The sequence below is a fragment of the Xenopus tropicalis genome, chromosome 1 (genome assembly GCF_000004195.4).
Source record: "Xenopus tropicalis strain Nigerian chromosome 1, UCB_Xtro_10.0, whole genome shotgun sequence".
Lineage (NCBI taxonomy): Eukaryota > Metazoa > Chordata > Amphibia > Anura > Pipidae > Xenopus > Xenopus tropicalis.
In genome coordinates this window covers 105,933,111-106,509,826 of record NC_030677.2, presented here as the reverse complement: position 1 = coordinate 106,509,826, position 576,716 = coordinate 105,933,111, and the positions used below count along the sequence as shown (strand labels likewise).

General features: G+C 38.6%; 8 protein-coding genes across 13 annotated transcripts in view; 5 read left to right on the top strand and 3 right to left on the bottom strand.

Moving 5' to 3' along the window:
* Positions 1-4,003, top strand: part of fkbp8 (FKBP prolyl isomerase 8) — a 21,538-nt gene extending 17,535 nt beyond the window's left edge. For both annotated transcript variants that reach the window (XM_012964313.3, NM_001127098.1), the window contains 2 exon segments: positions 719-850; positions 3,066-4,003. In XM_012964313.3, coding sequence (XP_012819767.1) covers positions 719-850; positions 3,066-3,152 — 219 coding nt within the window. In that variant the 3' untranslated portion in view covers positions 3,153-4,003.
* Positions 4,004-19,460: 15,457 nt separating this feature from the next.
* Positions 19,461-81,820, top strand: ell (elongation factor RNA polymerase II). Its single transcript, XM_002940208.5, has 12 exons — positions 19,461-19,729; positions 52,267-52,314; positions 57,098-57,219; positions 59,073-59,236; positions 66,208-66,461; positions 67,781-67,905; positions 68,269-68,368; positions 73,346-73,811; positions 79,345-79,411; positions 79,502-79,673; positions 80,420-80,464; positions 81,612-81,820. The coding sequence occupies exons 1-12, from the start codon at positions 19,529-19,531 to the stop codon at positions 81,726-81,728; spliced, it is 1,881 nt and encodes a 626-aa protein (XP_002940254.2). The 5' UTR covers positions 19,461-19,528; the 3' UTR covers positions 81,729-81,820.
* Positions 81,821-98,139: 16,319 nt separating this feature from the next.
* Positions 98,140-113,904, top strand: isyna1 (inositol-3-phosphate synthase 1). Its single transcript, NM_001126513.1, has 11 exons — positions 98,140-98,204; positions 100,426-100,545; positions 102,509-102,670; positions 103,044-103,173; positions 105,784-105,977; positions 106,699-106,848; positions 107,126-107,341; positions 108,162-108,326; positions 112,023-112,136; positions 112,744-112,961; positions 113,432-113,904. The coding sequence occupies exons 2-11, from the start codon at positions 100,432-100,434 to the stop codon at positions 113,661-113,663; spliced, it is 1,695 nt and encodes a 564-aa protein (NP_001119985.1). The 5' UTR covers positions 98,140-98,204; positions 100,426-100,431; the 3' UTR covers positions 113,664-113,904.
* Positions 113,905-119,255: 5,351 nt separating this feature from the next.
* ssbp4 (single stranded DNA binding protein 4) lies at positions 119,256-354,194 on the bottom strand. Of its 2 annotated transcripts, XM_012953833.3 has the most exons (19): positions 353,983-354,194; positions 308,184-308,256; positions 286,422-286,483; positions 277,061-277,145; positions 166,782-166,871; positions 144,472-144,555; positions 141,275-141,334; positions 140,980-141,046; positions 137,736-137,806; positions 137,360-137,427; positions 134,781-134,826; positions 134,383-134,418; positions 134,208-134,262; positions 132,768-132,838; positions 132,408-132,486; positions 130,043-130,071; positions 129,858-129,959; positions 127,744-127,852; positions 119,256-124,068 (listed from the first exon to the last, which is right to left on the bottom strand). In XM_012953833.3, exons 1-18 carry the CDS (start codon positions 354,036-354,038, stop codon positions 127,760-127,762), a joined length of 1,227 nt encoding a protein of 408 aa, XP_012809287.1. In that variant the 5' UTR covers positions 354,039-354,194; the 3' UTR covers positions 119,256-124,068; positions 127,744-127,759. The 2 variants fall into 2 exon arrangements, with proteins under 2 accessions (XP_012809287.1, XP_002940706.2); XM_002940660.4 differs by lacking the exon at positions 127,744-127,852 and having other exon boundaries at positions 353,983-354,038.
* Positions 354,195-464,251: 110,057 nt separating this feature from the next.
* Positions 464,252-485,673, bottom strand: LOC100489128 (kelch-like ECH-associated protein 1A). Of its 4 annotated transcripts, none has more exons than XM_031906075.1 (7): positions 485,500-485,673; positions 479,295-479,445; positions 473,742-474,470; positions 469,264-469,940; positions 468,434-468,639; positions 467,159-467,335; positions 464,252-464,546 (listed from the first exon to the last, which is right to left on the bottom strand). In XM_031906075.1, exons 3-7 carry the CDS (start codon positions 474,345-474,347, stop codon positions 464,383-464,385), a joined length of 1,830 nt encoding a protein of 609 aa, XP_031761935.1. In that variant the 5' UTR covers positions 474,348-474,470; positions 479,295-479,445; positions 485,500-485,673; the 3' UTR covers positions 464,252-464,382. The 4 variants fall into 4 exon arrangements, with proteins under 4 accessions (XP_031761935.1, XP_031761937.1, XP_031761938.1 ...); XM_031906077.1 differs by lacking the exon at positions 485,500-485,673 and adding an exon at positions 485,364-485,460; XM_031906078.1 differs by lacking the exon at positions 485,500-485,673 and adding an exon at positions 479,628-480,063.
* A 15,987-nt stretch (positions 485,674-501,660) lies between these two features.
* Positions 501,661-521,665, top strand: LOC101731250 (leucine-rich repeat-containing protein 25). The gene is made up of 3 exons (XM_018097147.2): positions 501,661-501,758; positions 516,711-517,609; positions 520,248-521,665. Exons 1-3 carry the CDS (start codon positions 501,750-501,752, stop codon positions 520,411-520,413), a joined length of 1,074 nt encoding a protein of 357 aa, XP_017952636.1. The 5' UTR covers positions 501,661-501,749; the 3' UTR covers positions 520,414-521,665.
* Positions 521,666-525,479: 3,814 nt separating this feature from the next.
* Positions 525,480-529,571, top strand: chchd10 (coiled-coil-helix-coiled-coil-helix domain containing 10). Its single transcript, XM_002940659.5, has 4 exons — positions 525,480-525,714; positions 526,156-526,375; positions 528,487-528,646; positions 529,410-529,571. Exons 1-4 carry the CDS (start codon positions 525,671-525,673, stop codon positions 529,427-529,429), a joined length of 444 nt encoding a protein of 147 aa, XP_002940705.2. The 5' UTR covers positions 525,480-525,670; the 3' UTR covers positions 529,430-529,571.
* Positions 529,572-573,624: 44,053 nt separating this feature from the next.
* Positions 573,625-576,716, bottom strand: part of gdf15 (growth differentiation factor 15) — a 5,997-nt gene continuing 2,905 nt past the window's right edge. Inside the window, exon 2 of the mRNA XM_018090945.2 lies at positions 573,625-576,716. This exon is cut by the window's right edge and continues 103 nt beyond it. Within this exon, the coding sequence (XP_017946434.1) occupies positions 576,002-576,716 (715 nt within the window). The 3' untranslated portion in view covers positions 573,625-576,001.

Here is a 576,716-nt window from a genome sequence, read left to right as displayed (position 1 = left end):
TTCATTCTTTCTACAATCCACAATTTAAGCACATAGACGTGCTGTTTTGTAAACTCTGTTATTCAGCCAATCTTTGCATTATTCCAATGTAATGTGTATGCATCAGAAAGGGGGACCTGCTGGCCATGCCCATGCTACACAAACGGTAAGCAGTGACCCCTAGGAAGTGCTGAATGGAAAGTGAAAGTCTTGCTTCTACAGGCAATATAGGTTTGACAGCTGAAATTTTCAAATACCCTTGTAACAGGTATTGATGTGTTCATAAAGAGAGAATTTGTGTTTCATGTTTAATTTGAAAATAACTTTTATTATTCAGCTTTTTATGTCTAGGTGACAGATACCCTTGAACAATAATAACAGCATGTATAGGGATTAATATGTAGAGGCCACAAGAATGCACAGCCAATATGTTTTACTCTCACTTTTGCTGTCTGAGAAAAAACACCTTAAATGTATACCCTACATGTAGATACACTATGCATTCCTTTTATAGAGTTGTCAAGAATTTTTATGTTATGACTCATGGCTGAAATATCCAGTCAAACAAAGGTATTAATCATAGCTAGTTTTTGGTACGTGAGCAGTGATATCCAGACTTCATGGGCTCTAGCCACCTATGCATTCCAACATTTGTTCAGACTACCCTTAACTCACAAGATTGTTTACAATATTATTAGTCAGCATGCAAGTTGGTTCACTGATTCTCTTCCTTTTCTAGACAATCCATGCTGAACTTTCCAGGCTAGTAAAAAAGCACACAGATCAGCGGAATGTAGAAAGTGCCATGTACAAGAAGATGCTGGGGAATCCAGGCAGCGCTTCCACAAAGCCTGCCTCCAAGTCTTCTTGGGTAATAGGCTAAACATGTATTTTGTTTTTATATCTCACCACTGTTTCTGCATTGTGTTGGAATTTTCCTTTATGTATTCCTGTTTCTACAATGGATTTCCAGTCAGTGCGTGCATGGTGGGTTATACTGTCTGGCTGACTGACAGGAATAGCTTGTCAGAGTGCACATAGGGCAGATCCCCAAAACTGAGAAATGGATACCTTTGCTGTTACGAGTGTTGTAACTTTGTGCTCTTTAGCTTACGGTCTGAAGTTACTATCATATTCACACTTGCACTATGGTCAATTTTACAAGGAACTAGTAAATGTGCCAGAAAGATTTGGAATGTGGGAGAAATTATTTTGGAGTGTATCTGGAGGAAACCAACACAAACATGGGGGAAAACTTATTTTCTGTTTACTTGCTATGAAATCAAACCTATGACCCCAAATCTGTCTGAGCTGTCTGCTGTATTAAAGGATATGTCAACCCCAAAAATAATTTTTTGCATAATAAAAGAAAACATAATTCTAAGCAACATTGCAGTATACATTCATTACATATTTGTAATGGTGTTTTAGTTATTTGTATATATAGCTGCTATTAGAAGCAGTGTCTGTCTGTTCTTTATATTCTCTGCCTTGGTGGCTCTGGCATTGGAAGCCAGCAGATTTTACAGACCTGCTTGCTGGAGGAGCCTGGCACTTGCCACATTGTTTAAAAAGTAACAACCAGTTTAGCAATTGCTGCTTTCTATAGCAATTACATTTACAAATAACTTTTAAAGCGCTAATAACTTTTAATAAATTGATTATGCTTTCTTTTATCAGGCATAAAATTATTTTTGGGGTTGACATGTCCTTTAATTTAGATTTGAGCGAGCGAGCACTCACAGAAATAGTAGAGGAGAAAAAATAATCAATTGATAATGTACAGACTGTAGTATTTGTTCTAGGGAGTGATTCCAGAGCTGTGGACTAGGCCTCCATCAGAAACTTTGGGGCCCCGTGAAAGTTATTTATATTCCCCCCCCCGCCCATCACTTCCTACACAAGCATGCAGTACCAACATTTTTTGGCCATGCCCCTTGTGTACTCATACTTTCGTGGAAAATCAGGGGGTCAAGTAAAGAGGGAACAGAGCAACAGATGGAGGACCAGGAACTAAAGGGAGTCCAATGGGACTGATAAGCAGCTGCAATATAGGTTCATGGCAAATGTCTTGTTCCCAAGACATTTGATCTCACTGTGGGGCCTGATAACCAGTCATTACATGACATATAATTCAGTAAATAGATTCCAAAAACACAGCTGCTGTTACACTATAATAGGTTGTTAATATAAACAATTCCATTAATTAATTTGCTTATTAACAGTTAGTTCATTGGGGGTCAGTGGAGCCCTAAGTTTAAACCCTGCCTATCAACCTGCCCCTAGCACACTGCTCTGCCTTCTCATTGCTTGATACCCATGTTACATAAGTTTCTTTGAAGTAACTTGAGATTTAGTGTAAGTAACCTATATTGAGTTAGTTAGTTTAGAGGCCAAGTAATCAAGCTCTGGGGGCCCAATAACTAGTTAGTTTATTAAATAGTTGGTATGCTAATAAATTAATCCCTACCCACCTACCTGCCCCTGGTCTGAATTGTCATTGCTTGATATGTAGGTTATGTAAGTTTCTTATGTAAAGTAGGTTTTGCATAAGTTATGTAAATTGTGTAAGTTTAGGGGCCTAGTGATCTTGCTGTGGGGCCAATAACTAGTTCGTCCACTGCTGAAAAGTTCATGAAGTAGGTAGCTGATATAATTCAGTAAACAGATTCTAATAAAAACAGCTGATGTTACTCGATAATAAGTAATTCATATAAATAGTTAATAAAACAATGTGCTAATAAGTTTATTGGGGGTCAGAGCAATTTACTTTAAGTTAAGTTTAAGCTTCTCTGCATTGCCATTGCTTCATACGCAAGTTACATCAGCTTCTATATAAGTTATGTTAAGTTTCTAGGCAAGACAGGGCAGTTTTCGTGGAAGTTACATAAATTGTTCACGTTTTACCATAACTCTATATGTAACTTACGCAGCTATTTCCAGTATGGATTGTAGAGACTAAAAATAAATATGCACCATTTTGATTTCTGTAATATATTTGGACTTGGTAGTCTTGGTGTGGTGATGTGGTCTGGGAATTCTTTAGATCATTACTGAAATGCCATTATCTTTTCTCTGTCTCGCAGTCAATCCCTTGGAAATGGCTTTTTGGGGCAACAGCTGTGGCAATAGGAGGCGTTGCCCTGTCTGTTGTAATAGCAGCTCGTAACTAAACCACCAACAAGGAATGTATGAGGACCGAAGCCATTACCTTCAGGAGGAAGGTCTAGCAACAGTGTCACCCATTCTCAAACAACCCTGGAGTGGAACCTTGTATGGAAACAGTGTTCAAGTGAGAAAAGAGAAAATATGCATAAACTGTACCTTTTTATATAGGTGAACTCCAATTTTGCTCACATAAATAAATGTAAAATTGTGCACCTGTTCAGGGAAATGTGTAATTTAAAAAAGGGGCGTTTTCATTTGGCATTGGTAACACTAAGAAATTCAATTCAAACCCTTAGAATAGAGTCAGTGGCACAATGGCGCTCTATCTGAGATAGATACATAGATATATATGTTAGGAGGTATATGTCCAGCAAGCTTTTGAAGCCAAAGACTGCAGAAACCTTTTCATTCCTGGCCTTTGAATTCCAGTGCAAGAGAGGGAGATTAAATGAATCTGGGTGACCTGTAACCACAGAAATAATTTGATGTCATGATGACACGGCACATAGATATTGTTGTTAAATGAAAGTACATATTACATGTGTGTAATACATGTGTATCTCACATATTTCTTGTGAGGTACTGATCAGTTATAATTATTTTAAGCAGAAACTTCTAGGACACATGTAAACATCTCAAAGTATGATATGGTATGTGTAACTATAGATGTATATATAATTCTAGAGAAAGGTAAAGTTTGGAGAGCTCTCTATCATGTACAGGGGGAAGGCATAGAGGACCAACTTTGTATTATGTCGTGTTAGAGCAGTACAACCAAGATCTGCTATACTAGTTGTTTAAGTTGTTGGTGTGTTTCACACTGTTTTTTCATTAAAAACTGGAACTTTCAGTTTAACTGGGCTACAGCTTTTTTTTTTTTCAAACTTGGTGGAATGCTCTACATTTCAGTGAGAAAAGTCATAGGAACACCTTATAGCCACAAGTATCTTGGTCCAAATGGAGGTGCAGGCAGCTGGGCAATTTAGTTATATTAAAGGCTTCTGAAATATTGTTTTGCAATCAACATTCACAATGTAGTTTAGATACCAGTTAGGTGAGTGCGATATCATGCTGGAAGATAGTTGGTTTAAGACAGAGTAGAAAGACAAAGATTAGAGATTAGTACAAAAACTACAGCAGCATACCATAACTGCATTACACCAGCCACATGTAATTGATAGTTGCTGGTGTGAACCTTTAGGCTAATGCTACACTATGGGGCTGATTTATTAATCCACTAATCCGAATCCTGAATGGGAAAAAATCGGATTGGAAACGAACATTTTGCGACTTTTTCGTATTTTTTGCGATTTTTTTCGTCACCGTTGCGACTTTTTCGTAGCCATTACGACTTGCGCGAATTGTCGCGACTTTTTCATAGCCATTATGACTTTCGTGAATTGTCGTGACTTTTGCATAGCCATTATGACTTTCGTGAATTGTCGCGACTTTTGCATAGCCATTACGACTTTCGCGAATTGTAGCTCGAAAAATTTGCAACAATTTGCGAAAAAGTCGCAAAATACCGATCATTACGAAAAAATGCATTCGGACGCTTTTCGGATGTTCGTGGATTAGTAAATGTGCCCCTATGCGTATGGCGTATATTTTCGGCTAGTCAAAAAACGATACGCTTAGGTGCAGGCACATGTAGCCGATATCCGCATAAAAACACTCGCATTTTTATGCAGATTTGCGGCTACATGTGCATGCACCCAAGTGTATTCCATTCATTCGGAGGCAGGCACAGGTAGGAGCATATGGCCCGTATGGCACGTATTTTCGGCAATCGTTTTTTGGCTTGCCGAAAATATACGCCATACGCGTGGTGTGGCATTAGCCTTAGACCAATAAATCTGATTATACTTCTGCTCCACCTCAACCCTTGTCTCGGTACATAAGATTCTTTAGAATTATGTAGCCTAGCTGGTAAATAATAGGTATCTGTAGTAAGCTGCACTTTTTCCAAATTAAAAAACCATTAGGCTAATATCACACACTGCATTTTTTCCCTGATGAGCCCATGTATGTAGACTGTGACTAGTATGCTATCCGCCTGTCACTGCTATAAATGGGGGTGATTTGGCCAAAAAAACCTGACCCATACTGTGCCCAGTGAGAGGTGAATACCCTTCCTGTCGCCGCCTGTGACAATAGCTATATGGGGAAATGCAATAAAAGGTGCAAAGTCTAATCACCTATAGCAACCAATCAACAGGAAGCATTTATTGGTCACCTGTTTAAAATTAAACTACTCACCAGTTGCTATAGGTTACTGCACCTGGGCAAACTCTGTGCCTTTTATTGCATGGGGGGGTTTGAGTTTTCAATTGGAGTTGTTTAAACATGCTGTGCATTCTCAATAGCTAAGTCACATTTATTGAAACAATGGCTAGTGACCTTTACAGATGCCACTAAGAGGACAAAGCATTCCTTTCTGTATTCACAGCATTATGTATGCTGGATAAGGGGGACTTCTTGCTTCCTTTGCTGAGGTGTTCTTGTGTGTAGATTTACAATAACAGCACCCCTAGTGGTTGTCAGTTTGGCTGAATCTATCGTTGTGACAAATTCCATTTGTATAAATGCAGATGTAGAAAGATTCTTTGCCCACAAGAAGCTGTCCCCTTGTTATTTCTATAAGTAAAAGAATATTACACATTCATACATAAAGATATCCTTTAAACACTAGCTAGGTGGGAATCCTTACCTATGAAGCGGCATATCACAAAATTCAAGGTTAATTTGTTAAAGTTTTATTAATAAATGTCTAATATAAAATGTACATTGATCTACGGATAAAAATAATTGTGTTTAATTTTATTGCTGAATAAATAGTCACCTTGTTTAACCTGCTTGTCAAGTGTTTTATGTTCATTCCTTTGAAACAGATTAAGGGGCATATTTATTAACATTGGAGACAAACTTCACCAGTGATGTTGCTTATAGCAACTAATCAGCATATTAGATTTGAACGGTCACCTACAAGTTAGAAAACAAAGGCAAAGATCTGATTGGTTGCCATGGGCAACATCACCAGTGATGTTTGTCTTTAATGTTAATAAGTACACCCCAGTGTGTATTTGTGGAGCAGTTCTTCTCTTTGCTCCTTAATGTCCCAGTTCCATTAATTTCTACCTATGAATTTATAAATGTATCCTGCTTTTATTTAGCACACTATAGGGTTGTGGATCGCTTGGCTACTGCAAAAGGGACAGTCAAAACCAGTGGGCCTGCCCTGTGCAAATGGCTTGCCTCTGCTATACTGATGGTAATTGTAGGTTACAGAATTTGTGCAGAATTTGCTCCACTACCCAAATCAACCAATCAAGATAGCTGTTTTTAAACATTAGACCAGGGGTCCCCAACCTTTCTTACCCATGAGCCACAGTCAAATATAAAAAGACTTGGGGAGCAACACAAGCATCATAAAAGTTAATGGAGGTGCCAAATAAGGGCTAAGATTGGCTATTAGGTAGCCTCTATGCACACTATCGGCTTACAGGGGGCTTTATTTGGTAGGAAATCTTGTTTTTATTCAACCAAAACTTGCCCCCCAGTCAGGAATTCAAAAAGAACCATCTGGTTTGGGGGCACTGAGAGCAACATCAAAGGGGTTGGAGAGCAACATGTTGCTCACAAGCCACTGGTTGGGGATCACTGCATTAGACCAATAAATGCTAGCTGCTAATTAATTGCTATGGGTTGCTAGAAATTTGCACCTATTATTACATTGTCATTTACATTACATTATTTTACTTCAAATAATGGCACAAGGGGCAGTTTGCACTGTTTGTGACAGCCTGCCAATGATGTAACTATGTTTAGTGGCGCTACTGTAAACCAGGTTTAAAGGGACGCTACTGAAAAACCACTTTATGCAGCAGTGTGTCTTTTAGATGCCTATTTCACTGGAAGAAAGGGGGTTAACCCATCTCTGTGCTTTTTTTTCTGTTCTTTTAACGTCTGCATTTTTAACACCTTGTACTTGTCAGGCAATAGTGAATAATTATTCTGATGCCTTATAAATAACCAACTTGGGAAGAAATGCAGGTCAGAGCCTTGTACTAAAATTGTGTGCATGCCGCTCATGTGATAATGATATAGGCATGAGCCTCCCTGCATGCTTGAATATATTGTTCCCATACTTTACAAGGCATGCTGCTGGAAAAAAAATTCCAGCATCATGTGACATTTGCCTTTCTTATGATAACTTAAAACAAATATGCAAAAAAAAATAATAAATCTTCATATTTATTAATGTTATTAGTTCACAATACTTTACATATGGTCACATTGCAGAGATGCCTGCAGGTTCTGGTCTACAACGTATTCATTAATAGAAACAACTATAGGAGTTTGAGAAAACCAACCCTTCCAGCCTTGGAATCAACAAATGTTTTTGAATGCTTATGTTTACCACAGAAAAGCCAGCAACAGTCAGCATCTTGATAAAAGCAAGCCTCTCTGCTGCAAAAAGTCATACTTAAATGGAGCAGATAATGAAAAATGTAAAAGGTGGATTAAGCATCAAGTATAATTTATAGTATGGAACAATAAGTAAAACATAAACTTGAACCCTAAATAAATAATATGTCAGAGCCCCCCTTGCTGTGGTTGAAGTCCAGGACCAAGGTGGAAGCCGAGTTTAGAAAATCCAGTATGTGGTTTTCAAGGTTTAAGAAGTCTCTTAGTTGAATTCAGGCAAAAGATTGTGGCAGGCGGCAATCAACATAGTAAGGAAAAAGCAGAGACTCAGGGACCAGTAGATCAAGCCAAAATAGTAATTTAAAAGTACCCAGGAACTTCACAGGGAAAGATCTATATTCAGGCATTGAACCCAGGTCTTTGGTATTTATTTGTTTTAGATTTTTGCGCTGAAGCTCAACACAATGACGTGAAATGGTGTCTTGTCGCTACTCACCGACATGGCATTGCACCCTAGGGAGCTGCCATCTTGGATCCAAAGCAGTGCACTCCTATAGTAGCAGGGGTCACAGCAGGTCTTAGGGGCTGACTCACAATATTCTGTGTATACAGGATATAAATGTCACAATATAAGGCTGATTAGTAATTAATACAGATAATTACTGCATGCCAGCTCAGAAACCAGTGCAACTGGCATCAAAATATATTAATCAGCCCTGTAGCATCAGCTTCTGTGACATGTAAACCTCATTTTCTGCTTGATAATTTGCAACAAGCCCTAAACTTAGCTTCTCAGCAGCTGCTCAGAGCACCCTGAGCATTAGATTGTCACTTTGAATCATTACTTTCAGAGATTCTGAAACTTTGGTTTAATAGTCAGTTAAGTATATAAAATATGGCATTTCTACTTATGTTTCTATATAAATATATAGATATTTAGATATGTGTAGGTTAGGAAAAATTGTTTTTTTAAAACAGTTGTTTAAATTGTGTTTTTATTATGTGAAAGACTTGTTACAATTTACAAACTTGCATAACTTGTATTGAAAAAAAAAGATAAGTGCATTAGAAGTCACCTTGGAGTTCAAAGACCATGTATAGGCAGACCTTGTGCTTTTATATGGTCATGGAACTCATATTTTACAACAGGTGGTATATATATATATATATATATATTTTTTTTTTTTTTACGAGTCATGAACAAAGTGACTTTGATAAGCACTGCTTATAGGGAAATATTTTATAGGTTTGAGTCTTGTTTATATATGGTACAAGTCCTCTATAATACATAAAAAAAATCTTGTTTGATAATAAAGTTTTTATATGGTAGGATCATGGTTATGGATGCAGACTATTTTATGTACACCTTATATCTGGAGGCTTTTTCAGTTCTGGGGTTTGAAAGCCTACACGGCACTGGTAGGTGTGTTTGTTGACTGGGGGGGGGCAGCTGAAGGCAGTGCTTACTTGCTACTTGGTAATTTTTGGTGATTTAAAGGTTTTCCTGTTCACATCTCGCCTGAGGTTGTAATTATTATAATGTAACTTTATCATCTTATTGGCACCTAATATGGGGGTGGGATGATAATACCTGTCTCTCTGGAGCCTTCAATTTGAGCAGCCCATACAATATCAGATGTGCTTGTTTGGCCTACCTAATGTGGGCGATATCAGGCTAATCTGATCGTTTAGGTTTTAGGCCCATGTTTTCTTTCTGTTTGGATTACATCTTTCCTCATTTTTAGATTTATCTAAGCTATATGTTATCTACGTTTGTATTGCACAGTGAAAATAGCTGAAATATCTGCTTTTCAATAGGTTATGGCTGTGGCCGTACAACTCCACTGTTGCTCTAATTGTCCTAGGACCATTAGGTTTGGTGTCTGGTTTTCCTTATTAGAGTTTCTGGTTCTAGACCCTGACTAGCAGCATGTATTACTCTGGTTTCCCTGTCTTAAACCCTTTGACTTGTATCTGTTTTCTACTACATATGTTTTCCAGGGATGGTCAACTAGTCTTCTTGATTTGTGCAAGAATCTAAGGGTATTGTTCTCCATTTGCTGAGAACCAGAGTTGTGGATTCAGTTTGTATTGGTTTGTTCTCTCTGACAGTGTCTGCACACATTTCTTTCTGGTTTAGACTAAGACAATAAGATGTTGCATCTATTATCTATGGGGGGCGATTTATCAATGCTCAAATTGGATTTTTTTGAAAACTCATGAAACTGAATTATGGTTTTAAAATCTCGAATGTTCGATATTTATTAAGCTCAAAAAATCCAATGTAAAACTTCAGCATCTAAAAGCTTGTGAGTTCATGTAGAAGTCATGAAGTTAAAATTGAAGTTAAAATTTTTTTTGTAAAATAGGAAACATTTGAGTTTGGTAAAATTTGGTAATTTTAGACATTACAATGCACAGAAATGTCTTATAGTCTTCGTTATTAGTTGTTTTTGCATGTAACCTTTTATGTTTAATATATACGCCCATTTATTGAACAGTGCTGTGGAATGCGTTGGCGCTCTGTAAATATATGAGAATAACAATATTAATATTGGCACCCACGTATCCATCAAAGATTATACAATTCTTTGGAAAAAATAGACTTTACAAACAGGCTTTGCATGACTTGTACAGGTCTGGACTGGGCTTCAAAATAGGCCCTGGGATTTCAAGGGCACAGAGGTCCAAATAACCCCCACCAGCCCAATAAATAGTTACTGTTTATGGAATCTTTCAGCTGCCCCTCTGGCATTTGCCAGAACCCGGCCTGGACCTGTAGTACAAAGTGGCACCCATGGGTAATTTATCACAGTCTAACACCTTACTTGCATGCTCATGAATCTGGCACCCACAGGGAACCCAGATAAAGCAATCAGAAAGACAGAGAATCTGAGAGGCTTTGCACAGTACTGTTCTACAATATATGAACAAGTACTTTAATATAGTTTTAAGGTCACTGGGTGCAAGCCAAACATGGAAATTGTTTCTTATTGTAAATGCTTATTCAGGTGATCAGACTGCATGGTTACTAAAAATACCCAATGCTGCATTTAGTGAGACTTTGCTTATGACAAGTTTACATATACAGGTGTGGGACCCGTTATTCAGAATCCTTGGGACCTGGGGTTTTCCGGATAAGGGATCTTTCTGTAATTTGGATCTCCTACCTAACGTTTGCTAAAAAAAAAATATTTAAACAGTAATTAAACCCACAAGGATTGTTTTGGCTCCAATAAGGATTAATTATACCTGGGATCAAGTACAAGGTACTGTTTTATTATTACAAAGAAAAAGGAAACCCTTTTTAAAAATGTGAAATACATTTGATTAAAATGGAGTCTATGGGAGATGGCCTTTCCATAATTCGGGTCTGTGGATAAGGGGTCCGATACCTGTACTATACATCAAAGACATCAAAGCTTTCATGTGGCAATCTCCCTTCTGTTGTTCCAAAAAGTAACCAATGCAGCAAATAAGTAGTCACCCCAAAACCCCTCTCCATTAGTTCTGACCTTTATGAGTTAGGGACCCCTAAAAAAGGCACAGACACTCGAAAACAAATGTAACAATGAAACATGTAAAAATCAATAAAAACAAAGGCACAGACAATATTCTCGTAGTACTTTAATAATTGTCATGCATTTCTTTATTATTAGCTTGTGACATTGTCACCCAATACAATAGGCATCTGGTTAATGATCTCTGAACTCCTTCCATTTTCCCATCATCCTATACTCAATAAATAGTTTTATTTTGCCAGTAATAACTGCAAAACTGTGAACACAAAAGCTGCCAGCCAGAAATACTTGAGCCCAAGTGATTCAGTGAAGGCAGGCCCAGTGCCATCCAAACAGATGGTAAATCTATGTAGTCATCGTCTTGATTTTAGAAAAGAAATTAATTGTGTTGTGTTGCCACTTTCCTTCTTAGTGATATCTTATATTTCCTTTCTGTTTAGAAAATTGTATTCCGGAATAATATATATTATTTATTATTATTTATATAGCGTAAGTAAAGTATATTTTGCTTGACACAATACAGAGGGTATGGAAAGTCTCAGTTATGAAGAAAGACTGGCCAAGTTAGGGTTGTTTACACTGGAGAAGAGGCGCTTAAGGGGTAATATGATAACTATGTATAAATATATAAGGGGATCATAGAATAATCTCTCTTATGCTTTATTTACCAGGAGGTAACTAACCCAAGGGCACCCATTCCAAGGGCACCCATTCCGAAGAAAGGAGGTTCCGTCTAAATATTCGGAAAGGGTTTTTACAGTGAGAGCTGTGAAGTTGTGGAATTCCCTCCCTGAACCAGTCGTACTGGCTGATACATTAGATAGCTTCAAGAAGGGGTTGGATGGCTTTTTAGCAAGTGAGGGAATACAGGGTTATGGAAGATAACTCTTAGTACAAGTTGATCCAGAGACTGGATTCTGACTTGGAGTCAGAAAGGAATTTTTCCCCTCTGTGCCAAACTGGAGAGGCTTCAGATGGGGTTTTTGCCTTCCTCTGGATCAACTAGAAGTTAGGCAGTTTATATCGGCATTAAGGTTGGATGTGTCTTTTATCAACCTAACTTACTATGTTACAAAACAATTTGGAATTATTTCCTAGGATGACAGGTTCCCTTTGTTAATTCATTAATTTTATGTTAATTTGATTAATTTTGATTTAATTTATGGTAGCTTGCAAAATGATTTAAAGTTTTTCTGTAGAAAAAAATAAACCAACCATGTTTAGGGGTGATTCTTTCCCCTCTGCCGCCCTCTACCTCCCTCACTACTCTGCACTTATCTTTTTAGTTCCAGGGAGGACCGCCTGGCTAATGCACTGCACATGCTCTGGTAACTTGTGGGGCGCTTCCGTCTAAGGCAAGGATGTCACTGACAATATCAGTGTTTGCTACCAAAATCTCCAGTGCAATTGTACCCTTAACTCAGTGATCCCCAACCAGTGGCTCGGGGGCAACATGTTGCTCACTAACCCCTTGGATGTTACTCTCAGTGCCCCCAAACCAGGTGCTTATTTTTGAATTCCTGACTTGGTGGCAAGGTGTGGTTGCATAAAAACCAGTTGTACTACCACACAGCCCCATTTAGGGTGCCAGTCCACATAGGAGCTACCAAATAGCCAATAACAGCCCTTATTTGGCACCCTCGTGAACATTTTTCATGCTTGTGTTGCTCCCCAACTCTTTTTACAGTTGAGTGTGGCTCACGGGGAAAAAAAGGTTGGTGATCCCTGCCTTACCTGTACCCTTAAAAAAGCCAGAATTACACTAGCATTGGCTAAACATTAAGCACTAGGGATACCAGGCAAATATTTAGAGATGGAGAGTACTCAACCTGTTCTACCAATAATCCAACCGCTAACGCTCTGCCTGAACCAATGCATAGTTAAAAGAGACATATTGTGTGAAAATCAAAAATGTGCCAGTGCATTATACTTTTTAAATATAGAAGGAATGTGCTGAGAAAAGGAGGTTTTGGGTTTAATTATTGAAAATTTCCCTCAAAACCCTACTAACCCATCCCATCTTTCCATTTCTTGTAGCTCCCAGCTTGTGCAGGGGAGCTGGCAGCACACTGCACTGTAGAATAGGAGCCAGCAGCTAGGCTGACCTGACAGGGAACTGAAGTTTTTATTTGCTTGTGTGACTGCAGGGCTGTGATTGGGTATCCTCCTCTTACTGTCCTTCTGGCAAGATTTGATAGGACATGCCCACTCCTCATCTGAAACATGGACAGGGACCAGGAAAGATCTGTAGGGATCTGCAATAAAGTGGTCTTTTTTTTTAAAGACAATGATAATTTTTAGCCCAAAATAAAACCAGCACCCTGTATTATTCATTATTGCCTACAAGACAGGAGAGGCTTTCAGTTATCCTATGTGTCTCCTTTAAATCATCCTGCAGCCATTATCTGCCCTACTGTGCAGGTTAACAATGGGCAGCACACCTGCTACAGGACTGGAAAGTGAGACAGTGAAAGTAAGGCAAATACTTTTTTGAATGAAACGATATGGACCAGTATTTCTTCAAGATGGATTTAGAATGTTTAAAAAGTAGGATATGTCGGAGGAGTCCTGCATAACTGACCAATCATTACAAGTATTGGATCTCTTATCTCGGAACCTATTATCCAGAAAGCTCCAAGTTATGGGAAGGTCATCTTCCATTCCATCACTCCATTTTAATCAAATAAGTCAGATTTTGAAAAAGATTTCCTTTTTTCTCTGTAATAATAAAACGGTATCTTGTGATCAAATTAACTTGAATACTTTAATACATAATTTCATTCATCATTATTGAAGGCAAAACAATCCTATTGGGCTTAATAAATGTTTTAACTATTTTTTAGTAGACCTAAAGGTAAAAGGTACGATGATCCAAACTACAGAAAGACCCCTTATCTGGAAAACCCCAGGTCCTGTGCATTCTGGATAACCAGGTCCCATTCGTGTACTGATTTTGGATAATGCATACACCTCAAAGTTTCCTGTTTTCCTACAGAATGTGCCCAATTAAGTGATCCTCTTAGATCAGAGCAGGGGTTTTGCCAACTGCTTTCTTGGCAAGGTCTCTGTGTATAGCAAGAACAGGGACTTGTGACCGGTGGAATGGATCAATAATATTTGACATAGCTCATCCTATATAAACTGTTTTTACAACCTTTACTGGGCAAATAACAAATGTTTTTTTTTATGCTGATTTGTTAACCCAGAGCACAATGCCATGGGGTATTTTTTTTTATAATACTGTGGTAACATATCTGGTGTATAGCTTGGGAATGTCATCTCTAGTTGGAATCTGGTCTGCTCAATGGGATTGTTTTCTGAAGGCTAAATACTAAAGCTGCTAATCTCTTCATCACAGGGATTTATCGGTTTTATTTTCCTCACATTGGAGCTTCACCTGAAAATGTTGGAGCTGACACAGTTTCGCTCCATGGTGACAGTGACTAATACTCTCATTAGGATAGATTGCAAAGAGCAATGCCTTGTATTTATTTATTTGTCTATGCTAGGGCTGGCATTAATATTAATACTGTGGCCTTAGTGCTGAGACACTAAGAATAAACACTATGATGCAAATAATTTGCCAATAGGTTATGTGCTGGCTATAAAAAAAAAAACAAGTGGCGAGCGCCTATAATATAGTTTATAAAAACATTAAAAAATATTTTATTCAATAAAACACTGCTCACCAGCGTAATTTTAGAAAAGCATATCAGGCAAGTAGCCTTTTCCCAGTGTGCAGGTAACAGTCTGTTCAATCAGGTTACATAGCAGGCGAACATTACTTAGCATACTTATCAGTGTACATCTTTGAGTCCTGCTATTGTAGCCAATATGTGAGCCATTCTCCTTCACTGAGCACCAGTATTTTTAAGCTTTTGCAGTCCTCCTGGTCTTTTCGGCTGAAGGAGTTTCAATTTTCTTTCGTATCCTCAGCAAACAGTGAAGGAAGGTGGGTCAGCTTGTTCCTGCTCCTTGGGAAAACCTGTGTGGCAGCTCCCAATTTGCCAATAGGCTATGTGCTGGCTATTCCTTTACCTCAGCGAACATAGAGCATTTAAGATGCTTTGTTGTGATTTAAACCTTTTGCATTTGACTTATTCAGTAAAACTATTATGTGCTCAGTAGCTCAGAAGCAGCACACAGGGTCTTCTGTTTGTGGACCAGCTTTGTTGAATACAAAGTTCTCAAATGCTCAAAATTTAAACCTTATCGTTACAATAAAAACTAAATTTTTTTTATTCCTGGCCACAAGGGGGAGGGTTATGACAAAACTATAGGTCAGAGGTTTTAAGACTTTTGATGCTACAATATTTGTTCTGCCCTTAAATATCTCATAATACAGTTACAAATGCAGCCTCCCGACTTTAGTTCCAGGAAAACAAACATTCATTCACCCCAAATCTGAACCTGAATGGCTTTAGGCTGCACCCCAAGTTTGTGAACCAGTGCTTGAAAGTGGTGGTAAAGGGGTGGTATTGTGTACTTTTTAGAGTGAATAACTAGTAGGGGAGAAGCAATGCATGGGATCCTGCATAAAAAGGGCAACATACACCTTTTTTTCAACACAAAAGTCACAAAATAAATAGAACGTATGCTGAAAATACACTATTTTGTAATAAAGAAATGCATATTCTTAAGTTTTTATTTTATTTAGCTTTCAGACTTACTAGCTTACAATTAAGTTAGGTTACACAGAAATATTAAACTCTGTATTTACAAACTCCTCCCTTTACTTTTTGTTGTGACTGTTTTGGCATACAAATAAGCAGCAGTCTATTATGCAGGGGTATTATCTGTGCACTGGGAATCTAATTATTTACCTTACAAGGATCAAACACAGAGAAGTTTCATTTTCCATCATAGTCAAAAAGTACGTTTGGTAAAACCCTATTTATCCCAAGGGGCAATACTTCCCCTTTAAGGGTGAGTCTCCATGACTCCCTTTAATAAAGTGAAATGTTCTGCTACAGCGAGCACATAATTAATTCTAAACCAGTTCTTTGGGTTGTGCAGCAAACTCCCAGACTTATTTTGGGTCTCCTAAGCATAAGGTTAAAAGTAATGCTATTTAGGAACTGTCCTATTTATAATTAACTTGGACACTGCCTTTGCCTCAGCACACAGCTAAATTGTTACTAATCAAAGCCTGTCAATAGTACTCACTACAGGCATTTAGTCCAAAGAATACAAGGCCCTAACAGTGGTGCATCTCTTGGCATCACTTTATATCTGAACCTATGTATTTGAGTCCCAGATTTGTAGGCACCCAGGGTAGTAACCATTCTGCCATGCTAAATAGAGCCTCTGGCTGCTTTGCTAAGTACCATACCATGTACCATCCTAGACTGAGCTATTAAAGGGGCTAGACATAACATTTCTAGACCTGAAGATTTGGATCCCTCCCCTTTTAAAGACCAAAGAACACCTGATATTCCTTCTAAGAAACACCGTCTAGGCATGCCTAACCAAGAGATCGCTACCTACTACCACCTGTGAACAATCCAAGCCCATAGGTATTGTTAACCATAAAGGGGATCTGCTAAATAAGGATAAACCCTAAAGTTAAACATTAAAGAAATACGGTCATTGAAAAAAAACATGTTTTACAAAATGCATCAGTTAATACAGCTTCTCCAGCAAAATCCTACATACATTTTTCAAAAGTGCAAACAGATTTTTTTTCTATTTAATTTTGATATTTCACATGGAGCTAGCCATGTGACCTGTGCTCTGATAAACTTCAGTCACTTTTTAATGCTGTGCTGCAAGTTGGCGTAATATCACCCCCTCCTTTCAGCAGAACAATGGGAGGGTAGCAACACTGCAGCTACCGTACACCTGTATTGCTAAATCAGCATAGCACTCAATAGTAAAAATCCAAGTCTGGCTTGGGACTCCTCCAGTTACATGGGAGTAGAAGAAACAATAGGTTACCTGAAAGCAGTTTTAATGTGTAATGCTGACTCCTTCCGAAAGCTCAGACTCAAGCACAATGCACTGAGATGGCTGTCTACATACCAATATTACAAAAAAAAACCCAAAACATTTGTTGGTTCAAGAATACAATTTTAAATGATAGAGTGAGTTATTTGCTATGTAAACAGTGTAATTTGGAAAAAAAACACTACACCATAAAATCATGACAGAATCCCTTTAAGAGCTGCCAACTTTTCTGGTGTGACGTGATGTTGAGGGTATAGGACAGTGATCCCCAACCAGTGGCTCGTGAGCAACATGTTGCTCTCCAACCCCTTGGATGTTGCTCCCAGTGGCCTCAAAGTAGGTGCTTATTTTTGAATTATTGGCTTGGGAGTAAGTTTTGGTTGAATAAAAACCAGATGTACTGCCAAACAGAACCTCTTGTAAGCTTCCAGTCCATATAGGGGCTTCCAAATAGCCAATAACAGCCCTTATTTGGCACCCCCAGGAACATGTATTATGCTTGTGTTGCTCCCCAAATCTTTTTACATTGGAATGGAGAGGCAGGCTTTGGACAGATGGAGGAAGGAGACTGGGGATGCCAGGGACAGATTTCTGTTTGGGTTTCAGAACTCAGGTATGAGTACAGGTATTTTTGAACTGGACTGCCTCAGGAAAAACCAGGCTATCCGGTTTAAAACCTGCTTTTCTAAAACTGGCCTTGACAATATTGTTTTTCCTTAAAAATAAAAGGTCCATCCACTTACTCATAGTTCTGTTTGAATATGTAGCACACTACAATTAAATCAGTGAGGTAAAAATACTTATACAGTACTAACTATGTGAAAAAATATCAGGGTTAAATGTAAAACAGATATGTTACATATTTTCTGATTTTCTGCCAATCATTCTATGTGAAAGTGATTTTTAATGAGTATTAGCATGAGTGTTATATTAGAAAAAGGAGGACACCGAACACTGCAATTAGTTTTTATTGGTATGTAATTTTATTGATAAATAATTGCAGAAAAGTTCTGTAGTATCAGATGTCCTCAAAGATATACAATTGAAATGGAACAAAAAGGGATATGCACAGTAGCACCCTTTTCCTGAATTTCTTTCTGCCAGGGTTGGACCGGGAAAAAAAAAAAAAATCTATAGGGCCCCAGCAGTTGTGGGCCCTGCAGGAACACCTGCTCCCCACTGCCCTCCCTCCCAGATTGTGGTGAAATATAAGGGACACACGTGAGCAGTCAGATGACCCCTGAGGGGTGTGGGGGCCCCTGGGGTTGCAGCCACGGTGAGCCTCGCACGCCACAGTCCAACCCTGCCCTCTGCATCACATGATATGGTTATGGAGTAACAACTGGGTGGAGGACAGGGCAAATGTAATTATTGTTGTTTCCCGACTGCAGTGGTATTTATCTTGAAACCAGATTATTTCAATAAAAAAAAAAAATAAAGGCCATTTAGAACAATTTTATTCCTGGACCAGGCTGTTCAAATTTGGACAGTTGTCTGAAGGTGAGCATATCCTTATATGAAGCATTTTGTAGTTAAAGCACAACTGTCATTGGCAATTATTCTCATATATGGTCAAAACAACTATTATGTATATAGAATTCACAAAGTAACAAATATCCTGTAAAAGATATACATAAATAATATACCCTTATTGTAAATATAAGGATGTCAAAGTCTCCTCGCCTATGCACTTAGCTTTCAGCCTCATGGCTTTATATGGTCATGGAATTCCTCACTGACATATAATTGCCTTACATTTTAGCTTTTTTTAACCTTAAGCGGATAAATTGGCACATTTTAGGCCAATCAGCACCCAGACACAACCCCAATCTAACAAAACCTCCTCTGCGGCCTACAAAGTCCACCGTCCCACCTAAATTGGGACCATCGAGCCCCCTAGTAACTAAAGCGGGCGAGCGTTCTAGTCCTTTCCGATAAATGTTCTTATAAAACGCACGAAACACGTTACCAAACGATTAGAAACGAAGAGCATTGAATAAGTGATTTACTATAGTCTGGGTGCTACTTCTCAAACATCACCATGTAAACTTCGATCTTCTGCATCGGCTTCCTTGTAAACTACAGCTGATTGTCTTCCGGCTGTCAGGCTTCACATGTATCGCTTGCCATAGCCACACCCATCTTGGAATTACAGCCATGTTAGCCAGCCCTTTTGTAAGTGGTTCAACCAATCAAACGCTTATGTTGCTCTAGGGGGTGTGGTCAGCAGCAGGGATTCGCTTACTCTTCTGTTATCTGCATAATACAACCCTCCCTTTTACAGCGTCTTTACTTTGATGGTTATAGCTCATCTGTTAGCCAATCAGCGTTCCGCTTACCCTGCTGAATAATGTAACAGTGCTTGGTGTAAAACTGACCAATCCGATGACCCCCATAGTTCCGTAGGCTGTTTTTACAATTTTATTGGCCGAAAAACATACAACGACATGTTCGAGAACCAATAGCACGGATATGTGAATAATGGAATGAATGGGAGGGACCTGGAGGTGGGGTGCTGGGCTAGCGGCGGCGGCGGCGGAGGGAATGGTGTTGTTAAGATGGCGGCTCTGCAGGAGGAACGGAGCTATGGGCTGTCCTGCGGGAGGGTCGGTGGTAGAGTGTCCGTCTTCCATGTCAAGCTCACCGATAGCGCACTGAGGGCCTTCGAGAGCTATCAAAACAGCCGGGTAAGATATGAAAAAGTGGGACCAATGTGGAGTTGAGTGAATTTCCTAGATGGCTTTTGCTTGGGCACTGTTACCAAATCACTTCTGTGGGGAGCCCAGTAACGTGCCACATTTAGGCCTTCATCTTGGTACCCGATAAGCCCCTCGTATTACACACAGCTAGCTTTGGGACCCTTGGGAACCCACATGTCACTTTGCTGCAGGAGTTTGGGGGGCACCATTATTTTGTCTAACATGCTGGACCTGTGATCACTATCAGTGAGCTTGTTCACAGCAGGCTCCATATATAGACTGGTACCCTGTGCCTTAGCTACGTGACTGCCTAGTGCTGGGGTTGGGAAACCTTAATATTACCTTGTATCCTGGACCCATGAACCTAGCTCACTATCTTTGTACTGCTGGGACTGGTGGACCCCATAATCCCAACTTGTTTTGCCAGGGCACTGCAAGAGTCTCACATGTTGTATCCTACCCAGCTAATTTCCATCCATTATTTCAGGGTATTTACTATGGGCACTGCTTTCTTAGCATTATATAGGCTTCTATGCTTGGGAGCATTACCCTAGTGTTATGTATCAGGTCACTGCTTGAATGAGGTACCCCCCTCCCCCATATATAGCTTTACAAGTTGTATTGTAGCCTGACCATCTTTGTCAATGGATGCTGCTAGATTTAGGGGACTGCCTCATAAAGCCTTATGTGCTGCACTGCAGACAGCTATTAGAACCAGTTATTTTAGCTGACTGTGGGCTCATCTGTATTTCAGGGGGGTCCTGTTAGTAGCATGTGTTACACTCCAGTCTACTGTCTGTACCCATTATCCCTGATCAGTTCATGACATGACATGACAGACATGGCTATTATTGTTTGTGATTATTTGAGGGTTCACATGGCGTGTATATATATATATATATATATATATATATATATATATATATATATATATATATATATATATATATATGTGTGTGTGTGTGTGCCTTTATTGCATCTGACCCATCCCTCTGCACCCATTATGGCACCTCCATATGCCTAGGCACTGCAGGAGCTGTGAAACAACCTCATAAAGCTTTATATGCTGCTTTTTAGCTAGCTTTCCACAGTCATTATTCCAGGATGTGGTATTTGGGTACTGGAGGAGTTTGCGGGCAACTTGTAGACTTTCTTGGTACTCTCCGTCCAGCTGCATGCACCCGTTTTATCAGCTTTATGTGTCTAGGCTTGTGATTTTATTAAGTGCTGTCAAATGAATTTACATGTTTTTTCTGAATGTCCTGTCTGTACTGCAAAGAGACAAGGCCTTAATTAGAGGGTCTCTATTATGTCCTAGACTGGGCACTTTTGGGTGTATCTTGTGAGGGGCTGCTGGGTGTATTTTACTGTGTGCTACAGGCTTTAGTTTACTCTATTTATGGTTACTCTGCTAAGTTGATATTTTGCAACTTTCATTGGATACACCTCCCCACCGGCAAAAGTAAGGTTTATTTAATGTGTAAGTTTCCACAGCTTAGTTTGTTTTTAGCAATGTCTTTATCGTGTTTTACAGTTTCTCCTCTAGGGTTTAAAAACTTTATTGAGCTTTATTGATTGGGGTTTGCACTTTTAACAGCATTTGAGATGTGTTGTGGGACTTTTAGTATTTATATAGTGCTTACATGAGCACTGTTAGTAAATATGGAGCTAGCTTCACCCTTGATAGTTTTCTCTGAAGAACTGGCACAGCAGGAGAGGTCTCAGGCTCATTAGCGTATTGAGAAGTTACTAGGCCCCGCAGCAAAATCCTTTTAGCTCCCCTCCCCACTGTCACACAAAACCTTTAGAAAGATGTGTTTTCCTCCCATATATTGAAATCATGCTTTAGACAGGAATTCTACCAGGCCTTCTGTACTCTTGAGGCCCAAGCAAATGCTATCTTATTGTTTTACCCCTGCCCTGACTGCTTTAGGACCGCTTTCAGCAGTTCTGGCAAACCTTTTACCAGCCTTCAAGATGGTGGTAAATTAAAGCTACCAGCATCTGCAAACACCCAAATGATATGAAGGAATTGTAGTAGCCAGCAATCATCTGCATTTTTTATGTATGAGATGCATGAGAGCTGATTGACACTATGTTTTAGAGACATCAGGTATTTGATTTCCTGCTCATGTAACTGCTGCAAACAGCAAACAAAGAAAGACTTGTATTTTATGCCTATGGCTCGTGTTTAGCAGCATTGATGGTGTTGCAAAGGGTTACTTACGCTAAAGTACATGATGCTCTTATATGGAAAAAGTTATTTGTAGTTTTGTAATGTGATAGATCTGAAGCTATACAGTGTTGTGCATATGGTTTATTGAAGCGCTTGGGTTATGATTTTATACTTCTCACATTCTTCAGTCTCAAAATAGTGCTCAGTTCTCTGACAAGGAAGTGAGAAATGCAAAGGCAATTAACATCTCGCAGTTTGCTGGTGAATAAGGACTAGTTGAACTGATAATCGCGCATGGTTTATTGGGGGGGGGGGGGTTGTACACGCTTGTTTCAATTTAGAGGCATCTTGTAGCTAAACAGTAGTAATAATTATTTTTTATATACAGGCTCGCTTGAAGTCAGGTATGTCTCAAATGCTTAATTTTCTAGTTAACCCTAAAAGTTAATTTTGGCAAACTGTAGTGTCCTACTTTAATTTGCAGTGTTTTGTAATCTGTCTGTTGTGCTGTTGCTTTTAGAACAAAGACCTTCTCAAGGATCATCAGTCTATTCCTGTGTCAGGGCACTTTCGTAACTAGGGGTTGGTCACTGACTGTCACTACAGCCTTATTGTCTGTTCTTAGGGAGGTAAGGAAAACAGCTTGTCATACAGAAGTGAGTTGATTAGTCAAGTCAGGAATTCTTCACTGGTCCTATAATCTCTGCCTATGTTGGTTGGTTGACCAATCTGAGCAATCATTGTCTGACCAGGCAGATCTGAGTTGCAGATTCAGCACCTTCAAACCAAATTGGTACCTTATTTGTCCATCTATGGACCAACCCCAGCAGCCAACCTGATAGGTATCTGGAAGAAAATCAACCAGATATCAATGGTGTAAGTTTAAAAAGCTTGTGGGCCACAACGGTGTGTTGATATGGTCCTTTCCTGACAGGGCCTGCATTGCCACCTTTTATGATCTGTTCATTGACCAGATGTTTATTTGGCCTCTTGTATTGTTTGCAAAATCGGGGAAAATATCAGCTTGATTGGCAACCTTGCCAGATGAGCAGATATTTACATTTATGCAGGCCTGAACTGCCGATCTGTCTAGAGGGGCTGCTGTTGGATGCCATAGACATTTCGCTATCTAGTGAACTGTTTGGGGTGCAGATGGGTTCTCTATAAACTTGAAATACCAGGTCCTATATCAAATCCCTGTCCAGACCTGCATGTATGGCCAGCTTTACTTGGGACTGATGACCGCTTCCTAAACTCAGCAGACCTTGCAGTGCTCTGGAAAAAAATGTTTATTGGAAGAAGAGTAGCTGTCATAATATTTGTTTTCACTCAGGCACTCTTCATAGACTAACCATGTCACCAGATTATTGACAAGAACGGCTGGTTTAGTTTCATTGTTCATCATGGAGACTGGACCAGAATGGCAGTCACAAACCTTTATTAATATATAGTTCTGCGCAAGCAAATCTCTTGCAAATGGCAGTTTTTATTGCTACCTGGCTAGTAACGGGCAAAACTGTCCCATTAAGCTTTCCTAAAAATTTGAGAAACGGCATAGTCTCAAGATACACTGAAGTCAGTGGGCTTTTTTTTTTTTTTTTTTGCAGCGAAAAAATTGCCAAAAAATTGCATGCAACATTATAACTGCAAAATCTATGTTCGTGGGGTTATTGCAGGGGGAAGAAAGGAGATTTGCATGTAAATTTCTGCCAGGTTGGGAAAAAAAATAAATATGCCTGAAAGCCTGATCCCACCATTATACCTTTATACACAAAAGCCAATAGGACTGCAAACCTTTGCAAATACAGTATCCAGTTCTGCAGGCTTCTGTAAATAGCAGAGCTGGAGATAATTCCCTTCCAGTGCTATGCAGTCTAAAAAAATTGAACCCTGATTAACCTAGCCCATGCATATGTGGCTGTTAAAAGTATATTAGAGTACACTGTTAGAAAATAGAATGGTGTCTATGGATAATGGCCTTCCCATAATTTGTAACTTTCTGGAAAATGGGTTTTCAGATAACTGATTTCATACCTGTAGTAGTAATAATAATTACACCTGTTGGAAAATATGAGGTTATTAGAAGTCATAGAACTCCTTGGTATTTTATAATATGCTTATATTTTACAATGGGGGTACATTATTCACTATATATTTGTGTGCTTCTCTTTTGATCTTGCTACGTGATGTCTAGCTCGTTGGTGGTTGGCAAAGTAGTGGAAATGCCCTTCTATATGCAACAATGGAATTTGCCTGACCTACAATTACACTGGCAGGGTCAAAGCAGTTATCCACTCTTGAACTATAATTGCCTGACCTGAGATTGCACTGACAGGGCAAGCCCAACTGCCTACAGAAGAATATTTTCCAGTGAGTTGCTACCTGCAAGCTTGAAATCGTGCAGGCAGTAAAAGGTGCCACATGCCATTACACTAAGGAACCGTTACCTGTTGGATTCACTTTAAACTTACATAAATGGAAGTGTGCGCAGATGATAATGGGCCATGTAGGCAGACTCTCTGTGCTTCTGTTGATGTCAGTGAAAATTGAACACTGACAGCTGCAGCTTGTAGCATTTCTCAAAACACCTTGGAAACCCAATATTAATACTATATTTATATTAACTTGTGCAGAGGTTGTTTAACAGGTTATTTTCAGAGGATATTGCAGTGGCTTACATGATAATTTGATGAGGTTAAAAGATGATATAAAACTAATGCACAGGTCCCTGTTTTTATCAAGCTTTAGGTTCAAACTTAATGCCAGTATTTACAGGAATCCAGCACCCTGCAAAATTGATTGGAGCCAGACCTTAATCTACTGCATGACCCCTTTCTTCCCACTGGCCCCATGTTCTTTTTGCACTTGTTTCCCTTGGTTAATACTATACAATGACCATTTGTACAAGACTGGTTTCCCCTTTTTGTGCCCTCCTTCATTGCAGGGGCAGAATCCTAAGAATCTTGCTTTCTATGAACCATAGCTCCTGTTTATATTGCTGTGGGGGAAGTCCTAGGACCTTCCTCAGGGGTCCCTCTTATTGCTTGTAGTAATTTTTTTCAATTTTAAAAATGCAGTCAGTAGTGTTTACAGTGTATTTGGTGTTGATTTGCTGCCTACAGGTCAGGATTTTAGGTCAGCAGAAGTAGAAGAAATGTTTTTTTGGTTCTTGAAGTGAAACATTTGAAAGGGTCAGTACTTCCTCAGACCAGGCTTAACTGATAACACTGATCCATGAATATTTTTTTCTGAAGGCTATTGCAAAGCACTCTGTTAATAGTGGTTCTGCTTCTTGCTATTAAAGTAGGAGAACAACATACCTCCAAATTATAGCATTTTCAACTTTTCTCCTGTTTGGAAAGGGCTGTATTTACTCGTTTCAGGCTGTCGAAAAAGCTTCTTTTTACTCTTAAAGAAAATATAAATTAAATACAATAATATAACAAAATCTTTCTTATATGGTATGGTGATTCTAGAATAATGCGTTTGTGTATTTTTGCACTTAGTTTCCTTTTAACCTACGAATGGGTTATTTTGTTTTCACCCTTGGTACATTTCCTCCCTTTCTCTAATACCTTATGTCCAAAGTTTAACCTTTTTCCCTTTCCTGGTTCTTCTTTTCTTAATTTACTGGGAGGGTTGAAGTGGTAAGGTGTAAAGTTAAAGTGCTTTTAATTTCTTTGTTCTTTATTCTGTAATTATACAAATGTCAAAAGCAATAAATATATATTAATTTTGTCCCTTATAGTTCCATATATTAGAATAGAATAGAATTTGTCAAAGATTTTTAAATCTTTTTTGTACTTACTGCCCCTCCCCTAGGCAATGAACAGAGATTGTGTTTAAGTGGCCCCAAAGGCATCCCAGGGGCCCAGGTCATAATAATCATGTGTCTCTTGTTGTCCTTGCAGCTGCAACACCTTAGCACCTCTTGCCGCCATCTTCTTCCATCTGGCAGTCCCCCAATGAGTACTGCAGTTCTATCGTTTTCTAGCTGCTTGTACTAACTAAAATACATTTTTTACACTAGCATATGCTTCATTTTTTGTCTGTGAAAAAAAATGATGTGCACTATTATCATAGTGTATCTATGCATGTTGGGCATCAAACTGGTAGCATTCTAATTATAATTTTTCTTTGTACCCTAGGACACACGGCAGATAAGATGCTTTAAAGTGTAAGTTTTTAGTTGATTTTAGAAATTCTGTGAAAGAACCCCCCCCATCCTTTATACTCCTGTTGTTTGGCCGGGGGGGCAAAAGATCAGTGATCATGGTTTTGGCTGCTGAGTTGATAGCCAGATCGACCTTGCTAAATGAACATGTATGAATGCTTAAGTCGTAATGTGTACTTTCCAAAGATATGTTTGTCAGGGGTCAAATTACTGTTGGGCCTTTTTGGCCTTGCAGTGTAAATATGTGTTTTGAAAGCTGACATTTGTACACCTGTGGGTTTTAGATTTATCATAAAAATAAAGCTTTAAGGTGCCCGATATCCCCCACCTACGGGGGCCAAACAATCGCAATATAACAACGGGTATAGGCAAAGTCAGTCCGGGGACCGCATCAACGAGCCGGTTTGGTCCCCAATCCGACTAGATTTTTTTAACCTGCCCGATCGATATCTGGCCGATTTCAGGCCAGATATCGGTCAGGCAGGCCCGTCGGTAGTGCCCATACACGGGGCGATTAGCTGCCAAATCACTCTAAGGGACCGATATCAGCAGCTAGAATTGGCCCGTGTATGGGGACCTTTACTTATTTGGTATTGGGATACGCTTTAAACAAAGTTAATGCATACAAACTGTGCTCTTACTTTCTACTTTGGATCTTTTCTTAGACAGCAGCCACATGGGGCTGATTCTCAGTCTGTGGATAAACGCAGGCTGAGAATCAGCTGATACACTTTTTACCGTATCTACACCAAAAGGCACAGTGTTAGCTTTTATGCAGACGCACAGAATGGATTTCGGTATAAAATTGCATGAGTATGTAGGCCAAGAATCGGCCCGTCTGGCATTAGACTCATTACATATAGGACAGATTTAAGGATTCTTTCTTGCCCATTATAGGATTTCACCTTTCCAACAATTTGGGGTCGACAGTTAGCACATCAGCTCTTTAGCTACAGAACCATGCTGTTGTAATATGTGCAGAATGTGACAATTGTTGCAGTATTTGCTGGCACAGTCTTTCACAGAGGCGTGTACCTCTCCCCATCTTCACTTCTAAGTGACCCAGCCTCTGGGATCTGCTCTTATTAGCATTAAACATATTTTTCAATAATTTCTACACTTCTGTTGCTTGAAACATGTTGCTACCATTGAATTCAAAATAAGTATATATATATATATATATATATATATATATATATATCAGATAACAGTATCAAAATCTGATATGTTGTCTTTGTACTATTTGCAATTAAATATAGGACTTAAATGACTTTCAAATCTTCCCATTCTTTTTATTTGCATTTTACGCAGTGTGAAAACTTTTTTGAAAACATGGTTGTAAAATACAGTGAAGTAAAAAGCAACATGTATAAGTAGCACTCATGAGTCTAAGGGTGAAGACGCACAGGGCGATTAGTCACAGCGTGGTTTGAAAAAGTTGTGTTGACTAATCCGCGCGTCGAGAAATTGCACATGGGAATGCCACTGCGATTAGTTGTTGCAATTACCTATTTTAAATGGCGCTAGCTAATGGCCGCATGTCCAGACCAGACTGTCGCAACTGCAAATCGCATTAAAAACAATATCAAATCGCATTCAGTAGCCACTTAAACTCAAATGGGCATTTGGCAAAATCTTTACTGAACAGACTTTTCTGCTTATACCTCACACTTTCCTCTTTTTGATTAAATAAAAATGTTATTTCCCTGGTAACATTTATGCAGATATGTCTGCAGTGCTTCTGGAAAGGCCATACTGCAACATGTCTTAACTGCTTTAATGTCCATGCTTCCAGCAAAAAGAGAATTGTGACATTTAGATCTTAAGCAATCAAGAATTCTGTTTAGGGATGACAGGACCGAGGAACTAATAATGTCATTTATTAGTGTTTTTTTTCTTTTTATGCCTTTTGATTAGCTTTTTGTTCAGCAGCTCTCGAGTTTGGAATTTCAGCAGCGATCTGGTTGCTAGGGTCTTGTTTGCCTTGAAACCAGGCAGTGGTTTTACTGAGATACTGAAATATGAATAAGAGACAGAATGAATAGACAGATAAGGAATACAACTTGGAGATTCAACATTCAACATTTGTCTCTGCTCCCTTTTTTACATTTAATGTATAGATAAACTACTCACCCAGGTACTCCTTTCAAATCATATTAACTGACCTATTGAGGTTGCATGTAGTGTAAGAGGAAACACACCTGGTTGCAACAAAGTGGCTGGTAACACTAGATCAACGCAGAAAGGTATAATAATTGAGGTGACAAAATGTTATGTACCCTCCTTTTACAGTCGGTAATAGAGACCCTGGGCCAGTGCTCCTGACTGCACTGGCTGACACACTAGACTAGGAGCACCACATCACTATTTTCTTCTGGATCTTCTCTGCGTTCTAGTCTGGTAACCCATGCTTGGTAGGGTGGAAAGCCGAACATAGAATCATGCGCTCATGTGCATCTGGCCTGGAGCTGCAAAAAGGATCAAGAAGCAGAAGTAGCAATTACAATCACTTAGGGATGCCTAACTTTTGGTACCCCTTGCTGATTTTATACCTTTCCTTCTCCTTTAAAGGAGAAGTAAGCCTTTTGTTTTGAGATCCCCTAAAATTATACTACACAACCCCCAGAATAACATACTTTTCTTTCTGCAAGCAGTTCAGCTGCTCTGTAACAAGAAGCTGAACTGCAGTGCTTTTATGGTCTTCCTTGTCTAACATAAAGCTCCACCTCATTTTGCTTTCTGAGCACTCCTCTCTCCCACTTTAAAGACCTCAAATCAGGCATGCACAGTAGGGACCTCTTTTGAGGTAATTATTATTATTAACATTTATAAAGCGCTAACATATTCTGCAGTGCTGTACAATAAGTGGGTTTCATGCATTGGACATACAGAGTAACATATAAAACAATCAATATACGATACAAGAGGTAAAGGGAGCCCTGCCCAAAAGAGCTTACAATATACAAGGAGAAAGGGTTGAGACACAAAGTGTGGGAATGGGCGTGAGAGGGTGGCACAGGTTATTGCTTTTAGCGGTACACTGAGGTTATGTTAAACTAGATTAGGGTAAGCTTCTCTAAATAAATAGTCATCATAGTCAGACAGAGGAGGAGTGCTCAGAAAGAAAAAGGGAGCGATGCGATTCTGGACAAGAAAGTCAGTAAAATATTCCGTTCAGCTGGTTGTAATAGAGAATCTAAATAAATCTGGATGTATGGAAAAAAGGTAATTGCACGAAGAGTAATTTTAGAGATTTCTTTAAAAAAAAAAAAAAGTTTCTTATTCTTTAATACTTTTTCCTAGTAACCATACCTGTTCTACTTTTCTTCTAGTTTTACTGCTGACGTGCTGTTTTTCAAACTACCCTTCCTTTGGGTGATCATCTGACATATCCCTGTCATTTTGATGCAAATAGATTACATTTTCTTCAGGAATTTTTTTCTTTTTGCATGTTTTATAGTTTGAAAGCCTTGATCACCTCACTTGTATTGCTCCTGGCATAGACTGTGCTTTGAACTAATTAATAGAACAGTTATGACCCTCAGTTTTGGCTCCTTGTTTGTAGGCTTTCAGTAAATGTCATTTTTAAAACGTAAATTAAAAAATCTTCATACATTATGTATGGAAGTATATGGCATATTTACGATGTAGGAAAAATCTTGTATGTGGATACATGAAGGTAATATAATAAATCTCACATTTTCTCTAATCTTACTGAAGAACAAACAGTTTTAAGGTCCCCATACATGGGCCGATTCTAGCTGCCGATATCAGTCCCTTAGACCGATTCGGCAGCTAATCGGCTCGTGTATTGGCACTACCGACAGGCCTGCATGGCCGATATCTGCCCTGAAATCAGCCAGATATCGATCGGGCAGGTTAAAAAAATCTTGTCTGATTGGGGACCGCATCGGCTCATTGGTGCGGTCCCTGGACCAACTTTGCCTATGTCCGTCATTATAATTCGCCTGGATTCTCCAGATATTGCCCACCCGTAGGTGGGGGATATCTGGAGAAGATCCGCTCGCTTGGCAACATTACCAAGCGAGCAGATCTGAAGGTGTATGGGCACCTTTAGACTGAATAGTATTGCTCTTCTGGTGCAATGTGTCTTTTATCCTTCATTCCTAGAGCAATTAGTAGTGTAATCTTTACATTGCTAGTTGCATTGATTTCCGTTTTTGGTGCTGGTGGCATATTGGATGAAAGATTATATGAAAGATGGATACTTCTCTTTGGGGCTTCTCTGTTGGGCTGTTGCCCAATCTGTTTTTTTTTCTTTTTAATAATTTTTATTTATTTAGTTTCCTATGCTATTTAAAAAAATAAAATAAATTAACACAAAAGAAGTGTAATAAATAAAATGCAAAGACCAGTATCTACTAAAAATAATAATAGTGGACCTAAGAAACATTTCAAAGAATCTTTATATCCTATTCCCTAATAACTATACATAAGGATTGGGGAGAACATGTACAGTGTAACCTCAATGTATTATTTTTCCTTTTTATGACATTTTACACCAATTTTTGTGGTCCCACCAATATCTAATACATAATGAATTTTCCCTTTTTTTCCACCATTTTTTTTGATGTTCCTAGAAAATGTAAAATTGGGGTTCTACTGTATTATAACTTAAAAGGCCTGCTGTATTGTATTTAACAATTGTATAGTGGAATCCCAGTTTAATACCAACCTCCAGCTTAAACAGGGACCAATTGCTGACCCAAAGTTGGGCTACTGGGATCTTATAAATTGAACTCAACTCAGTGCCCTCACTGCTACACAATGCTACACACTTTTGCTGAATCAAGAAGAACAAACACCCTCCTGATATTATATGCTGTAGATTTACCAGACATAACACCCCCCCCCCCCCCATCCAGTGTCATAGCCAATAGTTTGGCAAGTATTTTAGCATCAATCAACCTTCCTTAGGAAATAGGTAAAGTTTAGCCTCTGTAAATGCATTCTGAAAGACATTAAACAGTATTAGGAGATTTTCTTTTGGCTACAGATTTATACCATTTCATTAGCAGGTAAATTATTTTTAAACCTTAAAGTTTATTTTGTCCAAATATTTGTCTATCTGCTAGTCTGACTTGGTTACTATGCAACATTATATTTGTCACATACCTCTAACAAAATCTCCTCTATCTTGTCTTGGTGGGTTACCACTGTCCCTGCATTGTTAGTTACTCTGGATGTAATTGTTTTCTGGAATTCGAGCCTTGAGATAAATAACAGCTTACATATCTTTTTACCAGATTTGAATAATGGCTAAGGAAATAAAAAGTGCTTTGTCAGTTAGTGTTATAGTGAGTTCTAGAACTCTCTGGGCTTTGATCATGTCTAACAGGTTCACTTTGTATGGATTCCTCTATGCAGATTCTGAATTCAACATCTTCCTCTCCCCTATCTTTTTGAGCGACATTATAGCACTTCGGATGTATCAAAGGTAGTAATAAAAGATATACCACAAACATGTTTATAATATGACAGTGTCAACATTCCCATGCCAATAACTGTTATACCTTTCTAATTTCCTTTTGGCTACGCTCTCACCTAAAAACAATACAGGACTCCACCTTTTTCCTGAGGGCACAGAAATTTTAATCTAAGCAACAGAGGTGCATGATCTGAAAAAATTCTGGGAAGAATTTTCCACTAAAGAAGTCCGAGGAAGAAAGTCCTTGGAGGCTATGAGAGAAATCATTGGTAGACATTGTTTTATGAGAAGTAGAAAAGCAAGAAAATTGTCTAGTATCAGGTTTCCTCGATCTCCATATTTAATTGGTCATATTTTTTTTTACCCTTATCTGCGAAAATGCATAGTGTGCAATAGGCAGATTTATCAAAATGTGAGTTTACATAAAAACTCATCCATGTTGTATTCATTCCTATGGGATCTTTAGTAGCGTATTTATCATTGGATAACTTCCACCTATTGACTTTCATAATTGAATTATGGGGTCCACTTTAAAATGGGAAGTGACGTGCAGAGATTCCTGGAAGTTTGTGTGATCCTTGTTAGAGTTGTCACAGACATAAGCTAATAGTAGACAGCAGGGGGCTGGTAGAGCAGTGCTGGGCTGGGAAGAAAACCGCTCCACTCTTCCACTTTTGAGAGCAGAATGTTGAAAGCAAGAATTGATAATTAAGTACCATAGAAATGAATTGAATGTGGGTGAATTTTTATGTATTAAGCTTTTAAACTCCTATTTTTAATAAATTAGTGTTCTAACCTTTTTCCCAACTCAATCACTTATTTATCTTAATAATTCATTTTTTAGGTGCTGTCCTTGCAATAACACCATGCACATACTCAGATCAGCAATCATGCATGCACAATGGGAAACTGAACCACTGTTAAAGGCTACCATATGACACGCATGGTGCACCTATCACCTATCACCCCTATATTGTTTTCCTCACCAGAGGTGTGGGCTAATAGAGCCTGCACTTAGTTTGGGGGAAACAAAATGTAAAAAAAACCCCAAAAACTCCCCCTGCTAGAGCTGGTCTACCCGCACCGGGAGGGAGCCATGTTGGTTGGCACGCATGCACATAATAAGCAATCTCCCTGCTCGCTTACTATGTGCATTCCCCCTGACGTAGGAGCGGTGAATGGAAATCACCACCCTACGTCACACACGTGCATAATGAGCGTCTTGCAGCACTCTCTCATTATGCGCATGTGTGTGCCCCAACATGGCTGCCCGCACCGGGGGATCCCTCGGGTAGATCAGTGCTGGCATGAGGAATTTTTTTTTTTTTTTAACTATTGTGTCCCCTACTATCTCGAGTGCGGGCTACTAACCCACACCTGTAGCGGGGGAAACAATATAGGGGTGATAGGTGCCCTAAGCACTGTGAACAATTTGTTTCTGCTCCTAATCCCCGCAGAGTTTACATCAGTCCCTGCCCTACCTAGTGCAATGTACATGCTTACAGTCCCTAACATTTCATTAGACAGCATTATTTCCATACAGCAGTGCATCAAAATGTTTATCTTGATTCTACACTGCAGCATGTGGATTTTGCTATGGTACAGTTTTAAAAGCATGTAGTGCAAACTCTATGGCACTTATGGAATTTTGATCCTTTGCTGATTAGTGACAGTGAAAGCTCTGGGGTCCACTTTAAAATGGGAAGTGACGTGCAGAGATTCCTGGAAGTTTGTGTGATCCTTGTTAGAGTTGTCACAGACATAAGCTAATAGTAGACAGCAGGGGGCTGGTAGAGCAGTGCTGGGCTGGGAAGAAAACCGCTCCACTCCTCCACTTTTGAGAGCAGAATGTTGAAAGCAAGAATTTGTCGTGTATTTTTCTTTAATACCCGGGTCACCTAAATACAGTACCTATGTTTTTAGTGTATTACTGGGATTATTAACACATTTAATGATGGCAGTGCTATGGAGTAGTTGGTTCTGTAACTCACATATATAGATTATATGAAGAACTAGATAAAGGAAGTAAAAACAGCCCTGTGTTGAGGTGTACACTGTTTCACTGCACAGTATTGCAGGAGTTAAGTGGCCATAGTATTTTCCTTGGGACTGTACTAACTGCAGCTCGTTAAAATGTCAACCGTAGATACAATTTTGCATGCCCAGTCTTTTATGGAATTATGGGGGCCTTTTTCCAAAGAAGGTGTGCCTTGGTGCAAACAAATTTATAAATGCTTACTCAGGGATTGATACAATGAGTTAGCTGCTATAGGGAAAATCTTTCTTTGGTAGAGAAGTTGCCCTATTTTATATTTCAAAAGAGTAGGAAATAGAGAAGTACGTCTGTTTCAAAAATGTAATAGCATGCAAGCAAACCTGTTGAGTTACTTTATCAAAATAAGTTCTAGAGTGGCTTTAAGATTTATTTTACTTACAGTCAATAGAAATAATATTTACCAACAACAAAGATACTAGTGAAGTTTGTAAAATCACTTAAATTACTTGATAAACTTCTGACTGAGACCTTTTGATATGATAAGGATAATTGAAACTTGAACCCAATTTTAGTATGCCTTGACTGGATAATACATTTATAAATGGTGGGGTGCTTTCTAGTTAATCAATAAAAAGGGTCATTCTTTGATTAAGCATGAGCTTTGAAAGTTGCAGAAACCTCATGATCTTTATGATCCTCGGGATGTCTTGTGATTTTTATTTATAAGGTACTTAGGACACATGAGTATAAGTAGCCTTTTAGCTGAAAAGGTCAATAGATTTAGTAATTAGTTTAGGCCTCATGTAAGCTGGACCAGTATTTTATTGAAACCGCTAACAAAATTGTGACCTCTGTTCAAAACGTCTACAGTTGTAATTAATGACATGTCACTCACAAGCACCCCCTTATCTGTAACTTAGCTGATGTCAGGTTCTTGTGCTTGTGCTTTTTTTTTTTAAATGGTTGCAGTTAACATGCCAGATTGGGGGAAATGCAAACCACAATAGGCAGGACCAAAAGCTGTAGACATTAGATCTTTAAAGGAGAGGAAAGACTAATAAAGGGTTAATCTCAAGCTGCAGGCATACCTTCAGTTGTCTTAATAGTGCCCTTAAGTCTCCCCATACTTCACCTGTTCAGAAGATCAGAAGCCAAACAGGAAAAAAAAACCCTGAGTGTATAGAAGATTCCCATAATGCATCGCTCCTTCCAGACTTGGAGACTTGTTATTGTAGGCGGCGCACGCGCACACAGCAGGAGCGTCCGGTTGCCATGGCGATGCAGCGTTTGAGAACTTGCAGGTGGGGGGAGCGGGGGGGCAGGTGCAGCGAGCGGCGGAGAGGTTGTGGCAGGAGTGTGGATCCGCGGAGGCTTTGTGGCAGGAGCGGGGAGCGGAGGGGGGGGCTGGCTTGTGCTTTTCAGCCCATACAGACATGCTGGACAAGATGGCGGCGCCGTTCACTGAAACAAGTATGTAGCTTCTAGTATGTGTACCTCTGTAAATCTTTCTCTAGGCAAACCAGAAATAGAGCGTTTTTACACAGCAATAGTAGTACTATTTAATAGTGTGCTTAATAGGTTTTGACTTTCCTTCTCCTTTAAATCCCCGCCCCAAAATCTAAAATGATGGCTGCAGGTAGAAGCAAAGGGGCTAGGTTAAAGGGGTTGTTCACTTTTGAGTTACCTTTGAATATGATGTAGAGAGTGATATTCTGAAGCAATTTGCAATTGGTCTTCATTTTTTGTTTGTATTTTTTTTAGTTATTTCACTTTTTGTTCAGCAGCTCTTCAGTTTGGAGTTTCAGCATCTGGTTGCCAGGGTCCAAATTACCTTATTAACCAGGGACTGGTTTGAATGGAAGACTGATATATGAATAGGAGGGGACCGGAATAGAAAAATAAGTTATACAAAGTAAATATAAATAAAACTGTAGCCTCACAGAGCAATAGTTTTCTGGCTGAAAGCCGCTAAGAGTTGGAAGAATAAGGCAAATAGTTAAAAAATTACAAAAAATAAGTAATGAATACCAATTGAAAAGTTGCTTAGAATTAGCCATTCAATAACATACTAAAAGTTTTCTTAAAGGTGAACCACCCCTTGCCACACAGGGGTCCGAGTTTGGATTCTCGGGCTGTTGGTAATTATTTCCTTGGCTTTCATGGGTTTGCTCTAGGTACTTTGGTTTTCTTCCTCATTTTAAAACTTTACAGGAAAGTTATTGGATCCTGAAAACATTGTACATTGTTTGCGATAGGGACCTTAGATTGTAAGCTTTTTGGGGGCAGGATTTCAAGTTATGATGTATAATCTCTTTAAGCGCAGCTGAATGTGTCTGTGCTATATAATTAATAGATTAAGGCTGATGCCAGATGTGTATTAGGACCTGCCGCAATGCTTAAAAAAAAGAAATCTTCTACTTTTGCCTACACCCAGAAGCATTGAATCCACCCAGGTGCTGGCATGCGCAGCTGATATCCACTGATATTCCGCTGATATTTAAGCTTAGCAGCAGATTCTCACTAAATGGTTTTCTGCTTGCCGAGAATATGCTACATGTGACATCAGTTTCCTCTCAAGGCAACTTCGGCAAATTGCGCTGCCAGGTAAGCTATCCCACCAGCGATTTACATTCTAGCCGGTGGGATGGCATTTCGGGGAGATTAGTTGCTCGCAACAAGGAAGATTTGTTGTGCAGCGACTAATCTCCCCGTGTGTCACAGCCCTAATGCACCATGGGGCAAATTTTTTTGCAATAAAACTTAAGTGAGCATTTGTAGGCTGAAATCCACCTCGTACACAGTCATACACTTGCCGCTAAAGTAAATGACTTCCTGCGCAGTGTGTTTCATCTAATTGGTGCTTTATAATAAAATCCTGCTCTTCATATATCAGTTACTTGTGTAAATGAATATTTATTACCTTACCAGGATTAGATGCATTAAAAAAAATGGCAGAGAAGAAGGGAACTCTTTATTCTGTGAAATGAAGCCTATTAAATACTAGATTTAATTTTAAATCCTCAGCCATAGATTCTGATTTTGCAGCCAGTTGACCCAAAGTATAATGTTAGGTAAATATAAAATAATTAACTGGAGTTATATATTACTTTGTGGCGTTTTTTTTTTTTTTTTTGCATGGTTTTAACTTAATTTTTTTGATTTGTGTTTTATTTTTAAAAAAAAAGAGCAAAAGGAAGTGGTGATCTACCGAACTTTTTCTGTGAAAGTGTCTGAGCTGGAGCACTGTTTTTAGATGCCATCTCTTAGCAAGATATTTGTGTGTATTAGGGATGCACCGAGTTCAGGATTCGGCCTTTTTCAGCAGGATTCAGATATGGCCGAATTCATGCCTCTTGCCAAACCGAATCCTTAGTCATGTGAGTTTTTGTCACATAAACACAAAAGACATTTTCTCACCACGTGTGGTTCTCTTGATCCCTTGCTTATCAGTTACTGATTTGGTTTGGTATTCGGCTGCATCTTTCACAAAGGATTAGGGTTTCAGCCAAATCCTAAAATATTTTCTCGACCTACACCCGACCCTAACCCGCCTGCTTCCAACCCAGCCCGACCCGGCTTCCTTCCTCTATTTATAGACCCACGCCCGCCCTGCGTTGACATCACAAAAGAGGCGGGGCTTCTGGGTGGGCACCTATAAATAGAGAAGCCGGAAGAGAGCTGCCGGTAGTGTTAGGTTGTGGGAGGGGAGGGCGAGTGGAAGAGCTTGGCCCGAACCCGCAGGTGATGTGCTGCAGGTATCGGGCCGGCCTATTCCATGACCATAGACAGTGATACAACTTTGCTAAATTTGTAAGGGATGTGTATTAATCTATCTCACACACAAATATGGAAAAAATGAAACAACCCCCCCCCTCCCAGTTTGTAAAATAAGGATGTACTATTCATGTATGTTGTGTAACATATATTGTGTTGGCACACTTTTGCTTTAGATTGAAGTCTTTTAACAGTCTGTCATTTGTTTTTTCAGTCTAGGCCTTGAGCCAGATTTTCTAGGCAGAAATTGCACTGTTACATTGGCCTGACTCAGACATGCTGCTATTGAAAGCAACAAGGAAAGTATGTTAGAACATTTAATTCCCCCTCTTGATTTGTTGGTCGTGTTTAAAAAAAAAAAAAATTCCTGGAATATTTTGAAAAGCAGTGTGTAGTTCGGGGAAATAAGTCTTAGATTTGCTGTAACTTCTTGTTACTAGAAGTCCTGCTTGTGATGGGAAATGCTTTGCTAAGTTCTCATTATTCCATTCTTCTCACAATAGTCTGTCTTTAAGGGCTCTGGCACACAGGGAGATTAGTCGCCCGCGACAAAACTCCCTTGTCACGGGCGGCTAATCTCCCCGAGTTGCCATCACACGCAGCGGCGCGATTTCCCGAAATCGCGCCGCTGCGTGTGCCATCCCACCGGCGACTTACATGTTCGCCGGTGGGATGGCGGGTCATGGCAACTCGGGGAGATTAGTTGCCCGCGAACAGGGAGTTTTGTCGCGGGCGACTAATTTCCCCGTGTGCCAGAGCCCTTAAAGGCAAAAGGAATTCATCTATTGCTTTCTGAGAACATATACAGAATATATATTACAGGTATAGGACCCATTATCTGGAATGCTTGGGACTAAGGCTATTCCGGATAAGGGATCTTTATGTAATTTGGATTTCCATACCTTAAGTCTACTAAAAAATCAATAAAACGTTAATTAAACCCAATAGGATTGTTTAGCATCCAATAAGTATTACTTATATCTTAGTTGGGATCAATTACAAGGTAATGTTTTATCAATACAGACAAAAAGGAAATCCTTTTTAAAATTCTATATTATTTGATTAAAATGGAGTCTATGGGAGATGGGCTTTCCATAATTCAGAGCTTTCAGGATAATGGGTTTCCAGATAAGGGATCCCATACCTGTATAGAAATGAAAGTACAGGCATCGGACCCCTTATCCGGAAACCCATTATCCAGAAAGCTCCGAATTACAGAAAGCCTGTCTCCCATAGACTCCATTTTAACCAAATAATTCACAATTTTAAAACTATTAAAATAATAAAACAGTACCTTGTAATTGTTCCCAACTAAGATATAAATAATCCTTATTAGATGCAAAACAATCCTATTGGGGTTAATTAATGTTTTATTGATTTTTTTGTAGACTTTAGGTATGGAGATCCAAATTACAGAAAGACCCCTTATCCGGAATACCCTTGGTCCCGAGCATTCTGGATAACAGGTGTCCTATACCTGTACTAGGTTTTTGTAAAGAAAAAAAATAAATAAAAAAACTGTCTAGATGCTGGTAGCTGCAGTGTTTATGTAACTATTTGCAAGCTGTGGATGTCAAAATCCTCTTGATTGAGCGCTATGCGTGTTTGGCATTTAATAGTGGTGCCTGCTTGTCTTGTATACGAATTGGGCACTGAAAGTTAAGGGCAATTGGACAGCTGGTTTTTGCTCAGTGCTGCAGCAGTTCAAAGGCCCTTTGCTCCAAAGCCTTATGGGAATGCTTACTTCCTGTTCTGCAACTCTATTGCTGTCAGAGAGTAAGGGCTCTGGCACAAGGGGAGATTAGTCGCGGGCGACTAATCTCCCCGAAATGCCATCCCACCGGCAATTTACATTCGCGGAAGTTTCCTCTCAAGGCAACTTCCGGGATTTCACTGAAATCGCGCTGCCGCGTATGCCATCCCACCAGCGATTTACATTTTCGCAGGTGGGATGGCATTTCAGGGAGATTAGTCGCCCGTGAACAGGGAGATTTGTCGCGGGCGACTAATCTCCCCGTGTGCCAGAGCCCTAAATGTTATATTTTTATCTATCTCTGCAACAAACTAAGATAACATAACTAATTCATCATGAAACTACAGTTTTTGGTGTATTTCCTTTTATAGACACTGGTTGGAGCTTCCATATTTCTTGTATTATAATATATTCTGGCATTATTTACAGAGAAGTATATCTTTGTTTCTGTTTTGGATTCTCATTTCTTAAAGAGATACCGACACCTGAAATTAAACATGTTTTTTAATATATCATAACATAGCATGCAAAGACAATTTATAATTTTGTATTTGAGTATTTGCCCAATGCTTTTACATTACCTGTCTGATCCCCCATGTTCCCCTATGAGGGTGTGGCCATATTTGTGTCTCAGGAGTCTATTAGCATTAGAAGCTGTAACTGACAGGCTGAGAAGGGACAGTCAGGTTATCAAAACAGTCAGGTTTAGGAACTCCAAGTAATAATTACTTACAAATCAGCCCTATCCGTGAAAAATGATCAACATGACCTATAGGTAACGTTTTATGTACATTAATATTTTGAACAGTAAATTTTTAGTGTCAGTATCACTTTAACTAACCTATTGTGTTCAAATACTATCCCGACAGATATTTTTTTTGTTGTCAACGTTGCTTATAATACAGTAGTGAGAAAATAGCTACTTAAATCTATCACTGCTCCAAACCTTCCCCACTGCTGCCCGCAAAGTTTCCCCTGAGTTTAACCAAGTTATCAACAAAATGTTAATTTGATGTTACTATAAATGTTCATGGCCTGCGGTGTAGACATTGCCTCTCACACCATGTCTCCAGGCTACAAGAAAAAGGAGTATTTTGCACACAACCAAAATAGTTATTAGAGTGTTATGACCACAGTTGGATCACAAAACAGGCAATTTGGCAGCCAGTATAGGGATGATTGCAAGAACATTTACTGTACACAGTTGAAGTGTGCAGTAGTTACTCAATACATGTCCCGTAGGTCCTAGATGAGCCAGTGCCTCATTGACCCAAATAAAACCTCAATGACCTGTGACTGGAACTTTTTTTTTTAGTTTGTTGTTTTCTGTAGTTAATTTCAGAATTTCCAACAGTCGTGTTGTGTCAGATGGCAAATCTTTCATGTAGATTTTTCTACCAGATCCATTATATTTTAGCCCATGCAACTACATCCGACTTGTAGGATACATTTTGTCTGTCCAACACCATCGTTCAAAATCTCCCGTGGCTTTTAGACCTTAAACTTTGGTGTGTTACTTGAACACACCACCTGAGCTTAAGTGAATGTTATATATTATGTTATGTTATATATGTTATATAACATAACTTGAATATTATAGCTATATGCAGCGCTACACCTGCCATGAGGCGGCAGTATGTGGCAGGTTACCAAAGCAAAAAACCACGTCTGGTATCTTTTAAGAACCTTTCTGCACAAACTATACAACTCCTCTGTGGCCTGTTCCGAAAAAGTTAAGAGCCAGGGGGCAGGGCTGCTGCTTCCCCAGCAAGCACCTATGGTTATAATGATACTGTGTATTTGTATTATTTTATTTATATGGATGCGGTATATTACTGGTAGTCCTTTACCCCACTATTATATAATTTTATTGTTTTTAAATTATCTCTGTATTATTTTGTAATGATTAGCTTTTGCCCTTAGTTTGTGGTTTGGCTTGCACATGCTGTGAAAGGTAAAAATTGCTTTTCTTTTGGCACCTTCATCTAAAATGCAGTCATGGAATGTGCATTATATGCCAACAGCACTTTTCCATCTTCACTGATTGCAGAGATGATTGGTTGAAAGAGCTGTGGTATTTCTAGGCAATATCTAAATAATTTATTTTCTCTCCATATTTTCTTGCTATGTTCAGAAACTAAATCCATGTATTTTCCAGAGCTTGAACTACACTGTCGAAAGGATTTATGATGCTTTCTAAATTGCTCTAATGATGTTAGATGAATAGTTATGTTTGATTGCTGCAAAATTATTCAAGGCATTTTGAAACCATCCTTATTCCAGAATGACATATAAACATACATTAAATACCTAAAAAAGGCACAGATACATGATAACAACCCACAAATGTGTGTTGCCAGAGTGCATAAGTAAGCAAAAAATGAAATAAGGTTATAACAGCATTTTCTACTGCGTTTGAAGGGCTTAATAACCTGCACTTGTGTCAGTTATAGGTCAGTGGCACAAGGGCTGTTTTCCATGTGATCATTGCAGATATTAAAGGAAAAGTAACACTAAAATCGATTGATCAAGCCTAGCCTGACTCCTTCCTATACAGAAAGAAGGCTAGGCTCGATCAATCGATCGTTGCATAGTGGATGCAACTCCTTCCTTTGCCTTATCGCCGTAGTTCAATTGACAGGAAGCCAAGTTTTAGCAGGTATTTTCTATTAAAGCATTTAAAATTCTAAGTGGTTTGCAGGATAGGGCAGTTATTGGTGCAGGGTAGAATAGGTTTTTTACTTAAAAAAGTTAGTGTTGCATTTCCTTTAAAATCACCCAGAAATGCTATATATCATAATGCGCAGGCTGTAATGTAAAATCTGTATTACAGTTTCATTTCATTGGTTTGATAGACCTACTGTGCGATTCTGCACTGTTGGCCAGTTCTTCGTATTGGTTGAAGTAATCTTCAGCACTCCATCCGGACACACTAAGGGGTATATTTATCATGCTGTGTAAAAAGTGGAGTAAAGCATTACTGGTGGTGTTGCCCAGTGAAAAGAATCGCCAATTAACTTGCAGTAAAGTGTGACTAAAGTTTCTCATAGCACAAGTCACATGGCTGTGGCACACTGTGAAATGTATAAAATGGCTATCCCAATGTGAAATTTCAAAATAAAGTATAAAAAAAAAATATGGATTGCAATACAGGAAACAGCCCCTTGTAAAGAAACCAAGATGATAAATGGAAATTGTATGATCAAAAGCTTGGCCTTGAGTCATTTGTTTTCTCTAACAGGGTTGCTATCTACTACGTTACTATGAATTTACTGGAAGGTCTGTTTATCTATAGAAATCACAATTTGTTTTCATGCAGCTAACTAAAAAAGCTACCTGCTAGTAAGGATTTCTAGAAAAGTACAAATATTGCACATTTTGTTACATAACTCTAAGTATTTTTAAGATTAAATTCCAATTTAATTGACTTCTCTGTTTGTAGAAACCTCCATTGGCTAGGTTAATTAAAAGTAGTAGTATTTGACTCAAACATTGCCAATTTACATATTAAAGGATACCATTATCAGTTTATGATTTTAGTTTGACAAAGGGTAACCTTTCTTGATGCTTATGCCCAGAGCTCAGAATGCTGTTAAGTAAAGCAGGCAAATAGTGAGTCTGTATTATATTGTTTGTATGAGGCACTGCCCAAATGTGTCAGCTTGTTTTTCATCCTATATTTAGCACTGTAATCTTTCATGTTACATAATTCACTTATACATTTCAAAAATGTGTTCATCTTAGATAATTTTTTTTTATCCCTCTCAATATTCTAATTAAAGTGAAATGCGGCTTATAGTTAAAGGAAATCTAAAATTAATTTTGCTAAAAATGCTGTAATTTATTTGCTTACTGTCTCAACCCAAATGTTTAACCAGGGCTTGTGGAGTCCGAAAATAAATAATTTGACTCTTAACTCCTCCGTTTTATGGTAACTCTTGCGACTCTTCTGGTTTTTAATATACTAATGTATTTTCCATTTTGAAAGAACTAAACATACAAGGCACTTCATCACTGCCAAAGCTCATCAGCTTTAAAGCTATATGACGATGGTGTCTGCTTTAGGAACAAACCAAAGAACTACTGGCTAGGAAGCTAACGCACTAACCTTTTGGCCTTCCAAGTCTGTCACTGCCAACATGGATGAGGATACTGTTCAAGTTTGGGTCTAATCTATAACTAAGCCTATGTCATTGTGGCTTTTTCACACTAGTGAAACAACTATTCACTGGCTTTATCATGACTATTATCTGTGAAATAGGACATTGTTACTTTTACTTAGTGCTGAGTCAGATGGTAATAACAGTGATAACCTGGGGGTATTGTACATATAATTGCCACTACATTAATTTATATTTTTCATGAGGGTGGTTTATTGGGGGGGGTGTCACCCACAGGGGGCATGGTCTAAAAATGTTTTTCCTATGTGCACGGCCATTTTTCACGCTGAAAATCTGGTCACCTTAACTTGCATGCTCCATATGCTCTGAGCTAAGAAAATGAGAGTTATGTCATAGAAAATGATTCTGCGGGGCTGATTATTAAAGTGTGTCGCAGAAAGCGCTAGTTTCTGAGCTATCTTGTGATGGGAATCTCAATTAATTACTAACTAGCCTTGTATAATAAAATAAACCTTGGGCTTGTAAAAAAAAAAACAAAACATAATGTTCAACATTTCTATCCTATTCTTTATTAAGCTTTAATTAAAAAAAAACCATGAATATCCTGTTAATCATATGCTTATAGACAATGTTTAGTAATGTATTCAGTTATAATTGGTACTTAGTGATGTTATTTCTATCATATGTCTTATAATATCCTTATATTTAGTTCTTTACACACTATTTTGTTATTCTTTAAGTGAAGATTTCACAGATAGTTAACAATTAAAAGGGAACTCCACCCAAATACAACTTAAAAGAGGTTGTACACCTTTGAGGTTACTTTTAGTATGATGTAGAGAGTAATATTCCAAGACAGTTTGCAGCTGGCCTTCATTTTTTTAAAAATTATATCAATTTTTTGTTCCACAGCACTCTCTGTTGCTAGGGTTCAAATTATCTGAACAACCAGGGAGTGGCTGGAATGAGACTGAAATATGAATAGCAGAGGATCTGAATAAACAAATAAATAAACACTAAATAAATAATTAAAAATAAACAAATAAGTACATTTTTTAATATGCAAAAATATGCAAAAAAAATATGCAAAAAATAATTTTTAATGTAAACCTTTTCTGAGTGGCTTCTTCACAGGTGGGGGTGCATCATATATGCTTATTGGACTTTTATTCTGTGTAATACATCCACCAAATATATTCACGGTTGGCTGACAGTTCACAGAGGGGTGACCCAGGGACCAACTAACCACATTACATGGGAAGCACAAGTGTGAACTGCGACTATTTTAGCCATTGCTTTGCCACATGTTTTGGTTTGGTGACTGCATTGTTCACGCCTCAGAACCATACTGTAAGCACCTACATTGTTTACATGTTCACACCTCAGATTGTAGGAGCAGTGCCAGCATTGTCACGGTATGTACCTGCCCTATGCTTCCTGTGTATGCCATACTCTGCCTGCCCTATACTGCCTGTGTGTGCCATACTTTGCCTGCTCTCCCTGTGTGTGCCATACTCTGCCTGCCCTGTGCTGCCCGTAGGAAGTAAACCTGGCAGGGGTTTGATCTGGGAGCTGGTTAGCATTTGGAAATAGTCATTATATGGTCCCTAAGGTGTGTAAGTATGTGCTGCAGGTTGCTGTGCTATCCACAGGAGAGGCATTGATTTATGGGTGTGTCTTAATATGACATAATATAATTCTTTCACATATAAATGATGGGTGATATCCCTACTCCAACCATTTGCATTTTTTTAAGTATGGTCTTAAAAGCTTGCAATAACATGGCTGTGGTTTAAAAAGTGCGGTAGTCAAAACTAGCTTCCATTATTGGCCCTCCACCATGTAGGCCAGACAAATTCCAGCCCTCTGTACCACAGAAGTTGGACAGCACAGGTCTAAGGCATTGGATGACAGATGTTTCAATCCAAAGCAACAGACTGTAGTTTGATATCAAAATGAATGCAGTGACTGAGGCCTGTGCATGGGTTAGTACAGTTGACCAAACTGACCAGTCTTCTTTTTCATGGAAAATGTTAGATATTTGTTGTTAGAGGCAGTTAACAACATTCTCCCAAACACATGGGTTGCAGAGATGAATAGGTGTGGGACATAAGCACTAGAAATAATTTCTAACTAGAATTTCAGAAAAGGCCAAATATTTTCCCCAATTGCTGAAACCCATTAGGTGTTCAAATGCTGCTCATTCCCTGGTTGGGCAATTTTTTGTTCTGGTGTGATACAGAAATTTTTTTTCAGTATAATTTATAAAACAGCTAACACTCTGAGAATAACTTTTTTATATTTTTGGTGTTTGCGATTAATGGGAGCTTACAGAAACTACTGCTTTGAGTATCACCCTCCTCACCACTGAGGTCAAGCATCAGTGACTTTTTCTATCCTATCTCTTTCATTTTGCATACGTTAAAAATTGCACTGAAACAGTCTTGAAAAACCATGGGCAGAGTTGTCACAGCCGGTTTCTAAAGCTGGCCATCCATGTTAAAGGTTTTTCGGTATTGTACGACCAAGCTTATCATGAAACGATCATTTAAAAGTACGATTTGTCCATCAAAAAAATACCTGCTTGGTCCTGCTAACTAGTTATGTGCAGGCCGTAGCATTTGCAGGTCGCAACTGCCGACTTGCGACTTCTGGATTTTTTACCGCACCCAGGTCTTATAAGCCGGGTTGGGTAGGGTTATGGTTGGGAGTGGGCAGGTTTAGGTCAGGTGCAAGTCGAGTATTTCTCGGCCCCCACATCACTACTGCAAAGGAATGGACAAATTTCATTCTAGCGACTAAAATTTTGAAACTGGCCCGATCAATTTTTTGACCAATTTTGGATGAGAAATCACTAGTTGTGAGATCGCGTGGTGCCCACTAACCTTATAATAATTTGACAGATTTGTCAGATCACACTGAAATTGGTAGTTAGGGAGAGAAAAATCTTAATGTGAATGGCCACCTTAAAGGAAAACTATAACCCCAAAATGAATACTTAACCAACAGATAGTTTATATTATGTTAAGTGACCTATTAAAGAATCTCGCCAAACTGTAATATAAATATATATATATATATATATGTGTGTGTATATGTATATATATGTGTGTATATATGTATATATGTATATATATATATATATATATATATATATATATATATATATATATATATATATATATATATATATATATGTGTATATATATATATGTATATGTATATCTCAAACTCAACAGTAGAAAGCACTCACAGCTACAGCATCAATCAGGTCAGTGATTTATTTCAGCATACCATCTACGCGTTTCGATCACCACAGGATCGTCATCAGGATGATTATTTTTGTCAGCACCCAGCCTGTATCCACAGCCTTTCTCAAAGTGAACACAGTAATTACAAACCCACTCTTAAACCCAAGTTGGCGCCAAAATGTAGCTCATGACGTCACAACATGCTTATCCAATCACCACCCGCCAGCACTGTTTGCATGTACAACCAAAAATGTAAAAATAAAATACAAATAATACAGAAAACAATGTGAATAACCAAGTGGTTCGTGTGCATAAAATAAAACAGAAAAGAGGAGAAAGAAAGGACAGAAATCAACAGAGAGATGCGCAGAAGAAACCACTATCGCTGATCTGCACTTCACACACACTGTGTCAAATATGTTAGGGAAAAAGGACATAGATAAGCGGTGCCAGGGCCAGTACCCAATATACTGGACTGTGCAATGAGAGATCTTACCCTTTATGAACAATCGGGTGTAATTTACAAGGCTCCGTAGGGCTCCGTAAGTATAGAGGCGGGTTGTCATGGTGACCTGGACGCCAAGTCCGGCTTTTGCACCCGCGCTACTCGAGATTGTAGCCCTTGAATCTTTCAGAGCTCCCTGTGTAGATAGGAACCGAGGGACCATAAGAGTGTGTGCCTCACGACCTTACCACCTTAGTCTCGGCGGCTCTGCATAATGATCATGGTCCTGTGCGGGGATAGCTTCAACTGTGCAGGAGCGGTCTTGGATCAAGGACCCCAGTGACGTCAACATTCAGCATGGTGACTCACGCGGGTCCATTACTGTAAACCAGCGTCTCCCACAGTTGGCAGGCACATCGACTAGGCTATAGTAATGGACCTGCGTGAGTCACCATGCTGAATGTTGACGTCACTGGGGTCCTTGATCCAAGACCGCTCCTGCACAGTTGAAGCTATCCCCGCACAGGACCACGATCATTATGCAGAGCACTAACTGTGCTCTTCTTCAGGGAAAAAACCCTGAGGAAGAGCACAGTTAGTGCTCGAAACGTTGGATTTCTTTCCTTAAATAAAAAGCACAAAAATAAGACATCCTAGATCTGAATGAACCCATGGAGGTCTGGATTTGGAGTCACACTCCAAAAAAACACTACAGGCTGATACAACTTTCATGTAATGTCCTTAAAACAAGTCAAAATGAGGCTCAGTAGTGTGTGTGACCTCCATGTGCCTGTTTGACCTCCCTACAATGCCTGGGCATGCTCCTGATGAGGTGGCAGATGGTCTCCTGAGGGGTTTCCTCCCAGATCTGGACTAAAGGATCCACGTGGTGCAACGTGGCGTTGGTGGATGGAGCGAGACATGATGTCCCAGTTGTGCTCAATTGGATTCAGGTCTGGGGAACAGGCGGGCCGGTCCATAGCATCAATGCCTTTGTCTTGCAGGAACTGCTCCACACACTCCAGCCACATGAGGTCTAGCATTGTCTTGCATTAGGGGAAACCAGGGCCAACCGCACCAGCATATGGTCTCACAAGGGGTCTGAGGATCTCATCTCGGTACCTAATGGCAGTCGGGCTACCTCTGGCGAGCACATGGAGGGCTGTGTGGGCCCCCCAAAGAAATGCCCACACCATTACTGACCCACTGCCAAACCGGTCATGCTGGAGGATGTTGCAGGCAGCAGAACGTTCTCCACAGCGTCTCCAGACTCTGTCACTTCTGTCACATGTGCTCAGTGTGAACCTGCTTTCATCTGTGAAGAGCACAGGGCACCAGTGGCGAATTTGCCAATCATGGTGTTGGGCTGTAAGCACAACCCCCACCTGTGGACGTTGGCCCTCATACCACCCTCATGGAGTCTGTTTCTGACCGGTTGAGCAGACACATGCACATTTGTGGCCCGCTGGAGGTCATTTTGCAGGGCTCTGGCAGTGCTCCTCCTGTTCCTCCTTGCACACAGGCGGAGGTAGCGGTCCTGCTCCTGGGTTGTTGCCCTCCTACGGCCTCCTCCACATCTCCTGATCTACTGGCCTGTCTCCTGGTAGCGCCTCCATACTCTTGGAGTATGATAGACACAGCAAACCTTCTTGCCACAGATTTCATTGATGTGCCATCCTGGATGAGCTGCACTACCTGAGCCATTTGTGTGGGTTGTAGACTCGGTCTCATGCTACCTCTACAAGTGAAAGCACCGCCAGCATTCAAAAGTGACCAAAACATCAGCCAGAAAGCATAGGAACTGAGAAGTGGTCTGTAGTCACCACCTGCAGAACCACTCCTTTATTGGAGATGTCTTGCTAATTGCCTATAATTCCCACCTGTTGTGTATTCCATTTGCACTACAGCATGTGAAATTGATTGTTAATCAGTGTTGCTAAGTGGACAGTTTGATTTCACAGAAGTGTGATTGACTTGGAGTTACATTGTGTTGTTTAAGTGTTCCCTTTATTATTTTGAGCAGTGTATATATCTGTAAATATTGCCCTTTTACATCCTTTCCCTTGATTTACCATTTAGTGATGGGCTGTGTGCTCCCTCAGAAATCACATGACCAGAAATAATGGAACTGTAACTGTAAATAGTGTTGAAGCAAAAGGCAGAACTCTGTCCATTAATTGGCTGATATGACGTAGCATGTATGTGTGCCTTGGCCATACTACTAAAGTTTATTTAGATGAAGCAGGGTTTTACATATGAGCTTGTTTATGCAATATATGTTTATAGAGACCTACACTGTTTGGGGTATAGTTTTCCTTTAAGAATTGGCTAATGTTTACCACTGTTGGTTATGGCAGGGGCTTAAGTGCTCTAATATCTAAATAGATAAATGCTCAGGGGACAGGGTATGATCCTTGACCACTGCCATTTAAGGCAACATTTAGATGAGGTTTGTAACTTCCCTGCTTTTAAATTTTTATCTTACTCTAATTTGCACTGCCAAATGTTTTATGCTTGTTTTATTATTTTTAATATTGTTTATATTACTGCTTATTACCACAACACTCATGGTAAATAGCAACTGCAATTTATGTTCTAGCAGTTGAGCCAAGAAAGGAACGGGATGGATTATGCTCAGAATTCTGGGGTCCCTGAATAAAACAGGTTACCTGTTGCTGGTTATATACGTGTTAAGTGTTAAAAGGGTCGCTTTACCCTTTTTGTTTTTTTAATTAATTTGGCATTCATATAATTGGCAACTAATCATTTTAAGAGGTAAATGGATTGTTATTTTTATTTATTTTCATATTTGTTCTGCTGATTCTGTCCATGACATCACAAAAGATGTTTTTTCCATGTGTTTTAGCCACCAGAGGGTTACCCAAAACACCTCTGCTGCCTTAAAGGGGACCTGTCACCCTAAGAAATTATTCCAAATCCTTTTCTATCATGTTAGTTGAGCAAAACAAACTTTACTTACACCGTATAAACTATTTAAATCTTGCTGCCTTCAGTCTTGGAATTCATGATTACAGCAAGCAGGCCGGCGCCATTTTCTGTACACTGTTATTAAGGCAAGCTTTATATCACCCCAAAATCTAATGCATTTGCCATCTAGGTGATATCTAGGAAGTGCTGAATGGAAAGTTGAAGTAATTGTAGTTAAAAATCTGAGCTGTCAATCATATATTGCCTGCCCCACCTCTATGCCTGCGGCATAGAGGCGGGACAGGCAATATATGATTGACAGCTCAGATTTTTAAATACATTTATAACAGGTATGGTTGATTTCATTAAAAAATAATTTGGGTTTCATCTTTAATTTTTAAAAGACTTTTATTATACAGCTTTTTATCTGTGGGTGACAGGTCCCCTTTAAGTCCATTCTTATACTGAAAACGTGCACATTAGGGTTTTCTGGTCAAGCAGTGCTGCTATTTGTAGTTTAGGGGGTTTTCTAAGACTTGTCACAAAGTTTTTGTCTGATAACTAGATGTTTGTTATTGTTTTAGCCAGTGTGCCTGAACTAGGCATACCAAACTTGAAACTTTGTAGGTTTAAGTGGCCCTTGAGGGGAGTGGAGTCATCGGTTACAAAACTGCTGCAATCCATTTAAAGGATCCTGTTTTCATTAGCAGAGAAGTTGTATGTTTGGCAGCTTTCCCATATATTCTTAAATAAGATAATATAATAAAACAAATAAAAACAACCACATCATATGGATTTATATTATTTTGCATTTTAATGAATTTATTTACTCTGGGTTCATTCACATTTATCCCTGTTCCTGTGGAGCTTACAACTAAGGTCCCTGTCACATTCACACTCGCTATTTTGCTCAGAAATCCATTAAGCTGCCTGTACGTTTATAGTAAAATTCAGCTACTGCAAAGCATATGCTGAGACTAGTTTTGTTCTGACTGTGCATTTTTAGTTATTGCATGGTTCATAAACTGTTGACAGGTGTCTTTAAAGTAAAAAAGACCTAAAGATTTAATTTTACAAAACTGAGAAAGAAAAATATTAACTGGTGGCTTTACACTTGCCTAGAAAGTTTCAGTGAGTGACATTTTAAGGCAAGAAGTACTTTCAGGATGACTTTCTACACAGTTTCATTGAATCTTGTAAGACTTCCTTTAAGGGGGATTTCTCAGCAGGTGGCCTCTGGAGCAGATTCTGCCATTGACTGCACGTTAGTCATTTAGTGCCGGTTGTAGTGGAAATGGTGCATGGCTCAGCAGCGATTCTACCACTTCCTCCATATAAAGGAATTATTACAAGCATTGATAGAAGGCCTAGAATTCTGCTCACACATTCTGTCGTCAGAGTAAAATGTGTTTACATTTGCTTTAAAGCAATGTGTAATATTTTGTAAATGAATAAAGTCCTACTTTGCTGCTAGGGAAAGTATTGGCACTTGTTTTGCTTAAAAATCTATTACTATCTTTTTCGATCGTCATCTTTCTGTATGTCTATCTGGTGTCATCTGTCTCTTGCTCTCTGGTGCCATCTCTCTGTCTCTCGCTCTCAGTGTCATCTCTCTGTTTTGCTCTCTGGCGCTGTGTCTCTTACTCTGTTGATGAAAACTTAACTGAGCAATGCTAACCTAGGGTGAAGACACACAGAGCTACTTAGTAGCAGCTACTTGTCACGGCTACTAAATGCCAGAAGATACCCTGTCATAGACAATACTGAGAATTGCCTCCACTTGTAGAGACAATTATCAGTAAATGATCAGCATTATCTGCTACTAGTAGCTCTGTATATCTTCACCCTAAAGTAAGGGCTCTGGTACACGGGGAGATTAGTCGCCCGCGGCAAAACTCCCTGCTCGCGGGCGACTAATCTCCCCGAGTTGCCTTCCCTCTGCCATCCCACCGGCGAACATGTAAGTCGCCGGCGGGATGGCAGACACGGCGGGGCAATTTCAGGGAATCGCCGAAAAAGACTCGCGAGTCGACTTACATGTTCGCCGACTTACATGTTCGCCGGTGGGATGGCAGGGGTAGGCAACTCGGAGAGATTAGTCGCCTGCGAACAGGGAGTTAATCGCGGGCGACTAATCTCCCCCGTGTGCCAGAGCCCTAATACAAAGGAGGGTCCAGGCAAGGTTGGCTTTTTAAGGGAATATAATAGTTTTGAAAAAATGAGTTATGCTTTGGTTACAGTTAATGTCACCTGTAGTATATCAACACATCTGGAAAGGTGTGTTTTAGCTAACATAAGATTTAAAGTGCTCTGTTATTATTTCTTCACAGACTCATAACTATTTTTAATTTCAGATTTTAAAAAAAAATGGTTTTACTCCTTTATACATGTTTCATATTTTTAGAATTCAGTAAATGTACACACTTATATTGACACTGTTATTCTTTTCTTATTCCAGGCATCTCTGAATCTAAAGCCAGCCATCCGGTTTCAAGGCTCCCAAGGGGTAAGTGAGCATGTGAATGAATTCGTTTTTTTTCTCTAAGCTGTTAATAGTTTATACGCCCGCTTTCATCTTTTTGGTTCAGGCTGGAGTAATTTGTTAACCACAGTAATGGATTTGGGCATTGCACAGACTGTAGCTTCAATACTGAGTTTTATCGAATGGGTTAGGTTTTTCAGTTTAAATTGCACGACTGTACCTTTCAAAAGGCACATAACTGAGTTTACTTTAAACCAGGATGCACTCCTTCTAAATAAAGCAGATTTCTGCATGTAACCTACATTCTGTAGAGCAAATGCAGATTTTTCAGCCCAGTTTTTTTATGCAGGTGATATGGCTGGTGTTGTCCTTTAGCTATAATCGGCATCGCCTATTAAAAGGACATAGTTCTTTGTTTTAGCTGATACAAGTACATGTTTTTAGAACACATATTTGGTTCAAACTATTTTTATTTTAAAAATTAAAACTGTCATACTGAGCCATCACACCCTTCTTGCTATTGTAATGTTATTATAAACACAATAGCAGCCCTAATGGTCACCCTGCCAGTGAAACTATAGCTTCTTAATGCCTTGGCACACAAGGCTTCTGGCTTATTTTCACCACTCAGACTGCCTGCTATACACTTCAGTGGCAACTGCCTGTCATCACTGATCCAAAGTTCACTCCCTGGGACAAATGATGTGATCCATTTTTTATTTTATTATGTGAGAATTTGAGATGCTACCATGGCAACTGTATTCAAAGAAATGCAATGATGGATTGGATTTCAATTCTGTGCTATTTTTGCATGTTTTGACAATCTAATATGGCTTACCACGTAAGTCTTTGTATGCCAAGATTGCAGAAGGCTCTTTGACACATAAAGTGACATTTTTTTTTTCATGCCAACTAAAATATTTTTTTTAAAACTTGAATAAATTAATTTAATTTTCCCAGGTTTTCTGATTGCAATCAAACAATATTTGCATCTGTGTTAGATTGGCCTAGGCAGCTGATAAGCTTTAAGGAGGACCCAATACATGAATGATACAGTTTAGTCAGAAATCAGATTGTTCAGATTTTATAAAAACTCTATGTAAAGCTGTTAAATATATTCAAGTTAAAGTCATTAAAGGGGTGGTTCACCTGCGCACAGTGATGGTCAAGTGGGTTCTTGTTTACAAAACAATGTTGATGGGATGTATACTGGTAATCTAATTTATATAACTTTTAAAGACCAAACATGATGTAGTTTTTGTTTTCCTGTTCAGCTAAAAAAAAAAAAAAAAAAAAAAGAAAAAAAAAAAAAAAGAAGACTTACAATAGAATAGAATACAATACAATAGGCAAAATTATGTTCAGCACATGCCCTATTCATTGAACTTGTTTTGAACAAGAGATATACTGCCTGACACTGGTTGTCCAGAGGTTAATAGGAAGTTTGCAACATCTCCTTAATCACTTAGATTTCCTTCTCCTCCTGAAACCCACTCGGCCCCCTCCCTCAGGAATTTGCTTTGACTTCTGGCTTGTGGGCATGCTCAGATTGCTAAATATGCTCTCCAGTCTAGCAGCCAGTAAAGAGATGGCATTGCTGGTTCCCATAGAAACTCAGCTCTAGCTGTCATTTCTGCCTGTGTGAGCCTGTATTCTTGATGAAATGTATGTTGATTAAGGGTCTGTGTGTGTATGCTGTTTGCAGATTTAAATGTATTGAAATGGTTATGTATCAGAGGAAAAATGGCCACCCGGTGAAAGCTGCTATTTGCTTTAGGAAAATGTGATGGTGCTAGCAAGCAGAGGGGATTTATGCTGTACAAATGATGCCATTTGGATGTGGGAGACCTGCCCAACTGATATACATTGTAGGCAAATGTAGGCTTTACATATCCTTTAAGGCTAAAGTCTCGCACCGCTCCAAAATGCCTTTGTGGCCGGAGGAAAGTAATTTTGCTGCGTGGGACATTAGCCTATTAGCCTTAGAGCTGAGGTTTCCACACCTTTTTTCCCTCAAACCCAAATATGAGGTTCAACATTTAATCTCTGACTTTGCACCATTTCTTTCTGGAAATATCAATGGAGCTGTGAGGGGCAGGGCTATGCATGCAAGGTGGTGGGATAGGGATGGGCCATGGGAAGTCTGCCTTTATAGTACCTGTCCCTTTTCCATCTGCTATTTTATACAGTAGAACCCCCATTTTACCATTTTTAGGGTACCAGAAAAAATGGTTTAAAGATAAATAATATAATATTATAATGCAATAATAATACAGGGAAATCCGTTTTCCAGTATATATTAGTGGGACCACAGAAAACTGTAAAATGATGTAATATTAAGGTTTGTTTTTCCACTGTTCTCTTCTGATGCCTGTTTCTCTCTTTACTCCCTTTTTGTCACACTCAGGTTTCTCTTCTGCTCTTTTTCCTCTTTTTTGTTTCTGTCCAACTTTTTATCTGTTTTTTTATTCTATCAACTGTGTTTTCTTTCATTAAATTCACTTTCTATTCTGTGTCTGTCATTCCCATGCACTTTTTTTTTTGTTTTTTTTGTCTCAATTTTTATTTTTCCTTTTTTCTTTTTTTTGTTGTTTTCCTTGTTTTTTCTTTTATGCATGCATGCAAAATTCTATTCCCACCCTTCCCATTTGTTGCCCATGGTTACATAGTTACATATTCTCAGACATCTACCTATTTCTCTTGGTCTCTGCCTTCCCATACACATGTCTCTCTTCTTTAGGCTCTTGAATTTTCTATATGTTTTCCCCAACCTGATAGGCCCCCGGATTTCCCCTATATGGAATAAAAGGCACTAAGTTTGCCTAGGAGCAGAAACTCATAGCAACCAATAAGATGTTTGTTTGCTGATTGATTGCTATGAGCTACTGCTCCTGGGCAAACTTAGTACCATTTATTGCATAACCCAAAGGTTATTTTAAATACTTGTTGCTTTAGTACTGTTTGTAATAGTAATATCAAATATGGCTTTAAACTTCATGTAAGCCACATTTTAAATCAGTGCTTTAAGTGACCTCTTTGTGCTCTTTGTAGATGTGCTTGGATTACACATAAGGTGTGTTTCTGTCAGGGTTCACTGTGCCATCTGTATCAACATTAATATGTTTAGCCTGTGTATTCTGTGTGCAGCCGGTCACCCATCTGCTGTCTGTTTCACGCTGTTCTGTGTGCTACTCAGTGTGTTGTGCCGCTTAGCTTATGTGTTCTTAGTAAATAAAGTACATGGTTATGTACAAATGTAATAATGATGTATGGCTCCTATGTGTTCTGATTGCTGTTATACACAAACTGATGGCGTTGCACTGCACATGTGAGTGGTGTCAAATAAATTGGGTGCTGTGTGTTTATTTTTAAAGCATGCATTGGGACACTTTCCAAAAGGACCTTTTCACATGAATTTATAAGGGCATTGGCTAATGGCAGTAAGTAGTATAGTATGCCTTGCAAATGTTTTGTACAGTGAGGCTATGGGAGTGGATAGGAAAGGTCAGTACTTATGTTACCTGATAGCTAATTTGTATTATTGAAAATGTGTCTGATATAATATAAGCCTGCCGTAGTTAAATATACAGTCACCTGAATTGTTTCTGTGCTGTAGGTTTGAATGAGTAGCAGGTAAAACAATTCACACTCCTCTCCTCCTGCCACCCACTTCTTTGAAAACCTTATGTAGCATACACCTGGAGAAAAGGCTTAGGGAACTATTAATTTTGTTCCATTCCGCTGACTTATGGTTCCCTTTAAGTAACATTTAATTTACCCTTCCGAAGGAATGTACTGAATTTGCATGACTCAACATCTCTTCAGTACTGATAGAAACACATTTTATTCTTTCATTGCATTTTTTTCTCATGGCACGTGGGGTGTTTTCCACACTTCTCAAAAGTGGCTGAAATCACCCTGATACTTTCCAATGGCTTGATTTGGAAATGCCTTAAAGAACTGGCTTACTACAGCATCCTCTGGTCTTAGATATGCATACTGAGGGGTAATTTATCAACACTGGGCAGATATGCCTATGCGTAGTAACCCATGTTAACCAGTGTTGCATTTATTGTTCTAGATAAAGCTGGCTAAAAAAGCCAGTCACGATTGGCTGCTGTATTTAATTGCCCATGGGCAAATTTGCCCATTGTTAATATATGAGCCCCTTCATTTAAATGAGACCCATTCAAGTCCTCCTGGACATGGTCAAAATATCCCTTGTGCCATTATCTTAAAGTCTTTAACAGTAGGCTTTTAAATGCATATAACCCTTGTAGTGTATGTTGAATTATTGTGACACTTCTGTTTGTTATAAATTAATGTAAAGTGGTGCTTAACTTGCTGGTGCTATGTCCATCAAGCAATAATAAGTCACAAGATTTAGATTTTTAACAAACATGGAAAAAGCAAGCTCAAGGAACTTGACACTAATGTGTGCATGTAAAGAATAGCATGTTCTGTGCAAGCTGAAGCTGCGCAAAATCATTTTGTTTTAGTAACTAAAACAAACCTTAAAGACCTGAACAGGGAGTGATAAAGGGATGCGCACAAGTAAGTTAACCTTTGGAAAACACAGTGGTAAAGGATCAAACCAAGAAAATAACAAGGGAGCGTAAAGTGAAAAAAAAAAAAAAAAAACAGAATAAAGTGCTTTAAAGTGACATATGAACTTTGTGTTTAGTGGAATGCAGGAAGACTGTTTTAACTACATTACAGAGAGAAAGCTGTGTTTATGCCTGTACGAAGCTGCAGTCTTTGCTGTGCTTGCTGCTCTTTGATTCTTCACTTCTCTTCTTTATTACAGCAAATTACCATTCCCCAGCCTGAGTGCCCAACGGAAGTACGAACATTCACCTTCTATCTGTCAAATGTTGGCAGAGACAGTCCCCAGGGGAGCTTTGACTGTATCCAGCAGTACATTCAAAGGTGAGACATGCCCCTCTCCCCCCTCTGCCAGTGGCGTCATTTGTGTGTCATTTCTGTCGTAAACAGACTTACTGGCTTTCTTATTCGTCCTTATCTGTGAGGCTAGCATAATATGTCACTGCATGCAGCTATTTGCCATGGAATAAGGACAAAGCAAACAAAAGCAAGTGACACATTATCAATACAGGGTTCAACAGGCTTTTTTTCTTTTTTTAAATCCATGTCATCTCATCCCCATCTTCTTGATCTTGACCGTTTTCTTCTTTTAAGAAATGTAAAACATTTTTTAGCAAGCAATGATTCATTGCAACTATTGTAATTCATTTGTCATGGAGCTGAAATTAATCCGATCACACCAGCTTTGGTACGTTGGACACTGCTGCCAGGGTCCTATATTACGAAAGTTATACATTCCTGTTCTCATTTCTTTAGTTTTTTTTCGGTCATTTTTGTCACTTCTTTGTTATCTCTTTTTTTTGTTTTCTTCTCTAAGCTTGTGTGATTGAAGTGAATTTCTCTTATACCCCATGGCCTTTTTATTATGCACTATTCTGTATTTAACTGTCTATTAAACTCATGATTATAACTCTGGTCTCTTCTGCTATAATTGGTAGATGTTATAGTTAGTATTCAGATACCTCCCGTATTAGTGAGTATTTGGACGTTATCTATACTTGATGTATACCCCCTTCTGTTTAAAATGTGTTGATTATAAATACCATGTGGTTTTTAAATGAACTGAAGCAGGCCACATGTGCTTTCCCAACTCAGGTGCATGTTCAAGTTACACAATGTGGGACTGATCAGATATCCTAAAAGTCTGTAGGTGGTCTCTGTAAAGGCCCAAGCCAACTTATTCTTGTTTACTTTAATGCTTGTGATGGTTATACAATTTCCCTGGCTGCCCTATGCAACATATATTGTGCCACCATCCATCTGTTTCTGTTACCATCAGGTTTTGGCCTATTGCGTTGGCCTTCACCCATTACAAAGTATTAAAGATATCTATTTGTCACTTTGGAAATTCTACATTCAGTTAACTTTTATGACTTCTTGAACTGGTTAAATTAATAAATTTTACTGAATTTATTTTAGAATATGTGCACCATCCTTTATTATACCATGTATATATTATACTGTAAAGGCATTGTTATTGGAATCAGAGCACCTTCATTTTCTAAATATTTGCTTTTATACATGCTTAAGCTGCCATATATTTACCACAGTGGGCATTGGACAAATATGCAGGAAGGATTGTTTACATGGCAGTACTCTTAAAAAATCTTCCTTTCATCTTTCAAAGGGAGAATGAAGAGCCATACATAACCATATTTTATATTTCATTCAAACTCATAATTAAATGTTTGCCTGCAACTTTCTAGGTTTTTGCTGAAGGAAGACTCATTTTTTTCCTTTAAAGAATCTGTTGGTCTTTTTAATGCAGGGTAGGGATTAGTCGGCCATGGATATGCACAGAGGCCCTACTGGGGCCTTCATCACCCCCCTAGGAGCACTTTGCTTAAGTGGTGTTGCTAACAACTTGTTTACTTGGATCAGTACCTGAGAGTGTTCTAACCCCCCTGTGGCTTTTATACTTAACTTGTATTGGGACGTTATGTCCTTGTAAACATGGGAAAAGAAAGTCTTAGCCCACCTAATTGGCACCTTGCCTCAGGCCCTATGGTGTGTGATTTGTTTTTTTTCTGAGTTTGTTTATTTCATCTCTCTCTAGATCTGAGCTTTTTATCTCTTGCTTTGCTCAGGTTATTCTTGGTGCTTCAGCTTTTCATTGGGAACAAATGCTGCTTGTTTTTTTTTTCCCTCTTATGACAATGTTTTCTCCATTTTTGCAGCAATGGGAATGTCAAGCTGGACTGTTTGGGTAGCATCCAGGATAAAATCACTGTGTGTGCCACAGACGACTCCTATCAGAAGGCACGGCAGAGCATGGCGCAGGCTGAGGAGGAGAACAAGAGTAGGGGTGCCATTGTCATTAAAATGGGAAGCAGATATGGAGGTATAAATATTTTTTCCTGAGTGGCAGATTTTTACCCTTAACATGAATATTTGATTAAGTGATAAGCTTATAGATTTCAGTATACCAATAATTAGTTATGTGGGCCTTGTATATCACTTGAAACAAAAGGCACATTATGCTGTAATCATGGTTTATTTTCTCTCTTTTCTTACTGGGTTGGTTGGGATGGGGTGGGCTGTGTTGTGATATATATCAATCAATAGATACACCAGAAAACATTAAAGAAAAGTAGCATTAGTATATACAAAATGTAACAATCATTTTTTCCTGTGATACTCCTTTACTAAATTGTGTACATGTCTTCAGAAGAAGAAAAAATTTCGACGTAAAGGACAAGTTCTCCCTTTTCCAATTTGTAGTATAAGTACAAGATCAGTTATCCGGAAACCTGTTATTCAGAGAGCTCCGAATTACAGGAAGCCATCTCCCATATACCCCGTTTTAATCAATTCCTGTTTTAAAAAAATGACTTCCTTTTTGTCTGTAATCATAAAACAGTACCTTGTACTTTATCCCAACTAAGATATAATTATTCCTTTTTGGATGCAAAGCAAACTATTGGGTGTAATGTTTAAATGATTTTTAGTAGAGTTAAAGTACGGTGATCCAAATTAATGGAAAGACCCCTAATACCGAAAACCCCAGGCTCCAAGCATTCTGGATAATAGGTTCCATATCTGTGTAGTTAAACCCTAGTTAATTTGGAAATATAACCCTCACTTTTTGTGTAAATTAATGTCTAATTGCATTTTGCAGCTTGCAGGCACCATATTTTATCCACTGAAGATGTTGTCTTCATCAAAGAAACTTGTGCGCACATGTGCACACAAGTTTCTTGATTTGGTGATATGGCTTTATTGCTGAAAAATTTGTAAGAAGGCAAAGGCAGTTTATACCTATTACAGTAGTAAGCAAAAAAAAATAAATATGGAATATGGATTTTGTAAATCAAGAAATGCAATTTAAACATGAGATGCCATGCCTCGGGGGTAGCATGTTTAACTAAAATGAGGCCCTCAATTCATTGAGAGAAGAGGCTGCATCATGATTGTAGAAAGGATGGCATGTGGGGTGTTTTATTGCCGGGAGCTAGCTTTGACTGACAGAGCAGGTGGTGGCAGCTCTTGGGTTAACATCTCTTATCTATAAATCCATCAAGAGGTTTTTTGTTTTTTTTTATTATAATTACAAAGTTGATCCAATAAAACCTGAACAACAGTTTCTTTAAACTTAGTTTTCGTGATTGTTTCTCTTTTAAGAAGCAGTAGCTATTGCCATGTAGTAGGGTGAATGATGTCAGCTGAAGCCTCCAAAGCAGGGCTGGCTTTACAGTTTGAGAATTTTTGCTTTCAATGTATGACTTAAAATATCTGGCAAGGACTTTGTGTAAGCTTCAGTTTTAGTCAGGGAAAAAGACTTCACAAAAGCATCATCAATTTGCTATGCAAAGTGTTTAAGTATATATACCCAATATAAATAATGTGATAAATGATGTCAAAATGAATGCACACAGTGGAATTCTAAACTTTGCAGCTTAGGGAGTGTAAAAACAGCTTAGGTCCAAGGTTCATTTCCAGCCAGGGCAAGAAGTTTGTATGTTCTCTGTGTACTTACATGGGCTTCCTATCACGCTAAAAATAACCAGACTTTTGTATTTTTGGTTGGCTTAAAGCAGAATGAAAACACTAATTTTAAAAACAGTACATAATAAATATCAATTGGAAGTTGCTCAGAATGTAAGGCTAATGCCACACCGAAAAAACATACCATACGCCCCATTTGCTCCTACCTGTGCCTGCACCCGAATGAATGGAATACGCTTGGGTGCAGGCACATGTAGCCGAAATCCGCATAAAAACGCAAGACTTTGCATTTTCTCACATTTTTATGTGGATTTCGGCTACATGCGCCTGCGTTTTCCAGCTTGCTGAAAATATACGCAATACGCATGGTGTGGCATTAGCCTAATGTAGGGAAGGGTGCATTGTATATAAGTATAAATTGTGTAATTGTGTACGTGTGTGGTTTTGTCCCTAAGGAAGAGAACTGTTTGTGCTCGAAACTTTGGCTTTTTTGTAATAAAAACTTTTAGATATTTATTTATACATAGTTACAAAAATGCACACCCCTTGGCCCCTTGCCTCGCATGACTTAAAGATTGGACTTTTGTAAATAAATTGCTTGTTTTTTATATGGAATTGGAATGGTCTGCTTCATTTTTTTTCTCCTAACCTCCTCTCCTGAGCACAGCTCAAACAAAGCAGAACCTTTATCAAAGACAGTTCTGACTGTGTGAGCCTGTATTCTTGATGAAATGTATGCTGAATAAGGGCCTGTGTGTGTATATGCTGTTTGCAGATTTAATTGTAACTGATTATGTATCGGAGGGAAAATGGCCACCGGGTAAAAGCTGCTATTTGCTTTAGGAAAATGTGATGGTGATGGCAAGCGGAGTGGATATATGCAGTACAAATAATGCCATTTGGGTGTGGGAGACGTGCCCAACTGATATACATTTAAGGCAAATGTAGGCTTTACATGTCCTTTAATAAGCTGAACCATTCTGAGCTGTGGGAAATGAGCAACTTGATGAGATCACCATTACTTGAGCCATGATTCTAGGGCTTTGCTAGTCTGTTGAGCTGGTTGGTATTTTAGGAATATGAGCTCATCACAGAGCCATCCCTAGGAGTATATTCAAGCTGCATGCTTTCTGGGCATGCCAAATGACATCAGCACCCAGCAAGATTTGGCTCCCATCCTACATTTGTGCACAGAGTAGTAAGGAGCTGTGATATGCTATGCTGGCCTGATTGAGCAGGATAGGTTTCAGGACTGGCATTGGAATTATAATCAGAGAGTGCTAACCATTAAGTGGCAGAATGCTTTATAATAGTTGTTAGATTGCCTGCATTCATTTGTCTGTGGTATTTTCCACTGTATAAACCTTCAGGAGCATAGAAAAAGTAGCTGCTGCAGCTGGAAATAGATAGCAGTCAAACTTACCCTTTCCCCCTGAACAGTTCCCAGTTGTGCAGAAAGCACAGCGAGGCATTTAAAAAAAAAAATAAAAAAATTTCCACCGCCCCCCAGTATATTTAAATTGGTCGTTTGGGTTTGCAGTCTACTTTTGTTAGACTGGCAAAGATAGAAAACAAAGAGAACTTTTAGTGGTTTACAATTTAATGTGTATGAACGCAGCTCTAAAACATCCTATCTGTGTGTGTGATGATGGCATGCAGATGTAGTATATCAGGAACAGAAGGCAATTGGAGTTTAGAACATCAAATTAAATTCATATGTTATTGCTAAAGGTTTTAATCCTTGCACCAGCAATTAAAGGTCCTTATCACATATTATACTGTGGTCCATTTATCTGCATAATGTGTACAAATTATTCTTCCACCCAGTTTGTGCAGTGATCCCTTCATGTATTGTATCTGGTTGGTTGCAAATACATAATTTATTTTTGATACTAGCCCAGGTATTGGCATGCAGATAGGATGTTCAAAGATGACTTGAAAGAAATTATAAATCAACTCACAATATGATTTAGAGACCATGTTTGTGTACGGTATCTTGTAGGAATAAGTCCAAAGAAATGGAATAATCCTGAAGACATTGTACCACTCTCCTGAGTGGCTTTGTCAGCTGAACTAATAAGTGAATTGCCCAACATTTTAAACACTTAAGACTACTAAAATCACTACTATCAAATTGCACTCATTTTCTTGAATGTATTCAGGGAGGTGTTGGTTGAAACTCACCGAGGTGTGAAAGTATAATCCACTCACATTGGAACCATGAAACATATTTGGGCATGACTGGAGCTGTAAAATGTGCTGCTATAGGCTCCTTTCTGTTTAGAAATGATTCTACCAGCTTGCTATAACTAGCTTCTTTTACTCATCTTTCAAAGTACAGTATTTGTATTCTTGGACTAAAATATGTATATTGCTGTCGTCCTAGTGTCCTTTTTCCTGATGACACGAAGAGTTTAGTAGTCAGTGATAAGTTTGCTCAAGTGCAGGTGACTAATCGCCTGAAAATGCTTTCTCACCAGCTGTAATGTAAATTGCTAGTGTGACATACCAAGGCTGGTGGGATGGCATACGCGCCGCTTTGGTTTTCTGAAGTTGCCCAAAGTTTCCTTGTGAGAAAACTTCGGGAGACTTTGGAAACCCAAAGCGATGCGTACACCATCCCACTGGCGATATACTGCAGAATTTAAGAGTATACATAGTATTTAGGTTTTCCTTATCTTTGATGTGTATCTGATTTTAAAAATGCCAGTTTTTCTTTCTTTCCTTTGTGAACTTGATGATGTGATGAGTTCAGAAAAGGCTGTAACCTGGTTGTCATCTGGTTATCTGAACCAATAACATAGTGCTGCACCCCTGAAAGTATCCAAGGTTCTCCTATACTCCTGCTCTATGTACAAGTTAAGCAAAATATATCGGTGCATTAAGCAGGTGGTGTTTAGACATAGGTCCAGCAAAGGACAGACTTGTTCTGACATGATATTTGTTCCCCTGTTAAGGGCAGTATTTTGTTTCAATTGCCTCTAAAGTGCATGTGAATAGTGATGTACTGTCATACAATACCATTTGTCTCATAGGTTCTAGTTTTAGCTCCTGAACTTTGCTGACAAAGTCCACAGAGTTCTAAATGTTGTGAACCATGTTACAAACTAAAGGGGCTGAAGTTGGCACCAATGTTGTTTCTGTTATTTCATACACTATTCTGTGACGCACAATATTTGTCAGTGTTCGGGAGAGGGAGCTCCTGGTTCAGACAGCCATATTGTGGCACTTGCATGTGCATAACCAGCGTCCACAACTCAATGTGCATGTGTGTGATATAAGCTGGCGAGTCGCATCCACCATTCCTATGTCACACACATGCGCATAATGAGCAAGCGGGGAGTCTAGTTAATTATGCACTCTAAATAACATGGCTGCCCGCTCCGGGAGGAAGCTTAGGCTAATGCCAGATGAAGCGTAGGGCGAATATTTTCGGCAAGCGGAAAACCATTTGCTGAAAATACCACCCCACGCCTCCTAAATGTACCTGCACCCAAATGAATGGAATACGCTCAGGTGCAGGCACATGTATCCGAAATATGCATAAAAATGCGAGCCTTTCAAACTCTTGAGTTTTTATGCGTATTTCTGCTACATGTGCCTGCACCCGAGCGTATTCCATTCATTCGGATGCAGGCACAAGTAGGAGGCGTAGGGCGGAATTTTCGGCAAACGTTTTTCCGCTTGCAGAAAATATCCGCCCTACGCCTCGTCTGGCATTAGCCTAAAAACAAAGCAATAAACTGATGTTTCCCCCCACCACTGGTTGAGATGCAATTTTAGCGTGATAGGTGCCCCTTAACTTGTTAATCAAAAAACAATGTTTTGTGTTAACTAGCTACCACACAGCTAAACTGAAGAGACCACTGAAATAAGTGAAAAAGTTTGCTTTTGTTTTGTTTTTTTTATCCTTTTTTTAAAGATTATTGCTGCTAGATACTGTAAATCACGACCTGAATGAATCCAGACCCCCCCCCCCCCATACAATTAAAAATCTGCATATGATTAAACATAAGCCTTTTAAAGATTTTTTTCTTGATGTATATTTGAGACCTATGCTGAACATCAGTATATCATGGTCTGAAAATACAAGGAAATTACTGTTCTCCTGTGGTCTACACAGAACATTAAAGAGAGATACTGGGAACTATTCATAAAACATTTGTTTAGCCTTATGACAGAGCATAAAACAAACAGGTGATGAAAGCAGAATGTATGTATTATACAGTGTCGACTCGGAGCTATCATCTTTGCTACAAGACTGTTCCAGCATTATGGCAGGTGTTGAGTAAATCAGATGTGTTGTGAATAGCAAATTACCCTGGTTAAATATAAGCAAGAACGTGAATTTGTTGTCTCAAAGATTCATGTTATTTTTTTTTTTTTTTTTCATTAAATGAAATGTTCCTGTAAAGTAGAGCCACAAGCACTGCCTGCCATGTTCATATGTTTCTCAACCATACTTGATGCAAATGTTATCCCCAATATTGCTAGTTTTTTGCACCCAGTATGCCTGAAAGAAGTACTAAAGGCACTTATATAAGTTTGGTGAGGGCTCCCTCCTTACTGCCAAACTGCACCACTTTGACCCCCCAATACTTTCCTGTTTGCATTACCTGTTTAGAAAAAGCAGAGTAGCGCAGTGGTGGTGGTGGGCACCATTTTGCACTGTTTGATTTTCCCTTCCTAGCAATCTTGCCAGAAACATGCACAGTTGAAGCTTATTCAGACCTGCTTTCAACATTGCAAGCTTTTGGTTGGCAACCAAAAAAAGTGGTCAAATGATGCAAGACTGCACCCAACCATCCCTGCTGCTCTACTTTTGATTTTTGAACAGGCAAGGCACAGTAGCAATAATGGTGAGCTGTGTGGTGCAATTTTCTAGGGAGTTGGAGGCCTCTTTAGGTTGGAATAACTTATAAAAATTCTGTTTGTTCTCCTTTAAGGCATTTTGGTAGCTGTAGACTAGCAACATCTTGACGCACCAAGAGATTCCTGCTTGCCATGTGTACATTTAAAATGATTGACATGTTCCTTTATCTGGTACATATACCTTTTATTAGTACAGGTAAACTGCATAATTACAGTTCCTAATAAATGGCTTAACTTGGTTAAATATGGAAAGCGATTGCAGTTGCTCATATTAGCCCGGGGCAGCTTGATTCTTTTGTAATACTCCAGTATTGTTTATTGCTACTCCAATCTACTCTTTTCTTTCCCACTAAATGTTTAGTGCCCCTGTAATATACATTTACCCTGCTGCAGACATCCTTTAAAATATAATATGCATGTTGGAAAATGATTACTTAGACAGTAAAAGGACTTTGAAACCGCTCTGATCCTTGACGTTTATCCTTGCTCTTTTAGTCAAAAAGGTTCAGGTACGAAAACCTGCTCCCGGAGTCCCAGATGCTGTTCCCTCCCGGAAGCACCCCACTCCGGTCAACCTTGCAAGTGCCATAAAGAAAACCAGCACGGGGTTGTCTCTGCGACCCTTCAAAGACAGGGTGGTGCATTTACTGGCCCTAAAGCCCTACAAGAAACCTGAGCTTATCTTGCGGTTGCAGAAAGATGGGCTTTCTGTACAAGAAAAGGATTTGCTTGATGGCCTCCTGCAACAGGTTAGTGTAAGGAAATGAGCAAAGCTATCTATGTAGTCCAAAAGCTGTTTTGCTAGGTTTACTGCCTATGCTCTGCAAAATGTAACACAAAACCAAATCAAACAATTGGGATGCCACAAAACTAAACTTCTAGGTTTACAACCCCTTATATATTTACTATACAGTAAAACCTTAATTTTACATCCCCAAGAGATACTGACACCAGAAATCAAATCTTTTTGTTAACATTGTTTGCAAGCTATTTCTAATTTTGTCTCAAAATTATTTGCCTGATGCTTTTACATTACCTATCTGATCCCCCATGCTCCTCTGTGAGGGGGCTGCCATATTTGGCCAGTTGAGAAGGGGCAATCAGGTTGGCAAAACAAAAGCAGCCCTATCAGCAAACAAAATCAATCAGTAACTTTTTATATACATTAATATTTTGAAGAGTAATTTTTAAGTGTCATGATCATTTCCCCGATTTTACATTTGCCCAGGTTTTTCACCATTTTTTTTCTTGTCCCATAAAAAACTTTATATGGGGGTTCTGCTGTGTTCAAAATAGAGCAAAGCTTTAACACTTTTCCAGAGTTGCATAAAGCATATTCGTTTGCAGGTCTATTTTAAACTATTGAAACCTGACAAGCCATAAATAGCAAAGCCAAAGGAAGTGCCAAGGAAGTCTTATACATACAGCAAAATTTTAATATTCTTTCGGGTTTTTTTTTTTTGAGTGAATGTTAACATGTAATTCAGTGAGTATGTTAAAAGGAATTGTTTAAATAAAAAACAGCACTCCTACTGCCCAATTGATACACTCCAGTACCTCCATGTGCCTCTTAGTCTTCTGTTGCACACAATGATTTCACCCACCTATGAAGCCCACTGTTTATCTGCCATTGCCTGTATTTTGACTTGATTCCCATGGCTTTTTTTGTTAAGGATTCTTTGTCCTGGTCCCCTTATAGAATTTGGTGCCTTAGCAGATATGACTTAGGTTTGTGCTGTAGTATGTTCCCATTCACATAGTGAAACACATCTTTAACGAGATATGCGAGTCCTCAATGATTAAGTTCATCCATAAGTGTCTATACTGACACTAATGTTGCATGTACAACTGTGCTCATGCCCATACTCCTACCTCTTTGTCCACTAATCCTGACAGAATGTAACAGCCTAATTATTGCAGTCTAACAACTTGATGCAAGCTTTAGTGATAATTATTCGTACTAGATTTAATTGTTGAGGTTTCACCCTGTTATTCTATCTTTTTTGTGATGCTATGTATTTGGCTTTCTTCCCCTTTTTTCTATTTAATATCTATTCTGCTTATCTAGGTGGCAAATCTGAGTGCCAAAGACTGCACCTACACGTTAAAAGACTGTTTGTACAAGGAAGTACAGAAGGACTGGCCTGGCTACTCTGAAGGTGACCAGCAGCTCTTAAAAAGGATACTTGCTCGGTAATATGCCCCTACACAATTTTTATTCTATACAGATATGAATATATATTATTTAAATATGGAACTGTATTTTTGTTATTGCTTTTGTGTTCCTGTTGTGTTGATATAGGGAAACTAGTAACAATTTCTAATGGCAGTGACCTAGATTTTATTATGGCAGGCTTCTAAAAACTACTATACAGGTACTGTACAGGTACATTTCCATTCTTGCACCAGCCTTATTTCAATCTAGTTTTTTTTTGTGTACCTAATTGTCCTAGTTTAAAATCATTTAGACTTTTTAATGCAAATATTCACTTCCACATGCATTATTTTGTGGTCTAACCAGTTTCATTTAATACATGTGTTGTTGATGTCCTGCAGAAAGCTGTTACAACAGCAGAACCCAAGTACCCAGCCTGGAGACACTGCTCCTCTGAGCCCTCCAAAGGAAAATGTGAATTCTAACTCCCCTCTCCCTCAGGTATTTTATCTGCATAACTGTAATGCAGTCATTTTCTTAACAGTTACTGCATGACCTACATTATACATTTAAATGTGTTATTTAGTCTGGTTCTCTACACCTAAATAATTTTTTGTGCTATTTTATATGAGAGATGTTTTTAGTCTACACTTATGTAGAGAGCCTTGAATGCCATTTAACTACTAATTATCTTGTCAGGTAAAGTGTTTTCTGGCATATCTACAACAGGAGATAGAACAAAGTCAATGTGTATCTGTCTGTTAGTTCAGAGGAGGCAGATTTCAGGGCTAGAACTTTCTTGTTCATGCTAGCTTGCATTTATAGATACACGAGTCAGAGTGCCAAAGTGTTTAACTGTGCAAAAGCATTGCTTTCATACAACTTTTACAGCATCGCTGTCTATTGACAGACCACCAGGAATGCTCATATATCACTGATGAGGCCTGTAAACTTATTCCTGCTCAGAAGTGTGTGTGACAGAGGTGCAGAGAAGGAATGCATCATTCTAGTACACTGTATTACATTATACACTAAAAGCCAGGGTAATGGTAACGGTAACATAAAGGTGGCCATATACATTAAAATCTGCTCGTTGGGCAAGTTTGCCTAAGGTGGGTGATATTAGGTATATCAGATATAAGCTGCCGATTTTTTCTAAAGGACTCAAAACAGCAGCGCAAATCTGCAGGAGCCACCTTAAGCTCAGCACATTTTACAGCGAGAACAATGGGTAATGGTATTTCCAGAGGATTATTCAGTGAGAGGAATGGCATCCCTGGCACATGAGTAATAAGTAATAGCATCCAAAGCACATAATAAATTGAGATTGAGGGGTAATGGGATTGTATAGATAAGCACAAAATAAAATGAGAGCAATGGGTAATTGGTTGGAATGTCTAGCACATAATAAAGTGAATGCAAACAAATCTGGCATCTCCAGCATGTTATAAAGTGAGAGAAATGGGTAATGATACACTCAAATTATTGTGTGATTATACATTATACATTATACACTGTGTAAGTCAGTGAATCCTGACATATGCGTTATGACTGAGACTCGTGCATTGACTGCATTGATAAGGCAGCAGTAAATTGGTATTTGAATTTTCCACCTCCTTATTAATGTGTAAGTTGCCTTTGGCACCCATGCCTGCTGGTTAGAAAGTGCATGCATATAATATATGTGCATTATAATAAGTGCGTTATAATGTTGGCAGTTAGGGCAGCGTTAGGCCATACAGGAATGGGCATTGGTGCAGTTTGCCAAATTATCCGTATTATAGTTTTCAATTGTTTGTACTTATCTTCTAGATATTGACAAGATCTGTGGAATTTATATTCCTTCTAAAGAGCTTAGACAGCTTGCAGTTATTTCTATGCTTCCTGTTTGCTGGAAGCAGTCACCCTTTGTGTGCGTGTCTGAGAGGATGTTGCGAAATCCTCCTTGAGTCATCACAGGAAACTTTATCCTGCTCCCTCTGAATGAGGGTGTAATTGTGCAAACCATTTAAATGCCAAATGTGGCATGTATATAATACAACTGCTTGTAACTGATACAAAACCTATATTCCTGTTTGGGTTATATCCTACAGAGAAACATGAGCACCCATACCACCTTGTAGTATCCGCTGGTTGTACAGTAGCAAAATGGTTAAGGGCTCTGGCACACGGGGAGATTAGTCGCCCGCGAGCATATGCCATCCCACCAGCGATTTACATTTTCGCCGGTGGGATGGCAATCTGGGGAGATTAGTCGCCCGAGACACGGGGTACTGTCATGATTGTTATGGTATATTTATTTCTAAATTACACTGTTTACATAGCAGATAATTCACTCTACCATTAAATTTTTTAGGTGTAATATTGGTGTGTAGGCCGCCATATCAGTGCATTGTGCCTGATACTGAGCTTTCAGAAAGAGCAAGTGCTGCACTTAGAACTGCTTTCAGGTTATCTATTGTTTCTTCTACTCCCATGTAACTGGAGGAGTCCCAAGCCGGACTTTGATTTCTTACTATTAAGTTATATTCTGATATCTTCTGGGAGCTGCTATCTTGCTCCCTTCCCATTATTCTGCTGATCGCTGCTGGAAGGGGTGATAACACTTCAACTTGCAGCTCAGCAGTAAAGTGTGACTGAAGTTTATCAGAGCACAAGTCACATCATTGTGGCACCCTGGGAAAGGAACAATATGGCTAGCCCCATGTGAAATTTCAAAATTAAATATAAATAAATCTGTTTGTGCTTTTGAAACAGAATTCTGCTGGAGAAGCTCTATTAACTGATGTGTTTGGAAAAAAAACATGTTTTCTCATCACAGTATTCTTTTAAGTCTGCCGTATAAAGTGGTGCACCAATAGGCTTTTCCTGTTACTAATTAAATTAATGGATAAAAATGATTGCAGGAAATGAATCACCATCCTCAGAATATAGGTCACAGCAGCTTTGAACAAATTCCAGTCTGCTTCCTAAATGGTCCAGCTTACTTTTCTCATGAGTGTACCAAATTAAAAGGTGCTGCAGTCTGCCTCAGGAGAATCATTAACCACAGCCCTTTACCAGGGAAGATCTGTGCTCCTGAAGAAGCCCCAGTAGCTGCCCTTCTTCTTTTATGCTGGTTCACTGCACATGCTCTGTGCTGCTATCGGTTACTGAGCTTAGGGACCCACTCACAATATACTGTATATATAGAATATAAATGTTACAATATAAGGTTAATTAGTAATAGATTTGAAATCCGGCGCTGAAGATACAGATGGGACTCTCCTGGACCCAGTCAAATTTAGATTGTTGGGGATACTATAACTCTAATAGAAACCACCATAACTTTACATATCGAGCAATCACAATACAGGGCAGCTTGACTGTTATACCCCTGATTTTCAGTGAAGTGATTTGGGAGTTTGTATCATAGTGGCTGTGGTTTAGAAAAAAAATAAACACATCCATCAATGTAAACCTTAAGACACACAGAGCTACTAGTTGCAGCTACTTGTCACGGCTACTAAAATAGACAATGCTGATCATTTACTGATAACAGTCTCTGTGTGTTTTAGCAGAGGAAATTCTCAGTATTGTATATGGAAGGGTATTTTCTGGTGTTTAGTAGCTCCTAATAAGTAGCTCCGTGTGTCTTCCCCTAAGCGCAGTGGCAGACGGGCAGATTAGTCGCCCCACAACAAATCTTTGTTGCCGGGGACGACTAATCTCGCCGCAATGCCATCCCACTAACTAGAATGTAAATCGCTGGTGGGATGGCAAACGTGTCGCTACGATTTCCCGAAGTTTCCTCTCAAAGGCAACTTCGGGAAATCATAGTGACGCGTATGCCATCCCAACTGCGATTTACATTCTTGCCGGTGGGATGGCATTGCGGGAAGTTTAGTCGCCCGCAGAAACGAAGATTTGTTGCGGGGCGTCTAATCTCCCCGTCTGCCACTGCCCTTAGTCTTAGAAACTACGTAACTGCTAGTAAATATTTTATGTAGTGTATGCCAGTGGCAGGTTCAGAAATGTTGCTACTACATACTTGTATTTATTGGGGGGGGGGGGGGGGGGGGGGGGGGGGAGAAGCCAGACTAATAACTTGCCCCAAGATTTCTGATGGCTCTCAGAAATTTTAGCAAAGCATTGCAGTTTGGAGTAGAAAGACATATATTAGTTTATAGATAGGATGATATGAGTGTGTGTATATATGAGTACTGGGGTTCGTTTAGAGGAGTTGAAGTTTATGGACTTTGTTTTTTTTTTTTTTTTTTTTCCAACCCAAATTAACTATGTATAAATGATGTATAGTTTTACTTTTAACTAAAACTCCCTCCAAGTAAATCCCCCTAAATGAAGAAAACAAAATGTTCAAAATACATCTATCACAGAGTGTGAATGGTTTGTAACATTTCACTAGTACAGGGTTAAACTTCCTGTACAAATAAAGTGTCTGGGTTTGGTAAACCTATTTGGCCACAACTTTTTACATACAGTGTGGTGCATGGTACAATACAGCAATCTGCAAGGAAGTGACTATTGCAAAGGAACATTATGTCCCAGCATTGCTGAGGAGCTGCTCATGTAATAACATCCTGTGTATTTATTTCTGCCAGTACACTTTCCTATCTAGTTTTGCTTCTAGCCAATGTGCTCGGTACTTTCTCCCCCTGGGAAAGAATTCAATTGAGTTCCTTAGGACGGCAGATCCTGGAGCCCAAAATAATTCTAGGCACACATGTTCTTTCCGTCTATTAGAACAGCAATTTCGCGTTTTCGTTCATGGTTAATGTCTGTTTTGTTCTGTCCGTTGACAGCATACTAGGATTTTAGACCGCACAGAGTTGTTTAAATGTTCCCTGGAATTTGTGGTCTCTGTGCTCTGACAGGGCCTCTGTTTTTGCATTGTAAACAAGTACTGCCACCTAGTGGCTTTATTTGTTAGAGACATTAAAAAACACAAACCAACTTTTCCCCCTGGAAAAGGACAGATTTCTTTTCAAGACAGATTGTTCTTAAACAAAACTCTGTTAAGGGTCAGATTGAGTGTTGTTAATGGCTTATTATTGTTAAAATCATAGTGAATAGGAAATGTGTAGACTTTCCAGACAGGTTGACATCCATACAATATACAGTTTGGTAATTTCCCTGTGGGACTAAACTCTAAATTATATCCGTTATAAATGGTGCTTAGTGATGTCATCAGTTCTAATTTGAGCTTAGTGATGTAATTTCTGTCACATGACTCACTAAAATTTCTATAATATAATAAAGTACCCCCTGTTGTAAAATATGAGTATATTAGAAGTCACCTGGGTGACTCAAAATATCCCTATATTTTACAATAGGGATACTTTATTCATTATATAATCCATTTGAGAGCCATATTTAGCATCTTAACATTGCAAACTATTTCAACTAGCTAACACATATTTGCCTCAGTGCCCAGCTAGCATGTTAACAATCTAATATATAATTATTTCTGTTCAACAGAAGCGACCGCCACAAAATTCCGATTTTACTGACCCCTTATCGAAGAAACTTCGAATCTCCCGTTTCAAGCATCACTCTCAACCCACGTTCAATGGAAAGCTGAGCTCTTCCAATGGAAAGGATTCTCTTGCTGCCACCCCTTCACAGATCCCTTCATCTGACCCAGTCATTTCCAGCTCCCATTTACCTGCTTCTCATGACCCCCTTTCAGACTCCAGCACTGATACCCAACACAGAGACTGTGTGAGCCAAGAGGCCTCAGAGAGGCTAGGACATCCACCTCAAACAGACAGCCATGCTGAGGGAAAACTGAACTGTAACTCACAGCATGCAAAGCCCAAAAAGAAGTCTAAAAAGCACAAAGAAAAGGAGCGGTCCAAAGAGAAGTTACAGGAAAAGCAAAACTGCACTCCTGTCAAAAACTCTGGCGTAACTGGTGGAACTGGAACTGTTCAGGACACTATTGGTGAGTGCCCTGCTCTGAATCTTTTTTAGCTGTGTCACATCTCAAGTTTTGCTCTATTTTTTTATAGGAAACACTGACCCAAAAATTATTTTTTGCTTGGCTCTGGCCCCAAACTGCTAAATGGGTTCATGAGGAAAGTGTTGACAGTTTCAGTTTAAAAAAAAAAAAAAAAAGTCTTGTCGACACTTGTCATTTATTTAATTTGCCAGCAAAGTGTTAGTGCTTTTGATTTTAATGTCACTCCCAATCTGCATTTTATGATGTTGGATTCTGCTTCCAAAATATAGTGTGCTTTCTAAAGTCATAATTTCTCCAAGAGAATCTTAATTATTTCACCCTTTTGCTTATTTAATCCTTTGAGTTCCATGGAATTAGAATGGGAAATGTGCTTTTAAATATAGGTACACTTTAAGACATCCTTGCTGTTTTTATGTGTTAGAGAGCTACATGGTTCTCATTAATTTACCCTCTCTAAGTGCAAGCTTATACTCGCAATACACATCAGACAAACAATTTACCCCCAGCCCACGCTGTTGCTGGTTTCTTAAATTATGAAAAGAGTAATACCGTATGAAATATGAGGGAGGGTCTCTTTTGTGTTCTACCAGCAAAGTTAATACTTATTTGCAGCAGTTCAGTAGAACTATATACAAGGGTTCAGTGTTGAATTATTCATTTTATTAATAATTATAACATTTTTGGAGATGCTCGGTTTTACCTGCTTTGAATATGTATATAGAAGTTGCAGTCAGACCATACCCCGAGTACAAAAACAAGTCTCCTGTGACCTGGAGGTGCCATATGAATAGCAACCGATTCACAGGATAATGATGACATCTTATTTTTGCACTTTAATTCATCTAGTTTGTGTAACCATGCTACCTGACACTTCTGAAGGCTATGCTTTTTCATTTGCATATGCAAATTAGTCTAAGGAAGGCTTTTAGAGTATGTGCATTGAAACGTTTCCAGTTTCTGTTTTTATGTGACAAAAAGTTACGTGGTTTTAAGGATTCGATTCCCGAACCTGAATCCTGGATTCGGTGCATCCCCCCCATTCTATATGCACGTTACACTCATGATTAGTAATAATGTTCTGGTGCAGAGCTGCTTAGCAACCAGCACTGCCTGCAGTAGGTAGCTCTACTGATTAAGCTTGCAGAGTGTGTATTAAATCTGTGGCCAGCTGTAATAAGGTAAGACAGCAACTCCAAGTGCTCATTCACAAAAGCATTTGGACCTGCGCTTGCTATGTTTGCACACATTCTTCTACCTGATTCTGCTGCTTTTGGTCTTCTGTGTTCTATACAGTATTTTGGGAATTCATTGCTCTGTTTCCTCTATGGGAAGATATTTGCTTGAAATGTAATCTCTTGCAGGGTTTTTTTTCCCAATTTCCACCAGGTGTGCCTGCACCCAGGCCTACACAATGCTTCTGGGCCCAGGCAAGGTAGGAGACTGATACCAGTGAAGGGGCTGATTTTCAGCCTGCGGTTTTCTGCAGGCCTAGAACCACCCCTCTGTGGCATCAGCCTTAAGCTCAAGAAATTGATTTAAAGAGGCAAAAATAGGTTTAGCCCTATTCTTGGAACTGCTATTGAATAAGGTGGTATACTGCCCCTGCATCCATTTTTCCCACAGGTTGTTGTATTCAGATGAACTAAACCATTCCTATGATTATAACCCTCCTTTGCCATTCTGTGTTCTGGGTAATATGTGCCAGGGTGTCAAGTGTGCCCATATGTGCCAAATGTCTTGCAGTGGTTATCACTTTTTTTACGTAACATGCTGGCGTTATATAAATAGATGATGATGATGGTGAGATCAAATTCCCCATGGAGGTCCAACCATTGGGAAAAGCATCCTTTTAAGTTACAGATATAGGAATATATTGGTGTGTTAGTCATTTAGCCATAACACTATCTAAAGCAGAACTAAGTTTTCACCCAAAATCCCAACCTAACTAAACTTCAAGGTGAGATCTTAGGAGAGCATATGGCCACTGTCTTCAATTCTCACCTTAGCTGGCATTCATACTGAGCCCCAATTCCACTGCTCCAGCCCCACAGTGCGGGACCCATTGGCTTAGAGCAGTGATGTCCAACTTCTGTGGTACAGCAAGCCAGAATTTTTCTGGCCTTCATGGTGGAGGGCCGATAATGGAAGCCAGTTTTGACCGTTTCCCTTTTTACATCACATCCACTTCATTCCACACCAATGTTATCACAAAAGATTTTAAGCCAATACCCACATTAATGGTGGTAGTACACCCAAAAAAACAAATAATTGGTGCTCACTGTAGGGATATGGCCCTTCACTCATATGTGAAATGTTTATTATGTCATATTAAGACATAACCTTAAATCTGTATAGTTCCTCCTCCACTGTGGATAGCACAGCAACTCCATCACATAATTAAGCAATGTTAAAAGTCCCCAACAACTATTTCCAAATGCTCACAGAACAAGCCCCTGCCAGGTTCACCTCCTTCAGCTTAAGGTATGCAGAGTATGGCACACACAGGCAGCATAGGGCAGGCAGTGTATGGCACACACAGGCAGCATAGGGCAGGCAGTGTATGGCACACACAGGCAGCATAGGGCAGGCAGAGTATGGCACACACAGGCAGCATAGGGCAGGCAGAGTATGGCACACACAGGCAGCATAGGGCAGGCAGAGTATGGCACACACAGGCAGCATAGGGCAGGCAGAGTATGGCGCACACAGGCAGGGTGGAGTATTTTGAATGCTTTATTAGAAAATGCCTGCTAAAATTTGGCTTCTATGGTGAAGGAAGGAGCAGCATCCACTATGCGACAATTGATTGATCAGGCCTAGTCTGACTCCTTCCTATACAGAAGGAAGGCTAGGCTCGATCAATCGATCGTCGCATCGATGGATGCTGCTCCTTCCTTCGCCATGTGGCCTTATTTTAAATGACAGGAAGCCAAGTTTTAGCAGGTATTTTCTAATAAAGCATTTAAAGCAACAGTAACACCAAAAAAGTATATATTTTAAAGAAATTAAACTATAATGTACTGCTGCCCTGCACTGGTAAAAGTTGTATGTTTGCTTGAGAAACATTACTAGAGTTTATATAAACCCTGCTGTGTAGCCATGGGGGCAGCCATTCAAAAGAAGAAAAGTCACAGGTTATATAGCAGCTAACAGATAAACCCTGTAGAATACAATGGTGTCTTATCTGTTATTTGCTATGTAACCTGTGGCTTTTCTCCTTTTTTCCAGCTTCCCATGGCTACACAGCAGCTTATTTATACAAACTATAGTAGTGTTCCTGAAGCAAACACCCCAGTTTTACCAGTGCAGGGCCACAGTACTTTATATTTCAATTACTTTAAAACACTTTCGTTTTTTGGTGTTACTGTTCCTTTAAAATACTAAATGTTTTGCAGGATAGGGCAATTATTGGAGCAGGGTAGAATAGATTTTTTACTTAAAAAATTTTAGTGTTACTTTTCCTTTAAAGAGGCAGTATATCACTGTATTTGAGCATTGGTTTAATGAATAGGGCTTGTGCTGAACATACATTTTGCTTATTGTTTTAGTTTGGAAATATGTATACAGGGCAAAAAACTGGTTTTTACCAGCACAATCCAAGCATATTAGCAGTTTACAGACAACAGGCTGTGAGATAAGGAGCAGCTGAACAGATAACACAGATAAGGCTTCAGCTGGTGAAAGGCAGTGGTTTGTTTTTATGAACATAACATTTAAAAGGTTTGACAGCATCTTTTTAGGCCACCGGCCCACAAAACGTTTGGTCCACTATCCGTCCGCATTTTTTCTGCACTGAAAAGTACAGTTTCCACCTGAGGGCAGATCAACAGAGCGGAAGCCAGCCCAAAACACCAAAGCTGGCATTTTACAGCCGACCTCTGCTCAAGCAAAATCTGTAAGAAAATGCAGGCTGAGAGGAGTGGACTAAATGCTCTGTGTGCCCATGGCCTTACGTTACGCACTCCCAGAATGAATTTTGCACACTAACTTCTCTGCCTCACCTTCCTGTGACTAAGCTTTCGTAAGGATGCTGTTAGAACATAATGACTCCATTTTAAAATATCATTAATTTTTTAAGCAAGCTTTAAAAGTGTTCTGTCTAGATTATATTAAACATTTATATTTCATGTATTTATAAACATCTATATTGCCTCATCTCAAGCTGACTAGACACAGAACAAAGTGACTACTTAATCAACAGCTTATTGGCTTAAGTATGGGTCTATTCTGAACCAATATTTGGCAGAACCTGGATGAAAATCTTGGCTGTTAAAGCACCCACCAACGCTTCTGACAAACAGCCTGATGCACATGGAGCAGTGACAGGCTGCTCTGGGACCATTTTTACATTGAATTTTGTGAGAGTCTCACAGGGCGGGTTTCTTATTTAACACTACAGGCATGGAACGGGTGTTTTGACAGTGGCACTAAAAGTGACATATTTTAAAACTGATTTGCAGTTACATGATTAAAGATGACTTTTATACTGTTATACAGTGGCTTTTCAGTGGAATGTGGATTTGTTTTGATTGTGCTCGTATAAATCTGGAAGTAGAATGTGACTAAAAACCATAAATATTCTCTAATTTGTAGATTGTAAGCTCTTGGGCAGGGCCCTCTTCACCTCTTGTATCGGTTATTGATTGCTTTATATGTTACTCTGTATGTCCAATGTATGAAACCCACTTATTGTACAGCGCTGCGGAATATGTTGTCGCTTTATAAATAAATGTTGATAATAATAATAATAATTTAAACCGTATTGTCCACAAGTGGCAGAGCTGCTTAGTGTCCACCGGTTTTTTCATGATTTCTATAATCCCACCATAGCCCGGCCAAATACTATTAGCAGTAGCTGGTCCACACTCCAGATTATCCAGTACCTGCTTGCCCTGCATGCCTCTATGTAATTTCCATTGATACTATCAGTCCCTAACCAGTGTGCCGAGTCATGTGCCTTCTCTGCCTATTCTAGTTCACACTCTGAACCTCATGCTAATTGCTTTGTCTGCTCATACCTGCAGACCACATAGGATATTGGGATGATGTTTAGTCAATTTACCTGCCAAGTCATGGGAACATACCTAAGCCTCTGTCCCCTTTCCCCAAAAGATGCTTGTTTTATAGTGTTGCTTGAAAAATGATAAAAGATCCCTTTCAGTGAATATTCTGGCCACTAGATGGTGCTGCACACAGAGGTTTCATGACTTCATTAATTTATTGGCATCAGTCTTAATGTAACTGCGCAATATTTAAAATACAAAACTGCACAATTGAATGTGTTTGCATGTTTATTATATGTATGTATGATTAAAAAAAAAATGTATTGGGGTGATCAATAGCCAAACAAAGGGGAAATTTAAAAACAAAAAAATCCCTGTGAAGAATTTGTGATGTCTCAAAATTCTCTTGAATGAGTTTGAACATATGACAGTGATTTTACTGAATGATTTGACTTAGTGCTAAACCAGAGCCACTAAATTTTACAAGTAACGGATTCTTTTCTCTCTCCTAGATTTAAATGGTGCATGCAGTAACTCCAGTGTTCCCACTTCCACATCAGAAATGCCGGATTACTTACTGTATGTCCTTCCCAGGTTTTTTCTTTTGCTGTGAGCTTTGCACCCGTGTCGCCCCAACACAAGCCCTTACATGCCTGTCATTTCTTATAGGAAATATGCGGCAATCTCATCTCAGGAATTGCGGCAGAGTTACAAAAATGACTTCAACGCAGAGTACAGTGAATACAGAGACTTGCATGCCAGGATAGAGCGAATAACGCGTAGGTTTACACAGTTGGACTCCCAGCTCAAACAGCTTTGTCAGGGATCAGAGGAATACAAGGTAAGAATGGACAGCAGGAATACCTCCATTGTTTAGAAAATGGCATTAAAAAGTGTGTTTGTGTGTATATGTTAGAAGAATGATTCGCTCTACTGTCTGTCACCCCACCCAAAGCATGTTTTCCCAGTATTGAGGGGCTCCACTTAGAGGGCCTAAACAACAGATGGTGGAGTGATATTTATTGTAAATGTAAATTAGATTTGGGATGTCTAATTTCTTCTTAGATTTTTCAGAAGAACAAAGGAAATCCTCTTCATGCCATTATTGCATTAATATATTTTGTGCAAACAGCTACAAAGCAATTTATAACCATTTGTCTTATATATTTAAGCTGGCTAACTGATTCATAGCTATCCCTGGTCTGGCCAGCTCTACATTTATTACCCTTTTGATTCATTCAGGATTTCAAAATGTTACACTGCTTTTATAGGGACTAGGTTATAACTACAGCTTCATTTTCTAAAGATATAACTCTCACATGGTTGCCCTATGTATTGGACTTATCTAACAGACGCAGGATGATGGGGCACTGTAGTAAGGGTTGTTGAATACTAAACATCGATAACTTGTAAAGTTGGGGTACAATGAAGGTGTAACTATTTGTTCCCTTGTTATGTGTATACTATATTAAGGGGACTGGTGCTGGGCTTTAGAAAATACTAATGTTTTATGACTTCTCTATTTTCCAAACCTCACTTTATCTTGCATGTTCTCTTCAATAAATGCATATATTTTTCTCTTTACAGACTATCCATGATCAGATCCTACAGGAATATCGCAAGATCAAAAAAGTAAATCTAAATATTTGATATTTATTTAATCTACATTTTTTTATATGAAACATAAAATATATTTACTATACATTTAAGCCACTTTCAGTTGTATCCACAAGTCTTTCTTAAATTTTAATAAATGATGGGAGAATTGTATCAGAAACTGGAGAGCCAAGGATTAGGTAAAAACAATATGAACCCCAACGTTACTTTGTTTATTTTTAGTACACGTTATAAACAGTATAGCAGCTGTGAGGATCTCTGTTTTATCCTTGGCTTCTGTTAGAACCATTGACAAATGAATAGGTCTGCTGCATCTTTAACAACTAAAATCAGTACAGTTTAAAAACCTTCCTCTTAGATAATCCTGCCTAGATAGCAGTCATTCAGTAAAATGAATATGCCCATGCACAGTTGCCCCATAGCACGTGTCTCCATAGCAAGTGTCACTATATCTGCCTGTGAAACAGTGTGGTGCCTTCAAGGCAGTACCTATAATAAGTTGCTAGAATTGCCTAAATGACTGAAACTGAACTCCCATGGATAGATTGATTTGTAGAACTCAAATGCACAGATCTTATTTATTTCCAATTAGCAGAATAATTGGAGTATTGGAATGTTAATTTCAACTCTGTATGATAGGTGTATAATGTCTGTTTAAGCAAGACCTGGCAATGAAAATGTTTACTAGTTTTGTTCATATTTTCAACCTATTGTTTTACAAAAGAATTATATTTCTAACTTATTTGATTCTTAAGCAATTGTGGGAGGAAGCAAAGGCAGTTAATTAAAATAGAAATCACAGTTAAACCCCCTTCATAAAGAACCCTTCATCTGTAAGCCTAAGAAATTGGGTTAAGAAGCATCTTGTTTATACAGAGCTCATTCTAATTCCCTCTTCAAACTATTTTTGTGTGGGTTTTAAAGGTCAGTCCAGCAGAATGAGGAATATAAATCATTGGCTCCATCTGATATAGTGCAGTTGGATCTAAGGGTTTAAATGAAAATTATCTGACTTGTAAGATTTACCATTTGTCTAAAACTCCCTAATGTGAACATGGCTTCAAAGTACTGGGTATATACCAGGTAGATGTGTGCTAGGCATCAAGTCTGTTCTAAAGAGAAATATTCACAATTGTTCTCCCTTTTTATTTCGTTTTTCTAGACAAATCCAAACTACAGTGAAGAGAAGAATCGGTGTGAATATCTTCACAATAAACTTGCCCACATAAAAAAACTGATTGCACAGTATGACCAAAAGCAGTTTCAGTCTTGGCATTAACATTTTCCACTGGGTTGCAGAAAATTTGCACCTGGCTACATAACCCCCCCCCCCCTTTTTTTTTTTTGTTCTACAAGTTAACAGTCCTCCCCCCCCCCTTTTTTTTTTTTTTTTTTTTTTTTTTTTTTTAAAGTCCAACCCAAGAAGAATCGCTGACAGACGACTCAGCCAAGGAATTCTATCAGTTACTTCCAAAGTTTGCCAAACTAGTGAAATCTGCAACTGGTTTCTATTTCTCTAATGGTTTCTATTTTTCCTAATGGTTTTATTGTTTTTTTTTTTTTTTTTTTTTTAAATCTGATGATTCTGTTTCTGATGCCCACCTGAACTTTCTGAAGAGAGAAACATTTTGTTGATAAAACGCCAAAAAGATGGTATTTTTATTTTATGGATTATTGCTGGAAGCGATTAATAAAATTATTAATGCATTTAAATATTTGCAAGGCATCGTATTTTGTGTATTCCCATTTCATTTGTACCATTGCACAAAAATATTGCCGTTTATTGCAGTCGTCTGGTAATGATAATGCAATGCTTATGTTATTTCATCGATAGACTTATGATGATGGTAGTGTGAGTAAAATGTCTGTATCCAATTACATTTGCAGTATAAATTGTACAGGCATGGGACCTGTTATCTAGAATGCTAGGGACCTGGGTTTTTTTCAGGAAAAGGGATCTTTCCATAATTTGGGTCTCTATTCTTTATCAGTTAAAAATCTCTTAAACATTAACCCACTAGAGCTGTTTTGCATCCAATAAGAATGAATTACATTTTAGGATGCAGTTGTATTATTATAGAGAAAAGGGAAATCATTTTCTTAATTCATTTTCTAAATTCAGGGCTTTTTGGATAAGGGGTTTCGGGATAATGGATCCCATACCTGTACTAAAATATATGCCTATAGGAAGAAAGGAATATTGGGCAAAGTAGTGTTGTAGCTTTTAATGCAATGGAAAAAAAAACTGGTGCAAGTTATAATAGGACATTAAGACATTCTGTGCATTAAGCTACTAAGAAATGCCCTCCCCTTTAAAGGAACAGTAACACCAAAAAATGAAAGTGTATAAAAATAATTACGATATTATGTACTGTTGCCCTGTACTGGTACAACTTGTGTGTTTGCCTCAGAAAGACTACTATAGTTTATATAAACAAAGCTGCTGTGTAGCCATGGGGGCAGCCATTCAGAGGAGAAAAGGCACAGGCACATAGCAGATAACAGACAAAGTCCCATTATATTCTACAGAGATTATCTGTTATCTGCTCTGTAACCTGTGCCTTTTTTCCAGGGTTGAATGGCTGCCCCCATGACTAAACAACAGCTTATTTATATCAGCTATAGTACTGTTACTTTAGCAAATACACAACTTTACCTGTGCAGGGTAACAGTACATTATATTTTAAATACTTTAATACACTTTCGTTTTTGGTGTTACTGTTCCTTTAAGCAAAACAGGGATTGTTTGTCCCTATATTGCAATGTGTGGTTTCTATGTATTTTGTGGTCACAACCTCATTGCACCCCCGCCTAATGTGGTTGAGCACAACTTTCCCTTTTTTTTGCTATATATATATATATATATTATATATTATATATTACATATATATATATATATATATATATATATATATATATATATATATATATATATTGCAAAAAAAGACCAGCAACACCGGATCTATTGTGAATAGTAGATTATATTTAAAAAATGCATGAACATGAACAGCTGTTCATGCATTTTTTAAATATAATCTACTATTCACAATAGATCCGGTGTTGCTGGTCTTTTTTTGCAATATTTAAATTTTTTACCGTGCACCCGGGAGAAGAATTGAAGCGGTGTGCCATCCTTGGTTTGAGATATATATATATATATATATATTATACATTATACAGGGCTGTGGAGTCGGTAGATAAATTCTCTGACTCCTCAGTTTCTGATACTTCCGACTCCGACTCGTCTGTTTTTAATATGCTAATGTATTTTATACATTCATACAGTCAATGAAAAGCATGCTTCATGGTCACTCAACGTGTTCATTTATGCACTGCGTGCATTGGGCTTTATTCTTATAGCAGAGAAGTAATTAATTATGACTGTTTGTGAATTGGGACATTTAAACTTTTTTTTATTTTTTATTCCCATTTAAATTTAGTAGGAGTCTGAGTCGGTTCATTTTTTGCCGACTCCGACTCCAGGTACCCAAAATTGCCTCCGACTCCACTCCTCACCTGGGACCTTTATCAAGCTCAAAAGTTAAGCACTGCAGGGCTCATTTACTAATGTCAGTCCCACAGGGGAGCTTTGTGCCCCATAGTGCTTTGCCACTTGTGCCCAAATACTTGATAAATTATCCCTTATATCATCATCATCATTTATTCATATAGTGCTAGCAAGTTATGCATATATCACACTTGTACTTTTTTTTTTTTTTTGTACAAAAATGTTGATGATGAAGCTGATGCGTAAATTTAAAACATATTTACAGGATAGCAAATGTGTGCAGTTTCTATATATACAAAGTAAAGTATATATAGAGTAAAGTAAGTAAAGTATTCAGTATTTTAAGGCTGACACCTGCATACTATACTTGGTTTGTGCTAAAAGCCAATTTCTATGTATATGATTACCCAACTATGTTGTATATAGAGACCCCAAAATAAAAATAGGGTGATTTTGCATTGCTTACTCTTTGGGCTTTAAACTGGGTGCTATTAGAAAAGTTAGAAAGATGATACCAAGAAAAATCATATTTTTGGAAACTATATATTCTAAACAATTCAAAATACTTCAATGTCTTTTACAATCTTCAGATTTTCTGTCTGGTTTCTACAAAGTTTCTGAAAATCATGTCAAAAGTTGCATCTTAAACCTTGTTCTTTTCCATTAGCACTTTTTGTACCAAGACAAAATGTTCACTGTATTACTTTCCTGCCTCTCCTCTTTTTGAGATCAATTATCTGCAATGCTTTGTGCCTGGGTTTTTCCATGATTGAATCACCAGACCTTACGTCAGCTAAATACATTTAAACATTAAATAAAGTAACTTAAAGCATTAAATAAAGTAGATTTGTGGCAGCTTAGTTGGGATCAAGTACAAGGTACTGTTATTACAGGTAAAAATAAATAATTTTATAAATTAGGATTATTAACATGGACTCTATAGGAAATGGCATTCCTGTAATTCCAAGCTTTCTGATCCATTTCAGTTTGTTAAAAATGTATAAAATACCCTAATCAATACAATAAATCACCAATTTAAGTCCAGTGATTTATTGATCATTTTACTTAAATATATATGTAAACATACATATATACACACACACACACAAGTCAAACAAATGGATCTTGCTTTGTGTGTGTGTGTGTGTGTGTGTGTGTGTATGTATGTGTGTATATATATATATATATATATATATATATATATATATATATATATATATATATATATATATATATATATATATATATATATATATATATATATATATATATTGCAAGAAGACAGGCACTCACGTATAAGTAGGTCCAAGGGAGCCTGGGTGCAGTCCCAAAATAATAGATGGAATAGCTGTAGAGAGAGTCCGCACTCACAGGTCTTAAGAAAATATAGAAGTTTTATTCAAATCAACATCTAACGTTTCGGCTGCATCCACAGCCTTTGAGAAAGGCTGTGGATGCAGCCGAAACGTTAGATGTTGATTTGAATAAAACTTCTATATTTTCTTAAGACCTGTGAGTGCGGACTCTCTCTACAGCTATTCTATATATATATATATATATATATATATATATATATATATATATATATATATATATACACACAAAGTATTGTGCATTTTCTACAAAAATGTCATGTGGGCATACAAGTCCAAATGTCGCCTAACTGCTGTAAGTAATTGCTTTGCATTATTGGTGGTGAAACAGAAACAGGCCATGCACATAACTGCTCATAATATGTCATTCCTTATTTAGGATTTCCTCCCCAGTGATGTTGCACTGCAGCCAGTATTGGTGGCTTAGGCAAGTTCAGCATTTATAATGTCAGCAAGCCCCCACTGCCAGTCATGATCTGGTTTTACTTTGGCCAACCTTACACTGGCAGCCTTTTGTACTTTAAAAGCATGTTCAGGTTGTGCTGGAGGAGGGCTATGCTGCACACACTTCTGAGAGGTTTGTGTGTAACATTTACAGACATAGGATATAATCCTAATGTGGGAATATGTGACCTGGAGTTAAGAACTTAATCTGCAATGCCCTATGTCTGGGGAGCGCAGGCCAGTTCATAGGACACGTGCCCCACAAGCATTACATTCTTTTCCTGGGCTGTTTTTGTGTGCACATAAACCATTTTGTCTATGCTTTTTAAACATCTGATCATATTAAGGAAAATGTAATATTTTGCAAACTGTTTTTTTTTTTTTTTTGGGATCAGTTTTCCAGAAAGCTCAGAATTTCAGGAAGGCCATCCAATAGACTCAATTGTAATCAGTCACATTTTTTAAAATTATTTTCTTTTTCTCTGTATTAATAAAGCAGTGCCTTGTACATGATCCCAAGTAAGATATAATTAATACTTATTGGAGGCAAAACAATCCTATTGGGTTTAATTCATGTTTAAATATTTTTTTTTGTAGACTTAAGGTATGGATAACCAAATTATGAATAGATCCCTTATCAGGAAAACCCCAGGTCCTGAGAATTCTGGATAACAGGTCCCATACCTGTAAAAACCTAGATACCGTACTTAAATTCACGGAAAGACTTATGGGGATGGTGAGGGTACTAATAGAATTTATGTGCTACTTATGTACTAATCTATTACATGTGATGCGGGGGTAGAGAATGTGTGTGGTACAATGCAGAGTGCTCGCAATAAAAGGGGTACTGTTCTATTACTGCCTACAAAGGCCTATGGGGGCAGTCAAGATCAGTCATATAGTAATGTGGCCTGTGTAATATCAAAAGATGAAGTAAAAAATAATAATTAAGAATGGGGAAAAACAGTAACTTGAATGTACTGGTCCGCCCTGTTTGCAACCATTTAGTTTTTTAATCACTTGGCACAGGCCCAGGGAAGAAGACATCCAATATAATAATCTTTCTGGGTCCTCTTCAGGCTCCCCTGCATATTCTAGATCAGCTCCCACAGTTTGTGAGAATTTGGAAAGTAAATGATGGACCATTTCTGATTGTTTACTATGTACTTCTTGACAGATGAGATTTGCTTGATATGTTGTTTTGTTACATACAAACAGCTGCATTTACTGTAGTTACAAATTATCAATGGGAAGTGCTTATAAAAGCAATTGTCATTTAATGGTGTGCTAATGAGCTATGATAAAGCTATATTGCAACACATGCCTTACAGAGGATGCTTGGCATGGAGCTGCACTGGAACTTTCCACTAATGATGTAACAACAGCTCCTGGAAATTTCCACTCGCTCCTTCCATCCAGTTTCTCATTAGCCATTCTGACAGCTACAGGATGCTTTGCCGCTCACAACAGTATCATAGCACAAAGGAATCCGGCTTGCTTTAGTCTGTCAGCCCTTCCAGTTCTACATTTACTTGCTCCTGTCTGGTAGAATTGTTTTCCTGCCATGAATATTAATAGAGCAGACAAAGAGGTGGATAGGTTTAAAATCATACTGAACTATATATACAATCTTTATATTCATTAATGTATCACTGCTGGAACTGAAAATGCCCTTCCCTATAATATAGACTGCATAAAACTTTGCTTTTAAAGTGTTAGAAACAGTGCCTTTCACAAAGATGTCCAACCAGTGCCAATTGAGCTGGGCCCGGAGGTTAGCCACAAGACCTTGAATTGTATAACTGATTGGGCCTCTACCAATTACTTTTGTGGCTGCTTGTACACACTTATAATGTAGCATTCCAACAGGAGTGGCAAATAATTTGTCACAGTAGATGCAGTACACTGAGTTTGACTGGGTTTGTTTAGCAGATCTCCAGTTTAGAATTAGATGATCTATTTGGTTGCTAGGGACCAATTTACCCTAGCTACCAGGCAGTGGCTTGAATGAGAGATTGGAATATGAATAGGAGATGGCCTGAATACAAAGGCTAGTAATACCTAGGCTGCTAATCAGCTGCAAAATGTATTACTCTGGGCACACACACAGCAAAAATATTTGGCCATTTCAGTCATTTGTGACTAATGACACAAATGAGTCCCTGTTGGTCTTCAGGCTGAACACTTTGATCAGGGCCATGTATATGGGGAATATTTAGAGTCCACTGTAATATACTAAACAGTGCTTAATACTGATTTTTATTGCCCTGGCAATGATGGGACCCCATATAGCTGTTTACTATATCCCCCCACCAGTGACTACCAATATTATATAGGGACTGACATTAATCTGAATGCTTTACAACTGATTGCTTAAAATGGAATATGCTGACGACAATTCCCCTAGCTGACCAACGAGGCCTGTGCACATCTTAATACAGTGTAGCAAAGGGTCAACTGGTGATCATGCAAATGTTGGACTAGAATTCTCAGCAACCTGAACTAATAATTAACCAGATATGCAGTGTGTGTGCCCTTTAGAGTTATTGAGCTTTCAAGGAATTACCTTGCAAAGTTGTCCTTTTCAAATGGAACACCATTGACACGTACCTATTTACTGGTTAGTACTTCAGGTTTGCATATACTAGCTGCATAGAAAGTACAGAATGAAGTATGCTTTAGAGCTAAGTGTCAACCCACCCTACAATATCAGATATATTCCTGTATACATCGATTTAAAATTTTTCAGTGGTTTTATAGGTACCGTATATACTCGAGTATAAGCCGACCCGAATATAAGCCGAGGTACCTAATTTTACCTAAGAAAACTGGAAAAACTTATTGACTCGAGTATAAGCCTAGGGTGTGAAATGCAGCAAAATGGAGAGCCTAAAGTTCACAGTACAGAAGCTGAACGAGAAAGAAAAGAAAACACATCAAAGAGAGTGCAATACAATAAACAAAAATGATGAATTTGTAAATAATAATTCAGCTGTCTAATTGTCTTAGCTTTAAACCTGCCCACACACACACAAAGGTCACTGATTAATAATCAATAATTTTCATGCTAGTCTTATGTCCCCTGTATACTTTACTTTTTATCTGCAGGTAATGGATAAGAAACTAATCTTTGTTATATATATTAATGACAACATGAGAAATGCTACACATATAGCAGTAATATGGCAGTATTCAAGGGCTTAGGGTGATTGTAGACAGGGCTCTTTGTTGGAAAGTAACCAAAAATCTAGTACCTTGAAACTGCAGGGGCCCGTGACTGCTTCCCAGACGTGCAGAACAGCACACTATTAGAGGGGCTGGAAGGAATGGGATTCGCAGGCAGGGGACCCAGGAGAGACGCCGGCAAGCAGGGGGCACGTGTTGTCACTTCCGCCCAGGCTCGCAACATCACTTCCACCCAAGCGTAGAAGATAGGACTGTTAGGTAGCCTGGTGAGCCTGGTGCATCTGAGGGGAGAGGGAATGGGAATCGCTAACGCTGGCAAGGGGCATGTGCAGGTCAGTCTTGCGTGTATTTCAGCTGACTTGAGTATAAGCCGAGGCTGACTTTTTCAGCACATTTTTGGTGCTGAAAAACTCTGCTTATACTCGAGTATATACGGTATTTGTAAATGTAAATGCAACTGAATGTACAGTACCATTTGTCTTTGTTCTTTTCTGCACTTTTGGTTCTGACTCTTAAAATAATGTAGCAATGTAGTAGAAGTCGGTTCTCCAGCAAATATTCCATTTCTTACACAGCTTTGCATGCTTCTTCGCAGTTTGTTTTCAGCTGGCTTCTGCTACATTGTTTCAAAACACAGAACAAGCAATCTAGAAATACACCAATTCAGTTTGCAATACCCTTTCAAATGTTTGACTAACTGAAGGCAGATTTACCTCTTGCTTTTAATTTACAGATTAGAAATTGAAATGAGGTCCCTTTAGTTAGATCTATTTGACAGATAAAACCTTGCTAAATCTAAAGGAGTGGTGACTTTGAAGTTACATTTTGGTATGTTACGGCATGGCCAATTCTAAGAAACTTTGTAATTGATCTTCATTATTTATTTTTTATAGCTTTTTAATTATTGGCCACCTTCTTATGGCTCTTTTCAACTTTCCAAATGGGGGGGTCACTGACCCCGGCAGCCAAAAGAACTATGCTCTGTGCGGCTACAATTTTTATTGTTACTTTCTATTACTTATATTTCAATTCAGGCCCTCGCCTATTCATATACCAGTCTCTCATTTAAACCACCCCCTGGTAATTAAAGTGAAAAAATAGAAAGAAAAAAAAACAAATACTAAATTAAGACAGATTGCAACTTGTCAAACTGAAATGTTAACTCTAAGGTGAACAACCCTTTTAAGCTGGCCATACGCTGCAAGATCTGCTAATTCATCTGCATCTGGCAGAGCAGACCTGGGCCTGGTTTGGCCACCCACACACTGGCCCTAATCAGGTTGATCTGATCATTGGTCCCCAGGCTGTCATATGGAAGGACCTACAGACCATCAAATCAGGACTGCATTAACATGCTGATGTGGTCCTCATTGAATTAAAAAACAAACCTGCCCTGTAGATATCTTGAACATTTTTGGACAGATCTCATCTAGGCAGGTCCATCTCTGGGCCCAATACTGCTCTCTAGGCCCAAAGCTGCCGACTTGGTCAGGAAGTACGGAGTCAGCAGCTTTCATTCAGCTTTTTCATTCTGTGGATGCCCACCTTTAGATTAGGGAGTGAGCATGGGCTGTGCCTCAGGCACTAGAGCAGGGGTCCCCAACCTTTTCCACCTGTGAGCCACAGTCAAATGTGAAAAGAGTTGGAAAGCAACACAAACATATAAAAAGTTTCCTGGGGGTGCCAATCATGGGTTGTGTTTAGATATTGGTAGCCCCTATGTGGACTGGCAGACAACAGGAGGCACTGTTTGGCAGTACACATGGTTTTGATCCACCCAAGGCTTGCCTTCATGCCAGGAATTCAAAAATAAGCACCTGCTTTAAGGCCACTGGTTGGGGATTGCTGCACTAGAGGGTGGGCTGACCAAGTATTGGACTGGGGGCAATTTTGGAGACATGGACACTTTTTATAGGGCTGCTACTTTAAGTTGAAGGCATCAAATACAAAGATACCATTTCTAGCCACATTCTTTGTTGGATTTTAGTTTTCCTGTCTATATGCATACCTCATAAAGAAGGATTTAGAAATGCATGCAGATTTTGTAACTGTGATTAACGTCACATTTTTCAGCTAATCTTTACCTGCCGTGCAACTATTTTATGCATTTCTGCCTCTGAACTCTTTAGATCCCGGAAGCCTGTTCAGACTGGCCAGACATGTGCAGGGCTTAGGAGGCATGCCAAGCAATATGCTATTCCTTCTAAATGTAAGCACTTACTACCAAATGCAAGTCGGTGAAACACCATTAATAGCTACTCATTAGCTTGTATGCCTCCATAAAATGAATGCTATGTAAGCAAATGTTATACTTCTGGCACAGGAGAAAACACGGCTTTGTTTGCCTTTGCACTTAATACAGACATAATACAATGCATAATCAGCATCCTAATATTCCTGAATGTTTCACCAGTTTTACATTATATGGGTTATGGAAAGTATACCAAACAATCCAAATCAATTCACACTGGTACACTTTATAAATGTGGTAACTGGAATTACAATGTGGTCATTGGGGCTTGGATTTCATACAAAGTGCTGTCCTGATAACTACTGTTCTGCTGATCAGCTGTTGGGGGGGAAAAGGGAGGGGGTGATATCACTCCAACTTGCGGCGCAGCAGTAAAGTATGACTGAAGTTTATCAGAGCACAGGTCACATGGCTGTGGCACCCTGGGAAATGAAGAATATGGCTAGCCGCAAAATTAAATATAATTTTTAACACATTAAAAAGTGTGTTTTTAAAAAATGGATTTCAAAGCAGGATTCTGCTGTAGTAGCTGATTAACTGATGCATTTGGGAAAAAAACAAGTTTTCCCATGACCATATTACTTTAAAGGAGAAGGAAAGGTACAAACTCGGTAAGCTTTATCAGAAAGGTCTATGTAAATACAGCCATAAGCACTCACAGAGTTCTCTGTCTAAAGAAACAGGATTTCTTGTCTGTTTGTTTTCCTGTGCCAGTGACATGCAGCTCTCTCCCCTCTCCTGCTCCCCTCTCCCTCAAGAATGCTAAGAACTCCCTCTTACCCTTAGGAACGTGAATCTGATAAGCAGGAAGCTTCCTCATAGTCTTACACATTGAGCATGTACACTGGTCTTGGACTTGGTACAGGAGTGAGGCATTATGGGAACTTTCTTTACACAACTCAGCGTTTTTTTTTTTCTATGAGGCATCTGAACAGGAGAAATATGGGGAGACTTAAAGGAGAAGGAAAGGCAAAGTCACTTGGGGGTGCCAAAATGTTAGGCACCCCCAAGTGACTTGAATCGCATACCTTTTCCCCCGGGTGGTGCCCCTTTTCAGAGAGAACAGCACCAGCCCGGGGTAGCTGCAGCGCTTCCTCCTTCCGTCTTCACGAGTGCATGCATGCGCAGTAGAGTGAAAAGCCGAACTTTAACAGGGAAGTCAGCTTTTCACTCTACTGCGCATGCACCTATTGTGTAGTCGCAGCGAAACAAAGCCGGAATGAGGAAGCGCATCGCTCCAGGTACCCCGGGCTGGTGCTGTTTTCTCCTAACAGGGGCACCAGCCCGGGGTACAAGGTATGCGATTAAAGTCACTTGGGGGTGCCTAACATTTTAGCACCCCCAAGTGACTTAGCCTTTCCTTCCCCTTTAAGGACACTATTGAGAGAACTGAAGGTATGACTGCAGCTTGAGATTAAGTCTTTATTAGCCTTTCCTTCTCCTTTAATCTTTTATTATGGATAGTCAATTTGGGGAGATTGGTCTCCTGCAGTAGCGCAGAATTAACCAGGGGCGACATATCTTATGATGTACCATCACCCTTAGGAACACTAAGCCAACCAAAACCAGGCTCATTAGCTAATGTGCAATTTGAGCGATCAGTGCAATTGCAGAAAAGTTGATCAGCCCTTAACCCCATCCCTTCAGGTACAGATAAAGATAGGCTCTGTCTGCCCTTATGCACTGCATTTGGCTAAATGTGCAGGCAAACTGTTTGACTGACCATCGATAAGTGAGTGGTCACAAATCCAGAGATTCCATAGGGGAATTAACAAATGTAAACAAAGTATTTGTTTAAAAATGTTGCAATTGCACCAACATATTTTTCAACAGTTCCCCACCTCTACTAACAAATATGCAAAAATATTGTTAAAAGGGGACATGACTTTGTATCAATAATTTCTCATACCCACATCTTGAGGGTAATTTTACCAAGTAGCTCCTACACACATAGCAGCGATGATGCTACTATATTTGGCTTCTGTCAGTATGGAGAAGAATTTTTTAATCACAAATGACATATTTGTAGAGCAATAACAAATAATGATTTTTTATTGTTTATACAGCACTTTTGAACATTTGCCAGCTATATGACAAATTCATAAATCAAATCCATAACAAAAAATCAGATACCTGCTGTAAATGTGTTGTATTTATGACACAACTTGCCAACAAACACTATAAGAACTGCATTCTTTTGTAACTTGGTATTTCACTTGCAGCATCTTTTTTGTCATATTTTTTTTTTGGAAGTATCTAAATTGATACTTGATGAGGACTAGATTGATACATACTAATAATCAGTCACATATCTGAGACTGGAGATTCATTTATTTTCTGTAAGATTCAAGCTGTGCTTTGTGCATTGCACCAGATTAAATAAATTCAGAGCAAGGTGCAAAGTCAGGGCTGTCAGACAAAAAGGAACTCTGGACTTAATGCTTTCCATAGGCAGGTGGTATGTACAGGGATCCCTGGAGCCTTGCATCTCTTGGTGAGCCCCAGCTTGTGTTTTCTGAATGATACACAAGCAGATGCCCATGTTCTGCACTTGTATTTGGCCTGTATTTGGCAGAGCTACATACAGAGTGAGACACAGCCCTTCACTTCGTACCAAGAGTGAATTTAAATCTTCAGCAGTTCATTACAATTGGTAACTATAGGTCCTAGCGCTAATCATGTAGGAAACCCTGTGCTTTTAACCCATCCCCCAGACAGCAAGCAGGTATTTATTATCTGTACTATTTATCCTAGATTGTATTTCTGTATAGAGATAACAGAGTAAATACTTATTTGCCCTCTGAAACCTATGTTGGGTGCACAGAAGTCAGCCAAAATCTCCTTTGCTTAAACAGTTTCTCTAAATTGCAGCTGCAAGGAAAGAAAGAGGCAGAAGCTGCAACTCTTGATGAATACTGATGTTTCTGTACAGAAGAGAGAGGACTGTTTATCATCAAAATGTTTGCTATGTAGGGTCTTCTTAAAGGGATAAGTGGATATTCATCCAATGATATGAATTCCTCTTGCATATCCATAAAACCCTGGCTTGGAGAACTTGCTTAAAAATCATACTTTGGATAAGGAGGTGCTTCTGATGCCCAAACCATCTCTATTTTATTCTCACCATATGATATAGAGGCCACACCAAAATCATGGTTAGCCTTTTGGTTCCGGGTTCATTTCTGGTTTCCTTCCACACTCCAATAACATACTGTACAAACTGTAATTTGTATTTGTGCCAGTGCTGAGCCAAGCTTTAGGCAACCTGACAGGCCACCTTGCACCCCCCCCCCCCCACATGTGATGATGATGGGGGGAAGTAAACAGCATGCAGGCGCTGTGGGGATAAAGGCTTGGACTAGGGGTAGGTGACACAAGAGGGATGTGCTACTACCTACTCTTGCGTCTAAGGAACATTCCTCTTCTGCCTACCCCTAGTTCCGCCCCTGATATGTGCATGATAGGGACCTTGGAAGGTAAGCTCCACTGGGACAGGTACTCATGAATGATAAATCATTTCTCTGGGGCATTGCATAATATGATAGTGCTATTAGCTATTAAAATTGGCACAATAGGCCTGTTTGAGCAGGATTAAGTGCAAACCATCTAACGTTTCAGGGGGATGCCCCGTCATCAGGCACCTCTGAAATGTGACTGTGTGTAACAACTTTATGAAACATGTACATTAGGAATTTTAAGTGGCATGTGACATATCTGGTGACAGAGGGCTAAGTATTCTATTTGCAATAAAGATTGCTCTGTTGTCTTCCAGCTGCTAATCTAGCTGCATAATGAATGTCACTTTATGATGTCACCTCACCTACCATATCGGGATTATCAGGAGTCACTTTCCACACAGCATCACCTGGACTCTGTACCCCACCATATGTAATGAGGTTAGGTAGTTCATGACACATTTTGTATCCTCTTCACCTGTGGTTTATGTACAACTAGCTGGGCCCCCACAGCACATTTTCTAGGCCCCAAAACCTTGAAAATATATACTGTTTTGCAAGCATATACAGTAGCTTGCTTATATGCACCTGTCCTTTAGATGAAGCCTCTGTATGGCAGAGAAGGAGTTAAGCGAAACCCATAAAATCATATATTTATATTATAGTCAACAACAACAGAAGCTCCAGCCCTAGGCTACTCTCACACTAAGGATGCCTGGTACAGTAGTTGTGCCCCAAGAGGTAACTTTAAAATGCACATGCTCTGCATTCAGATCCATCCAAGCCATTGGCAGGATTAATCTCAAGACGATACAGATAATGACTTTAATGTTACTGTAGTTAGTTGAAAAGGCTAAGTTGTGTCACTGCACCAAACACTCTAATAACACTGAATAACACTGGTCCTAATTCATGCCAACCGTATCAGTGCTTGAGAGTGAAGAATGGCAGGGAAGTGTAATGTAATGTACTTGAAATTCCTCACGTAGTGTGTGAAGAAATGCAAACTCATCCTACATTATTTGCAGAAATTTTCAGAATATTTTCCTTTAAGTGTAGAGAGCTGTTTGGTTCTGTAGTGCTCATTTACAAACACAGAGCAGTGTACAAGTAAAGAAAAAATAAATGTAAAGTTCAGACACATATCATCATGTTTTTTTCCCACAGTGTACCATATTCCCCCATAATTTCAGCATAATAGCAAGTTTCCACTAATTAGTGTCTGTTGTAACTTGTGCATGATGCACCAGTATGGCTGCATATGAGCTTCTGTTTTGGCAAACCACACTAGGATTGGGCCACTTCTGGCACGACAATGTGTACACCATCAATAACAGAATTAGCTTCCGATTTACTTGATGCAAGCCAGCTCAGCTGTTGACTGAAGCTGTTAAGTTAACCCTGGAATTTCATGGTTCCCTTGTGTCAATGTGCACAACTGTATGCACTTCATTACAACAGCATGGACAGTGCACTCACTGCAAGTTGCATAGAATAATGTTTCATTTAGTAATTGCTTGGACAGCCCACCATGGTGCAACACTGTATACTTGAGTTGAGTGAATATTTTGTTTAACAGGTATTTAATTAAGCTATCACCAGCAACCTCTTCAGGTTACACACCTTTATAACAGCTTTGGACATTTTAATTGAAAAAAATGGGTTTTTATGTTTAATTTAAAAAGGATTTTAATTGTACAACTTTTCTTGTCTGGGTGACACCTTTTTCAAAATCCTAGCACTACACTCAATGTTTTCCCCTAAAGCTGGGCTGCCAGTCCTCAGAAATATTTTTTACTGATGTGCATAAAATTTTATTGCCAACCATTATTTTTTTATTGACACATTACTATAAAGTGCCATCATTTCCCAGAAAATTGGGGTATTATTAATGAGGCAGTAGCCAAGTGAAGAAGGGGTATTAAGTATAAGGCTGTAAAGGGTTCCTAATACAGTAAAGACGCTGTACCGTTATATGAGTAGCTTTTAGTGTCCTGATTAGATGTAGATAATGCTAAAATTTATAGGTGTTTTATATCCTTTTGTTGGAAATTAAACAGGAGAGTTGAGAAAGATTGGGTCAAACTGGAGAAATGCCTTTACTCCAGCATTTTGACATCAATGTTTTGAAATACTGTATGTTAAAGTAAAAAGAAGTGGCAATTAGGTAATTGTGAGTTTGCTTTAAATGATTTTCTCTAAATATCTTAGCAACACTTTTGGGATACTTCCCCTGAGATGCTAGCCTCCTGTAGGAAGTTTTATGTCCCCAAAACACCAAACACAAACCCTGTATTCCCCCATCCTTGCCCCGTTATGTCACAACGATGGCCAGTTAGCTCTAACTATACAGAGTAAAAATCCAGGTGTCTCCCAGAAAAATCTGTGTTAGCTGAGTATGGCGTTTTGAGGCGTGTAGTCCCCACTTCCCAGCCCAGGGCTAAAACATTTTTAACCATGAAGCTCAGCATTTTCAGTTATAAAAATATTAGCACATTACATGGACAGCTGAATGAACATATGGCTCATGATTTTCTGGTGAATGTCCTGGCTCCCTCAATTTTTCTCTAGTCAGCTGCTCAATGTGGCAGTAGTTTCAGTTATTATTATTATTAACATTTATTTATAAAGCGCCAACATATTCCACAGTGCTGTACAATAAGTTATGTTTAGTTATACTACCTGACAATGTGCAGTGCTGCTATTATGGTTGCCATCTGGCTGGTATATTACTGGCCTGGCTGGTAGAAATGGTGCTTAATGTCAATGTTAAAAATATTAAATTATAGGAAAGCCTGTATTTTTTTACAGAAAAGGTGGCAACCCTAGCTTCTATATGCCCAACTAGTTTCTGGCCCTCACAGTAATACATTTTCAGAGCAGTTTGCACATCAGCCAGGGCGCCTCTGGGCCTCTAGTTTCCTGCTCTCATCCTCCTCAACTGTTAGTTTCCGCCATTGTTACTCTCTTCGGTGCGCAGAGCTGCACAGGGCACTATGGCCTTGGCCTTTCCTTGTGCCTTTCTTACAAACTCTGCACATGTGGCTTGTCCCATGGAGCTTCAGGTGACAGTGTAAGTTGTTGGCCATGTGTGTTTCAACACTGCGGGCACACAGTACGGCTCGCGTTCCGATACTTCCCATGGAAATCTACCTGTTCCTGTGACCTATAAATTCATATAATGTATTCAATTGATAACCTAGAAATTGATATCATGTATTAATGTTGATAGTCTATATTAACTAGAGGCAGATATGAGAAATAGCAAAGCCCTCTTGGATTCCTGCCAAGGACCCCAAAGTTCAGCAAACTGGCCCCTCTAAATGAATGAATTTCCCTTCCTCGCTAAGAACCCAGTCACCTGGGCAGACAGGTTTGTGTAACCAGAGGCGGTGGGAGGGGCCGGTGGGCGTGGCTAGAAGTGGAGAGACCGAGGGGGAGGAGATAGTTGCTCGGATTACACAACGATTACAAGAGACTGGGACTGTAAGAAGCCGGCATCTTCTGTCAGCGGTGACACCTTCCGGAGCCCACAGTGGTAAGTGACGGCTCCCTCCACTAACCCCGACGGGTGCGTGGCGATGGGAAGACCGTGAGGCTACAGTGCTACCTTTCCTTGGTTTATACATAGGGCAGAGCGGTAGAGTGTTTGTAGGGTGGCTGGCAGGGTTAATTCTACATTTCACCGACGCTCGAACCCTGGGACTGGGTTTCTTAATTCCTCCCTAGGCACATACACCCCCCCGGGCTGGAGCACGGAATTTCTGTAAGCGTGGCTGCTCATTTCATTCATTTGTAATAGGAAGTGGCTTCGTCTCCTCCCCCCTCTCCATGTCGGCTCCTCCACCTCATGCACTGCCCGCTGCCATGAGCACTGCCCGCTGCCATGAGCACTGCCCGCTGCCATGAGCACTGCCCGCTGCCATGAGCACTGCCGCCTATAGTGTGGGTGTGCCCCCCAACCTACATTTAGGGCTTCCCCTTTGTTTACAATAAGTATACTTTTTTTTATTTAAATATTGTCTTATTGGTTATCAGGAATGGATTGTAAGCTCTTTTGGACAGGACCTTCTTTACCTCTTTTATGTAGGGTTTTTTGTACAGCACTGCAGAATATGTTGGTGCTTTAGAAATATGCCATAATAATAAAGAAGGGGTAATGTGATGCTAAGGGCCCCTCTGTTCTGCTAAACATAAGTCCAGTACCAGTCACCTCCTTGGGATCACCTCACCATAAGTACCAGTCACCTCCTTGGGATCAGCAGGGGGTCTCACATGATCACAGATGGCTGGAGCTCATCTCTACAGCTGAATCACAGCAAAGCTGCTACTTATCCATAGCCGGCAGCCCATTCTCTTTCTTTTCTTCTTAATGGTGCATGGGTGTGAGGGCAGGGGGGCAGCAGTCTGTTTCCCTTCTTGGCTCTTATATGTCCTGCTAAAGTGCCCCCAGCAACGGCCCCTCCTAGATCTGTGAGTACAGCAGGAGAATAGTGTCCCTTGTGATTGCTGGGAAATTTTGGAACTAGCAGTGGTAAATGAGGGTGTCAGTCAGCAGGGTAGATCATTGTGGGAGACAAAAAACTTTTTTTTTTTTTAACCTGATCTGGCAAACCAAATAATTCACAGTCACGTTAAATACCCTATCTATACCATTTTCTTATACAATACAGCACAAATGATTCAGAGGCTCTGCAGTCATATTAGGGACCTGGATCTGAGGTGGTTTCATAATGGTGTTGCTGGCATGTCTGGGGTTAAGGCAGTTCAGAGTCCCTTTCTTGCAGTAGTGTTACTGGTATGTAGGGAGTTAATTAAATGCACAGAGTTCCTTACAGACAAGTCTAAAGGTGGCCATAGATGTAGCAATTTCGATCCATTGTGCGACCATTGGTTGCACGAAAGATCGTTTCCTCCTCCACTGACGTTCAGGGCTGAATTGTCAGATATGGAGGTATAAACAATAGATAGTCTACCTCCACCTGTCTATTCAGCCCTGAACGTAGATTTTGTGCGCCATTGAAGGTGCCCAATCAAAATCTTTTAACCTGGCCAATCAAGGAGTCGACCGATATCAACAGCCTTCTGCAATATCGGTCAACCTTTTTGAGCCACCATACAAACACCGAATATCGTACGAAATGAGGTTTTGTACAGTAATATCGGTGTTACACGGTGTTATCGCAGAAAACCTCGTACGATATTTGGTACGTGTATGGCGGATCAACAAGATGACCGATATCGCAAAAGCTTCGGATATCAGTCGTCTAGTCGATCGGGCTCCGTCAAAGGTGCCCGAGCAAAATCTGCATTTAGGGCTGAATCGGCAGAAGAAGGTAGAATTTCTGTTGTTTCTAACCTCAAAGGAGGAAATGAATGATCTTTCCTGCTACCAATGGTCACAGGAAAGATCGTAATTGGTATGTGTATGGCCACCTTTATTTGCGAGGAAAGTTTTTTCGCAATTTGTGCGTGGCTTTATTCTGGGGCTTCCTCTTACTCCCTAGACCCCTTGATGGTTTCTTCCTATGCTTCCTAAATTCATTTTCCATACTTATGAATTTCTACATACTTATAAAGCAGTCCCATATAATGCAGTCAGTACAGGTAAAAATTCTTCCTTACAGTTTTCTCACAAGAATTGTGGTAAACTTGAAGCTATTTTATCAAAAGACTCTTGAAATCCCACAGTTTTTCTTTTTTGTTTCCAAAGTTCTAAGGTATGGAAAGTGTTACAATGATATTTCTGTTCTCTGCAGTTAAATATGGCCGAGAAGTTCAAGGTGGAAAGCCCACATGTGCGATATTTAAAGGATGTAATAGAAGCTGATTACAACTATGATACAACACAAGTCTATGAGGAGAAAGGTGTTACTAAGGTATGAGTGAGTTGGTACACATTAAGGCACAAGACACATGGAGCTACATAGTAGCAGCTACTTTTCTCGCGTACTAAACTCCAGAAAATACTCTGCCATACTGACAATACTGAGAATGACCTCTGCTAAAACACATAGAGACAATTATCAGTAAATGATCAGCATTGTCTGTTTTAGTAGCTATGACAAGTAGCTGCTACTAGTAGCTCTGTGTGTCTAAAATGCATTTTGATCATTAAGGGTGAAGTCACATGGGGCGATTAGTCGCAACGACTTTTTAAAAAGTTGTGGCAATTAGCTGCAGTGACTTCTATTCTGATCTATGGCAGTAAAGTTGCCGCTATTAGTCACCGCGACTGACTAAAGCTGCCCATACACGGGCAGATCCGCTCGATTGGCGATGTCGCCAAGCGAGCGGATCTTCACCCGATATCCTCACCTACAGGTGGGCGATATCGGGTAACATGTAGGCGAATTCGATCGTTTGGCCCTGGGGCCAAACGATCGAATTCTAATGGCGGCAATGGGGCAGTCTGTTCGGGAACCGCATCAACGAGCCGATGCGGTCCCCGATCCAACTGAATTTTCTAACCTGGCCGATCGATATCTGGCCAACTTCAGGCCAGATATCGGTCGGCCAGGCCCCTTGTTTCTGCCCCTGCACGGGCCGATAAGCTGCTGAATTGGTCCAAGGGACCGATATCGGCAGCTACAATTGGCCCGTGTATGGGGACCTTTACTTAAAAGTCGAGGCGATGTCTTTGCCCTAAAGCCTTCTGCGATATCACAGTAAATTAGGCTTGATTAGTAGCCACTGCTATCCTTCTAACTGGACTTGGCCAGCCACAGTAGCTAACTAATATATGGTTGCTATTTGTTACTGACCCCAGGCAAATTTCACATGTTACATCATTAGCCCAATTTATTTGTTTCTGTGAAATTAGGCCAAAGATTTTCCCATGCATTTGAACACAATTCACTAAGTATAAATATGGATTTTTTATCATTTATTTTCCCTTTGGCTAAAAATAATAAAGTAATACTCTTTTGTATTTAATTAAACCCTCCTGCTTTTCAAGTTTCTGCTATATCACTTGCTTCTGTTGAGGTTTTCTCTGTATGTGTGCTTTAATGGAGCAACACATCTATGTATGGCCTCACCCAACAAGATTATTGCAACTGTGAAGACTAGCTTTGCTGAACATTGAAATATATTAATTATTTATAATAAATTACTTCTGGGCATTAAAAGAGTTAAACAGCTTGTGTGCGATTGTGCACGTTGTTTCAGTGCTTCCATTGCTTCATTAATCAAATACAGTTCCATTTTAACAATATTCTTGTTACCCAAGGGCAGATTAAATGCCTTACTGTACTGATAAGCGTTTGTTGGTGGGTGCACAGAGATAAGGGACTTCAAACAAGGTCACGTGTGTAGGGGACATTTATAATTTTATAGCTTATATTCCTATCAGATGATAATATGGGAACAGGTGTAAAATCTTGTATGTCCTCCACATTATACATAGGCTTTTTTTTTTTAATGGCCCTACGATTTTAGTTTCACTGATCCTCTAAGGGCAATGGCCACAGGAAGATTAGTTGCTCAACGCCCCGCGGGCGACTAAATCTCCACAAAATGCCTTTCCACCAGCAATAAAGCAAATCACTAGTGGAAAGACATATGTGTCACCTCATTTTCCTGCAGAAGGAAACTTCTTGCGACTTCAGAAAACAAAGTGATGAGTATGCCTTTCCACTGGCAATTCACTTTATTGTCGGTGGAAAGGCATTTCAGAGAGATAGTCACCCGTGGTAGCTAAAGTTTAACTGCAGGGCAACTAATCTCTGTGGGTCTTCAGCCTTAAGGGGGAAGGAGATATTTGTTTCATTTTATCTGAGATTATATATATTGTTATTAAATGTGAGCTAAATTAACTTTGCTTACTCTTGTTACACTCAGGTCAAACCATGTTCCACCAAGTTTACTTTCCATACAGAAAGAAAGGTTCCCAAACTTGGTGTCATGTTGGTTGGCTGGGGTGGAAATAATGGAACCACTGTCACTGCAGCTGTAATAGCCAATCAGCTGGGGCTTTCGTGGATGACCAAAACAGGAAAAAAGGTAACTAAGTGTTCTGTGTTGTTTTCAAAAATATTCAGTCATTTGTCTGGTGCTCATGTTTAGTGTTATTTATCATACTTGGATTTTTATTATAACCTATGAAACAGTATTGCTCTAAACGGCATAGTATCCTCACTAATACACACAGAGAAATGTAGACAAATCAAACTATTAAATCAGAGACAATGTGCTGTGAAAGGGCATTGACTCAAGGGAAGAAAACATAATTTTGCCCCTTTATAGGTCCCTGGTAAGGCCTCACCTTGAGTATGCAGTGCAGTTTTGGGCTCCAGTCCTTAAGAAGGATATTAATGAGCTGGAGAGAGTGTAGAGATTTTTATTTTTAAATGCTTCTTCCAATTTTCCTTTGCAGGTTGCAAATTATTATGGCTCGCTGTTTCAATCATCCACTGTGTGTCTGGGCACTGGCCCTGCCGGGGAAGTTTTTGTGCCTTTCAGAGACCTTCTCCCCATGGTTAATCCCAACGATATAGTCTTTGATGGTAAGCCTGTAATACAGACTTCTGATATGACGCAGGATTTCAGTTCCCAGTGCAGGCTGCATCACCTCTTCTAGGGAATTAAAAAAAATCTTTGAAATGTATATTTTTAATGAAAAGGGTTTATTTATATCCAGCTGTTTTATATATGGTGTGTTTTTTATGTGATATAATTTAATAGAGGCCGGCAATGTTTAGGAGTATAGTTTCCATTTAACTATAATGTGCTGTTACTTTGCACTGGTGCTGTGTAGCCCAGAAGGGCGAAAAAAAAGCTAACCCTCACAAGGGTGATAAAATATGGTATATGTGGTCTTTGATGTGGATGCTTATTAAACCACCAATTTACCCATTAATGCTTAGGTAAAATATCCAAATTATTAGCATATCTTAATTCATCAGTTTTGCCCCTACTATGATGCAAGAAACATACAATAAATACACATATATATATAAAAAAAATATTGATGATAGTGGCCACCAGCATAGTCACAACCCAACGGGTATAAGCATGTATGGGCTTATATATAATAAATCAAAAACAAAATCCATATCTGACCAATGTGTGGATACTAACATCTCAAGTTGAGTCCAAGTCTCTGTTGCCCTTAAGGCACGGGGAAAGAGTTAATGCTGATATCAATATTACCACTTGGACTGGATCCCGCACATCACAAAGTCTACATTAGCTCCTCACCACTAATTGCTGTCCATCTCGGGCTGGGATTTTATGCAAGTAGGGCCACCATCACTAGCAGGGGCCAATGTGCATTTCACTTTCTCTCTGAAGTTTCTCTAGGCCACAATAAGGAGCAGTCTCCAATTCAATCACGCCTGTCAAGGCAAAAGCTTCCTGGCTGAATGCATCACCTGCAAAATACATCCACACATGCTCACCAAGTACAATCACCAGGGTGCAACCATCTTAACTAAGGGATGTCGCCATTATGGTTTTACACATTTTTGAATACCTTAATAATATTCAATAAATGTCTTAAATAGCAGCTCCTCATTCAGTTGGGGATAGGGTACCTAAATTATAAATCCACAGGAATCAAAGTGTCTTGCTTCAGGGTTCTTAAAGTCACCCCAATGCTCAAGTATACGTGTACCTATCTGTCATCAGGTCTCGCCCACATACCTCATGCCACATTGTAAAAGGTAAATTACTCCCATTTGTATCACATGTAGTTATTGTCCTAAGTCTTATCATACCCTGGGCATCATTCTTAAATTCCCAACACCGTATTGTGTAGGTATGCTTCACAGTGACCACAAGGTGAATTGCAAAACAGGGTCTTCCTATGGTGTCAGCCAATTCTGTCTAATCGGTTGTGGAGGGGGCCCTTCTAGCTTGTCATCTGGACCTTTTCGGTAACCACTTGTCCAGAGGGGCAGTTGTTTGAGTTGAAACTGGGCTGTAGGGCATGTGTATATATTGTACATAGCAAGTTGTGAATAATACATGGTTTTAGTTCTTGCAGAGGAGAGTAAATAAGAATCAAATGGCTCTTGCAGAACTATCGATTGAAAACCTCCATGTTCAATAGGACAGATTTTTGCAAGAAAGTTTATTTATAGGTAATGGATACACAGAGAATCTTAATGTTAAAAAGAACTAAATAAAAAAGAAATTGAAAAATTTTACAATATTATTGTTTTTTAAACTAGACTAGTTAGTTACATTTAACTTGTTTTAATTATACTTTGTAGGGGAAATGTTTCTGCAACTAATTTGTAAACCTATTTTTTAGTACATTGTAAGTGAGAAAACATTTAAAAAAATATCTCCTATAAGTGACCCATTAATGCAAATAAAAAATCTCAGACATGTATATAAATATATATATATATATATATACCTTCTCCAAGAAAGCACTCACGGACCAATATAAAAATAAAATAATTTATTAAACAAAAAAGTCTTTTTTGTTTAATAAATTATTTTATTTTTATATTGGTCCGTGAGTGCTTTCTTGGAGAAGGTGCATGAACATAGGGTTAGCACCCGGACAGTGGCTACTATTTTGGTGAGTGCCGATATTTGGACTCATATATATATATATATATATATATATAATATTTTTTTTTTATAATTCTTTATTTTTGCATTTTCAAGTATGAGGAAGGGATACAGAAGGTAAAAAGGGGGAGGGTAGGGAGGGGAACATTGCACATGTTAATTTTACATTTCTTTACATATACAGTATCAGGCAATATATTTATTTTTTTTAAAGGTTTATTTTTCTTAATTTGTAACAGTACATGAACATACATACAAAACAATACTTAATAAAGCAGGTTACACAATTGAACGAGTGTTTGGTACATTTATTTCACGCTTTCAAAAAGTTCACTCCTTACTTATTAAATATATTTTTTTAAATATCATTTTCCATTTAATTCAAAATGCCTGACATTATCTTTTCTGGTTTTTATATTTTGCATTAGCCATAGAGTTACAAAACCAATAATTCTTTCAAAGATGTAGTGCAAATGTATTTTGGATGTGTCAAGTAAGAAAATAAACCCAACTACTGTTGCCTACTTTCTACTAATCTAGGTAGAAATAATTGAGCTTCAGATACATATAATATGTTTTTTTGTACCTAGGTTGGGATATCTCATCTTTAAACCTGGCCGATGCCATGTTTAGGGCAGAGGTTTTAGACTGGCAGCTCCAGGAACAGCTGAGACCTTATATGGAGAAGATGAAGCCAAGGCCATCAATCTATATCCCAGAATTTATTGCAGCCAATCAGGAAGACCGAGCCAACCACATCATCCATGGAACAAAAGCTGAGCAGGTAATTCATATTGATGCAGTGATTAGTTAAATATATTAATATATTTATTAAGTTATGTTAATAAATATATGGTTCCCCAAACCTTAGAATCTAACTGTTTTCTCCATCTTTCTACTACATTCCTTCCTGGAGTGGTGGAAAAATACTGCATTGTGGTTGTCATGCTGTTCTTATCGGGCCTTCCAAAATGTAAAATATAATTTTAATATCCTATACCTTCCCTCTTTAATCTCAGGTCACGTCACAGTCTGACAAATGCAACGGTTTTTGCTGTGTCAACAGTGAACAGTGAGAGATCAGAAACAGAGTAGTCGGTGAAATCATTTATTCTGTATCCATTTTTAAATAGGTAGAAACTACCTTTAGTTTATACAACCTGCAAACTGTTCTGCTTATTTACCATCTTATATACCATGTGTAGTTAAATGCAAGAAAGAATGTTTGCACAGAGTTCTGATTGCCTCCACTCTGTATATGAAACAGGGTGGTTTTTATTGATTAATGTTACAATGTGACAGGCACAAAAGGCAGTAACCAAACAGTGGCGATCGAAACACCTCTGTACCTTAGACCTTACTGTAACTGCCCATATACTCATTTAGGTTTAGTTGTACTCTATTTTTAAAAGATGAAGACAAGATCTTGTAATTTGCACAATATGCCTCTTTACCTTGCAAAGTTTGTCAGTGCTTAAAATGCTTCTCAATTTTCAACCATTTAGGTACAGAAAATTCGGGAGGATATACAGGACTTTAAGAAGACCAGTGAAGTAGACAAAGTTATTGTACTATGGACAGCAAACACAGAACGTTTTTGTGACATTATTCCTGGCGTGAATGATACAGCTGATAATCTACTGAAAGCTATTGAGGTGAGTTAATTTGATTTTGCTGTTTAGTGTTAATATGCCAGCTCTTGTGGCTATGTAGCCTTTGGTAACAGTGTATGTTAGTGGAAAGTAAAAAGTGTTGTTTACTATTAGGGATACGCCGAACCCAGTTTTTCAGGTTCAACCGAACACACATTAATATTGGGACCAAATTATTGGTTCCTTGATGTCTAATTTAGAGAAGATTATTTTTACTGCACCCTTAAAATATGCCAATCCTTGTGTAAGATTACTGGTATCACCACCTTCTCCTCCACAGAATGGTCTTGAAGTGTCTCCATCCACAATGTTTGCAGTAGCCAGCATCCTGGAGGACTGTGCCTATATCAATGGATCTCCTCAAAACACATTTGTCCCAGGGGCTATTGAATTGGCCATCCGACATAATGTGTTTATTGGTGGTGACGACTTTAAGTCTGGGCAGACCAAGATAAAATCTGTTCTGATGGATTTCCTAGTCAACGCTGGTCTCAAGGTAACTAAGTGTGACTCAACTATTGTGCCTGTTTATGCACCATAGTAATAATTTTATTCAAAATGCAAATATCATATAAATTGGATTTTACTACAGAAATGTTGCTCGTCTGATGTTCCAGCCCAATAACTAGTGACTTGATGGGGTTAAACTTGATTTCCTTTTTAACCCAACTTAACTATGTAACAATCACTGTCTGTGGCATCTAAAGAAGCCCCATAGTGTGGAAATTGACCATGGGGATCATTTATGGAAGTACTTAACCCAAAATAACAATGACTCTATAAGCCACTTTTCACCTCAGTATGCTCTGAGGTTTGCATGGTATGTTGGGCATGAAGGCCAGGGAGCAGGTGAGCACATTGCTGCTACATTCCTCACTATTTGTGCATTGCCTGCAACAGTGTTGGGTGGCTTGGCATATGTTAGTTCATTTCATTAGTTGGATCAGAATAGACATCTGGTACATATGTAAGTGACATTGTGAGACTATATTATAATATCACTATCGGTATTACAGACTTGAGTGGTGTAGCTGGACGCTTTGCAGAGTGACTTGGCATCACTATAACGCTTCTCATCAGCATCCTTTACAGTTAATGTTATAGTGCTGTCTTCTATATTGACACTTTACACCTACCTTTTGGCATAGTTACCAATACACTGTTATCCATTCTTCATGTTTTATTGTATTGAATGTTTTGGAGAATGCATTGATATTAAGAGATGCACTTCATTGGAAACATTACTTGCTAGCTTTTCTGGATTTGGCTGGACCCCAAGACTTTGTTTTAAACCCTTCTCACATTTCTTCTCACAGCCTGTCTCTATTGTAAGCTATAACCATCTGGGGAATAATGATGGGAAAAATCTCTCAGCACCCCAACAGTTTCGATCAAAAGAAATATCAAAAAGCAACGTGGTGGATGATATGGTGGAGTCTAACCCTATTCTGTATGGGCCTAATGAGAAACCAGACCACTGTGTGAGTACTTGCATACATACGCATTCACGTTACATTTTATAACCCTCAGGATAATTGCATTGCAAAACCTCTTTACACAGTTCCATACAAATGACTAACGTCACAAAAAGCAGAAAACAATAAGTTAGAATGATAATCACTGTAAAATTAACTTTTTGTGTGTGTTGGGCAACCTTACTCTAACATAAAGTTTGCAATTGATTTTTACATTTTTTTGGAGGGGGGAGGATAAAATTGTATTTTGAGCTACATCTATATTATGAGGTCTGCCAAAACGACCTGGTCAGCTACAGCAGCTCTGTCAATGTTCTGTTAAGTATTTTTAACAGAATACTAATAAAGCCCCTGAAGCATTTGTGCTCCCATGTGACTTCAGAGGCCACAAACTCCTTAGGTCTTTTGTTTTCACATAAGCAAATTCACATTAAATCCTGATATCCTTGCCACATTTCTTTGTCCTCCCATAGAACACGACCGCTGATGATATAGCGTTGTTTTATCAGGCAAACTGATATATATTCCATAGTATTAATATCATATTTTTGGTACCACACACAGTTTAGACTTTTGATTATTTTTTTTTTATTTGAACCAGGTCATTATTTCTCCTTAATCCTAGATGTGATAATTCTGTTTAATTTTAATATTTTATTCAGGGCTAGTACTGTGCATTTACCCTATATTAATTAGGAACCCTGTCTAAAAACATAGCTTTGTTAAAGGCAGAAAATTTAATTTTAATGCTTTCATTTGAAAATAAATGTACAAATTAAAACACTGGAAACATTAAGTGAATGCATATAAGAACATTGCTTAATTAATATTGAAATGTTAAAATATGTCCATCTCATGTCCAGGGTCTCTATTTTTTTTATTTCAGTATAAGGCATTAAAATAAGTTGTTTATCTTAAAGTCATGTTTTAGTCAGAATGGCAAATTCCATTAATCATTTTTTATTACTTATTTGGGTCCTCTCCTGTTCATCTTCGTCTCTCATTCCAACCATTTCCTTGTTGGTAGGATAAACTGCACCCTAGCAACCAGATAGCTGCTGAAATTCCTGGAGAGCTTATGAATACAAAGTGAAATAATTTAAAAACCTCAAAAAATAAGTAATGAAAACCAAATGCAAACTGTCCCAGAATATTTACATTATACAGTACCAAAAGTTAATTTAACGGCGAACTACCCCTTTCTGAACTATGGAAAGATACCTACAGCTTAACAATTACCACTGTAAAACAAACAGCATCTTACTTTAGGCCATACCCCCCAACTGTCCCTCTTTGTGCGGGACAGTCCCACTTTTTATAGCGCATCCCGCTGTCCCGGATAGTTCCATGAATGTCCCGCATTTCCGTAATAGATTACAGAAATGAGGGACATTCATGGAACAATCCGTGATAATGGGATGCGCCGGCTGAAGCTGGGCGCTCCTGCTCCTTGCGCAGCTTCTCTCCTTATGTGGCTTCTTCTCCAGCGGTGTCAGGCCCTTTTATAAGGTTGCGCCCCGTGCGTACTGACGTCACATGTACACACGGGGCACAACCTTATAAAAGAGCCTGGCACCGCCGCACATGGAGCTGCATAAGGAGAGGAACCGCTGAAAAAGTAGTAGCGTGTATTGGGGGGCACTGTGTATGGGGGGCACTGTGTATTGGGGGTACTGTCTATTGGGCCATTGGGGGCACTGTGTATGGGGGGCAAACTTGGTACATAGTTATAACTCACTTCTAACTGACTGCCTTCTCTCTATATTTGTATTTTAATGTAGGAGTTGCTATTTTGTTTTCCTTAGGTAGTACAGTATGAGGGTATTGCACATTTGCGTCTGATCTCACCATTTCAACTATATAAAAGGAGTCTTTTTAGAACAAAATGGCGTGTGTTAATTGGGGCGTGGCCACAAAGGTGGGCGTGGACAAAAAAATTTTGCTTTTTGTCCCTCTTTTCATTTTTCAAATGTTGGGAGGTATGCTTTAGGCCATGATAGTAGTAAAGGAGAAGGAGAAACAATCACTTGTTAGGCGATTTTAATCACTTTCCTTATACTCTGGGCTGGTGCTCCTGTTAGCAGAAACTGCACTGGCCCAGGGTAGCTGTGAGCCAGTGATCCTCTTCCTTCCTTCTTCTTTTGACGAGATCCTGGGGCCCGCAGTTGTGCAGTTGAGCAAAAAGCCAGATTTTTTGGTTGAAATTTAGCCTTTCATTCCACTGCACATGCGCAAAGATCGAAGGAGGAAGAGGATCATTTCATCGCATACATCCTGGCCGGGGTGGCTTTCTCCTAACAGGAGCATCAGTCGGGGGTTTTAGGTAAGCGATTACAATCACTGAGGGGTGCCTAACATTTTGGCACCCCCTGTGATTGTAAATTTCCTTCTCCTTTAAACCACTTGAGTTGTCATCAGAGGTGCTCAGTAGGATGAGTAAAATGTTCTTATGGCTCAGTATTTGCACTCGGTACTGTTTGTGAGGCTTATACAGTGGTTCTTGAAAGTTTGTGTAACTTTTAAAATGTTCTATATTTTTATATGAATGTGACCTAAAACATCATCTGACTTTCAAACAAGTCCTAAACTGAAGGCCTGTCTTGGCAAATGTTGATGTTCATGAGTCCAACACTGAACAGCAATGGTATGTATGGCAGGGCAGAAGGGAAAAGCCACTGCTCTTCCCCCAGAAATATTGCTGGCTGTCTACTGTTTGCTAACGATCATGTGGACAAACCAGGACGACACTGAAAGAATGTTTTGTAGGTGGATGAAGGCAAATATAACTTTTAGGCTTAAATGTGGAGCATTACATTTGGAGAAAGAAAAACACTGCATTCCAGCATAAGAACTTTATCCCATCTGTGAAACACGGTGGTGGGAGTGTTCAGATTTGGGCCTGCTTTGCTGCATCTGGGCCTGTACAACTTGCCATCATTGATGGAACAATGAATTCTGAGCTATACCAGAGAAAAGGAAAGTGTCAAGGCATCTGTCTGTGAGTAAATCACAAGAGACAGTGGGTCATGCAGCAAGACAATGTTCCTAAACACAAGTCGTTCTGCCAGAATGGTTAAAGAAGAATAAAGTGAATGTTATGGAATGGCCAAGTCAAAGTCCTGACCTTAATTCAATTGAAATGTTGTGGAAAGCAATTGGTTCATGTGAGGTAAACCCACCAACATCCAAGAGCTGAAGCTATTCTGTATAGAGAAATGGGCTAAAATTCCTCTGAGTTTATGCGCAGGACTGATCAACAGATACCACAAATGCTTAGTTGCAGTTATTGCTGCACAGGGGGTCACTCCAAATACTGAGAGCACGATTCATTTACTTTTGCCACATGCAGATATATTATTGGATCATTTTTTAAATGAATACATGACCAAATCTAATAATTTTTGTTTCATTTGTTTAGCTAGGTTTTCTTCGTCTACTTTCAGGACTTTAAAAATCAGATGATGTTTTGGGTCACATTCCTAAAAAAAAAGAGAAAATTTTAAAGGGTTCACAATCTTTCAAGCACCACTGTATAGTACTGGAAACTCTGCTTTGCATTTGGCAGTATCACAGTGTTCAGTGTCCCCAAAATGCATCTGTTATAGTTGTTTCTAATCCTACATTCCATTCCTGTACATACGCTACTGATGCCACTGTGGTGTGAAATTCTGCATGTTTTTAAAAACATTTCTTATTTAACAGGTGGTGATCAAATATGTCCCCTATGTGGGAGATAGTAAAAGGGCAATGGATGAGTACACGTCAGAAATAATGATGGGGGGAACCAACACTATTGTTCTTCATAATACATGTGAGGTAAGGTTTGTGCTGTCTGTGTTTGTTTTGGTTTATTCTTATTTGTTATTAATTTGCTTCATACAGGCAACCTACTCATTAACTTGGCACTCCACTCTGCAGCCCAACCCTGCCATATAACCACAAATAAACTCTTGTGGCTTCCCTGGCTGCATTCTTTGCAGGAGCTAGTCTGCTTGGCATTCATTTGCTCCAACTGATATGGGATAGGGAGCTATATCCAAGCAAAGCTGGCTACAGGTAGTGTTGGAAAGATCAGTGCTGGTGGGATTTGTCTGTATCTCTGGCATAAGCTCTCACTGATAACAAGAACAGAGAGTTATAGCTGAGGGAGCTGCATGACAAAAGTTAAGGGTCTCACGGGCATTGCCATTCTCACTGTGCATTGGTCAAGGGTAGCTATAGTAATACAACTCCTGGGAAATCTGGAAATTCTTAAGGCAACAATTTTTAAACATACCAATTTGACCTGAGGTTCACTCTTATAAATAGCGAGAAACATTGTAACCTGTTTATGGATCTGCTCATATCTTTATATGATTCTCTTTGTAGATAATATTTAATTATAGTCATCATAAAAAAGCTTAATCCCCCTTTTCTTCCTTAGGACTCTTTGCTAGCAAGCCCAATTATCCTGGACCTAGTCCTTCTTACTGAGCTCTGCCAGAGAATTACCTTCCGCACTGAGACAGACCAAGAATTCCAGACCTTCCACAGCGTACTTTCCATTCTGAGCTTCCTCTGCAAGGCTCCTCTTGTTCCTCAGGGGACTCCAGTGGTCAATGCGCTTTTCAGGCAGAGGAACTGCATTGAGAACATCCTAAGGTACAGTATATATTTGTTTGTGTACGGCTCTGTATATTATCTAGATATCCTGTGTAAAAATTACATGTTCTTGTTCCTGTTTGTTTGCCAAGTATGATTTTAACTGTAGCCTGATTCATCTAATTGCCCCCTTTTATAAGCAGGTTATTGGCACTTACCTACCAGTGACCCGCATCATCTCTAAAGGGTGCTGGAGAGAGGTATACAGAGAATTCCTATATAACCCAGTTAAACTTTAGTCATTGGTTCTGCTTGACAGCACCACTATGGGCAGCATTTTGCTGGGTGTCTACCTATAGAGCTCCTGCTACAGGAGGAATTGCTTAAAAAGTGATTTAAGAACAGAATCCTCCAATGAGTTCTAATAATCTCTTGAAAATGAGCTTTTATTATCAGTGGTTGGCATTTTCCTTACATCTGCATGCACTTTAACAAGGTACAAGAATCATAATGTTTTCTTTCCTTACCAGGGCTTGCTTGGGTCTTTCTCCTCAAAACCACATGATGCTGGAGCACAAGATGCAAAGAAGTTTTGTCAGCCTCAAAAGGCCAAGCACCGTGTGTAGCCCTTACCCTATTTCTATTAAAAAGGGGAATACTGTTGTCAATGGTTTCCATCCTCCGAGTATCAGCAATGGCCTTAGCCACTCCAATGGACTGGGAAAGACCATGATCAGCAGTGACATTGAGATTGAGAATTAGCGGAGATGCTGACACTACTCTATCTTACCTTTTTAGAATGGACTGGACCTTTTTTGGGAATATAACTTAGAAACCTCGAACTGACATTACAGCTACTGACCGCACTGGTAGTGCTTTCTTTTTTAGAACTTGTTAGCTGTGTGCTGTGTTTTTGAGATGTTCCCAGGCTGAAGTTCCTGATCTGTGTTGTCTGATTACCAACCACCACTTGTCCAGCTCAATAAAATGAACTTCAGACAGCTTGGGCTGTTGTGTCCCTTGTGTTCCTGTACTCCGATTCATGCACTTATTTACAGTGCTTTATATTTTTGCACTACTGGCACAAGTGCCATGTCCAGCTTTTAGTTTGTATTATTTACTCATTTACCCCCAGCGCTGCCTACAGTTTCATCTGTGAAGCTTTCCTAGCCCCTCATGTGTAAACATCATCACGAAAACTGTCTGAATATACCAGGTTATTTCTACATCCTTGTCAGTCCTGCTGAGGAAAGTTCAAATGCCAGCACAGCAAAATAAACAAAAGTGCTAGATATATTTGAAATATTTTGAAAATGAATGTCTGGGGGAGGGCTGTACTGAAGCAAATCTAGTTCTCATTTCTGCCCAAACTAATCTTTGTAGGTAGAGATACGGCATGTGCTAAGCATATCCTGTGCTGATGAACAGTAGAGGATGTTTCCATCTTTACCTGTCTCAGGCCCCACCAATACCCAGTTTCAGTTTAATTATGGCTTTGTGCTCATATTTGAGAGCATATCCTTTACTTAGCGATGTCATCACTTATAAACTGTGCTTGGTGATGCCATTTTGTGTCACATGACTCATTGAAACTTGTGTATTAGAACATATAATGTACCCCAGCTGTAAAATATAAGTCTTTGTATTTGAGCCAGTATATGGTCATAGAACTCAGTAAGTTATATTATCCTTATATTTTACAATGGGGGGGGGGGGGGGGTACATTATTCACTTTATAATCTACAGTATGGTCATTTTCCAAACTTTAGATTATATACTTATAAAGGCATGTTTAGGTTTCAGAACATTCCATTTATAATTTTGAGACACACAGCGCTTGTGCACTGTACTGCTATCTCCCAGCACCCATAACTCCCTGCCACACTTTCCAAGATGCCTCTCTTGCTGCTCTCTTCAGCCAGTTCACTTCCTTCCTCCGGTGATTGGATCTAATGTGGTTGTCAATGCCATTGATTTTGGGCAGCTGGATTCAGGGGATGGGAACAGAGGGGGAGTGAGCGCTAAACAGAAGCATACAGTGTAGTAAAGGAAGGATAGGAGGCAGGGACCAGAGGAAACCTTCAGAGGGAAAAGAGATGTCAGGGGGACCCCAAGCGATGGACACAGTGAAGGGGAGGAAGGTATCGAAGGAGAGTGCAGGGAACAGATGGGAGACTGTAATTCTGCAAAACCTAATGGGACGGAAGAGAGTACCATAAATAAAATCTTTGGTGATATATATATATATATATATATATATATATATATATATATATATATATATATACTTACAGTGTGGGTGGGGAGGGATACATTATTCACTAGATATGTGCACAAAACTAAAATTCAATGAAGGGCATTTGATTTGGCCAACTGCTGCCAATTTTGCTTTTCACCTTTATTACCGTATATACTGTACTCGAGTATAAGCCGATCCGAATATAAGCCGAGGTACTTAATTTTACCTAAGAAAACTGGAAAAACGTATTGATTCGAGTATAAGCCGACTCTCCCAGTTACATGGGAGTAGGAGAAACAATAGGTTACCTGAAAGCAGTTCTAATGTGTAGCGCTGGCTCCTTCTGAAAGCTCAGACTCAGGCACAATGCATTGAGATGGCTGCCTACACACCAATATTACAACTTTAAAAATACATTTGTTGGTTCAAGAACACAATTTTATTTGCTATGTAAACCGTGTAATTTAGAACTAAAAGTATACCATAAAAATCATGATAGTATCCCTTTAAAATTTACTTGATATGTTGTGTATAAAAACCTCACTTATCTTTTCCTTCAACATTTAAAAATCCCTGCAAGAAGACCCACTCTTGCTCATTCCTCCTTCTCCCTTTACATGGTGCGCTATGAATAGAGGTCCACAGAAAAACTCACAAGTGGGAGCATACTGTGGCTTCCCTTAATGGTACAACGATGTGTCGCTTACGATGCCGCACGCACGCACGCACGCACGCATATGATATATACAGACTGTTATAACTGTACAACATAGCGGGACAGCCCAATACAAAAGAGAATGATCTACTACTCCCACATCCCCACACTAACAGCAGTCCAAGGGTGCTGGGAGTCACTAGCATTTATGTATAAAGCCTACCCCCCCCTTCAGTTTGTGTATTGCGCCCCCCCTGCCTGTGCGCCACACACTGCTCTGTCTACACAGGCAACAGGTCGCTCTCCCACACTCGTCATTCCTACAAGGGGCCCCTGTATGAGCGGCTCCCAGGTCAGTCGCCCCTGCCGGCTCCCTCCCCCACTAAGTATAGTCCTACTGAGCAGACAGGGGACAAGCCCCGGACATAACTGTACCCAGCAGGGAAGCAATAAGCCTGGGCAGCCCCACACAGCCAGGCAGCGGGTGGCTCTGAGCACAAAGCGTCCGGGCAGGGCAGTGCCACGGAGAGGCATTGGCAGTGCCACAGGGCACGGAGCGGGCACCTCTCTCTGTATCCCCTGGCACCCAGCACACTTACTTTGTCTTTCTTTCTCTGACCTTTATTCCATGGAAGCTGTATCCGCTAGCGCAGCTGTGTGAGAGCTATTCGGGATCCGCCAAGGTACCGCTGCCATTTACCGTATATATGCGAGTATATGCATTAGTATAAGCTGAGGGTTCCTTTTTCTGCACATTTTTAGTGCTGAAAAACTCGACTTATACTCGAGTATATACGGTATCTATTTTTAGTGGTTTCTGACATATTTGTAGTTTAGTACTGCTAGACAGACTTTCAACTCAACAGATCTTTTTTTTAAGGGCCAGTGTGTCAGCAATTCCTAGATTCAGTTAACTCTTGGGCTGCTGACTCGGTTGAGCCAAATGCCTGCTATTGGCAGTATAATAATGCAAATATATCAGAAACAAACAAAAATGCACGCTACATCAATTATTGTGCTGGTTTTAAATCCACTGTAACAGAAATCAGCTCAAGTATAAAACATGCATTTAAAGGGGAACGATAGTGAAATTGAAAATTTAATATAAGCTTCATTATACTGAAACAATACATTTTCTAAATATAATCAATAAAAATACTGACCTGTTATAAATAATCAAATCTCTCTTCACTCCCACTCTCAGCATCTGCCTTTCTTTATTCTCTCTTCATGCAGGAGTTAAGTGATTGACAGATCCAATATATTTCTTGGGGGTGGGGATCTTGTTGCCAAGAAGATTTAGATTTAGAGCTCACTTATATAAAATCACCAGAATTCCAGTCTCTCCCAACATGCAAGATTAGTGACAGAGTCAGTTATTTTGTTAGATTTTGTCTGTGCTGGAAGCAGGTACCAGAGTGAGCCCTAATACATCAGGGTGGCCCTCTAAAAGGTATATTAGATCTAACTGTCATTAAAAGTCTAACATCCAACTCCTGCAAGAAGAGAGAATGAAAAGCGACAGATGCTGAGAAAGGGAGAGTGAAGGGTACTTAAGGAACAGGACAGAATTGTTAACTGATTATATTTAGAAAGTTTATTTCAGTATGATTGAAGGAGAAGGAAAGGCATTTGGCATTTTACTACCAATATATTCACCACATTAGTGCTATATTTATTCTGCAGAAAGCTTTATCATAAAAAATGAGTATCATCATGCGTAAAGAGCCCTAGAAGCTTTCTCTGTTTAAGATTGTAACTGCCATTTTAGCTTGGACTTTATAGCTTCCTGCTTGCTGAGAGAGGAACATGTTTACAAAAAAGGAGACAAGAAATCCTGTTTCTTTTGATAGAGGACTCAGCACAGCGTTTCTGTGAGTGCTTATGGCTGTATTTACATAGACCTTTCTGATAAAGCTTAATTTGTTTTTACCTTTCCTTCTCATTTAAGCTTGTATTAAATTTTCATTCTTGTGATAATTCCCTTTTAAAAAGAACAGGAGGGCCTACCATCAGCAAGATTGACAGATGAATTGCTAAATCAGTAGAGGCCTTTTTACGTTTAAATGTTTTGCTCTGTATCGCGATGGTGCTGAAGTCGCTGAGCTACCCACCAGATCAGCACACAATCAACTCTGTCAGAACCAAGCCAGTGTTCTATTAGTGGGCAAACAGTTTACTAAGAAGGAATTGGAAACGATGTATCACTAATGATGTATCAGCAAAATGTCTGCTTCCAATGGTGTAACATCACATTTAGTTCTGCCTCTGCTCAGCCTGTGGCCAAAACAGTTTTTAGCTGCAAGGTTTTAGAGGCACAGAAATGCAAAATTCAGCAAACAGGTTGAGCCATTTCACTGACATCCACAGCAGGACTAACTGGTTGAGCAAATTCTGTCCATGCAGTTTTTTTTCCATGAAGAAAAACTTAGGTGACATATAACTTACAGTGGGGGGGGGGGGGGGTACATTATTCACTATATACGTTCACAAAACTAAAATTCAATGCAGGGCATTTATGTATATGCATATATGTCATTTTCTCACTGACAGCTAGGGTTGCCACCTCTGCCGGCTAAGAAAGCCGGGCAGAGGGGGTGGGTGATGTTATGGGAGGGGGAGTGTTTGGTGTGGGGCCATGACATTGTGGGGCGGGCTATGAAGCAGCAATCAACGATTGGCCAATTGCCGCGTTCATGTTACTGAGTTTTGCCGGTTTTCCTAAACAGTGAAACATGGGCAGGAGGTTTTGACTTGGGCGGCACTTCCGAAAACCGGGTTGTCTGGGTCAAAACTGGACAGATGGCAACCCTACCGATAGCAGTGGTTTCTAAAACTCTTTGGGGCTGATTTACTAATTCAGATTGGAAAACTAACATTTTGCGACTTTTTCGTATTTTTTGCGATTTTTTCGTCATCGTTACGACTTTCCCGTAAATTGTTGCAACTTTTTTGTAACCGGTACGACTTGTGCGAATTGTCGCGACTTTTTCATTGCCATTACGACTTTGGTGAATTTGCGAAAAAGTCGCAAAGTACCGATCATTACGAAAAAAACGCATTCGGGCGCTTTTTGGACGTTCGTGGATTAGTAAATGTGCCCCTTTGCGTCAATGCCAAAGGCTCTTGGTCACTAGAGCTGTAGTGATCTCTGTGAAGGGCGTCTTGTCTGCTGTTGCCACCCAGCAGAGAACGGTGGTGGGCAAAACACTCCTGCTGTCCCACCACTCCTAATCAGTATCTGCTGACTGCAGGGCAGGAAAGTACACACCCCACCCCCCAAGCACAAATCTCGTCCAGGCCTGAATGGCTGACTGAGTCCTTTGATAGTGATGATCAAAATGACCCACGTCCCATAGTAAAGAAAAACTGATTTCTAGCCAGCAAAGAGTGAACAAACAACAAAACTTTCAATGAGGCATCAAACCTAAAGAAACATATAAAGCAACCAGACAATATATATGAAAAAATCAAATTACATTTATTGATGCAGTTTTGTTTTTTTGTTTTTTTTTTGTTAAGCAACTTTCAGTCTAAAGAATTTTTACAATATAAAGAACATACAAATGACATGATATTCTATATATATATATATAAATATAGTCGTATATTTATATATATATATATGTATTCGCTACACTGGACAACTAAAATCTAGGACTGATTTCTAACCTACAAGCAAAATACAAAGCCAACTCTGCAAGAGAAAGCTTTATATTCCAAATACTGTCATATCATATAAAGAACAAAGAGCAGTACAGTTTTATTTTTTTGTCTTTTAAATCCTGTCCTAATGTTACAGTATTTTACATCACACTATAGTTACGCAGACATTTCAGGAGGGTGGGGAAAAAGTATAAAAATGAAGAAGAGTAGGAAGGCGGGTAATTATATCATTATTCTGTACAAAGTTGCTTTGGAATACAATAGAAAAAAAACAATGAAAAGAACAGACATCTTTTGTAATGAGGTCCATTATGTTTAGAAAAAACAAAAACAAATAAAACAACAAAACGAAAATCCTTCATAAGAAATGTAAAAGTTGTCCCGTTGTGTAAAAGAGACTGTTTGCTTCAATTCACCTGCCCAACAACATCCCTTGTCCCTGCAATGCTTGTATGGGAGAGGTTAGAGGAAGGGGAGGAGCAGCATGTAGGAAGTTCATAGAGAGGGTCACTCCTTGATGCCTATATGCTGTGGCACTGACCGACCCTACTTGGCCTGGGAAGAAGGTACTTAGGAAATCACAGTTGCGCTGAAACAAAAAAAAAAAAACAACAACCCACATGCAGGAATCATGATCTAATGAGGGTCTTTAAGGAAGGAATCCAGATGTGATAGAGAAAACAAAGTAGCTGCAAGTCCCATATTTGTGTATGCAATATGTGTTCTGTATCCAACATGGCCGACCCTATTCTATGGAGGACATAATAATCCAGGCCTAGTTCTGCCAGACTGGTTTCCCAATTTAGTATAATGTTGAAGGTTCTGTAAAAGCCAGGACTGGGCCTGCCAGATGGCTTCGTCAAGTGTTGTCTCGATTTGTAGGTTTAGAGTATGGCTACAATAGTATTCCAGCAAATCTTATTTCACTGCACCTCACAATCTTTGTAGGTGGCTACTAAAAACCTTGTGCCTAAAGAATATATGTTTACTATATATTTATTCAGAGCTTTGCTGAAAGCTGGAGAGATGCACTACTCACTTACAATCGGAAAAAAGTGCTTTTCCATTTCCCAGAGGTGAGATGGTGCATCAAGTCCAAGTCTGATTGCTGACAGGAGCCGCTATTTAGAGAACATGCTGTATTGGGAAGAAAGGAAGCAGCTGCTTCCCTCCAGCTCTAAGACTCCAACAGGCTAGAGGGGACATAGGCAGAGCAGAATGGAGACACCACCTCCATATTCAATAACCAGCAGGATGCCAATAACACAAAATGAAAGCTGGTACAGGCAGTATAAAACTGCTAATATTTTTGAAACAACAAAAAATTAAAATCAAGTATAATGAAGTGCCCAGCCCAGACCAAGTTTCATTTTATATTTGACTTTAGATTCTCTGTAAGGGGTAGAAACCTATGTCTTTTTTACCTTGAGAGAATTAAAGATATGTGATACTGTTCTCTCTCTTATTATACATTGTTCCAGCTATGCCATGGATCGTAGATTATATTGTGTTACTCATATGTAAGTGAGGTTTGCTTTCCTGGCACATTCCAATCAGTGTGCATGGGGGTGGCAATAGATGGCTCAAACCATTGGCAAAACAACTAAAACAGGTCTTACTTTAAAATACTGCTGGTGTATGTATATACTGTCAAGGGAGACACTCCATTGTGTTATCTATTTAACTGCAGCTTCAACCATAACGCCCTCTCACAGGCAGCTAACAGAGATGCTGCACTTGATAAAGGGCATGTACGGGCCCACAACATGTTGTGCTGTATAAGTCTGCAATACATTCACTGAGCCTTGTGGTGCTCTCCTCATCATTTGCCTAGAGTATATTCTAAGGTGAATGGCTCCACCTTGTGGGGATTGATGCACCAAGCCTGAAAGCAGTAAGGCTGTGCAGTTGAACACCTATTGTTTCATGCTGCAAATTGTATTTAAGCAAAAGCTGGAGACTCCTGGTCTTAAGCCTGAGTACACGAAAAAAGGTTTAGGGGCCAATTTGACTTATTTCAGATTTAGTCCTGAACATTATTTCCATATGGGAGTAAGGAGAAAGCCCTGGGCACTACCTCCAAGCAGTTACACACATTCATGACCAACAGACGCAGGCAACTTCTTTGATAAATGTGTTACACATATTTCTGACTGTTAAATGTTTCTCACAAATGGGGCAAAAATGTAACTCCTGGAAATACTTCAGGATTCCCCAATTTAGGGCTTGATATATCTGCCCCTTAACCAAATACCATAATCGCATATTAATCCTGTTGAAATCCAGTGATGACCAAGTTTGTTTGCATCATAACCTCAAGCAAGAACCTACTGAAGAGAGGGGGCCAATAGACCTTCTGATGGCGGCCATGTTTTTTGCTGTACTAGTTCAAATAAAACCCTGCTAAATGTTGTTTGTGTAGAACTCTTAATCAGGTGAACCAGGAAGTCCTGCTTCAGGAAGAGCAACCTGCAACTCTTCATAGGCGGTTGTATTGTTTCTCCCTGCCACCTGATGCTGGAAGTTGTAGTTAAGAAACATGTGAAGATTGTAGGAACCTCTTAGTTTGCCAAAACCAAAGAAGTGAAAACAGAAATAACATTCTTCATCTATTGAACAACAGCACATTGACCTTAAAACCCTTTTTATAGTTTACAGCAAGTGTTTAAGTGCTGCATGTGAAAATTGCTTTGTGGACCATTAAGATCAAACTCAGAGGCTTCCAGCTTCGAATAATGAATTCTGCAATCAAACAGCTAGATCTTAGTTAGGATATTGGGCTACAGTAGCTGGGATGCTGGGAGCTGAGGGTTCCATCGGTTGCAGAATGTTTTAGGGATGCATTAGTCATTTCCAGCTTGGGAGTGTAGTGAAACTGTTGTTTAAATGAGTTTAAATGTGAAGGGGAAAGTTTATTAGTACTATGGATCGGTTTGCATTCTGAAGTAAGGTAATAAAACTGCGCCAGGCCTAGCAACCAATCATATGTTTGCATGCAAACCAGTAAATGTGTCATGTGACTGGCTGCAGTGGGTTACTAGACATGGAACAAAGCGACTTTCATTACATCTTCCAATAGATTTTGAGTTACTGTCTAAAGTCATTCCTGGTGGATTTTTATAATGTCAACACCTTGCCAGTTGCCACCACCTTTCGTGGAGTTTGTAGATGTTGATATGACACATATCTTACTGACCATACACAAGTCTAACATATACATTTCACAAAGATAAATGCCATTAGCACTACTAATATACTCCAAAGAATGCATTTTAAAAGCATTCTGTAATAGAGGGGAAGTCCAATCACCTTAATGTACACTCATATAGACAATGATGCTCTCCGCTCAGCGCTAATCTTCTAATCATCATAGCGGTATGTTTATATACATACGTGTATGTATGTGGGTAAGCAGGTGTTTATACATGGTTATTTTTTGGGGAATCCAATGCAGTATAAAGTTAAATATAACATAAAAATCCAGATACAACTGGTAACTGCTAAGGATCTCCAATGGTCTGCCAACCTGGGAAGGCAATTTTATGGATAGCTAGAAACTGGGTGGGAGAGATATCAGAACAAGGTTTCCCTGTAGCAAATAATAAAAGATAATATAACAAGAATATTCCTAGAACTGCCCCCTGTGGTTACCCATGAGATGCTGTATTATTCACCAGTCCTAATAGTTTTTATGTTATTGGTGGTGCTATGGATGTTACATGTGGCTTCCTCCAAGCAGCACTTCTTTCTGATGAGAAAGGTGATTATTTTCTGCTGAAAGCAATGCAATGAGAATTATAAGGGAGAAAAGAATAAGGCCTGTACAAAATGTGGGAGAAATACTTAGAAAACTGTGCCTGGCAAGCAGGCTGCTGTGTGAACAATAACGGTGCCACAATCTCTTAGCAATCCAGTACAATGTTTTCCTTAAAATATTTAAACTTTCAGTCCTGAAAATAGTGGCCAAAACCAAAACAGGCGTGAGAGCTGCCATTTTGTTCTGTTGGCAGGAGCATTGGGTGCCATGGCTTCTTAGAAGGAGCATTTGGTTATCAGCCCCAGTTTTAGAAAGGCTTTTATGAAACTGAAAAAAAGAGGGAAAAAAACGGAATCTGTATTAATGGCTGCTTTAACCCATTCACTACCAGGGACCGTCCCATTAGGCATTAAAAAAAAAGCTGTTATTGTTATCAACAAATATGTCACTGAATCTGAATGCAAGTCTGACAAACTGCATTAGAAGGTCCAGGTGTGGGTCATCCCGTATCTTCAAATCATGTTTTTGCAGAAATAAAGATCCTTCCAGAGGTGAATCCTGAATCCTCCCGCCGACGCGCACTGTGGTTTAAAGTCATTGCAGAAATGCAATCCAGTCATTTGCTCTGTAATGTCTTTTTGTTGTCTTTAAAAGGATGCAAGGAACCTGTAGAATGGGTGCTGCTTTCCTGCTTCTAAATATACAATTTTGCAAAATTCATTTGTAATCCTCACTTCCAGGGGCACTGGCAGTCTTCCAGTGATGAGGCCTTGAGAACACTCAATCCCATTGCAGATATGGAGAGGGGGGGGGGGGGGTATCACACGCTCATGGTCATGCTGGGCGAATACTGCACAGAGAAAAAAGGGAGCTGTCAACAATGTGTAAAGACATCAGTACATACAGGTAAGCATGAATAATGGCAATGGCATGCAATCTGTATTTTCAGTGTATACACCCATTTATTGTACAGCTGAGGAATATATTGGTGCTTTATAAAAACATGTTAATAATAATAACACATAGATTGACTGAGAAGTTAGAAGAGCATTTAAAGGGACAGTATACACCCCCTTTTAACATAAGCTGAATAAATAGGGCTTGTACTGAACATACTTTTTGCCTATTGTTTTAATAAAGAAATACTATTAGCATTACTACTAGCACTACTAATATACTCCAAAGAATGCATTTTAAAGGCATTCTGTAATAGAGGGGAAGTCCAATCACCTTAATGTACACTCATATAGAAATGCGTGATGTTCTCTGCTCAGCGCTAATCTTCTAATCATCATAGCGGTATGTTTATATACATGTATGTATGTAGGTAAGCAGGTGTTTATACATGGTTATTTTTTTTTGGAATCCAATGTAGTATAAAGTTAAATACTATGGTTTTGGTTTTTGGCACTAAATAAGAATATCCAGATCCACTTTATTGTTTTTCTATCACTTCCTGGTCCCAAAGAACTTCAAAGGAGCTAACAAAATGAATTACTAGTCAACAGGGGTGGGCCAAGCCAACCGGGCACCCTAGGCAACCTGGATGGCCACCTTGCCCCTGCATTTCCCCCCCCACGTGTGTGTGTGCGCGCAGTTGCGGGAGGGAGGGGGGGGAGTCATTGCCAACCGGCGGGGGCAAGAGAAGGGAATGTGAACTAGGGGTAAGCAGGAGAGGTACCTGCCTGGTGCCCCCCAATCATTGCTCCCTAGGCAGGTGCCTCTTCTGCCTACCCCTAATTCTGGCCCTGCTAGTCCACTGAAAAGCCCCTTGTAATGAGCTGCTTAAAGGCTGCTGCTGCTTAGACAAGAGAGGGGTTGGTTTGTGCAAAGATAGATAGGGAGCTCTGAACAGATTTCCCTGTTTATAAAGGATGGGGGAGGTGAGTTCAACATAGTCCAACTTTCAAATTATTATTTTCATGTTAGTATAATGGAAAAACAATTGATTTTTTAAAACGAAAACAATAAGCAATAAGAAATGTCAACATAATTCCTATTTAATGTGCTCATTTTTAGCAAAGGTGTTAAAGGTATTTTTAGCAGAGAATATCCCAGATGCGGTGGGTTCAGAAAGAAGAGCCCAGAATGGTGAGAAGCATTTAGCACCGAGTGGTGAGAATAAACAATGTAACAAGCAGGGCTGAGAATTTGAAGCAGTGTGAGCTTAGTTAATATTAAAAATGGGGTAAAATAGGGAATAGCCTGAGAATGGGAATACCAAGTCAGGCAGGTTTTAACAGTCAATTCAAAAAATATTTTTGGAGGACACACCACAACTAAAATCACAAACTATACTTTTTAAGGCTGATGGCCCAAGGAGCAAGTTAGTCACCCTCAACAGATCTCTGCTACCGCGGGCAACTAACCTTTCAACCGGCAACAATAGGAGTCTCTGGTGGAAAGGCCTACACATGACTTTTGCTTTCCGAAACCGCATGAAGTTGCCTGCAGGAGGAAACTTTGTGTAACTTCGGAATATGGAAGCGATGTGTAGGCCTTTCCACCAAAGACTCCTATTATTGCCGGTGAAAAAGGCATTTCAGAGCAGTTAGTCACCCATGGTAGCAAAGATTTATCATGGGCCACTACGTGGGCCATCAGCCTAAGCGAGATGGATGCAATACATTTTTTTTGTCCTACAGTCCAATTAGGGCTAGGGAGTGATAAGGCCAGTTATCAGGGCAGCAAAAAAACAGCTTGGGTAATTTGAAGAGCCAAATTTGTATTTTTTAAAATAAAAATTCAGCTCTTTTAGTGCAGTAGATCTCTCTGCCCTAGTGATGCCGCTACCCCCTTTACCTGCTCTAATGTCAAAGGAGTAAACATGAAGCTGCCTCAGGTTACTGCAGCCTAAGATATGCCACCAGATAAGAATGAATGACACTGTGCTTCTAATTGTTGAAGTGCTATTTAAAAATCATAGTAAAGATGGTTTCAAATATTAATGTGACATCTAAATAGTTAATAGTAGAAACTGTAAGTTAATGCTATAAAATGGTGACTTTGCTGTGCCAACCCTAGAGGATAACTGATAACATGAGACAGCAGAGACAGGGGCAATGTTAGCAGAAGGTAAGTAGAAATGCATGTTGCACAGGAGGTTTCTAGGGGGAGACTGCACTTACAGAACCTTAAGCTAAGCAGGAGAGAGACAGACAGGAAAGGCAGGATGTTCTGCCCACCCATCAGCAGGCAGTGTAAATGGGGTTTAAGCCACTGAGACCATCCAAGCTGCTGCATGACCCAAAATAAAAGATAGTAAAAGTGAATAGTAATTTAAGCTCTACTGTGCACTTTAAAAAAGCACTTTCAATAAAATGGATGCAAATGTTGCACTTATCTCAACACCATTTATTATTTTTACTTCATTTTGAACACACTCCTTATACTTCCCTACAGTTGCGCTAAGCGCTATTGCTGAATGGTGCACAAGTGGAATCCTGTAGCTAAATAGCCCAATGCACACACAGTTACAGTGATGTCACTTTCACCCTGTCACTTCCACTGACATCACATCAGCAGTCGCCAGCAGTGGTTGGCTAAGGGTGCTGTCAATCAAGTGCCCATAGAGATTAAAGATTTGTTTTTCAAACTAGACAGAAAGGAGTTTTTCCAAAACATTGAGGTTTCTTACCTTTTGGCACAATGTTTCTGCCTCAACAGTGACACTGGTGATATGGATATGCTATAGTTTGTAAATGTATTGCTTTATGCACTTTTTAAGCATTTTTTTTTCACTTTTTAATATACCATGGCTCATGGCGTGATAAATTTACTAAGGTGTGCATGGGGGGTTTTTAGACGTTGTATTAGGTTCTGCAAAATGGCATGTACCTTTGCACCCATAATAATATATGTATATGTTTCTAATATACAATTTTTTGTATACGAGTTTCCTCCTTACATTAGATTTTGTGCATTTGTGAACTCTGTAGCTACTGCTATCCTGAACATGGTGGCAATTTCAGAATTCCCGTAGAAGTTTGTTAGGTGCAGCAGAGTGAAGGCAAAAGAATCCCATGCCAATGTCATTTTAACACTGAGCACTGGTAGAGATGCACTCCTGACTCTGATTTACTATCACATGCAGTTGTGTTCGATGTATGCATTTGTGGCAGGTGCAGCTCCCTCAAAGGTCATAAATATGCTGGAATTGTGGGAAAAATGCTGCAGTATGGGGTAAAAAACATGGCAAATGTTTCTGAAATTGCACTTTGCACACAGTATATGTTACAGTCATCTTGGATAAAATCTATTAGGGAACTGCAGAAATCAGTAGCATTAATTCAATATATTAGGTGCTCAAGAAATTTAGATGGAAAGTAGCAATTACAAACTAATAAAGGAAGAGTTTATTGAGGATGGGGCAAAGCACATTTGGCTGATGTTAGACAGAGGCTTATAAACAGAGTTAGAGCTTATGGCCAAGTGACTGAAAAGGAGTTTTGATGGAACAGGGTAGAATGTGTCAGTACAGAACAGCAGAGTTTTAGTCTATTTCTCAGAAAGAGGGAGATATTACCTGAATGAATCTGGGATTATGTGTGGAGGGAGGCTTGTAATGGGGTTCGATGGAATCTCATCTGATTGCATTGATCATGTCTTTGAAGTAATTTGCTAGATCGTGGGCACTGAAAGATATAGTAGGGAGAGGTATGTGGGGCTAATATCTCAATAAATATGAAGGAAATAGGGCTTGAAGTCTGGGCATAGAACATAAGCAAATAGTTTTGATTGCCTAAGTCAGGGGTGTCAAACTCAATAACATAAGGGGGCTGAAATCTATAACACAGGCTAAGTTGCTGGCCACATTTTTTATTAAGATAACTGTACGGTCAGGCACAGTCACCATGGGCCACATAAAACAGCCAGAAGGGCCATATTCGGCCCGCGGGCCTTGTGTTTAACACATGTGGCCTAAGTAAAGAGTAAAAAAACCCATTTAGTTGGATATTTATAAGAGTGTGAAGTGTGTACTTTAATATTAAGCCAAAGGTGTATAAGATGGGTCAAAATGAATGACATATTTATACAGCTGTGGCATTAAAACTAACACAGAAACACAGAATTAAAACTAACACAGAACCATTTATGAAAGTATGGACATTAGAGTTAATGGCTAAATAATACACTTCAGTGGACTGTGCAAATGTATCTAACTCTGTTTCACTGACTACCTGTACCTGCCTTCTATGGCTTTCTATGCAATTTCCTTGTACTTATGGTTTTGCAGCTGCTTCTCAGGATACAGAAAATACCACATTTTACATACTAAGGGAACATGTATTTTTGTGCAGCTCCTCCCACACACTTTTATTCATAGAGCCCTTAAACTGCAAGTCTTATTCGGTTTCTCCCATTGCCATTCTGCAGCACAGGAGCAGTTCTGGTTATGTTAAAATGCCAGACCTGTAACAATTTAGGTGTACAAGGGGCTTTCTATATATTTAGAGTTTATGTTGTACAAAGAGACAGAGAGGGGCCAATAGTTTCTCATTTATCCCATCACAGTTCCGGTGCATGTCCTTATTGAAGACAGTAGTGTAAGATGTATTGTGTATTTCTATTAAAGTAAATTTGGAAAAGATTCTTACAAAAGCTGAAAATTATTCAGAGAATTTTAAAAAAAATTAAAGACAATCCTGGGCCATTATCGTCTGTGGCTAGAGATGGTCGATTTGTATACAATATAAGAATGTAAATAAAGTAATTAAGATATTTTATTATTACTTACAACAATATAAATTAGGAAAGGAAATCACATTTTATATTTCACTGATAGGCCCTGAACCACTATACAAATAACAGCAAGAAATTCAGTGAAAATAAAACCACATTTTAATGGCTCAAAGATTTTTTCAAAACATAATACAAAACAAATTCAAATATATACTATACCAAACAGTGACAAGGTGCATCCTAGTGCCTCTCCTAACGCGTTTCGCACAAAGTGCTTCATCAGAGGAGGTGCTTTCACCTCCTCTGATGAAGCACTTTGTGAGAAACGCGTTAGGAGAGGCACTAGGATGCACCTTGTCACTGTTTGGTATAGTATATATTTGAATTTGTTTTGTAATATGTTTTGAAAAAATCTTTGAGCCAATAAAATGTGGTTTTAAGATATTTTATTGCCTGTTTAGTTGCTGCATATAACCCTGTAGCCTCAAACAAAGTGGATAGATAATGTGGAATAATGGCCTCCCCAGCCACTGCCAGATCATACCTGCACACATCTTGCGGCAGTGCTGGGGGGGGGGGGGGGGTAAGGGTGCAGAGGGTGATGTGCGTCGGAAGTAATGTCACACGTAGCAGAAGTGAAGTCATGTTCAGCAATGTGCATGACGCCACTTCTACAACCTAGGAAGTACAAGTTTAGCTCCAGTGTCTGGGGTGGCACCGGGCCTAAATACAAACCTGGGGGAACTATGGTACACGTGAATATAGTGTGAAAATGTACTAGGAATTGGAAAGTAAAGCACAGGGATCATAGCTTTTCTAGAACATCATAACAATATTCTGCAGAGCATAAATCACACACCAGTGAAATGTAAAGTACATAGGTTTCCCATTTTCCTGTCCAAACTGTGTTAGTGTCTTACATTACATTACATATGAAAATAAGTGCAAAATCCTTACGCTTTCACTTTGAAAGGGGTTTAAAAAGTTCCCAGCCATCTCCCCATCATCTCGAGGTGTCCCAGGAGGGTTATTCATTCCTGCCATATTATTAGGAGAGTTCTAAAATCACAAAAGAGACACTATTAGATCGACCCATGATAGAACCAAGCCTACAGACACTCATTTAATCATATCTTAATTACCTTTGGCAACACATCCATGTCCCCGGAGCCTATAATAAATAAATAACATGTATGAAATTCATGCAATTAACGTTTTTTTGAATACCTGGTATAGTATGGTTACACCACTGATATTTTAACACACAGATAGCATTACGAATAAGTATTCAAAAAATATAGCTCAGCCTAAAGAGCATAAATAATGGTAATAGCAGCATAAGTAAACATTAGCTTTTAAGATGTAGTTGTTCATAACACCACTAGATGGCTGCCTTACATTATTTTTAAATATCATTTTTTATCCAGACTTGAATAAAAAATACAATAGAAAAATAAACACTGGAAATATTCCTTAAAGCAGAAACAAACAGTGGGTATTCATTGTATATTATAGTAAACATTTTAGAATATCATATTTAAAAATAGCTCAACTGTAACTGTTTTTATGAGTGCATTACTTGTAATTGTCATATACACAAATGTATAAAACAAAATAATTATATAAGTATGTGATAAATCCCCATTGGAAGTACCTTATAGCCAGCAAACACAAAATAAGCTTGATCAGCTGTTTCACTAGGGCACTAAACTGTAGCAGTAACTGATAGGAACCACATAGGAAAGTGATTGTTGGTTGTAATGGATTGTTGCACTAGGGGGCATGTACATTTATAAAGTTAAGGTGGCCATACACGGGCCGATTCTAGCTGACGATATGGGTCTTTTAGACCGATTTGGCAGTTTATCTGCATGTGTATAGGCAAGAAAGACAGACCTGCCCGACGGACATCTGGCCTGAAATCAGCCTTTTTATGTCAGATAGAAATGGAAACACAATAGATTCTTTAATATTTTGAGCTTCTGTATCATGGCAAAAAGCCACACAGTTAGGGACCATGAGAGTTTATAAAAGGTAACAATATACTCGCTGCAGTTCTCACAGTGCAATATTTCATAGCAATTGCCACTAGTCAGCCATTTGATTTAGTAATTCTGCTCTAGACCAAAAAAATAAAAGATATAGGTAATTGCACTGGACCAAATTTGTCCATAAGAGAATATAGCAAAACTGGGAACTACAGATCTCAAGCAAATAGGCCCTGGGTGAAGCTGAATTGCTATGACTTTGTTCAAGTCTGAAGACCCCTGCTGTACGTGTCTGGCCTATGGGCTCTCATAGCTATAGGTACATCTGTGCTTTGATGTCAAAGCTTACAACCACCCTCTCTCTGTTCTTGTTTCTTCCCACCATCACTTTGTCCAACCATGGCAGTAAATTTCTGGTCAAAAGGAAACCTGGTCTACCAACTGTGGCTTTTTGTGGACATGGAGAAACAAGCACTGCTTTTATCAGGTAGGAATAAGCAGTAACATAATATGGTTAAATCTTTGTACTAATGCCATTCTGTTAATGCTACTCTAAGTATTGTCTCTTTGCTCTGTGGGGTCCATTTCTATATTTGAATTGCCTTGTGTTATTATATGTTCAGTTTTTCATGAATGCCAGCCAGCTTTTTAGCTATTTGTATTAAGAGGTTTTTTTCTGCTGAGCCTTTTTCTTTTGCAGCACATAGCCTCTCCATTTGTTCCTCATTCAGTCTCTTTGTTATCTATTATGTTCTAGGAGCTATTATCCCAGCATCACCCAAAGATGTTAGTGATTTCCCCCTCTTCTTGTGCTGGAGAGGAGTCCTGATGTACTTTTTGCTAGCTGAGAGACATAATACATGTATCAGTGTGAGGGCAGTGCCCTTCATGTTTTGTGGTTCCTCTATGCACTAGGCAGTAGACTGAAGTAATATCTGCACCCAGTCCAGGGGCATATGTCATGTGAGGAGAAGTTTCTAACGGCCGCAAGGTATCAACAAATCATAGCTTGGTGAGCATCAATCTGAACTTATTTGTATACTTTAGTGCCCAGCTTGGTCTTAACACAGTCTGGCCCACTGTCCTACCCTTGGCCAGCAGAGTTATCCAAGGGGAACTCATAAATGTTGGTCAATTAATTATCCTCAATAGCCCTCTGTTTCACCCTGCCATAGTGTTTGTTATTACAACTAATGGCAAACCAGCATCTAGCCAAAATGAGAAGGTGAAGTGCAAAATGTTAAAACCCCTATATACAAAAGCAATAAACTGTATATAAATATTGTCCCTATAGAATGAAGGCTTGGAACTGTTTTTTGATCCTAAATAGAACAACTAAGCTTTCCCAGTGCCCCCCCCCCCCCCCCAAATGTAAGCACTTTCCTTCAGTATCCTGAGCCTGCTTTTTGTGGCAGCTAGAATTTAGGGTGTGTAATGCTACAGCACAAATCAAAATGCTCTGGTCAGATGCGAGGTGTATGGTATGTCTGAAAGGTACAGTCAATGTAGGAACTCTTACCTAGAGATCCATTCATATGATGAGGTTCCATAGCTCCCATTCCTCCCATGGGACCATCAGGGCCAGGGCCCATTGGGAACTGTAAGAAGAACTAGGTAATTTAAAAAGGCAGCTAATATGGTCAATACATCTGTATGTGTGCAATGCAGTAATTAATGGGCTGTCTATGAACCTAAATCAAAATTGTGATCATATTTAACTACAAGATATTGTCCTGTTACAATTACTGCACCATGGCAGCATTTTGCAGAAAGGGTGAAGGATGTAACACAAACACTGTAAAGTTTTATATGGGCAATATGGACACAACTGGCAAGCATATAAATTAACTTGTAATTCAAAGGCGCAAAGGTCACTTACGTTAGGTCTACTTCCACCAGGTCCAATAGGATTCATCATAGTGTACATGTTTTCACTAGAATTTGTAGAGTCTGTACAAAAGATTATCAAAGGTGAAAGAATGGTTAAAGGAACAAGGAAATGCAAGTAGATACCCCTCCACCATAAAGCCTTTTGGGTTATAACAGATACATTATATATATATATATATATATATATAGAAAGAAACAAAAAGGTCCAGACTCATTTAAATGAAAAAAGAAAAAATCTTTAGAACAATTGCATTACAACATTTCGAGGCTCCCACCTCTTTATCAAGTAGCAAGATAATGAATATAGATAGATATATTTCTGTTTTTTTTTAATCTGTTCTTCAGTGTGGCACATTTATTTGTACTTTGTCACTGATTTACTATTAGCTTATATAGCACAATGGTGATGCACCACGAAGCACAACTACTTAGTTTGTCACTACTAAACTACTTTGGCTCTATAGCTGTTGTGTATCATCTCCTAACATCTCTGGCACTGGGGATAATGGCAGTTGTAGCAATGAATGTGCCTACACCTATTTACACAAAGCTAGATATGCTACATTCGCTATTGTCTTTAATCATTCCTTGCTTTTTCTATTAAATCATGAACCTGAGCCCACAAAATTGTACTGATCGGGATATAAATGGTTCCTTCTTTTCTGTAGTTGAAAACTAAACAGTAATTTTATTTTGTCCAATAACCAGAGGGCACTGCATCAGTGCTACAATTTACTTATGCTCACAAATGGCCCAGCTGTAAGACCAGTTTGCTATGGCCCAATAACCAATAGCAACCACTCAGCAGTCTCAGTTAGAAAAATCATAGAAACCCTCTGACAAATTCCTATGGGTTACTAGACTAATGTTAATACCACAAGTTCAGTTAAAGGTAACAACTTTCTGACTAGCCTTCTAGTTGAGAATTACATTGACAGGGGCAGATTTACTAAAACTTTAACTTCTGCTATTTTTTTTTATCTTTAAATTTGAATAAACCCATTTCTAGAAATGTCTGAACTTAAAAAGTTTGGGCAGGAAAAAGTTACACAAAAGTCGGTATTTTTTAGAATTGTTGCCCAAAAAATCCAGTTTCAAAAGCCTGAAGCAAAGAAGCAAAGAAGGATCCTCCAGGGAAGAAAAGAGACATCTGCCATTGACTTCTACATGATCTCAAAAAGTTTTTGCTGGTGAATTGTAGGATTCTGATTTTAGCTGTTTTGTTGCACAGTAAATTTTGGAAAAAATCAATACTTTTTATTCTGCGACTTTTAGCACAAAAAATCTGAATCAGAAAAAAAAATCTGAACATTAGTAAATGGCCCCCTTATGCATCTCTCCTAACTGTATCATAACCTACTCACTCTATTGGGAATGCTTTCATCTAGCTAATGAAAACATGGAAGGTACAATATTTGTGTTTCTTTACCTCCAGGGCTTGGCATGATAGGGGTTCCTGGGGGACCACCACCTCCCGGAGGACCCTAAAAACAAAGCAGAGTTCATGTTGCTTCCAGTTTATTTATGGGCCAATAAACATAAAGGGTTGGACTGACACAGGAAAAATGGTAATGAACAAAAAGTTGTTTTGCTGCCGAACATACCACATAGTTTCCTGGAGAGGATGATGAATACGCTATCTGTTTTGGAACAAGCAAAGAAACCAGTAATTCTTATGAAGGAAGGTTTAGTTTTTTTCTCTTTGAAGACAATTACATATCATTGTGTATAGATAGTAGATAGATAGATGATAGATAGATAGATAGAAATATAGAGAGATAGATAAATAAATACAAAGACAATACAAAGTCTAAAATATTTTGCACAAGCAAATAGTTATTAAACACATCATGTAAAAGTTTTTTTTCCCATAAAAGATAACACAGCATATCTATAACTATATGTTAACATTCCACAATCATTATGGATTATTCAATAAAAAAACATTCAGAACATTCAGAAAACATTCAAAAAACATCCAGAATAAAAATGAATTACTTACAGAGTTAGCATTTGGATTTGGCCAGGGACCCCTTCCTCCTGGACCCCTGTGTAAAATAAAAGGGTACCCCCTTATTTTATATGCAGTAATGCTAAAATCTGCCAAAGGAATATTGTAGTACCTTTTGGACAGATAAACTAGTATGCTGGCTTTTTTTATGTGAAACATTTGACCGATTACAGCAGGCTATAATCTCTATATATTAATATGTCACAGGCAGTTACCACAAAAAAGTTCAGCATTTCATGAACAAACCTTCTGTTTATCCTTGTGAAATGCAGATATTCATGTAAACATTCTATGGCATTCTAATGAAATGACTAAATTATACCCTTGTACTAATTGTGTGCATGTTACAAACAAACAATAAATATCATTATAACAGGAATTATTGGGTGGTGTGAAAATGCTTCTGCAAGTAAACGCATTAGTTCTGATTTATAATATATACATTTCATCACAATAAGTATTACATATAATTCAAAATATATGTCCAAAATTAAGTGTAAGTCAGTTAACAAAATGTTAGCCTTTTTCATGAATAAAATAAAGAGGAATAAGGGAAAAAATATGAAATGGTTAAATTAACTATCTCTATAATCAGTTATATAAGTTCAGTATCACAGAAACCAATTGCCGGTAAAATATATGGCGTATAGCAGAATATAAAAATGCAAAGAAAGAAGATTTCAACAAAAATCAGGACCCTGTATATTTAAAACACCAAGTCGTTGCAATGATACATTGAATTTTTTGTAAGTATTTCATGGTTGCCATCACGCATTTTAATCAAATAATTCTGTTTTGTTTGTTTTTTTAAACAGTACCTTGCATTTAATCCCAACTAGGATATAACAAATCCTTACTGGAGGCAAAACAATCCTACTAAACTTAATTAATCTTAATATGGGTTTTAACAGACTTATGGTATAGTGATACAAATTACAGAAAACCTAATTATCTGTAAAAACTTAGGTCCCAAGCATTCTGGATAAAAGATCATATACTTGTGTACTAATATGATAACAAAAAGGTATTACAAAGTACAAGGTAAATATTGCAGAACCAACTGAACCTTTGGTAGTAAAACTAAATATATAAAAGAACTGTTCTTATTCTAATGGAAATCAAGTATCAGGGAAATGAGAAGCAGCAATATAAAAAGAGTTATGGAGCATGCCAAAACAGTCTGTTCAAATTCTTCTTATTCAGCTCCCTAAATTCACATTATTAGACCATAGGAAGCTAATTCACTGCCTTATTAATTCTCTATTGTGGTCTGGCTCAATTAGGGTCTGGCTCAACATCTAAATCTAGCTTATGGAAAATACAATATACTTATAAATATACTTATATGGGATCTATTATCTGTTATCTTTGGCACCTGGGGGTTTAATGGTAAGGGACCTTTCCACAATTTTGATTGCCATACCTCAAGGTCCTTAGAAAACTCTACTTTAATCCAATAGGATTGTTTTTCCACCAAAATAGATTCATGCAGCTTAGTTATCGTCAAGTAAAAGATACTTTTTTTGTTATTACAGAGAATAAGGACCTTGAATTATTTGTTTAAAGTGGGGTCAATGGGTGGTGGCCCTCCTATATTCCAGAGCCTTCTGTATACAGGGTTTCCATGTAAAAGATCTGGTAATGACAATATTTATGTTCCAAATAAAATTACTGACTTTTAAAACATTAATAACATGCCACTTCTGTGAGCCCAGTTATCACACCTTCCTAAAGAGGGGCCTGGTTACTCTATGTCTGCCACTGTACGTTTCTCTTTTTAGATATTTGTAAACCCAGTATATAAATTTTTAAAACTGTTTTTGGTTTAAAAATTCTGTCATTACTTGCACTGTAAGAGTAATTGAACTTGACTACCTGGGTATCTGATATTCTGTTAGTAGTATTGGGAGAAAGATACTGCGGCACAGTGTCTGGGAAATCACTAGAGGGAAGGAACATATCTCCCAGAATGCTCTATGAGCAGGTCTGGACTGAGATTAAAATAGGCCCTGGCATTTCAAGTGCACAGATGCCCAAACAGCCCCCTACTATTTATCTAAATAGTGATTGTCTATGTCATCTTATAGCAGCCCCTCTGGCTTGTCTATGAGACAGCCTATAGGAGAATAACAGAGGCAGTGTTTAATCAATGGGCTAGCTCAGGGGCTGGGAGTGATGAGCCACCCCCTGGGGAAGGGGCTAGGATTTTGCTAGTCTATTCTGGTTAATGAATAAAAACTGTGAATTACTGTTACTTTTGTGATATGCTGCAACAAGTTAATACCCTCTTGAAAACCTCCATTGTATATAAAACAGATGGATTTCTCTTTAAAGTTACCCTGGATGTTGCTGGAATTTATGACTAAGGCTATCATTTGAGTGAATTCCCACAATACATACACACCAGGCAATAATGCTTTAGCATTAGTCTACAGCAATTTGTGTGTAAATAAACAGAATTTGACACTTACAGGAGAGGAATATTTGTTAGTTATTACCGAACAGATTATACCCCATAGAACAGACTGCTCTACTGAGAAAAGAGTAGAAAGAAGTAGATCCATACTTACATATTCATCCCAGGCATGCCAGGGCCACCTAATGAGTTGGGAGGAGGCCTCATACCACTGCCATAATTCTGAAATAAGCAAAGGTAAAGGTTAATAATCAAACAGTTCTAATTTTTGTTGTTTTAGCAATAATTTACATGTTTCTTACATCTATGATACATTTTTATTTCGGACAAAAAACAACAACCAACAGCTGCACCTTTGGTTCACTTGTGACACAATAGAGGAACACATATTTCCAAAAGACCAGTAAGAATGGGCTTTTGGAAAACTTTGGTAGAAGTTGGAACTTGACTGAAACCAGCACTTCAGCAGATAAAAACACAGTAGCCTCTTCTTTACCATGGACAGTTTTTTTGTAGCTGGGTTTTATTACCTGTGGTCCCATTGCTCCCATGCCCCGTGGTGGGTTCATTCTCTGCATAGGGCCCCCCATGTTTGGATGTCCTGAAAAATAAGATAATGTGAATATTAGCATTTAAGCATGTGTCTGTCTGCTCTTTGGAAATTACATACCGGTAATTGCTTAATTGTCAATAGATGCTTTTGGCTCACCTAAGCTGCCACTGTCTCTTAGCTTTCAGGCCTACACTTAAATATCCTATAGCTCCCCTAATGTGTCATAATCCCACAAAAAGTGACTACAAGTGACCAACACATCAGGGTGCATAATCTGATATCTTTGGTTGCATAGGGCTGCCTCTCTACATAGCAGGAACAACTCTTAGTTTGTACCCATTCCTTAATATATTATGTGAAAGCATGGGAATTTCCCGGTACTAAGCAAAAATCTCTTTGAGGGTATTCTGGTAATGTAGTAGTAAACATTGCTCTGCATGCCATTAAGGCATTTGTATTTTAATATTTTCAGGTAATATGAGTGTTAAAAAAACTGGATGATTAAAGTGTTACAAACAATAACCAGAAACAAAAAAATACAGAGTTGCAGAATTGTTTAAAGAAGAAAGAAAGGTAAAATCTAAGTAAGCTTTATCACAAAGGTCTATGTAAATACAGCCATAAGCACTTACGAAAACGCTGCACGGAGTCCTCTATCAATAGAAACACAAGATTTCTTGTCTCCTTTTTTGTAAACATGTTCTTAGGGTATCTGACTTCCTCTCTCAGAAAAATCCTTCATTCCCAGGGCTAAAGTCTGCGTAGTTCTCTCCTTTCTCCCTCCTCCTGCTCCCCCCTCCCATAAGAAAACTCACACCCCCCTCCTTTAGGAATGTGTAAACTGAGCTAACAGCAGTTAGAGCTAGAGCAGGAAGCTATGAAAACCAAGCTAAAATGGCAGCTGCAATTTTAAAGGGAGGGAGCTCTAGGGCTCTTTACTCAGGTATGCTAGAGCTTTCTACAGAATAAATATAGCATTCTAGGTGGCACTAATGTGCCAAATCTATTGCCAATAAAATGCCAAAAAGACTTTCCTTCTTTAAGGATCCCATTTAATCCACTCTTGACAGCACAGAACAAAATGATTGCATTTACAAATCCACTTTAGGTAAAATGATACAGAAAAGCACACATGCACTTGTATGTGAAACCTGAGGGGGTTTAACAGACACAAGTCAGGGATGTCATATGGAGCTTTGTGTTAGAAAGGTATAAGAAAATGGAGCCACTGATCACGAAAAAAATCACTAGATTGTATAATACTTTGGGTTTAGCCTTGGGTAATTTCTTGTCTTTTGTATAAAAGGTTGAGATATCTCTCCAAATGTCAATTTGAGTGTTTGATCACTGTTTCGTATGTTTCACTATTAAGTTATTGTGATGAATCTAAAGATTTTACTTTATAGAAATCTCATACAATATTGTATTTTTCTTGCATAGCAATACAATACAGGTATGGGACCTGATATCTAGAATGCTTGGGACCTGGGGTTTTTCTGTAATTTGGCTCTCCATTACCTTAAGTCTACTAAAAAATAATTTAAACATTAAATAAACCCAATAGGATTGTTTTGCCGCCAATAAGGATTAATTATATCTTAGTTGGGATCAAGTACAAGGTACTGTTTTACTATTAGAAAGAAAAGGGAAATCATTTTTTAAAGTTAGAATTATTTTCTTATAATGGAGTCTATGGGAGATGGCCTTCCTGTAATTCAGAGCTTTCTGGATAACAGGTTTCCAGATAATGGATCCCATTCCTGTACCTGTTCAAAATCGGGTCATTTTTGGAATGCCTATCAGTTTTGCCCCTTCAAGATTCCAGGTTGTTTGGAAATTGGCTATAAAATAGAAATACTTTGTAGATAAGAAATCTATATGGCTCTATTTAAGCCCTATGATACGGATTGTTATGATATAAGCATTTTGATGGATCCCATCACATATTTCAGTGCTTGTGGGGTCATTCATTTCTTAACTCACTACATACAAATACTTTTGCTATATCAGTTTACTAGAGAATGGCCATATGCAAACAGACTATAGCAGATTTTCTTTTATACCCTCATCTTGTAGAGCCTGATTCTAATACACAAAAAACTCTAATGCACTGGGAAAAGGATTCCGTCAGACTGATTGGTGAGTCACTTGGTACAACCTGTGACTACATGTCAGACATGGGACAGATTATTTTTGAACAATTATGTTTTTAAAAAGTTTTGTGAAGACACTGGGCGAGTCCCTGGATGGCGGTATCCTCTGCTTAAATCTCCAGTAGGGCAGCTGTATCCCATTAGATGAAAATGGAATATAAATGTGACATACCAAGAATAAGGAATCATTGACCTATATTCTAGGTATCATACCTAGTGCTTTGTAATTTAGCTGGAGGGCTGCAGGCAGACCCCCCCTTCTGTAGGCAATTCAAAACCCCTGGATTATTCCTGATGCAGTTATGGAATAAGAAAAACTGAGCCCAGAAGTCCTCTGCTTCTGTATTTGTGCCAGCTGTTGAGGTGCGCCACTAAGACGTAATGGGAACTCCTGATAGTGTCCCTCTGCTTCCCCATCTATTTCCATCCGAGCAGAGTTAAACTCATCATATGGTGTTAAACCAGCATTCAGTGATTCTAATTCATGTACTCAGGATACACTACACAAGCTTTCCCTAATCTTAGAGAAAGCCTATCAGGGGAGTACTCAAGAAGAAGTCTGCTCTGCTCTGAAAATCTGCTGCAAAATGCAACCCTGATCTTAGTGATCATGTCCATTTAAGCCCCTAGAAAAAAATATGTTTTTTTGAATATTCTACCATTTGAGTCTATGAAATTTTGAGTGAATATTTAAAACAAGAAGGTTAGAAACTGGCAAGAAATATTAAATATGGTACATAGTACTATCAAAAGAATGCATGAATCATCTTACACTGCTTGCATACATGTATATTATAATCATTCATTAATATTCTCATAGTACTACTATAGCTAGAACATGTAGACTATAAAGTAATATTTTTATTTTCATGCCTGTCAGGTAGTAGATTATTCAGCCTAATCCACACTGTGACCTTCCTACAGAATAGTCCCCATCCTTATCTTTGGGGCCATCTAGTTTGGGCTATCTTAATAGTGATATAAGACACTGGGAAAATATACTCAGTTTATACACAAGTTTTACAATCATTTTATCATTATAAAAGCCTAAACTAATTATTAGCGTACCCTGGGGCCGAGTTGGATCCATAGAGTTTGGCAGCAAAGGCTGTGAACCTGGAACCCCAACAGGAGGCTGAAAAAGAAAGTCAGTTATTTTATGTTTAAGTGCTACATCGTCATAAGAGCAAATTTCATTCTCTTTATGTTATCCACTCTCTCAAGCACTTTCAGTTCAAGTTACTGGAGGGGCAACATGGAGCCTATGGTACTAAAAGCAATAATGATGATGCAATACCATATTATTGTGTTTGATGCAACAATACCATTCAGTGTAAATATATTCATGGAATTATATCCAAACCTGATTTGGCATTCTGAGGGAAGGTCTTGGGCCACCTGGATACCTCGGTGACATGAAGGGCTGAGGAAGATATGAAAAAAAATACTTCATTCTAGAGACAACAATGGTTTTGCAGGAAATTCCTAGCTGATGCTGATTATATTGGGCTACACAATGTCTAGGAAAATCATCCTATATGGTACCCTGGAGAACAGGGATTTAAAAAAAAAACATTGCATGGCACCCAGCAACACAGGGTTTATTACTGAGTGTCTACAAAAGAACCCTAATGACAGGGTATACGAAACCATAACACCAATCTTGGCAAAGGGCAAAATAACTTACAGTACAGGTAATAGGAAAAAGGCAGAACATGACCATTGCATTAAAAGATTTAGCACTGTTTTTCTCCCGCTTTCAACCAATTGTTCCCTAATAAGGTAACCAGTAAAGTGAACCTCTAAACAACACGTGCGCCCCATTTTTATATTAATTTGTGTCTACACATATTGTTGGTACATTCTTAAGGTGCTTTCTCTGGGACAACTAACAGCAGTTGTCTAATGAAAACTAAATATTATGGGATGTTGGGTTATTTCTTGGAATTTACCCCACAACAGCAACTGATCAGTGTGCAACCAATATGCCTACAAGTTCCATCAAATAGTTAAGGGATTTTATGAAATTCTGGCTTAATTCATTTTGCTACTAAGCTGTGAGTGAGTTAAGATACCCAACATTTCACTGAAATAACCTCATATTTATAGTAATATTTTCAGTTTCAAAAGGAAAGTTTTTTTAAGCCATTCTAAAGGCAATTCTCAGCAATAAACACCAAATTTAAACCCCCTTACTGTAGCTGAAAGTCATGTGTATGAAGGATTTGAACAGAATCAAACTGCCACTGATGTTTATGAAGACAGAATAAAGTGACAAAAAGAGAGCAACGCAGGGCAACTCAATAAAAAAGGTCTCTGTGCAAAGAAACCCCAAGCACTGACCTCCTGTCTATGGGCTTTTTTATTTTGCAAAAATTAGACTTAGTAAATCAGAGGTAATATGTGAAGAAGGGCTAAGTTTTATCAGCTGTTCAAACACAGCAGCATGTTTCATTGGCTTGGCCTGGCTCTGTTATTCCCAGGACACAACAGGTAGTCAATACAATATTAATATTACATTATTTTCCTGCTGCCCTTAGTGAAAGATGTTCAAATATTAATGAAGGTTTTTCCATTTGTGTTGGAATGCAGGACTGTAGAAAAGTACAAATTAAACTTAAGGGGGGGGGCTAGAAAGGGGAGGGTTGCTTTTCTTTGTCAGCCACTGTGCTGGGTAATTGCAGAGCATGAGCCTATGTGTTCTTTTATAACAGACTTGTTTTTGTGGCAGGTATGTAATTAAAGGGGATATAAACCCACAAAATGAAATGATGTAACCTTACTCCGAGAGCCTTTCTGAGCACTTTTGCAACAATTTACAGTAGTTTACTGTTTTTAGTAGTTTCTGAGATATTTGCCATATACTAGGTTTTTGGATTATAAACAACCCTAGGGTTAATTGACTATTTAGAGGGACCATAGACAGGTTGCAGGACCTTCAGAGAGCTATTGAGCTGAAAGTCTGCTATTAGCAGTCTAAAACTGCTAATATCTCACTACAAACCACTAAAAAGGCTAGGTTTACATCAATACATTTTTGTGTTTTATATCCCCTTTCTTTCGAAAAAGTATATAAAAGGTAAATTTAGAGTATATAAAGGTTATTTTACATTATGGTCAACGATACATGATACGGTTCATATCACTACTGGGCACATCTTTAACCATAATGTAAAACAAACTTTTATGTTTTTACTTCATTTCGGAGAGACTTGCTATTAAAGTGGGCCTTATTCTGGTGCATTATTAATACACTTTGTCTCTCGCTGTCTTCTGCTGTTTGCCTTAAAGGACAAGGAAAGGTTATTATCAAGTAAGACTTATTCTACAGGCATTTGTCTATAGTACTCACTGTAGAGCTTGCTCCCAGATCCCTGCCTTCCTGTCTTTGATCTATTGCTGGCAGCGTGCAGCATTCTGAAGACTCCAGCAACATCACCAAATCTGGGAGCCACTTCCTGTGGGCTGCCATTGGCAGCCTTAAGCCGCAGTGCCTTGGATTCTGGTGTCCTGCGCATGTGTGTAACAGGACAGCCCCTTCCCTGCTGTGCCTGTGCGCGCTCCCTGCATCATTAGTATGCGCGCCTTAGCCCCACCCCCTAAATGCCCCTCAGCCAATCAAAAGCGGAGCCGCCGTTGCCATAGCAACGCGTGTCAATAACCACTCCATTCATTTCTTCAGAGCTACCGGAGCATTTACACAGCGCGAGCTGTGAGAGTACCAGTGAACATATTTGTGAGTGTATTTTTTACATGTGTATAGGAGTACATTATAAAATATCATGGATGTACATTATAAAATAGTAATTTTGGTTCATTACAGTAAGTCATTATCTAATATATAGTTTTGAAATTAATAGATCAGAAAAAACTCAACAAATCTTATACAAAAAAATCTCATACAAAACTTATAAAAAAATGTTTTATTTCGTGTGACAATGATCTAGTGTAAGAGTAAAGGCATTGCTTCTGTGAGAATATCAGTAGGCTTGTGTATATGAGGATCCAATCACTTACTGTGCAATATTAATATAGCAGAAAGGAGGAGATGAGCGACGACCGAGCTGTGTGGGGAGTGGCTCTGCTTGATAATAAGAAAAGAGCAAGCACGGGAGTGCGCCTAGGCTCAGGGGGGAGGGAATTTTGCACATGCTCAGTGCAGACCTTGAGGCAAAGGAAGTGGGCATTCCTTTTCAAAGATGGCCGCGCCATTCACTGAAACGAGTGTGCAGCATGCAGTAAGTGTATCTCTGTAAATATTTAATTAGACAAGCCAGAAATATAGCGTTTTTACTTAACAACACTAGTACTATTGAATAGTGTGGTTAGTAAAATTTGACTTTCATTCTCCTTTAATTTTCTAGGTTTGGCTTGTACTAACACTCCATTTAAGCATAGGTACAGAATCTTGTTTATACTGGGCCAATACACAGTCAGCTTTGTGCTTTTAGTTATACCCTTTTTGTCAGCCATTCAGTGACACTGCCCTGAGTGGCTTGATAACAACATGGAAACCAGGCACACTTGAAAGCATCCATGGGATTAGACTTTTAATCTTACCTGACTGTGAGGACCCATCATAGGGTTGTTGGGGTTGTGAGGAGGAGGCTGTGCGTGAGGTGATGGCTGAGAACCTGGAGGTCCCTTTAAAAGAAGATAAATAAATATGCTTATGATATAATAGTAAATATCTTACAAGGCTAAAGTACACATACAAGTATTCGTAGAGCCTTGTAGTTGGCAATCCTCAAAGAACCCACACATAAGAAAGACTCCTAATTAAGTGATACCCCTCTGACACATTAACTTGTATAAATACAACTACCCAGCTATTTGCATGCATTATTCCAGTTGCAGTGGAATGCCAAAGTTAATTGCTACTTGGGTGCTATAGGTTCATTGCTACAACTAACCAAGTCACTAACACTTACTCTGCAGAAAGTTATCACAGATTCTAGTATGTTTTGGAGTCTAATAACATCATCATCCCTCATTCTATGGATTCCCATGTGAGCATATAACTGCTTGCTTATGAGGCAAGACTGGATCTCAGTGCAAATATTTCCAGCTGTGAAGAGAGAGAGCATCTACAGCATTTGGTTTTAGATTTAATAAAGCTTCTTATTACAGCTTGTAATTAACGTCCAAGGCTAATAAGAGACATATGGCAGCCACTGGTTTGAGTCTGCAAGCCCAGTCCCGCTAGGTACCAACCAGACCAATCATGTCCAGGCAAAAGAAAAGGGGATAAATGAAGCAATTAATAAAATCATTTTCTATCCAGCTAAGGAGATAAATACTTGGCATAGCCGTACACCCTGTGTTTAAGACAAACAAAAAGGATCCACCATTAGAGGGCACTGTGACCTTTCTCATCTCTCTGGCTGTTTCGAAGAAAAACGTTATTTCCACATTTTTGACAGCAACAAGTTTTTTTGCTCCCCCTCCTCTCTCTGTACCTGAAGCATGCTATAAAAATCAGAACGGCCAAAATTTAACCAATAGAGGGATGGATAGATTTGTCTAGAGCTGTAGACGCTTCATAACGCACACATTTCCTACAGCACAATAAGCTGATAAATGGGGATCTCTCACATCCAGACAGCAAATAGTCTTTCTGGTGCAACCAAGTAACTGATGCTATATGTCACCAAAAGACAACCATCAGTGATAAGCATTGGGGAGACCATGGAGGTTCTCTAATATTGGTTACTGTAATGCATGCACACAAGTGTTGCATTTCATTTACACTTAAAATTTCAGGGTTCTAAAGTATACAAAACTGTATGCATATATAAAGAGTGTTTTCAACACTATAGTTCATTAACTAAAACTAGCAATGTCAGTTAGGATGTTTAAACAGTAATTTATTGTGTGCCTGCTCTCATTAGAAAGTATGTGAGAGTAAAAGATTTTAGTGGTACAAGTGAGAAGAGGTCTGGCAGAGGAAGGGAAAATAGTGGAGTGAAGGTGGTAGAAAGATAGTGTTATCCTCATGCCAAAGCAGTAAACAATTTAGTAAAAGTTTACTTAAGAGAATTATTTGGTATGACTGCTATTACATGCTTCGCATTGCTGGACATGTTTTTATTGAAACATTTCCATATTTATGAAGGACAATGGCACAGACTAGAACTGACATTGTGAGGCCAGTCAAGAAGCAGTAAAGCTGGCAATTACCAGTGATAAGAAAATACACTCTCAGGCCATGTTGTGCTATACAGTACTAAGGTAATTTGTAAGTATAATATGAGACACTCATTTATACTTGTACCAAACTCCTGGCTGTATCTGCTTGCTGAATATTGTGCAATGTACAATGTACAGGGCACATGAAGCCCTGGTATTAATGTGCCTTGAGGAATTGTTACTCACATGGTTTCCTTTGCCTGTTTCAAACACACTGTGCCCTCAGATGCAAACAAAATACAATCTCAACTTGCATGTGATTTACCAACAGAGACAAAAATCAGTCAACTCTGATTAGCATCTCCTTTCAGCAACTCACCTATAGCAGTGGCATGGGCCAGCACTCCCCTGATAGGCTTACTTACTCATTCTGAGCTAAACCAACACTTCTGCTGTGGCAAGTCAGAAACTCATACAGGATGACTAGTTTTGGAAACATTCAGGTGCTCCAAGTGCCAAATCTGTACATCCCTATGCAGGAAGCACAGTCATATTGTAAAATGCCTGCTATACAGGCACCTATAGAGGGGGGGGCACGAATGGGGGCGGCTTCGGGGCACCCGAATACAAAATCTGGCGCTGTGTCTGTGACACTCACATGCTCAGTGGCCTCTGGGCAGCTGTTGAGAAGCTAAACTTAGGGGTTGTTGCAAAGTATCAAGAAGAAAATGAGGTTTGTCTGTCATATAAACTGATGCTACATGGCTGATTATTACATTCTGATGCAAATTGCACGAGTTTCTATGTGCTAATAATCTGTATTATTTACTAATCAGCCTCGTATTGTGACATTTATATTCTATATTTCCAGTATATTGTAAATCGGTCCCTAAGCTCAGTAACTGACAGCAGCACAGAGAACATTCAGTAAAGAAGATGGGGAGCTACTGGGGCCATATCTGGAGACACAGGTCTTCCCTGCTAATAGGGGTCTGCCCTATTTTTTTTTTTGTTAAATTTAGTTCTTCTTTAAAAAGCTGTTTACCTTGAAATAGAAGAACACTAAAGGTAACAATACCAGAATGTAAAAATATACACAAGCATAGAAGTCTTTTGAGGAGCGATGAGCAAATCTGTCCTGTTAAACACAACCGTGCCCTTTTTTATGTGGGATTTCGCTGTGAATCCATGCCTTGCGAGAAAATTTGCTCATCACTACTTTTAAATTATACCATACTCTCAGTGGAGTTTTAGTTGGCATCAGAGGAAAGGTAATATCCATATACAGTATTATATAGTATCTCTAAAAGCTGCCCAGTATTGCTTGTACCTATGCAACTCATGGCATGTAACTCAAAAACATTGGAAGCATAAAAATTAAAGAATTAGACATGCAAAAGCAAGGACAGAGCTGAATTATAATGCTCCTCTATGTTATGATATATTAACCCACACCAACAAATACTAAAGCCACCAAGTAAAGTTTCAAACAAATACAGAACAGGCCGTTTTTCTTTTAAGTAGAATAAATACTCCTTGCCTCCGAATTTGGTAGCCTTAACAGGAATACAGAGAGAGAGTGCCAATCAAATAGATAACATCAACAGCACCTTGTAAAGACTGAAGGGACAAAATAAAGGAGGAACAAGTAGGCAGTATGCCAGGTAATGCACAAAGCAATAGACAAGGACTTAAATGATGTTGAAAAAGAGAAATTATTTTTCTATGCTAAATTGTCAGCAGCAAGACAACAAAGCAAAGTTGTGAAATCACAAGACTAAGCTATTGTCAGTTTGTAAGAAAATTGCAATCCCGATTGTGCAAAGTGTAAAGCCCAACACATCTCTGCATGTGCTTTGCAACACTAATTATCTGGTTTATTTAATGTAAACATCTGCAAATATTCCATCCGTCAGCACCTTCCATTCTCCAATTCTCATTTCATGGCTCTGCTGTACATGTTTCTCCTTCATGCTAACATCCACATTCTTGTCTCTTGAGCGCTTTACACTCCCATTAGGAGGAGTTTATTTGTATACAGATCACCCACTCACATTTACTATATCAATCTGACTGGCTTAACTGAAGTCTAAAAACCCTAAATGAATGTCTATGTTTCAATATAGTAATCTTGCACAATGCTAAAGGAGGGAGATCGATAGGCCCCCTTCCAAAAACTGTATTATTATTGATATCAGTATTTTCATATACTACTGTAGGGGAAGTGAATTATCCACCATAAAACATATAGCAGTATTCAGCTGTTCCTTTACAATGCCTTGGGATACTTGATACAAGGCATGCATAGCAATCAAAAAAATGCAACACTGTGATAGGCATTCAGATACAGTCAAATGTTGTATTAGTATGCAGATGTAGATTGCATTCCAAAACCAAGCATATAATCAAAATGAGCAGAAATATCCACATTCCACAAGCTTAAATAGCTTAAGATATACTCCTTTGTTACATGGACATTATCATTAAAAATATAGGGAAAATGTATTTGAAGTGGGGAGTCCTAAAATATTCCCACAAAATTACAGTTTATCACTGTAACTAAATGCTGTCTGGAAAAAAGTTAACAAAATGGCACTTTTATCAAAGCAGTCAATGTGTCAGTTTATCGGAATGAGTTCCGTTGGCACTATTCTGTACTATGCAGAAATTCGCTTTTTTCCCAATGTGAAAAAAAGCTTGTTAAATCTGAACCAGTCGTATATTTTAACCACCACTGGAGCATTTTCAGGCCAAAATCCACATATACCAGTGATGTCACGTTCAGTTCCATTAGGCTGTCACACATGAAGGGCCCTTTACCAGCAGAAATATGAAGGTAGAGAACACAGGAATCAGTTCTGATCTATACCCAGTTCAGTAACTACTGACAGGCAGGGCATCTGCTTGCCAGAGCTCACATGGGGCAGATTTGCACAAAATGCACAAAAACATAAGATCTGCCCTATGTGCACTCTGACTGGCTAATCCCATGCATGCAAATGGGTAAGTGTGGTGAGTATTTATTAACATTGGAGACAAACATGTGATGTTGCCCATAGCAACCAATCATCAATTAGATTTGAATGGTCACCTACATGTTAGGCCTGTGACAGATGGGGAGATTAGTCGCTGAAATGCCCCTGAAATGCCATCCCACCTATGGCATACACGGCGCCACGATTTACCAAAGTCGCCGAAGTTGCATTGAGAGGAAACTTCGCCGACTTCGGTAAATCGCGGCGCCGCGTATGCCATCACACCGGCGATTTACATTCTAGCCAGTGGGATGGCATTTCAGGGAGATTTGATGCCCACGACAAGGGAGATTTGTTGTGCGGCAACTAATCTCCCCGTCTGTCACAGCCCTTAGAAAACAAAAGAAAATATCTGGTTGCTATGGACAACATCACCGGTGATGTTTGTCTCCAATGTTAATAAATACACAACAGAAAAAAGACGGATATGAAAGAGGATGAGTCAGTGGCCATAATTCTGTTTGTTCTCTTATGTCACAACTCTGTGGCCTCTCTCAGGTAAGAATAGTGGAGGTGATGAGAAACAAAACCATACAACTAACCATAGAAGAAAGTCTTGTGAATATGGACTATGGAGGTAATAAATGGTTTGAGTCTATCCTAGGGTAAAAGACAGCAATAGCAGTTATTTTCTCTAATTTTAATGTACCCTTTCTAATTATAATATTCTGTCTATAGTTACAAGTCTCCCTGTACTGATAAGCTCTCTCACAGAAATATCGGAGTGCTTTTAATGTTTAGGAAAGCACTTTATACTTGAACCTTGTTAGCAATAAAGGCAATAGCAGCCATAAAAAAGAAAAAGTACAAAAAACGATGTTGTTACCACAGCCATCTGGTACACACAGGATTTGAAAAGAATTAATATCATCATGTCCAAATACGTCACTGTGGAATCCTGCTGATGACTTTGTCAGACAGTTGGCTGGTGATTTTGTGCTCTTCACTCCCCTATGGAATTTTATTGAACATCTTTTTGTGTTGTGGACGTTTCACCTCTAGCTGCAGCCAGTGGAAATGCTGACTCTGTATTTTTTGCCTGCTGATCCATCAGCTGGGACATTTCTTGAAATGGTTGTAAAGTGCATTTTATGTAACATATCTTTGAGAGGAATTATGGGGGAATTGGCATTCAGTGCTATACTGTAGGTGTGCTATACTGGGAGAACGTATTGTGTACATATATAAATAGAAAATAAGAACACTTGCAGAGGGCTAAGATCCATGTTTAAATCTATCCTATAAAATACACAGTCAAAGCAAACTGATTTATATACACACAAACATATACTGATGGGTAGACGTTGTACTATATTCCTTATCTACTTTGGTCCTCCCCACAGTTACCTCTTCCACGTTCTTCTGCACTGCTAATTTTCTGTAAGTTTCTTTTTATCTCTCTTATTCTGTTTTTACATTTGCTTTGCCTGTGTGCTAAATGAACATAGTTGGCCATACAGAGATCTGGGCTAATTAAGTAACAGTGCACTGATTGTTCAGGATCTATGTTTGTATTGGATGCTTTGGATGCATTCATACAATGATATCCACAGAGCGCACAAGCACAACTGCATATAACACAGAAACAGCACATGCCGCATTGATCACTGATGGTTTCAAGACATAAGCAATGTAACAGTTAAGGCTTTTTTCAGTATTTTAGTATCGACATGGCTGATTGGTGGCTATAACAATTTGTGCAGTCTTTTTTTTATAATACATATATTTCTTCTGAGAGGGAATTGCTCTTCTCCTTACAATATTGCAGATAAAAAACAATCCACCCTCAGCAAGAATCTGAGCATTCCAAAGTGCTGCTAGAAGGTAATTTCTCCATTTCACACTAGTATCCCATGTCATATATTCTCAGGCAATAAAACCAGTGAGAACTATATAGAGAAGACACAAAAAACATGGTGGCCAACAAACTGGTCAACCAGTTGTACAACTGATCCTCCAGTTGTCCCTTGAAAAATAATCAGATAGCTCTAGGAGGCACAAGAGAAATGTAAGCCAGTAATGAGCCTAGCAGGGGAAGAAACATAGCCAAGTCGTTAAATTAAGGGAATAGCCACTGCTGCCTAAAGAGGTTTCTACCTTGGCTCATCCTCTTATATCTTGCTGGCAATTACATTTGTGCTTGGACACTTAATCCGTTAAGTAGCCAGTGTAATTAGATATTTAGACATTGGGAAGATGATGACAGATCGACCTCACCTACTCGGCCCACTTTCTTTATGATCTAACTCTCACTGCAGGTTACAAGTAATTTGTCAGAGATTGGCCAGTACTCTTCAGTATGGACACATCTAAAGGCGAACCAATTTTTTGCACCGAAAAATGTAGCATAATGTACATATTGCGAATTGTATAATATAACATCTGCCTCTTCCCAGCTTCAAGTGTGCTGACTGTATGGTGATGACAGTCCGGTGACATTAAAAATGGCAGCATTTCTTAACAAATGCACCAGAAATTCATGCTAAAATACAAAGATAAAAATACAGAGCCAGCTCCATTATGCCTAGCAACACAGTTTTAGATACACTTTGGAGATTATTTAATAAGAAAACACAGCAGCTAAAAATCCTCTCATTATATTCTGCACCAACAGCTAGCATAATTTAAAGGTTTCCATTTTGGGTAGAGGTAAGGGAAAATCTGGTGATACATAATATGGATAAATCAAAAGTCATATTTGTAAGGCAATTCATTTACAGACCATTAGTAGAAAGATTCTTGGTGGAACCCAGCAGTGCAGCAAGCAGTGCATAATAAACAAGGCACACTCACAACTTGGCACTAATGTGTGCCATGCCTTTAAACAAAATGGCACATAGATCCAGAACACTACAGAGTGGAAGCATTCAGATTTAAGGCAGTTTATATATTATTTCCCATGGTCTGCAAAGCAAAGACAAACAAAAACACTATCAGAGCAGAGCATATACTTTTGCCTGAGAATGTGTTAAATAATTACCTAATATTACAATGACAAACCTATCAAGTTGGGCTAGTTGAATAAGCCTGTGTAATAAATCATGCTTAGGTTTATGGACAGTAAATACATTTGTCCCGATTTACTGAAGCCATTAAGCAGCATCTGTAACAAGATATACAGCAAAATGGAAGCTGATGATAGATAAGAGCTCAGCTTGCCTGCCTTTTATACATACTTTAAGAATGCATTTGGATGGACTGCTGGGTTCAGTCCAGGCCTTTCCAAAATAACTTTTCCATTTGATTTTAAAAAATGTTAACCCAGGCCATACCAAGAAAAGATATTGGAACTATTTATTGTACTCAGTGTGCAGCTCTAACAGGGCTCCAGCTGGCTGTATACACTTCTGAGTTGCAATATTTAATTCTGCAAACCTTTGTCTGTTACATAATGTTTGACACAATACCAGCACGAGAAAATGTGCATGTGGCTTATGAAGCTTTGAAAGATTATTGTGGATAAGCAAACAGTAGACTGCCAATAAAGTTTGAAAACCCAACACTTTCCCTGTTCTTCTCCATTATAAAAGAATGGTATTCAGCTCAGAAGTAAATGATGAAGATATTTTTTTCATTCCCTCATTAAGTGGGAATGGCAATGTATTGCAATGCTATTTCGATAATTTCTCAGGAGAGTATTGTGTTTTACACTATCCAGGCCAAAACAGCTTGCTAAACTGAAAGCGTAGAATCAAGGAAAACTCCCATCAAATGAACACTGTTTAAGAAACAAATATGATAACTCCAAATATTAGATTTATAAGATTAATTTTTAAGCAGTCACTAGGATATGATCCACAGACATTCAATGAACATTTAATTGCTTCTTTTAGTGGGTGGCTTGCTATCAAAGAGATTCAGTTTATTTAGCAACCAATCAGCAATTAGTTTTTGCAGGCAGAGCAATGAAAGCAAACATCTAATTGGTTGTCATGGGTTACTGCCCAAGTGCAAATCTGCCCAGTGTTATAAATGAACCCCTGTGAGTTAACCATTGCACAAATGAGCTGTTTCATAATTTACTGATACAGGGACTAGTAAACTTCAGATATTATTTTATTTTTCTACTGGCACCATAACATATATTTCTTTAAGATCATAGGATCCTCTAAAGAGCTTCAGAGATCAGATATGATGTGGCATTGGGCTGAGTGAATTGACTGAGCACCACATTAGGTAAGGACTACAGTCAGTGATGGATCACTTCATACTGCGACCCACAATAAAACATCTTCATACTTTCTCATGGAATATGCCCAAAAAGACCTAAACGAGTTCTATGGTACATAGGATTACAACTGCTTAAATAAAACTTTTCTCTATACCTTGTCACATAGATTTATTAAGGAGGATAAGGTTGGTGGCAACAGGTCAACAATGGATCAGTTTGCAGGCTTGCAATTCTATGCAACATAGTATTGCAAATTGCAAATACATATTTCATGGCTGGGCTGGCTATTTTGCTGTCCAAGGTGCTGAAGAGGGACTGTCTCTTCCAAAGACACCACTGGTTTTGGTTGCTAAAGGTTACTAGACCTTGAGCAAGCTCTGCTTGTTAATACATAACCCTTTAAGTGATTTAATTGTGGTGGCACTGGTCTCATATTGTCCACCATTGAACCCGATGACTTAGCCCACTTTCACAACAACTGGATGCCCTTGTAACAAACAATATAAGTGTTAAATTGGACTGTTGTGGAAAAGAGAAACAACTGATGGCAACTGTCCTGGACCCACCAGGAGATACACTGCTACTCTGGCAGTCTAGTCCAAGACTCTGTAGTACTGAATACACTTAATATACACACTGTTAAAAGTAATGCTAGATATATTAAATGTATGTGCTGCTTGGTTATGTACTATATCTAGAGGCAATATTAAACAAAACTTAAACTTGAGCAAACATATATTACATTAAAGTATTTTATTTTATTTTTAACTATGCAGTGAAAGGTAGCAAATGAAACTAAACACTTTTATATTATGAGGAATTATAGAACATGCACAGTTTTCCTGCAAATAAACACTAACTGAACTGTCAACCTGTTCACTGCCCTGAATAAGTTTTTAGAAACACACTGCACATCTCATACGTTAGACTAAATAAATGCCAACTAATCAGAATTACAAGATTGTGGCTGTAACGGTGGCCATACATGTTACAATTCCAATCTTTCCCGGCGACCACTGGTTCTAGTGATTGGAGAAAAAAAAAAAAAAATCATTAGTAAATGCTCCCCTTACTTTGCTTCACTGAAAAGAGTGTGTTATTGATCCTCCCCCCCCAAATAAATTTGGGGCACATTGTGGGAATAGTGTTGGTGATTATCCTGCATTCTTGTGAATTCTGCTGTAGCTGCAATCACAGCAGTCCGGGCAAACTAGGGTTATTATTTTTTGATCACTATCATATTATTGAGAAACTCGAATCAGAAACACTTGATTATGTTAAGTCACAGATAAAAATAAACTTGTTTGCAATGAAAATTGCATTGTTCCATTCACTTTCAATGGGCCTTTAAAAATTTGATGTTATTTTAATGTGCTGCACATGTTTTAAAGGAACAGTAACACCAAAAAATGAAAGTGTTTTTAAGTAATTATAATAAAAGGTACTGTTGCCCTGAATTGATAAACTAGTGTGCTTGCTTCAGAAACACTATTATAGGTTAAATAAATAAGCTGAGCTATTAATATAAAGGAGAAAAAGTTCAGATTACATAGCAGATAAGCTATGTAGAATATAATGGTGTTTTACAGAGCTTGTAAGTTATCTACTATTTAATCTATGCCAAAAGCCCTATATGATATGAATAGCTATCCCCATGGCACCACAGCTGCTTGTTTATATAAACTATAGTAGTGTTTCTGAAGCAAACACGCCAGTTTACCAGTGCAGGGCAACACTGTATTATATTTTAAATACTTAAAGAACACTTTCATTTGTTTGGTTGTTCTGTTCCTTTTTAAATTCTAGCATGGCTTGAACAAGCTCCTATATTTGAAAGGGATAAGGGGGACAATAAAGAACTACATTCCTAGCAGTAAAAATATGGACTGGCTTACTCTCAACTTTGGCTGCCATTCTGATTGTAAAACTCAATACAGTTGCCTATTATCAAGGTGTTGTGTACAAAATTTAAGGACAAATGACTGTTAGCACCAACTCTAAAAGTAGCCAAAAAATAATTGGGAAATGATGCTTTGACTTGTCCTTAGGATCACAAAAGCTTAAGGACATCATAGACAGCAGTGACTAAGGCTCTGGTTGTAAGATCCACATAAGGAGCAATGCCAAGGTGCCACGGCTTCTACACCAACCATTGTCTCTCTCTTCATTTACTATTTTATATAACTAGAAGAGGGGTTAAAATATGTGTAAATGTTTGTTGCAGCATAGTCAAATTATTACAATTCATGGGGGGAATTGTATAAGGAGATGCCATCTGTCAAATGTTTATACATTTTCAGGTAAACATGAGTTCTAATTTTGCCTCAAAAATAACCTGCATAGTAGTTTTGTCAGTATGTAAGGCGTTAAATGTGTATTCCAGTAAGCGACAGCTGGAAAGCAGAAAAGAATATCCTAGCATATAAAGGGAAACCAGGGAGCTCTTTACTATGAGATTATTTGAGTGATATTTAAATTTTTTGCAAAACCTGTCCCTTGCGTATCTCCCCATGTGTAATGATAGCATCGAATTGCAGCTATTTCTTTCCACTATTTCTGGCATTCAGAGAGTCATTCAAGGGAAGGCTTTCAAAGGAAAGTGGCCCACTCTCTACTGCTCTCTCTGTCCCTCTAACCCTACGGGAAGCAGATGCCTGCCCATTTCAGCGTGTCGGCTTTTGTAAGAAAGAACTTCCAGTTTCTGATCTACTTTGAAGCAAAGGATGGTTGGTGGGGGCACCGTAGCCTAACTGTAGAGGCAGACATGGTGTTTCAGTACTGAAAGAACAGTCTAAATCTGTATGTGCTGAATTTATAGATAACTGATATATATATATATATATATATATATATATAAACACACACTTAGGGGCAGTCGCAAAACTGCAGTTTTTTCTAATTGTTGCACCAAAACCTCTACTTTTTTGAATTGCCACTCTAAAAACCTGTGTCAAAAACCCAAAAACCTATCGAAAAACCTTTACAGTTTCGAAGCAAAGAACAATCCTCCAGGGAAGGAAAAAGACATCTGCTACATGATCTTGACAAGTTTTAGCTGGCAAATTGTTGGGTTTTAGATTTTTAACCATTTTGTTGCGTGGTAAATCTCAAGAAACCCACTTTTTTAAAGCTAAAAAATCTCGTAAATCGTAAAATACAAATTGAGTATTAGTTAATGGCACCCTAATAATTTGTAAATAGTGTGTACTGCATGTGAATGTTTGGGGGTTTAAGGTGAATACCACTGGGGGTTAGACAATTTCATAAAAGGGATTGATTGTTCATAGAACACATGACAATGCTATAAAGCACACTTCAAATAAGAAAGTTTCTACAGTAAACCTCTTGATTGTAACTTTTTTTCAACAAAATTAGATGAATTATATATAGATATTAATACATATTGTGCTGCTTGGACTTGAGTGACAGAGCCATAAAACATGATCTGTGCACTGCTTATACATTGCCACACAAAACACTCTTCATTGTATTAATTTGAAGATATTTGGCAGTAAAAGAAAAATTGCCTCAGTCAATTACTGCACAATTCAGTTCTGTTCTTCCTGCCAGTCACTGACACATGCTACATCTGCTGCACATGTGACTACACACGCTCATAGGGCATAGATGCTCAGCCAGTGTTGACCACTGTTTAAAAATGTTGAACTGTATAATTTTTTTCTTTGCTCTTCCTCCACCTTCCTTTTATGGGCCTTGTGCAAAGCAATGTTTTTCAGAACAACAAATATGTAATGTGTTGCAATATAGGCTATCATTTGCTCTATGTAGATCTATGACATCACTTTAGTGATTAGGGTGGCGTTGGCTGTTTTAATAAACAATTACTAAATGTATACTAGAGATATGGGACCTGTTATCCAGAATGCTCAGGAACTGGGGTTTTCTGGAAAAGTGGAGATTTCCATAATTTGATTTCACCATACTTTAAATCTACTAAGAAATCAGTTAAACACAAAATAAACCCAATAGGACTACTTTGCCTTCAATAAGGATTAATTTTATCTTAGTTGGGATCAACAAGGTATTGTTTTATTATTACAGAGAAAAGGGTAATCATATTTAAAATTTGAAATTATTTGATTGAAATGGATTCTGTGGGAGAATTTGGGACTTCCCAAAATTTGGGTAATAGATCCCATACCTGTATTAGGATTATGTTCACACGCATGTAAATCGAATGTTTGGAGAGATATGACAATTTAAAAATGTCCTTCTAATTATAATAAAATGAATGAAAAAACATGAGCTTGTTTGGGTAAAAAGATATAGGAGACCAGGTCTAGAGAAATCTTTAAAGACACAAACAAATAAAAATAAGGGTCCTATTTTGAACAGCAATGCTCCTGGAACTGCTTCCTCCAGTACAGGACAGCAGCCACCTTGTTTAGTGTAATATTTTTAGGTGTTATTAATATTACCATAAAGCAGCCCACATGAATACACCTAAATATATTATTTCAAATATTGTTTTTAGGAATAAAAGATGGGAATAACCTCTTACATTTAAAATTCCTGGGCTTAACGTTCCCATTCTTTCCTTTCTTGACTATATGTTGAAGAAATTCACGCCAGCTTTTGTCGGAAAGAATAATACATTAATTGTATTTTGCAAATCTTCAATAGTAGTGCTCTCAAGCTGATGGCCTCCTCTTGTGTGGCCCCCCACCTGTCTGCTGTGACTGCTTACCTTTGTGTAAACTTTAAATGGTATCAGTACTGATATTATAACAGTGTTAACATACATCTGATACAGACTGTAAGCTCCTGTATTGTTCACAACTGTTGGTACCTGCACTGTTCACACCTATAAGCCCCTGATAGGTTTCCCTGTCTCCTGCCCTACTTTGCCTGTGCCTGCTCTACCCTGCCTATGTGTGCCATACTCTGCCTGCCCTGCCCTGTCTGTGGGTGCCATACTATGCCTGCTCTACATGGCCTGTGTGTGACACACGCTAACTGACCTACCCTGTCAGTGTATGCCATACTATGCCTGCCTTATACTGCCTGTGTGTGCCATACTCTGCCTGCCCTACCCTGCCTGTGGGTGCCATACTATGCCTGCCCTACCCTGCCTGTGTATGCCATAGTATGCGTGCCCTACCCTGCCTGTGTGTGCGCCATACTATACCTGCCATACTCTGCCTGTTTGTGCCATACCCTATCTGCCTTACCCTGCCTGTGTGTGCCATACTCTGCCTGCCCTATCCTGCCTGTGTGTGCCATTCTCTAGCTGCCATACTCTGCCTGTTTGTGCCATACCCTGTCTGCCTTACCCTCCCTGTGTGTGCCATACTCTGCCTGCCCTACCCTGCCTGTATGTGCCATACTCTGTTTGTGGGAGTGGAGTCTGGTGGAGGGGAGTCATACTTTCAGTTTGTTAGCATTTGGAAATAGTTATTAGATGGTCCCTAAGGTGATTTATAAGCTGGTGGCTGCTACACTATCCACAGGGGAGGAGGCATATGTATTTAAGGATATGTCTAGTGATGATCGAATCTGTCCCATTTTGCAAGATATGTCTTAATATGACTTCATGAACATATTTTACATGTGAGTGATGATATCCCTGCAGTGAGCACCAGCCATTTGGGGTTTTGCTGTGCTACCACCATTAATGTTGATATGCCCTGAAAAGTGTGGTTTAAAAAGGGAGTGGTCAAAACTTTCAGTATTTTGTAGATAACTTATTTCTCTCCTCTCCTCCTTTGTCTGCTGATATTGTACAGTGTATCTGAGGTTATCAGTCTTGCAAATACCTGAAGAGCAGTATAGTCTTGAGATAACTGATTACCAGCCACCCTTGAGAAATGTTTGATTTCTTAGAGAAGCAATCCCCAAACAGTGGCTTGTGAGCAACATGTTGCTCCCAGCGGCCTCAAAGCAGATGTTTATTTTTAAATTTTTGGTTTAGAGGCAACTTTTGGTTGTATAAAAACCAGGTATACTGCCAGTCCACATAGGGGCTGCCAAATAGCCAATCACATACCTTTTTTGGCACCCCCAGGAACTATATTCATGCTTGTGTTACTCCCCAATTCTTTTTATATTTAATTGTGGCTCACTGGTAAAAAAAAAAATAGGTTGGAGACTCTTGTTTTAGAGGGTTCTAGACAGGGTCTGATTACTAATTGATTCCTCAGCCAACAGTGCTAACCCCTATTTTGTTTCTCAGCATTTTGGGACACTGACCTTCTAGTCTGAAGTGAGGAAGATAGATACATTATTTTTTTCTGACCCTCTATGCTGTTTTGTGGTGTTAGGGTCATGCAAAAGGCATTGCCTATAAAAATTACATTGCATAATTGTTAGGGCCCAAGGACAGATGGTTGCCCAGTGCTACCCATGAGTGAGCAAAATGATTAGCAATTAGTTTAATGCTCCCCCTTCCATCCTATTCTTCTCTTTTTGTGGAACTGTGGTGCTATAAAAAATAATAAGGTATGCACATACAAACTTAGAAGGCACAATTGGAAAGATTAATTTCAATATGTAACACTATTTGTGCTTGTTGATGGGTGATCCTATCCTTACCTGGTACTGTCCTAAACAAAAACTATGGCAATAGGTGGATCTGATGGTGTGGGTTAGACCAAACGCTTTTCGTTTTGGAATAATGTATTGGCCAAGAAATACTGTTGACTTTGCCACATAAACTCAAGTGGCTCCTTTGGATAAGACAGTTATAGGGTCCCAAGGAGACTGGAGTCAGGAACCAAACTCGGACGAAGGTCTTTTTGTAAATGCAGAAGGTTGATGTTTTGTCTGTAGCACCCTCAAGCATGAATAGATGAAGTACATGCCTTTTTTTCAATGCTGGCCATTGTTTTTCTCCCTGGCTGCTTCAGAAGCTGTTAACAATTAAAGAGAAATGGTTTCTGCAAAGCGAGGAATCAGAGGGAGCACTAGGAGAAACCCACCATCCCCCCGCCCTACGCTTCCCATCTCAGAGATTTATAGCCAGCTGTGCTGCTGAGTGGAGCTTGAAATAAATAAATAAGATGGAATAAGAGGCCCAGATGCTGGGAAAGGGGAAATATATATGTTTATACACATATCTATTTTCAAGGTTAAGTTTTTTTTTTTACCTTAAGTTTCCCACATAGCTTATTTATGCCTCACACCTTACTTTATTCTTGGGAAATGTAGGTTCTGCAGGGTTTTGACAGTGGTTATATGTTTTTGGATCTACCATTTGTTGCTTGTTTAAAAGCAGTTGGATTTTAAGTCTCTTTTTTATAAATGCTCTGAATTGTTTTTTTTTTTTAAATTCACCTACTTTTTAGCACAGGCATATATAGATATTACCTATAACAATGGGACGCATTAGAACACCTATTAATACCTTCACAATGCTCCACAGCCTTCATGACAAAACCCTGGAATGCAGTGGAAAAGCTGCTAAACCGGACAGCAATTGCTTTTCTATCTATAAGGCTGCTGTCCCTTTCGTGGTGAAGCTCAGACAAGCATTGTCTGATAATCCTGTTTGGAGAGGTCTCCTGCTTGCTGATATATACCCTTTAGGATACAAGAGGGCTTAGCACTGCTTGATTTAGACTGCATGGCCAGTGTTTAAATGCTTCACTTGCTGAGGAAAACCCCCCCTAGCTTAATACAGCTGTCTCAGATCCTGTCAGACAGCATTCGAGGATCCTGAGGCTCTTCTCTTCAGGAATAGAGGGCATGCACACAATGAAATATTTTATTTCTTAGTAATTACTGTATTTTTTTAAAAAAAATAAAAAATTAAATATCAGGTCTATTGATTTCCCCTGGACTGTTTGTATAGAGTCTTTATCATGGCTTATAGCACATGCTTATCCTGCCATTATCATTATTGGAGAACTTTTCAGTGCTAAAATAGTGACTACGCTGCTTTGCTTAATTACAAAATATATGCAGGTAAACTACTGTGGGATTAAGTATGCATTCTATTTCTTTTTATCAGTTTCTCAAACTTTTACACTGGTTGCTTGGCAACGTGTTATCAAATGAGGGTGAATGTTCTATGGAGTTTGCTGTGGAAGAAACACAAGCTGTGATTGTTTGCAGATTGGGAATTTCTGTATGAAGCCTGCAGTGTAGAAAAGGAGAGGGTTTAAAATAAAACTCAGGGATTGGAACATTTTCCTCATAATGCTTTGTATACTGCAAGTGAAAGTTCTTTGTTATTAAACGCCTAAGACGCTATTAGTTTCAAGTACAGTAATATAGTAATATACTAACTACAGCTCAACCAGGAGCATTTCTGAGATAAGCTCCTAAATTATGCAAAAATCTCTTCTGCTGTAAGTCTCCATTTGCTTGTGCAAACTTCTCAATTGCTGTTGCCATTATGTCCTGGCAGATTCCACCCTCCAAAAATACATGTGTATTTGCCAGTTGTAAGCCTCCTATAGCCATCCTGTACAATGTTTTAATTTACCTCCCAGATATCACTTCATTGGAATGAGAGCTAAATTGTTTGTTTTATAAACTCCACCCTGGCTTTTTGTGCTGCCTGTGCTCTCAGCGATTTTACACTGGTACAGATTCTCTAATTAAATGGTAATGAAATGTGAGTAGAAGTGGGCATAAAGGAAAAAAAATAATGTAATGCATCTTTTCCAACTGTTATTCAAACATTGTTAAATTTATCATGGGAGCAATGAATTGGGCTTGTGCTGAACATACTTTTTGCCTATAAGTTTAATCCTGAAAAATTAATGGTTTTTAAGCTCAACCGGGCAAAAAGGGAAACTGTAGCTATTCCATGTTTGATACTTACAAGGCAGATACTTATATTACCAGTTTGCAACCCCATCCCCCCTTTGTTGTGTTGTTTGCAAGAGTCCACTATGCAGGGGAATTATCTGTGCACTAGTAATATAAGGGTCTACCTCACAAGTACCAAACATAGAGTTGCTTCAGTTTTCATGTTTAGCTCAAGAAATAACAAAAATAGATTTTTCATGTTTAAAACCATTGGAAAAAAAGTATGTTCAGCACAAATCCTGTTTATTGCAGTCATGTTCAATAACAACAACAGTCTCTTTAATAAACACTCATTTTTATTATTAATTACTGTATATTACTTTGTACAGTTTTACACAAGGAATGTCTGAGACACCATCAGGCTAATTTACCAGCCATGAGTACATTTGAAACTGGGCAGTAACCAGGTACCAGGCATAGCCACCAATGAGTTAATTTCAGCCAGCTGCCAATATAGCTATGACAGCGACAAATTTTATTGGTTACCATGTGTTACTGCACAGATGCACTTTTATTCAGTGTTAGTAAATAATTCCATATGGGTTTGTGCCCTGTAAAGTATATTGGTGAGGCATAGTGAAATATATTTTGACACACTGATATCATAACGTTCCTATTGTCTTTTCTACAGAACCACTGCTCTCAGGTATAGACTCTCCAGTAAAAATACAAGTTATATAATAATTAATATAAACAGAATGCTTATGCAAATACATATAATACTAAATACGTGACATTATTATTATTATCTAAAAAGTTGATAACTTCAACAAAGTCAAACATTCTCATTGTATCTTTGCTGAATATGAATACATTTTTATAACATAGTAAGTATCTATTATTTTAGGGCTTCAAATTTGGCACATGATGTGTACTTAAGAACACTTCTTCACAGTGAAATCTGAAAACAGAATTTATAGACCTCCAAATGAAACATTAACTGAATTGCTTTTGTTAATAGTTAACTTGTAATCATGGACTTATATCATACAGGTTGAAAATATTCCTGGCCATGAGAGGGTCAGCCCTTTGGGTTAATAGAAGTGGATGCTGTTAGGACACATCTGATTTATGGGATTATGTCTATCACTAAACAGACATGAAGACTGATTCCAGAGAATCCTTTTAAAAAGAAGTATTCAGAACCATAAGACATTCAGCATACCTTTCAGAAAGTAATAGATTCTGGGATAGATTTGGGAAGCATGGGTCTATGTATTTTTTATTTGGTAAAAGCTTTCTGGTTGACCTGGACTTTCTGGGTGTATTTATTATGATGTGTTTGATAAGACACTGTGTATTTTGAGGTTGTAAAGTGTGAATGCCAAAATATAAGAGACTTTAGTTATATATATATATATACTAAGTGATGCTAATGCAACAGTATTTACTCTTTGGCTCTTTGAAAGGAAAGCTTTTCCAACACATCTTGCAAGCTAATCTTTATACAGACACAGTGGCTGGTGGAAAAGTCTGTGTGCCAGCAATCAATAAGGTGCAGCTATCTCTAATAGGAACATTCGGCTAGTATGGAAAATATGATGGTACGCTTGATATAGCTCCCTGCATTAACAGCCAGTCAAAAAGCACAAGTATAAGGTTTCGCGTCCACTTGCAAAAAGGGAGAACAGATTTTGGCATTATATATATATATATATATATATATATATATATAGTCTGAAAGTGCCAGTGCTCATGTACAATGAGGTGCATGATCAAAAATAATATATATATGAATTTAATGGATCAGCTTTCTCTTTATTTGATATATATATTGTAGTACAATCATTACCCATATGACTCCTCTACAATTAAACAAGCAATAATACAATAGTTCTTGACAAATTATGGGAGCCCCAAACAATTGACTTTTGTAGCATGGTGCTGGAAATTTTTTGGGCTACTCCTATTTTACCATCACCCCTCTTGCCACTCGCTTTAGCAATAATGACCTAGGTGTGCCATTAAGATCATTAGAGAAAATGGGGAATATCCCAGACAAATAGATCACTGCACAGAACTGATTCAGATTACTGTAACACATGACATTAAGAACAGAAAATCTAAAATCAGTGCCTGTGTTGTTTCCAATCAAAATATTAAAACATGTTTCCTTTTTCATTGTAACTATAAAATAGTACCTTGTACTTACAAGTATGACAATCCAAATTGTGGAAAGACCCCTTATCCAGAAACCCCCAGATCCCGAGCATTCCAGATAACAGGTTCCATACCTGTATAATAAGTTTTCAGCAGCACTATAGGCTGACCAATCAGCATGAAGGCCTTTTTCTAAGATTGCTGCCACTGGGTAACAGAGCAAGATACTTTTCTCATGTTAGGACAACAGGTAGAAGACAGAGCCCATGATGCTTCCTTTCCCTTTTACATAAAATTGCATTACTGCTAATTATGTTCAGGCAAGCTATTCTACTTTAATTGTTTATTATTTCTCTTCCATTAAATTCCCTAATGAAGATTTTAAAGCAGAAGGCCAGATCCAGTAATCAAGAAGATTTTAGTAGCCAGAAGCCTGTTAAAAACTCTTCCAGTTTCATTATATTGTTTTTTTTTTTTTAATAAGTTAAGGCCCCAAGCAAATGGTCTTAAAGATAATTCCCCTATAAAATGGTACTTGTCTAAACAAAGTAACTTTGCTGCACAGTAACCTGCCTAAAAGACTGCTACATACCTAGCTGAAATTGAAACCATTTTTAACTTTTCTTTATACATTTTTGTAAAGTTTGCACTTCAGTCAGTAAAGCAATGCCAAACAGTGAGAAGTTGTACAAACCAGTAGAATTAAAAACCATAGAACTGTGACAAACATGGATTACTAGTGAACTTCTTAATCTCTTCCCAAAACCACACTGACCTGATCTCTGTGAGTTTAAATGCTGTGACATGAATTACTGCAATGTAAAATACTGTTATCAGATTCACTGGAAGCTTTGTGGTGCTAGAAATGTGTACCTTGTCAGCACCACCTGTTAACCACTGCTTACCAACTGCAGTATTTGTAGCCTAACAAGCAAATGTACTTCCCTATCTTGGCCCAATAGTTACTGGATCACCAAGGAATGGAAAACTATTCAGGCCTTGCAGCATAAAATATACGAAGTTTACCATAGCATTTCCATGTCATAGACTTTCATTATCTTTCTGTGGACTCGTCAATGCCTAGTGTATCTCTTGACACAATCCTGGATTATCTGCTACCTTTGCTAAAAGTCTGGGGCATGAGAACCCAGACTCAACGTTTTTATTGTGAGCTTCTACCATTTGTGGACAGAAACTAGCCACATTCCTACAATTCAAGAGTATCTTGCATTGGTCAAGGGAACTCACCGACTGAATAGAAAACTTTAAAAAAAACAAACAAATGCAGACCTTTTTGCCACATTGTACAGTGCTACATTTCTTTTGAGAAACCATTAGTTTAAAAAATATTTGTATAACATTTTTAAATGACCTGGCCTGGATATCTACAACACTGTCATTAACTGGATAAAAACCTGAAAAAAAACATTGCCAAAAGGGTTGATCTTTAAAATATGCCTTAACAGATTTATGTAATGCATTTAGATTTTTTGATAGGTCATTGCCAAGAAGTTAGTATTATTTACTAACTTTACTAACTAATTATTATTTAGTATCTATCAATCTTTTCAAAATGTCTTGTTCACACTCCATTTCTGTCGTTTTTCAGAACTGTAGACAGTAAAGGCTGAGAAACAACACCACAGAATGGCCTTTAAAGTACATAGGACAAAAACAATACTTTTGAAGAAAGTTCACTATTAATAAACAAGTCCAGCAGATCTATTTTTTTGTATATTCATTCGGGGACTACAGACAATGATGGTAAACGTATATCTTGTTAAAGCAAAAAATGTATGCCTCTACATATACACAATATAGAAAATATACACTTTTTATTATTACCACACCCCATGAATTTAATATATACATTAAGGTTTCTAAAAAGTTAGAGGAAAAAATGCATAATGTTAAGAAATGCCCCAAATCCATATACTTTGCAAAATGTGATCTTATCCAATAGCTTGCTGCAGGTACCTTTTACTGTATTTTTATAGATTTGTCCAATCCATGTGATAACTAGTGTGATGCAAATATTGTTAATTTAAATCATAAAGGCATAGCTTTCAAACTTCTTGCTCAGTATAAACTGAACTGTTTCTGTAATGGAGCCGCACACACATACATATGTAGTCGGGGAGCTTACCCCATTTATTATCCTGACGAAGGGAGGGTGTATCCCCCCTGAAACGTTGATCGAGGTGGTCATAATAAATGGGGTAAGCTCCCCGACTGGATATGTATGTGTGTGCGGCTCCGTTACAGAAACAGTTTGATTGAGGATAAGGACCTGCCAGTCCTGCGGAAGGCTTGCACCACTATTGCAGAGAGTATAGCAGTGACAGGTGTGCGGCTTTAACAAGTGTGTCAGTATAAACTGAAAACAGCATGCACCCACTTGATTCTTTCTACTTTTCACCGGGCTCATCAGCTAACTATTCCTAAATTCTTAACTGGAAAAATATAGATATAATCAAAATGTTAGCAATTATAAACCTCCCTAATGTCATTAGTCATTTTCTAAACCAGTATCTAAATCAAGCCATGTGGATGTTTTCTCTAAAAAAGTTTCAAAAACAGCCAAGAAAGAGCATAAAAAGTCAAAATGCCCTTCCCCAAACAGGTGGAAAAAGACAGCACAAAATAATATTTTTAGGTACCTGAAAGAATCCTGGGGGCATGGGTCCACCTGGCATTCCATCATTAGGAGGCATGTTACCCATCACTGGACTGGGAGCAGCAGCCGCACTCTGTAAAATTGAAAATTAGGAAAAATGTGAATATAGGGACATATCTGGTAAAGTCAGGGGGAGGGGCATAAGCTAAATGGACTTTTAAAAGCATCTCACAAGCCCAAATACCCAGAGAGACACAGGTAGAACATATAAGGTAATTTACAGAGGATAGGATAGAAATGCTAGAGCAATAAGGGCCCAAGAATACTTTGAGCCAGAAAAAAATATGGCATGACGTGCAAAGTTTAGCACTAGAGGGAGCAGTTCAGCCCTGTCCTTATTGTCTGCCTTGCAGCTGGTATTGGCCAGTGTCCTCAGTGGCCAATATCCTCATTCAGGCATGCAATTTAGGGGGTGGACTAGGGGTGTGGGTATATTCCCAACTCCTACCCCTGCCTGCACCTCATAAATACGGTCAGAAAAACAACACAGTATAACCCTAGGAAGATATAACTTGTGTATATATTAACCACATAACCACATAAGCAAGGGCAGTGCAGGTACAGTAAAGTCCTTTATTTGAAAGTATTTTTGTCTCTGGTTTTAGGATGAAAGAACAGGTAAAACAGAGAATAGATGGACGTGCCCCACAACTGAATTGAGGATTAGTTGATTTGTTTCAGTAGATGAGAAGCAGCCAGTAATGGGATTTGCATGTTACACTCAATTTCAAGTTATTACTGGAGTACTGCCACTTCTAAATATATATGTGGCTTGAATATGAACCAAAACAACTAATAACGCAAGTGCATTCTCCCCACAAGTTTTTGCAGAGCAAATGTATATTATTTACTTCAAGCTATTACCATTTGCTTAGTAAAAGTGGCTGAATTTAAGGCTCAATATTGTATTTGTGTCTTGGAATGGCGAAATTTATGATTAATTCCTATTTCAGTCAAGTGTTTACTACAGCACAGACAATCATGCACTTTGCATTACCTAAAAAACATGAGACTTGTTTATATATAGTGTTTATATATAGGGTTGCCACCTGGGCAGTATGTTACTGGCCTAGCCAGTAAATATGAGCCAAGGATTACAAATTCAATGTATTTGCTGGAAAATTTGTAACTACCTGTCATACTTCCCTTTGCCAATCCAAAACTTGCCCCTAATCCCTGCTTCACGACAAAGCTAATCACCCGTGTTCACAAAATTTCTGTCACTCAGCCTCCAATCTGTTTTATGTCACTGCTTTGCCCCTTAAGTCATTCTGACTTCATGGCTTCATTATGCCCCTCCCCCTGCAAACAGAAGACAGAGCGGGATATTGGCAGGACCATATATATAAAAAGAATTACTTTAATATATTTTTAAAAATTCCTGCCGCCAGACACTGTTGGCTAAATACAGTGGCAGAGCTGAAGAGAAGGGGGTGGGGGGGTACCACTTTCTGTCACGATCAACACATGCGCAGTACAATTTGCATGTAGCGTTAAAAAATGCTTTAGTACACGGAGCAGAAATATGACTCAATAAAAAATTTTGCTAGCAAAAAAACTTCTTATCAGTAGGAAACTAAAATTCAACCTTTGGGTAAAAGTGCACTTATAGTCAGGGAAAAACACTCAACCTTTGACATATGTCCCTAAGTATGCATGAGAAAGTCTAGCTTAAACCAAAAAATATGTATATTTGTTGCTACTAAGAACAAGACTCCATAGAATTCTAGCCACTTCCCAATGAAAATATCCTGGAGGCAGAAGGGTTACAGTATAAACGGAAGGTTTTTTTTTTTTTTTATTTAAACATATCTTCCCAATGAAGACATATTCTCTAAGGGGATCTGTTTGGCTTGAGCCTTACCGCTAAAGGGCGGAAGTGTTTAACCAAAGTTGTGTCCTGTATCCATGGCAACATCTGACTTCCAACTGTTTTATCAAACCTGGCACAGAAATCACATTCCCTCAACAGCACGGGCTATCATTCAATACCGTGCATCTCCCTCGGTGCGAGAGGCCATTGCTTTTGAAGTGGGCAGATTGCCTTTTTCGAAATGCTCCTTTTAGCTTATTCACACGCAGATCCAGTCACTTCTACACCCAGGGCTGCAGTTAAATAGGGAGTGGGTGCCCTATGCAATACCTAAAATATGGGGGTAGCATGAGAGATTTCACCCTCCATATGATGTTAACCTTTTAGACTTATCACTCCTCAGGCCTCTAGTATAGTACAGGTATCGGACCCCTTATCCGGAAACCCGTTATCCAGAAAGCTCCGAATTACGGAAAACCTGTCTCCCATAGACTCCATTTTAATCAAATAATTAAGAAATTTAAAACGATTTCCTTTTTCTATGTAGAAATAAAACAGAACCTTGTAATTGATTCCAACTAAGATATAAATAATCCTTATTGGATGCAAAACAATCCTATTGGGTTTAATTAATGTTTTATTGATTTTTTAGTAGACTTAAGGTATGGAGATCCAAATTACGGAAAGACCCCTTATCCGGAATACCCTTGGTCCCGAGCATTCTGGATAATGGGTCCTATACCTGTATATGCATTTGAATACTGCACACTGCATGTTCTCCTTCACTGTATCTACTTCTCTGCTCCTTGCTGAACCTAGGTCAGTGAACTGGCAAACTATCTCTCTCTCTTTGGCTGACACTTGACTTGCATTATATAGTAACCACACTTTAGTACTTAAAGGACATGTAAACCCCACACACAAAAATCTAATCAGTGAACAGCCTCTTTGAAATCTTTCAGTACCTGCCACACTGGTTGTCCAGAAATTAATAGTAAGGCTGCAGCATCCCCTTAATCACTTAGATTTCCTTCTCCTCCTGTAACCCACTGAGCCCCCGCCCTCAGGAATTTGCTTTGGCTGTTGGCGTGTGGGCATGCTCAGTTGTTCTAAGCTCAGATTACTAAACACACCCCCCAGTCTAGCAGCCAGTAAAGAGATGGCATTGCTGGTTCCCATAGAAACTCAACTCTAGCTGTCTGCTTCAATTTTTTTCTGCTGAGCTCAGCTTTAATATTACAGTGCTCAAACAAAAACTTTTATCAAAGACAGTTGTGCCTGTGTGAGCCTGTATTCTTGATGAAATGTATGCTGAATAAGGGTCTGTGTGTGTGTATGCTGATTGCAGATTTAATTGTAACTGATTATGTATCAGAGGAAAAATGGCCACCAGGTGAAAGCTGCAATTTGCTTTCGGAAAATGTGATGGTGCTGGCAAACGGAGGGGAATGTATGCAGTACAAATGATGCCATTTGGGTGGGGGAGGCATGCCCAACTGATATACATTGTAGGCAAATGTAGGCTTTACATGTCCTTTAAGTGGCTAATGCATGAAGAGTCTATGGAAGCTGTTTTCATAGCAGCTGCCAGAGATTCTAACTGCATATGTGCAATACAGAGCACTGAGTATGTTGCCCAGTGCATTGGTGCCCTTACTTTTATGACTCAAGTGCGTGTCAGCGTTAGCAGAGTCAACGACTAGGGTTGCCACCTGTGGTCGATGAAAGCTCCATATGTGAGCCGGTTATGCGAGATTGGGGATGAGTTGATGATGGAACAGTGACATTAGGGGTGGACTGATAAAATCAGTTGATGGGGCTCTGGGGTGGCAGTGTGTGATTAGTTTATTGCACCATAGAGCCCTGTCTGGGTTTCAGACTTCTGAAATCCAGACAGGCAGTTCTGATCCATACAGCCCCTGTAAAAAAAACAGACCCTATTGCCAGCCTGGGTTCAGCAAGGAGCAGGCAAACAGGCATAGTAAAACAGAACCTGCCATATGAGATATCACATGCATATTTACCCCAGTACCCCCCTTTAAATTACATAATTCAGCATCTTAGACAAACTTTGGCTGTTGGTGGACCCTGGGAACAAGTGGAGCAGAAAATGCTGGGCAGTGCTGACTAATACAAAAATACATTCATTAATTTTATACATATGCAACAATATTTGTACTTTTGCCAAGGATATCTACTGTAACCCAGCATAAATGCTAAAGTAAGGTGCAAGTGATACCCCTTAATGTGCAGCTTCATGTCATGTGCCCTATGGCCAGTATCAGCTGTGCTCTGACTGGCCTTTGCATCACATTTAAAGTGCTAAGACAATTTGCTACAGTAGCAGTGATTTCTGTTTTTATTAAAACTGGCGCATAAAATGAAACTCCCTGCGCAGCACAGACTATCATTTAACTCCACGTATCTCCCTTAGTGTAATACACTATTGCCTTGAAGTGGGAAGATGAACTGATTACTGTGCACTTATGAAAGGCAATTGCACATGGGCTTTGCAAGCCCTCTGGGTAGTCAGGAGGCGACACTTTTATCTTAATATTTACCAAAAGGAAACTTTATAATTGGTGGTATCAAATAGTCTTCTGATCACAGAACAGGATTCCACTTTTTAAAATGGTTTCACTAGCATATAAACTTCTACACGTCTAATCTGGGTGCAACCAGCTTTAAAATGGACAGGGCTAGAGACATTCTGTAAGCAATTAAAGGAACAGTAACTCCAAAAAATGAAAGAGCTTTAAAGTAATAAATGTATAATGCACTGTTGCCCTGCACTGGTAAAACTGGTGTGTTTGCTATAGTAACACTACTATAATTTATATAAATAAGCTGCTGTGTAGCCCCGGGGGCAGCCATTCAAGCTGGAAAAAAGGAGAAAAGGCACAGGTTACATTGCAGATAACAGATAAGTTCTGTAGAATACAATAGTGTTTTATCTGTTATCTGCTATGTGCCTGTGCCTTTTCTCCTTTGAATGGCTGCCTCCATGGCTACATAGCAGCTTATTTATATAAATTATAGTAGACTTTCTGAAGTAAACACACAACTTTTACCAGTGCAGGGCAGCAGCACATTATATTTTAGTTACTTTTATACACTTTCATTTTTTGGTGTTACTGTTCCTTTAAAGCATTCGAAGGCTTACAGTAATAGACATCTGTAACACATCACTACCTAGACAGCCTAAGTGCCAACAAGGACTACTCTTTGGGCAAGAGGAGGTTGGAAGCTGACGAAAAAACTCAGGGTATAACTTACTGAGAACACAGAAACACACCATTCCTGATTATTTTCCCTTTATACTGACCATATCATTGTGAATTGTAACATTGATTACATTTTCGAATGCCTCCACTGTTCTTTGACCAGCTTTTTAGTTGTTTGCCTTCTTTTTCTAACTCCTTTTGCTTTCAAATGGGGGTCACTGACCCCAGCAGCAAAAAAAACCTAGCACCAGCTGTTAAAACTACAAACTGCAGTGCTGCTGAACAAAAATGATAGCAATTAAAAAAAACTATAAATAATAAAAAAAATAAGGATCAATTGCAAACTGTGGGAATATTACTCTCTAAGGCTAATGTATTATATATGGTTGTGTTATTGTATTTATATGTTTATGTACCATTGTACCACTGGATGGACAGATGGACAGACAGACTATGGACAGTTAACTATGCAATGATCTGAAGGATATATTGATATAATAGCCACTTTTCAAGTAAATTCTGTAGTACAATTTTACAGATATTCTATTTACACCATCCAAGTGACTGCAAAAAGAAGCAATTCAAGTAGCCCTGGGGCCATGATTTTTGCCTGAAGCCTCTCTGGTGCGCATTTTCAATTGTAAATCATAGGCCAGGGGCTACTTGCACTGCGTCCTATTCTAGTCAATAGAAAATGTTTCTCAGCATTTTAAGCCCCCTATCAATTACATGCAATCAAAACACACCTTCTCCAGCTCACAACTTGTTTATTTGCATATTTGTGTGGCCTTCCTTGCTATTCTAAAGAGGAAATAAGGCTGTGTATGAATATATTTACAGAACAATAGCACTTTTTAATAACTTTTGTACAAAACATATTTATTTCTTTTACTTAGCACTAAAAGCAACACAAAATTTGCAATACTTTCTAAATCCATAACTGAAGCTACATGGCTGTTCCCTGTACTGAGACAAGGATGGTCTTTATTCCCTCTAGAAACGGACACGCACCTTTCTGATTTGTGCAACTTTAACTCAATATTTGCCTCACTTTCAGTTTCAGTCTGACCAGAACTGCATGGTAAGAAAGCTCTAGGCTTCCAATTCTACACATTAACACTGTACTCATTCAGAATCTATTATTAGATTGTACTGAGAATTAAATAAATGAATGCGACTACTTATGCCCTGCATTCAGCCGTGTACTGCAAGATTTCTTTCCCACAAATGAAAGTTGTTTGATAGTTGCATAGTACTTTTGATTACACCTTTTACTGTTATTCCCTAATGTTTTTTTCCACAGTGCCCAAAGATATGTACTTCTCTTGCAAAATTACTTATGTAGTGATAGATACCCCAAAGCAGTATAAAGTTACATTTCCCAGTGCTCTAAATAGCATCACAAAATATAACCAGGCTCCTTTTACATACAGCAGAATAGCTTCACCATGATACTCCTTTCTTCCAAAGACTATAAAATGCACTTTTGTTAGGTGACAAAATTATTAAATGAAAAAATGAAATGAAGCAATGCAAATACAACAATAATGCTGTGTATCTGACTGCTAAAGAATGCTCATACTGTTCACTCAAACATGCCTAGTAGTAGTGTCCCTCTGGAAATGCCCCACTTTAAATTCCTGTGTAATGATACCCCTTTAATAAAAAAGATGTGCACTTTTAAATGTCTGTGCCCCTCAACAAGTCACTTATTAGGCTCTAATCATTCACTGTCAAATCCCACTCACTGAGCCAGAATTCCATAGACAAGAACACTTTCCCTAAACCCAATGTTTCCCTATTTGCCTAAAGAGTAGACTGCCTATAGCTATGAGTAATAGGTTTGATGCCAAGGAAAGCTTTAAAGTAAAAAATAAATAAAAAACACTGTTTCTAACCATAATATTTCTACTAGTTAAATCCAGTTTTGGTTTGTGCACATTTCTTTTTTCTTTAAATGGGGTAAATGATACCTTCCCAAAAATATGTACATTTACCCCAGTGAAAGAAAGCTCCAGTGCAAGTATATGATTTTGTGTTTACTTTTAATTTTACAGTTAATTGGTCTCGACACAACAACAATAATTAGATATGTTTTTCCCTCTTTCTTTCATCTCTAAATGAATAAAACATTTCCTGACTGCATATCAAGAACTGTACTGCAATAAAAATATAGGCATTAAAGAGCACTATGAAGCTGTTTTGGACACAGGGCTCTGCATGTGAATAAGTACTGTGTATACAATGCACAGAATGACAGTGAGAAGGCTGAATAGGTAAAGAAAATGTATCACTCTGCTTCCTATGTGGCCAGTATTAGTGTAAGAGCGAGAGAAGGCATTCTCCTTGGTTCCTTCAGCATTAGAGGGGCCTACTTCGGGTTCAAATGTAGATACAAAGTACAAAGATAAATATTTTCAGTACGAACATAAGGGATGTCCAACATTCATCCCCTCAACTCCTTTTGGGCTGCAACTCCAAGAATCCCACTGACATGTGAAGGCTTTGTAATTCAGCTGGAAGACTGCAGGGCTAATAGTGCTGATTTATATTATTTCTTCCTCCCTCATATAGTGTCCCACCACTTCTGCATTACCAGGGGCTCACACACTCTTTTCTAACTTTTGCCCTGATCCCTTTGCATTTACCTATGGAAGTAATGTATATGAAGAGATCTGAGAAAGAATATATTATATGGATAATATAGCACAAAAAGATTTTGCAAAAGACATGTGATATAGAGCAGACTTAATGAAGGAATTCTTTAAATCTGGCCAATAATTAGAAAAGAAACCACAGAGGCAAAGAATTGAGCATATGAGAGTGAGAACAGTAAAGAGGAACTGGAAAAGTAAAAAACTGCATGGAGGGGTTGAAAAGAAGGGAAGGAATACTTGAAGGGGAGTAGCAAACATCAAAATAGAAAAAGGGATTGTGAAGGAAAAAGTTAAAGCAGGTAAATTAAGAGTCAAATGAAAATAAGCTTCAATGGGTTAACATGCTCAAAATTCTGATATTGCCTCACTGCCGTCATTGCTGCTCTATCACCTCCTCCTCTACTTCCACATCGCATCGGCCAAGGGAGAAAAGTACCTTGCTCAGCAAAGCCTCCTGCATATCAATAAGATTAGCTTTAGCATTGAGAGGGGTAGAGAACTCTGCTGAGAATAAACGAGGGAAGCAAGGAGAGGGAGAGAAAGACAGGGAGGGGAAATGTAGGGAAAGCAGGTGAACCAAAGTAATGGGAACAGAATGAATGAACAAACGAACGAACGAATGAAACAAGCAGAAGCAGAGATAAAAACGAATATATATACATATATACTGCAGTTATCGACACTCACCACTTGCCGGGTGCTGACCATCAAAACACAAATACATCCATAGAAAGCACTCACGGCACCAGATCCACAGAAAGTGATCACAGATATTTATTCCATACCCATATGATATGGGTATGGAATAAGTATCTGTGATCACTTTCTGTGAATCTGGTGCCGTGAGTGCTTTCTATGGATGTATATATATATATATATATATATATATATATATAAAAATAGCTAAAAAATAGGGAGCAGTGTGCAAATAGAGAACAGTGTGAATAGAGAACAGTGTGCAAAGGTTGAAAAGTGTATAATAAACGATATACAATAATATAACACAGAGCATTATGTTATGCGATATACATTAATATAACACAGATGCATTATGTTATGCCTGATACCTCAATGAACTTTGACAGCCAGATATAACTCATATACACATAACATCCTATGTGCAGAGCAGGGCCAACACTCAATGCCACCACCTCTGCCCTACTCTCACAATGGCTAAAAAAATCCCCCTCCCCAAATTTGTGCCTTAGGGGCCTTTCTAGTCTGCCTGCCCTTAGTTTTAGCCCTGCCTATGTGTGGAACAATGTTCATGCTTGGTTAAAGCAGAGTGGAGAATAACTCTTATTTAAAGTAAATACTCTCTTCCAAGTATTTTCTAACATAAATAAACCAAAGCCGAGTAGCACTTACATATAAAACCTCCTTTATTTGTTAAATGGCAGGGATACAGAAGGATAAAAATGCAGAGATAAAAGGTTTTAGGTGTCTAACCTCCCTTCCCTAGGTCCATAACATTCTAACAGAGAGACTATTATTTGCACCTTTGTAAAGTCACATTATTCATTTAGTATGAGCCCTTATTAAGATTAGGTTAAACAGACTCAACCACAAAATCAGCTTATAAGTGAGGAGCAATTGTTTTAATGGATAAGCTTAATTAAATCAGTTTGTATCATTCTGTGTTACAAGATCATATCATAAATGAAAATGCAGATCTAGATTTTTCCTTTACAGAATGTATTGTGCAAATTCAGGAGGCCTCTGCATGCTCTGCTACAGTTTCACAAGAATCTTCATAATATATGTGTGAGACCTATTGTTGCTGGTATACAATCTATATATCTTGTTGCTGTATTATTTAGTGTCCATACATTAAACTGCAATAGTCATATTTTAGATATATTGCATTTTCTTGGAATAAATCCTCAACTGACATTTGCTAAAGCTGAAAACTGCCCTGTAACTATAGATATAGAAAGCTTCTATATCTCCACCCCAAATAATGCAACCTTTAGTAATATTGGCCAAGCAACAACTAAGAGTCAGTGAAGCTTCCAATCTAGTATCTTTGTATTAGAGTGATATATATCCTCATATACATTGATCACAGTTGCCCACTACATTTTTTTAAATAAAGACCACCAGTTGACTTAAAAATAAGCTCAGTACAAACAGTGGATGGTAAAGTAACAAAATGACACATTGAGACCATAGACTCTCATTGTCTCACTATATTTCATGAAATTCTTTTTCTCTAGTAGCAGATGGACAGACTCATTTATTCTTTTCCCAATGGTCTTAAAAACAGAGTATGAGAAAAATAGCTTCTCTAATTCCCTTTGAAGGTGTTGAGAACACGTGGGAAAAAAAGTTTGCTATAGTAAATTCTGATTCTGAATATTAAAGGTCACCATTAAATTACTGCCTGAACCAAGCAGGGAACGCGGAAAGGGCACACATGTTATTCCCTGCCAAATTATATGTTTCTACATTTATGCCTGCAGAAATTAAATATCTATTTTAGCTTCCATTGCTTCTAGTAATCCATTCTGCGGTATCCAGATTCTGCTACAATAGCTCCCAACAAATTAATTTGGCAAAGACTTTACCAACATGATGCCTCATGGTATGCCTTGTTCTTACATAAGAAACATTAGAAAGTGATAAATTGATGCTGCTGAGAAATTCAGTAACTCAATGGTTTAGTTACTTTATATCATACCATGGCATTTGGTGAAAAATGTAACTATGGATATTGTTGGTAGATACAATGTATCATATAATAAAATGATCCTTTTTTTATGCCATGCAGAAACCATGCTGTACTGGATCTAGTGAACTCTAACAACCCAGAACCTATTTCAAACGTGCAAGTGGTTGAACCGTTGGGTAATAGTAACCATAATGTTATATCATTTAATGTTTGGTGCAAAAAACAGATATACACTGGGGCAGGTATGACTCAAAAAAGCAAAGCTAACTCCTTAAGGGCAGTGCTTCAAAGCATAGATTGGGGTATTATGTTTTCTGCTAAAAACACAGAACATAAATGGTTGTCATTTAAAATGATATTACATCATTACTATTCTCAATTTATTCCCTTAAGAAGTAAAAGTAAAATCATTAAGAACCACCCTATGTGGCTTAATTCAGAAGTAAAGAAATTAATAGGGAAAAAAAGGAAGCTGCATTTAAAGGACATGTAAAGCCTACATTTGCCTGCAATGTATATCAGTTGGGCACGCCTCCCCCACCCAAATGGCATCATTTGTACTGCATATATCCCCTCTGTTTGCCAGCACCATTACATTTTCCTAAAGCAAATAGCAGCTTTCACCCAGTGACCATTTTACCTCTGATACATAACTGGATACATTTAAATCTGCAAACAGCATACACACACATACCCTTATTCAGCATACATTTCATCAAGCTCACACAGGCACAACTGTCTTTGATAAAAGTTCTGCTTTGTTTGAGCTGAGCTCAGGAGAGTTGGTTGGGAGAAAAAATTGAAGCAGACAGCTAGAGCTGAGTTACTATGGAAACCAGCAATGTCATCTCTTAACTGGCTGCTAGACTGGGGGTGTGTTTAGTAATCTGAGCTTAGAACAACTGAGCATGCCCACAAGCCAACAGCCAAAGCAAATTCCTGAGGGAGGGGGCCGAGTGGGTTACAGGAGGAGAAGGAAATCTAAGTGATTAAGGAGATGTTGCAGCCTTACTATTAACCTCTAGACAACCAGTGTGGCAGGTACTGAAAGATTTTAAAGAGGCTGTTCACTGATTAAATTTGTGTGTGTGGGGTTTACATGTCCTTTAAGCAATATAAACACTACAATGAGTGGCTAAGTGGCAGGTAAGATTTAATGTTGATAAATGTAAGGTTACTCCTTAGATGTAAAAAATATGCAAGCCACTTATACCCTTAATGGAACTGCTCTAGGCAAATCCATAATGGAAAAGGACTTTGGAGTCCTTGTAGATAATACATTTGACTGTATTAAGCAATGTCAGGCAGCAGCTGCATGCTAAGGCAAACAAGGTTTTGAGCTGTATCAAAAGTGGTAGGGATTCATGAGTGGAGGGGGTTATTCTTTCACTTTACAAAGTGCTGGTAAGGCCCCATGTAGAATATGCCATTCAGTTTTGGTCTTCAGTGATTAAACGGGACATTATTGAGTTAAAAAGGGTCCAGAAAAGGGCAACTAAGCTGGTAAAGGGATTGTTTACACTGGAGAAGAGGCTTAAGGGGTAATACGATAAATATGTTTAAATATATAAGGGGATCATATAATAATCTCTATAATGCTTTATTTACCAGTAGGCCCTTCCAGCGGACACAAGGCCCCTATTCTGAATACAAGAAAGGAGGTTCTATCTGAATATTCAGAAAAGGTTTTTTACAGTGAGAGCTGTGAAATTGTGGAATTCTCTCTCTGAATCAGTTGTTGGATGGCTTTTTAGCAAGTGAGGGAATACAGGGATTTTTTTCCCCCTCTGCGCCAAATTAGAGAGGCTTTAGAATGTTTTTTTGCCTTCCTCTGGATCAACTAGCTGTTAGGCAGGTTATATATAGGCATTATGGTTGAACTTGATGGACGTAATATCTATGTATGTGTATAGCCAGTCTTGCAATCCCAATAGTACAGTTGAAAACATTCTAAAGATAAACCCTATCTTTGCATGCATGGCCCATAATGTCATTTTTTTTCTACGAATGCAGTATATATGTTCTATATACAGAATGATCAGCCTTACAATCATAGCTTTTTTTAGGACAATATCTCTAGGCATATGGACAGCTTTAGGCTCCTACCAACAACCAGCTCTAAAAATGCCTTGCTCCTATAATGGCTAGATATTCAATAAAATGATCCATTCTTGTATAAGACACATTATGAAAAATTAATAAACATCCATATTTTTAAAAGGATAAATTCATGTAGTCTTTTAGGGGAGATATATGTGAGAAGCACCTCAGCCAAGTAGGCAAAGTAATACAGGCAAAATCCTGGCTAACTTTTTCTACATTGCTGGAAAAACAAGTCAGTCTGACTGACAGTATTAAATAGCAGTTGTACTATATTGTTTTACTGAATGATTATTTATGAGACTCGCCATACTGTATCTTTTTGATATTTCGAGGTACAGAATTTGTTATGATCAGTCCATGGGGGACAGGATTTACAACATCTTTATGCAGGCCCGGATTTGTGGTGAGGCCACAAAGGCCCGGGCCTAGGGTTGGCACAAACTTAGAGGTGGCATGCCGCAGCAAAATTTTCCCCACTGATCCATATGGGACTTTAAAGATTGGCGCTCACGTGGGGGGGGGGGTCATGTGTCGGCACATGCCTGCGCAGAATGGGGGAGGCCTCTGGGTGGCCCCAGTAGAAATCCAGCGCTGTCTTTATGGCCTAAATTATGTATAATTGATTTCTCAAGAAATCAGAACACTGCAGATGTTCAGATTCAATTTTTTTTACTACTAAATTGTCTTTTTCCTGTGTGCATGTACGTATGTGTTTATGTATAACCTTATCTGCAAAGCACTACATGGATACAGTACAATCTTGCAATGTAGAAAATAAATATAAATATGCAGAGATGAAGCCCCATGTGTGCATATATTTCATTTAATTTTTTTACTGATTTTTTAACTGTTTGGTCTACCTGCAGAGATGGAGTAGTATTTAATGGCAGGCCTAGTGGCAGAAAACCATGGCCAAGGTCTGCTTCAAATATAGCTAATAATAGCCAGACATAAAAAGTGTACTATATACTGGGGATGCTTCCTAAATTTGTGCCAAAGGTCCTCCAGTTTATAGATGTGGAGAGCAGCTTAATACAATTTGTAAAAGAGTTTAAAACATTCTAACACTAAGGGGCTGATTTACTAACCCACGAATCCGACCCGAATTGGAAAAGTTCCGACTTGAAAACGAACATTTTGCGACTTTTTCGTATGTTTTGCGATTTTTTCGGATTCTGTACGAATTTTTCGTTACCAATACGATTTTTGCGTAAAAACGCGAGTTTTTCGTATCCATTACGAAAGTTGCGTAAAAAGTTGCGCATTTTTCGTAGCGTTAAAACTTACGCGAAAAATGCGCAACTTTTCGCGTAAGTTTTAACGCTACGAAAAATGCGCAACTTTTTACGCAACTTTCGTAATGGATAGGAAAACTCGCGTTTTTACGCAAAAATCGTATTGGTAACGAAAAATTCGTAAAGAATCCGAAAAAATCGCAAAACATACGAAAAAATCGCAAAATACCGATCATTACGAAAAAAACGCAATCGGACTCCATTCGACCCGTTCGTGGGTAAGTAAATCAGCCCCTTAGAATGTTTAACTCTAACACAGATTTTTGCTACCCCTGGTAACTTGCAGGGTGCTGCTTCCTGAGGAAAGGTTCTCGCCATATCCATGGCAGTAGGGCCACTGATTCTAATCCCTAAAGCACAACTTAACTATACGTTTAGCAGATGGCTGTAATGTAAAGTTTTTTTGGTTCAGTTGCATGAAAATACAGAACTCACATGCAAAATCTTATTAATTGCTAGAAGGAGAGCATGTAAGCATTCCCCTTTCCACCCCCTACCTGCCCCTAACTTGCTTCTCATTCAGATACGCAAGTTAGGGAGCAGCAGAGGACACAGGTTGCTAAGGGCCATGGTTATACTGCCTGCCCTATGACAGGTAATAAGGTCTGTTTCCCCTGACACTGTGCTGTCCACCTCCAGCCTAAGATGCACATTGCAGCCATTGCCCTGTCCAGAAGTGATCTGTGCATGAGCATTAAGGGGTGTGCTCTTGCACTTCTGCCCAGGGGAATCGCAAATGATTCCTTCTGTGTTGTGGAAGAACCTAATTTGACTTCACATTGATATTTCAACTTGTTAATTAATGACATTAACAAAAACATAACGTGACATTAAACCCTTGTTGAAATTAACATATCCACCGCAAGCTTGTCAAAACATATCTAAATGCACTTGGGGACTTTGTGTGAGCTCTCTTTAATCTGACATTGCATAACTCACTATGGGGTATTTTTTCTGTTCCAACACTTATTTCTAATGTGTTCGCATATTTTTAGATTATTTTCTAAACATACAATATTTGTATATGAGCAAGCCAAACCTATTTATTTCAATAAAGCTAACTAGTAATCTGTAACATGACGTGGCTACATGTGCCACGCCTATATTTTGTATTGATTGCTTTTACAGTATGAAAAAAATGAAGATTCACAAAGGCTTCTATTACTCAGGGAGATACACAGTCTAGAAATAAACGTAATAATCATTTTTCGCTATAGGAAACCATAAAGTCTTTTCTATACATAGCTGCCACTAATCTAGTCAAACCAAAAAGATGGACGTTTTTATCTGCCTGTGATATCTAAAATTTGTAAAATAAACTTAAATAGTAAGATATAGTTTTAGGCTGCAAAGGAAAAAGAAAATGCATTAGATTATAACCCGTAGAACCAATTTCAATCGCCAAAAGTAAGGGATCTAAGAATTCACAGTCACCAAAGACATTATCATTTGCTCAGGTGTTGCAAGATTTTGGCACAAACACTGCAATAGTTTAACTGCAGGAGCAAGAAGTTTAGCTTCCAATAATCACATCAACAAGGCCAAATTGACCTTTTATATATCCAAGGAGATAGAGAAGGTTTCAATGGAATGGAACAAAAGTGAGCCAAAAAATACCTTAGCCAGCAAATACTGTATCAGACAGCGAAAACTTCAAAGGCAACTTTGCTGAAGAAGAGGAGAATATATATGCAGTAGAGCTTGCTCTAGATACATACAGATGGAAATATATATATATATATATATATATATATATATGTAATGCAACCTCAAGGCACTTGAAGATTAGTGTTTATAGTGTTCGTTTTACAGTCAGGCTCTGGATCCAGTTTTTATACAGATCTGTGGTGATAACTAGAAATATAGTTATCATCCACACAATCTATTTGCAACCCTTTGCAGAATAGGGCACACATTGAGCAGGTGGCAATTACACAACTGACTTATGTGTGAATGCTTTTAATGATACCACAAGCTCTGGCCCTCCTGCATTGATACCAGTGTACCTAGACCCAATTTCGTTTTCAAAATGGGTGCTAAAATGACAGATAAGCTGCAAGTTGAATGGCGCTTAGTGGGTTCCTAAGGGATCCATATGAATTAGATACAGAAACATTTTGTTTTGATTTCATCAGTGTAGTTATTTCCATCAATATATCCCAGAATTATTACACATGGAATGAAATCCATCAGTCTGCAATGATATTTAGTGTATCTGACCCTAATGTTGGAGAATAAAATTCCAAGTTTGTGAATGGAATTGGAAGAAGCTTAGACATAGGGATAGACAAATAGCATTATATGATTGTCCTGTGGGACAGGTACACTACTCCACTAGAGACAATACAGTTGAACACAAGCTAGAATATACAGTAGCTATACACTCAGTTTGTTAATCAGGACCATGCTCTATACTAATGATTTCTAACAAGCGTCTCTAGCTTGGATTTGAACATACATTGTTGATGAGTTTATGATCTGGTCTATGAGCATTAGTCACAAAACCAGGAATATTTCAGGCAATGTAACTGTTACCCATGGATTTTTTTTTGTGGCCAAAAAATGTAGATGCAACATATAGAAAAACACTGCCATATTTCTGGTTACACAGTTTTTAATTTTTCTTTACCAGCCTGTTTCTAGACTATAAATTATAAGAGCATGCCATAAACAGAGGCGAGTGGGGGAAAAAGGAGGTAAATAGATAAAGAGAGAATGAGGAGGGGTGTAAACACAGTACAGGGAATAAGCTATTTTAAGAGATCAGTGGCATAACTGAAAATGTCTGCTCTAAAGAAATCTTTGTTTAGAGCCCCTCAAACATGTTGGCAAGATAATAATTTTTACAATAACATGGGGCCCCATTTACCAATATGCATGTTATTTGGGCTTTCACTGGTAAATCACGTGGCCCGAACCAGCCATGTAGAAAGGAACAAATAAATACTGATTTCAATTACAATAAAAACACTAAAAAAATATAATGAATGTATATTGGAAAGTTATGTGGAATAACATTTTCATTTATTATTTAAAACATTTTTTTGGAAGCAGGACCCCTTTTAGCACTGCCTGTATAAAAATCCTATTCCAAAACTTGCATTGCATCAATGGTGTAACATTTCCAGGAATGTAGGGGCCCCAAAAGGGTACCAACTGATAAACAATTTCTTTGGGTGCAGGGTGTAATGGGAATGCTGTAAGGGGCCCAGTTTTAGGCATGGGGAAACACTTTTTTTTTTTAGAAGTAGCAATATTTCAGCTGGCAAGACAATTTAGTATCTGGGTCCCAGTGGCACTTACAAAAGAAGTGTTGTGCAAATCAGGGGAGGGATCCTGACCATTTAGCTGTATGGGGCACCAAGATTTATGATAATGGATCAGACTGCATATAAAAGCAACGTCAGATCATTTCAGCAAACTTTTCCATGGGAATCATTTTCATGTAAATTTTGTAAATGTTAGCTTTTATTATTTTGGGAATTTGAGAAATAAATACATTATCTTAGGGGGTTGAACACTGTCTTTATTAGCACGGCACAAGTGCATGAAATATATTTTATCAAGCTGCACAGGGCATAAGAAAAGCATGATAACAACTATTCCCTAGGGATAGGGAAGCGAAAGCTCTGGAGGGGTTAATAGCCATCTAGAGACTCATTTACAGAACGGCTCGCCCGCTTCACACCACCGGTTGCCATGGAGACAGTGGCCCTACTGGCTTCTCCAAACGTTGTTGTTCAAGCTGGCCGCACGTCAATCACATAGCACAGAGTTTGTGGGAATTAATAAAACTCACATAGAAAAGTAATTATAGGCAAAAAGAAAATGTTTTCAATTTCAGAATTTATAGGTTTGGACACACGGTAAAACAGAAAGTGTATGCCTGGGTCTAAGACCCTTAATATTAACTTTTATCATGGGGTAAACAATGGTTTTCTAAGGCAAGAAGAAATTGGTCTTCCTTTTCTACTGTGTTTTTAAATGATTAACATTTTTTCTGCAGCTCGACAGCTTAAGAGCAAAAAATGGCTGTTATGGTCCCACATATCCTAGTAATGAGGAAGAGGTTAAAATGACATACTGGGTTTGTTTAGAACCCCACTCTCCATGCATGTTCTGAATAAAAGAGTAACCAGCAGATACTTCCTCTGCAATAATGTATATTTATGCCAATGCACACAACATTTGTCAGGGGTTCCCCCCATTATCAAGTATGCTACACACCAGTGCATGAGATAAAGTATCTCAAATCATCACTGCCTCTCAAGACATCATTCAAAAAGACACCAATTCCCACAGTTCCAACACAAGTTGTAGTGACACACATGACTTTACAATTGTGCAAAAGGATGGCAAACTAAGACTGGTTTAAAATAAAGCTGTGGCTGACCCCTGCCCACATGGTGTGGTGTTCTTTGTTAGGGATACGTAGATGGATTGTGCAGAAGTCTCCACTGTCACCCAGTCTGCAATGAGTGATCATGATGTGTTTCGAAAAATCCGTTCCTGTCACCCAGTCACCTAGACATAAAAGTCTTTTTCAAATTAAACATGAAACCCAAATTCTTTTTTTATGAACTTATCCATACCTGTATTTAAAAATCTCAACTGACAATCAAATATATGCCTAAGGCATAGAGGTGGCGCTTTCACTTTCCATTTAGCACTTCCTAGGGGTCACTGCATTCCTTAATTTCACCCTTCCCTCACCTATAATTGTGTAGCCTGTTCATGGGAATGAGCATCAGGTTCCCCATTCTAGTGCATACACATTATTTTGGGACAATGCAAAGATTGACTCAATAACAGTGTATAACAATGAAGGAAAGAAGATTTAAATAATTTTTAGTGTCAGTAAAGTTTATTTTGCTAGACAAACACAATAGTAAAGAGTTTAGAATTATTTCTTAGAGTGACAGATCCCCTTTAATTACTCTGTCAGTATTTCTATGTTTGATGTTTACATGACTCTACAGTACAATACTAGAATAGGGCAGACTAAACAAAAGTTGCTATCAGCAAAATTCATATTCTTTACTCCACTTCCCCACCCCTAACCAAATGTGTTTATTAAGCTAGTCACGTACATGTTCTCACACACTAAATGTGGTAGGAGGAAACCTGCCACAGTTTTGCTCTCTGTTATTCAAGTATTTTATCAGAACCATTAATAAAACCACTTTGGCCTGTGCATATTTTGCACTAATTTTCCATGTGTTACCACTAGGGAAATATTTCTTGGGTATGCAGAACACTTGATGAAAGTGTGCATTTATTAAATCAGCCATATCACCAAGCAAATTTACATCCAAGAATTGATTGACTTTATTAGCTGGTAGATTGCTCATACATGGCACCCTGAGAGATCTAATAAACAGATAGCCAGGGCATGTACCTGGGGGCATGTAGGGGCATGGCTATATCATCTCTTTAGAAATGTGTGCTACAGGGATGCTTTGCACATATCCTAGCACAAAAACAGATGCACTGTGTGGCACACATCTAGTAATTCATGCAAGTCTAGTATCCAAAGGATTATGTGGTGCTCTTATTCAGGCTTACTAGGTTTATCCTTGACAAAATAACTTTAAAAATGTTTTCATGGGGTCAGGTGTTTTAAATCGTAAATTGTCCTAATGTCAGTGACATGTTAAATGATCCTCAATAAAAATATTCAAAAGCATATCCCTGGGATACATTGCTACTAGGCCACTAAATCATGTGAGGCTTGTTCTAAGTAGCCATAGTATTCCACACTACATTTCATATGGAGGGAGGCTGACAAAACACATGGTGGCTCAAGGGAAAAGACTGATATATATGAATATAATTTTTCAATGTGTGTATATATATATATATATATATATATATATATATATATATATATATATATATATATATATAATGTATAAAAAAATGCTGGAATAGCTGCACACCATGAGGTAGTGTTGATACCTGGGTGCCTGTGCAAAAAATAAGTATACAGGCTGGAGTGATTTTGTGATTTTCACAAAGGAGTCACAGGATCAAAAAATTGGAATAAATCAGAGGTTTATTGTGACCAACGTTTCAGCTCCACACAGGAGCTTTCATCAGGGATGAAAGCTCCTGTGTGGAGCTGAAACGTTGGTCACAATAAAGTATTCCTGTGTCTGACGACTAAGACAGAGACCAGCAGAAACTTTACACCTTATCAAACGGTTATCTATAGTCCCAAGACTTGCTGCTTGTAGCAATATGGAATAGATGAATAGTTAGAACTGGCCAGAGCAGTTGGGAAATTATAATCAACAGAATGTTGCACAGACACTGTAAGACAATGCTTCCAAAAACCCTTCAAATATAAAATTAGTAGCTGCTTCTATGAGCGAATATTCTGCTATGAGAGACCATGTTCCATTAAATCTGGTCTCTCCTGCCCTGGCAATTGCTGATACAAAGAATGTTTGAACACATTTAATTAATAAACAATCAATATAAAAATTCAGCTCTGCATTGCTGGCTTAATTACTTTAATGACATTTTAAGAATGCAATGCTGTGCTCTGAACTTTGACAAGAACATCCTGTTCTTTACCCTCCTGGTGGATAATGCTCTGATTTTTTTTTTTAAATTTCACAAAGTGTTATTCTGAAAAATGAAAATAGCGGAGTAGGTTAAACTACTATATATATATATATATATATATATATATATATATATATATAGATATTACTAGGTGCAATGACAAAACAGGTGATAAATAAGTAAAGTCACAGGAAAAAAAAAGCATTTTCCCAAGGTGTGAAGGACCTTAACCAAGGACAGATGTACTTCCTATACATTTGAGTGGACCAATGCAAGAGCAGTATCAAATCAGTTAGTACTCAAAAAAGCAGCAAATCAAAATTGGAGCATGGGTTATATGCTCCAGATAACCACAGTGAATACCACTGCATGTCCTTGAAATCTTCTTTTAGAAGGTTTTAAAAGGTTTTTAAAAATATAGCAATAAAAAATCTTAGAAGACACCCTACACAAACTTCTTCCAAACTCAAATCATATCCCAAAGGTCATTTTATTGTAACAAAATATAAAGGAAATTTGGTCACCAGTTAATAGAAAGGGGGGGGGGGTGCTTACACCAGTCCTTGACAGGCAATCTGTGGGTTCTGGCAAATGCCAGAGGGGCTGCTGTAAGATGCCATAGCCAGTAGGCTGGTAGGGGGCTGTTTGTTTTGAGATGTGTTACTTCCCTTTAGTGATTTCTCAGACACTCAGCCCACAGTCCCAGATTCTTATTGAAAAGTCCCTTATTTGCTTTTGAGCTCCTGCACTGAATGCCAAAATATGATACAAAGTTTCTCAAACTTAATTAGATAAGTTTTTATTATTAACATTTATTTATAAAGCGCCAACATATTCCGCAGCGCTGTAAAATAAGTAGGTTTCATACACTGGACATACAGAATAACATATAAAGCAATCAGTAACCAATACAAGAGGTGAAGAAAGTAGACCCTAAACCCTCCAGAAACGTGTTCAAGCGTTACATAACCTGCCAAATTTAGTAAAATGGGTGTGGAATTTAGGGGGTCTGGCCATAAAGTAGGCTTGGCCAAAAAAAAAAAATCACTGCGGTATGTGCGTCATTTCTTTTTGTTCCTCTTTACATTTAAATGTGGGGAGGTATGGTATCATTCTCGCAGTACTACAAACAGAATATCAGATACCTAAATAATATACATGCCTACTGAATAGAATAGGCCAGTGCTGTCCAACCACGACCCCCCTCTGTGTGGCCCCCCACCTGTCTGGCTGCTTTGATGGCTTACTCTTGTGTAAGCTTTAAATGGTATCAGTACTGTGGTTAACTGCCCCCCCTGCATGGTTCTCACCTCAGATTCAGGCTGTATTGTTTAAATATGTAATCCCCTGTGTTGTTCACACCTTTTAATCTCTGCATTGTCCACCCCCTGCAGTGTTCACACCTCAGGCTCAGACTGTAATCACCCACATTGTTCCCCTGTTCACACTTCAGACAAAACTGTAGGAGCAGTAGAAACCCACAAATAATCCCTGCATACTACAAAAAGAACATATACTGTGGTGGTACTACAATTAAAAAGTTTTTTAATATATAGTTATTGTACAGACTGTAGGAGCAGTGCCAGCATTGTGTCACTGTATGCTGCCTGTGTGTGCCAGGGCAAGCAGAGTATGGCACACACAGGCAGCATAGGGCAGGCAGAGTATGGCACACACAGGCCAAGTATGGCACAAACCAGCCAAGAATAGCACACACAGTCAAAGTATGGCACATGCAGGCAGGGTAGGGAAGGCAGAGTATGGCACACACAGGCAGGGTAGGGAAGGCAGAGTATGGCACACTCAGGCAGGGTAGGGCAGGCAGAGTATGGCACACAGGCACTCAGGCAGGGTAGGGCAGGCGGATTATGGCACACTCAGGCAGGGTAGGGCAGGCAGAGTATGGCACACAGGCAGGGTAGGGAAGGCAGAGTATGGCACACACAGGCAGGGTAGGACAGGCAGATAATTGCAGGTTTTTGCTGTACTACAACCATTAATATGTGTATGGTCATGTGATAACATGGGTGTGGTTTCAAAAAGCGGAGTGGTCAAAACTGGCTTCCATTATTGGCCCTCCACCACGTAGGTCGGAAAAATTCCGGCCCTCAGTACCACAGAAGTTGGACAGCACTGGAATAGGCAATAGTCAAGTCAGTGGCTTGTGTGTGCTCCTAGGAATATTCATTGATGCATCTTCTATTGAATATATTTTCTCTATTTTGTATGGTAAACATGCTTGACACTCTGAGTTTAGTGGGCTTAAACAAACATATCTGGCTTAAAGTAAGAATGACCTCTTCTTAGGTGCTCTAAAAGCATACAGTGAATTTCTTGTCTCAGTTTATTTCCAAGTCCCCTCATTACATTCTGCAAAGCAGCTGCCCTCCCAGCGCAGTTGATGACTATTTGCTCCTGATACTAATAGGGAATTTACACCGTCTTGCTTTAACCAGTACATTCATCAGCGCAAGTAAAAGAATGTACCCCACATTGACATCCCCTTCGTATTTTGCATCAAACCTGCTGGGTCCACTCTTACAACTAATGAGCGATTAATTGAAAAGAATTAATGGGACTAATTAGAGATGCAGTACAAGGAAGACCAGCAAAAAAACTTCAACCAAAGTGGAAGATACTTAACGAAGTGCGGTTATAGTGGAGGGATCACACATCCTGACAGTTGAATGACATTATGCCTAGGTTGTTGACTGTGGGAATCAAATTATCAAATTTATGGTATCAGGAACCGTTTCCTGAACACATTCAACAGAGGGAAAGAACTTATAAATGTTATGACTCACATGAATCAGTAGTCAGTAGTGTTAGATGACATTCTATGTATGTGATATTACCAGACTGATAACATTATTATCAACACTGACACTGGCAAATGTTTTTTATAATTATAGCTGGTTGAGGTCCATAAACTATCTAAGATCAGAAGGGTTAGCTATAGATATCTTACTTGTGATTTCCCACAACTGATGTAATCTTTAAGGAACTCTAATGCTATAATGCAAATGCCAAACTGTGCTGTAACAGTTACTGTTGAATTCACTATTAAAGTGACACAGCTTATGAGATTTCAAATTGATGGGCTCTGTTATCCTCTCAGGAAGGAGTTCAATTAGAGTGTGAGTTTTATTTTTTACAAACATTGGCAAATTAAAGTAGGGAAACCATCAGTTGATCATCTTTAGGGGGCCAGTGATTCATGAAGCTACTGATAACTAACATTAACCACTATTAACTGAGTTACAGGATTTTTGACAGCAACACCCTTCATTAGTAGCTTTTTGTCTTGTTTGCTCACCCACCATAATCTTAAGGACAGGATATATGAGTTGGTTTACATTAAGGCAGCAGTTACTGCATGTTCCTCATCTATATAGGTCAGGAACATGCAGTAACTGCTGCCTTAATGTAAACCAACTCATATATCCTGTCCTTAAGATTATGGTGGGTGAGCAAACAAGACAAAAAGCTACTAATGAAGTCAATTTAAATTGCCACTGCATTGAGAGAACATTAGGTTCACAAAAGCATACAAAGGCCCAAAAGAACTTATATATTGAATATTGACTGTGATCTGGACCTGCTGAACCATGCAGACCTCCTACCCACCATCACTATAATTTGGAAACATTATTCCAAGAAATGGTCCAGCCTTGGAAGGCAAAATTATTATTATGGGTTACAAAGGGACCACCATCATACAAAGAGCAGGGATTCAAGACTCCTGGAATACTTCTTGATAAATAAAAGTAGCCAATTGCAAAGAATTACTAGTATTTTTGTGTGTCAGTATTTTCCATGATAAACATTTCATGAAAAAAATGTGCTTAAATGCAGTCAAGTAGGTTGGTATTCTAAACAATGCCAATGGCTTCCCACCAAGTCTCCATCCTAGGCATGCTAGAGGACATGATCTGCATTTGAATGGTCAACAATATTATAAGGTATCTTTCTGTTACATTTAAGTATTATTTTGAAACATGAAACATACTTTGTATCATTCTTCACAGCTGCATTACGCCATTTTATTTAATTAAATATGAAATACTTCCTGCCACTTCTCCCCCCATAGAACAGTCCTAAAAAGTCTTGACTGCTCATAAGGCAGCCAGTAAGAACAGGACCCCTTTGCAGTCTGCATCCTCTGCCTTTCACAACTTGCTTAACCTGGTAAACTTGGTGCCTCAGTTTTATTGGGGCAGCCGTAGGTCTTTGCACTGCCCAACAGAACAACACAAGAAGGCAGAATGCCAAGGGCAGAAAAAGGGACACATTAAAGAGATACTGACACCTCAAATTAAACGTTTTAAAATATATATTATAACATTGTCTTTGCATGCCAATTATATATTTTGCCATAAAAATATTTTCCTGGTGCTTTTACATTACCTATCATATCCCCCATGTCCCTCTATGAGGGGGCGGCCATATTTGTGCAGCAGGAGTCCCTTAGCATTAGAAGCTATAACTGACAGGTTGAGAAGGGACAGTCAGGTTGGCAAAACAGTCAGGTATAGGAACTTCAAGTAACAATTACTTACAAATCAACCCTATCAGCGAAAAATGATCAATATGACCTATAGGGAACCTTTTATGCAGATTTGTATTTTGAAAAGTTGTTTTTTAGTGTCAGTATCACTTTAAGCCTTTTTTGGATTTTGCATACTGCCTTGGAGGTTATAAACAATCCCTATTGTGTTACAATCTCCAGGTTTCCTCTTAACTGAATTCAGAGATTTGAGCATGGGCTAGACTAGAAATCTGTCATTTAACACACGTGTAATAATACATTCTTTCATAAATGCAATGAAAGCTGAACTTCATGTAGTATACCCTCACAGACCACACAACACTTGCAACTGAATATTGTTTCAAATGTAGCAACTATGGACTTCATAGACATTTCAAACTGGTGTTTCAATATGCCATGGAAGAGGCTTACACTATCTACAAGGCTACTGATGTTGCTAAAAATGTATAATATATAATACATTTATGGTGACCCATATTACCAGAGACTCTGTAAATGATACATTTATCAGGCTTTTCTCATCATTTTAGTAGGTCACTACACACAGTGGAGGATTTAAGTTAACAAAAACAGATTATTCTGTTTGCCAGTTTAAATCCCTCTTTTTAAAGTCCACCAAAGCTAAACAGGAGATAAAGATAAAATAAGTGACCTTCCAGAACAAATATGGGAGCTTAGCTAAGCTGAAGGTTCATATGACGGGCTGCTTGTATGACACACTTTGGAGAAGAATCTGTTTGGGGGTGTTTGTGTGTATGATTGAGTGAGTAAGATGATTCCATTAAATGCAGTTAGAACTGATCATGATTTTAGATTTATATGAAATAATTTGGAAAGCAACCAAAGCCTCATGTTAACCCCCACATGCCTTTCCTATTGGGGACATTACTGTCAACTAATAGTATTATTTTATTCTATAACTGAGTAAGAGTATAATTTCCTTATCTCTTCATTTTTTCTAATACTTTACAGTTAAAGAATTTACTTCACTTCTGTTTGAACATCCTACTTTATAAATATGAGATTTTAATATCTACCATAATGAGTTGCAAGGCCAAAATAAATACTAATATATATATATATATATATATATATATAATTTAGCATAAACACAGAAATACCCAAACAAATATTACAGATATCTAATCTTCCCTTTTGCCTAAGAGGTACAATGCAGCAAGCTTGATTTACCAGGATCAGCCACTTTAAGAAGGGAACTTGCTGCAGCCTAAGCCATAAATAGAATCTGTCACAGAGATGCTGATGGGCTGCGATGTGATGAACACAGAACGCTCCCTTCCTATGCCAGTTTATAAAGCCGCTGTGCAAGGCCGGTAGCATTCAGTTTGGGAGGTGTATGCTTCACATTTTCTGCAAGAACAAGTCTTTAACCCCATCATTGCAGAGAGCAAGAAATGAAAATAAATCAGCCTAAAGGTACCAAAGTAAATAAGCAGTACCAAGGTACAATAACACTAGAAAGTGAAAATATTCTATTTACATTCTATTCCCATTTTCTATGGGATGGTGATCAGCAAATCTTCATTTTACGACCGCAATTCTCCTTGCCAGCCCAAGTTGCTCCGAATGCAAAGGGTACCTCTATTTGTATGTGGCACTGCTTGTATCTGGCAACGCTGCCTATATGAGGGGTATCCATATCAGATATGTGGGACCTGGGCACAATGGACCCAGGTATTCATTGTCTGTCCAAGGCAGGCAGGGCTCACTTGTGCCCGTGGGTATTGCATTTTGTGCATTAACTATGGGAAAGGACAAAAAGTACGGACTTTATTTCTGTTGGCTCTGTAAAGTTTTGTGACTGTTCTTCTCCACTCAGCTTCAGAACTACATCTGAATGGACACACAAAAGAAAAAAGGTTGATTCAGCCAGTAAGAGAAATAACACAAAATCACAAGCCTACATTTTATTGTGCCCTCTAACTCTATGCCCTTTGCTCCTATTAATGTGAATTCGAACACTGGAGTGAGGAAACCCTTACTTTACACATGCCATTGACCAGACCTTAGGTATAGAGCTCTATGTGAGAACTGTGCATAGCTCTGTTTTTTTCACGCAGAAAATCATTCCCATGATCCTACCTACCTATTTGACAGAAAGAATGGCTTACGTGCAAGTTGCATACCATTTTTAAACGGGTTCAAGCTTTAGCACCATGTTGCTGCAAGGCTTACTCATGTGAGCTGATTTGTCATGAGTGTAAAAATGCAAAAAAAAAAAAAAGCTGGAGTTTTTTGAGAAAAGCTAAACCAGATGTCTGACAGTTGCTTTAAGATTCTTCTATAGCTCTACAGTGGTTAGGGCAGCAAATAACTAAAAGAAGATGTAAATTGTGGTATAATAATATATATAAGGGTTCTTCTGTCAATAAGATATATAAAGAGCTATCCTCTGGCCAACAGGAAGACCGCAGCAGTGGCATAATTAAATATACATGATGATTGCCAAATGCTAACTGGCATTAAACAGCTAACAGTGGGTGCTAATGATGAGAAATGTTTCAAAGCTGGCACTTTTCTGTGTAGGCTTTGACTAGTTGGCCCTGGCATGTAATCTAATGAAGCACCCAAATACTATGGTCAGACCTAAATACAGGGCCACCATGGCCAGTTATGGAATGTAAGGCGAGCAAGAGATAGAATCATGTAGGTTACCCTACTTAAATTCTCCAAAGAGAAGAATATCTCAGATTCCACAAACAAAATACCTTCCAGAAAAAAATATGTATTACAGAGTGCCCAACTTTCCTTGCATGGAACCTTCTGTACCCCGTTCCATCCCCACTTCCATTTGTTTAGCTATCATTTAGTCTCATGTCATAAACACTCCTCGTAAAATCACCTGGGGTTTTCTTTGCTCTGATAAAGTTGTGGCTAGCAGAAAGGCAAGAGTAATTATGTGAGCAAGGGGCAAGCTGACCTAACTTCTGACAATGAATGCCCTGTAGGTGGCAGCGTGTAATATGATAAGACAGGCTCTTACAACACACAAAGCAGGTAAGCTTTATTCATGCAAAGATGGGTCACAAGTATTTTTTATGTCTATGCATATATACTGTTCTTCTAAATGTAGCAATCACTTTTTCTTATACACTAGTCTATTTAACCAGTATGTTCTGTAAATGGTATTTTTTCAAATGAATCATTCAGGGACATGTTAAAAAAAACTACAGTTCATTTCAGTGCAAGTACAGTACCTTTCAAAATGATGAGTGTTGCATGTTTGGCTTTTAACATATTTTTATTCATCTGGTATGCATGTCTAATTATGAAAGCACATCATTTTTTTGTAAGTAGCACCGTACCCTGTAAAATAAATAGTGGCGATTAAGGGTGGGCCCTTTCAGAGCCTAGACACTTGGTAGATGTTGGATAGACTACCAAAGGAGTATAGAAGGGGATATAACTCCTGCCTCAAGGGTGAGGGCACTAGGGGACTAATCACCTAGCAATTATATTGATGCATGTAATGCATTACAGAAAAGATGAGCTTTCTCACTGTATACAGAACAAAGGGTGCTGCCAGCAACACCGTTAAAAGGGGCATATGATAAGATTATATTAGTAAGTATTCACAAATAACACATAGTTATCATGAATATTTAAAGGTAAGCTTCTTCTGAGGGAAACAAGAATAAATGAATGAAGTTGAAAGAGAAGAATTTAAATGATAATATATATTTTTACGGCACTAAGGTTTTAGACCAATAATGCTCATGTGTGATGAGTGTAAATATGATGTGTCATTAGTGCAGTTTGACGACAAGTAGTGATGGGAACATTTCAGTAAAATGACCAGTTGCCCAGATCTATGGAAGTATGTGGGAATAAAACTTTGTGAGTTTGCAGGTTATCTGATGACCCCATTACACATTGAATTGGATCTTTGGCTGATTTTTGGCAATTTTTACTGAACATTTGCTTTTATTTGCCACATACAGATTATCATACAGTTTGCTCAGAAATTCTTTCTGTCCCCTGACACTAGGCACTGGTACCAACTACTGTCCCACAGAGAAAAAAATCCTGGCTCGATTATCCAAGCTCAGGTACATGTTTCTTTTAATGAAGTGGTCTACAAAGCCTTTGCAAGACCTAAAACATATGCCATGGATATAAAAAGCAAACTATAGGGTTTATGGAATTGTTATGCACATTTAACAAGAGAAAGGGCTTTGGAAAAATAGGAAAAATTGAAATTAGGCAGTGCCAAATCAGTAACAGATTTAGTGGAGAACAAATTGATCAGGACAGGCTGAAGAAACACTGACCTAATCTAGTAACCACATCTGTGGATGGAATACCAAGTCTTCTGTTTTTTTTTCTTTTTAACAACAAGCTGCAGCATTCTCTACTCCCACTGAAAAGGCATCTACAGTTTAGTTTTGTTTCTTTTTTACCCTTTTGTGAGTGTGAATAAGATGGATTTTCGAAAGCGGCAGGGATTTAAAAAACACAAGGAGTGAGGGCAGAATTTTAGTGTAAATGGCAGCTCAAAATACATCTCCTGTCATTTATGAAAGGACTGCTGCTTGAAGAAAAGAAAGTAACAAAATGCACAAATAAAAGGGTATTTCAGGACAGGGTGAGAAAATGTTGGCCTAATTTGAAATTGCTTTGTTCAGCTGGCAGGTGATCAGCTAGACTACAGCCGACATCATATTTCTTGATCCCGCCATGCTAAATAGTGAAAAGAATTGTAAAATAAAGAGCTGAAAATCACTGCTAGCCATTTTTCTTTTTGTTGCCCAAAGGCACAAACTCTTGGAATGGATGTAGTCTGAATATCTAATGAAAGATCTGAAAACAGAGGTTGACTTTGGTCCCAGTTACACAGCCCTAGGGATCAAATGAGCAGTAAGCTTTGCTATTGAACCTTTGTACCTTGAATCATACAATGAAGACTGTTGCTCATCTGCAACCCCACTTCACCTTAACATGGAATCTGCAACACGGGGCTTTCCAGCCAAACAGACCACTTTAACACAACAGCCTTCAACTGTTTAGGTATAAAGAAAACAAAAGCTGGAGAGCCATATAATACCTAAATGTAATAATTAAAAAGAAAGGGACAATTGTGGGCACATCTGTGGCTAGACACCTCTAGTTTTTCCCAGAATCCATCTGAAACACACCCGCTTCGTAATAACTACTTTTTGAGTCAGTAAATCAGAACAGTTCTGTGAAAAGTAGGGCAGCTTTGACCTATACTCTCAGTAAGTGTTAGGCGGTACTATCCAACTTTAACATGTACTGGACTGTGCCTGATACCGAGGTTGAAGCATTTTGTGTGTGATCAACCTTTTAGCCTGAGAATAAATAATAATCTACATTCTTTTAATTTGCTTGAACTACCTACTATTGATAAACAACTTCAATGTAAAATAGACAGGCAACAAGTCAATGAAACTGATAAACTACATCATATTCCAAATTAAACAGTATATAAGTAGGGCTTTAAATATGTTGGAAGATGCATCCGACGCCAGGGCCACTAATTAAAAAAATCCTGTGTTTTGTTAGTGTTTTGGTACACCTTGTGTGCTATAAAGCTGAATCATGAAGGAAACCAAATGTAATAGCCATATCTCTGTTCTAATCCTGTGACCCAGTGACCCAGCACCAAATCTTTATTTGGCAATAAAAGATGGCTAAGGATTATAAATTGTTGCCCTATAGAACTCAAAACATGTTTATTTACCAAACTTTTTGTGGGTGATATAGTAAAAAAGTTTGCACAGGTGCAGTAACCTATAGCAACCAGTCAGCAGGTAGCATTTACCGGTCACCTGTTTAAAAACTAACATCTTATTGGTTACTGCAGCTGATAAACTAGCATTCTGTTCTTATTTACTAGTACATGTATGGGACCTGTTTTCCAGAATGATCAGGACCATTAAATAAACCCAATAGGTTTATTTGGCCTCCACTACTGATTAATTATATCTTAGATGGGATCAAATACAAGCTATTGTTTTAGAATTACACAAAAACGAAATAATTTTTAAATATTTGAACTATTTGAATCCCATACCTGTTAAATAGCACTCCCCCTTTTCCCCTAAATTACATTTTGTATATCCAAACAGACCAACTACACCAGTGTTGCAAACCAGAACATTTTTCATGGACCAGACACTGGTTACGTAGGACCATCCAACAAAGAAAAACCTTGATTAAAAGCAAAACCTTTTGGGAATCCTATGAATGACTGCATGTCCTGAACTTCAAGTAGATTACTAACAGCCTTTTTACGAGTGGATGGTGTTTCACTGGCCCCAGTGAGTATTCAGATTATGCAGGAAACACAGATATATCAAATGTATTTGGCCAAGTGCAAATGAAAACTATTGAAGGGTCAATTTGATGCAATCTGATTGTATTTTCAAACTGCCAACTAGTTTGAAAAGCCTAGAAGGGTTTTGGTCTTTTAAAGGAAAACTATAGGAAAACTATAACCCCAGAGTGAATACTTAGCCAACAGATGGTTTATATCATATTAAGTGATCTATTAAAGAATGTCACCAAACTTAAATATATATCAGTAAATATTGCCCTTTTACATCCTTTCCCTTGATCCATCATTTAGTGATGGGCTGTGTGCTCCCTCAGAGATCACATGGCCAGAAATAATGCAGCTCTGACTGTAACAGGACGTAGCGTGAGAGCAAAAGACAGAACTGTGCCCAATAATTGGCTGATGCGATCTAACATATACATGTACATATGTATAACTTTATTTATAAAGCACTACAAGGGTACACAGAACTGTACAATCTTACCATAAAGAAAATTACACATAGGGAAGTATGATAAATACAATAAATAAGTATAACTACACAAAAATTAAGTGCCATTTGGTATGAGGCACAGTAGGAAGATGGCCCATAGCACTTATAATCTAAGTGGTTGGGTAACATACAGGCACAAATTGGAAGGCAACAGTGCACAAAATATGGGCAATGGTCCTTAAGCGTTGGATTAGACAAAATAATGTTCAGTGCTCCAGAAGGAAGAATCTGGAAGAGAGCGAGGAAGTGTTCCCTGAGAAGGAATTCAGGGATAGAGTTCCAGAGGTAAGGAGCAGTGAGACAGATAGGTTTAAGACAAGAGAGCAGTGGGTGTGGATGGTACAGCACATATTTGTGTCCTTGGGCTTGCATTGCATTTTTAACCATAGTAATTCCACTGAATATGGTAGCAGGATGAAACATTATATATTTATCCTTTTTTAGAGTTATGAAAAGATAAGACATCAAGTAAAATCTGCTTCTACTGGGAATACAATAAAAATTCTGCTTAGGCGGAGGAAATTCAAAATTCTCAAATGCGTTGGCCTATGGAGAGGCTTTAATTCCTTGCTCCAACGACAGTCAGATTTATACTTCATATTACTGCAGACTGTCTAAGACACATCTTAGACTAAAAATATTTCCAAAGTATTAGGAAAGGAAGTCAAGCAGAATACATTTCTCATAATCCATGTCAACATTAATTATACTTAAAGGACGCTTATTACAATAAATAATTTGGCGTGCTTGCTTGCTGCAATGATTAAGCAGAGACCAAAAAATTGTAATCAAAGAACACTTTAATAGGGGAGACCTTTAAACAGCCTGTAAAATATGATATACATAACTTTTTTCAAGTCTGTATAGAACCCTAATTTAGCCTTATTTCAAATATGTAAGAGAGGTTGTTTTTTAGTCATCTTAAAATGTATTACATGTAATATGTGGATAATACTTGTGATGAGAAGTATAACATCTACAACAATGTGGGGATGCCATTCCTTTACGTACTATGGTTGTGTATACGCTAAAGTAAAAGTGGTTAACATAGGATACATATATACAGGGGGACAATAAAATGTGTTCTAAAGGTTTAGGTTAGCATAGCGCACAGGAATCATTGCTACATTTGGTGCAGATATAACTATGAACTCCATATGGCTGACATATATATGTGAAGGGTAGAAAGTCACCTATGCTGCTTTAACTGGGTGCAGTGCATTTTTTAAGATTTCTGCAGACATTAATAAAACTCCTGTTTTTTACCTGTAAAGCCTGTGAGTGATGTGGATATATTCTTTTAGCACCTTATATTGTAACCACATTTAGCACAGGCAACGGACATTCTCACATACATACATTCACACACATATTTATAGAGATAATTCTGCATGCCTACATGCCTGTGTATATATATATATATATATATATATATCTTGTACAAGGAACGTTACCGCACTCCTCCTTTAGCGTGTATCCCGGTGCTTAGCCACCTCAGGACGCCATATCATCCCATTATCTTACACATTGTAGAAAAAATAGCGGCACTCGGATAATTGCAAAAAAGTGTATTGAAAGAATGAATCATGAAATAATTACACCCCAATATGATCTCCAAATCTTGAACAAAAAAAGAAATCTGTTCATTAGTATAATGTGCCTGTTTCCTAAGTATCCACTCACATGCTTGGAACTTAAACAAAGGGAGGTATGGTGGATCAATAAATTAAAATCACTTTCCCCCTTGGGGTTAAATAAGGATTATGATTTGTTTCTTTTTTTATGATTTTGTTTAACTTGCTGTTGATAAACTTTATAGGGTATGTGTTTTGTTAATAATAATAACAATACTGTTAGTTAAAGTTAAGCCCCTTTTGAAATGATGTAATTTCCTGTATATCCCTTTAAATGTGATTCATGATGTGGATCTCATTAACACAGGCTTGATAAAGGGCATGTGCTTTGCCCGAAACGTCGCATATGTGATGTGATTCATTCTTTTAATACACTTTTTTGCAATTATCCGAGTGCCGCTATTATTTCTACAATGTCTATATTATATATATATATATATACACACACACACACACACACACACACACACACACACACACACACACACAACAAAACAAATAAACTGTATGAGGAATATGTCACCCATAGGGAAGGCTTTGCTGTACATGTTGCTGGTAGCAGTAGCGCCTAGGACTCACCCACCACCAAATATGTAGCAAGCACGTAGCTCAGCACTGCCAGATCCATCAGAGCAGACAAGGCAGGAAAAGTAGGGAGGCTGGAGGCACAAACAATGAACACAAGAGCCTCCCTCCCCCTCTTCTCCCCGTCAGACCCTGCAGTTCATTTCAGGAGTCAGTGACTTATTTAAATGAAATATGACTAATCCTTTCCCTGACAGATGTCACCAATTTAGCAAGCGGGAGAGGCAGGGGAAGCTGCTTCATTTGCAAGTGGTCCCTCCATACTGATTAGATGGGCAGGGATGTGTCAGGGCTGAGATGCACACTAAGTTCCCTATGCCGTGGACCAGATTATTTAACCTTGTGAGGTGTGAAGGTTTGTTACAACTGATGTTGCACGCAGCTTCTACTTTTTGTTCTTCTAATACAATTTGCCTAAACCATTATAGGCTGCGGTTTTACAGAGTAACATTTATGGAATGTGATAGTGTGGTGCAGCCCCCTGATTTATATGGACAGCAACAAAACTTGCTCACATAGGAATTTAGTGTTAAAGGCTCTATCAGTACATCCCTGCTATCACAATATTCTTTTAAAGCTTTTCAGAATTTAACGTGCATGTCAGTAGCGCCAACCAGAGATGGGTATTGGGGAAAGCTAATTGGTAGTTATAAGTCATAAGCAGTAACCACAGAATGTAATTAACGATATATTAGACCAGTACATATGGTAAATAACTTAAGAACTGCTCATTGTCCTTTCCCTATAATATCTAGAAATTTGCACTATCCTTGTATGTAATACAATATATGTATATATTGCCATGTTTTGGCATTTGACCTATATGGATGTAGAGGCCAAAGCCAAGGAATATCAGTAAGAGGGAAGGATCAGTTTATGTGCAAGGTATGATTTCATTACATCATTGACACAGCAAATATATTAGCAGACCACTTCTGATATCAGACCCTGTTAATTTGCCATTACGTCTTAAAAGGCACCTAAACATTTTCTCTACAGCTTTTACCTTAGTAAAAGCACAAATGATTTTAAGTGGGCTCGATTGATTGCAAGGGATGTGAGCAGAGTGGGGAGAATTATGAGGAAGACCGCCAAGTATAGGATGACGTGTTTTGTTTACCACAGCAGGTTGAGGGAGGCTGTGCCTATGGGAATGTAGAGCAGTGTATGGCAAAGGGGCAACCATTTCTTGTGCTGGGAATCGACAGTCCACTTATAAATTGGATCTAGTCATAGCTCTAAAATGAGCAAATCTTTTTCTTTTTTTGTTGGAGAAGGTTCCAAATGATTAGCTAATAGAGTTGAGCTGAAAGTCACAGTATTCTTGTTTTGGTCACAAAAGGAGAGCCTGCCCCCAGCTTAAACACAATTATTTTTCCAATTAATTATAACTTTTATTTATACTTTGCCAGCATATTTTGCAGCATGAGTCCCTGCCCTAGTGGAGCTTACAATCTAAAATATCTAACGCATACACATCCACTATGGACACTTATGCTTTCTAGTGTATTTGTTAATACCAAGACCTGGTTTCCTATGTTTATCAATAAAGCATCATGGATGCTGCTATATACAGTAAATACAAACATGCACATGTACTCCAAAACAAACACCTGTTTATTCTGAAATAGCAATAATCCCCTAGATCATCTGTAAATTAGGTAAGGTATGAAGCAGGTATAGCAATCCCAAATTATGCCTCTCATTTATGCCGACCTGAAATGTGTCTGAAACAGACTGTCTTTGAGCCTGGCTAAAAAGCTCTCTGCTTTTGCAGCTCCCACGGCTGCCATATCCCGGGCTGTTAGCCTCACTTTGTATTCATAACAGCGCTGCCACACACACATTGTTATGCTATTGCAGGATGGATGCCTTCCTAGCAGGTCCAATATGCATGTTATATTGTATGCTTCTGAGCCTTGCAAATGTACAACTAGCCTGGATTATTTAAAGCAACAGCTGACTACAAATTTATACAGTAATGCCACTTGACTGTTAGCATTATGGGGCAAGACCTCTGACCCTCATATGATTTTGTGCTCATATTTCATTTACTGCATTATAACTATTCTGTACGATCTTTTGACTTAATACAGTGAATGCACAAACATCAGCCTTCTCCAGACGTTTGACCATGAATTTGACACAATTATTAATAAATCTATGGCCATTATACAGTAACAGGAACAAATATTGCCTAGCTCTGTGGATATACCTTGTATTTTATTTCAATATTTCTGATTGCTTCAGGGTTATGTTATCACATCAGTGCTTGCTTCAGTCCAGTTATGCACAGCAACCAATCATAAGTTTATTTTTACCACGCTAGTAACGCTAACTGCTCATTAATTACCAGATGGGCAAATTTTGACCATGTTATTGCATAACCCCCTTTCTTTGCTTACTGGCAAATTGGTAGGGCTGCTGTTATCGCTGAATTTGTCCCCTTTAAATAAAATATGTCCCAGTTTCCTAACAATTTGGTACTGGCACTATCTTGGTTTCTGTCAATCTCATTTAGGCACTGCCATGCCTGCTGAAAAGCTACAACATGGATAGAGTGCCTGCTTTAAACTCAAACATCTTTCTCAAATATTTCAAATCACAGCGCAGCTGCTTGTCTAACATCAGCACACAAATGGGGTTATGTAATAAAAGGCACTAAGTTTGCCCAGGAGCAGTAACCCATCAACCAGCCAGCTGGTAGAATTTACTGGTCACCTGTTTAAAAGCAAACCTTAATGTTTGCTTTGGTTTACTGCTACTGGGCAAACCTAGTGCCTCTTATTACATATGGGGGTACAAATGGAAAGACTGGAGCAAGATCATCACACACCCCAATCTACCTGATATTGCCCAGCAGACAGGGAAGGGTGTGCCCCTACTGTAACAGTTATAGTACATTGCCACCCATAACCACTTCATCTGCAAGAACTTTTGAAGGAAGCACCGCACTGCCATAAAAAACTTTGAATTTATATAGTGAAGAATGTTAAACTATAAGGGTATTATATGTCTCTGAGGAGTTCCATAAAGATATAACAGCACAAGGCCATGGGATAAGTTCTTTAAAACAAGTCATGGAACTCAAAAGTGACTTCTAATATCCTTATATTTTTCATTATTTATTATAATACACAAGTTTCAGTGAGTCATGTGACAGATATTACTTCACTAAGCACCGTTTATAAGGATGTCATTTACAGGGTATTCAAGTGAATACTTATAGTTTTGAACAATGATTTCCCTTTTCTTTAAAATAATAAAACAGTGTCTTGTACTTGATGGTAACTAAGCTGCACAAATTCATAATGGGAAGAAAACCATCATTATTTAATGATTCCCTTATCTGCAAATCCCCAGGAGCCAAGCATTCCACATAATAGATCCTATATCTGTATATATACTCTATATTGTAAATTTGCCTCCAGGCTTAGGTTACTGCCAGCAGCACAAAGCATGTGCAGTGAATCAGGAGAAAAGAAAAAAAGGTAGCTACTGGGGTAACTTTAAGGTACAGATCTCAGCCAAAGGGCTGTGGTTGCCTTGGACTGATACAGAACCCAAAATATAATGTACAACATTTTCAGTCCACTTCTTTATTAACCTTATTTCCCCTTTAATGCAACTGCAGTGCAGTCTGTCCTTGCAAAATCTCAGGAACCACATGACACATATTAGTAACAAGAACCCTAATTAAGCTGGGGCATTTTCCCCCAGCATGTGTATTAGTAGCCCTAATGTGGCAACCAGAAAACGCAAAGATGCCTATTCCACTCCTCTCTACACCAGTTCCATGCTTGCCGAGTTATACTTTTCCAGCAACTTTACTTTAAGGCAGTGATCCCCAACCAGTGGCTTGGGGGCAACATGTTCCTCCCCAACCCCTTTGTTGGTGCTCCCAGTGGCCTCAAAGTTGGTGCCCATTTTTGAATTTCTGACTTGGAGGCATAGCTAAACAGAGCATCCAGTAGCTTGCTGTCCCACATTGGGCTACTAATTAACCAATCTAAATTCTTATTGGTCACCTACTAGGAAAGTTTTTGTGCTTGCGTTGCTCCCCAGCTTTTTTTTTTCATTGAAATGTTGCTCACGGATAAAAAAGGTTGGGGATCCCTGCTTTAAGGATTCCCTTTATTTACTACCACAAAGTACATCACGTTTGTGGGTCAAGGAAAGAAATACTAGACAAATAGCCTTTAGAAACTTCAGGTTTCATTGGATGAGGATACCACTATGTGATCAGCAGAGGAGAATGGAGAAAAGTTTTTATTAAAGACAGATCTTAAAAATGTTTTTATCTTTGGCAAAAGATCTTGTATGTTTTCACAGTATAACAAGTCTTAAATAGTTCTAATATATGCCAAAAAATAGACCTGCAAGACCTGCAAGTGAAAATGCTAAAGTTTGCCCAGTTAAACAATTTGACTTTGATAAATCTGCCCCTAGGTAGGAAGTGAGCAGAAGCTTAGGGTTATGTTTGATCAGTAAGGAGTACCAAGCTTTGGAGTTTGTTCTCCTCTGCGTGACACATTATTGTGATTTGTATTACAGTATATAAAATGTACAATAACTTGTAACAACATGAAAACTAAAATGATAAGAACTGAATTTGCTCAGGATGTGATAGATATTCAGTATGTGCCCATGTAGCACATGTTTTCCTGTAGGGGGAGCTGTATCACAGCACTTCTGAAGCTATAAGGCCCCCAGCAAAGTTATATTGTACATTAAGGCACTATATGCGAACAGGAGAGCCTCAAATCTCAAAAAAATGTAGTAAAACAACCAAATTAGTTTAATGATGCGTCCATACAGTTATTTTCTATTTATTTATATAGTAGGGATATGATTACTCTGTATAATTAAACAAGAGGACCATACAACAAACTCTCCAAAGCTTTATTTACCAGTTGGTCCTTCCAGCAGGCACAAGAATATGCACTGAATATTTGAAAAGAGTTTTTTAGTGAGAGCTGTTCTGTGGAATACTCTCCCTGCAGTTACATTACATAGCTTCAAGAAGGGGTTAGATTTTTTTTTATCAGGATTCATTTAGACAAGTAGGTTTAACCTAAATGACTATGTAATTTTCACCCAATTTACCAATACTTACCCAAATTGGTGTAACATATTGAAGTTGCTAAGGCATTTTTTCCTAGTCAAACAAAATACAGTACAAACAGGACATAATCTCTATTGTACATGTCAGCATCCTAAGTACAGAAACATATATGTTGATTAGCCTGTTGCATTGCTGGGCTCTAGCGTCTTTTTCCTGGTTTAAGATCTAATGAACGTTGTTCTATCCCCGTTTATCTGCTGCAGAATCACAGCTGAACTCACTTTACAGCCCATGCAGAAATCCTTTTGCAAGACAATAGTGAGTCTGTGGACACAGCCAAAACTAACAGCCCCCAGGGCCCATAGCCCTGTGCACCCCCTGAATCTCCCTCTCCCCCCTGAAGATGCTCCCCCACCCCTTCAAATGCTTTCTGCTGCATTCCTCAACAGTTTTAACTCTCACACTACTATCTGAGCTTCCAGAAACCTAAGTGCAAATCAGAAGCCACAGAGAAGAGGCCCATTTGGTCCACTGTATGGGTTTTCCTAGTTGTTGTACATTTTCTCTAACTTATCTATTCTGCCAGCCACTAACACTTTGTTTATGGTGCTAGTTCACAGAATAACCAGCCTGGATGATTAGATGAGTAATATTTTCTACTCCATAGGAACCATCCATTACTCTTACTGGTACCCCATGTCCTTAATATCTGTACAAAGTTTAAGAGCAGAGCTGGGTTGCACAAGTGGAAAAATAGGATATCATCTCTTTATAGAACTGTGTACAATGAAAAAGCGGACATGCATTCCTGTGCAGTATGTTTTTTTTTTTATTTATTCCACCACGTACATATGAATGAGTTAATAAAAGCCCATTATTCTCTTTGTTGTTCAGGACCGGGCTGAATTGCCAAACACAGTTGAGACGCTGCATGATGCTTATCCAAAGTTTGGGTTAGGTACTTATTGGATACATATATATAAGGTCTGAATCTTATATATACATTTATCTATTCATATCTGTAACATTTAAACAAAACACTAATTTTTAGATAATGAAAATCTAATGGTATTTGATGTATGTTAATCTGAATGTTATTAAAAATATTTTTTTTGCTTTAGTTTTTTTAAGGTTCTGTTCATATTTAAACTACTAGATAAATGCTGATAAACCAATATCACGTTTCTAATGAAATATATGCCTTGGTTAAAGAACACTGATCGTTAGCTAATCTAATACAGATACTATAAAATTGTTCTTCAGCTCTGAGGCTTTTACCATGACCCTAGGAGCCCTCAGTTAAATGGTTGAGTGCAATTTCCCTTTTGTTGTATCTGGGACAGACTGAAAAGAGGCGGGCACCCTAGTTTTGCTTGATGCTGCTCCGCTCTGACCCTCTCTTTACAGGATATCCTCCTGACTTCCTGCCTGCTGTTGGGTTTAAGTTTCAGGGATGATGACCCCGAGGGGCTGCTGAATGATTGATCCATGAAACAGTCAAATAGGCTAGTTGAGGCTAAAAAAGCTCTTTTTAAAGCCACTGCTACAATTAACCCATTCCCATAGAGAACACAATCCTAGAACACGTTGAACTGCAAAGTGCTGAAAAAACCATTGGCAAGAAATTGCAATCAATAGTTCACAGCTTAGGCAACTAAAATGAGTTTTTATCTTTACTTGACTCCAGTGCAGCACATTAAGGCCAAGATGCTTGTGCAATGCAGAAAATCATGTGAGAGGCAACAGAAATATAATTGTTTTTTGTAATTTAAATAATCTAAAAATGCTAAATTGTTTACTGCCTGTACTGTTATGTGACGCTGCTAATATTTACACAACTTACACTTATGTACAATAAATCCCTATCTTATAGGGCTTTTAGTTATACAGAAGTTCTATAGAACTTTTGGCACTTGAGATGCATCCCAAAGGCACAAGAATTTCAAGAGAATATAAAACTCTTCCATTTGCACCATACACTCTCCAAAGTAGACATCCCAAATTACATGACTAATGCAATGAATTCAATTAATCCCTGCCAGAACTATATCTAACTGTTCTCAAACACAAGTCCACAGTGCCATTTTGTTTGCTTATAGTACACTATAATCAGACATCTGAAGAGCAAAAGGAGATATTGCCGTTTAGGTTATTAGCATTAGAACCACTGATGAAATGGCTAAACAACTGGGGTACTAGGTGTATGTAAATGGCACAGTCAAGATGTTGATTGGATTATATACATGCATTAAGTGAACCATTGGTCCTGGAGAGCTGAGGATAATAGCATTGTGAATTGGGCACCAATGTAACTTGGCCCAATAGGTCAATAATAGGCACGTTTAAAAAAAAAAAAAAAAAAAAGCCACAAAGTTGCTGATGTTTTGGTGGCTTCTGTGAATTATCTTAATGTCTTTTGATAATCACATATCATAATATGTTTGTGATGTAGCTTACTTTGAAGATTAGAACGCACTAGAATAGTTTAGCTATTTCTGCCCAACAGCAAAGTACCCTTGGAGTTGGAATCCTTCTTTTCCAAATTCTTGTTTTTGTTCTTATTTTACCTTCAATTCATGGGATCTTGGATTTCTTAGATCTCATTCTGTAATGTGGATTCTTAAGTGCCTAGAGGCCACCAAAACATTTAGGGGCACCTTTATCAAAGTACCATTGAGTCCGAATACAAAAAATTTGTATTGGTTCGTACTGTGCGTATTTTCTGCAACTTTTGCGTACTCTGCGTGACTTTTTCCTACATTTGCGGCAAAATTTGTGCGCCAAAATCATATTGTCGCGCAGAGTACGAAAGTTTCGAATTCATTCAAGCTTCGGTATCGTGACTTTCCTTGGGCTAGGTTGGAGCTGCAGAGTGCCATTGAGTCCTATGGGAGGCTTCCAAAATCCAGAAGGATCATAAGTCAGAAAGATTTTCCCGCAGTTTACGATCGTTCAATACAAAAATTTTGTGACTTTCGTATTGGCAATACAATATTATCGTGACTATTCTGATTTTTTAAAGCATTTTCGTGATATTTGTGATCATCAGAAATTATCGTATCTAATCCGATTTTTCCCATTTCGGGATTCAAACTCATACTTAAGGTGGCCACACAAGTGGCAATTTGCGATCTTTCGTGTGACCATCGGTCGCACGAAAGATCATTAAATCCGCCACTAACGTTCATGGCTGAAACGGCAGATAAGGAGGTAGAAACAACAGGATTTCTACCTCATTCTGCCGATTCAGCCCTGACGGCAGATTTTGCTCAGGCGCCTTCTATGGCGCCCGATCAAAATCTGTTAACCTGGCCGATCAGCGAGTCAACCAATATCAGCAGCCTCCTGCGATATCGGTCGACTCGCCGACTTGCCATACACGCACCGAATATCGTACGAAACGAGGTTTCGTGCAATATTATCGATGCATGTATGGCCAGCTTTAGACTTAAAAAAACAAATAGAACTGTTTTGATGTCAGAGTGGATTTATGCTATATCAACAAATACAAGCTGCTGTCTTGTTAGTAGAGGGGAAAGACAAACCAGCCAAAAAAGAGTCGAAAAAGATTACTTAAACAGAAGACAATGGGAAACAGTATTGCCATTATTTGGAACTTTCTGGATAGTAGATTCTACTAATTAAGCACTCCTAATTACAGAAAAATATGGGACAGCATCAGAAAATTACACAATAACATTTCTGAAATGAATATCAAATGGTTCCGAAAGATGTAATATTCCAAGTGGTACAAAGGGTACAGCTAAAAGCTTCTTGCTTCTAAACATAAAAATCCCCCCATGTCACCCTCAGATGGAGATAAAAAATAAAATGGCAAACATCTAGCTCTGCTTTGAGTGCTTCTAGGGGACATGAGTCAAGCGCAGGAAACAAAATTGTGTCTCGTTAGTTGGTTTCAGATGTTGAAAGCTTTGGAGCTGTCTCTTTTTAATCACAGACATTTCCGCAGTTGGAAGTTGGGCCTTTGCAAGAGGAAATAAAAAGGCTGTGTTGTGGATTGTAGTCATCGAGAGGGGCTCCGTATTAACTCTCTCCATGTCTGTTGGACAGAAGTTTTCCGTTTCACCAGAAAGTGGTAATGCTGTAACTGGCATTAAAAGGAAAATACAGCAATTTCCCTTGCTACCCATGAGTGGAGAAATGCAAACGTCTCCCAGAAATCTCTATACACCAAGACAAAAAGTGGGTATAGGGGTTGTGTTGACTTACTATTTAAGTAAGGCAGAAAGAGTTAAGTGTTTCTTATGGACGTTTGCTGTTTGCAAGTCAATAAATCCATATGCCGCCTTCCATATCCTGCTTTTCAACTGGCAGTTATGAGTTTCCTTGGTCTGAGTTGGTTGTGAAGGACTTGTAAGCTCTACAGGGGCAGAGACTGATGTGAATGATCAAAAGTAAATGTGTTAGCACTATATAATTAAAGGATAATAATAATTATAAATAACACAATAAACATACAGTAGTTGTGGCGGGAAAACACTCTTTGTTGGCGATGCGCAATGTTGGTAAAAGCCAACTAGCTCATCAACTACTTAAAGCAGAATATAATTTAATTGATTACTTAGAAATATGAAGAACCATACAAGAATGCTTGATTTAAAGGTAAGGACTTTGGCTAACTATACTCTTTCTACATACAATAGAAAGACAACTAAAAAAACATGAACAGTTCCAGCAGTGATGTAGAGTTTTATATACAATAAGCCCCTAAGAGTTAAGACTTTAATTAGAAACAAAGAAAGTTGTTTGGTGGTGCTTCCTTTGCCAAAACACTGGTGATATGAAGGAATGAAGAAATTAACTCTTTCAGCCACACATAGCACTAAGAGTGTTAAGGCTACAATAGTGGGGGAAATAATCCTAGGTAATGAAAGCTGAACAATCTGTATTTTTGGCACCAGGACTTTGCATTTTGTCTTATGGCTCTGTTCAGGAAGCAGAACATGATGTTTAATTGACAGCAACCTGATTAGCTAACTACAGGAAATAAACAGAGACTGTCTTCAGTCAACCTGCTTCCAATCTGCACATTTGATCCATGGGTTTTTTCTCAGAGGCAGCCTATCCAGCCTGTAATAAATTTATGAGCCCTGTCAGTGTGGCATTAGCGTGTATCAGTGGGCAATGAATAAGGCCTAACTACTCCAATGTTCACAGCACAATGGCACAGCTCTCTGAGTCCTGATAGCATTGATTATCTTTTCAGCTTAAGCATCTCAAATCTTAAAACTAAATATTTCAGTCAATTACAGTTAACTAGCTGCATTGTGTATGATTTGTTTAGGGGAAAAATGCTACAGACAAATGGCTAAAGTGGCTATATTAAATGGCAGTGGGTCAGGTTCAAGCTGATCTGGAGTTGTGTTTGTTCCTACTGTAAGTGTCACCTGTAGAGGTATTTCCTGCAATAGTAGCTCACAACCCTAGATATTTCATGGCCTCCTAAGCACTGATTACCGTATATACTCGAGTATAAGTCGATCCGAATACAAGCCGAGGTACCTAATTTTACCTAAGAAAACTGGAAAAACTTATTGACTCGAGTAGTCTATAAGGTGGGAAATGCAGCGGCTATTGCTAAGTTTCAATAATAAAAATAAATACGAATACAATTACATTAAATGAGGCATCAGTGGGGTATATGTTTTTAAATATTTATTTCAAAGAATAACAGTAAATTAGCTCTGTAAGTGGAGAAGAGGGTCAACAAAAACAATATGGTATCAATAATGATACCTTAAGAGTACTACCCCCTTAGCTCAATCAGCAACCTAGCTAAAACACAAAGAGTTAAAATCATTCAAAACTATATATAGATTATATAGAATATAAAGTGCAATGTCTAGTGTAGAATGGGACAGGTGAGAACAGTAGATGAAGATGAATTTGGGAGCGGGCCACGGCACTGGAGGGTCTGGTTGTGGGTGGCCTAATTTGCACACAAAAGACAGAGGGTGCTAGTCTGAAGGCACCCGACTCGAGTATAAGCCGAGGGTGACTTTTTCAGCACATTTTGGGTGCTGAAAAACTAGGCTTATACTCGAGTATATACAGTATGTTTTATCACATAAAAGAACCAAACACAAACCCATAATCAATACTTAAAATATTTTTATTTGAAATTACACATTATCTTGTTAGTAATTCTGTCTATTGTTCCACTCTGGAGTACATGTATAATTAAGAATACTTCAGGACATGATTATAATTGGGTAAAAAAATGATAGCAAGATTATAGGATTCTGCCATATAACATGGAAAGCAGGTACTACTTAGTAGAATCTGCCTTTCCATCAGAACACATTCCCAAGTAAAGGAAGATTGGTTAGGTGTGTTTTTCTTTAAAGAAGAATGATTGTAGGAAATTGTCAAAGGGGATTAGAAGTTTTAGCAAAACACTTGGGTACTTGTTAGACACTAGGACAAACTAAAATTACAAAGTCAGAAAAGGCACATTTACTACAATGGGAATTTTTTTTACTAGTACTGACCCAGAGCAACCAACCAGATGTTTACTTTCAGTTTCTAGCTTAGTAGATGCAGTAGATGCTTGCTGATTATCTGCAAAGAATTACAGCACTGAAGTAGTATTGGCTAATGTTAAAAATGAACATCATCTAAGGGCAAACGTAAAAAAACTGAATATGCAGGAACAATCAGTAAGGTGAAATAGGGAGAAGGATATGAATCAAAGTAATGGTATGTCCAGTAGTATTGCTTAATATGCCCCACAAGGGGGTGGGGGTTGTCTAAAACTTAGAAACAGAGTCTGCAAACTTTACTTTATCTGGAAAGGGTACCAATTTTGCTACTGGCATTATTTTTGGAGGGTGTAACACTTGTAGTACAGGTATCGGATCCCTTATCTGGAAACCTGTTATCCAGAAAGTTCTGAATTACGGAAAGGCCATCTCCCATAGACTCCATTGTAATCAAATAATTCACATTTTTAAAAATGGTTTCCTTTTTCTATGTAATAATAAAACAGTACCTTGTACTTGATCCCAACTAGGATATAATTAATTAGACCCAAAGCAATCCTATTGGGTTTAATTACTGTTTAAATATTTTTTTTTAGTAGACTTAAGGTCCCAAGCTTTCTGGATAACAGGTCCCATACCTGTACATAGAGGCACACACAGACCCCCCGACCCCCACCCCCCACCAGCCAACTAAATAGTGACAGTCTATGGCATCTTACAGCAGCCTCTCTGATATTTGCCAGAATCCACTGATTGCCTGTCTGGGCCTGTGTTAACTTCCCTAATACAGACAGATAGGTATGTATATGTACAGCTATCTATGTATATGTGTATGTAAAGCCCTGTATATTACAGAGACTTTTTTGGGTAAATCCACAATATCACCCCAAAACACTTCTTCACAGTACAGAAAAACAAGGAAAGAAACTATAGCATGCAAGCTTTGCCTATATTATCCACATCTTTATCACCTATACGTGCAAACAGCAGTCACTGTTTTAAAAAAAAAAGCCCTTAGGGCTCATTAATGTCCACAAGTGCAGTAAGCAAAGTGTAATTTTTAGTGCAATCACCATGTTTTTTTCCCCATGATTCCAGCATCACTGTGGTCATACGTGGCTAAGCCTCCCTAAACCTGTTTGCCACATTTAAAAACAAAAACTCATGCTATACTTTTTCTGCACTGATACTTTAATATTGTGAGTATGTTCCTGCAAGCTCCGGTTCTGTTTTAATCAGCTGCACTCTAATTGAATCCTTGTGGCTTCTCCAATCAGAGTGCAGCTCTCCTGACAGACAGTGAAATTGACCAATCAAGCCACTGCACCTCAATGTATGCCACATTTAAGCTAACTGATCACAAACACAAATGGATTGAGAACCCCTATACTGTGACCTTATTTGGAACCTCATGGAAGTGCATGTATAAATACTTTTACATTATTTTAAGGGGTTAAAAAGCACCCCCACCCGCACTTTTTCACAGTATTCCTGAAAGTCAGTGGAAACTGCGAGAAGTAGTTGAGGAGGTTCATTTTTATGCTAGCGGTCTCTAAGTCTTACATTAATTTTAGGTCAGTCTATGTATGTCTCATCTTTAGCCTCCCCTTCAAAAAAATTCACCCTCTGCCTATAACTACAGTTACAAGTGGGTGTTGCACCTGATGATAGTGTGCATATGATTCAGTGTCCTGTTTTCTAAAATGAATGCCCTGAAGCTACTACCTAGTCAAGAGGTGGCGGAAGCTCAATGGTTCCCGTGTGTCAATAGGCACAGCAGCGCTTGATTTGGTATGGACGCCAAAAAGAGCTAAGCAGCGCCATGTGCAAATATACAGAACTGCAGAGAGGGGTTTATGATGAATGTACCTTTAATGAATAGGGTTTAACACACAAATGCGGGCAAAAGTGCAGCAGCACAACTGCGCTTTCAGTCACAAATAGCCCCTCTAATCTTGAATATTTCCACTAGTTTGTTTTTAAAAGTATTCTTCTTTATGTCCTTACTGACATACTGACACCATATCATTGTCATAAAGATTTCCATATGTGCTCCTGACTTCGCTGCTGCTGCTCTTTACTCTGTGCTTTAGCTAGTATACTTCCAGAAAATAATACATTTGTGAAACAACACATATTTGCTATCAGTATTTCCAGCACCCAACCTAGAACCTGAATCACAGAGTCTCCTACTAAGCTGTTTAGAGCCCTGGCATGAACGCATTATTACATCAGGCAAATCCATGCCAGGACTGATGACATTGTTTAAATAATAATTTGTGGTGGGCAGGGTTATAAGAAGGAAACTGTGTTTTCCTGTGTGTGACTGAGGTTTCCAGTATATACTGCTCCAGTATTTAGAGCCAACCCCAAGTTTCTCGCAAGAGCATTTTTTCCCCCCGCATATTTACAGATGGGCCTCAAAAATGCAAGAGGGGGGGGATTAACCATATGATTAAAATGCCAGTTTTCAAACTTTCGAAAAATGACCAAAGTGACAGAACAAAATCTGTATTCTTAGTAAATGTATTATTATTTATTATCATACAGAGCCAAATAAAATTCTGCCTCCATTTTATCCAGAAAAATGTATTAGAACTAAGGGCTTGTGATGTTTACTATTTTTTACATGCTTTGGGGTGTGCTCCACTGTAACAGTAGTCATAACTACAAGACCACGGACTCTGGTACACAAAAGGGTTTGGAAGATGTGCTGCTTGCTCACTCTCACAGGTGGGTCCTGGCGGGACAGGTCTCTTGGGGGAACCGAGACTTGCACCTTAAAGGGCAATTTCATCTTTATTAGCAAAACTATAATAACACAAAATACAAGTCTCTAAAACCACCAGAAATGCATTCAAACTTTACAGAACCTGCCAAATTTTGTAAAATGGAAGTGGCATTTAGGGGGTATGTTCACAAAAAAGGTGTGGAAAAAAACATTTGGGCGCGCTGAGCCCGGTATCTTTTTATGTCCCTCTTTACATTTTTCAAATGTTGGGAGGTATGCGTGCTGCTCCATTGATAGTTACACCACTGCAGCAGCCATGGCTCCTGAAAGGCCCAGGATATAAAGGGCACCATGAGGATCTGACTGATGCACAGAATCAATACATTTGCACAAGGGCCCAAATAATATTATGCTTTTAGCCCAGTTATGCCATGTTATGCATTTTAGTTCTCTTCAGGGGCAATAATAGCCTTAATGCCGCCTGAGGCAGCTTTCACAATGCCGCCCCTATCGGACAACCGTGATTATCTTTTCAGCGCCAGGGGGGTCTAGGAAGGCCACATTGCTAGTGCAGAGAGTGCTCCCTGCCCTAGAAATGGAAATTTGGCTCTTAAAATTACCAGGTTACCAGGGCTGTTAAAGTTACCAGGCCTGGTAACCTGCGGGGCGCTGCTGCCTGAGGAGAGTTTCTCAATTAGCCTCATGGCAGCAGCACCCCTGGTTCTGTTCATAAAGCAGTGGTATATACACTCTGCACCTTGCATGGTTGCATAGCTATGCATAAATATTGCAGTACCAACATTCTGGAGGTTTGGAGAGTTTAAATCAAGAAAGCTGCCTCTCTTATGATTCGCATCTTGTTGTGTGTGCAATGTATGCATTGTATTAGCCTATCTCAGGCCTGTGTGTTGTCTGTGGTAGGCTTCCAATATCCAATAGGAAAACAATATTTCCTCTAATTCCTTCTCAGCTATGTGCATCAAAAATTTGTGTGTGCTCAGGTCAGAATAAATACAAAATTTGATGTTTGCACTGGCCCCAAAATTTGTGTGTGCTCAGGTCAGAATAAATACAAAATTTGATGTTTGCACTGGCCCCAAAATTTGTGTGTGCTCAGGTCAGAATAAATACAAAATTTGATGTTTGCACTGGCGCCAAAATTTGTGTGTGCTCAGGTCAGAATAAATACAAAATTTGGTGTTTGCACTGGCCCCAAAATTTGTGTGCGTGTGCACGAGCACACAACTTAGATGGAACACTGGTGTAGATTATTAAGCTACCCAGTGTGCAGTGTTGAAGACGGGGTCCTTATGAGTCTACAAACGGGGGGATGAGGATCCATACAAAATTACAAGATTCAACATATGAAATGTGTAAGTTAATTATTTTAATCTCGTGGTTATCTTGTTTTAGGGATAGCTCTGAAACATTTATTAATTAAAACTCCCAACATCTTGGAAGAGTGATCCTCATCCCTTGACTTTGCTGCTGTTCCTCAAGTACAACTACAACTGTACTTCCCAGTAAATGTCCCAGGTAGCTCAGCCACAGCTGTCCAGCCAGAGGTTGAAGAACAGTGTTCCAGGGGTTGTAGCTGGAGGGTTATGTGCCTGACACCCCTGTTGCTTATGTGAGTGTATAGATGACTGAAGGGGGAGGGTGCAGTTGCGGTGGTGGGGAAGAGAAGTTCTAAGCTTCACACATTCCTAGCATCCTTTCATAGTACATAGAGGAAGGAAGAGAGGGGGGATTAAATACACTTTGAAAGCATGCAGGGGCTCTTCGCTTCAATTTAACCCTTACTGTGAAAGCTGCAGCAAAACTATGCATTTGTTTTCTCCTTAAATCGTGTTGCTATATAGACCTAATATACAGCTTTTTCTACATTGGTATCCTAATATGCTAGGACCAATGCCAATATAGTTGTACAGGTATGAGATCAGTTATCCGGAAACCCATTGTCCAGAAAGCTCTGAATTACGGAAAGGCCATCTCCCCTAGACTACATTTTAATCAAATCATTTTTACAAATTATTTCCATTTTTGCTATAATATCAAAACAGTACCTTGTACTTGATACAAACTAAGATGTAATTTATCCTTATAAGAGGCAAAACAACCCCATTGGGTTTATTTAATGCTCAAATTATTTTTTAGTAGGTTTAAGGTATGGTAATCCAAATCTCAAAAAATCCCTAATCCACAAAAACCCCAAATCCCAAGCTTTTGGATAATGGATCCCATACCTGTACTTGTGATTTAGTCATTTTACGCTGATTTCACTTCACTAATCAATGGTGTGACTCCTTGGGATCACTATTGGATTCATCCTTTCTTCCAGCCCATGCCTGGTGACTGAACTATAGCAGGGTGATTTGCGTTTCTTCCCCTGACCTATGTGCAGTATGGTAGGGGGTAATAGACAAAGATGAAGGAATACAGACACCAAACAAATACAGGAGATTGGGAGACACGTAACCAGTGGGGTCAGTTTTATTGTTTAGAGAGTGAAGGTAAATATGTGATGATTGGGAAAGCAGTTTAACATGGCCTTTTATATAACATGGCCTTATAACATATGCCTTGCCACAGGAGAACAAACTTCTGACATAAGTAAAGTCCAATTTTACCATCCCCCATTACATAAGTTGCTGAACAATAATAATTAAGAACCATTATATTCTGCAGAGTTGTACAATAAACATATCTTGACTTGCTTAAAAGCATACCTTTACCACCCACCTTATGAAGTTAAAAACCTCCATGCATCCCAACCCCCTGTATTTGAAAATCATGCTTCAGACTGAACTTATTATGGTACAGACATGCAATATACTCCTAATTAGCAATTCAGCATTAGATTTTCACTTGAATCCTGTTGCAACTGGCATATCAGCATTATTGTTCATTTGAGACGCTGTTGTGTAAAGTAAAGTATCATGATCATGTGAGACAACATAGGGCAATTTGTAGACCCCTAAATGTTGTTATATAACAATACCCAAGCCACCATGCAACCCAACATCATTTTGAAAATTTTCTCATAACACAGAAAATAATACCATTCTAACTATATTTCGTGTGTTTACACACTTACTTATAAAATATGCATTAACCCCCAACACTTGCAGGTTGCAAAGTCTGACAGAAAATAATATCAGGTCCTCAATAAGGTTTTTATTTGTGGTGTCCGTCTGTCCTTTTCCTAACCCCCACACCTCCCCCTCCCTTCCCTTTCTTTGTCTATTGTTTATCCAGATCTAACTAACCCTGGGCGGGCTGAGGGCGCCTGATGCCTCACAAAGTCCCAGAGCGGGCTCCGCTTTTCCATATTCAAGACAGCAGCTGCCATGGCAACCGGGCCTAAACCTGCCAGCTGACCTGCAAGGCAGACTGGCTTCTGAAGCAGTGTGTCTCCGTTCAGGAGAATCTCATTAATTCTAAAATAGAAATCATTTATGCATACAGCGTACTCACTCCAATCCCCCCCCCCACCCCTTGCTCTAAAGGAGCAAAGATTTTTTTTTCTTCCTTTTTTTTTCTTTGCTAGTGGCAAAAATTGTCTCTGGCAATTTTATCATTGTATTAAAAGTGTGTACGCTTCATCCCATTATGTATGAAGAGAACAGACTTTGCCTCTGTGGTTTACCATAAGGGACACTGTTTTCAGAAACAGGTCAGCGATTTTTTTTTTACTAGAAATGAATCGGCTTCAGCAACAGCAAAAATATATTTTATTATAATCATCATTATTATAAACTGCTGTTTTCCTATTTATGGGAGGACATCATAATCTGCTAGCAAGTCTCTGGTCAGAACAGAGATTTAAAATAAGCCATGGCATTTCAAGTACAGAGGCCCAAAATCCTACAGCAGCCCCTCTGGCATTTGCCAGAAACTGTAGACAGACCCAGATTTTGTGGGAAGACCACAAAGGCCTAGGCCTACAGTGGCCCATGCAGCCATGCAGTGGCCCATGAAGTCCTAATGCTCTTGGAACTTACCTTTGAGTGTGGCCTTAAGGCATGCAGTACAAATCCAGGTCTGTCTACAGATTGCCAGTGTAGGACATCCTTGATATGTGCAATTGTAGCATTACTTAAAGTAAATGGCACAACATGTAAGCAGTATTCTTTATATAAATAAAGCAGTTTATTTATATTTTATATTATTTATATATTATTTTATGTTATTTTTGTGCGTTAATGTGGTAATCCCCCACTGAAAGAAAACGTAATCCTAATCAACCTTCAATTATATATTAATTACAAAATTTCAATAATTTTCAAGGCTTCTGTAAATGTAACAGCTCATTATATGCAGTAACTGTCTATCCTTTGCAGTTTTGGTCCTAACTACCTGTACCACACAGTATTTGCAGTAGTCAGCTCCCCTCCATCCAGTTCCAACAATGGCTTCCATGGTTTTTGATTAACAGACCTGTAAAGAAGGAGGAGCACAGAAGTGTGCAAGGCATTGAAGAAAATGGAGTGCTCATGGAGAGCAGATTACTACATAGTTTTAATGGTACATGTAGTCAGAAACAGCACAGTAATGGCAAGAGACAGAAACATTTTCATACAACTTTAAAATTATAAAAAAATTTCAAACCTTGAATACATTTCTTTAAATACAAAAAATAAATGTTGGTGTTTACAAACCCTTTACATTCAGCCTATTTATTAGTATGGATACAAAACAGCACCATTGTAGACATGCCAAACAGTTTTGGCATGATATAAGATTTTATACTTGACATATGTATTGGTTGGATATAATTCATATACATAAAAAGGTACAGGTAAAAATGAGTCATTTATAAAAATCTTATATGCCTAAATCTATACTTGGGAGGAAATTTCTGTAGAATCACACAGACTGAGCTAAATAAATATGGATGAGGCTGTGAACTAAATGTCTGCCAATTTCTGCATCTGTTATTTGATGGTCATATGTCATGCTTAAAGCAACCAAAGGGTAGCTGTTTAGTATGATTTTATATTCTTAAAAAGTAGAGGCTATAGGTTTTCTGGTCCTAAACAAGTGAAGTATGAGTGACAAAATGTCAGTATTTTGAGCAGTAATTTGCTCCTTGCATTTCCTTATAGTAGTGCGCTGCTGGTTGGTCCATCCTGCCTCCCATTCCAACTGAGTGGTGTGTTCCTATAGATGCAGGAAAACAGGTTACCACAGCATACTGAATCCATTCATTTGCAACAAGAATCTCAGGCACATCTCATACTGATGGCGTAAATTATGCCAACTTGACTAAAGAGAATTTTAGCACAATTTAGTCAGATACACGTAATAACACAAGTACAATTGCTGACAACTCCCACAACTGCGATCACATTAAGCTGGAATTATAGGAAAAACACTGCACTGTACAGCACTTGCAGGTCATAAATGACACCTGTTGTCTTCAGCTGTCATATTTTCCAAGCCTTTGTGAAATTTCTCCTATTGATATAAGCACAAAGGTGAACAAGATTTCATTACCCTGTCTCCCTTCCACTGGAAATAAGGCAGGCATTAGAGAAACTAAATGCATCACAAGTGGCAAAGAACTTCTGGTGTACAGAGACTTGGGATTCATCCAAATCTTGGAAAAATGCTTGTATTCTGCACATCTGTAACATAAAGCAATTACTAAAGCTGTGAGGAAACTGTACCGTGACAGTGGAATAAATATTCAAATTAGAATGTTACGGGAAAAGGTAGATATGACCATTAACTGTCTTCCCAAATTGGTCTGTCATAAATTCTGTGACATTCTAATTGTAGATCTAAATGAATTGGGAAGGTTCAGCACAAGATGAAATGTGGAAATTAAGAGCAGCTTAAGAATGTGGTTCCATTGTACAAGTGTAAAGGTGGCCATAGACTATAAGATCCGTTCGGTTGGCAAAGTCGCCAAGAGAGCAAATCTCCTGATATGCCCACCTATGGGTGGGTGATATCAGGCTAATAGGGACAAACGATCAAATTAAACTGGCGGGCATAGGTTTGAAAAATCAATCAAGATTTGGCCAATTTGGCCATGTCAGTCAAGGAAGCCTGTCGGTGGTGCCCATACACGGACCGATATCGTCAGCTGAAGTTGGCCTGTGCATGTCCACCTTAAGACATTATAAAGCACTACACAACTTGGTCTCCATTGGTCTCTTATCAGAAACAGCATTAAGCAGCCCATAAGAACAGCATTGCTTCCTATTACAGGAAACAAGACATGCTTTCGGCACTCCTGAGGAACTTTAAGTACACAAATGCTACTAGAGCACAGGAAGCAGGACTGGATTACTGCAGGGATCAATTCATTACTTCATGGAAGGCTATAAAGCAAAGTGTTATACAGTTTCTCAAAAAGGCATCATTTTTTGCTGCTAATAGCAAATAAGTGACTTCTAATGGTTTTCTCACATTGAGTTAATACAAATATGTAAAGGCAAAACGATACCATTCTAGTCAACAGCTTAAGAACGCCAAATTATGTTTTAAGCTGTTATGTATATTTGCTGGAACCTGTATTTAGCCACTACATTTGGACTTTAAAGATGTTTTAAATATGTTTATGCACAACCACAGTTAGTTCTTCAAATATGTCACGTCTTGTTTATTGAGAAATCTGTATTATTCATATAATATTACATTTAACAATAAACCAATATATGAAGTAATTATTCTAGAAATGCTTAGAAAAAAATGCATGAATATAAAAAAAGCTCCCCTTAAAGAACCTTTTAGCACCTTTACACTCCCTTGCTTGTGATACATTGAAACATTTGGATAGGTATAAAACATAGGTTTATAATATTACTATAATATTACTAAAGATCATGGCCTTTGGTTTTGAGATGTCAATCTGTTCCTCACTTGTGGGGTTCAAGTAATCTTGTAGGTAATGCCTTATGCTAAAAACCCCTGGTGGATCATTCATCTGTAAAGATACACCAGTACCTTCCTGAACTGCCTTTTTCTCTTGATAGTCTCCTCCTGATATGTCTGCCTGTCACTTAGGAGACAGAGTGAATTTCAGCCAAAATCTACTAGTCTACTAATGTGTTAGTACAGGTATGGAATCTGTTATCCAGAAACCCATTATACAAAAAGCTCCGAATTATGGAAAGCTATTTTCCTTTACTCCATTATAAGCAAATAATTCTAATTTTTCAAATGAATTTCCTTTTCCTCTGTAATAAAAAAACAGTAGCTTGTAATTGATCCCAACTATGATATATTTAACCCTAATTAGAGGCAAAAAAAATCCTATTGGGTTTATTTAATGATATTTTAGCAGCCTTAAGGTATGGAGATTCAAATTATGGAAAGATCTCTTATCTGGAAGACACCAGGTCTCGAGCATTCTGTCCAATACCTGTAGTAGGTATAATGAGCTGAGAGTGTCTTCTTGTATGGCTCTGATAGTGATTCCCTATAAAAGTGTAGTTAAAATGATAATACAAAGGCTGTTTTTGTTACTTAGGAAGCTATCACTTAAAGGAACAGTAACACCAAAAAATAAAGGTGTTTTAAAGTAATTAAAATATAATGTACAGTTGCCCTGCGCTGGTAAAACTGGTAAGTTTGCAACAGGAATGCTACTATAGTTTATATTTAAAAAGGGATCCCGTTCTCAGCCTGAGAACTATAGGCCTGTTAGTCTACCATCAGTAGTAGGAAAACTTTTGGAAGGGGTAATAAGGGATAGGGTACTTGAATAAATTGCAGTTCACAATACTGTTAGTTTGTGCCAGCATGGTTTTATGCGTAACAGATCTTGCCAGACTAATTTAGTCGCCTTTTATGAGGAGGTGAGCAGGAACCTCGATGCTGGAATGGCAGTTGATGTCATCTACTTGGACTTTGCTAAAGCGTTTGATACAGTACCTCACAGAAGGTTAATGATCAAATTAAGGAATATTGGCCTAGAACATAATATTTGTAATTGAACAGAGAACTGGCTGAAGGATAGATTACAAAGAGTGGTGGTAAATGGAACATTTTCTAATTGGACCAGTGTGGTTAGTGGAGTACCGCAGGGGTCAGTCCTTGGTCCTTTGCTTTTTAACTTGTTTATTAATGACCTGGAGGTGGGCATAGACAGTACTGTTTCTATTTTTGCTGATGACACAAAATTGTGCAAAACTATAAGTTCCATGCAGGATGCTGCCGCTTTGCAGAGCGATTTGACAAAATTGGAAAACTAGGCAGCAAACTGGAAAATGAGGTTCAATGTTGATAAGTGCAAAGTTATGCATTTTGGTAGAAATAATATAAACGCGAACTATCTACTGAATGGTAGTGGGTTGGGGGCATCCTTAATGGAGAAGGATCTAGGGGTTTTTGTAGATAACAAGTTGTCTAATTCCAGGCAGTGTCATTCTGTGGCTACTAAAGGAAATAAAGTGCTGTTTTGTATAAAAAAGGGCATTGACTCAAGGGATGAGAACATAATTTTGCCCCTTTATAGGTCCCTGGTAAGGCCTCACCTTGAGTATGCAGTGCAGTTTTGGGCTCCAGTCCTTAAGAAGGATATTAATGAGCTGGAGAGAGTGCAGAGACGTGCAACTAAACTGGTTAAGGGGATGGAAGATTTAAACTATGAGGTTAGACTGTCGAGGATGGGGTTGTTTTCTCTGGAAAAGAGGCGCTTGCGAGGGGACATGATTACTCTGTACAAGTACATTAGAGGGGATTATAAGCAGATGGGGGATGTTCTTTTTTCCCATAAAAACAATCAACGCACCAGAGGTCACCCCTTTAGATTAGAGGAACGGAGCTTCCATTTGAAGCAGCGTAGGTGGTTTTTCACGGTGAGGGCAGTGAGGTTGTGGAATGCCCTTCCTAGTGATGTGGTAATGGCAGACTCTTTAAAAGGGGCCTGGATGAGTTCTTGAACAATCAGAATATCCAAGGCTATTGTGACACTAATATCTACAGTTAGTATTAGTGGTTGTATATATCGTTTATGTATGTGAGTGTATAGATTGGTAGGTGTGGGTTGTGTGTGCTGGGTTTACTTGGATGGGTTGAACTTGATGGACTCTGGTCTTTTTTCAACCCTATGTAACTATGTATAAATGAGCTGCTATGTCAACACGGGGGCAGCCATTGACGCTGGGAAAAAGGAGAAAAGGCACAGGCACATAGCAGATAACAGATAAGCTTTGTAGAATATAATGGGGTTTTATCTGTTATCTGCTAAGTAACTTGTGCCTTTTCTCCTGTAAATGGCTGCCCCCATGGCTACACAGAAGCTTTATTTATTTAAACTATAGTAGTCTTTCTAAGGAAAACACACCAGTTGTACCAGTACAGGGCAGCATTATATTATATAGTAATTACTTTTATACACTTTCATTTTTTGGTGTTACTGTCCCTTTAAAGTAACTATAACATTTTCAAAAACCCAAGGATATCACCTATCAAAAGCTATGCATGTCTACAAAAACATACTTTTTAGCCACAAACTTAAAACAAATTACATGCATATTTACTGTTATTTCTCTATTTCAGAATAGTTTTCTGTGGTAGCATTTCTTAACTGTTATTTCTTCTGCTATAAAAGTAGACACTGCCCTGACCAGGCCTTGTGAGCCAGAAACCTGTGGTTTTCTGCAGGCAGGGGCTCTCAGTCATTTATGATCATTCTTCAGCTGTTGTGACACACTTTGAAGCTCTACCCTAGAAAGTGTAAACCCCAGTGGGCCCACTGAGCCAAGCGCACATAACAGTGCACTGTCTTTCAGCGCATTCACAAATAAATCCAGTATTTGTATCAGTCAACTGCTGTCACCTAAGACTTCCTCCAAAATGGGCCATAGAGCACCATGCCAAGCATACAGGATGTGCCAAATGGGCATTTTTATTAGTGTTTTTAATTAACTATAGCTTATAAAGGGCAATCCCACACTAACCCATGCTGTAGTGTTGATTAGTTGCTAGAAGCACTCATATGCCATTGCATAGTAGCAATATGCTGTTAGTAATGTTTAGGTGACCATTAATCCATGTTCACCTACCCTGTAGTGAGACCTAATCCCTTGGTACAAAAATAAAATGTTGAGAGGACCCAGCAGTCTATATGCAGAGCTGATTTTTATTAGAGAAGTTACCTCCATATTTCATTAAACCCTGGGCCATAACACAGCAGCACTGCTGTTCCAGTATCAGGAACCCTGGAAACTGAAATATCCTTAAATGTGTTGCTTAAAAAAGCTGGGAGGTATAATGCTCAGAAAGTTTGTATTTATTTTAATTCATTTTATTTACTTATTGACTTACAAGTACTAAGAAAGCCTTATTATTTTCCTTATGAATGAATTAATAGTGGTTAGCTAAAGCACAGGTCTGTGTCAATTCCAGTATTTATTAAACAACACATTTTAAAAATGTTCATTGTGAATACTAATGCATTAAATAGTCTTGATAATGGTTATTAAGCATTCTAACACAGAAGGGGGTATGTATACGTGTAGCCCTGCCAACTACAGGATTCTTTTATAAAACATAATAGAGCTAAGACAGGTGAAAGAAACTGATGTTTTTCAAGGGGAAGTATAGGAAACAAAGTGGGACATTATAAACTTGCTGTGATTCACATACATCTTCAAGAGATAGGTTAATTACAAGCAACAGACCAGGTTCAGTCTCTGTAGGACATTTTTGTTCTGGTAACGGATAGTCACCACACAAAACAATTCTAAAAATGTTTTTATTAGAACAAACTCACTTTAGCTACAACATGCTATCTTTAAGACAAGAAAACAGGAAAGAACGTGAAAAATGTATAATGAAGCAGTAGAATGCTTAATGAATCAGATAAAAGTGAGTGTAGGACTTGCCAGACCAGGGATGACTTTGACGTAGTTGGCCAGCTTGAAGTATATTGCAATATATACGTACAAACAATCTCTGTTTTGGTTAAAGTGAATGGTATTTTTGGTACCATTTTTTGTCCTATACTGAAAGTGGGTTAGTGCAGAAAACCACTTATCTTTGTCTGTTTATGTGAAATTGCCTACTCACTTCAGCTACAATATGCTATTTTGATTGCAAACCCCCTTACTACCCAAAAGCTTTAAAGGAGCTACTGAGCTTGAGATTGTATGACTTTATCAAGTTTTATGATTAATTTGAAAATAGGTCTCACCTCAGTATGGCTCATTTATAAAAGTAGTGAATAATGTGAAATATTGGTGTAAGTTGTGTTCAATTAAACCCTGGAAAGACCTAAAAGACAAGGGACACTCCTTTGAAAATAGCAACGTCCAAATTTTGGACAAAGAAGACCGCTGGTTTGAAAGAGGTGTAAAAGAGGCCATTCATGTCAAAGTGGAGAAACCATCCCTTAACAGAGGCGGGGGACTTCAACACCATCTGTCTGCTACATGCAATGCTGTTCTAACATCTGTACCCCGGCAGTTTCAGAACTCTTCACACATCCATTCATGCAACTCTAACAAGTAACACCTGTTTGAAGAGTTGCATGATACTTTGGTAATCCTTTCAAAGTAACTCCACAGCATTCACACCTCTGTGAGTTTCAGATGTCACCTTTCTGAAGAGTTACATAGTGCCATTGTGATTGGATTAGTGGAAGAGTATATATGCTGAGGACTTCCCATACCAGTCAGTTGAACTGAAGAAGCTGCTCAGATGAGTAGTGAAACGTCTTCAATGATTACCAAACAAGTCCAGTTGCTTTAGATTTATTTATACTAGTTAAACCCTGGAAGTTACTCCTTATCAAGGTGAAGTCCTGCTATGGGTTGCATAACCTGTAGGTTGTGGGTAGGATTTAGTTGCAGGCATTGGTATGAGTTGGTATGAGTGCAGGCATTGGTCATGAGTCTCAGTATAAGTAAGTATTACTCCTTTAAACCTTTTTTAGGTTCAGGCTCCAACCAGCTCCAAAAATTGGACCCGTGCAGGACTCTCAATCCTGCATTGCAGGTGTAATCTCAAGACACATGTAAATTCCATGTGCATGTATCAACTCTGCTCTGGTACTAGACGCAAATTGCCAAAATTGTATAGAGGCGCCAGTACCTTTGTGAATAGTGCCTAAGTACATTTTTGAATTTAGCTTGTAGTTGCGCTATAGTTTTTAAGTTTTTATTTAAGTCTGCCTGATGTCTTGGGAGGGCTTATAATGAATATATTCTGTTAACTAAACTGCAGGTATCCAATCGATTTCCTGCTTTGTGTAGCCACCCCAGCAAAGGGGTGTCTTGAGTGGGAATCACAGCATTCTAGATTAACAAATGTATGCATACATTGTATAAGCTGATCATTTCTCTTGTTACTGTGCCCCACAGTAGGGCTCTTTGTAAAAGAAATGTTTTGTCCTGGTGATATGTTTAGGTTTTAGATCTGATAAACTCTACAGAAGGTTTTCAATGTTCCTTTGCTTAGAAAGGAAATCACATTTCTGTCTGCTGTCACACCTAAAGATACAGATACTGGGAAGCAGAACTAGGAACACAAAGAAATGTTATCATCCTGCCCATAATGAATATGATGAGAATGCTGTAATATAACCCCTTCCAGAGAAAGCTTTCTATGATGCACCCATGCAGTGACAGCACCTCTGGAAATTATTTTTAAATGCTGGCCTCTGGAAGGAAAATCTCCCTAAACTACATATTTTGTGTTATGATTACAAAATAAAATAGTTAAATTAGCATTCTGCCAGTTTCCTGGCCAGTGTTTACTCAGAGAAGCAAGATTTCCAATCCTTCGTTCAGTAATGCATCCCCTTTTTCTGTTGCTACACTGTTTCTTAGGCTGTCAATACTAAATGGGTTTCCAGAGGAACACAGCAGAGAATGGTGGCTCCCTGCCGAGGGTAGTGTGTGGCTAAGAAGGGCGATGCAACAAAGGGAGACATGTATTGTATCCCAGGCAACAATCCGGTAAGCACACTGCAGCAGCGTGGTACAGACAAAATAACATTTGTCACTTGTGAAGTTGTGAAATGCCTAATGAAACATAAGGGCTTCCAGTCGCAATGCTGTGCGGTAATAGCCAATCTGGCTCGATATGTTTTGTATAAGGCATACTACATACATGATAGAAGATAAAAAGATAGATTGATTTATAGATAGAAATAGAGATATATACTTTTTAATTGTTTAATACAATGTTGTAAATATGCAAAATAAAAGTGTATTTAATGCACATTTTACTTGGTTCTTACACCCAGGTACACATGCCTTTCAATTTATTATTGTGAAAAAATACATACATGTATATATTTATCGACATATTTAAAGGAGAAAGAAAGGTAAAAACTAAGTAAGCTTTATCAGACTGGTCTATGTAAATACAGCCATAAGCACTCACAGAAACGATGCACTGAGTTCTCTGTCAAAAGATTAGTTAGTTTTATCTCTCTTCTCTCTGCTGCTCCCCCCTCCCTCAAGAATTCTAAGAACTCACTCCCCCCCCCTTAGGAATGTGGATCTGAGCCAATCAGCAGGAAGCTGACTCATAGGGGCTGATCTACTAATCCACGAATCCGAATGGGAAAAAATCGGATTGGAAACGAACATTTTGTGGCTTTTTCGTAATTTTTGCGATTTTTTTTCGTCGCCGTCACGACTTTTTCGTAGCCGTTACGACTTGCGCAAATTGTCGCGACTTTTTCGTAGCCATTACGACTTGCGCGAATTGTCTCGACTTTTTTTTATTGAGCGCTAGTAAACGGCGGGCAAACCTTTCCGATTTTTTTTGCGACGGCTACGAAAAAGTCGCAACAATTCGCGCAAGTCATAGCGGCTACGAAAAAGTCGCGACGAAAAAAATCGCAAAATACCGATCATTAAAAAAAAAAAAACGCATTTGGGCGCTTTCGATCCGTTCGTGGATTAGTAAATCGGCCCCATAGTCTAACCAACTGAGCATGTTCACTTGGTTTGGGTGTCTGTGCAGGAGCGAGGCATTATGGGAACTTTCTTTACGCAGCTCGGCGTTTTTTCTTCCTGTCTGGCTTCTGGTCATCTGAACAGGAGAAATATGGGGAGACTTAAGGGCATTATGGAGACAACTGAAGGTATGTCTGCAGCTTGAGATTAACTCTTTATTAGCCTTTCCTTCTCCTTTAATATGTTGTAAGCTCCACTATGGAAACTAAAAAAAGGATGAATGTGTTTTTTTTTGTATAAGATTAGGCTGTTTACCACATTCTCATTAGAAAAATTCTATCAAATGTCTTTGGGCTGTTGAGTGCAATTTAGCACATTTGTCGTAACATGCTGCAGCCAATCTGCAGTTAGCACTTATCTGATGAAAATAAAAAGACAAAATCTGATTGGTTGTAGGGGTTTACAGTTAATTTTCACTTTTCATGAGGACCAGTGAAACGGAAGTAGGTAGGCTTCATAAGTAGCCAGCAACCTTGTTCATTGGGCTCTAGTGTAACCTAATTTTCAATCAGTTTACAGGAAACCTACAAAGTTAGCATTGTTCTGGTAACAGTGAAGGTAGTGCCGCGTTGTTTTTCATGTAGCTTTTATATCACACATTGGTTTATAGATTCTGTAATGATATACACCTACTCCACTATCCCTAATTTTTAGTTCACATGTCTGAAATAGTTTTCCTCTCACATAATGTACAGTTTCAATAAACAAGTCAGAGGGCTAAAGCTGCAGCCCTATTTACTTAGGAATGTGTCTGGTGGGGAGACAGACCACCCTTATGAGGCACCAGAGGATCAAATCTTCAAGAATTTCTTTAGACACAATTCATAGAATTGTATATTAATACATGCATTCGCTACCTAACCTATAATGATTTGAGACCAGGACCATTAATGTATGAGGAAGGCTTTCATGATGTCATCTCTTGAGCATTTCAATATGTGTTTTCTTTTGTTTTGTTTTTTTTAATTAAAACATTTCTAGTTTCCCGGCAGGCCGGTAGTTTTATGTTTCAGTGTTTTAGTCCTTGCCCATTGCTGAAATGCCCATGTGTTACTTTCAGTGATGTATTTTATTTTAAAGTTAGTATAAAAGAGACCTAAAGAAGTAGATAAAAGGCAAAAGTAATATGTCTATTATGCCTACAAGGTGTGTCTGACGTGACTGTGTCCATAAAATCCAGAGGATGATATCAGAATTGACGTAACATGGGAGACTTACTTCCGATACACACAGTATCAACCACCATGGGCTGTAGAGCTTGAAAAAACTACACATTAGCTCATTAGGAATAATTAGTCTTCAGATGCCTATGGGAATTTGCTCTTTTACAAAAAGAAACAGTATTCTGTGCAGAATATGAAGAGGCTTTGTATAAGAAAACTGAGGAAAGGAGAGTTTCAGAAGAAGAAGTAATACTTCTCTGAGTTAAAGATTTTCTTGCACAATGTTTAGGACACCCCCTTTTTAGGTAAGATCTCCTTTGCATTAATAGAGAAATGTTTTACTTAGAGGTAAGATCTTCTTTGCATTAATAGAGAAATGTTTTGCCAACAGTTGGCCATTGCTTTAAGGGTTTAGGTGGTTTGGTTTGAATAAATCCAAATCCTGTAAAACCCACTGGGATTTGGATGAATTTCATAATGAATCCTAAACTCCATGCCCGCTAATTGTTTGCCATGTTTTTAATGCACTGCGCCAAATCTGCCCATGGCATAGCATAACTCCCTATTTAATTTGTTACTGTTAACAAGGCAAAGTACAACCCCCTGCACCAGAATGACCTACCCACAATGCACTAGAAATATTATAGAAGACTATACACATATGCTCTATTTTTATTTAAATAAAGGGGCTCTGCTTAAGCCAATAAGGCTCATTTACATTTAAAGTGCAATTTCAGGAGCAACTTGCCATGTTTTCTACCCACAATGCAGCATTTTTTGCCACAACTTCACTTTAATTGTGGCTGCAAGGTGGCAATGTGCCTGACACAATTGTGTCCAACACATGACAATGAATGCAAATGATCCAGCGTTTCTTGAAATTGAGTGCAGATTGCAGCTAAATTTTTTTATAGTGGGGATACAATTCTTTGTAAGGGGAGTGATAAACAAATGATTGCTAAGTACAACTATGCCAAATTGCAAGGAGAAGCTTTAGTACCTTTAATGAATGCTGTATATTGATGAAATGACTGCAGAAAACCTTGCAACCACAACTGTGATAGCACTTGCTTAGTGATTCCTAATATCTAGAAGATACCCAGCACAAGCGAAGAGAGGGGTCCTAATCACTGTTAGAATTTAAGGGCCATCAGTTTAAGAAGTAAATATATGAGCCGAGGATTTACAGCTGACCTTAAGATTATGTTTATATGAAATGTAGTTGTAAGTTGTATTTGAAAAACAGCAAAGAATGAGGCTCGCACAAAGGGGTAGAAGTTAGTGCAGAAGAGAGCTTAACTATATTTGGTCTTCTTCAGTAATGTAAAAGTCATTTTGTCCAGTTTATTTTACTTGCCATTTTCAAATAGTGTACCATAAATGATGACATTTTTGTTATATGTTTTTGTCACATTTTTATAAATGAAGTTATTTTATGTGGAATTCTATTTGTAAATGATACATTTATTTAGCAAAGGAGGACTTAGGACCCCTTTAAGTTAATGATACCCAGCAACGATCAAGGTAAAAAGAATTCATTTTTAATTGTATACAAAAGACAACTCTCCACGGATATCAATAACAATATATGTATAAACCATTTACCCCAAGTAGCCCCTTCCTTTTTCACTTAGTAGTGTGTATTAACAGCAAATTATGCAGAGAGGTAAGAATGCCCATAGCATTCTATCCACATATGATGGAACCCTCTGTTCTGATTGCTACTTGGATCCGAAGAACAATTCAAAACTTGTCAAATTATTTTGTCTATCTCTGGTCACAGGTAACTTTGAACAGTGGCTTTTCTAGTTATGCCTATGTAGAGAGAATGTGTTCGGGGTATTCTGGCAGTGCAGAATCTTGCCTATTTTGCACACAAGCTGTCATGATAGCCAGCTTGTACACATATGTATAAGCAAATATATTTGTATATCTCAGAAGAGTCATTAGATTTGCATCACTCTAAACAACATATATAGGAAACTTGCTTATCTTTTATAAATGCTGAACAGTGACCATCTGCTATTAAACAGAAAAATCCGAGGGAGATTGGTTGGTATAAAACAAACTCTTTTGTTGCTAGGCAGAAATGTATCCCCTCATCAGCAGGCCTCTACTTCCCCCCCCTCCTGCGCCCCTCCTGCACATGTTTCTGTTTTACAGCTCAGTTACTGTTTAACCCTAATAACTCCAGCCAAAGAAAAAGGCAGCTTCCTCTTCTCTCCTCCTGCCTGATTTACATGAAGAATTAAGTACTCTTAAAAAAAAACCAACCAAACCAACTTTGTATGAATGAAAAAACAATTCTCCTGTATGTTTATTAAATATATGCACATACTCTTACTCTTCACCAATTATTATATTTATTATTATTATTATTATTTATTTTACTTTCCCAAATTTTACAACGTTATTTCACAGCCCCCTAAAAATTACAATTTTGGGGTTTTAATGGACAAGAAAGAAGCCAAACCATAACTGTTGTTTTGGATAATGAAATAAAATGTAACTCAGAGCAACTTTCCAAAACACATTCATTAAAACTTTTCAATGGTTTTTATAGTTATTTTTAAATGTAGTTGTTATTGAAAGCAGTGTTTGTTATTCCATTCTATTTCTTGGATTTGAGTCGTAAAACAATGTAGCAGGAGTTAAGCAAGGTCAACAAATTAGTAGATCTTTTATTGATCTGCCCACCTTGAGGTAGACGATACCAGTCTGATCTGATCAACTGGCCCATGTATCACAACAAAAGGTATACGGGTCATCTAGGTGAGAAATGCATCAATGAGCTTGCCTGAGGCCAGATATCAGTCAGGTAGACCCTTTGGAGGGCCCTATACCTAGGCATATAAGCTGCCAACTCTGAATGAGCTGAATCAGCATTTTAAATCTGCCCATGTATGGCAACCTTCAGTTCTCCTCTAGGTCTGGTAATTAGCTGGTTTCTGCTACAATGTTTTAGCTGTCAGAACCAATATTTACAAATGACTGTTTTTTATTTACTGCATATTAGAATGTTGCTTAGAACTGCATTTTCTTATATTAAGCAAAATGTTTTTGAGTTCAACTCAATCGTCGATGAAGCATAGAATAGGTTAAGCATAGAACAGGTTAAGCAGGTGCAGGCAAGGTAAAGAGGCAGGCAACTGTCCAGAGCAAGATGGTTTAGAGTGCAAAATTCAGGTAAGTTGTTGCTGCCTTTACTCTCAGTCGGGAGGTTAGGTGGCGTAATTGCAGGCAGCAAATAGTCAAGGCAGCATGACCAGCAGTGAAGGAATCCACTGGGAGAACTAATGACAGGATGGTATAAGCAGCCAGATAGACCAGGAGCATAGCCAGTAAAGTGAACAGATGAAAGACCAATGACAGGGGGTCAAACTGAGGTACAAACTAAAACCGGCACATTAGTGCATTAGTAAACTTTACTTATCCAGGAGTTCTGAACTGTCTTAAGCTGCTGAAGAAGGTTAATCTACTGGACACCCAAAACATATGGTATAGGCAACTCATCGGACAGGTTGCACTGAATCTCTTGCAAGGACTACAGTAGCTGAATAGCAAAGTTCCCTAAGCATATACACTTGGGTCTTACTGACAGCTTCATGCAGATTGGTGAAGCTATGTGCTTGTGCCTTTTGCATTTAAGTGCAAGCCCTTTTTTTTCCCCCCAGAGCATCCCCTGTTCTACTGCTTCTACGATAACTATCTATAGCTTTTTCTCCCACTGTAGCAGTACTGCATGGTATTATGTTACTATATCTTACACAAAAAGAATCTACATCTTATAAAATGTAAGCTGGTCAAACACTAACTAACACAGGCTGCCGACAATGCTACTCCCAAATTAACCAATATTTCACTGGGGCTTGATCTGATAATGATTATCAAAGTTGGAAATCAAGACAGTTAAGGTCCTTATTTGGCTATGGATGCAGGTCCCCCGTGACAGATCTGCAAAGTACCCCAATCTGATCAAACTGTTTTATTAGACCAGACTATCAGCATCATGGAGCCCATCTCCAACAGACCCTAGAAATCTTTGCCTTTTCTAATGTCCCAGCTTTTTAAAATTGACCAAACGACCAAAGCATTTTGAAATTACACTGTTCCATCCCTCTAAATTGTACTTACTGAAAAAGTGATAATAAAAAATAAAACACCTGCAAAGGCCTCTGAAAATGGTTTTCAAATTTTGGCCACTATGTGTTTGCTTGATTTACTCTTAATATTCCTATTGAGCAAGGTCTGTTCAACACTGCCATATTCCTGAGTGTAACATATGCTTTAACATGGGGAGCCTGGGTCTACTAAAGCATCTTATTACACCCACCAGCAGCTCTGCATGCATCCAGCAGCTGTCAATATGTTCTTTGAGCCAGCCAGAAAGCCAAACTGATTGATAGGTTACTAAAGAGGAACCTGTAAAATAAGAATGGATAATAAGAACTAGCAATAGTAGCTCTTCCTCTTGCATGTATTTGTTGTAATGTGGAAAATAGGAGTAAAAAGAATTGCTTATTTGCCACATATTTAGAGAAGATTATCCTAGTTGCTAAATCTTCAATCTGTCTAAAGGTGGTCATACACGTAAAGATCCGCTCGCCTGGCGAGGTCGCCAAGCGAGCGGATCTTCTCCCGATATCCCCACATACGGGTGGTCGATATCAGGGGAATTTAGGCTAATTCGGTCTAATTATCAAATTATAACGTCTCTAAAGGGCGCAGTCGGTTCTGGGACCGCATCACCGAGCCAATGCGGGCCCCGATCCGACTGAATTTTGTAACCTGCCCGATCGTTATCTGGCTGATTTCAGGCCAGATATCGGTCAGGCAGGCCAGTCTTTGCTGCCCCTACACAGGCCGATAAGCTGCCGAATCGGTCCAAGGGACCGTTATCAGCAGCTACAATCAGCCCGTGTATGGCCACCTTTAATTGAGAAAGCAGTTCAATCAGCCCACAATACAAACTGAGACCCAGCCCTAGTATTAAGCATGAACACCTTCCACAAAACTAAACTGGGGACATCACATGGGCTTTTTGAAAGCACATTACACTGCCACAGGTTATTGCTCTGTTCTGTAAAAAAGAAACAAAAAGGCATTTTAAGTCATATTTACATATATGAACATATTTAACCTCTGGCTATAAAATCCATAAGGAGGATGGAGATTCTGGATGAATTAAAGGAACAGCAACACCAAAAAATGAAAGTTTATAAAAGTAACTAAAATATAATGTGCTGCCCTGCATTGGTAAAAGTTGTGTGTTTACTTCAGAAAGTCTACTATAATTTATATAAATAAGCAGCTGCGTAGCCATGGAGGCAGCCATTCAAAGGAGAAAAGGCACAGGCACATAGCAGATAACAGATAAAACACTAGTGTATTCTACAGAGCTTATCTGTTATCTGCTATGTAACCTGTGCCTTTTCTCCTTTTTTCCAGCTTGAATGGCTGCCCCCATGGCTACACAGCAGCTTTTTATATAAATTATAGTAGTGTTACTGTAGCAAACACACCAGTTTTACCAGTGCAGGGCAACAGTGCATTATATTTTTATTACTTTAAAGCTCTATCATTTTTTGGTGTTACTGTTCCTTTAAGATAAAAAAACCCCAAAAATATGCTGATGGCAGCACAATTTACATGGCATTTGGCTGCAGGGGGGGGAAATGAGTTGTGAGACAAACTGTTAATGCTTTTAGGGAAATAAATAAAAAATGGTGCCCACCACTAAGCTTTAGTGCATGCAACAGATTGGCAATAAATAGAGACCACATAGGCAGTGACCCATTTAACCCCTTCAGGTCTACTCTATTCTACTGTACAGTTGACAGGAAGATGCAGCACTGTGATAACTCACTCTGCACAAATGTTCTACAGACTAGCTACAGGCACAAGCCCTGCATTCACATGGGTTCTCATGTTGACTCTCTGGCCATTGATTAACTGAACAGTAACCCAACTGTGTAGATAAACAAGCAGAGCACATAACAAACAATATTCCATTGTGTTGGATTGCATTGAATATGGCATATGGCAAACTTTTGTATATAAGCAAAACAAATGGGTGCTTATTAAATCAAAAACAAGGACACCAATACACTTGTAATCTAACATAATTAAAGCAAAGTTAAACCACTTAAAGTTAAAACCCCAAATTGAAGAAGATGTAAATCTATGCAACTTTCCAGTTTGCAGTCAAATGCTTATTAAGTGTAAAGTCGTTTGTAAATGTAATTGTTATTAAAAGTGTCTGTCCCTTGCACTACTGGTTTTGCCTATTGAAACAATGTAGCAGAAGCCACGTTGATTAACAAACTCTGAAGTAGTGATGTATGGGTCAGAAAAACTGACTTGCACCCAAACAAAAAAAATGTTTCTTCCTTTAAAGTGGCAAAAAACATTATAATCTATGGAGAAATCTTCTTACATGGCCATCGCTGGGGACAATATAAGAACTTTGCTTAAACTTTTTTTTACTGTGGGTAAAACGGTCAAAACAATTCCTATATGTTATTAAACAGCCCCTAGGTGTGGGCTCCTTTAGAATATCCTTCCAGAGAGAAGGTGTGATAGAACTAGAACTAAAAGGCAGTATTTTCTATGCATAAATGAGGGTGTGTTTAATTAGGTAAGGGGTTACAGCTCATACGGGACACTTCTTATAGAGGTTTATAAGGCTATCACAGAAAAGTGTAAGTCTCATTTGCACACCCTTCAGGCGGTGGTGTAGCAAATACAAAGATTATGGTTTTGGGGTTCCCCTATTAATTAATTAAGGCCTCGCATAGGTGAGATGTCAACATTTAATCATAATTTCCAGAAACACTTCTTGGCTGCTAGACTATGGGGGAGATTTATTAAGACACGAATGCTTGGAGGGTTCATTCCAACTTTTTCGTACGCCCGCACAAATTTCTCGTACACTTGCGTGAAAAATCCGGAAAGGTACTGCCGCTGTTTATAATCGTTCCGTACGAATACGCCAATACGATATTATCGTGACTAATATCCAATCCGAATTTTTCCCATTCGGGATTCGAACTCCTATGTGTATTACACAAGCTCTAAAACCTTGACAATGAAGATTTTTGCTATTTAACATTTACTGCCTTTAACATTCATAAGTGAACTAAAAGTAGATGAAATATTCATCCTTCAAGCAACTGGAGGCCTAAGGCCTCCAAAGATTATAAAATACTTCCTATATTGTTTTCCAGTATCAACAAACTTTTATGGACCCCCCTTCAAAAAAAATACAAGTTTATAAAAAGACTTCCCACTTTCTACTTCTTTTATATTAAGATAATATTTAGATTAACTGCTACTATAGTCTTTTAAAAAGTTCTTAATAAACACACAGATACATTTTAGCTAGTTTCTGCTAAAGGTAGTATAGCAAGGTATGGGATCCATTATCTGGAAACCCTTTATCCAGAACGTTCCAAATTACAGGAAGGCGATCTTCAAGACTCAATTTTAATTAAATAATTACATTTTAAAATAATATATAATATATATATATATATATATATTTACATTATATCCTATTGGATTTATTTAATGTTTAAAAGATTTTTTAGTAGCCTTAAGATACAAGGATACAAATTACGATCCAAAAAAATCCAAGTATTCTGGATAACAAGTCCCATACCTGTTGTATCCAGTGTCATAGAGGACAAGGAGCACTATCAAATACTACTATTCTAACAGAAACATGATATTTCTGAAAGCTTTGCAAGAACCCTTTTGCATGTTGCTAAATACTGAAGAAGTCGCCCTTAATGGCCTTGATTCCAACAATGAGGTTATGTTGGCAGTACCTTCCCCAGTCAGAGAGAACTGACACAAATGGATTTAAAGAAGAGTCTGCAGGAAAGATCAGGAGCACAGTTGCTGGCTTCAGCACAACCACCTCCTGCCCGGCCCTCCAGTCTGTCGTCTGCACTAATGCTCTCCAGATGTGACTGGCCCACTGCGATACATGCTGGCAGCTGGGAGGCTGGACAACTGCCGGCCAAGAAACACTCTGCTAGCATCTTTAACAAGTAAATGTTCATAATGTTCATATGCTAGATACAGTGTGTTATGGAACTGTATAATTTTGCAATAAGTTTCAAGTTTGCAATAAGTAACTGGCTTTTTTGTCTGCCTGCTATACAACTTTGTGGTTTTCTTTTTGGTGGTTCATTTGTCTTTCCTAGTTGTATACTGGTTCTGTATACAGTTGAAACTACATCCTTTCATACATGTATGACCAGTTTTAGGGGTGCAGAAGGCCAGTAAAAACTGCAATACAAATGCTGAAAACAAGGCAAACATTTAGAATAAGAATCCCCTTCATTTATAAGTCTTGGGACACCCTTCTTTTGGGGGAAGCCACAGTATGTATGTATGTATGTATAACTTTATTTATAAAGTGCTACAAGGGTACGCAGCGCTGTGCAATCTTACAATATACAAAATTACACACAGGGGGATTAGTGTTATAATAAATACAATAAATATGAATACACAGGAAGTAAGTGCCTGGTCCCTGCCCCATTGAGCTTACAGTCTAAGTGGTTGGGTAACATACTGGCACAAATTGGAAGGTAAGGGTGCACCAGGTATGGGCATTTGCCCTAAAGCGCAGGACTAGGCAATATAATGTTTTAGTGTTCCAGAAGGTAGCATCTGAGTGGTGATCACAATGGTGATAGGCATGAAAATGTTGGTATAAACATTATTTATCAACCACAAATTCTGTAACACAAATGGAAAATTTGGGTGGCAAAATGATTTGGTACATTGGCAAAAAACGAAGCAATTGTGTAAATCTGAAAAAGTTCTATCTCACTTGAAAAACTACCCTACAGGATGATCAAATACTTCCTAAGCATTCTCACGGGAGTTAAAGGCTTTAGAAGGAAACCCAAGTAATCACGTAACGCTTCTCGTAAAGCAGAGCATCCGATATGCATTCTATAGATTTCACACAGCCTTCGCTCAGAGAATTTTGCAGGAGGAGAAATGCTTGGAGGAAATGCCAGCAGACTGAATGCATTGTGAAGTCAACATGTTTCAAATTCCGAGGATGTGATTTCAGTCGATGAGAGAAAATTAAATAAAAGGAAAATGGATTGTCTAGCAGGATTAATATGTTATAAAAGTAATCCAAATAAGGTTTTGGGTGTTGTAAAGTAACATCTTTTTGAAAGCAGGGTGCCAAAAAGCTATGGGCTTTATCTATATGGAAATGTAACCATACAAATGCACTTGCATGAAACAAGAAGCACTTAAGAATTGAACCCTATACACCCTCACATAAGAAAGGTCTTAATACTCTAAAAATTGGCAAAAGTGGAAAGTCACATACAGACAGCCGACAACAACAACACACCCTGCCAGTATTGTCCCCTCAGAAGAAAAACTTTCACTGCCTTCAACAGTTTTAGTAATGATAAGATCAAAAAGCAAAAAGGAATCTTATGATATACTGTTGGGGTGGCTCACAGACACCTGGAATCTGCAGCCGTATACTTCTGAGTATTTGTGCTGAACTATAACCCAAATTTTTTTTACTGTTTTAGTAATGCACTGCCCTATACCACTTGGGTACACTGCCAACAGGATACCGTGTTTTAATCTCTGCAGCTTTCCTTGAAATCACTACGGCTATATAATTACCACACTTCAGATCAATACAAATGGTGAACTAGGTACTGCTTGGACCTAATTAGAGCTAACAATTTAAAGTGCTTTAAGCACAGTATGCAGTCTGAGATAAACAGATATGCTCTGAGATTGCTTAAAGGCAGAAATATTAGGGGAAACTGAAAGAATGAGAAAGACAAAGGAGCTTCCAGTGGAACAGCACTGCTCTACTGAACTGTTGTAGGCTGCATGTGAATTGACAATGAGTGAGGTAGTGAGTAGTAGACAAGGACAACAGTAATAAAGAACTTAGCAATAAGGTTACTGATGTTAGGTGGAACATTATAATGAGCCGTTTTGAAGTTCACTGAAAGCATTTGAGATTTTATCCAAGCATAGTGATTGGGAGGGTGGAATGTCACAGGAAGTCCAACTGGCGACAGCTGTATTTATTATAGAATAGAGTGGTGACAGTCTGCGTAGAGGAACAGTGGTATACATGCTGAATAATTGAAGAAATAAACATTAAGTTTCACTGATTTTTTTTAAAATAAATTTACAAAGGTGAACATTTATAACATATATGATAAAATTGTTGCATGTATACATCCACCTTAATTAACACCATGCATTGCAGTCACAAAAATAATCAGTTACAAACAGAAATAATTGGTTATAAACAGCTAATCAGTGTATTTACAAATGTGCGTATGTTGTCTATGCTAAAGCAGATAATAATTCTGTTACTCTGCACCTATGTAACCCAGGGAAGTCTGTGGCAAAGAATTTCTAATGTAAAAAGTGGTGTAAAATAGCACTTGGTGCCTAGATTTTGAGTGCTAGAACTCAGTGGCAGATTATTATAAAGTCTATAGGGGTCCAATAATAATAATAATAATATTTAGTTAAAATTACAATTGTCTGCTATTATGTCAGTACTTCTGTTTTTACCAAAGAGAAGAGAAAAGGGTCACAACTAGCATCAATAAATCAATTCCTCCATGCTATCTATCTCTTTCAAAATACCTACAAACTCTCATTAAAAAAGACTTGATCCACTCACTTCGGCACATTTCTGCATACATTTGTGAAATCCACCTTGTGAGTACACTGACAGGCTGATGCCAGCAGAAAAGATGCACTTGGCCTAAGTGGTACAAGATGCCCATTAGTGCTCATTCAGGCAGTATTGCTCCCCTGGTCTAGCTCCGGTTATAGGGAAGTGGACGCTCATACTGTGTTAAAACATGTTGCCTTTTCATTTAGGACTATAAATGTACATCTGATGACAAATAGGGAGTGTTTAGCTAGTGAAGAAGTACTTTAAGCTGCCACTGCAGTCTATCATTGTCTTTACCACCAGTAGAGGTGGTTCTTGGACCGTAATGCCTCATTTCTGGCTGAGAACTGGCTGAATCAGCAGTGTGAGGTGGAACACACTGAAATCAATAGACAGCAGGGGCATTTCTGATGATTCTTGAAAGGCACAAATATGAAGGAGGGCATTCCCGTGTGCCATAGTAAGAGGAAGCTGTAGCACTGGGAGGTTGAAATACTACAACGGACTGAGAAAGCAGTGACCATATGAACCATGAAGGAAAAAAACGGTACAAGAAAAAGGCTACAATGCAAAAGTAGCTGCTCCTAGTGTATTTATTAGCACAACATGTAAAACTAAATGTAGAAACATACTGTGCTTTTGTTCTCACTTGTTCAGCCCTTACAGCTCTCAGTACCAATGCTATGCTGATTAAATCAAATTAGATCATCACACTAATCTCGTCTCCCGATGTAACTCAAACTCTATGAACACTATTGAACACCTATGAATGATTTTACCCTTTATATCCACTTCAATGTCCGAATGATACCTGAAAGTGAAATAGCCTTTGTCAATAAAAAAAAGAGCAACAGCCATATGTTAGGAAGAACTTGAGCAAACAGAACTTAATTAGATCTTTTCATCATTAATGTGATTGGTACATAAATATTATCAATCACAAATCCATCTGGCTGAACAATACCAACTAACCAGCTTAATATGGCACTCTGAAGGTTAAAACAGAGATTTTCATTGAATGATAAATCTGCTTGTTGCCGCCCTTTGTGTGGAAAGGGTGAACTACAGTACTTAAATTACACTCATTGGCTGCAGCACTTGAAAGATTAAACCAGGAGGGTCAGGGAGAGATCTGTTTCCAGAAATGCTACATGACAGGAACAGGATGCATCTGTCTTTATAAACAAGTAGACAGACTCTGTTCCAGTAACATATTATAGGACTTGATAACTGTCAGTCAAACATTACTTTTTTCATACTAATGTCATTATATTCCTCCACCTTAGAGGGGAACGCATAATCACAAAACCATATCAATACACACATATCAATCTGCACATTAGAACTAGGAAAAACTACTTGATGTCTGGAAGAAATGTCTACTGGATTACCGCTTAGAAAGTGTCCAACTCAGCCATACACTGGAAATCACATAAATTTAGTGGGAATTAGCCTCATATCCAGAATATGCAAAAGTGAGAGTAAATACTTATTACACAGCACAATAAAACAACTTTTTATATCTGCCAATTGAACTAAGTGATGATTCATTAGTTACCAGAGCATGTTTAAAGAAAGCTGATGTGATCCCTAATAATGGTAGAGAGTTGGTAGAACCTGGCTGCTTAATGGAACAGGTTCAGATTGGCAACTTATTGGATCAGCCCAATGTAATTCACCCATTCGATTGTCGGCACAAGAACACCTTGGTATTCTATGAGAGACTGAAGTTAGGTTTTGAATTGTATATATATATTTCTGTAAAATCACAGAAGGATAAATATTGCAAAGTTGTTTTAATACTTTTTGGCAGGTTTTTTATTTTTGTTTTGACTTTCCATTAAATGACTGTAGATATTACTGGCTCTACAAATCCACTTAAAGCCCACAAGAGAAAAAAAGAGACATAAAGTTGCCAAAAACTTATTTAAAGATTGTAAATATTGTTATCCAGGCTAATATATTAGTATATTAAAAGAGCAACCAAAATTAAAATTTTAAAAAATGATTTTAAACCCAAATTTGGAAAAAAAGGCAGATACAATCCTAACCAACTTTATAATATACTTTAATTACACACTTTCAATGACTGTACAGGTATAAGATCCGTTATCCGGAAACCTGTTATCCAGAAAGTTCCGAATTACGGAAATGTCATCTCCCATAGACTCCATTTTAAACAAATGATTCTAATTTTTAGAAATTATTTCCTTTTTCTCTGTAATAATAAAACAGTACCTTGTACTTGATCCCAACGAATATATAATTAATCCTTATTGGATGGAAAACAATCTTATTGGGTTTATTTAATGTTTAAATGATTTTTTAGTAAACTTAAAGCATGGAGATCCAAACTATGGAAAGATCCCTTATCTGGAAAACCCAAGGTCACGAGCATTCTGGATAAAAGATCCCATACCTGTAATATAATTTGTAAATGTAATTTCTCTTGAAAGTGGTATTTTTCCTGTCTTTACTTTTCTCAGCATTGCTAGTTCTGACTACATGTAACACTGATACAATGGCGTAGTAGTCAGCCCATACTCCAATTGCCACACCATTTTACCTGCAACTTGCTTTCTATGAATGACTCACATGGGCACATTTTTGGCTGCCTCAGCTTTCAGGCTTGGGCAATCATAAAGGAAACCCTTTTTAGGCTGTCTGTTTTCATTTTCTTACTTTATATATGAGGTTCTGGCGGTTGGGGCATAAAAGGAATTTCTCAAATGATACAATGATACAAAGACAGAAATGTACATGCATTTCTACAGGCTAGGAGGCCTCTCGGGGAAAACCAAGAGCCAATCACACAGTTGATGTGGCAAATACCTAGCTTGAAGCACAAACTTTAGGAAAAAGTAAGGAGAGGTCAGAGTAACTACTAACTAACTATTAAGTGACTGGCATAAAGCTGCCAGAGCCACCACAGCCACCCTGGCTTGTGCTGCCAGATCTGCTCCACTGGTTGCCCCCTCCTTTCATTATCACCTTTTAGGTCTGTTCTGCACACAAAAATCATTTTTAGTTCACTGTTTAGTTTAAATAGACATGCAAATTTCACATATGGAACAAGTAAATACATCCCTACATTTGCAGTTATAAGAAAAGCCTAAATGAGGTAATAGCTAGAGAGGCAATGCCAGGTATTAGAGAAAGTGGTATATCTATTAATTTTGTGTTGAATAAAGAATTGCAACGTCAAACTTTCATTGTTTCCTTGTTTCCTACTTTAGAGCAGGCCTTTCCAACTGTGTGCCCCCCCCACCTGTCTGGCTGCTGTGACTGCTTACCTTTGTGTAAGCTTTCAATGTTATCAGTACTGAGAATAACTGTCCCGCTGCATTGCTCAAACCTCAGATTCAGGCTGTAAACCTCTGTATTGTTTAAACATGTAATCCCCTGTACTGTTCACACCTTTTAATCTCTGCATTGTTCACTGCCTTCATTGTTCATACCTCAGGCTCAGACTGTAAACCCACACATTGTTCACCTGTTCACACCTCAGACAGACTGTAGGAGCAGTGCCAGCCTTGTGTCACTGTATGTACTGCCTGCCCTATGCTTCCTGTGTGTGCCATACTTTGCCTTTCCTTATGCTGACTGTGTGTGCCATACTCTGCCTGCCCTATGCTGTCTGTGTGTGCCATACTCTGCCTGCCCTATGCTGCCTGTGTGTGCCATACTCTGCCTGCCCTATGCTGCCTGTGTGTGCTATACTCTGCCTTCCCTATGCTTCCTGTGTGGGCCATACTTTGCCTTCCCTATGCTTCCTGTGTGTGCCATACTTTGCCTTTCCTTATGCTGCCTGTGTGTGCCATATTCTACCTGCCTTATGCTGACTATGTTCCTTACTCTGCCTGCCCTATGCTGCCTGTACAACCTGGCAGGGGTTTATTCTGGCAGTTTGTTAACATTTGGAAAAAGTCATTATATGGTCCCTAAGGTATGTAATTATATGCTGGGGGTTGCTGTGCTATCCACAGAGGACGAGGAGGCATATGGAATTAAGGGTGTGTCTTAATATGATATAATATAATATAATTCTTTCACATATGAATGAAGGGTGATATCCCTACAGTGAGCACCAACCACTGGGTTTTTGCTGTGTTGCCACCATTAATGTGGGTATGATCTTAAAAGCTCTTGTGATAACATGAGTGTAGTTTGAAGTGGGTGTGGTTTAAAAAAGGGGACTGGTCAAAACCGGCTTCCATTAGCAGCCCTCCACCATGTAGGCCAGATAAACTCCAGTCCTCAGTACCACAGAAGTTGGACAGCACTGCTTTACAGTATATGGGGTGTACTTCTTTTTCACCAGAACCCCACACAACCCTTATATTCCTAAGACCCATGCAGCTCCTGCAACCATCAATGCAACTCTCAAGCCCTGTATAGTATTTTATTATAATTTTGAACTCCTGCCATAGTTGTTCTTACCAATTATCTATAGCCTCCTATATTTTTTTCTGTTTCTTTACCTGTTTCTTCTCTCTCTTACTGCTTCCAATGGAATTATTAGCCAAAATGAAAAAAAAAAAACATCACCACAGTTCCCTTTTAATCTTTTAAATTTAATCTGGTGACCGATGGAAGATCCCTATATCACCTATTTGGCTGACCCTTAGGTGCCCTTTGTATCGATATTAACTGCCTTTACTTTTTTTAATGCTATCCATGCTTTGTTTTAATGCTATCCATGCTGTTACAATATTTGTAAATATTTCTCTAAACTTTCGATAAGGATTAAGATTCTAGCATTCACATACTGCATACTGGTGAGAAAAAAAAATAATATAAACAAAAAAATTGAGTCCACTCAAAAGTCACCCACTGAAAGAGCAATAATTAAGTTATATAAAGTATACTGATGGAGCTCTGTTTTTGGCTCCTGTGCAGCTTCCATGTGAATATGTACTGTGATAGCTCCACAGATGCTCATGTCTCCCTTCTAAATACTGTGACTATGCAATGCAAACACAATGCACAGTGGGTCCCAGCAGCACCTAGTATCCTAATAAAGAGAAAAGCTCTAGAAGCAGCATGCCGGCAGTCTGTTCAATACACAGAGCAAGATATAAAACATGCATAGCTCACTAAAAGAAGGACAAGGTCAATGTGAAAAATGAGGATGACTGAAAACATGGGTGGCCATTACTGACCAGATATTTACGTGGAGTGTGAGGGGTGGTAGCTGTTGCTGTATGTTAATAACAGTAAATATGCCCACAGGGATTATATTTCTAGGGACATGTTACTGCTGGGTCCATCACTATATAAGCACAGTACATAACAATCAAGTAGGACAAACAGGACACTTAATTGGGCAATTATTGGAATTCTGCTGTGGTACAAGCAATGCTTCCCACCAACTACAGATTGCTCAGTAAGAGTAGATATTGAAAGTGCAAGTAATAAAAAAATACTAGTCTGTGCTTTTTGAATTTAACAAGGGACAATTGTTCTGTCACCTAAACCCATACCTATGCATGTTACATATACATTAGCTTTTATTAATTTCTAGGCAGATAGAATTAAGCATAACTCTGATAAACGGCAAGAGACAAATACTTTGCTGGCAAACTTAACATAGAAATGAAAGGATTAAAATTAAAGAAAAAAGACACATTAGTTATTTAGTTATTCCATACCATTTGTTGTTATATACAAAGAAAAAAAAAGTCTCTTTGTCTTTTAGCTGCTAGCTGGCCTCAGTCTCCAAAGCGTGCCTGGTTATTCCCACTGGGCCGGGCCTGGATCCTGCACTTCGTTCATATAAAATTATTCATGTGCTTAGTGTGTCTCCAGCAGGGAAGCATTGCACAGCATGGGCTTTGAAATATTAATGCATCTTCTAGCCCTGGAAAGGAGCATGCTCACAGCCCTGGGGCAGGTGGGTGGGGGGGAAGTTTGGAGAGGGGCACAGGATGAAGGTGAGGAGTAAGATGCAGAGGAAGAGAGGGCACGCAGTGCAAGGTGAAGGAGACATAATATACATGTAAACAGTGGTACCTAGGTAGGACTGGATAACACTAAACTGTCTGCATACAGGGTCCATTAGTAGTACACCTTGTACTAACACGCCTGGCTCTACCTCTAGTTCTCCCTCACAGGTAAATTCATGGGGTGTCTTAAGGGTTTTTAATGGCAGCTTTTAAATTAATATGGGCTCAACCTATAGGAAGTAGAAAACTGGAGAATAGGGATTCTGTGAGATACACATATGGTAAAAACTCAAGGGCTGATTTATGAACATGGGCTAAATTACACAATTGCAATTGCCAGTAAACATCTATCAGGTCTTTGCTTTAATGTTCTAACTTGTAAAAGTGATAACTGATTGTTTTCTATAGGAATCTGAACTTGCGCAATTTATAACCAATATTTTAAAAATTAGCCCCTTGGTATAGCACCTTAAGTCAACTTGCATTATTAACAATATGTATCCCTTCAGTAAAGGCATATGTGCTACTCACATGCTCACACTTAGCAAATCGTTTCAGTCACTGGCTGGCTCTCTTTCCGAGAATTAGTGATTGCAGACAGAAAGCTGCTAAGCTGTATAGATTCAAGTCTTTTTCCGTTTTCGCCAATGTCATTTTATGCAATCTAAGAGCAACGGGTATGCACATTTTAAAGCAAACACATCAATAAAGCTCACAGTAGGATTTAGGAAGGGAATAATAGAGGAACCTTTCTGCTTTTTCTCTAATAGAGATTTTTTTTTTTTTACATTATATCAGTTTTACACAACTATTACAGCATAGAAGAAAAAAATAATTTTAAATATTGAACATTTACTACCAATAATTCTTTCAGACCCTGGGTAATCCATGTAGCAAAGGCTCTATTAATTAAGCCTCTCAGCTAGGTGTCACTCACAGATGGGTACTAGGTTTCCCTGATCATGTTGGTGCAACCCTTTTATCTTACCTGTAAAGCTTATTTAATAAAAAGCATTTATAAACCTGTCAGTAAGTACATCAAAATCAGCAATGCGTCAGTTCACACATTTTAGTATTTGGCACATACAGGACCTGATATAATTGCATGCGTAATTATCTCAGGTTTTATCTATGTATTTCCTCATATGCTTTTATAGAATTGTCAGAAGATTTTTTTCATGCTACTTGCTATGAGGGGTTCTCTAGCTCTGACAACTGGGTTAACGGACTATGTAGGCTGCAGGTCCCTTTCACGCATATGCAAAAGGGCTCCAAATGCACCGGACACAGCGGCTTGCTTAAAACTCGATTTTTATTACTTAAAAACAATACGCCTGACGCGTTTCGTGTAAATATACACTTTGCAGGTCCCTTTCAGCAAGATACTTTTTACATGTGAGCTAGTCTTATTACCTGGTCATATTGAAGTTCTTTTTCACACTGGCCTAACTTTAAATTATCTAATGCTGCTTCTCTGTTTTACCAGTTTGAAGATCTCTTATTTTTAAAAGAACAAATGATTCATTTACACATGGTAGGCAGGTGTTTGGCAAGTGAAAACAAAAAAAACAAAAAAAAACAAAGCCGCCATGTTTTTTGCACCCTGTCTCTTCATCAGTTCCAGAAGGGACAGGTTCTTGCTCTCCAAAATTGAGCACAAGGACCTGCACTTTCCATAAATGCACTGCCTGTGTTCAGGGCACACACATTAGGAGGTGCTGGAGGGTTAGGATTGCCACCTTTGTCTTTCAGGAAGTCTGGGCAAGGGACGGGCGCTTGATGTTACAGAATGGGTTGTAACATTTAGTGGGTGGGCTTAAGATGTCAGGGGGTGGGACTGTGATGCAGCGATCATTGAATGGCTAAACACTGCTTCATTTAAGGAGAGTCCAGTCCTAACCTGGAAAACCGGCAAGCAGTTTTAACCCAGACAGTCCCCTGTATAAACAGAGTAGTTTTAGCTGACTTAAAAAGGGAAAAAAACAAAACTTCTTTTCTCCAACTGAGATGTTTCTTGAATTGATCTCCTAATTAATAACACATTTTGTTTAAATTGATATAGAAGCAAATGAAGTATTGTTATATTTGATGTGATATCTCTAACAATGCTTTTCTTCTCCTTCACATGAATCTCCTGGCATTGAGGATCCTCCTGATTAACTGGATAAATACTTTCAGTTACAATATGAAATAAATATTTATGCTTTAAAATAGTGTAGTTTAGTATAAAGTAAATCCTTGTAATGTTTCAAACACAACTAACTTTTGTATTTTAAGACCAATGAAGTTCACAACTATTGACTTTTATGGTGCATATTAGCAACTCGTTGATCAGAACACATCTCTCATGAAATGCATTGATCAATGGGCATTTTTTCTTGTGAACCCTGGTGAAAAATTTAGCTCATCATTATGAGATATCAACATGCTGTAGCTGGGTTGCTGTTAATTCCAAGCATCATCTAGCTTTTAGCTGATAGCTGATGCAGGATCCCAAGAACATCTGAAGAGCCACAAATTGCAGGGATCAAGGAGCTGTCAAAAATGAAACCTCTTTGCATATTTCTTAACTGTACTATTAAAAAATGTATGTTTTTACATGCTGGTGGTACACATGAAAATAAAAACCTAAAATCAAATTCAAGAAATTGAAAGTCTTTATTTTTGAATAAAGGTATGATCACACAAGTGCCAACACAAGTGGATGGCCTAGGTAGCTTAGTTTAGTTTGGAAATTATATATAAACATATGAAGCCTTAAAAACTCAAACAATTAGGGGCACATTTACTAATCCACGAATGTCCGAAAAGCGTTCGAATGCGTTTTTTTCGTAATGATCGGTACTTTGCGACTTTTTCGCAAATTGTCGCGACTTTTTCGAGCTCTCAATACGAAAGTTGTGACAATTCGCGAAAGTCGTAATGGCTATGAAAAAGTTGCGACAATTCACGAAAGTTATAATGGCAATGAAAAAGTTGCGACAATTCTCCAAAGGCATAATGGCAATGAAAAAGTCGCGACAATTCTCCAAAGGCATAATGGCAATGAAAAAGTCGCGACAATTCACGAAATTTGTTATGGCAATTCGCGCAAGTCGTACCGGTTACGAAAAAGTCGCGACAATTTACGGGAAAGTCGTAACGGCGACGAAAAAATCGCAAGAAATACGAAAAAGTCGCAAAATGTTCGTTTTCCAAGCCGAATTTTTCTCATTCAGATTCGGATTCGTGGATTAGTAAATCAGCCCCTTAGAGTTTGAGAACATGGCTTGACTTTGCCTATGACAACTCCCATTGACTTCTATAGAAACTCACAAGCTTTTAGATGGCGAATTTTTACAACTGAGTTTTTGGGGTTTTTGCACTTAATAAACACCAGACATTTAAGTTTTCAAACCATAACTCAAATTCAAGTTTTTTAAGTGCAAAAAAATTCAGATCAAGAAAAATATTCAAACTCGACCGATGATAAATCACCCTCTTAGAGTGGTCAGATAAGTTATAAAGAGTGTTAGAAAAGTCATATTCATAACTGCCAATTGTCCAAAGCCAAGTGATGCTTTTTAGGCTGCTAGAGTTGCAAAAATGTAGAATTGTGCTTAGTACAGGCGAATGCCAATGCTAACACACTTTTATAGGATTTCTCTGCACAGACAATGAGAAAACCCAGGAATTGTCCTTGCTGTTGAGAGTCCTTTTATGGTCTCATTCAATTTGCCACTCCCTTTAATGAGATCAGACAATGCCCAGTGGGCTGCTAGACAATTACAAATGGAAAATTAAAACAATGTCTCCAATCAAATAATGATATCCCAGCCTGGCAGGGGCAGAGTGTGATAAGCCAAGTTACTTAACTGATTAAGTAGTGGCCTTTCTGTTAAATGAACTGGGAGTATACTAAAAAGAAGTATATATTATATATATATATATATATATATATATATATATATATATATATATATATATATAATTTTTCTATATATATATATATATTGAGACACACACACACAGAGCATTTAACCTAGAGGAGTTCTCCTTCTGGACATTACACTTTGACAGATCAGGTAGTTTACCCCAAAGCAAATGTCCCACCTGCTGCCTGAGTTCACTGAAACATACAAGGGGAATCATCATTTTAATTAGGTTTATTTAATCATCCATTGCAGAATTAAATAATCTCAAGGTTTCTCTGTGGGAACAGAAGTGGTTTGGTAGAGGAAAATGGAAGAATATTAATTGTTCCAGGGCTTTGGCTAATGGTATGTTTTTAGGGAACAGAATTGCATAATGTACTACTGCAGAGGATTTGGGAAAAATAACAGCTTTTTAAAACAATCATTAAACATCTTCAATGGAAACCCAAATATGATTTGGTCAAAGTAGCAGTTTCCTAAAAACCCAATGTGTCTTTTGCTATCAGTCATTGGCTGATATACCAATTTTAGGTTACAACTTTATACAGCTGAAATAAAGGTTTTTCCTGTTTCTTTTTTATACTCCAATAGAAATCATGGGATTATTTCATAACAATGTTATGGGCATACGAATACCAGAATGTGGGGTATTTTCTGTAAACCTATTTAAACTGTAATTCTTTATTCGTCGTTATTTCCTCTAGCTATTTGCGTAATAAAGATGTGCTTCTGCTTCTGTTTACAACTATGTAGTGGTCAGGGCTCTTAAGATAATATTTCAAGTGGCATGTACAGGTACATTTCTTCAAGGACAGGTCTTCAAGTAAATTCAGACAACTTAATGGTCAGACAATGAAAGGGTTAACTGAATCTGCCACTTGTTTCTTCAGGAAAAGCAGTATGTATTTCTGCTTTATTCCCTCCCCTCACTATCCCAACCCCCTTCCTAAACGCTTTCCCTGCTGCTGGCAGGAGGCCATATTAGTTTTCACCCAGTAAAACTGTCTCCTTCTCCCTTCTGTCAAGCCAGTGAGAGAGGGAGGAGGTGGTAAAGTCAGTCCCCATAGGGAGGGAAGGGGGCAGGCTTTGGCTTTACAGTGAGCAATGTGAAGGCACTGGGCTGCAACATACACTCTTTAATCCCCAAAATACCAAACAGGGTTGTATTGCAGTGACAAATCCAATAAACTGTAGTTTTTTGAAAATGCTGTGTCCCAACAGGGTATTTTATGCTTAACTACACTAATATTGCACAGCAGGATATAAATTGGAATCCCTCTGCCCCTTGAAGAGCGTTTCTTTGACCTTAGTGAACTGAAAACACCATGAAAAGGGTAACATTTTAGGAAGGGGCTTGGAAACGATGTTTGGAACTGATAATTAGTATGCATATAGCTTAAGGCTAAATAAAATATAGACTGGCAGTCTACATTCTAAGAGATAGTCGGCTTATTGGAAACAGCTATGTAAGTAAATAAGGGTTAAAGTCACTCACTGTTGAGGTTGAGCTTAGGTTTATTCATTTTAAAGGTCATTGCCCTCTATTAAATATGCTTTTTATCTTCTTTCTTTTGTTCCTTACATAAACAAATGGAAGGAATTAGGAGACTCCTAGCCACAACACAGCTTTTCTATAGAAGCCCTCCCTGCATCTGTATTGAAACATTTCTGACCCCCTCCCAGTGGCAAATTGTGAAATAAAAGCCACAGAGAGGCCACACTATATAAATAAATAATTATATATATATAATATATGTACAGCATTTTGTACTATGTTGACACTTTATAAATACTTGTTAATTATAAAATGAAGGCACAAATAACCGTTTTGGTGTGATGAGATCAGGCTGATAATTTAGCAATGCAAACAATAAGACTCTACCAGGAAAATGTTCTCAGTAAGATAAATTGTAGTATCTGTGCATACTCTGTACTTCCACTGTATCTACTCTGTAAGGTGTGACAATAAATTTTCACAGTTTATTAAATCTTGACAAAAAGTTGTCTTGTTTTGTAGATATGGGACACCTACAAGTATCGCAGTCTCATCTAGTGAGCCTATAATGTATGTTACCACTCAGGTACAGTACCAAGGCCTTCTGGGTGTGTTGTGGTGAGGACAGGGGGGTAGGGCAGCACAGCTGGTCTGCATTTCATTCTCCTTAATGACAAACATGTCAAAGAAATGAAACACTATGGAGCATGCCTAGCAGTCTGGATGGAAATAGGAACTGAATCCAATTAACCCCATCAAGCCAGTATGGTCTAGTGGAAAAAGTATTAGCACAACAATAAGCTGCATTTCTGCCTAGTGCTGCCATAAACTGCAATTACCCCTTGCTGGATCTTACTGTAAGTTTCCTACTCCCCATATAAAAAGAGTGAATAACACATAGGTACTAGTGCTCATTGTCCCAGGCAGAAATGCAGTAAAATGTAATAGAAAGACATTAGTACAGTCAGACAGGTATCACTTAAAAACACTGACTTCTTAACTCTTTTACTGCCAAGCACGTATGGCATACGTGCTGGCAGTAAAAGGGCTTAAACGCCAACGACGTGTCTCATACGTCGTTGGCGTTTAAGCGCTGCCCTCTGCAGCGGCGGCATGTGCCGCCGCTGCAGAGGGCTTCTAACAATGACAGCCCCCCTGGGCAATGTGCCAGGGGGGCTGTCATCAGGGTCCTGCGAGCCGATCGCTCGCAGGACCCTCCAGGAAGCAGCAGATGCGATCGCATCGCATCTGCTGCTTCCTGCTTCCTCCCTCTCCCCCAGCGACGGCCCAAATGACGAAGGAGGCGATCGGTCTTCAGGAACAGGTAAGGACTTTTTTTTTTATTGCATTTACACACTTTTACACACTTATACACACATTTACATACATTTATACACACTTACATACATTTACACACACTTACAGCACACATTTTAGCATTTTTTTATTTTTTATTTTTTTTTTTTTTTTTTTCATTTTTCACACTTTTATACACTTATTTACACTCATATACACACTTACACACTATCACACAACTTTTACACATGTACACACATGTATACACAAACACTTTGGTTTTTTTTTGTTTTGCTTTTTTTTTTTTTTTTTTTCATTTTACCACTTTGTTTTTATTTTCTTTTACCTAAAAACTGTTTATTTTGACAGCGTAACTATTGGATCAAATATTCTGGCCACTAATTACACTGTCATGTAACTTATTTTGTTGTTTCACTGATTTGCACAATTTTTGTGGTTTTATCACATTTTATCCCTATATAAGTATTCCTGATCTGTTTTTAGCGTAGCTTTGCCAGGTGTAACTTTGGTGTACAAAAATAACTTTACCTATTTTGAATTCATCAGAATGTGTACTTTCCAAAAATATATGGTTTTGTGGGGGTCACTGTATAGTTAGGGGGGGTTACTGCACATAATACACTGACAGGGGGCTCTGTGTGCAAAAGCTGAGCTGGCAGGCGAGAAATCCTTATGCGCTATTTTCATTTTGGGTTCAGTACATACCGCAGACTTTGGTATATCTATGCATATTGGGCATCAAACTGTTCAGTAGGCCTCTGGTGTTCCTATTTTGGGTGACTTGCCTTTGTACGCAAGAAATTGTGTGAGATAAATGCGGCAAATTGCAACATTTTTAGGCGATTTTCTGAAATCTCATAAAAACCGATAACTTTAGGAAAGCTTTGCGGCTTGGTACTTTGGTGTAGAAAGGACTCTTTACCCTTGTTGGATTTGTCAGAATGTGTACTTTCCAAAAATATATGGTTTTGTGGGGGTCTCTGTATAGTTAGGGGAAGTTTTGGCACATAATACACTGACAGGGGGCTCTGTGTGCAAAAGCTGAGCTGGCAGGCGAGAAATCCTTATGCGCTATTTTCATTTAGGGTTCAGTACATACTGCAGACTTTGGTATATCTATGCATATTGGGCATCAAACTGTTCAGTAGGCCTCTGGTGTTCCTATTTGGGGTGACTTGACTTTGTACGCAAGAAATTGTGTGAGATAAATGCGACAAATTGCAACATTTTTAGGCAATTTTCTGAAATGTCATAAAAACCAATAACTTTAGGAAAGCTCTGCAGATTGGTACTTTGGTGTAGAAAGGACTCTTTACCCTTGTTGGATTTGTCAGAATGTGTACTTTCCAAAAATATATGGTTTTGTGGGGGATCTCTATAGTTAGGGGAAGTTTTGGCACATAATACACTGACAGGGGGCTCTGTGTGCAAAAGCTGAGCTGGCAGGCGAGAAATCCTTATGCGCTATTTTCATTTAGGGTTCAGTACATACCGCAGACTTTGGTATATCTATGCATATTGGGCATCAAACTGTTCAGTAGGCCTCTGGTGTTCCTATTGGGGGTGATTTGCCTTTGTACGCAAGAAATTGTGTGAGATAAATGCGGCAAATTGCAACATTTTTAGGCGATTTTCTGAAATGTCATAAAAACCAATAACTTTAGGAAAGCTCTGCAGATTGGTACTTTGGTGTAGAAAGGACTCTTTACCCTTGTTGGATTTGTCAGAATGTGTACTTTCCAAAAATATATGGTTTTGTGGGGGTCACTGTATGGTTAGGGGAAGTTTTGGCACATAATACACTGACAGGGGGCTCTGTGTGCAAAAGCTGAGCTGGCAGGCGAGAAATCCTTATGCGCTATTTTCATTTAGGGTTCAGTACATACCGCAGACTTTGGTATATCTATGCATATTGGGCATCAAACTGTTCAGTAGACCTCTGGGGTTCCTTTTTGGGGTGATTTGTCTTTATCTGATCTTTATCAAGAAATTGTGAGAGATAAATGCGGCAAATTGCAACATTTTTATGCGATTTTCGAAAATGTCATATAAATCTGCAAACTTAGGAAAGCTTTACAGCTTGGTACTTTGTAGCAATAAGAAATATTTACCCATTATAGATTCGGGGGGATGTGTATTTTCCAAAAATATATGGCTTTCTGGGGTGAATGTACTTTTTTTGTAGCATTATCCCACATAAAGGATGTAAATGTGTTGATTTTGCAGGAGCTGAAATGATAGATCATATGGGGGTATGTTCCCATTGGGGCCCCTACATGCCACATACTTAGGTAAACCTATACATATTGGGCATCAAACTGTTCAGTGGACCCCTGGCGTTCAAATTTAGGGTGTTTTATCTTGGTACCTAACACTATGTGGGAGATAAGATGCTGCAAAGTGGAAGCTTTGAGGGGATTTTTGGAAATGTCATCAAAATTGCTAACTTTAGAAAAGCTGTGCGGCTTGGTACTTTGGAGTAGAAAGACATGGGTACCCATTTTAGATTCGGGGGAATGTGTACTTTCCAAAAATATATGACTTTCTGGGGTGAGCGTACTTTTTTGTAGCTTTATCCCACATATAATGATGTAAATGTGTTGATTTTGCATGAGCTGAAATGACAGAAATGACAGTATATATGGGGGTATGTTCACATTGGGGCCCCTACATGCCACATACTTAGGTAAACCTATACATATTGGGCATCAAACTGTTCAGTGGACCCCTGGCGTTCAAATTCAGGGTGTTTTATCTTGGTACCTAATGCTATGTGGGAGATAAGATGCTTCAAAATGGAAGCTTTGAGGGGATTTTTGGAAATGTCATCAAAATTGCTAACTTTAGAAAAGCTGTGCGGCTTGGTACTTTGGAGTAGAAAGACATGGGTACCCATTTTAGATTCGGGGGAATGTGTACTTTCCAAAAATATATGGCTTTCTGGGGTGAGCGTACTTTTTTGTAGCTTTATCTCACATATAATGATGTAAATGTGTTGATTTTGCAGGAGCTGAAATGACAGAAATGACAGTATATATGGGGGTATGTTCACATTCGGGCCCCTACATGCCACATACTTGGGTAAACCTATACATATTGGGCATCAAACTGTTCAGTGGACCCCAGGCATTCATATTTAGGGTGTTTTATTTGGTTACTTTATGACCTGTAGGAGATAAGATACTATAGACTAGAAGCTTTGAAGCGATTTTTAAAAAAAATCACAAATTTTGATAAAAACCAATAAATTTAGGAAAGCATTGCGACTTGATAGTTTGGAGTAGACAGACAGTTGTGCCTATTCTGTATTCCCCAGAATCTGTTCTTTCCAAAAATGTACAATTTTCTGGGATAAACCTTCTGTTAGTGGAATTTTGGCCTTGAAATCCAAAGTATGCAGTTTTTTTGGAGCAGTGCTTTGGGAATTTGGTAGTGTACTGCTGGGAGTTTTTGACCTATAAAAGTGAGAAATCTCCATAAAACTATATATATTTGGTATTGGCACGTTCAGGAGACATGGGACTTTCCAAATCAGTTGTATATTCGTGCATAAAATAATTTTTGTTTCTAGTATGTGTGATTATATTATGGAAAATTTGATTTTTTTTGCATTTTTAGACATTTAGAAGCCTATATCTTGTTACAGAATTGGAATTACACAAAAATTCTACCATATTTTGAAAGCTTAGGTTGTTCTGAAAAAAACGATATATTGTTTTCCTTGGTAAACTAAAAGTCCCCCCGAGGAAAGGCCCCTAAAGTGAAACAGTGCAAAATGTTCAAAAACTGTCTGGCAATACAAGTTCCGCTTTGACCAAAATGGCTGGCAGTAAAAGGGTTAAAGACACTGACTACATTCTCAAACAATATCCAGCTGACTGTGGAAATGATGTTTAAAGGCAAGTTGTATTTACCCTTAGAGTTAATAGTGGCTACAGGTATACATGGGTGCAATAAACAAGGAATGTAAAGAGAAACACAGAAAATAAGAGTGGTCAGTCAGGTAATAAGGCAAAGGCAATGGTTGAGAGAACTGAGAGAAATACAGAAACGTCTCCTGGATCAATAGCTATACTAATGCAATCCACTAAGTAAAGTTGTGTCTCTTGTTATGATTATTTAGATATAATTCAACCATGTAGCTTCAACATTTCTGTGGCTGGACCTTATCTTTTGTATACTGAATATACTGATGTGGTTCAAAGAAATTAAGAAAAAAAACTGGGGTCTCCCTATTTATAAGGACAGTAATGGATGAAGGTTGATCCCATGAGGCAACTGCCTGACTTGTATTACAGAAAAAAATATTTCTGGGAAAGGCTTTCATCTTTGAGGGATTGTTGAGCAACAACAAGATGACCTTAACGTGTCATACACCCAGCCTTTTGAAGCTATGTTGCCCCTGTGGCACTCAGCTAATTGTTTAGTGTGGCCACTTAGCATTCATTCATGAAACATGGCTTTAATTAATTCATTGGGGTGCTATAGAAAGTGCACATGTCTGAATGTAACAAAAGGTTGATATCAGTTTTGATTGTATCCTATTTTGATTACATCCTATTTTTATAGTAAATACTTTTTTTCCTTAACACACATTGGAATATGTATGTCTCCTAGAAAGTTTATAAAGACTTTATTATTGTGGGTTTTATAACAGCAAAGTTCACATCTGTAGCATTAACAGTGATGAATAATAGCCTAGCATAAACAAGAGTACATCTACCTGAATTGAATGGGTCCAGGCTATTGTCTAAATACTTCGATGGATGACAGATTTTGTCCTATGAGATAAAGATGGGTTACTGGCAGTTGGGCATGGCAGTGTGCTACAGTACTTATATATATATCACTTGGAGGGTTAGCTGCCCCTAACTTTATATGTTATTTACTTGCAGGTCAACTTGTCTCTTGGGGAGATTTCTCTTTGCATATAACTCTGCAACAATACTAAATGTCCAACTAGGAGGCCCATTTCAGCTCTCAAAAACTCCCTCTACAGAGGGACCAGACTATATCAGATTACAACTTTCAAGAAAACCAAATTCAGAGTCTGGAACCGAGCCAAAACCAGTTCTTAGGCTAGGCTAATTAACACTCTCCATATTCACCATTATGGTACAACCAGAACTTGCTGCGTTTAAACATAATCCCTGACCCACAAATATCGGCACAATACCATATTCAATTTATAACTGATCATTGTCGAGGAGAACATTGTGCCCTTCAGTAAAATAAAATGTCAGCACACACTGTCCAACACACTTATGCCAGCAGGTAGCAATCTCAATAGACCTTATCAAAAGTGGACAAAGGATAAGCCAGGAGTACTGCTTAGATGTGTTAAGACTCTATATTTAAGGGGAAGATATTTATAAAAGTCACTTTCTTGCAATTGAAATACCTGCATCATACATATCCTAAGCTGGCCATACACGTGGCGATCTGACGATGTTTCGTGCGACCATCGGTCGCACAAACATCGTCAGATCCGCCACACACCGTCAGGGCTGAAACAGCAGATAAGGAGGTAGAAACAATAGGATTTCTACCTCCTTCTGCCGATTCAGCCCTGATGGCAGATTTTGGTCAGGCGCCTTCTATGGCGCCCGATCAAAATTTTCTAACCTGGCCGATCGGCGAGTCGTCCGATATCAGCAGCTTCCTGCGATATCAGTCGACTCGCAGACATGCCATACATGCACCGAATATCGTACGAAACGAGGTTTCGTACGATAGTATCGGTGCGTGTATGGCCAGCTCTACACCACACAAGCTACACTAAACAAATCCATCAATCCCAGACAGCTTTCCCAAATGGTTGACTTCACCTGCCACTGTCCTGCATATGGTTTGTTCCTGTCTTAGTGTGAAGACCTAGTGGCAAAAACCCTCTCTATGTACATATAAGAGATGAGGATGCCCAAGTAAATTCTTAAAAGTGTGGCAGAATTCATAGATCCCAATACTAGCCCCTAATAAAACAGTCTACTGCAATATTATAACTTTCCCTTCCACATACTATAGATTGACATATTATTTTGACAAAAATAATCTGTCTTCATAACCTGGTCCTGAGATAACCTCTTTCAGCAAGGTCACTAGGGCCAAATGATCATTAAAATGCCTGGTATATGGGCCGTTGGACAGAGGACCGCATCAACGAGCCAATGTTGTCCTAGATCTGACGAGAAAATCAAACCTTCCCGATCAAGATCTGGCCAATTTTAGATTCGTTACAACACCTGTAAGTAAAGTTGCTATAAAATGCATGTAACTTTAATTGATGCTGTAGTGCAGTGATCCCCAACCAGTGGCTCATGAGCAACATGTTGCTCACCAACCCCTTGGATGTTGCTCCGAGTGGCCTCAAAGCAGGTGCTTATTTTTGATTTTCTTGCTTGGAGGCAAGTTTTGGTTGCATAAAAACCCAATATAATGCCAGACAGGGCCTTCTGTAGGCTGCCAGTCAGCATAGGGGCTATTAAATAGCCAATTATTGCTCTTATTGGCACCCCCAGGAACCATTTTCATGCTTGTGTTGCTCACCAATGCTTTTTCCCATTTGAATGTGGCTCACAGGTATAAAAGGTTGGGGATCCCTGCTGTAGTGCATACATAAATTGTGTTCAAATAGTGTGTCTGTGCCAAGGTGTATAATCTAGGTGCATTATGCTTCTCTGCAGATTGACTACATGACAATTTATTGGTTGCTAATTCTCGTAAACATATAACCCTGCAGTAGAGATTAAATATTTTATTTGGACAGTTTAACTGCAGAGACAGTGAAGGCAAGCTTTGCTCATATGTCTCTTATAGTTCCAACAACTCTTAAGTCGTTCAAAATTTCTGGTTTATGGACCCATTAAACTTTTCCTTCCAAGTGCCTTTCAGTCCTCAATCCAGCCCTGTTCTAGGTGGAGCTGTTTTCAAAAGAAATTGCTTGGTAAATATTCCAAAGTTTTTAATGACTCATCGCACCACTCAAGTTCACTGCTTCATTGGAATCTATGCATGTGAATATACTGGTTGATTTAAGAACAGTTTGCAATATATTTTTCTGATGATTTGCTAAAGATAAACATAATCGATAGCCCACTCTACATTATCTGATTTTGAGAAACTGAGAACCAGCAGAAGGCCTTCAAATGTTAACACAGCACAAATTTACATCTAGAAATTAAGCATAGCTAAAAGTATCTTTCAAAGATTCCGTGTTTTTGCTTCTAGTGTTAGCCGTTGGGGCTACCCGGAAGTGAAATTGCAAAAAGCCAGATATGGAGACATCACATGTCCATGTCAGTGTTACATTGTCATAGATGTACAGTTAATCATACAGTACATCAGCCTGATTTCTTGCTTATGTGGAAAAGGAAATGTTTTTGAGTCTTAATAGACATACATAATGAAGAAACATAAGAATACAACTGCTAGGTTTAAGTGATTTTAAAATGTTTAGCTAGCTACTTGCCTCCAGAGCACTATTATAATATACACTGTACTTCATAAGGAAGGTTAAACATGATATATATTAATAGTATAAAGCAATTCCATTTGCTCATTATAAGGAACAAAGGAGCTCTACAGCAGCATAGTACTATAAGGAAGCATGGTCTCTGGTGACTCTTCATGAATAGTATGCACTGTTACATATGTGTTGTGTCCTGCAGAATAACACTGATTAAAACCAAAGTGTGATCTCCATTAAGGGTGTTTGTTTGTTAAAATCACACCTTGTGATTATCAGATGAAGGGTTAATTTTAAAATATTTCTGCATTGAGAAATGATTTTGCTATCCTGCTGCTGGTGGTGCTATAAAGACTATAGATCAACAGAGAAGGAACTGCTATTTTGACCGTGAAGATGTTTCCTATCCATATTCGAAAGCAGATTAGCTTTACATTGGACGTTCCCCATCCTTAGTATGTTTACCCAAATATTTGACACCTATTCCATGATGAGGCCCAGTGTTTCATTTTGTGGACTCATCCATTATATTTCAGAGTTTGGTGGAAAATAAGGTTTTAAAATAAGGAACAAATAAAACAAATATGTTATACACACTTTCAAGATAGCCTTACTTTGATATCTGGACTACCTATGTATTCTACCCATCTGTAAGATTGCCATGGAAAGACATACACACATCTGAATATGTGTTGGCTTTTTTCATATAATAATTAAACTGCAGAACACAAGTTCCTTTCCTAACTCAATCCCTCATATACTTTTTGCTTTCTGTCTCAGCACCAAATACTATCTGCTGTCAACTTTACATTCATGGTACTATGAGCTGCCATAATGCCATGCATCTGTCATCTCAGATTACTGCCAAGCAGAATAGTTGTGACGTCTACATTAGATTATACAGGGAAAACTTACTGTTGTAGAAAGGTAATTTATTGAGATTAGCTTTACCAGAGAGCTGTGGAGCATGGATTTTGCTTTGCAAGAAGCAACCAGCCCTCACTTATTACAAATTATGGCCTGCAATTGTTGCTGAGGTAGAGGAACTAAACTTGAGAGAGTGCGTGTTCAGACTAAAAGATAATTGATTTCACACTGCAAATGGAAATGTGATATCACTGTCATCCAGAGGCACTCAGGGGTTACCACACGCATGAACTGGGATTTGTTATGCTGCTATGCTGTTGTTGTTTCTGTCTACAATACATATAATCAACTTGGCCTTGCCTTTGTTTGTAAATATACACACATACATGTATATATTTAGCTACATACAAAAAGACACCCATTTACAAGGTAGAAATTCCTGTAATAGACTTACATGTTTTGCTCACATATTGTACAGGTAAGAGACTGTGAAATATCAACCAAAATACATGTTAATATAAGTAAAACAAATGCAACTGATTTGCCAACAAAAATGATTTATGCTGGGTGAATTTACACCAAAAACATTGCATCGGTGATTGAAATGTATGTATTATTATTATTAAAAGTGCCTATGATTTCCATGACCTGTATAAAATTACTCGGCCTGTGTCCCTGCACCTTCGTATGGTCATAGAACTCCTTGGGCACTTTGATTTATTTTACAAAATGGGGTACATTATTGTCAGTATAGTCAGTTGTGTCAACAATGGGTATTATAAAGAATAATATTCCCCCTGCATTAAAACACAAGTATATTAGAAGTTAACTTGGAGCCCCGTTTCCTGTACAGAAACACTAGGCTTATGATGTCATACTTTTATATACTTATAGAATTCCTCATGGGGATTCCAATATTCATATATTTTTTTTAGTAAATATATTATTCTGTGTGTGTCTGTGAAGTTCATTATATTTATTACACAATAGTAGCACAGTGAAAACCTGTATAGATGTTTTGTGAAGGAATGGCTATTGATATACATTTTTACCCTAACATAGGTTTTTGCGATTTTGGATACATGGAAAAAAGGGTTTTCTTTTCTAAGGACAACATCTAAATTTCTTTTGTAACCAGTTCAGACACATTTACTGAGAATGCTTTCTAAAGCAATATATTTTGTTTTGTAAGGCATTGCTATTGGTAAAACAATGTACCCTGCTTTATCTTGAAATAAGATTTTTCTTTCCCACATACAAAAGAAATTATTAGTTATATATCCCTATCACAATGCAGTAGTCACTGAGACCAGCATACATTCTTCTTGTTGTACACTGTGAACCACGATGCACTACTCTGTTGATTTACCCCAGGCACTGGGGATGTGTGAAGATAAAATGCAATGACTTGCCATTATATTCTAATAAAGCTGTGTTTCTTAATTTTTTGTTAGGGGAACCAAGGTAAATTGCAGCATCAGATTTGTAACCCAAAAACTTGTTTAAAATCACTAAGGAAAATTGTTTTAATTAATGCATTTACTATTTAGGGGGATCATGATGACCCACCGCAAACAGCACAGAGAGCCATTCTTAAGGAGATAGCTTAAGGATCCCTGCAAGGCAAATTTTACAAACAATAATAAAAATGTGTAAGATATTGATACTACGAATGGTACATTCAAAATAGACTAAAGATGAACTGTTCTTGCTTGCTTTTAAATTAAACATCCTAAAGTCCAATTAAACTACCAGAGCAGCTTTGAAATTTCTATGACAGTGGCTCTCCTGAAGAAGGTACAGAAGTTGACTTATGGTCAGTTACTAGGGCAGGATGGCTTACTCATGCACCTAAAATTTGCAACTTGCACTTACCCAATAGACTTGAATGGACAGACAGAACAATAGTGAAACCACTGTTATCCTATGGAATACATTTCAGTTTAAATGGATATTGCATGCTGATATATAAAATGGCCTTTAGAAAGTAGAGCAGAATAGACAAAATAAAACAAAAACATGCAGATATTTGCTAAGATTTCCCCAATAATAAAATTCTGGCTAAAAAAAGATAGTCCTCATGGTGCCCCAGTGTAAAATACCCTAGAAAATGCTTCTAGAAATGCTGAAATGGGCTGAAATGTTAACCTTTTCTACTTGGCAAACAAAGTATAGTCCCTTAGTGACTCCTTGTTTGTTTTGGATATTCTTTCTGTGGCACCATACCTGCAATCCCTAAATACTAAATCATTGCTTCACAGTGATATTTTCCCTTTAATAAAAAAGAATAAAACCCAAACACGTTATGGCAAATCTTCCAAAACAACATTTTAATTACCCTATAAATGTCCTATAACTAAAACACTCACTACATTAGAGCTGTCACCCATCCTTTGTTTCTGCCTGTGTTACTTTGTCGTTGTGTTTACACATGCTCTACACTTAATTGACACAGTAGCTCTCTTTTGCTTTGATCTAAATTAATTGGTTAATGGTCTCAATTTACTCAATTAGCTGAATTAGGCAGGATATGGTCTTGTGCTTCTCACTTATTTTTACAGGTTTTCTCATTTGGAGGTTCAGTGAAATGGTCTGTCAGTCATGTATAGGCATAATAAAGAGATGACATGAGAGTTGGGTATCACTTATACAAATGATTTGCACCTTTCTGAAACAAAAGCACTAAAGTATTGTTGTGTAGATTTCCAGATCTATCAGAATCTTTCATGGGCATACAAGCATATTTGGGAATTTGAATAATATTAAGCTATTTTATGTTCAAAGCAGGAAATGACTCATCTTTTGTGGTTAAACATGGTTGCCACTTGATGTAAAGTCTTTGGGGAAACTGATATTCTTACAGAAATATAATTATAAAGGGAAGTAATAAAACATGACAATGGAGTTGTATGAGATCAGCTACATGAATATCAAGCAGCAGCTTTGTGGTCAATTGTGTGCCATGTAATAACTGTTGCAGAATATAGTCTAGTTTTCTAAAGTCATTTCTATAGCACTGAGAAATGAATTGGGGGACTTATGTTCAGAATTTTCATTTTAAACAATCCATGTTATGGTTACGAATATCAAGAGCAGCAGTTTTTTTTTACCAGACACAGTTACTTGTGTAGCTTTGTAGGCACTTTCCCTCCACTAAGTTGTATAGACAGAGATACAAAATATAAAATTTTTTCAGCAAATCATGCACACAATATAAGATATAATAATGAAACATACATTTAGACCTGTAAATATATATATATATATATATTACATGTACTGATACTGAAGCTCAAATAAAATTACATTTTGAAAAAGTTTTATTCAATTGTGTGTTTTGAGGCTGTGTTTCTTTCCTGTCTCTCTAAATTCAGCAGTTCCTTTTTGCTTTATGGCTGAGGCTATGGATAGTTTATAAAAGAGCTGCGTGTCACAGTGGACAGAGTTCCAATATGAAAAAGAGGTGTTAAAAGAAACAAGCTGAACAATTAAAAAAAAAAAGTTGATTCAGTTTGAAGCAGAGTCAAAGGTTTGCAAAGGTTGGTACAGATATCGGCTCTTTATATGGAAAGTCGTTATTCAGAAAGCTCTGAATTACCAGAAGGCCATATCCCATTGATACATTACATATAGCTCAGTAATATATCTTCTAAGCACCTACTGGTGCTTCATAAAGCACCAACAGGCATGGAACATGTAATGAGCATTTTGTTTGCCATGTTTCTTATTTTTATATTGTAAGCTCTTTTGGGCAGGAGCCTCTTTAACTCTTGAATGTTTAATGGTTGTTTTTGCTTGTAATCTTGTATGTTTCATATACATGTTAATAATAATAATAGTAATAAGAGGGCTACTAGTCTTGGTGTAGTGTATGGTGTGTTTATTATCTGTACTGTGTACACAAAATTGTGTCTGTTTTCATCTCATTATTTTTGTTTATTTATTTTCTAGTCTGCCATATTAATCTAATGAAATGATTACAATTTGACACTTATATTACATAGAGTGTCGTCACTGTACACACACTCATTTGTATATGGATGTTATGCAGATATTTTAAGTTTATTTTTATTTCTAAATAAAAGGTGAAAGAGAAACTGCAGAAAAATAAGGAAACAAAGAAACTTTCAATAATGAAATGCAGAGCAAAGCCACAGATTTATCTTGTGTTGTGCTGGAGGAGAGAACATTGGAGGGAGGGGAAGCAGGAGAGGGAACAGCCATACTGGGGAAGGAGGGGTCCTTGGGGGATTAGCCCTCCAGTACCATCATGAGTATAAAAATAGGTCACATCTATTCTACATGTCACTGCCTGGTGAGGATAGTGCTGGCAGAGAATTAATTTAACCTTGAAGGTGCTGGGTGGCTTTAGCATAACGAATCATATTCTCTAACTATGAAAGCTCCCACATTGTCCAAATACCCCTGTAAAGAGGTGACATTGGTATTCTTTTGAATTAAGCAGCTAGTTAAACAAAACATGCACTCCTAGGAGAGTATCTAGAATAATACTATACAAGGTTTTGTTTGATCATAAAAAAATGATTTTCTTAATAAAAGATGCACGGAATTTATATGCCAAGGAATTTACTATTTTTGCAAGATTCACCTAGTTGTTTAAAACAAACACAAGGGAGTTGAAAATGGTATATTTGCGCAGTACACCACCAAATTGGGATTTTGTCACATGACTCCTATACTCTTGCTTGAGTATTGCAAGTGTTGACAACAGGAACAAATAAAAAATTTTTTTAATTAAAACTATGAATTGAGTATTTCTCAAGTGCTTAATTATATATCATACAAACCCATGTAACCTATGTAAGAACATATAGTGCAATATACATTTCATTCATAGTGCCTTTTTGTTTCTTTTTATTTAGTTTTTAGCCAATAGTTTGGGCAATTGTGTTAAAATCTTCCAGCCGAGACAAGGGAACAAAATCAATAGTGGCATAGTGGTATTATGCAAAACAGCACTTTTGTAATGATAAACTACTATGCTTGGTGCCATATTATACTAAAACTAAAGGCGCAGTGGCAGACTTCGACCTTCTGTTGGTCCAGTATGTTGGTAAGTACAAATTCCAAAGAGCAGTTGGTGCCCACTTCACTTTCTGAGAGTATGTAGTTAGCTGGGGAGTATTGCTGCATTATGGGGTTATTTAACAAGCGCTACTGCAACTAAGGTCACAAAGTTTGCTGCAGTAATTGCATGAAAAAATGGCTTCATTACAGGTTCTTGTGCTCCAAGCACTCCTCGCACTTCCTTATAGCTGCTTTTGGAACCGCTGCTTTTATCCTGCCTCCAGATACGAATTTTGCACTAGGGCATCTGCTGACACAGGTGAACCCTGGAGGTATCACCACTGTAAACGTAGTGGTAGTTCCAGGCTTCCCACAACGGGCTATGTTAAAAGACACAGCACACTTGTCAATTTAAAAATGTCCAATCTTTGGAAAAGTGCAAGCACAATTGAATGCATTTTACAGCACTGGCACAATTGCACCATGCATTATTTATTACAATATTGATTAAAATATCAATGTTTCTTACTTCCCTATGCTGCACAATTGTACTTTTAGTACAAATGGTAATAAATTCCTACTTGACTTGCATATTTCTCTCTTTAAACTGCAATTTCACTTGAACTATGTGAAAAAACATTGCATTGTGAGTAACAACTTGGGTGACTTGCACTCTAAATTGCATACTGGACTTGTGGTAATAAAAGACCCTTAAAACGTAGGCTAGATTCCTAACTCAAGGTGATTTTATAAGTGGCTTTGTTACGCTGGACCTCCCTGTAGAAAAATCTTCTGAGGGGGCCCAGCACGCCCAGTCCATCCTACCCGCCCCACCCCCTTCTCCCAGCTCTCTTACGCAGCACTTTCCGGCCCCGATCACACCACTATATTTAAAGGTAGGAGGGGAGAGGAGGACTATGGTACAGCAGACTTTGCTGTATAAATAGTTACACCAGTAGATTGTATTGCACCAAGGCTGACCAAGGGATTCCTAGATGTTTTGCAGGACTTCATCATTTTTTTAATCTGGCTCTGCCCTTCACACTACATAAACTGGACAGCACTGCACTAAATGCTAACATCAATATAGTCAACCTTATCTACTCTGCTTTGTGTGTAATTTAAAAAAATGGTGTGTCCCCAAAGTCATATACTTACACTTTGCAAAGTTATAGTGATGTTTTGGCTTCCAATTAAAAAAAAAAAATGCAGCCTTGCCATGCTCTAAGGCAAAAGCATATGGGGCATTTTGATCTTGATGAACCTCTCAGTGAGAACAATAGTAAATCAAAGCCCCCATCCCTGAAGGCAGATACTTTCCATTCAGTTGGCTGAGAAACACCCTGACTGTGGCACACTGTTGTGCCATTGAGATAGCTATTGTGGGAGAATGCTAACTTTCAAGTTCTCCTGTGATATCTTCTTAATAGCAGTAGAGTGTGCCATAGGCAACATTTCAGATTATACTAAAGGGAAAACAGTTGCCGGAGGGGAAGGGCATTTTGATTGCTGTGGTTCTCCCTGAGAAGAAACCCTACGCTCCATGGGCCATATGGTTGATATTTAACCTATCTTTGTAACAGGTCATCAAGTCAAATAAATCACGAATCTTCTGTCTGAAATCCAGTGTTTACAACACTGCATGCTGAAGAGCTTTCATCACTATTAATTAGCAGTATGACATTCGAAAAGGTTAGAAAAGGCGAAATAATCATTATCTCTGTAGTTCCGAAACATGCATTTGTAAAAACTAGGGTAAAAACCTATTCCGTTATTACGCAAGATTAATTCCAACTCCATTCTCCATTTTAATGCACCTTGCCCTTTACGTATAAAATAACAGATCCACATATCAGTACAGATGGAGCAAACTTTAGCTAAACATTTGGATCAGATGGTTCACCTATGCTACTCCACTTAAATAGATCATTGCCAGACCTTTCTTAATTGAAATGGATGCTACAATATGTTGGGTGGCAGGATGCCACAAGAAAAAAAACACTGCTCCATATTGTACTAATGGGAATATTAAAAGGTATGAAACTATGTAATAATAATATCCCAATAACGAAAATGTAAAATCAGTACATTTTTGACATGCATAGAAAAGTATTTTTTAAATTAAAATAAAACAGAAGGGCAGTAAAATGAATCAACAAATGCTGAAGATTTACTTCTTATTTACAACACGATGAATAAAATTCTTCTGCAAAGGAGCAATGCTGACATGGTACTTTTGATGATGTGTCCTTGAGTTTGCATGACCTAGCTAAATAACAGAATATATTAGAGTTCCATCAAATATTATTTATTAACCTTTCGTTCTGTCAGAATTTAAGTGTCCAACGTAGTTCCTTATACTTGGCATGTACTCTGAGCACCTCCATACCAATGAAGACAAGCACACCACATGGGGGTGGATTTATCAAAATGTGAGGATTAGAGCTCCCCTTTAAAAGAAACCCATGGTATACCTGACACAGACTGCCCGATAATGTTTACATTATAACAACAGTATTCACTGTGTAGAAAACAACTTATTTACAGATTTCTTCAAAGTCAAGATTAGGTCACTAGGTGGTGACTATGGGTTCACTGTAAGCCCCAGCTGCACCTCTTGTGAACCTCTTATGATACTGTGACTTATTAAAGGCCATAAATGATGGCTGTGGCAACTCAGCACTAAAGAGCTTACGAGGACCAGACTTAAATACAGGGCTGTTCTTGTCTTGTCTATGCTGCATCAGATGTATAAAGCATGGTTGCCAACTAGACCTTAACCATGAACTACCATTGTAAGAGCCCCTTTCCATACTATGAATGGAGTGTAACAGTGTTCACAGTGATCTATAAATTCAAAGAATGCTGGATGAAACATTTTGATTAGTGACCAGATGCCTCCTCATTTTTCATTTCAAAACCACTACTCATATTTAATGTATAAATGATGAACAGCGAAAAGATTCCATTTTATTTCTCTGAATGGTCAACGGATCTATATTTCTGTTGCTAGATTAAAGTCATGTAAGCAAACCAGTGAAACTGTTTCTTTAAAACAGAATTCTACCTTCTGTGATATCTTTGCTGTCTCAGGAGTAAGCATCCCTGCAGTAAGCACTGGGTCGCAATCCTTTCTTATCTTTCCACCCTGCCTGCTCCTCTGTGTCCCCAGTTTATAGAGTACCTGCTGCTACCACTGATCTGCCAGCTGCTACTGTGAGTCCGTCTTCCCTTTCCCGACACAGCTATTACCTCCCAGCAAGATCAGTATCACAGAAACACCGCCCAACTGTTCCCCTGTTGGCAGAGATCTCCCGTGTGCCTGCTCTGCCCATATTTATACAATACAATGTCATGACATAGAGAGGCTTGCCTCGGTTTCTTCTTCTGTACTAAATTATGCCCTGCTTTGATGCCTGGAACTGGAGGCAGGAAATGCTTCTAGGCAATGCTTCTAGACTTTAGCAGTACTCTAAAGTTTCTCTGAAAATCAAACTTGGGTGTATGCAATAAAATCATGCACCCACCACAATGTATAGCCCTTTGCATTAAATAACAGAAGCGCTTTTAGCAACATCACATCATACTTGGGTCTATGATAAAAATATGACCAGTTTCTGTTTGAAGAGCATGCTGTTCTTTTATTTTCACTGAGCTGCTTCTGTTTTACAATAACACTGTATTAATGACTCTCCTTCAGGTGCAGGTGTATGTAAAATATCTAGTGAGTATCCATAAGTAAGACAGGCAGAGTAACACAGGCTGTGAAGAAGTGCTTATGTTTTACTTTACTTAACAGGGAAAGTTTCATTTTCACTAAACAACATTTAAAAGGGTTAATAAAACAGGTAAAGCAGAGATCACCGATTAAGAGGCTGAAGGGTGTTTCAAGGTGAAGAGAGCTTGTACCAGCTAGATACACTACGTTACCTGTACCCAGAGTACTAGCAGTTTTGCAATCTTGTCTTGGACAAAAACAGTGCTCTGTATCTTTCCATCATCTCGAGTCATTCCTTCTGGGAAAGCAGCCAGTTCTTCAGAATAAGAACCTTAGTAAATCTTGTACACCAGTCATGTATAAACCCTTTCATGGCCAGAGCAGCCACCTCAGCATTCTAACATAAAGAGAGCTAAGTCAAACACAATCCCACTTTAACATGATTTATTTGGAATGACGTGCATGTTTACAAATCAGAAAGGGGATAATGTTAGTGATAACTCCCCAGTATGAATACATGCTCTCAACCATTACCATTATACTTGAGCATTGTATAAAAACACAAGGAACATAGAACACTATCAAAATGAGCCTGAAAAATGTACATATTACAATATACAGAGTACTGAGCTACAGGCTAGCCTTTAAACTCATACCCCTTTATGTCTGAAGCACACATAGCTGTGACAGGCCAACCTCAGCTTAGAAATGCTCAAGCAAGAGCTTCTGGGCAGAAGTCTACCTGCCGCAGGAACCACTTTTCCTATACATAACTTTGGAAAGCAGTGAGAGATGGAGAGGAGTGTTTTGACGGATTATAGTGGTGGGCAAAATTCCACATATGACATAAGTCCAAAAGAAAGCAAAAAACATTCATACAGTGCTGTTCTTTTAGAGTCTTATTGAACCATATTACATACAGCCATCTAAGAGCTTTTGACATGCTATGCAAATGTTCTTTTCTATTTGTAGTACAATAACATTTCCACCTTTTCAATGACAGTGGCAGCAGGGGGTTAAATATGGAACCCCCATCATTCCATGCTTTAGTCATGAGCTGCAAACATGAGAGAATCATTGCCACTGATCGATACTAACACCCAGAGGCCGAGCTGGCTTTTCTGTTCTTTTTATTGTAGGTGGGTTGCACAGGGAATATCAGATTTCCTTTGGAACTCCGGAATTCTGTTTGCCATGCAGCAAAAAAATGACTCTTTGCTGGCAGAGTAAGGCTAGTTTTCTGCACACACAACAGGATAATAATCAACACAATCCAGTAGTTTAGGGTATGGGCCACCAAACCATCTTTGTTATGGCAAACATTCCAGCATTCAAGCAACAGGGAAATAGAGCTGGCTACAAAGCAAAACTCAACTGGATTGTTGGTATTTTTCTAATAAATTAAATCGTGATAACCTTCTGACTTTAAATTACAAAGATTCAAGGGGGTATACCATACTTCCCAGTATTACAAAAAATGATTGAAGATTGGATTTCAGAACCTCTGCTGTATATATTTGCTAATCTTCTCTGGCAGGCTGCAGTGATGTTTTGTACAATTCAGCATAACAATTTGTTACATAAACAGATACAAAGTAGGAAGAAATGTTGCACCAAAATTAATTTAGCATAATTTGCAGCAAAACATTGCATTTTAATATAGGATAAACCATTATGGTAATACACTGCTTAAAAATGCATTAAAGAGAATTCATTTATGGGCTTCCAAATATTACCCATATTACCTTTATAATAAGAATAAGAAGGACCCCCCAGCTTCAAGCACTCCACACCTCCCACGTTTCTAAAGATATAATGGAGCTCATTTATAGATTTACTGTTGAGCCCAACCCTCCTTTACATAGACAGTGTAACCCTTTCATGACTAACCAGAATTGCTTTGCAAAGACAGCCATAGTAACAATGGGATAACAAATACTGTGCTCGCTTGTTTGGCTAATGGGCAGAACAGGCAGCCAGTGCCTCCAAGCCCAAATATAGACATGACACAGAGGTGGGTAATCGTGTTACCTTTAAATAATCCATAGATTGAACGAATTAGCCTTGAATCCTGTTTTGGGGCTTAAAATCCATTGAAACCTAATGACACTATTAAAAATAAAGTTCTTGTTCTTTAGCAATATATTTGGACAATTTAATGTTATTATGTAGATTAAATGGATCAATTTCAGAAAAATGGGTTCTTCTTTTGCCAATAATGAATTAGTATTGACCACTTTATTTTATTTTGCTGTAAATGCTTATGAATACAATATATTTCAAGAGATGATAGAAAAATGTTATATTCTTATATAAAGAATTCTAATATGGGAAATCTAAGCATACAGGGAAAAAATATACCTAGAATCTTCTTTTTTTGGCAGAAATGTTAAAGTAGTATGTATATTCTGCCATATACATGTATATATACATGTATATCAGCAGTGTCCAACTGTTGGCCGTGGGCCCTTTGTGTGCCCCCCCCCTACCTGTCTGGCTGCTGTGACTGCTTACCTTTTTGTAAACTTTAAATGGTATCAGTACTGAGATTAACTGGCCCCCTGCATGGTTCACACCACCGACTCAGACTGTAAACCACCACATTGTTCATCTGTTCACACCTCAGACTGTAGGAGCAGTGCCAGCATTGTGTCACTGTATTGGCAGCATAGGGCAGGCAGAGTATGGCACACACAGGCAGCATAGGTCAGGCAGAGTATGCACACACACAGGCAGCATGGGTCAGGCAGAGTATGGCACACACAAGCAAGGTAGGGTGGGCAGAGTATGGCACACAGCAGGGTAAGGCAGGCAGAGTATGGCACAAACAGGCAGTACTCTGCCTGCCCTATGCTGCCTGTGTGTGCCATACTCTGCCTGTCCTATGCTGCCTGTGTGTGCCATACTCTGCTTGCCCTATGCTGGTGGACCTGGCAGGGGTTTGTTCTGGGAGTTTGTTAGCATTTGGAAATAGTCATTATATGGTCCCAAAGTTGTGTAATTATATGCTGAGGGTTGCTGTGCTATCCACAAGGGAGGAGGAGGCATATGGATTTAAGGGTATGTCTTATTATGACATAATATAATTATTTTACATATGAATTAAGGGTGATATCCCTACAGTGAGCACCAACCATTTGGGTTTTTGCTGTGTTACCACCATTAATTGTGATAACATGGGTGTGGTTTGAAGTGGGTGCAGTTTAAAAAAGGGGAGCAGTCAAAACTGGCTTCCATTATCGGCCCTCCACCATGTAGGCCAGAAAAATTCTGACCCTCGGTACCACAGAAGTTGGACAGCACTGATCTTTATAATATATCATCAACATTGTCATTGGATAAGTCGGCAGTGAATTGGCCCATTTATGGTGGCAGCTGATGGGCTTGCCTGACCAAAAAAAATGATTATACTTCTACCTCGCCAAACAAGTGGATCTTAACATGTGTGGCCAGCTTGTCACAAAGGGCTGAGAATCCCCACAACAGATCATTTTAACCAGTGAAAAAGAATATTAGGGGCAAGGAAAGTGCTTAATCAATAGAACTTTTATCTGTACTTTGCAAAAGATTGAATTATTGAAAGTCATTTTTACAGAGGTTCAGCATGCAAAGCTGATTTATGTTTCTCCGGCTATTTAGTAACCTGTCCTTAAATTGTGTATTTTGGACCCCAGCAGGCAATGCTACTGCTTCTGCCCAGTCTGCCCTAAGCTGAAGGCAGAGCAAAGACCTTTAAAAGCCAAATTTGTCAAGGTAAGCCTCTAGACTATGGCACAAGGGCACAACTATCCTGCACGTTGGGTAGACGCCCTATTATACTGGGAGACACAATAAAAATAGTGACAGTGACACTATGGCAGTAGCTTCTTATGATCCAGGTAAGCTGTAGTGTAGCTATAATTACAGTTATGAAGAACATTACACTTTTAAAAATAATTTCAATTAAAATTATGGTTGCTACCAAACACATACAAGCATTTAAGTATTATACAATGCATTGCATAAGCGTCAACAACAAATATAAGCATATTAAATGTAGAAGTTATCTTGTCTTTAATTTTTTTAGCAACAATAACTACAAAGAAAAGAAAAGTACAACCCATATTCCTGCAGATATTAATACAATCATTCACAAACTGATATGTAAAAAATGATAGTGAAATAAGCATTGACATAAGCTGTACAAGGAAAAATAAATCTATGCCAACATGTTATTTTTTATATTTGTATATTAATGTGTGCCTTTATTCCCTGCTGGATAATTCTCCTCACGCTTTATAAATAAATATTAATAATAGTGGTAATAGAAAAGCTGTAGTTTTTTTAGAAGGCAGGTAAACAGTGCCAGCCTTTAGTCAGTAATACAACTTATAAAAGCAAAGTAAGGCATGTCAAAAAATACATACTTTACACCTCTGTTTGCTATGAAATCTATAGTCCATGGAGGTTCATTGCCAAACATATTTTGTCTGATCTGCATACTTAAAGGACATGTAAAGCCTACATTTGCCTACAGATTATATCAGTTGGGCAAGTCTTCCCCACCCAAACCATCACATTTTCCTAAAGCAAACAGCAGCTTTCACCCGGTGGCCATTTTTCCCGATACATAATCAGATACATTTAAATCTGCAAACAGAATACACACAAAGACCCTTATTCAGCATACATTTTATCAAGAATACAGGCTCACACAGGCAGAAATGTCTTTGATAAAAGTTTTGCTTTGTTTGAGCTGAGCTCAGGAGAGGAGGTTAAGAGAAAAAAATTGAAGCAGACAGCTGAGTTTCTAAGGGAACCAGCAATGCCATCTCTTTACTGGCTGCTAGACTGGAGTGCGTGTTTAGTAATCTGAGCTTAGAACAACTGAGCATGTCTGGCAAGCCAGGAATCAAAGCTAATTCCCAAGGGGGAGGCCGAGTGGGTTACAGGAGGAGAAGGAAATCTAAGTGATTAAGGAGATGTTGCAGCCTTACTATTAACCTCTGGGCAACCAGTGTGGCAGGTATTGAAAGACTGCAAAGAGGCTGTTCACTGATTACATTTTTGTGTGTGGGGTTTACATGTCCTTTAATCCTTGTCACACATGGCCAGATTTTCTAATTTAACCCAATCTCTAAATGACCACAACACATTGAAGACAAAAAGATACCAAACTATTTTGGCAATCAGAGAAAGAGCTAAGATCACTGGAGAAACACGGCATGTAGACTGGCTAAAGGCTGATTAAAATATCTCTGCTTTTAGCAGTCATTAAGACCTAATAGATAGTTAGTTTCCCTTAAATATAAGTAAACAAACATATAATCTAATTTGCATCATAAAGTGCACAGTCATGAAATGCCAATAAAATCTATTGAAAAGCTGAAAGTTTAGCAAACAGAAAGCATACAATGCTACACGACCAGACCTATTGTCCAACAGAAAATCAAAATATATTAAAAACATGGACTAATATATTCTAAACAATTGTACAGCAAAGAAACTGTTAACCAGAGGGGAAAACCAGAGCTTGAGAGAAATATTCTTTGAGCCACCTATTAAACAGAAAGCCCAGAGCCTACCCACAGGAATATATATTCGGCCTGAATCATACACAAAAGTGCCACAGCCAAGTACAATAGCTGCACGCAACAGGCATAACTCCGATTTTTTTTTTTAAATATATATTTTAAACCATTCCAGCTGTTTTTCTACGTTCCACCAGAGTGCTGTAAAAGAATGAGGTTAAGGTAGGGGAAGAAAAAAAAAAAGAAACAACACAAGCCACATAGCTGAAAAATACAATGAGACCAACCAATTCATTTTTAGTATAACACGCCAAATATTAACATCTGCAGTTCCACTTGGTGCTGGACAACAATATTCTGACCATCCATTATTTGTTAATCACTACCATGATTGCCTGTCTTGCTTTCTGCCAACTCACAATTCTTTTTTTGGTGCTTGTTTATAGTTATTTCACCTTTAAACCCTTTACTGCTAATGATACATGGCCAGACAGTTAATTTCGGATCAAACTGCCTATGGCACTTAGCATAGGTATTTTTACTGTGGGCCAGGTGATCTATACTGAAAATATTTTTGTACATTGCCTTCCCACCTCACTGGTGCATTTTGCAAGTCATTAATCAACAGCAATTTGTAGGGAATACAGTTTTATCATTCACTTCCCATGTTATGGGATGGAACCACTTGGTCATAGATCAGAGGCCAAATCTCTAGTGATCTGATTAATGCACCTGCCGGCCAAGCAATTAAAATTAAGGGAATACAACTTTTTAAGGAAGATCAATTTAATGGCTTTATCCAACCTCTGCAAGCATAACACATCATACTTGGAAATAGCAAATACGGTGTAAGCACAACAGAAGAATTCCTTTATCCTTTATATCTTTTACATATTTCAACCATAATCACAGAAAACAACGGCTTAATTAAGCAAAACACTGCAACATGTCCACTTATATTTCAAACAGTACTAGGTGTGGGGTATGGTGAGACTTACATAGTCATGGAATGCCTTGGCTTCACTGGAGTGCTCACATGTTTCACGTCTGTCGGGGGCAGCACAGTACAGATCCCAGAATACACTGCAAATATAAGACAAATGAGTGTGGAAATAAAATAATTTTGTATTCACAAGGCATAAGACACCTTATACCAACTGTGCAGTTTTACTACTAGTTAATAGTCTTGCTTTAAATATAAATAAAAAGCTTTCAACTTTTTTAAAAAGATATTACAAAATTAGCTGGAATAACAGTACACACATCAGTATTATTAAAATGTAACATGTTGAGTAAATGTACACTTTTCTGCTCCAGCCCCAACAGATGGCAGAACCAATACAAACAGACATCAGGTCAAGTACAGATAGTTTGTGTCTCATGTACTATTGTAAAATTTTTTACCAACATTGGAGTTTTCCCTCCTGAATTTAAGTGTAATTATGCAACTCACTGCAATATTTTACTTGTGTTACACTTGACCATGTTATGTAGCTGCTTGGGTTCAAAATGCAGGTACGTTTCAATATGAATAGTTTATGCAATGCATGCATAAAACTACTCGACAGTCTACACAGCCACAGGTGGATCAATAAGACTCAAAACAAAAACATTCTTACACATTGTACTCCTATTGCCTAATATACAGCATGAAGTGAATAACAGAATCAGTAGTGAGAAACCTGTTACAAATTGATTTGGGAGATGGCCATCTTGCACTTAACTGAATCCCAGCTAACAGGTAGGAACCTAACTATAACAAAAGAGTCAGAATAACATAAAAACCCCAAACTATTTAAATTCACTTTGAATAAGATGCTGCTTTAACTTGGTAGGTCAATACATTTGCTAATCATAATCATCTGGTACACTGTTACACAGTATGTGATCTCAGCAAGTTCTCATCTCGAGAATAATCTTTGGCTACTGTCACCATTTATTTCCAGTAGAGCAAAGAAACAGAGATGTTCTACTTGGCCTTGCGCCATTTGAAATTGGATGGAAAAAGTCAATCTTTTCATGCTCTAAAAGAGATCCTTTGGCACAGAAATGACAGTGATCAAAATATTAAATTGTGATACCTCCATATGAAATATTCTAAGGACAAAACATATTATCAATCCAAAAATAATGGACATATGGGAAACTCCATCCAAAAGCAAGATAGAATGCCTGCAAAGACTACTGAAATTTTGTTTAGTATGGTGGCACTTGGCATTGTTGTCCCTTAGACTTTTGTAATGCCTCAGTTTTCCCAGAAGAAAATAAAACAAATTCCAGACTTCCACAAATTCCAGGCTTCCAGTAAGTGCTAAGACCAGTACTAAAGTGGAAATGGCAGTTTAAAATAGTATAATTAATAGAGCAGCCAGTTATTATGGTAACTGATAAAATCGAATTTACTTTGTTACCACAAAGAAATACAAAACATTTTATCCACTCTGCAAGCCTGTGGGATCAGTACACATATATAATGGAAGTACATGGCACACACTCCTTATGCCCCACCGCATATAATACCAGGCAGCCTTGCTGTACACTGTATAACAAAGAAGACAGCTCTACAGTTTTAAAAAATCCCCGGATACTATATTTAAATGCTTCTGTAGCTCTGTTTCCTATACAAACAGAATAATTTAGCAGCACAACTTTCTAGAGCAAATTTTTGACAGTAATCTTACTCATTCAATTTTCAAGGCGTTTGTGTTATACTCTTTAAATGTCTGATAACCACTGTTTAAAAGACAACTTGTTTTACTCAGCATGGTTTAAACAATTAAAAGCTACATTTTCATACAATTATGACATCAGTTTTTCAGTTAAGATGCATTCTGATTTATAGTTACTGCTTCCAACCCGCTTCATCATTCCCAAGCATTGTTTGTGCTGGGATGCTGTTCTATGAACCACACACCATTTCCTTAAGGACTGTATGGGTGTTGCTCCAAACTATTCCTATGTAAACTTTCATAGTCTTTGTTTTATTTACACAATGAAAGAGGACTGACTATTTTCCTATTAGGCAATGCCGCAGTTTAGAATTCCAAGAAATTGAGATCAACATGCTCCAAGCAAGACCTGATGGATGCAGACTCTGTTCTCTCAGAGAAATGTATGTGCTAGCAAAACAACACAATGTACTGCTACTTTTGGAATCTAGACCTGTAGTTGGCCGATTGTGTACACCAATAGCAGAGTTAACACTTTCTGTTCCTTGGAGTCAATGAGGTTACAAGGTTAATTTGTATTTAATTATGGTTTTGCTCCATTCATAACACATACTCGGTGTAAAATCAAATGCTTTGTATAAAGGATAGGAAAAATCCCAAACTTTTTAATGTCTTCAAACCTCCATTATACCATACAGAACAGCTTTAAAAATACTGAATAAATACTAAAAACAATGAAGACCTAGATTTATTTTTACTCAGTCTACTATTTTGTGCTAGTTTTAAAATGCACTCAAATCAAATTTCATATGCAATCCTTAACATATGCTACAGAACTAAAGCAGCTGATGGACACTGACACACCCTTTTCCCCATTTAAATGAAGTAAGCCTTGGGTGTGCCAGATGCTTTAAGAAGAGTCTACCCCATGTTTATAAGGACATCAAAACATAAAGAAGTGTAATACATATAGTTTTCATCAATACTTTTTTTTGGAAATGTATGGCGTTAAAATGAATTCTATAAAAGTATATTTCATGTATACATGCCTACTTATGCAGAAATATAAGACCTTGTTAACACTAGTTAACAAGTCTGTTGGAGAGATCGATTTCTTTAACTAAATGGAAGATATATAGTCTCATTTCAACAATCATCATGTAAACCAATGCAATCATAAGTAATGTGCAGGTTAATGTGTTATTTTCTTGAAGCACCATGCAAGACATAAAAGTTTTGTTTTGCTACATTCCAGGCCAGTACTACCAAAACTGCTATCCTACTACAATGAAAAGCCACACAGACTTCAGTATTGCAAATTATAGGAGACCTGTATAAACATTTCCAGCAAGAACATATACATTTATATATATACATTTATATATATATATATATATATATATATATATATATATATATATATATATATATATATATATATATATATATATATATATGTATTTAGACTTGCTACTTATATTAAAACTTTAATAACCAATTCCATTTGGCATATGGTACTGTGTCTCTCTTAGGTCACTTCTTATGTGATGCTCTATCCCTACAATAAAGTATTAGCAATTGCTTGCAACTTTGCCTCCCCTATAGGAATTTATTTCTATGTGTTTTGACAAAGCATTGTACATATCATTGTTTTGTAGACAGCCGCTCCAGTCCACCAAATGTAACTGTTTTATTGTCAACAATTAAAAAGCTATTATTATTATAATATGGACCATCAAACATGCATTTTTATGCCAACTTTTTATTTTCCCAATCATTTTTTATAATGGAAATAATAACAGCCGAATGTGTGTCACTCTTCCTTATACTTTCCCTCACCTTGCAGTTTTTTAGCTTTACACCTCCCCATGAGCCACCTCTGTATAATAAGCTCATTACAAATGGAGAAAAGTGGAGTCCTAGTAGACCAGGGGTGTGGCATGCTGTCAATGAAGGTATAACATGGTAATAACAAAAATCTATCCAATCTTTTTTAAACAATGTAGTTATTGTTTAAAAAAAAATATGAGAGTATTATAACTATAATATATAACTATAAATATTTAAACTAAAGCATACAAAGAGTATAATTCCTTTCGATTGACAAAAATAAATCTTGCCATAAAAGATCAACTAAACCCAGAAAAAAAACTTTTCTGATGCTAGTGGTAGTGCATGGGCCTGAGATGCCTACCACCAGGCATGATGGGACATATTCTGTGCTAGGAAATGAATAGAGTGTTCTGTTCCTAAATAGGCTCCCTTTATGTGCTTGAAAAGAAAAAAACATCATAATCTAGCTATCGTTTCCATGAATTGCTTCCAAGTAACAGGCTGCAACATTCCGCTGTGAACCTGAAATCTGCGCAGGACACATCTGCATTATCTGTTTCCCTAGTTTGTAGGATCTGAACTGCAGGATGCTATGCCAAAGCACTGCAGTCATCCATAAGAAGCCGTAAGCTGTTCTGGCATCCTCAGTTGTGGAATATAACTAAACCTGTCAAACAGCTATAGCCTGGAATAATGTGCGCTTGTGTATGTTTCTACTTGATCCATTCATACACGGTACCAACTAACAATCACCTATGGCAATTACATTCTCTAATATAATTCTAATCTTGACATTTTCCCTTTTAATATCACAGAAGCAATACTGCACCTCAGCAGTGTTAACTTTTCTCCCTACTGATAATACCATATAATTTCTACTCACACTACATTCTGGCATCTTTACTACTCATTGTGTTAAAGACCTTTTGTCTTTATATGATACAAGAAAAGAGTTTTTAAAATGAAAATAGAAGACAAAAATGAGAGTTAAGTAATTGAGAGTGATCATTAATTAATTATTTGAATGTAATGTTTGACCTTCAGTTTCATAAATTAAAGATGAATCTACCCCCACTGCTTTGTAGCTGGTATTCTCCCAAGTCAGTATTCCAAATTCCTCCACAAGGAAGGACATTCAGTGCCATAATTTAAGTGCAAATAATCCAAAGTAAATAAGGCCATTTGATTCAGAATAAAAATGAAGAAGAATTGGAAGTAAAACAATTTGCCATAAGAGTACTTGCACGCTCTGCCTGGAATTAGAAAATTATTGCAGCATATGAATGCCACCAACTGATATGGAGTAGAATGCTAAAAACAGAAAAAGATCAGGATTAAAATGAATAATACTGAAATGCACCATAGACAACCTACAAGCTATTACCCATGAGTACTAATCCTAAATCATGCCTTCTTCTAGCAAATTAACTTGGCTAAGCGCATCCAGTCTCTTATATGAGTCCACCAAGATTTCAAGAAAATACACCAAATCCATCCCTACTCAGAATGTTTTCATAATAGCATAAATCATATCATCATTATTGTAAAACCAATTTGTAGCCATTGGACATTCTGGGTACTCCGGTTTCCTTCCACACTCCCAAAACATACATGCAAGTTAACTTGCCCTAGTGTGTGTGTGTGTGAATGTGATAGGGACCTCAGACTGTAAGCTCTGCAAAGGCAGTGACTGATTCGAATGATATAATCTCTGTAAAGCACTGCAGAATATGTCAGCACTATATAAGTAAGGGATAAAAATAATTCTTGAATATCTTATAACAACTGCATGGAAAAGCATGTACCAAATTCAAGAGGGCCACGCTCAAAAAAGTAGCACAGACCTGGGTGCCGAATTGTAGTCCCATACAAAAACAGCAAAAACTGTTTGATCAACGTTTCTGTCAACTCAGAGAAAGGTCTGTGTAACACAAATGCTGATGTACACCAGGATTTAAAAAATATATTGATATATTGTGTCTCGTAAAGGGGTTAAATGCACAATTTGCTGCAGGTTTATTCACCTATAGCAACTAAAATCAGCGTAGTTTAAAATCAAACACCTTATTGGTTGCAATAGGTTAATGCAAATAATGTGTGCACCCAAACTTAACCCATAGGTTCCCAAATGCACCCAAGCTAAAGCTGGCCATACATGCACTGATATTACTGTATAATATAAGATTCCATACAATATTCGTGTGTGTATGGTGGATTGACCCTGAACTTAGTGGAGGGTACAAACGACTGTAATTTTAAAGGAAAGGCTAGTAAAGAGTTAATCTCAAGCTGCAGGCATACCTTCAGTTGTCTCAATAGTGCCCTTAAGTCTCCCTATATTTCACCTGTTTGGAAGATCATTAGCCAAACAGGAAGAAAAAATGCTGAGCTGTGTAAAGAAAGTTTCCATAATGCCTCACTCCTGCACAGACACGCAGACCCAAGTGAACATGCTCAGTTAGTTAGACTATGGGGCTGATTTACTAAGACACGATTTCGAATCCGAATTGGAAAAATTCTGATTGGAAACGAACATTTTGCGACTTTTTCGTATTTTTTGCGATTTTTTTTCGGCGTCTTTACGCAAAAATCGTAAAGACGCCGGAAAACTCGCGTTTTTACGCAAAAATCATAAAATTACCGATCATTACGAAAATAATGCAATCGGACGCATTCGGCCCGTTCATGGGTAAGTAAATGTGCCCCTATGAGTCAGCTTCCTGCTGATTGGCTCAGATCCACATTCCTAATGGGGGGGAGTGAGTTCTTAGCATTCTTGAGGGAGGGGGGAGCAGGAGAAAGCAGGAAGCAGAAAGTTGCGTGTCTGTGGCACAGGAATTACAGACACAAGAAATCTTTTTTCAGAGAAGTCAATACAGCGTTTCTGTGAGTGCTTATGGCTGTATTTACTTAGACCTTCCTGATAAAACTTACTTACTTTCTCCTTTAACGTATATGGTCACTTTTAACCCAATGAGTCACCTGTAACTATAGAGATGTGCCTGACCTGCCTAACTCTGATGTCATGAAGGGGGTGGGGTGGAGCAGGCGTGCACCTATAAATAGGGACCGATATCGGCAGCTACAATCAGCCCGTGTATGGCCACCTTTAGACAGGAGACCGGGTGGCTAGCGGGAATTTATAAGCAAAGCACGGACGTGATGAAGGGGATGCAGCAGAGCCCAGCACAAAGTAGTTATGCCGCTGAGGGCACTGTATGGTTGCTGAAGGAATAGTTCACCCCAAACCCGCCTGTCACCTGCTAAGCATGTGTGGATGTTGGCCTGAACCCAGCCCCACATCCCCAGTCAATGCTATCCTCACTCCATTTCAGGCAGATTATTGCCTCGAGAGATGTTTACACATAGAAAAATTGTCGGCTGCACAAAAAGGTTATGGTTAGACATTTTTAATCAAACTGGAAAGACATTACTTTCTATATCAAGCCATTAGATAGTCCTAAGTGACCCAGCTTTATCAGAGCCAATAGCTGTAACATCTATTAATGTGATAAAAGCAAAAGTTACAAGAGCCCTGTACCCATATTTAAGCATTGCTTACACCTAGCATGGTATGCTATATTCAGAGGCAACTTTCAGTAGGTGCAATAAGAATGTAATCTGAGGCATAACACTTAGCCCCTGTTGGAGAATGAACCTTCTCTAAACGGTGTATCTCAACTTGTTCACATATCCTCCTACCTCTACTCCACATCCAGCCCTTTTCTTCATTTCACATACATATTGCTAAAGCAATTTCTCCTTGCTTAGTTTATTCTTTTACTTTCTTAATCCAATATTTAATTGCCTGTCCACTTTTTATTTCTTTTTCTGCTAGGTTTAAAAAAAAAAAAAAAAAAAAAAAAATGATTGTTAAAATGAGCCAATGATTTATGCTGCTTATGCACCCACTGTTTTACACACTACAAAATCAAAATGATATTGTCTACTGTAGTACAAACACAATATATAAAAGAATTATATCCTTGTATATTACTAGTGGAGGTAAGGCTTAGATAATCAGTATTTAGATATGCCTCTAAATAATTGTTTAACATATTCATAAAATTAAATATGAGTTCAATTATACAATGCAATTAGTTAAAATAGTCTTGAATTCCCTTTGAGTTTATTCTAAGCAGCTCAATCTTACAAACATATAATATCACAAGAATAGAGCAGTTATATTTGTAGGACCTTGGCCTATGGAGCAAGCAGAGGAATATAATAACAGCTCGTTAGAACCTTATATTGTAGCAAACGTATTTTCAAAGCTGCGACACGGATATGACCCAGAACCAATAGTGATAAATGTTGTATGTCACTGTTGCACAGTCTCTGAATCCCAATGCTGTAACCTTTGGTGTTGGGTGAAGGGCTCACAAAATGCAATAGGAAATGATTTTAGTTCCAGGTATACAGATAGAGATGGATAAAAAAAGACACTAAATCCCAGCAGTGCACCAATAAATAATTTGAAATACATGTCTTTCTCATAATCGATGGGTCCCTTGTGCAGAAAAAGGGACCATAATTTACGAGAGTTTCTCCATTGTAGTCAAAATATAGACAGGTTGCAGCTTCTCTCCAAGGCAGTATGAATGGCTCCGCTCTCCCTGGAGTGAAATCATACACGAGAGTAGAATACAGATCTCACATTTTCAACTGAACCTGTATGCTGTCTATTGTGAATTCTAATTTGCTTGAAGAATAGAAACATTCAGCATCACTTCTGAAGCCATATCATCTCTTACTATAACTCAGAAAAGTGTAATACATCTCTAAACATGTTTATAATCTGGGATTTTAAAAACCTCTAAGGTTATGTTTAAAAGAGTTTATCTAAGACATCATACAGTCCAGTCTGTTACTGGTGTGTTTGGCTTTTTGATCAGCTTCCTGGTTTTTCCTACTGTAAGTCCTCTCTAAAAAGGGAGCAGAGGGAGAAGGGGTAAGAAGAGCCCCTCCACAGAGTACAGAGTGCTCCAACAGATGGCAGGGTGTAATATGCAGGTTGCAAAAAGGGACAGGGCTAATGGGGGAATGGAAGGGGTTTGTCCAATCATGGAAGGGGTTTGTACATAATGGGGTGTGGCCAGAGCAGATGAGGAAAATGTGCACACAAGCATTTTTTTTTTAATTTGTGTACCTAGGTGACCAGTGGACTAATAATTAGAGCCCACTGGGGGAGGGCCCTTACAGCTTAATAATTTCCCCACAAACAAAAAAACACTTTTTTAAACTTTAGTTGCCCTTCAAAGAGGGGTATACAGGCAGTTCTTATATGAAACAGCTTAGAACCAAAATGAATTTTTAAGTACACTATGGCAGAGGATACAGGATTCCTATATATATTTTACTTTATAGTTATTAGTGTATCTTAGTATGTTCTTTTTCCACAGACAGTGACAATGTAAAACTAGACAGATCTCATAGTGACATATATTTTTTTTAATTGTTGCCATTTATATTTTAGCTCACTCATTACTTACTTATAGGGACATGCCATCTGATATTAGATAGTTATATGGTAAGCATAACTTTTTACTCTTTCTCATGATGCAGGCTTTTGAGGAGGGGTGAATCCTTTTATTTTTATTTGAGATATGGAAGACCTGTCAATGCTGCCTTGCTGCTACCCGGTTAACTTGAATGTTTTAACCACCTTTCCCTACCCATCACCACTCTGGGTGAGTACAGTCATGTAACTTCTAATTTAAGCATTTAAACCACACTGTGTTATAGTGTAAAATGTGGGAAGAGTCACTTTTAAGAGGGAGTGAGTTTTAGAGGGGATTTTAACAGCTTAATTTTTAAATAAAATTTACAATAAAAAGGATAATAGTAACGAACTTACCACCACCAGGAGTGTAAAAACCCAGGAGGTTCTCCTAATGTGATATTTTTCTCCCATCGTATCTGTATAACAAAACAATAAAACAGTGAAAAGATTGCACACAAACAAGAAATCTGGTGATTCCTCAAACTTGTTTTAATAGCTAAAGTCACAGATACATATAATTCCAAGAGGGAAACAGAAGACTTAAAAAAAGAGTTGTTATAGGTATGTATTCATTGCAAAGGGCAAGCTGTTCCCTCTGACTAACTCTCTCCCCCTCCTGCAGCGTATGTGATGCTAGTAAGGTAGCCAGGGGGTACAAATTTACTGGGCACAATCAATCCTGAAGCTTGAAAGCAATATTTCTTACTATTCAGTAAGTCTAAATGTCCTACTTATAGAGGGCCCCAGAGGGCCAGAAATAGGTTCCTTGATTGCAGCTAGTGTCAGACAACTTTCCTACCATTATTAATTACTTTGGGAAAAATGCCTAGAATATGACAGCAGCCCAGTATGGAGCCCGGTAAACATACAACTGTCAGCTTCAAAACTTGTACTGAAATCTACTTTAGCTGCATGTAACCTCCCAGTGGCACTTGCAAGTCAGTGGAGAGATGAAGCCAATTGTGTCTTCAGATTATTTATCAGTTGTGATGCACTGGTTTCTGTGATGCCATACAACAGTAATCTGAATTAATTACTAATCAGATTTATTGCTTGCATTACAATATTGTATACCGAGGGTTGGTCCCTAAACTCAGGTGGCTGACAGTAGCCCAGAGTACATGTAAGCCAAAAAGTAGATGGTAGGCTATTATGAGCATATTTGAAGGCACCGCTAAGGCTGATGGCAAACGTGGCGTAGGGCTGATATTTTCGGCAAGCGCAAAAACGCTTTGTGAAAATACAGTCCTACGCCTGCTACTTGTGCCTGCACCCGAATAAATGAGATACGCTTGGGTGCAGGCACACGTAGCCGATATACGCAAAAAACCACGAGAGAATGCAAAGTCTTGCATTTTTTTGCGTATATCGGCTACATGTGCCTACACCTGAGCGTATCTCATTCATTGGTTAGTAAGGGGCAGATTCATTATGCTGTATAATAAACAGCGCCAAAATTCACCACACATTGGCAGTGTAAAAAACGGCATAAAATCTGCATAATTTTTAAAAATGTTTTTTCTTATAAAAAACTTACATAAAATAACGGTGTAAAGGCTGTAGTTTGGAGGGCGAACTTCTCCATTTATTTTATACAGCTTTTTACACCATTTTTTTTAGCATATTTCATTTTAATCAGCATAATAAATAGGCCCCCTAGAGTTACTTTCATAACAGGTTAAGCACTGATCTGCACTGAATTTTCTTGATGTGAATTTTCAGCTGATCTGAAGCTGAATGCTGTGCTGATATCTTCATAAAGGTAGTTTCACTGAGTGGCACAGAATGGTTCTCCAGTGAATGTATTTGTTGTGCATGTATGTACAGGCTTGAAAATTATTCACTGTGGAGGGATCTGATATACTAAGACGGCTGCATCAATGTGTAGAATGTTTCTACACAAGTGCAAATGAATGGACTGCATGGAATAAATGTACTTTATTCAGCAGATGAGCAGTTTTGTATGTAGACCAATATTTTAGGAATTGTTATCCCATCTGTGTTTTTTATTATTATATATTTATAAATTTTAAATTTTTGATAGGCAAAGTTACAGTAATTCACCTAAGGTCAGAAATACAATTTCAAGACAATTCTCACTACACTTTTCCTCTTGCAAATGGATAAAATTGCTGCTTTACAGGATATATACTGTAGAGAAACTGTATTATTTGGTAGATTGTAAAACCAAATCTTTGTTCTAAACAATGTGGCTTAAACATAAGAGTCTAAATGCAAACATAAACTGCATGTCCCACTGAGCCTACCCTCTATGTACATGCCCTAAAACCTCAGATTTAATCTGCCATGCACCCTTTTACTCCTCTTCCAAACCATACATTTCTGTTCTACTGAATAATATAATGTCCTATTTTGTGCACAGTCTCTGTTTCGAAATGTTCTTCTGAAACTGTTAAACGGAGTTAGAATAAAATCCTGTGGCCCAACAGACATGAGAAGCAGACAGTGCCTTGCACTACAGGCAAATAGTGAGGTTTATGCTACGATGAAGACACATGCATTCAACATTTAACAATGATCATAAGTCATACAGCTGAAGGCTTACAGTCATCCGTGTCATCTTTACTGCATGTAATTTATGCGGATAATAAACCTGGCAGGAGATATGCTGGCTAGTATTATTGGTAGTTTTTCAATTCTGTGCCAGGTTGTAACTATGGCCTTGGAAAACTGGTGCTATTCATTACAGTAATCATATGAAATGGGAAGAATGTGTTCAAGTATCTCTTATCAATTGTAATAGGAAGCATGGTTCTTACTAATTATTTGGCCTAGTTATAAAAAGAGGTGGGAAAGTTGAATATCATGTTACACTAAGTGTTATTACAGCATAGAACAGGAATGCCAAAACAGAGGCCCTTCAGCTATTGCAAGGTTTATTGCTATGGTAGATGTTGCTCGGCTAGAGTTTACGATCATTGCGATCATCATCTATAGTTTAAAGCCCTGGTAGAGAATAACAATCAAGCATTAGAAACTAGATTGTGTTGCAATATAGTTGAAATCATTTTAGTAGTACAGTAGTTTTTGATAAATTCTATATTGTCTTGAATTTGAACAATCATGCAAAATAAAAAAGGTCCATGATATGGCGGAAGGTCTTGTGAATAGTAAATAGAAAGTGTTTGTATGTTTGCTTTGCCTAACCCTCTACATATGGCCCATAAGTCACTTGCACATCTGACAAACAAACATTTAGAGAGGAGTACATTAAATACCAAAAAGAAGCAACTTAGCTTAGAGACAAAGAAACAGCAACCTGTGTTCAGGGCACATAGTGTATGCGGGCCAAAGTGATGGTTTGGTTCCCAAGTGCACTGCTTAAAAAATTTAGTCTGATAGTAAACAGAGGTAAGCTATTATGACAGGGGTTTTCAACTGAGAAAGTGGAAGTGTTGTGATCCCCAACTAAGATATTCTATCAGCCACGTCAACTAAATTGTCCCAGAACATAGATACATACTGCAAGCAATAACAGGGGCTTTAAAAGACAGAGCTGCCACAGCTGATACAGTATGCTGGTGCCACATGCCAGATGCCTCCCAGATTCCATATTCTGTAGAGAATAATAAAAACTGCTACACTAAACCCAGTTTATAACAGTGTGCATGGTTTTGGTAAGGAATTGATTAAATTAATATTAGGGTATAGCGCACCATTACACCGTAAAAATAGAAAAAATCTAGTAAAGCAGTGGGGCAACTACATCAGCCCTATATGAATAACTCCACAAATATCCCTGCATATATTTTATTCAAATTCCTACTGTGCTTTGTGTAATTTATAGAACAATGTATGTATTTTATCTTAAGGAGAAATGTACAACTCAACACTGCATACAATTACTGTATATACTCGAGTATAAGCCTAGTTTTTCAGCACCCAAAATGTGCTGAAAAAAGTCACCCTCGGCTTATACTCGAGTCGGGTGCCATGGGTCCCTCTAGACTAGCACCCTCTCTCCTTTGTGTGCAAATTAGGCCACCCACAGCCAGACCCTCCAGTTCCCTGGCCTAGGCTCCCACTAGCAATACTTATTTCCCCTTACATCCCTCCGGGAATGGGCCTGCTGCCAGTTTGCCAATGTGCAATGAGCGTGGGGTAGTACTCATATTGTTTTTGTTGACCCTCTTCTCCACTTACAGAGCTAGTTTACTGTTTTTCTTTTAAATAAATATTTAAAAACATGTACCCCACTGATGCCTCAATTAATGTAATTTTATTGGTATTTATTTTGATTAATAAAACTTAGCAGTAGCTGCTGCATTTCCCACCCTAGGCTTATACTCGAGTCAATACGTTTTTCCAGTTTTCTTAGGTAAAATTAGGTACCTCGGCTTATATTCGGATCGGCTTATACTCGAGTATATACGGTAAATTGTCCATTTCAGGTTTCCATTTCCTACTGGTATTATGTAAAAGACATCTACTGTATGTTTCTTATAAGAACTTTTTACTTTCTTTGGTAAAATATCTTCACCACAGATTCAAACTTTGCCATGGTGATAAGTCAGTAAAATATATAACAAAGTATGAAGTGATACTGCTCTGCCAAGTTACAAGGAACACAAATTCATCAGAGATTTCTATAAATACGAATTTCCTCCTGGCTTCTCCCCCAGATTCAAAGTATAAGACCTTGGATCAACATTCATATATGCTTTTAATATATGCTTAATCAACGCAAGAGACTCCAAGGAATATCAGTATGGAATTACACATGATAAAGCTGTCTTCTGTTCTTCACAGAATCTTTGGATGAGGTGTCTAGTATTCAGTCAACAATTACATAGTTACATAAGGTTGAAAAAAGACCAGTGTCCATCAAGTTCAACCCATCCAAGTAAACCCAGCACACCTAACCCACACCTACCAATCTATACACTCACATACATAAACTATAAATACAACCACTAGTACTAACTGTAGATATTAGTATCACAATAGCCTTGGATATTCTGATTGTTCAAGAACTCATCTAGGCCCCTCTTAAAGGCATTAACAGAATCTGCCATTATCACATCTCTAGGAAGGGCATTCCACAACCTCACTGCCGTGAAAAACCACCTACGCTGCTTCAAATGGAAACTCCGTTCCTCTAATCTAAAGGGGTGACCTCTGGTGCGTTGATTGTTTTTATGGGAAATAGAACATCCCCCATCTGCCTATAATCCCCTCTAATGTACTTGTACAGAGTAATCATGTCCCCTCGCAAGAGCCTCTTTTCCAGAAAAAAACAACCTCAACCTCGACAGTCTCACCTCATAGTTTAAATCTTCCATCCCCTTAACCAGTTTAGTTGAACGTCTCTGCACTCTCTCCAGCTCATTAATATCCCTCTTAAGGACTGGAGCCCAAAACTGCACTGCATACTCAAGGTGAGGCCTTACCAAGGACCTATAAAGGGGCAAAATTATGTTTTCATCCCTTGAGTCAATGCCCTTTTTTATACAATACAGCACTTTATTTGCTTTAGTAGCCACAGAATGACACTGCCTGGAATTAGACAACTTGTTATCAACAAAAACCCCTAGATCCTTCTCCATTAAGGATACCCCTAACAAACTACCATTCAGTAGATAGTTTGCGTTTATATTATTCCTACCAAAATGCATAACTTTGCACTTATCAACATTGAACCTCATTTTCCAGTTTGCTGCCCAGTTTTCTAATTTTGTCAAATCGCTCTGCAAAGCGGCAGCATCCTGCATGGAACTTATAGTTTTGCACAATTTTGTGTCATCAGCAAAAATAGAAACAGTACTCTCTATGCCCTCCTCCAGGTCATTAATAAACAAGTTAAAAAGCAAAGGACCAAGGACTGACCCCTGCGGTACTCCACTAACCACACTGGTCCAATAAGAAAATGTTCCATTTACCACCACTCTTTGTACTCTATCCTTCAGCCAGTTCTCTTTCCAATTACAAATATTATGTTCTAGGCCAATATTCCTTAATTTGATCATTAACCTTCTGTAAGGGTACTGTATCAAACGCTTTAGCAAAGTCCAATTAGATGACATCAACTGCCATTCCAGCATCGAGGTTCCTACTCACCTCCTCATAAAAGGCGACTAAATTAGTCTGGCAAGATCTGTTACGCATAAAACCATGCTGGCACAAACTAATAGTATTGTGAACTGCAATGTATTCAAGTACCCTATCCCTTATTACCCCTTCCAAAAGTTTTCCTACTACTGATGTCAGACTAACAGGCCTATAGTTTTCAGGCTGAGAACGGGATCCCTTTTTAAATAACGGCACCACATTAGCAATCCGCCAGTCTCTCAGCACCATGCCAGACCTCAATGAATCCTGAAAAATTAAGTGAAGAGGTTTGGCAATCACAGCGCTCAGCTCATTTAATACCCTGGGATGAATCCCATCCGGCCCTGGACCTTTGTTTACCTTTACATGTTCAAGTCTCTTCTGAATTTTCTCCCGAGTGACCCATGTGTCAGTAGCTAAATTACTAGAACTGGGCATATTAAAAGGGAAGCCTTCATTATCTGGCTCCTCAGATGTATAGACAGATGAAAAATAAGAGTTCAAAATTTCAGTTTTTTCCCCCGTTCTCATCAACCAACTTACCCCCCCCCCCCCGTGATAATAAGGTTCCCACCCCTTCTTGCTTCATTTTTTTACTATTCACATAATTAAAAAATAATTTTGGATTCTTTTTACTCCTAGCTGCAATATCCCTTTCCATTTCTATTTTAGCTTGCTTGATAGCTTTTTTGCATGTTTTATTTGCTTCCTTGTACCTGATGAAAGTTTCTGCTGTCCCAGCTAACTTGAATGCCCTAAAAGCACGTCTTTTCTTACCAACCTCGACACTAACACCTTTATTCAGCCATAAAGGTTTTGCTTTGCGATGCCTCTCCTTGCTTACAAGGGGAAAATTTTTCGAATTCTACCTGGTTTTGCAGCCGGAAACATTCATTCGTGTTTCTGTTATAGGGATAATAGAGTCCTTATGGCAGCTAAAAGCAGGTAATAAGGAAAGTAATGCAGTTGTCCTACTGCCGCTGCTCTGCTCTGCATCCTGCTGAGAGCACAAGTGTTTTGAACAGGTAATGTTAGCTTGGAATGGCAGAACTCTGCTGGGCTTCACACCTATTACTTCCCTCATACAAAGTGGGAATTAGACCCTTCTGCCACATACGGCATTTAAGTATTACAGGTAGTGCTTGGCATCATAACAGAGAGGACATATTATTGAGTTCTAATAATGTTGTATATTTTTATGGCAGTTTTAATTGCAGGAGGATTTAGAACTTTACTTTAGAGCAGCCATCTCAGGAGGGAAGGAAACTTTCTATTGGTTTTGCTGAGTGTTTCACAAAAAGGTTACTAATGGGAATTAACATTAGAGGTCAGCTTGAGGGTTGGGTTACAGTTATATGGCCTTTCAAGCCTAATTTCCCTAAAGTAAAAATCATTAGTAGAATCAGTAACAGTAACAAAGAGAAGCCCTGAAAAAAACATTTGCCTTCTACCATAACTAGAAGTAAAAGTAATTAAAGGAGCTAAAGTGTACCTCATTCCTAGACTTATCGCAAAGCAGAGTTGGTGCATATGGTGGTTGAAGAACTCAAGACAAACACAACTTGGGACCTGGGGTTTTCCGGATAAGGGATCTTTCCGCACTTTGGATCACCATAACTTAAGTCTGCTAAAATCATTTAAATATTGAATAAACCCAATAGGCTTGTTTTGCCTCCAAGGATTAATTATATCTTAGCGAAGTACAAGGTACTGTTTTATTATTACAGAGAAAAAGGAAATCATTTTTAAAAATTAGAATTATTTGCTTATAATGGAGTCTATGGGAGAAGGCCTTTCCGTAATTCGGAACTTTCTCCATAATGGTTTTCCGGATAAGGGATCCCATACCTGTATTCATATTCCACTTTATGGAACCATTAACAAAGCTATTATTTGAAACAATAACAAAAAAAATAAAGGTTTAGTCAAGAAACAAATAGCTAAAGATGCAACTATGTGAAATATAAGGAACATTGCCAATTTTTAAACAAGGGGGGCTACTTAACTTACAGATTCTAAATGGCATCAAAGATGTTACCTGTAGCACCCAATAAATAAGTGCTGCTTCAGGTACCTGCAATATTGCACCTTTGTTTATATAGAAACCCAAGAGTGCCTCCCCAAAGCAACTTCAATAATAGTGCAATGGAATTTCTAAAGGAGTTTACCATAGGAGAAACCATATTTTTCATATTCTGATAATTGGTCGTAACCACACCCTGATCCCCATCTAACGCCAAGATGAAGGCATTTCTCTAAAGACTACAGGCTTGCACATTAGATGGAAAGGCTTACACATGATAATAAATAAAAAGTGTTCATTGCAATGAATGCCAATAAATCAACATGGTTGCTCTCAGTTTTTCTTGCTAATAGCACCCTGCAAATTGCTGTTGTTGTGTCTCTCACCATGGATTTTCACCTTAAACTGAGCAGTTAATATGAAGACAACATTTTAAACCCTTTATGTACAACAACATGTTCTCCATCAGGTTAGGGTTTGACTGCTCTGAATATAGCTAATCCCAAAGGGAATGCTTTCTATAGCTGAAAATGGCTATAAAAATATACATTCCAAAAGGTTTAGGAGTTTCTTATACCACCATTTGTCTCATAAAACTCTGCAATCGTCAGTGAGATGACCTTGATCTTTCAGGACAAAACCATAGGCAGGAGGTTAGCTGTAGGTAAGGCTGTAGAAGGCTATGATGAGAAACAGAATGGATGGCTGTATAGTCCTAAGTAGAAGGAATATAATGACAGTGCTAATTTGCAGGTTATAGACTGTTGGCTATAGTTCTCTTATAGGGAAAAAAAAGTGGAGGTTTTGTATGTCTGCCAAATGGTGGTGTATGATATAGTGTCTACAATGTACAGCAAGCATAAATTCATCAATATAATAAATCTACGGCTCGCAGTTTCAAGGAGAATTCAAGTAAAATGTTACATTTCTGTAGACTTAATTGCAACTACTTGAACAGAAAGCAATGACTGGTTGCAGTGAGGTGTGACACATCACTTCACAGCACACAGGGCAGGGTAAATCAAAGGGGTCCTAAATCAATTTTTAACAACATGTTCACATAATTAGGACACACTGACTTCTTTTTTGAGTAAATCACTTAAGGGGGTTGGTCAACTTTGAATAAAATTTTAGTATGATGTAGACCAGGGGTCCCCAACCTTTCTTACTCATGAGCTGCAGTCAAATGTAAAAAGACTTGGGGAGCAACACAAGCATCATAAAAGTTCATGGAGGTGCCAAATAAGGGCTAAGATTGGCTATTAGGTAGCCTCTATGCACACTATCAGTTTACAGGAGACTTTATTTGGTAGTAAATTTTGTTTTTATTTAACCAAAACTTGCCACCAAGTCAGGATTTAAAAATAAGCAGCCACTTTGAGGCCACTGGGAGCAACATCTAAGAGATTGTTGAGCAACATGTTGCCCGCGAGCCACTGGTTGAGGATCACTTGTAGACAGTGTAGAGAGTGACATTCTGAAATAACTATGTTGGGAAAAACTCAACATACTGTTCTTCGACTTCAGCTTATTCTACTGATTCTTTTTCACTTATTCTTTGTGCCCCCCATTTTCTAAACGCTTCTCTTCCTACAGTTTTAGGGGTACAATGCCCAAACTCTCCACACTTCTTCGCCCTATAGCAGAGCAGGTTGCCTGAGCTTTTCTAAGCATTCTCAACCCCCGTCTTTTTGTAGCGTCACTCTGAACACCCCAATTTTCCCATTGACTTTGAGAGGGAAAATTTTCAAACTGCTGCCACACTTACAGCTTTGAGGCTACACTCCCCAAACTTGGATCACATGGGGTCACCCTGAATGAAAAAGCAACATTTGTTGGATGACCCAGTGTGGGAGGAGCCAACAACAGCCAATCAAAAATTTTACCCATTGACTTTAATGGGGAAATTTAAATTGGTGCCACACTTACAGCTTTGAGGCTACACTCACCAAACTTGAATCACATAGTCATGGGGTCAACCTGAATGAAAATGGATGCCCAAAAGTGGGTGGAGCAACAAACAGCCAATCAGATTGTACCTTTTGACTTTTCTGCTGCCATTCTCACAGTAATAACACCATGGTCCCCAAACCTTGTAGAGTTAGGCACCAGGTAACTGCGCTTCAAGGTTAGAAAAATTAGGGCAGAGCCACCAACAGCCAAACAGATTTTACCAATTGACTTTCAATAGGGAAATTCAATCTGCTGCCATTCTCACAGTATTAACACCAGGGTCCCCAAACTTTTCACAGTTGGTCACTTGGGAACTGTAGTTTTAGGCTTGAAAAAGTGGGTGGGGCCACCAACAGCCAATCAGATTTCACCTATTGAATTAAGCCAGAGTTCCCGAACTTTGCACATTTTGTCACTGACTACATCCCAAGTTTAGAAAAGTGGTTGGAGCCAACATCAGCCAATCACTGGTTTAAATTTAAACTTCTGCCATTCTTTTAATATTAATACTAAGGTCCCCAAACATTGCAGAGTTAGCAACCAACAGCGAATCAGATTTTACCTGTTGACTTTCAATGGGGAAATTCAACCTGCTGCCATTTTCACAGTATTAATACCAGGGTACCCAAAATTTGCACAGTGGTTTTTACTATATAACAGTGGTCCGAGTCCCCAAACTTTGCAGAGTTGGTCACTAGGGGACTGCATTTTTAGGTTTGAAAAAGTGGGTGGAGCCACCAAGAGTTAATCATATTTCATCTATTGAATTTTTTTTTTTGGTTTAAATTTAAAATGATGCCATTCTTATACTATTTACGCCAGGGTCCCCAAACTGGGTGACAAGAATTCAAGGTTTGAAAAAAGTGGGTGGAGCCACATATAGCAAATCAGATTTATTTAATTGATTTTAATGGGGAAATTTAAACTAATATAAACTATATTTAAACTAATGCCATTATTTAAGTATTAATTCCAGGGTTGTTAAACTTTGCAAAGTTAGTCACTGGGTATTTGTGGTTCAAAGTTGGGGGAAAGTGGACGGAGCCACTGACAGCCAATCACATTTCACCTATTTACTATCAAGGGTGAAATGTAAAATGCTGTCAGTCCCACAATTTTTATGCCTGCCCTCAAAACTTTGTAGAGTTGGTCACCGGGGGACTGCAGTTCAAAAATAGAAAAAGTGGGTTGGGCCACTAAGAGCCAATCAGATTTCATTGGTTTAAATTTAAAATGCTGGGTGACTTCAACTCAAGGTTAGAAAAAAAGGGGGCACACCCACCAACCACCAATCACAATTCACCTATTGACTTTTAGTGGTTTAAATTTAAACTGTTGCCATTCTAACTATTAGTCCTAGGTTCCCTAAACTTTGAAGAGTTAGTCACTGGGTAACTGCAGTTCCAGGTTAGAAAAAGTGGGTGGAGCCACTAACCGCCAATCAGATGTCACTCATTCACTTTCAGTGGGGAAATTTAAAGTCTTAAATTTTTCAATATTTACTATGCAACTAAACGGCTAAAAATCCAAATCTTACAATTTGCCAGCTAAAACTTGCTGACATGTGTAGAATTCAATGGCAGATGTCCCCTCCCTTTCCTGAAAGATCCTTCTTTTGCCTCAAAACTTTAGAGGTTTTGGACTTTTTACGCTGGTTTTTGTGCAGTAACCTGAAAAATTCCAGTTCCCGGGGGCGACAATTCCAAACAGCCCCAGTTTCTGCAAGTTTTGCAATGGTGACTTTTTTAGTTCAGATATTTTTGTATAAGTCAGACATTAGTGGAAATGTTGAGTTGAATTTTTAAAATAAAAATATGAGAAATGTTGAGAGTTTTAGTAAATCTGCCCTTCAAAGTTAATTTGAAGGTGAACCACCCCTTAAAGGATTCCTTAAAACTATGGGAATGCATTTTGTTTGATATTTGCTTTGCTCGAATTCAAGTTATGGTTAGAAAACTCGAACGCAAAAAACCCAAACTCGAATGTAAAAATTTGCCATCTTAAAGCTTGCGAGTTTCTATAGAAGCCATAGGCAAAGTCAAGCCATATTCTTAAACTCAAATTATCGAGTTTTTAGAGAAATTTGAGATATTAGAGTTTTTTATTTGAACATGCTTTCCTTATTAATAAATAAGTGACCATTCAAATATGCGAGTTTATTTGTTTTAGAAAAAGCAAATTCGAATTCCCAAACTCGAAAATTAATAACCCCTAACAGTCTGAATGATTTCATTTACCGCCATGGCTCAGCAGTGTACTCTATTGCGTGAAAAGAGCTTTTGTACAATTTTTAGTTAGTATATGTTGACCATAAGATCCCAACCAATATCCATGGACATTAATAACTTCATCAGTTGGGCAGGTTTGAAAATGTCATCTGCTAATGCAGCTGTACATAAACTGTATGCATAAATTGTACTGATAACACAACAGATTCACAGCACCAGGCTATGCCTTCCAGTGTACACAAAAGCTTCACACATATCTTATTACGAGAAAATAAAGTTGTAAGTGACATTTAAATGCTTGGGACAAATAAACTGACATTTCCACAAGTTAATATATTCTGTATCTCTGTGCATAACAACACGAGGAAATAATCTTTCAAAGGTCCTTGTTAGATGTCAAAGAATCTGAGGTCAAAGATACCAAACATATATTTACGTACTAAGATCCTTTCTTAAAAATTGATAAATAGGTTGCTGGTACAGAGGTGACTGTGTATAGCATTTATGAGACTGATAACAGAATGGGATCTTTAAAATTGAAAATCTTGTGATAAAAAATGTGTAAAAAATAAAAAGTATTGAAAACATAAAGAAAGAATAAAACATAATGTAGATGAAAAAAAAGTTACTGAATTACATTGTGTTGATGACCCACTGCACTTTGTAAGGACTGATATTTTTTAAGATCTCAGAGTACAGTAATCTTAAATATTACCTAGAACATTCTACATCTACTTTTAGGCAATTTTAAATAAGCAGCCTTGTGACCATCAAACTGAAACCCATTTGCAGTCAAATAAATAAACTTCAAACTAACCAAGAGTTGCACTGGGAATCAAATTATCTACTTTTTAAGGACCAAACATGGAGTAGAAAACATTTTCCTGAATTCCTGGTATGTACCAAATCCAGGATTAGCTTCAGCATGCGGCCAAGATACGCGATTTTTCAGCAGGATTGGGATTCGAATGCATCCATACCTCTGGCCAAACTGAACCCGAATCCTTAAAATCACGTGATTTGTTGACACATAAACAAGGATGTTGAAAAATTTTCAACACGCACCAAATAAAGATTCAGATTCCGAATCAGTTCGGTATTCGCCTGAATATTTCGCAAAGGATTTGGGGTTCGGCCAGATCCTAAAATAGTGGATTCGATGCATCTCTAATTAAAACAATAGGCAAAAAGTATTTTAGCACAAGCTCTATTCCTTGCACTGATGTTGAACAAGGGGGTATACTGCCCCTTTAAAGGATAAGTGATCCTTTTATTTTAAAATCCCGTAAAATTACATTAAAGGAATACTGTTATGGAAAAACACATTTTTTTTCAAGTCCAGCACTGAGATCTACTTTTTTTTAAAAAAATGCATTTTTTTTTTTGTTTAATTTTGAAATTTTACACAGGCTAGCCATATTCTTCACTTCCCAGGGCCACAGCCACGTAACTTGTGCTCTGATAAAGTCATTCTTTAATGCTACGCTGCAAATTGGAGTTATATCACCATTCTCCCTTTCCCCCCCAGCAGCCGATCAGCAGAACAATGGGAAGGTAGTAAGATATCAGCTCCCTGACACCTGTGGTAAATATCAGAATGCAACTCAATAGTAAAAAAATCTAGCTTGGGACTCCAATAAGGCTGATGGCCCACAAAACGAGTTAGTTGCCGCTGATAGATCTCTCCTACAATTGGCGACTAACCGCTCCAAAATGCCTTTCCACCAGCAAGAATAGGAGTCAATGGTGGAAAGATCTACGCATCGCTTAGGGTTTTCAAAGGTATGTGCAGTTTCCTCCTGCAGGCAACTTTGGAAAGCCGAAGAGATGCGCAGGCCTTTCCACCGGTGACTCTTTATTGTTGGCGGTGGAAAGGCATTTTGGAGCAGTTGGTCACCCATGGTAGCAGAGATCTATTATGAATAACTTGCTCCATGGGCCATCAACCTTACATGGGAGTAGGAGAAATAATAGGTTATCTGAAAGCAGCACTGGCTCCTTCTGAAAGCTCAGACTCAGGCACAATGCCCTGAAACGGCTGTCTACACACCAATATTACAACTAAAAAAAAAATACATTTGTTGGTTCAAGACTACAATTTTAAATGGTAGAGTGAATTATTTGCTATATAAACATTGTAATTTAGAAATAAAAAGTACACCATAAAAATGATGACAGAATTCCTTTAAGCAGCTCCCAGAATAACATTATTTTTTCCCTGCATACAGATTTATATTGTTTCTCCATTACAAAAAGCTGAACTCTCTCTTTTGTCTAGCTCTTCAGAAAACTCCTACGAAGACCTCACAGAGGTGCTTACTGGACATAATTACTGCCTCTGCTCCAATTAAAATCAATCACGCATGGGCAGTAGGGAGAAGGAGTGCTCAGAAAGCAAAAAGGGGCGGAGCTTCACTTTAGACACGGAAGCAACTAAGAGAACTACTGTTTAGCTCCTTGTAATGGAAAAACAAATACATATGCATTTGTAGAGAAAGGCATTTTTTTCTGGAGGCTGTAGTAATTTTAAAGATTAAAAAAAAAAAGTTTACTTATTCTTTAAAAGTTTTCCCAAGCTGATACTGTTATGCATTTGAATTAACAGAACCGAAGGGAGCATTTAAAGTTATTTGTTACACAAATGTTGTTGCTTCGGTGTCTGTAAAACTTTGGAGAGCTTGATCTGCCACATGGAATTGGTCTCCACTGACAAAAAATAATTAGACAGTGATCCAAGGAGGGAAGTTGCAAGAACCAAATGATTTTCTATGGAAATCAGTTTTCTGCAGGTATTAAGTAAAGTGCAATTACAATTATAAATAACTTTTGAAAAAGTTTAAAGTTTCTAAGAATTACATTTGTGTATGTTTACAGCTCTGAAATATTTTAAGTGCAAATGTGCCTTTGTTTTTTAAATTGTCCAATTATTTGTCTAATTAAAATATTAAGAAGTGCATTATTTTTCCCTTTTCTTTTTACTCCCCTTACATTTTATGACATTTGTCTCTGGGCTTGCATTCTTGCCTAAGATGCCATTGTCCCACTTGCAGGCTTGCATCAAGCTTCTTTAGCATTTAGCCCATTTTTAAATTTCTGGCTTTTGGAAACACAGAGACACATTTTTACTCAAAGCAGAACCTCCTGCAGGTAGGCAGTCCACATGGGGCTACCAAATAGCCAATTACAGTCCCTATTTGCCCTAAAAAGGTGAGGATCCATGGGCAAGGGCAATGGCAGATAAGGAGATTTGACCTCTCCTGAAAATACCTTAACATTGGTGTCAATGTAATTTGTTAGTGGTTACAAATGGATTGTGTACCCACCAGAAAATGTATGAGAAGGCTCCATCGGCCCACACTGACACGAATGCTAAAGTATTTTTAAAAGATTAGTCATTTGCGCGTAGCACAGATTTCCCGATTTGGAAGATCTCCCCATGGACCATCACCCTTATGTTCCTTTAACAAGAAGCCACAGTGGCCCAACATTCCCTTCTGGGCATGCTTTGACATTATGAGGAGCATAACCAACAAGCAATGCGGAGGAAACCATCACCACAATAAAAAAAGCAAGGAGAGGTTCTTCCTTCGAGAAATTTTTTCACTGTCACAAGAAGCCAGGTTCTATAAACTGAACTGTGTACCGGATTTTAGCTAGTAAAATACATTTAAAAAAAGTGGATGTTAAGTGTAAATTAATTTCATTATTCATATTTTAGGGGCCAAAAGTTGATTACTTTTAATGACATTAAGCAAAATGTTCCATAATAAGCACTCTGGAAAAACCAAAAGTAAATTCAAAGTCCAGGGTAATCTAGCTCATTTTCCCATCACATTTGCTTGGCTTGCATACCATTAAAATGAATCCACACACTCAGAGTGGATCCTGCAAATCCCAAATTAGTTGAAGTGCAATTTAAGCGATTCATTCCTCAATTAAAATGAGTGAACGGCCACTTAGTATCAATAACGTCTGCCTAGAAGCAGCAGGAAGGGATTAAGACCAAATGGAAAAACATGCATCTGGATTAACAGTTTCATTGACCTGCTGCCTAAAACTTGTCTAACTTCTTTAGCAAATGAACACCTTGGCAAATAGACTGTAGTGCTGTAATGGACTATAATGATCTGTAAGGCACAGGATAGCAATCATTCCCCAGCGTTCGAACCAATCCTTCATTAGTAACAATTACTTCCCTGCTCTAATGAATCCAACCAAGAAATCATTACTCTCCACTAGCAAACATAATATCTCCAATACCTCCAAATTATGGCATACAGTTTATTCTATCTGATATTCTACCAGTACTTCACTATACAAAATTTTGGGGTTTTAATATAAAACAGTATTAAATGTGAGCATGACTTATAACATCGTAACAAACATTGTTGTTATCATAAAGTGGGAATGAGGGTGAGACCAAAACATTCAAGCACAAAAATAAATCCTCTGTTTTCAGTATTAAATATAATATTTTGTGCAAAGAGCAAATTTAATATATATAAAACACAGGGCGGAACTAGGGGTAGGCAGTAGAGGCAGCTGCCTAGGGTGCAACGATTGGGGGGCACCAGGCTGGAGCCTCTCCTGCCTACCCCTAGTCATCTTCCTATGTCATTGCCCCTGCCGCTTGTCACTAGCGGTGGAGGCAATGACCGTTCTGATCGCACCCCCCCCTCACACCTCTCCCCCCTTGTGCTTTGGCGTGCATGCGCCATTCGGGGGGGGGGGGGAGTGGCCGACCAGGTTGCCTAGGGCACCCGGTCAGCTTGGCCCGCCCCTGATATAACAAACAGCCACAGAGAGCGGCTCAGTTTAACAAAAACGCAGTTTTTCAGAGCACTAACCGTTATTTGTAGGCCAGGTGTATAAACCCCTGGCTCATCACATGAAGATCCCTTTCATAAACATCAAAAACGGTAGCTCACCCAATGATATAGTTGGTCCGGGTGTAAAAACCCCAGACCCTCCGCTTTTAACTCAATATTTCAATAATATTTGTCAAAATCAAAAAGAGAAACTCACTCTCCAGGGAAGTATAGTGGCCGAGATGCAGCGCCCCGAACCCATAGCCAAACCCAAAACATGTCTTTTTATTACAAAAGTCTAAAACTCCTAAGACTGCAAAGAATCAACCTTTTCTTATGTCTTTTAATTTGCCATTTTGCATTATATTACAAAATAATTAGCTGCTATTGATTGAGTGTAATCAAATTCTGGGACAGACACATAAAAGCAGCATTAGGGCTCTGGCACACAGGGAGAGTAGTCGCCCGCGACAAATCTCCCTTTTCGCGGGCGACTAATCTCCCCGAATTGCCATCCCACCGGCGAAAATGTAAATCGCCGGTTGGATGGCATACGCATCGCCGCGATTTCAACGAAATCACGGATGTTTCCTCTCAAGGCAACTTGACTAATATCCCCGTGTGCCAGAGCCCTTACAAATACAACATATATAGAATGACATCCAATTAAGATAACCATAATCTAACTAAACAGATCTTTTGTCTTGTAAGTTTTTTTGTACCTGCAAAGAATTGGAAGAAACCAAAAGATTAATCGCCGAAAAAGCCTCGCGAGTCTTTTTCGGCGATTTGCGCGAAATCGCGCCGCCGCGTCTGCCATCCCGCCGGCGACTTACATGTTCGCCGGTGGGATGGCAGAGGGAAGGCAACTCGGGGAGATTAGTCGCCCGCGAGCAGGGAGTTTTGCCGCGGGCGACTAATCTCCCCGTGTACCAGAGCCCTTACTTGCTGAAAGGCACCAGGTTGTGAAAATCACCAAATTGCAGTAGATTGGCAGGGACTGTTGTAAATGATGAACAAGCTCTGTAAAGTGCTGCGTAACATGTCAGCAATATATAAATAAGGGAAATTAATAGTCGGGATAAATTTGTAGTGATGACCAAAATTTTTGGGCAGGCATAAATTCGCCATTGGTGGATAGTTTCGCAAAACAGGCGCAAGAATTTGGCACGTGCGCCCAAAAAAATTGTTGCACTTGTCAAAAAAGATTGTCGCCTGAATCATAATTCTGGAGAAAGTGATCTCATTCTCTCTTTCTAGTAAATGAGTAGATCATTAGAAAAAAAAAAGAGATATAACAGAGATATAACTGAGATATAACTGCACTGAGATCTTTTCTAATGATATAAAGTTTCAGTGACATGCATTTTTGCATATTAACATGTTCGCCTATATTCTTGGATTAGGGACAAGCAGCATCAGAGCCATTAGCCAGAAACCAGCGCACAATTTCAAATCATAAAAATAACCTATATACCTTACAGGTATGGGATCTGTTATCCAGAATGCTCGGGACCTGGGGTTTTCCGTATAGTGGATCTGTCTGTAATTTGGATCTTCATAACTTAAGTCTGCTAATAACTCATAACTTAAGTCTGTATATAATTTAAATATTGAATAAACCCAATAGGCTTGTTTTAACTCCAAAACGGATTAATTATATGTTAGTTGGGATCAAGTACAAGGTACCGTTTTATAATTACAGAGAAAAAGGAAATAATTTTTAAAAATTAGAATTATTTGCTTATAATGGAGTCTATGGGAGATGGTCTTTCTGTAATATGGAACTTTCAGGATAACAGGTTTCCGGATAAGGGATCCCATACCTGTATAGGATAAATACTATTTATATCGCAAAAGGAAACATGTTATATGCAAAAAGAATTAGAATTTTAAGAAATGAAGCCTCATTTACTAATTCAAACACAACAGCAAATGCAAAACCGAGTTCATACTGATGCCATTCATAAAGAAGCTTGCACCCGTAAGTGTTCCTAACAACTTGCGGCAGAACCAATGTGCTCGCCAAGCCTGTCCTGATAATATGTGCAAGTGAAGATACTGACACAGGGAAACCCTGGCATTACTGCCAGCTGTAACCACATGCTGAAAATTTTGCACATTGTAAAAGAGAGTTACTTTTTCAATTACTCTAATTTACTTTTCTATTTCATTTTACATAGAACGCTGGCTTTTTTCTGGGATCAGGAAAACCAACACCAAAGGGCTAAACTCCACAAGCAATTTTGACCAGATTTTGTGGGTCAGCTTTTACCTCATTTTGTAGGATCCTACAAAATCTGATCTTCACAGCTGTAATGTAACGTCAGATCAGATAAAGTCAGATGTTTTTTCTTTGTTTATGCATCCGACAGTCAATGTATATCAATAAGAAAAACAGTCCTTACGACACCAACAGGCACTTTGTGTCATATGGCAATCCTTTCATGTAGTTTAAATCAGTCCTGCTGATCTGACACCACCCACAAAAAAATGCTTGTTGATTTCAACCATAAGACAATTTAAGAACAGGCAAATGTCTTTTAATAATTTGCTTAACTAGTTTACATTTAGATCAGTAATGAGTAATAAAGTTAAAAGTTTAATTCATTAAAGTTAATTTATTAAGAACATACTGCACTGAATACTTGTTAAAGGTTAATATCAAACGGTGTCACATGGTAGACCATATCTCTAGCAACAGAACTGGCCAACTTTCTTTCACTACATAGTAAAAAGCATGTTAATTTGTTTGCAAAATATGTTTATTAAAATGTAACTTTCAATCTGTGATCTCTTGAGAAGTGCTCAAATAATTTGCCCATTGCAGAAGTCCAACAAGCAGCTCTACCAGGTTGATACTATCTACTATTTAATCTTACAATATATTACTACCATACCGGGGAGGAGAATATTTGAGAAAGCTAAAATAAAAACATTGTCCTAGCAAAAAATGAACTAAAAATAAACCAAGGTCTTTACAGTCTCATAAGTATATTTCATCAGGTATCAGAGCCTTGTTCACATTAATTTTGCATTTCACAACTATCATGGGGTTACCAGGTAGAGAGTTAGAAGCCAGTGGGCACTGCATTTTCCATGGCGCAAATGTGCTTTGCTCAAAGTGGGCAGGGGGGAAGAGGGTTAGAAAATGACACCCTGAAATTCAGTGATGACACACCAGCAGAGGTAGTCTTTGAGTTTAGTTCTGAAAAGACTGAGGGAAGTTTCTCTCCAGAGGAATTTAGAGATAGCATTCCAAATGTAAGGAGCAGCAAGGCAGATATTATAAACAATTAACAGATATTCTGAGACAATTTGCAAATGGGTTATTTTTCAAATCATTTAGCTTTTTGTTTAGCAGCTCTCCAGTCTGGAATTTTAGCAGCTATCTGGTTGCTATGGTCCAGCTAACGCTAGCATCTTGGCAGTGGTGTGAATGAATGACTTGAAGTTTAATAGGAGAGAGTCTAAATAAAATGATAAGTATTAACAAGTAAAAATAATAATAAAACTGTAGCCTCACAGAGCAATAACTATAAGGCTGCTGGGTAACCCTTTCTAAAACCTGGAAAGACACAAAACAGGATAGCAAATAATCAAAAAACTTGAAGTTGAAAAGTTGCTAAGAAGGCCATTCTATAACATACTAAAAGTTAATTTAAAGGTGAATCAACCCTTTAACATTTAATACATATACTATAAGGCCTTTGTAAAACCACGGTTCAGACCTACAGGTTTTGTGCAATTTTGAATTCACAATGTAATTTTGTGTAACAGGAGGCAAATAAAAACACATAATAAATACCAAGGAAAATCAAGTAATAGAGGATTCAGATTAATCAAAAGCAAATCTGCTAATAGGACACTTACCCAAAAGGGTTATATTGATAGTAGCTTATTCCAATATTAAGAGGAATGTGTCACTATGTATATGTACACCATGCTATCACTAACCTTTTCATATAGAGGTGCCCCCTACCACCCAGCTCCTAGGTTATTTACTTGTGTTGATGCCTGACATGGCTTCAAGAAGGGTAGCTTTGTGAAGGACATTATGCTTGGGGTGGGTAAAACAGCAGCGTTTAAATAGGCATAGTATTCCTGTTAAAATGTGAAACTGAATTTACACTCCTAGGAACCCCTGACAAGCTTAGTTGTCAGTAGGATGCTGCTTTAGTTTACAGCATTGTAGGGTTAAAGTTGCAGGTCCAGACTGGCAATCTGTGGATGTTGACGAATGCCAGAGGGGGTAAGTAAGATGCCTTAGGCATCACTACTTAGTAGAGTGATGTAGAGGCAGTTTGGCCCTCTGTGTACTTGAAATACCAGGGCCTGTTTTGAACCCTAGTCCAGGTCTAGAACTGTGGATAGGTCTGACATAATATTTATTTATTATTTTACAACTGTACAGTTGCTTATATCAACCGATCAGTAATTAGTTTTGATCTGCCTACTACCAGTAAGAATATAAAAGCAAAGTTTTAAACCAGTTCCATTCCAAGGATCTTGGTCTGAGGTTGAGGTCAGCCCTGAGGTCCACAAGTCATATTATGCTTCTTAAAGCACTGCTAAAAGATTAGTGCCACTAAAATAAAGTTCAATGATGTGCTAACGGATTTGAATCGAAAGCAATGCTGGCAGATAAGCGGCCACACAGCAGCATATTTATATCAAGCAAAGCTTCGACTAGGTCTTTATCTGATTTGTATGCACAACAGTATGGTAAAGGGAGGTTTTGTTACAAAGAATTAAATTTTCAACAAAAATAATGCCTCCTCACCAGTTTTATATGGATTACCTAGGATAGAATACAGGTTTCTCTCTTGATAGTGCTCCATTTATAAGTGGCAGGGTAGGTAGTGAAGGTAGGAAAATGTATATTGTGTGCTACCCAATATTTTTGTATATTTCTACATATCATTTTTGAGTTAAAAAACCCAACCTAAACCCAACCTACCAGCACTCATTTTGGGGCTAATATCTTTTTGCCAAAACAAAAAATAATAATTGAATACACGTAGTTGGTCCTTACCTCTGACAGGAATGTCTGTGCAGATTTCTGAGCTCCTACATGCAGTAAATATTCATACACATATAAAGCTAACCTGAAAAAGAAACAGAAAGATAAAATAAAAATATTTCATCACTGTAAAAAAAAAAAAGATTTGTAGGTTTGAAGAATAGAATATAAATCCATTCCCTATGGTGCATCCAGCATACAGCTCAAGATTCAACTCATAACATTTCAACTCTTTTCAAGTATGTCCACTGGGAAGACATTAGAGATACCAACATTAATTACATTACATGTTTAAAGTAAGAGAGCAGACGTTCAAGGAGAAGAAGGATTTGACAGTCCAATAAATTATTCCAGGAATTCTAGTGCACAGTAGAAGAAAACTTCCTTTCTCTGGAACATAAGCTAGATAGAAGATTAATATTAAAGCTAAAATACAATTAGAAATGATCTACATAAGGAAGATTCCATATTCCCTGACAGACCTATATATCAGGTGCTGCATTCTCTGACCACTCTGCGACAGATTTCCTTGCCTTACAAATTTACAGATAGCCTTAAGAAAAGGACTAAAAAGTAGTTTACTCTTGAGTCTGCCAATTATTACAATTACAATGACAAACCATCTGGAAAAAAGGGTTAGTAATGTCAAAATTAAAATTAGTACCAAAGCCAAATTCTAAAAGCCAAACTGAGGCACACATGAAGGGATGTGGTGCCTCTTCAAAAAGATCACTCCCCTTTCAAGCCCTGAAGGGCAGAAATGCTGCATCCATTGGTAACAAACAAGGAGGGGTGATCTTTTTTTAAATACTTCAGCATCTGACCATCTAAAGATCTGTGCAACATGTAGTCTGTGCTAGTGGAGTGAAGGTGAAACTGAAGATCATGTTTTTTTATAAAAACTTTTTTTTAATAAAAGTAAATGGAAGATATGTTCCTTTTTCAAAAGTGGACTTGATGATTTTACATCCCCTTTAAGTGAACAAAGCTGTGTTTTCCAATAGACAACAAGCAACACCACTAATCTAGTCATGTCATGCCCATTTATGGCCAGCCATGCCACCATTTCACCCCTTTCCTTTTCTAATATGCCACTTTTTTCAGATTTGGAACATCACATGGATGAGGAATGGGTGGATTAGGGTCCTGGTTATAAAAAAAAACAAAACAGATCCCAAGCACTTAAAAAGAAGTACCGCGTGGGGGGTTAATTAGGAAACAGGAAATTACAAATTTACCAGCAATTACAAGACCAGCTCTAGCTGGTGATTTACCAGCTGGGTGGTCACCAGCCCGGTGGCAACCCTATCTTCTTCCAAGTTTACTGTACTGTGTCCCTAAGCTTACCCTAAGGCATCACTGGGAAATAGAAAGAAAATGTGACGCAGCAAGGATACAGTATACATCAGTAACAGTATACGTCCAGGCCAGTGCATTTATTAGTGAATTGGAGAACTGTGTGTGGGGGGGGGGGGGGGGGGGGGGGGTGCACCCCTAACTGAATTTCAGCTTCCTTTTTGTTTAACTGTTAGTAATTCTGTTTACACAGAACTTGAAAATAATACTGCATCTTAAAATAGCTTTCAAATTATGTTTTGTATGTATATATGGATAAATCTGCATATATTCAAACTATATGATCATTTTTTATTTTTGAATAGTTTAACATAAAGGGAATCTGAACCTAAACCCACTATTGCTTAGGCAGAAAATTTGGCAAAATCCAGATACCATAGATTTTAATAAAAAATGTAGTAAGAAAGTCCTAAATATATAGCAAGTACAAAAAAACCTTTAAAAAGATAGGGGCTTCCACACTCCATTATCATATCCTAAGAAGTCCAGAATCCAGATTTTCTAGTAATTTTTCTATAGGAATAAAATCCCTGTTTATATTACTGTAAGGGCTGCGGCACATGGGGAGACCCACGACATATCTCCCTTTTCAGGGGCGACTAATCTCCCCATCCCATCGATAAAAATGTAAAACATACATTTCCCGAAATTTCGGCAGGCGCGTATGCCATCCCACTGGCGACTTACATTTTCGCCGGTGGGATGGCATTTCGGGGGCGACTAATCTCCCCGTGTGCCACAGCCCTAAAGGATATATGTGAATAGGTGCAAATAAGGATACATTCATTTCATGATAGTATCCCATTTGTGCTAAGCTGTGTTTCATGTGCAAATAAAGTTATACTGCAAAAGCAAGAATGCACCCAGTTGCTTTCATTCTGTGTTATTATCAGCAGAATTTTGAAAACAGGTAAGGGAGAGCTTATTGTTTGGCAGACAATTTGGTGCATTATAGAGAAGTAGGTGGGAAGCCTCTTCAGCGCTCCTCTGGAACTGAAGGGGTTTATGAAAAAAGCAATACATCAGCAAAGTGTTTTCATCTCAATTAACCCAGTTTTGCAAGCATTAAGGGCTAATACAAGAAGGAAGAGCAGTTCATTTCTGTAATAGTCTCACTGGGAGACTGTCCATTAGATGCAGCTTACAGTACAGCGGAAATATATTACAATACAACCACTCACATCTCTTTTCCTTATAGGATTCGTAGCAGGATTTGGATACCAGATGCAATACCTGTAAACAGTCACCATGTACACTTGAATACAGAAAAAGAACCCCCACATAAGCCAACCTAGGCTATTTTTAATAATACATAAGAAGAAGAATTTTGCTATAATCCTATAATTTGCACATTTTTACCAAAAATGTATCCTTTATGAGGAGCCTACAATATTGCTAATAGCACCTAACCAACTAGTATATAAAATAAGCTCATTCACTACATAGTGTTGTAGTTTTGCTCCAATAGTGTTTGGTATGGACCTGAATAGTAAGACAACTTAAAATTTTTAGGGCAGAATGAGAACTTTTCCCCATGGGCATGGAAGCAAAGCCCATGCTCCATTGCTTCACATTTACAAATCTATTCAGAGGCAATATTCTCTAATTAAATATTCAAAGATGCTGTGCTAGTAGATGTCAGTGTTCAGTAGAATGACTGCTATAAGCCAAAATAAATATGTGCTCTGAAAAACATTCCTTTAAGTGACTGACTGGCTTTTTTGAGAACATTCAGGTATTCCAAGCTTTCACATATGAAAACCAGCCCTGCAACCCCTGGAGGAAATGCAGCCATGCCACCACAAAATGGCTTTCATATTACTTTCTACATCTGCCACCAGCATTGGGGTTGCCCATGTTACTGGTAGCTGTTTGGGGATTTTAAATGGAAAGAAACAGATTAATTTTAGGATAAATGTATTTGTCATACCTAAAATACCTATAAATTCATTTTTCATTTTCTGAAACTGATTGCTTTTTTTTATTGCCTAATGTTATTTAAAAAAAAAAAAAAAACATGAATGCATATTATTTTCCACTAACTGGCTTTTGCTACTAATAAGAAGCTTAGCAGGCTTTAGGTGGCAAGCTTTATATTTTTTGCAAAAACCTGTTCCCAGAAGAAAGAAGACCAGGGAAATTATGAAAAAGGAACACCAAAAAATTATTAAAGTGCTTTAAAATATAATGTACATTTGCAATGGTAAAAGTGGTGTGTTTGCTTCAGCAAATAACAGATAAGCTCTGTGGAATACAGTGGTGTTTTAAAGAGTATCTTTTATCTGCTATATAACATGTGCCATTTAAACCTATTTCAACTTGGATGGCTTCTCCCATTACTACACAGCAGCTTAATTATATAAGCTATAGTAGTCTTTCTAAAGCAAATATGATAATTAGAAACATTAACTATTGGATTGCACGCTGGCCATTAATGTATTATGGAATCAATATCCCTTATTGCCTATCTTAAGTAAGATGCTTAATGGTCAAGGAGCAAAATAATTGGTAAATTGCACACAAAATGAACATATTACCACTAACAGTAGAATATGTAGAAGTTGCTGGGCTATACAGCCAAGTCTTTTTTAGGACTCTAGAATCCTCATAGGGTTTTATGTAGGATTAGCTGTAGCTCTTTACATCTTGCAAGTGAAAATTCTCTTTGTTGGGGGTCACTGGTGTCAGTTGCCAGAGAACTATACATGCATGAAGCTAAACAGTTATTAATTTGGTTCTGTACTAACCACTGACTGGCTGCTAGATACCTGCTTTAATACCAAACGGAACAAAAAGCATAACAATCCAAAAAACAAAAAAATAATCAATGAAGAACAGTTGCAAATAGTCTCAGAATATCACTGTCTAGAAGAGTTAACTAAAAGTTGGAGTACCCCATTAAGAATTATACCTCTAGTTGGGTGAATAATGTGGAAGCAAAGCTGAAGCTTGGGCAGATAGGTACATGGGCTTAGCTAATAAACCCAGGTCCTGAGCATTCTGTATTTAACAGTTAGTAATGCACTGTATTGTCTAACAGCATATACATATTTAAACAATATTACATTCAAAAAATTACAAAATGATCTTTTGCCTGTCAGTCAGCACATTTTACTGACATGGTGCACATATAATAAAGTTTAGTAGAAAGACACTTGAACTAGAAAGCCTTAGCTAGAGTTACTTCATACAGTGACACCAGAATGTCCCTACGGGAAGTCATTCATCTTTTTGAGAGTTTATACAGGTTTTTGACACCTGGCCAATTAACTCCAACTTTGGCATTAAACAGAGGTTAATGAAGTATGTGAAAAGCTCACATTTAACTAATTAACTTTTTTATGCAAATTGTAGCAACTTTCCTGCTACCGGGGAAAAAAAACGATGCAGCTTCTCAATATCATTTGCAAAAAGCAGTACAAGTAACAACAAAATATCACAAATAATTGTTGCTATGACATAGTTAATATTTTAGTTACCATATTCACTACAGATAATGCCACCCACAATCAAAAACACATCTCTCCTTTTGTAAAATCATCAAAAGATTATATTGTTTGTCATTTACTTTCATTACAATAATGCTCACTCAGGTTCTAATCATTTCCAGACTATCTGGCAGTTAATACGGGCTGATGTTCTGTTCTCAAAAATCAACCCTTATCAGTGCTGCTATCTGCTATTACCCTCCTCCTAATACTCCCCTTTTTTCACCCCCTTTTATCAACATTAGCTCAGTGTTGAAATAGGATTGTGCTGAACTTGCTTTTTGTATGTTTTTTTGTACTAAAGGGGCAAGATTAAAAGTAAAATCACATGCTGCTTCAGATTCATAAGTAAGCAAACCACCGATAATACCTCTGTATAAACAAACCCCTTTCTTCCCTAAGCTAGAATCGTTCTTAGAATATGTGATAAAGAGCAGCTCATTATACACAGCATTTTCATTAGACCACTGATTTGTTTTAATTGCACTTATAATAAAAAAAAAAAAATTACTGTCAAATTCAGATTTTGCCCTTTATAGTGCAAGGAATAAAAAAAACAATAATCATTTTATAATTAAAACAAAAGGCAAAAAGTATGTTCAGCACAATCCCATTTTTTTAATTTATGTTGAAAAAACAGGTGTATTGGCCTTTAGATTAGCATTCCCCTGCCCCCATTCTGGTTTGGACTGGGATTGAAAATAGGCCCTGGCATTTCAAGTACACAGAGACCAAAACAGCCCCTCACCAGCCCAATAAATAGTAACAGTCTATGGAATCTTACAGCAGCCTCTGGCATTTGCCAAAATCCACAGAATGGCAGTCTGGGCCTGCTCCCATTAACAAAATGCTTGAGCTACATTTAACTCTTTAATTAATTTATTTGGTTGCTGGTTGATGTTTGGGTCTATTGGCTATCCCAGATACAGGGTTCTATTTTTGGGTGAGTAGGGACATGCCACAAAAAAAATTGAGCAAGCAGGGCTAAATGCAATCAGAGCTGTCCTACAACATGATGTGCCAATTTTCCCGTGAACTGGTCACTCTGATCACATAAATACTGGTCACATAAATATTTAAAGGGCTACCAAAGCCATATATGCAAGATGTACAAGTGGCAGCATAAGGAACATACATACACTGCCCGCCGTCTAGTTTATTTTGCACCGGTACCAAATGGATCAGACTCATCAAAAAGAATTGTATTTTAAAGCCCAAGCTGTTGACAAAAAGAATGTGGGCACTTTCATCACAAAGCTTTAAAAAACTGCAACTTAATCAACAGAATACTATAACTGATAGTTTAATGTAAGCCCTTAACTTCTTAGAGTAAATGGAAGTTCATGTAATCGTACGAATTCTCACACATCATTAGCGGTCAGGAGGTTAAATACTTATGTTTCTATGGATTTTACACTTCAATTAATATATTATAGAACTGGTGGTAAGGAAATTAGACTGAAAGCTACACAGGGGCAGCGACCAAATAAAATAGTTTTACATTCTATGTGAAAAGTAGTGTGTTAGTGCTATATAAATAAAACATAATCATAATATAAAAATATATATTATTGTTATCCTTTATAGTACTGACACATTTAGCCTTTTACAGAGATTTGCATCAGTCCCTTTAACAGCGGAGCTTACACTCTATCCAAGGTCTCTGTCACATTCACATGACACACACACAGAACGGTTTATCAGGAGTACAGGTATAGGATCCCTTATTCGGAAACCCATTATCCAGAAAGTTCCAAATTACGGAAAGGCCATGGCCCATAAACTCCTTTATAATCAAATAATTCAAATGTTTAAAAATGTCCTTTTTCCCTGTAATAATAAAACAGTACCTTGTACTTGATCCCAACTAAGATACAATTAATCCTTATTGGTGGCCAAACAAGCCTATTGGGTTTATAAAATATTTAAATGATATTTAGCAGACTTAAGTTATGGAGATCCGAATTACAGAAAGATCCCTTATCCGGAAAACCCCAGGTTCCGAGCATTTTGGATTACAGGTCCCATCGTATTTTGCACGACTATTTCGACGCTGTCGCGATTTTTTCGTATTGAGCGATTGTAAACGGCAGAAAAACCAATCCGATTTTTTCGCGCCGCGCTGAAAAAGTCGCGTAAAATATACAAAAAAGTTGCGACGGCGACCGATCATTACGAAAAAGTCGCAAAAATACCGAAAAAACGCATTCGGACACCTTCGGACTGTTCATGGATTAGTAAATCTCCCTCATAGTCTTACTAACTGAGCATGTTCACTTGGTCTGGGTGTCTGTGCAGGAGTGAGGCATTATGGGAACTTTCTTTACCCAGCTCAGCGTTTTTTCTTTCTGTTTGGCTTCTGATCTTCTGAACAGGTGAAATATGGGGAGACATAAGGGCACTATTGAGAAAACTGAAGGTATGTCTGCAACTTGAGATCAACTCTTTACTAGCCTTTCCTTCTCCTTTAAAGACCGTATTTGTCAAGTTTTTGTGAAAAAATATATACCTGAATGAAAAAGTTTACTGACAGCAAATACTGTCACACCACATTTCTGCAAGTACCTGTATGTAAAAATATATATGAATGTTAAGGCTATTATTTTGAACAAAATGATTTATTTTATTAAAAATGTGGATGAACCAATCCATTATTTTTACTGAATCCTCCGTAAAAAATTTGGGCGAATAAATGAACAAATTGTTTCAATTGTAAAACTTGCCGCTTTCAGTTGTCTAGAGCATTAAAAGTTCAGGTGAATAATCCTGCTAGGACTTGGTTGATTCCCAAATCTAATTCTGGATTCACTGAATTCCCAAAATAAAGATCAGCATTTTTAGTGATTTAGTGATTTTAGTATTTCGTACCTGTCGTACTTTGATAAATGTGCCCCTTAGTGGTGTTGCTTGTGTCACATTGCAACAAATTTATGAATAAAAATGTTGTTTCCTCTTGTATGGTAATTGAACACCTTCAAAAAGTATAGACATATGATGATAATAAGCACACATCGCACAGTAAATGTATTTCAGCAGTTAAATATGCCTACCAATATGTGTCTGCCCTTTATTTAAAAAAACATTTCCTAAGAAATAGCCCTTAAAACAATTACACAAGAAACAGACAGCCTTGGTTTTCCTGCTAGAAGTTCCATTTGCGAAGGTCAATAAGACTAGGTGAAGTGACCTCCTTTATCCTTTCATTAGAAATAAAGAGTCCAGAGTAATCTTTATCTGGCAGGGATTGTGTAGGAAGGCCTGTGTTGTTAGATAAATTGGCCCGGTTTTTTTCCCGCTTAGCTGCTTTCCTTGATATTTGACCCTGATGTCAGGTAAGATTCCCTTTTGGTAAGAACACTTCACAAATACAATTTAACCCCTGCCACTGGCTATATTTGTTTACAATTCCATGCAGTGGTCACAGCAATCCATATTGTTCCTTCTCTTAACCCAGAGAACACATCTTTCATGTGATTTATACTGTTTACTCCTGCTGTTGACTTTGGCTGGTTACACATACAGTTGAATTGCTACTTATAAAAAGAAAATATCCAGTCCAGCTCACTTTGCCTTAATCCCATTACTGGCTGATCTTAATAGTCATAAAACATCTTCTTCTTCCAGTATATCACTGTTATGCCTGACAAATCTCTGGCAGTAATTATTTAACGTAAAAAACTTGGTATTAATTTGTTTACTAAGTAAAGCCACAAAAGGTTTTACTGTAGTTCCCATAGTTTGGTAGGATACTGTGGCATAGATCTAGTATTCCATAGACACTAGCATACATAATTATTATTAGCCTTATGTAGAGAAATTGTAGAAAATAACTATCGAAACAAATATAGTAAATTACATTTAGGACTGCCATCTTGGTTTTGCTTGCCAAACACTATTGGAGACATATAAGCAATTTAATATGACCTGACCACTGAATTGTGTAAATTAAAATATGTAGTTCTCAAAGCAAAGTAACTTTTGTGCATGTGTGAGTGTATAAACATGTATTTGCCAGACATTTATTAGAGCTATAAATTGGTCATACAGCAATAATAATACTGATTATTCTTTTTACCAAGATTTATCACTTTAAGGCAAGATTTAAACAACTCCAAATATAATATTTCCGGGCTTGCATTTGAAAAAAAAAAAACATTCAAATCATTGTCAATTATTAAACAAAACAAAAAAGTGCAATAAAAAAAATCTAAAATAACTCTGTTATTGCCAAGTTTTTACTTTATTCCAGCTACAATATGCACACAGTTAGGAAGGAAACATGCTGGCGTGGAACAGTTTTTGTAAGCGACACTCCAGGAAATGAGCTTCAGAACTGGCCAGCAATTCAACAACAGTGAAATCCCTGCTTCTGTTTCTGGCATGTGTGTCATTCTCGCTATACAAGGAAACTGTGGATAATAATCAAAAGACTGTGCTCCAATTTGCAAAGCTATAAAGGACTGGATCCCTGTATTATAGTGGGTTCCAACTTCATTCCTTTAGGAATCCTAGCATTTCTGGCTGTATGGATATTTCTATTCAAGCACATGGTCAGTCAGTGTAACCAAAATAAGTATTAGATAACTTTTGTTTGAATGAGGGGAATGCTGAATACCTCTTATCTTGAGAAAGCTTGAGATAATCACAAGTAGAAAACTAGTTTACACTAGAACTATATGCTACAGTCCTATTCGGGTTCAATTTTTCAAACCGAAACCTGAAGCAGACCCACAATCCACAATTTTACCCACTTGGACCCGCAACCTGACTTCTCATCTGCCTTAACCACAACTGGCAAAAACTGGGAAAATTTTTTTTCAAGGGGTAAAACTTGTTATGTATGAGACCTATGACCCACACAAAAGACAGGCACACCCATCTGCAAGACTAACCCGAGGCAACCCAGATCCTGTACTTACAGTCTATTCTATGATAGGCAGTTAGGACAGGGCTTGTCAAGTCCACCAACGCTAGCTCTGTACCTTGCACCAGATTATTTATATCTAGAATGAGGTGCAGAGAGCAGAACTGCTCCTGCAAAATGAATAGAAAAGAGTTTTGAAGAGTGGTCTGTATCCTAAGAATCGATTTTTCTCTGATTACACAGGAAATTCAGCACCAGAATTTTTTTTTAGAGTGTGCATTTTGGGCTTTACTGCAATTGTAAATCTTATGTAGCAATCTACACTAGAGTTGCAATTCCAATATACAAATTGGCAACCTTAGAGAACTCTGGGGCCCACAGAAGATTTAATATGCTTTTGCAATGATTTATTTCTCCTGTATGCTAATTACAGTGAAGTCCTAATGTTTGTAAGCAATCCAACTGTATGTAAAGTATGTAAAACTAAAACAAATGACATAAATATTTCATACACACATTTACTTTTATGGTCATTTTCAGATTTAAATGAAATAAGGCTTACTTTATAAAGTCAATTGAAAATGACTTCCACAATAATGTAACATTAATCTTCTACCTTCTAGAGTTTCACCTGGGTATGCTTTTGCTGAGAACACTTGATAAAGATACATAATGGATAAAATTTACTTTGGGTATTTTAGGTTATGCAACCATTGTTAAATCATAGTATTGATTCTTTGAGCAATGTATCCTCCAGACTTGCACAGTTAGCAAAGGTAGAGGAACAGAACAATAAATTCATATTAAGAGGTAACACAAGACAAATATTAATACGTGTGAAAACTATATTAAGAAGGGCATTTCCCCCTCCTGTCAACCTCTCCCTCTCCTATATTTTCAAACCTTAAAAAACATACTTTTAACTGAAATACATCGTTTTTGTATGTAAATGGATATTCACATTGCTTCCTATTTTGTTTACTATTCTATCTCCTTGTGTATTCTAAAAATCAATATCATATATAATTAAAAAAAAAAAAGATTTAGTATTTATTACAAATTGATTGTCTTATAAGGTTGGGCTAATAAATGAATATCTACCTCTAACAGCTGCACTCTCAGTAGAGTGATTTTGGCAGTATGGCAGAATTGCCTGTCTGGATTTCAGAATTCTGAAACCTGGACAAAATTCTGCTGCATGTCCCACGACACGTGGGAGATGCAGCTCCCTGGAGATGTTGCTGAATTGTCTCAGAATTGGCTATGGGCATTTTCTGCAAAAAAAGTCTACTGTTACCCCCCAACATTTTTCATGGCATAGGTACCATTTTTTTTTTTTATTTTAAAGTTTTATTTTTATTGTTTTTTAACACAAAAATAGGGAAGGAAGGGGGGGGGAAGGGAAGGGGAGCAACGGGGGTACATAGCTTTACCACAGTGCTGTTACATATTTAGTACAGGTATCTTTATACAGAGGTTTGGCTTACAGAAGGTGAACAGTACAATATTGTATGATATAACACTGTTACAATGAATGTCACAGTAAGTATATTACACCGAGTTAACGTAGCTATGCCTGCTAAATGTGTGAGATGGTTGGGTGAGACCTTCATGTCTCATTGGGTATGCCAGGATTTAACTCCAGCCATGGTGACCAGATTCTCTCGAATTTCAAGGGGCACCCTCGGGTTTCATAGGTGAGTCTAATAGAAGGTAGGGCTGCATTAATGAGGGTTTGCCATGTTTTCGTAGAAGGTGCCTTGGTGCCCATCCAATTCAGTATTATTACTTTCCTGGCATAGTATAGGATGGTTCGATATAGGGATGGCATAGGTACCATTTAAAGCCTTTTTCCTTTCAAATCTGTGTGACAGTCCAGAAGAAGAAATACATGACATACAGAAGTTCAACCTACTGCCCAAAACCTGTTCTTTAACTACAACACCTCAATAAGTTTGCATTAGTGCATTGAACATTGAAGCAATAGTTGATGTGAGGACCTACAGATGCGTTTGGAGTAAAATGAGGATATGGCTAAGAGTAACTGGGTGTAGTCATGGTAGATGACTAGATTAGTGAAAAAAGCAAAAGAAAAACAACATTAAATTTGCCAATTATTTTTCACAGGTGTATTATTAATTTAATTCTGAAAAGGAAGTTCAATGAGAAACTGATATGCACAAAAATTGACAATATGCTGGGCATACAAGTGTTAAACAGAAGTTTACAGGATTTTATTTAAATCTACTTTCAATCTCTAAAAAAACAGAGCCATACAGATGCAGAAATGGCTAAAAATATAATGGCACTTCCGTTTGTATTTTTCTGTGAGGATTAGAAAATCAAGAGCCATATTTACACCCTATGCATTCAATTCGTGGAAGGCAAATTGCCATCTAAAGCTGTCTCCTGTGGCTCAGAGCTATATTTAATGTTGCTTGTGTTGGTGGAAATATTCTGTGCAGCCAAAGAGATCACAAAGGAACAGTAGCCGGGAATATCTGATTGTGGACTTTACCCATTCACTGCTGGGCAATACAACCTTTTCTATATAAAGGAGCAACTACAAATCAGCAATATCCTTTTGTGGCAGTTATACAATCAAGCAGTATTACAAAATGTTGCCATGTAGCTAGGGGCATGATGATTGTGTGGCATTGCATTTAAAATATTGTGTAACTTCACCGTTTAGAAATGAAAAACAAAGTAAAATACTGTATGCATATTTAGATACTACCTCCAGTAATAAAAAAAAAACTCATTCCATTACCTCATGCAGCTTCTGGTCTTATCCTAATTGTCCCCTAAGTACTTCTGTGCTTGCACCTATTCTCTAGTGTGTTGCTTCCCATAGTGTTCTACTGCCCATAAGGTTTATCACACAGATTACTATTTAAAAATATTTTTTTTAAATATGTAAATAGTAAAAGAAGTAAACAGTAAAAGAAGCAAGATAGGACACTTGGTATCAGAGGGAGGTCAATTGGTTGGCGAGATTCAGAAAAAGGAAAGATTCTGAAATTATATTTTTTGTATATTTACACAACTGAAGAACCAGTTAATGAAGGTTTCCTTTTTAATAGACCCAACTGTAATGATATAACAATTGATGGATGGGTGATTTAGGAAGAAATGCATATGAAGTTAAACAAAGGTCCAGGACTGGTGTTCATCCCTAGGTACCAAAAGTGCTTAGCTCTGTGATTGCCAAATCTATGAATTCAATTTTCCTGAAATATTTGAGGTTTTCCATGGAGCCAATAGATCAATGAATTGTGAATGTTGTTTCTTTATTAAAGAAAAAGGATCCCGTTGTCAGCCTAAAAATTATAGGCCTGTTAGTTTGATATTAGAGGTAGGAATTATTTGGAGGGGGTAATAAGGGATAAGATAATTGAATACATCACAAATCACAACACTATAAGTTTGTATTTATGTGTAACAGACCTTGCCAGACAAATATAATTGCCTTTTATGGGGCGGTGAGCCGAAGCCCAGACATTGGGGTGGCAGTGAATGTCACCTACTTAGATTTTGCTAAAGCACTTGATATAGTAACACAAATGTTACCCATTAAATAAAGGAATACTGGCCTGGAACATATTATTTGTACTTTAGATAACTGGCTGAAGGCTAGATTACCAATAGTGGCAGAAAATGCAACATTTTTAATTGGACCAGTGTTGTTAGTGGAGTACCGCAGGGGTCTCTCTTTAGCCCTTTGCTTTTTGATTTGTTTATTAATGACCTTGAGGTTGGCATTGTAAGTACGGTCTCTTTTTTTGCTGATGATCAGAAATAGTTTAAAACGATAAGTCCCATGCATAATGCTGTCAGAGAGAATTGACAAATATGGTTTAATGTTGGTAAGTGCCCACTCTTACACACTTAATGGTAGTGTGTTGGGGGCCGCAGTTGAGAATGATTTGGGGATTTTTTGTGGGTAGCAACTTGTGTAACCCTAGGCTGAATCACTTAGAGGCCACTAAAGCAAATAAAGACTTGTTTTGCAAAAACTCAAGGGAGGAAAACATATTTTTGCCTCTTTATAGGTCTCTGGTAAAGTATGATGTGGAGTTTTGAAAGCCAGTCCTTAAGAAGGATATTAATGATAGTGCAGAAAAACATGTAACTAGACTGGCAAGAGGAATGCAAGTATTAAGCTATGAGGCAAGACTATCAAGGCTGGAGGTTAATTTTTCTGGAGGAAAGGAATTTGTGAGGGGGCCTGATTGCTCTTTACAAGTACATTAGAGAGCATTATAGAAAGATCGTGGGGTGTGTTTTCCCTATAGAAAACAACCAGAGGCCACCTATTTAGACATAAGGAACAGAATTTTCTGCAGTGTAGGTGACAACAGTGAAGTTGTGGAACGCCCTGCCAAGTGATGTTGTAATGGCAGATTCTTTTAATGCATTTAAGAGTGGCATAATATCCCAGACTATTTGGGATCAGTTAGTTATTACAGGGATTGGTATATATATATATTTTATACGTATATAAATATGCTATATAGGACTCTATAGGGCTGATTCACTAAGATGCGTTAAAACAAGCGCTATTTATAGCATGCGGTAAAAATTTTAGCGCATCTTAATGCATGATTCACTAAAAGGATACTTGCGTTAATTTAAACGCGATGCTGTTTGCTTTATTTAAGTCGTGAAGACTATTTTCGTGCGGTATTTGATGCAACGCGCGCTAATTAACGCAGCGTGCACAAATTGTCACCGCGTGCAAAAAAACACATGACATATTAGCCATACACGCCATTACTTTTGTAAAACTACTGTTCTGAAAATGACCATTTCCCTGCAAACTGGAGGCTACATCACTCTAGGGCCCAACACATACTTGAATAAATCACGCTGCAAAGTCGATATTGTGTTGCGAAAAGCTCATGAACTGTACTTTTCTATAATTACCGCCTGCCCCAAGTAGGTATTAATTTTCGCACAGACTAATGCGATATTTAGTGTTTGTGAATCATGCGTTAGAATTATTTCTGCACGCTAATTAACGCAATGCGTTAAAATTAATGCATTCGGTTGCGCGCTATTTAATGCACGTGATATGCGACTTAATGCATGCGATAATACTTTAGCGAATTGTACATTTTTTTTCGCATCAATTTTAATGCAAAAAACCATGCGATAACGCTTATCGCACTTTAGTGAATCAACCCTCATATGTGTAAATATAACTGGAGTTCATTTGAAAGGGTTGATGAACAGTTGTCTATTTCAACCAAAAAATTACCTGCAAAAATTACCTGCAAGTTATGTAACTATGTAACATGGTATATTAGCATCTTTTCACTCAAGTGCAGTGAGGATGACCAAAAAACTCAGCTTTACTAAACTGTGCTGTTTTTGGGCACACGTATATTTTTGCCAGTCTTTTTTAGCAGGACCCGGTGGCCATTTTCCCTCTGACACATCATCAGAACTAGAGCAGAGTTTCTATAGAAACTAGCAATGCCATCTCATTATTGGCGAGTAGACTGGAAGGGGCGTGTTAAGTAATCTGAGTTGAGAAAATTTGCAGCCTTAGCTTGGAAGTGAACTTACCAATTTTCTCTTAGAAAAGCACTGCACTAAATCTAACACAATTCACATTCTTTTTAACACATTTTCCAAATTAGTAGGGTGTAACACTGGCCATACATTAAAAGATCAGCTTGTTTGCAGAGGTCACTAAAAGGACAGACCTTTTTCCGATATGCCCACCATGAGGTGGGTGATATTGGGCCCATTATAATGATGAGAATACAGGCTGTATGGAATTTTTAAACCTGCCCAATCAATATCTTTCTGATATTTGCTCCATACACATGCAAATAAGCTGCCAACTCAGACCACGTTGGTTCATTAAGGCAATCCTCTCCTGACGGGCCTATTATGATCTGCTTGTTGGCCCAGGAGCCAAAAATGTTTTATGTTTATTTCAATCCATTAAAGAAGGAAGGGTAAAAACTAAGTAAGCTTTATCAGAAAGGTCTATGCACACACAGAAATGCTGCACTGAGTCCTCTATCAAAAGGAACACAGGATTTCTTGTCTCTTTTTTTGTAAACATGTTGTTCGGGTGTCTGACTTCCTCTCTCAGAACAATCCTTCATTCCAGTGGCCAGAGTCTGCGCAGCTCTCTCCGTCTTCTGCTCCCCCCTCCTATAAGAATGCTAAGAACTCCCTCCCCCCTCCCTTAGGAATGTGTGATCTGAGCTATAGCAGCTAGACTGCAAACAGGAAGCTACTTAAAATGACAGCTGCTGCCTTAAGCAAAAGGAGAAAACTTCTAGGGCTCTTTACTCAGGTATGGCAATGCTTTCTGCAGAATAAATATATTGTTCTAGGTGGCACTAATGTGGTGAATCTTTTGGCAGTAAAATGCCAAAATGACTTTCCTTCTCCTTTAAAAGCATTAACAACCCCATATGGATAGCCTAACGCATTATCATGCTTACCCAGCACTTAATCATAGGCTCCTAGAATGTAGATGGGCAAGGATCTGCTTGTTTGGCAACCCTGCCAAATGTGTATGGCCAGCTTTATACTCCTATCAGATCCTAGAAGAATAAAGCTAATTAAGGTATCAGAAACAGAGGGGATATAAACTCCAATTTCCCCTTAAGTTACCATAAACAAACTGCATGTGATATAATCCTCTTTTTACAGAACACACTTGGGATACGTTCATAATATTCCTACAACTGAAAGGTACATATAACAGGAATTATCGAGGGACCTGGTGGCAGTGAATGATAGAGCAGTGGGATAATAACTAGTAGTTTGTGAAAACTCACTGGCCTGCATGGCAATTTAAGGATTGTACTTACTTTTTTTCAATATAAGCACAAATCCTTACAAAAAAGCAGCTCAGCTTTGTATTTGACTTAAGTCATATTTTGCTTTGTAAAGACAGTGGTTTAGTTATTTTCTATCTGTGAAATACTAAAATGATCAGATCATGCACAATTTTACGGAAAATACCTGTATCCCTATAGGATTAAGGGAGTAAAGTGGATTAAATGTTCTCTTTTACTTTTGATGATCTTAAATGATTCAGGTCACTTTAAAGGAGACATTTTATATAAAGTTCATATTCAGTTATAATATTCATGGAGTGTGGTCCATCTGTTTGGGGAGGTGAAAGGATGCTGTATCAGTACGGGTAGAAAGGGTTTTGTTATGAGGATGCATTTTCAGAACTGCAAAGGCCTCCTTTTGGTGAGGCATCAAAACAAATCTAATCTCAGCAAAGGTAGAACAGAAAGAAACTAAAAAAAAATTACCAATACCAAGATCTCAAACTGCCTAATGTCTACACTATACTAAATGGTAATTTAAGGTAAATTGCTATTTTAGCAAAAAAGAGCAGTAATGTTATAGAATAATTTGTTGGTTGTGTTTGCTGACTTTTTAAACACCTTAAAAAAATTATAATTATAATAATTATTTTAAGGACATGTTTCCCCTATTCAACTGACAATGGCTGCAGGGATCAGCAGTACCAAGACATATACTGTAGGCCCCAGATTGATGGGCAAATGTCTTTTTCAAAAAAAAAAATAATGTAACTATACATGTAAATATATTTTACCTCAGGTAGTCCTATTAATCAACTTTCCAAGCACATTTTTACATAAGCACTAGTGTCTTTGCCTTTTAAATATAAAGGACATTGAGCACTTCAAGCAGTAACATATTACTGCCATGAGACAAGGAGGCTTTACTGTGAGGACTGCCCCCGGATATACAAAAGATTGATTTCCACTAATGTATTATTAAGAGAGAGTCTTTTCAGAGATCCGATTTATGCTCACTGAGTGCTAATTTGCTGGATCAGAGATGCCCTTTTCTAGATATTGTAAATGAAAACATGAAGCTTAAGAATTATCTGGCTGCTGTGGATAAACAGGTGCAGGTTGCAACTTCAACCTTCAGTCGAATAACTAAACAAAGACAGCATCTTTCCTGCCAGCGGGTGCTTTGTACTTTTGTGCTGACACCATAAATTAGCCATATACAGAAAGCATTTGGCTGCCAACTCATTTATTCTTAAGGTGGCCATACACGGGCAGATTTTAGCCACCAATTCGGGTCCTTTAGACCGATTTGGCAGCTTATCTGCCCATGTATGGGCACCCCCAATGGGCCTACCTGACCAAGATCTAGTTAATTTTAGGTCAGCTGGTTTTGATTGGGGACCACCTTGGCTCGTTGATGCGGGCCTCTGTCCAGCAGCACCTATTCCTCACGGTTTCATTTGATTGTTTGGCCCTATGGCAAATGATCGAATTAGCCTGATATCCATAGGCGGATTTTCAATAAGGCTAGGGGAGGCTTAGCCTGCTTGGCACATTAAAAAACAAAACAAAACAAAAATCCTTGCTCCATTTTTGCACTGTCCTGGAAATCTTCTGTTCCTGCAAGCCCGTTCTGCTGTGCTCTGATTGGATCTTTCTTCTTGTGGATTCTCCAATCAGAGCACAGCTTTCTTGACAGACAGTAACATTGACCAATCAAAGCACAGATGCAGACAGGGCTCGGGAGATATTACAAACTGAAGGCAGTGCAGAAATGAAGACTGAAAAGAAGAATCTGCAGGCTGTAAACTTTACCTGAGAACCAACTCTGAACTTTTGCTGCAGATTTCATCCCACTCCCATAGGTACTATACAGTTCTAAAGGCTGAATCACTAGCTGACATTAAATTGTTTTTTGCCTGACCTGACATCTATAATAATTTATAATCTATCACCTGTCCTAACAGATGGATGGTAAGTTAAGTTCTTACCCCTCTTTTTTTTGTCGTTGTTTTGTTAATTTCTAGTTAGTTACAGTGGGGCCAATGTTGTGTATTCGTGCCAGTGTTATAGTGCCAGGGCCTGAATATCTGCCATACCCACTGCTTCTCACTGCATATAATGTGCTGGTTTTGTAAATACAGACTGCATCTCACTGTATATTATATGCCTGGGGTGTCAGTACCCACTGCCTTTCTTGCTATAAAACTAACGTAAACACATCTAAAGGGGTGGTTCACTTTTAAGTTAACTTTTAGTATGTTATAAAATGGCCTATTCCTAGCAACTTTGCAATTACATAGTTACATAGTTACATAGGGTTGAAAAAAGACCATTGTCCATCAAGTTCAACCCATCCGAGTAAACCCAGCACACAACCTATACTAACCAATCTATACACTCACATACATAAACTATATATATATATATATATACAACCAGTAATACTAACTGTAGATATTAGTATCACAATAGCCTTGGATATTCTGCTTGTTCAAAAACTCATCCAGGCCCCTCTTAAAGGCATTAACAGAATCTGCCATTACCACATCACTAGGAAGGGCATTCCACAGCCTCACTGCCCTCACTGTGAAAAACCACCTACGCTGCTTCAAATGGAAGCTCTGTTCCTCTAATCTATAGGGGTGACCTCTGGTGCGCTGATTGTTTTTATGGGAAAAAAGAACATCCCCCAACTGCCTATAATCCCCACTAATGTACTTGTACAGAGTAATCATGTCCCCTCGCAAGCGCCTCTTTTCCAGAGAAAACAACCCCAACCTCGACAGTCTAACCTCATAGCTTAAATCTTCCATCCCCTTTACCAGTTTAGTTGCATGTCTCTGCACTCTCTCCAGCTCATTAATATCCTTCTTAAGGACTGGAGCCCAAAACTGCACTGCATACTCAAGGTGAGGCCTTACCAGGGACCTATAAAGAGGCAAAAATATGTTCTCATCCCTTGAGTCAATGCCCTTTTTTATACAAGACAGCACTTTATTTGCTGTAGTAGCCACAGAATGACACTGCCTGGAATTGGACAACTTGTGACCTACAAAAACCCCTAGATCCTTCTCCATTAAGGATGCCCCCAACACACTACCATTCAGTAGATAGTTTGCGTTTATATTATTTCTACCAAAGTGCATAACTTTGCACTTGTCAACATTGAACCTCATTTTCCAGTCTGCTGCCCAGTTTTCCAATTGGTCTTCCTAATTAATTTTTTTGAACAATTTGCCTTTCTCTTCTGCCTTTTTCCAGATTTCAAATGGGCGCCAAAAATTATTGTTCTGCAAGGCTACAATTTTATTATTATTATAATTTTTTATTACTTATTTTTCCATGCAGGCCCCTTAACTATTCATATTTCTATCTCTTGTTTAAACCACCACCTGGTTGCTAGGGTAAATAAGACCCTAGCAACCAGATAGCTGCTAAATTACCAAATGGAGAGCTGCTGAACTAAAAGCTAAATAACTGAAAAACCATTAAAAATAAAAGAGGACCAATTGTAAATTGTCTCAGAATATCAGCCTACATTATATTAAAAGTGAATTTAAAGGTGAACTACCCTTTAAGCTAACTGATCACAAACATAAATGCTTTCAGATCCCCTCACAGAAGTGCATGTATGAATACTTTTACATCCTAAGCATTTTAGGGTAAAAAAAAAAAAGCACCCCCACCCGCACTTTTGTACAGAATCCTTGGAAGTCAGTGGGAACGGCAAGAGGTAGTTGGGAGGTTAATTTTTTACACCAACAGCGAATCCACTAAGTCTCACATTAGCTTTAGGTCAGTCTATATATGGCCCATCTTTAGTCTCCCCAAACAAAAAAAAGTCACCCTCCGCCTATGCTGATATCCCTACCTTAGGTGGGCATATTGCCAACTTCGCCAAACGAACAGATCTTACAGTGTATAGCCACATTTAGATTTAACAGCCAATTGGCTTGTGTATGATATTGTGAATTATGTACCCCCTATTGTAAAATATAAAGTTACTATTTATAGCTGATAACATCACTAAGTACTGTTTATAATTATATAACCTTCAAGATATTCATGGCTTATGTTTTATAATACTCTCTCCAATCAATATATGTTTGGAGCTTGTTAACATATGACTAAGATAGCAAGTTCCTAGGAGCAAGGGGCAAACTCCTCTTTGTTAATTTATTGTTTGGCTGTACATTACTGTGTACATAGGTAGCACTATAAAAATAGAAATACAGGTATGGGATCCCTTATGCGGAAACCTGTTATCCAGAAAAGTTCTGAATTACGGAAAGGCCGTCTCTCATAGACTCCATTATAAGCAAATAATTCTAATTTTTAAAAATGATTTCCTTTTTCTCTCTATAAAACAGTACCTTGTACTTGATTCTAACTAAGATAGAATTGATCCTAATTGGAGGCAAAACAAGCCTAATGGGTTTACTCAGTATTTAAATGATTTTTAGTAGACTTAAGTTATGGAGATCCAAATTATGGAAAGATCCCTTATCCGGAAAACCCCATGTCCCGAGCATTCTGGATAATAGGTCCCATACCTGTATACATACACACATACAAAGAGGACTGGACAGTTCCTTGGCCAGTGGGTCTGCATGCCCACCCTTATATAAGCTGAACAGAGATCTAGGAATCAAACAAACCTGTTCACTGTGAGCATTGGCCATTCTGAGACCCATTCATGAGCAGATCACACCAAGTATAGACAGTTTTAGTTCTGCTGGGGCAACCATATTTACTATTTATAGGATATATGAAAGCCTCCAGGAATCTACAACCCAATGGTGTAGATGTGTATAGTTAACACAGAAAGCATGATGTAATCTATACCCAAAACTCTACAAGGCTGTTACCATTACATCATTCGCATTTTTTTATGAATTCCGTTTAGTAGTTAACAAACACTAACACTGTTGTCTTGTGCAGCATTGGCCATAGGTAAATTCAATTTAATTTAAATACAGAAAATAATTTTCCTAAGGACATCGTTTTTATAACTTTTTATAGTTTAAAAGAAATATACATTTAGTTTCTGTTAATCATTATTGCCACTTGACATTTTTAACTAATCCAATGCATAATGATGTTAACAATAACCTTTTTTAGCAGGAGGAATCTTTATGTGGCCACACAAATTCTAGGGAATACAACCTCCACTACTTTACAAAACTTAACACACTGTGTACGGCAGATTTTTAAGATTTTTATTTTGACATTAGTTTTCTTTTAAAATGTCAATAATGTTCAAGTGCATGTAGGGGCAGATTTATCAAAGTATGAGTTCGAATCCCGAAATGGGAAAAATTCAGATTAAATATGATAATTTTTGATGATCGAAAATGTCACGAAAATGCTTACAGAAAAATCGTAATAGTCACAATAATATCGTAATGGTGTTCCAAAAGTCACAAAAGTTTTGTATTCAAATGATCGTAACAGCGGGAAAACCTTTCTGACTTTGATCCTTCTGTGCATGTTTTTGGAAGCCTCCCATAGGACTTAAAGGAACAGTAACACCAAAAAATGAAAGTGTATAAAAGTAACTAAAATATAATGTGCTGCTGCCCTGCACTGGTAAAGGTTGTGTGTTTACTTCAGAAAATCTACTATTGTTTATATAAATAAGCTGCTATGTAGCCATGGAGGCAGCCATTCAAAGGAGAAAAGGCACAGGCACATAGCAGATAACAGACAAAACACTATTGTATTCTACAGAACTTATCTGTTATCTGCTGTGTAACCTGTGCCTTTTCTCCTTTTTTCCAGCTTGAATGGCTGCCCCCGTGGCTACACAGCAGCTTATTATATAAATTATAGTAGTGTTACTGTAGCAAACACACTAGTTTTACCAGTGCAGGGCAATAGTGCATTATATTTTTATTACTTTAATGCGCTTTCATTTTTTGGTGTTACTGTTCCTTTAATGGCACTCTACAGCTCCAACCTGGCCAAAGGAAAGTCACGATACCAAAGCTTTAATGAATCCGAAACTTTCATACTCGTTGCAAAAAAAAACGATTTTGTCGCGCAAATTGTTGCAAAGTATGAAAAAGTTGCCCAAATTAACGAAAGTCACAAAAAATACGCACAGTATAAAAATTTAGAAAAAAAAAAAAAAATTTGTATTCAGAAACAATCGTACTTTCTGGCTTCTACTGAATACAAGAGAATATCTTCCTAGTAGCCTAGACCTTTAAATATCTCTTAAAACCACAGCTTCCCATGAATTCTTGCAACCAACCCTTACAAAAAAAGTTGATTTATAAAGTTTAGGTAACTTAATAGACAAAACTTATTGGTTTTAACTCCAGAACAGGGCATGACAATGATGTGCTTTTGTATCACTATTATTTTACAGTTTGGTTCCAAAACTCTTAAGCTAGTCTTTAACCAGCTTAGCTCATAAAAGGTTATACATTTACAAAACTATGCTTAGAGAATTTAGCCTGCTTTACTTAAAGCAACCTAAACAACAAATATTCACCCTATATCTGCACCTATTCAGCCACTAGACTGGGCCCACCAAGCTACTATATTGTGCGTGGGGCTTGCACCATAGTGTGGGCACCCCTGCTTTACATTAAAATTGACTATAAAAGATTGTGCTCTAAACTGCAGGAAAATAGCAGCAGAAATGCAGAGTACATATGCATTTACATTTTGTCCCAGACTTACTTTGTCTGTACTCTCACAATGATTTGAATACATAAAAAAAGTAATTTACATAATGATCTGGTTGGTCCACCCCCACATCATAATTTAACCCTAGCGATCTAATTCAAATTAAATGGTAAACAGAAGCAGAACATCAGGTTAAATCTAAATGGAAGTTCAAATATCACAAAGGAAGGGAAGGTTTGAGAAAATGTGTCAAACAAGCAGTCCACATATGCAATCACATGCTAGCTTTCCAAAAGACCTCTACTTCTGTTAATAACGTCCATCAACCCATAAAGGTTTCCCAATGGAAACATTAAATGGAGTTGTATCAATTATGCATTCTATCAACTATGTAACAATATTCTCTTTTCCACGAAACACTTCATATATTTCTAAGGTATAATTAGCCTAGGGAATGCTCATTTAAATACTTTATGCTGTACTGGGACAAAAGACTGATGCCAGAAAGCAAATCGTTGCCTTATCATCATGAGTCCAATCACCGTGTGGTTATGAGCAGGTTTTTTTTTTTATAGAGGTAGAATAAAAAAGTAAATTTTAGCAAAATATGCATAGGCAGTAAGCAGTGGGTGCTGGCTTATAAACCAGCTCTACTTATCATTTATTTATATAGTGCCAATACTTCCCAAGGTGCTTTAAAGAGCCATTTGTACCAGTCCATGCTAAAGTGTAGCTCACAGCCTAATTTCTTTCTTATAACCATGCAATTACACAATTGTCAAGAATTTGCTTGTATTAATTTAATGACAAAGTTAATTTTATATTTTATATGATCCAAAAAGGATCACTCCCTTAACAATATATATGGTTGTATGTATATATGTATATATATATATATATATATATATATGTGTGTGTGTGTAAACAATCACAACCACACTCAAACCAGCACCTTATCTATCCAAATCAAAGATCCATGTTGAATGGATGGATTTGGAATCTGTGCACCAATCACCACAAAAAATAGAGGGGCTTTAAGTCTCAGAATCCCTCACTTCAACATGGAACAAATTAAAGCATCAGTATAACCCCTTGTTCAATATGAGTTCAATGAACTCCTGCTTATGGGTAATGAACTCCTGCTTATGGGTAAGCAAAACAGCCACCACAAAGGATGCTTTTTTTTTTTGAGGATGTAAAGTTGCTTTTTTGACTTTGGTCTGGATTTGTGCCAGCCTCTCCATTCTTTTGGAATCCTGAAGGTGGGTATTTGTTTGCCACCAACCTAATTATGTATCTCACAAGGAACAAACATGGAGTAGTTTCATTTTCTCTATTTAGTTTAAAAAAACATAGATTTTGTTATGATTAAAACAACAAGGCAAAAAGTATTTACATAAAAAAATGCATTCACTCAATTTATGTTGAACAAAGGATTATACTGCCCCTTTAAGGAAAGGGTTAAATGACTCTGCCAGCCTAAGCAGTGTGGGGAATGTTCCATGCGAGTGAAAGGCAGACTATTATTATTCACTCTTAATCTAAGGAATCATATAAGTCTGTGTAAAAAATAACTGATATACGCATTTGGCAGAAAATGATCAATGCATATTGCTTACATGAGCCCAACTCAATTAGCTCATGTCAAAAAGGGGGTTACTATATGCACTCTTTAATATTATTGTTATATTATTGTTATATTATTGTTATACAAGGGTAGCTTTATCGTTACCAGAGAACTGAGCCAATGAACCTATGCTTAAGTGATTGCTATAAAGCTTATAACCAGCATTAATGCAATGCAAATGTATGAAGCAAACAAGAAATGCTACAATAACATGCAGGGGAAAAATACAACTTGACCTGCACAAAGTAGGAAGTTGAAGGGGAAAAATATATATAATTATGCAAATACAACAGATAACGTCATTCTCTGCATGGTTCACATCTGACTCATTGGAGGTAGAGAAGTGTTCACATGAATAAGGCTGTAGACTTGTGAATCACTTTTGACTGCCCACAGAACTAATCTGAAATGACGTCTGTGGCCCCTTTCTTTCGCCTTCCCAACAATCCTTGCTGCTCAGAGCCCTTAACTCTTTCCTGACAACCTATATGAAAAAGGTCTAGTGAGCAGAGTAAAGAGAAAAACAGAAGCATGCAATGAATTAAGCTGAGCACAGAATTAAAACAGATCCTTTAGCAGATCTGTGCCTCCAAAGATGCTAGTGTCTTCCCATCTTATCTGCTGATTCACAGCACATGCTGTGGGCTTCTGTCAGTTACCTGAGTTTACAAACCGACTCCCAGTAAAATGTTTAGTAGTAACATTAGTAATCAGTAAATAATTTGAACATTACCTGGCAGAATTGAATTTTGCTTAACAAAAACCACCCTAAATTTATAAAAAAAATAATTAAAATGAATGCATACTATATTCAGTAATATTAGTGGTAAATTGCATGAGTGCAGTGATTCTTTTAATGCAATAACCAGGCAGCTTTGATCAGTCCATGTAGCAAGCATGATGCAAACTAACTACAGTTACCAAATTACCAAAGAACTGGCAATTTACCAAATTAGCCCTCCTGGTTCTGAACTGGCTATCTAACTAAAGGCCATACACATAACAAGTTTTCTAAATGACCAATTTTAGTGCAATCTGACAATTATCGTAAGGTTAGTGTGCACAGAATGATCATGCATCCAGTGATGACATCGGTCAGAAAATTGATCTGGCAGGTTTAAACATTTTCGTAGTTAACAATGAAATTTGTCCATTGTCCAATTGTTAGCAGGACCAAGTAGGTATCTTCCTAGCTTCAACTAGATGATAATGCTTAAAATGGTAATTTTTGTTGATGGACAAATCGTACTTTTAAACGATCATTTCATGATGAGCTTGGTCATATAGCTAAAATATCTTTTTAAAATCTACATGTGTATGGCCAGCTTTAGGAGTTCCTTATTCAAACTTGGCTAATTTATTGCAAAATAGTTTTCAACATTCACTTGGAACTGGAGCTTGCCTTTATGGTCAAGCATTCACTAATGTTTCCCCTAACGCCCCTCCAGCTCATAATGAGGTTATAGCAGATGAATTAAGAAGAACATACTATTATCAGTCAACGTGCTACAGTTTAAGGAGTATCCAGGACACTAGTACTCACTTTATGTGTACTTCAGGCTGCTCCCTGAAACATTTTTGATCTAACCATTATCATCATCATCATCATCATCCCAACCTGCTAAGTTAAGGATGGACTGCTGATAGCATGTTGTGTCTGGCAAGAGATGTGGTGGCAGGAGAATGTACTGATGATTGGTTTCACCTATGTATTACATAATGACAATATTGCTTATTAAGACATTTTACATATCACACTAACACTATTAGTGTTTTTTCTAAAACCTTTCAAAAGGTAGCATGGTGGCTCAGTGGTCAGCTGCAGAGTCCGTGATCCAGTGTGAATCTCATTAACTGGTGTCCTGGTGGATGATAATGGGATGAGTGAGTGAAATTTGTTTGAATGTTAACTAGTATACCTGAGGAGTTTGACTTTAAGCAGTGCTGCCCTACTGGTGGCCTCCTGTGTGGCCCCCCACCTGTCTGGCTGCTGTGATTGCTTACCTTTGTGTAAGCTTTAAGTGGTATAAGTACTGAGATTAAAGAGGACCTGTCACCCAGACATAGAAAGCTGAATAATAAAAGCCCTTTTCAAACTAAACATGAAACCCAAATTCATTTTTATATTAACACATCCAACCCCATTATAAAGGCATTTAAAAATCCCAGCTGTCATTGATATATTGCTTGCTCCGCCTCTATGCCTTTGGCATGATACAAAGCTTGCCTTCATATCAGTGTCCACAAAATGGCACTGGCCTGCTTGCTGTGATTGAGTAATTCCAAGACGGAAGGAAACAAGATTTATATTATTTATATAGAGTAAGTAAAGTTAATTTTGCTCAACTAACAATATAGAAAATAATTTGGAGTTATTTCTTAGGGTGACAGGTCCCCTTTAACTAGGCCCCTGCATAGACCTCATAGATTCAGGCTGTAAAACCCCTGTATTGTTTACACCTGTAATTCCCTGTATTGTTCACACTTTAAGCCCATGTTGTTCACAACTTTTAGTTCCTGTATTTTTCACCCCCTGTATTGTTCACAACTCACATTGCTCAGACTGTAAGCACCCACATTGTTCACACCTCAGACTGTAGGAGCAGTCCCAGTTATGTGTCACTGTATGTACTGCCTGCCCTATGCTGCCTGTTTGTGCCATACTCTGCCTGCCCTATGCTGCCTGTGTGTTAGATACTCTGCCTGTCCTATGCTGCCTGTGTGTGCCATACCCTGCCTGCCCTATGCTGTCTGTGTGTGCCATACTCTGCCTGCCCTATGCTACCTGTGTGTCATACTGTTCCTGCCCTATGCTGCCTGTGGGAGGTGAACCTGGCAGGGGTTTTGTTTTGGGAGTTTATAATGTGCTGGTGGTTGCTCAGCTATCCACAGGGGAGGCATATAGATTTAAGGGTATGTCTTAATATGACAAAATAAACTTCTTTAATATATGAATGAAGGGTGAGCAGTGAGCGCCAACCATTTGTGTTTTGGCTGCGCTACCAGAGTTGTATTTAGGTCCAGCACTTTTCTAATTAGTGGAGGCCCAGAGTGATATTTTCCATAGGACCCCATTTACCCAAATACTGGCCCTTTATCAATTTTGGAGCAACTGTACAATAAGATAGCAATCATAGGGCAAAGGTGAGTAAAAAAGGTTTAGACAAAAGCAGCTGTGCAAATACTGCACTATTCATCTTTATGACACTGTTTAACTGGAGATATAAGTGGGAACAGACCATTTATTTTTGTTGTAGTGTGTGTGTGTCTGTGTGTAAAAACAATAATGCGTGTGCACAGTCCTGTGTTTAGGACTGAGCAAGAACATTATGGCTGTGCATAGACTTTTCTGTCCACTTCACAATACTTCACTGGCATTTGTATCATAAGCAGTGTGTGCCGTGGTAAACAGGCCAGAAGGATACAATGGGGGTGGAATGTAGCAAGCCCCATTAGAGGAAAAAAAATTCTGTTATAATACAGTAGTAATAGTATACAGCTGATAACAGCTTGTGCCTCCCCCTACTTTGATGAAGCTCTTAAAGAGTTGTACAACTTGGTCTTTGTGCCTTGTTACAATGTATTTAGTAGAATTATTAATGCACCATTTGTATGGCGCAAATAATCAGGCAGTGGAAAAGAAAACATTTTGTTACAAAATAAAACAATTATGTAACTATATAGAAATTGATCTTATACTTTTTAAAAAAAAAATCAATCAAAATACAAAAAAAAAGTCTGATTTAGTTGCCTGACAAATATAGACGCGCTAAGAGTTGAGAAAAGTAATTTAAATGCCAGCGTTTGAACATGTTTTGGGCAACAGAGTGCTAGCCTGAATTTAGCAGTAATTAACATGAAATGTTCACTTCTAGATAAGCAGTGCAGGGAACTGAGTGCATGTAACAAGAATGAAGAATTTTAGCTGCATAATGCAGTTTTCCAGGCTCTGATTTCTGTAATTTTATGAACATTCCCAGAACAGGGAAATATAGTAACAGGCGTCATTATACATGGGTCACATTTGCCCATTAATGACCTAGAAGGGTCAGATTTCAGCCAGTTTGCCCTTACAGAAGCCCCAGGTGGTCATTTGACATGGGAACACCCGGTGATGGCTTAGTAGGCCTGGCTAACACCCCTTATCTGTGCTGCTATTGTTCCAGTGACCTATCCCATGCTCTAGTCACAGATGGGCCAGAGAAATTACTTGGTTTGGGTTCACAGATATTGTATTATAATTGGAGCACTTCAGTGATCCCTGGAAGAAATTACACTTGCTTTCTGAAAAAATACCCTGTTTTTAACTACTACCCTGTGTATTCTTTCCTTACACCAAAACAGTTCCAGAGCGGAACACTGTGCAGTATGCTGTGAGGCTCTGACATGATTTCATTTCAGTTAGAAAAGAGACTGCAGAAATAATAGGACAGAGGAGGGAGAATTTGTGATGGGCAAGGAGGGGCACCTGCCTATGACGCTGATGATAGTATCATCTGAAATACATCAATATGGTTTGAAACATAAGTCTCTTCCATATGGCATGAATGAGGCATGTTCTTTACATCAGACAAACAAAAAAAAGAAAAGAAAAACAATCAAAAGAATAGTGCACATTTTTTCCCCATGTTTCATGCATTTTTAAAGCATTTTTTAATTCTTGGGATTACTACAAAAGAAAAACAAACACTTCCAAGAACTTAAACGCAAGGATGTGGTAAAATGTGTTTTTAAAGTGACACTGACACATCAAGAGGAGTGGATTTCTGAAAATCTGGACAGGGACCTATGGCAATAAGGGCCCCAAACACTTAATTGGCAGAGCCCACTACCAAGGGAGCCCATGTGGACAGTGGGCTAAACAGGGCAAGGGATGAGATTACCCATTAAATGAGAACTAAAGCTTAACCAAAGAAGTAGGGCAGAAATGTTGTACCTTACGTTTTGGGCTCCTGTACCAGCCCAAGGCAACCACAGCCCTTTAGCGGGGAAGATCTGTGCCTCCAAAGATGCCCCAATAGTTCCCCATCTTCTTTTCTGCTGATTCACTGCACATGCTCTGTGCTGCTGTCAGTTACTGAGCTAAGGGACCCAGAGTTGGACTGGGGTGTTCGGGGCCAACTGGGGCTGCAAAATCAGGGGCCCCCCACCGCAGCTGTGAGCTTCTCTGCAGGGCAATTTCAGCCCCAACCTCGCTGCCCTGTCTCACATAAGTGTGCCTCTTTATGGATGCTATCGTGGATGAAGGGGGGGAGCACCTGGTTGCACACACAGACAGTTCCTGGTGGCGATTGTGAGCAGGCACCAGGGTTTTTACCGAGTGCCCAACTAGCCCAGTCTGACCCTGTAGGGACTGACCCACAATATACTGTATATACATATTATACATTTTGAGATATAAAGCAGATTAGTAATTTATTAGATTCATATTACAGGATAGTTCTAAAGCCAATGCAATTAGCATCAGAATGTAATAATCTGTAGCATCAGCTTATATTACAGAACAGCCTCATTTTCTGCTTGATAATTTGTGACAACACCTAAGCTTAGCTTCTCAGCAGCTGCCCAGAGCACACTGAGCATGTGAGTGTCACAGATGCTTCTAACAAAATCCAAGATGTGGAGCTCCTGTAACAACTGCAAAGGCCTGGATCATTGCTGCTATTGAGATGCTGAAACTTTGGGTTGGTACAGTAAGTTCAGTATATAAAATATGGCATATTTAGGGATATTCATTTTTAGGGTTTAGATCTCCTTTAAGTAGTCGAGTGCCTATGATTTTGTAAGGTGGCCTTGCTATGCTAGAATATTCCATATTTTAAATTTTGCTAAAAGTCACATTTTGATGCGGTGAAGCCATTGTCAATGCTGAGCAGACACATAAGCTATTGGCTGACACTAGTACATAACCCCCAACTGTCCCGCTTTTCGCTTTTCGCTTTTATGGCGCGTCCCGCTGTCCCGGATAGTTCCATGAATGTCCCACATTGCGGGACATTCATGGAACTAGCCAGCACAGCAGGATGCGCTGGCTGGAGCCGGACGTTCCAGCTTCTACTGCGGCGTTGCTCATTATGCGGCTCCTTGTACAGCGCGCAGGCCCTTTTATAAGGTTGCGCACCATGCGTACGCGTGACGTCATTACGCACGGGGCGCAACCTTATAAAAGGACCTGGCACCGCCGCATAAGGAGAGAAGTCGTAGAAGAAGGCAGAGCGCCTGTGGGGTACTGTGTATGGGGGGGCTACTATGTATAGGGGGCACTGTTTATGGTTGGGCTACTGTGTATGGGGGACACTGTTTATGGGGGGGTACTGTGTATGGGGGTACTACTGTGTATAGGGGCTAGTGTGTATGGGGGGCTAGTGTGTATGGGGCTAGTGTGTATGGGGCTACTGTGTATGGGAGGCTACTGTGTATGGGGGCTACTGTGTATGGGGGCTACTGTGTATGGGGGGCTACTGTGTATGGGGGGCTACTGTGTATGGGGGTACTGTGTATGGGGGCGTTACTGTGTATGGGGGCTACTGTGTATGGGGGTCTACTGTGTATGGGGCTACTGTGTATTGGGGACTAGTGTGTATTGGGGACTAGTGTGTATGGGGGCTACTGTGTATGGGGGCTACTGTGTATGGGGGTACTGTGTATGGGGGGCTACTGTGTATGGGGGCACTGTGTATGGGGGTACTGTGTATGGGGGGCTACTGTGTATGGGGCTACTGTGTATTGGGGGCTAGTGTGTATGGGGGTACTGTGTATGGGGGCTAGTGTGTATGGGGGCTAGTGTGTATGGGGGTACTGTGTATGGGGGTACTGTGTATGGGGGTACTGTGTATGGGGGTACTGTGTATGGGGGGCTACTGTGTATGGGGGCTAGTGTGTATGGGGGCACTGTGTATGGGAGGCAAAACTGGTACATAGTTAGAACTCACTTATAACTGACTGCCTTCTCTCTATATTTGTATTTTAATGTAGGAGTTGCTATATTGTTTTCCTTAGGTAGTACAGTATGAGGGAAAATGTTGGGAGGTATGCACTAGTATACTGAAAGCACAGTCCACACAGCCTGGAAAAGGGATTTTTAGCATCTTCATATCTAAAACAGTTAATGGCAAATATTATTTATAGTCAATACACTACTTTCTCAGCAATCATATAATTCATTGATATGTCATCTAAAAGCCTGTTCATGATCAGATATTCTCTGTAAAACTTTACACGCTCTCACACACACAACACAATTCAGAAAGATCAGGTGAATAAATGTAGACACTGCCTGGCAACATACAAGCCTGTGAATAGTCTGTACACATGCATAATACAAAATAGCTGAAAGCCTAGTGGACAAAAAGTGTCCCAGAATACATGTCAGTTCCCAAGCTATACAAGGAGACTACCCTTGTGGCTTTTGTGGGATCAGGAAAAATGGGGCTCAGTAAGGACACCTATTACATCAGGCTCACCTAATCTGGCAACACTTTAAATTATGCCCCTGGATTAGTTACTACAGAAATTCTTTGAAATGCTTGTAGATAATTTAGCAATCATGGTGAAAGAAATAAGAGATATCAAAAGTAGTGAGTTACGTTTAAATCTGCTTTAATACGAATAGGAGGTGGGGTTGTATGTGTGTACAGTCAACCAATACCATACATAACTAGGCATGTAAAAATATAAAACACTTTATTAAAAAAAAATAAAAAAAATACTTAGTTAATCTTTCATATCCACCAAGGGAACCACTATCCACCGCTAAAAAATATAGTTTGTAACTATAAATACAGTATATATACACCAGATGTAGTATAAGTTAATGTGTAACATTTTCTATTCATGGTTACCAATTCATATATGATATTGCATAGCAGCTGGCCCTTTGTCACACATCAAATATTATATCAGAGCTCCATATATATTGACACATGTAAACAGTAGCCATTTGTTTAAATTCTGCAACAAAAGACTATTACAGTGCCAAAGGGGTTTAAGAGTAAAACAGACTTGCTCTAAAAAATGTTATCTCTAAATGTGCTCTATAAATGTTATTACATGAGCCTTTTGCATCTCTGAAAGAGGTGACTGGTCAATATGTACTATAAACAATTAGCTACTTGTCTGTACACCCAATTTCCTTTGGCTATATTATGGGCCCTTATACACAGGCATTTTACGATGCGTCCTATGAGGTAGTTAAATGAAGCCCATTATTTTCTTTATACCTTGTACTCACGGGGGGTTACAATGAACCACAGAACACAGATTAGATGTTGCATGCTGCATCTCACCTGCGTTTGGCAGTTTATCGTGGACCCGTCAGTACAGCCTGCATAGACAATAATGGCCTCAGTTAACTCCCCCATGTGCTAGCACTTTGATTATTAATGAGTGAATCTGTTCTGTTTCACTTCACTGAAAAAATCGCAAAACTGCTAAAAAAGGTACACAATCAGGAAAGAAATTAAGAAACAAACAAAAAGATTTGCTTTAAACATGGAGACAGAGGCATTTAATATGTACTGTAATAAAAGTTGCAAAGTTGGTATTAGGTGTAGTGACTAGTCCAGAGTTTGCTTTCAAACAGGTGCCCAGCAAATGCTGCTTACTGGTTGCCATAAGTTACAAGACCTGGACTTTGCAGATTTTATTACATTTCTTCATTATACACATCACAATAGATACATCTTTTACTGCTGTTTATATTGCCTAAAATGTGAAAATAGCCTTGTATCCTGTTAGCTGAGGGGGCTGATGGGATTGTCCATCCTGGCCAGTCCATATCTGAATGAGCTTTGATTAGATACTTAGAAAATCTGCATGTGCAGGGCCCAAATTAGTAGTCCACTGGTCACCTAGGCAGAGGGCTCTGCTAACAAGTAGAAGTTGGTCCCAGTGGTAAAAAATGCCCCCGTATGCATACTCACACCCTGATCCTCCCAGCTACAACCCATTGTGCCAAAACCCCATCGTCATTCCATTCCAACCCCACCCACATGACCACATGCCCAGTCCACATTCCAACCTGCAAACTGAGCATTCCATGTGGACCCATACTGGACTAAACCCTGTTCCCACCAGGCCTGGACTGGCAATCCATGGGTTTTAGCAAATGCCAGAGGGGCTGCTTTAAGATGCCATAGACAGTATTTAGTGGGCTGGTTTGGGCCTCTGTGCACTGGAAATGCCAGGGCCTGTTTTTGGGTCATGGCCCAGACCTGGTCCCCACCTAATGGCAATCCTGTTTGTATATATAGTGGCCAGACCTTTTATAACCAGTCAAAGTCAAAGGGTCAAAGGGTCAATGCATTGTTGGTGTGTTCAGTGGGGCATTTATGATCTGCTTCCAAATGTTCAAAAGATTGAGGCTACAGGTATTTTCAGACTAGGATATATCTTAGAGGATATATCCTCTATTTAGTTGGTTGAGTAAATGCAGGTTCTAGGGAACAGCAAAAGCAATTGTGGTATCTAAGTTTTGTTGGCAAAATATTTAATTCTTATAGCAGAAGTGAATATTTTTTCTATTGTTTATCTTTTCTGTGTTATGATTTTTAGAATTTATCCAGATTAAATGGTAGTTGTATTTTAAGGTAAAACATTAGGAACATATAAATAAAGCCTTTATTGGACAATATTCCTTTACTGCTTATTAGAACTCTGGTAATCTATGAGCCAATGTCTATGTATATATGGTAACCACAGAAATAGTTACAAATGCTATTTTATTGATCACCCAGTGAAACCAAAATTAGTCCCTACTGATAATTCTAACTTTTTTTAAAAATATACCTTTAGCTTAAGTGCTGCATCTCGCCATCAATTTCTAGTGTATACCATTTTTTCTTTTCAAGCTATTGAATGGAATATTTACTTGATTTGAGGCCTGCACAGTTTTATGGAGTCAAAACCAAGGAATTAGAAATGTACTGGGATAGATGAAATGTAATACTAAATATGAAATCGGACAAGTCTCAAATACAAGGGTGGAAAGAAATGCGGCAATGTAAAGGCCAAGTGCTACTGTTCTGCAGACCTATTTTCCTGGTTTAGGGGAAAGTGGGAAAACTGCTGGTGTTGTGGCTTTAAACAAGCAGAATGGTACATGGCCCCTCCTGTGGTTCTGTCTGCAGGCCCATTGCTATCCCGCTGTTTTATACCAAGTACATGTGATATATTTTGTTTTCTGCACAGGGGGAGAAAACTGTTCGGGAGCAGAAAGTATCCCTCGCTAGAAATGATTTGCCTCCCACAGTGCAGAAAATACAAGGAAGGCTTAAGGCGTATCAGAATAGAAATTCTAGCTTTTAAAACATTCCTGCTGGCCTTTTTATTGTGCAGGTGAACTGGCTATCTGTTTTTTGGAATTGCTCTATACATGCACACAAACACATATGAAGAATGCTTCCGTTATTTCAAACATGGCATTACAATAATAATAATAATCTCAGCTATAAAAACTATACAGGATAAACACATGACCAATTATGTGCAAAATATTGACTACTGTACAATTTAATCCCAGACTTATAAATGGTCAAACCTGATGCGGCTTTTCTGGTGCATTAGGAGATCAATGTGTGACATCAGTTCTGTGTGGTTGTTCACAATTTCTATGCAAAATGCAAGAAACAGTAGCTCCCATTTTACTGTTTATCTCACAACCTAATCAGTGGTTATTCCAACTGACTGTTTTATTCATAGGGTAAGTTATTACAAGTCTTTCTCAACTCAGCACAGAATACACTTTAACACAATATAACTTTAAACACAAAAATCAGGGTTCTATAGTACTGCCTAGATATGCCTTTTTTTAATAAAGGCATATAAAGCACATACGTGTTTCACAGGGCTAAGCAACAGAAGGGTGTATACAAACACATTGTATCAATATACAGGAGCCCTTGTGATGCACATGTAATTGTTTTTTTTTGTTTTTTTAACACTGATTTGCCTAGTTTCTGTGAAGCCATCACGGACAGCTTGAGTAGTTTCAGGCTTATGTAAGCTTGCATAGTTTACTGGCTGCATGGCCACAGCCTCATGTATTGACCTATTCTTCTTCAGCAAGGGCCATGGACTGTTGACCAAGTGTCAAAGTATTTATGGGGGCAAAGATGAAAACACCAACTAACTGATTATCACAGGCTTCAGCTGCAGTATAAACAACTCGCAAAGTTTTTTTACGGACATTCCTAATCACTTCCTATTTTTGTAGAACATGATGGTTCTTATGCAATGATAGGCCAGTTACCTAAACAATGATATTATATACAATTAGCATGGCTTTCCTATAAACAATTCTGTTCTACTGTAATATCAAGGCATACAGCAGAATTATTTCTGTTCTTACTAGCTAGTAAGCTAGTAAGTTAATAGTAAATTATAATTATTCTCAATAAAATGATTAAAAAGCTCTGAGGAAAGGTAGTAGCTATAGTGACAGAATTTAGAAACTCATACTCCATCACTTGTCATATAGTTAATAGCAATTACTAAAAATATGGTGAACATTTGCAATTATTGCCTATTTGCATGTTGTTGACTATGTACACCAGTGATCCCCAACCAGTGGCTAGTTAAACATGTCGCTCGTCACCCCATTTGATGTTGCTCCCAGTGGCCTCAGAGTAGGTGACCATTTAAATTTTCTGGCTTGGAGGCAAGCTTTGGAGGCACAGAGACACATCTTTAACCAAGCAGAGCCTCCTGCAGACCAGCAGTCCACGTGGGGCTACCAAATAGCCAATCACAGTCCTTACTTGGCATCCCCCAAGAACATTTTTCATGCTTGTGTGACTCCCCAACACTTTTTACATCAGAGTGTGGCTCCAGAGTAAAAAAGGCTTGGGATCCTTGATGTACATTGTTCCACAGATGTATGCAGACTAAAAGCGAGAGAGGTATGCTGATGAGATATTAAACAGAGCAGAAGGCTGTGCCATGGAGGGTCACCTCATCCATTTATTCCAAAAATGTTCATAGATTGGTGTTCTAATTGGAGTTATTTCAGTGCTCTGGAATGGCATAGGTCCAAATGGTTAAATTAACCCAAGGCCCTATGTACTAAAAATAAAATGGCTCTGCAGACACTGGTACAATATACAAAGTTAATGGCATTCTAAAAGTTACCAGAATTTTTTTTTTTATTATGTCATGATCCACAGAGATTATTTTTGAAAAAGTATTATTCAGCATCCCTTCAAAGAAACTTTTAAAATATTACATATTCATATATGTATTTTCAAACGCACCCTGAAATACGTAAGAAGGCAGCAGGCAAGCCTACTTCACAAGTATTAAAGGGAAGGGGGTATTGTTAATCTGCCGTTTAAAAGGAAATGAACAACCATGTTCATAAAATAACCTTTCAAAACTACATTTTATATGAGTTCTTAGGAAATCCATAAAATCAAACACTGCCATCCCTTTACTTACATGCTACACAAGAACCACAGGCACACATCTCAAACACATTTTAATGATCATTTCTGTATCAAAGCCTTCATGACACATGGCATGAGTCTGTCTGGATGGCCCTCCCGGGACTCTGTGGCCTATGCAAGCTTTGGGATAAAGCATCAATATGCAAACTCGATTCATATTCAAATAAGAAAGATTTATATGTAAATGATGTGTATAGCTGCCCATTGTGATTGTAAGGAAGATCTGGTCTGCCCTGGGTTCCCCTGAGGACAAAGTTTAATCCCTTTTATATTATCGTTGGTTTAGGTAGATCTGTGCTTATGAATAGGCCTTTTTTGCCCTTAACTGTAAATGTTTTGAATGATATTTCTTATCCATGTTTAATTAAATGCTAGATAATATTGTTATCCATAGAGACATAAAAGAAAAGCTAAACTATGTTAAACCAAATTTAAAAAAAAATGGAAGTAGTGTAAACAAGGGTATATGCAGAGTAACTTTTAGCATTTTTAGCCAGTACTATTATTCACTAAGGTAAATTAATGTGGGATTGAACAAATACACAGATTTACAAAATTTTACAAAAATATATTTTTATGTTCCTCATAATAGCTTAAATTTATGAAGTAAATGAAAGAATTTGTAGAGCATGTGGATATTACTGAATGGTCAGATTCCCTGAGGCAATAGTTCAGTAGTGCACAGAAAGCATCCTTCACTATAAAAACCAGACTGTGGGCCTGATTCACTAAAGGGCGATAAAACGTGCGCTATTTTTATTGTGCGCTAAAATTTTTACCGCAGCTTAATTTTGTCGATTTTTCGCACGATTCACTATAAGCATACTCGCGCTTTTTTACGCACGATATTGCATGCGTTATTTAACTCGCGAAGGGCTATTTCAATGCGGTATTTGCCAGTACACGCGCTAAATACGCAAATAATCGCCGCATATGAATGGTAGCATATAAATGGTATCATATAAATAGTAGATGCTTATAAATAGTAGCCACTAGTGATGAGCAAATGTGTTCTGGTTATCTTTAGTGAAAAATTAGCAAATCTTTCGAAAGATCCACGAAACGGCAAAAATGTTGTGCGGGCAAAAAAATTGTTGCTGTGACTATTATTTTTTGACACTTGTATCAATTTTTGGATGTGCGGTGAATTTTTGCGTGGCAAATTTTTTCATGCGTTTTGCCATTGGCAGATTGTTTTGAGAAACGCATGAAAAAATCCGCCGCGAAAAAAATTCAACGCACGTCCAAAAATTCGCTGCGAATCCATGCCTGGCGAAACATTTCATCACTTGTAGCCAAATAGAAATAGTCGCGCAAATGAACGCACGCCATGTTAGCCATACACGCCAATACTTGCAGAAAATTACTGTATTAAAAATGAACATTTCGCTGCAAACTGGCGGCTGCGTCACTCTAGGGGAAACACAGACTTGAATAAATAACACTTTAAGTCCATATTTTATTGCAAAAAATCATTTACTGTACTTTTGTATAATTTTTCGCCTGCCTGTAGTAGGTGTTAATTTTCGCATAGCCGAATGCGATATTTAGCGCGCAAAAGTTATAGTGAATCATGCGATCATATTCTTTTCAGCGCGGAAATTAACGCAAAACGGTAAAACTAGTGCGAGAAATACCGCATGCGAAAATGGCGATTTTTCGCACACGATAATACTATGGTGAATCGCGTGCAAATTATTTTGCGTTTTTTAACGCGAAAAAGCGTGCAATAATTTTTATCGCCCTTTAGTGAATCAGGCCCTGTGTATCTTGCAAACTCATGCAAACAGAGGTAGATTAAACACACAAGAATAATTGCTCATAAGAAATCTTTAAGGCTACATACACATGGTCACTCGTAATATGTATTCAAGGTTTGCTTTACCACTTTCAGGTTTGTTTCACATAAGAATTTTTTACTGCAGTCCATTCATGGAAAGTCATCTAAAAGTCCCTAAGGGAAAAGGTATATAAGTGAAGGTCAATTTGCAGACTTGATTATAAACCCAGCAGGAATAATGCCAATGCCAGTCAGCAATCACTGAGAAGTTCAAGACAGCTCTACCTGTCCAGTGGTTGGTTGCTTAGGTTTCTATTTGGGAAATTAAATCAGGTTTGGGAGGGAGGGAACAAAAGTTCAGCATGATGGATGCAGCTCAGCCAGCCTCAATTAAAGATAGACCCTGCAGAACAGTTTGAAGTCCATATTATGAGATAAACCCATCAAAAAAGAGAGTAAGGAGGTAATCACTCATGTCCTTAAATTATATCAACACCCATTAGTAAGTGCTAGAAACACAGGCAAGAGAACATAGCAATCAAAATGCCCAATAATCATCCCATGTGCCACTGGCCTAAAAGATCACATCATTCTCCCTTTAAGTGTGCAACCTGTACCTGTATTTCACATATTACCAAGGAAGACTATACTTGGTGAAAGACTATGCTATGCAAGTGCAGCAGGGATAGCTTGTAAACCTTTCACTGCCTCACAGGGAAGCCAAGAGATGATATTGGGGGAAATATGCAAAGAACTGCAAAGCAGCAACATGATTGGAAGGTGATATTTAGTTGTGAGTAGTAACCAGCAGCAATTGAAAGATTCAATAGAAAAGCTAATCTGTTAATATTGGCAGTGCTGGAAAGAAGGTACAGGATCTCTGGATGACAGATAGAAAAGTGGTGGCATTACTTATAAAACCTTTCACATTTTTCTACCTGGGAATGTATAGTGGAGCACTATGGTGTAACAATGGTATAACACAGGGTGTTTTGTTTTGGCACCTTTTCCTGAGACAAATCAATGAGATAAATTGCTGAGATGTAGTGATTAACTGAATCCATCCAATTTGGATTTGCCTGAATTCTGAACCCTCCAGAAACACTTTGTCTGAATGCTGAACCTAAACATCATCTGCATACTCAAATCTGAGTCTGTAAGACCTATTAACTATTCTGACTGCTAATTGATTTGAATGATCATTTTATTGCCTCTTTCTTTGCTAAAAACATAGCACAACACATGGTTGTGAATGATCACCTCACAAGCATTGTTAAGGGTGTGTTCTAACTGTCATAAGGGACAATTGAAGGTGGCACATCCCTAATGAATTTACTCTTGTGCACTACACGCTCGAGGTACTGTTCTGTGCAATACCCACAGGGCTGGAATTAGAGAAGTCAGCAGAGACATGTGCCTAGGGCCCCCCCAGTTGTACCCTAGGCACATGTCTCACTGCAAGGCCAGAACTAAGGGTAGGAGGCAAATTTCTGGCACTGTATAAATAACTACTAACACTGAATAAGTAATAAATAACTTTATAATAAATATTTAAATGGGGGTTGCCTCAGGTCAGCTTGGAAGCCCAAAATCTTACAGCTAAACCTTTTACTTGAAATATTTTAAAGGAATACAGTAATGTAATAGAACTTTACATTTTGTTCTGTGGAAGAATGCAAAGAAATGTCTGTGGCAAAATGAATGGCTATCTGGCTTTAAATACAAATCATTATCAATATATCTAAAATCTAAGCGTCCTCATCATCATGTAAACCACAGTAACAAATCCGCATAAGTCAAATGTCTTCTCTTTATCCTGTTTAACATCTTGCATGGCAAAATACATGATATATATTCCTCCCATACCTCTTGTGTGACAGATCTGATGTATATACTGATTTACAAAGGGTAACCACTGCAGTCATGAAATTTATAGCATTAAGTGGGAACTTCTTATATTGAATGAAAGCTTAATCAATTGCTAATTATTGACAAGAAGTGCATACATAAATATATTTATATATCTATATATATCTTTAAAAATCATTTTTTGTCTTTCATAGAAATTAAAGCTTAAAAATGCCCATTGTATAACACATAGGAATTGGAAAGTTAAGCCTTTGGTTTGATTGCTTCAGTAATGTTCCCTTTAAATTGCTGGTTTCCTCTGGATATATGTACTTACACCTCTGGTGCTTTTCTAATAACATATTACAGTACCAGCAATACACAGAGATGCCAACCTGCAGGGAACCAAATCAAAGTAATTTTTGGTTATTCCCACATCATGCATCAACCTTTGATAGTCCCAACCACTTCCCTTGCTCTACTCCTACCAGTGGTAAAAATCTACTTGAAGTAGGACCCAAATATTACTGGGGTCCTGAAAACAAATATTTATTACTATACAATATAAGGAATACGGGGCTCTAAAGGTTAAACTTGCACTGAACCATTGTAGAAAAAGTAGGTTTCTGATAGCAGACTTGCATGGCCCATATGGCTCCTGACCAGTAAAAAGTAAATGTTGATAAAAGTGCAATATATTAATAATGAATAGTTGCAATCCAATGCATTGTATATGGTAAAATCGACTAATTACTAATCAACCATGAACTGCATGTATTTTTAATACGATTTTGAAAAGGGTGGTCTGGGTACCTTATCCCCTTAAAAGCCTTAGAACACTAAAGATTTATGGCACACATAGTTTCCAGTGCATTTCCACATTATGTTTGATGAGTCAATGGCAGGCAAAATGGACAACTTCCCAGTGGGAGAGAAAACGATACATGTGTAATTAGTAGGGATGCACCAAATCCACTATTTTGGGATTCACAAAAGACCGAACCAAATCCGAATCCTAATTTGCATTTGTGAATGAAGCTAACAGGAATAAGAACTTAAGAATTTTAGACTTCCGTGTTTATGTGCCAAAAAGTCACATTATTTTAAGGATCACGACCATGGATTCGGCTGAATCCTGCTGAAAAAGGCCGAATCCTGAGCTGAATCCTGTATTTGGTGCATCCCTAGTAATAAGCATTTGTTTTTCTTTAAGCTTCCCTCACTTTGACAGAAAAGTAAAAAGAGCCAACCTGTAAAGGTAATTATCATTGGAAAAAAAACATGGTGTGTTTTTGGGTGATCATGAGTTCCAGGTCAACTTAACTATGCAGCGGATTATTTTAAACTCTGCTTTGAGTATTTGAGAGCAACCCATCCACCGTAGCCCTAAGACTCTTTGCATCCAATGCATTTTGACTGCTGTGGTCCTCTTAGGTAGAACCTTGGCTGAAAAAATACCTTTTCCCGCTATCTGACACTTTAGATTCATTTGAGTGTCACCTTTGGCAGATGCTGTCACAGTCAGGTAGGAATCAATAAGGAAGACACTGCATTCCTAACCAATCTCTGCCTGACAGTGTGATCATCTACCATAGACAGCTTGTTTTCCATTCAAATAAATAAGAAGATGCTGCCAGTCACCAAGGGCACTTTGACCATTGCAGCTCTTTTTTAAAGTATCATGCTGATCAAAACATATCATGCCCTATTTTCTGTGGTCTTCTTCAGTACTTCTTTCTTATCTACGAACTACAGAGGAAAACAAATTGCCCGGGCACCCTGGACAAGAGCATAATGTATAACGCTTAAACTAAATTAACAGAAAAACCTTTGATTTTCATTATCAAACTGGCCCCCCAAATGGCTTGTGAGTGCATCTCCTTGCCCCATTGCAGTAGAACTGTATGTACAGTAGATGCAACTGCATGTTACACACCTAAACAGATGGATACAAGAACCTCTTATGGAAACAAAACCAGTTTGTGCAACCTGCCACAGATGTTGCTGTCGTAAAAATCACCTGTGCAAACTGTTGCAGTGTAGCAAATCTCCACTTCAACTAAGGCACTAACTTAGTTAAGCTAATAAAAGCAATTGTCAGGACAGCTGCTAGGGGTTAGCTATGAGATTTATGCAAGTTACTCCTTGAGAATGAAAGCAAATGACAATATGTTAAGCACAGTGGTTAGCAGTGCTGCCTGTAGTGATGGGGTCCCGCATCCAATATTGGCCAAAGCAGTATATATTCTTCTGTGTATATGTGAGTTTCTGGCCACCCTCAACATACAGGTCATACATAAGGAGTAAAGGTGGCCATACATATTAAGATCCACTCGTTTGGCAGGTCACAAAACTAACAGATCTTCTCCTTATATGGCCAACTAAGGTGGGTGATATGGGGCTAATTCAATCGTTTGGCCCTAGGGCCAAATTACTGAATTACAATGACAGGTATAGGGGCCATAACACCGAGGACCACATTAACAAGCCGATGTGGTCCCTGATCCAACAGGAAAATCAAACCTGCCCAATTACTGGCCAGATGTTGATTAGGGAAGACCTTTGGGGGACTCCATACACGAGCAGAGAAGATGCCTAATCGGACTAAATGACTCAACTTCAATCAACCCCTGTATGGCCAACTTAAATTATCTTTGTAAAGCAATATGAAATTTATATAATGGATAGTACAATATACAATGAATAGTAATATTTTTAGTAGCCTTGCTAAAGTTTTTGACTTCAGTTCAACAAATATTTTGCTTTCATAATTTTATTTGCACTAGGCCAGTCAAAGTTTTTTCATTGCTACAGGTAACTGTATGGGACAAATGTACATTATAGCTCTTCATACTTTCTTATAGCCACTACTTTTTAGCCTCTCCTTATGTTTGAAACAAAAGCTTTATATATATTTACACATTTACAAAATATTAGGAAACAGATGTGTTAAAGGAAGTATGGGCAATCTACAGAATGTTGCTGATCTAAAAGTCCCAGCATCTGACTGACAGTCAATAGGAGTTGCAGATCAGAAATATCTGTGGGGGATGCAGGTTGCCCTCCCGTGGCTTAAAGTTTAGAAATAAAAGAAGCATATTACAATGTGTTACTGCCAGACCATTCATTATATGTAAAGCATTGTCCACAGTAGGGATGGAGGGTAGCTTTGTGTGTCCCAAACCACAAGGAAAATAACCCTTTCATTGCTTAGCAAGGTAAAGACTGTGCCAACTGCTTCCTAACAATTGCTACGAGCCCTAAATCTCGGGTCAGGGCTACAGGACTCCAGTTTGCAAAGTAAATGAGTTGATTTAATGCTTGCAAAGATGGTGGGAAAAAATAAAAGGGGCGAGAAGGGAACCGATTATAAAGAAGGTCATTGTTTTGGCAGCCTTTGTATGGGGACTCCCTGACTGCGCTCAAAAGCAGTGCTTGGGCTGTAAATGTGATGTTTGGGGGGGGGAGGGAGAGCATGTTGTTCTTAAGTGAAAATCCTCCAAGTTAAATAAAAGATTAATCCAGGAGATGGGACCCTGGCTAAAAACCTACTTTCAGACAACTTTCTGTGGAGCCAATGAAACTGCTGCCTGCATAAAGAGCAACGAAACAAAAAATAAAGCAGTGTCTGCTCATATCATCCAATTTGGTACATAATTCGACCCCCCCTCCACCTGGACCAAATATAATGCTGGCATCCACATTGCCATCCTAAACACTGATACTAGGAGGAACAGAACTTTTCAATGGAGCCCACCACCCAGCAGCGTATGGGTACTTGCAAAGCATAAATTACCGCACAAAGAGATCAGTATGAAAACAATGCTATCTGATCATCAGCACTAATTAAAGATGCACACACACACTGCTGCATACAGCAATCAAGGTAATTGAGAAATTAACCGAAGGAATTAACACAGTACTGTGTAAAAGTTTTCTTTTTTTTTTCCTCTTTAAATGAACGCAGCAAGTGCACAAAATAGCAGCGTTCACAGCACCCACATGGTTTATTTAAAAGGCTGCGAATGGAACGGTGTTTATTTGCCCCGCGAATGTGTGCCGGGTAAAACTGCCAGCATGTTCCCAACTCACTCATGTCAGAGACTTAAAGGGCAAGTAACAGAAACACACAACAAAAGTTCTCATACACATCTCGGTTATACAGACACTGCTAGGAGGGACCCCATCACTTACTTTTCATATAATGGGGCTGCTCTATAAAATATACTGTTAGTACCCAAGTGGTGAGCTAATACTGGGCAGATATCAGAAAACTGTGTATAGTAATATAAAAATAAAAATATAAACAACACATAAAGTACTTTTGCTTTAAAGTTAAACTTTGGCTAACACACTCTAAACAGAGAGCAAAACAATGTTAAACATGCAATATGTAAAGCCTCTTTGTTTATGTGTGTATTTGGGGGGAGGTTACTGGACCTTTAAGATGTATTTATGTCTTGGTCCATGTGCAGAAGAAGAAAGTTACAAGAATCCATGGGATGAACAAAGCATTGCATCCTACCAGTGCCACACATAGCAAACAAAAAAAAAAAAGTCTAAGCATCATTCCCAAACTGGCACTACCCTTGCCAACTCTGCGCCTGGGTGCCAGTGGGCAAGTTGAGAGCGGGAGTCGCTAAGGACTGACCCTAAATCCAGGGGAGCGAGTAGTTCCCACTCCAGCAGGCAGCGCGGGACTGAGCCGGTAACACGACAAAGTTGCACTGATGCTCCCACACATGGCAAAGTTGCACTTCTGACTCCAGCTGCCCGTCCCGTGTTCCGCACACACTACGGCGTTAATCACACCCCCACTGCCCGGCTGCCCTTTGCCCACCTCACCCTGTCAGAGTGCAAGGAACATGCCCGCTGCACTTTCCCACTCATTCCCCCAGTCAATGTGCCGGAGCGCAGCGTGGAAAAGAGAAGAGCTGTGAGGAATAGACGAGGCACTTACTTTTCCCTGGCCTGGCTATCAGAGGGGACAGTGGATCCTTTCCCTTTGGCATACATGCTTGTGTGAGACTTTCCTACTCAACACCTGTCAGAGGAAGCAGCCAGCAATGCTCTCTCTATCTCCATAGCTACCCCTTCAGTTTTCTACATCCCAAAGCATTGGCCACAAATCAGGCACATTTTCTAATGGGGGATCTTGAAACAGTCACAGCTCTCTCTCTCTCTTTTTTTTTTTTTTTCTTTCTTTTTTTTTTTTTTTTGTTCGGCTGTTCCAGGAATTGCTCACTCCTCCCTCCCTGATGAGATTGTGGCTCTTTTTTTCCCTCTTAAAAGGGCAATGCCCAGGGAAATGATTTAGGCACGGAGCTGTTGCTTTACTGCCTTAACATTTCTTTTCTAGCGCTAACCGCACGCACTGCATATAGATATACAGATAGATTCAAAAATATGTAAATTAAATTATATATGTAGGCAATATAAATAATATATATTAATAAAATATATATGATATATATATTTATCCATATATATTATATATATATTTATATAATATAATATAAAACATTATTTATATGACAGATAATTAAAAAAAATAATCATTAGGATTGTTTTGCCACCAGCATGTTTATTCTGGAATTATTTCCCATGTAGTAAAGGGTAATCATTTATTATCACAGAGAAAAGGAATTCATTAAAAAAATAAGAATTATTTGATTAAATAGGGCTCTGTGGAAAACTGCATTCTCCTTATTGCAGACTATGTATCCCATATATGTGTATATAGCATGTGTGTTTCGGGAACATATTAATTAATATACGCAGGTAGAAAGCACAGCAGGACTTTAAAATAACATCAAATCGCAGACAGTCTTATTTTCTTTTATATTCTGTCATTTAGCTTTATTTTCATTATTAATCTAAAGGGAAATTACACCTTTAAATTATTATACTGGCAATAACTAGTACCAACAAGAACTGTTCCATTTAAAAAGGCCACTAGAGGGCACTGTCGATGTCGATGGATGAGATTAAAAAGATACTCAACCGTGCAAGCAGTAAGGCAGCTCACAAAGAAACGTGCAAAATAGCCCATGTAAAGATTTGTACTGAGTATTTAATACAAAATACATTCTCTATACAGGTTCAACCTTTGGATAGTGGATACCCAAGTTTTCCAAGGCTTTTAACATTATGTTTTGATATACTGTATATGTCATGCATTTTCAAAATAGGGAAACATTTACAATGTCTTATGTAAGGTCAATGCTATAGTAAAATTGTAACTTAAAGGACAAGTCAACCCAAAATATAATAAAAGAAAACACAATTCTAAGCAACTTTGCAATATACATTCATCACAAATTTGCAATGTTTTTTGACTTGTTTGTATATATAATTGTCATTAGAAGTAGTGTTTGCTGGAGGAGCCTGGCACTTGCAACATTGTTTAAAAGGTAACAACCAGGAGTTTAGCAAATGCTGCTTTCAATAGCAATTACGTTTACAAATATTTTTTAAAGCACTAAAAAATTTCAATAAATCCATATTGGAAAGTTGCTTAATGTTTTATTATATGTAGCTAATGAATTATTTATCTTTTTTGTTCATCACTAGCTGGTGCTAGGGTCCAAATTACCCTAGAAACCAGACAGTGGTTGGAATGAGAAACTGGAACATGAATAGAAGAGAGCCTGAATAGAAAGATAAGCAATAAAAAGTAATAGTAACAACAAAAAATTTTAGTCTCACAGAGCAATCATTTTTTCCTGCAAGGGCCAGTGACCCCCATTAGAAAGCTGGATAGAATCAGAAAAAGAAGGCGGCAAAGGATTCGCCCTTTACGGCAAAGACACGTGGGGCGATTAGTCACCACAGGATTATAAAAAGTGACTAATCGTGGAGAGGAAAGTTCTGAGACTTCGGCAAATCGTGGCGCCACGTATGCCATCCCACCGGCAATTTGCATCCTAGCCGGTGGGATGAAATTTCGGGGAGATTAGTCGCCCGCAACAAGGGAGATTTGTCGGGCGGCGACTAATCTCCCTGTCTGTTACAGCCCTAAAACTGCCAATAAACTTCCTGCAGATATTAATCTGTCCAGGGGCGGATTAACCATTAGGCATACCTAAGCTATAGCCTGGGGTCCCATATGATTAGGGGGTCCATGTAGCTTTTGTTTTATTGCTTTACTTATTATTATTTGTGCTGGCATGCGTGTGCGTGCCCAAGGTTCAGCCAAGCTCTCAGCTCTCTATGCCATGTTGTGTTGGGATCAGTGAATGGTGTGATGTCAACGATGTGCGCCAAACCTGTCACGGCACGGAGAGCTGAGAGGTTGCGCATACACACCACCTACCACCGCCTCAAGAGGGTAAGGGCGGCTGCCCTGTAATCCGAACATGATGGTCACTGCCTGCTAGAGAAATAAAGCCCTATTCCAATGTAGCAATTAAGGCACCCCTCCATACACTGACAGCCCTGTCATTTCCAGCCCACCCCAGTTCTGGCAGGGTTAATGATAACAAGGGGGTGGGGGGGAAGCAGAGATAAACACACTCCTGCAGTGTCATTGCAGTTCTTGAAGGGGGGGCATGTATAAAGTGTAGCCTAGGGGCCACAAATATGATTAATCCGCCACTGGATCTGTCTGTCATGGTTCTGTGGGGGGATATTGGTTTGACCTCAGCAACATTTGTGGATATTCAATCACATTCTTTCAGAGCCTTTTCACAGCATCGTAATGAGCTGAGAAGTGGACTTTGTATGGATGTCTGTAAATGGCTTTATTTTTAATAATTCTAACCTAGACTTGTTTTGTGTGTTATTCTGCTGCAGGTCCAAGAGGCACTTGAAAATCAAGAATGTGCCAATGCATTATACTCAGCCAGGCAAGGCCACAAAGGCTGGGCCAAGGGCAGCACAAATTTTCATGCTGCCCTGATATTTTGAGTGTTTAATGTTTACTTGCGCGAATGCGTACGCTCGCATGGGGGGGAGGGGGGGACTTGTTTGGGAGGGCACATGCGCAAAGGGCAGATCCGGAAATCCGGTGCTGTACTTAACTAGGCTGACCTAATAAGGAACCTAAGTCTGTTTTTGCATGTGTCACTGTAGAGCTGTAATTGGCTATTCCCCTCCAACTGAGCTTCTGGCAGGGACTGTTAGGACATGCCCATCCCTCATTTGGAACACAGACAGGGACCAAGGAGGATCTATAGGGACAGCCAATGAAGTGGTCTTTTTTGAAAGAAAATATTCATTTTGGCACAAAGTAAAACTAGCACCATGTATTAATGATTATACCCTACAAAACTGGAGTGGTTTTAGTTATCCTATATGTCTCCTTTAATATTATGGACAAATGCCAAACCTGACCTTGTAATATCCTCTGGCACAAATCAGAATTCATGACTCCTTTAATGATGGCTTATCTAGGTTCTAATGGAGAAAAGCATCCCTAAACCATGACTACCATGCTTGACTGTACATAAGGTTATTATTAATGATGAGTGAAATGTTTTGCCATGGATTTGTGGTGAATTTCCACGTTAGAAAAATAACGTATGTACAAAAAAATGACGCATTAAAAAATGATGCACAGCAAAAAAAAAATTTGCGTGCGTTATTTTCTGTGTTTGACGAATTTTCTCTGTATTGATCTTTTCAAAGTTGCTCAAATTTTTCAGCAAAGCGAAATGGGACAGATTCGCTCATCACTAGTTTATTATTGTAAAATAATATCCTTTGCAATTTTTGCCTTGTTACTCTAAAAGGTTTCCTAATTTTTTGGTCATTGTTCTGATAGTGGAGATGGAGGAAGGTGAAGGAGGTCTGAAGATTACTAAGGGGCTGATTTACTAACCCACGAATCCGACCCGAATTGGAAAAGTTCCAACTTGAAAACGAACATTTTGCGACTTTTTCGTATGTTTTGCGATTTTTTCGGATTCTGTACGAATTTTTCGTTACCAATACGATTTTTGCGTAAAAACGCGAGTTTTTCGTATCCATTACGAAAGTTGCGTAAAAAGTTGCGCATTTTTCGTAGCGTTAAAACTTACGCGAAAAGTTGCGCATTTTTCGCGTAAGTTTTAACGCTACGCAAAATGCGCAACTTTTTACGCAACTTTCGTAATGGATAGGAAAACTCGCGTTTTTACGCAAAAATCGTATTGGTAACGAAAAATTCGTAAAGAATCCGAAAAAATCGCAAAACATACGAAAAAATCGCAAAGTACCGATCATTACGAAAAAAACGCAATCGGACTCCATTCGACCCGTTCGTGGGTAAGTAAATCAGCCCCTAAGTGTTGCTTTATTGGTAGGAACAATCATTTATGGGATGATTCTTGTACCAGACCCTCTTTTCTGACAATACAGCTAAGATTTGGTTTAGATGAGCCTGAAACTGTTAAGTATCTTAACCCATTTGTGATTAATAGGACAAATGTTTAGGAATCTCTGTTCAGTGTGGCATAATGCCACTATTATCTTTAGGCTTACAAGTTCACCCTGGTGGTACAGCAGAAAGTGAAATTGATAACTTACAATAAAAATGTGTGCTGATATAGCAGACACGCTGTCTCCACATATGAGGTAAAAAGTTGAATGGTGCAAGCATGCAAAACCATTGTTTGGCTTCACACCATTGTGCCACCCACATACCTCCCACATCCAGACAAAGACAAAGGGTCCCCACGCCTTATCAAAAAAAAAAAAAAAAAAAAATATATATATATATATATAGGACATTAAGATATTCTGTGCATTAAGCTAAAAATGCCCAAACAGGGATTGTGTGCAATATATTGAACATGGCCAAATGTATCAAAGTCATTCCTGATTGACTGTAGCTGGGAATGATAGGCTACACCATGGAGCTGGCCAGTGCTCCTGAATAAAATAAAGCACAAAAGGGGAGGTTGTGCTCACCACTAAATTTTAAGGTAGGGTGTAATGAGGGTATGACCACAAAATTCATGCAGGCAAACAAAAGGTCCTCTGCACTCGCCCATTGCATTAGGCTACTAAATTTGCCCACCCCTTTAACAAAACAGGGATTGTTCTTACATTGCAGTCTATTTAGGAAATGTGCACCGAGTAGCATCAAGATTTAGCACATCATATATTAAACTTGCACATCAATCTTGGTCCACTCCAAGCCAATGTAAATGACAGATAAAGGGAGAAAAGCAGTAAATGAATGTGCAAGCTTTCAGGGAAACCCCCTTCTAATTTTCTAATAGACAATAGCCTACAAAGATTTCATGTGTCCTCTCCCTTCATCTGTGGTTTGCTTTGAGTAGATCATAAGGGGATTCATATATTCATTCATTTTTAGATTCCATGCATCTAAGTTGATTGTCACACCTCAGCATCAGAATACAGAGACACGTAGCCTCATTCATTAACAAATACAATATCTGTAAATATAAATGCAGAAAGAAGCCTCTGTGTAGAGCTGACAGAAAGAACTGAGAGGCGCACACCATGAAACAAATCTAATTATTAATAAAGCTTCCCCTATAATTGTTTCTCTGCATGAGCCATCCATATGTCCTGCTAAATGCTGGGATATCAAACAGTACACATAGCACACCAACAATACAGAGAAAATTCATAATGACTACAAATCTATACAAAGAATCACCTGATAGAACACTCTGTTAAATTAAACCTAATACATTGTTTCCACTATATCATACTTTTAAAAATAATGTTTTTATCTTGTTATATCAACAATCACTGCAAAGCTGTGGCATTATGTGTACCTTACTATTTGCATTTTTGTGTAGTTATGACTTATTTGGTGTAAGTGAAGTCTTAATAATTGCAAATTAAATGTACAATATTTATAAAACCCAAAGATATCGGTTTAAGATGGTGTGATAGAGGCTGCAGTTTTAAAGGAGAAGGAAAGGCAAAGTCACTTGGTGGTGCCAAAATGTTAGGCACCCCTAAGCGACTTTAATCGCCTACCTTTTACCCCGGGCTGGTGCCCCTGTTCGGAGAGAACAGCACCTGCAGCGCTTCCTCCTTCCTGTATCGCTGCGCGCGCAGTAGAGTGAAAAGCCGAACTTTAACAGAGAAGTTGGCTTTTCACTCTACTGCGCATGCGCCTGTCCTTTGTTGTTCCAAGAACGAAGCCGGAAGGAGGAAGCGCTACGCTCCAGGTACCCCGGGCTGGTGCTGTTTTCTCCTAACAGGGGCACCAGCCCCATAAGGACTGTACCTGAGATTTATGCATATTGTATATATATGTATAAATATAGTAGAAAGGAATCAGGAAAGAGCTGATGCAGAAGGCAGTACAACCTCCCAAGTCATCAGTGTGGCTGCCTCTAGCAGACACTTTCTAGTTGTACTGAAAGTTTCACCAAGAAAATCATAGGAAAATTTCATCTCAATATGGTTTTCGAGGACCCATTTACATTTTCTTTCCAGTGATTTTATGGCCTAAATAAAATGTAAGGTTTTGTATTTAAACATGCTGTAACATGTAAAACTTGTTTTAGTGAGTTCAGGTTTTGGTATTCTTTGGAAAGACCATTGCATGCTTTTGCATGTAGGCAGTTTTATTGTTAAATACGTAACACATAGATTTTGTCCCTCACTACCATGGAGTAAGGGCCTAGTGCCCAGCACCAAAACAAACATCAAACACAAAAAAGGTTTTTTATCTCTTATAAATCAAGTCCTGTCTGAGCAGTGAAGGTTACCTCATTTTCTTATAGCTCAGAACCCCCCCCCAGCTTAATAATCAATATAAATTTTTACTTTGAATCTATTTGACTAGTAATCCAGTAAACTTGAAGTGGCCTTATGGAAAACAGGACTTGCTTCTTCTCTTACTTAAAGCACCATGTAAAGTTTTCCCCACTACAAAACTAAAATTACCTTAAAGGAGAAGGAAAGGCATCAGGGGCGCTTCTGCCATTAGGCGAGTTGAGAAACTTGAGGTTTTTAAACCGGAAATTCGGCTCTTCTAGTGCAGAGAGCGCAATTGCACTCTCTGCACTAGCGATCTCACCGCCCCCGGACCCGCTCCTTCGATTAGAAGGTAAGCGCTGGGGAGCGGGGGGGGGGGGGGGGGGCGGCATCCAGAATCGCCCCTGAAAGGCATAGTCACTTGGGGGTGCCAAAATCTTAGGCACCCCCAAGTGACTTTAATCACTTACCTTGTACCCCGGGCTGGTGCCCCTGTTAGGAGAAAACAGCACCAGCCCGGGGTACCTGTAGCGAGCTATTCCTCCTTCCTACTCGCGCTGCTGCTGATTGTCCAGGACAGGCGCATGCACATTAGAGTAAAAAGCTGACTTCTCTGTTAAAGTTCAGCTTTTCACTCTACTGCACATGCGCGCACAGTGAACCAGGAAGGAGGAAGCGCTGCAGCACCCGGGGCTGGTGCTGTTCTTTCTGAACAGGGGCACCAGCCTGGGGTACTAGGTATGCTATTGAAGTCACTTGGGGGTGCCTAACATTTTGGCACCCCCAAGTCACTTTGACTTTCCTTCTCCTTTAAATTAAAACATATAGGGCAGGGCAGTATTGTTTAGGAACACAGTTCTACTTCTATCTGTCTCTAATATGGCTCTTTACCACTACTCATGCCAAGATGCTGTGTTTTGTTTTAATTTTGGTATGTACTTTTGGAATGGTTTTCAGGTGAGGTCTCTTAGTTTCTGAAGCTTTGGGAAAAAAATGTCTTACGCTTGATATTCTCTGCACTGTTGGTGCAAACTACTGGAATAATGTAGCAAACCAGCTGATGACAAAACATTATAGGAACTGAAGACCATGCTCCAACCTGGCCAATGCAAACTAAACATAGGATATAAATACACATAATCAGAATTTATCTTCAGTGAAAACTGCATGTCAAAATTATAAGTGGGTTCAGAGATATAGGCTGCTGAAATCCTACATTTTCACCCATATTCAATTGGTCATGCCCTAATTCTGACTGACAGCCTCAATGACCAATAAAAAGGCTTGGGAATGAATGATTTTTATTGAAAACTTTACAAGAAAACATTAACATAACTCAAACGAACATGCACACCGATGATACAAAAGTTAACCCCCCCCCCCCAGTCCTCTGGTCATAGTCCTGATGAAGAACTTGACAATTTGAATAAGACAGTTTGGTAAAGGGTCTTTGCCTTTGTTATGGATTTCCTGAAGAGGATGAAGAAGAAACAGAACTATATACATCCAGAAGAATGAACCAATATCGCTGAGTATTACTTACAATTTTTCCTATCCAGAAGAATGTGCTGCTCCTGATGGCCTGAAGAAGTTGAATCCAGTTTAGTGATCCTGATATGTCTGGAAAACTCCAAACCCACATAAGAACAAAATCTAACAACAAAGTTAAAAGTCCTAGGCGGTGCCAGGTTGGGAAAGGTGGTGAATAGCTAGTAGTTTTCATTATGTTGGTGACAGGGTTATTTGATGCAATAAACATGCAGACACCACATAGATATTGTTCATATCGACCAACCATTAAGTTACAACCACGTGTCCTTTGTACTCATTTACTTGAGGAAAAAAATAGATCTGAACAGAGACAAAAGTGGCAAAATGCGGGAATTATGATTTTAACTGAAAAAAAAAAATACAATCAGAAACTAGAAAGGGAAGTTTGAGAACAAGCTTCATGTTGGGTTGAAAAACGTGAAGTCACGGAATGAAATCTGATCTGTTGTTGGCTCTACCTTGGACCACAGTTATATAGTAAAAACCACTGTGCAAAGTTTGGGGACCCTGATTTTTATAGTGTCTGAATGGCAGCAATTTAAATTTCCCTACTGAAAGTCAACAAGTGACATCTGATTGGCGGTTGATGGCTCCACCCACTTTTTCTAACCTATAACTGCAGTTACCCAGTGACTAAGTTTAGGGACCCTAGCATAAATAGTTAAAGAATGGCAGCAGTTTAAATTGAAACCACTAAAAGTCAATAGGTAAATTGTGATTGGTGGTTGGTGGGTGTGCCCACTTCTTCTAACCTCGAGTCAAAGTCACCTAGTGGCAAACAGTGGGCATCCTGGCATAAAAAGTGTGAAAATGGCAGCATTTTAAATTTAAACCAATAAAATTCAATGGTTAAAATCTGATTGGCTGTTAGTGGCAGAACCCACTTTTCCTATTTTTGAACTGGAGTCCCCCAGTGACCAACTTTGCACCGGGCTATTGGTGGCTCCGCCCACTTTTTTTTCTAACTTGAACGGCAAATACCCAGTGACTAACTTTGAAAAGTTTAACAACGCTGGAATTAATCCTTAAATAATGGCATCAGTTTAAATATAAACCAATGAAATTTAATGGGTGGAAATGGAATGGCTGCTGGTGGCTCTGCTTTACAAAGTTTGGGGACCTTAGTATTAATATTTAAAGAATGTCAGCAGTTTCAATTTAAACATATGAAGTCTATAGGTGAAGTCTGATTGACTTTTGTTGGCCCCGCCCACTTTTCTAAACTTGAACATAGTCACCCAGTGACAAACTGTGAAAAGTTTGGTGACCCTGACATTAAACATGTGAGAATGGCAGCAGTTAAAATTTCCCCACTGAAAACAATGAAAGAAATGTGATTGGCTTTTGGCGGCCCGCCTACTTCTCACCTTGAGTTTGTAGTCACCCAGTGACTGACTGTGCAAAGTTTGGGAACCCTGGCATCAAACCAATCATATTCAATAGGTGAAATATGATTGGCTGTTGGTGGCTCTGCCTACTTTTCAATACTAAAACTGCAGTCCCCTATTGACCAACTGTGAAGTTTGGGGACCCTGGTGTTAATACTGTGAAAATGGCAGCAGGTTGAATTTCCCCATTGAAAGTCAATAGGTAAAATCTGATTGGCTGTTGGTGGCTCAGCCCACTTTTTCTAACCTTGAACCGCAGTTACCTGGTGCCGAACTCTGCAAAGTTTGGGGAACCCAATGTTATTACTGTGAGAATGGCAGCAGGTTGAATTTCTGCCAAGTCAATAGGTAAAATCTGATTGGCTGTTCACAGCTCTGCCCACTTTTGGGCATCCAACAATCATCATATTTTCATTCAGGCTGACCCCATGGCTATGTGATTCAAGTTTGGGGAGTGTAGCCTCAAAGCTGTAAGATTGGCAGCAGTTTAAATTTCCCCATAAAAGTCAATGGGTGAAATTTGATTGGCTGTTGTTGGCCCCTACCACTTTGGGATCATCCAACAAATGTCACTGTTTCATTTGAGGTGACCCCATTATTATGTTATTCAAGTTTGGGGGTGTAGCTTCAAAGCTGTAAGTGTGGCAGCAGTTTGAAAATCTTCCCTGTCAAAGTCAATGGAAAAATTGGGGTGTTCGGAGCAGCGCCACAAAAATACGGGGGGCGGGATCGCTTAGAAAAGCAAAAGCAACCTGCTCCACTATAGGGCGAAGAAGAGTGGAGAGTTTGGGTGTTGTACCCCTAAAACTGTAGGAGGAGTAGCGTTTAGAAAATGGGGTATAAGAAGAAGAAGAAGAGAAAGCGGAAGAATAAGCTAAAGTCGAAGAACAGTATGTTGGGTTTTTCAACCCAACATAATAAATAAAACAGGCAGATACAAGTAAGAGCAATAGCAAATATGGTTTGTTTATTTAGCAAAATACTCCCTCATTCCCTAACTACAATTTCTTTTGTTTTGCTCACTCTGTTTTCAACTAATCCCAGCCCCCATATTATATTCTACTTCTCTGAAGTATTTATCTTACTCCGTTTGCCCTCTCTACATGCCTCGACATATATTCTATCACTGTCCAATTTCCCTTGCTTAAGAGTTTTTTTTGTGAGTGTGTTTGTGTTCCATTGTCCATATTCTACAAAGACCATCCATCAATGCAGTGGTTACCATTCCCGATTACAGTCTCCCTTTCGTACTGTTTCCTCACTGATGTGCTTACTGTTCCCCCTGATTTCGCTTTACCATGCCTTCTTCATTTAGCTGCAAATAATCAATGTAATAGCACTTTTAAAGGGCCATTATAAACCAAGCAATTTGAAAAATCTGTTCTTTATTTTGAGTTAATTAAAAAATACAGCACAGATAAAACAGAGACCCTTTACACATTACTGGTGGTACTTGGATCTGTAATAGTAGGTGTGGTGGGTTTAAACCTATCTTTCTCTAGACCATATATGTCAAACACAAGGCCTGGGGGCCAAATCCGGCCCACCTGGCTGTTTCATGTGGCCCTTGGTGAGTGTGTCTGACCATCCAGCCTGATCAATTTCCATTTTCCTCACATAGTAACTAACAAATTTTTTATTAATATACTTAGTAAGATACTAAGGTGTATATTTATCATGCTGTGTAAAAAGTGGAGTGAAGCATTACCAGTAATGTTGCCTTCCAATCAGTAATCAGATTTCAACAGTAGCAAAGCATCTATTGGCTACTATGAGCAACATCACCGGTAATGTCTTACTCCACTTTTTACACATTGTGATAAATATACCCCTTAGTATCTTACTAAGTATATTAATAAAAAATTTGGCCCGCGACTTAGCTCCAAGTTTTAGATTTCGGCCCCCTTATGTGATTGAGTTTGACACCCCTGCTCTAGACACATTTCTCTTTTCTCCACATTTTCTGATTACCTTCCTGCATCATTCCATCATTTACAGCAGGGCTGTGCATAATTGTTAAGTAGTGTTAAAGCAAGTGGTTTCTGTGTTGGTATTAGGACCATTGCTGGCCAGGTATTTTGATTGTAACGATTTCCCTGTGAAGACTGTGGTGATATAAATATTTAGTCTGAGATGGCCCTAATGAGGCAACTGCTTCAAGGTATCAAATAAAATAATCACATTGCCTTTGTCAAATATAAGAGATAACCACAGAGGAATGCTGAATCTTTTGGTTGCATAGAAACCAAGTATAATGCCAGACAGGGCCTTCTGTAGGCTGTCAGTCCAAATAGTCCAAACAATCAGGATACCAGGAAAACTCCCAGTGGGCCCAGGGGTCCGTGGGCCCTCCTGCTCCTGACCATTTGGCCTATTTCATGGTCATTCCCTATTTCTGAATGGGGAAAAAAGAGAAGAAATAAATGTACAAATAGATGCTAGTATGTAAATAAAAGAGACTAGGAGAATAAAGAGGTTGGATGAGAAAAGGAGGAAAAATTTTTAGAAAGTGGGCCTAGGATCTAAAGTTTTTTGGTGGGCCCCTGGGTTCTCAGTCCGTCACTGTTCCCCGATATGCTCACCAAGGTGGGCAATATTGGATTGATCTGATCATTGCTTACTTGCCAGCATTTTACTAGCCTGGCTGGTAAAAACATCAGTTATCGATAACGTCACTATTAGGAAGGAAATTTGATGGAAAAATGTGAATATAATGGAAAAGCTGTTGATTGGCAAAAACAAGTGAGAAGTGGTACTGTGAGGTGAGCTCTGCAGCATGCTTTGGGAGAAAATGTCTTTATATTTTTTATATTTATAAAAAAATATGCAACACTTTAAAATGTTACTTATCATTCAGATGTATTGTATCTTTAATATGCAAGGCAAATACTTGAACATATTTTAAACATTAATATGTATATAACTGTTATCCTGCCTAAGTAATTTACTTCAATGCCATAAAATAAAAAAAACCTAAAAAAAAAAAAAACTACTCTTATCAGCAGCCAAATGGCATTAAAACATGTGTTCATTAATTTTAATAAATGTCAAATGAAACTTATTTTAATCATGATTATTAATGAAAAACTTGACAGCAGTATTAATACACATTCAATGCCTTTTGTTTTTTTCTGGCTCTGTGGATCCAGAAAGAAAAATTAAAGTACACATACACAGATACCATCCACAGGAAATAAATAGATTTAACAGCTCAAACCGGTTGAATCAATTTAGATGAACTGACATACTGAACTGCTTTGATAATTTTAAGAATTCTTCAAGGGTGTCCTCCACAAAAATCTTTTGCACAGTGAAAGAAAATGCAATTCTGAGCAACTTTGTAAATCAATTACAAATTGGTTTTAAAGGTTTTTGAAAATGTATTTGCTAATAGAAGCAATATGTGCCTGTTTCTATATATTCTTTGCTCTGACTCCTCAAACAAAGTTGCAAGCCAGCTAATTAAACCAGAAATGGAGAAACATACACTCCTTTCAATAGCAATTATATTTACATAATTTTAAAACCACTGAAAATCTGTATTGGAAAGTTATTTAGAATTACATTTTCATTTATGCATTTGGGGCAGTGCACCCTTATTGTCAGAAAGACTTCATGAAAAATATTGAGCTGGAAATCATTGTGGATTTCCTCAGATTTAAAGACTTATATTGCTAGAATTTTTTCAATGTTAGACTTATTGACACCTGTAGCCTCACCAGATACATAAACACCACATTGTGATGGGCTGAGGAAGTAGCAAGACTGTGGGCCCAATTAAAGCAACAACATCTACTAAAGTCTACTAAAGTAGTAGTAAAACTGGTGCAAAATACTTTCTCCATATTCACAAACAGAAATCCGCCTAAATTCCGATTCAACCACTTTTTCAGTTTTTGGTGAAAGAAAGACAGTTTAAAGACACTTTTGAATTTGTCTTTTAAATGACATTTAAACAACATTTTAAATAGCAGTTTTTTCAACATTTTCAAAGTTCAAGTTTTTATCTCACATTTGCACTATTATGCTAGTTTTAGCTTAATGTGGCAATAATGTTTCGAGTGAATATATTATACATTTTTGTTTAAAGGAAAAAAGTAAAGCCTCCCAGGCAAATTTTCAGCTTTAGCAGCAGTGCCCCCTCTTTAATCCCTTCAGTAACACCTGCCCCAATTTATCTTTTTATTTTGCCTCAATATCACTCTCTCCCCATACTCTTTACCTACTGTACCTTTTGCTGTTACAAGGACAGGCTTACCTGGTTCAAAATGGTTTACATTGATAAGATGAATCCCAGGAACAAAGTAAAGGTGGAAGCGACACAGGGAAAATTGTCTTCTGTGCTCTCATTTCAGCTAAATAAATGACATTTGGGATCACAGTATTCTCTACAATTTGCATTGCTGGGTAACAGGTAACTTTTTTTTTAATTATTTTCTCCTGAGTTAACTAAGAATACTGTGGGACAACTGCCTATATTACAGGTATCATTGCTAAAAACATAATTCACTAGATACAGCATGAGCTGACTGCTGTATTTATCATATTGTACAGTATAACAATTAACAAACAGCACAAACAAACAATAACAAACAGCACCACTCTAAGGGCTCTGGCACGTGGGGAGATTAGTCGCCCGTGACAAATCTCCCTTGTCGCGGCCGACTAATCTCCCCAAAATGCCATCCCACCGGCGAGGATGTAAATCACCGGTGGGATGAAATACGCAGCGCCGCGATTTCCCCAAAATGACGGAAGTTTCCTCTCAAGGCAACTTCCGCGATTTTGGGGAAATGGCGGTGCCGCGGATGCCATCCCACCGGCGATTTACATTCTCGCCGGTGGGATGGTATTTCGGGGAGATTAGTCGCCCACGACAAGGGAGATATGTCGCGGGTGACTAATCTCCCCGTGTGCCAGAGCCCTAGCCCTAAGGGCTGTGGCAGACGAGCAGATTAGTCACCCGCGACAAATCTCCCTTGACGGGCGACTAATCTCCCCGAAATACCATCTCATCGGCGAGTATGTAAATCGCTGGTGGGATGGCATACACGGCGCCACGATTTCCCTGAAATCGCGGAAGTTTCCTCTCAAGGATGATATTTCAGGGAGATTAGTCACCCGCGACTAGGGAGATTTGTTGCAGGCGACTAATCTCCCCATGTGCCACAGCCCTAACAGCAGTTGAATCAAACCTGTTTATTTTACTCTAAACCCACCAAGCAGCAGTTTTTCCTAATATCAGTCACAAAAAAAATGTCAACAATGTGCATTTTAGAACATGATTGACATTAACTAGTTTAATAAGTGGAAGAAGGCAGTAAGGGGAAAATGGCAGCGGTCAATTGCAATTCCAGTAAATCTACCATGGTTAATGATAACATGACAAATCCCAAATTTTATAGCAATGGACTGTCTTGTCCATTCAACAGTCATTTTTTTACTTGCAAACGTCTAGCAAAACTACAAAATGTTCAGTTATGAAACAATAGCAAAACTGTAGCGTCTAAAGTTTTCAAGAGGAATTTTGCTGGAAAAGGATGTTTTTAACTCTGAGTCTGAATGCTTCAGGGAAATGAAATCAAAAGCAATCTCATCCCTTAGGGGAAAGAATAACTGGAGGTAGAAAAAGGGAGGGGGAGGAGAAAGCAGAAAAGAAATTTAGTTGAAGAAAAGTAGAGAGCATTAAAGAGAAGGGGATACAAAGGGACACAGGGGCATACAAAGCACAGTTGGAAAAAGGAGAGAAAAAAGAAAACTAAACAAAAGAGGAGTGCTGCAAATAGACAATGTTAATGAGAAGAAATGGATAACGCAAAAAAATTACTTGAGCCTTACTTGAGCTAATTATTCTGCTAACCCTAAGAACAAATACAAGGAATGTACAGTAAGTAGTTAGGTTCCTGATGGATGGCCACCTTTGGAGAGACACATGAGAAGAAGTTTTAGTGTTCTGGCATGCATTAGGGAGGGTAAAGAGTTTGAGTTATTTAGGCTGTCCCAAAATTTACGTTTTAGCTCTACAACCTAATCAGTCTGAAACTCTCCCAGAAAGCAATAAAGCAACTTTGCTGCAGATCTGCAGTGCTAACCAAAAGGACTAAAGGCCAGTGGCTAGTGATTAGCTAAATTCTTCGCCATGCATGGATTCGTGGCTAATTTCCGTGTTTCACCATTGGCATATTGTTTTGTGTAATGGACACAAAAATTCACAGTGGACAAATTTGGCGCATGACAAAAAAACGCAGCGGCACTTTTTTTTGATGTGCATCATTTTACGCGTTTCATGATTTTTTTGCCATTTTGCAAACTTTTGCAAAAGTTTTGCAAATTTTTCTGTGAAGCAAAACAGGACAAATTTGTCCCTTTAACAAGGGTCTGTGCCAAGATAATGAGGTGCTCTCTAAATAGGCAGAGTTTGCATAAGGCAGAACATGAGCACCCTATGAGCACAGGGTTTTGTATTCTGTTGTAACAAATGCAGTTCATTCACAGGTTTTTTACACTGCAAATTTGAATTGTACATATTGCATTACTCAAAGGTGCAGGTATGGGACCTGTTATCCAGAATGCTTGGGACCTGGGGTTTTCCGGATAAGGGGTCTTAATTCAGATCTCCTACCATAAGTCTACTAATAAAATTATTTAAACAGCAATTAAACCCAATAGGCTTGTTTTGCCTCCAATAAGGATTAATTGTATCTTAGTTGGAATCAAGTACAAGGTACTGTTTTATTATTACAGAGAAAAAGGAAATCATTTTGAAAATGTGAATTATTTGATTAAAATTGAGTCTATGGAAGATGGCCTTTCTTCTGGATAATGGGTTTTCGGATAATGGGTTTTCGGATAAGGGGTCCGATACCTGTAATATAATTTTTGGTTACAAAATAACTATCAGCAAAAAATTACCCAGTAAAAAACTTTATTACATATATAGGTTTGAGTCTTTTTTAAAAATCTTTTAAACATTAAATTAACCCAATAGGATTGTTTTGCTTCAATAATTCCAATTGGAATTGGTACTATTTATTACTACATAGAAAAAAAAAAAAAATTTTTAAAAGTGTGAATTATTTGAGTCTGTGGGAGATGTCGTTCCCTAAATTTGGAGCTTTCTGGATAACAGGTTTCCAGGTAATGGATCCCAAACCAGTACTATTTTTTGCACAAACAATGAAAAATGCTACATTTTTTCTGCTGGCCAATGAGCCCCTATATACTTTTACTGGCTTCCAAAACTACATGCCAGTAAAAAAAATAGACCACAAAAATGGAAAATAGATCCCATTGTACACATTTTGTATCCTTTACCACTTTTATTACATTGCCCCATTTGTGCCAAGCTAGGTTGTTGTGAAACTATTACTCCATGAAGAGAAAGTACGTTTATAACCCTCCTGAGCTAATATTGAGCAAAGCAAGGATTGTGTGTTTTTTTGCTGTTGCCAGGGTGGCATTACCAATTAACCTCCCAAGCTGCTATTGATCGTCTGATACAAGTTGCAAATCCCTTTTGTTGTTATCCTGTTATGCTTGTTGGTTTCCCTGGTTGCAGGTTTGTTGTTGCAGAGTATACCCTTCCTTTACATGTCCATAGTGATAAGATGATCATTTTACAACAGAATTTGGGAAATTTTAAAGACAACTAATTACCCCAAAGTACAGTCATGTAAATTCGCTTAGAGTGCTCTTCTGAAGACTTTTACAATTTACATTATTTACCCCCCCCCCCCCCCTTAGTTTTTACACTGCTAATATTAGAAACAGCAGTGTTTTCAGTTTGGCCACCTGTCAGAAAATTATGTTACTGAGTCTCCTGATACTTCTCTGCTCATTGTCATCTGAGCAAAAAACTGAGCAGAGAAGCATCAGGAGAAGCTTCTGTATTTAGCCACTTCATCAACTGACAGCTGTTGTTACTGTTTAAATTTGATTATGTTAGCATTATTATGTAACATAATTAATGTATACTGCCAAAATTAACAATTTTACCAGGGGGGCGGGGGGGGGTTTAGACCCCAAGCAGATACTGCCCGGATCCATCTAAAACAGCGGATTCGGTGCCTCCCTAATTAATTGTACAACTACATTTTACCAGGAAAACCTGAAGGTTTTAAAAAATTAGATATGCACCTTAAAGGGGACATTTCGTATAATACTCTACTTCGTTTTATATCTCCTAAAAACCTCATTATATTAGAGCAGCACAGAGATGTTTTCTCTTCTGAGTTTAGGCTGAAATGAGGGGTGGGAGTTTCTTTTCTTTCTCCCACAGAAAGTGGTCACAGCACTGACTGACAGGCTGAACACCGTGATAGCACGGAAAACCCCTCCCAAGTTCTTCCCTGTGTCTTTTACCAGTCTGCACATATCAGTCTTATGCTGGTACTCCCTTTGTCTAATCATATACTCATTCTGCACATTGTTATTTATTTTTATCCTTTAACTACCAGTTTTGGTTTAGCTCTAATTCCCTGCAGCTAATGATAAACATTCTCTGCAGATTAGTATAATTGTTATCTAGCTGCAGCCATTGTTCTGTATTTAGATAATATGTTCAAAGTATATATATATTTGTATAAATGTAAATAAAGTAAGAACAGTAAAGGCAGCAGGGACGCGATCAAGGAGACAGCAGGGAGCCACTTGGAAAGGTAGCAGCTTGGAGCACCTGGGGAAGGCGGCAAAAACCCATTCACTGTAGGCAGTGAGAAGTCAATCAGGGAAGGCAGCGAGGGAAGATAGTGGGGATGCAATGGGGGAAAGAGGTGATGAGGGATGGCGTTGGTGATAGTTGTGGTTAAGGCAGCAAAGGACGAGAGCAGGGTGGAATCAGGACATGAGACAACAAGAAAGGAAGTCAGGGCGCCAAAATGACATCAGCAAGAGCACCTTCCACATCTGCCGGCCCAGTCCTACCTAAGGGGTATATTTATCATGCTGTGTAAAAAGTGAAGCATTACTGGTGATATTGCACAGGGCAACCAATCAGCAATTAGATTATAACAGTTAGAAAGCCAAAATAAAGCATCTGATTGGCTGCTATGAGCATCATCACCAGTAGAGTTTTACTCCACTTTTTACACAGCATGATAAATATACCCCTAAGTGTAAGTCTGTGACTTTGGATGTGCCAGCGGCTCCTAAGGGAAACAGAGAGAAACCTTGGACCAGAACTTATAAGGAGTGCGTCAATTGCTGTTTTCTGACTTTTTAATCAATATTTGATCTGAAAGGTACAAGAAAAAAAATGAATACTTTTATTTTATGTTAATTAGCATGCTTTTAGGCCCTTGTGAAATGTTATGCTATATGTTCCCTTTAAACATTTGTTATTTAATACAGGTAGGGTACACCTTAATAATTAAACTGTGTCTTGTACTTGATCTCAGGTAAGATATAATGAATCCTTATTAAAGGTAAAACTATTGGTTTTATTTAATGTTTAAATCATTTTTTAGTAGATTTAAAGTATGGATATGCAAATTACGGAAAGACCATTTACCAGGAAAATATACCAGGTCCAAAAAATTGCAAAATCCTATTTATTGTCCTTATTTATGTAGTTTATACTACTACATTTCCCAAATAAAGTTAATTTTAAAATACATTTACCCTTGGGAGGCCTTATTTCCATAATAAATTAGTATAACATGCTTAACGATCTACGTTTCTTGAAAACAATCCCAGGCTACTATAGGGCATTCTGACATATATGTTCAATTCTTATAGGCAGCTAAGATGTCATCACTGACCAGGAGCTCGATAGTATAAACTATTATAAGCTTTGTTTCCTCTGGGATCCTACTAAGTGCTGAATGACATTTTATGTGAAAGTCTGCCATTTTAGTTGTGCACCTAGATAAGCAATATTACCCAAAAATTATAAAATATGCTACAGGACAGTAAGTTAATGTCACAAGTGGTGTTTTCCTTCAATCAGCTCCCATCCAATGCATCTTATGGTTGTATTTTTAGCTATTTTTGTTGGTTAGGCACTGTTGGATTCAATTAAATTTTTAAAGGTTTTTGAGTATTATTCAAACAATATAGGTGTCTAAAAACAGAGAGCCACCGTTATAGGAAATGGCTTGAGAAAGTTTACTGCCAAAACTGATCTGCCAAAGGTCATGAGATTTAAGGATTATGTATTGTGCATGGCTTACATATTGAGTAGAGGAGGGTTAACAGTTACATTTCTGGGGTTAGCTAGATAACAGAAAGCATACACCATATGTATTTACATTAATTGATACATTAACATTAAGCTTAATATCAATTCAAAAGGCCCAGTACCTGGGCTTTATATGTCAGCTTGATTGGGGAAGGGTTTTATGCACTAGTGATGAGTACTTCCATATAGCAACTATCCTGCAAGCCGCATGATTACTTGGCCACTAAAGCACTTTTATTTGAGTCTAATTTTTTACGTAATAAAAGGCACAAAGTTTTCCCAGAAGCAGTAACCCATAGCAACCAATCAACAGGTAGAATTTACTGGTCACCTGTTTAAAAGCAGGCTTCTTATTGGTTGCTGTGGGTTACTGCTACTGGGCAAAAGTGCCTTTTATTACATATGGGGGTGTATCTCCTATGTAATAAAAGGAACAGAACATTCAAGCACTGTAATCCATAGTAACCAATAAGATATTTGCTTTTTAACAGGTGACCAGCAAAAGCTACCAGTTGATTGGTTGCTATAGGTAACAAGGCCTACATTAAACATTGCACCTTTGTTTACATAACCCAGTATGGTATTTTATTTTATATTCTGGGATATTCACCTCCAAACTTTTTTTTTTCTGCATAATCAAAATTACAAATGTTTATTGGTTTTAAAGTTATTTGTAAATCTTGAAAACAGTGTTTGTTTATCATGGGCCAAACAATTGTCTTGCAATGAAGTGGGCAACCCCTGGTCCGATGAAAAATCAAGCCTGTCTGATTGACACCTGGCACATTATTGGCCAGATATTGGTTGAGGTGGCCTGTTGAAAGGCCCCATACATGGGCAGATAAGCTGCCGAGTCAGTCTTAAGGATACGAATCAGCAGCTGAAATCTACCCGTGTATGGCCACTTTTAGGGCTCTGGCACACAGGGAGATTAGTCGCCCGTGGCAAAACTCCCTGTTCGCGGGCGACTAATCTCCCCGAGTTGCCTTCCCCTGCCATCCCACCAGCGAACATGTAAGTCGCCGGCGGGATGGCAGACGCGGCGGCGCGATTTAGCGCAAATCGCCGAAAAAGACTCGGGAGTCTTTTTCGGCGATTTCCCGAAATCGCCCAGCCGCGTCTGCCATCCCACCAGCGACTTACATTGTCGCCGATGGGATGGCAGGGGAAGGCAACTCGGGGAGATTAGTCGCCCGCGAACATTGAGTTTTGCCGCGGGCGACTAATCTCCCCGTGTGCCAGAGCCCTTACACAGGCAGAACTTACTTTGATAAACAGTTCTGCATTAAACACTGTAATGGTTAAGCTGAGCTCAGGAGAGGGGGTTAGGAGGAAAATATGTTTCTTCAGCTAGTGCACAGCTAGAGCAGAATTTCTATTCCATCTCTTCCTCAGCTGTTAGACTGGAGGGTGTGTTTAATAATCTAAGTTAAGAACTGTGCATGCCCAGTAGCCAACAACCAAAGTAAATTCCTATGGGAGGGGGCCGAGTGGGTTAGAGGAGGAAAAGGAAGTGATTAAAGGGATGTTGCAGCCTTACTTTTAACCCTTTAACATCCAGAGTGACAGGTATTTACAGATTTCAAAGAGGCTGTTCTCCGATTACATTTTTTGTGGGGGGGGTTCACATGTATGTATGTATGTATGTATATCTTTATTTATAAAGCACTACTTATGTACGCAGCGCTGTACAGTAGAATACATTAATACAAACAGGGGGTATTAAGATAATAATAGATAAATACAAAGTATTACAATAAATACAAAGTATTACAATAAACACAAATACAAGATACAGTTGCAATAAGATAAGAGTCAAAGACACAAGAGGATGTAGGTCCCTGCCCCGTAGAGCTTACAATCTAGATGGGAGGGTAACTTACAGACACAAATAGGCAAATGCGGTATAAGTGCTGTAGGTCACAGTGGGTGACACTGCAATATAAGTGCTAGTTCCCAGATCAGGTGCTGGGTGAGTGCTCCAAAAGGTAGTCTTTAAGTTTGGTTTTAAAAAGTCTGAGGGAGGATTCTCTCCGGAGGAAATCAGGGAGGGCATTCCAAATGTAAGGGGCAGCAAGGCAGAAAGGTTTAAGGCGGGAAACAGCAGTAGTAGTGGGGGGCACAACCAAACGATTGCTCTGCGAGGAACAAAGTTTCTTTTAAAGGAACATGTCCCTTAAAAGGAACAAGCAACCAGGCTGTTAATGGCTGGTGACTGGGTGAGGGGGCAAAACAAGGTAACTTCTGAAAAACATTGTGTTGATGTCTGATATCAGAGCAGGTCTCACTCCTTTAAATAAATGCAAGAATGCAGATAAATAACAATCTCTCTTCAGAATTAACCATCAGAAATAATTACTGTTAAAGGTGAAAACAACCCCTACACCTAAATATTTTGTGTTTTTTTTTCCATATTAAAATTAAGATAGAAGCCAACAAATAGACTGCTTCCTGTTTAGATACATCTATTTCTTTCCAAAAGAAGACTAAATGGAGTGTTATTGTTTCAACACCACAGATCTGCTGGCTATATGTCAGCTGCCTTCTTTATCTGAAAACCATTACTTTTACTGGCTGGAAAAAAATCAGCTTTTCTTATTATAATAGGTAGGATCAGATTAAGCTAAACATTCCCTCCCCTCCCCCTGGCAGCCCCAGCAGTTACTGCACTCTCTAATCTCCACAGATTCTTCCAAGTGTCCTCCTGCTTGCTTAGGATATATAGAGATATTATTAGCAAGCAAAACCACCATCTCAGCAGGGTGGGAATAAATAATCAGGATAATGTCCGGATTTATTTTCTAGTCATGATTTCATTTTAGGCATAAATATAAACTGAATGAAACAAGAGGGGAATATATAAATGTATTTTTTTATACTGGATGTGCATAATAGCAATGCTGACATTTATACTGATAAAAATTATATCCTGTCTGTTATGTGAATTATACAAATAAATTAGATATTCAACAAATCCTCTACAATCATAGGTTTTGAATGAACACTAACGATAAAATACAATTCTCTTTGTATGACAAAACATGTTGTAACAATCTCATATATCTTTGTAAATGTGATCCTACAAATTAAAATATTTGCTGTTTTGTCACGTGGAAGTACATTGCTTTACTTTACATTTGTTTTTTGTTAAAGTAAATTATCATATTACTGTAAGTCTTCTTCATTACCAGGAAATATGTTGTGCTGAGTCGATATTTTTTCTCCATCAGCTGAAAACCCCTAAAGTTCTCTATCAAGGCAAAAACCAACATATGTAAAAAAAGGCACTAAGTTTGTCCAGGTGCAGTAACCTATAGAAACCTATAGCAACCAAAAGGATCTTTGCTTTCTAACAGTTGACCAGTATATAATAATATAACCTCTTGAGCACTGAAAATGATTTTATACACATAAAAATGATTCTATACCTTTCTATACTTAGTTTTGGCTTATCAGAAAGATAACCCATCAGATAAAATAACCCATAGCAACCAATCCTGCTGATCATACCTTCCAATATACAGTGCCTGTACTTCATGCAAATGCTCAAATGTTCTACCAGTGAGACACAGTAATTACAGTGAGATCTGTGGGTTGTAAGTAGGTGAAGGGAATTCTCTCCCAAAAGCTGTTTTTTGCAAAAATTGCTTGAAAATTCCAAGCAATTTCTTGATACACACTAATATTTTTCAATGATTTTATGTAAACATAACTGTCTCCTACTATTCCCTCCACTACTTTCCCTGACTACTTGTACTATTATACTGGTAGTCATATTTTCTTCCACCAAGATTCCAATTCCCACAATGCCTTGAGAAGAACACAAAAAAAGTGTGCAAGGCATTATGGGAACTGAATCTTGGCTGGGGGAGAGCTGATTTCTGATTCATTGTTTTTGAAGTCTGACAAACTGATAAGAAAATAGCAAAGGACAGACAGATATTGCTTTCAGATGCTATTTCATTGAAAAATAACCTTAAAATCAGAAAATAATATTCTCTTATATTTTCATTTTCGTTTTGCACGGAAAAAAGGCCTTTTTTGGTAGACATTTCCTAAATCATGGCTAATGATAATATATTCTTTTAGATTGTAAGCTCTTTACCCCTTGTATTAGTTATTGGTGGTTTTTGTATATTTTCTTATATATTTAATTTATACACACATTTATTGTACAATGCTGCCGAATATGTTTGCTTTTCTAAGTATGTGTTAATACTACTACTACTAATAATAATAATTAGTAATAATAATAATAATAAATCTTTCAGAAGTTACATTCCTTCTGGTCCAGTAAAATCCTACTGTTGCATCCTCTTTATGTCTACAGATTTGAATGGAAATCAGAGGCAAGATAATGTAAAACAACTATGATTGTAAGATATAAAATAATTGAATTTAAACTAAAATATATTTTTACATCATTCAACAGTTTCTATCATATAAATGAAAAGTATTTGCAAAAGTCACTTTTTGTGCATTGTAGTTTAATTCCTGTACTTCCTTTTATTGCAGGGATTCTACTGTATATATAATCTCTGGATAAGAGAACAGTCTCACGAGAACGACAGCAGGGCCAATCATCCTTCATGGGAAAGGACTGCTTAGATTTCCTGCATCCTGCATTCAATGGGGGTTGTGTAATAAAAGGCACTAAGTTTGCCCATAGCAACCAATCAGGAGGTAGAATTTACTGTTCACCTGTTTAAAATCAAACATCTTATTGGTTGCTATGGGTTACTGCTACTGGGCAAACCTAGTGCCTCTTATTACATACGGGGGTAAGACTGGTTAAGTTATGAACGGGGAAAGGGGAGTGATATCAAAGCTTAGCTATTCAAGAACAAACAAAATCACAACTTTTATGCTATATGCAAAAGAAGTTTTGACTGTTGAAAAAATATAATTGAAAACATTTTATATGATTTTTGACACAAGCATAAATCTTGCAATTACACTGGATTCTGGAAAAATCACTCATAAATGAGTTCCCTAGTTTATTGCTTATTATTATTAGAATCCATGCTTATTGCATACAAGGGCTTTACCTTTCAATAAGCTTTCAATGACTGAACTGTGAGAAACAGATCTCTGCCAGTCCCATTGCAGCTGTATAGTGTATCCTCAGAACTTGGTGTCTGCTTGCACTCGCTTACATATATTTATTCAAGTTTCCTTGCCTTCTTGCAAGAGTTAATCAGATAATTTTATGAACAAAATAGAACCCCCACCCCCTCTAATTTCACAAAAAAGTTCAATCTGATTTCCTTTTGTTGCAACATAATAATGCGTCTGAGGAAATTAGTTAATTGTATTAACGCATAATTAATAACCTGTTCTACCATTTCCCACATCCCGCGCGTTGCTGCATTGAAGAGTTGCAATTATACCTTTCAGTCACAACACAAAGAAAATTAATATGTTCTAATTGCTTGATGAGGTTTACATGCTGAAAATTAAGAGACTGATTCAAGCAGGAAAAGACACTTGCTGCTATTGATATGAATGTGACAGTGAAAATGACAGTTTGCTTTGTCACTGTCCTGCTTAGAAGCAACAATGTGGGGTGGCTCATGATTAACCAGTTATGTTCCAGATGGAAAGCGATTAGGGGGTATAAAAATACAACAAGTCAAGCCATGTTCTTTTTTAAAAAAACATATTTATGTTGCCACAGAGATCATGCAGAGAAGGGGAAGGATCAGAATTATTAAGAGATCTATTTGTTTATAATTCTGCTTCTATTATACTATTATAGTGCATTGTTTTATTATTATTATTTCTATTAAACAAAAGCAAAGAAAAGATAAAAAAACAAATCTAAGAAGACAATTCAAAGGAATGATATTATATTAGAGCTGAAAGGCATGCATTTACATAACAACTTAAAAACAATAAAAAAAAACTTGATTGTGCTCAGAAGGCATATACTCACATATATAAACTAAATATATATACCAATATCTACACTAAGGGGCAGATTTACTAATGCACGAACGGACCGAAAGCGTCCGAACGCATTTTTCGTAATGATCGATATTTTAGCGACTTTTTCGTATGTCCCGCAATTTTTTCGTCGCCGTTACGCCTTTATCATATATTTTCCGCGACTTTTTCGTCGCCGTCGCGAAAAAATCGGATTGGTTTTTCCGCCGTTTACAATTGCTCAATACGAAAAAATCGCGATGGCGTTGAAAAAGTCACTTAAAATACAATAAAGTCGTGACGGCGATGAAAAAATTGCGCAAAATACGAAAAAAACGCGACGGCATTTTCACTATTATATTAATACTATGCTTGTTGAAGAACTCATCCAAGCCCCTCTTAGGCATTAACAGAATCTGCCATCACAACATCACATGGAATGGCATTCCCCAACCTCACTGCCCACACCGTGAAGAATCAAATAAAAGTTCTGTTCCTCAGATTTAAAGTTGTATATAAACACTTTGGATTTTTTTAGTTTTTTCCCTACATCTGTATATATGCAAATTGTCATGGATGCTTTGGCTTTTCCTAAAATTGTTTCTGTAGGAGACATAATGTGAAAGGCCTCAATTTGCCATATTATAACATTGTGGTTGATTACATGTAAATGCAGCACTATACATTTTTAAAAAAATATATAATACTGCAGATATAGGGTAACAAACAAGTGCAATAAATTAAGAATACGAATATACAGTTACAAAGATTAAGTACCACATATTAAGAGACACAGGAAGAAGGTGGTCCTTTAGCTTTCAGTCTAAATAAATGAGTACCTTAGCGGAAGAAATAGGCATGTATTAAGCCCTGACACTTACAATGGTTTGGACATTGGCTTGTGAGTGCCAAGTTAGAATCAGATACCATTCCTTTGCTCCAAGAGGTAAAATATGTATATGAGTTTAGTTTGAAATCTCTGAGAGATAGTCCCTCATTCAGAAAGAGGAATTCAGGGATGGAATTTTGGAGGTAAGGAGCAGCAAGAGTTTAAACAGGCTCTACCCCCCCCCCCTGTAATCTTATTCAGAGTGGCCCTTTGAGAATGTTTTCAATTTCTATTCATTTTCTATTTTAAGTGGAGACATTGGCATATTTTTACACAGTTTTATACTGCTAGGTAAAACACAATAGCTTTTTAAGGCCCAGATTGTCAGCACCTCTAACTGTCTATATATTGTCTACTTTCCGGATTCAGTTACTCCTTTGGTTGCTGACTTGAGTTGAGCTAAAATCCTGCTGTTAGCTTTCTAAAAATGCATCTCAAATATACCCAGAAACTCATTTCAGAAACTACTTCAAATAGAAAATGAGTGTATATTGCAAAATACTCAGCTTACCTGAGTAAGTTTGAATCAACTCATTTTTGTGTTTAAATCCCTTTTAAGGTGGGAGATGTCAGTAGGTGTGGGTTTTTGGAAAAGTCAGTGGCTGGGAGGAACGAAGGACATGAACATAGATAGATACAAGTAATAAAATGTGGTGAAGTGTGGAGATGTAAAGGGCTTTGAAACTTAGCAGAGAGACTTTTAGCACACAAGGGAACAAAGTGGTGACACTGATCTACCCAACAGAGTGTGTTTAAATACACCTTTTTCAAAAAATAAGGGCAATAGACCAGACAGCACTCTGAGAACTGAAATGTGCAGATAGCCCCTGGATATTTGGACAAAATATCCAGGGACAGACAGTCACAGGCACATTTATGAGGAAATCAGCAATAGTTGGCAGCATTGTAGGTTACTGCTTGAAAGAAAAACTGCTGTGTAAGGAGCATTTGGTACCCTGCCCTCACTTTATTGTTCTAAGACAGTGCTGTCCAACTGGCGGCCCGCCTCTGTGTGGCCCCCCACCTGTCTGGCTGCTTTGATGGCTTACTCTTGTGTAAACTCTAAATGGTATCAGTACTGAGATTAACTGGCCCCCCTGCATGGTTCTCACCTCAGATTCAGGCTGTAATCAGGCTGTATTGTTTAAATATGTAATCCCCTGTACTGTTCACACCTTTTAATCTCTGCATTGTTCACCTCCTGCAGTGTTCACACCTCAGGCTCAGGCTGTAATCACCCACATTGTTCCCCTGTTCACACCTCAGGAGCAGTAGAAACCCACAAATAATCCCTGCACACTACAAAAAGAACATATACTGAGGTGGTACTTCAATTAAAATTTTTTTTAATATATAGTTATTGTGCAGACTGTAGGAGCAGTGCCAGCATTGTGTCACTGTAGGCTGCCTGTGTGTGCCATACACACAGGCAGCATAGGGCAAGCAGAGTATGGCACACACAGGCAGGGTAGGGTAGGCAGAGTATGTCACACACAGGCAGGGTAGGGTAGGCAGAGTATGGCACACACAGGCAGGGTAGGGAAGGCAGAGTATGGCACACACAGGCAGGGTAGGGTAGGCAGAGTATGGCACACACAGGCAAGGTAGGGCAGGCAGAGTATGGCACATATAGACCAAGTATGGCACAAACCAGCCAAGAATGGCACACACAGTGAATGTATGGCACACACAGGCAGGGTAGGGAAGGCAGAGTATGGCACACACAGGCAGGGTAGGGAAGGCAGAGTATGGCAGGTTTTTGCTGTACTACAACCATTAATATGGGTATGGTCATGTGATAACATGGGTGTGGTTTCAAGTGGGTGCGGTTTCAAAAAGGGGAGTGTTCAAAACTGGCTTCCATTATCGGCCCTCCACCATGTAGGTCGGAAAAATTCCGGCCCTCGGTACAACAGAAGTTGGACAGCACTGTTCTAAGAGATGGAGCACAAGAGTCAGCACAGTTTTCCTAAAGCTCTGAACCCCCCCCAACACTATTAGTTTTAGGTAGTCAGTTAATTATAAGATAGTTAATTGGAATGATGTTGAAAAGCAGTTTTTTTGTAAAATTCCACATATCAGCCAAATGTCTTTATAGGGAAAAATTGAAAAATGGGTAATAAATCTTTATAAAATACTTATATAGGTATGGGACCTGTTATCCAGAATGCTTAGGACCCAGGGATTTCTGCATAAGGGATCTTTCTGTAATTTGGATCACCATGCCTAAACCATACCAAGATAGAATAGTTTAGCCTCCAATAAGGATTAATTATCTTAGTTAGGATCAAGTACAAGCTATCGTTTTATTATTACAGAGAAAAAGGAAAAAAAATAGAATTTTTAATTTATTTAAAATTTGATTATAATGGAATATATGGGAGATGACCTTCCCGTAATTCAGAGCTTTCTGGATAACGGGTTTCGGGATAATGGGCCCCATTCCTGAACTGCGATAAACAGATATACCTCTAGGCCTCTGCAAGACATGTGCTGTGGAAATGTTCATGACACAAAGGATTGAAAGAGATTGAGGCTGTGGAAGAAGTGATTCAGGTAATGTGCAGATATGAGTGAAGGAGACCCCCCTGTGTTGTTATGTGGTGGACTGAGACAGAATGTTGGTAGTAAGGGATTTGGAAAGCACAGCCTGCATTGTGCAGAGGTGCAAGAGCGAGAGCTGATGGTAATGTGGGGGAAGGAGCATTACCTGCAGCCTCACAAGCAAGATTCAGCCTAAATAAGGGAGATTCATATATTTATATTTAAACTATGGAATGTGTTCATGAAATCAGTGTTATCCAGTTACCATAGAAAATGATATAAAAGAAGTAACCTGACATCTACTTACCATGCTGCTGAGTAGGAGAATTTCCAGCATTTTTAAACGTAAATAATTGCACATAATTACATCAATGTCTAAAAAAGCCATTTCCTAGTCTTTGTTATCATTACTGAATAAACTTCTTAAATAGAATTTTAATACTTTTAAAATAATACAATATCATTGTGAATAATCAGGTTAAATCTGAAGTTGAAATAACATGTGACTGTTAAGATGCGATTTTACTTTAGAAAACTTGCACATATGACATCACATGTGATTTTATGACATCTTAGTATGACTGCCAGTCAGATCACATTGAGTTACTTACTGCATAAGGGTTCCAAATGCAGAGGTGCCAGAGTCCTTATTTTATTCCATTTAAGCACTAATGTCTTGTTGATCAGACTATTTTTATCCAAAAGGAAAGGGGGAATACATAAAAGTGAATGATGCACACTCTCTATTCATTTATATGGCATTTTTTTTAGAAACGTTTTTTTAAGTGGGTGAATTCCTATTCATAGGAATGAATAGAAAGCGGGGGAAATTTTCTGTGGTGAGCTCTAATCTTATATTTTGATAAATCTGCCCCTTAATTGGATTGGTTCACAGTGACCAATGTTATAGCTCACCAGAGGGAATTTGGGGGTTATATGCTGCTGATCGCCTGCTGCTTAAGGTTTTAGCCTTACTGTGGCCTCTAAGAAGCACCTGATACACACTGTACACATCAGGAGGCTTCTTCATTCTCTGTTGCACAGCATTGTGTGGGAAGGCAGGGGAAACATCCCTAATGATGTTAGAGGTGACGCCTGATGGCCTCCTCTATTGTTCTATACAACACAGTGTAAAGAATAGACATGGGATTCAAACCAGAGATATCTGATTCACACTGTGGCTCCATGCCAATCAACATAACATGTGCTTCTCTTATAAATGCTTGATGAATAACTTTATTCACATCTCACCCTCCTCTATGGCCCATTCAAAATACATTTTTGGTGCTTTCCCACTCCTTAAACCCCTTTGCCACTTTTTATCCTGCAGCACAGACATATGATAATCTGTCCTATAGGAATAACAAATATACTTGAAACAGATATACTTTGAAAGACAAGAGATGCTCTTTTTTTCTATTTACCATATTTCAACATAAATCCTTGTTCCCTCATATATAGTTACAAAGGGTTGGAAAAAAATGGATTCCATCAAGTTCAACCCTTCCAAGTAAACTCAGCACACACAATCCTATACTGACCAACCTACACATTCACATACATAAACCATATATACCAACATCAATACTAACTGTAGATATTAGTATCACAATAGCCTTGGATACAATGCTTGTTCAAGAACTCATCCAGGCCCCTCTTAAAGGCATTAACAGAATCTGCCATTACCACATCTCTAGGAAGGGCATTCCACAACCTCACTGCCCTCACCGTGAAAAACCACCTACACTGCTTCAAATGGAAGCTCTGTTCCTCCGATCTAAAGGGGTGACCTCTGGTGCATTGATCCTTTATATGGGAAAAAATAACACCCCCTATCTGCCTATAATCTCCTCTAATGTACTTGTACAGAGTAATCATGTCCCCTCGCAAGCGCCTTTTTACCAGAGAAAACAACCTCAACCTTGAAGTCTAACCTCATAGTTTAAATCTTCCATCCCTTTAACCAGTTTAGTTGCAGTCTCTGCACTCTCTCCAGCTCATTAATAATAATAATCTATTATCTATTGCCCTTATTGGATATCATCACATTTTCCAAAGAGATTTGCAACATCCCTTAAAGGAAAAGGAAAGGCTAAGTCACTTGGGGGTGCCAAAATGTTAGGCACCCCCAGTGACTTTAATCGCTTACCTCGTACCCCGGGCTGGTGCCCCTGTTAGGAGAAAACCGCATCAGCCCGGGGTAGCTGCAGTGAGCGCTTCCTCCTTCCGGCTTCGTTTTGCAAGGACTAAACGACAGGCGCATGCGCAGTAGAGTGAAAAGCCGACTTCTCTGTTAAAGTTCAGCTTTTTCACTTTACTGCACATGCACGCGCACTGAAGCAGGAAGTAGGAAGTGCTGCAGCTACCCCGGGCTGGTGCTGTTCTTTCGGAACAGGGGCACCAGCCCAGAGTAAAAGGTAGGCGATTTAAGTCACTTGGGGGTGCCTAACATTTTGGCACCCCCAAGTCACTTTACCTTTCCTTCTCCTTTAACTTTCTTATCTTGTCTGGTAAATCTCTTCATTCTCTTAATTCAGAAAAAAAATTGAAAATTGTCACAAACACCACACTCTTGTTATGAATTCAGTGTGCCCACACCAACTTCTATTCCACTAGCAACAAGCTAGATACAGTATATCCACTTTCTCACTGAAAACAATTTTGCATCTGGCTGCCAATACTTCTATTTCTGTTTCACCCAAGGAATTTTGTATAATCTGCTCCCTCTGAACTTACCATGGTATCACTTATCCCCATGCCATTTAGACAGGAAGGTTTTGCAGGCAAAATGTCTGATATTGATATTGCTTTTACTGGTTTAGGTCATATAAATGCGTTTATTGGTTGCAAGGAGTATTTTTTGTATAACATTGTGGGCCATGTTTTAGATCTGTGCCCCCAAAGATGCCCCAGTAGCTCCCCATCTTCTTTTCTGCTGATTCACTGCACATGCTCTGTGCTGCTGTCAGTTACTGAGCTTAGGGGCCAACTCACAACATACTGTATATATAGTATAAAGTCATTACTACTAAAGAGATGCTGAAATGCAGTCAATTTAGTATATAAAATATGGCATTTCTAGCCATTTTCACTCAGAGTTTAGCTCTCCTTTGAATGTATATAGGAGTAAAATCAAGTCACTTGAGAAAGACTGTAGTGTGCTTTCACTGCTTTAAAAGACCATTTATAGCTTGTGCTGTGTAGTTGGGCTAAATAACTCCCTCTTGTCTCCATTTTACTATTATAAAATTAAGCAACAACTATTACGTTGCACATTATATGAGATATTACATGTATAATATATACCTCTGCAATAATGTACAGAATTTTGACTTTTTCAGTTCTACTATTGCAAATCTCCAGTGAGATACAAAACTCCTTTGTTTTGTAGTTTTGGTCTCTTCCCATGTAAAACAGTTTTTGCCCAAGCACATAACTTCATAAGGTTCCAAGGCTTTAGCTACGCAATGGCGACATTCTTATCGGCACCTCCTATAACAATGTACCTACTATTTAATTATGATGAATGTCCCTGCCTTGGACTGGCTTTCCCTCCACCAAAAAAGGCACAATATTTTTTTAAGAATATATTCATAATTATGTTAATGTTTTTAAAATATATAAATTAAAAACAGGGCTAAAAAGTCGCTTGTAATAGATCACATTTAGATGCCATACCAATAACAAAACTGGCATCCAAAAACTCACAATCTTTAGACTCTATTGAAGTCTGTGGGAAAAAGCAGACCCTCAATTAGGAGAAACATTATTTCTCCTTAAATTGAATCTCTTCCATAAAGTTTCATGTGATAAACAATTGGTTAACTTTTTCTCACTTAATTAAATCTAGCCCAATATCTGTAAAGCTCTGCATACATGTGTTAGTGCTATATAAATAAAGACTAATAAATAAATAATCCAAGCATGAAAGCACCTGGCTTAGCCCTGTACTGATAGTCAGTATGGTAAGCTTTAAAATACTGTTTTGCAATATATATATATATATATATATATATATATATATATATATATATAGCAAAACAGCTATAACTAAATATTTTGCAGCTGGTATTTCCCAGCAGATGTCACTCTGGTGCTTTTCTGGGCTCTAATATATGACCATTCTCTGATCCGATAGAAACAGAAACACAGGGAGCAGTATCCACGTGCTACTTTGCTACATGGCAATTTGCTAAAGGAGTACTACCCTTCATATACTCGCTATTCTTACTCCTTGCACCTTACTCCTGCCACATATGCATTTGTGTATAAACAATATAGAAGAAATATATAGATGTATGGAAGAATATATATTTATATATATATATATATATAGCTAGAGCTGCGGGAAGGAAGCTACTTAAAATGGCAGCTACAATCTTAAGCAAACAGAGAAAGCTTCTAAAGCTGTTTACTCAGGTATAGTAATAATAGTACCTAAATATAGTGTTCTAGGTGGCACTAATGGGGCAAATCTATTGGCAGTAAAACACCAAAATGACTTTCCTTCTCCTTTAAGTGAAGTAAATATCTCTCTCTCTCAGGAACATTGTAAAGGCAGAATAAAAAAGTCAAGGTTCATAGGAAAAAAAAGACAGAGTAGATGATGTAGATCTTCACATCGTTTATGTATTCTGTAAGCCTGCACAGAGTACATAGCCCTAATTGGCCCAAACAAGCCTAGTGGGTCAATGCATCCTGTTATTATTTTTCCCTTTCTTTTTTTTTTTTTAAATTAAGTCTGTGTTCTGTTTAAACATTATATCATTCCTATGTCAGAATAGATCATATCTACAGATTAGTTGTGGTTGTTTAAATAAAGTTTATTCACATACTGAAACATCTACAGGCAACAAGAATATACTATGCCCTAAACTGTCCTTGCCTGTGTTGAACAAGGGCGTATACTGCCTTTTTAGGAGCACAGAGCAGAGATCAGCCCAAAAAACTTGAAAGTATTAATTTTTGGGTTGCCCCTGTGATATGTAAGGATTTGGAACTTTTGTTAGGTTGACAGGTCCCCTTTAAGAGGTTTTTAATGCCCTGTACTGGAGGGTATATGGACATCTTGCCTAATTCCAAGTGCTAGTAGAGGGTGGTACTGCAAAAATGAGTTGGAATATAGCGCTTCTAATATGTAGTACAACAGAATAAATGTGTTACGTTAATCCTCAAAAGATCATTCATTTTTTTATAATAATGGGCCGAACCTTTGCCTAAAAATAATCAAAACCAAGCAAAACGTGATTTTGTGTTATAGTTAATAAAATATTTTTATATTGTGCAACATTTTTTAAAGAAAGTGCAAAAGCAGTTGTACAGGTATGGGTTCTGTTATCCAGAAACCCATTATCCAGAAAGTTCCCAGTTACAGGAAGACCATTAAATCAAATAATTGCAATTTTAAAAAATTATTCAATTTTTCTCTGTAATAAAAAACAGTACCTTGTACTTGAGACCAACTAAGATATAATTAATCCTTATTGGAGGCAAGACAATCCTATAGGATTTATTTAATGTTTCAATGATTTCTTAGACCACTTATTCGAAAATTTCCCAGGCCTTGCATGCTGTAATCTTTCCCCAAAAGCCCCGTACTGTGATTACACTATTGCACATGATTTTCAGGATATGAAGGGAATAATTGTCATTTGCATTACTTATTTAGAGGTCAGGAAACTCTTATCTACAGTGGTTAGGAGTAACAAAAAGTTTAGTATGAAATCAAATGTAAACTCTCCCATTTTACAAGAAGTCCTCATATACACATTCTACCAGTATATGGCATGTTTTATGTATTTATTTTTAGTTATCAAAACCTGTTTTTGTTTAAAAATTTCCTGTCCACAGCTGAACACACATGTGCAGATTCAGTTAACCAATGTGGTAGTGTGAGGCCCATGTGGTAAACATTAGATCCACAGAGATTTAGAGAATAAGAAAGAAATATTAGATCAGCAAAAACCCTCCACTGGTTTAAGGTCATTAAAGCTGGCCATACACACACCAATATAATTATACGAAAGCGATTTTCGGACCGTGTGGGCTCCAAATTACTGTCCCGATAATTTTCATACCATAGCGATTGGTCATTTAGTCTAGTCGGACAGGTTAAAAAATTTTGGTCAGATAATGATAAAATCTGTGCATTTATTGTGTATCTGACAATATCCTTGGGGGAGCTACAATGCATTTCTGGAAAAGTCACTTTCATTCCATTGTTTTCTCCCATTTTTTTTATGTTCAGAACATCCTCCAACTCTATCTTCCAATTTCAGTCTGAATGTTAGTTTTAGATTGTTGCATGTAAGAGCATGATCGATCCGAACTTTGGCTGGAAGAAGACTAAAATCTGACCGTGTATGGCCACCTTTAGTCTGCTGAATGAATAACTAGCTATGTGCTATTTTGCCATCCATGTGTGATCACCACAGATTAATTCATCCATGTGTGGTTACTCACAGATTAATTCACAATAACTGTATAGTGTATGGTCAGCTTGAAAGGTGATCTCTTTTATTTTCCTATAGCACACAGTCATTTAGGTAAAATGAGTGGAATCCCAATAGAATTCAAAATGTAAGTTCTGGAATTTAGGGTGTTGCCCAAGGCCACTAGCAGATGGCAAGGAAATCCTTCTGGGGCCTCATTAGCCCATCAACTTAACCTAAATGTTACCTCTTTCTGTCTTTATTTAACCCAGATTAGGTCTACGCATGTGGAAGCTTAATGTAATCCATTAAAATGAGCCTCAGATGAACAGGAAGCAAGAGTTTATTGGTTAACTTGCTCAGTGTGTTAAAAATACTTATACAGAATGTTGACAATGCCAACTGAATCCCAAGAAAGTCATAAGTCTGAAACCATTCTCTTCACTTACTTTTCAATAAAGGTAAGTATTGTTTTATAGCAGCAAAGGGAGTCCAGATCCAATTACAGCTGGCAGCCTTCTTTGGCTTTTAGTCACAAGGTTCAGTATAGTCATAATATCATAGAGGCTGGGAAATAAATCTCAGAATTGTGCTCAAGTTCCTAATGTTCAAAGTGTGTTACTCTTAATGTGCGGTTTAATAAGGACATTTTACATCTGTACAAAGAAACAAGTAGAAATGGTTTCTTAAATTGGTACTATCATCATTTATTGCCCTATCATTTGAGCACATAAGTTTAATAATGCATTCCAGTGTTTTTTTTTTTTTTTAATTTTACTTTAAAAGTCAATATTCCCTTTAATAAAAAAAACTTGAACTGATGGTACTTAAACTGCTTGTCTATTGTAGAACATAAAATTTAAAGAACCAACTGTCAAGGACCTAACTGCCAGTACCAGAACTTTCAGTGTTGCTCTTTGATCCATGCTGCGGCATGTCTGCAGTTCCTTAACTTGCTCCAGAGCTGTAAAATCTACCTGACCTATCTAACAATTTTTCCAGAATCCTTTTCTGTTGATGTATGACATAATCCAGGGTGAGTGTCTAAGAGAAAAGTTCTTAAATGACTTCTGTTGCATAGAAAACTTGAGTACTTTCTCCAGTTATACCATGTGTCTCCTGCAAGACTTCCACAAGGAATGTGATCAATCAGTTTCTGAAATAGTGATGTCAACTAATCACTTAGACTCCTTGGATTCATTTTTAAGTGTGACTGCAAAGACTGGCTTAGTAAGGATGCAGCACCGGTGGCTCATTATTTTTTAATAATGTGGGTATGATAATTGCATGTGTGTATTTTAAAGTGTTTACTTGGCTCTTGCTTTAGAAAATTCAAAAAGGTTTTAAATGTTCAGTGTAGTATGAGAGGCAATGCATTCAGTGAAGTTAGTATAATCAAAATTCTATACTGTTGTTGGGACAAGGCTTCCAAGGGATCATTTACAATTAAACCTTTGGACAGTTTATTTGCTGAGATACAAAGTACATTACATGTTTGGTTGAAAAAGACACACGTCCACTGGGTTTAAACTTTTTGTCCAAATGAAACCTGACTAACTGCTATATGATCCAGGGGAAGTAGGAAAAATTTCTTCCTGGCACAGGACGGAATCAGGCCCTTTCCATCACAGATTTGCCTAATGTAGTCCCATTAACGGTGTCATGAAAAGATAAAAATATATTTATTTGTTTGTTTATGTGGCACTTTCCCATAAAAGCTTACGTGGAGAAATCAGCCAATTATTAGCTGCATGTATGCAGAGCATACATGTCTCTGCTAAGTGTTCTCATGTGTGCGCAACATTTAAATATGCATACAGGTGTATAGTGTATATTGCCAGGAGAATCTCCCCTTTCTGCAATGAAAACACATTTACTTATAATCAAATAAACAATGAAACAGCAGACTTTAGTTTTTGTTCGAATTAGCTGAAACACATCAACCAAAGCCTTTTTTTTTCTCTATATAAACTGTTGTAAAAAACTGATGAAGAATTTATTCAGACATGCCTTTAGCTTAATGGCATCTTCATCCATCTCTCTTCTGTCCAAAATAGTAATCCTTTCTTCTATGTCTGGGTTTTATTTGTGCTATTCCTCTCTTAATATTAAACATAATTTTTTGCCTGTGCAGGTTAATATTCCTACCACCCCGCTGAGCCCCCATATTACTCATCTAACGCTTGGCTGCCTATGCGGAGTGTTTTGCTTCACAGAAATGGTAGTGCAAAGCTCTTTATTTCCTCCAGCGAATACACATCTTAATGAGTTAGAAAGGCTGTCAGGTTCTTCGACAAAGAAATAGCGAGATTTCACTGTGTTCTACAGTGTGCTTCAAAACCAACTCCTGCAACGCAGTCATGGGCACGGCAAATATTTGAAAATATTTTATGTATACACTGTAAATAAAACAATATTTTGTTTATGCATTAAATGTCTATTTGCATTTCTTAGTAGCTTATTGGGAAATGAACACCTTTACACTACCCAGGTAACTGAAATTTACATATTTTTAGGCTAGTTGTACACGTTTTATTAAACTGCGTAGGTAGAAAAGCAGATTCAGTTGCAAAAATGCATATGGTCAACATGGTGGCTCAGTGGGAGTGCAGAATTTGATTCAAATTTGGGTACTCTCTGAATGGGGGGAGGGGTGTATATTCTCCCAGTGTCTGCAAGGGGTTTTCTCCCACACACCCAAAACAGGCAGGTTATTTGGCCACTTGACCATAGTGTGTGTGAATGTGCTAGGAACCTTGGATTGTAAGATTCCCTGGGCAGGGTCGGGCTGGAGGGTGCAGGACCCACCGGGGCTACTGCCCCATCGGCCCTGAAGGTACCCCCGCCAGCCACGTCCCCTAATTCCCCCCCCTGCAGGGGCCCCCACCCGATATCCTCCCCTGAACGCACAGAAATTTAACGTGCCAGGGGAGGAACGGTCGGGCAGAGGGAGCGCTGGCAAGGGTCGGGTCTGGGCCGACGGGGGGCCCTCCGGGATTTTTCCTGGTGTCCCAGGAAGCCAGTCCAACCCTGCCCCTGGGTATGAATGACTGGTATGAATGTTATATAATCTTTGTAAAGAGCCGCTTAAATGTCTCAGCTCTATATAATATAAATACCAGGAAATTTGCATTTTTACACTAAAATTCACTCTGTATGTGCCCTGGCAGTTGCTGTGTTAAGGTGTTGTCTCGGTATAATTAATCCAGTATTATTTGGATAGGAAACAGCGCCAAGGGGTTCAAGCATGTGTCATGTTAGCTCTAATGTCTTGTCAAATACTATATAAACAGTAATATGCTACTTCCTATTTTGCCTCGAGACCATACCCATAATCTTGGCAATAGGAAACAAGTGAGTAAAGAAGAACTTACATAATGTCTGTTCCTTTTTTACCACCAAACCATACCCATAAACACGGGAATAGGTAAATTACTAGAGTTTCTTAAACAAACACAGAATAGCCAATTAAGAAACATAGGTGCTAAATTGCATTAGTGCAGTTGCCAATAGCAATCAGTCAGCAAGCTATAAAAAAGGCTATTCAAGATTAGAAAATAAAAACAATGATCTTGTTGGCTGCCATGGGTAAATGATTTGGTGCAGTTTAGTGCCAATTCAGTTAGTGTAGTAGGGTAAAGCCCTGGGTAATTGTGTTCTAGTTGGATAGTGGGTAGTAGTAGGGTAGTGTGGGAACCTATGGGACTGTGAATGGAGGCAGAAAAAAAGAGAGAATTAAAGAGTAATACTAACAAGTGCCACCAGTGCCAGAAAGGCTATAACATTTGTCCATGACTATGAAAAACTGCTATAATAAATGAATATCAATAAAACATGTATTGTAGACAGCAATGTACCTAGGGGCAAAATGGGAGCAATGGGGTCCACATTCCCAAACCCCATCCCTCGAACTACCATAATTCTCTACAATTGTCTCCAGACCACCACCGCCATCAATTACCATGATGAGGGCAGGCCTGGATGCAGTTGCACCCACATCCACCGTGATAGTTACAACTATGGTAAAGTTAGAAGGCACTGTCATCATGAGTTTTAATAAACATTTAGTAAAGGTAAGTTTATCATCTCATTATAGTCTGTAGTGCAATAATATTCAGAAAGGTTTCATCAGATCTAGTAAGTATTAGAAACCAACAAGATTGCTGCTTCCAAACAGGTGACCAGTAGGTGCGGATTGGTTGCTTTGACACTTAAGCACAGAGGCCAACATTTTTATTAGCTTAACCTGTTTGATGATTTATTACTGTGTTTTCAAAAACCATTTTTTAACCCCCCTCCCCCCCGCCACGTTCAAATCGTAAGTCATGGAGAGACACTAGGGCTGATTTACCACTGCAAGTGCAATTTCAGATGCTAATTGCCATGTTTTTTGACAGCATCCATTTTTAGACTCAGATGAGCTATGTTCATAAGTGAACCCTACTAGCTTAACAATAAAACCATTGTAAATTACAAAAATAGAAAACAAAAAAGATCCCAAAGAGCCACCACTTGCCTACACTTGTAAGACATGTATGTTTTCTTGAACAGTTTTACCAGTCAACTTAAAAGGCACTTACAACTGGCTACTTTATTAAAGCAACAGTAACAGTTTGTTTATGAAACCCTACTATTGTTTATATAAAAAAGCTGCTGTGTAGCCATGGGGGCAGCCAATCAAACAGGAAAAAAGGAGAAAAGGCACAGGTTACATAGCAAATAACAGATAAGTTCAGTAGAATACAATAGTATTTTATGAGATATTTGCTATGAAACCTGTGCCTTTTCTCCTTTTTCCCAGCTTGAATGGCTGCCCCTGTGGCTACACAGCAGCTTAGTTATATAAACTATAGCAGAGTTTCTGAAGCAAACACCCCAGTTTTACCAGTGCTGGGCAACAGTACCCAATATTTGACTTATTTTGATACATTTTCATTTTTTGGTGTTACTGTTCCTTTAATGTTTATGGCTCAGAATATTTATAAACACAAAAAAACTAGTGGCTGCCAACAAACCCTTAATTAATTAACATCATTGTTTCTTTTAGGAAATAGAAGTCTGAGTGCCACCAAATTTTTCACTAAGGTTGTAATACTACTGTGCTATTGATAATCCCTGACTATCCTTTGCTTGGTACCCAGTATTTATCAAGCAGCTGCAGCAGCTTTGTCAATACTGGCAGACACTGAAATGCAGTTTTGAAGGTACAGGGACATCAAAACACCAGCTTTATTAATAAATGTTCTTCTATGACATGTTTGCCAAACCTATGATTTATTTCTGAAACTGTTTTATCTTCCCACTGTGCTAAATACATTTCTTGCTGTATGGCAGTCAACAAAAAAGATTGGCCACACAGAGAGGGATCAGTTTGCAATACAAACAGTTCTGTTGTGGCTAAACTGTTGTAGGTAGATTCAGCAAATAGCTGTGGGTACCTATTTTGTTAGATCATAACATAACCCAAGTATGCAAAGGCCTAACTTTAGCCATCAAAATTTCCAGTGCCTAGATCGGGGTGCCCAACCTTTTAAACCCATGAGCCACATTCAAATGGAAAGAGTGTTGGGGAGCAACACAAGCATAAAAAAAGTTTTGGGGTTGCCAAATAAGAGCTATAATTGGTTATTTGGTAGCCTACAGAAGGCTCTATTTGGCATTAAACTGGGTTTTTTATGCAACTTAAACTTGCCACCAAGCCACAAATACAAAAATAAGCACCTGCTTTGAGGCCATTGGGAGCAACATTCAAGGGGTTGGTGAGCAACATGTTGCCCCTGAGCCACTCGTTTGGGATCACTGGCCTAGATTATACCGAATTAAACTGCACTAATCTGAGCATAGTGTCTCAGATTAGTGTTTTACATTGCTTGGTAAATAGCCTGGTATGTATCCACTTTACTGTTTTCCTGAAATTTTGGAAAGACAAGGCAATGTAATAAACATAACCTTGCTAATTATTTGGTATAGGTTACCTGACCAGTAGTCAGCTTTAAATCATAAATGAAGTCCCCTCTTAATAGGAAAATGGATAGGCTCTGCAAAATAAAAAAAATATTTTCAATATAGTTAGTTAGGCAAAAATGTAATCTAGAAAGGCTGGAGTAAACGGATGTCTAACATAATATGCAGAACACTACTTCCTCCTTTCAGCTCTCTAAGCTGTTAGCAGTCAGTAACCAATCACTGACTTGAGAGGGGGGCCATATGGGACATAACTGTTTAGTTAGTTTGCTTTTAAATCTGACCTGCGTGCTAGGGATCAAAAGCAAACTAAAGGGGGCAATACACAGGCAGATTTCAACTGCCAATTCAGGTCATTCAGACTGATTTAGCTGCTCATCTGCCAGTATATGGGGCCCTCCTACAGGCTTCACTGACCAATATCTGGCCAAAAATTGGGCAGGTGTTGGGCAGGCTTGATTTTTCTGGCTAACGTTCTGGCTATTACATTAGACATCCACTCACTCCAGCCTATATAACTACAGTGTATTAGAAATATTTATTTTGTTCCCTTTATTTCTAAGCAAAATCTTGCAGGCAAAATATGACATTCCTGATTTGTGCTAGATAATGCAGGAACACAGGGTGAGACTAGGGGGTGCAGGGCCCACCGGGGCTTCTGCCTCAGGGGCCCCTGCACCTCCCAATGGCCCCTGCCACCTTCACCCCCCCCCCCCCGCAGAGGCCTCCAACACTCTCTGACACCCTCCCCCGAGTGCTGCTTAAAGAAATTTACCTGCAGTGCATCGGGGGAGGGAGACTGTGGATCTTGGGAGTGGGGGGGGGGGGGCTACCAGGTTTTTTTCCGGTACCCCAGTGGCCCAGTCTGATGCTGCAGGAACATTTAAACATGTGACTTAAAGGATAAACCTGTAGTGCATTGGCATAATGTTCCAGTGGGACCCTGTTATAAATTCCTGATCAAGGTTGGTATTAGGTGCTGGGCTCCTCTGCACCTTGGTGACTCTTGTGCTTCACAGTACATGACTCAAGCGGCAAATCAGTTACACCTGACATTAAGGGGCGTTAGTTGCAAATAAACAGAGACACAATTAAACATAGGCATTATGCATATTGTTTTTACACACATATATTAGTGTATACCTAGTTACGAAAAATAGAAAATTGTAAACACTCTTTATGCTTTTATTATGTCATGGGAACTTTCTTTGAATCCAAATAACACTGACTTTCGTAAGAGTAATTTTGTTCTGCACTAATGATCTTCAAAAACAGTGAAGCTAGTATATGGAGAAAGTCTAATATTTCATGTACCATAACTGTCATATAATATGCTTTGACATTATTTTTTACACACCTAGAAATAATATACAAAATATTGTAAAAATATGAAACATATTTTAAAGAAGTATTTACTGAGATACCCCTAGTGCACAGCAACCTTCCAAATAGTAATACATTAGAAAGAGTACAGTATATGATTTTGGAAGTGATGCTTGGAATGCAAAGAAACTCCCCAAACTGATAATGGCAAAAAACCCACAAAACCTATTTTCTTTACGTCTGAACAGGGATGAGGAAATTCCTGCAAAACATGGAAATGTGAGCCTTGAGAAATTGCACCCCATATGTACAAAAGACTTTACATTTGTGTGCAATAACTTCCTTTAGCTTTCAACAGAATTTTTTTTTAATGTCATTAAATTGTCCTAGCAGCTTCGGGCACAAAGGCGCTTTATTAAAGTACCCACTCAGCTGTAGCAAATGAGTTTTCACTTTTCAAAATACCTGAAAGAATAAAGGCACATAAGCTTGAGGATGATGATGCAAAGGCTAAATAAACATTATGTTCTTTTCCCATAATAACCTATGCAAATGTATGTTTTTTCTTTAAAAAGAGGAAGGTTTTACAACATATATATATAACAGAATGGAGAGCACACCGAAAAACCTAAACAATACCTGGGTGCCAGAGCTAAAGTAGTCAAATAGAAATAGGCAGTGTCGGCACTCGCAGGATTTTAGCGATAATTTTTTCAAGGACAACAAAAATTTAATAGGATGCTAAAGGTGAGATTTATTCGACCTACGTTGCAGTTCCCTACTGGGTCCCTGACGAAGGTTCCAGTAGGGAACTGAAACGTAGGTCGAATTATGTGAATTATTTGAATTAAAATGGAGTCTATGGGAGATAATGGGTTTCTGGATAAGGGGTCCAATACCTATATATATATATATATATATATATATATATATATATGTATGTATATATATATATAGTGGTAGCTTTAGAAAATGTTGTGCCAGGTCTACTAGCCCATCTCATACATTAAATACAGTATGTGCTTTCTTTATTTCCTTCCAGATTGGCTGTTACAGATTACCAATCTTAGTGCAAACTTCACAGTTTTTTGCTTTATGATGGGTGTAAACAATTTAAAGTTGACACAGAAAAGAATGGTTGAATAATGTCTTATGACTTTTTGGAAATGCTCTCCTCAGGAAACAGAAATTAAAGAGACAGTAACCTTTTGCGGACAGCATCAGACTGGGTTTCTGAGGCCCACTGGGGCTCCTGCCCCAGAGGCCCCCACACCTGCTCAGGGGTTCCTATTGTCCACCAGCTCACCCCTGCCAGCCACTTTTCTCACTTACTTTTAATGTGATCAGTGGAGGGAAGGCAGCAGGGAAGCAATAGTACAGGTATCAGGAGTTTTTTCCAGGTGTACTTCTGGCCCTGTCAAACCCTGTTTGCAAATAAAAGTAAAGAGAGAACTTTATGATCATTCAAATACTTGAATTCTTTGAATGAAATCCCACCATTGTATTTAGTTTCACCCAGTTTACAAGTGAAACTAAACACGTTATTAATGTATAGGTATTCAACTGCACAGCCTTACTGCTCCCAAGCTCGATGCATCAATCCCCAATGGCTCCCGCTTAGCCTATTAGCACAATGTACTGCTTTAAAAATCCTTAAAAAAAAAAAAGTATTTTTAAAGCAGTAAATCTGCATGATGTTTCTCTACATTAAGCACATTATTGTTTTTAAAGAGTGCCAATGCTCCTAAAATGGCTGCTGGAACAATTCCTGTTTGAGAAAAATAAAGAGGATTGATGGAAACGAATGTCTGTTAACTTTTAAAGTAAAAAAATTTCGACTCTATCAACTCCAAAAATTTGAGATTTTGTAATGTAAAATCCAAATGTTTCATACGAACGATTCAAGCATTATCGTGACATTTTATAAATACAAGTATGGGACCCATTATCCAGAATGCTTGGGACCTGGATTTACTTTCCGTAATCGGATCTTCTACCTAAAGTCTGCTAAAAACATTATTTAAACAGTAATTAAACCCAACAGGATTGTTTTGTCCCCAATAAGGATTTATTATATCTTAGTTGGGATCAAGTACAATGTTCTGTTTTATTATTACAGAGAAAAAGGAAATCATTTTTAAAAATGTAAATTATTTGATTAAAATGGAGTCTATGGGAGATGGCCTTTTCGAAATGTGGAACTTTCTGGATAATGGGTTTCTGGATAAGGGGTCCGATACCTGTACAGCAATGATCGAGTTTAATTCGAAAAAAACTAATTTTAGCAAATGTGAATTTGAATTTTATGTAAGTTTGCATGGATGAATGCAAGAACAAAATAGACATAGCTGTGACATCTAACTTTTTAACATATGAAATTGTCACATTTCACACATACTTCTTTGTTATACATTTATAGAAAACATTGGAACAATTCAAATCATTAGAGTACAACCAAACTCTATATGCATTACTATATATCACAATAAAAAGAACCATACTGTATATAAAGTGAACATGGTTAGAGACATGCAGGTTGACTCTTTTAATTTTTTTTAACAAATCATTAAGGTTGAGGAGACTGCCTCATACAGATACAAATAAACAAAAAGAATTCTGGGAATTAATTCCAAACTCCAAAAAAAATCCCTTTACATGGGTTTATCCTATAGGCTAAAGCTCACCCACTGGGTTTTAAAGCAGAACCAGACCAGTTTTTTTTAATTGAAAAATATTCTTTATTATATATATATATAATATAATATAAATATACAAAAAACAAACATTTTCTCATTCATTCGTTACTTTTGCATAATACTTGTACTTTCATAATAAAGCAATGGAGGTAGGGGGAAGTGGATGGGGAGATGGGGAAGGGATGTGGAATTTACATGCCCAAAGCTTTATTTTCCACTTAAAAGACAATGGGGGAGGGATGGGGAGAAGGAGAGGGATTTTCAGTCTTCTTCTTCCTCAAGGCTGTCCCCATAGGCGGACGGTGACTTTTTTGTTTGGGGAGGCTAAATATGGGCCGTACACAGTCCGACCTATAGCTAATGTGAGACTTGGTGGATTCGCTGCTGGTGTAAAAAATTAACCTCCCAACTACCTCTTGCCGTTCCCACTGACTCCCAGGGATACTGCGCAAAAGTGCGGGTGGGGGTGCTTTTAACCCTAAAATGCTTAGGATGTAAAAGTATTCATATGTGCTCTTCTGTTGGGGGTTCTCTATACATTTGTGTTTGTGATCAGTTAGCTTCAAGGGGTAGTTCACCTTTAAATTAACTTTAACATGATCTAGACATTGATATTCTGAGACAATTTGCAATTGGTCATCTTTTATTTTTAATAGTTTTTCGGTTATTTAGCTTATTGTTCAGCAGCTCTCCATTTGGTATTTCAGCAGCTATCTGGTTGCTAGGGTCTTATTTACCAGGTAGTGGTTTAAACAAGAGATGGGAATATGAATAGTTAAGGGGCCTGCATGGAAAAATAAAACTGTAGCTTCACAGAGCAATACTTTTTGGTCAGTGACCCTCATTTGAAAGCTGGAAAGAGGCAGAAGTGAAAGGCAAATTATTCAAAAACTATAAAAAAATTAACTAGGAAGACCAATTGCAAAGTTGCTAGGAATAGGCCATTCTATAACATACTACAAGTTAACTTAAAAGTGAACCTCACCTTTAGATGTGTTTAAGTTAGCTTTACAGAGAGAGAGGCAGCAGGTACTGACATCCCAGGCACGTTATATACAGTGAGACGCAGTCTTTATATACAAAACCAGCACATTATATGCAGTGAGACGCAGTCTATATATACAAAACCAGCACATTATATGCAGTGAGACGCAGTCTATATTTACAAAACCAGCACATTATATGCAGTGAGACGCAGTCTATATATACAAAACCAGCACATTATATGCAGTGAGATGCAGTCTATATATACAAAACCAGCACATTATATGCCATGAGAAGCAGTGGGTACTGATGGCAGATTTTCAGGCCCTGGCACTATAACACTGGCACTGATACACAGCATTGGCTCCACTGTAACTAACTAGGAATGAAAAAAACAATGACAAAAGTAAAAGAAAAATAGAAAGTGCAAAAAACCATAACAAATATATAAAAGCACAATGAGCTTTGTCAGGGGGTAAAGTTAACTTACCCTCCATCTGTTAGGGTAGGGGATAGGAATATTATAGATGTCAGATGACAAAAAACAATTTAATTTCAGCTAGTGGGTCAGACTTTAGAACATATACAGTATAGTTACTTGTGTATAGTACCTGTGGGATGAAAACTGCAGCAAAAGTTCAAAGTTGTGCACTGGCTCCAGTTTACAAAATCTCCCGATCCCTGTCTGCATCTGCGCCTTGATTGGTAAATTTTACTGCCTGTCAAGAAAGCTGTGCTCTGATTGGATCTTTCTTCTTGTGGATTCTCTAATCAGAGCACAGCTTTCTTGACAGGCAGTAAAATTGACCAATCAAGGCGCAGGTGCAGACAGGGATCGGGAGATTTTGCACAGCTGATTTCTGCAGAACCCCGAGAAGATTTGCAGGGCAGTGCAGAAACGGAGTCAGGTTTTAAGGTGCCAAATCAGGTTTGGGGAGGCTTAGCCTCCCCAAGCCTTATTGAAAATCCGCCTATGGCTGTCCCGGATGTTGTAGTCACAGAGCAGACTGTGAATCAGTCTGCGGCAGTCTTGGATTGACATCCTCTCTTTCCTCAGAACGAGGCAGTTCCTGGAATACCACAAAATGTCCTTAAAACAGTTCATAAGGCACCAGGCTTCCTGAATTGCCCCTTCCGTGTGAGTGCCCTGGAAAAGCCCATAAAGCACCAGTTTTAAGGCTCATCAGTGTAGCGCAGGGTTTTCTGATCAGCTTAGGTGGAGTCACTGTGTGGTTTAACAAACAAATCATTAAGGTTGAGGACACTGCCTCATACAGATACAAATAAACAAAAGGAATTCTGGGAATGAATTCCAAACTCCTAAAACAATAAAAAAAAACTACACAAATACAGGAGTATTGTAGAATTGATACCTATATTGGCTAACAATAAAAATACATTGCAAGCTTTCGGAGCTCTAAGGCCCCTTCATCAGGCAAAATACAAATGAAAAATCTATAGGTATTTAATATAATATATAATATAGGTATCATTTCTACAATACTCTTGTATTTGTGTGTTTTTTTTTTATTATTTTTGACACTGGCTAACACGGTACTACAGTTTTTATTTTGTGAAACTCCTAAAAAAAATGCCATTTTTTTACTAGGTATAGTACAACAGACTGTACTTCTTGGCCTTTGCTGCACTAATGCAGTGCTGCTGGCTATGAGGAAAATATTAGATCACTGAAGTATGTTCAACCTTTTTTAAATGCTAGGTGTACTATATGTACACTAAAATGATTCATTTATTGTTTTACTTCATGTATCAGTTAGTGATGTTCTCGTTGCATAAGGGTTGTCTATGTTACTGTGAATCAGTAGCTCTTATGCTAAGAGTGGAGGAATCCTGCGCCTGTTCCATCTTAACATAACCTTATTCATGATACATGGGCTCCTTAATGGCAGTTTTTTTTGCCCACTAGATTTTGTTAAATTAGATTTCGTTTTATACTGGAAGACTTACACTGAGGTTAATTAGTATGTTTTAGTCAGTATAATTACAAGTGTCAGGCAATTACTTTTAGTATTGATCTGAAACCTGTTTCTGACCTTCATGTTTTAGGTATAAAATTATAAAATGCAATGGAAAAAGATTCCTGAGGCAGACCATAAAAGACTGGTTAATAGCCTTCATTAAGTGCCTTTCACACAAATAGTTTACTAATATTCTATTACAGTAAGATACCTCATAAAATTGTCATTCTACTTCAGGTAAATTATATAAAACTTGTGTGGCTGTTCCTATGGAACTTAAAATTAAAATCAAGTGTGTGTACATGCATACCTGTGCCTGGAAATACATCCCAGCAGCCATGGGCGTCCGCAGAAAATTTTCCAAGGGGGGGCAAGTAAGCTAGCATCATCCTGCAACAGATAAATATATATATATTTTTTTTTTTTTTGCAGGATGATACTAGGGGAGGCTAAATATGGCCCATACACAGACTGACCTATAGCTAATGTGACACTTAGTGGATTCACTGCTGACGTAAAAAGTTAACCTCCCAACTACCTCTTGCCGTTCCCACTGACTCCCAGGGATACTGTACAAAAGTGTGGGTGGGGGTGCTTTTTTTTTTTACCCTAAAATGTTTAGTATTAGTAGTAAAAGTATTCATACGCGCACTTCTGTTAGGGGATCTGCAAACATTTGTGTTTGGGATCAGTTAGCTTAAAGGGGTAGTTCGCATTCGAATTCACTTTTATTTTTAATGGTTTTTCAGTTATTTAGCTTTTTGTTCAGCAGCTCTCCATTTGGTATTTCAGCAGCTATCTGGTTGCTAGGGTCTTATTTACCCTAGCAACCAGGTAGTGATTTAAACAAGAGATGGGAATATGAATAGTTAAGGGGCCTACTTGGAAAAATAAGTAATACAAAATTATAATAATAATAAAATTGTAGCCTCGCAGAGCAATATTTTTTGGCCCCCATTTGAAATCTGTATAGAGGCAGAAGAGAAAGGCAAATTATTCAAAAAAATTAATTAGGAAGACCAATTGCAAAGTTGCTAGGAATAGGCCATTTTATAACATACTAAAGGTTAACTTAAAAGTGAACCACCCCTTTAGATGTGTTTATGTTAGTTTTATAGCAAGAAAGGCAGTGGGTACTGACTCCCCATTATATACAGTGAGACACAGTCCGTAGTTACAAAACCAGCACATTATATGCCATGAGAAGCAGTGGGTACTGATGGCAGATATTCAGGCCCTGGCACTATAACACTGGCACTGATACACAACATTGGCCCCACTGTAACTTACTATAAATGAACAAAACAATGACAAAAAAAAAAAAAAATAGTAAGTGCAAAAAACAACAACACATATATAAACACACAATGAGCTTTTTCAGAGGGAAAGAGTTAACTTACCCTCCATGTGTTAGGGTAGGGGATAGATTATAAATTAAACAATTTAATGTCAGCTAGTGATTCTTTAGAACTGTATAGTACCTGTGGGATGAAAACTGCAGCAAAAGTTGAGAGTTGGTTCTCAGGTAAAGTTACAGCTGCAGATTCATCTTTTCAGTCTTTATTTCTGTTTCCAGTTTGCAAAATCTCCCGATCCCTGTGTGCATCTGTGCTCTGATTGGTCAATTTTACTGTCTGTCAAGGAAGCTGTGCTCTGATTGGTGAATCCACAAGAAGAAAGATCCAATCGGAGCACAGCAAAAACGGGCTTGAGGGGAAAGTGCAGAAACGGAGTAAGGTTTTTGTTTTTTTTGCTACTTTTCCAGGGGGGGGGCAAGTGCCCCCTCTTGCCCCCTTCTGTGGACGCCCATGCCAGCAGCCCCTGCAATACATTGTGTGCTGGCTCTAAAGAGCAAACCAATTATGGAACTACGGGGAGGACAAGGACCTCCTTCTTACTGTATCTCTGTAAAATTTACAGTGCTGCATATTCATATACAGCTATGAAACCTATTATTCAAAATGCTCAGGATCTGGGGGTTTTCTGGATACAAGGTCTTTCTGTAATTTGGATGTTTATACCTTCTTCTTCTTCAAGTCTTCTAAAAAATAATTTAAAAATCAAATAAACCAAACAGAACTGTGAGGACAGTGAGGATTAATTATATCATAGTTAGGATCAATTAAAGTTTCTGTTTTATTATTACAGAAAAAATCATTTTTAAAATGTGAATTATTTTCTTACCGATTCGGAGCTTTCTGGATAATGAATTTCCTTATAATGGGTCCCATATCTGTAGCACTTTATCAACAAAGATGTCATTATTATCCATCTCTTGCATTCCAGATCACCCAATGGGACTGTAGTCCTCCGCTGCCATTCCTCTGTCTATCTAAGGACCTGTCCAAGAGCTATGTTTGGAAGAAACTGGAAACATGGGAGCCATGTAGGGCAATTTATGCTGTTGCATAGCTAAAATCACTTTAACGTCAATGTTTTTTTCATATTCCTATTGACCCCAAGGCATTTTAGTGATATTCTGTGGTTTTGGAAAAATTTACAGGGTTTCACAAATTACAAAATTTCTCTCATCACTAGTTAATGCCTCTTCTCCTAATCACAGTTGGTGAGGCAGGTTGCATTTGTGTGCATTTGCATTTTGCATCAGATCAGTAGCCAGCACTTGGTTGGTGCTGTCTGGACAGTATTCCTGGTAGGCATTTTCTGCACATAAATCTTGCCTTCTGTCATTGCCCTTAACACTGTTGCCTAGCAGCACTGGGGTCTTGGGTTAATTTCCCGGTAGGGCATCTACAAGGTGTTTCTATATTTCTACCAGTGTCTGTGTGGGTTTTCTGGATACTCCAAAAGCTTACTGGCAGGTTAATAGGCCCTAGTGGTAGAGACCTTATGTTGTAAACTCAATTGGGGCAGGGACTGATGTAAATGCTCTATAATCTCTTTAAAGCATTGCAAAATGTATCTATAAATCCCTATATAAAGGATAAAAATAAGAGGGCACAGCCAGGGAACTGGTTTACTTTCGCGTTCCTTTTTTAAGCAGTGGCCCTCTTGGAAAATCCTTTAATACTACCGCATTAAGACAACCTGATTTTTCTTACTCCTGTATATTCAAAGCATTTTTTAGACTACAGCTTTAATGCTTGCTGATAAAATACCCATTTTTCATACCTTTGATGTGGTCTACACTTTTATTTATTTCTCTGTGGAATTATAAAAAATGATTGCATGGTTAAATTCTTTTCCTTTAATATATTTCCGAAACAGGTAGCTTAGCAAGATCACACCTTTGCGGGTATCAAGAGAGATAAGCTTAGCTAAACAAACAAAGCTTAAGCCTAGAATACAGAGATGGATTTTGATTTGAACTCAAGACATTACCGTAGCTATTATCCTGGAATGAGTACAAAACGCATGTGGTATATTGTCTTATGACTGACAGAGTTAGCCTGGCATGCCTACCCAAGGAGCTTCATTAAGCAGCTGGTAAAATTGCTTCCCTTGGCATGGATGATGCTAAAAGATTAACTTGTTTCCAAATATTTACACAGCTTTTGGAATACAATGGAAGTTTCATATTCTCTCCTCCAGAGTTAAAGCAGCAATAAATGTTCTGGTTTGGAAAGGGGATAGTACAAACTACTATATTAATAGCTCACTGTATATATATATATATATATATATATATATATGTATGTATGTGTGTGTGTAACAAATGATCATTATATTTTATTTCCATTGTATCTCCATGCAAGACGTACTGCTATGTCAGTGGATATTTTAGTGAAAAGCAAACATCTGTTGTAATTTACTAAACTAATAATAAGTTAATAATAACTTAATAGGGAAAATTTTGCCAGTAGATGTGATACTAAGAATCACACTACAAGTTACACTATTAACCCGACTGCAAGTGCGGTGCTCTAAAATGCACCTTTTTTTCATTAAAGGTACATGTGTTCAAACACACTCCTCAAACACAATTACACATACAGTAATCGTGCTAAGAACCAAGGCATCCACCCTGTCTCTTCTGATGAACCATGTTTAAGTGCGACCTTTGACATGAGAGAGCCTTGGTATTACTACCACCTTGGGCCAGGGTTCCTACAGTGACTCAACTAGTGATGAGCGAATTTCCGCATTTCGCCATCGCAAAACTTCTGTGAAAATTCGCTGCGCGGAAATTTTTTTTGTTGTGTCAAAAAAGGGCGCGGTCATGTCAAAAGAGCGCAGGCGACAAAAAATAGATGTGGGCCACAAAAAAAAACCGCGGGCGACAAATGCATTTCGTGAATTTTCCGTCATTTTGCGAATTTTCTTGCCGTTTCGTGAATTTTATGACGAAGTGAAACGGGACAGATTCGCTCATCACTAGTCACAACAGACTACTGTGTATGCTGGTCATTAATAGGGCTCAATCTTGACAGATTAATGTTTTCACCTAAGTGGACTATGTAGCTGTGTAACTAAATATAAAACATAAATATAACATACATTGGAAATTCAGGGGGTTCATTGTTTAGAGATTCTTGTGGCATTTCTTTAAATTTCATATTGAGTTGGGAAATCAGTGTAAAATAATCAGGTGTTTTTAGTTTTTAGTGTTAAGATGTCATATGTACACTCCATACCCAGTTCTAAAGCTTCAGTGGCTCTAGAGCTTCTTGGGTTACTTACAGATGGGATTTGCAATACAGCTGCGACTGTGCCTTCTCCCACATTTTGCTGTGGGTCTCATTGTTATCTAATTATAATAATACACAGCTTGCCTTTGTTGACTTTTAAAGCAATACATATCTAAAACCTCAGCTGAGCACAGGCAAAAGTCATGGTTCTTATGGGTGCAAACTGAACTTGCATACAATACTATGGCAGAGTTAAGTTATGTTCTGTAATCTCTGCATCAGGACCTTTGTCCTTACAGTACACTCTTCTATAAAACATCGCTTTGAGGATCTGATGGCTGACATCAATTTCTAAAGATAGCCATCGGCCCTCTCTGTTGAAAGATTGTGAGAAAGTGGATTAGGAGCTGAGCTCGGGGATTTTTGCTAGTTTTAATCAATAACTACATCCCCCGTTTCATCTTATCTTAACTGTTGCTAAGGGAATTTACCCCTTATAAAAACATACTTCTATTTGTAAATGTTCTTTATTGTATAAAATTTTCATATTTAACACATCGTTCTGGAAGAGCACTCGGTTGCCTGCTATCTAGAATCTTTGAAATGAGAGAAAATAAACTTTTATGGCCACACAGCAGATGGTCAGTGTGGTATATGTCTTCTGAAGAGATAGCTCACATTTAAATTTTATAGTGAGGCACTTCAGAAGCAGCCGTACGAGACAGATGCAGAATGGCAAAATAAGAGCTAAAAAAAGAGAAAATGTGCTTGCTGATTTGCATATATAAATATTTAAGTTGGCACCGCATTTCTGTGATTGGTAAAGTTATTAACCTTTTGATAACCTTGAGCCAGAAATCACCAGAAACTCCAGCTGACAACTTCGAGTGTTTAAAGGGCGGAGAATTCCTAAAGTATGCAAAGCACAGATTTCCAAACACGGTGAATTATAGGGTAATATATCAGGATAATGCACTTTCTTCTGTGACACTGTGCCAGAATATTCTCTTGAAACCAATCTATGCATCTATAAAATGAATATAAATTTAAAGCTATGCTGAGATTATTTTCTTTCTTTGGGGATCAACAGGAAACTCAGTAAAATAATCAAAACACAGCCAAGAAGAAAAAGAAGAGTAAAAGTAGAAATCTGTAAATGTTCTTTAATACTAAAAGACATTTGGCTCCAATATGAACATGAAAGCAAAGCCCCTGCAAGTTGGCTTGCAAAATACAATTGCTACACTTTTGGATTCTATCTAATTTTTGTATGTTATTTGCTCTACACACTGTGATTGCTTCTTGTACCCTCCCCAATTACTGTCCAAATGCAAATTACTCAAATTAATACTGTCCAAATGCCCTGTGAACTCTATATTCACCCTTTGATAAATATGTCCATAAAAGCATTATACAAGTAAAGTGACAGCTGTGGTGTTCACCTCTAAAACTCTGGCTAATTTTACCCTTTGCCAATATGACCCAAAGAATTTTGCTTCATAATTCTAAGAAGAAACACAATAGGGCACATTCACCTTAGCTAGGCACAGTGTGCAAAATGCAATTTTGAGTACAATCAACAGTTTTTCCCACAATGCATTGTTTTCCCAACAATTTCTGGCATCATTCTCTTGGCACAATTGTGCTGCAATTACCCCAGTTTGGCACAAATTGGACACAGTTATGCCAAATATTTTCTATGTCTGTCTGGCATCATTTCTGGTGTTTGGCTTGTGAGTCATGTGTGTGCTCTATTTTTTTGGTGCAAGTGTGCTGTGCCTATTGCACTGCCGGAGCACTGAAGATACCACCTGGTCAGGAGGTCATGGTAGCATTAGGGTTCCCTACATCAATAGGCACAGCAGTGCCTGCTTCAGAATGAAGGCAGGAAGGACTGAGCAACACAATTCACTGAGGGGAAAAAGTGAAAGTTGTCCACCAAGCTTGGGGGACATAAATGTGCCATAATGTCTATAACTTATGCTTATTGCACTTTATGCATATATTTATTTTATGATTTCATCTTTATTTGTTATACTAGCAACTTGTATATTTCACATAGGTCATTAGTCATGCACTTTCAATATAATATTGCAGATCAATAAACTGACTTGCTTTTGGTGTCTCTCAAAAGATGATGCAACCTAGTCAGTTCTTTTGGCTGTAACATGTATTCTTGGTCCATATTGGTCGAGACAGGTTAAGAAATGAATGGCATTAACTAATCCAGTCCTTTGCCATTACTAGTAAATACAAATAGTTTAGGAACCCAAAGGGTATGAGCTGTAACATAAGTGGCTCAAGGCCAAAAATTGTGAACAAGGCACGCCCTAACCTAACTGGTTCTTTAACTTATTTTTGCCCCTATATGTAGTGATGCTCATTTGGCAAATTTCCTACCCAATTAAATTGTGTTTCTTTGTTTTTTTGTCAACCACTGTATATATAATGGCAGATTTATCAAAGGTTGATTTGAAAATTAATTTCAGTCTTGACTTTGCTGAATTGCTTTTGTTTATCAGATCACATTTTTATGCTGTGTATACAAATTTTCTTGGTTCTTTATGCTGGTGCTTACTCAGTGAAAACCTGTTGGAGCCCAAAACAAAACTTTATTCAAAATAAGGGGCATATCAGCACATACATGAGTGAAAATCTTTCTCTGTTGTTGGTAATTCTTGACCTGATGTATGATTAAAGGCTATGCAATATGGGAAACATTTTCTAACTAGTAGAAAGCCGGCAAGATGAGCGGCGCGGCGGGCGTCCCCGCCGATGGCAGCACGGCGGGCGTCCCCGCCGCACCGGTAATTTTATTACAACAGTATACTCAATGTGAGGTTGCATTGTCACATGTCCCTAAACAATTATATATATAAACCACATGCTGGATATAGTCATCTTAAACTTACTCCATTTTCTCTCTAGGCATATTCATAAAAATGTAGAAATGAAAACAACAAAGAAAAAGTACAGTCTTCTATTTCTGTAGCCCAAAACCACTGTTACTGAGGGTGGTCTGCTTTAAAAAAGATGAAGAATGTAAATTTATAGGCATTATAAAGATTAAAATATGCCACTTATTATGTAGAACCTATCATTTGAAAAAGCTTTGTGTAAGTGCAACATGAGTATTTTTTTCTGCAAATGACAGCAATAACTGTGGAAACATCATAGTGAGCTTAGACTAGTACCAAATTTTTCATTTAATTTAAAAATAACTGTTTTTTAGAGATGATTTAAACATCAAAGTCTCCAAATTACATAATCCAGACAGGGCCATCAGTCTCCCAGGACTGGGGTTTTAGCCAAAACCATAACATTCCAACCCATTTACTGTTACACCTTGACCATGCCCCATGCTTTGTCCCTTTCCCCTCTGGGGGTGTAAATAAAGGCTAATCCCCAAATTATGGAAGAGCTGAGGTTCACCCAGTAGCACTTTAATATGGAAAAGAAAATAAGTATATATATTCAATTAGAGTAAAAAATGAAAAGATGCACCATATGCATTTAATTTAAAAAATCTGCCAACATTCAGTGGCAGCCCAAGCGGCAGAGTGTCAGCCACACAGCACAATAATAGAGGCCATAAGTGGGACAATGGTGTAAAATCAGTATAAAAAGTATGAGGTGTTGGGGATCATTTAATGATTAAGGCTGCACTTCAGTCCCCTAAAATAGATAAAGTGTGTGCAATGTTCATTTATTAAATATTACAACAAGGTCTGTAAACAAAACCTTTTATTCTGAAAGGAATAAGAGCAGAATCTTCTAAAGATATCATGTTTAATAACATCAGCTCTAAATTCTGCATAAACTTAGATGAAACATTAAGTCAGAAGGGTATTGTTTGTAAAGGTCGGCATCAGTTCATGCATAAAGTAATGCAAAGTCACAGAAAGGTTGTCTTAGAACAACAAAAAAATAAGCATTTCTTTATGTAATGGGACTGCCTGACATATTGTGGCTTAATGGGTGAAATGCTCAATGACCATGCTAATTTGCTTATGAGAAAAGAGATAGTATTATAATCCAGCAGAACTGCATCTCAGCATATATAAAACAAAGGGTATACTCCTCCATTTTTAATATTCTTTTTAGTTGTCCATGAAGATTCTCGTTCATCCAGGTCATGATATACAGTTTCTAGTAGAATTATGTCTAAAACAACTGGACTTTTCTGAGTTTTCTTGAAAACGTTTCACCACTCATCTGAGTGGCTTCTGGTTGTTTTAGACATAATCCTACTAGATACTATATTCTTTTTAGTTAGAATCTTTGCAAAGATGCCTGCCATTCTTCTTTCTGCAGAATTAAAGGACTTCTTCTGGCCAGTAATTAACCAGCAGCACCACCAAACACAAAATATGAAAAATTATTGGTGAACTTTGTATAAAGTACTTACGAAAAATGCTTTAGCTCCTAGTTGTTGTTCTGTGCTGCAACCAAATACAACTGCAAAAATCCAAAAAATAGGAAAAAAGCTTCCGCAGATTTACTGCAAAACATTTATTGTGGGTAGTGGTAACAAAATATGTGTATGCATCAGAAAAACACACATATTCTATTCTTTATCTAATAAAGTGAAACCCAGAAATAAATATTCGTTAATGTATATTAAACGGTGCCTTCATAAAGTAACTAGTTGAGATAACTAATGGTTGTGCTCCTTCCCAGTTTGAATTTATGCCAGGAGGGCAGTATCAGTTGAGGTATAATATAGAATTTGCTCTTTGTACCAGGATTAAAACAGTATTAAACTCTTTATTGTGACATTCTGAAGAAAACAGTTTTAAGACCATGTGGACTTTTTAATTAAAAGCAATTATGCTTAAAATCTTCACTAACCTAACATAAGAGTAGAGATGCAATTAAGTAAGCACTCTTTCTTATGGGAACTGAACATACAGACAAATAATACTACACCATCTATAACCGCTAAGTGTCTCTTTTGGAGACCATGCAAAACCATGGTACCAGTTTAGTTACCACACTAGACATAGGGTCGCCAGCTTGCCAGTATTTTACTTTCCAGGTTGGTATAAATGTTGCTCAGTGCCAATGCTATTAATTGAGAAAAAACATAAAGATATGGGAAGGCCGTTCAGAAAAGGTGGCAACCCATGCTAGAGATCTACTTAAAGGAACAGTAACACCAAAAAATGAAAGTGTATAAAAATAATAAATATATTATATACTATTGCCCTGCACTGTTAAAAGTTGTGTGTTTTCTTCATAAACATTACTGCAGTTTATATAAATACCCTGCTGTGTAGCCATGGGGGCAGCCATTTAAATTGAAAAAAGGAGAAAAGGCACAGGTTACTAAGCAGATAACAGATAAGTAGCAGATTCCCATTGTATTCTACACAGTTTATCTGGTATCTTCTTATGTAACCTGTGCCTTTTCTCCTTTTTTCAATTTAAATGGCTGCCCCCATGGCTACACAGCAGCTATTTCTATTAACTATAGTAGTCTTTCTGAAGCAAACGCGCAACTTTTACCAGTGCAGGGCAACAGTACATTATATTTTAATTATTTTAAAACATTTTTATTTTTTAGTGTTACTGTTCCTTTAACTTTTTCCTAATTGAGTAATCCATTGAAATCTACTAACTTTAGAAACTGATTGTGATTCCATTGTGAGTCCATTAATTGTTTGACCTTACATTAACCTTACATGTATGTGAGACTTAGAGGCACATTCATCAAATCACAAGTTCCAATCCTGAAATGGGTAAAATTCGGATTGGATACTATAATTTCTGATGATCGCAAATATCACGAAAATGCTTATGAAAAAATCGGAATAGTCACGATAATATTGTATTGGCGCTCCGAGAGTCATGAAATTTTCGTACTGAACGATCGTAAACGGCGGGAAAACCTTTCCGACTTTGATCCTCCTGTGCATGATTTTGGAAGCCTCCCATAGGAATCAATGGCACTCTGCAGCTCCAACCTGGCCCAAGGAAAGTCACGATAACGAAGCTTGAATGAATCCGAAACGTTCGTACTCAGCGCGACAATACAATTTTGTCGCAAAGTACGAAATTGTCGCGCAAGGTACGAAATTGTCGTGCTCTGAGCGTTCGTACATTAATAAATGTCCCGCTTAATTTGTTCAGGGTTATACTTTTTCTTTTAAGTGCTTACATAATTGTGCATCTGGCACAAGTGTAAGAGTGCAGCACTTACAAGCACAAGAAAACCCTGTGGTTAATATATTTCTTACACATGAATGGCACATGAAAAAAGCACATGATAGGACAAACACATTTTGCCCATTTACCTCCCTTCCCAGCAGTGCTGTATACAATAAAAGATGCAACTCTTTATTTAGCAGGCAAGCACAAATAAATATATTGTTGACAAAAAGCATGGTGATTTGTGTTTGGATTTAGAGTACTATTCAACCTGCATAGAGGTACACTGGGAAAATTTAAAAATAGCATCATTTTAACCTTTTTAAACACTAAAAAGCAGAAACTTATAGGAAATACAGAATAAAGAAAATGTTCATAGGTTGAGTGATTTAAGGCCTTTGATTTATACAATACTTTACATCTGGTAAGATAACCGGTGGATGTTAGAGCACAGCTGTGCCCCTGTGCAAATAACACTTTCGATACTGAAAGACCTCTCACCACTCTCCTCTTGCAAATAAAATCATTACTTCAAGAGTTGCTCTGTCTGTGAGTAAGTGGGTTTCGCTGGTTAATGTGGGTATTATGTGATCAATATTCTTGCTTATTGTATCTACAGCATGATATATTTCCCTGGCCTTAAACAAGGCAGGAGAAAAATGCATGTAAAAAATGTATCTATGGGAATGGTACGCCATTGGCCATGGTTTCCATCCACAAAAATATAAGAGAAGCATAATAAGTTTGCCTTTAAGTATATTTAGTCAATGGGTAAAGAAAAGCGAGATCATGGTCACGAAATTAAAATATTAAAAGATGCTTTTCTTGATATGCATAATTCAGGGTTTCCTTTTTTAACATTTTTTCAAAACAGTTTGATAACAGCATACAGTCTGGCAGGGAAAAGGCTGTTTTTAGACCATGGTTGAGTAGAAGGGCAAAGACAGGCGTGACTTGTATTGGTTGTGCTATGAATCATCATGTCCTTGATTATAGCAGTTTTCTTTTACGGTTTGTTATTACCCACTAGTGTCTATGAAATATATCCTGGGTTTCATGGATATAGAACATAGCAGACATGTTATATGAGTGTTATTTATTATCATCACCTGGTAGGTTTGCCCGATATATTGACACCTGTGCCTTTTAAGCAGTAAGTGATGGCTTCAAATGTGTTTATAGATACTTTTACTTTCCAGTAGAACCAGGGAATTTGTTAAAGCCTTGTTTCTTAACCTTTGGTCCAAAGATGTTTCCTTGTGTTATGTGGTGAGGAACACTGGGAACTGTAGTTCAACAACAACAACTTCTGAGGACCCAAGAATAAGTATATATATATTTTTTCTATAATTTTCTTTAACTGAAGTTTTTATTTTGGCAGAGAACCCCCTCCATTCCATAAGTTCTCTTTGGAAGAATGGGATGTGATATTCCTCTGCTGCAGTATGTAATTATTAGGGCATTTAGCCAGTGGTAAAAATTATTAAATGTGCTGACTATATCCCTTATGCTTAATGCCCTCCATTTGTGTTTACTTGTATATTTGTATATCCACTCTTGTATCCATTTCCATGTTTCAAAACTTTCATTCTTTATTCAACCTGTTCTATGTACCTTTCTTTCCTTTGTTCTTTATACTCTGTTCTCTTATATATTCTCAATGTTCTCAATCAATGAAGCTCTTTTTATAGCAGCTATGTTGCCCTCTTTTCTTTCTGTTACCCCTTTATTTCAGTGTCCTTCATTATTTCTTATATTGTTTATGCTTTGATGCCTTTAATTAGTTTGTGTATAGAAATTAGGGATGCAAAAAAATCCAGGCAAGATTCTGCCTTTTTTGGCAGGATTTGGTCGAACCAAATTCATGCCTGTGGTCAAACTGACTCCTAAAAATGACATGACTTTTTGTCATGTAAACACGAAAGTTAAAAAATGTTCCCATTTTTCACAGATTTAACCCTTCCAAAACTTAAGGATTCAGATTTGGTTTAGTATTCAGCCATAACCTTTACAAAGGGTTTGGGGGTTCAGCCGAATTCAAAAAAGTAGATTCGGTGCATCACTAATAGTAATGGTTCTTGGCAATATTTTCTCCTCTTTTTGACATATTCTTAGCCTATAATTTTAGTTTTCTGTGCATAAAATCATTCTGCTTGTTTTGATGTGCTCTCGGGAGAAAGGGTGTAAAATATGTGAAATATATTGGACATATAGAGGGTGATATTTTAATCTATTAATGGGACTCTACGACCTTCTTAGTCTTACCCTGTACAAGAAGGTGAAGTGTATATCAATAGGAACCCATCCTCTCAGCTCTGAGTAAAGGGAAAATAAAAATGAAGGTCAGTTATGGCCTACCGGCATCTGAGGAAAGGTATGAGCATCCCTACAATGACCTGCAATCTATTAATGTAGATGAAATGGTGTTCCCATTTGCTTAGTTTCCCTCCTAATACTTAAAGAGTTCTCCAATGCTTCAATTGCATACAAGTAGGTTTATTGGCTACAAATGGAAAATGACATTTGTGTGTGTCTTGTATGAATGTGTATGTGTGTGATTATAAGACCCACTGGGGAAAAAAAAACTACTGTGAAAGTATGAACAAGCTCTGCCAAGCCCTGTAAAGTTTATAAATATTTTTAGATATGTAGAGATATAAATATCTCCAGTTTTGAATATACTATAGAAATCAGTATTTGCTGAATATCTCTTTAATCATGACTCAGAACTGCAACTAGACTATTATTGTAACTATTTTTGCTATGATAAAATGTTTAATTTCAGCTGTTGTGGTTATATCATATAACAACACTATTCAAAACCGTAACATTTAGGCACCTTGTAATATGCTCTTTTAAATTATCAAGGATTGTTTTATTATTATTAAACAAAAGATGGAGACAATATTCCCCAATCAATTCATCTCATGGGCCAGGACTGGTGATGAGATTTAGAATATCTATTACAGTTATAATAATGAAGTTGAGCATTTTCATTGTTAACACAGGGGTAATTAAAGGCACAGTTTGCATCAAGTTTGAGTAACCCAAATTACCAATCAGCAGGCAACATTTACTGGTTACTTCTTTAAAATCAAACATTTGATTGGTTGCAAGTGGTTACTAGAGATCTTGAAAATACACATTTTATTACTTTAGCCAGTAGATCATAGTAGGAAAACTACCAGCACATCCTTCATTTTCTTACAGAGAATCAAGAACAAAATTTGCCACCGTTGATAAATTGACAGTGTGAATGGAAAATGCTAACTGCTAAAATGCTAACAAGGCATATCTATTTTGTACTGAAAGGGACAAACATGGCAACAACTGTGCTGTTCATATCCCTCAAGCTAGTTAAGTGGGTGGTCTAAAAGCAGTCAACCGCTTGCTGCATACTACAGAGTTCTTTTGTTAATTATTTAAAACATACCAGCCTTGTAATCACAGATTTTATGGTAATTTAAGCTTAACAATGTATTTTAGTGGTGAACATCATTTAAAATTTATCAACTTCTGAGTCTGTTCATCCTGCAAGTTTGTTTTTCTGTATAGTACTTTACTTTATATGCTCATACCTATATGCATGTATGAAGCATGAGGTATGTGAATACCTTTATTGTATTTGATATACAGCGATTTTTTATTATTCCTTTTAGTCATCATCCCCCTAGCCTTTCTGGTTTTTCCAAAATGTTACACTGATCAGATTTAACAAGATTAAAAATAGAACAATTTGGCTTTATGACTTTATGAATTTTGAAGCTGTATTTGCAAAATGAATTTGCAGATACTAATACTTTATATAAGGAAATAATAATTTTGGGTGATTATACAATGCAGTAAACAATCCCAACCTTGACAGTCTTTACTCATATATTAATTATTCCATACCTTTTACCAGTCTACTTTCTCTAGTTCATTTGCTTCACCTGCTTCTTAAGGACTGGAGCCTAAAACTGTACTGCATACGCAAGGTTGCATAGTTTGTAATTCACAAAAGTTCCCAAATCCTTTTCAATTAAGGAGGCCTGCAACACACTACCATTTAGTGTATAACTGCAATTTATATTATTTCTACCAAGGTATATAACCTTACATTTATCAACACTGATCCTCATTTGCCAATTTTCTGCCTAGTCAATTTAGTCAAACTCACTAAAAAGTGGCAACATCCTGCATAGTTTTGCACAATTTAGTAGCATCAGCATAAATAGAGACAGTAATTGAAAAGTGAAGGGCCTAGGACAGACCCCTGTAATAGTCCATTAGCAACACTGGTCTAATTAGAAAATGTCCCTTTACCAGCACTTTTTCTAATCTATCCTTCAGCCAGTTCTCTATCCAAGTACTAATATTATGGTACAGCACAATTTTTTTAAATTTAATCAGTAACCTTCTGTGTGGTACTGTATCATATGCTTTAGCAAAAAGTAAATCACATCCACTGCAACTCATTGTCTTGGTTTCTGCTTACTTTCTTATAGAAAGCAATTACATTTGTCTGGCAAAGTCTATTATGCATGAAACTATGCTGGCACTATGCTATGCATTAGCAATTTGCCAATCTCTCAGCACTGTGCCTGTCAGGATCAAGGAAGAAGTGTTGCTGGAAGAACTCGTAGAGGAAGGACCTCTCCTACACCTCCCACTAAGGAACACAGCCGCTGGAGCTGGAGACAGGACTGGACCAAGTGGAGGAGTGGCAGGAGTGCCGAACCAGGCGTCAGAGCAGAATCGGTGAGACAAACGGATAGTCGGGCAGGCAAGAGGTCGGTGCAGGCAGCAGGATTCGTAGTCAAGGGAAAGCCGGATCAAAACAAGTCTTTCAGAAGGATAACAACGCTCAGTGTCTTCCAAGGTGAAAAAGATCACTTCGCAGTGATCCTAGGCCTCTGGCGTCTTTTAAAGCGCAAGGCGCATGCGCCAGGACGCACGCTGGCGTCAGAGCGTGCGCTGGCGTCACGACGCACGCCGGCGTCATGACGCACGCCGGCGTCAAGTCGCGCGCTGGCGTCAAGGCGTACGCCGGCGCCAAGACGCGCACACGCGTTAAGGCGCGCGCCGGCGTCATTGTGCGCCCCCTTGTGGCCAGGCGGGCGGCCGCGTTGTCGCCATTGGGCCTTACATTGCCCCCTCCCAAGGCGCGGCCTCCGGACGTGCACCGGAGCAGGTTTGCCAGGAAACTTTTTATGGAAGGATTGAATCAAGCGAGGAGCGTGGATATTGGTCACGGATTCCCAGGAATTATCCTCAGGCGAATAGCCTTTCCATTGGACCAGGTATTGTAAACGTCCTCTACGGAATCTGGAGTCAAGGATAGCCTGGACCTCGAATTCCTCCGCACCTTGCACAGTTACCGGTTCTGGAGGTACCTCAGTACGACCTGGAAACGGGTTTCTTACCACTTCCTTTAACAGAGAGACGTGAAAGACAGGATGAACCCGAAGATTAGTAGGCAGTCCCAATTTAAAAGCCACAGGATTGATCTGTTCGATAATGGGGAAGGGCCCCATAAATCTTTGACCTAGCTTCTTAGATGGACACGAAAGCTTAAGATTACGGGTGGACAACCAGACGAGGTCACCGACCTTAAATCCGGGATTTTTCCTTCGTTTCTTGTCAGCCAGTCTTTTATAATTACGTTGTGCTTCTTGTATAGTTTGCTGAAGAAACTTGAAATTATGGTTTAAAAATTGAAGCCTGTCTTGGGCTGCAGGAACCGAGACTTCTGATAGCCCCGGCAAGGAAGTAAGGTGAAAACCATAATTGGAGAAAAAGGGAGTCTGTTTAGAGGAGGAATGTACAGCATTATTATAAGAAAACTCTGCTAAAGGCAAGAGCATAGACCAATCCTCTTGAGAGTAGGAGGAGAAACATCTTATATACTGCTCCAAAGTCTGATTGGTACGCTCGGTCTGTCCGTTCGTCTGTGGATGGAAAGCAGAGGACAGGGCGAGCTGAATATGAAGCCCCTTGCACAGTGATCTCCAAAAACGTGAAGTAAACTGAGATCCTCTGTCAGAAACTACCACTTTGGGTAGGCCATGAAGTCGAAAAATCTCCTTGATGAATACTTCCGCCGTAATAGCAGCAGATGGTAGGCCAGACAAAGGTATAAAATGAGCCATCTTAGTAAGTCCGTCGACCACTACCAGGATCGTGTTAAAACCAGCAGACTTAGGAAGATCCACGATGAAATCAATAGAGATCCTCTCCCAAGGTTTCTCAGGGACCGGAAGGGGCTGCAGCAGGCCCATCGGGCGTGAGTGCGTATCTTTGAACCGGGCACACGTTTGACAAGAAGTGACATATTTAACACAGTCCCTTGTCACGCCAGGCCAAAAAAAATGTCTCTTAGCTAGTGCCTGTGTTTTGCGAACCCCCAAATGGCCAGACACAGGATGGTCATGAACAAACCTGAGTACCTCAAGTCGTAAAGCTTCGGGAACAAAAATCTTATTATGAGCTATGAGGTAATTGTTTTGGCGAATAACATTCACTGGCAGGTTGGTGATAGATTCGGAAGCACGTTGGATCTTGTAAAGCAACTCAGACTGAAGGAGGAGAAAATTGGAGGCCTGAAGGATCGTACTGGGCGGGTCAGTTTCAGAGGCGGAAAACAAGCGGGATAAGGCGTCTGCTTTCCCGTTCTTGGAGCCAGGTCTGAAAGTCACATGAAAGTTGAATCTAGAAAAGAAGAGTGCCCATCTGGCTTGGCGAGGTCGAAGTCTCCTAGCAGAGCGTAAATACTCCAAATTCTTATGGTCGGAGAACACTAAAATAGGATGAGCGGCCCCCTCCAGAAGATGTCGCCATTCCTGGAAAGCAGATTTAATAGCGAGTAATTCTCTATCCCCCACATCATAATTCTGTTCGGAAGAGGAAAGTTTCTTAGAGAAAAAGGCAACAGGGTGGAGCAAACCTTGAACTTCATTTCTTTGTGACAACACAGCCCCGATGGCATACTCAGAGGCGTCCACTTCTAGAACAAATGGACGAGTAGGATCTGGATGCTTCAAAATAGGTGCTGACGTAAAGCGATTCTTGAGATCGGAAAAAGCTTGTTGAGCTTCAGGAGTCCAACAAAATTTCTTTAGTGAACTGGTAAGGGTGGTAATAGGAGCAATAGTCTTGGAAAAGTCCTTGATGAATTTTCGATAAAAATTGGCAAAACCAACAAATCTCTGCACTGCCTTGCGGTTATTTGGAACAGGCCAGTCTAACACAGCAGAGACTTTACGAGAGTCCATAGACATTCCCTCTGGGGAAATGACAAAACCAAGGAACTCTATTGTCGACTTCTCGAATTCACATTTCTCTAGCTTGGCGAACAGTTTGTGAGTGCGTAAGCGTGAAAAAACCTGTTTAACATGAAGACGATGTTCTTCCAAGGAGGAGGAGAAAATTAGAATATCATCTAGATATACGATCACAAATAGGTCCAGAAAGTCCCTAAAAATGTCATTTACAAAGTGTTGGAAGGTTGCAGGCGCGTTACAAAGGCCAAAGGGCATGACCAAATATTCAAAGTGCCCATAGCGAGTACGAAACGCTGTCTTCCATTCGTCCCCTTGCCGAATGCGAACCAGGTTATATGCCCCCCGAAGGTCTAGCTTCGTAAAGACACGCGCCGAGCGTAATCTTAGGAAGAGTTCTGATATGAGGGGCAAGGGGTACCGATTCTTAATGGTAACTTTGTTCAGCTCTCGGTAGTCAATACAGGGACGTAGGGACTGATCCTTCTTCTCAACAAAGAAAATACCTGCGCCAGCGGGAGAAGTAGATGGACGAATAAATCCTTTCTGGAGGTTTTCCTCAATATAATCTTTAAGAACAGTAAGTTCAGGTTCAGAAAGAGGGTAAATTCGCCCAAATGGGATAGCTGCTCCAGGGAAAAGATCTATAGGGCAGTCATAAACCCGATGAGGAGGTAGTATATCAGCCCCTCTTTCATCAAAAACATCTAGGAATCCATGGTAAGGCTTTGGGATGAACTTGAGTCGGGGATCAGGGGAGAGAACCAGCAGTTTCTTTAGGGTCACCCCATGACGGGAGCTTCGGTCAGAAGGAAATGTCAATTGCTTGGTATCCCAATCGATGAGAGGATTATGTGCCCTCAACCATGGAAAACCCAAAATAAGAGGATACAGAGGAGAAGTAACCACGTCAAACGAGAGGTTTTCACTATGCTGTTGAATCTTTATTAACAGAGGAAGGGTTTCGAAAAGAACTGGACCAGAAGAAATATCAGACCCATCGGCCAACTTCACCATCAGTGGGCAGGATCTTGGTTTCAAAGGAACCTCATGGGAGCGGGCGAAGTTTCGATCAATGAAGCAACCGCACGCCCCGGAGTCAATCAGTACTGGGACTTGGAGCGTCTTTCCGGGCCACTGTAAAACAGCAATAACAGACATGAGTGAAAGTCCATTGACAGCTCCAGCACTAAGAAGAACGGGTGCTGACCCCTTACTTGTCGGTCGCACAGGGCAGTTACGAAGGAGATGGCCAGAACCCCCACAGTAGAGACACAGATTCAAACGACGTCTGCGTAGCCTTTCTTCAGGAGTCAATGGGGAACGGATAAGGCCAATCTGCATCGGTTCGGATTCCCCAAAGGACGAAGAAGCGGAGGCGGACGGTGTAGAGATGGGTTTAGGGAACAGGGGCGCTTTAGGAAGCAGCCAACTTGGTTGGGACAACCCAGACTTCTCCAATTTCCTCTCTCTTAAACGCCGATCTATTTGGATTGCGGTACCAATGAGAGAGTCCAATTCCTCCGGAACCCCAACACGAGCTAGCTCATCCTTTAAGCTTTCCGACAAGCCAATTCGAAATTGATGTTTCAGCGCCGCTTGGTTCCATTGGGTATCAGCAGCATAATTACGAAAGTCCGTAACGTACTCCTCTACTGGGCGTCTTCCCTGGAACAGGGATCTGAGTGCGGCCTCAGCTGAAGCTTCCCTTTGAGGATCATCGTAAAGTACAGCCATTGCCTGAAAGAAAGCAGTAGAGTCACCAAACAATGGGCTGTCCTGTTCTAGAAGACGATGGGCCCAAGTCTGAGGCTCCCCGGAAAGGAGTGAGATAGCAAACCCCACCTTAGACTGTTCCGTCACATAAATGTGGGGGTTCAAAGTAAACTCCAACTTGCAACTGTTCATAAAAGCCCGAAACTTCTTGCGGTTCCCCGAAAAACGTTCAGGTAGGGACAGCTTAAGCTTGGTCGCCGGTGGCTGAACAACAATAGGCGGAGGAGCAGCAAGTACATCAACAGGGTCTCCCGGCAGGGGTTGTAACTGGGCCTGGACAGAATGAAGCCCTGCTTGCAGATCACGTACCACTTGAGTAAGGGTAGCCATCTGTTGGGTGAGTAGTTGCATGGCCGAGACTTCCTCAGATTCTTCCATACTGGCGAAGTGATACTGTCAGGATCAAGGAAGAAGTGTTGCTGGAAGAACTCGTAGAGGAAGGACCTCTCCTACACCTCCCACTAAGGAACACAGCCGCTGGAGCTGGAGACAGGACTGGACCAAGTGGAGGAGTGGCAGGAGTGCCGAACCAGGCGTCAGAGCAGAATCGGTGAGACAAACGGATAGTCGGGCAGGCAAGAGGTCGGTGCAGGCAGCAGGATTCGTAGTCAAGGGAAAGCCGGATCAAAACAAGTCTTTCAGAAGGATAACAACGCTCAGTGTCTTCCAAGGTGAAAAAGATCACTTCGCAGTGATCCTAGGCCTCTGGCGTCTTTTAAAGCGCAAGGCGCATGCGCCAGGACGCACGCTGGCGTCAGAGCGTGCGCTGGCGTCACGACGCACGCCGGCGTCATGACGCACGCCGGCGTCAAGTCGCGCGCTGGCGTCAAGGCGTACGCCGGCGCCAAGACGCGCACACGCGTTAAGGCGCGCGCCGGCGTCATTGTGCGCCCCCTTGTGGCCAGGCGGGCGGCCGCGTTGTCGCCATTGGGCCTTACAGTGCCAGACCTCAAAGAATCCTAGAGAAAGAGGTTTGACAATCACAGAGCAAAGTTCTTTTAGTACCTTGGGATGAATACCACCTAGTCCTGGAACTGTGTTTCCCATGTTCCAGTCTCTTTTAATTTTCCTTCTGAGTCACCCAATTTCCTCCTGAGTACACTAAATTCAATTTATTTTAATGTTGGTTGATATGTATTTGTCTGTTTAAACAGACCAGCAATGGATTTCTACAGGGCTACAGGGCTGACAGCAGGGGCAATTTTCATATTATCTGTGATCAGATGTTGTACAATTTGGCCCTAGATGGAGCTGACAGATGATCCCATAGTTAGTATGTGGGCACCAGGGGCAAACCAGCAAAATGCTAACTATATTAAGTGAAATATTAAAATGCTAACTATATTAAGTGATAACTTGTTACTTGTATAGAATGTCAGCTTTAATGTTTGGGCTAATGGCTTCTATCTCTGGAAGCCTCTGAAAATATTTATTTTCTCGTTAGCTTTCATTGTACTATCTATTCATACCATGAAACCTCGCCAGCACAAGCCTTATAATTGAGAAGAAAAAAGATTTAAATGGTGCGCTTTCATGTTTTCATGTTCTCTTTCTGTCAGTAATAACAAACTATGTTGAGCCATGATTGTTGACTTGGCATAGGCAAATCATGATATATGATATCCAGTAGTGATATATATATATATTATTTGCCAGTCCAGGATGCAGAAGGATGGTAAAAAAACAATGGTTCCTTGCGCCCAAGTGATTTTCCACCCATTTGCTAAGCCACTGAAGCAAAGAGACATGGGTATATAAACTTCTCCACTATTTTTAAAGTATCCTGCTTCCCAATACATTCCAAACAGCCAACCACCTTGATTGCTAGAGGCTTTACTTCCCCACTGCCTCTCTAGTTGCTCCACTTACAGTGGTGTGAAAAACTATTTGCCCCCTTCCTGATTTCTTATTCTTTTGCATGTTTGTCACACAAAATGTTTCTGCTCATCAAAAACCGTTAACTATTAGTCAAAGATAACATAATTGAACACAAAATGCAGTTTTTAAATGAAGGTTTACGTTATTAAGAGAAAAAAAACTCCAAATCTACATGGCCCTGCGTGAAAAAGTGATTGCTCCCCTTGTTAAAAAATAACTTAGCTGTGGTTTATCACACCTGAGTTCAATTTCTGTAGTCGCCCCCAGGCCTGATTACTGCCACACCTGTTTCAATCAAGAAATCACTTAAATAGGAGCTACCTGACACAGAGAAGTAGACCAAAAGCACCTTAAAAGCTAGACATCATGCCAAGATCCAAAGAAATTCAGGAACAAATGAGAACAAAAGTAATTGAGATCTATCAGTCTGGTAAAGGTTATAAAGCCATTTCTAAAGCTTTGGGACTCCAGCGAACCACAGTGAGAGCCATTATCCACAAATGGCAAAAACATGGAACAGTGGTGAACCTTCCCAGGAGTGGCCGGCCGACCAAAATTACCCCAAGAGTGCAGAGACAACTCATCCAAGAGGCCACAAAAGACCCCAGGACAACATCTAAAGAACTGCAGGCCTCACTTGCCTCAATTAAGGTCAGTGTTCACGACTCCACCATAAGAAAGAGACTGGGCAAAAACGGCCTGCATGGCAGATTTCCAAGGCGCAAACGACTGTTAAGCAAAAATAACATTATGGCTCGTCTCAATTTTGCTAAAAAACATCTCAATGATTGCCAAGACTTTTGGGAAAATACCTTGTGGACCGACGAGACAAAAGTTGAACTTTTTAGAAGGTGCGTGTCCCGTTACATCTGGCGTAAAAGTAACACAGCATTTCAGAAAAAGAACATCATACCAACAGTAAAATATGGTGGTGGTAGTGTGATGGTCTGGGGTTGTTTTGCTGCTTCAGGACCTGGAAGGCTTGCTGTGATAGATGGAACCATGAATTCTACGGTCTACCAAAAAATCCTGAAGGAGAATGTCCGGCCATCTGTTCGTCAACTCAAGCTGAAGCGATCTTGGGTGCTGCAGCAGGACAATGACCCAAAACACACCAGCAAATCCACCTCTGAATGGCTGAAGAAAAACAAAATGAAGACTTTGGAGTGGCCTAGTCAAAATCCTGACCTGAATCCTATTGAGATGTTGTGGCAGGACCTTAAAAAGGCGGTTCATGCTAGAAAACCCTCAAATAAAGCTGAATTACAACAATTCTGCAAAGATGAGTGGGCCAAAATTCCTCCAGAGCGCTGTAAAAGACTTGTTGCAAGTTATCGCAAACGCTTGATTGCAGTTATTGCTGCTAAGGGTGGCCCAACCAGTTATTAGGTTCAGGGGGCAATTACTTTTTCACACAGGGCCATGTAGGTTTGGATTTTTTTTCTCCCTAAATAATAAAAACCCTCATTTAAAAACTGCATTTTGTGTTGACTTGTGTTATCTTTGACTAATAGTTAAATGTGTTTGATGATCAGAAACAGTTTGTGTGACAAACATGCAAAAGAATAAGAAATCAGGAAGGGGGCAAATAGTTTTTCACACCACTGTAAGTGTGTATCACCTCAGAAGGGTTGCCAACTTTCTGGTTAAAATGATTCTTGATCTTAATGTTATTAATAGGGAAGAAAGATAAATATATAGGAAGCCCAGTATTTTTTTTCTAGAAAATGTGACAACCCTATAGTTCAGGTAAAAGAATTTAGTTTTGGACTGAAAAATTTAAATGTATAAAAAATATGTTTTCACTTGAATAGCTTTTATCTCTTGAAGCACCAGCAGAGTTAGGCTGATGCCACACCAGGCGTAGGGCTGATTTTTTCGGCAAGCGGAAAAACGCTTGCCGAAAAATCAGCCCTACGCCTGCTACTTGTGCCTGCACCCGAATGAATGGGATACGCTCGGGTGCAGGCACATGTAGCCGATATACGCATGAAAACGCGTGAGAATGCAAAGTCTCGCGTTTTCATGCGTATATCGGCTACATGTGCCTGCACCCGAGCGCATCCCATTCATTCGGGTGCAGGCACAAGTAGCAGGCGTAGGGCTGATTTTTCGGCAAGCGTTTTTCCGCTTGCCGAAAAAATCAGCCCTACGCCTGGTGTGGCATCAGCCTAAGGGTATCAGCATGAGGTGATTTCAAGTGTTTTTTTTCCTTAGGGCTCTGGACGCGGCGGGGCAATTTCAGGGAAATCGCCCCGCCGCGTCTGCCATCCCGCCGGCGACTTACATGTTCGCCGGTGGGATGGCAGGGGTAGGCAACTCGGGGAGATTAGTCGCCCGCGAACAGGGAGTTTTATCGCGGGCGACTAATCTCCCCCGTGTGCCAGAGCCCTTAACCAATTTTTTAAGTAAATGGGTGGAAGAAAAAATGCCTGGAATCTGCTCCATTCATTTCGATGGCAATTGCTTGTGCTTGAGACTATCACCAAATTGTCATGGATATAAATAGAATGCTGGATCTGGAAATTGCCTACGACTCAAGAATAAATGCCCAGAATTAGTTACCATTGAAATAACCCTAATAGTAATTATCAGACACACTTTTTTATTAATCTCATCATCTAATTTTTTATGGGATTATCTAGCATTTGGCAATAGTTTGCCATAGTTTAAAATTCAAAATGAAAAACAATGAATTAGACCTAACTGCAAAAGACCAATCAGCCCTTACTGCTAATTGGCAGCTAAGTACCACCTATATTAATTTAATTTATACCATACAGGCATTGGACCCATTTTCCAGAATGCTCGTGACCAAGGGTATTCCGGATAAGGGGTCTTTCTGTAATTTGGATCTCCATAACTTAAGTCTACTAAAAAATCAATAAAACATTAATTAAACCAATAGGATTGTTTTGCCTCCAATAAGGATTAATTATATCTTAGTTGAGATCAAGGACAAGGTACTGTTTTTTTTACAACAGAGAAAAAGGAAATCAGTTTTAAAATTCTGAATTGTTTGATTAAAATGGAGTCTATGGGAGAGGGGCTTTCTGTAATTCAGAGCTTTCAGGATAACGGGTTTCCGGATAAGGGATCCCATACCTGTATAAGTATACGATATGAGTTGAGCACAGTATGCGCAAACCATGCTGCACAGTTAAATTATGCACAAACATAAACAATGTCAAAATAGGTTTGTTGTTGGTAAATTAAAGATAAAATATCTTCAGGAAAAAACAAAACAGTAAGACAAAAAATGTTAAATTGTAATAAGCCAAATGTCCCTGCAAATTATATCCTATAGAAATGTATATTATAATCACGCACAGACACACACACCAGTTACAAGGCATTGTAAGAAACACACCAGTGAGCAGTTTTCCTAATTATAGGCTAGCATATTTGTATATATTTTATTTCAGTTAGCCAATGCTTTGCCTTTTATTTACATTCAGCTTGCTAATATGGAAGTCTGTCCTGAGAACTTTTTTTTTAAATAACATGAAGGCAAATAAATCCATAAATGATCCTTTGATACCAGTTGTTGTGGATTGCGAGATGACAAGGGAAAATAAAAGAGCAGTATTATTGCATAAAATATGTAATATGTGTTGAAATATGCTGCTTTATGAAGCATTCCGGGTTAAGTTAGTTGCCTGTGTCTGTTTTGAAAGAATATATTTCTCTTCTTCATGTAAACTCAGGGCTCTAGTTATTTACTTTAAAATGGATTCATTTCTTATTCCAGAGGAGGGGGAGAGCCGCTTGACTTCAACAGCTGCTTCATGACCCAAAAACTGTCAGTCTTCCTTGGAATAAATTGTGGAATAGTCCATCCTCTACACAGAGCGGGGGAGTACACTTTGCCTAGTCGTGCTTTTTCAGGCACGTGAAGAGAAAAGCAAAGGCTAGCAGATAGCAAAGGATTTAGATCTTAAATTAGCAAGCCTATGCATGGGAACTATAGAGGGGAGAGGCATACTATGTAGCCTGCCACTATCTGTGAATCTAAAACACCCCTGGTATGCAGAGGGCTAGTAATAGGGGCCCATAGTAGAATCAATTCACATTGAGGGGGGCTTGAAACAGTCTCTTTCGCTGGTTGCAGAGTTTGGAGAGCGCTGGGCAGTTTGCGTTAATTGTGATTGCTGAATTATTATTAATTTTTTTTTAATCTTTTGCATGTCCCTGATATGAAACGATCTGCGAGATGCGCCATTTTACCATACTCGTTTTATTGTGCATTTTGTTGCAGAAAAGGCTAGCACTAGCAGGCATTCTCTGCCAGCCACATTCACACTAGTTATCAGCCTTCATTCATTACTTAATCTACAATGTTTACGTTTCTTATTTTAACTCTCCTAACTTTTGCCCACTGACTACAGAAACTTTGAACGACTCATTTAAAAATGTATCATATTTATAAACCTGGCTTCGATTTTGGTTGCGGTGATGTTCCTTTTAATTGCTTTCATCGGTTAATTTTGGTAAATTAAATAAAAAATATGATTTAATGAATGACACAAAGGTAGGAATTGAGCCACTGTCACTTTTTGGAACACTATCCACAAGATTTTGCAATATGTTTCCATGTAGTCTGTGCCCGTTGTATAATTAAGTCCCCTGTGTTGCATTGTTTATTGGCAGCTCTGATTATAAGCAAGGCATTTATCTCACTTATATCCAGGGTGCTTGCAGCCCTATAATTCATAATATAGAATATTTGTTTTGAATAATCCATTGTTTTTCTCAGTTTTGAAACACAGCGGAGAATAAGTTGTTAAAGTACTTCTCATTGATTCGCTTTGCAGACTCTAAATGTGGGCACTGATGCCCTGTGCTGCAATTGTAGGAGAGTTTAAAAAAAAAAAAAAAGAAAGAAAAAAGAAACAAGAAGTAGGAGACTTTATTTATGTCTATTCACTTAGCTTCCAAGTGGGCTTTATATCTCTCTTACTTAACTCTTTCATTGCTAAAGTATCTCTGGGGATTCTTGAAGGAGATTTGGAATTCAAATCTAGTGCAAAGAGATATAGGGCCATCTAGAGGTCGAAAATATTATTTGTTAAAATATTCCATAGAAGGCTGTGTTCTGCAGCCGTACATAATACTAGTGGACTGTCATCTAGTTTGCTATGACCAGTTGGTCATAAAGATTCACAAGAACATTACAGAGCCCATAACTGACCTTAGCTGCAGCAGAGCTATATGGTGCTTAAGTACTCCAGTTGCTGCTGAACAACAACTCCCACCATTATCCCACGCTAGTAAAGGCTTCTGGATGCTGTTCTTCAACATTAGCTGAAGGCTGCATACTAAAAAGCAGAATCATAGGATGCCACTATGGCTAGCTAACTTACTATACAATCTATTCTACTACTGCTGCACCTTCCCAGAAGTTGCATTCTTTACTTCCCCAATGCAGAGTCCAACATAGACAATACCACGGTAAGCCCCCCTTGAACCCCACTTAAAACTATTATGGTGTGATCTGGGAATAATTACCATCTTACATCTGTTGGTTATGAGCAAACCACTGCACTCAACACTCCATTAGTGCCAATTTCATGTTGGTTTGGACTTAATTTTATTGTAGGATTTGAAATGTAAATGTAATACTATTAAGGGAAACAAGATATCACTGTATGTAAGACAAGGCTAGACAATGATCTTTAACAAGGCAATCAGCAAGAAATATGTGGCACTATAGTATTGTCAAACAGACAAAATTATTTAGGAGATGACTGAAAGATTTTAGCAACTTTCTTCTTCTTCTGAAAATATATGACCAAAAAAAAAATTCATGCCAAATTTTAAGTTACTTACTACTTACTAACTATTAATACTTAGAAAATCAGGGGGATTTATATAATAAAAGTAGGAATATTTGCCCCCTCTGCAGTAACCCATCCCTCTTTAAATAAAAAAAAATATATATATTAATGTTTGCAATGTAAAAGGTCACATAAATATAATTTATATAATCCATGTAATCATGAAGAACACTCCTGAGGGTGGTGACCTGGGGTTTTTGATGGAATAAAATAAAAGCTCTGATTACCCTGCCTATTAGCATTTCTAATGTACCATGTCCCACACACCCAACTCTGGATCTCAGCCATTAAAATAAATAAATGGTGGGTATGGTAGCTATCATGTGAAGAACCTGGCATAGGGAACATTCCTCTGTTCCAAATCACATGCCAGCTTGGCTCTTTAGAACGCTCCACACTCAGCACCATGATGTCTGGCACAGAAACCCACTACAATCACAATGTTGCAGTGTTACCCCTATGCCCTTTGTTTGGTAATAAAAGAAGGATGTGACAAAAAAGAAAGCAGCAAATCTTAACAAGGTTTAACTGCATGTCTGCCAACTTACACTATACAGAAACACTAAAATGTGTTGGCCATCACTGACCTGAAAATATCTCATTATATTCGCTGAAGAATGATGGGCTTATTTTTGGCAAAATGAAAGAATAAGACATTGATATTTTAATATCTGTTGATAATATTGTGTTATGGAAATGTTAAGCTAATATGATTCCCACTACTAAACATACAGCACTTTTACTGAAACCGTTTTGAAATTTTGGCGCTGTTATCCTCAATTATCCATGTGTTCTGTCTTTCTTCAGACCCTATAAAGGGCATCTTGCCTTGCCTGCAGTGGCAAAACAGTAAAGCAAGAGTAATACTTCCATCACTTCCATGAAGGTAGAACGCCTGCATATAAAGAAGCACATTTATAAAGTGGTGTAAAATGGTTTCATTGTGATATTGGTAATACACTTTTTTTAAGCCTATTTCACACCTACAGTATTTTATGGCTCAATGCACATTTACCAAATTTCCCTACAAAGCTTTAGAACTACACACCTGTAAAATGGGACATATGCATACTGGGGTTGGAGCAAATGGGGTCAGCTTTTCTCTGCCTGCATTTTGTAGGCAGGCAGAGAGAAGCGGATCTGCTCCCATCTGCAGCTCCATGTAGTGGCACTGACAGACACAGCATCGGCCTGAATGCATGCATTCACTTTTTTGGTCCACATTTAGGCAAACGCTGTGCCTGTCAGTGCAGCTGACAATGTGTGATCTGAGCATTATGGGAATTGTCTTTACAATTTTCTTTGGTTTACCGGATGGTTCATTCCACACAGGTCTCTTTACTGAATAACCCTCTCATCTCCAGTAATCCCTCGTGTTACCTTTTCATTCACATGACTCTGCCATTTAGAGTGGCACAGGTCTGTTATTTCCCACCAGTTGCCCAGCTGTGCTATTTATAAATGAGCACAACACTGACAGTTACAATGGATACCCAATCTTACAGCTCAATAAATTATAGAAGGTTGGAAGTGTCAGCATGTTGCATCAGTTTTTCTCATAGACAACAACAAGAGATCCTCTGCACTCTCCCATTATTTATATATAAAGGACATTAAGACAATATGTGCATTAAGCTACCAAGATATGCCCTCCCCCTTAAGCAAAACAGGGATTGTTTGTCCATATATTGCAATATATAAGATGGACAACTACATCAAAGTCATCCCCAGTCTGGCCAGACCTAGACTGATCTTTATCTGATTCATTAAGAATTCTACTGCTTCAATATGCATTTAACAAAGGGACTAGGTTTTACCTGCAACTTGCTTGCTTTCAAGGTTGAAGCACAACTTTGCCTTTTTTTGCTATAGTTTGTACAGGAGCAACTCCATGTTGTAACTCCCACCCTTTCCAGCTAAAGTGAGGTGATCCTAATGTGTCAATAAAATGACAACCATTTGGGGGTTTTAACCTTGAAATCAAGCAAGTTGCAGGTAAAAACCTAGCCCCTCAGCTTCCGTGTTTTCATGACAAAAAGTCACATGATGTTTAGGATTTGGATTTGGTTTGGCCAGAAGCATAGATTCATCTGAATCCCAAACCGAATCCTAGATTTGGTGCTTCCCTACTTTAGGGTATTGGCACATGGGAAATTCCCGTGCATTGGTGTTAGTGGGAATCTCTGGCACTTAAAACCTATGAATTGCAGAACTGCTTGAAAATTGCCTTCTCCTGCATTTTGTAATGCTTCATATGAAGGGATTCTTATGTTTTAAAGCCTACAATTTGCACTAAAATGTATTTTCAAGAGATTTTATAAGGGTGACAAAAATTCCAGGGTTCCATAACCAATAAGGGTAATGACAGACATAGCACTTTATAACTGTACATGGTGTGTTAGGAAGCTTAATTTTGCAATAGGTTGAGGCATGTTGAAGCATTTCCTTGTGGGCCAAAATGTGCTGCTTTTAAAATATGCCAATGCAAACAATTGTTATGCATGGTCTCCCAAAATCCAGAACAGTCCAGGCAGCTAAACAGCAAAAGTCAACGATCAGGCTAGAACTTCCAAGAACAATTACTTCAGATCCTGAATACATTATACAGTAACAGGCAGAGTACAGAGACACCACAAATACATTAGATACAACATTAGGCAGTGGGAACTTAAGCCTTTTAATACATTAAATAAAATAAGAGTCAGTGTTTCTTGGCATGTAAGATCCCCCTTACCCTTCAAAAAAGCAGGCCATGTATAGCCTGGAAAAAGATTCATTTTGTATAGATCAAAATGTCAGAAATTGTTTGCATTGCAAAAAATTCTCCCATGCCCCACCTAGTGGTAGATAAGAGAAAAGCACCCAAGCAGGAGCAATAGGAGACAGCCAAGTCCAGCATAATTTAAAGGAGAATATTTGGGGATTTTATTGACAATAGATTAGTCACATTAATGCAAGCTAGAACGCTATATTTATTCTGTAGAAAGCTTTAGCATACCTGAGTAAACAACCCTAGAATCTCTCTTTGTTGACTTAATATAGCAGCTACCATTTTAGCTTGATTTCAGTAGCTTCCATGCTGCAGCATGTCTGCACAGTTTAGTTGGGAGTGGGAGAGAGATGAGATGGGAGGGAAAAGATGAGAAGGTAGGGGAAGAGGGAAAGAGGAGCAAACTGAGCAGACTCATGCCGTGCCCTAAAGGATTTTTTCTGAGAGCAGGAAGTCTGATATCGAAGAACATGTATACACAAAAAAAGAAAATAAATCCTTTGTTTCTTTTGATAGAGGACTCAGTGTAGCTTTTTCTGTGAGGTTTTAGGGTGAAGACACAAGGGGCTACTAGTAGCAGCTACTTGTCATGGCTACAAAAATAGACATTTACTGATAATTGTCTCGGTTTGTTTTAGCAGATGCAGTTCTTGGTATTGTCTGTGTCAGGAAATATTCTGATGTTTAGCACACCTGACAAGTAGATGCTACTAAGTAGCTCTGTGTCTCTTTATGGCTTTATTTACATAGACCTTTCTGATAAAGCTTACTTAGTTTTTACCTTTTTTTCTCTTTTAAGAGATAACATTGAGTAGGAGAAACAATAGCTGTCTCAAATCAGTGCAGTTGCATTGTGTAGTGCTGGCTATTGCTGAAGGCACAGGATCTGGCACAATGCACGGACATGGCTGTCTACACACCTATATTACAACTAAAAAAAATACATTTATTGGTTGAAAAATACAATTTTAAATGGTAGAATGAATTATTTGCAATGTAGTTTAGTGATAAATACTATACCATAAAAATTATGACATCATTCCTTTAATTTCTGACTGATAAAGGATAAAGCTGCATTTTCCTAACAACGCATTTGTCTAAATGTGACATCCAAAGGAATAGTAACCAATACATTCTCTGCAAGCCTTTAAGGGCTCTGGCACATGGGGGAGATTAGTCGCCCGCGAACAAGGAGATTTATCTCCCCCGTGTGCCAGAGCCCTAAAGGGGAATTTTGTTCTGCGAGATACTAATGAATCATGAGTTACAAATAAATGGAAAGCAAATAATGGATTCCGTGATATATGAATGCACTGTTTATTAAAGTTATATGGGGGAATGTAATATATGTCACTAACAGAAAATGTTTGCAATGCGACAAAATCTTTTTTGTGTTTGCGCGACAGAAACATTCTGTTTGTGACAGTTACTTATTTTCACATTCAAGCAGGTATTAAACATTCGCAATGTAATAAATGTTTCATGAACAGTATTACACTGTGAGCAGCGCTACACATTCGCAAAAAACAGTATTTTACACACCACTTGCAATTTTTTTTTACTATTCCCCCTAATGTTTTATCATATACAGTGGTGTGAAAAACTATTTGCCCCCTTCCTGATTTCTTATTCTTTTGCATGTTTGTCACACAAAATGTTTCTGATCATCAAACACATTTAACTATTAGTCAAAGATAACACAAGTAAACACAAAATGCAGTTTTTAAATGAGGGTTTTTATTATTTAGGGAGAAAAAAAATCCAAACCTACATGGCCCTGTGTGAAAAAGTAATTGCCCCCTGAACCTAATAACTGGTTGGGCCACCCTTAGCAGCAATAACTGCAATCAAGCGTTTGCGATAACTTGCAACGAGTCTTTTACAGCGCTCTGGAGGAATTTTGGCCCACTCGTCTTTGCAGAATTGTTGTAATTCAGCTTTATTTGAGGGTTTTCTAGCATGAACCGCCTTTTTAAGGTCATGCCACAACATCTCAATAGGATTCAGGTCAGGACTTTGACTAGGCCACTCCAAAGTCTTCATTTTGTTTTTCTTCAGCCATTCAGAGGTGGATTTGCTGGTGTGTTTTGGGTCATTGTCCTGCTGCAGCACCCAAGATCGCTTCAGCTTGAGTTGACGAACAGATGGCCGGACATTCTCCTTCAGGATTTTTTGGTAGACAGTAGAATTAATGGTTCCATCTATCACAGCAAGCCTTCCAGGTCCTGAAGCAGCAAAACAACCCCAGACCATCACACTACCACCACCATATTTTACTGTTGGTATGATGTTCTTTTTCTGAAATGCTGTGTTACTTTTACACCAGATGTAACGGGACACGCACCTTCCAAAAAGTTCAACTTTTGTCTCGTCGGTCCACAAGGTATTTTCCCAAAAGTCTTGGCAATCATTGAGATGTTTTTTAGCAAAATTGAGACGAGCCTTAATGTTCTTTTTGCTTAAAAATGGTTTGCGCCTTGGAAATCTGCCATGCAGGCCGTTTTTGCCCAGTCTCTTTCTTATGGTGGAGTCGTGAACACTGACCTTAATTGAGGCAAGTGAGGCCTGCAGTTCTTTAGATGTTGTCCTGGGGTCTTTTGTGGCCTCTCGGATGAGTTGTCTCTGCGCTCTTGGGGTAATTTTGGTCGGCCGGCCACTCCTGGGAAGGTTCACCACTGTTCCATGTTTTTGCCATTTGTGGATAATGGCTCTCACTGTGGTTCGCTGGAGTCCCAAAGCTTTAGAAATGGCTTTATAACCTTTACCAGACTGATAGATCTCAATTACTTTTGTTCTCATTTGTTCCTGAATTTCTGTGGATCTTGGCATGATGTCTAGCTTTTGAGGTGCTTTTGGTCTACTTCTCTGTGTCAGGTAGCTCCTATTTAAGTGATTTCTTGATTGAAACTGGTGTGGCAGTAATCAGGCCTGGGGGTGACTACAGAAATTGATATTGAAATTGAAAATTGAAATTGATAAACCTCAGTTAAGTTATTTTTTAACAAGGGGGGCAATCACTTTTTCACACAGGGCCATGTAGATTTGGAGTTTTTTTTCTCCCTTAATAACGTAAACCTTCATTTAAAAACTGCATTTTGTGTTCAATTATGTTATCTTTGACTAATAGTTAACGGTTTTTGATGAGCAGAAACATTTAAGTGTGACAAACATGCAAAAGAATAAGAAATCAGGAAGGGGGCAAATAGTTTTTCACACCACTGTAATTTGACTTTCATCAGGATTTTTATGTACTTGATGAAAGTCAAATTATTTGACCAAAACAGTGGGCTTCAATAAATATATGTTTTGCCTAAAAGTGCACATGATTTAAACTGGGTGCATTACTAGCTCAGATGACATTAAAATAATGGGCACAATGAAATGACTAATGTAAAATAGCTGTTTAAAATTAAAATATGATTTTCCACTGCAAGGCTTTATATTTCTTAAAAAATGTAATTTGAAATTTGTGCTTTCATGTATCCTTTCTGGCTCTCTCAGTGCGGCAGGCAAGACTGGTGATTAGTTCATGCACTGATAGAATCTTTTACCAGTGTGACTGGGCACTGCATTCTGAATACTTATTGCTACTGAACAGCAATTAAAAGTTTGCTTCTCAGATTCTGTTCATTCAACCAAACCTCATTCTTTCCCTCATTATCATTCTCTCAGGATTTGGATGTATGAATTTAAAAGCTCTGTGGAATAATAATAGAGTTGTTTTTTTTTTTTGCACGTGGTGCTCGACAAAGCCCTCATAGCAGTAAACTAGCATTATATGTACACTGGCAGAAAAAAAATCTAGATGCTCAAAATCTAAAACTCAAAATACTTTTTGGTGAGCAAAAAACATTGATTTTTGTTCCAGCACAGAATTATAGGTGTTTTATATCAAATGACTGCTTAAAATGTGTGTGGCAATAAAAAAAATTGATAGATAAACAGATATTCTTGGTATTAAGAATTAATTAAATTAAGTTTTATTTATATTAATGACATTTATTAGCTGCCACCAACAGGCAGTTCTTATAGATCTGCATTAGGAGGAGCTTATACACAAGCTATAAATAGTGACCATTATTGAACATTCCCATGACATATGTCAGTGGTACAACTTCCCCCCTGCCCACCCACTAATTACCTTAAAGGAGAAGGAAAGGTAAAAACTAAGTAAGCTTATCAGAAAGGTCTGTGTAAATACAACCATTAGCACTCACAGAAACACTGCACTGAGCCCTCTATTAAAAGAAACAGGATTTTTTGTCTCCTTGTCTGTCCATTGTCTGTAATTCCTGTGCCAGAGTCTGTGCAGCTCTCTCCTCTCTTCCCTCCCTCAAGAATGCTAAGAACACCCTCCCCCCCTTAGGAATGTGTGATCTGAGCCATTCAGCAGAAGCTTCCTCATAGTCTTACAAACTGGCATGTACAGGGGTCTTGGTCTTGGTGCAGGAGCATGGCATTATGGGAATATTCTTTAAGGCTACTCCAGTACTCCAATCACATGTCAGAAGTGGGCAGAATAAGATACCAATCAATAATATTTTTTTAAATTGTGCCCCCTTCCTTTGTAGCACCTTGGCATGAACACACTGTTCCTACCCCTAGTCCTAACCACACACATGAAAAGCATACATACACAAGTGGCAATTTAATGATAAAAGCAGCAGATGCTTAATGTTCCTCTCTGCATTTCAAGGAAAACATTCAACCTTGCACCAGTGGAATATTTATCCTTGCTAAACTTGATTGGTACATTATCGATTACCTTATGTGTGGGTACCCATAAATTCAGTTGGATTGATGTTTACGAATGAGAAGGACTTACATGCAGATTGATACAAGCTACTGAAGATGGTTGGTTGGTCATACTAGTGCAGGCACATTGTTTACATTTGAGCTACTTTAGTATAGGGATATTAGCAATATAGACTGGCAGATTAAAGCCATACACAGGGTGATAAAAGCTGCCTGCTCCAGATAAAGTTAGCAGCTTACTGGCCTGTGTATAGGGAAATCTGCGAGGCCTCATTGGAGTTTTGATGTCGTCCACACCCCGTGGAAAGACGAGTTTCCAAATCAGAAAAAGATCTGCTAATTTTGTGACCTAGGATCTTGAAGGGGGAGATTTATCAATGTTCAAGTTTGACTTTCTTCATGATTAGAGTTTTTTGCGCTAAAAAAAAACCTGAAATTCGAATTATGTTTCAAAAACACGAATGTTTGGTATTTATTTATTTATAAGTGCAAAAAAAAAAGAACTTTAATGTTAAAATTCGCCATCTAAAAGCTTGTGAGTTTCTATAGAAGTCAATGGGAGTTGACCTAGGCAAAGTCAAGCCATTTTTGCAAACTCCCAAAAATTTAAGGTTTTGAGTTTTTTTATTCAAATACGTTTTTAATAAATAAGCTAGCATCCAATATACGATTTTATTCAATTTAGAAAAACTAACTCAAATTGAGGAGGGGGCCCACATTTATCTGCCTTATATTCCAACTTTAGCTATCACTGCATCACTGTTAATGTTGAAATATAAGGCAGATAAATAGTTATCTTATAGATAACACAGAAATGTGCACATATTATACCCACTTTTCAACATAAGTTAATGAATAAGGCTTGTGCTGATCATACTTTTTTCTTATTCTTTTAATTACAAAAGAATATGGCAAACAGAGAGAGTGAAGTTAACCATGCTTCTAATCTAATGATCTACCTCACAAGGACCAAACATAAAGTAGCTTAGTCTCCATGTTTAGTTAAACCCATATTTTTTTTTTTTTATTAAAACAATAAGCAAAGGCATGTTCAGCCCAAGCCATATTTACTGAACTCATGTTAAAAAGGTAGTATATTGTCCCTTTAAGGGTGATGACCTATCTCTGCTGCAGCTGAGATGTAAATCTCGGCTACAGAGGGCAACTAATCTCCACAAAAAATGAAGCAATGTATATGACTTCCCACCGACAATTCACTTTTTTGCTTATAGGATGCCGTATACGTTCATTTTCCAAAGTTGCAACCTTTTTTCCAAATGCCGATTCACTTTATTGCTGGTGAAAAGGCATTTTGGGGATACTAGTCACCCACGGTAGCTAAGATTAACTGCAGACGACTAATCTCCCCATGGTCCATGACCCTAAAGTGTTGATTTAAAACTTGCACCATTCAACTTTTCTTTCAGTGAAGAGCTTCAGTCTCAAGGTGGTCAACAGCCCAGGTTTTGGGCTGTTGACTCTTAAAGTCAAGACAAAGTCTACAGCTTATTGGTGTATGGGGCCAAACAATGACCTGCCTGGGTAATACAAGTCAAGCACCACATTGGCCAATTGTTGTGATTCTCTTCTAACAAATCTGCATAGGGATCTTTTATCTGATCATATGGAGCATGTACATAAGGAAAAGACCTTTACATGTATGTAAAGGAGCATGAGAAGCATCAGAATTTTTGTGTAACCCAGTTGTGCTAGATAATGTCCTGGTCAATTGCTTTTATTAATGAAAAGTCCTTAGGCATAGAGGCGGGGCAAACAATTACCTTCACTTTTTATTCAGCACTCACTTTTCCCCTTCCTCTTCAACATCTAAATGTATAGATGACATGAGCATGGCCATCAGGTCCCCGATTCTGGCAAATAAACAAGATTTTGGGGATGTTAAAGCTTGTCTTAATTACAATGCCCACAAAATGGCAACTGCCTGCTTGCTGTGATTGTGTAATTCCAAGACCGAAGGAAACAAGATTGATATTATTATATAGTAAAAAGTGAAGTTTATTTTGCTTAGGGTGACAGGTTCTTCTTTAACAGTATAAGCACATCTTCCTTATATTATTTGCAATAAGTACAATACCAGCATATTGTAGAACTGGTAATTATGTGGAAATTTACGATGTAGGAATAAATGATGGCCTTACAACATTTATTCCTACAGCTTATAGGCAAAATTGTTTCATGCTGTGTATAAAATCTCTGTAGATCCACAGGCCGGAGTGCTTATACCCTATTAAACAATGATGTAATTCAGCATTCCCTACCAGATCCAGCTTTTACCTTAAAAAAAATATGGACTGATTCACGTCACTGGACAAATATTATTAAGAGGGGCATGGGGCATCACAGAGCCCCCTTCTAGACTGACTGTTGCAATGCCAGAGACAATTTAAAGCAATATTGATAATGAAACAGTTGGAAAACTGAAAATTTGTTACACAATTTAATGGACTGAATCCACATCTACAGCACACTAATACAGAAATTAAGAACATAATAACACCTCCCTTTAAAACAACATTTCTTGAACTTTTTCCACCCAGGTCTCATTAGTCTAGCAAGATTTCATAGTCCACTACTGTGCCACTCCCACTGGAAAATTCAGTAATATAATTATGACTTACATTTGTCTGTAATTATTACTGATATATATATATATATATACCATGACAAAGATATCAAAGTAGACCGAAACATTGTGTGCGTCAAAAAAGTCACACAATAGTCACGTTTTAAGGATTTTTTCACAGTTTTCCCAATTTTTTAGAAAAGCCAAATGGGACAGATTCACTCATCATTACTTTCCACTGGATTTTGGAACATTGTTGGTGGAATATGCTTCCATTCAGCTAGAGGAGCATTAGTGATAAGTGATATTTTGGATCAGGACTCACTCACAGTCTGCATTTGAATATCTCAGGCATTTATTTGAGGTCAGTGCTATATGCAGGCCAGTCAATTTATTTCATTCCTATCTCGGCAAAGCCATTCTGTATAGGCTTTGCTTTGTGAATAGGGATTGAGATGTTTAATGGTCACAAAAGAGAAAGTTTCATGTGGGTATTTTCTGTTGGATAGTACAGTAGAACCCCAATTATACCTATGCAGGGGGGGCTCTAAAATTGTGTAAATCATGGGAAAACATAAAATCTGGGGAATGAAACAAAGCTTGCTTGTATGGGACCAAAAATAAAACCCTGTAAAATCTGGGTACGTAAAATTCGGGGTCCTACTACATATATAAACTGTACACATTTTTTCCCAATAATCAAAACAAGAACATGTTGTTATCTTTATTCTCTTTCCACTATCTTATAGGCCAAGCCAGCCTCCACAATATACTCATAGAAATGCAAACATAAATCTGAGCAAGACAGATGCTTCACTGATATTATTAATACCTGCCAAAAGCAGGTCACAAAAAATACAGCAACAAACAAGTAACGAGTTACATGTTAAATGTATACGTACTAACATACTGAACTGTGTATCTTTTAGGCAAGAGTGAACATTTGTAATTTTGTCTCAAAAAGATCAAACAATGTAGCAGAAGCCTTTCTTCTCCAGGCTTGTTACTCACTTGGCCATGTCTACATTCTTTTACAAGTCGGAGCCATAGATGCGGTGATTAAACAGATAAATACTGCTTTTAATAGCAATTACATTTAAAATAACTTTAAAATCACAGAATACTTTTATTAATATACAACAAATTGTATTTTCTTTATGCAAAAAAGAAAAAATGTCCAACAGTTGATATGAATTCCTGGAACATTACAGTCAATATGCATGTAAACTGGTTGTCACAATCTCCCTGAGGAGACGCCGTGGAGCACCAGGAAGTTGGGAGCCTGAAGACTGGGTAACCCGGAGTGTAACCATATATCACAGGACTGGTGTCAGAGGCCATGATGATTAGTGAAGAACTTTAATAAATGTAGTGAAGTAACAGTGCACACTTAGGATATACACACTTGAATATATGAATCGGCAGGCAGAGACTGGTAAAGGTCAGGGCTAGCAGAAAACAAGCAAAGTCGAGGACAGGCCAAGGTCAGAACCGTGGAAATCAGAGCAGAACAAGGAAGGGCACCAGAGAACAGAAACAGGGCAAGAGCAGGAACAAGACTCAAAATCTGGAGCTTGGAACCAGAAGGGGATGAAGAGGAAATCCACAGGAACAAGGAACACAGCAGCAGGGTCTCAGGAAACAGATTAATGGCCAAGCCAGGGGTAAAGGTCAGGGACAGGTTTATAAAGGGTCAAGATTAGAATTAGCCCAAAATGCCTCCAGTGGCTCAGGAGGCAAGTGCATGTTGCCAGGAACGCATCAAGCCATGTTCAAATCCCGACTGATCCTGACACTGGTACTTACAGCCACCACAGTTTCTCCAGTCTGCATGCTCAGTAGAGTGCCTTTTTTGTTAAAGTTTGACTTTTCCCTCGGCAAAGATGATGCTAAGGGCTCATTTTTAAATTCTGATGCTAATTGCACTGGTTTCAAAGCTGCCATGTAGTAATTATATGTATTAATTACTAATCAGCCTTATAGTGTGACATTTATATTCTGTAGATACAGTATACTGTGCCCCTAAGAAGTTGGGGGCTACTGTAGGCACAGATCTCCACTGCTAAAGGGCTGTGGTTGCCTTGAGCTGGTACAGAAGCCCAAAACATAATGCACAACATTCTGCCCTTCTTTTTTAGTTAGGCTTTATTTTTCCTTTAAAACCTGGTTGGCTTACATCACCTACACATCACCTATAGTATAGCTGTTAGCTATGCTAAAGAAATATACATGAAATAAAAGAAGATTTTTATTAGAAAGAGCTGGAAGCTTGTTCGCTGCTGATAACTGGAGATAATTCTTGGATGTTAAAGGACTGGGACTCTTCTAATTTGTAACTGGAGTATACATCATACACCAATAAGATATTAAAAAAAACAACATAAAAATAAAGTATAATATTTCAAGGCATTATTATGAGCATGTTATGAGATACATGCAAGTAGTTTGTTGAAGACAGCAATAAAGCGAGTGCTAGAGACTGAGGCTCAAAGGGGAAAGCTGCCGGGAGTACTAGGAGCAGTATGTCTGTGCTGGGAAAAGGAGCTGTTTTGCTGGTTTAAAGAGGTCCCTGTTGCCAAGGAAACCATTTCCTGTGTCTGGACATGTTTAGAGCAGCTGGGTTCCTCAGCCTGAGCAAAAGAGCAAGAGAATATTTGCAAATTAGACTTTTAAAATCTGAATATTAAATTATTGCTCTTCATAAAAGCAAAATCATGCAAGCATAAGCACATATTTCAGGTACTACTCTACAGTAGCCACTGAAAAATGACATTTATTTGCAGCATTAGCTTTAACTTTACATTGAGTTTTCAGTAATATTTGGCTTGTTAAATGTATCAACTTAGGTATAATATAATATAAAAGTAGGAAATGTTTCCACATTTATTATTACCACAGCCAACAAGGATTATGTATTGTTATTGAATTCATTTAACTAAGGGGACAATTTATCATGCTCTGTAAAAAAAATAATGGTGACTAAATACACCACATATCACCATCGTCATATTTATCAAGCAGTGCATACATTTTCCATGTAAACGATTTCTACATAAAATGCAGACTAAAAGCTAGTAGCTTTGATCCTCCAGAGAAAAAAGTAGTTTTTGCCTAAATTTTTCCCATTCACTTGAACGGGTTTCACCATAAATATAAACACATTAAGTAACCTGTATAAATAATGGCAATTGGGCAGCATAACAGAAAATACGTAGTTTTATAAATGTACTATTTATATTACACTGCTCTTTATGCTGTTTTTCTGGTGTAAATAATTTTACACAGCATGATAAATAGGCCCATGTGTGTTTAGGATAAATTTATGGAATACGTTATGCTGTATATTTCCCCAAACCAAATTCAAAACAAGCAAGGTGAATGGGTATTGCTGAGAAAGCTTTTTTGACATCATTATTGAGTGCCCCTTGTCTTCCACATCAGCCAATCAGTTTGGAACTCTCCACAGCCGCCCACCTGTCTAAGGAGTTGTCTGGGCACCATGTTTGGAGAAACTGGCAATGTGGAAGACTTTTTGTATGACAAATAGTTGTAGCATAGTGGAAGAGGACTTCTCTAACAAGGTAGGGCAATTAATGTTATTGCAGAGCTAAAAATATCTTAACCATAATGTAATTTCCCACTGACTTTAATATGAATATTGAATATTCACAGGTTTTACATTTTTTTCAGCGAAGCAAAACGTGCAATTTCTGATCATCACTATGCATGAGATATAGAGGCACTTTAACATACACTAACCATAATTGTGTGACAGGTTTCTTGGTTACCTATGGAAAGTATTCTGAATCAAGGGCAGGAAACTGATATTGTACAAAATGTTTCTAAAAATAAGCTTGCTTTACTGTGCAAATGCAAGTAATATCCCTCTCTATAACATTTTTAAAGGGGAATGTAAAAATTGTGAAAAAGAATTTTTCCAGGGGTAATTGATATCAATGATTTTGCTGGGGCAACCATAAGCACAGCTCGTATTCAGGGGGAAATTAATACAACTGCTCATTGTCAGGAGCAGTTATTGACTTTTTTGATGACCCAGGGCAGTGTATACCAGTGTTCACTGTTAGTGCCACATGTTATTAATGCCATCGTCAGGGTGGCAGTAGCTCCAGGATTTCCCTCCAGGATTGGCAGATCTTCCTATTGGTTGATAGGCAAAAAAGCATATCAGTGATACAATTAAGATACATACACTTTTTACTTTACATTTAATGATTTTATATATATATATATATAAATATATATGTAAAAAATGCTGATGCACACCAGGAAAATGTAATCAAAAAAAGATACTTATTTTATTTAGATCGACGTTTCGGTCCTCACCCGGGACCTTTATCGAGATCTTGGTGAGGACCGAAATGTCGATCTAAATAAAATAAGTATCTTTTTTTGATTACATTTTCCTGGTGTGCATCAGCATTTTTTACATATTTACAATCTTATCAACGTTTTGGCTCTGGCCTAGAGCCTTTTTCTTGAAAAAGGCTCTAGGCCAGAGCCGAAACGTTGATAAGATGGCAATACTATAATAAAGATCGTTTTTATGGAAAAGACCCTGGAGTGCACTCGCAGTAATCTTTTTGAAATATATATATATATATATATATATATACAGAATATATATATATACATATACTGTATATATTGGCGGAACTGAATCCAAATCATATGACTTTTTGTCAAATAAACGTGGAAGTTGAAAATCACTCTTTATCCTCTCCATATGCAAATTAAGATTCAGTTCCATATTTGGCCAAATCTTTCGCAAAGGATTCATGGTTCAGCCAGATCCAAAAACTGTGGATTCGGTGCATCCCTAATATATAAATATATATACATATGTATGCAATTTGTTAGTAGGTAGGTCCTGCCTCACTTTGATATAGTGCTAGGAGAGGAGTGTCACTTTCTCTGTTTGCTTCCACGTGAGGAACAAGGTGGATGTCCACTGTGAGTCTGGGTACAGGCCCAGTTAAAGTTGGGGGACAGGGCCTTGTGAATGAGGCATTAGATAGGATTGTAAAGCAGTTAGGGTGGAGCTAGAAAGAGCAGTTCTGAGCTTCAACATAGGAGTGGTAGGTACATCTCCCAGGCCATATTGCCTGTAGTGTAGGGATCCTGGTGATAGGGAATCAGGATAGAGAATTCGATGAGGTGATTCAGGTCACTATGGGGTGTCACAGAAGCGAAGTGAGATTCCTGCCAAGGGGAGTTTCAGCCTGTATTACACTATGCATGTAATGTTGCCTGTACCACTTGCCTCTGAGAAACTGTGCTGTAAGTAAGCCCTGTGGATGTTCAATAAACAATTTCTGTTTTGATGTTTGCAAAACCTCTGGTGCCCTCTGTCTTTATTTTTCTGTGTAGCAGCAAGAGAGGTGTAGTTGCACAATACCTTCACCTTCCTCTTCCATTTAATGAAGGCCCATTCTGGGTGAGTGAGTACAGTGTAACCCATGTTTTATTGGTACTAGTCTGGAAAGGCAGTTATTGAGCCAAAATAGAGGTTACATATATGTATAAAAGTTAAAATACAATATCACTGGCACAATTAATTTACCAATATTTCCAGTTGAATGCTGGAAATTCACAAATATTATCTGCCCCTTTCTATCCAGCTGTAGGTTATTAGGGAAAGTTTTGAGTAAAAAAACAAGTACTAGTACAGGTACAGGACCCTGAATTACAGAAAGGTCATCTCCCATAGACTCCATTATGATCAAATAATTCCAGTTTTTCAAAATGATTTCCTTTTTCTCTATAATAATAAAACAGTACCTTGTACTTTATCCTAACTTAAGATATAATTAATCCTTATTGGAGACTAAATACTAATTTTTGGTTTATTTAATATGTAAATGATTTTTCAGTAGACGTAAGGCATGGTGATCGAAATTACAGAAGGATCCCTTATCCGGAAAACTCCAGGTCCTGGGCATTCTGTATAACAGGTACCATACCTGTAGTAGTCTTTAAAGGAGAAATAAAGGTAAAAACTAAGTAAGCTTTATCAGAAAGGTCTATGTAAATACAGCCATAACCACTCACAGAAACGCTGCACTGACTTCTCTGAAAAAAGATTTCTTGTGTCTGTAATTCCTATGCCACAGACACGCAGCTTTCTGTTCTCTGCTCTCTCCTGCTCCCCCCTCCCTCAAGAATGGTAAGAACTCACTCCCCCCCCCTTAGGAATGTGGATCTGAGCCAATCAGCAGAAAGCTGACTCATAGTCTAACTAACTGAGCATGTTCACTTGGTCTGGGTGTCTGTGCAGGAGTGATGCATTATGGGAACTTTCTTTACACAGCTCAGCGTTTTTTCTCCCTGTTTGGCTTCTAATCTTCTGAACAGGTGAAATATGGGGAGACTTAAGGGCACTATTGAGACAACTGAAGGTATACCTGCAGCTTGAGATTAACTCTTTACTAGCCTTTCCTTCTCCTTTAATTTCTTGATTACTACTGATAAGTGATATAGTTAGTATACAAAATCCCATCATAAAAAGCAAAAATAAAAAAGCTGAACACTGAAAAACCAAAGGATATTTCAGATAAAGTTAAGGCAAAGCAATGTTAGACATGGTATCTAATTGGAGCGATGTCACATTGGACTATTTAGGGCATATTTGCCTGATTCTTGAAAACCTTGCAAAATAAGAATTTTATATCAGTCTGGGCTAAACAAGCTGTGAAGTATGAAATGTAATAATTTTATACAAGTATAGGATCTATTATACAGGAAGCTTCACACCTGGTGGTTTCCGCATAAGGGATCTTAATGGAATTTAGATCTCCATACCTTAAATCTGTTAAAAATCATTTAACCATTAAATAAACCTAATAGGATTGTTCTGCCACCAATATGGACCAATTAGGACCAATTACAAGGTTCTTTTGTATTACAGTATAATTTAAAATGGACTGTATGGGAGATGGTCTTTTCGTTATTCTGGGTTTCTGAATAAGGGATCCTGTACCCAAATAAAGTGGCCCATACAAAGAGAATCAAACAGTCTGTACAGAACCATAGCCACAGAAATACTTACAAAAGGAAAAACAAACACTCACTGTAGAATAGCTTGATCATCAGAAGATTGTATTATACACCATCACAAAAAACAATACATGATAGCACAAAATTTCAGTCTGTGCTGCGCCAGAAGCTTCACAGGTTAAATAATTTGATGTTTTAGTCAATAAAACAGAAATGTTGTGCTTTCCAAGTCCTGCTCTATTATAATTTTCTTAAAATAAGCCAAATAATATAGTTTTGCATTGATTAACTCTGCGGATTCTGCATTCTTTTGGTTCTGTTTCTTTTACCCTAGAAGAAACGATGATATTAAAATCTCAATTTTATATGTGACCTTGTTACTTTAAGAGAGACAGCAGCACAGACTTTAGAGCAATAAAAATATGCAAAGGTTATACTGTAATAATGTAGACCTGTTCGAAGTCTGTACTCACTGTACATCACAAATGAAGTACAATACATTTTCTTCACACCAAAAATTGCTTGTATAGATGTGTATGAATGAAGAAATCATATAGAACAGGGACTTTTTCTTCTACATCTAGAGGTGGGTGACATTTTCTATATGTAAGTTTACATGATCAAAGCATTATGAAAATGTTAGGTCCAGTATATTATATATATAGGCCTTTCTTAAATGCAAAATAAGTCTTAATGAATCATGGATATATGTCTTTTTCTATTAATAATAGTTAGCATTCTATCACATTCTTTCTCTATGGCTCTATCTCTAAGTTTATTTTTCCAGTATTGATTGTCAAGGATTTTCCCAAGTCTCAATAAGGTTTAACTAGCCTGCATCATGAACAACTTTGTGCATAGTTTTGTGTCAATGGCAGACACAAGTGAACAGTGCAAGAAAAGAGTAGATGTGAATGTGATCTTAAACCTTCAAGGACCTTCCTAATTACAGATGTTTTACAGGTTTATCATTTCCAGGTGTTCATCACAAAATGTACTAGACATTGATGATTTGCTGTACTAATGTTTTTGTACTACTCTATTGGAAGAATATAGTTCCCACTATATTACACTCTGAGGAATATTTAAGGACAAATTTTAAAGGATGCATGTTTAACACTAACATTGTTTTCAGGGTTGGACTGGGCCGCCGGGACACCGGAAAAAATCCCGGTGGGCCCCAGTCCAACCTTTGCCGGCGCTCCCCCTACTGACTGTTCCTCCCCTGACGCGTTCAATTTATACGCGCTTGGGGAGGACGTCAGGCGGGGGCCCTGCGGGGGGGTTAGGGGGGCCCCTGGTGGGGGGTTAGGGGACGCGGCTGGGGCACCTGCAGGGCCCCTGGGGCGGGAGCCCCGGTGGGCCCTGCACCCCCCAGTCCGACCCTGATTTTAGGGATTGGTCTTTTCAGGTGCAGGAATCAGGCTCTTGTTTTCTACTTTGTATTTTTTATTCTATGTTTATAACAATTGTTATAATAGTTACAGGTCCGGTTTCCAATCCCTTTTGTCTGTTAAAGGAACAGTAACACCAAAAAATGAAAGTGTTTTAAAGTAATTAGAATATAATGTATTGTTGCCCTGCACTGGTAAAATTAGTGTGTTGGCTACAGAAACTCTACTATAGTTGATATAAATAAGCTGCTGTGTAGCCATGGGGGCAGCCATTAAAGCTGGAAAAAGGGAGAAAAGGCACAGGTTACATAGCAGATAACAGATAAGCTCTGTAGAATAAAATGGGGTTTTATCTGTTATCTGCTACGTTACCTGTGCCTTTTCTCATTTGAATGGCTGCCCCCATAGCTACACAGCAGCATTGTTTATATAAACTATAGTTGTCCTTCTAAGGCAAACACACCAGTTGTACCAATGCAGGGCAACAGTACATTATACTGTAATTACTTTTATACACTTTCATATTTTGGTGTTACTGTTCCTTTAAGGGAAAACTAAACCCCAGCACCCTTCATTTTTAACCAATAGTCCCTTGCCCCAAACACATGACTGGCTGCACATAATAGATCAGGGGCAGCCAGTACTAGTTTTCTAAGGGCAGATTTGAGCAGCAAGGTTTGTGGCTGCCATCTTTGTCCATGTCACATCTGGTATTTGTCTCTCTGGCAGCAATTGCTAACAAGAAGAAAGTGCAGTGGAAGCCAGGACCAGATTGCCTTCCATTATGAGTACTCCTTTTCAGTGAAGACAGATGGCAACCCCCCTGTGCAGTTCTGTTGGTATGGGCGTGCCTTGATTTTTGGGGGCCCTGTGTAGGGGTGCTATTAATTGAAAAACACTTTCTTCTTCTTCCTATTTGTTTCTTTACATCTAAGTTATGCTGCATTAGTTGCTGTGTTATAACTTAGGTATCAGATTTGAGACTATTGTGATTTCACTCCCAATAATGTTGTTATTTGTGTTGATTCAAGAGACTATCCTCCCAATCTATGTGTTGAAGCTATAGTCTTAAATAGGCAACATTTGCTTGCCTTACCTTATATCAGCTAAACATTTATTTAGTAATAATTTATCTGACTGTTCTTATATACCACAGTTCATTGAATTTATGTTTATTAAATTTTGTTCTACTCTTTATTTATTTCATAATTAGTTAAATAAGGTTTATTAATTGTTAAATTAGACTCTACTTTTGCTCCTAATATTGACACCAACCATTGATTCTTTATAAAGATAGCTTTTAAGATTTCATGCTTAAAAGGCACCATGAAGTCCTGTGACCTATATAAAGGCTTAATGTTGTGACTTTTTAGTCTTATACCAAATACAAAGGGGTTACATTTATGAATGTATAAAGAGAGAGAGAGAGAGACAAACAAAGAAAGACAAAGAAAGAACAGGTTTTGTATAAAGGCATGATACACATTGATAGAGGTTTCAAACTGCTATTTTGCTTCTATTAGAAACAATGTAAGTCTCTATAGAAAATATATTGCATAAACAAAATCATATGTAAAACCCTGTTTCACCTAAATAAAACATTTTTATAAAAATATAATTTTTTAGTAGTATGTGCTATTGGGTACTCCAAATTAGAATTAAGGGCCGCCTAGGATCATACGATTCACAGTGCACACAAACATGCCAAGGCACACATACATGCTAGGCAACATCAGCCAATGAATGGTCAGAGTTCTGTATTTTGCTTAGTGCTGCAATGTTTCTGGTCATGTGATCTCTGAGGGAGCACACAGCTCATCACTAAATGATGGATCAAGGGAAAGGATATAAAAGGGCAATATTTACTGATATATATATATTCCAGTTAGGCGAGATTCTTTAAAAGGTCACTTAACATAATATAAACTATCTGATGGTTAAGTATTTGTTCAGAGGGTATAGTTTTCCTGCTATAACAACATTATGCAGCACAAATATGAACATAATTGATCTTTATGTCAAACTCCCCCTCCAAAACAGTGTGGGAATGTTGGTCGAGTGGTATGAGTAGAGGGGCTCCCTAGGCAGATCAGGACCCACTTATAGATTGCATCCCTTTCACAGGAGGAAAAAACATTTGCACAATATCACAGACTACTGAGAGAAAACTATATTTAATCCCAATTTATGTGAGATGGGGGTCCTATGTCTAGCTCATCAGTTAAATCAGTTAGACACTGTTTTAAAAAGGTTTGCGCAGTATCGTTCCAGTGGAGAGAAATATTGATTTTGCAAACAATGATTTTCAGGTATTTGATCCACAGATCATTAATTGTCTTACCAGAAAGTTGTTTATGCTAAGTTACTGGTTCGTTCTGTGCTTGCTGCATCCTTAAATTATGTCCCTATTGTCCATGCCATGGATTCTGTCTTAATCCTGAATCTATTATCTTAATGATTTCCTCACAATAAGCCCATAAAGATTCTACAGTTAAAGTACGATAGTGCCTTAGATTTAATATGAAGCACTTCCTGATTACAGAATATAGGACTGTCTTTAAAAAATGCTACTTTGCTCTCAGTTTGTCCCAAGCCACTAGGCAAAAAGGAGCCTCAGAGTCCCATAACAACAGCAGACATATAAAAGCAATGTGTCTGCTGTTGTCTTTGCTTCCTGACCCTCCAGCATCAAGCCTCCCTTAGTAACTAGAGCAATATTATTTGCCTTTATGGCTATCTGCAGTCTTCTTGCATTTTTCAGGCATAATTTGTACAAAAATGTACAAACATGTATACACTCATATGCACTTTTTTTACTGGGATTTTGACCACTCATTCCACTGTGCATTTTTGTATTGGTTTTATTGCATTTTTAGTTATATTACATTTTGCATCTTGATTATTAGTTTTGTCCAGAAAAGTTATGTTTAACGGGAGTCAATTCTACACTACAATATAGTAATTACACTACAGTGGACATAAATGTTGCAGTTATTGTTGGCAATGCATTCATTACATTTACACCCACCTGTCTCCCCCCGCCCACCAGTGATTCATTACAGTGCTGCTTGCAATATTGTATTTATGATGATAGCTGCAGGTCTCTGTGCTCTGAAACAGGGTACAGCTATACAGCAATGGAAGAAGGCAGTTTGCATAGTGCAAAACAATTTACAATTTACATATTTAATTTCGGCAAGCTTGTCAACAGTATTTTTGTGCATATAATGAAATGCATTTCTGATATATTTCTCTAGTTTATGAAAAATATATAATTGTTTTGGTATTTTGAGTCATATACTGTATCTTGTTACAGAAGTGACACAAAAAAAAATCAGGTAGCTTTATAAAGCTCAGGTTATCCTGGGCAATGGAAAAAACAACAATAACCAAAATACCTGTAAGTTACAGAACATAAAAATGTAAATGTTTAGATTACCTTAAGTTACCTTTAGTATAGTATAGACATACAGCTATTTTTAGCAAATTTTTAACTGGTCTTGAATTTGAGTTTTTATAATATTTGTTTCTTCTTCTGCTTCTTTCTAGCTTTTAAATGTGCATCCTGGACACTGGAAGCCTGTTGTTCTGTGAGGCTGCCATTTTAAATGTTACTTTTACTTTTATAATATATTTTTTTATATATTTCGTTTCGCTCCTATTCATATTACAGTCTGTCATTCAAACCACTGCTTGACTTCTAGAGTAAATAAGGCCTAACTACCAGATGAATGCTGAAACCACTGAAATTCTTAACTGAAGAGTTGCAAATTTTGGGGAACAGTGATCACAACATGGTCTCCTTTGAGATAATGCTACAGAGACAGCTCTATAAGGGAGTAACTAAAACACTCAATTTTAGACGTGCAGACTTTGCCAGTATAAGGGCATCTCTGCAATGTGTCAACTGGGAAAGGCTTTTCATGGGGTTAGACACAGAAGGAAAATGGAACATCTTTAAAACATTGCTTTGCAAGTATACACAACAGTATATCCCCCTTGTAAGCAAGGAGAGGCATCGCAAAGCAAAACCTTTATAAAAAACGTGCTTTAAAAGCATTCAAGTTAGCTGGGACAGCGGAAACTTTCATCAGGTACAAGGAAGCAAATAAAGCATGCAAAAAAGCTATCAGGCAAGCTAAAATAGAGATGGAAAGGGATATTGCAGCAAGGAGTAAAAAGAATCCAAAATTATTTTTTAATTATGTGAATAGTAAAAAAATGAAGCAAGAAGGGGTGGGAACTTTATTATCACGGGGGGGTACGTTGGTTGATGAGAACGGGGAAAAAGCAGAAATTTTGAACTCTTATTTTTCATCTGTCTTTACATCTGAGGAGCCAGATAATGAAGGCTTCCCTTTTAATTTACCCAGTGCTAGTAATTTAGCTACTGACGCGTGGGTCACTCAGGAGGAAATTCAAAAGAGACTTGAACATGTAAAGGTAAACAAAGGTCCAGGACCGGATGGGATTCATCCCAGGGTATTAAATGAGCTGAGCGCTGTGATTGCCAAGCCTCTTCACATAATTTTTCAGGATTCGTTGAGGTTTGGCATGGTGCCAAGAGACTGGCGAATTGCTAATGTGGTGCCATTATTTAAAAAGGGATCTCGTTCTCAGCCTGAAAACTATAGGCCTGTTAGTCTGACATCAGTGGTAGGAAAGCTTCTGGAAGGGGTAATAAGGGATAGGATAGTTGAATACATTGCAGTTCACAATACTATTAGTTTGTGCCAGCATGGTTTTATGCGTAACAGATCTTGCCAGACTAATTTAGTTGCCTTTTATGAGGAGGTGAGCAGGAACCTTGATGCTGGAATGGCAGTTGATGTCATCTACTTAGATTTTGCTAAAGCGTTTGATACAGTACCTCACAGAAGGTTAATGATCAAATTGAGGAATATTGGCCTAGAACATAATATTTGTAATTGGATAGAAAACTGGCTGAAGGATAGAGTACAAAGAGTGGTGGTAAATGGAACATTTTCTAATTGGGCCAGTGTGGTTAGTGGAGTACCGCAGGGGTCAGTCCTTGGTCCTTTGCTTTTTAACTTGTTTATTAATGACCTGGAGGTGGGCATAGACAGTACTGTTTCTATTTTTGCTGATGACACTAAATTGTGCAAAACTATAAGTTCCATGCAGGATGCTGCTGCTTTGCAGAGCGATTTGACAAAATTGGAAAACTGGGCAGCTAACTGGAAAATGAGGTTCAATGTTGACAAGTGCAAAGTTATGCACTTTGGTAGGAATAATATAAACGCAAACTATCTACTGAATGGTAGTGTGTTGGGGGTTTCCTTAATGGAGAAGGATCTAGGGGTTTTTGTAGATCACAAGTTGTCCAATTCCAGGCAGTGTCATTCTGTGGCTACTACAGCAAATAAAGTGCTGTCTTGTATAAAAAAGGGCATTGACTCGAGGGATGAGAACATATTTTTGCCGCTTTATAGGTCCCTGGTAAGGCCTCACCTTGAGTATGCAGTGCAGTTTTGGGCTCCAGTCCTTAAGAAAGATATTAATGAGCTGGAGAGAGTGCAGAGACGTGCAACTAAACTGGTAAAGGGGATGGAAGATTTAAGCTATGAGGTTAGACTGTCGAGGTTGGGGTTGTTTTCTCTGGAAAAGAGGCGCTTGCGAGGGGACATGATTACTCTGTACAAGTACATTAGAGGGGATTATAGGCAGTTGGGGGATGTTCTTTTTTCCCATAAAAACAATCAGCGCACCAGAGGTCACCCCTATAGATTAGAGGAACAGAGCTTCCATTTGAAGCAGCGTAGGTGGTTTTTCACGGTGAGGGCAGTGAGGCTGTGGAATGCCCTTCCTAGTGATGTGGTAATGGCAGACTCTGTTAATGCCTTTAAGAGGGGCCTGGATGAGTTTTTGAACAAGCAGAATATCCAGGGCTATTGTGATACTAATATCTACAGTTAGTATTACTGGTTGTATATATATAGTTTATGTATGTGAGTGTATAGATTGGTTAGTATAGGTTGTGTGCTGGGTTTACTCGGATGGGTTGAACTTGATGGACAATGGTCTTTTTTCAACCCTATGTAACTATGTAACTATGTAAATTTACATTCTCTTATAATATCACTGTATACATTACACCTTGCATTAAAAGTTAACTTTAAGTCAATATACGAAAAAACTAGCTGGCATTTAATACTATTTGTGTACTCCTTTTTGGTTTTCCATACATGTAACAGACTCTCTAACAGGATAAGTATGGACCTCCAGTATGTCCTATTACATAACATGTAAAAGTGCAACAGCTTTTGAAATTAAGCCATGCCTTGTTACAGATCTATAAAATAGCTATCTTATTTCAGAATTCTGAACTCAGAATTATAGTATGCTGAATTGAAAATGATGCTGTAGCACCATCTGTTGACCAATCCTAGTAACTGAGTCTATCTATGTTATTTACCATAGATCAGTGCTGTCCAACTTATTTAATGTGATGGACCCATTATTTCTCATATAACATGTTCAAGGGCCTGATTAAGCCTTTAAGCAGACTGAGGGCCATAAAAAAACCTTTGGGGGACAGCCCAGCAGTAGATTAAACAACATACTTAAGTGGCTTTCTTATCAGACAGACCAAGTAGTTATATTAGAATGTAAAATGTTCCTAGGATTTACATTTCAAACACGTGTACTCATGCACGAATGCGCGGCCACCCTGTGCCCCCCCCCGGCTGCGAGTGCAAGTGCGCATGCGCAAACATTTAAGGTCCCACACAGAGCAGTGGGGAGAGGTCCCCATTGCTCCGTATGGGAGCCAAATGTACAAATTATTTTGCAGCCCCTAAATTTGTGCCGCCCTAGGCCTCGCCACAAATCCGAGCCTGTGTGTGTGCCATACTCTGCCCTATGCTGCCTGTGTATGCCATACTCTGCCTGCCCTATGCTGCCTGTATGTGCCATACTCTACCTATGCTGCCTGTGTGTGCCATGCTCTGTCTGCCCTATGTTGCCTGTGTGTACCATACACAGTACATACAGAGGCACTGTTCCTACAGTCTGAGGTGTGAAGAAGTGAACAATGTGGGTAATTACAGTCTGAGCCTGAGGTGTGAACAATGCAGTAGGTGAACAATGCACGGATTAAAAGGTGTGAACAGTACAGGGGAATACATGTTTAAACAATACAGGGGAATTACAGCCTGAATCTGAGGTGTGAACCATGCAGGAGGCCAGTTAATCTCAATACTGATACTATTTAAAATTTACACAAAGGTAAGCCATCAAAGCAGCCAGACAGGTGGGGGGGCCACACAGAAGGGGGTCGCGGGCCGCCAGTTGGACAGCACTGTTCTAGGGCATATCTCTACAGGAAATCTCAGATCATAAAATTATGACTTGACGATTGTGAAAATGGAATGAAAATGGCAATAACTCAAATAGGGAAATCTGAAAATGTTTCTCTTTAAAAACTATTTAAAATGCAAGACATATTTACACTACCTTTAATTGTTTTCTGTCTTTTATATAACACAAAAAGAATAAGGGCTTATAAAGATAGGCAAGGTGCAAACCACCTTTTTTTTTTGCACTTTGCACCCTGCCCCTTGCTAAGAAAGAATGGTGGGGGGGCTGAATATTATCAGAAGAGACAGGGAATCTTGTAAATCTTGCATGGTTAATATTTCTTTTTTTCAGAAGGACAACAATCCCAAAAACAAGGCCAAATTAACAATAGAATGGATCAAAGAACAAAAAGGTGAATGTATTTCAATTTGCAGTTCATGGGTCTGAATACTTTTGCAAAACACTCCACAGTCTTTGTATGAAAAATGTTCATTTTTATAAACATATCATACATATATATATACACATACTATATCTTTCATGTCTTTTCGTTAATGAAATTCCAGACTGAGCAGATCTGATTATAGAATTCTAAGCTTTTCATCGCCTGCCACTGTAAAAATATACAGCTGCCAGATGCTGGCGCAGACAGCTGGTGACAACATCCCTAAGATATGATATGTGGTGCCGCATTAGCAATACTGGGCAGTAGCCAGAGCCTCACAGTTTCTCTGTAAGACAGGCCACAGATTACTCTCGTGTCAGCTGCTGTGGTATAGAGCCTTTTTAGAGCCCTGCTTGTTAGCATGCTGAGTAAAACATCCATCTGGCATGATAATAGAAGTATGTTGTGTTACCAAGCTCAAAGCGAAAGGCTCTCAATAATGTGTAACACTTTGGGTGTTCTGAGCACTTGCTGCTATATTATTAGAACTGGTACAATGGCTAGGCTTGTCCATAAATGTTCTCTGCAAGAATACATTTTACACTAAGCAGATCCTTTCGAATTCTCCCTTCCATTTAGACAGAATCTCTTATGGGGCTGCTTCCTGAAATGCAAAGTAACAAATTAAAACTAAATCTAATAGGATAGTTACTACTTTGGGCAAAGTGTTTATCTATACAGGTATAGGATCCATCATCTATAAATCCAGAGAGTTCTGTATTACCAGAAGGCCATCTCCCATAGACTCCATTTTAATTAAATAATTTTAATTTTAAAATGATTCCCTATTTCTCTGTAATAATAAAACGGTACCTTGTACTTTATCACAACTAAGATATAATTAATCCTTAATTTAGGCAAAATAATCCTATTGGGTTTATTAAACATTTAAATATTTTTCAAGTAGCCTTATAGAACAGAGATCCAAATTATGGAAACACCCTCTTAGGCTAATGTCTGACAGAGCAAGTTAGTTGCTTGTATATATCTCTACTACTATGGGCAACTAACCACTCCTAATTGCCTTTCCACAGGCAACAATAGGAGTCACAACTTCAGAAAGCCAAAGCAATGCGTAGGCAGGGTTGGACTGGGCTGCCGGGGCACCAGGAAAAAACCCGGTGCGCCCCGCTGGCCCAGATCTGATCGCTGTTGGCGATCCCTCGGGCACCTCTGTCTGTCCCCTTGAAAGTAAGTTTCACTTACGCTCGCTCAGGGGAGGATGTTGGGCGGGTGCCCCTGTAGGGGCTTGCCCCATTTTCTGCGCCCCCGTACCCACCCCCCATCGTGCGCAAATGCAGGCGCATCCCCTTTTTCGCTCAAATGCTGGGGAGAGGACGCGCTGAAGATTTTTGCATGTCCAGTCCCCAGTGCTCCTTATGGTAGCATCTTTTACTTGCGGCTGCAATAAATTTATTGCACCCTAGGCACAGGCCTTTGTGGCCTCGCCACAGATCCGGGCCTGCTTGTACCCCCCTGTCCGACCCTGTGTGTAGGCCTATCCACCAGTGACTCCTATTTTTGTCAGTTGAAAGACATATTGGAGTGGTTTGTTACCCGTGGTAGCATAGATCTATCACAGGAGACTAGTTAACACAGGAGACTAACTTGCTCCATGGTACATTAGCCTTATCTGGAAAACTCTAGGCCCCGAGAATTCTGGATAACAGGTCCCATACATGTACTACCAAATACTGTTTACTGCTTGTCTGAAAATAACAATAGCTTCTGCTTATGCAAGTACCTGGGTGCACTATAATTCTTGGAGTTTATATAATTTTATCATTTTGATGACACACCTTGGTTGCACCTTCAGATACCTCTCTAAGGAACACTGGCCTGTTTTTCAGTGTCAAGATTCCTGCTATATTTTGACTTCCAATCTTAAAGGCTGCGTGGCCATGACAGGTATACAATATTCCTTTTCATATTTTGCAAAACACTTACATTTATTGCCATTACAAATACTGCATATCCCTGTCTTGGAACTGTGTAAACATATATCAAAATGTAAACCCTATTATATATACAATAATGCTTTTAGAAGTCACTGTGGGAATAGAGGAGCTCGAAGATAAAATGTGATATGCTTAAATTATTCAGTAAAGGGTACAATATCTGTTTTAATATGAGTGGAAATTTTGAATAAACTGCAAAACACACTGCATGTATTAATAATTAGTTCTGATGCCCATAAAAACATAGGGTTCATTTACTAACCTTGGAGCTATATTGCATAACCCATAGCAACCAAACATCTATTTTGCAGAATGTCTATTTTTTGTAATGCATTGTGTGTAAGTAAATATGCGGCATACAGGTATATCTGTATTTGTCTTTTATAGAGTGACTCACCTCTGGTGTGGAGGTTGCACTGTTACAGTGTTTGACAAAAAATGTGGCAATGGAATCTTCCTGCATTTTTCATGCTACATAGCATTAAATATTTTAGAGAACGAGAGGCCAACAAGTGCAAACACTCAGACAAACCTTTATTACCTTTCCTCCCTATCCTAGCAGGAGTAAAGGTTAACAACGAGCAGCTTAGTGTTAAAGGGCAAGCAAACCAATTCAGCATATGGGTCATATACATTTTACTTGCCTTTCATTTTATGCAGAAGGATGAACGAAAATTAGCTAAATGGGAGTTATAAATATTTGACATTTTTGTCAAGCACAAGAGTGTAAAGAAGAAGTATAACCCAATCTGGAGCTAATGCTAGGCCTGGAAGGAAGCAAGTATTGCAGTGGTCGCACAACAAAAAAAATCAATGAAATTCCAAAGAGGATCTCTGGGGATCCAGAAGTTTAATAAGACAATACACACAAGGAATAATGGGGTGCTTGGGTCAGGAAACCCTTTGTACTGCTGCTTCCTCCTGCCACCTGTTCCATAACAATCACTGACACAAGGCTGCTGTGGGAACCCTGCAGCAAAAAATTGATCATACAAGTCACTCTGAACATAGGAAATAGTGTTGCCCAAGTTCGTTTGGCTTTACAAAGTCTCCCAAAGTTTCCTCATGAGGCAACATTGGAAAGCCAAAGCGATGCATATATTTTTCCACCAGCAATTTACATTATCACTGGTAGGAAGGCATTTCGAGAAGATTAGTTGCCTATGAGGAAATTTATCACGGGCAACTAATCTCCTTGTCTGTCATTATTCTTAAAAAGGACAGGGCTTAGGACAAGGGTACATGGTACATATATCTGCTCCTCTCAGCCCTGTGGCAGAAAGAAGCAGATCTGTTTGCCTGTGCTGCACTGTTTGCCTGAAATAAAGACTACAGTTACCCTCTGAGTGTGTGTACACAGAGCAGAGCAGATCAGACGTCAGCCTAAAATGCATCTGCCTTCATGTTTTTTAGGCTGACTTCTGATCTGCTCTGCTCCACACAGGCGGTTATTGTAGTTTTTAATGCAGGCACGTGGGGAAACGTAGGCAAGGAGATACACTTCTCACAGCCTAACTGAAAAATTCAGGGCCGAGAAAAGCAGATTTACGCACCGTGTGCCCTTAAGAACAAAATGGATGGGGTCTTGGCATAACAGGGGTACAGGTGGGTATTTTTGCATAACTTGCATGTTCTTTGCACTCTGCAGGTGCAGCATCTGGTAATTAGGGTTACAGGAAGCAGAATGTGTTTTATAATGGGGCGGTGAGAAAATTGAGGGGCAATATCGTGTAGTCAGTTCCCAAATTTTAGAGTTGCCCCCCTCATGTTTTAAATGCACACCCACTTTAAATGACGCTATATGTAAAATTGATGATCTGTCATAAGGCAAGCAGTAAATATAGCGCTGTATTTATGGGGGCACAGTGACCTGCGTCAATTCATCCACAGTGGAAGGCAGGGTGCAAAGTGCAAAAACATGTCTGATGGCTTTGTGTCTTAAACTTTGCACCCTGACTTTCAGATCGTAAATTACTTCAGTTGTTATAAACGCCGAAATGTATGCATGAACTAAAATATTGTAATAATTAATTGCTAATGTAAGTAATCTAAATGCATCCTTGTGAACTATATAAATTACATTTCTATTAATGGCATTAAATCTTAAAAAACATCACTAACAAAGTAATTTAGGAAATTCTTACTAAGCAGGTCACCATAATATTATAGCTGCTAGTAGCAATGTAATATATATATAATGTATTGTTTTCCTTTCTTACACTTACTGGATTTTTGCTTTATAAGTATTCCAATTTGGGTCACTTTACAAAGTTCATAAAAGCAGTAATCACACTCAGAAAAGCTGAAAAGAGTGAATAGTCAGTTAGTCACACCACTTTTTCAGCATTAACTTCCCTGCAACCTTGCCCTAAACTGGCTGTACTGCTGAGTCACTGTGACTAAGGAAGAAGCTGATCTGTCACGCTAGGTATCTCCTATTTGTGGGGAGAAGTAAAATGCATTCTTTTTTTATTTCACTTAATATCCTTTGCCCTATTTTCAATGGGGCTATTTTTATGGCAATAATTCTATTTTTATAATCTACCTAGTGAAAAAACAAGCTTTAAAAGAGGCACTGTCCTTATAATCACTTCTTAATGATTGTACTTATTGAGAAACAATAGCCTTTTATTGTTAATGATTTCCAATTGCATTTAAAATAACATTAATTCAATGGTTTGCAAACCTGAGCACGTCAAGATTTGCCATTTTGACAGGCTAACCCTTATTTGTTGTACTGTTTTGTTATCGTGATTTTTAAAGCTGATGTATACAGTATGTTTCACCAGCTCCCTAAACACACATTGTTTCTACTTTACCAATGAACACTTCTTTTGACTTTTATTCGATTTCAGGCCAGATGTCGGTCGGGGAACCCGTCGTTTGTGCCCATACATGGGCAGGTATCGGCAGCTACAATCGGCCACCTTAATTTGCCAGTACCAGAAGATCTCCCACTAGAGCTTTTAAAATAAAAGAGACTGCCAAGAACAAAACACTGGTTTCACATGGATCTTATAGTGTATGTATAAGTCCCCCCTGCCCAGACCAACACCTATTTTAAAAGGCATAAGACTAAGGGACGGGTGTGAGTTATGTGTTAATAACTAAAAAAAAAATAACAATTACTAGTGAAACAAGGGACCAGGAACTGTGCATTGATCATTCCCTTCTCTTTTTTATGTTAAATATATATATATATAATGTACATATACATATAGCACACATAAGTAAATAAAACAATGAATCTGAATCTTTAATATATTTTAATATATTTTGAAAATATATGTTTTCTATGCACAGTATTTACATTGGTATGCCCTATTATACAATACAGTACATTTGTCTGCAATGTGAATAGCTTAATATGTTTATCGCTGTAAGTGCTAAGTCCCAGGTATCTGCAGCATACATAGTATGCAAGTAGCAGATACCCATAACAGGGGGGCTTAATATTGATAGGATTAAATTATTGTACAACAATTACAATGCAGTATACATATATATTACAATCTCTGTATTATTAAAGTATAGATTATCAAATTAACAGTCAGAAAAGTGTTTATATATACAAACATACATTCATATACATATTCACAAACACATTGTATTCATTTTTACAAACAATTTAGATTTTATGAGCTAGTGACTTTCCCAGCATTTCATCCATGCTAGGGAAAGAACAGTGGGCTTTTATCCAGTATAGTCAGAAACAAGATGGCCACTGTTCCGAAAAACATTATGGAGCTGGTGTAGCAACGCAAAATATGCGTAAAAAAAACCACATCACTTATGTAGGGTTGTGTTATAAGAAAGAAGTTAGCCTTTTAAATGCTTGTTCCACATATAATACAGTATATAACAAATAATTATTATGAGAGCTATTATTCTTGATTACTTACATAGTTTCTATAATGTCCCTTCTTTATATAGAAGAGAAGGGTTCTTTAATGTGTAGTGACTTATGTAGTGTCTAAACTAAATAAAGGAGAAGGGATTTACAGGTTATGCACAAATACAGCAACTATTGCCCTAGCCCAGTAAGTCATAGAATCCAAGGATATGTTTACTTATGTAACTACACTAGACTAGTACAATCCCACTATTTGTTTTTTCTGGGTTATAGCCAGTCTTACCCAGCTGCAGTATAGTGTCCTTGGATCCAGGATAACATTATAAAAATATTCTGTCATTAAATGGAACTTTTGGAGTCCCATAATCTTTGCAGATGATTAAAAGATTTTACTGGACATGTTTTCTTTGTATAGAAGAATCTCTTTCTGCCTGTACCTCTTCTTTACAAACAACCTCATAGGCATGCAGCAGGCTTAAAGGAGAAGGAAAGGTGAAGTCACTTGGGGGTGCCAAAATGTTGGGCATCCCCAAGTGACTTAAATCGCCTACCTTCTACCCCGGGGCTGGTGCCCCTGCTCAGAGAGAACAGCACCAGCCCAGGGTAGCTGCAGCGCTTCCTCCTTCCTGATTCGCTTGCGTGCGCATGTGCAGTAGAGTGAAAAAGCTGAACTTTAACAGAGAAGTCTGCTTTTCACTCTACTGAGCATGCACTGGCCCCGGGACTTTGCCGGCAAAACGAAGGAGGAAGCGCTCGCTTCATGTACCCCAGGCTGGTGCTGTTTTCTCCTAACAGGGGCACCAGCCCTGGGTACAAGGTAAGTGATTAAAGTCACTTGGGGGTGCCTAACATTTTGGCACCCCCAAGTGACTTAGCCTTTCCTTGTCCTTTAAGGGACGTACATGCAGCATGCCTTTGACCACATATTTCATGTATATATACCACCAATATTAGGCTGTTTCATTTATTGTCAATGGGCTTTTGGATGTTTTTCTGTGGAAATATGCCAGCAGAGATTTCTTTGTTGTGTTAGCCTTAATAGTCTTGGCCTGCTAGACACTCTAATCTGCACAGATATGCTTTAACTTGTGAGTAAACACTTTCACTACTATTCTTTTATGCAGTAAGTAAGGCCCATGCTGTACTGTGTATAACATACTGACTTTATAGAAGGTACAGTTTCTGCATATCTCTACATATAGATAAGATTGGGAGTTTCCACACTGCATGACCTGTTAATAGCATTGCATGCAGACATCAATAACAGCAGCATACACAAACAGTACTTAACAAAATGACATATGCCTTAGCTATCATATAATATACTGTATATGAATGTTGTTGCAGCATATGTTTTTATAGTGAAGGCTCTTGTCCATGGGAGTGCAGATTTACCATGGGTGACAAATCTTGCCTGCCAGGGCCCTAATGGTCACGCAAGCAAATTTTTACTTCTTCATCTTTTTTATGTATGGACTTTGAATGTGGAATCTAATTGTGCAACCAGTATTGGGTTCATCTGTATGAGGAGGTTGGTGGCCTTGAGCAGTGAAAGCTAAATATTTGTTTGCTATACAAAAGATACAAGATGCTTGTGTTGGTGTTACAGTTCAACCACAGGTTGCAGATTTCTACATATGTAGGCGATAATGTACCCCCTACTGTAAATTATACAGTTATTAGAAGTCACTGAGGAGTTTGCCCACTCATAATAAATTACTTCTTGTGTATTTTGGGCAGTATATGGTTCTAATAGATGTTTTATGGGGCTACAGCTATAATCTGGATTGCAATGTCACACAGACCCACTACAATTCATAGGTTTATGGCAGCTTAGAGCAGCCCACTGTTTTCTGGAGTTTCCAGTTTGCCAGTCCCAGCCTAGCTGCATGCATCCAGGCTTTAGCTCCCTTCTTGGATAGCTCTATTTTAAGAAGCATACATACCAGATGCTACTGTTGCAATACACCAAATTTCCATCCCATACACTTGACTAAAGAAAAGCAATTTGTCACCTTAGGTAACACATTTTTCCTTTGTTTTCAAACGGTTATACCATGTGGCTAGACTAGGGCATCCCCCAATCTTGTCGGTCTTCTTAGGCAAATAATACAAACAGTAGTCAGATAGGCTGTGGCATGAAATCTTCAAAAAAACTCAGACACAAATGCAGCATGATGGAATGAGGTAGCCAATAACTTAGTTGAATATACATTTCCAGCTGGACTGTGAATGAAATAACCAGAGCACAATCTGCTGATCAGTTCTCTTCATTTTTATCACACAATTGAGGGCACGGTTCCATGGTTACTGCTACACCCATGCCACTGCAACCAGTGGGCATCACAGTCACTTCTGTCCACTCATTCCTGTCTGGACAGTAGCACTCAACAGATGAGAGGAAACCTCCGGCATTAAATCCACCTGAAATATAACAAGAGATTTATGAATACAAAAAAATGGTGAGTGTTTACAATCCTTTGTCACTTTTATTAGACGTGCTAATATTCAGAGGTTTCAAGAACAAAATTACTCCATATACTGTGGTGCTATTTTTTTAAATGAATGTGACCTATTTTATTTTCAAACAAGTCCTGAAAGTAGATGAAGAAAACCTTGCTAAACAAATAAAACAAAAACTATTATATTTGGTCATGTATTCATTAAAAAAATGATCCAATAACATTTCTGTGTGTGGCAAAGGTATATAAATCGTTCTCAGTATTTGGTGTGACCCCCTGTGCAGCAATAACGCCGCCTAAATGTTTATGTTTATGGTAACTGTTGATCAGTCCTACACATCAAATTTTTTTGCCCATTTCGCTATACAGAACAGTTTCCTCACATGAACTGCTTGCTTTCCACAACATTTCAATTGGATTACGGTCAGGACTTTGACTTGGCCATTCCATAACATTCACTTTATTCTTCTTTAACCATTCTGGTAGAACGACTTGTGTTTAGGAACATTGTCTTGCTGCATGACCCACTGTCTCTTGTGATTTACTCACAGACAGATGCCTTGACATTTTCCTTTAGAATTCTCTGGTATAGCTCAGAATTCATTGTTCCATCAATGATGGCAAGTTGTACAGGCCCAGATGCAGCAAAGCAGGCCCAAATCTGAACACTCCCACCACCGTGTTTCACAGATGGGATAAAGTTCTTATGCTGGAATGCAGTGTTTTTCTTTCTCCAAATGTAATGCTCCACATTTAGGCCTAAAAGTTATATTTGCCTTCATCCACCCACAAAACATTCTTTCAGTGTCGTCCTGGTTTGTCCACATGATCTTTACCAAACAGTAGACAGCCAGCAATATTTTTTGGGGAGAGCAGTGGCTTTTTCCTTACTGCCCTGCCATACATACCATTGCTGTTTAATGGTCTCCTGATGGTGAACTCATGAACATAAACATTCACCAATGTGAGACAGACCTACAGTTGCTTAGAAGTAACCCTGAGTTCCTTTGTAACCTCTAAGACTATAAGACGCCTTGCAGTTGGAGTTATCTTTGATGGGCGACCACTTCTGAGGTCCTCAGACACCTCCTCTGTTCAAGCCATCATACACATCCAAAAATGTGTGATCAGGTTTTAGTGGATCCCTGTTCTTTAAATAAAATAACTCACTCCTGATTGTCATTCAATTGACTGTACACCAGGCTGTGATTTCACCTTCAAATTATAAGAAAATCCTAAGGATTCATTTTTTTTTTTTAAATACATGACCAAATATAATTTTTTTTTCGTTTGTTTTACTAGATTTTCTTCTACTTTTAGGACTTCTTTTAAAAAAAATTAGATGATGTTTAAGGTCACATTCATACAATATAGAAAATTATACCATGTTCACGAACCACTGTAGATAAGGAACCAGGCACATCAGAACAATGGAAAACATAATATAAAATTAAAAACAAACATTAGATGACTTCCACTAGAAGTATTGGAAAGCCCAAGCACACATAGGGTACAACTTTAAGTATGTATCTAAGTGAATATGCCAGAACATATGACCCAAATCCCTGTCAATTCAAATTAATAAAATGAAGGGTCACAGCAATTTATAGTTTTCATGAATGGCAAATAGTCTTAATTACCTTTTGTTTCTCCTCAAAATACTGATATTTTGATTAAAGGAGAACTAAAGCCTTACTAAAGAAGTAGGGCAGAAATATTGTACATCATGTTTTGGGCTTCTGTACCAGCCCAAGGCAACCACAGCCCTTGAGCAGGGAAGATCTGTGCCTCCAAAGATGCCCCAGTACCTCCCCATCTTCTTTTCTGCTGATTCAAAGCACATGCTCTGTGCTGCTGTCAGTTACTGAGCTTAGGGGCCGACTCAAAATATACTGTGTGTATATAAATAATATAAATGAAACCATAAAAGGCTGATTATTAATTCATTCAGATTCACATTAAATGACAGATCTGAAACCAGGGCAACTGCATCAGAACGGATTACCCTGTAGAATCAGCTTATATGAGAGACATATCTCATTTTAATTCTTGATAATTTGCAACAACCCCTAAGCTCAGCTTCTCAACAGCTGCTCAGAGCCCACTGAGTATGTTCACTGTCCCGTACAGTTCTAACACAATCCAAGATAGGACGCTACTGTAACAACTATAAAGACCTATATCATTACTACTATGGAGATGAAACCTTAAGCCAGTCCAGACAGTTTATTATATAAAATATGGCATTTCTAGCCATATTCATTTTAGGCTTTAGTTCTCCTTTAAGAAGGCTGCATATTCTGCTATAATTACACACCATTTATAAAAATTTAGAGTCTACACATCATTTATAAAAAATATACAGACATCATTCAGGGCTGTACTGTATGCTCCTGGATACTCCAAGCATTTTTCCTCCTGACTGAATGAAAAATCACAAATCACATGGATTCCCGCTTTTGTGTCTCCCTAAGAGTATATATTAAGCAGGACATTCACATTGCCCTATAATATATTAATTTTTAATTTCAAGCAAACCTACATTATAATTTAAAAAATACTTTAATTCCTTACCGAGGGCATATATCTTTCCCTGGTGAACAGTCAAGCCATGGGCGCTCCGTCTGTGTTTCATTGGTGCCATGGCCTCCCAGTAATTCCTCTCAATGTTGTACCGCTCTACACTGTCTAACTGATTTGTACCATCATAGCCTCCAACAGCATACAGGTAGTTATCCAGGGCCACCACTCCTGTGTTAGGAGAGTCAAAATATTGGGAGAAAATCAGCTTATATTTTACCAACACTACATTTGCTCAGTGCCTCACAGAGCTCAATGGAATTACTGGTGTTTAACATCACTTTCCTAGCCAGATTAAAAAAAATAGCCTAGTCAACATGTGTACATGTGTACAGGTTGTTTCATGAATAAATCTGATGATGCCTTTCCTATTATTATTATTAAAGGAGACATATCCTATAAAAATTAAGAATGTACCAGTGAATTATACTCCTCTAGATATAGAAGGAATGCGCTTAAAAAGTTGTGTTTCTGACTGATTTACTGAGAAATTCCACAAAAACCCCACTAGTCCCGCCCATCTGTTCCACTTCCTGCTGGCTGAATTCTCTGGATGAGCTGGGGAGCCGGCGGCCCTCCGTACACTGCACTGTAGGATAGGAACCAATCAGCAGCTAGGCTGACCTGATAGGGAACTGAAGTCTGTCTTTGCTTGTGTGAGTGCAGGGCTGTGATTGGCTATCCCCCTCCTACTGTGCTTCTGGCAGGGACCGTTAGGACACGCCCACTCTTCATTTCACACTGGATGGAGAAGTGATAGGATCTATAGGGAGCTTCAATAAAGGGGCCATTTTTACAGAGAGGATTAATTTTTAGCACAAAGTGAAACCAGCACCGTATATTATTGATAATTGCCTACAAAATTAGGGTTTTTCCCATTTATCCAATATGTCTCCTTTAATAGGATAGTACACAACATAACAAGGGATTGCCTGCCCGTTTTTGTCCCATCTGGAAATTGAAATTCTTTAAAAACATGCCACCAACCCAGGGTATGGTTTGCTAAACGTCATGCCACCATCTTCTTCCAGGTGTCCCCCATTGGGCTTGGGCTAGTGCATCTGAAGTACGGAACTTTTTCAAAGATTGCCCTTTTAGAATTGGTGCAGGAGGCACCTGGGAGAACAGTAAATGAAAACGGGGCATCAGCAAACAGTACCACGGGCTGAACAGGAGTGCCAGCTAGTGAGCAACTAGCCCTCAGGAATCTAGTTTTGCTAGAGCATTTAAGTATATTTTCGGCTACAATGCCAAAAATAAAAAATTTACCTGCACCACTTCGAATGGTCTCCATAGATGCCACAGGTTGCCACTGGTCTTCTTCAGGATCATAACAGTCTACGGTGTTCCAGCGTGTATCTCCATCAAATCCACCAACTACATACAAACGGCCCCGACATGCAACCACTCCAGCACCAATACGTGCAGTTGGCATAGGAGCAACAAATGTCCATCTATCATTATCTGGATCATACCTGCCATTGCAAAGGTATGCAAAGAGAAACAATAAAAATATGGATATAGCTTCTGCAAGTATGAATTCCTGCGTTTTCTGGATATCCACATACAAGCTGAGGTGAATCAGTATAAACTAATAGGGAATTTATGAAACAACTATACTTGGGCAGACAAACACTACAATGCTGACCAAAGGATGGCTTTGAGACCACTTAGATGACTAGGGTCACCTCAACCTATTTTGGTTTGGATGCTGGAGAAAAATAACTTTACTTTGTTTTGGAATTTCAATGCTGTTTAGGGTTTCCAGAATCCCCTTTAATTACTTCAAATTTCAGTTATACAATACAAAAGTAATTAAAATGAATGCATGTAAAATTCTTAATACATTTTTGGTTTGTGAACCTGTCTTCCAGAACTGATTTGGGTTCCAACAGGTGTACTACATAATAATATGTACAGTTTGCAGAAACACTTGTAATCCCACCCTCAATATTAAGGCCCAGTGCCCAGGTGTCTTCTTTGCTACATAAACAGCCATGAGAGGCAAGTTAAAAACATTTGAGACACCCTGGGAAGACTAAATAGATATATATATATATATATCTGTGTGCAGAAAATGTTATATATTATCAGCTTACTTTTCAACACTCTTGTGGTGTTCAGATCCACAGGATCCTCCAGCAGCATAAATGGCACCATCTATCTCAGCTACTCCAACCCGGTTTCTGGGCACATTCATAGGTGCTCTTGATGCCCACTGGTTGGTCACAGGGTTGAAGAAACTTAGTAAGTCTGAATCTGTATTTTCTTGGCAAGAGTTATTTCTCCCTCCCACTGCATAAAACAACCCGGAGACAATGCAGGCCCCTAGTCCACTCCTTGGTTCCAGCATGTCAGCTAGCTTTATCCATTCTCCAGTCTGTGGGTTAAATGCATCCATGGAACTCAGAGAGTTTTGGAGATAGCCCCCTGCTACATAAATTAACTGGTTGCCTCTCTGTTTTGGCCGAGGGAGTGGTTTGTGCAAGCACATTTCCTGAAAAATCTTAGACAGATAGACTCTGCATCTGTTTTCCTTACTTAGGATGGGGCACTTCTTTAGCTGAATCTCCAGGAATTTTGCAGGCAGGGAATAAAGATGAACAGCATTTAGTAAGGCATGAAAATACTGTGCCCTGTTGTTCAGATCCCACTGCATCCACTTTAAGCAAGCGTTGTATACCTCAGACTCACAGAGTACATTTAGACTGTCTTGGCTGACCAGGTCCAGTAGCTCACAATGACTTAAACTTAGAAACTCTTCCTCATTTGTGACCTGAAAGCAGATTTTTTTTCTTTTTAAAAGAATGCTTTTGTATTTCCACTAACAAAGTTAGCAAATAATTATTATTCTTACAAACATGCAACCTTGCTGAAAGAGGTTTTTAATATTTAAAAGTAAAGGTGGTCATGCACAAGTCAACCTTGAGTATCCAACTGATCCCACAGGCCAAATGGGTGAATACGGCACAAACAGGGATGGCGAAGCATGGAAGGATGATAACACAGGATGATAAATTTAATAAAAACACATACAGCCTTATTTTTACTAAAGATACTCTAAAACCAAACTGGTCAGCCTATAACCACACTGACCAGTGTTAATGTTATTTGGATGACTATAATTATTTATATAGTGCCATTGTTCCCTGCAGTGCTTTACAGGGCCATGGAATACAAATACAAAAATCCATTAACAGTTACAATTGCATATTGTAAGAAAACAAAAGGGAGAGGGTCCTGCTAACAGCATCTTACAATCTAAGAAGGAGAGAAAGTAAGATATATGGTGAGGGTAACCAGAGGGAGTAGTTGTAGTTATCTTGTTAGCATAGGTGGCAAAGGTAAGTGTATAATGAAATGTGAAAAAATACCCACTAGTGTGATCAAGATGTAAGTGGGTGGTCAAGATGCAAAGGGCTTAGATTATAGGCCTGAATAAAAGGCAGGGCAGAGATTTCTAGAGAATGGATGCCGCTCATAAAAATCCTGGATGCGGAAGTGTGAGGAAGTAATGAGTAAGAAGGAGAGAAGATTGTGTTCAGACCAAAGGTTGTCTAATTGGCAATTAGAGGGGTGATGTATGGTGTTGAGGCAGGATTGGTAAATGCTTTGTAAGGGAGTACAATAATCCTGTGAATTCTGTACATAAATTACAGAAGTTGCAGTTAGACAGTCTGTAACACAATCTGAAAGTGAGGTCAGGTCTGGAGAAGAGAGGTAGATTTAAGTAACTGCTTATTTATAGGGCACTTTTGTGGAAGGTAATGTTGAGACTGCGTTTGCAGTTGCTTTGTGCGTTTGGTGTGCCAGGGTTGTTTGCTCCAGTGTTTTCCAGTGCAGTTGTAATTCTGTTAGTGTAGAAAGATGCAGCATTTTCAGGGTCATTAAAAGATTACATAAATGGAGCAGATTTGTGTGGTGAAGGTTTCTGCATCTGGTGGTAGGATTCTTAGGTGGAGTGCATGACATGGAAAGTGTTAGTGTAAGGCAGTGCTGTCCAACTTCTGTGGTGCCGAGGGCTGGAATTTCTCTAGCATACATAGTGGAGGGCCGCTAGTTTCGACCCCTCCCCTTTTTAAACCACACCCACTTCAAACCACACCCATGTTATCACAATGGTGGTAGTGCAGCAAAAACCCAAATGCTTGGTCCTCAATGCGGGGATATCAACCATCATTCATATGTGAAAGAATTATATTATGTCATATTATCTCCCCTGTTGATAGCACAGCAACCCCCAGCACATAATTACACACTTTAGGGACCATTTAATGGCAATTTCCAACTGCCAACAAACTCCCAGAACAAACCCCTGCCAGGTCGACCTCCCACAGGCAGCATAGGGCAGGCAGAGTTAGGCAGCATAGGGCAGGCAGGCATAGGCAGGCAGGCCTGTGTGTATGGCACATACAGGCAACATAGGGCAGGCAGAGTATGGCACACACAGGCAGCATAGGGCAGGCAGAGTACTGCCTGTGTGTGCCATACTCTGCCTGCCCTATGTTGCCTGTATGTGCCATACACACAGGCAAGCATTTACAATGACACAAGGCTGGCACTGCTCCTACAGGTGTGAACAGGTGAACAATGTGGGTGATTACAGCCTGAGGTGTGAACAATGCAGGGGGTAAACAATGCAGGGATTAAAAGGTGTGAACAATACAGAGGATTACATGTTTAAACAATACAGGGGAATTAGAGCCTGAATCTGAGGTGTGAACAATGCCATTTAATCTCCGATTTCTCTGATACCATTTAAAGCTTACACAAAGGTAAGCCATGAAAGCAGCCAGACAGGTGGGGGGCCACACAGAGGGGGGTCGAGGGCCAGCCGCCAGTTGGACAGCACTGGTGTAAGGAGATTGTCATCAGAAAGGGGGAAAGTGGTGTTCAATAGGTAAGCCAAAGAGAAGTGAGATCAAGCATTTGACCATCCTGGTGGGCTGAGATAGATTGTTTAAGCACAAAGGAGAAGATAAGCCTGGTAGTTGACCCATCAAGATCAGTGGGGATATAAAAGTACTACTGTAGGTCACCACCTTTCCCTTTTTTCCTGCTTGTGGATCTTTGTATGGCTCTAGGCAGTACAGTTAAAAGGCAGGTTTTTGCTCTGTGCATGTATATCCTGCCGGGAGCCTTACACACAGTGGATGCAATGGATCCCTGGGACACAAAAGAATATAGTGATGTGGTACCCTGACAGGAGTAGCCAGGGCTGATGCATTTTTTAGTGAACAAGGGCATCACCCCTGGTCTCAGGTAGGCAATTATAATCACTGTGGAGTACCCAACAAATTGGAACCCCCCCCCCCTGTGATTATCTTTTTCCTTCTCCTTTAAATGATGCATTAATGCACAGGATTTAATTAAACCCAAATCACATGAGTGTAAGATAAAACTGACTAATGCTTCTGTTTGAGCAGTGAGGTTAGCAGGATATGGGAAGGAAATAAAAGAGAAAATTGTTAGTGTAGAACTTTTGCTAAAATCAGTCCTGTAGACAAATCAAATTAGTGCATAAAAATGATATGTGCTACTTCCACATAACTGCATAAATTGCCAGTGCTAGCATTCAGTCAACAAGGTTCAGTTCAGCAATTATTTAATAAAGATTTTTTATTTTTATATATATGGAATTTTTGTTTGGATACAGGAGATTGCCTATATGGAGTAAGCACCAGGTAATTTTGATGGCCTGAGCTGAGTGCCATGTTACTGCATGAATATAGTGTTCAGTTATCCCCTGTACACATGCCAGTGGCTCCATATCCTACAAGTGAGGTGTCAAGGCACCCCATCACGTAGCTGACAAACCATAGTTGACAAAGCATCTGAAAATACCCTTGCATTGACAAGGACGGCAATCACATAATTAGACAATAGCCTTCTAATGTTTTTTTGTTTTACCAGCTGCAATTGCTGTTCTTGTAAATGAAAGTAACCATTTCAGTAACATTTACTATTTCAGTGCACTACTCCAATACATTCTGCAAGGGTTTGCCTTGCTAGTGCGGCCCATGTCCACTGTCAGATTTAATGCCAGTGCTCCAAGTAGTTTTTAAGTGTATTACAGAAGAGACTAAGGGAAGATTGTCTCTGGAGCAATTTAGGGACAGCATTCCAAATGTATGGAGTAGCAAGAGAGAAAAGTTTAAAGCTTAATAAACAGCAATGCTACAGGGTGGTGTGACCAGGCTCTGGAATGTCGACCAGGAATGTATGGAAACACAACAGAAGGGATGTAGTGAGGTGCAGAGGAATAAAGGGATTTGAAGGATAAGAGAAGGATTTTATACGTTATTTTTCCTTTATGGGAAGCCGTGATAAGGATTTTAGAAGTGCAGGGGGCTGCTCCCTCTCTCAGATGAGAGGAGGAGGATCGTAGAAGCAGAATGTAATGCAGAAATTATCTATCCAGTCATTAATAGGCCCCTTTTTCTATCTTTTAATGTAAAATAGAAAAGTGCCGTGTAAAATATGCAGACAGTAACAGCACAAAACAAAGCTTACATTTGCTTTTCCATAATAAAAAAAATTTGGCTGCTTGAGAGCCACATGCATCATTAAAGCTTACCTCACTAAAATGCGTATTGATGTATTCTCTTCCTGTTCGGTACAACTCGTGGCATCCAATTTGCTCAGCAAAATTAGAAATCCCAATGACATTGCTGGCATCCAAGTGTTTAACAAGGAAGTCACTACAGGCTTTGGCCACATCTTCCATTTGATACCTCATGGCAGCCAACAGTACATGCAAAACACATTTTTCCCCAACGGTTATTCTTGAAGTGTATGCAAACTCTATTAACCTCTGCATTACTTTTGGGCAAATGTCTTTGATGGTAACTTCCCGAGCATGGCACTCACGAAAGTTATTGGTAAACATGGCCCTAAAGAACGGGCTGCAAGAAGCAAGAACTATCTTATGAACATGAAAGTCTTCCTCTTTACCATTATAACTGACTCTTAAAAGAACATCACACAGTAGGTTATTTCTTCTCATTTCATCCATTTTCTCAAAAGCCTTAGAAGTGTGGTTTTCAATGGTGTAATCCAGATATCCATGTCCTTTCATAGATGGGACCGCAATGGCTGTACAGTTTTTAAGACAGGGTTGCTTTTTTTTCCTTGGACATAACATTCTTGAGTTTTGGTTAAAGAATGCATGAGACAAGGCCATGTGACACACACTGCAGAAAAGTCAGTGTTTTAATCTGGGCAGTTCTTCATTCATCTTTTCCTGGAATTAACTAAAGTCCTCTCAGCTATATAAATGCTGTCATATTATCTAAAGGTGCCAGTCCTAGAAAACAAAAAGATGCACAAATCAGTTTGAAAACATGATAAAACTGTTATAGACAAAACTGTCCACAAAAATGTTAGCTCAGACTTCCACCTACAAATGAAGAACGTTTAATAAATGCACTTTCACACACATGAATGGTGTGACATAGGCCATGTAGGCAGCGTATGCACCACTATACGGTTACTTTTGGTAACAGGAAAATTATTGCACTGTGAAAATGTATCCTCAATGCAATAACAGTCTAATGAACAATATAATATTGTGAAATGCAAATTTTTATTCTTATGTGTGTGCAGTGTTTTTCTGTTTATGACTTTAACATTCCCCTGTCTTTGTATAAAGGCTATGTTAAACATATCTATATACAATTTTCCAATTTTATTGTTACCCATTATACAGTACCTTTTTCTCCAAATCATGCCAACACCAATCACAGCACAAGGCACACCTCAACATCCACACAGAACCACAAAAAAAGCCCAAGCAAACATTATCTTTAAACACATAAACATCTCTCTGCTCAAAGAAATAGAACAGAAGGAGTTGTAAATAATGTAAAAGAAAAAGAGAAGCCAGAAAAGGAAAACAATATACTTAGGGGGGTAAAAATAAAAGTTACATATCAGCAGGTATTTTTGAAAACAGGTATCAAATTGGCTGCTATAAGCTATAGACCTGAGTTGAGTGTTTATTACATTACCCCTCAACAGTATAATGGAAAGAACAGAAAATAAAAAAAACAGAAAAGATCAACATAAAAGCAGTACGGAGAATTACAGTGAAAATTAATGAGTAAGGGATTCAGAAAAACAGCAAAATGAAAAAGGCAAAGGTAACAGAAAACGAAGGCAAGGGTAACATAACAAATAAAGATCACAGAGAGAATGACAATGCAGGAAACCCAGATGGAAAGAGAAAAACATAACATAGGAAATTATAAATATATGTATGGGATCTGGAAACCAATTTTTCAGAAAGCTCAAATTACAGGAAGGCCATTACCCACAGACTCCAATTTAAGCAAATAATTAAAACTTTTTAAAATTACTTCTTTTTTTTGTAAAAATCAAAAATAGTACCGTGTACTTGATCCCAACTAAGATATAATTAATCCTTATTGGAGGCAAAACAGCAGACTTTTGGCAGACATTTAGTATGGTGATCCAAATTACAAAACAATCTCTTGTCTGGAAAGCCGCAGGTCCTGAGCATTCTGTATTACAGCTAAGATACCCGTCTATAAGTATATATTATATATACATATTTTAACAAGGAGGAGCAATCCCAGTGTAAATGCCCACTTGCATTGGGTGCAGGTGAGCCAAAAATTAAATTCCTTTTTATATAAGTTATTTGGACTGTTCCTGTAGAGTTCGGTGCTTTGTTTCTATTATAAATATAAACATACCTGCTATAAATATACAGAGAATGATATACCCTTTTGTGACTATAAGGATATTAGAAATCAGATTATTAAAATACAGGAAATAACAGCAGTTGTTATGTCAAATATGTGAAGATCCTACGTAGACTAGACCACATCTAATTTTTTCTTTTTGTAAAATGTTAAAAACAATAATTTATGTAGATGAGAAAGATCCAGTCAATCCTGAGATGTAAGGTAATGGTGCTGCTGTTACTGCCTACACCTGCATATCCCAATCCTCCTGTGTCCTGCACAGAACAGAACACACTACCGACACAGAAATGATGGGTGGAACTTTATGTTTTGCTTTCATGCCATATACAATGTCATTCTTAGAATTTGTGCCCTGTTTTGTTATGTACGGTACGTGTGCTTTTTGGCTGTTTGGCAGTATTTTGGAATCTAAAAGAACAGTTGCAACAGTCTGACTCTAAATCCCTCTCTGTGATAAGCTGAGTCACTTTGTCTCCTGACGGAGAAGACAAATGATGTTCTCTAAATTGCTCAAATAGCCCTAAGCGTATTCTGAAATTCTCCTTAATTATAGTGCATGCCTGTGTGCGTGTTTGTAAGCATGTAGGCATACAGTACGTGTGAATATATCTATTGGAAAGAGAATAGCGTTACTGTACTATTTTCCTATATTGTTTGCTTCTTCCTAAATATTGTCAGGGGCACATAGTACAATTTCAGACATTTTGCAGCCTGAGCATTCAATAGCACCACTATCAGACAACAAAACATACAGAATTACTCCCCATTTCATACTCAATAGCATCTGTGGGAATGGTGAGCAAAATGGTTGTACCTTGTAAATATGGCATTTAGTGTTTACAAGCAACAATCATGAATGACAATTCCCATTGAAATGAACATGGATGCTGGGTTTTGTTGCCTTCCCGCAGAGCTATTAGGTACTTGGATGGCCAAATACCCCAATTCACAGTGTGCGCCACTGCCCTAAGAGGTGTCAACAAAGTGCAATTTTTAAGCACAATGCGGTGGTGGGCCAGTTATGAAATATAATACTGATTTATATTGAAATTATATTGATAAATAGCTGAATGGTTACTATGGTGTTCTACACCTTTTTGTAAAATGTTGAGAGGAACCTGCATTGAGCATTACAAAAATTTAAGTGCATACAGGACTTGTTGTATTATTTTAGTTGCTCTTGCTTTTTACTGATCACAATGATGGGCAAATCACCACTGATATACATCAATACCTATATGTGCAGGACCCTAGAAAAGCTGCAGGTTTAAAAAAGTACTTTTTATTACAGAGAGGTATTTCTCATATTTTGGCTGACTTTCTCTCACAAGTACCCACAAGAGAAAACTCTTCCATTTAATCTGATTTGTATAGTCTCTGTGAGTTTGAGTTCAATAGACTAAGAAGTTTTTTTAAAATTTGTGATTGTGGTGTAACAGCTTTATTTTCAGTTCATCTGTCCACAGGCAGTGCTTTGTTTTCAAACGATTTGTACTGATTTCAAGTTTATTTTGTATATTTTAGATGACGTTTGTGATACAGTTGTAGAGAATGTTTGATGAGCATCCCATCCATGTCATTGTTGTTTAAGTAGTTCTGTACTGTGAACCTATGGACAGTTTTTCTCCTGGTAACGAAACTTTCATGTACAAGGATCATTTATTAACAATGTTTATGGCAACAGTGATAGCAGTTAGTTAGTGCAAGTTCTTTCAGGTAGAGCCCAAAACATTGCAGTGCAAACCACTGTTATGAGCCCTTTTTGTGAACAAAGATGGTTTTGCCTGAATCTGTACTAGTGCTGTTTAATATTGCAAGATCCATAGAGAGAGATTCTATAACAAAACTTCTGAACAAACCCCTTCATCAGGTACAACAGCAGTGTACACTACTGTGTACCTGAGGAAGGGGATTGTTTTGCCCCAAAACATTGTACAGAGACCTGCAAATAAATGATTTTGTTCAGATAATATTCATATTAAGCAAAGTATGTGTGTCCTGAGCAGGCAATTATGAGTGGTCATTTTGTAGGCAATTATGACTAATATATGGTGCTGGTTTCACTTGGGGCTAAGGGCTCTGGCACACGGGGAGATTAGTCACCAGCGGCAAAACTCCCTGTTCGCGGGCGACTAATCTCCCCGAGTTGCCTACCCCTGCCATCCCACCGGCGAACATGTAAGTCGCCGGCGGGATGGCAGACGCGGCGGCGAATCATAGCCCTGCACTGACACAAGCAAACACAGGCTTCAGTTCCCTATCAGGTCAGCCTAGCTGCTGATTGTTTCCTATCCTACAGGGCTGTGTACTGAGAGCCGCCGGCTCCCCTGCACATCCAGAGAATTAAGCCAGCAGGAAGTGGAACAGATGGCTGGCACTAGTGGCGTTTTGATGGAATTTCTCAATAAATCAGTCCGAAACACAACAAACCTTCTATATTTAGAGGACTATAATTCACTGGTACATTCATAATGATTATATGATATGTCTCCTTTAAACATGCCAATAATTCTAAATTTGCCACAGTGGGTTGTTGGGTCATTTTAAATCATGCAACCCCAACCCTGAAATGTTAGCTAATGTGCACTGGATTTTAACCAGGCATACGTCTTCATATAAACACATGAGCACAATTCCAGCAGGAACTCCTTGCATGGCTGAAATTACAATGGAATTGCGGGTAAAGAAACTGCTATCGCACTCACCACTTGTAGATAATTGCTGGGTGCTGACCATCAAAATACAATTGCAGTCACTGAAAGCAAAAAAAACTGGAACCAAAACTGTATCTATCAATCACCAGTTTATTCAGTACCCCTATCTACGCGTTTCGAATCCCACAGGATAATAGATATCTATTATCCAGAATGCTTGGGAACTTGGGAACTAAGTTTTTCCAAATAAGAGATCTTTCCAAAATTTGAATCTCTATAACACAACATAAGTATATATATTAAATTCGGTCCACTCAAAATGATTGTTTTGCCACAAATATGGATCCATGCAGCTTAGATGGGCTTAAGTACAAGGTACTTTTTTTTTTTTTTATTACAATGAAAAATATTTTTTTTTTTAAAAAAATGTAATTATTTGCTTATCATGGTGTCAGCCTTCCTGTATTAAAGAGTTTTCTGGATAATGAGTTCCCATATATGCATTTTTTTTTTTGTTTAGGGTTCCATACATATTTCATAAAACAGCTAGATAAAACAGATAGATCATGTAAATACAATCCAATAAACATGCAAATTAAACCACACAATGTAGGCCATTATTATATTCTTACAGGCAGTCTGTCCCTGCAACCTGTGTCTTGTAGCAATATAATTCACAACAGACACACACAAACACAATGCAAATAGTTCTGTAGCAAGACTGCAACACAAAAGCGAAATACTTACAGACTTTTAGCGCAAAATCCTAAGAGGTGCTGCCACAGTTCCACTGCAGACCCGAAGAAGACAAACACACTTTTTCTACGTTACTGTTTAACTCCAAAGACCCCTCCATATTCTCTTGCATATCTTCTCTGTGTGACATTGCTGGATTGTACTAAAGAAAGAATAGAAAGTTACCTGTGAAGATCCAACAGGTCTTTCTGCTTTAGAGACACGTTAAAGAAAAACACCCCAGGTATTCATAGCAGAGTCACTGACACACTTCCTGTTAACTCCACATTGTACTGCTTTTGTCTCTGTAACTAGACATTTTGTTCTTCTTTTTTCATTACTAACCCATCCACCATCTGTAATCATGTACTTGGCTTCAATGAGTGACTTAGCAAAGGCAGATTTTCTAAATGTTTTGGCTGTTGCAAGAACGGCTGCTGTCTCTCTGAAAACGCTGTTCCTGCTTAATCTTCTGTGCATTGATGTGGTTTAACAGGAAAACATTCTTCTCAGAATTACTGCAATGTCATCCCGACCAAGCTGAGCCTGCATGTGAATCATTGCACTGCTATGTTTGCATGCAAAACAGGAGTTGCCACAATTTTAACAATGTTTACAATGTATATATATTATCATAGGTGCAAGGTTTCCTCTTTTCATCACAATGATTCCCTTTTTACCACATTTTAGCTCAGGTGAGTGTTTAAATTTACAAACAGTCATTTAAGTTACAGACAGGTAAACACTGGCACAACTACAGGACTACAGCTCCCAGTATCTCCTGCAGAAATACAGCTCCCTGGCAATAAACTTTACAGGAGATTGCTGCTAGGCAGAGTACTGCAGAACAGACCCTTATCTTTAGGGCTTTATGCATAAATATAACTTAAACTGGCCATACACTTAAAAATTGCCTATTAACTGGTTACAACAAAATCACTCAAGCAAGGTGCGGTATAATGCCCTTAAAATCAACACCCTGTAGGTGGACCCTTGCTGATAGTAACAAACACTGAGTCAAATCGTGTGGGGTATTACTCCACTATCAGCAGGTTTTGACTAGAATAAAGTAGGCCCTTGCATTTTAAAATATAGAGGCCCAAACAACCCCCCACCAACCCATTAATTAGTGACTGTCTATGGCATCTTACAGCAGCCCCTCTGGCAATGAGTGCTTGTTGTTTACTTTTGGGCAGCTTTTGACAACTTTAGAAGCCCCTGTTCTATTAACAAACAAGATCAAATATATTGATACAGCAGTAGTGGCTCTCACCAATACCGGACCTTACAGCCATACTCTGGTGATTAGGGTTGCCACCTCACCCCTTTATTAGGGCTCGTACTCAAGGGCGTTTCACCCAGCATTTCACCACAGCACAAAAGCAATTCATTGTTTCGAATGTGCCCATACTAACACAAACGCAGATGGAAAGCAACATGAATTACATTCCATCCTGCACTTTCCTGCATTGAAATGCAGGTGTGCTCCACTGCAGGGAAATGGAGGGAAAAACGCCCGTAAGCACAAGCCTTTACTGCATGACTAATTAAGAATACATTTATATGAATGCTGCATGGCTGCACATAAAACATCTAAATGCGTCTAAATTGATTGCTAATTAGCCATTAAGGTTGTAAAAATCAATATGTGTTTGGTATTAAAGGCATGAGGTGAGGTCCCAACTGATCAGAGAATGGTGCATATCTTAGTGGCTGATGATCAGGACCCCATATCTATGCAGCCTGCTGGCTTTCATGCTGTCAATAAGATGGGATTTTGGTATGCAGTGATGCAGCAGCTTGTAGAGCTTAAAAGTCATTATTGGCAGGCACTAGGTCCTGCAGCATGGGAAGCTACAACGTGAGTTAGGCCCATGTCACACCAAGCAATTTTTTAAAAAGTTTATTTAAACTGGGGGATTAAATGCTAATCTGCTTCCTTCACCAACATAGTAACATAGTAAGTTGGGTTGAAAAAAGACATACGTCCATCAAGTTCAACCATAATGCCTATATATACCTGCCTAACTACTAGTTGATCCAGAGGAAGGCAAAAAACCCCATCTGAAGCCTCTCTAATTTGCCACAGAGGGGAAAAAATTCCTTCCTGACTCCAAGATGGCAATCGGACCAGTCCCTGGATCAACTAGTACTAAGAGCTATCTCCCATAACCCTGTATTCCCTCACTTGCTAAGAATCCATCCAGCCCCTTCTTAAAGTTATATAATGTATCAGCCAGCACGACTGATTCGGGGAGGGAATTCCAGAACCTCACAGCTCTCACTGTAAAAAATCCTTTCCGAATGTTTAAATGGAACCTCCCTTCTTCTAAACGGAGTGGGTGCCCTCGTGTCCGTTGGAAGGACCTACTGGTAAATAAAACATTAGAAAGGTTATTATATGATCCCTTTATATATTTATACATAGTTATCATGTCACCTCTTAAGCGCCTCTTCTCCAGTGTAAACAGACCCAACTTGGCCAGTCTTTCTTCATAACTGAAACTTTCCATACCCTTTACCAGCTTAGTTGCCCTTCTCTGGACCCTCTCTAACTCAGTAATGTCCCGTTTGAGCACTGGAGACCAAAACTGAACAGCATATTCTAGATGGGGCCTTACCAGCGCTCTGTAAAGGGGAAGAATAACCCCCTCCTCCCGTGAATCTATACCCCTTTTAATACAGCTCAAAACCTTGTTTGCCCTTGCAGCTGCTGCCTGGCATTGCTTGCTACAGCCAAGTTTATTAAAATTTGTGTGCAGTGACTATTAGGGGCTGATTTACTAATCCACGAATCCGAATGGGAAAAATTCGGATTGGAAAACGAACATTTTGCGACTTTTTCGTATTTTTAGCGATTTTTTCGTCGCCGTTACAATTTTTTCGTAACAATTACGACTTGTGCAAATTGTCACGACTTTTTCGTAGCCGTTACGATTTGCTTGTATATCGCCGCAACTTCTTCGTATTGAGCGCTCGTACACGGCGGGCAAAACTTTCAGACTTTGCATGATTTTGGAAGCCTCCCATAGGACTCAATGGCACTCTGCAGCTCCAACCTGGCCCAAGGAAAGTCACGATACTGAAGCTTGAATGAATCCGAAACTTTCGTACTCGGCGTGACGGCTACGAAAAAGTCGCGACAATTTTCGAAAAAAATCGCAAAATACCGATCATTACGAAAAAAACGCATTCGGACGCCTTCGGAGCGTTCGTGGATTAGTAAATGTGCCCCTTAGTGTAGCCATACAGGAGACTTTCCTAGCACACCCTGGCCCTCCAAGGCAAGAAGTTTGGTGCACAGAGCTGGAGGGATCGGCACCCTCTCGAACAGATAGAAAGCAATGGCATTCAGAGCAGTTACAAGCAGGGCAAACCCTTGCAAATTTTACTGCGAAAGTGCAACGTTGCACTTCCACAATAAAATTCGCAAGGGTTCGCCCTGCTTGTAACTGCTCTGAGTGTCATCGCTTTCTATCTCCAGTGACTTTTTGGGAGGGTGCTGATCCCTCCAGCACTGTGCACCAAGCTTCTGGCCTTCGTGCACAAACGGGATGGATTTGGGTGTGAAAATGGACACTTTTGGGCCAAATGTTAGGCACCCCCCAGTGACTGTAATTGCTTGCCTTTTACCCCAGGCTGGTGCTCCTGTTAGGAGAAAACTGCACCAGCCGGGGTAGTTGTGGGCCAACAATCCTCTACCCCAGGCTGGTGCAGTTTTCTCCTAATAGGAGCACTAGGCTGGGGTAAAAGGTAAGCGATTACAATCTTCCTTCTCCTTTAGGGCTCTGGTACACGGAGAGATTAGTCGCCCGCGACAAATCTCCCATGTTGCGGGCGACTTATCTCCCCGATATGACATCCCACCGGCGAAAATGTAAATCGCTGATGGGATGGCATACGCAGCGGCGCAATTTGCGGAAATCGCCGAAGTTGCCTCAAGAGTCAACTCCGCCGATCTCGCCGCCACGTATGCCATCCCACCGGCGATTTACATTTTCGCGGGTGGGATGTCATATCGGGGAGATTAGTCGCCCGCAACAAGGGAGATTTGTCACGGGCGACTAATCTCCCCGTGTACCAGAGCCCTTACACCTTATTCCTTTTCACACTTAATGGTAAAAAGAAAGAAGGTCTCAAAAATGCCAGGAATGAATCATTAACACATGACAGGGGTTGGTTGGTGATTATGTGGAAACAATAGGACACTGTACCTGATTGCACTTAACATAAAAACTTGCTCCCAGTTGCATGGGGCCCATGACAGCTGTCCCTATTTGTATCCCACAGAAACAACTTCTATATTTACATTTAGAATTATTCTTGTTTCAAAAATTGCTACTGCTGTGCAATAAGTTTAGAAAATGATGTGCAGCATTTAAGATTTCAGGGGCCCCATGTGTTGCCCAACCTGTCAATAGTATTAGGGATTTGGGCAAATCTTAACACTTTTTGCAGGATTCAGATTTGCCAAATTTAAAACTTTTAGTGCAGTGATGTTGCTCTCAGTGCCCCCAAACCAGGTAGTTATTTTTGATACCCCTGTAAGCTGATAGTGTGCATAGAGGCTACATAATAGCCAATCTTAGCCCTTATTTGGCACCTCCATGAACTTTTATGATGCTTGTGTTGCTCTCCAAGTCTTTTTACATTAGACTGTGGCTCACAATAAGAAAGGCTGGGGACCTCTGTTTAGTGGAATAGAATCTGAACCCTTAAAGTCAAGTGACTGAATATAACAAACTGTTTTACGATTTTTTTTAGATTTTTTTAATCAAATGTGAATGCGTAAATATTTGCTTACATTTGATTTGGTATTTGCCGAAATTATTTGTAGAGGATTCAGTACTTGTCCAAATACAAAAATTAGAGATTTATTTCATCCATTCTCAATAGAGCTTTACATTCAACTTTTGGTTAATACTACAAAAAAAACATTTGATTTTGTTCAGCTAACATATGAAGCATGGTGTGTGTGTGTGTGTATATATATGTGTGTGTATATACCCCAAAAGCATCAGTTGTAAGCAGATACAGAAACTGCTGCATGCCACATATTTGTACAGAGTGTGTATCTTAGGCTGATGCCACACGAGGCATAGGGCTGATATTTTCGGCAAGCGGAAAAACGCTTGGCGAAAATTCAGCCCTACGCCTGCTACTTGTGCCTGCACCCGAGCGTATTCCATTCATTCGAGTGCAGGCACAAGTAGCAAGCGTTTTTCCGCTTGCCGAAAATCAGTCCTTCGCCTCGTGTGGCATCAGCCTTAAAGGAACAGTAACACCAAAAAATGAAAGTGTATAAAAGTAATTACAATATTATGTACTGTTGCCCTGCACTGGTACAACTGGTGTGTTTGCCTCAAAAAGACTACTATAGTTTATATAAGTAAGCTGCTGTGTAGCCATGGGGGCAGCCATTCAAGCTGGAAAAAAGGAGAAAAGGCACAGGTTACATAGCAGATAACTAGTAGATAAGCCCCATATAATGGAGGTTTATCTGTTATCTGCTAAGTAACCTGTGTCTTTTCTCCTTTGAATGGCTGCCCCCATGGCTACACAGCAGCTTATTATATAAATTATAGTGGTCTTTCTGAGGCAAACACACCAGTTGTAGCAATGCAGGGCAACAGTATATTATATTGTAATTACTTTTATACACTTTCATTTTTTGGTGTTACTGTTCCTTTAAGGCAAAATAAAATGCCACTCCTAGTGGTTATTTGCCATGTGGCTGTTACAGAACTAAAGCTCCATTGCCTAAAAAACCAAGGATGCTGGGAGCTGTAGTTTATGAATAGCAGGAGAGAGAAAAGCAGCACTAAGTTTGCCCATGTGCAGAAATCAATAGCAATTAATATAAAGTTTCCTTTTAACCAGGTGATCTGTAAATGCTACCTGCTCCATGGTTGGTTAACTGACCTGGGCAAACTAAGTGTCACTTGTTACACAACCCCATATGGCTCCATTTATTAATAATTGGTGTGTTTTGCCCTTGACCCACACACCACTGTTAATAGCCTCAACTGGCTCAGTAAACGAAGCAGCACGATGAGGCAGCCTCCAAACCGCAAAACTCACACACAATCCCTCAGCAGCGCTGTAAGCGTCCAGGCACGCAGGAAATTCCCACCACCTCGCTGTTCAATTCCTGAGCAAGCGCACAGGGGTTAATGAGCGGCCGTGCCGTACAGTGAGGGACAAAGGATCAATTTACCTGCTGCTCCACTCATTTGCTGCCTTGCGCAGTGACTCCTGTAGCCGGCGGCGCTAGGACAGCTCGGTTAGCGTCACAGGGTTGTTCTGAGGTTACAGTTCGTTCCCGCGCTGTTTCCCCAGTTGTGTGAGGGCGGCAGTGACTCGGCAGATTTGTGCTGGGCCAGTGATAATGTTTCTCCAGTTAGTCATATCTCCAGGCGACACTGAGCGCAGCCTATCATTTGATAACCATTCTGGTCTCTCCTAGACTTATACCAGCGCAGATATGGCTATACAAACATATAATTAAAATAAACTTACAATATAAATATGCCTTTAAGAGTGATAGAGGGAATTATCTGTTGTATGTATATGGGGGTAAAAGGAAAATGTTTGTGGGAAATCGGTCTGGCTAAGCAATATTTCTTTTCCCTGGTGGTATGGAACGCAGCAGGGCTTTTTTAAAAAAAATACCATTTAGTTAAAAAAAGCACTAGTACAGTTTATCAAAGGAACACTAGATAATTCAGTTAGCCAGATTGTTTATAACACCCCTAGATTATCTGTGTCAGTGCTGTCCAACTTCTGCGGTACCGAGGGCCGGAATTTTTCTGGCCTAAGGGCTCTGGCACACGGGGAGATTAGTCGCCCGCGGCAAAACTCCCTGTTCGCGGGCGACTAATCTCCCCGAGTTGCCTTCCCCTGCCATCCCATCGGCGACAATGTAAGTCGCCCGTGGGATGGCAGACGCAGCGGGGCGATTTCGGGAAATTGCCGAAAAAGCCTTGCCGCCGCGTCTGCCATCCCGCCAGCGACTTACATGTTCGCCGGTGGGATGGCAGGGGAAGGCAACTCGGGGAGATTAGTCGCCCGCGAACAGGGAGTTTTGCAGCGGGCGACTAATCTCCCCGTGTGCCAGAGCCCTAAATGGTGGAGGGCCGATAATGGAAGCCAGATTTGACCACTCCCCTTTTTTAAACTGCACCCACTTTAAACCATACCCATGTTATCACAAGAGGTATTAAGACCATACCAACATTAATGGTGATAAAGCAAATACCCAAATGGTTCGTGTAGGTATATCACCCTTCATTCATATGTGAAAGGATTATATCAGGGGTGGCCAAGACGTCTATCGCGGTCCACCAGTCGATCCCCCATGGATTTCTGGTGGACCGCGTCTAAGCCTTGGGAATGCGGAAGTGCGGCGCGTTTATTGGGTATGCGTACATACGCTGCGTCACATACGTACACGGGGAGGAGTAAAAAGTAGATTGCCGGGGAAAAAGGTCTGGGCACCCCTGGATTATATGATGCCGTATTAAGACACAACCTTAAGTCCATATGCTTCCTCCTCCCCTGTGGATAGCACAGCATCCTCCAGCATATAATTACACACCTACACACAAAAACAAACCTCTGCAAGGTTCACCTTGCACAGGAAGCATAGGGCAGGCAGAGTGACGCACACAGGTAGCATAGAGCAGGTAGGGTATGGCACACACAGGCAGCATAGGGCAGAGTATGGCACACACAGGCAGCATAAGTATGGCAAACACAGACAAGGTAGGGCAGGCAGAGTATGGCACACACAGGCAGTGTGTGCCATACTCTGCCTGCCCTACCCTGCCCATGTGTGCCATACTCTGCCTACCCTATGCTGCCTGTGTGTGCTATACTCTGCCTGCCCTATGCTGCCTGTGTGTGTCATACTCTGCCTGCCCTACCCTGCCTGTGTGTGCCATACTCTGCCTGCCCTATGCTGCCTGTGTGTGTCATACTCTGCCTGCCCTACCCTGCCTGTGTGTGCCATACTCTGCCTGCCCTATGCTGATTGTGTGCGTCACTCTGCCTGCCCTATGCTTCCTGTGCAAGGTGAACCTCGCAGCATAGGGCAGGCAGAGAATGGCACATACTCTGCCCCCTAAAGTGGCCATTCACAGGTCCACACACCCACACACTTTAAAAACCCTGCAGATAAAGAAAACCACATAAAACATTTAAGAAAATTGAGAAAAAAAAATATTTTAAAAGCATGAGCAAACCACAAAAGAAGGAAAGCTATAGAATAGCACCTACAGCTGATACTAAACTATTCCCCATATGTAATAAAACACACTACATTTGCTAAGGTGCAGTAACTCATAGCAACCAATGAGATATTTGCTTTTGAACAGGCGACCAGTAAATGCTGCCTGCTGGTTGCTATGGGTTACTGCCCTTGGGCAAACTTTGAGCCTTTTATTACATAACCCCATAAGAGTCTGAGTGCACACAAAAGAACAAAAATACATTAGAGATAACAAAGGCACATATAAGGAACTAAAAAAATTATAAGAAATAAAAAGTGAGGAAAAGCCCCCTAAAGTGGCCATTCACAGACCAATCTGGTAAACTCTGCGACTGATGAACCGACTGAGCAAACAAGGGGCCACATGTATCACTGCCTTTCTGTTGTTTTGATCATTCTTGCAATTCGCATGAACAATCAGAACAGTGGAGCTGTTGTTTACAATCCTCATCTGCAGATATAAAAGTTAGGCTAAGAAAGTACACAATAAACCATTTATATCTCATTAACTTTGAGAAAAAAAATTGCATATCCTATATGGGATGGGTCATGTTTATATCAATGATAGTTCCTCTTTAGGTTGGTGACTGTGCAAGATGCAACAATGTATCTAACTGGTGTTCCTTCTCTGGGGTAATTTGAAACATTGAACAAGCTGCAGTTTAAAGGACATGTAAAGTCTACATTTTTCGCAACGTGTATAAATTGGGCAAATCTTCCGCACCAAAATGGCATAATTTATACTGCATATATCTCATTTGTTTACCAGCACCATCATATTATCTTAAAACAAATAGCAGCTGTCACCCATCAGCCATTTTCCCTCTGACACATCATCAGTGAACTGATGTGTGCTGTAAAGTTCATACAATCAAGAATGCAGGCTTACACAGGCAGAACTTACTTTGATAAAAAGTCCTGCTTGGATTGAGTAATGTAATTGTTAAGCAGATGGGCAGGAGAAGACAGCTAGATTAGAGTTTCTATGATAACCAGCAATGCCATCTCTTCATTAGCTGCTGGACTGGAGGGTGTGTTTAGTAATCTGAGCTGAGGAGAACTGACATTCTTACGGAAGAGCAGTAGGGCCACCAAAAAAAAAAAAAAAATCCGGTGAATTATGACTTTTAAAAGTCATAATTATGACTTTTAAACTCATAATTATGACTTTAAAAAGTCGAAATTATGACTTTTAATCTCATAATTATGACTTTTAAAAGGCATAATTATGACTTTTAAAGTCATAATTATGACTTTAAAAAGTCGAAATTCTGACTTTTAAAGTCATAATTATGACTTTAAAAAGTCGAAATTATGACTTTTAATCTCATAATTATGACTTTAAAAAGTCATAATTATGACTTTTAAACTCATAATTATGACTTTAAAAAGTCAAAATTATGACTTTTAAAGTCAAAATCGAAATTATGACTTTTAATCTCATAATTATGACTTTAAAAAGTCAAAATTATGACTTTTAATCTCATAATTATGACTTTAAAAAGTCATAATTATGAGATTAAAAGTCATAATTATGAGATTAAAAGTCATAATTTCGACTTTTAAAAGTCATAATTATGACTTTTTAAAGTCATAATTTCGACTTTTTAAAGTCATAATTTCGACTTTTTAAAGTCATAATTTCGATTTTTTAAAGTCATAATTATGAGATTAAAAGTCATAATTCACCGGAATTTTTTTTTTTTGGTGGCCCTACTGCTCTTCCGTACATTCTCAGTAGCCAACAGCCAAAGTCAATTCCTGAGGGAGTGGGTGGAGTGGGTTTGAGGAGGAGAAGGAATCCTAAGTGATCAATTGGATGCTACAGCCTTACTATTAACCTTTGGACAACAGAAGTGGTAGGTATTTAAAGATTTCAAAAAGTCTGTTCACTGATTACACTTTTGTTTGTGGGGTTTACATGTCCTTTGAGGTGCTCTTGAAGGGGGCAAGGTAAAATAAGAAAAACAATATGCAACATTCAATGGAATATTTTGTTTCCCCTTCTATTTTGCAGGAACAAATGCAACAAGGGAAATAATACTTGCTCCATTTGGTGACTTCTAATTTTGACCTTATAAAATATGATTACTGGACAAACTGTTCTTTTTTTGGATTCCTTAGGAACCCCCAAACTAGCCTTGTTTCCCACATATAAAGCAATGGACAGGGCAAGTTGCTTTTGAGAGAACAGAATAAATGAAGAAGCATAAGGGATTCATCAGTGAAGAAATAAGACAAGGGGGTTACAGGGGATGATGGATTTGGCAATAAATTATCCTGGGGAGGAAAAAAAGAGGAAGGGTATACTGATAAATAGAACATGTTGTAACAGTTCTTGAGACCGGTAAAACTGTTCAGAATTATCAATTGATAACTGTTTGACCAATGACACACTGTTCTCTATGCTGCCACATCTATGGTATGCATTTACAATCCTTGTCTGTGCGCTGACAGGCCAATGACATGCCTGACACATTTACAGAGATTATACGTCATTCACATCTGTCCTTGCCCCAGAGTAGCTTACAGTTTAAGCTCCCTATCATATCTGATCCTATTCCTACTCTGTAAACCTTGTTTGTCAAATTATTGTTAATTCCCTGTTCTTTATAAATCAATGCAAAGTGCTATGTAATTTGCTGGTGCTATATAAATAAATTATGATGATTCACAGACACACTAGAGACAGGCATATGAATAGGAGGGAGACTGAGTAGAAAGATAAGTAATATAAGGTATCAATAATAATAAAATTGTAAGATCACATAGCAATAGTTTTTAGGCTGCCGGAGTCAGTGACTCCCATTTTAAAGCTGGAAAGATGTAGAAGTGGAAGGCAAATAATTAAAAAACTATAACAAATAAACAATGAAGACCAAATGCAAAGTTGCTAGGAATAGGACATTCTATAACATATTAAAAGTTAATTTAAAGGGGCCATCTTTGGGGAAACTGGGCAGGTGGTTTTGGCCCCCAGGTCAAAACTGGACAGGTGGCAACCCTAAGTAGTATATATACCTATAACACAGTAGTGTATTTATTATATACTATCCAAAAGATTTAGAGCCTGAATTTCCTATCTACTCCTAAACATGTGAAAACATATTTTCAAGGAATCAGACAGGTAAAATGACAAAGTTGTTTCCCTAGAAAAATATGCTAAATTCCTTAAATAGTTTCTAGGATTCTGGAGTAAATTGTTTTTCTAAGAAAATGTAATGGAGGCACAGCGCACATTTTAAATGAGTCAAGCACTTACTCTAGGCTTAAAGACAAACAACATAAGTACATATATTAACTTATAGACTATTGCTAAGTGGAGACATTACACAGTAATATAATATAATACATAAGGACTCATCTACTAAACAAGTCCAAAGTAGAAAAAATGGAGCAATTCATCATGTTTATTGCTCACAATCCAACATTCTTTCATAGAATTCCAATGTTACTAGGAATGCACCAAATCCAGGATCCAGTTAGGGATTCAGCTGAATCCTAGCATTTTTTGCATGATTTAGAATCAGCAGAATGTTAAGTGTTCAACCTTAAAATGGACACTTAAAGCCGTAGGAATTAAAGCTAAGGACAACTGAATGCGACAGTTGTTTTGTTCATAACTGGCGCAAGTTACTCTTTTGTATTAAATATCATTATATGGATGAGGGGATTGGATTTTGTTTAGTATTCAGACAAATCTTTTGTAAAATATTTAATATTCAGTTAAATAACAAAATAGTGATTTTTGTACATGCCTAACTGGCACTGTAACAAGAGTAGACTTTCTTGCCACATACAGGAGGTGCAAAGATGTGCTAAGGTTAGTAAATTACATGCTATATGTGTATAATTAGAATCCAAATGATTTTGCACACATTAGTACTCTTGCACCTTGGAGCTATGTCTCTGTAAGTGACCCCTTTTGTCAATGCAGCTTGATCTTTTTCAGTTTCACTGATTATGTATGCCATGAGGTGTGCCACAGTGACATTGTGTGGACAAATTCTGTACTACAGTACTGCTTGTTGACTCCTCGCTGTATTTATTTTGAATGTCAACGGATTATAGACTAAATGCTAGAAACCTTAGTATGCATTTTCTCAAATAACTAAAATCAGTAAACAAACTTTATTTCTAGATGACAAGTGCACTTTAAGCTTCCACACATTTGCCTAAAACAAATGAAATGTGGAATTTTGTGTATGTTTTTTCACTTGTTTGTGCTGGTTTTTGACCATGTCAGATACCAGCAGTGTTGGACTGGGACCCCAGAGGTCCATCAGAAAACCTTAGACCATGGGCCCACTCTACAAACTGTTTTTCCTCCTTTTCTTACTCAACCCCTTTATCCTCCTAGACTCTTTTATTTACATGCTAGCATTTATCCATCCATCTATTCCTCCTCTTTGTCCCCATTCAGAAATAGGGAATGACCATGAAGTACTCCAAATGGTTAGGAGCAGGAGGGTGCACTGACCCCTGGGCCCACCGGAAGTTTTCCTGGTATCCTGGTGGGCCAGTCCAACACTGGCCAGGAGAGTCCGTATTGGAGCGAGAGTAGGTTGTTAGTATAAAAAGCACTGCTGCACCCCCTCAAAAAGAGACAAACTTCCTGCATAAAAAGTAAAAAATGAAGACACCCTGTGGTTTAAGTTGCAAAATCCACAGATGCAAAAAACTGTTGCTATACCAAACTACTTGCTATACCAAATGAACAGCACATGATCTGTGACTCATGGTGAGCTGTAAATAGCCTGAGACTTTATAATATAACCACACTGTCTCTATTTCTTAAGAGGCTATAGTTTTGTAGGTTAAAATTTTTGGGGATATGAATTTTAATAAGTAATTCTTGAAGGCTAAAGAGCCTTCTAAGAAATATAAAAGTTTGATATCAGCCAGTCAGGCAAGGTTGAGGTTTCTTGAGAGAAGTGGTGGGGCCCCCAAATTCCCACCTGACAATACCCTAAAGGTCCCCATACACTGGCATATCCGCTCACTAGGCAATATCGCCAAGCAAGTGGATCTTCTTCCGAAATCCCCCACCTATGGGTGGGCGATATTGGGAGAATCCAGGGTAATTCTACCGTTTGGCCCAGGGACCGCATCAATGAGCCGATGTGGTCCCCGATCTGACTAGATTTTCTAACCTATTGGTCGGGCAGGCCCGTCGGACGTGCCCATACATGGGCCGATTAGCTGCCGAATCGGTCCAAGGGACTGATATCGGCAGCTACTATCGGCCCTTGTATAGGGACCTTAATTCACACAATTCTGCCCCATGACGGGCATAGGTAAAGTCGGTCCAGGGACCACATCAACAGGCCGATGCAGTCCCTGATACGACTAGATTTTCTAACCTGCCCGATCAAGATCTGGCCGATTTCAGGCCAGATATCGGTCGGGCAGGCCCGTCGGAAGTGCCCATACACGGGCTGATTAGCTGCTGAATCAGTCCAAGGGACCGATATCGGCAGCTACTATCGGCCCGTGTATGGGCTTAAGAAATGCACTTTTATGATGCATAAATCCAGCACTCCCTAGGGCAGGGTTTGGATTAATGGGGCAGGATTGTGTGAATTAAGGTCCCCATACACAGGCCGATAGTAGCTGCCGATATCGGTCCCTTGGACCAATTCGGCAGCTAATCGGCCCGTGTATGGGCACTTCCGACAGGCCTGCCCGATCGATATCTGGCCTGAAATCAGCCAGATCTCGATCGGGCAGGTTAGAAAATCTAGTTGGATCGGGGACTGCATCAGCTCGTTGATGTGGTCCCCGGGCCGACTTTACCTATGCCCGTCATTATAATTAATTATACCCTGGATTCTCCCGATATCGCCCACCCATAGGCGAGCGGATCTGCCAGTGTATGGGGACCTTTAGACCTAAAGGGATAATGAATAGAGACACTTTCCACATTTATCAGGACATTTATCAGAAAAATATCAATTCCAGACACTAATTTCATGCTTCTGATGTCCTCCCCCCCACCTTTCAACAGCCCCCATTACTGAGCTGATTCATTTGCACAGCTCTTGGTCCCACAGCTCCTGGTCCCACTGTCTTAATAAGTGGGTAGATAGGACTTGGGGTGTCTGGGAAACTCGCATTAGTCTAAGAGGCAGAAAGCCAATGCAAAAACCCGACCCAAACCTGACATTAACTTCTGAGAAGAGGGGGATGTAACTATGTTAGTTAGCGACTTAATTCAGTAACAGGTTGCAGTGATTTAGGGTGGCACAAAAGTAACTGTATTAGAGAGACATTAAAATCCAGGATTTGTTTTCAGATTCATTTTGATCACAGATAATGCAATATTGAATTTTTTTCAGATTGTAATATGCAACAAGTGTTTGGATTTTGTATTTAACTAAATGATGTGTATTTGGCTGAGTCCACTGAATGGAAACATGAGAAAAGACATATATTAGTTGTAAGTATCAATGTTTTTGCCCACTATGGCCTAGCACTGATGTGGTACAAAGAGTTGTGCCTGACAAACTGGACTTGTGCAGGCCATATAAGGGACATGCATTTGGATGGCTCATGGGCATCCACATGGAGGGGCACTCCAGCCATAAGGCAAGTTTCTTTGGTTGCCACAAAGCAGCAGAGGGAGCTGAAATGCCTCCGACCACATGCATGCCCCTTTACTAGCACATCATTCATGATATGCCAGTAGATGAGCCTGCAGATATTAAGTACAAGGTTCCCCTGCACCTAGGGATGCCACCTGTCTGGTTTTTACTTGGACACTGGTTTTCGGAAGGGCTGTCTGGGTAAAAACTACCTATTTGGAAATCTGGACCTGACTCTAAAGTAAATGACGCATCAATCAGCCTATCACCGACCGCTGTGCCATAGCCCCGCCCCCTGACCACTTACCCACCACCTGGTAAAAACTTTTTACATATAATATATAAATTGAACTTTTTTTTTTTTAATCAGTGTTTTACTTGTTTATAAAATGTTAATGAGGCTTTTTGCATCTATTGTTCTAGGGTTAGACAGAAACTTTTTCCCTAACAATAGTCTGATAATCCCCATTAAAATTGTAATGATCCCCCAATGGGGCTCCTACCAGAGGTGTGAAATGGAGACTGGGTGAAACAAAACAAAACAGAAGATCTTAGAATTGGTCTGATGGAGTTACACTGAGCTTTACTCCATTTTAAAAATGGTGGGAAAAATGTTGTTAAAACAATGTATAAATGTAATTTAAACTACAAATTCACAAAAGTGTCTGTAAACTGTCTTTCTTTTACCAAAAACGGAAAAGTGGTGGTTGAGTTGGAATTTAGGTGGATTTCTTTTTGTAAATCTAGGGAAAGTGATTTACACGAGTTTTTCCACCACTTTTTACCCCCTAAGTGTTGTATTATGCAGTTGCACTGAGTAGGAACTAGTGCTTCCATTGATGCAACTTTGCTCTAGCATTTCTGCCTATCCATATATATGTGGTCACTTTTATGTCTGAAAGCAGAGATTAAAGGATTACTCCGTTATAGGGTTAAAAATGGGGGAATGAATGCAAAAGCATATATGAAAGAGGTTAAGATGGCTAATTTGTGTGACCTATTTATAAACTTTCAACATCCTCTTTTCAATAATCCACACAGCAATTCAGCTGGCCAACTGCATGTAGTGTGGTTTCTTGAGTTTAAAATATAATATAAGGAGCTGAGAATGGAATGCAGTTTCATTTCCTTTATTTCTAATAAATGTATTATCCTCTTTGAATAATGAAAGGGTATTTCCCAGACAGAGTATAAGAAAATGCCCCCTTGCACACTGCTGGGATATGAACCCTGCTATTCTGTAATTTTTCTTTTCTTTTTTTCCTCCCCTTGTGTACTCTCCCCCTTCCTTTGTTCCCCCCTTCCCCCTTTTTCTCCCTTCCTTTCATTACTATTTGCAATTGAAACTGTTAATTTTACATTATATTGCTAACAATTGCTGATAATTGCCAATTAACAGGCCTGTTCTATACTCTCTGATTTGGTCAACTTGCCAGACCCATATAACTGTACCGTTATATCGCCATTATTGACCTATTGAATGCCTGTTATAACTAATATGCATAAAATACTAATAAAAAATCTAAGTTACAAAAAAAAAAAAAGAAACAATAGCTGATTTACTAACACAGGTGCTAAATTGCAGAAGTGCAGCAACTCATATACAACCAGTCAAAACTTTGCTCTCATTTTTTAAATTATAGTAGCCTGCTAATGGCTGCTATTGGCAACTGCACTTACTGTGCCTACATTTGTAAATGCCCTAGGACTTTTTGAGGCAGCCCCCCCAAGCTACACCATGTTGCAGCGTTTACTTCCCACATGTCCTGTTTTCTTGGGACACTCCTGACTTTCAGGAAGCAAAAATGGACAGAGCCTATCAAACTATCAAACAGTGAGGTTCTGTACAAATGTAGGTGTGCTCTGTGCAAATTGGTCAATGGACAGGTTCTATGTTAAGGAATGGTAAGTAAAAAAACAAACGTGGGTAAGACTAAAGTTTATACTTTTGGGGTGGTCATTTTAACTCTTAGGGGCCAATTCACTAAAGGTCGTTAACGCTTAATGCATAATTTTATGCGTTAAAAAGTATTCGATAATAAAGTACCGATTCATCAAAGTCATTTCGCATGCGCTACTACTCATATCGCATGTGCAAAAATCCTGATTATCGCAAAGCATTATTTCCATCACATTGAGGTAACTATTGAATAGAAATAAGACTAACCCATAATTCACAGACATATTTTAAGCATTAAAAGCATAAAATGTGGCGATAATTACTGTGAAACTTAACGCCTCCCAGGAGTAGGCGTTACTAAACAAAATTGCAGCTGGTGATTGTCTGCAGTGACAAGATGGAGTCTGCAGTCGGATTTCTTTCAAGTATGTGGTCGTCCTAGAGTGATGCATCGTCCAGTTTTCAGGGAATTGGTCATTGTCAGAACGGTAGTTTTTAGAAAGTAATGGTTACGTGCATAATAGCGTGTGCTAATATTGCGTGCTACAAAATTACACATAAATATATTGCATGCTTTAACATAACGCATAAAAATATGTTATCGCCAGATAAATAACGACAATAACATCGCTTCTTAATTCTGACAAGTGTCCTTTTAGTGAATTAATCGTTAATTCTCAAAATCTAAGAAGTGATAATATTTTTAGTGCATGCTATAATAATAATAATAAGTGAATCGGCCCCATAGACTGTTGGCTCTGTGAGCAGCTAATCAGTCTGAATTAAACTGAATAGCAGATACTAGTACCCAAATTGGATGCTGTTACCTGTACACATACGTCTAACAAAATATAGGGTTGAACACTAAGTTATGCAGGCATAACGGCTCCCATCCCTCTTAAACTTACCTACATGCCTCCCCTCATCTATTAAATGGAATGCTCCATTCAGGGTGACGTCTGCAGTGCAATCCGTTCTGGAGAGCAGACTGCAACCTTTTTTTTTGTACTAAAATGACTCCTTTATATTTTTAAAACTTTTAAAATCACTTTATCCTAACCAGGAGAATCATGTGATTCCTTCTGCATTTAAAGGTGATATCAATTAATTTAATACAAAGGTAGTTTGAAAGTAGATTTTGCAAAGGTGATAAACACACCACGTGCCATTACCTGTTGCTGAGGCACAGGAAAGATAGTGTTTTTTTTTTTTTTACATGCATCAATTAATAGAGCTTCTGTGGCAGAATCCTGCATTGAACAGCAGAACAATGGGCAGGTAGCAAGATAGCAGCTCCTAGTAGATATCAGAATAGCACTCAAAAGTAAGAAATCCAAGTCTGGCTTGGGACTCCTCCAGTTACATGGGAGTAGGAGAAACAATAGGTTACCTGAAAGCAGTTCTAATGTGTAGCGCTGGCTCCTTCTGAAAGCTCAGACTCAGGCACAATGCACTGAGATGGCGCCTACACACCAATATTACAACTAAAAAAAAATTCATTTGTTGGTTCAAGTGTAATTTAAAAATAAAAAGCACACCATAAAAATGACAGAATCCCTTTAAGGGTTGTGACACACGTAGCTGTTTCTCTCTGTAACTGGCACTGTGTAAGCCTGAGTGAAGACACACAGAGCAGAATTTAGTAGGAAAATGCAGTTCAATGCAGTGCCTTTCAGTGCAGGGAGAAGCACAAGTGAATGCTAAGTGTGGCACTACTCTTAAAGTGGCCATACACAGGCAGATTTCAGCTGCCGATTCAGGTCCTTAAGAGCGACTAAGCAGCTTATCTGCCTGTGTATGGGGCCTTCCGACAGGGCTCCCCAGCTGGCCAAAAATTGGGCAGATTTTTTGTGAGATCGCTCCAACTTTTCATATCCTTTTCATTGCAATGCGATCATTTGGTGCCAAGTTGGGTATATTTGGGAAAAATTTGATTGTTTGGCAACCTTGCAAAAACAAGCAAATCTTACCATGTATGGTCACCTTCAGTTAAGGCAACAAGGAGTCAGCAAACAAATAATCCAAACCATGGCAGGAGCTCAGAGGAGATACAAACTGTAAAATCCCAAACTATGCATAGAATACATTTTGATACATTTTGTTTTGAAGGAGCAGTATTTCTTTTTACCAAATGTCCTTATTTTTTTTTTTCAAAAGGTTTTCTTTTTCTAGCTCTGTAGAGAGCTATGTATGGCATTTGACCCCTGGTTATTTTACTGTGAAAGAAGTAAACTCTATTATACAGAGTTTATATGTTACTTGCTGTAAAAGGGGTGTCTTTTTGCCTCATTCAGCTTGAATGGCCGTTCCCATGCTTACACAGCAGCTTGTTTATATAAACTATAGTAGTGTTTCTGAAGCAAACATAACATTTTTGCCAGTGCAGGGTAAGCATCCACTATATTTAGATGCATGCAAAACAGTTTAAAGGAATGCTGTATTGGGAAAACATATATATATATTTTTTAAAATGCATCAGTTAATAACGCTTTTCCAGCAGAATCCTGCATTGAAATCCGTTTGATTTTAAAGAAATTTCACATGGGGCTAGCCATATTCTTTATTTCCCAGGGTGCAACAGCCATGTGACCTGTGCTCTGATAAACTTCAGTCACACTTTACTGCTGTGCTGCAACCACATCCCTTTCCCCCAGCAGCCGATCAGCAGAACAATGGGAAGGTAGCAAGATAGTAGCTCCCAGTAGAATAGCGCTTAATAGTACGAAAACCAAGTCTAGCTTGGGACTCCTCCAGTTACATGGGAGTAAAAGAAACAATAGGTTACCTGAAAGCAGTTGTAATGTGTAGGGTTGGCTCCTTCTGAAAGCTCAGACAATGCACTGAGATGGCTTACACATCTGATCAAGTGAACTGGGCGCTAATTTAACTGCACAGGATTGCTCATGAACCCTGACTATCCAATACTGGTTTTGGCCAGCTTTAATCCCATGTCATGAAACTAAAGTGTAAAGCATGTCCATCTTGCAAGTGACATAACCTAGATAAAGCAAGTCCACCTTGCTAGTGGCATTACCTACAATTAAAACAATTCCACACCTAGCAAATCACTATCAATCATTATATGGGGAATGCTAGATCAAAAAGGTATTTACAAGCCCAACCTGCACAAGTAAATTACTGGACTATAATAACTAATATTCAGTACACTGGACTGTCATAATGTATGCAAACAGTGGTGAGTTTGCAATACATAAACAGTTTTGAACCAAACAAGATTAGAGTGCCAGAAGTATATACAATTGTTTTTAAGTACTTTACAAGCTGTATTCATGGTTTGCTGGCCTCAGTGGGGGTGCTTATTGCATTATATCTGGCACTGCAAAGCTTGAAGCTGTAGCATGTATTTTCACTAGATGCTGTGAATGTGGGTGCAAGACATAGAGGAAGTGCTAAAAGTAACATCTCTTTAAAGAAATACAGTCATGGGAAAACTTGATTTTTCAACACGTATCAGTTAATAGAGCATCACCAGCAGAATCCTGCATTGAAATTCGTTTTTCAGATTTTTTATATTTAATTTCAGATGGGGCTAGCCATATTCTTCATTTCCCAGGGTGCCTCAGCCATGGGACCTGTGCTCTGATAAACTTCAGTCACACTTTACTGCTGAGCTGCAAGTTGGAGTGATATCACCCCCCTCCCAGCAGCCGATCAGCAGAACAATGGGAAGGTAACAAGATAGCAGCTCCAAGTAGATATCAGAATAGCGCTTAATAGTAAACAATCCAAGTCCAGCTAGGGACTCCTCCAGTTACATGGGAGTAGGAGAAACAATAGGTTACCTGAAAGCAGTTCTAAACTGTAGCGTTGGATCTTTCTGAAAGCTCAGACTCAGTCACAATGCACTGAGATAGCTGCCTACACACCAATATTACAACTAAAAAAAATGCATTTGTTTGTTTAAGAAGAAAATATGAAATTGTAGAGTGCATTATTTGCTATGTAAACAGTGTAATTTAGAAATAAAAGTATGCCATAAAAATCATGACAGAATCCCTTTAAAGGACAAGGAAAGTCAAAAACTATTAAGCACACTATTAAATAGTACTACTATTGCTGTGTAAAAACGCTATATTTCTGGCTTGCCTAATGAAAGATTTACAGAGATACACATACTAGAAACTACATACTTTCAGTGAACGGCGCCGCCATCTTGTCCAGCATATCTGTATGGGGTATTGCTGAAAAGCACAAGCCAGTCCCCACCCCCCCCCTCCCTCCACTCCGATCCCCGCACCTGCCGGCTCACAACACCCCCCCACCGATCTCCGCACCTGCCGGCTCACAACACCCCCTCCCCCTCTGATCACACCTGCAGGCTCACAACCCCCCTGCTCCGATCGCACCTGCCGGCACACATGCATGTGTCTCCCCCTTCCCCGCTCCCTGCTCCCTGCACCTGCCGCCTCGCTTCTCCTCCTGCCGGCTGTGTCCTCTTTTGTGTCGCCATGGCAACCAGACGCTTCTGCTGTGTGCGCATGTGCAAGCTAAGGATCTGGTCGTAGTGTCTGAGCAGGGGCGATGCATTATGGGAATCTTCTCTACACAGCTCAGTGTTTTTTTTCTGTTTGGCTTCTGATCTTCTGAACAGGTGAAATATGGGGAGACTTAAGGGCACTATTGAGAGAACTGAAGGTATGCGTGCAGCTTGAGATTAACTCTTTACTAGCCTTTCCTTCTCCTTTAAGGCAAATGACAATTACAGGGCTCCCTTAATTCAGTGCTTCCTGCACTGTGTACCATATGCAGCAAAGAAGGTGCAATCAACATTAGTACAAGGTAGAAGCATAGAGCAGCATCTATAAATGCAAATACCTGTAACTCTGTGACTAGTATTTCAATGGATGCAATATTGCACTTGGCACATGCACAATCTCTTTTTAAACTGGAAAAAGGCATAATTCAAGTTCAACCTTTGCCTAAATGGAACCTGCCTAAAGGCTCATACTGACAAGCGTTTTTATCTACGATCCCCTGTGGTGGCATTCTTTTGCGTTCCGCTACAGTGAAGCGCAGATAAAAACACATTCCATTCTTAGTACCTCACCCAGTTTATCTATACTGTTTTTCATACAATATAGAGTTTCTTATGTTAGTACCTATGTTAGTACCCTAAAGGCACATGCACATAGTAGTTGCACCATTGGCAATGGTCTGTGTTGGCTGTACTCTGCACATTGCACCATAGGTAGGAAGTAATTGTAGGGCTTTTCTGTCATTTGTGGCCTAGGCACTCCCTTGCATGCTTTTCTGAATGACGTACAAGCTAGAGAGCATCCCAGGTGAGACCCTTGTGGTGCCAAACACCCATTCTAAATGCAAAGTGAGGTGCAACTGTACTAATCCTTAGGGCAAAGGGCAAAAAAACAGGGTGCTTTGCACATTACATAAATAATGAGTCTTTTTTTTTAAAACAGAATTTGTGATAAAAATGGTTGTAGTTAAGTTTCTTTCTCATGTCATGGAAATTCTAAAAATGGCACAAAATAACTTTATGTCCCATTTTAACACATTTACTGTTTGTAGCCTGTTCGGTACTTTGCAGGAAAGAGAAGTATGAAATGTGTTGCAATAAGGCTTTTGCTTCCTCTTTGTCAACAGAATCTGATGTGCTAGAAGTGAAAATAGACCAGAACATTTTAAGAAGCTGCAGGTTAACCAGAGCAATATCACAATCACTATAAAATCTTTCAATGTCCGAGGTAAGTCTTTAACAGAAACTATTAGAAACAACTATTAGATAATAATGGGATATGTTATGCCAAACACAAAATAGTTCAGTTTAATAATGATAAGGCCTTTGTGAATCTTCCTTGTGAATTTTCTATAGCAGTAGATAAAGGCATAGTCACTACTGGTGGGGCAGTAATTTTATGTCAGCTCACACTCAGCGACCCTGACAGCTTTCAAGGTAAACCTGTATTGAGGTATCCATTTTTTCAATGTAAAACAAGTCAAGTACCCCAACAATTAAAGTGGCAAGGGACCCCTGTCTTAAATGGGAGGTAGTTCTTTGACATAGAATCCCAGCATAGTATATGAGGGGTTAAAGTCTGAAGCCATGATCGTTGGCATTTCGATTAGAATGTTTATTTTTTTGTTTTTTGTATTTCCATACCTATAGGAGTGACTGTTATGACAATATTTTAATATGTAATCTTGGTATAAGCTAATGGGAGCCTGGACTTTATACATAAGTATGGGTATTGGAAACCCATAACTGCGTTACTCTTAAAAAAAGGGCACTAAACTCTTAAAAAAGACCAGAGGGTTGATTCACTAAAGGTCGATATTTTGAGTGCTATTTATAGCATACATTAAAAATTTTATGGCGTCTAATTTTTTGCATCTTAACGCACGATTCACTAAAGGTATATTTGCGTTAATTTAGATGCGATGCTGTTTGCGTTATTAAAGTCGCAAAGACTATTTTCATGTGGTATTCGTCGAAACATGCGCTAATTAACGCAGCGCGCTACTTTTCATGTGCGCTACTTATCGCGCACACGCCATATTAGCCATACACACCATTGCGTTCATAAAACTACTTTTTTTTAAAATGACCATTTCCATACAAACTGGAGGAACATGCGATATGCGTTATCACACTTTAGTGAATCGACCCTCAGGTATCAAGCATGATAAACATACAATATATTCAAGGCTACAGTATATCTTCAGTTAGTTTAGTATAGATATGTGTATGTTTATATACAAAGTATTTTATATATGTCAGTGTACAGAGATATATATTTATATATGAAAGCATATAGATAGGTCTGAATAGGTACGTATATATACTATATATATATATTGTCCCTGAGGAAGAGCACAGTTTGGTGCTCGAAACGTCGGATTTTCAATAAATTTTTTGTTTTTTCTATAAAGTCCCTATGTGTGCGGTACTCTGTCTGTCTATATATATATATATATATATATATGTGTGTGTGTGTATTGGGGGGTTATTTGGAGGGGTTAAACTGGATGGACTATTATTTATTTATTTATTTTTTAAACCAACTATGCAGTTATGTGTGCATCTGTGTTTACTGCCCTAAATGGTTTAAACGCATGTTTTAATAGCACTGGTGACTTTTGTAGAAATGAGTATGTTGTATCATATGTATTTTTTTCAGGTGTAAATGAGATAACCACAGAGTACATAGAGAGTTCACAAGGAGACAGTGAAACCTTTAGTTACCTCTAACCTGAATGCAAACATGAATATGACAAATACTATACTATACTCTAGGGATGCACTGAATCCACCATTTTCGGATTCAGCTGCAACTCAAATCCTTCATAAAAGATTTGTCTAAATACCGAACCAAATCCGAATCCTAATTTGCATATGTAAATTAGGACATGGAAGGGTTAAACAGCGCCATGTTTACATGACAAAAAGTCATGTGATTTAAAGTATTCAAATTCGGTTCAGTCAGGAGTGTGGATTCAGTGCATCCCTACTATACTCTTACTTATCCTATATTTTTTAATTATTACAAACAGCAGTTTTTATATAACTAATAGTTTGATTCTTTCTCACATGCAAACTTCAGATACATATTTCATTTAGTTATTTTAAATTATTTCTTAAACTAAAGGTCATATACAGTATACAATGCACAGGGGCATTTCTGGGTCTGCTGCTGCTGTCCCCTCTAATCCCTCTGCACTTACTGTGAGTACATGAACTGAGGTGTAGGAGAATCATAATGATATATTCAGTTCCTAGATTTCAACACTATTGGTAAAGTGCCGCCTAAAGCAAAGTCTAACCATCAAAAAAGCAGTATGAGTCTCCTATGATTGTGATCTGGGCTTTCTACTTTGATACAATATTAATTACAGTTAAAAGGGAAACATTCACAGTTTGTAACTAGTTTCTTTATTCCTTCTATTTTTCTATAAATGTCCAGTAGACCATACTGTCAGTGTTTGCTACCTACCTGAAAGCTAGGCATTGCGTAAGCAGTTAAACACTTTTGCCATTACCTTCAACATTGACAGAAGGCTTTGAACTCTCATCTGCCAATGCACCATGTCTGACAGTGACAAGTAAAGAGGAGCCACCGGTCCTCTTCACTCCCTGCTGTAATGATCATTTCTTGAATGGCCCTCATACTGTGTCTCTCTGAGTTGTGTACTGTATGGGATGGGCCCATGTATGCCCACTTTAAGGGAGAACTAAAACCAAACTAAAGAAGTAGGGCAGGAATATTGTACATTATGTTTTGGGCTTCTGTATCAGCCCAAGGCAACCACAGCCCTTTAGCAGGGAAGATCTGTGCCTCCAAAGATGCCCCCAGTAGACCATTATCTTCTTTTTTGCTCATTCACTGCACATGCTCTGTTCTACTGTCAGTTGCTGGGACTGAAACACAATATACTGTATATGTATATATATATATATATATATAGAATATAAATATCACAATATAAGGCGAATTAATACATATTTAGGTTTGGGACAGCATTTTTAGCCATATTTATTTTTAGTTCTTCTTTAAGCCATTTACAGAAATGATCAGTTATAAGGAATAAGGAATAATGCAATTTTGTGTGGTGAACTTTAAGCTCATGTCTGGAATTTTACTAGTTAGTAGAAAATTATACTTCTAGTATTGGAGGAAAGTAACTTTGATAGGTTGCCTTCAAAAGAGAAATATATGAAAATTTCTGTCAGTAAAATAGATGAAAAGTCTGTTTCCAGTTTACACTTTTGTGGAAAATTAAGGTGGGGTCTATGGGATGTTGTGCTGAATGTGTTACCTTCTACAGAGAGATATGAACACAAGATTGCTTATGCTTGATGAGGGAAATGCTCCAAAAAAATTATAGCCCCAATGTGGTTAGTTGATTGTGGCCATTATTAGTATTTTGAGACACATGAACCTGTATTTTAATTATTTTAAAGGGGTAGACTCTAGCTTGTTGGGGATTTTCATGGTGGAGAATAGAACTTTGCACGTCATTATGCAACTGGAAGAGCTGAGCCTTGGGGCAGGATGAAAACTGCAAAAAATATGGTGACTTGCACCTGTTTTGCCTTGCCCTATTGTTATATATGAGCCATGTGACCCAACATAGCATGATGATTACCCTGGTGTAAAATCAAGGCTTTCCTGTTTATTGAAATCATCAAACGCTATAGATATTTATATTTTTCCAAATTAGTTTGAATATCAGTTATTGTGGTCAGCCATCAACGAAGGCATTACTTTCACAATAAAGGGGATTTCCTGCATATAAAGGGAACAAAGAACTCCATTATAAGTCTTGGGAAATATGCTTTTTCCTTGCCGTCAGCCCACTCATAACCCACAAACTGTAAAATGGAAAAGAGACAGTGCCTTCTTTCAGTTGCATAAGTGTCACAACATTTAGTTTTTTGTGCAAGAGGAAGAAATGTATTACTGTCACTCTTGTATTACTGAGTATTACTGTCACTCTTGCTCTAACAAGAACATTTATGTAAAACAGAGCAGTGTATCATTTCCATTGTTGTGTAAACCGATCTGTATTTGGTTTTATACATAATCAGGACACAGTAGCAAGGTGAAAAACAGAGCTTCCTAATAACTCATAAATCTTTAACCAATCTATAGTCATCAGATGCCAGGTTTTATATGATAATTTTTTTGTGTATGTTGAGAAAACAATCTGGACAGATATCATTGTGCCATGGATAGCAATCATTTCTGTAAAAGAACAGGTTCAAACACTTTCATATCCCTTTGCATGAACAGCAAAATCTTTTGTTTGTTTTCGCTTATATATATTCTGACACAGTAATTGGAAAAACCCTAGAACCCTAGGAAGGTATATTTCTCCCAGAATGCTCTATGAGGCAGAGCATATAAGAACACAGGCTAAAAAGGCAGTAAAGTTGTTAGAATTAATTAGTCCTCACCTGTGTAAAGGAATGGGGTTGGTGGTAAGTTGTGTTCAGTACATTGGGGTAGAAGTAGTACAGTTTGGGGAGCTGAAGAGAATACACAAAAAAGACTATATGAGTCCCCAACTTTTCTTACTCATAAGCCACAGTCAAATGTAAAAAGACTTGGAGAGCCACACAAGCATCATAAAAGTTCATGGAGGTGCCAAATAAGGGCTAAGATTGGCTATTAGGTAGCCTCTATGCACACTATCAGCATACAGGAGGCTTTATTTGGTACAAAATCTTGTTTTTATTCAACCAAGTCAGGAATTCAAAAATAACTACCTGGTTTGGGGGCACTGAGAGCAACATCAAAGGGGTTGGTGAGCAACACGTTGCTCACGAGTCACTGGTTGGGAATCACTGCCTTACATTAATAATGACTAAGACACTTTGGAAAAAACAGGTTTTTTAGATATTTAGGGTACTGGTGGACTGGTCTATACTGATTTAAAAAAAATAATCTTTAATTTGTTTTTATTGTGTCAAACTGGACAAGAGCCTTGTCTTGTGGAAAACAATGCTGTGAATAAGATAGTTGGATAACTGTTTGAAGTTACCCTGCTGCTGTCTATTCCTTGAAAAAGGTATTACCACTGCTGCCATTTGAATGAATTTCCACAATAAAAAGACTTAACCCTAATTTTAGGCACTTGGAATTTGCCCTGGGCAACACCACCAGTAATGCTTCACTCCACTTTTTACACAGCATGATAAATATACCCCTAAGACTCTCCTTTTATTAAAGCAATGTAACATTTTGTAAAACTCATACTGCATTTCATTTATACCATATGTTGCAAGGTTTCAACAGTTTAAATATACCCTTTCTGTTGTATCATAAGCTGCTAATGAAGTAATTTAATTCCAGTGTCCAGTGGAATGAGCATACATTTTTCAAAGGTATACAAAAACATTAATTAGACCTCTGCATTATAACAGTTACAGCCACTTTACGTTCTGTATGTATGTGGGAAAGGACTTTAATTGTTTTAGTATGCGATTCACGGGATGCAATTCAGTTGTGTGAGTATGTGCTGTATGCTAACAATACCCTGATAGTAAAACCTCCTCATGGCTGGTGTTAAGTGCATGGCTCCTTGGTGTTCCGGCACCCTATAATTTGGACCTTTGTTGCAATGCATCAGAATAGGCGAAACCGGCACACTGGTACTCACTACAAGGTGTTAAGTAGTGTGAGTTCATTTTCTCTATATCCTCCTACATTATTCAGTGCCCATATGTGGGGAAGAATATTAATGCCTACATATTACAGTTTGGTTAAAAAGGCCCTGAAGCCTTGCAGGGATCACAACTGCTGTAGATACACCCTATACTATCTGTCCTGGGCTTCTGGTTTGGTAAATATCTGCAGCTCTGCTTCCAATTGGTGATCACAAATTTTTATTTAGTAAGCATTTCATGAAGTTTTAAAATGATCGCTAAGTTGAGATATGGTATAGTAAGTTTAGGAAGTCTAGAACATACATGCATGACTTCTATGGGGGAGGTTACATCACCACAGGAAATTTGAGTTAAAATAGATACAGAACTTGTATGGTGATACTGCTGAAAAGTTTGTAAAGAGGTGAGGTTGTAAAGAAGGGTTGATGTTGGATGGTGTTTTCAGAGTGTGCGAAAGCCTTTAAATGCATCTATTTTAATTATTTAATAGCGAGCTTGTAGCTTCCAGATTTACCAACTTGCTGTTAGCAAAGTTGACATCCTTTTGAAGTTAGTATTTTGGGCTTTTTATAAACAATATCTAACATTCTCATTTAGGGTGCCACCTTTTCTGGAAAAAATATACTTGCATTCCTATATATATATTTATTTATATTTTCCTCTCTATTGATAACATTGGGATCAAGCATAATTTTTACTAGCCAGGCCAGTAAAATACCAGTCAAAAGGCAACCCTACTTGCATAATGTATACTGTATATAATGCCTCTCTTACTGTCTCCTTCTGTTTTTGTCTCGCATATTGCTTTTTGTTGCATGTTTTATTGTGTCCCTATTTGTCACAGTGTGGGTCTATGTGTGTACCTGTGTGTATGTTTCTTTTTTTCTGTCTTGCATGTCCTGCATTTTCTGTCTGGTGCCTGGTGTTTGTAAGTACAGGTATTGGACCTCAAATTACAGAAAGGCCATCTCCCATAGACTCCATAGACATCCTTTTATTATTCCTGATATAATAAAACAGTTCCTTTTACTTGAACGCAACTAAGATATAATTAATCTTACCTCCCAACATTTGAAAAATGAAAAGAGGGACAAAAAGATTTGGCGCACGCAGCACAGCAATTTTTTGATCACGCCCCAATTACCACACCACAAGTGAGTAACTATGTACCAGTTTTGCCCCCCCATACACAGTGCCCCAAAGGCCCAATAGACAGTACCCCCCATAGACAGTACCCCCCATACTCAGTGCCCCCAATTGACCCCATAGAGAGTGCCCCCATAGAAACTACCCCCCATACGCAATTGACCCCATAGACAGTGCCCCCAATTGACCCCATAGACAGTAGCCCCCATACACAGTGCCCCCATAGAAACTACCCCCATACACAATTCCCCCATAGAAAGTGCCCCTAATTTCCCCCATAGACAGTACCCCCCCATAGACAGTACCTTCCATAGCTGCTCCTTCTTCAGCGGCTCCTTCTTCAGCGGCTCCTGCTCCTTATGCGGCGGCAATAGGCCCTTTTATAAGGTTGTGCCCCGTGTGTACGTGTGACGTCAAGGAGCCCGCATAAGGAGCAAAAGCTGCACAAGAAGCAGGAGCTCCAGCCACCGCACCCCACTGTCCTGAAATGCGGGACATTCATGGAACTATCCGGGACAGTGGGATGTGCTATTAAAAGCGGGACAGTTCCGCGGAAAGCAGGGACTGTTTAAATAATTTTATTAGCGGACTTAAGTTAGGAGCTCCAAATTACGTAAAGACCCCTTATCTGGAAAACACCAGGTCCCTAGCATTCTGGATAGTGGGTCCCATACCTCTACAGAATATTTACAAGAACAGAAGGAAAACAACTGATAAATGTAAGGAGTCCTAATAGTTTGTTAAATATCCCTCCAGAATTGATACTGATTTTAAACCAATACTCCTTAGGCTGAAAATAATGCAAAGTGGGTAAAAATATTTGCCACTATTTTCTTTAAAAAATTCTCCCAGATACAATTCACTGGTGTAACATCTCAGGGAATTTTATGTAGAATTGTCCTTGTCCTATTGTATCCAGGAGAATAATACAATGCTGCATACAAATGTAAGAAATTTATGCAAAGATCATTCATTAAATTTAGTTTTTTTTAAGAAATTTTCTTCTTCTAACAATATTCTTTCTAACCTGTGTGACCAATAAAAGGAACATTTTGCATTTATTCTGACCTTTTTTTAAAAATGCCCACACAATTTCAAAATGTGCGCACAAGACAATTTTTTTTGTGCATATAGCCGAGAAGGAATTAGAGAGAACATTGTCTTCTAACACAGAAAAATTATGGCCATGGCAGACAAGCAGATTTGTCGTCAAAGGTAAATCTGCACTACCTCAGTCTACAAATCTCCTAAAATTACCTTTACATACACTGTAAAGATCTAGTCACTAGTCACTAGTCGCTACTGCACTTGGTAATGTGTACTTTATTAAAAAATCCTGCACAAGAAGCAAAGTTCTGAATAATGCACAAAGTTGGCATGCCAGGGGATACTCCCACCCATATGCTGCCCATGCAGTATGCAGCAATGCCAGATGCAGGCAGTGTCACATGCTAAGAGAAATGGTACTCATTTATCAACACTGGGCAAATTTGCCCATGGGCAGTAACCCACAGCAACCGATCAGTGATTTACTTTTTCAGCAAGCTGTAAGTACAACAATGAATGCAACAATTTAATTAGTTGCCATGGGTTACAGACCACGGACAAATTTGCCCAGTGTTAATAAAATACCTCCAAATTTGTTTCTAATTAGGGTAAAAAAAAGTTGCACCTAAAAAGCACAAGATTCATTATGGGCAAAACATTATGCATTGCCCTTTTTATGCAGATATCACTTTGCCCACCGTTGAATGAGCTTTAGTTGAATTCTGAAAAGAATTGCCCCACTAGAAGCACACTTTTTAGGGGACGTTTAATATCTGTCATGATTGGTTTAAATGATCATCCATACATTGCAGTCCAGAGCATAGATTTATATAAAAAAATGTTTTGCTTCCATGTTATTGTACATGTGTAACACCTGTTTTCTGATCAAGTGCACATTATTCCAAGTATTTGGCAGGGCTCAAAGTTTTCAAAACTAACTGTTTTCTTATTTAATTACTTCCTTCTTTCATGAACTTCCTGAAATTCTTCTCACTTCTGGTAAATTGGTTTATTATTACCGATTAAGCTTTTATTTTTTGGTGTCTATCTTTTGCAGTTTAGAACACTATTGCATCTGCTAGCTAAGCATGTGTTCCTGAGCACACTCAGCAGCCTCTCACCTACAGCCATATACCATACCTACCTCTGCCATAAGTTATGTTTAAAAGAATGAACCTTTTTTAAAGGGATGTACCTAAAACAGACACCTCTCAAAAGCAGTACGCACTAAACCTTTATTGTCATAGGAAGAGAATCCCACAAACCCACAATTGTAGCATTGTGAAGCATACTGCTAGCATACTCATTAGAAATAGCACCAAGAAAGAAGATGGGCCACCCTTTAGTTCACCCTTAAGTTAACTATGGCCTATTAGCAACTTTGCAATTGGTCTTTATTTTTATAGTTTTTTTTACTTTTTCTTCTGATCAAATGAGGGTCACTGACTCTGGTAGCCCCCCCAAGAAATTGCCCTGTGGGGCTACAATTGTAATCTTATTGTTACTTTTTATCACTTTTATTTCTTTTCAAGCCTCTCCTTTTCATCTTTCAGTCTCTCTTTCAAACCATTGCCTGGTTGCTAGGGTAAATTGGGCCCTAGCAATGAAATAGCTGCTGAAATTGTTTATCAACAAAAAGCTAAATCATTTAAAAACCATAAACAATAAGACAATTGTCTCATAGTATCATTGTCTACATCATAGTAAAAGTTATTTTTAAAGGAAAAGTAACACCAAAAAATAACAGTTTTTAAAGTATTGTTGCCCTGCACTGGTAACACTGGTCTGTTTTCTACAGAACACTACTATAGTTTATATAAATAAGCTGCTGTGTAGCCACGGGGGCAGCCATTCAAGCTGGAAAAAATGAGAAAAGGCACAGGTTATATAGCAGATAACAGATAACCCCTATAGAAAACAGTAGTGTTTCATCTGCTACTTGCTAAGTAAAGGTCCCCATACACATTAAGATTCGGGCGGATCTTCACCCGATGTCCTATGGGTGGGCGATATCGGGGAACATGTAGGCTCCTCGTTTCTGCCCCTACACAGGCTGATAAGCTGCCGAATCAGTCCAAGGGACTGATATCGGCAGCTACTATTGGCCCTTGTATGCGGACCTTAACCTTTACCTGTTCTCCTTTGAATGGCTGCCCCTATGGCTACACAGTAGAGGCTCTGTAGCAAACACTCCAGATTTATCAGTGCAGGGCAACAGTACATTATATTGTAATTACATGTATAAACTTTCATTTTTTGGTGTTACTGGCGAACAACTCCTTTAACAGGGTATTTTTCTAAGTATAAGTGTGAAAAAAGTCTTAAAGGACAACGCAAAATATAATTTTTTGCCTAATAAAAGAAACCAAAATTCTAAGCAGCTTTGCAATATACATTTGTTACAAGTTTGTAATGGTTTTTGAGTTATTTGTATACAGGTATTGGACCCCTTATCCGGAAACCCGTTATCCAGAAAGCTCCGAATTACGGAATGCCCGTCTCCCATAGACTCCATTTTAATCAAATAATTCAGAATTTTAAAACTGATTTCCTTTTTCTATGTAGAGATAAAACAGTACCTTGTAATTGATTCCAACTAAGATATAATTAATCCTTATTGGATGCAAAACAATCCTATTGGGCTTAATTAATGTTTTATTGATTTTTTAGTAGACTTAAGGTATTGAGATCCAAATTACGGAAAGACCCCTTATCTGGAATACCCTTGGTCCCGAGCATTCTGGATAATGGGTCCTATACCTGTATATAATTGCTATTAGCAGTAGTGCTTGCCTGTCCTTTTCTATTCCATGCCCTGGTGGCTCTGGCATTTGAAACAATGTAACACAAGCCAGCAGACTGACAGACCTGTATTGCTGGAGGAGCAAGACCTTTGCAACATTGTTTAAAATGTAACAACCAGAAGTTCAGCAAATGCTGCTTTCAATAGCAATTACATTTACAAAAGTTTCAAGCACTACACATTTTTAATTATTTCATATTGGAAAGTTGCTTAGAATTATGTTTTCTTTCATTATGCATAACATTATTTTTGGGGTTGACATGCCTTTTAACTAAACCCCCCAACAGTCTTATAATAAAGATGTTATCCCTTGCTCACAGAAAGACATCATCAAATGCTCATGGCATATATCAAATCATTAAAATGAGCAGTGTAGGATGCAAACATTTCTAATTCAATTGAGTAAGGTGCAAGGTACAGTGAGCAGTGGGGGAAGGAGTACAGAGCACCCTTTGGGCTTTCTGGCAACAGATGCTGTCTTGTGCTTGTGAAAGCACACTCAAAGTAGGGTGACCAAATCCCTTGAAAATTCAGGGACACATCTAATAAATGCATGTTACAGCACTGACTGCATTTACATTTAATTGCAATCAGTGCAGCCCTTCCAGCTGGATTTTCTAGATGTGATTTTACCAGTGATTTGATCACCCTAAGGGCAAAGACACAAAGAGCTACTTAATAGCAACTACTTGTCACGGCTACTAAACACCAGAAAATACCTTGCCATAGACAATACTGAGAATTGCCTCTGCTAAAACACATGTATAGAAAATTATCAGTAAATGATCAGTATTGTTTATTTTAGTGTGTTCACCCTAATTTAAAGGGCATGTAAGTGTGGCCTAACCATATTACATCCATAATGGTTGTGATGCATTTTGGTTATTTACATATGGATGCAAGATTAAAATATGACAATCTTTTGCAAATTGCATTTAGCCACCTTTAGTAAATATAATATATCAAGTTCGATTCAAACTAAGAACTCTCACAAAATTCTCTCTTTATGCACTATTAGGGGAGATTAGGGGAGATTAGTCGCCCGCAACAAATCTCCCTGTTTGCGGGCGACTAATCTCCCCAAAATGCCATTCCACCGGCGAAAATGTAAATCGCCAGTGGGATGGCATATGCGGCAGTGCGATTTTGGTGAAATTGCGGAAGTTTCCTCTCAAGGCAGAGACCTTGTGCCAGAGCTCTTAGAGAGAAATAAAAAGATGTGATCTGCCTCACAGACTCATGAAAACCGTGAAACTATGCATCACTATGATTTTGCAAAGATAAAAAAGGGAGAGAAACAATTGTTCTTTTACAGGAACCATGCAAGCATGTTATTCTAAGGAGCAGACAGCCCTTGCACACACATTGCACTCACAGGGACCGAGACCATAGAAACACGGTTCCCTGTAACAAAAGGAAACAGTGCAACCGCAAAAGAAGCTCATATTAAATGGGAACCCCACCCTAATTATATATTTTTTGGATAATGAGAAAAAATGTAATCCTAAGCAACTTTAAAATGTAAACGAAAAGGCAACTGAATGCCTTGTTTGTTTGTTCCATTCTGTTCTTACGATTTTGACATTTGAAAAATGTAGCAAAAGCCAGCTCTCCTCCAACCAAGACTCCCATTCCCACAATACCTTGCATGCACTGGCTTCTGATATATTGCTTTGAAAGACAGAAGAGACAACTAAAGCAGCTTTCAATGGGAGTTGCATTTACAAATTACTCTAAAACCACTAATATGTTTTAAATAATGTGTACGGGAAAGCAGTGTTGGGCCAATAGGTATGGGCACCCAAGGCTCCCCGCCACTGAACGGCCCTTGACTACTACTTGTCTCTAAATAATGGGCATTCATCACTGGCAACGAGCAACAAATCTTTTTCTTCTCCACACTTCCCCCCTCCCCTGCTCACTGCTCTGATGAACATACAGATGGGTCTGTAAGAGGTAAATGTCTAGCACCCCAACCCCTGTTGCACCCTTGTGCTTACCCCCAGTTCTGGTCCTGTTGGAAAGTTGATTACATTTTCTTTTTTGCATTTTGCAAGTTTGCATTTGGGTGAAGATACTTTTTAACAATGTACTTTCCCAAAAATAAATAGGAGAATAACTGCACTTGCACAGAGACACATGCATGCCCTGCACATAAATATGGAAATTGTGCCATGCAAAGGGTCATAAGCATATTTTTTATTATTGAAAAATGCAATTCCTACACTGTCACAGACATATACAAACCTTCTTCTATAACAGTGAGACATTTCCAAGACTAGCACTTCAGATTTTGCAATATTTTATAGTCATTGAGAGACATTAGCTTACTGTATGGATCTGCAGGAAATATTTTTAAACATTGCACTTTTTGAGTAAAGTATATGCAAGTTTTTGTCAAGGCCCAACAGCCTAAAAAAGGGGTTGAAGTCTGTACCAAGGAGGAAGCTTTTTTTTTAACTGGATTAGCAATAAGAATGACTGCAAGGGCTTAATTGGAGAAAGAGAAATATAGAGGGGAAAGGAGAGCAGGAAAAAAATTGCTGAGAGGAAAGGAAGAAAAGCACAGAGTGCAGAGAAAAGAGAGACTAAAAACAGAAAACTAGAAAAGAAGAAATCAAAATGAGGAGGGAACATATAGATAACAGATAATGTAAGGTAGAAACTACAGCAGGAAAACAACAGAGTGCAAAGGAAAAGGGGAGGGTATAGATAAACAAAAGAAGAAATGCACGTAATATATAGAAAGGGACAGAATATTAGAACGGACCAATTTCAATTTAGCACCTCATTAATAAATTACCCCTGTGTAATGAGGAAGGAAAAAGACTAAATTAAATAAAAGAGAAATAAGAAAAAAAAACCACACAGCATATGCCCTGGTTGTGGTGCAGTATAGCTGCACTGGTTCAGATGTACCTTATTTTATAAATCAGGGATCTCCAACCATTTCTACTCGTAAGCCACACTCAGATGTACAAAGTGTTGATGAGACACACAAGCATGAAAAAAAGCTTTTTTGGGGATGCAAAATAAGCTCTGTGAATGGCTATTTAGTAGCCCCATGTGGACTGCTAGCCTGCAGGAGGCTCTGCTTGGAGTAAAACTGTGTCTCTGTGCTTCCAAAACTTGCCTCCAAGCCAGAAATTTTAAAATGAGCACCTACTTTGAGGCCACTGGGAGCAATATCAAAGGGGTTGCAGAGCAACATGTTACATCCTAGCCACTGGTTGGCGATCACTGGTATAATCTAACAAAGCTCTGCTGACTATCCAGCAGGAGGGAAAGGAGAGCAGTGACAGAAGTTTAAATGCCACCTTGTGCCGTACTCCCTCCTGCCAGCTAGAAAGCCACACAATTCAGCAGGAACAGCCCCCAAGTTTGCTCATAGCCTGTACAGAGAGATGCCATTAAACTATGGCAGCATTGGTATTCCCCTGTACTAAGCACAATTCATAATGTACTAAGGGGGTCTTGCCAAAATGGTTCCAGTTGGGCCCTGCAAATTGGTAAGACTGACCCTGCCCAGTTGGAATGTACGTGACCCACTACAACAAAAGAAAACACTGCTAATTCATAGGCTATCACAGTCAGGCCTTTCAAATCTCTAGATTATTATTATTAATAATAATAATAATAACATCTCTAATCCAAGGTCAAAATGGCAGAAGATTATACCTGTGTTGGGGTTAGGGAGAACATTAAAGCCTTGGGGTGAAATGGGAGTAGTGAACACATAGGTGTTAAATGAATCATAATACAGAAACTAAAGCCATAGCTATCCTCTGGTTGCAGTGTTGAGGGAATGGCTTTAGTGGCTGACTCTCAGAATATTTGGATTGGATAGCTGATCTAAGGACTGCTTTATAACTACCCCAGGAATAGCTGAATGCCCTTAATTAACTAAAAAATAACTGAAAGGATGACGTAACATCATTACTAACCAATGTTACTGTTGGGCTTTAAAACATATACACATGGTAAAACCCAACTAAACACAAACTTAATATGTATTATATGAATAAATATAAAGAAGAAAGTATTGCTGTGGGTTTGATGGAGAACTTAAAGATCAGCAAGTATCATTTGCAATAATCTGGAATTACACCACATCTTCTAGAAATGTTTGCAAGTTATTTTACATGTTTCTTTAGTGTAAACCAGGGGTCCCCAACCTTTTTTGCGCCACAGACCGGTTACTAACAGGAAAATTTTTCCACGGACCGGACGGGGGGGGGGGGCGGTAGTGCGGGTGCAGCACAAATTGCAGGCGCGGATGTGTGTACGGCGCGTTCAATCGCGTCTCTATGTGTGGCACATTCGTTTTACGTTTTTAGTTGCACGGTGCGCTCATTCACATCCTGCATTGGTCATCACTTGCCGCTCGGGGGAACGCCGGCGGCCCAATCCCATGCAGTCCACGGCCCAGCAGTTGGGGACCCCTGGTGTAAACCATTCTACACAGGCCTCTAAATGTTAGAAGATACGATAGCTAGAGACATCCATATTAAGCAGTAATATTCTGTCTTCCAGATGGGAACAATGCACACTCTACTGCCAGTGACACTGCTGCTCTACTGGCTAACATATGTTAATGGGTTGTGCTCAATAAAATGTAACCAGCTAGTTACTGTCACTGGAAACTGCACGGAGCTCTACTGGTCAGAAATCAGCAATTGTAATGAAATGAAAACCGTGAATGTAACCAATAATTTCATCAAGCATGTGAAGACATTTCCAAATTTATCATACGAAGCACTCACTTCTCTGGATATGTCCTACAACAGCATTCAAACACTTCCAGAAGATTTTCTATACAATGCCGCTTCATTGGAAGTAGTTAATCTTGCTCATAATGTGATTTCAAACCTACCAGAAATGTTTTTGGTAAATTCTTCTGCTTTAAAACACTTGTCTCTTGAAGGAAATCCCTTATCATCCATTCCAGCTAGTGTTTTTCAACCCAGCCTTCAGTATTTGAGTATTAATTGTGAATGCACCATTGTAGAAATTACAAGAAAAGCAAACACATTCTGTCACAATGGCACAATATGTTCATTCAGATGCCAGAAAGGGTTGTCCTGGATTGACATTGAAGAATTCTACCAGAATGAATGCAAAAGTGTTCTGTTTGTATTGTACATAGTAATTGCCATAGTGACTGTTGCACTACTAGTGGGAGGCGTGACTTGCTTTATTTATTCTAAGAAAAAGAAAGGGGCTAATTTTGAAAGCAAGGAAAATGCAGACAAATCACCTGCTCATGGGCAGCCACGTTATATGACAAGAAATATGGACACTATATCTCCAGCAACAAACCAAACAAGACTTCCAGGGAGGGATTATGAGAATGTTGTTGTTGGTCAATGGCATCCAGATCAAGAGAAGCCGTACACTTTCACTGAAGAAAGGAGATGGCAAACTGAAAACCGGTAAATAACTTGGTTATTGAAAATATTTTTAATTAATGGATTCTGTGCATTATAACAATCACCCATACTAACAGGATTCTGTGGTGGATTTTTCTTTTTTTTTTGAGGAGTCAGTCATTTGGTAATTCTGTATGTCCTTCACAGTTGAAAATACATTTGAAAATGTATAAATAAATATTTGACAGAGAACATATTTTAAAGATATTTGCACCAAAACATGGAGGCTTTATATGTATTAAGAATAAAAAATAACCCCCAAAAATGTTGAATAGCAGACACTCACCAGTTGAGAAGTTGGGTTTGGGTGCATAGCCACAAACCTACAGCAAAGGGGAGCGGATTAAATCAAACATATGAGCACAAAAAGAAAGAGGGAAAAAAGCACACAACACGAATTGCTGGTGTAAAAAAAATACCTCCAAATTGTTTATTGCGGAGTGCACATACAGACCATGTGGTCTGTATGTGCACTCCGCAATAAACAGGTTGGAGGAATTTTTTTTACACCAGCAATTCGTTTTGTGTGCTTTTTTCCCTCTTTCTTCTTGTGCTCATTATTATAGGCACCTGGCCAGGTGCATCAGGAGGATTTGCACCAGTAGTTAACGGACTGAGTTTACAAGGAACCCTGAGGGTATGGACTTACTTTGTTTGTTAAACCAAACGTATTGCAGAGAGTAGGCACTCCAAAAAATCCCAACAAAGCAGGCCATAAGAGTAAAAGCAAAGTATCTTTATATAGTTTACACGTCCATAAGAAAGCCTTACCAGTTTTGTGCTGCAAGGTTAACAGCCTTTTACTCTTATGAAAATTTAGATCAATGCACAAATATGCAAAAAAGGGAAATGCTACTACAATTGCTACTACATTACAATGCAATTAATCACAAATAGTACATACCACCAGATGAGCATAACGGGAAAAAAAACAGTAAGAGAGGGGATACCCTGGCTAAAATGAGAATCCCCCGATGTTTTGGCGAAAAGCCTTTTTCAACGGAATTCTCATTTTACTCTTATGACCTGCTGTTATTATGAAAAAAATCAAATCTAGCAAAATCACTGAACAGTTGAATTAGTGAAACAGTGAATTAGCTCCACATTGCTGTTGACATGATCCCAGGGGTGATAAAGGCTTAAATAAATTGGCAGATGTGGCTATCGTGTGACTTGCACCAAATTAAAGATTTGTGCTGTAAGTGTCTTGACAAGAGATCATTCTCGAAAAAGAGAACGATCATGAAAATGAAAATTTTATATAAGCTTCATCTCAAAGAAATAAGAAAATTTCTAGATATAATCAGTTAAACATTCTGTACTGTTTCTGAAATAGTGTTCTGAAATAATCTCCTGTCCTTCAATGTCAGGCTTGGCATCATCATAATTTATTAAAGGTACCCAACCCTTTACAATAATATTATAAAAATAAGAGGAATTACAAAAGACAAGGATATAAAATGGAACAGTAGGATTAGAGGACCTGCAGCATTATAAATTGCAAGAATATAGTCATGGGAAAACATGTTTTTTTCAAAATGCACCAGTTCATAGAGCTTCTCCAGCAGAATCCTGTATTGAAATCTGTTTTTCAAAAACACAGATTTTTTAATAATCAATTTTGACATTTCACATGGGGCTAGCCATATTGTTCATTTCCCAGGGTGCCACAGCCATGTGACCTGTGCTCTGATAAACTTCAGTCACACTTTACTGCTGAGCTGCAAGTTGGCGTGATATCACCCCCTCCCAGCAGGCGATCAGCAGAACAATGGGAAGGTAGCAAGGTAGCAGCTCCCAGTAGATATCAGAATATCACTCAGTAGTAAGAAATCCTAGTCTGGTGCATGGCTCCTTCAGTTACATGGGAGTAAGAGAAACAATAGGTTATCTGAAAGCAGTTCTAATGTGTAGCGCTGGCTCCTTCTGAAAGCTCAGAATCAGGCACAATGCACTGAAATGGCTGCCTACACACCAATATTACAACTAAGAAAAATACATTTGTTGGTTCAAGAATGAAATATTAAGTGGCAGAGTGAATTATTTTGTGAATGTTATATAGTGCAGGTATGGCACCTGTTATCCCGAATGCTTGGGACCTGGGGTTTTCCAGATAAGGGATATTTCCATAATTTGGATATCCATACCTTAAGCCTGCTAAAAAATTATTTAAACATTAAATAAACCCAGTAGATTGTTTTACCACCAATAAGGATTAATTATATTTTAGTTAGGATCAAGTACAAGTTATTGTATAATTATCACAAAAAAAGGGTAATATTTTTTACAAAATGTGAATTATTTCAGTCTATGGGAGATGGGATTTCTGTAATTTGGAGCTTTCTGGATAACAGGTTTGCATATACGGGGTCCCATACCTGTATGACATTCACACAGCTAGTAATAAAGGTAAAATACAACAGGCACAACGTGTCCTCTTTGGAGCAAGGCACACATTCAAGTTTAATATCAGTATGTACAAGATTCTCATTGAATGGGGGATATGATATAATATCAGGTGACTATAGTCACCCCAGGTAGTATTATTCTAAAACTGCTTTGTTTGTGTATTATGGCTTTTCATGGCATTCCCTTTTGTGTTTATGAAATATGCTTATTGAAATCTATGTGTTTTTCTTAGTAGTGAAATGAAAGAAGATGACATATATCTGGAAAGCGATGTAACTGATGGTGACCAGCCTATTTACACCAACACGCAAAATATGTACTATAGTTACACGGAGCCTGGTCAAATGAACAATACGAACAAGGAAGAAGATGATGTGTATATCTTACCAGATCAGTAAAAAAAAAAAGCAACATTTCTGTTTTGTAATTATTTCTAGTCTAAATGTATTTACTTAATGCAAGTTGCCTGTCCTGGCTGCATCTGCTTTCTTGGGAAGAGAATTCCCCAAACTCTCTGATTATAAACTTCATAAAGGCCAATAGGAACAATAGACAATCAGCTGTGGCAGCTGTATTGCCAGATAGCACTAATATAGTTTGTCCAGTGAAAATGACACAAACTACTCAGAAGAGGACATTTAACCAGAATCCAATCATGTATACGCCCTGGACAGTTCTGCTCTTTACCACCATGAAATTACTTTAAGAATCAACAATAGGAAAATAACTTCCAAGTTCTTATTTCAAAAGTCCTTGGAAGTTATTTTCCTATTGTTGATTCTAGAACATAAACGTACTTTGTAAAGATAAAACAAATGGAATATATTTTGAGTTGTGAAACATATATGGGTAAAAATCTAAGATAATTTTCTGGCAGTTATGGGTATATGAGAGCAGGGCTCATTGATGAAAACAGGCAGGGTGCACACCCTTGTCTACTTAGCCAAAATGAGCATATTTTTAGTAAAAACTAAATGCTAATTACTAGCATTTTTTCTATCACTGCAATTCAAAGCAGCTTCTTTGCCATAGCCCTTTGCTCTCTAATGAGCCCCAGAGCTATATTTTAGCTATCCATGGCTGAACTACAAACTGTGGTTGTTAAACTACAACTGAATTAAACCCTAACATATACATATATCATACATACTTGTGAAAAGGCCAAGTCACCACAAATGAGGCTGGGGACAATCTTCTATTTCCTACCTGGGCAAATCTTCTCTTAACCTACCTAGAAAGTCAATAGACCCTGTGTCAAGGAGACCTGTGTTCCTGCTTTAAATTTTTGCGGTGTTGGACAAGTCACTTATTTCTACATCTCAGTTACCAGGCTTCTGGGGGAATGTGCACAGGGAAAACTATTTTTTTTCTTAAAGCAAATGTAATATAGGTTTTGTGAAATCTGTTTAGCAACCACTATAGTTTGCACCAGTGTGCTAGCGAATGTAATGAAATTTCTTACTGAGTCATTATATCTGTTCACATGATTTTAATTTAGAATAAGAATAATTATATTTTTTTTCTTTACAACTTTTATTTGTTTTACCTATTAGATTGTAAGCTCTTGTGGGCAGAGATCCTAGATCCTATGTATCTAAAAAAAAATCTGTGCACTTACTGAAGTATAAGAATAAAGATTATAATAATATATGTGCCAGTGATTATCGGCTTTTCATGCATATTGTAATTGTGACATACATTCCAGTGGTGGTGGTTCAGGAAGCGTTACCAATCCTAAAGCAGTCCTGCTCAGCTGCCCTGCCTGGTGACAGTCAGCACCAGCTGCAAGCTCTTTCAGAAATTCGGCCCCTCTGTCCAGTCGGTACCTGCACCTCCCTCCACACTTATCAAGTAGTAAGTCAGGGTCACAGTCAACGACTCTTCAACCTCTGTCACACTCCTAACCTGTGTTATCCATCATGGTTGCGTAGTGATCTGATTGTGATTTGTTTGTGCCTAATTATGCTTATTTATTTAATTATGCCTGTCATACCAGGCAATATTGCCCCGGCATTGTAAAGAGGTAATGGCATGGTAAATTGTTAAACCTGGCAACATTTTGCCTTGTGTCCACCAGACACCCTTAATTAACCCAATACACACTATCTTCATCTGGTCTTAGGCTCCCACATAGACCCTTAATTAAATATGCAACCAGGGACTGCAGGAAGGTGACAAATTCAGCAACCTCATCAGACCATCCATAGCCAGCCATTTGTTGGGGCAGGAAGCTGGTTGCCTTTGGTTTTTTTGATCTGTTGATCAAAGCCAGCCAAGTGTGGACCTAGGGATGCAGCTAGGAGAAAATATGGATTATAGAAAGGGATCCATATCTCCTTGGCCTTAAGGTTCACATCCTCATAAATCATATATTGGTTATGAGGGGGTCCCATGCTTCCCAATGATACCAAACAGGGACTGCCTATACCCACCAATTAGGAGGGATAGTATTTGGGGGACTGGGACATGAGACACCCCTCATGTTTGGTATCATTTTGATCACCCACATATGGGTTAAGACAAGCCCCTATTTTCATAATAATATTGGGTACTGGCAAGTACCAATATTATATGACAAGACACTGGCATGAAAAGTGCAGCTCCCTACAGGGGAGGTCATGTGACACGCTCCTGGACACTCCCTCCTCATGCATATGGTAATGAGGGAGGGGCCCAGCAGGGGGATAAAAAGGGCACAGACCCAGGTACTAGTAACTCATATTTTGAGGTTCCAAGTTCTGTTGGATTGTGAGTTCAATTTTCCTAACTCTTGCCTCAGGAGGACACAAAAGATAACTCGGTAACGTACTTAGGGTTTCTCTGTGTTTTTTATTCCCTTTTATTTTATGTATATGTCTCTTTTTTGTAAAACCTTTTTTGCACTGTTTAACTTTGTAATATTAAATATAAAATTTAATAAGTTCTGTCCTTTGGCTCTTTAAAAATCCCCACGCACCTTGTATGTAACTGCTCAGGCCTAAATGTATTAACTGCTTGGCTGTATGTGTATTAAGTAGAGGGCTAGTTTTGTGTAAATAATAATTAACCAGTTGATTGCTAGCAGGAGAGTGGGTAGGACTGTAATATTAACCCTGTGGCTGCTAGTGTGCTTGTGGAATTAGTTTAAAGTTAACCCTAACTACAGTAAGAAAGCTTGTGTGAAATATTTGTGTCTTAATGATAATGATAGATTGGTGGCAGCAAATAGTTATTTGGGGCGGTGGTGGGTTTGGGGGTGCTTGATGTTAGTCTAACCTGTGTGAAAGGTGACTGAGTGTAACCCCTTAGTTCCCCGTCCCGGTGTCAGGCGTGTCTGAGAGTGGCGTTTCCCTGACATTGCCTAATTATGGAATCTCAGGTGATTGGAAACTGGGGTCAAATCCAATATAACTATCCTTTTTTTTCTTGTGCCTCCTCCTCCATCAGTACAAATCAGAGTAACTGCCCTGTGAATATTGTTTTCATTATGCAGTATTCTTATTGGTAAGTCTAGGGTTAATGTAGTGCTCATTGGCTATTTCCACTGGCAAGTCTGGGGTTAATGGAGTGCTTATTGGCCATTTCTACTGGAAAGTCTGGGGTTAATGGAGTGCTCATTGGCCACTTCTACTGGAAAGTCTGGGGTTAATGGAATGTTCATTTGCCATTTCTGGTCTAGGGTTAAGTTAGACATGTTTTTACCATGTAATGGTTTATTTTGGTGGTGTTGGATTAACAGATGCAAACTTAAAATGTGTGCTCTTTAAATCCAGAGGGGGGCTCCTCCTCCATCCATCAGTATAAATCAGAGTAACTGCCTTGTGAAGATTGTTTTCATTATGCAGTATTCTAATTGGTAAGTCTAGGGTTAATGGAGTGCTCATTGGCTATTTCCACTGGCAAGTCTTGGATTAATGGAGTTCTTATTGGCCATTTCTACTTGCAAGTCTGGGGTTAATGGAGTGCTCATTGGTCATTTCCACTGGCAAATCTGGGGTAAATGGAGTGCTCATTGGCCACTTCTACTGGCAAGTCTGGGGTTAATGGAATGCTCATTGGCCACTTCTACTGGCAAGTCTGGGGTTAATGGAATGCTCATTGGCCACTTCTACTGGCAAGTCTGGGGTTAATGGAATGCTCATTGGCCACTTCTACTGACAAGTCTGGGGTTAATGGAATGCTCATTAGCCACTTCTACTGGTAAGTCTGGGGTTAATGTAGTGCTCATTGGCTATTTCCACTGGCAAGTCTGGGGTTAATGGAGTGCTCATTGGCCACTTCTACTGGAAAGTCTGGGGTTAATGGAGTGCTCATTTGCCATTTCTGGTCTAGGGTTAAGTTGGACATGTTTTTACCATGTAATGGTTTATTTTGGTGGTGTTGGATTAACAGATGCAAACTTAAAATGTGTGCTCTTTAAATACAGGGGTGGGCTCCTCCTCCATCCATCAGTATAAATCAGAGTAACTGCCTTGTGAAGATTGTTTTCATTATGCAGTATTCTAATTGGTAAGTCTAGGGTTAATGGAGTGCTCATTGGCTATTTCCACTGGCAAGTCTGGGGTTAATGGAGTTCTTATTGGCCATTTCTACTTGCAAGTCTGGGGTTAATGGAGTGCTCATTGGTCATTTCCACTGGCAAATCTGGGGTAAATGGAGTACTCATTGGCCACTTCTACTGGCAAGTCTGGGGTTAATGGAATGCTCATTGGCCACTTCTACTGGCAAGTCTGGGGTTAATGGAATGCTCATTGGCCACTTCTACTGACAAGTCTGGGGTTAATGGAATGCTCATTGGCTATTTCCACTGGCAAGTCTGGGGTTAATGGAGTGCTCATTGGCCATTTCCACTGGCAAATCTGGGGTTAATGGAGTGCTCATTGGCCACTTCTGCTGGCAAGTCTGGGGTTAATGGAGTGCTCATTGGCCATTTCCACTGGCAAATCTGGGGTTAATGGAGTGCTCATTGGCCACTTCTGCTGGCAAGTCTGGGGTTAATGGAGTGCTCATTGGCCATTTCCACTGGCAAATCTGGGGTTAATGGAGTGCTCATTGGCCACTTCTGCTGGCAAGTCTGGGGTTAATGGAATGCTCATTGGCCACTTCTACTGGCAAGTCTGGAGTTAATGGAATGCTCATTGGCTATTTCTGGTCTGGGGTTAAGTTGGACATGTTTTTACCATGTAATGGTTTATTTTGGTGGTGTTGGATTAACAGATGCAAACTTAAAATGTGTATAACAAATAAACCACTTTTCAATATTACTGGCTCTTTAAATCCAGGGGGGGGGGGCGCCAAAGTTGCCCCATTTGGGCTCCGCAGTTTACATCAGTTTAGCTGCACTTCTGCAATAATGAAAGTAACGTAATCAAAGGTTTAAGCTTTGCTACTGGTCTAGAAACCTATTGCAACAAATCATAACGTTTTCGGGCTGCTGTATAAAAAGAAAGGAAGCGGCCTGAGAACGTGGGGAGCAGGACTGGGAAAGATTACTTGGAAGTCAACCACAACTCTCTGGATTTGCGATCTAAGAATAGAGCGCTTGCAAATTGTACGTCATCAGAAAGCGCCGCCTTTTAAAGAGGCTTCTGGAAACAAGTGCGCAAGTAAGTGTCCTTTAAAAGGCACGGGAGCGAGTTGTGTCCCCAGACAGCTGACATTGCAGCAGACGTACCAATGGCTCGTGGTGGCCGGAGTGCACCCCCTCGCACGGCGTCTAGGTAATAAACTGGGGCAATGACACACAATACCGACAGAATAAAGTGGCGTAACAATGTAAACTTGATCTTAATGCGTTGCAATAGTCGTCATTATATATATGTGGAGCTTAAGGTGACCTCGAAAGTAAGAGCTAATGTGTTGCATAATGATCTACCGATTAAGTTGCTCAGATTTCCTACAGTAGTGGAAACTACAACATCAAGAGGTAAGAGCTACTAATAGTGCCAGCATGTGTCTCAAATCTTAGCTACTTGGGTTATAAATATAAAATAATTGCTGTGTAATGGGGGCAATAGAATATTTATGCACCAGAACCATTTATAGCTTTGTTCTAGTCCATAAATGCAGTAATAAAGGAATTTTTTTATGTGGTCGTTGATCAGTGTTGTGCTTAGATGGTGAAGTCACAAAGATCTTTGTTCTGTTGTTGTCTCACACAGCCATGCCTCTTCTCCTGCTCCTGCTCCTGCTCCTGCAAACCCACCACCTTCAGCTCTTGCATCAGCCCCTGCTCCATCACAGGGCCCTGGGTTGATGGCCCAGATGGCTACTACTGCAGCTGGAGTAGCTGTGGGATCAGCGGTAGGCCATGTCCTTGGAGGTGCCCTCACTGGTGCTTTCAGCGGAAGCAGCTCAGAACCAGCAAAGCCTGTGGCACAGGTCGGTTGTAAAATGTAATTTGCTTTCTTGTCAACACCATTACCTGTAGTGCTGTACAAATGCATGTGAGACATTACAATGTTTACATTAAGTCACAAGTAAACTGGTTATTTACTGGTTATTATACTTTATTTTACTAAACTGTGTGTGACTGCAGTGTAAAATATCAGAAGTCACTTTATATTTAGGTTGAAGAGCACTTCAGGCATATGAATCGGTGTCTGAAGGTCTTAATTGAACTGCTGGTCTGACACAAATGTATAATTATTAATGCCCAGTGCATTCGTAATAGCTACTCCCTGTTAACACAAATATATTGTAATATTATCGAATACTTTAATGGTATAGTGGAAAACGTATATCACTACAAATCCACTGTTATATTGATCACCCCATCAATGCAGGATTACGGCTCCCTGGACCCTGAGTCTTACTGTATACATGGGTCCACAGGCCCATACTGACAATCTTTATGGCAGTCACTGTTTGGGTGTCGGTATACTTAAAGCAGAAGGATGCCTGTGTTGACCAGAGACTATTAAAGAAGTGGAAGCAGAGGATTGGTCAGTGGTGCTTGCTGAAAAATACTCTGGTCTGGTGCTTCTTTTATCAGAATACTGCACCTGCCCAGGGTATGTTTTAGCAAGCACCACAGAGCAAACCACATCCCCAGATTTTTTGGCTTTTCACTGTACTGCGCATGTGCACCCGCACAAATAAGTTAGAAGCAGGAAGACAAAGACACTTCATGGTGCTTGCTGTAAGTTACCCCGGCCGGTGCAGTTTTCTGCTTAAAAGGAGCACCGGTCTGTGGTATCAGTTAAGTGATTATAACAACCCTACCAGTGACTGAACATTTCCTTCCGCTTTAAAATGCCAGGGCCTATTTTGAATCTCATTAGGGACATGGTAGTGTTTCAGTACAGATACAGAGATACAACTTGTAGTGAATGACACCTGTGTGACCAGCAGACCCATTTCTTTTCTTCTTGTTGATTGCCTGGCATCACAACCTGTTAAAAGACCTGTAAGCACCCCACAAAATATGTAATCGGTGAACAGCATCGTTAATAGTATGGCAGAAAAACCCCCTAATCACTTGGAATTCCATCTCCTTCTCATACCCACTCAGCCCCTTCCCTTAGAAATTGACTTGGCCCTTGGCTAACTGAGCATGCTCAGTTCTTCTTAACTCAGGTTACCAAACACACCCTCCAGTCTAGCAGCCAGTGAATAAAATGGCACTGCTGGTTTCCATAGAAACTCTGCCCTAGTTGTGCTGGAGAAACATGTTTTTTTCTCCTAATCACCTTTCCTGAGCTCAGTTTAACCATTACAGGGCACAAGCAGGGTTTTTTTTTTATTAAAGTAAGTTCTGCCTGTGTAAGCCTGCATTCTTCATTGCATTAGCTTTACAGTGCACATGTGCTGTTTGCAGATGTAAATGTCGCTGAAGTTGTGTGAGAGGGAAAATGGCCGCCGGGTGAAAGCTGCTATTTGTTACGAAAATGCGATGATCGGGTTTCTGTATTACACATTTGAGACTGCCAGCAGTAGCACTTTAACTTTGTGTAAAAGACCTGTGTAAAAAACCATGGGTAGCTTGAATTAGTCCTAGCTTCTTAATAAAATTGTTTGTAATATTAGCACCTTTTATTGGGGAATAACATTTAGATCAGTAATCAGAAGAACATCATTATAGATTCTTATAGTCTTGCTGAACAACCTATACCTGTAATATATATATGTATCTAGCAGATGTTACAAGACGGGCTCTCCTCTTTGATCTATGTGTGTCTGCAGTACACTTTTTAGCCAAATGAAGGTACAACTAATTACACAGCACAGTAAAAATAAACTTTTTTGTAAGTTGCGGTTAATTATTAAAATATTGCTGCAATCTGATTTTGTGTTGAAGTAAAATATCTGATATATATGGTAAGCCAATTCTTATCTCATCATTTTCATCCTTCATGTTTTAAACTTTATCTTTAGTAAATTGCTCAAGAAATGCATTCAAGTTTCACCTTTTAGGTCATCTGTCTAGTTTTTTGTGAATCTCTTATGATTGTAACTTGATTTACACAGCTCTGTATATCTCTTTCCTTCAGGAGCCCCAAAGGTCCTCTGCTGTCCCTCAGCAGATTCCACCACACCATGGACCTTGTCATTATGAAATGAAACAGTTCTTAGACTGTGCTACTACGCAAAGTGACCTGACTCTGTGCGAAGGATTCAGTGAGGTTCTCAAGCAGTGCAAGTCCAACAATGGTGAGGAAGGATAGATAACATTGTGACTGGCAGCTTGACTAGTCAGAATATGATTGACATGGTTTAAGACTAAGTTTAGAGTAGGGGTTAACACTGAGAAAATCAATGATAGCCTAAAATGGGTGATGAAAAAAGGGTGTTTCACTTGCTTTAGAATAAGCTTGATGAAAACTGGTACTAGACATATTGGATTAAAAAATGAATCTGCATGAGAAAGGAAGATCTATGAATTCAAATGTATGGAGTTATTCAACACATTAAGATAGGGCCTAAATTTGGGGTCAGGTTTCATGTCACGCTATCTGACCTGACTGAATCCAGACCCCTGGACTATTTAAAACCCATCCTAATAAACATTAATTACTTTTATTATCTTGACAAGTTATCTCTATGTATCTGTAACTTCCTAATTTATTGCTTGTGAACACTTCTCTCTGATCTAACAGTATAAATGTTGTGCCATTCCAGTTTTCATTTGTATTATGCCTGATGAAGGGGCCTTAGAGCTCCGAAAGCTTGCAATGTATTTTTATTGTTAGCCAATATAGGTATCATTTCTACACTACTCTTGTGTTTGTGGTTTTTTTTTTATTATTCATGTGAAGGGAAAATTTCCTATACATTACATTTTTAATGAAGCTTTCTTGCGAAGTTACTGTATATAGAAACATTAAAAGGAGCGTGTCTTGCTAAATACTGAAAGCTTTGTCTCCTCAGTGACTTGAATGCTCATTTTAATTACTATTTACTCTGTGCTTTGCAGGTATCTCTTCACTGCTGTGAGAATCATCAGTCATATCTCTGTAATTTAAAATGTTGAGTGATCGCCCTCTGAGAATTGTATTTTGTGTTTGGTACATGCATATAACAAAGCTGCTCCCTTCTATCTAATCATAAATCAATAAATTAGATATTTCTATTTTAACTGTATGCCTTTGTGTGCTTTCATTCCAAGTTATTATGCTGTAGCTACCTGCAGGCTTTAGCCATATTCCATCCTCAGTGATAAGTTGTTCTACAAAAGCTGAAGCATTCCATTTTGGACACCTTAGTCTTTGAGGTTGGAGTTCTGCTATTAACAGTTACATGTATTTACAGCTAGGGAATGGGCATTTAACTTGTCATTAGGAGCAGGAAAAATGTAATTATATGCGGGTCTGCTCCCATTGACCGCAATGAAAGCTTTTCTAGTGGCTCAGGGCTCGTGAAAATGATTATCTTTAAAAAGAGATGAAGGCAACCTTTTAATATAAATGCGAGAGGCAACTTCGGCAATCGCGGCACCGCGTATGCCATCCCACTGGCTATTTACATTCTCGCCGGTGGGATGTCATATCGGGAAGATTAGTCGCCCGCAACAAGGGAGATTTGGTGCGGGCAATCTCCCCGTGTGCCACAGCCCTTAATCTGAAAGTCAGCCACTGGATCAGCTGTCTTTATTGTAACTATTGATATGTGAACTACAATAACACAACAGGCCCAGTACTCTGTAGCAGGTTTCTGGGTTATACAAAAAAAATTGACTAACAGGAAGGGTTTGGTGCATATCCTACTGTTCTAGTTATGAGGCTAAAGGGGTTATGTAATAAAAGGCAACAGTTTCCTTGGAGCGGTAAACCATAGCAACCAATCAGCAGGCAGCATTTACTGGTCACCTGCTTAAAAGCAAACATCTTAATGGTTGTTATGAGTTACTGCCTTTACTTCCATATGTTATACACATATATATATATATATATTATATTTTTTTTTTTTTTTTTTTTTAAATTTGAAGAACCAGATGGACTGCAGTGCACAATTGAAAGAGCATACAGTCTCTGCTCTGGGGTGTCCATCAGGCTTCCTGTTGAGGGAGGGGATCTCACCGTGGTTTGAGTTAATATATCCAGCACACTTACACATAAGCAAACACTCACAAATGTAAATTGACTGCAACTGCATTTTGTTTTTGCACTGCCTACTATTGCACCTACTTAAGTAAAAGTAAGTTGAACTATACATGTGGATAATTTATTCTATTGACATTTCCATAACCTAAGATGCCTCTGAATAGATTGGTTTTCCAGTGGCTTGTTCATTCCTGCTAGCTCTGGATGGTGTTTTCACAAATTCTCCAACATAGCAGACTGGGGCTGATCCACCTCTACCTGTGAATAGAAAATAATTACTTTTTCATTATATTGCCTTTAAACAAAAAAAAATGTATTTCTATCTATGCCTACTTCCTTCCCAGAAAGCAAAGTAGTAGTACTAATTTCAATTTAAATCTGCATCCTGTGTGATACACATGCTTAATTTGCCATGGATTACAAGATTGGAGACGGGGCAGGCAATTACTTTCACTTTCCATTCTGCACTTCCTAGATGTCATTGCACTTGTCTCATTCCCCCTTCGTTATTACGAGTCTATAATTGTGTAGCATGGTTATGGGCATTAAATCCCCCATTCTGTCACATAAACAAGATGATGAGCAAAACTGAAGGAAACCAAATGTAAATAATATTTATAGGGGCAGATTTATTTTGCGGTGTAAAAAATGGCAACAAAATTTGCCATGAGAAGAATTTGGCTGGCACAACAGGTACAATGCAAGCGAGGCTTACCCCTGCTTGTTTATTATAAGTGAAGCAACGTTTCGGGGGCGAACCCCTTCGTCAGGCATGACAAAGGAAACTTTCCTATGAACAAAATTTGTTTTACATCACCAGGCATTATGCTAGGGGTGACCAAATAACTTAAAAATATAGGGACATGTCTAATAAATACGTGTTGCAGGGCAGCATTAATTGCATTTTAATTAAAAAAAAAAAAAAATGATCATACCTATTCTCCCTATAAGAAGAAGAGAAAGAGGATGCTTGCTTGTGAAACCCTAGAAGGTAAGTTATACACAACAAGCTTCAGAGGTAAAGGGTAACTAGTGTAACAATAAGGAAAGAAAGCTCTGCAATGGGGATAGGGCGCATTTACTGTAGGTCCTCAAGTGCTATTTCAAGCACAATCGCAATGGTTTTTTCCCACAATCCACTTTTTTTCTTCAACCAGGCATTACTCAGTGCAACTGTACTGCACCTGCAGAAAATGGATGCAACTATGCTTTGTCGCTACTTGGACACAATTAGTCCAAATATTGCTGGCTGCCTGGCATTATTTCTGGCGTGCAAATTATGTAAGTACCCTGTTCTTTTGGCGCACCTGTGTTGTAGCAATTAAAGTAGGGCAGAAAGGGAACCCTGGAGCACCTACTCGCAAATTACTGTGGGGAAAAGCACAAGCTGCCCACTACGCCTTTTGACAATGTGAATTTTATTGTGATAGTAATGTTATGTGAAGTGGAAGACTTGGTAAATTACCTCCAGAGGGCAGCAAAAGTCTTACTTTCACAGCCATTTACTTTTCTGAGAACTGGATACAGTTTTTCTAAAACTGGACATTTCAAATATACACTGGATGTTATAGAACTATTATATTTATTTTTTGAAAAATCTAATCCTTGGATGGTTCTCCTTTCTAAATACCATGCTGATAACTCCTAATAAAAATTCAAAAAATATTTGCATTACATTTACTCACATTGACTCTATGTTTTTCATATCTAATTTATATTTATAGAAAAGAATCATGGATTAAACTCCATAATGAGTCAGCATAAGCTTGCATTAAATTAGCAAATATTAAAATATATTAGGGTATTACATATGTTAAAGGGTTATTGTCATCACATAATTACCTTCATTATTTTAATACAATTTGAATTTTACAAAACTTCTTTATTTTCTGTCACATCTATCTTATATATAAATGAAAGTTTGTACATTACATGTTACATTTATGCTATTTTATGTTATCACATATCATGCATTTGGACACAGAATGCAAAAAATCCTTTCAGGGACAGCCCTCTGGATGAGGCCAGTGACTAGTGTTATTGCACCATTTCTTGCTGTAGAAGAACTCAGCAGGAAGAAATAGCAGAAGCAGAAACAAAGCACCACCTGCTGGTCTGTTCTTCTAAATGTACGAGGAGAATTATGTTACCAAGGAAAGAGAGTTATTCTTATTTTACTTTGCTCCTGACAGGACATGAGAAAGGTGTCTAGTCTCTTTCCTGAGCAGAGCAACTGAAAGAGTTAAATAAATCTTTGGAATACCTCTAGTTTAATTTTTACTCATATCACAGGGTCTTTCTATTGGGCAGTTCCCAACACAACCAATATACAGTATATTTCTTATTTTATCATTGCTGGGGCTTTGCAGTATATGAGGTATCAATGACATAGTAGGTGTCATTATAGTGACAGTTTCTCGGAATTGGCCGAACCCCCAAATCCATCGGAAGGGATTTGGCCGCATACGCTAATTAGGATCTGGAAGGGTTTAATGTCTCCGCACGCTTTGCATGTTCATGCGGCGACAATTAACCCTTCCAAATCCTAATTAGCATATGCTAATTCAGATTCAGTTCGGCCAGGACCGTGGATTTGGCCAAATCCGAACCCTGCGGAAAAGGCCTAATCCTGGCCGAGTACCGAACCGAATCCTGGATTCCCTAGTTATGTATGACCCTGGGGTGCTAGAGAACAAAGTAGCACAAGAGCCACTCGGTACCTTGTGTTTATTAATGGCATGCAGGGTTGAGTCGAGGGAGGGGGCACCTCAACCCATGTTTCGCTAACAGCACTGTGGGTCTCTGTTCTCCAAAGCAGAGCACAGAGGCTATTTGCACAATGCCCCATGAAGTAGGTAAAGTGAAAATAAATGGCTGATTGCACCCTTTTTTTGCACTTTGTAAACTGCATGACTTTGCCGAGATCCATTTATATGGGTCAAACCTGATATAATGCATTTAGAAGTAATTTACATATTTATGATATTTGTTTCAGTCCATATGTACCTGATTTTGTAATAATAATATCCATGCATATGTAATGCTGCAGTAATTAGTACAGGAACCATTGCTAATATAAAATTCTAATTCTGTGAACATGCCTGATTATTACATTTTCTAAAAGACTATTGCCCATAAATTGCATCCATAAAAGCTATACAAGATATTATCTGTCAACATTAGTATACAAATGTTATGCTGTTGTAGGAAGTGGCATATAGTTCAGCATTATGTATTCAAATGGATAGAAACAAATTGGACTATGTTCAGTCAAATTGTTCAATATTCTTGCGGTATATCTCTTTTATTATGGACAATTTCCATGCTGCACTATTCTTTGTACTTTAAAGTACCTGGGTACTATTGATATGCTTTCATATTTTTTATGAGCGTGCATCATGGCTTAGATTTTTTTTGGGGGGGGGGGGAGTACTTAGATATATATAATAACTATATAAAGATTAATATATAATTAGAGTGTGCATTTTGTTTGTGAGTTTTCTTGTTCTTTTTACTAAATTATAGCAGAAATCTGTCAGTATTCCTAAGCTTGTAGTTGGTAGTTCCAAAACTATCCACCATTGCATAATGCTTTACCATTTTTCTAAAAAGGCAATTTGTAATATCACCAACAGGAAGTACTGTATAACATGCTCCCAACCCCAAATATCTGGCCTGCTTCTGTGGTATGCATTTCATATATATTCACCAGAGCAAAGTATATGACAGCCCACAATCATATAAATAAGAGAAATATGACAGTACTGTACAGAATGTATACCTGTATACGCTACTTAGGAACAGGATGATTTTCATTTTCTCCATGAGATAGAGTTAAAATGAAGTTTCTGGTTTGTTACATAACATTTTGTTGGGAGGCTTTAAAGTGCACAGTAGATGTCAGAAGCTTGGCATAGGGCTAGGCTGCATGTTTACAAGATACTTATCTTGTAGGCTCTTCTGATCTCTGGTCTTGTCAGCGCTATAAATGTCTACGTTGGAGTTGATTTGGTGTCACTGACTCTGCAGTCAAAGCCAGGTTCTATATCTGGTTTGGTCAGGATTGTACAAGACAATGTTTATTGCAGGATATGCGTTTCAGGAACTTATGCTTTGGCACTCAGAGTTCAATTAATGCTACTTAACAGATTTGTATTTTCTGTTCTTAACTTATAGAGCCCCTGTTTGTTTAATTATGCTTTAAAAACCTTCACTGCCTGTAATAGGTGGTTTTTTACTCTATGTCCTTAATGCTTGGTATTATTTTCTTCAGTATTCACATGGGCAAAAGGGGACAGCTGTCCAGAGATTCCCTAAATGTGTGCCCAGACTATTAGGGGTGAAAGCTAAAATTTGGTCATTTCAGGTTTTAAGTATTAAGTTCCATTAATCATAAAATTTCTTCAGTGTAAAACAAGAATTCATTTTTGCCAAGAGGAATTTTACCAGGATTAGGCTGAGGAATGACCATTATAAAGATAAAGCGACCACTTTTGCATTGCATTATCTACCTTATATATTCTGTGCCCATATCCCACATATATTAGCATTTACAACTGCAAGAGCAGTGAGCAAAGTCCAATTTTGAGCATAAGTGTCATGTTTTTTTCCCATAATTCAGTGTTTTTTTTCCCCAAGTCCAGTTAACGTTATTTCATGTTTTTTGGAGTGACATGTGTGCACAAATCTTTAGATGCAAGTGCGCTGCACCTATTGATGCAATGCACTGAAAGAACCCTGGAGCTACTGCCTGGTCCAGAGGTGGGGGTAGCTATGGGTTCCTCTGTGTCAATAGGTACAACTGTACTTAATTGAGAGCAGAAGGCAGGAATGACTGAGCAAAGCCAAGCAAGAACCTTTAATAAGTATGGTTTAATGCACAACTGACTGTGGGGACATTATACATGCTCAACTTCACTTGCAGTTTTAAATGACCAATACCTGTATAGAGAAAATTCTCTAGAGACTTTTTCCTTCTACTATTGTATGGGGAAAATACACTGATGAATTTGCACAGTGAATTTATGCCAACAACATTTTTGATACATTACATTAGCAGTGCTGTAAGTATATTTTTATGTAAATATGCAATGTTATTGTGAAAATACACCTGACGTATTAAGGCTAACCTTGGCGGTATTAGACATTGAGAAAATTTGCCTCTTAAGCTCGCTTGCAATGTTGGTGAGGCCCAAGTGGACTCCTTGCCGTCTTCCTCTCAAGCAATAGTCCCTGCTTTTACTGCACAACAATGCCTTTTGACACAAGACTGAATAGACCAATATAACAGAGGTTTACTGGCAAAGTAAATATCTATATAATATAATTTTGGTAGAAAGGTTACATGTGTATGTAGGGTGTGTCAGGGATTGTCTGAAACTAGGTTTAAGCAAGTGGTCCCAGTATTCAAGTAGTCTCAAGCTCAAGATGGCCATACACGTGCCGATAAAAGCTGCTGATTTAGTCCTTCCATGTATGATGCCATCCGACAGATCTTTTAGATCACCCAGATCTTAATCGGGCAGGTTTAATTTTGCCGTCCCAACAGCCTGTATACCTTTGCTGTGATCCGATCATTTGGCCCTTGGGCTAAATGATTGGGCTAGCCCAATATTGCCCACCAGGTTTGCAAACGAGTGGATCTTTAATTGTATGGGCTGCTTTAGCCTCAGACTTGGAACATGTGGCGTGTAAGTTAAGGATGATCTACATTGAGTTATCTTAATATGTGCAGCCTTCAGCACCTATTTATTTATATGATATGGGTAGAGATACTGTTTTGTTTGAGTTGAGTAAAACAAGCAAGAGCAGATAAAATTCACGTCTTTAGTATATCAGAGCAAAAATTATTTTAGAATTCTAAATGAACAAAAACTGAAGAGAGATGACTTAGACAGCCATCTTATACAGTAAGACATGCACAGTAGTTTTATTTGCTCATAGCTTGTACATAGTAAACAATCGGCTAGATTCAAATCAATGAAAAAACATGATATGGTTTATCACACAAAAAATTATGCTTAAGATTAAATTTAAGGAGAAAAAACCTTATACCTAATTCAGGTCCAGTTTTTTCCCATAGATTTTAACAGAGTTTTAACAGTGAGATTTGTTTTTCTCCTTGAATTGCATCTGGCTCTGTGGGAAAATCTGCAGTTGAATAAGGAATTGAATTGTACCTGGCCCTATATCTATGAATAGAAAAGGGATAAGGGACACACAAGATTTTCATGCAACTGGTTTCCTTCAGTTTATTTGCAATATAGAGACTGCTAAACTCCCTGGTATAACAGATGTATTCCTATTGGCTAGGCAAAATGAAGCAAATACATTGATGTTACAGTGCATTTAATGGAATGTTGGATTCTTCAGACTGGCAGTAAAACATGTTTTAAATGGAATATTGTTCATCAGCTAAATTACATCTGTGGAATTATAGGAACTACATTTTTCTGATGAATTCAAGAAGATTCAAATGACAAATTAACATTATCAGTCTATGACACATGATGCTGATCTCATCTGATAATGGTTATAAGTGTCAAAGTACTCTCTTATAGCTGACAGCTTGGACTTCCTTAGGGCAGAGTACCTAGTTATATTATTAAATAAGGGCACAGTAAAATATCTTATAATAGTCTTCTGGCTCAAACCTTCTTGATAGAAAACATTATTTTATATAAAAAAAACCCATAATGTTATGGGTTCTATGCTGGAAAAGAAGAAATGGCGACACAACACAGTTTTATGTTTAAATCATTTATATCTCTCACACTCTCACAGTACAATCTTTAAAATGGAAAGGGCCTTATAGGGCTATGAAATAAAAGACACTAAATTTGACTATGTGCAGTAACCAATAGCAATCAATTACATAGCATTAAGAGGTCACCTGTTTAAGCAAATATTGGTTGCCATGGGTTACCACAAATAGGCAAAGTTTGTGCCATTAATTACATATAGGGAATATTGTAGTACAGTTTTTTCACCTTACGTGCATCCCATCTTACTATATATGTGGAGGGTGCTGGGCAAGTAGTATGCTGATTACTGACCAGTTTTTGACTGCCCTGAGTGTGGGATGGGACACTGAAAGAAAATTGTTAACCTTGACATAAAATAAAAACTGCTAAATAAACAATTTGGCATATTGCAATGTGGATCTTATCAGCTTTAGTTAAAAATATGCTTTGTACCTACATTGCTCAATTTGTGGGAAGTTCTCCGATATTTATAGAGAATTCCCAGCCTTTATAAATTACATTTTTGCCTAACCAACTATATTAGAAATGTTTTTAATTTTGCGCAATCTATTTATTTTTACACTGAACTGTTACTTTAAGGTTTGTAGGCATAAGTATTTCTGAGTGTGACTACTTACATTCAAAATGTAGTACGGGTATGGGATCTGTGATCCATAATGCTCAGGTTTTCTGCATAAAAGGGGTCCATAGTCTACTAAAAAATCATTTACACATTAATTAAACCCAATTGTTTTGCCTCCACTAAGGAATAATTATATCTTAGTTGGGATCAAGTACAAGGTACTGTTTTATTATTACAGAGAAAAAGGAAATCATTTTTAAAAAATGTAATTATTTGATTGAAATGGATTCTATAAGAGACAGCATTCCTGTACTTTGTAGCCTTCTTGATAACAGATTTTTGGATAATAGATACCATAGTCATACATTCCTGTGTAGGACTCCTACTCTTTGAATGTGACATTCTACAAACAATGAGAAATCAATAGCATTGATAATGTGGCTAATCCAGATGAAATACTCCACACAGTCATTTAGTTTTGCATTGGTTCTCAAGTCAATGTGCTTTAGTTTAAAGCAAAGGCTACCCGTTTTTCACAAATTAAGGTTAATGCAGATTTGTGGTGATGGATGAGAATACATTAGACACATTAATGGAACTTAAGCTGATGCATTTGAACACAGAATAAAAATATATAATATACTAATACCTTCATTGAAAAGTGCATGCCAAATTATAAGTAGATTAAGACATATAGGTGTTTTAAATCACCTGCTTTCCTGACTTTGTCTAATCCTCTTCACTCCTGAGTCTCTCTACTAGTAAGCGAAGCTATCAAAGGCATTGTAGCCATGGCCAAGTGAGAATACACAAGAAAACTGGGGATTTGCCAGTGATTTCAGTAGTCTATATCTCTGGCTCTACTAATTGTTTTGACATGGGCCTCATTTATAAACACTGGGAAAATGTGCACCTTGGTAGAAACCCATAGCAACAAATCAGTGATTACAGTTTTCCAGCCAGGTGCAGGTATAACAATGAAAGCAGACTTCTTATTGGTGACCATTGATTTCTGGTTGGTGACAGGGTCCTTTTAAAGCACTTGGTATCATAAAATGGTATCATAAAAAACAGTAAAACAATAATGTAGAAAAATTATGAGGCATTGTAGAATGTGATCATGCTCAACACTTGGCTAAAAAGAATTGTGTATAAAAATAGGCCTGATGGATGCACTGGTATTTGGAGAATACACAACCCACATTTTATGAATGAACTGAGTGCTTGAGTTAATTTTTATGGAAAATATGTATGAGACAATACAAATAATTCAAATTAAATCATTAAAAAAACCAAAAATGGTACAAGCCAAGGTGGAAAGCCCAGTATATATGTATATCATCTGTTCTTCTGTAGCTATAAAGGTATGGACATCTCAAAGTCTTCAACAAGAGAAGTGAGTAGAAGGGGCACCTAGAACAAACACATATCAATTATAATATACAGCAAAAACAGTATACATCGTTGTGCTAAGTAATAATTCTGGGGAAGAGTTTACCTACCATGACAATGTTTAGTAGCAGAGGTTATAATATTCCATGTCTATATCTTACTTTTTCATTCCCTAACCCTAATTGTAAGGTATGTGTTTAATTGGAAATACAGTATATTGGAAAATATTTTTGGAAATAAATATGATTTTCAGTAAAGTAAAATAAGAGGCAGTGGCATAACTAACCCCTAAGGTCCCCAGTGCCAACATTTACAACTGCCCTAGTAAAGACACTAGTATGATAAATATGGTTGCTCATTGCATACATATAAATCTATATCTACTCTAAGTACTAGTACTAAGTACTTCCAAAATACACCAACAGCGTACCTACAGTTATAACTTACATATCAGTCCACAACATTACCCTTATGAAGAAAATGCCTTCAATCATCTGTGGACAGTAAATAGTAACACAGTGCGAGAAAAAGAGGTATAGATGCAGATGTTTGTTATATATATTCATTTCATGAAACTGAGAAACAGCGCTAATGATGCTGAATACACTACAATAAACCCCCATTTTACATTTTTCAGGGGACCAGGAAAAAAAGTGTATAATCCTGTAAAATATAAAATCTGGAAAATGTGTTATAACAACTTATTCTTCAGGTACTCAAAGGAGTCAGTTTCACTTTAAAATACGACATTTGCTGTGTTAAGGATAAGGGTTAATAAGCATTGCTGCATTAATGTTACACTATGGGGGGGGGGGGCATTAATGTTATACTATGGGTACACAGAGTTTTGTTCAACCTGCATGGACGTAAAGTGCCAGCACCAAGCTGGCCACTTTGTCTAATCCTTGTTTTTCTCCCTCTCCCTACTGCCAGCAAAGGGGTGCCTAGTCGTTAATCTGCCCCTGGGCAGGGGTTAATTCTCTACCACTCAGTTGAACTGAAGAAGCGGCTAGGATGAGTGGTGAAACATTCTCAAGGAAACTCAGAAGGTCAAGTTGCTTTAGACTTATTTCTACTAGATACTTTTAGGGCAGGTCGGCAGGTCTTTGTGATGCAACAGAATAATGATCCCAAGCATACCGCCAAGCTGTTTTAAAACTATTAGAAGACGGAGAGCTGAATATGACAGCATGGCCTGCTCAATCTCCTGACCTTAACCCCATTCAGCTGATTTGGGATGAATTGGATACAAAGGTCAAGGCTAAACAGGTGAGTAGTGCAGATAATTTGTGGACACTTCTGCAGCAGAGTTGGAGTGAACTTTCACACAAATAACTTTATTCTTTACTTAATACAATGCCCAGTGTTTGTGCTGCTATGATTGCTGCCAAAGACTGATATTTTGATTCAGCTGTGATTTAGACTTTTATTTTTTGTTTACTCGGTGTATATTGGCATTTGTTGGACATATATCAGAAATGAATTGCCATTCTGTAACCTTCTGTTCTGTATGAGTACATAACTTGTAGCCCATTTCAACCAATGTAAAGGGCAAGCATGTTCTGCAGTGGCACACAGGAAGATTAGTCGCCCCATGACAAAACTTCGTTACCGTGGGTGACTAATCTCCCTGCAATGCCATCCCACTGGCAACAAATCGCCAATGGGATGGCATATGTGTTGCTACGATTTCCCAAAGTTGCCCGAAGCGAATCTCCCCATGTGCCACTGCCCTAAAGGTGCCCATACACAGGCAGATTTCAGCTGCCGATTTGGGTCCTTAAAACTGACTTGGCAGCTTATCTGGCCAGATGTCAATCGGACAGGATTGAGTTTTAGTCAGACCAGGGACCGCATCCTCTTCCTCTTTTCCTATCCCCCTTTATTACAATGTGATCATTTGGCCCTAGGGTTAGCACCTCAATAACATTAGCACAATATTGCCCACCCAAGGTGGGCATAATGGGGGGAAGATTTGCTTGATTGGGAACTCCTCAAATGAGCAAATCTTACGGTGTATCTTTACCTGACCTAAACCTATCTGTAACAATAAAAATAGATTACTGTGGAGGTACAAAAATGTAGTGCAGGCATTTCAGTCCATCTTGGTTCCCCAGCAATTGTGGTGTCTGCATTCTTTTCTTATTGTTATTGTCCTGACTGCATGAGAAGTGAATTAAGAGAACTTTTAAAGCTTTTCTATGCTGTGACTCACTGTTGCCTCAATGGTCACTAAACTTAACATTTGCATTGTTAGAATATAAAAAATAAATAAACAAATTGCAGGTCAGCGACTTGAAAGGTATTGCCATTTTACCAATACATATTTACAGCATTCTTTAAATGTTCAGATATTCATACCTCTTGCACTTGAAAAAGGTAAACCTTTTTACTGGAGGTAGTAAAATCTAAGTGCTTTCCAAGGAAAGGGTTTTTTTGATGTTTAGTTTCAGATTTCATAACTTTGTTTTTAGTATGTGCCACTTGCCATTTTGCGTACCTTTTGCATCTTAATTAGAAAACACATTTAGAAAGCCATGATATATTTGTTATATCATATATAACTAAAAAGTGGCTTAAGTGGACAATTCGTTTAATGTCAAGATGTAGAATGCAGGGGCATAAGCACTTATTATGAGTTGCCAACATGAAACTTTGCACATCTTGCTACTTATGGACTGTCCCAGGGTGCGGGTGTTGGCTGCCAAATGGCATGTTTATAGCCTTTTCCAGTTAAACATTCAGTCCTGACAGTTTTCCAAATCAATCTGCTTTGTCTATTAAGATACCGGGGCTTCCATCCCACCAAAGTGCAACCATTAATGGACACAGTTATTGTCACACGGTTTTCTCAAAGTTTTTTTCTCAAGGAGAAGTTGTGGATATAAAAACACTAAACGAAAACACTACCGCCCCCCCATATGTAATTAAAGGCACTAAGTTTGCCTAGGAGCAGTAACCCACAGCCAGCGCTGGATTTCTAATCTGGTCGCCCCAAGGCCGCCCCCCATTCACCCGCCGCCACCTGTGGAGAGGTCCCCATTGCTCCATATGGGAGTAAAACTTCAAAATTACATTGCGGCGGGGCGACCAATAAGTGATTAGCTTTTTCCTGCCAGCTGCAGGTGGAACAATGAATGCAACTACTTGATTGGTCGCCATGGGTTACTGCCCATGGGCACATTTGCCTGGTGTTAATAAATGACCCCCAGTGTCTTTTATTACAGAACCCCATATGTGTGCCATTTTCTACAATTAGCAGTTTTTAAAATCCTGTGGATCACTGTGGCACCGATAAGCACTGCAAGCAGCCATGAAACTAGTTTTATTACCTGAAATTGCACACTGCTGCTTCCAGTGCTGTAAGATAAGCACCTGTAGCATTCTAAGCCATTGTATGTTGTCAATAGTTAACCAATATAGTAGCTATGACATAAAACAGTTTCAAAAGTAATTTAAAGAAAAACACTTTGTGTACTAAAAAGGAGTTCCCAGTGGGACTTCAGGAAGTTCACTTCTACAACAAATTGTTTTATTGCTTGGGATTTACTATATGCGTCAAACCTGTACATGAACATAGTCCACATGAACACTAACGCCTATTATTATATGTGCTTGTCAGCAAAATGCTAGTTCTTTATTCATGGTGCCTTTGACCCTACTGCTCCTATGTAGTAGCAACTTGAAGCTCTAGTGCAAGGAGGTATAAGCCTCCTTATAAGCATGGTTCTTCATGGTTCTTCATCTGCTAATCACTGATTAGTTTCCCTTCTAGTTATTTCACTTACTATCTCACTTTATGTGTGGCCAAGGAGAACCCATCCACAACCAGGCCTGAATTTCTGGCGAGGCCACAAAGGCCCGGGCCTAAGGGCTCTGGCACACGGGGAGATTAGTCGCCCGCGGCAAAACTCCCTGTTCGCGGGTGACTAATCTCCCCGAGTTGCCTACCCTTGTCATCCCACCGGCGAACATGTAAGTCGCCGGCGGGATGGCAGACGCGGCGGGGCGATTTCAGGAAATCGTCGAAAAAGACTTGCGAGGCTTTTTCGGCGATTTGCGCCGCCGCGTCTGCCATCCCGCAGGGATGGCAGGGGGAAGGCAACTCGGGGAGATTAGTCGCCCGCGAACAGGGAGTTTTGCCGCGGGCGACTAATCTCCCCGTGTGCCAGAGCCCAAAGGCAGCATAAATTTAGGGACAGCATGCCACCCAGCCACATGTAGAATTTGCTCCCATGCGGAGCACTGGGGACGGGACGCACAGAAAACTTTTGCATGTCCTTCCCTTGCAGCTCTGTATGTGAGCAGAAAGGATTTCAACTTCCCCACCCCCATTCAAACTCCCATACGGAGCAGTGGGGAGAGGTCCCATTTCACTTATAATGGTCCTTTTAGTTTTCAAATAATGTATCATAGGGGCCTATTTACGTACGACAGGTACAAAATATAAAAAAATTGTATTTGTTCGGACTGTACATATTTTTTGTGACTTTTTCGTATATTTGTGCAACTTTTTCATACTTTGCTGGACTTTTTCGTACTTTGCAACAAAATTTGTGCGACAAAATCATATTTGTTGCAACGAGGATTCATTCAAGCTTCGGTATCATGACATTCCTTGGGCCAGGTTGGAGCTGCAGAGTTCCATTGAAGCCTATGGGAGGCTTCCAAAATCATGCACAGAAAGATCAAAGTCAGAAAGGTTTTCCCGCCGTTTACGATCATTCGGATACGAAAATGTTGTGACTTTCGGACCACCAATACGATATTACCGTGACTAATGCGATTTTTTCGTAAGCATGTTTGTGATATTTGCGATCATCAGAAATTATCATATCCAATCCGAATTTTACCCATTTCGGCATTCAAACTTGTACTTTGATGAATCAGCCCCTTAGTGTAACATTAATGCTGCACTGCTTAAGCAGTAAAGTACTGTATTTCAAGGGAAAACTGTTTATATTTTTTGGATACTTGAAGCTTAAAGGGCACTTATCACACCTATATTGTTTCTTCCACCAGAGGTGTGGGCTAATGGAGCCCACATTCTGTTTGGGGAAACAATAGGTTTTTTTTTTTTAAAAAATCTACCCCCGCCAGCGCTGGGGCTTCCCGCACCAGGAAGGAGTCTCTGGTGCGGGCAGCCATGTTAAGGCGTGCACATAATTTGCGAGTTCCACAAATCACTCGTCATGCACATGTGCATGACGTAGAAGAGTAATTTACATTCACCGCTGCTATGTCACATGCATGCGCAGCTGTAAAATCGATTATTATGCGTATGCGCACCAACCAACATGGCCATGCACACTGGAAGCTCTCAGCGCTGGTGGAGGGAGTCTTTTTTAAAAAAAAATTATTGTTTCCCCCAAACAGAGTGTGGACTCTGAAAGAAACAATTTAGGGGTCATAGGTGCCCTTCTGCTCCTCTGAAAAATGTAAAATTGGGGTTCTACCATATACGTAAATATATTGCCAAAAAGCTCACTCCAAGTTGTAAGTCATCTTCACACAGCAAATGTGGTGCACACAATAGGGTGCATTTATTAACATTGGAGACAAACATCAATGGTGGTGTTGCCCATAACAACCAATCAGCAATTTGAACGGTCACCTACAAGTTAGAAGAAAAAAAGCAAAGATCTGATTGGTTGCTATGGGCAACATCACCGGTACTGTTTGTCTTCAGTGTTAATAAACACATCACTATATGTATTAATTCTGATCCATCTATTTTCCGCACACACATTTTCTGTTTTAAATTAGAGGTGATATTGCTCATGGTTTCATTTTCTATTAAATGGCTGCAGTGAAGGACTTCAGTAACTTAAGAAGCAAAAAAATCTTGTGGCCTGTAAAACACATAGCAAAAACCGGATAGTAATAGAATATACCAGTTAAAACACAGCTTTGGAGCAGTGAGAAAACAAACTTGCCTAAATTTCTTCAGTCATGTGATCAAGGTTAACATTTCTTCTGCACTCAAGTCTTGTGGATAAAGTCAAGTTGCATTATCACCCAGACATGTATTTTGCGTCACTAAGCCCAGCGGATCATACAGCAGTGATGTCAGAAGATAAATATAGTGAAAATCTTGGCAAAAAATGTAGCCATGGAAAATATTAGTCAGTTCAGAGAATGTTAAAACGTGTTTTTCAAGCCAACATGAGAGGGATATACAGAAATAGAGAGGTGTTATTGTGAAATGATCATTACACAGTAATGCTAAAAACATTGTCTCTCTGAAATACACCATTTATACTGATGGCTACACATAGAACATTTTCCATGGGGTGAAAAAAAGATTGTTTCCATTTCAATCTAATGTACCTTACTTATTTTATATACAGTGTGTTGATTTACAGCAGATCCTTATTCTAGCCTACAGAGAAACACAAAATAAATAAAGATCTGTCCCATGGTGTTGGTAAAGCTGAACCTTTCCCATTTTAATTGAAAACGCTCTTTACACTCTATCACTGATGTCCAGTTAAATATCCTCTACCCCACATTTGTATATTGTATATAAAGGGGGGCACATTCAAACGGTTCTTAGATATATGGGCAATAAGTCATTTCCTGTGACTATATTGGAAAGAGATTTTTTATTGTATTTCCTAGCATGCAGTCTTGCTGATCAGTGTATTGCTGAACTCTCTTTTTTTGGACTGTGTGCAATTTTAAAAAATGTAGGTCTCTGTAAAAAATATATTGCATAATGCAGCTTATATGTAAAGCCTGGCTTCATCTAAATAAACCATCTTCATAAAAATACAGTTTAAAAATAGTGAGTTCTAACTTTTACCCATTTATAAATATGTGGGTGAGTTTTTATGAATTAAGGTCTAAACTCAGATTTTTAAAAAAAAAAAAACAATAAAATGATTAGGATTTATTTCCTTTCATTTTGGGTTCCTACTTAACCCTTCATCAGGAGTATATATATATGCTAATGATTTATATATTCACATGATGGTTATATTGTTGTTCAACAAATCTGCTAAAATCTGTTAATAACAATTAATCATCACACAAAGCATCGTTTAGTTTGATGTTGTCCTTTGTACACTTTATTGTGCAAAGGACATAGGTACTTTGGAGAAGAAATTAAACAAAGTCAAGAGAGATAATCTAGACCGGTTTGTTTTTTATTAGATTGCATATAACCAGTCAGTGCTGGTAATGAATCATTCGTTTTCCATGTTGTTTGCAGGAAAACTGAGAAGAGATCAGAAGTCAGATGAGTTGTCACATCTTATCTTGGAGATTAATATAACTACCATTCTGATCTAAGCCCAGATAACAATAGAGATTCTATCATAAAAAAGTGCTAAGGCCAAGCACTATGATCACTGTTACTGGCATATAATAGGAACACAAATAAAATCATGAACATGTAACACTTTTTCTACAATATAAAATTAGGACGCCCTTTAATTTTACACACTTTATATGGTACAAGTATGTCCTCAGATCAGCAGTCCTGCTGAGAAATAGATTCCATGAAACCACCTTAGGGCTGTGGCACACGGGGAGATTAGTCGCCCGCAACAAATCTCCCCGAAATGCCATCCCACCGCCGAGAATGTAAATCGATTTCAGGGAAATTGCGTCGCCACGTATGCCATCCCACCGGCGATTTAAATACTCGCTGGTGGGATGGCATTTCAGGGAGAGTATTCGCCCACGACAAGGGAGATTTGTCACGGGTGACTAATCTCCCCGTCTGCCACAGCCCTTAGGTTTAATTCAGAGACATACATGCTCAACTGATCTGGAAAATAAGTCTTCATTTCCTGTGTGAACAATGTGCCACATCTAAAACACTAGCATTCAAATTCAAAAATTCTACAGCTGCAACTAAATAACAACTCCCATCAACCACACTGACATGTAATGAACCTGTTGAAATGGTTCTTATACCATTGGCCATATCAGTGCACAGAAGTTCTGATGCAAGGTCAGTGGATGATTCCTAGACACAAAACCATCATCTGGGTAGGTCTTCCCTTTTGGCTGACCAACTATGGCAGTGGTACCCAAACTATGAATCTAGACCCTCTAGGATGCTCAAATGGGGCACCAGTCTAAGGCCAAATAGGGAAACATTTGATGATAGATGTTATATTATATACAGATTTGGATATCACTGGAACTTTGAAAAGCTGACTATTATGACACATTTTCAAATATCTGTGTCTTTTTTACACTAATAAGGCTCAATCAAATGCTAGAATATAAAGAATAAGTTTAAAACATATCACAAATGATCTGTGTTTTTTATAGCTGGGGTCAGTGACCCTGACAGTCAGTTCCCAATTTCCTCTGCAGGCTGACAGAGAATAGGAGATAGGAAACCTAATAACTCAAAAAAAACAATTAATACAATAGATCAATATATAACATACTACACAATAAATAATAGACAGAGAAAGAGACCATCTAATAATTATATCTCACTGTTAAGGTCCTGAATATAAATAGATAAATAATCAACAAATTTAAAAGTGAAACAAACAACCATTTATTGGCTCAAATTGTTAACAAAAAATTCAAAAACCAAATCATACTATACCAGAAAATGCTGATTTTCCTTACATTTAACCTTGAGACACACTATTAACATTTCCTGCTGACTGATAAGGAACGCTAGCCATAAGAATAATCCATTTGACCAGCAAGTACAATAATCATAAGTCTAGCTAAATATTACCTGACCTAAATATATACTGCTGCTAGTTGCTAACACAGCAGTAGTTTCAGCTTCTGTTGCAAATTTTGCTTTTCCATGCATAGAGGATTAGTGAGTAGCCACCCCTACAGAATTTGGTCTCAGAAGTGGTGTTAAAGGAACAGTAACACCAAAAAATGAAAGTATTTTTAAAGTAATTCTGATAAACTGATAAAAGTTGTGTGTTTGCTTCAGAAACACTACTAGAATTTATATAAATCAGCTGCTGTGTTGCCACAGGGGCAGCCATGCAAACTGGAAAAAGGAGAAAAGGCACAAGTTATATAGCAGAGTACAACAATGTAGTACACTATATTTTAATTACTGTGATACGTTTCCTTTAATGCAGTTTAGTAGAAGTGGGCTGGTATTGTGTAAATGTGAGTGGGAGAGTAAGTCCCACCAGGTGATGTCATGCTCTAGAGTACCATTGTGTATAAATGGGAAGGGACACCTATGTTGCTACCTATGTTGTAGAATGGCCTATGACTATTCTACAACAGCAGGATGCAGTGTGCAAAGTACAGAAAATGACAAAATGCTGCCTTTTTTTGCACACTGTATTCTGCTACCTAAATGATCTTGTTTTTTACTATACCAAAGAATAGGACTCAAGCATCTTGAGCAGGTCATAAGGATAGTGGGTTTTTTGCACCTATTGTTACTGCCCTTCTAGTGCACATAATTGGAACAATCCTGGGCTGCTCACATGCATACGATATAAGTAGCAAATGCACAGGAGGCATGGTATACGGTGAGCAAAAACATGACAGTTTTTGCACTTGATAAATTAACACTATAGTCTCTTTCTACTCCAAACTAGATAATTAAGGTTCCTGCCTCTAGGTCACAACTATGCCAATATTGCCTTAAATATAGGCTTCTTTGCTGATGTATTCTGTGCATCCTCAAAAAAAAAATGAAGTCAGCAGATCTGCAAGCTCTATTTTAGTAGCAAAATGGAGGTTTCCAACTTTTTTGTATGCATGAGAGGTTGCAGTTCTTGCTTTATTACTGAGAAGTCACTTTACAGTGCCACATTTATGTAGTCGATACCAGAACCAAGAGGCTTACCTTACTTTTTTATTATCACAGCTGTGGTTCTTGTAGCTTTATGGTCACATTGCTCCATTGGAGCGTAGTTTTTAAACCATCCCTGGATACATGGGGATATTTACCAGTTCATTCAGTTTTTGTGGGTCAAATACTAAAACATGTTATGTCCACACATATTGCAAGGAGTTTCAGTATGGCAAAAAGTTTTCATTCTAAAACGATACTGACACAAAAAATACTTTAAGAATATCAATGTACATTAAAAATGATTTACTAAACCTGACTATTTTGCCAACCTGACTGTCCCTTTTTAATCTGTCTTTTAGACTTTCTTACACTAACAGACAACTGTGGCACAAATATAGCAGCCTCCTCATAGAGGAACATGGGGGATTAGATAGGTTATGTAAAAGCATCAAAAAGTACTTTTATAGAAAAATTATAAAGCTCATGTAAATGTTATAATATATTTTAAAAACAGTTTAATTTTAAGTATTAGTATCTCTTTAACTGTTGATTCCATGTCACTATTAAAGCAGGTGTGGTCTCTCTTGATACATGCTTACATAGAATGTTAAAAAGTCTGTCATCATTCTCCAACTGAGGCAAACGTTTGTGGAAATAGCATTTTCAATACAAGGTCTTTTAATTGTATATGGTTGTTTTAATTAGGAATGCCCTTTCCATGTGTATTCTATCTTAAATTTGATAGATCAGAAGTCTCAGCACTTAGGGTGAAGACACATGCGGAGATCAGTAGATGCAACTTTTTAAAAAGCAACTAATCCACACAGGTGATTAGTCGCAGCGACTTAAGGTGGCCATACACGGGCCGACTATGGACCGATTCGGCAGCTAATCGGCCCGTGTATGGGGAGAGCAGAGCGGCCTGGCCGACCGATATCTGGGCTGAAATTGGCCAGATCTCGATCGGCCAGGTTAGAAAATCTGGTCGGATCGGGGACCGCATCGGCTCGTTGATGCGGTCCCCGATCCGACTGCCCCATTGCCGCCCACATAATCCGATCGTCTGGCCCCAGGGCCAAACGATCGGATTATTATTTTTTTTACCTAAATGGCCAAGCGAGCGGATCTGCTCGTGTATGGCCACCTTTATACTCTAATTTGTGGCAGGAAAGTCGCTGTGATAAGTCGCCACAAGTAACTTTTTAAAAAGTCGCACTGACTAATCGCTGCATGTGTCTTCACCCTTAAAGGGCTGATTGCTTTAGAGCACTTTAGATTGGAACTAGATGGCAGACTTTATCTTGGGGTTAAAATGGAAAGATATACTTAAAAAAAATACTGACCATCCCCTTTGCCACTTTTTTGTGGCAAGCTGAGGTACTGTTTACATGCCTATTACTAGAATATAGGCAGTTGTGGACATGAAGCAGCTGAGTAACAGACTGCACTGTGCAGTATTAAAGAGATTGCTACATAACACAGGACTCTATTAAAAAGGGCCACAAGCCTCACATGTCCTTGTGGCCCTTGGTTCAAAGGAATTAGTGCCTTACTACGGCAAAATAGTATGGTATCCTTTTACTAAAGTGCAATAGACAACAATAATGACTTGCGCCAGAAAAAAACACTTCCCTGGTGTCTCCGTACGTTCCTGGCCGACTCCTTCGTTCCTCGCAGAGCAACCGTTTGGTTGCGCCCCCCACTACTACTGCTGTTTCCCGCCTTAAATCCTTCTGCCTGGCTGCCCCTTACATTTGGAATTCCCTCCCTGATGTCCTCCGGAGAGAATCCTCCCTCAGTCTTTTTAAAACTAAACTTAAAGACTACCTTATGGAGCACTCGCCCAGCACCTGATCTGGAAACTGGCACTTATACTGTAATGTCACCCACTGTGACCTATAGCACTTATATTTGCCTATTTGTGTCTGTTAGTTACCCCTCCCATATAGATTGTAAGCTCTACGGGGCAGGGACCTCCTTCATCTTGTGTTCTGACTCTTATTGCAACTGTACCTTGTATTTATTTGTATTTATTGTTGTACTTTGTATTTATCCATTATATTTAACCCCCCTGTCTGTATTAATGAATCCTACTGTACAGCGCTGCGTACATAAGTAGCGCTTTATAAATAAAGATATACATACATATATACATACATACATATCTACTAAAGTGCAAGCACTTTTGTCATTGCAAATTTTCTGGCGCACATATATATTATAATCTATTATCGCATTCATGCTACATAAGTTGCCTCACAAGGTTTACTAAAGATTATTGCTAGAATTGTCTCCAAATATAGACAAACTTGTCGCCAATTTTTATCACCACCTGGAGAGTGTCCAGAAACTGTATAGTTGGTGCAATATTAAGTCTGATTTTAAACATGGGCAGCGAAAATTAGTGATTGCACTGGGGAATAATGATACTTATAAATGTATTATTACTGAATAATAGGCGATAATTTATAGACAATTTTTTAATAAACAGACGCCTAAGTTCTCTAAATGTAATTGGCTGAGATTAGCATGGGGCCCTCAGTGCAAATGCCTTAGGCCATCAGCAATCTTATAACCAGGAATAAAATGAAATGAGCAGGCAATTGTGCTTCAAGCCACCCTTAAGACTGTACACCTTATTTATGTGTTAATATATTTTCAACTTTTACTTTACGCGTGACTCTGTAAGATTTTATGAGTGCCTACTCATTTTCCTTTGTTCTGACTTTCAAAAGTCATTGTGATACAGCATTGTAAAGGATAGAAAAAAGTATATTCGTTTTTCTTATACAGTGTGTTCATATTAATCTTTATTGTCAGTAATCAGTGGGTATATAGGATTTTCAAAGTAAAAGATACAGAACCTATCTCTCATGTTAGACAATACTTTACAAGCAATGGTACCATAAAAAATCAAATGGAGATAAGTAGGGAAAAACTAGCCAGCCACACGGACTCCTTCCAGTGGTGTAACTTACAGAGAAAGTTGAGGGGTGCAAGAGGGTCCGTGTTTGCTTTCTCTATACAGGGGGCCAACAATAAACAATAGCAAAAAAGGTAAGACTGTACTCACCACTACATTTTAAACTATTAGGTGCAACGAGAGGCTGACCACAAAATTCTTACAAAGAACAAGAGGTCCTGCATCAGACTGTGGCTGCAACAATGAGGCCAATATGGCTGCTTACTGGCATGAATGGTAAGACAATCTGAATTATAACCTACTGTCAGGGATCTCCCTGACCAAATGTAATTGCTCTCAGCTTCAGCAACACTTGCCTCCCTAAATATACAGTATATAACAGGTGATTCAAAGTCATGCCAGCCCCATCTGTTTAAAAACTCTTGATTTAGTTCCCTGCCACACTGCCTTCCTTCACCCCTGGGGGGGAGGCAGACTAGTTGAAATTCACTATTTACAGACAGAAATATACAGTATTTCACAGAGAACAAACAGACATTTTTTGGAAAAATCAGGGCAAAATTTTGTTGTAAAATGCAGGAAAACATTGTGTAAAATCCAAGAAAAGTACCCATTCAGTTGCATTATAAATTGGGAGCACCACCAAAATTTTAAAATCAGGGGATATCAAATTGAGGTTTCACTGTATATATTCTATAAATATTATTCACATATACTTATAATATTATATTTTAAATCTGAAATATAATCATGCTGTGTTCCACAATGATAGCAAGGGAAGTTGGTTCTACTGGTGATGACAAATAACGAAGAAGTTTATGTCAACTAGCCATTTTCCTAAGGGTAAAAGATTGAACCAAAATACTGATTACTCAATATTTATATAAAAACAATAATAAAGCCCAAGAATTACTAAACATCAATTCCATTTTGGTACATTTTAACAACAATGAAAATTTCACTTTCCCCTGACTTGTATATCTATCCAAACCACACCCACTCCCCCACAAGCCATGCCTCTTTGTGACCCATGAATCTCACATTTGTGCCTCTCGAGACCCCAGTTTGCCACCTGGTTGACCTTCCCTAATGACAATCTTGTCCCTATCTACTTTAGACTTGTATATACTAATCTAATCATTTGGTATTATTAATTAAGCATCTTATTTTAATCCCTATAATAGTAATGAATTGTCAGTGTATTAATGTATGATGCCAAAAAGTATGGGACCCATATTTAGATCCCAGCTCACAAGTTAAGAGTGCCTGGTTTTAGAATTAATTGTTTCCCCCTCAATTTGCTAGTGTGATTAGTACTATTAACTTGTGGGCTATGAGCTCAGTGCTTCCTACACACCTTTATGGGAAGTTTACTTGTTAAAAAATGCTGCTTTCAAACAGCCCTGTGTGTGATTGCCTAATACAGTACATATGGCATCATTTGATAAGGGCCATAAATAGTTACACCATATTTGCAAATAAGTTGCTAAACCCTTCACCTTTTTGCCTACACCCAAAATGATGAGTAATGAAGACATGCAGGAAAGGTCTACAGAACCTTTCTTAGTACCCCTGCCCCCCAGAATAGGAACATTTGCATAAGGCGCTAACTGGATATGCAATTGATCCACTGCTTTTATTATCATAACATATATACATAACATACGCATTTTGTGTCTTTTTATTGACATAAATTCTTGGTATCTTAATAACATGTATGGCCTGTGTGGCCCCCTGTGATTGGGTTGCAGTTGCATGACAGCAATGGATAGATATTATCTGTATTGGTACAGATAAATTGCAAAATTGCAAGGGTAGATTGGGTTAAAGTAAAAAGATGTAAACTGGCAATGTATAAGGTGTTCACTTATTTAATTATCTAGATGGAACAAATTCCATCCATTTACCAATCTTACTATCTGAAAATAAAAACTACAAAATGTTAAAAAGGTAAGATACCATACACAGAAAAACATCCAGTGCTCTAACTTGTAACACATAAGGTACCCTGGGAGGAGGCAGAAGTGACATTTTTTTGTCAAACAACGCACCATTCCATACAAGCTGCTGTTTCATTTGCTGGTTTCCTTGACATGTAATAAGCTGTTGCAAGGACATAGGTGAGGTGATGAACAGGAGATATGGTGGGCAAGATAATATCATTCAAAACAAGTTAGGAGTCTGATTGTCTTATCATAATGATATATACCTATTGCCTAATTGCTATAATAAACCTTGAGCTCTGTCTTCTAATGATAGCTGAACAACAACTTTTCAAGGCCAAGTTTACAATATACTGAGTGGCCAAAATTCCTTTTAACAAGCCCATTATTTGCAGATGAGCACAAAGCAGCAAAGAACACCTTGAGTGTTCCCTTGAGGGGAACTGCCAGTAACAAAAACATGAAACCGAATTCTAGTGGATGCTTATATATCTTCTTTCACAGGTTTGAAGATAGTAGTAGTTTGTGTTTTTCCCTACTAACAATAAAATTCTGCAAAAGATGTTACTTTGTAATAGGGATTATTTGTTTATTTTTTCCTATCCCTAGTTAATAATATATTGTAAACTCTCTTGAGCAGGCCCTCCCCCCTGTTGTCTCATAACAATATAGATTTGTAACTGTGCATCTATTATTTTGTGAAATTTACTATATATACCTGTATATATACACAGTATATATATACAGGTATATATAGTATATATATACCCCACCCCCCATGGGCGTGCATGCGTGCCACTTAATTAATTTGGAGCAGTGGGGAGAGGACGCGCTAAAGTTTCTGCGCGTCCTCTCCCCATTACTGCACATGGGGGCAAATTATTCTGGTGCAGCTGAGCATCATGCCGCCCCTAAATTTCTAGGCCCGGGCCTTTGTGGCCTTTGTGTGCCTGCACCTAAGTGTGTCACGTTTAGGCCTCATTCATCCTCGTTTATAATCACTTCCACTACAGAGAGAAGGCACAGTGTGGCTGCCAACCAAAATCATTTCTGTGCATGCGTGGGGTCTCTGGAGGCCATGACTAGTTTTAAGAGAATAACTGATCCCTATTACAGAATTGTACAAAGTGGATTGGCTTTAAAATCCCATTAACAGAGGTGAGAGCATAAACATTTGTAAGAAAAAATAACACGTAACAGTGCAACACAAGCAACTATCATATGTAAATTAGATTTGGGGGGGGGGTTGACATGACTGATTGGAATAGTGTGAAGTGTTTATTGGGACCAAACCAGTTGCAGGTCACACAAGTTAACAGCCCAGCTTCATCCCTGTGTATGTGTGTGCAGTTTAAAGGAGAAGGAAAGTCATTTTGGAATTTTTCTGCCAATAGATTTGCCTGATTAGTTCCACCTAGAACTCTATATTTATTCTGCAGAAAGCTTTACCATACCAGAGTAAAGAGCCCTAGAAGCTTTCTCTGTTTGTTTAAGATTTCAGCTGCCATTTTAGCTTGGTCTTCATAGCTTCCTGCTTGCAGCTCTAGCAGTTGTAGCTCAGATTACACATTCCTAAGGGTGGGGGGAGTGAGTTTTATGAATTCTTATGGGAGGGGGGAGCAGGAGAGGGAAGAAAGGAGAGAACTGTGCAGATTCTGGCCCCAGGAATGAGGGATTTTTCTGAGAGAGGATGTCAGATACCCTAAGAACATGTTTACAAAAAAGGAGAAAATAAATCCTCTGTTTCTTTTGATAGAGGACTTTTCTGTGAGTGCTTATGGCTGTATTTACATTTACTTTTCTGATAAATTTTACCTAATTTTTACCTTACCTACTCCTTTAAGGACCATGAAACACAGATGCTTACCCTTGTGTCCTCATTGTGGTGACTGTGTTGCATTCCACCATACAGGAACTCATGAGTTAACAGAGTCCAACAGCACTCCGCTGAAACCAAAACAGAGGTAAGACATTGCAATTATGGGTACAACAAATGTAGAAAAGAGTGAGTTGTTAACTCATGCTTTTCCATGTGGTTGAATGCATCAAAAACTCTGTGTGTAACTTCTGTTCCAGGTCTTGATTGCAGCTGCTACAATAATCACAAGCAATGGAAAAATTCCATATGTAAGGGCCCTTAAAGGAAAAATATATCCCCCATCTCTATAAAAAATTGCATAAACAAGCTCATATGTAAAATCCTGCTTCATCTAAGGATGTAAAAGGGCAATATTTACTGATATATATTTCAGTTTGGCGAGATTCTTTAATAGGTCACTTAAAATAAAATAAAATATCTGTTGGTTAAGTATTCATTCTGGGGGTATAGTTTTCCTTTAAGGTGTCCATACACAGAACAACTGAACCTGCACTTTATTCTGCATTTACATAGATAGCTTAATAACATAAATGTGTTCATTGAGCCAGTAGTTTGAACAAGTACATAAGAAAAAATGTGACATGAAGCTGTAGGACCTTTATTTCCAGAGCCTCAGTGCCTCTTCTACCTGCTGAGGATAGGAAATGATAGATTCAAGTTTCTGCCTGGACAGATCACATAAAGAGTACAGTATCATTTTAGTTGGTTGTAAAGGTCAGAAAACTGAATTTCACTTTCCCAGTAACTGAAGCAGTATATTAACCTTATTATAAATTGTACTAATTATGGTTATAAAATTAAATTACAGCTTCTCTTTAAAATATATTTACCATTTCCTGTAACCCCCTCTTCCTGTTCTATGCAAAAGTAATCTTTTATCTATTATCAGCAGTGGATATTTGGAAATAGTATGGTAGCTAATGTAGTGCTGCCTACTCACGGAAGGCTTGTGAATCATTGGGTTAAGGTAACTTCAAAGACTAAATGCAAATAAACTTGCTGCTTATTCAGCATTTTACAATCAGATGTTTCAAAAGATGGAAAAAGAGTGACATAACTATTATGCTTCTTCATTTACTCGGAAAATAGCAAAAAGAAAAATAATGACTGCAAAAATAATGGTTTCATAAGTATTCTTTACAAATGTGCTAATCATCTATTTTCTTTCAGCTTTTTAAAACATGCTCTTGCTGGAATAAATACTGCTTAGGGCTGTGACAGACGAGGAGATCTCCCTTGTCGCGGGTGACTAATCTCCCTGAAATGCCATCCCACCAGCTAGAATGTAAATCGCCGGTGGGATGGCATACGCGGCGCTGCAATTTGCTGAATTCACGATAGTCGCCTTGAGAGGAAACTTCCGTGACTTTGGCAAATCCGGGAGCCGCGATTTACTTTCTAGCTGGTGGGATGGCATTTTGGGGAGATTAGTTGCCCGCGACAAGGGAGATTTGTCGATTAATCTCCCCGTCTGTCACAGCCCTTAAACTTAATTCCACAAGGGGCTTATTCTCATTTGCAAGCTGAGAGCCTAGGTTCAGGCACGCTGAGTGAATTTCCAAGCAGAAAGATATTGAGTATGCCTTTTTGCACCAAAATCCACTCTGTGTATGCACCCAGTGACACAGACACAGTATGTGGGCATGATTGGAGGGACTGTTTCTTGTTCTGTGTATAAGAGCCCTGTGTGGCTGTAGCCTAACCCATAAACTTTGTCTGTACCTTGTAGGTGGTCAATATGAAAATACGTTTGGCAAAAACAACACTAAGCAGTAGCCCATGCATCAATTTATAAGCAGAAGTTAGGGGGTGGTGGTAATGCACATTAATTCCTTATGGGATATATATATATATATATAGGTTCATAATAATGGGGGTAATACCTGTTTAGCACTGGGGAACACACCATGGCGTGCAAGGGCACGCCACCAAGATTCAGAAAACCCCAACTCAGGGAAACCGTGTTTTCTTATGAGACAACTCTCTGTCAAGCACTTGCAGGACAGCTTACCCATGTAAGTGCATGGGTATTAGGCTTAATATTAGAACCCAGGTTCTATAAAAGGCAGGAAGGACCTTACATAGTTACATAGTTACATAGGGTTGAAAAAAGAGTCCATCAAGTTCAACCCTTCCAAGTAAACCCAGCACACACAACCTATACTTACCAATCTATACCAACACATACATAACTATATATACAAACATTTATACTAACTGTAGCTATTAGTATCACAATAGCCTTGGATATTCTGATTGTTCAAGAACTCATCCAGGCCCTTCTTAAAGGCATTAACAGAATCTGCCATTACCACATCTCTATGAAGGGCATTCCCCAACCTCACTGCCCTCACCGTGAAAAACCACCTACACTGCTTCAAATGGAAGCTCCGTTCTAATCTAAAGGGGTGGCCTCTTGTGCGTTGTTTGTTTTTATGGGAAAAAAGAACACAACCTTATCTGCCTATAATCCCCTCTAATGTACTTGTACAGAGTAATCATGTCCCCTCGCAAGCACCTCTTTTCCAGAGAAAACAACCCCAACCTCAGCAGTCTCACCTCATAGTTTAAATCTTCCATCCCCTTTACCAGTTTAGTTGCAGTCTCTGCACTCTCTCCAGCTCATTAATATCCTTTTTAAGGACTGGAGCCCAAAACTGCACTGCATACTCAAGGTGAGGCCTTACCAGGGACCTATAAAGAGGCAAAAATATGTTCTCATCCCTTGAGTCAATGCCCTTTTTTATACAAGACAGCAAGACCTGTAGCCTTTAGTTATTACAACTGGATCTCTCAGGAAACAATTTTTGTGTGTACCTATCTTTTGAGCAAACAAGCTCTGGCCTCTAGTGTTGGAAGTGCTAAAACTATTCAATAAGTACAAAGTTGTATATAAAGGGTTGTTTAGCCACCTAATCTGAATTACTCTATGCCTCTTTTGAAAATGTAGGATTGAGATAAAAAAACATGCCTTGCTTTTACATATGTCTATATTATCAGTATAGGTTATTGTGCTCACAAAGATCTGTAGTTCTGCATATTTTCTGTGTAATGGTATGAGTGAAAGTTTCCATACTGTTCCTGGTAAGTGTAAGGTACCTGCTCGTCGTGGCCGTCCACCTGGTCGCAAGGGGGCGCGCTCTGACGCTGGCGCACGCTATGACGCCGGCGTGCGTCTTGACGCCGGCGCGCGTCTTGACGCCAGCGCGCGTCTTGACGCCGGCGCGCGCCTTGACGCACGCGCACGCTCTGACGCCGGCGCGCGCCTTGACGCACGCGCACGCTCTGACGCCGGCGTGCGTCTTGACGCCCGCGCATGCGCCTTGCGCTTAAAAAGACGCCAGAGGCCTAGGATCACTGCGAAGTGATCATTTTCCTTGTGAAAGACGCCAAGCATTGTTTCCTGATTGATATTTGTTATTTTGACCCGGCCTGACTTCCGATTCTGAATCCTGCTGCCTGTACCGACCTATTGCCTGCCTGACCATCCGATTGCCTTCCGTTTTTGCCTAGACGCCTGGTTCGGCACTCCTGCCACTCCTTCACTTGGCTCCAGTCCTGTTTCACCCCCAGCGGCTGTGTTCCTTAGTGGGAGGTGTAGGAGAGGTCCTTCCTCAACGACTTCTTCCAGTGACGTTTCCTGCTTAGTCGTGACAGTATCACTTCGCCAGTATGGAAGGAGCTGAGGAAATCCCGGCCATGCAACTGCTGACTCAGCAAATGACCGCCCTCACTCAAGCGGTACAAGAACTCCAAGCCGGGCTGCATTCTGTCCAGGCTCAATTACAGCCTTTGCCTGGAGATCCCGCTGATGTCCCCGCTGCTCCCTCACCCGGGGCTATTCAGCCAGCGACGCCCAAGCTCAAGCTTTCTCTGCCAGAGCGCTTTTCTGGGAACTGCAAGAAGTTTCGGGCCTTTATGAATAGCTGCAAGCTGGAATTTACTTTGAACCCCTATACTTATACGACTGAACAGTCTAAGGTGGGGTTTGCCATTTCGCTTCTATCCGGGGAGCCTCAGACATGGGCCCACCATCTTCTGGAACAAGACAGCCCGTTGTTCAGTGACTCTACTGCTTTCTTTCAGGCGATGGCTGTACTGTATGACGACCCCCAAAGAGAGGCTTCAGCTGAAGCTGCGCTCAGATCCCTCTTCCAGGGTAGACGCCCGGTTGAGGAGTATATCACAGATTTCCGCAACTACGCTGCGGACACCCAATGGAACCAAGCGGCTCTGAAACACCAGTTTAGAATTGGCTTGTCGGAAGTTCTGAAGGATGAGCTAGCTCGTGTTGGGGTTCCTGACGAACTAGAATCGCTTGTTGGGACAGTGATCCAAATTGATCGGCGTTTGAGGGAGAGGAGACTGGAGAAATCCGGGGTCTCGCAACCAAGCTGGTTGCTCCCCAAAGCACCCCTGTTCCCCAAATCTACCTCAACACCTCCCATGGCCGCTTCTTCGTTGTCTGAGGAGCCTGAACCCATGCAGATCGGCCTCATCCGCTCTCCATTAACACCTGAGGAGAGACTACGCAGACGACGTATGAACTTATGCCTCTATTGTGGTGCTTCGGGCCACCTCCTTCGCAGTTGTCCTGTGCGACCTAATAGTAAGAATTCAGCACCAGTTCTTCTCAGTGCAGAAGGGGTCAATGGACTTTCACTTATGTCTGTTGTTGCTGTTTTACAGTGGTCCGGAAAGACGCTCCAGGTTCCAGCACTGATTGACTCCGGGGCCTGCGGTTGCTTTATTGATCGGGAGTTCGCCCGATTGCATTGTATTCCTTTGAAACCCAGATCCAGCCCATTGATGGTGAAATTGGCAGATGGATCTGATATTTCTTCTGGTCCAGTTTTGATTGAGACTTTTCCTTTGTTAATAAAGATTCAGAAGCACAGTGAGACTCTTTCGTTTGATGTAGTTTCCTCCCCATTGTATCCCCTCATCTTGGGGTTCCCGTGGCTGAAGGCACATAATCCTCTCATCAATTGGGACTCTAATCAAATAACATTTCCTTCCGGCCAATGCTCCCGTCATGACTGGGCCTCGAAGGAGTTGTCGGTCCTGTCTTCAGATCCTCGGCTTAAGCTCATTCCGGAATCCTATCACGAGTTCCTAGACGTCTTTGATGAGAGAGGAGCGGATGTACTACCACCGCACCGGATTTACGACTGCCCTGTGGACCTTCTTCCTGGCGCAGCTATTCCTTTTGGGCGAATCTACCCTTTATCAGAACCTGAACTTACCGTTCTTAAGGACTATATTGAGGAAAATCTCAAAAAGGGGTTCATTCGTCCATCCACCTCACCTGCCGGAGCAGGTATATTCTTTGTTGAAAAGAAGGATCACTCCTTACGCCCCTGTATTGATTATCGAGATTTGAACAAAATTACCATTAAGAATCGATACCCTTTGCCGCTCATACCGGAATTGTTCCTGAGACTACGCTCCGCCCGAGTATTTACTAAACTGGACCTTCGAGGGGCGTATAATCTGGTCCGTATTCGACAGGGGGACGAATGGAAGACGGCCTTTCGCACACGTTACGGACACTTTGAATATCTGGTTATGCCTTTTGGCCTATGTAACGCTCCAGCAACTTTCCAACACTTCGTGAATGATATTTTTAGGGACTTCTTGGATCTTTTTGTTATCGTCTACTTAGATGACATTTTGATCTTTTCGTCCTCCTTGGAAGAACATCGACGCCATGTCAAACAAGTTTTCTCTCGTTTGCGAGCCCATAAACTGTTCGCGAAACTGGAGAAATGTGAATTCGAGAGATTAACTATAGAATTCCTGGGTTTTATCATCTCCCCTGAGGGAATGTCGATGGACTCTCGTAAGGTCTCAGCGGTTCTAGATTGGCCCACACCAAATAGCCGCAAGGCTGTGCAGAGGTTTGTTGGTTTTGCCAATTTTTATCGAAAATTCATCAAGAACTTTTCTAAGATTATTTCTCCTATTACCGCCCTTACCAGCTCGCTAAAGAAATTCTGTTGGACGCCTGAGGCCCAGCAAGCCTTCTCTGATCTCAAGAGTCGCTTTACTTCGGCACCCATTCTGAAGCATCCTGACCCCACTCGTCCATTTGTTCTAGAGGTAGACGCCTCGGAGTATGCCATTGGAGCAGTGTTGTCACAAAGAAATGACGTACAGAGTCTGCTTCACCCTATTGCATTTTTCTCCAAGAAACTATCCTCTTCTGAGCAGAACTATGATGTGGGAGACAGAGAGTTACTCGCCATTAAATCGGCGTTCCAAGAATGGCGCCATCTGTTGGAGGGGGCTGCTCACCCCATCCTAGTATTCTCTGACCATAAGAATTTAGAATACCTACGATCCGCAAAGAGACTTCGGCCTCGTCAGGCCAGATGGGCGCTCTTCTTTTCCAGATTTAATTTCCATGTAACCTTCAGACCTGGTTCCAAGAATGGGAAAGCGGACGCTTTATCTCGCCTGTTCCCTGCTCCTGAAAACAATTCGTCTTCCAGCACGATTCTACACGCCTCCAACTTTCTCCTACTTCAGGCGGAACTACTACAAAAGATCCAGTATGCTTCTGAGTCTGTCGTCAACCCCCCGGGGGATGTTGTCCGCCAAGAGAAGTACCTCATAGCAAATAATAAGATTTTTGTCCCTGAAGACTTACGCCTTGAGGTACTTAAGTTTATTCATGACCACCCGGTGTCTGGTCATCTGGGTGTTTACAAGACACAGGAACTTGCCAAGAGACATTTTTTTTGGCCTGGGATGATGAGAGACTGTGCTAAGTATGTTACTTCCTGTCAAACGTGTGCCCGGTTCAAGAATTCACATTCACGCCCAATGGGTCTTCTTCAGCCCCTCCCTGTTCCTGAAAGACCTTGGGAAAGGATCTCTATGGACTTTATTGTGGATCTTCCCAAGTCTGCTGGGTTTAACACAATTATGGTAGTGGTTGACGGGCTGACTAAGATGGCTCATTTTATACCCTTGTCTGGCTTACCATCGGCTGCTACAACGGCGGAGGTGTTCATTAGAGAGATCTTCCGGCTCCACGGCCTACCCAAGGTGGTAGTTTCGGACAGGGGATCACAGTTCACCTCTCGGTTTTGGAGATCTTTGTGCCAAGGGCTTCATATTCGCCTCGCTCTGTCTTCCGCATTCCACCCTCAAACGAATGGGCAGACTGAACGCACCAACCAAACCTTGGAGCAATACTTGAGGTGTTTTTCCTCTTATTCTCAAGAAGATTGGTCTACACTCTTGCCCCTAGCGGAGTTTTCGTATAATAATGCTATACATACCTCGTCCAAACAGACTCCCTTTTTCTCCAATTATGGCTTTCACCTCACTTCTCTGCCAGGTCTATCTGAAGTGTCGGTTCCTGCAGCTCAAGACAGACTTTTATTTTTAAATCACAATTTTGACTTTCTTCAACAAGCTGTACGAGAAGCACAACTTAGCTATAAGAGACATGCTGATAAAAGACGGAAGCCAAATCCCGAATTTAAGGTTGGTGACCTTGTCTGGTTATCCACTCGCAACCTTAAGCTCTCGTGTCCTACCAAGAAGTTGGGCCAAAAGTTCATGGGACCCTTCTCGATTGTTGAACAGATCAATCCCGTTACCTTCAAATTAAGATTACCTGCTAATCTTCGGGTTCACCCTGTCTTTCACGTCTCGCTACTAAAGAAGGTGGTAGGAAATCCATTCCCTGGTCGTGTGGAGATGCCTCCGGAGCCGGTAACTGTGCAGGGTGTGGAGGAATTCGAGGTCCAGGCTATCCTTGATTCCAGATTCCATAGAGGGCATTTGCAGTACTTGGTCCAATGGAAGGGTTACTCGCCGGAGAATAATTCCTGGGAGTCCGTAAGAAATGTCCATGCTCCTCGGCTGATTCGATCTTTCCATAGGAGATGTCCTGGAAAGCCCGCTCCGGTGCACGTCCGGAGGCCGTGCCTTGGGAGGGGGCAATGTAAGGTACCTGCTCGTCGTGGCCGTCCACCTGGTCGCAAGGGGGCGCGCTCTGACGCTGGCGCACGCTATGACGCCGGCGTGCGTCTTGACGCCAGCGCGCGTCTTGACGCCGGCGCGCGTCTTGACGCCGGCGCGCGCCTTGACGCACGCGCACGCTCTGACGCCGGCGTGCGTCTTGACGCCCGCGCATGCGCCTTGCGCTTAAAAAGACGCCAGAGGCCTAGGATCACTGCGAAGTGATCATTTTCCTTGTGAAAGACGCCAAGCATTGTTTCCTGATTGATATTTGTTATTTTGACCCGGCCTGACTTCCGATTCTGAATCCTGCTGCCTGTACCGACCTATTGCCTGCCTGACCATCCGATTGCCTTCCGTTTTTGCCTAGACGCCTGGTTCGGCACTCCTGCCACTCCTTCACTTGGCTCCAGTCCTGTTTCACCCCCAGCGGCTGTGTTCCTTAGTGGGAGGTGTAGGAGAGGTCCTTCCTCAACGACTTCTTCCAGTGACGTTTCCTGCTTAGTCGTGACAGTAAGAGCAATTTCACAACTTTAGTGAAACAGCATTCTTTGGTGGTTAACTTGGTATCACAGTTGTAAACTGCTTAGATGTATAGAGGGAAGGGGGGTTCCGCCAGTAGACTAAAAATTTTAAAAGTTGACCCTCATCCTATGATGCCCCATCCCCTATTCTCTAGTGAGGTAGGGAAAAATGACACGGGGCCTGGACTTCTTATTTCTGACTTAGAGCTCTTTCTTAACAATATTGGACACTATGGGGCACATTTACTAACCCACGAACGGGCCGAATGCGTCCGATTGCGTTTTTTTCGTAATGATCGGTATTTTGCGATTTTTTCGGAAAATTATCGCGACTTTTTCGTTACCAATACGATTTTTGCGAAAAAACGCGAGTTTTTCGTAGTGTTAAAACTTGCGCGAAACGTCGCGCCTTTTAAGTTTTAACGCTACGAAAAAAGCGCAACTTTTCGCGCAAGTTTTAACGCTACGAAAAAATCGCAACTTTCGGAATGGCTACGAAAAACTCGCGTTTTTTCGCGCAAATCGTATTGGTAACGAAAAAGTCGCGATAATTTCCGAAAAGTCGTAAAGGCGCCGAAAAAATCGCTAAAAATACGAAAAAGTCGCAAAATGTTCGTTTTCCAATCGGAATTTTTCCAATTTGGTCGGAATTCGTGTCTTAGTAAATCAGCCCCTAGCTCTCATCCTAGTTTAGTCCAGGGGACTTTCACTTGCTTTTGATGAGGGATTTGATGACATCATGAGAAAAACTTACCCAAAAGTTAAAAATTATGGTATTTTATATTTATATTTATACAAGTGTAAATATTGCTGGGCATCCCCCCGTCCTTTTGGATTTATGACAACTTATAAAAGACAAAAATGCAACGGAAGTGGCCCCTTAAAAATTGTCCAATTAAAAGTAAACTGATATAGTAAGTGATGTACAAAACAGAATTTATCACTATCAACATTTTTCTAAAAATTCGGCTCACTAAATGAAGCAGATCATGCTATTTTAATTTGACAGCATATGATTTAATCCTTGCATATATTTTAAATAAGGAAATAAACAGTGTCTATATCTGCTCAACTGGATGCTGTACCTGAAATGAAGTTAATAAATAACTTAATATTGGGCAAGTGTCCTTCTAAAGTGACAGGTACCCTTTGATTATCCTAATCTTTCAGTTTCTAAATTTGCAAAACCCTAGGTCATTCTGTATATTCCTGCATTTAGTACAGTGCGTCATGGAGTCAAAATGTGACAGTGTAAGTCTGATCTTTGAACTTTCCCCTACTATGCCATCATTCCAGCCTCTGCTTATAAATAGTGTATGTGAGGAAATATTTATAGTGCTCGGGAAGCACTGTACTTGCATTCTTATTAAATACTGTCATAAATCTAAAAAGGTAATGGCTTATATCTGAAAGCAATGTTTACTGTAGAGATGTTAAGGGGAAAATGGTTTACAGTGGCCATATACAAAAACAGCCAGAGGTTTCTAAATGGGTTGATCAGCTAATCCAATTGTTCACTTCTCAGTCAGATTGTTAACCACACACTGAATCCATGGCCCCAATATAAATCAAATAATGGATTGTTTTAGGCCTCAACACCATGTCCCTATAGCCAGCATTAAGTACAGGGATTTGATAAGCCAATGTGAGCTATACTGCGCACTTACAGAGCACAGTTTGCACCTGATGTATAGGTGCAGATGATCCATATATATTCTGTAAGACCTATTGGATATTGGGTATTTTGTTGTCTGGCAGATAAAAAGGTATTCGTGAGTGCTTTTCGATGGAGCATTTTTGTGCAGGGGGTCAGGCTTTAGAAGAAATAATTTTAATAGTAGTGAAGTGGTGGTCAAAATGCCTGTGTGACATAGGCTTAAGGAATGCAAGTTTTACCATTTAGTGCACTAGCACTTGCACCTATACCACTTGTAAATGGCATTTACTCACAGTGAGATGCACATAAAACCCCTTTTATTAAAGGTACTTGTATCAAAATGCACTTCCGTATAGTTGTGCTCAGTGCTCCTTAGTCCTTCCTGTCTTCCATTTAGAATCGGATACAACTGCGCTATACCGCCATCTTCTCAGCAAGTGGTAGCTCCACGGTTCCCTGACTGCTCTGCATCAGCACAGCACAGTTGCAACATAAGAACAGGGTGCACATGTCACTGGAAAACTAAACACCAGAAATATCCCCAGACAGACTTTGAAAATATCAAGAGCAACTACAGCAGATTTACAATGAAGCGAATATGCAATAGCATTAACAATTGTGCCGGGGCAGTGCAATTGCATAAAATTCAATGCACCTTTAAACCTGCAAAGTGGAAATATGGGAAAAATGCTGCGGAAAGAAATATGGCAATTATGCTCAAATTTGAGCTCCTGTCTTGCTTTAAAGCAAGAGATATTCATGCAATAATACAAGTAACTGAATTTAAAATACAAAAATATATGTTTAGTAATAATAATAATTTAATATTTATTAAAAGTTGGGTAAAAAGTTAAATGAAATTACAGAATATAACAAAAGCATTTCATAACCATGCATTTTCCACTTTTCTTTTAGCCTTTAGCAGGAAAGCATAGTACATTTTTTATATTTTCCACTCACTCATCAGTAATATGACTTATTAAATTATTGTATCAAAAAGATAATAACCAGAATTCTCCTACCAACTGCAAAACTCACCAACCGTGCTATAAACAACCATCCAAATACCTAATCATTAGCCTAGAGAATGTTTTAGCAGAATGCAGACGTGACTTAAGACCATGGGGTGGATGTTTTTAAAGCTGAGAAAATGGTGCAATGAGTTGAAAGGTATGCACAGCTGAGAGCTCTCACCTATATATGATGCCGAGGTCAGTGGAATAAAGTTGTAATTCAACTCACTTGTACATGAAAAGTATTAGAGAGCTCAGACAAAGAGATTTTTTTATTATAAAATGGAATTGAAAAATATGGAAGGATTTGCTCTGAAAATAAGAATGCTGCAAGTGTGAGAATTGCCATTATGAAAAAACATTTTAGGGAAAGAGTATGACATGGCTGTTCATACTTGGCATACTTCATGCTTAGCACTTGGGACATTATGGGTGTCACAGAGGCATGCCATGGATGTGTACTTACATGACCCTGTATGTAGGGGTAGTGTATATATTACACTTGTGTAAGTATAACTATAGAGTGGTCATATACTGACCATTAGGTAGGGTACATAGGGTATAATGGATTTTTTTCTAGGTATCAAACTGAGGGAAACTGAGATGGATATTCCCTGAGGAATTCAGTCAATATAAGCTTCTTTTTTTATCGCTGTATGTAGAGGTATGAAAATTGAGGTTTTCCAAACATAAAATAAAGCAGTCTGACATTCATTAGTATTTTATTAAAGCTGCAACAGTTGCTGGAAAGGAGAAAAGTATGTGTTGTGTAATAATATTTCCTTCAGACCTGGGCTATTTTAAGATCATATTTGGAATGGCTCTATGCACTAGCTGAATATTATAAAATAAACAGACTAGCCATGGCAGACACTGAAATCTGTTTACTGTAATGGCAGAATTCTTTTCTATGATACTCTGATATTGTTCAGATGTATATATATATGTAGCCCACTTTAGAGAATGTGCTGCTACCTGCTGAGATCTTATGGCGCTAACAGGATCCTGAGCCCCGCTTTCTATGGGGAACAGATGTTGCTGTACTATTTGGCGTGCCTCCACCCAGGATAGGGACAGACTGAACTACAACTCCCCTCCTGAAAACTTGATATTGTACTTTCACTTGGGGACTCCCAGCACTCCTGGCACCTTGCCCCCTCCCTTGGGGTAGATTCTTACCAGGCAGAGTGGATGCAGAGACCAAGACACTGGATGGATGTTTAACCAGTGGAACTTGTTTATTAGCACAGATGTATCAGACAGGCAGATCACACACAGGAGCAATGTTACAGTCAGGTTACACTCCCTCTCTCCACAAGATACTAGCAGTACTCCCGCCAGATGATTCCCTTTAGGGGTTCCCTCTGGTACTTCTCGCCAGAAGACCCTCTCTAGGGTTCTCCCCGGTACTTCTCGCCAAGCGGACACCCCCTTTGAGACCTCACTCCGGTACTTTCACTTAGATACCCCTGGATTAGGCAAATCTCCTATACTTAGCACTTTGTTCCCTGACTCCAGCTATGAGTGCTGGTGGATCTTAATCCAGTATTTCTCCTATTGGGGCCAAGCTGCCCGACTAGCTTGCCTGTCTTCCACTCCTAGAGTGGACTAAACTTAAACTTTCTCTCTGTCTAACACCGGCCTGTTACTTTCCTCTAGCCAGAGGGGTCCCAGGCAGGAAGACCTGGCAGCACATGGCTGCATACCCTTATATAGTCTATGCACCACCCTGTGGCCATAACTGTAGGGAAGCTAACTCCCATTTAACTGTTTAAGTACCTAACCATCCCAAGGTGTCCCATTACCGAGCACTACCCTCCCTTGGTGTCTAACCTGGGGGTAACCATCCTAGGGGCCCAATTTTGGAGATCCCTACATATATATATATATATATATATATAGTACAAAGGATAAATGGATGCCGCACTCACAGGTCTTAGTGTAAAAATAAAGAAAAATGTATTTTGTCATACTAACGTTTCGGCTGATTCCACAGCCTTTCTCAAAGTGAACAGTGAATACAGCAAACCCACTCATAAACCCAAACTTGGCGCCAAAACACAGCTAATGACATCATAGACAGTGTGATTAGTGAATCCCCACCCCTTATGTGAAACATATAACAATATACAGAGAAACATAAAATAAAACCTACCTAAAACTATAGTAAAAAGAGTTAAACAGAACATAAGTAGAAGATACAAAACTTAAAATATAAGAAGGAAATACCACCTACTACAGCTGAACTGCAACTCCCACTCTCTCACCACGCCGAAGAGTTAAGTGAGAGAGTGGGAGTTGCAGTTCAGCTGTAGTAGGTGGTATTTCCTTCTTATATATATATATATAATCTAGATTAGAATATAGAATCAACCAAATAACTCAACTCAGCCTCACTAGTTTGATTGAAAAATAACTCTGACTGTTCTTCTCCACTTGTGAAAAGTCCTGTGAGTGCCATAATTTTAGCACACAGCCCATCACTAAAATGGCGGCTCAAGGGGAAGGATGTAAAAGGGCAATATTTACTGATATATATATTCCAGTTTGACAAGATTCTTTAATAGGTCACTTTATATAATATGAACTATCTGTTGGTTAAGTATTCATTCTAGGGCTATAGTTTTCATTTAAGCTGACAGACCTTGTAGTGGATCTGCCACACATACTTGTTACAGTTTTAGCTAAGGTCTGATTAGTGTTAGAGTATTTATACACATCTGTACATCTTCACCATCTAGTAAACAAAATACATTTTACTATAGCACTCGGTTATTATCGTCATACTTGACTTTTTTAAAATAGCATAAATTGTAAGAAAAATCCTAGTGTGTATTATCTTTTTATAGTAAACTTGCCAAGCCAGAATTAACATGCTAACTTGACAGGGGACTGAATAAAAGGCATAAAGACATGACTTGTATGAATTAGTAAAAATAACAATAGTAATAGGAACTAATAACATGCAAACTTAACAGTCTACTGAAAAGCTTTATTAAGTATCTTTTGTACACATAGTTGTTTTGTGGCTTAGTGGCACAGAGTTAAAGTTTTATTTAGAAGGTTTACAAAAAAATGTATTTAATCTTTAATGTCCTGGTCACCCAGTACCAGCAATTTCTTTTTCTTGTTTGTTTTTTTATCAGCTGTAGCACATATTCACAGGCTGACTTAGAGTAAAATGATACAAAGAAGTCAGTGAAACCATGGGGCAAGTTTGGGGAGATAAAATGTCTTGGATAGCCATATCTGGCCCACTGGATTCCAGTTAGGCTGATGCCAAGAATCAGCCCCTCAACTGGCAGCAGCCTCCTACCTTGCTTGCCCCCGGAAGCATTTTGTGCACCCTGGTAAAGCCACACATGGTGCATATCAACTCAAAATTCAAACTCTCACATTTTTTAGCTGATACACACCACCTGTGCTTGCACCAGGGTGGACACAATGCTTCTAAGTGCAGGAAAGGTAAGAGGCTGATGCTAGTGGAGGGACTGAATCTCAGTCATACTTTTTCCACAGGCCAAGGATCAGCCCCGTGTGCACAATTTGTAAAAATTTTAAATTAAAATAAAAACTTAAAAAAAATATTTAGCTAATGATTCTTTGGCCTGGCTTCTCTAGCTGCATGTGATTTACAATGTTTTAACAACAGAATTCAACTATAACTGTAATCAAATTTGCAGGACATGGTTGTGCATTTATATACTTTTCAGCTTTATGAGATTCAATTGGCACAACACTGAGTAACACACAAAGCCATTATTTAGAGGATGAAACCAATGTGTTGGATAAAACAGGACTGATTTGTTATCTAAAATGGCCCTAGTGATCATTAATAATGTGTCAAGTTGCACGTCTTGTTCACCTGTTAATGCTGTCACAGCAATAGCCCACTGTTGCTTCTGCTCCACCTACTCATACCTTTCTCCACCAATAAAGCTTGCCCTTGCAAAGAATTTAAAGCAAGCCAGGATGGACAGGAGCAGCATGCATTATACAGGCATTTTGGGGGTGAAATAGTTTCAACCTTGGAGCTAGGATGCCATTTTGAAATGTCTGCTCCGGTAATATAAATAATGTATGCCTGTGTCACTGCCTCAAGTGCATGTTGCATTAATTTTCAAGGGGCCATGTCTCCTTTAAATAAACCAAACAAAAATTGCAAAGTAGATGTCAGAATCATGTTAAACTACTACAATCAGCAGAATAGCAGATAAATCTGAAATAGATCATTTAAAAAAATAGACCATGATGTCACATTTGGATCACATGAAGAGAAAGCTTGATCTTTATCTTTATTTTTTCACCCTGTTATTGAATTATGGAATTGAAAAAAAAAAAAAACTAAAACACTATTTTTATGATTTTGAACCTTGGCCTTTCCGTTGGCAAGCGATCTTTTGTTTAATTACCACTTCAGAGTTACCATGTGTTTTCAAACTAAAGAACTTCATACATCATTTTTATGAAGAGGCACAATAAATCTAAATGTACTTTTAAAAGGAACACGTATACAAATGCCATTTGGAGGTTTGCCAGGATTTATAAATGTAAAAGTGTATGAAGTGTAGCTGTAGTGGCGACAATTAAGTTGGATAAACAATACGGAATTTTCTAGCAATATGTCACTATGTCTTGTGATGAATTTTTGAGGTTAATGACTGAAAGCTCTTTCACCTGCAGCAAATAAATATGGATTTTCCTCCAGGCAGATTAGAAGTGTTTAAAAACATCAGAATTTTAGACGTGCTGCTGAACTTATGTATGAAAAGGACCATCGTATTTGGCCTTGAAGCAACCAGAGACAGAATATAAAATACAGCAAGAACCAAGAGAAAGGAAGCCCCAAAGCTATAAATGTAGGGGCTGCATGACAAGGGACCCGAATGACCAGCAGCCAGATTGCACTGGTTTATGTTTAAAGATTGTCAGAATCAGATGCAGCTGTGATTGGGTGAGAAGCAATAAGTTAAGGAGGGGAAAAGCTGGGCTGAGGGTGGAGAAGGATAGGGATGTGATGTCACATTGCATATTTTAAAAAATGCCAGGATATTCTCTACTTTATGCTCTCATATTATCTATTAATAAGAGAATTTGAATGTTTTCCTGTATGCACTGTTATATTGTGGTTTCGGTAACATTATACAGTATAAATGTGAGTCTGCCTGGTATTTATTATGTTAAATGAAAGTTAAATCCTTGATCCAAGGAATTTTCTGATCGCTATGGGGGTCAGGAAGGAATTTTTTCCCTCTTGAGGCATATTTGCCACAGGCTTCAGGCTGGGTTTTTGCCTTCCTCTGGATTAAAACAGTGGCTATATGGTAATGTATTTTAAGTTGTATCAGTCACAGCAGTGGTAGGACCTTGCCAGTGTACTGCACAGGAAATTTTAGAAGAGGGAGAAAGGAGCTTCTCTCCTTTGACTGCACAGGGGGTTGATTGATACAGATGCTACTACTGCTTGTGGTAGGTGATAGCCTGCTTGGATTTCCTATCATCGAGGCACTGCAGATTCAGGACCGGCAGCAGGGCTGCTGAACTGCTCTCATGATGGGAGATGCAGCAACTGCTGGTAGCAGAGTTTGGGGCCATCCTCTCTGTAGGTAGAGGCAGTCTTATACTCAGTGGTGGATATATTGACATAGTGCTGATCTCAAGTCTTCAGTAAGGAATGGCAGAGCATAGTAGCAATCTCTTATGGAATTCTGGGTTTGAATATTGCCTTGGGGTGAGGCTGGCAAGGTCCTATTTATTTGATAAAATGTGAATAAATGCTGTGGCCTCTTTTTACCCATTTCTGGCTCCTGGTGTTTCATTAAGGTATGTAACAATGGGGTTCAGAGGGATGGTTGAAAGCGAAGGGCAATTGAGGAGTCCCCTTGTCAGGGAACACTGCTCACCAGAACTACAAGAAAAGTATATGTCCATGGAACATAGGCACTTATTTTCAAAATAATGAGTTAGCAGCATATATCAGTAATGTCTAAGCTTTGTCAAAACCAGTGGGCTAAATTTTAAAACAAATAATTTTTTATATACATACAAAAATTTAAATCACATATCAACTAAATGAAAGCAAAAGGAAAGGAAAGGGGAAAAAAATCAGATAGTCAGTATTTTAGTGACCCAGACAGTAAAAATTAAACTTGATGCCAATGTAATTGATAGGAAATAGCAATGATAGGTATATAGGAAGGCTGGTATTATATATATATATATTTTTTTTTTAAATGGCAAACCTACCTAAATACTGTATTAGTATGATTTCCAATTACAAGGCAACATTTATAAATTGTGATGATGGAATTTAAATAAGCAATGTGCAGAACTAATGGATGGATGTGATTACAGATACTGTAATTGTGCTCTTGTTTTTCTATGACTTGGGCCCTTATACTTACTAACTGTTTTCTTTTTTGTTCCTGGTGTAAGAACCATTAATGATCCATTAAAGCATTTTTAGGTACTTACATCAATTTGTAGAAAATAAATCCCTGGATGATTTTATAGAGAAAGATAAAAAGCCTTTTAAGGCTCATAAGGGAGGCAAAATTGCCTTTACCGTTAGCAAACATAATAAACCTCACACAAAAAGGTTCATGTTTCAATCCAAAAATAATGGTTTATTTAAAATACACATTATAACAAAAACGTATGCAGTTAATGCTTCAATATATGAAAAAATATATTCAGTTGTAAGTTTTCTTCTCAGTATAATACAAACAATTCAAAGGTACAAACAAACAAATAAATTATGAAATAAATAAAAAGGCATAAATATAGATAGATAAAATCCTATTGCACTTAAATTATACTATGTCTGTGGTTTGTTACTGTAACATGAACGTTAAATGCATTTCCATCATAATTTAATCTACTCAGGTGTACTGTTGAAAAAAATGAAACCCCCCTCAAATAAAATATGGCAAGGAAAATGTGATATAATATAATAACATATAAAGTCTGCTCTTGTATGCAGTTCTAGGTCATCCATAGCAACCAAACACACAAGTAGCAGCTACCAGTCTGCTGTTTTAGTAAACATGTGATTGGTTGTTATACTGTAAGTTAGTAAACCTGGAGTGAACTCACTTCCAAAAATTAAATTAAATATGTAACCTCAAAAGCTGAGGAAGAAATGATGAAGGGCTTATTAATGGCATTATAATGCCACATTGTTCAAAGCAATAAAATTAATCATATATAAATATATTACAATTCTGAAACACAAAAAATGTGATTACATCTAGATTTCTTCATATAGTTATGTTTCATGAGGTAATGTCAGAACAATGTTAAGTTCTCATTAAAACATTGAAATTCATTAAAGAGGAGCCTCAAGTATCTTCTGGTTATTTTTTTCTCTCCTTCATATCAGTGCAATAGTATTTAGGATCTGCGTTCATGAAGATGCTGTGTAGATTAATTTATGTTTGTAGTAGTGCAATAAAACACAGGCAAAAGATAACAATAAAAATCACATAGTAAACTTGTAAGGCAGCAGGTAAAAAACAGGCTAATAAATAATTAATATAAGAGGAAAATGCTGGAGTCGTGTTTTGACCACATGCTTAAGCTAACATAACCTATGGATATTTAAGACATTGCTTTTGAAAGTTTAACATTATATTTCTTTAGCTAATTCCAACAGAATGCCTTGTATGCACTTTGGTCACTAGATGTGCTTCTTAAGTCATCAGATTTTTGTGCCTGAATATTTATATCTGTGAACAATATACAGTATAGATAAAATTGGCTCCAGCTTCTTAAAACTGAAATACATCTTTAGACCTGAGATAGGGATAAGGAGTGAATGTAATAAACAATAGCAAAGGGGAACACATGACATCAAATTTTGGACCAAATGTGTGAACACAGCATTAATTTAGACAGCGGTGTAACTAAATGTTTCAGAGCCCCACAGCAAATTCTATTTAGGGCACCAAAACATTTGTTGACCTAATATTTGCTACCAAGATATATTGATGTTTTCATTATTTAGGGCCTTACAGGGTCCCCTACACTCCTGCCCCTCCTGCAAATGCAGGGTCTGCTTCCTCTGTAGTTACACCCCTTAATTTAGATTAATATTTGCCTCCATTCAGATTTTATGCATTCATTTCTCTGAAACCTGACCAGTGCAGAAGAATCCAACCAAAGCTTGCTTAGCTGTTAGTACAGATCTTCTGTGAAAAAAAAAACAGCTTGCTGAAATATACTATAGTTATAATTGATTAAAGTAAATAGTCACATATAAACACTGCTCAGTAAAACTTTACCAAGCCTTTAAATGTAACAATTGGTTTTCCAAACAATGTGGTTCAGCAGTAAAAGGATTTGCTAGGTGATATATCAGGGCTACTACTGAGCAGCAGCAATGTAACCCATGCCCTCACCAGAAGAGGAGGCCACCACCCCCTCAGCTCCACTGTGGAGGGGGGATAAGCACATTTTGATTCTATATAATCAGCCATGGGCTACTCCCCCCCAATAAAGATGCCACTAATTTACAGGTGTCTATATAGAAATTACAGCCCTGCAGAGCACTATTACTTTATATAGCAGAATGACTGATTGTGTGATCAAAGCAGTCTTAAACATTATGATGTGCAACTAGAAAAGTTCCCTAATGAAAAATATCCTTCCATTATAAATAAATATCCCTTATTTCAACACAGACAGAATCATCCCTATTTTTGGTGTTTGTTCAGTTCAAAGCAGTGGTTATAGATAAGGTAAATCGTTCATACACACTTTTGCTTCAGGCCCTAACTGTAGAGATGCAGTGTAAAAACACTAAAGCACTATACAATGAATGCAGAAGACATGATCTCTAGTGACCACAGTTCTGCAATGCATTTAGTTCTTCAGTAACAAATGTTCAATATTAAAATGCAGCTTCTTGTATCACACTTTTGGTGTACCATTATAGCTGGTTGACTATTCATTTGTCTCCATTTGGCAGTCTTTAGACAATAAGGTGGTGTAGACTTTGTCAAACAGCTTCACAGTGTGGTCCTCTAATCTCCATTTCAAGAAATATATTTAACACAACATGTAGTTGCAGTGAAGGGTTCAGGCACAGTGACATTTCCTAACAATCATGTCCTCAAATGGGGTTAAAGTTAGTTTGCCCTCGGTATTGTAATGCATAAGTACCATAGGTTCATAGCTTGCAGGAACACAGCATGGGGCTGGTGTAGCTCCATTAGATATGTGATGCATCCTGTATTTGATCTGAGCATGCATGCTTGCTGGCTTATAATTATGTGGGCAGGAACCATCACAAAAATGCATTGTGTATGCTTCTGGAACAATGATCCAATCTGACCAACCGATCTCCTTGAAAGACACTCGCAAAGATTTACGACAGCATTTCTTTTCACTTTTTTTACACTCTTCATCTGCAGGAAGTGATCTGGACTTTCTAATGTTGGAGTGTGCCCTCTCTTGTGTCTCTACTTCTAAAATAAGGTCATCATTCTTTTCTTTTTGTTTGTCTCCATTGCTCACAAAAGCGATATCTGTTGGGATGACTAGCTCAAGCCGAAGACATTTCTCTGAACTTGCCACCCACTGCTGGACAGCAGACACAACATTTAACATTAACGTTTCTTTATCAAGAGGCTTGGAGTCAAGTAATTTATGCTCTTCCTCTCCATGCCTTTCATTAGACTCTACCACCTTATAAATGTTCACCATGGGTTGAGCGGTTGAGTTACTCCCAACTGATTGTAATGTAGACAGGATTTTCTTGCATAGTTTGAGTTCAGCTCTCATGACACTCAGC

Bases quoted from the DNA above. Each gene is read 5' to 3' on its own strand.
- ell (XM_002940208.5), top strand. From the start codon at position 19,529: ATGAATGGGAGGGACCTGGAGGTGGGGTGCTGGGCTAGCGGCGGCGGC. The intron at 66,462-67,780 runs GTTAGTGTAAGG...CTGCTTATCTAG, and splicing joins TTGATGGCCTCCTGCAACAG to GTGGCAAATCTGAGTGCCAA. The intron at 73,812-79,344 runs GTGAGTGCCCTG...TCTCTCTCCTAG, and splicing joins AACTGTTCAGGACACTATTG to ATTTAAATGGTGCATGCAGT.
- isyna1 (NM_001126513.1), top strand. From the start codon at position 100,432: ATGGCCGAGAAGTTCAAGGTGGAAAGCCCACATGTGCGATATTTAAAG. The intron at 108,327-112,022 runs GTGAGTACTTGC...CTTATTTAACAG, and splicing joins ATGAGAAACCAGACCACTGT to GTGGTGATCAAATATGTCCC. The intron at 112,962-113,431 runs GTACAGTATATA...TTTCCTTACCAG, and splicing joins TGCATTGAGAACATCCTAAG to GGCTTGCTTGGGTCTTTCTC.
- ssbp4 (XM_012953833.3), bottom strand. From the start codon at position 354,038: ATGTATGCCAAAGGGAAAGGATCCACTGTCCCCTCTGATAGCCAGGCC. The intron at 137,428-137,735 runs GTAATAAAACCC...TGCTTATTTCAG, and splicing joins TGGGAGCAATGGGACCACAG to AATTATGGCAGTGGTATGAG. The intron at 134,263-134,382 runs GTATGTTCGGCA...CTTTGTTTTTAG, and splicing joins CCTCTCCAGGAAACTATGTG to GGTCCTCCGGGAGGTGGTGG.
- LOC100489128 (XM_031906075.1), bottom strand. From the start codon at position 474,347: ATGGCCTTGTCTCATGCATTCTTTAACCAAAACTCAAGAATGTTATGT. The intron at 469,941-473,741 runs GTAAGCTTTAAT...ATCTGCTTTCAG, and splicing joins TCAATACGCATTTTAGTGAG to GTCACAAATGAGGAAGAGTT. The intron at 467,336-468,433 runs GTAAATTTTTTA...CTCCTAACACAG, and splicing joins GACCATTCGAAGTGGTGCAG to GAGTGGTGGCCCTGGATAAC.
- LOC101731250 (XM_018097147.2), top strand. The intron at 517,610-520,247 runs GTAAATAACTTG...TGTTTTTCTTAG, and splicing joins AGATGGCAAACTGAAAACCG to TAGTGAAATGAAAGAAGATG.
- chchd10 (XM_002940659.5), top strand. From the start codon at position 525,671: ATGGCTCGTGGTGGCCGGAGTGCACCCCCTCGCACGGCGTCTAG. The intron at 525,715-526,155 runs GTAATAAACTGG...TGTCTCACACAG, and splicing joins CCCCCTCGCACGGCGTCTAG to CCATGCCTCTTCTCCTGCTC. The intron at 526,376-528,486 runs GTCGGTTGTAAA...TCTTTCCTTCAG, and splicing joins CAGCAAAGCCTGTGGCACAG to GAGCCCCAAAGGTCCTCTGC.